The sequence below is a fragment of the Myxine glutinosa genome, chromosome 4 (genome assembly GCF_964187855.1).
Source record: "Myxine glutinosa chromosome 4, kmMyxGlut1.1, whole genome shotgun sequence".
Lineage (NCBI taxonomy): Eukaryota > Metazoa > Chordata > Myxini > Myxiniformes > Myxinidae > Myxine > Myxine glutinosa.
The window spans coordinates 133935645-134512360 of NC_136264.1; the positions used below are offsets into that span (position 1 = coordinate 133935645).

Sequence of the window (576716 nt, forward strand, 5' to 3'; positions counted from 1 at the left end):
CTGCCATGATCTTTCTTGGGAAAACCACATTTCCAAGCTGGCCTCCAAAGCCAGTCGCCGACTGGGCATCCTCCGTCGTGCGAAGTCCTTCCTTGGCACACCTGAGCTCCTCACCACATACAAGGCTTTCATCCGCAGCTCAATGGAATACTGTTCCCCCCTCTGGGCTGGTGCTCCTGCCTCACACCTTGCTCGGCTTCACGCTGTTGAGGCCAAAGCTTTCAGAATCATTGGAATCTCCTGCGATGTAGTCAATGCCGAGGGCCTTTCAATCACTCACCGCAGGCAGGTTGGTGGTCTTTCTGTCTTCTACCGACTCCTCTCCGGCCTTGCTCCCCCAGCTCTCTCTGTGCTCTGTCCCCCCAATATTCCTTCAGGTCGCACAAGATCTGCCTGCAACCCTCTTATGGTTAAACTGCCAAAGTCTAGGCTCTCTGCTCACCTTCACTCTTTCATTCCTCTTTTCTCCCGCCTCTGGAACAAACTCCCCCACTCCCTTCAATCCCACTCCTCCCTCCAGGTCTTTAAAACAGCTGTTCACCACCATCTCTTATCGTCCCCCATCGAAAACCTTGATCTTTTCTACCCCCGGTAATTCACCCCAGAGTCCTTGCAGTGTTCATATGTTTTAATCCTCTCCCACCTCCCCCCAAGTCCTCCCGATGTCACTGCTCTCAAATGTTGTGTTTGTGTCCTTCCCCCTCTTCCCCCTCTCTTTTGTGTCCTTCCCCCTCTCTCCCCATCTTGTCTGCCGCTCCCCTTGTTTTTTGTGTTTTGTGTGTCGGTTTGTCTTTTTGTGTGATTAATGTTAGCTCTTTCACGAGCCTCGATCTTGTATACAAAAAAAACAAAAACAAAAAAAAAACGTTACCTGTGGGGTAACGCAAGTTACTCAATGCACCCCAAATTTCCATGGGCCCTGTCCTGGTGATACAGGTGAGTGACATGGCTTTGTGGATTTCACCCACATTCATTCACACAGATTCTATAACCATTCACACACAGTTCAGAAAATCATCAAAGCACAAAATCATCATGGCACATATTTCACCCCCCTGCAAGATCATGGCAAAGATGTCATTACCATTGTGTGTGCGTTTCTACTAGGCAGCGGGGAGGTACCGTATAAGCAAGATGGTGGGGGCGCTTCAGGCTGTGGTGCCTGCAGTCCAAAAACAAGTCGCCCAATTTACGACTTCTTCTCCCCCGCCCCTTAACTCTTGGACCCCTGACAGCCAAACGGCTCCTTACGCTGTCGTTGGGGAGGTTGTCAGGGAGGTCTCCACACCAGGCTCCATCGCCTCAGGCTTCCGCACAGCCTCACGGGTCGCCGAGGGTCTCTCCATACCACAGGGCACTCAAACAGACCCCACCCCGGCGGGCTCCCAATTTCCAGACACCACTGGCTGCTAGGGGCAATTACCGCAGAGGGGGCCGCAGTCACCGCTCCTCCAGAGATTGATCCATACCTGCGGACACACACACCTTCCCCACCCACAAAATCCACAACAACATTTCTTCCCCTGCTGCCATTCAATTCTCAACCACATTTTCAATCAAAGATGTCACAAAAAGATGCTGCCATGGCCTGCTTACATGTGAAATCCCCATTCACATTTTAACCACATTACACAATAATCACCACTTCCATCACAACTCAATCACAACTCAATTTCCATTTTCATGACCACACACCACCCACAAGTAACTTTTGTGGCACATTCCAATCCTCTCACCGGCCATGCCATCACTCTCACCCGCCCCCTACTACAAATCACTCATGTCCCAATTTGTAATAGCAAGTCCTGAAGCCTGGGACAGTAAACATCAAGGCTTTACCTCTACCTTGATGTGCAGGTATTTGCAGGTTGGTCGGGTCCAAGAGTGCCATCCACCCTACTGAATCCCAAAATTTATCCCATTGGGCCTAACAAATTCCACCAAATTTCCTTCACTCCCACTGTACTGGCAAGTATATGGATCCGCCTCCTATTATGGTGACCTTTAATACACTACTAAATTTGGCTCCGACAGCTCCGCCCCTCTACCGTGCAAGAGCCATTGGGACAAGTTGAGCAGCCGAAACGCCAACATGGCCCATGAGTGTCCATAAGGGTGCGACCCACCATCCATCCTTCGGCCCCTCCTGTGAGAAACACAGCTGCTCTAGCCTCAGCTGGCCGATGTGCTGCCAACTCCAACATTTTCAAAACCTCGGACTTGGGGGGAACGGTTGCAGTATGTGGCATCCACATCACATCCCCCAGTCTACCCAACTGCAGCCCCCAGTGCCCACCCACACTTAACCACACCAAGTTCTAGCCGACAGCTATGCTCCACCAGGAGACTCATCCAGAAGACATGGTCCACACACCTCGGACACCCACAGCACCACGTTGACCTCCAGACTACCCAACTACAACTCCACAACCACGCGTCCCAAATATTTGCGGTGGCGCCCCTGCAGCCAGTTGAATGCTATGTCTTACTACCCTATCAATTTTATCCCAGCCTCCAACACTCTGGTCTAACACACTATTATTATTCTCAAAAGGTTTATTATTCACGAACAGTTATCCAAAGTTAAAAAGGCTAACTTTAAATGACACCGGAAACTGAACCGGAAGACGAGGGAGAGAAGAGGAAGAGGCGTGGCGAGCAAAGTCGGGGAAGACGCGTGACGTCGCGGCTCCGTGGCGAGCGTGGTCTACCGAAAGTCGCAAGGGAATTTTGAGTTCCTTGAAAGGACATCCGGCGATAGGAATTATCGCTGGAATTGGAAAATCGGCGTAGCCAGATTTGGGCGCTGAGATTTCAACGAATCCTCGCCTAGTCGCATCGACTCAAGTACGAGCCGTCGGCCATTTTGAGCCTCGCGCTTCGGACACCTACAAAGGTTTTGCTTCGCCAGCTTTACCCCAACATCCTACCGTCTGTCGGGGATGTGTGTGTGCGACCGCTTCGTCTCCAATTACGTTGCGGTTTGCTGAGTGAGCTGTGAACGTGCACGTCTGGAGGGGGCCTTTGGGACTTCCCATCCCGCTGCCAGTTTACCTTCGGTTTGGATCACGTGACTGTCTGCGCTTTGCCTACGCTTCAGTAATCGCCTCATCGTTTCATCACTACTCGCAGGAGGGGATCACCTGGGAGTTATAGAGACATTGAGGAGGGTTCTTCTTCCCTCACTGGGAACGCAGTGAGTTACCTTATGCCTGTTAGCTGATGGTACCATCATAAGATGTATGAAGTGTACTTTTGATTGCTATTGCATTGGTTGTACCGTTATTCTGGTGTGATATTCAATACAATATTTGTTTGTTTATAACCATGGGTGTGGTTGCACTATTGATTTCTAACCCAGAGTAACGTATTTTTCTGCCGTGGCTCCTCTCGGGGTTCGGAGGTATACCGAGACCAGGAGGTCGGGGAGGAACACGTAACAGAAATTGGGTGCTCGTCCGGGATTTAATTCCCTAAAAACATCCATTTGGGATTGACCCAGATTGAAATTGGGGGTTTGTACTGTGGAAAAATTGGGGACTCGGCTTTGCAGATTAAATTCCCTAAATCTCGGACGGTGGATTAAATTCCTTAAATTTCGTCCGGGAAAGAATTCCCTAGCATTCCCAAATTTTCCAATTTTGGAATATTTTTAAAACGTTCCCAATTTTTTCAAAAAACAAACAAAAAAAAGATATATATATTTTTTAAATTTCTTGTGGGAAGGTTAACAGGTGCTAACGGATAGTCACCATGGAGTTTGACGCAGAGAAGTTTGCAGCGACACCTAGTGAGGCACAGTTCCGAGCGTTACTAAAATCGGAACTCTTGATATTGGCCAAACATTTTAGCTTGGAGGTCCGAGCTAAAATGAAGAAAACAGAGATGCAGACAGTGGTGATAGAATCTATGGTGGAACTAGGAACATGGAAAGAGGGAGCCTTGGATTGGTTACCAGAAGAACAAGAAAATGTGGAGCTCCAAAAAATGGAGATGCAATTGCAGAGCCAGGAAAGGTTAAAAGCAAAGGAAAGAGAACTCGAGGGGAAAAGAGCAACACAGGAAAAAGAACTCCAGGAAAGGTTCGAAGAGAAAAAAAACAGAGGAAAGGAGAGCTGCAAGAGAACTCGAAGAAAGGTTAGAAGAGAAAAAAGCAGAGGAGAGAAAAGCCGAAAGGGAGTTAAGGGAACGGGACTCGGCGCTTCAGCAGGAAATTAAACTCAAGGAGCTGGACTTAATGAAAGAACGGGGAGAGGTACCATCCATGCTGACTGGTTCGACACCTTGTCAGAACACCTGGGATGCTGGCAGACATGTTAGGCTGGTTCCACTCTTCAATGAAAAGGAGGTAGCCAAGTTTTTTTTACACTTTGAGAAAGTGGCTTGAATGCTAAAATGGCCGGAGGAGTCCTGGACCATGTTAGTGCAAAGTGTTCTGGTGGGTAAAGCTCAAGATATTTATTCGGCTTTACCAATTGAGCAATGTGCAGATTATGAGATAGTGAAGAAAACCATTCTCAAAGCCTATGAATTGGTCCCTGAAGCTTACCGGCAAAAATTCCAGAACGCCAGGAAGAGGAAGAGTGAGACCCATGTGGAGTTTTCCAGAATGAAAGAACCCATGTTTGATCGGTGGTGTGATTCAAAAGAGGTCGGGAAAGACTTCGATCTATTGCGACAATTGATCCTGGTGGAGGAATTCCAACAGTGTGTCCATGAGGACATTAAAGTACATCTGGAGGAAAGGAAAGTACCAAAGTTGTATGAGGCAGCAACCATGGCAGATGACTATGCCTTAACACACAGGATGAGGTTCCATAAACCTCACTTCCCGCCTAGAGTTCGCACGGAGAGTTATGATACATCCGGTGCGGAGAACGAAGATTCAGGGGGGCGGTCTAGAGAGGACTATGAGGACAGATCGGATACCGCGACTCTGAGGGATCAGAGGTCTACAGTTCCAAGACGGACTTATCCTCCGGGGGGCTCGAGGCAGACCACGAGGTTCTCCTCCGGGCCTACTTGCACTTTTTGCCATAAACCTGGACACTTGATGTCCCACTGTTATGCTCTGGAAAAGGGAAATCAGGAGCGGAGTTCGACTAGTACAACTCCGAATGCAATGGCAAATGTGAGAAATCGCCCTCAAAAGGGTTACCAACCATTTATTTCAGAGGGGTTTGTTTCACTGAATGGAGACTCGACTAACCCGAGACCTGTTAGGGTATTGAGGGACACAGGAGCACATCAATCTTTAATGCTTGAAGGCATTTTGCCATTGTCAGAGGAGACGGCAACTGGTGATAGTGTTCGTTTACAGGGGATTGGTGGCTGTGTTATAGCTCCACTTCATGTCATCCATTTGGAGTCTGATTTGGTATCAGGACCGGTCACCGTAGGTTTACAAGCTACTCTTCCTGTAGAGGGAGTATCTTTTGTTATCGGGAATGATTTGGCCGGTGGTCAAGTTTCTGGTAACCCGATGTTTGTTGAAAAGCCTAGTAGGAAGCGCCCTGAAGAGAAGAGGAAGTACCCTGAAACTAAGTGTCAGCACACGCAAGTCAGGGATGGAGGCACTATTGGGAAGCTCTTTGTAGGGGGACTGAACTTCAAAACAAAGGAAGATGTTCTGGAGTCTGCCTTCAGCATATATGGACCGCTTTTGGAAGTGCTGCTGATAAAAGACAGGGAGACACAAAAGTCAAGAGGGTTTGGCTTTGTCACGTTTGAAAACTCAAAGGACGCCAGAGATGCAGAAAAGGATCTGAATAGCAAGGAGTTGGAGGGTCGGACCATAACAGTAGGGAAGGCATTTCATAGGTGCCGAGGGGGCTACAGAGGAGGACAACAGAGTCGTAGTTTTGGTGGTGGCCGCAATCGATATTATTATGGGGGCTCCCAGAGTTACGGCAGCTCCCGAAGGAAGGATTATCAGAGTAGTGGCCGAGAAGGAGACCGCTATTCATGTGACTACAGTGACAAGCGGTCCAACCGTGATTATTATGAAAGTTCGGAAGAGTTGAAGCACTGAATGCTGCGGAGCAGCCGAGCCAAGATTCCTACACGGATTAACCATGAACGCCACGTTCCTAAAGGCGTCCATGTAGTGAACTTTCCTACATGGATTAACCGTGAACTCCACGTTCCTAAAGGCGTTTCTAAAGGCCGTTCCTAAAGGCTCCACGTTCCTAAATTCACCATGTAATGAATACTTCCAGGCCTCCCCACCCAACCACCATGGAACCTGGCTCTCAGCTCGGCCTCCCGGAAAAAGTGCTGTAGATTTGCCTGACTTTGGGCTTTTGATCACCACCCCTTAACCTTCATTCAATAGAAACTAAAAAAAAAAAAAATCAGAGGGTGCTGAGATGGAGTTTGGCTTTGCAGGGGTTCAACGGGGAAATTGAACATGTAAAGGGCAGGGACAATGTCGTTGTTGACGCTTTGTCCAGAGTGAATTAACTTGGGAAAGCTCTGTGGGTTGTGTGAAAGTTTGTTGCTTTATTTTTGGGGAAATATTGATTTATTGTTGCTCATGGGAATTGAGGAGTTGGGTTGTGAGTTTACTTTTGTTTGTTTAAAGAGTTTATCTGCAAAGAAAGTTTTCGCTGTGTTCAAACTTTCTTTCTTGAAGGGGGGAAGTGTTATGGATTCGTAACTTCCGTTGTTGTGGTTTTCACCCACTTGACATATTTCTGATATTATGTACTATTGTTATTCTCAAAAGGTTTATTATTCATGAACAGTTATCCAAAGTTAAAAAGGCTAACTTTAAATGATACCGGAAACCGAACCGGAAGACCAGGGAGAGAAGAGGAAGAGGCGTGGCGAGCAAAGTCGGGGAAGACGCGTGACGTCGCGGCTCCGTAGCGAGCGTGGTCTACCGAAAGACACGAGGGAATTTTGAGTTCCTTGAAAGGACATCCGGTGATAGGAATTATCGCTGGAATTGGAAAATCGGCGTAGCCAGGTTTGGGCGCTGAGATTTCAACGAATCCTCGCCCAGTCGCATCGACTCAAGTACAAGCCGTCAGCCATTTTGAGCCTCGCGCTTCGGGCACCTACAAAGGTTTTGCTTCGCCAGCTTTACCCCAACATCCTACCGTCTGTCGGGGATGTGTGTGTGCGACCGCTTCGTCTCCAATTACGTTGCGGTTTGCTGAGTGAGCTGTGAACGTGCACGTCTGGAGGGGGCCTTTGGGACTTCCCATCCCGCTGCCAGTTTACCTTCAGTTTGGACCACGTGACTGTCTGCGCTTTGCCTACGCTTTAGTAATCGCCTCGTTGTCTCATCACTACTCGCAGGAGGGGATCACCTGGGAGTTATAGAGACATTGAGGATGGTTCTTTTTCACTCACTGGGAACGCAGTGAGTTACCTTATGCCTGTTAGCTGATGGTACCATCATAAGATGTATGAAGTGTACTTTTGATTGCTATTGCATTGGTTGTACCATTATTCTGGTGTGATATTCAATACAATATTTGTTTGTTTATAATCATGGGTGTGGTTGCACTAATGATTTCTAACCCAGAGTAACGTATTGTAACGGTTTTGAGAAGTGTAACGGTTTTTTTGAGAAGTGTAACGGTTTTTGAGGAAGTGTAACGAATGTGAAAACGTTACAATGTGAACGTTACAAAAGTATGGTAACACCCTGTTAATGTAAATAATGGTCGCAGCCGTCCTCCTAGTTAATTCCATGAAACTTACACGCAGGTCACGATATATCTTTTTAAATAGTGTATTTCCTTATTCTATGTAGGCTAAATATGTGTTTCCCACTAGATTGACTTTGCATTGTATCAAGCAAAATAAGCATAGGCCCTTGCAATTTCCCCAAACATCTCCACTCTCCAAAGTTCCTTTAAAAAGGGTGCGAGTTGTGTTCAATCCCGCAAGCCGCCATTGCCCATGTGCTAACCTCGGAGAAGAAAGGCGTGTCTCCACCTCGTCATAGAGGGGAGGAGTGAGCCAGCCCTAACAGCCAATCAGCACCGCGGTGAGCGACCCGGTAGGCGTGTCCTCGGAGCCGGCGGCTTGATTCCGCCCCGAGTGATAAAAGCGACTGAAAGGGACTGCTTTACCAGATGACTTGGGAGATGACCTGGGAGAGGAGCGAAGAGGCGGCACCAAGGGGAGCGGTGAGATGCGAAACGCTCCAAGCCAAAGAGGAGAGGTACTCGCAAAGGAAACCAGCTTTGGAGAGACGCGCTGAAAGGAGGGAGACGGCTCCACCAGGAGAGGAGCAGGTGTGTCGAGCCAGCGCGTGACGTCTACAGCAGCGGATACGCGACGGAGGGTTTTCCCGCCAAAACCGCGAGGAATTGAGAGCTGCTGCCTCCGACCTTGCCTCCCTCTCAAGCAATCCACCTCAAGCCCTACCTGCCTGCAATATCCCCTGTGTAAGTGTGAACGTCCTGTCCTACTCGTTGTCTTGGGATTAAGTAAATTGAATAGAATAAGTTAACGATTCGCTGTGTGACTGCTTTTTCCATCCATTGCTTGTAAATAATTTTGGTCGTTCTTTCTTTTTGCTTGTGTGTGTATAATAAATCTGTTCTTCCTCCGTACTCTGTCTTCTTCTCTTTTCATTCTCTTTCGGTCGCTTTAGAGGTTTCCCGATTGAATATCTGTGGGGCGATCTGGTCAACGTCGGGTGGAATCGGGTTCCAATCGGGGAGTAACTGTTCGGACGCGGTAATACCAAACCGCTCGGTAAAATAACATCCAAAACCGCGTCTGTAACAATTGGTTGTCAGGAGTTGGATTCGGACCTGGGACTAAATTTGTTAGGCCCAAATTTTGGAACACCAATTGTGTTAAGTAACAATTGGTGTCGGGGAGTGAGATTCGAGGCCCGAACCAAAATTTTAAAACGTGTAGAAAAAATTTTTTTGGTCAAGATTACGAGCTGACGAAATTTGTTTTGTTTTAAAGCAAAACCCGAATTTTGAGATCGCGCCATGGACAATCAAGGCGATCGGATGTCGGTGGGAGAGATAGACAGGGTGGAATCGACCCAGGACTTCGGGGAAATGTATGTGGAGGAAAGGGAGGAGGAGAAAAATAGCAATGTGGTTGCGGAGGTTTCAGACGCACAAAATGGCGCTCTCGCGCACGTGGTTGAGGGGGCCACGGTCGCGGAACCAATGAGCACGGCCCAAATACAAGCCTTCATGGCCCAATTCATGGTGGAAATGCAGAAAAAAAACGACAGTATGGAAAAAATGGAAAGCAGAATTATGGGGCAAATGGGGGTAATGAGGGACGAAGCGAGGGGTACCGGTGAGGAGTTAGACAAGAAATTTGGGAAGTTCGACAATAATTTTGAGGAGTTAGACAAGAAATTTGGGAAGTTCGACAATAATTTTGAGGGGTTAGACAACGGGATAAAAGAGGTAAAGAATGGGTTAACGGGGGTGGAAAACAGAATGGCTGCCCAGGAGAATCAGTTAGAGGGGGTGAAAAATGGGTTAATGGGGTTAGAAAATAGGATGGAGGACAAATTGCGGGAAATAGGGGAACAATCTGCCAGGGAAATCAAACAAATGGGAGAGCAGATAGAGGAGGTGAAAATCGGGGTAGAAACCAAACTGGATGCTCAGAGGGATGAATTGGGACAGATGAGGGTGGCATCTACAAAAGAGATGGAGGAGATACGACGAGGGGTAAGTGTGGAGGTTTCGGGGCTACGCGAGGAGTTAAGCGAGGTGAGAAGCGTATGGAGAAAGAGGTGAGAAATAATACGGCAAAGTTACAAGGGGGAATAGAAGATCTGACGGAGGAGGTGGAACAGCTGACGGAGGGACAAAAAGAACTAGTGGAGCAGGTTCAAAAGAACACTGCGGTACTAGGAGGGTGTCGCGGAAGTGGAGGGTGAGACTCAAGACGCCAATGGTCGGAAACAGGTTTTACAAAAGGTCACAACTTTATTAAACTGTATTCACTTCATCCAATTACCAAAATGATACCGCATAATATAATGGATCAGGTTAACTCTTTTCGCTGGTCCTTCTCTCCATCCGACACTCCCGTTCGGTCAGCGCTTCACGTAGCAAGTACTCGTTCATTCCATCGTTCCGTCGGGCAGGGCTTCTGAGGACAAGTGTACTTTACTCAACGTTTGCTCTCGTTATATCGCCAAACTGGACTTAATCTCCTCTCCGCTAATGTCCCGAGGTCATGCATCGCACCGAGTCCTGGCATCAGCTCGCTCCCCTCCTGCTGTGTAAATGGAAATCACAGCAGGGGGGGGTGCTCTAGCCTGGGGCCTTGACCAGGTGTTTCAAGAGATTACATTGTTCATACACATAAAATGTATCTGCTTTGTTACCAGGTTAATTAATAAGTTACCAGGGCCAATCAATATGTTACACTGAGTTACACTTCCACAATTCCCTCATCTTTTTGTTTTTGTTTATATTAACCATTAATCTAAACATCAATATAAGTAAACAATCAATCACTACTAGTAAACATCATTACAAGTATAAGTAAATAATCAATCACTTTGTAAACATCATTACAAGTATAAGTAAATAATCAATCACTTTGGTAATCAAATTCCCTTAGGCATACACCGTCATCCTGCAAGAATCACAAAACATTTCGTTGGTCATTGACTCCTTCCATATTGTTCAATCTATTGCATTTGCATCACAAATATATTTTCAAAACAACACTTCACCATCACCAAGATACAACAATTTCACTTCATTTTCAAGTTTTGTAAAGCATCTGCACCATCTGGCAAAAACGTTTGCCTCCACACAAATGTTAACTTTGTTTGAAAGGAAGGGCTGATCACTTGTGTTTGAATCCAGGTATGAAACATTTTCTCCTAATGTCTTCATAGCTCCTGCACTACTTCGTGTAGGATTTCGCTGTTGTGGTAACACTGCGGAGTCATAGACTGACCCTTCTCTCCATGTAGCATTCTTGCCACTTTTTTTGCTGTGAACCATAATGATTCCTTGAACAAGGCCTTCACCCAGTTGTAGTCGACTTGCCTCTTCCCTCATTGTGAGTGGGCAGCAAGTATTGGTGTGACGTTGATTGGCCAGCAAGATGTGGAACAGGGATGCCGGATGCATCCACACTGATGTTGGGACCATGGTGTTCAGGTCATTCATGGTCCTTACCAGGAGCAACCAGCAGAATCGTGCACAGCTGTTGTGACAAGGGCACAGCCGTTTTTTGCAGCTCCATGCTGGTTCCCCGGACGTTGGTGAAGTAATAACATATGTCCCCGCATTTCACAGAGGTTGCAGGTAAAATGTCGTTGTCCTGCAACTTCTGATGTGGTGAATGTTCGAAGTCTTCGAACAAGAGTAAGTGATCGCCTTTCTTTCATATGTTGCAGTGTGATCCAGGCAAATGGTCACATAAATTTCCTTGGTGAAGGTAAGCATTCATCTCCAAGTTACACGGGAGAATGTCTTCATCATTCTTTGAGAAAGAGGGTGTATGCCACGATTAACTTCATTTTTTAGCCACAAATTTTCTTTCTTTCTTCTTCCCAATTCCGTTAGCAATCCCTCCAAAATGTGATCTCGTCTTATCCTTATGCTCAGTCATATCTGAATCTGCTTTCCGCACACACTGAATCAGATAGGGTACATCTTACCATGAAATCAGCATAATCATGTATATCTTCCGACAGTTTCACATTCAACAATTTGTTGTTTTTCCTTAACACAAAAAGTTATATTCATTTATATGCGTCACACAAATAATATTCAATCAGGTATGTATTTTATTACTAAACTAAGAATAGCATTGTATATGATTACAATCACAAACGGGAATACCTAATTCCCAACAACAATTTTCCCAAACCAACAAATTAAGCATAATGTATTATTACCATAATTCCTCTCCACTTTTTCTTTTCCCTCTTTTTTTTTTTTTTTTTTTTTAACAGTGTGTCACTCGTGGTGATATGAGTTCATTGATATTGTAATTGACACAACTCATAACATTGTCGTTATGCCATTATCTTAATTCTACTGTTTATGTCGCCATAAAAGTCTTCCTTTTCTGGTTCCACATTTCTTTCCTCATTTGTCACTTCATGTGTTATCATCGTGTTGTTGGTTACCTTATTCAAACACACCGTCACTAAGGCTTTCAAGCAAGCCACCACTAAAACAATTGCCAATATAACTACTAAACCAACAAACAAGTCTGCTACTCCTTGTATATATTCATATCTATGACATAGTTATATGTCGATGACATTTAACATTATATACCAAACTAACAAGCTTCCTAAAAGGTAAATAAAGAAAATCCCTTAATATGTAACATAATCAGATTATTTGTCTTACCCTGATACCCCTATCTCCCGGGGTTGAACTCAATCGCCTGATCATGAGTGTAGTTGTGATACATTTTTTCACTCATGCTGTATTAATATCAGCAGGTAATTGTATGTCATGTAGGCAAATAAATGTCACTATTCCAAGTAGGAATATCACATGTTGAAAATGTAATGTTTATCAATGCAAGGGGTGTTAAAATGTAATTCAAATGACTGTAAATCATGACTATCATTTTTCTACCACTGAATGTTCTGCTGGGCTGCTAGGTGCAGCCTCATTTTCTGTGGGATCGTCCACCTTAGCCCCATGTGCTTGCTTGCAATGAGAGGCATGAATCCAACTTTCTATTTTGGGTCCATATTTGTTTCTATTCTTATCAATCTCCTATGGTTTATCAATTCGTTCCAAGATACCGCAACCAAAGGTTTTAACCAAAGCTCTACCAAACTATTTCCAATTTGAACAAAAATGCCAGTGAAACAATGATTCGAAGGATTAACTTCAAGGGGTCAATAACTTTATTCTATAGCCAGATCTAATTTTCCCATCCAATAGTTTGCCTTGCCACATGTCATATTATAACACCTTAATAAACCTTCGAAAAAATGTTTCCCATCTCAACAAATTTCCTTTTTTTACAAATAGCCATGTGTAACTTACGTATTTAACTACAATTTCCTCTCAATTTGTTTGGCCTAACTGGCCGCAAAAGTGGCTGCCAGCATGCAGTACCGTTTTTATCTACCAAGGAAGTGTTCCACACAAGACCTCTACCAAAATGTTGTTTGTAAAAACAAATCTGGGATTTCTGATTACATGGATGCACATTCTCAGGACATTTTCAGGCTGCTGTTAACAATCCACTACGATGACTTAATTCCTTTACCCACAATCAAATAATTAGTACAAATTGAGGATATTATCCCTATCACATTCTTTTATAGATTCATTATGTTGGATCTAATTTTTTCCAATAATTTTCCACTGCTGTAAGGCGGAACAATAGCTCTCATAAGTCTTAGTAATATCGTACTTAATTTGCCCAGCAGAGAATAATTTATTTACTATCCTTTCTCATCTGTTAACCAGTGACTTTGTTTAAACTCCAGAACTGAAAAACCCACAATAGTTCAAACCAGCAAAATTTTCTTTACTCTTTTCCCATATCATCTATGCCTAAAACACATCCATACATACAGCACAATTTATATGCTGATAAAATTCAAGTTTATATATATAAAATCCATGAGCAGAGTATTCTGGGAAGTCAGTGTAAGACCTCTCCCAAATTTGGATGATTTTGTACTTCCTCATTTCCTTTTATGAAGCTCATATCCATAAATAGATGTTATTCTCATATACATTCTATCAAAAATGGAATCCCAAAATTACTCACAATTTTACTATTAATTAATGGCTGCTCATAACCCAGCACATCAAATTTTTTATATTCCATTTCCCTTGACAAAAGAGATAATGTTCATAATCAAATTATATTTCTATTTTATTTTACGGATTCTCTGGATATTCAATCCCATCCACATATCCCAATCCCATCCACATATAACTATCCATTTCCAGACAGGCACACTGTCGGTGTCAACAATCTTGTAAGATTGATACACAAAAACACACACACACATGCATTATGCATATTTGTTTGCGTTGGAACCATTATTTACAGATCAGATGGGTGTCAATTTTATTTCAATTTCATAAAATTTGTCAATCAAATTCAAAATGCTTATAGACAAATAAACCAAAAGTCCATTCTTAGAAAACCCTTATGATGTCAAATTGAAATTACCCTTTCTGCCTTCACAATAATCTATCCAAATTTTGACTACACACCCATTTGCATGTCAGTCGACCATTGACCTATCAATCGTGCGGAACAATAGTCCGAAATTCCCACCTGATCATCATGTGACTCTTGTTACTTGGTTTGCCAACAATTGCAACGCAATTGTTCCAAACTTTGTAAATTTAAAATTGCTGTGCCCAAAATAGAAGATCCAATTTTGGCATTTGATCAATTAATTATTAATTTGTTAACAAGCAAAAAGAAAAATGAATCATTCTTGCTCTGAAAACTTTTCAGACACAAGAATCATTGACAGTTGTTCATGTTTGTCCAGTAATCGAATCTGTTGAGGCCAATCATCATTTGGGATTTGCAGCAATGAAGGCCTAATCATTGTCTGAGGTACCGGTAAGCACTGGTACCCTTGATCTTGGTTTGCCCCATGACCTTGTCTTCCTGTTGACATACGGACATCTTCTTCTCCAATGTCCCATCTTTCCACACTCGAAACACCGGTTTCTGTCGTTGTCTGATCTGTGCGCCTGTGCACTTGTATTGCTGGGCTGCATCTCTACATCCCTGAGTTGCCACTGCAATCTCTCGTTATCTCCTGAAACACGAAAAAATTCTCTGTACCGTCCTTTTTGGGGAGACAACTGGAAATCAGATGGGACAACTGTGACTTTCATTCCTAATTTCGAGGGCAGTTGTGCATTTGTCTCCTCCACTGTATCCTGTATCCTTTTTATTTTAAGTTCTAGTTCCGTTATCCGTTCTTGCTGTTCCCGTTGTCTGGATTCACCATCCCAAAGATGGAATGCAAGCCAGTCTACCGTTAGATTCTGTCTCTTCCTGGCTTTCAATCTTTGTTCCAATCTTTCCAATCGACTTCGCTCAAATGTACCATCTCTTGGAAACTCCTCATCATGTCCCTTTGTCCACAAATACCAATTCTCGACCTGCCTTATAGCTTCGGCACCATAACGGTCGTACATATGATGTGTACAAGTACCTTTTTGTGGAATCTCTGGTTGTCCTTGTGTGTTCTTGCAGGCTCCATTTCCCATTCTGCCTTTTATCAAAGTAGCGTTGGATGTGTTGTAGCTTGTTCCAGGTTCCTCTAAAGCTTCACTCGTACCTCCAGGAAGGATCTCTCCACCTGTTCGCACGGTGATTTCCAGAGAATCTCCCTCAGCTGTGGCTTTTGCACAATCCAATCTCACAGATCAGTATTTGCAGATGAGCCGGAGGGTCAGTATGAAGTGGGTGAATCCTCAGGTGTCCGCTCTGTTTGACGGGGAAATCACACAATGGTAACCGCACATATATATCTGTATATAAACTCACCACCTTGCTCAATTTTCCCAGGTTGTCTCCACATTGATAATATCTCGCAAAGATATCAAAGCTTCTTTCTTGAGACCGCATTTTCATCAATCAAACAATCAATATATTCAATTCAATTTATTCAGTTCAATTTATGCAATTAAATTCAATCAATTAGATTCAATCAATTAACAATTCAATCAATTATTCAATTTCAATTAATTCATCAATATTCATCAATAAATCAAATTAATCATTTTGAATGACTCCTTGCATAAGCCCTTTCCCCAATGATGTCAGGACAGGTCCATCCATTGACTGAGATCGAATTTCATCGGTCGTCACCTCGGATTCGTACCTCATGTCAATTGATGAATCGCCGTCCTGTCCTAGGGTCATATCTGACATATTTTCCCATTTTGCCTGGTCTCCACAAATTTTTCTTTGCAACCACTAAAGGCAACTCATCCTTCATTCGTGAGACAGCCAAAATGGATGCCAGATATTAAAGTTCTTTGGGAAAAATATCTCATCATTTTCCTTTTAATAGTACCCAAAATCTCTTGGCAATATAAATTTCGTAAAACTCCTGAAATGGGACTGTCAAATTCCTTCAATCATGCTAAATTTTGAAACTCCATTGCTTGTAACACCCAATTTATCCCATAGGGCTTGAAAGTTCTTTCCCAAGTTCATGCAATCATTCTGCATTTGAACCCTATGATATCATTCATAATAATCATCATGATTTTATAGTCATGGTCATATCATAATCATCTATTTAAAACGAACATTTCCTTTATCACCACAATTATGTGGTATAATCAACAATAGAATAAAACTGTACATAGCAACAGGCTACCTCATGGCCACTCAGTATACCTATTGACAATAAGTCATAACAATATCGAATAAGCATTGAACAATTCAAAAATCGCTTCCACTGCTCCAGCCGCAGCATTCGTCATTTTGTTTGCTCATCCGCATGACCAAAACGAAATAAAGGGAGCTCAACCATTACACAGCGCTTTTAATGGCGCATGCCATAGAAACTCAACGCAATTTCGACTCAGCCAGAAAACGAGCAAATTTTGCAGGATGTTAACTGGAATTAGTCGTGAAAATATATCCAAAATACACAAAAAATACACATCCACAAAATAAACAACAAACCCAAACAAACCCAAGGTCGACCCTCTTACACAGTAAATTACATCATTTCAGCATCGTATTGATTGCTGAAATATTCCAGGGTTTATACATACCTTAAAAGAGGTATGCGTGGTGTTGCCCCCTCCCACGTTTATTCCAGGGTTTATACACACCTTAAAAGAGGTATGCGTGGTGTTGCCCCCTCCCACTTTTAATTCCTCATTAAATTACTTATTAAATTACTTATTAAATTACTCATTAAATTACTCATTAAATTACTCATTAAATTATTCGTTAAATTACTCATTAAATTACTCATTAAATTACTCATTAAATTATTCGTTAAATTACTCATTAAATTACTCATTAAATTATTCGTTAAATTACTCATTAAATTACTCATTAAATTACTCATTAAATTATTCGTTAAATTACTCATTAAATTACTCATTAAATTACTCATTAAATTACTCAGTAAATTACTCATTAACTTAACTTACATAGTTTCAGCATTGTATTGATTGCTGAAATATTCCAGGGTTTATACACACCTTAAAAGAGGTATGCGTGGTGTTGCCCCCTCCCACTTTTAATTACTCATTACATCGTTTCCATTTAAAAAAACATCGCTTCTACTGCTCCAGCCGCAGCATTTGTCACTTTGTTTGCTCATCCGCATGACCAAACCGAAATAAAAGGAGCTCAACCATTACACAGCGCTTTTAATGGCGCATGCCATAGAAACTCAACGCAATTTCGACTCGGCCAGCAAACGAGCAAATTTTGCAGGATGTTAACTGGAATTAGTCGTGAAAATATATCCAAAATACACAAGAAATACACAAAACACACTCCCACACAAATAAACAACATTTATTCCGTTCAACAGAACAAACATTTCCTCTATCATGACACGCATGTCTTCAAAATTATATGACCAAGAGAAAAAGTAAAATTAATTAAAACTGCGGGCAGTGATGATCCGGGGACCATACCGCTCCATCCTGATTGGACGAGTGCGTGCTAGAGTCGTTAACAACGACAGTCCAGATCCGATTGTTCAAAATTTCAACTCAATCGATCGAAAAATGAACGCAGGGATGCATTTTAAAGGTGCAGTGGCACTAACTGAGTTGCCACGAATATGGCCACGAAATTGCCAATATGGCCATCACAAAATATTTTCCTTAATCAATTGGCTCATAGCATAACCAATCTGCAAGTATTTCATCCGAAGATGTATCTCTCAGGAATTTTAATTAAATAAGTCATTTATAAATCAACGAGTTAATTTATTAAATGATTAATCAATAAATCAATATTTTCCTTGACAGCCACATCACTTGGTCAGTGTCATGTCCAAATATCAGCTTCCTTACTCAAAAGGTGCCTGAGTTAATGTAATGTAATTACTGTAATAAGATTACTGCAATTACTGTAATGATTACTGTAATTACTGTAATTACCGGAACTGTAATTACTGTAATTACCTCAGGTAATTACTGTAATGTAATTACTGTAATGTAATAAGAAATGTAATTAATTAAATAAGTACTTCATTAATCGTTAATAATGAAATAATTCCTGAATTCTCATTCGATTCACTTGACATTCGAATGTCCCCAAAACGTTGGAGCAAAACGTTGCAACAACGAAAGTGAAACGTTGTAGCGACGTTGTGGAAATGTTAGCAAAACCCAACATTTGAATGTTCCCATTCATTCCAACAACAAGTTCCAACAACAAGTTCCAACAACAAGTTCCAACAACAAGTTCCAACAACAAGTTCCAACAGCAAGTTCCAACAACAAGTTCCAACAACAAGTTCCAACAACAAGTTCCAACAAGTTCCAACAGCAAGTTCCAACAGCAAGTTGCAACAACAAGTTCCAACAAGTTCCAACAACAAGTTCCAACAACAAGTTCCAACAACAAGTTCCAACAGCAAGTTCCAACAGCAAGTTCCAACAACAAGTTCCAACAGCAAGTTCCAACAACAAGTTCCAACAACAAGTTCCAACAACAAGTTCCAACAAGTTCCAACAGCAAGTTCCAACAGCAAGTTGCAACAACAAGTTCCAACAAGTTCCAACAACAAGTTCCAACAACAAGTTCCAACAAGTTCCAACAGGTTCCAACAGCAAGTTCCAACAACAAGTTCCAACAAGTTCCAACAGCAAGTTCCAACAGCAAGTTGCAACAACAAGTTCCAACAACAAGTTCCAACAACAAGTTGCAACAACAAGTTCCAACAACAAGTTCCAACAACAAGTTCCAACAAGTTCCAACAGCAAGTTCCAACAACAAGTTCCAACAGCAAGTTCCAACAACAAGTTCCAACAAGTTCCAACAGCAAGTTCCAACAGCAAGTTGCAACAACAAGTTCCAACAAGTTCCAACAACAAGTTCCAACAACAAGTTCCAACAAGCTCCAACAGCAAGTTCCAACAACAAGTTCCAACAGCAAGTTCCAACAACAAGTTCCAACAGCAAGTTCCAACAGCAAGTTCCAACAACAAGTTCCAACAGCAAGTTCCAACAGCAAGTTCCAACAACAAGTTCCAACAACAAGTTCCAACAACAAGTTCCAACAACAAGTTCCAACAGCAAGTTCCAACAGCAAGTTCCAACAACAAGTTCCAACAACAAGTTCCAACAACAAGTTCCAACAGCAAGTTCCAACAACAAGTTCCAACAAGTTCCAACAGCAAGTTCCAACAGCAAGTTGCAACAACAAGTTCCAACAAGTTCCAACAACAAGTTCCAACAACAAGTTCCAACAAGTTCCAACAGCAAGTTCCAACAACAAGTTCCAACAGCAAGTTCCAACAACAAGTTCCAACAGCAAGTTCCAACAGCAAGTTCCAACAACAAGTTCCAACAGCAAGTTCCAACAGCAAGTTCCAACAACAAGTTCCAACAACAAGTTCCAACAACAAGTTCCAACAACAAGTTCCAACAACAAGTTCCAACAACAAGTTCCAACAACAAGTTCCAACAGCAAGTTCCAACAGCAAGTTCCAACAACAAGTTCCAACAACAAGTTCCAACAACAAGTTCCAACAGCAAGTTCCAACAACAAGTTCCAACAACAAGTTCCAACAAGTTCCAACAGCAAGTTCCAACAGCAAGTTGCAACAACAAGTTCCAACAACAAGTTCCAACAACAAGTTCCAACAGCAAGTTCCAACAACAAGTTCCAACAGCAAGTTCCAACAAGTTCCAACAACAAGTTCCAACAACAAGTTCCAACAAGTTCCAACAGGTTCCAACAGCAAGTTCCAACAACAAGTTCCAACAAGTTCCAACAACAAGTTCCAACAACAAGTTCCAACAAGTTCCAACAACAAGTTCCAACAGCAAGTTCCAACAACAAGTTCCAACAACAAGTTCCAACAGCAAGTTCCAACAGCAAGTTCCAACAACAAGTTCCAACAACAAGTTCCAACAACAAGTTCCAACAACAAGTTCCAACAACAAGTTCCAACAACAAGTTCCAACAACAAGTTCCAACAACAAGTTCCAACAGCAAGTTCCAACAGCAAGTTCCAACAACAAGTTCCAACAACAAGTTCCAACAACAAGTTCCAACAGCAAGTTCCAACAACAAGTTCCAACAACAAGTTCCAACAAGTTCCAACAGCAAGTTCCAACAGCAAGTTGCAACAACAAGTTCCAACAACAAGTTCCAACAACAAGTTCCAACAACAAGTTCCAACAGCAAGTTCCAACAGCAAGTTCCAACAACAAGTTCCAACAACAAGTTCCAACAACAAGTTCCAACAACAAGTTCCAACAACAAGTTCCAACAACAAGTTCCAACAGCAAGTTCCAACAGCAAGTTCCAACAACAAGTTCCAACAACAAGTTCCAACAACAAGTTCCAACAGCAAGTTCCAACAACAAGTTCCAACAACAAGTTCCAACAAGTTCCAACAGCAAGTTCCAACAGCAAGTTGCAACAACAAGTTCCAACAACAAGTTCCAACAACAAGTTCCAACAAGTTCCAACAAGTGCCAACAACAAGTTCCAACAACAAGTTCCAACAACAAGTTCCAACAATTACTTTCATTTGCTATAGCAGCCCTTGTATGGGCTAAATGTAAAAAAGTATTAATCCCGTGTAATCCATCGGATTCTAAAGGTGTGTCTTTATCCTTCATCAAACTTCTCTTCTGCTTTTGTCGTTCCGCATGATCATATATCTGTGTATCATTTGCTGGTGTTGCGTTTTGTTCCCTCATTACCCCAAAATAATCCATACAACACAGAGTCCCCACTACCAGAGAACCCATTCCTAGGATAAATATCACCATTTTCAAGGAGTATCTGAAGTAGAAGTCTCTGGTTTCCCTTGATTGGTCGGCTTGTCTTGATACGGTGTTTCCCTTTGTCCCACCTGTATCCATCTGTAAAACATGTGTCTGACTATCATCTTTATCTCTGTTTGTCTCTATGTCTCTCTTTCTTTCTTTTTCTGTCTATCTCTCTCTGTCTGTCTCTCTTTCTCACTTTGTCTCACTCTGTCTATCTCTTTTTGTCTGTCTCTCTCTATGTGTCTGACTATCATTTTTATCTCTGTTTGTCTCTATGTCTCTCTTTCTTTCTTTTTCTGTCTATCTCTCTCTGTCTGTCTCTCTTTCTCACTTTGTCTCACTCTGTCTATCTCTTTTTGTCTGTCTCTCTCTATGTGTCTGACTATCATCTTTATCTCTGTTTGTCTCTATGTCTCTCTTTCTTTCTTTTTCTGTCTATCTCTCTCTGTCTGTCTCTCTTTCTCACTTTGTCTCACTCTGTCTATCTCTTTTTGTCTGTCTCTCTCTATGTGTCTGACTCTGACTATCATCTTTATCTCTGTTTGTCTCTATGTCTCTCTTTCTTTCTTTTTCTGTCTATCTCTCTCTGTCTGTCTCTCTTTCTCACTTTGTCTCACTCTGTCTATCTCTTTTTGTCTGTCTCTCTCTATGTGTCTGACTATCATCTTTATCTCTGTTTGTCTCTATGTCTCTCTTTCTTTCTTTTTCTGTCTATCTCTCTCTGTCTGTCTCTCTTTCTCACTTTGTCTCACTCTGTCTATCTCTTTTTGTCTGTCTCTCTCTATGTGTCTGACTATCATCTTTATCTCTGTTTGTCTCTATGTCTCTCTTTCTTTCTTTTTCTGTCTATCTCTCTCTGTCTGTCTCTCTTTCTCACTTTGTCTCACTCTGTCTATCTCTTTTTGTCTGTCTCTCTCTATGTGTCTGACTCTGACTATCATCTTTATCTCTGTTTGTCTCTATGTCTCTCTTTCTTTCTTTTTCTGTCTATCTCTCTCTGTCTGTCTCTCTTTCTCACTTTGTCTCACTCTGTCTATCTCTTTTTGTCTGTCTCTCTCTATGTGTCTGACTCTGAGTATCATCTTTATCTCTGTTTGTCTCTATGTCTCTCTTTCTTTCTTTTTCTGTCTATCTCTCTCTGTCTGTCTCTCTTTCTCACTTTGTCTCACTCTGTCTATCTCTTTTTGTCTGTCTCTCTCTATGTGTCTGACTCTGACTATCATCTTTATCTCTGTTTGTCTCTATGTCTCTCTTTCTTTCTTTTTCTGTCTATCTCTCTCTGTCTGTCTCTCTTTCTCACTTTGTCTCTTTGGTCCATTCGCAAAGCCAAAACGAACGACCTGCGAGTACGGTGACCATACCTTGGGACCCCCTTGTCCGATTAATTTCAAACCTTGACAAATTTTCCATTCCTTCCCTTCCTGATCTTTCGTGGCATCTCTGCCATTTAAAATCCCATATTTTGTGAGCGTGCCGAATCAGTAAGCATCACCCCTTCTATGAGCCTCGACCAGAGGGTGGTTGTTACTCACAAACACCATTTCCTGTAATTATCTCTCACTAGGGCATGCCCGTACTATATATATATCTAAAATTATATCCCCCGCCGAGCAAGTCGCTGGCTCCAAGTCGAGTGCTTTGAACAAAAAAAGTACTCTAAACGGTGGTTTTTTATTCAACCGTGAAGCATGTCTCAAAGGCTTCTTGATGGACCTGGACAAAATTTGATGCAATTTTTTTTCTCAATCGCCATCTTTCATCATAATTCTGGACCGGCATGAGGGGGGTTGTCTGTCATGAATTTATAGGCATGGCGGGAAAACTGAAAAAAATTATTTATTTAAAACGGGTGTACACGATTGTACACGTGTACGGACGGACCTTACCGAACCGGCAAACAAGTCGCTTCATGCACATCAGTGGTGCGTTTCTTCGTGGCGCGTGTCAGAATTACACAGCGCAGGAAAAATACGTATTTACAGAAATCGTTAAAAAAAAACTCGGATAATCGCTAAAATCGTTGTGGCCGGTGTACCATATTGGAAATATATATATATATAAATATCAAGTTCCATTTCCCGGTTCCCTGTCGCTCGCCAAGCGCCGATCAAGTCAAGTGCTTCGAACAAGTGCAAAAAAGTAGTACTTTATCCGTGTGCTGGTGGGTAAACGAGTGTACCGGCCTTACACGTCCTGGAAGCAGATCGTCCCATGGTGCACTCATGGCACGATCTTGCTCCTAGTTCATGGTAAGGCTTTTAATAACCAGCGTAAAAATACGTATTTACAGAAATCATTTAGAAAAAACGAATAAATTGCTACAGTCGTTTATCGAAATCCCATTCGTGATGGCTCACGCCACCTATATCGCGGCATCGGTGCGCTTCACGAGCCGACTTGCCCGCAGACCAGAGTAAGGCTCTTAACACCCAGCGTATACCGTACGTATATGCAAGCACACGAATAATAGAATCATTTAAACCGTTCCATCCGTGACTTTTTCCTTGGACGGTCGTGACAAAAATACTTTTACACTCCTTGGATTACCTACGGAATGCAAGTCCCACACACCAAATCCTCCATCTTCAGAATTCATATTTCATAATGGACAGATCCCCAAGACGTCATGCTTACATGCTCACCTTGGCGACGTCCACTCGAAATTTCAGCGGTGCCTCCATATTGTCGCGGAAGTGGAGGGTGAGACTCAAGACGCCAATGGTCGGAAACAGGTTTTACAAAAGGTCACAACTTTATTAAACTGTATTCACTTCATCCAATTACCAAAATGATACCGCATAATATAATGGATCAGGTTAACTCTTTTCGCTGGTCCTTCTCTCCATCCGACACTCCCGTTCGGTCAGCGCTTCACGTAGCAAGTACTCGTTCATTCCATCGTTCCGTCGGGCAGGGCTTCTGAGGACAAGTGTACTTTACTCAACGTTTGCTCTCGTTATATCGCCAAACTGGACTTAATCTCCTCTCCGCTAATGTCCCGAGGTCATGCATCGCACCGAGTCCTGGCATCAGCTCGCTCCCCTCCTGCTGTGTAAATGGAAATCACAGCAGGGGGGGGTGCTCTAGCCTGGGGCCTTGACCAGGTGTTTCAAGAGATTACATTGTTCATACACATAAAATGTATCTGCTTTGTTACCAGGTTAATTAATAAGTTACCAGGGCCAATCAATATGTTACACTGAGTTACACTTCCACAAGGGTTAAAGGCGACACAAAAATAAATTAAAAACGAATTAATAGCGACGCAGAGGCAATGTCAGATGGTACGGGAGGAACTGACAATGAGGGTGGACGAGGTGACAGAGATAATGGAGACAAAGGACCGGCAGGTGAGGATGCACATAGAGACGGTCACGGTAGCCTTAGAGGACGAACTTGAGGAGACGCACCGAGAAATAAAAGAGGTTAAACAAAAATTAGAGGAAGTGGAAGAAGAGGTGAGTGAAATTAAGAAGAGACAGAGGGAAACTAAGAGAGAAATCCAGGAGGAGGTAATGGAATTGGTACAAGGTTGGTGCTCAACTCATAATGTGATGCTCACTAACCAAATAAAGAGTTTGCAGGTGGCAAAGGAAGTGCGACGACGAGGTACGGAGGTGAGTGGCAATGTATATGATGTGAGGAAAGCTTCAGTCGGCTTGGAGATTGGTTTGGATCCGGGTGTTCGTGAAAGGCCGTTGGTGAAGTGTGCGACAGGTCTGGTGTGCGAAAAAAGAGGTGTGCGAGAATGTCCGACCATGGGGTGTGTGAGGAAAAAGTGCATGCCGAGGAGTGAGTGTGCCTTCAAGAGTGAGTTGGACGTAGCGCGTGTGCGAGGGAGCACATGGAAGCGCGGTGTGGTGAGTGTTACGGAGGAAGTAACGGAAAAGTGTGCGCAAGAGGATGCGCGAGAAAGGTGTGTAACGGACGGGTGCATGAGGAAAGAGTGTGCTGTCGAGAGTAAGGGTGAGTGCGCGACCGAGAGTGGAGGTGAGAGAAGTGAGAGTGAAACGGAGCGTGAGTTGGTTATGACAGGTGAGCGAGGATGTACACCTGGAATGGAAGGATGCACACCTGGAATGGTAGAGCGTGTGTGGGAATGCACACTTGAGTTGGTCGTGAAGCACGTGGTTGGGTGTGCGGGTGAGAGCACACCTGTGGTTGTCACAGAGGAGGTGACAGAGGAGGGGGCGCGAAGAGGTGTGTTGGTGAGGTGTGCGAGCGACGAATGTGTGCCAAGGTGTTCGGTGGTCAGGTGTGTGACCAAGTCGGTGAGCGGAATGAGGGTACCTGGGTGTGTAAGGAAAGGTATGAGCAAGCAAGGGGTAGCGTATGCATGTAAGCATCCAGGTGAAGCATCGACGGTAACCGGGTTAGAGGTTAGAATGACTTATAGCCGAATCGGGCCCTCGGTGCGCGTCGGGCAGCTTCGCGTGCCGCGAGAACCAGCGGGGATCCGAACCACGGCGGTTTCGAAAGAACCGCCGTACGCGATCCACGCTGTGCCTCGCTTGGAACGGCCGCGTCCGGGCTCCACTAGGCGAAGCGGGCAGCCCGATAGGAAGGGTCGTCATGGCGACCACTTTCTATTGAGACGTGCCGGCAGGTCGAGATCGGGACATTGGATGGCTCCACGCCGAGGTGGTGTGTGGGATCTCGGCCCGGGTAAGCCCCCGTCCCTGCCACGAAGGCGGGACGTATCCAGCCGCTGGCACCAAACGACCCGCGTTCATTGCTCGGCTGTACGAAGCCGGGCTGTAGATGTGAATTGGCGCACCGAGAGGACCTAATAAGTAGACGGGTGATAGTGATTTGATACGAAATTTAGAAAAGTGAGTAGAATTGGCAGTAAATGGAAAATTTTTGATTTGTTGGATTTGGACGAGCAAAATTTATAGTGAGAGACCCCCGATGTGGTGGGATGGCAAATCCACCATCCCTCACAGGTGGGGGCAAATGCGCAATAGTTTATGGGGTGGCTATGACAACCGAGCCAGGGAGGGCTTGGTTATATTGATAGGGATCTAGCGAAGATGACATTAGGTAACGTTAAGGTTTAGATAGTGACTGATACCTGTAGTGGGGACGCAGGTAGTTTAGTGTGGTTGATAATGACGTGGGAGCGCAATAGTTTAAAGGGACGACTGGGAAGCGCAAGTTTCAGAAGGGAGTAGTTAGCTGAGATGATGCCGTGTGTGTGAAGATTGAACAGGTGAGAATTGAACAGGTGTGATTGCACAGGTGTGCAACTGAACAGGTGAATGGAGCAGTGTATGAGGGAGTAGTGGTGATTGCGTGTTGTGCTGACCAAATGGTCCAGGAAGAAAGGAGGGTGCAGGTGGCACCAGGTGTGAGGGCACAGGTGTGCAACAACAGGTGTATGTGGCTGTGTGGAATAAATGGTAGTGTGGAATAAATGGAGTATTGGAATGGATGGTCGTGGAGTGAGTATGGTGGAAATTGTGGAGTGGAGTGGATGGTGCGAAGGTGTGAATGGGGGAAGAGTGGACCCCCATCACGGATACCCGGGGCGGGTAGTGTAAGTGTTAGGTAGAGGGTACAGGTAAATTGTGGTTGGATATTGGCATCTGTGGTGCGGGTGAAAGAATGGTCTTTGGATGGGTGCATTAGTGTTGTGGAAATGGCTGGGCGTGTAGCCTGTTAGTGTGTGTAGTTGGTTGGGCGCTCCACCACTGTGAGGATGTCGGCCAGGTGAGGCCGCAGGTGGGCTCTGGGAGCCGGTAGTAGTTGTTGTGGATGGGGCCCGAGGATCCGGAGGACGGACCCGGGTAGCCCAGTGCCAGAGGGCACCAAGGGGTGACAGAGCCAGGAGAGGGCCTTCCCCAGTTAGTTAGGTTAGGGTGAGGAGCTAGGTAAGCTCGGGTGGCAACTGCAGTGGTGGAGGTGTGCAGGTGGGTAGACCTGCTGGGAGAGCTACACGTCGCAGCCCAGAAATTGGGCGAAGGCACCGGGAGATGAATCGGGGGAGTGAGACCCCAAATTGAGAAGCACCACAGTTTGGTCAATGGGAATTGGTTTTTAGAACCCATAGTGTAAGTGGCCAATGGATTGGCAGGGAAAGACCCCGGGTAGTGTAAAGTGTGTTAAAATCATTTAGAGGATAGTTAGGATGAAGGATCTCCTCGCACCATCTGCATCCACTCACCTGAGGTGACAGGTACTCCGCACCATGCCATGTTTAATTATTTTTGATGCAAATGTTTTGGATTGTGAGACGCATCATGACGTGGGTGTGACATTGTGCATAATTCCATCTCTCCCTCCTTATGAGGATTGATGATGAATTGGTGATGGCAAATTTTGAAGTCGAGGGATTGTGGAGACGAATTTGGTATAGGGGAAATATGGGGAAGACGTGACAGTAGTGACGAATTGGAAATGGGTATATTTTGTAAATATGGGGTAAGGGCAAGGGTAGGGTAGGTGACAGGGGGGTGACGTACGGTAGGGACGAGCTTTCTCACTTCGCCCTCCGTACGCATTTCGCCTTGCATTGCCTTATTGACGTGTACCCTTGTGACCTTACCCCTCGCTCAATTGTCTTCCCCCCTTTTGTCTCCCACTTGAGGACCTGTGCGCCATTGGGTGCCGAGGGGAGCGTGCGTGAGGTGGCCATTGTGCGCCCGAGATTCCCAGAACCAGCATGCATTGCGTTGATGTACCACTTTATGGACCGCTGTTCTGCGGCCAAGTACCACTTGATGGACCCCAGGTTCTGGGGCAGGGCACCTCTGTTGGAGACCGGCCATAGTGGCCAGGGAATCTTGCTTGCGGACCTCGGTAAGGTGGCACCTATGCCAAACAGGTGGACCACCCTTAGTTGGCCCCTGAGGCCCTAAATAAAAACGAACACAAGTTGTGCTTTTTATTATGTCCAAATAGGCCGCATGAAGCCAGAAGACGTCGGGAAGAACATCGGCCCAGCAGAGAAAGTGAAGACCACCACCAGTTGTTGTGTTTATTAAGAACCATGGTGACTGCGCACCGAGTGGTGCTTTTGGTGCTTTGTGGTGCTTGTGGTGCTTTTGGTGCTTTTGGGTGCTTTGGTGGTATTGGTACTGGTGCATCGATGCAATGCGTGCTGTCTCCTCCCTCCCAACAGGAATTTCTTTTTCTTGTTCCCTAAGAAAGAAACAAAAAAAACACAGGTCCTGGGTTGCGTTGTAAATAAGAAATCACGTCATTGTAAATAATGCTCCCCACCGTAAATGTATAGTTTGAGAATAATTCCGTAATTCGGTTAGCTGTGGGCTTGAGTCTGTTAGACAGGGTGCAATGCAATAGGGGGACATACTTATTACCTTCGCAAAAGCGGAAGGTTATGTTTTGATCGCTGTGTATTTATTTGTATGTCTGTGTGTGTGTGTGTATGTTATTCGCATAACTCAAAAAGTATTCAACCGAATTGCATGAAATTTGGTGGGATGATTGGTTATTATACGGGACACATTTGATTAGATTTTGGGAGCAATCGGGTCAAAGGTCAAGGTCAAGGTCACGAAAAGGTCAAAATCGTATTTTTACCAAGTACAGAACAGTAGCTGCGGCGAAGGTATGCGCTCTACCGAGTGCCCGTTCTAGTTTGTGTTTTAAGATTGTCACACTCAGGGTCAGGTTAATTGTAGAGGGAATTACACCTACGTGTCACACTAAGTTAAAGTTTTGTAGGCCCGAGCACGGGCCTGAAGAAAGGAGGGTGCCGTGTAACGGTTTTGAGAAGTGTAACGGTTTTTTTGAGAAGTGTAACGGTTTTTGAGGAAGTGTAACGAATGTGAAAACGTTACAATGTGAACGTTACAAAAGTATGGTAACACCCTGTTAATGTAAATAATGGTCGCAGCCGTCCTCCTAGTTAATTCCATGAAACTTACACGCAGGTCACGATATATCTTTTTAAATAGTGTATTTCCTTATTCTATGTAGGCTAAATATGTGTTTCCCACTAGATTGACTTTGCATTGTATCAAGCAAAATAAGCATAGGCCCTTGCAATTTCCCCAAACATCTCCGCTCTCCAAAGTTCCTTTAAAAAGGGTGCGAGTTGTGTTCAATCCCGCAAGCCGCCATTGCCCATGTGCTAACCTCGGAGAAGAAAGGCGTGTCTCCACCTCGTCATAGAGGGGAGGAGTGAGCCAGCCCTAACAGCCAATCAGCACCGCGGTGAGCGACCCGGTAGGCGTGCCCTCGGAGCCGGCGGCTTGATTCCGCCCCGAGTGATAAAAGCGACTGAAAGGGACTGCTTTACCAGATGACTTGGGAGATGACCTGGGAGAGGAGCGAAGAGGCGGCACCAAGGGGAGCGGTGAGATGCGAAATGCTCCAAGCCAAAGAGGAGAGGTACTCGCAAAGGAAACCAGCTTTGGAGAGACGCGCTGAAAGGAGGGAGACGGCTCCACCAGGAGAGGAGCAGGTGTGCCGAGCCAGCGCGTGACGTCTACAGCAGCGGATACGCGACGGAGGGTTTTCCCGCCAAAACCGCGAGGAATTGAGAGCTGCTGCCTCCGACCTTGCCTCCCTCTCAAGCAATCCACCTCAAGCCCTACCTGCCTGCAATATCCCCTGTGTAAGTGTGAACGTCCTGTCCTACTCGTTGTCTTGGGATTAAGTAAATTGAATAGAATAAGTTAACGATTCGCTGTGTGACTGCTTTTTCCATCCATTGCTTGTAAATAATTTTGGTCGTTCTTTCTTTTTGCTTGTGTGTGTATAATAAATCTGTTCTTCCTCCGTACTCTGTCTTCTTCTCTTTTCATTCTCTTTCGGTCGCTTTAGAGGTTTCCCGATTGAATATCTGTGGGGCGATCTGGTCAACGTCGGGTGGAATCGGGTTCCAATCGGGGAGTAACTGTTCGGACGCGGTAATACCAAACCGCTCGGTAAAATAACATCCAAAACCGCGTCTGTAACAGTATTTTTCTGCCGTGGCTCCTCTCGGGGTATGGAGGTATACCGAGACCAGGAGGTCGGGGAGGAACACGTAACATTACCCATGCCAATTATTTTTCACAATTCACTAATCTCACCAAACAAGGGTGCTTCTCCATACCCCTGCCAGCCGAGCATGGCCTATATGCTCGGCTCGTTACAAATTCCCGATTCATCAATTCCATGGCTCTCTTCCCAAGCCGAGAGTCCACAAATCACAACAGAACATCTGTGGAAGATCATTCTCACAACATCATGTTCCACAGATGCCCCAATGGTTGTCCGGTGGGCTATACTCCATCCCTGTCCATGTGGTTTGACCTGTGTCCATAGACCAGCACAGCATGGCAGGTCATCACATGCTGGCTGTCCCAGAGTCTCAGGGAGAGGCTGCCAGGCCGCATGCTTGGGTGGTCACCACATCAGGCCCGTGCTGGCCGTCCGTGGTGCTGCCACCAAAGCGCGACCCACAACACCTCCCCCTAGTGGTCCTCATAATACACCATTCCCGGTACCTGTGAGAAACCACTTCGGACCCCCAGAGGTCTTAACCCCCACCAGGGTCTGGTGAGCCTACTGTCCCAAGTAGGTGGGAAGCAACTGCACGTTCGTTGACGGGAACCAGGCCTCGATGTGTGTCGTGCTCACTCCAGGCCTCGTCGCGCTGCAGCGAGCCAGCAGTGCTCGTCCACCCATCGCTCTTACTTGGAAAGCCGTGGCTCTTCCTCCTCACGACCACCAGCAAGATCTCCAAACACAGCCGTTCATGATCGCTCCCTTGAGCCCGAGAGAAAAATTCCACCATTCGTACGAGGTCCAGGCAAGAAAAAGCACAAGAGGGAATTCGGTCAGAGCGAGGAGGGAGCCAAGGAGAAGAGAGCAAAATGTCCGCTCGAGCGAAAAGCCAAGAAGAAGAGAGAAAAATGTCTGCTAGAGTGAAAAGCCAAAGAGAAGAGAGAAAAATGTCCGCTAGCGCACTCTTTTATCACCCAGGCTCTGACGTCATCTGGGGTACTTCGCCAATCAGTGAGTTGCTTCCTACCAGCCCTTCCCTGCTCCTATCAGCAAGTCCCAGCTCACCACGGCCTTGTGCCTGTCGTGAAATTGTGTCTAAGTCTGAACCCAGGTGTCATGCGACTTCTGTCCACTGCGCAGCAGTTATAAAGATCTCGCATATCCAGCGCAGCGATCATTCCTGTGACATTTATTGTATGTTACGTAGGTGCATAAATAGATGGTATGTACAACCACTTTGTTCAAGGCTTGCTTGTGCTCGATTGTAAACCCATTACTGATTCAGATGAATGCTGAGTGTTGATATGATATTTGTTGATTCTCTTTACAGGTATTGCTAGGGATTGATTCAGATTAAACTCATGATCTGAGACAATGTTGTATCTCTGATTTTTACAACAATTAATCTGAATCCATCGCTTGTCTTGATTGAGATCGTCATGACTCATAAGTTGATACACGTACCGATCTTCGGAGGAGACCCTCAGGCGCCGGACGCGTCTGCTCAGCTCAAACACTGGTTGCGTCTCCTGACAAGCTACCTGGGAGCCCAAGCGGATCTCACGGACGATATCAAGCTAGCTGTTCTTAATTCCCATGTCTCCCATTCCGTTTATGAGTACATTTCTCAGTGCGACACGTTCGGCACCGCCGAAGCGGAACTACGTCGAATCTATATTAAAACTCGGAGCGTGGTCTACACGCTATCAGCTCACTTCATGGCGACAGGACCCTTCAGAATCCATCGACCACTTCGTTCAGGAACTTCGTCGTTTAGCTAAAGACTGTACAGCTGAAGTTCGGATGCACGAACAGGTGTGTGATGATTTGATGCGTGATTCTTTTGTTTTGGGGATTTACTCACCGATAATACGTCAAAGATTGCTGGAGACGTCGGATCTAATGCTGAAAAGGGCTCATGAGTTGGCACTCGTTTTACACGAGGCGCAGACACAATCAGAAGCGTACGATCGCCCGTACGTCACTACGGGTTTAACCGGTGAGAAAGGACCGGATAGTGCTGCTATTGTGGAGCGAACGGATGCCGAACCTCCGCTGGAATCGGGGACAACGGATGCTTTCGAGGCTTCAGGCACGAGCGTGACAGCCGCTGCTGCGGCGGCCCCATCTGCCGGAAGTAACACTAAGTGTTTTTTCTGCGGAAACCGGAATCATTTGAGGTCAGTTTGCCTGGTGCGAGAAGCGACGTGTCACTCGTGCACATGGAGAGGCCATTTTGCAAAGATATGCCACTCGTCACGAGGCCGGCGAACTCGCTCGACACTGTCCGTGATTCTCTCACCGCCCGAGGCACAATCGGCACCCCGTGCGGCCTTGACTGGGATCCTTTCATCGCCCGGGGCTCGATCGGCTCCACGCTCGACGCTGGCCGGCATCAGGCCCATGCACGTGGCTCGATCGCCACCTCTGGATGTCTCGACAACTACCGGGCTGCCCGGACTGTCCAGCGCTGTTGTTCCAGTTATGATTGAGGGACAGATGATAAATGCCTTGATCGGCACGGGCTCAACTGATAGCTATGTTGACATGCGACTCGTCCAGAAGCATGGCTGGCCGATTCTCGGGACAATGCGCCATATTTTCGTGGCTTCCCAAGCCCTTTGGATGCGGACGAAAGGAGAATGTCGGCTGAAGCTAGTGATCAATGGTCAGATGTTTCCGGATGTTCATTTAAAGGTCTTACCGACATTATGTGCAGAAGTTTTGTGAGGTCATGATTTTCTCCGTCGTCATGGTTGGTTAGAAAATGGAATTTGGTGGTGACAATACTCTTCCTGTATGCGCTCTGGCCGGGATGGAAATAGAACCCCTGTCGCTGTTTCCCAATTTGACTCCTGACTGCACCCCGGTCGCCGTTAAATCACGACAATACACACAGGCTGACACGCAATTTATTGCTGAGGAGACCAGTCGACTTCTAAAGGAGGGCATAATCGAACCTAGTCGGTCGCCTTGGAGAGCTCAAGTTTTGGTAGTCCAGACCGAAAATCATCGCAAACACATGGTAATCGACTACTCGCAGACGATTAATCGGTTTACGGAATTGGACGCCTACCCACTCCCGGGATTGGATTCCCTGGTCCGACAGATGGCACAGTACTCGGAAAACAGCACTTTAGATCTCCGAAGCGCGTATCATCAGATTCCAATTGCGTAGGCCAATCGCATCTACTCTGGGTTTGAATCCAGACAGAGGTTGTACCAGTTCACTTGTTTGCCTTTTGGAGTAACCAATGGGGTCATGCTTCCAGAGGGCCATAGATGACATATTTGCTAAGGAACACTTAACAGATGTCTTTGTTTACCTGGACAACCTAACGGTTTGTGGGTACGATCAAGCTCATCATGATGCTAATCTGCAGCACTTCCTAAAGGTTGCGCGCAAGTACCGGCTGACTCTGAACGAGGCTAAATGTCGCTATTCAGCTCGAACGATAGACCGCCTGGGGTACACCGTGACCCAGGGCACTATCACCCCAGACAAAGAACGACTGTGACCCTTGCTCGACATGGCCCGCCACATGATCGTGCTTCTCTGAAGCGTGTCCTCGGGCTATTTGCACATTACTCAAAGTGGGTCCAAATTTTTTCTGAAAAGCTCCGTCCCCTTGTGGATTGCAAAGTGTTCCCCATGTGTCATGCCGCCAAGGTCGCTTTCCATGGGCTGAAGTCAGACATAGCTGGCACCACTGTGTCGTCTATAGATGAAAACAAGCCCTTTGTTTTGGAAAGCGATGTGTCAGACCATGCGATAGCTGCCAGGCTCTCTCAAGGGGGGAAACCTGTGGCCTTCTTTTCAAGGACTCTCTCATCTGCAGAGAAACGTCACTCCTCTGTCGAAAAAGAAGCGTATGCCATAGTTGAGCCCATTAGGCGTTTGAGGCCATATTTGCTTGGCAAACGTTTTGAGGTCATTACTGATCAGCAAAGTGTCGCTTTCATGTACGACACGCGCCACGCCCAGCGCATTAAGAATGAGAAAATCACTTGTATGGTGGAGAATAGAATTAGCAGATTATTGCTGCATCATCAAGTATCGCCTGGGGCGGGAAAATCTCGCAGCGGACGCATTATCATGACCAGCGGTGTGTGCGAGTCTCACCTCCTTTGAGGATCTGCATGTTCTTCATGAAACGTTGTGCCATCCCGGTGTGACTCGTTTAGCTCATTATGTGCATAGTCGCAATTTGCCCGACTCTGTTGAGGACATTCGTCAGCTATGTCGCAATTTTTCCATTTGTGCCGAACTCAAACCTCGTTTCTACAAACCACAGATGGGTACACTGATCCAGGCTACTCCGCCGTGGGAGAGATTGGCTATGGACTTCAAAAGGCCCCTACTGGCCTCATGTCTACCTGCTAGTCTTAGCCTACCGGCTTCGGGGAGCTCTCGCTACCTTCTCACGATAGTTGACAAGTTCTCCAGATTCCCTTTTGCTTTCCCTGTGCAGCGATATGTCCACTGGGACAGTTATCCGGTGTATGCAGATTTTGTTTTCCATGTTCGGGAATCCGGCCTATGTACACACAGATCAAGGTGCTGTATTTCTGTCCCAAGATGTGAGAACCTTTTTGCTCCAGCGCAATGTAGCTTCTAGCTATACTACTCCATACAGGCCACAGGCGAACGGTCAGATGGAAAGATTTAATGGCATTATATGGAAGGCCATTACTCTGGGCCTTAAGACCTGCAGACTAGGACTGGACCGATGGACCTGGATGGTACACGGGGTGTTAAACTCGATCAGGACTTTATTGTGCACCCGCTACTAATCAAACTCCTCACGATCGTCTGTTTCGTTCAGGCCATTCAGGTGGTGTCCGACCTTTGCCAGACTGGCTTGCTAAGCCCGGACCGGCTTTCCTCAAACGCGCGGTTCGCCCAAGTAAATACGACCCACTCGTCGACAAGATTCATATTCTCCAAGCCAATCCCGAGCACGCTCGAGTGCTGCTGCCAAATGGACGCGAGTCTACAGTTTTGGTGCGTCATCTTGCTCCGTGCGGGGATACCGTTCGGCCGGAGCTCAGCCCGGGGAATCCGTTGATGGGGAATTCGCCGTCAACCCCGTCCCCACACGCGCCTGATCCAGTCGGCATTGAGGTGCCGCCGCCGTCACCCGAACTAGGCGGTTATCCCGACGTGGGTGAATTCGGACTCGTGGTTGAAGCTCCTGACGCATATCGAACGCGCGCCGGAAGAGAAATTCGCCGTCCCAATCGCTACGGCTGGGATTAACATGAATCGCTGCTTTATGTAACCATCTGCTAACTGAAGTTTTCTATACTGCTACATAGCTTGCTAGCTTGGTTCTAACCACTAGGGGTAGTGTAGTTTTAACGCCGGTGAGAATGTCGTGAAATTGTGTCTAAGTCTGAACCCAGGTGTCATGCGACTTCTGTCCACTGCGCGGCAGTTATAAAGATCTCGGACATCCAGCGCAGCGATCATTCCTGTGACATTTATTGTATGTTACGTAGGTGCATAAATAGATGGTATGTACAACCACTTTGTTCAAGGCTTGCTTGTGCTCGATTGTAAACCCATTACTGATTCAGATGAATGCTGAGTATTGATATGATATTTGTTGATTCTCTTTACAGGTATTGCTAGGGATTGATTCAGATTAAACTCATGATCTGAGACAATGTTGTATCTCTGATTTTTACAACAGTGCCAATAAAAAACTCGACCAATCACCGCCCTTCTGTGCGTGGCCCTCGGCTCGCCCGTCCTTTGCGCTTCCAAAGTCAATGTCATCAGTGGCAGCGCTCAATGTCCTGACTTCCGATAGGTTTTTAATTTGAGTGTTTAAATGTGCGCGATTGGCTCGTGTCTATGGTGTGGTGCCAAAAGGGACAAAGGAAATAAATTACAGAGGTAACGACATACAAGGGATAAATTACCCATAATCCCTGAGCTAATTAACATTCCCCACTCCTCGTAATGGGGATGAAGATTCACCTTACACGACATCCGGGCTAATACAAATTCCCTACTTATTACATGGTGGGTCTTCTTCTTCATCAAGACATACGGAGCATGCTAATTTATGCACTCTACCTGGTCTATGGTATCCCTACCCCCCACAAACGTAACTATGCATATGCACATAATTTTGTTTCACTATGCAATCAAAGATGGCCGACTGGCGGCCATTTTAGTTATAAAAAACCCGATATTGAACACGTCCTCAACCATTTCTCACAAATGCATTTACTGATCTTGTTCAAACTTGGCACACAGATAAGGAATGATGGCTTTCATAAGCACTCGTTTTTTTTTATAGATAGGATCCAATATGGCCGACTGGTGCTCATTTTGTTACTTAAACGTGTCCCCAAACATTTATTGAGCATGCATGGTCTGATTTTGTTCAAACTTTGCACAAGCACAGAGCATGATGGCACATACAAGCACCTCACTTTATCTTGCTATCAGATCCAAGATGGCCGACTGGCAACCATTTTGTTACTTAAACGAGTCACCAACCATTTCTTGACCTGCATGGACCAATTTTGTTCAAACTTGGCAAAAGACATTATATAAGAGTATACAAATGCTGAAGATTTTGTTTTGTAATCCGACCAATTAGGGCCGACTGTCGGCTCTAACTCCTACAGTAACATTACTAAAACCACAGGGCTATGACAATTTACGTCATTTTCTTCTTGTTCTCTGAGGCGGTCATGCCTTATTTGAAAGAAGCAACTGTCAATGGTGAGTGTTACTTTGCAATGTTGTAGAATGTATTTTGGTCCCAAATTACGACGATTCAATGTTTCACATATCTACTTGTACCAGCAGGACTTGACTTTTTGCCACGATACTTCAACTGTGTGATGATTCTACAATGATGTCTTCCTTGACAAGTGGCTCGGTCTTTTTGGGTCTTTAATGGTATTTGGTGTATTTTGGGTCTTTAAGGGTCTTGGAGTCTTTTCAGTCTTTTGGGTATTCAGGGTTTTTATGGGTCTTTGGGGAATTTGGGGTCTTCAGTGTCTTATGGGTTTTTGTGGTCTTTTGGGTATTTAAGAGTCTTCGGGGTCTTTTGGGTCTCCGGGGTATTTTGGGTGTTTGGGGTCAATTGTGTTTTCAATAACTTTTCTGTCTTTTGGGCCTGTGAGGACTTCTGGGTCCTCATGGTCTTTTGTGTCTTTAACAGTCTACAGGGTATTTTGGGTCTTCGGGTATTTGGGGTTTTTAGGGTCTATTTGGTCTTCGGGGTCTTCTGGGTCCTTGAGGTATTAGGGTCTTTTGGTTCTTTGGGTCTTACCAAAATTTTGGGTATTTGGGGTCCATTGGGTCTTTAGGGTCTTTTCAGTCTTTTGGGTCTTTTCAGTCTTTTGGGTCTTTTCAGTCTTTTGGGTCTTCAGTGTATTTTGGGTCTTTGGGGTATTTCGGGTCTTTGGGGTATTTTGGATCTTCAGAGTACTTTGGGTTCTTCTGAGTCCTTGGGGTCTTTTGGATCCTCATGGTCTTTTGGGTCTTCAGGGCCTTTTGGGTCTTTGGGGTCCATTGGGTCTTCAGGGTCCTTTTAGTCGTTTGGGTCTTTGGGGTCCTTTGGGTCTTTGGGGTCCTTTGGGTCTTTGGGGTCCTTTGGGTCTTTTGGGTCTTTGGGGTATTTTGGGTCTTTGGCATATTTTGGGTCTTCAGAGTGCTTGGGGTCTTCTGGGTCCTTGGGGTCTTCTAGGTCTTCATTATCTTTTGTGTCTTTAACAGTGTACACTCTACAGGGTATTTTGGGTATTTTGAGTGTTTGGGGTCCATTGGGTCTTTGGGATCTTCTGGGTCCTTGGGGTCTTTTGGGTCCTCAGAGTTTTTTAGGTCTTTTAACCGGTGGACACACAGTCATGTTCAAAGATTGTCCCCTTAAACCACCCCACTGAAATCCCTCCTAAAGCACTATTCAAAGCCTTTAAAACCTAGCCATATGAAGGACACACACACACACACACACACACACACACACACACACACACACGCGCGCGCACACACACACACACACACACACACACACACACACACACACACACACACACACACACACACACACACTGTGTTTTATATGGGACTAGCAGAAGTACCCGGCGTTGCCGGGCGGGGGAGGAGTGGGGAGGGAGGAAGGGGTGGGGAGGGGGGAAGGGGGAGGGAGGGTAGGGGTGAGGCGAGGGGGGAGTGGGAGGGAAAAGGGGGGGAAGGGGAGGGGAAGGGCTATATATGCTGGTGGGTGAATGTGGCGTTCATCACGTTTCTGAGTTAAGTGTGTTGCCGATCAGGAAGAAGAAGAAGCCATACTACCAACATCGTACACTTCCGGAATTGTTTGATTTATTTGTATTCAAATGTCTGGTGATTGTTTTGTATTTATTTATGTGAATGTGTACTTCTATATAACTGTCATTAATTTAAAAAGGCTTCGGCACTATCGAGCGATTTATTTCATTTACTTTTTTAACTCCAAAAAAAAAAAACTTTTTTTTTCCAATTGTTGTTTGTTTGTTTTTGCCTAATAATTTGCCTAATTTTTGCCTGAGTTGATGGCTCAGGCACTCATTGATGGACCTCTGAAAGTTTGATGAAGACCCGTTCAGCCAACTCTGAATAAAACGCGGACACACAAAAACTGGACACACACACAAACAACTTGCGTTTACATATTGTTACGGACGCGGTTTAGATGTTACTTTGGGCCGAGCGGATGGTCCCCGCGACCGTTACAGGATCCCCGATTGGCCCGACTCCCCCAACATTGACCAGATCGCACCACAGATATTCAATTTGGAAACCTCTAAAGCGACCGAAAGAGAAGGAAGAGAGAAGAAGACAGAGTACGGAGGAATAACAGGATTTATTATACACACAAGCAAAAAGAAGGAGCGATCAAAATTATTTACAAGCAATGGATGGAAGAAGCAGTCACACAGTGAATCGTTAGCTTATACTAGTCAATTTACTTAACCCCAGGACAACGATTAGGACAGACGACGTTCACACTTACACGGGGGATATTGCAGGCAGGTATGGCTTGAGGATGGATGGTTGTTTTGGGAGGCAATGGAGGGTCCAGCGTGGATTGCTGCCTGGCGCGTCCTTTTCGTGGCCTGCGGCCCCTTAGCTGCCCCCTTAGCTGCAGCGCAGCTGGTCGCACGATGGCTCGCACACACCTGCTCGTTCAGGCGTCTTCCTCCTCCCCAGCAACAACGAGGGACAGCAAGCAAGAGGACGGGGTCAGAGCAAGAGGGTGGAGTGCGTCCCGTGGCGGCTTATATTGGTTTTCTCACCGAACCTTCGCGCACTTTCTCGGGGGTTCCCGCTCCGCCCTCCCTTAGCCAAAGCCCTTGTTCTGGGTTGGATGAGCGGGGCCGACTTACTCCTCCCCCCTATGACGAGGGGGGCGACCCGTCTTCTCTAGCCACTCCCCTTGTTCGTAATGGCCGCAAATGGCGAAAACCGGTCAGCAGCTGCAGGTAAGGCGCCGTCACGTTGCACAGCAGTTCAGTACTGCAATAAACGGTTGCTGTGAAAGCTCAAGTGGGGGAATCCCTGGCACTAGAGCTGCCATGGATCATCGGAGGGGCCTACGCTTTATTTCGTTTGATGCAATGCAGAGTCAATCTAGTGGGAAACACATATTTAGCCTACATAGAATAAGGAAATAAACTATTTAAAAAGATATATCGTGGCCTGTGTGTAAGTTTCATGGAATTAACTAGGAGGACGGCTGCGACCATTATTTACATTACGAGGGTGTTACACACAACAAAACCATACTTTTCACATTCGTTACACTTTCTCCAAAATTGTTACACTTCTCAAATTCGTTACAATATATATAGATGGAAGATGATATATCCAAAAGTTGTGGACAAAAATATGACAAAACTCGCTGGACGAGTTGGTTAAGTGACAAGAACAAGTCGATTAGATTTTGGTTTAGGTCTGAATCCAGATCCGGCCTATCAGTGGTATAAAATGTAAATTGTTCAGCCAGGTGGAGGTGTGCGCGATACCGAGTGCCGTTCTAGTCATTATTAGTATGACAGGAAACCCTTTTTTAGAAATGGTACTCATTAATTATTAATTAATTATTGATTAATCAGGATATTAATCCCATGAAGAGGATTTAATAATTGCTTCCATTTTGTAAATAACGTTCCTGTGTCAACTGGAAACCCTTCAGTGCTGATAGCAGCAGGTTGAGTCCAAGACAATTTGGGAGAGATATTGCCCACAGACAGCTTTGTGTTTGTTTATGAGTCGGTCTAAATATACATAGTCACCCAGCACCCGCCTTGTCTAAAATAGTCACCATGAGCCTTGCCAGTTGAGGGATCAGCCAGCGTTCGCACACCTTTCTCCCTGCCCGACGGTGTCTCCGCAACGGTTACCTTTGTACCAGTCTCCTGTCCGATCATCTGAGGTAGGCTGGTGGTTTGTGCAAAGTCTTTTTGTACACAGCTATCGTAAAAACATACTGCTGGGAGTGAACCGGGAAGGCCAACCGATCGAACGATGGCCGGCATTGAACACCGGGCAGGGATAGGGGGAGATCGAAGAGATCTTCGGGAGGAATTGACGGCCGTCTGTTCAAAACTGGAGTCTCGCTTGGATATGCTGGAGAGAAGGCTGGCGGTGTTGGAGGTAAGAGCCCGGAGAAAAGTCTGGAGATTAGTCTTCCTTTGTCTTCAGTTTATTTGAAGTAGATATGTAGTGCATGTTTGAACGTAGTGGGTAAAGATGCAGAGGCCTTTGTTTTTACATGTACGAAGCAAGTGTTAAGCTCTACCTTACATAAGGCATGGGGAAGCAGTGAAGGTGCAAAATGTGTTCAGGGTGCTGGCCTTTTCATGGCCCAGAATTTGTAATTTGTTCTGGGGGATTTGCTCTGGGGTCATCGCTGATCAAAAGATTCCAGTTTGGCTGAGAGTCAGGACTTACAAAACGGTACAAGACTACTTCTTCTGGATGGAGTGGACCCCTGGACTTTGAGAGTGAAAGAGGAGACATTGCTGTATACATTATGGAGATGGAGATGTTGAGAGGGCTGATGGCTATTTCTCTTCGGGAAAGAAAGAGGAATGAGGGCATCTGGAGGTGGCCATGCAGGCATGAGAGGCAAGAGAGGCACATCTGTGTTGATTGAGGCATGTGCTCATGAGGAGGAGGGAGATGTCATCAGACAGGACTTTCAAATGCATGTAGTTGGCTTGAGGAGAAGGTGTAGACCAACATTGAGGTGTAAGGAAATATTGAAGAGGAACATGAGAGTGCAAAGAGAGGATTTTTTTTTTTTTTTTTTTTGGGGGGGATACAAGATCGGGGCTCGTGAAAGAGCTAACATTAATCACATAAAAAGTCAAACCGACACATAAAACACAAAATAAGGGGAGCGGTAGACAAGATGGGGAGAGAGGAGGAAGGACACAAACACAACATTTGAGAGCAGGGATATCGAGAGAACTGTGGGAGGGAGGGCTTTGGGGGAGGTGGAAGAGGTATAAAACATATGGACACTGCAAGGACTTCCAGGAAAGAAGTTGGAATTTCAAGAAAGTGTATCTGGGGTGAATTAGCGGTGGTAGAAAAGATCAAGGTTTTGGATGGGGGAAGATAAGAGATGGTGGTGAACAGCTGTTTTAAAGACCTGGAGGTAGGAGTGGGATTGAAAGGAGTGAGGGAGTTTGTTCCAGAGGCGGGAGAAAAGAGGAATGAAGGAGTGAAGGTGAGCAGAGCGTCTTGATTTTGGCAGTTTAACCATAAGAGGGTTGCAGGCAGATCTTGTGCGACCTGTAGGAATATTTGGGGGACAGAGCACAGAGAGAGCTGGGGGAGCAAGGCCGGAAAGGAGTCGGTAGAAGACAGAAAGACCACCAACCTGCCTGCGGTGAGTGAGTGAAAGGCCCTCGGTGTTAGCTTCATCGCGGGAGATTCCAATGATTCTGAAAGCTTTGGTTTCAACAGCGTGAAGCCGAGCTAGGTGTGAGGCAGGAGCACCAGCCCATAGGGGAGAACAGTATTCCATTGAGCTGCGGATGAAAGCCTTGTATGTGGTGAGGAGCTCAGGTGTGCCAAGGAAGGACTTCGCACGACGGAGGATGCCCAGTCGGCGACTGGCTTTGGAGGCCAGCTTGGAAATGTGGTTTTAATATAGTCTTGGATGCTTCGGATAGAGGGGGTGGACAAGGAAAACTCGTGAGGCCAGCACCACAGCAGGTGGGAGTAAATCGGACCATGCAGGTAGTAATAATACAACAGAGAAACACCCACCTGAGGATAACCTGATATTGACTCTTGGTTCTTCCGAAGCAATCTCTTGGCGAAGGTTACAACCTGGAGGAGTTGGCACTCCGAAGCAGGATACTCGACTGAGGTGGAAGGAATTTGTCATTTGTTCAGGGTGCCGGCGATTACCATAGTCACCGTTTCATGAGAGACACTGTGGGATCTTTAATGTGCTGGCAGATGGTACACCTGGCTTAACATCCATCCAATGGAGAGCGTACACTTTGTTGCCTCGCCCTACGTGTAAAACACTCTGTTGACAGTTTATAGCTGGGTCGACATTTGAACCCAGGCTGGACAGCTCAAAATGGAGACCTCGAGGCTATCCTACCAGCCCGACATGAGAATGCACGGATATGACTAACAGAGAGTACGGCTACATGTATGATTCTGTCAGAAGCACAGGGAATGTCCAAAAGGCTGCTGTTACCTCCATGTTTTTTTTTTTTGTTTTTTGTTTTTTTTGTATACAACATCGACGCTCGTGAAAGAGCGAACATTAATCACACAAAAAGTCAAACCGACACATAAAACACAAAATAAGGGGTGCGGTAGACAAGATGGGGAGAGATGGGGAAGGACACAAACACAACATTTGAGAGCAAGGACATCGAGAGAAATGTGGGAGGGGGAGGGCTTTGGGGGAGGTGGGAGAGGTATAAAACATATCAACATTGCAAGGACTTCCAGGAAAGAAGTTGGAATTTCAAAAAAAGTGTATCTGGGTGAATTAGCGGGGGTAGAAAAGATCAAGGTTTTGGATGGGGGAAGATAAGAGATGGTGGTGAACAGCTGTTTTAAAGACCTGGAGGGAGGAGTGGGATTGAAGTGAGTGGGGAAGTTTGTTCCAGAGGCAGGAGAAAAGAGGAATGAAAGAGTGAAGGTGAGCAGAGAGTCTTGATTTTGGCAGTTTCACCATAAGAGGGTTGCTGGCAGATTTTGTACGACCTGTAGGAATATTAGGGGGACAAAGCACAGAGAGAGCTGAGGGAGCAAGGTCGGAGAGGAGTCGGTAAAAGACAGAAAGACCACCAACCTGGCTGTGGTGAGTGAGTGAAAGGCCCTCAGAGTTAGCTTCATCGCAGAAGATTCCAATGATTCTGAAAGCTTTGGTTTCAACAGCGTGAAGCCGAGCTAGGTGTAAGGCAGGAGCACCGGCCCAGAGGGGGGAACAGTATTCCATTGAGCTGCGGATGAAAGCCTTGTATGTGGTGAGCAGCTCAGGTGTGCCAAGGAAGGACTTCGCACGACGGAGGATGCCCAGTCGGTGACTGGCTTTGGAGGCCAGCTTGGAAATGTGGTTATCTCAAGAAAGATCATGGCAGATAGAAAGTGAGAGTGAGACCCAAAAGCTTGAGCGACAGAACTTCTTGGAGAGGATTGTTGAGAAAGTAGATGGGAGGGTTTTCCAGTCGGTCTTTTCGGAGAGACATAGTAAGAGTGTGAGATTTGTCAGGATTGAAAGACATGTTCCACTTGTTTGACAGGTCTGTGATTTTGTCCAGGTCTACAGAGAGTGAGGAGGCTGCACACTGCCGATCTGAGGGATGAGGAATGGAGCGGCAGATAGTGGAGTCATCAGCAAAGAGATAGAGAGGATTTTCCAGAGACGGAGAGATCATTGATGAAGACCAGAAATAGCACAGGGCCCAGAACACTACCTTGGGGAACTCCAGCCAGAACAGGCACGGGAGATGAGAGAAATCCATTCAGGGCCATACGTTGCCTACGACCAGAGAGGAAGTCTGCAAGCCATGAGTGGAGATTTCCATGGATACCATAGGAGGAGGGTTTGTTGAGCCTTGCTGGGTGCCAGACCGTATCGAAGGCACGTGATATGTCAAGGGAGACAGCTCTGATTTCCTGTATGGCATTGAGTACCTCCATCCATTGTTGAGACAGCAGAAGCGGCATGTCCAGAGTAGAATGGCCTGGTCTGAATCCAAATTGATAATCAGAGATCAAGCCATTGGAGAAGAGGAAGGATTTGAGATCCGAAGCAATGATGGATTCCATGACTTTGCTGATAATTGGGAGCAGGTTGATTGGTCTGTAGTTGCAAGAATCTGTTTTTGCACATTTTTTGTGTAAAGCGGTAATGTTGGCTGATTTTGAAGTTGATGGCAGATGACCTTGAACAAAAGAGAGGGTGAAAAGAACAGTGAGAGGGTGAGATAGAGTGGCAGAGCAGGATTTTAGGACTCGTGGGCTGATGCCATCTAGTCCAGTTGCAGAATCAGAGTCGAGGTTTGACAAAATCTTTTCCACCTTGTCAGGAGAGAAGGACACAGAGTCCAGGAGCAGTTGGGTTTGACTGGGAAAGGTGGGAACAGAGAGAGATGGGTTTGGGACACAAGATTTTGAGGCAAACTCAGAGTTGAGGCATTCGGCTTTGTCATGTGTGGTGTCAACTGTGTAGCCATTTGAGGTAAGGGAGGGTATGGAGGGGGAACAAATACCAGAAACAGATTTGACCAGACGCCACCAGGATTTGGAGGAAGGAGACAGGTTTGAGAGTTCAATCTTGAGTGTGGAGAGATAGTGCTTCCTGGCACTCCTGAGGGTAGACACAAACTTGTTCCGCGCTTGGTGGAAGGAACTGAGCTTGCCTTCAGTTGGATTTGCCTTCCAAGAGGCAAAGGCAAGTTGTTTCAGGGCAACTGCCTCACCACAAGATTCAGTGTACCATGGACAGGAGGAAGGATATGACAACTGAAGACGAGATGGGATAAATCTGTGCATGAGAGAGAGAAGTTTCCTTTGGAAGAATTCCCAGGAAGAATTGATGTCAGAGGCAGTAGAGATGGGAGACCAGTCCAGATGATTGATGGCTGCTTGCAGACCGTGCCAGTCAGCCTGAGTGAAATGCCAGACTCGTTGGCGCTGAGGAGGCTCTCTGAGAATGGCCAGAGAGATGTCCACTTTAACAAGCACATGATCAGAAGAACCGATTGGAGCAGAAGAAGAGCAGCAGACATTTGCAGGGAAGTTTGTCATGACCAAGTCTAGAATAGAAGATACTCCATTGACTGAAATCCAGGTCCGGAAATTGACAGATTGTGTCAGTCTCAATGAGTCGCAGAAGTCCTTTGCTGAGGTGCCATGGCTGGTGAGAGAGGAACCCACACCCAGCCAGCTGGCATGATAGTTGAAGTCGCCACATATGAGGAAGAGAGAGTTTGGATGAGTTGATGGAAGTTGGTCCATGTTGTCAGACAGCGAAATGTAAATGGAGTCATCACTGTTTGGAGGACGGTACAGAACACATATGAACAAAAGGTGGGAGCGGAGAGGAAGCCGTAGCCAGAGGTACTCCTGGGGGTGGGGTGGAGAGAGGCAGTGCATGGAGAGTGAGGAAGAGAGTTTTTGATAAAGATAGCCACCCCACCACCAGGACGAGGCTCAGGTCTATCATATCGGAGGAGGGAGTAACCAGGAAGAGATATTAAGGAATCAGAAACATCTTGAAGGAGGAAACTTTCTGTTAAGCAGATCAAGTCTGGATTGTCAGAAGCAACCTGAATGGAGAGATAAATCAGGTTTGAGCGAAGGCCCCGGATGTTTGAGGTCCATACCGTTAATGAGGAGAGAGGGGGAGCATCGGGTGTAGGACAGGGGAGGGGTGGGGTAGGGTCAGATGAAGGATGAGAGGGGGAGGTAGGGAGAGCAGTTGATAGTGTGTCAGAGATTCTAGGAGAGTTACAAGAGAGGGAAGGATGAGGAGGACGAAATGTTTGATGGTGATGGGATGAGGCACAGTGAGGGGTTGTTTGAGGGGGGGGGGGGGCAGAGGAAAGTAGAAGGTTGGGGGAGGTGGAGGTATGAGATAGAAGGGAGACATATTCATATTCATATTCATATTCATGTTCATATTCATATTCGGACAAGATCATGTGAAGAAGATCATAGTCGGAGTGGTGTGTTACCCAAATTAGCAGATCAAAAGAATGGTTTGAAATTTTTCAGTGCTTATGAATTCTTATCATAGCTTGGTGGAATACTTGTCGTCTACTTGCCAGCAATGTGAACCCGGAAATGTTGAGTACCCCAAAGTTTTAAGTTAGAAATGTACAGTATGGGTCCCCAGCACTTAGAAACTGCCGGATGCTAACTTGCATATGTTGGGCAATTAGCAAAATTAGCATTAATAGCATTAACCCTATCAAACATAGGCCTGGGACACTGAAATTTCTGTTTCGCTCTATTGCTCCACTTTTATTCACAGGTATTAGAGGTAACAAAGGCAAGTACCATACCAAACTAGAATAATATGACTATGGGTAAATAATATCCTTGAAGGAACTGCGCTCCAACGCGAGTCGAAAGAATTGACGCGACCAAAGACGGAATTCGTCCGAGTTGCTTTATTGAAACAAAACAGCTCAGGTATTCTGACAAGCCCGTTTTTCGGGCAACAATATATATACACATTTATGTCGGGAAGTTTGCCCGGCAAAAGCTATACCGGGCATGCCCGGGTATCAAGGGCGAGCCTTGGAAAGGCGAGTCTGGACCTGCCCGGGCGTGTTTGGCTGCGGCCTGGCAAGTCGAGGCTGGGCGTGCCCGGGCGCTCTGGGCGAGCACTGGAAAGACGATAGCGGGCATGCCCGGACGCTCTGGGCGAGCCCTGGAAAGGCGATAGCGGGCATGCCCGGACGATCTGGGCGTGCCCTGGAAAGGCGATAGCGGGCATGCCCGGACGCTCTGGGCGAGCCCTGGAAAGGCGATAGCGGGCATGCCCGGACGCTCTGGGCGAGCCCTGGAAAGGCGAGAGCGGGCATGCCCGGGAAAGACGAGACCGGGCGTGCCCGGGAGGTTCGGGCGTGCCCGGGAACAGTGAGTCCGGGCATGCCCGGGAGAGGCGCGTCTGGCCGTGTTCTGGCCGGTGCAAGGCGATTATGTACATCCAGCGGTAACCGCTACACACGCCCCTCCAGAATCGACCTGCACCGGCAGGGTCAATTTAAGGGGGGTCCGGATGACCCGGCCGAAGCGACCCCTGGAGGGTCGTGGGGAGGGGTCTGACGTGGTGGTGGGTGGTCGAGCGGGGGGAACTGTGGACGGGGGGCGGCCTCGCCGCGGAGGAAGGGCCAACCGTGGTGGTCGGTCGACGTCCATGTGCGCCGGTTTGAGGCGGTCCACAGAAATCCGGTCCGGCCGGCCGCCGAAGTCGACGATGAAAGACTTGTCGCCCCGTCGCAGGACCCGGAAGGGCCCGTCGTACGGCGGCCGGAGTGGCCCCCGGTGCGCGTCATGACGCACAAAGACGTACTCCGCTGTGCGAAGCGCCGGGGGGACGTAGGACTGGGGGCCACCGTGGCGGGACGTCGGCACGGGGGCAAATCGTCGGGCGGCCTCCTGGAGGTCCGAGCGCTGGCGAGCGGCGGACCAGGGACTGGTAGCGTCAGGCACGAATTCGCCCGGGACGCGGAGTGGCTGGCCGTAGACGAGCTCGGCGGCGGACGCCTGGAGGTCTTCCTTGGGGGCCGTGCGAAGGCCCAAAAGGACCCACGGCAGCCGGTCGGCCCAACCGTCGTCCTGAAGGCCGGCCATGAGTGCGGCCTTCATGGAGCGGTGAAACCGCTCGCACAACCCATTGGCTTGGGGGTGGTAGGCCGTGGTGCGGTGCAGCGTGACCCCCAACGAACGGGCGACCGCGCCCCAAAGCTCAGACGTGAACTGTGGGCCGCGGTCGGACGAGATTTCCGCTGGTGCGCCGAAGCGCGCGACCCAGGTGGCGATGAACGCCTGCGCCACGTCGGCGGTGGTGGTGGAGGTGAGGGGCACGGCCTCCGGCCACCTGGTGGTCCTGTCCACCATGGTGAGCAGGTGGGTGAACCCCCGCGAGGGGGGCAGGGGACCCACCAGGTCCACGTGGACGTGGTCGAAACGCCGTTCAGGCACGGCGAAAGGTGCCAGCGGGGCCTGGGTGTGGCGGTGGACCTTGGCTCGCTGGCAGGCCGTGCAGGCGTTGGCCCAGTCGCGGATGTTTTGTCGAAGGCCGTGCCAGACGAAACGCGCCGACACCAGCTTCTGAGAAGCTTTCCGGCCCGGGTGAGAAAGGCCGTGGATGGAGGCGAAGATGCGGCGCTGCCAGGAAATGGGCACGATGGGGCGAGGCTGGCCCTGGGAGACGTCGCAGAGCAGGACGGTGCCCGCGAAGGGGATGTCGGCCAGGCGGAGGCCCGTGTCCGCCACGCGGAGTGCCTGCACCGAGGCGTCGGTGGTCTGGTCGGCCGCCATGAGCGTGAAGTCCACGCCGAGGTGGACCGCGTTCGCGCTGGCCCGCGAAAGGCAGTCGGCCACGGCGTTGTCTTTGCCGGCGACGTGCTGGATGTCCGTGGTGAACTCCGACACGGCGGAGAGGTGGCGCTGCTGGCGGGCCGACCACGGCTCCGTGACCTTAGCCATTGCGTAGACCAACGGCTTGTGGTCGACGAAAGCCGTGAACGGGCGGCCCTCCAGGAGGTGTCGGAAATGGCGAACGGCCAGGAATAGCCCGAGCAGCTCGCGGTCGAACGTGCTGTAGTTTAACTCGTTCGGCCGGAGTTGCCGGCTGAAAAAAGCGAGTGGCTGCCAAACTCCGTCCACCCATTGCTCATGGACGGCGCCCACCGCGTAGTTGGAGGCGTCCGTAGTGAGGGCGATGGGCGCGTTGAGCACCGGGTGAGCCAGCAGCGTTGCGTCGGCGAGGGCCCGTTTGGCACTGGCGAAGGCCGCGTCCATGGCCGCAGACCAAACAATGTCATGCTTGGCCGGCTTGCCCGGAGGGCCTCGTAAAGGGGCCGCATGAGCTGAGTAGTGCGGGGCACGAATCGGTGATAAAAATTCACCATGCCGAGGAACTCTTGGAGGGCCTTGATGGAACGGGGACGCGGGAACGTGGTGATGGCCTCGACCTTGGTCGGCAGCGGCACGGCCCCGGTCTTGGTGATGCGGTGGCCCAAAAAGTCAACGGTCGTCGCGCCGAAGTGGCATTTGACCGGGTTGACAATTAAGCCGTGCTCGCTGAGGCGACCGAACAGTGTTCGGAGGTGGAGGAGGTGCTCGGCGCGGGACGTGCTGGCGACGAGGATGTCGTCCAGATAGACGAAAAGAAACGGCAGGTCGCGCAGCACGCCGTCCATCAAGCGCTGGAACGCCTGGGCCGCGTTCTTGAGGCCAAACGGCATCCGCAAAAATTCGAACAGGCCAAACGGCGTGATGACGGCCGTCTTCGGGACGTCGGCCGCCCGGACAGGTACCTGGTGGTAGCCCCGTATCAGGTCAATTTTCGAAAAGATGACCCGTCCCGCCAAACGGGCGGAAAAGTCCTGAATATGCGGGATCGGGTACCTGTCGGGGGTGGTAGCGTCATTGAGACGGCGGTAGTCGCCACACGGGCGCCATCCACCCCCCGGCTTTGGCACGATGTGCAGTGGCGAGGCCCACGCGCTATCGGAGCGCCGCACGATGCCGAGGTGCTCCAACGCGTCGAATTCGGCCTTTGCCACGGCGAGCTTGGCTGGGTCGAGGCGGCGGGCCCTGGCGTAGACCGGCGGGCCCGTAGTGGGTATGTGGTGCTCGATCCCGTGCCGCACCGCGACGGCCGAAAACGTCGGCCGCGTGAGGGCCGGGAATTCCACGAGCAGGCGAGCGAACTCGTTCGTTGCCGGGAGGGCGCACGCCAGTTCGGTCGGCGCGGAGCTGCTCATTGTGCACGCCAGGGAGCTGAAGGTCTCGGCGTGGACAAGGCGACGTCGTTTGACGTCGACCAGCAGCCCGTGCGCGCAGAGGAAGTCGGCGCCCAGCAAAGCCACGGGGACGCTGGCGGTAACAAAAGTCCATTGAAAGCGCTGGCTGCCGAAGCAGAGGGTGACGACGCGTGGGCCAAAAGTGCGTATGGCCGAGCCATTAGCAGCGACCAAAGAGGGGCCGCAAACTGCGTCCAGCCTGTCCTGCTCGGAGGCAGGTATGACGCTCAGTTGGGCGCCGGTGTCGCACAGGAAACGCCGTCCAGACGCTTTGTCCCGAATAAACAGCAAGTTGCCCGAGTGGCCGGCGCTCATGGCTGGGAATGAACGCCGGCCCGGCCGTTTCCCGACCTGCCGAAAGTGCACGGGGGCCGGCACGTCCGAGCCTTGTGTCCGAACCTGGCGTGGTAATAACACCACGCCCGGTCAGGTGGAGGCCCCGGCCGTCGTGTCGGAAGCGGGCGGTGCGGCGTGGCGGCCGCCAGTTGCACCGGCAGTTCGGCCTCCAACCGCGCAGGGCGCTCGGGCGTCGTGGGCGTCGCCTCGGACGGCGGCGGGCTCCAGGTAACCGCGCCGATGTGCTGGCCCGCCGAGGAGATCTTATCGGCTTCCCTGGCGAGGGCGCGGGAATCCGTGATCAACGTGCCAGCCAGGGCGAGGCGTACCGGGTTAGGCAGCTGACGGAGGAACAGCTCCCGGAACAGGAATGCCGGAGAGTGCTCGCCGAGCAACGAGAGCATATAGTCCATGCGCTCGGACGGGCGCGTGTCGCCGAGCTCGGGCAGGTCAAGCAGGCGCCGTGCGCGTGCTGCCGGTGAGAGGGCGAAAGCGCCGAAGAGGAGCGTCTTCAGCGCGTCGTATTTGTCAGCAGCCGGCGGGTGCTGGAGGAGGCTCAAGGCGCGGGCCGCGGTGGTGGAACCGAGCGCCGCCACAACATGGTGGAAGCGGGTGTCGTCCGCGGTGATGCCTCGCAGGGCGAACTGGGAGTCCGCCTGGGCGAACCAAACAGCCGCGTGAGTCTCCCAGAAGGTAGGCAGTTTAAGCGTCACTGCCGTATCCATGTCGGTAGGTCACCAATGAAGGAACTGCGCTCCAACGCGAGTCGAAAGAATTGACGCGACCAAAGACGGAATTCGTCCGAGTTGCTTTATTGAAACAAAACAGCTCAGGTATTCTGACAAGCCCGTTTTTCGGGCAACAATATATATACACATTTATGTCGGGAAGTTTGCCCGGCAAAAGCTATACCGGGCATGCCCGGGTATCAAGGGCGAGCCTTGGAAAGGCGAGTCTGGACCTGCCCGGGCGTGTTTGGCTGCGGCCTGGCAAGTCGAGGCTGGGCGTGCCCGGGCGCTCTGGGCGAGCACTGGAAAGACGATAGCGGGCATGCCCGGACGCTCTGGGCGAGCCCTGGAAAGGCGATAGCGGGCATGCCCGGACGCTCTGGGCGTGCCCTGGAAAGGCGATAGCGGGCATGCCCGGACGCTCTGGGCGAGCCCTGGAAAGGCGATAGCGGGCATGCCCGGACGCTCTGGGCGAGCCCTGGAAAGGCGAGAGCGGGCATGCCCGGGAAAGACGAGACCGGGCGTGCCCGGGAGGTTCGGGCGTGCCCGGGAACAGTGAGTCCGGGCATGCCCGGGAGAGGCGCGTCTGGCCGTGTTCTGGCCGGTGCAACGCGATTATGTACATCCAGCGGTAACCGCTACATCCTCAAAATTAAAACACAAGTATACCCAAAATTATCAGAGCTGAAAAAGATGTGCACTAGTTACACAACATAAAACTTCCATCAAGAAAGAGCGTCTTGCACTTCTACTACTCTGCACTGTTATAAAGCATATCCTCATCATAAAACTCATCCTCATCGTCTTCATCTTCTTCTCCTGACTCTACATTCTTGTCATATTGCTCTTCTTGCTGTGAGTGTGTGAGTGTGTTGCAACATGTACTATCAGAGCCTTTGCAGAAGCAGTAGCTGGTACAGGCCAGGCCTGCAGCTACGCAGCTGCACTTTGCTGTTAAACAGGGCTTTAACCCAGCTTTGCAGCTTCAGCTGATCATTTCCAACACGGCAGGAGGAGCAACGGGGCTTGCATCCAGGATGGGCATGATGACTTCCTCTCCCTTCTCGCCTTCCTTCTTATTCCATCCAAACTCTGTTATGTCCACAGCTGGTGGGTCAGGACAGTCTGCTGCTTTCCAAAGCAGCACCTGTAGATGAGCACGCCGTCCATGGAGGAGAGCGTTGCGCTCTGTAGGAGGCAGTGTCTTCAGTGCTGGGGGGGTTTTGCGCTTTCGGTAGATGTCATATCTGGCGACGTTCAGAGATGCCGACTCCCTCTCGTTGTACAGAGCCAGGAAGAAACCACTCACTGCCTCTGTAATCTGTAAATCAGTAGCTCCCTCCTTTCCGATGAAGTGAAGCAGGTCACCAGGTACTACTCTCGTGGCCTTGAGTGCGGACACCTTCCCTTTCCCCGCGGGATAGGAGGTGGTGTCACATCCGGAGAGAGCATGCATAGCCAGGATGGAGCGACACTGCTCACCGAGATTCTCTACTGTCGAATTGATGTTGAGAATAGTGCCATCCCATCTCTCCATCTGCAGGTTACATGTGATACCCACCTTCCAGCACCAATAGACCATGAGTACGAAAACATCAGTGTCGTCGCTGAGAATGCGGACAGTTTCAGCTCCGCGACTGGCTGCATCCAACATGTATGAGATGAGGGAGACGTCAGCCTCGTCATGAGTGACAATACTGTCTGCTTTGCTGACCATCTTGATGTGATCTCCTATGCTGTGTGTGCACAGGAGCTCACCCAGTCTCCGTTTGTTTGTCTTGTTCTTCATCACTTTGTCGCGGCTAGGTAGAGGGGTTGTCAGTGAGAGTCGGTACTCTGTTGAGCTCTCCCCAGCTCTTCTCTGCCTCTCGTGGTCTTTGGCAGAGACTTGCTCATACCGGTCAAAGATGACAAATGTTTCGGTGATGTAGCGATTAAGCCGGCGCCCCATGCTGGCTGCGAGGTCAGCCACAGTGCCTGACGATGGCCACACCACGTGGTAGATGAGCTGCGATGCATCAACGAGTACAACATGTGGTGGGTGGGGATTGGGGGCAAGGATTCCAAGACGCTGGACGATCACAGACTTGTTACCCTTCCTGAGGCATCCATACTCATCGATGATGGATGCAGGGACCGGGCCGAGCTCGTAGTCAAAGAGGGCAGAGAGCTGCATTCTTCTCTTGCTCCCCACCACCAGCAGCCGAGCATACAACGCCTCAAGGTCACATATGATCTTCGCATTGACCTTCACTCTTTTTTTGGTGAATGTCATTGTCACCACCTTATTTGAGATGGGCACATGAAATCTCTCAGGAAGTGATGAAGAGAACAGTGTGCTCATGTCCTGTCCGATCTTCAATGCATCTTACACATTCACCTTTTCATCTGCCACCTGGCCATTTATGATATGGTGGAGGGTCGTGGTCTCTATGGTGAGTGGATGGGAGTTTTCCTGTAGCACTCTCAGGATTTTAGCCCGGTCCTCCGTGTCCAATTCCCGCCGTCCTTTACCCTCTTCTTTGTGTCTGTTGGGCTTCATTGTCTTATCCGGTGCTTCAGCATCGTCGTAAATCTCATCCAATGACTTGGAGAGATAGGAGCAGATGCCGAAAGATTGGATCCACACGGCGACCTGCTCAGGGTTGGTGGAGATGCCCTTCATGCCTCCTACTCCCTTCCCTTGCTTGATGCATGTCTGCTCCCCAAACATGTCTCCACTCACTGCAGCTGCACCATCAGAGTGGCGGCACACATGGCTTCCAGCGTAAAGGTCATCCTTGGCAGTAGCAGGAAGGTACTGCATGTCGCGCAGATGCCATGTGATCCATCTTGCGTAGTGGTGATGACCGGCAGCAAAGAAATAGGGCAGCATCTCTTCAAGGCAGTGTTGTTGCAGCATCCAATCACCCTCTTTTTCTGCTCGCCAGAACCTGTGAGCTATTAGGGTAGGGGTGATGAAACAATCCACCCATAGCCGGCCTGTGGGGTGCTCTCTGGCTTTCTCCAGGAATGCCGTTATCTGCTCGTGAGTCTTCTCTCCCTCCTCTAAGAAGTCATGAAGACGAGCAGACACAACCATACGGAAGGCTCGCATAGCCTTGGGCCAGGCCTTCCCGTTGAAGATGGATTTCAGGCCTCCAAATGATGCACGGACTAGCTCCTCCACACCTGTTGAATTCATCAGTTGTCCGATTGAGCCGATGAATGACATGATAGTGTGCATCATCCCAGGTCTGAGAACCACTGATGACCATCGCTGCAGATCACTCCACTTGATCAGGCAAGCGATCACGTACAGCTGCATGTCAAACGTGATATGACTGTGGCTCATGCCAAGCTGCCTCAGTGATGTGTCGAAGTAGGCAATGGTACTGAGCACTGTATCAGGGTGGGCAGGGGGCGAGTCAAGCAGTGGTCCAAAGACACTTATCGTCTTCAGCTTTGGAGCACTGTCATCACCATTGCGATCTTGCACAACATTGTAGGCTGCCCAGTCCAGGGGAAGAGGGGAAGAGTGGAGCTGCGAGAGCCAAGCAGCATCCTTCTTCTGTGCTCTTGAAACACTCTGTTTGATGGCATCTTGGAAAGCATCAGTTCTTGGGACTTCTTTCAGAGCATTTCAGAACATTGAAACTGTAGCTCAACATGAGAGTAGGGGCACTAACCGCGCAAAAAAATGTTGGGTGAAAAAAAATCCACGGCTTTACATTCCTTTTTTCACATGAAATTTTGATCGCAGGAAATTTTTATAAGAACACTCACGGAAAGCATATTGTAGCGGTTACCGCTGGATGTACATAATCGCCTTGCACCGGCCAGAACACGGCCAGACGCGCCTCTCCCGGGCATGCCCGGACTCACTGTTCCCGGGCACGCCCAAACCTCCCGGGCACGCCCGGTCTCGTCTTTCCCGGGCATGCCCGCTCTCGCCTTTCCAGGGCTCGCCCAGAGTGTCCGGGCATGCCCGCTATCGCCTTTCCAGGGCTCGCCCAGAGCGTCCGGGCATGCCCGCTATCGCCTTTCCAGGGCTCGCCCAGAGCGTCCGGGCATGCCCGCTATCGCCTTTTCAGGGCTCGCCCAGAGCGCCCGGGCATGCCCAGCCTCGACTTGCCAGGCCGCAGCCAAACACGCCCGGGCAGGTCCAGACTCGCCTTTCCAAGGCTCGCCCTTGATACCGGGCATGCCCGGTATAGCTTTTGCCGGGCAAACTTCCCGACATAAATGTGTATATATATTGTTGCCCGATAAACGGGCTTGTTAGAATACCTGAGCTGTTTTGTTTCAATAAAGCAACTCGGACGAATTCCGTCTTTGGTCGCGTCAATTCTTTCAACTCGCGTTGGAGCGCAGTTCCTTCATTGGTGACCTACCGACATGGATACGGCAGTGACGCTTAAACTGCCTACCTTCTGGGAGGCTCACGCGGCTGTTTGGTTCGCCAGGCGGACTCCCAGTTCGCCCTGCGAGGCATCACCGCGGACGACACCCGCTTCCACCATGTTGTGGCGGCGCTTGGTTCCGCCACCGCGGCCCGCGCCTTGAGCCTCCTCCAGCACCCGCCGGCTGCTGACAAATACGACGCGCTGAAGACGCTCCTCCTCGGCGCTTTCGCCCTCTCACCGGCAGCACGCGCACAGCGCCTGCTTGACCTGCCCGAGCTCAGCGACACGCGCCCGTCCGAGCGCATGGACTATATGCTCTCGTTGCTCGGCGAGCACTCTCCGGCATTCCTGTTCCGGGAGCTGTTCCTCCGTCAGCTGCCTAACCCGGTACGCCTCGCCCTGGCTGGCACGTTGATCACGGATTCCCGCGCCCTCGCCAGGGAAGCCGATAAGATCTCCTCGGCGGGACAGCACATCGGCGCGGTTACCTGGAGCCCGCCGCCGTCCGAGGCGACGCCCACGACGCCCGAGCGCCCTGCGCGGTTGGAGGCCGAACTGCCGGTGCAACTGGCGGCCGCCACGCCACACCGCCCGCTTCCGACACGACGGCCGGGGCCTCCACCTGACCGGGCGTGGTGTTATTACCACGCCAGGTTCAGACACAAGGCTCGGACGTGCCGGCCCCCGTGCACTTTCGGCAGGTCGGGGAAACGGCCGGGCCGGCGTTCATTCCCAGCCATGAGCGCCGGCCACTCGGGCAACTTGCTGTTTATTCGGGACAAAGCGTCTGGATGGCGTTTCCTGTGCGACACCGGCGCCCAACTGAGCGTCATACCTGCCTCCGAGCAGGACAGGCGGGACGCCGTTTGCGGCCCCTCTTTGGTCGCTGCTAATGGCTCGGCCATACGCACTTTCGGCCCACGCGTCGTCACCCTCTGCTTCGGCAGCCAGCGCTTTCAATGGACTTTTGTTACCGCCAGCGTCCCCGTGGCTTTGCTGGGCGCCGACTTCCTCTGCGCGCACGGGCTGCTGGTCGACGTCAAACGACGTCGCCTTGTCCACGCCGAGACCTTCAGCTCCCTGGCGTGCACAATGAGCAGCTCCGCGCCGACCGAACTGGCGTGCGCCCTCCCGGCAACGAACGAGTTCGCTCGCCTGCTCATGGAATTCCCGGCCCTCACGCGGCCGACGTTTTCGGCCGTCGCGGTGCGGCATGGGATCGAGCACCACATACCCACTACGGGCCCGCCGGTCTACGCCAGGGCCCGCCGCCTCGACCCAGCCAAGCTCGCCGTGGCAAAGGCCGAATTCGACCCGTTGGAGCACCTCGGCATCGTGCGGCGCTCCGATAGCGCGTGGGCCTCGCCACTGCACATCGTGCCAAAGCCGGGGGGTGGATGGCGCCCGTGTGGCGACTACCGCCGTCTCAATGACGCTACCACCCCCGACAGGTACCCGATCCCGCATATTCAGGACTTTTCCGCCCGTTTGGCGGGACGGGTCATCTTTTCGAAAATTGACCTGATACGGGGCTACCACCAGGTACCTGTCCGGGCAGCCGACGTCCCGAAGACAGCCGTCATCACGCCGTTCGGCCTGTTCGAATTTTTGCGGATGCCGTTTGGCCTCAAGAACGCGGCCCAGGCGTTCCAGCGCTTGATGGACGGCGTGCTGCGCGACCTGCCGTTTCTTTTCGTCTATCTGGACGACATCCTCGTCGCCAGCACGTCCCGCGCCGAGCACCTCCTCCACCTCCGAACACTGTTCGGTCGCCTCAGCGAGCACGGCTTAATTGTCAACCCGGTCAAATGCCACTTCGGCGCGACGACCGTTGACTTTTTGGGCCACCGCATCACCAAGACCGGGGCCGTGCCGCTGCCGACCAAGGTCGAGGCCATCACCACGTTCCCGCGTCCCCGTTCCATCAAGGCCCTCCAAGAGTTCCTCGGCATGGTGAATTTTTATCACCGATTCGTGCCCCGCGCTGCTCAGCTCATGCGGCCCCTTTACGAGGCCCTCCGGGGCAAGCCGGCCAAGCATGACATTGTTTGGTCCGCGGCCATGGACGCGGCCTTCGCCAGTGCCAAACGGGCCCTCGCCGACGCAACGCTGCTGGCTCACCCGGTGCTCAACGCGCCCATCGCCCTCACTACGGACGCCTCCAACTACGCGGTGGGCGCCGTCCATGAGCAATGGGTGGACGGGGTTTGGCAGCCACTCGCTTTTTTCAGCCGGCAACTCCGGCCGAACGAGTTAAACTACAGCACGTTCGACCGCGAGCTGCTCGGGCTATTCCTGGCCGTTCGCCATTTCCGACACCTCCTGGAGGGCCGCCCGTTCACGGCTTTCGTCGACCACAAGCCGTTGGTCTACGCAATGGCTAAGGTCACGGAGCCGTGGTCGGCCCGCCAGCAGCGCCACCTCTCCGCCGTGTCGGAGTTCACCACGGACATCCAGCACGTCGCCGGCAAAGACAACGCCGTGGCCGACTGCCTTTCGCGGGCCAGCGCGAATGCGGTCCACCTCGGCGTGGACTTCACGCTCATGGCGGCCGACCAGACCACCGACGCCTCGGTGCAGGCACTCCGCGTGGCGGACACGGGCCTCCGCCTGGCCGACATCCCCTTCGCGGGCACCGTCCTGCTCTGCGACGTCTCCCAGGGCCAGCCTCGCCCCATCGTGCCCGTTTCCTGGCAGCGCCGCATCTTCGCCTCCATCCACGGCCTTTCTCACCCGGGCCGGAAAGCTTCTCAGAAGCTGGTGTCGGCGCGTTTTGTCTGGCACGGCCTTCGACGAAACATCCGCGACTGGGCCAACGCCTGCACGGCCTGCCAGCGAGCCAAGGTCCACCGCCACACCCAGGCCCCGCTGGCACCTTTCGCCGTGCCTGAACGGCGTTTCGACCATGTCCACGTGGACCTGGTGGGTCCCCTGCCCCCCTCGCGGGGGTTCACCCACCTGCTCACCATGGTGGACAGGACCACCAGGTGGCCGGAGGCCGTGCCCCTCACCTCCACCACCACCGCCGACGTGGCGCAGGCGTTCATCGCCACCTGGGTCGCGCGCTTCGGCGCACCAGCGGACATCTCGTCCGACCGCGGCCCACAGTTCACGTCTGAGCTTTGGGGCGCGGTCGCCCGTTCGTTGGGGGTCACGCTGCACCGCACCACGGCCTACCACCCCCAAGCCAATGGGTTGTGCGAGCGGTTTCACCGCTCCATGAAGGCCGCACTCATGGCCGGCCTTCAGGACGACGGTTGGGCCGACCGGCTGCCGTGGGTCCTTTTGGGCCTTCGCACGGCCCCCAAGGAAGACCTCCAGGCGTCCGCCGCCGAGCTCGTCTACGGCCAGCCACTCCGCGTCCCGGGCGAATTCGTGCCTGACGCTACCAGTCCGTGGTCCGCCGCTCGCCAGCGCTCGGACCTCCAGGAGGCCGCCCGACGATTTGCCCCCGTGCCGACGTCCCGCCATGGTGGCCCCCAGTCCTACGTCCCCCCGGCGCTTCGCACAGCGGAGTACGTCTTTGTGCGTCATGACGCGCACCGGGGGCCACTCCGGCCGCCGTACGACGGGCCCTTCCGGGTCCTGCGACGGGCCGACAAGTCTTTCATCGTCGACTTCGGCGGCCGGCCGGACCGGATTTCTGTGGACCGCCTCAAACCGGCGCACATGGACGTCGACCGACCACCACGGTTGGCCCTTCCTCCGCGGAGAGGCCGCCCCCCGTCCACAGTTCCCCCCGCTCGACCACCCACCACCACGTCAGACCCCTCCCCACGACCCTCCAGGGGTCGCTTCGGCCGGGTCATCCGGACCCCCCTTAAATTGACCCTGCCGGTGCAGGTCGATTCTGGAGGGGCGTGTGTAGCGGTTACCGCTGGATGTACATAATCGCCTTGCACCGGCCAGAACACGGCCAGACGCGCCTCTCCCGGGCATGCCCGGACTCACTGTTCCCGGGCACGCCCGAACCTCCCGGGCACGCCCGGTCTCGTCTTTCCCGGGCATGCCCGCTCTCGCCTTTCCAGGGCTCGCCCAGAGTGTCCGGGCATGCCCGCTATCGCCTTTCCAGGGCTCGCCCAGAGCGTCCGGGCATGCCCGCTATCGCCTTTCCAGGGCTCGCCCAGAGCGTCCGGGCATGCCCGCTATCGCCTTTCCAGGGCTCGCCCAGAGCGTCCGGGCATGCCCGCTATCGCCTTTTCAGGGCTCGCCCAGAGCGCCCGGGCATGCCCAGCCTCGACTTGCCAGGCCGCAGCCAAACACGCCCGGGCAGGTCCAGACTCGCCTTTCCAAGGCTCGGCCTTGATACCCGGGCATGCCCGGTATAGCTTTTGCCGGGCAACCTTCCCGACATAAATGTGTATATATATTGTTGCCCGATAAACGGGCTTGTTAGAATACCTGAGCTGTTTTGTTTCAATAAAGCAACTCGGACGAATTCCGTCTTTGGTCGCGTCAATTCTTTCAACTCGCGTTGGAGCGTAGTTCCTTCAATATCTGTCTAAGTGTATTATGTCCAAATTTCATACAGATCCTTCAATAGTTTGCTCACACGAAGCATTCAAACGGAGCAATAGAGCAAAACAGAAATTTCAGTGTCCCAGGCCTATGTTTGATAGGGTTAATGCTATTAATGCTAATTTTGCTAATTGCCCAACATATGCAAGTTAGCATCCGGCAGTTTCTAAGTGCTGGGGACCCATACTGTACATTTCTAACTTAAAACGTTGGGGTACTCAACATTTCCGTGTTCACAAGAGGGCTCTATAGGCTTGGCAAGTAGACTATTGGCTCATGCCGTCACCAAGCGATCACGTGATTCATTAACTTGGACATTCCTTGGTCTGTCTGTCTCCCCCTCTATCTCTCTCTCCCCCTCTATCTCTCTCTCCCCCTCGAACTCTCTCTCTTCCCCTCTAGCTCTCTCCCCCTCTATCTCTCTCTCCCCCTCTATCTCTCTCTCCCCCTCTATCTCTCTCTACCCTCTATCTTCTCTCCCCCTCTATCTCTCTCTCTTCCCCTCTATCTCTCTCTCCCCCTCTATCTCCCTCCCCGCCTCTATCTCTCTCCTCTATCTCTCTCCTCCACTCTCTCCCTCTCCCCCTCTATCTCCCTCTCCCCCTCTATCTCTCTCTCCCCTTCTCTCTCGCTATCTCCTCCTCTATCTCTCTCTACCCTCTATCTTCTCTCCCCCTCTATCTCTCTCTCTTCCCGTCTATCTCTCTCTTCCCCTCCATCTCCCTCTCCCCCTCTATCTCTCTCTCCCCCTCTATCTCTCTCCTCCACTATCTCCCTCTCCCCCTCTATCTCCCTCGCCTCCTCTATCTCTCTCTCCCCTTCTCTCTCTCGCTCTCTCCTCCTCTATCTCTCTCTCCCCCTCTATCTCTCTCTCCCCCTCTATCTCTCTCTCCCCCTCTATCTCTCTCCTCCACTATCTCCTTCTCCCCCTCTATCTCCCTCTCCCCCTCTATCTCCCTCCCCCCTTCTCTCTCGCTCTCTCCTCCTCTATCTCTCTCTCCCCCTCTATCTCTCTCCTTCTCTATCTCCCTCTCCCCCTCTATCTCTCTCCTTCTCTATCTCTCTCTCTTCCCTCTATCTCTCACTCCCCCTTTATCTCTCTCTCCCCCTCTATCTCCCTCCCCCCTCTATCTCCCTCTCCCCCTCTATCTCTCTCCTCCACTATCTCCCTCTCCCCCTCTATCTCCCTCGCCTCCTCTATCTCCCTCGCCTCCTCTATCTCTCTCTCCCCTTCTCTCTCTCTCGCTCTCTCCTCCTCTATCTCTCTCTCCCCCTCTATCTCTCTCCTCCACTATCTCCCTCTCCCCCTCTATCTCCATTGCCTCCTCTATCTCTCTCTCCCCTTCTCTCTCTCGCTCTCTCCTCCTCTATCTCTCTCTCCCCCTCTATCTCTCTCTCCCCCTCTATCTCTCTCTCCCCCTCTATCTCTCTCCTCCACTATCTCCTTCTCCCCCTCTATCTCCCTCTTCCCCTCTATCTCCCTCCCCCCCTCTATTTCTCTCTCCCCTTCTCTCTCGCTCTCTCCTCCTCTATCTCTCTCTCCACCTCTATCTCTCTCCTTCTCTATCTCCCTCTCCCCCTCGATCTCTCTCCTTCTCTATCTCTCTCTCTTCCCCTCTATCTCTCACTCCCCCTCTATCTCTCTCTCCCCCTCTATCTCCCTCTCCCCTCTATCTCCCTCTCCCCCTCTATCTCTCTCTCCCCTTCTCTCTCGCTCTCTCCTCCTCGATCTCTCTCCCCCCCTCCATCTCTCTCTCCCCCTCTATCTCTCTCTCTTCCCCTCTATCTCTCTCTCCCCCTCTATCTCCCCCTCCCCCTCAATCTCCATCTCCCCCTCTATCTCTCTCTCCCCCTCTATCTCTCTCCTCCACTATCTCCCTCTCCCCCACTATCTCCCTCTCCCCCTCTATCTCTCTCTCCCCTTCTCTCTCGCTCTCTCCTCCTCTATCTCTCTCTCCCCCTCTATCTCTCTCTCCCCCTCTATCTCTCTCTCCCTCTCTATCTCTCTCCTCCACTATCTCCCTCTCCCCCTCTATCTCCCTCTCCCCCTCTATCTCCCTCTCCCCCGCTATCTCTCTCTCTCCTTCTCTATCTCTCTCTCCCCCTCTATCTCTCTCCCCTTCTCTCTCTCTCCCCCTCTATCTTCCTCTCCTCCTCTATCTCTCTCTCCCCCTCTATCTCTCTCCTTCTCTATCTCTCTCTCTTCCCCTCTATCTCTCTCTCCCCCTCTATCTCCCTCTCCCCCTCTATCTCCCTCTCCCCATCTATCTCTCTCTCCCCCTCTATCTCTCTCTCCCCCTCTATCTCTCCTTCTCTATCTCCCTCTCCCCCTCTATCTCTCTCTCCCCTTCTCTCTCACTCTCTCCTCCTCTATCTCTCTCTCCCCCTCTATCTCTCTCTCCCCCTCTATCTCTCTCTCTCCCTCTCTATCTCTCTCCTCCACTATCTCCCTCTCCCCCTCTATCTCTCTCTCCCCCTCTATCTCCCTCTCCCCCTCTATCTCCCTCTCCCCATCTATCTCTCTCTCCCCCTCTATCTCTCTCTCCCCCTCTATCTCTCCTTCTCTATCTCCCTCTCCCCCTCTATCTCTCTCTCCCCTTCTCTCTCACTCTCTCCTCCTCTATCTCTCTCTCCCCCTCTATCTCTCTCTCCCCCTCTATCTCTCTCTCTCCCTCTCTATCTCTCTCCTCCACTATCTCCCTCTCCCCCTCTATCTCCCTCTCCCCCTCTATCTCCCTCTCCCCCTCTATCTCTCTCTCCCCTTCTCTCTCGCTCTCTCCTCCTCTATCTCTCTCTCCCCCTCTGTCTCTCCTTCTCTATCTCCCTCTCCCCCTCTATCTCTCTCCCCTTCTCTCTCTCTCTCTCCCTCTATCTCTCTCTCCCCCTCTATCTTCCTCTCCTCCTCTATCTCTCTCTCCCCCTCTATCTCTCTCCTCCACTATCTCCCTCTCCCCCTCTATCTCCCTCTCCCCCTCTATCTCTCTCTCCCCCTCTATCTCTCTCTCCCCCTCTATCTCTCTCGCCTCCTCTATCTCCCTCTCCCCCTCTATCTCTCTCCCCCTCTATCTCTCTCTCCCCCACTATCTCCCTCTCCCCATCTATCTCTCTACCTCTCTATCTCTCTCTCCCTCTCTATCTCTCTCCCCCTCTATATTTCTCTCCCCCTCTATCTCTCTCTCTCTCCTCCTCTATCTCTCTCTCCCCTTCTCTCTCTCTCCCCTCTATCTCTCTCCCCTTCTCTCTCTCCCTCTCTATCTCCTTCTCCCCCTCTATCTCTCTCTCCCCCTCTATCTCGCTCCCTCTCTATCTCTCTCCCTCTCTATCTCTCTCTCCCCCTCTATCTCTCTCTCCACCTCGATCTCTCTCTCCACCTCGATCTCTCTCTCCCCTTCTCTCTCTCTCCCCCTCTATCTCCCTCTCCACCTCTATCTCTCTCTCTCCCCCTCTCTCTCTCCCCCTCTGTCTCTCTCCCTCTCTATCTCTCTCCCCCTCTATCTCTCCCCCCCCTCTATCTCTCTCCCCCCCCCCTCTATCTCTCCCCCCCCCCTCTATCTCTCTCTCCCCCTCTATCTCTCTCTCCTCCTCTATCTCCCTCTCCCCCTCTATCTCTCTCTCCCCCGCTGTTGATACTTAAAAAGTGTGTGTGTGTGTGTGTGTGTGTGTGTGTGTGTGTGTGTGTGTGTGTGTGTGTGTGTGTGTGTGTGTGTGTGTGTGTGTGTGTGTGTGTATATGTGTGTGTCTGGGCCGTAACATTTTTACTATTTGAGCTGTTGTCATCAAAGTTTCACCAAAGCTTTATTAGAATAACTAGCGTGACTCAGTGCGCTCCGCGTGCCTCACCACACGTCGTTTCAGAGGGATAGGCATCTTTGACCATTTCGGTGTCATTGGGGTCTTCAGGGTCTTTGGGGTCTTCGGGGTATTTTGGGTCTTCGGTGTCTTCAGGGACTTTTGGGTCTTAAGGGTCTTTTGTTTCCTTTGAGTCTTTAAGAGACTTTGGGGTATTTTGGTTCTTCAGGGTATTTAAGGGTTTTTGGGGTATTTTGGGTCTTCTGGGTCTTTTGGGTCTTCGGGGTGTTTTGGGTCTTTGGGGTGTTTTGGGTCTTCGGGGTGTTTTTGGGTCTTCGGTGTCTTTTGGGTATTCGGGGTGTTTTGGGTCTTTGGGGTGGTTTGGGTCTTCGGGGGCTTTTATATCTTCAGGGTCTTTTGGGTCTTCGGTGTCTTTTGGGTCTTCATGGCCATTTGGGTCTTCAAGGAATTTTTGAGCCACAAGGCCTTCAATGGTATTTTGTGTTTTTGGTGTCTTTTGGGTCTTCAGGATCTTTGGGGTCTTTGGTGTCTTCAGAGGCTTTTGGGTCTTAAGGGTCTTTTGGTTCCTCTGGGTCTTTAAGGGTATTTTGGTATTTTTGGGTCTTCTGGGTGTTTTGGGTCTTCTGGGTCTTTTTGATCTCTTGGGTCTTTGGGGTATTTTGGGTCTTCAGGGTCTTTTGGATGTTTTTGGGTGTTTTGGGTCTTTGGGGTCTTTTGGATCTTCAGTGCCTTTTGGGTCTTCAGGGTCTTTTGGATCCTCTGGGCCTTTAAGGGTATTTTGGGTCTTTGGGGTGTTTTGGGTCATTGTTGTCTTTGGGGTCTTTGTTGTCTTTAGGGTGTTTCAGGTCTTCAGGGTGTTTTGGGTCTTCAGGGTGTTTTGGGTCTTCAGGGTGTTTTGGGTCTTAGGGGTATTTTGAGTCGTCAGGGTCTTTTGGGTCTTCGGGGTGTTTTGAGGTCTTCGGGTGTTTTGGATCTTTGATGTGTTTTGGGTCTTCGGGGTGTTTTGGGTCTTCGGAGTCTTTTGGGTATTTTGGGTCTTCGGGGTGTTTTGGGTCTTTGGGGTCTTAAGGGTCTTGTGGGAATTAAAGGGTCATCCAAGGTCTGAGGGGTCTCAGCAGTCTTAACGTAATTAAGAGGGTTAATTCAGAGGGGGTTAATTTTATTGAAGAAGAAGAAGACGTTTTCGTCGCATATAAACATAACGACATAACCATTTACGTTTGCTCTATTATAATAAGACTAGCGTGAATCGGGGCGCTCCATGCGCCTCACCGCATGTCGTTTCAGAGGGACAGGCATCTTTGACCATTTCAGTGTCTTTTGGGTATTTTGGGTCATCATGGTGTTTTGGGTCTTCAGGGTCTTTTGTCTTATCTTTTGGGTATTTTGAGTTTTTGGGTCTTCAGAGCCATTTGGGTCTTTGGGACCATTTGGGTCTTCAGGGCCATTTGGGTCTTCAGGGTCTTTTTGAGACTCTGGGCCTTCAGGGGTATTTTGGGTCTTCAGGATATTTGGGGTCTTCGGAATCTTTGGGATCTTCGGGATCTTTTGGGTCTTCATGGTCTTTGTGGTCTTCAGTGTCGTCAGGGTCTTTGTGGTCTTCAGGGTGTTTTGGGTCTTTGTGGTCTTTTGGGTCTTGAAGGGTATTTTGGGTCTTCAGGGGTTTTGGTGGTCTTAAGGGTCTTGGGGGAATTAAAGGGTCATCAAAGGTCTGAGGGGTCTCAGCAGTCTAAACGTAATTAAGAGGTTTAATTAAGAGGGTGTTCATTTTATTTGAAGAAGAAGAAGAAGACGTTATTGTCGCATATAAACATAACGACATACATAACGACATAACCATATACGTTTGCTGTATTATATTAAGACTAGCGTGACTCGGCACGCTCCGCGCACCTCACCACATGTCGTTTCAGAGGGGTAGGCATCTTTGACCATTTCGGTGTCTTTTGGGTTTCATGGTGTTTTGGGTCTTCAGGGCCATTTGGGTCTTCAGGGTCTTTTGGATCTTATGGGCCTTTAAGGGTATTTTGGGTCTTTGAGGTGTTTTGGGTCTTCAGGGTCTTTGGTGTCTTCAGAGGCTTTTGGGTCTTAAGGGTCTTTTGGTTCTTCTTGGTCTTTAGGTCTTTTTTGGTCTTCGGGGTCTTTTGGGTCTTCCAGGTATTTTTGGTTTTTGGGGTCTTTTGGGTATTCGGGGACTTTTTGGTCTTTGGGGTCTTTTGTGTCTCCGGGGTCTTTTTGGTCTTTGGGGTCTTTTTGGTCTTCGGGGTCTTTTTGCGTCTTCATGGTCGTTTTGGTCTTCGGGGTCTTTTGGGTCTTCGGGGTGTTTTGGGTCTTCGGGGTGTTTTGGGTTTTCGGGGTGTTTTGGGTCTTCGGGGTGATTTGGGTCTTCGGGGTGTTTTGGGTCTTCGGGGTGTTATGGGTCTTCGGTGTGTTTTGGGTCTCTGGGGTGCTTTGGGTCTTCGGGGTGTTTTGGGTCTTTGGGGTGTTTTGGATCTTCGGGGTGTTTTGGGTCTTCGGGGTGTTTTGGGTCTTCGGGGTGTTTTGGGTCTTCGGGGTGTTTTGGGTCTTCGGGGTGTTTTGGGTCTTCGGGGTGTTTTAGGTCTTTGGGGTGTTTTGGGTCTTCGGGGTGTTTTGGGTCTTTGGGTATTCAGGGTCTTTGGGTATTCAGGGTCTTTGGGTATTCAGGGTCTTTTTGAGCCTCAGGGCCTTGAAGGGTATTTTGGGTCTTTGGGGTCTTTGGGGGTCTTCAGGGGTTTTGGTGGTCTAAAGGGTCTTGGGGGAATTAAAGGGTCATCAAAGGTCTGAGGGGTCTCAGCAGTCTAAACGTAATTAAGAGGGTTAATTAAGAGGGTGTTCATTTTATTTGAAGAAGAAGAAGACGTTATTGTCGCATATAAACATAACGACATACATAACGACATAACCATATACGTTTGCTGTATTATAGTAAGCCTAGCGTGACTCGGCGCGCTCTGCGCGCCTCACCACACGTCGTTTCAGAGGGGTAGGCATCTTTGACCATTTTGGTGTCTTTGGGTTTCATGGTGTTTTGGGTCTTCAGGGTCTTTTGGATCTTATGGGCCTTTAAGGGTATTTTGAGTCTTTGAGGTGTTTTGGGTCTTCAGGGTCTTTTGGGTCTTTGGTGTCTTCAGAGGCTTTTGTGTCTTCTTGGTCTTTAAGGGTCTTTGGGTCTTTTTGGGTCTTCGGGGTCTTTTGGGTCTTCCAGGTATTTTTGGTCTTCGGGGTATTTTGGGTCTTCGGGGACTTTTTGGTCTTTGGGGTCTTTTTGGTCTTCGGGGTATTTTTGGTCTTCGGGGTATTTTGCGTCTTCAGGGTCTTTTTGGTCTTCAGGGTCTTTTGGGTCTTCGGAGTGTTTTGGGTCTTCGGGGTGTTTTGGGTCTTCGGGGTGTTTTGGGTCTTCGGGGTGTTTTGGGTTTTCGGGGTGTTTTGGGTCTTCGGGTGTTATGGGTCTTCGGTGTGCTTTGGGTCTTCGGTGTGTTTTGGGTCTTCTGGGTGTTTTGGGTCTTCGGGGTGTTTTGGGTCTTCGGGGTGTTTTGGGTCTTCGGGGTGTTTTAGGTCTTTGGGGTGTTTTGGGTCTTCGGGGTGTTTTGGGTCTTTGGGTATTCAGGGTCTTTGGGTATTCAGGGTCTTTGGGTATTCAGGGTCTTTGGGTATTCAGGGTCTTTTTGAGCCTCAGGGCCTTGAAGGGTATTTTGGGTCTTTGGGGTCTTTGGGGGTCTTCAGGGGTTTTGGTGGTCTAAAGGGTCTTGGGGAAATTAAAGGGTCATCAAAGGTCTGAGGGGTCTCAGCAGTCTAAACGTAATTAAGAGGGTTAATTAAGAGGGTGTTCATTTTATTTGAAGAAGAAGAAGACGTTATTGTCGCATATAAACATAACGACATACATAACGACATAACCATATACGTTTGCTGTATTATAGTAAGCCTAGCGTGACTCGGCGCGCTCCGCGTGCCTCACCACACGTCGTTTCAGAGGGGTAGGCATCTTTGACCATTTTGGTGTCTTTGGGTTTCATGGTGTTTTGGGTCTTCAGGGTCTTTTGGATCTTATGGGCCTTTAAGGGTATTTTGAGTCTTTGAGGTGTTTTGGGTCTTCAGGGTCTTTTGGGTCTTTGGTGTCTTCAGAGGCTTTTGTGTCTTCTTGGTCTTTAAGGGTCTTTGGGTCTTTTTGGGTCTTCGGGGTCTTTTGGGTCTTCCAGGTATTTTTGGTCTTCGGGGTATTTTGGGTCTTCGGGGACTTTTTGGTCTTTGGGGTCTTTTTGGTCTTCGGGGTATTTTTGGTCTTCGGGGTATTTTGCGTCTTCAGGGTCTTTTTGGTCTTCAGGGTCTTTTGGGTCTTCGGAGTGTTTTGGGTCTTCGGGGTGTTTTGGCTCTTCGGGGTGTTTTGGGTCTTCGGGGTGTTTTGGGTTTTCGGGGTGTTTTGGGTCTTCGGGTGTTATGGGTCTTCGGTGTGCTTTGGGTCTTCGGTGTGTTTTGGGTCTTCTGGGTGTTTCAGGTCTTCAGGGTGTTTTGGGTCTTCGGGGTGTTTTGGGTCTTCGGGGTATTTTGAGTCGTCAGGGTCTTTTGGGTCTTCGGGGTGTTTTGAGGTCTTCAGGGTATTTTGGGTCTTCGGGTGTTTTGGGTCTTTGATGTGTTTTGGGTCTTCGGGGTGTTTTGGGTCTTCGGAGTCTTTTGGGTATTTTGGGTCTTCGGGGTGTTTTGGGTCTTTGGGGTCTTAAGGGTCTTGTGGGAATTAAAGGGTCATCCAGGGTCTGAGGGGTCTCAGCAGTCTTAACGTAATTAAGAGGGTTAATTCAGAGGGGGTTAATTTTATTGAAGAAGAAGAAGACGTTTTCGTCGCATATAAACATAACGACATAACCATTTACGTTTGCTCTATTATAATAAGACTAGCGTGAATCGGGGCGCTCCATGCGCCTCACCGCATGTCGTTTCAGAGGGACAGGCATCTTTGACCATTTCAGTGTCTTTTGGGTATTTTGGGTCATCATGGTGTTTTGGGTCTTCAGGGTCTTTTGTCTTATCTTTTGGGTATTTTGAGTTTTTGGGTCTTCAGAACCATTTGGGTCTTTGGGACCATTTGTGTCTTCAGGGCCATTTGGGTCTTCAGGGTCTTTTTGAGACTCCGGGCCTTCAAGGGTATTTTGGGTCTTCAGGATATTTGGGGTCTTCGGGATCTTTGGGATCTTCGGGATCTTTTGGGTCTTCATGGTCTTTGTGGTCTTCAGTGTCGTCAGGGTCTTTGTGGTCTTCAGGGTGTTTTGGGTCTTTGTGGTCTTTTGGGTCTTGAAGGGTATTTTGGGTCTTCAGGGGTTTTGGTGGTCTTAAGGGTCTTGGGGGAATTAAAGGGTCATCAAAGGTCTGAGGGGTCTCAGCAGTCTAAACGTAATTAAGAGGTTTAATTAAGAGGGTGTTCATTTTATTTGAAGAAGAAGAAGAAGACGTTATTGTCGCATATAAACATAACGACATACATAACGACATAACCATATACGTTTGCTGTATTATATTAAGACTAGCGTGACTCGGCACGCTCCGCGCACCTCACCACATGTCGTTTCAGAGGGGTAGGCATCTTTGACCATTTCGGTGTCTTTTGGGTTTCATGGTGTTTTGGGTCTTCAGGGCCATTTGGGTCTTCAGGGTCTTTTGGATCTTATGGGCCTTCAAGGGTATTTTGGGTCTTTGAGGTGTTTTGGGTCTTCAGGGTCTTTTGGGTCTTTGGTGTCTTCAGAGGCTTTTGGGTCTTAAGGGTCTTTTGGTTCTTCTTGGTCTTTAAGGGTCTTTGGGTCTTTTTTGGTCTTCAGGGTCTTTTGGGTCTTCCAGGTATTTTTGGTTTTTGGGGTCTTTTGGGTATTCGGGGACTTTTTGGTCTTTGGGGTCTTTTGGGTCTCCGGGGTCTTTTTGGTCTTTGGGGTCTTTTTGGTCTTCGGGGTCTTTTTGCGTCTTCATGGTCGTTTTGGTCTTCGGGGTCTTTTGGGTCTTCGGGGTCTTTTGGGTCTTCGGGGTGTTTTGGGTCTTCGGGGTGTTTTGGGTCTTCGGGGTGATTTGGGTCTTCGGGGTGTTTTGGGTCTTTGGGGTGTTATGGGTCTTCGGTGTGTTTTGGGTCTTCGGTGTGTTTTGGGTCTCTGGGGTGCTTTGGGTCTTCGGGGTGTTTTGGGTCTTTGGGGTGTTTTGGATCTTCAGGGTGTTTTGGGTCTTCGGGGTGTTTTGGGTCTTCGGGGTGTTTTGGGTCTTCGGGGTGTTTTGGGTCTTCGGGGTGTTTTGGGTCTTCGGGGTGTTTTAGGTCTTTGGGGTGTTTTGGGTCTTCGGGGTGTTTTGGGTCTTTGGGTATTCAGGGTCTTTGGGTATTCAGGGTCTTTGGGTATTCAGGGTCTTTGGGTATTCAGGGTCTTTTTGAGCCTCAGGGCCTTGAAGGGTATTTTGGGTCTTTGGGGTCTTTGGGGGTCTTCAGGGTATTTTGGTTCTTCAGGGGTCTTGGTGGTCTGAAGGGTCTTGGGGGAATTAAAGGGTCATCAAAGGTCTGACGGGTCTCAGCAGTCTTAACGCAATTAAAAGGGTGGTAATTTTATTTGAAGCAGAAGAAGACGTTATTGTCGCATATAAACATACATTCATACATACATAGCGAACCATATACGTTTGCTCTATTATAATGAGATATGGAGAAGGCAAAGCAAATTAATAATTCGGTCAAAAGGTCAAAGGTCAAGGTTGCGTAAAATCACCAATTTTCATCTGATTGACCTGAAATTTAAAGAATTTGCATATTGGGTCACTGAATTTGTTCACCAATCAAAAGCTACACGCTTTTTTTTTTTTTAGATCAAAATGTCAAAGGTCAACGTTGCGTAAAATCACCAATTTTCACCCGATTGACCTGAAATTTAAAGAATGTGCATATTGGGTCACTGAGTTGGTTCACTAATCTCAGGGTAGGAGTTCACTGGTTTTTTTTTTTGATCAAAAGGTCAAAGGTCAAGATTGCATAAAATCGTCAATTTTCATCCAATTGACATGGAATTTAAAGAATTTGCATATTGGGTCGCAGAATTGTTTCACCAATGAAAAGCTAGAAGCTGATTATTTTTAGGTCTAAAGCTCAAAGGTCAAGGCTGATAATAATTGATAAATCATCAATTTTCATTTTGTTTTGTTTTTTTTAACTGTTTTTGAGCATACAGAAGAAGACGTCTGAATACAAAGGGACGCGGAGGGGCTTTGCATTTTCAGATGCTTTCCAGTTACTTTAGTTATTGGAATCGGCCTTGGAAAAATGCCACGATTAGCTATCTTAACATGGATATACACCTTAAGACGGATTTCGCGAAGTGGAAAATCCCCTCACAAAGGAGGGGGAGGAAGTCGCTACATCCTCCATCGTGCGACCCTTCGTCCTCTTGTCAAGTTTGGTTAAGATTGGATAAGTTAATGACAAAATGTATCTTGGTCAGACTGACAGAGAGACAGACAGCCAGAAACCAAATTTGCGTATTTTTGTACAGTTTATGATGATTGCTTTCTTGACTTTTTTCCCTCAACCACCATCCATCCTCCCACACCTCCCAGGACAGCAAAGAAGTGGGTGAGAAAGAGGTGTCGATCATCACAAAGGTGGGGTGCAACACATCATTGCAGGCAGCAAGCGCACCAGAACTTTAATTTCGATACTCCTTGGTTCGAGTATGAATGTTTAAAGATGGGTACTTTCATTCGATTTGAAAACCTGAATACGAAGCACGTGTTTTGTTTAATGTAAGACAAAGGTGGCCAGTGTATCACACCCCACAACATATCAGATACATTTTGGTGTGCAATGGAAAAATTGGACATGTTCTGTTTCATCACAAGATGTCTGTGCCTTTGGCCACTGTGTCAAGGTACACAGCTTGGCTGTGTTAGAAGTCAGGGAGTAGAGAAATGTTTGCAAAGTCTGTGGCTGTGTTGTACACAACCCAAAGAGACGTGCTCTGTGCATGTTGGTCAGTGTGTGTGACAAATACCAACCTTGTGATGATGGTATGATATCTTACAAATATGTATGGTATTACTTAGTGCATTCAGAAAGTATTCAGACCCCTTCACTTTTTTCACATTTTGTTATGTTGCAGCCTTATGCTGAAATCGTTTAAATTCATTTTTCCCTCATCAATCTACACTCAATACCCCATAATGACAAAGAGAAAACAGGATTTTAGAAAGTTTTGCAAATTTATTTAAAAAAAAAAACTGAAATATCACATTGACATAAGTATTCATACCCTTTGCTATGACACTTGAAATTTAGCTCAGGTGCCTCCCATTTCTCTTGATCATCTTTGAGATGTTTCTGCACCTTGATTGGAGTCCACCTGTGGTAAATTCAATTAATTGGTCATGATTTGGAAAGGCACACCCCTGTCTATATAAGGTCTCACAGCTGACAATGCAAATCAGAGCAAAAACCAAGCCATGAGGTCGAAGGAACTGCCAGCAGAGCTCAGAGACAGGATTGTGTCGAGGCACAGATCTGGGGAAGCCTACAAAAAAAATTCTGCTGCATTGAAGGTTCCCAAGAGCACAGTGGCCTCCATAATTCTTAAATGGAAGAAGTTTGGAACAACCAGGACTCTTCCTAGAGCTGGCCGCCCGGCAAAACTGAGCAATCTGGGGAGAAGGGCCTTGGTAAGAGAGGTGACCAAGAACCCGATGGTCACTCTGGCTGAGCTCCAGAGATCCTGTGTGGAGATGGGAGAAACTTCCAGAAGGACAACCATCACTGCAACACTCCACCGATCTGGGCTTTATGGCAGAGTGGCCAGACGGAAGCCTCTCCTCAGTGAAAGACACATGAAAGCCCACAGAATCTTGTTTCTCACAGTCTGAGAGTCCTTCAGGTGCTTTTTTTGCAAACTCCAAGCGGACTTTCATACGCGAAGCCAACGTTGGCAACTTTCATACGCCAACGATACGCGAAGCTGCCTGCCGTTCTTCGCCCGTGGACCCGGAGCCTGGACGGATCCCATCGCCTGGAACCATCTGCCTGGACCTTCCTCCCCTACCAGCTACCATTCCGTGTGAGTGTGTCTGTTTGTCCTGGGGTCGTGATAAGTTAAGACTGTTTAGATAAGCTTGCCCTATGTCCTTTTATTTCCTTCTTTTGTATATTCTTGCCTTTCGTTTCCTCTTTTCGTGTAGTTAATAAATCATATTTGTTCTTCCTTCACCCTTCTTATTCTTTGGTTCCTCTCATCCGATCGCTTGCGTCCTGTCCCCAATTGAATATCGGTGGCACGATATAGGAACCGCTCAGAATCGGGTTAGTCTTTCTGCTAACGGCTCGAGCTTTGGATTGCTAAACCGCTCGGCAACCTTCCATCTTGTCCGTGGCTCGGGCAGAAGTAGCGCCCTGCTTTGCGGCGAGGTTGGCGAAGGTATCTGGGACTCCATTGACCAGTCACCCTGGTCAATCTCAACCCCGCAAAGGAGCGCGGTATCTTCTAGGACTCGGACGGCCAGTGTAAAAGACGAGGGGTTTAAACCCCCCTCGGTAAGGGGAGCGCCGTAATCTGAGATCTGCAACAATACTTTCTGAATGCACTGTATCTTTCTGTGTTGTCATTGCTTTTTGCTTTTTTTTTTTTCATTACATTTTGCAATCATTTTTTCAATGATTTCATCATTGCTTATTTTTTAAAATATTTTTCTTTCCTTGATGTTATCTTACTATCTTTGACAGCTATCCTCTTCTAAACACCTCAAGTCTGGAGTGAATAATCCACCATATTTGCCAAAACAACAAGATCTACAAAACGAACCAAGTGGGTATGATTAAATAAAGCAAATTAAAGTTTGGGAAGGAGATTATCTTTTCCCACTTTGTTACATATAAATGCTGTACTATAGTGTCCATTCATATTTGCCCCGATGGGGGAGAGGATGGTGGTCCTCCTCTTTGAGGCAATGCAGTTCTTATGGCGACCTATTGTGGTGTTTTTGGACAGCGTTCTACATTTTATAGAGAGACGATGAAAACAGCGTGCGATGTTCAAGTCTGGGTTGCTGTGTAACTTGGTGGGGATTCCAGAATAGCTCTTTGCTCTTGTCCTTCTCAAGTGGTGGTTTGTTTAGAAAGACTGATAAGGTGCTGTTGGAGTAAGTTAGGTGAGCTGATGCAAAGGAAGAATGTCAATGAGATGGTGGTGGAGGAACAGGTGGGTGTGGGTGAGAGGTGGAGAAGGGGGAGGGAGTGTCCACTTCAAATGCTGGAAGAGAGTTCTGTACTAACAGAGACCATAATCTCATTCATTGTTTCAACTGCTATTAAACTATGTCCACATTGCCTGGCCCATTTACCTTACGGTCATTGTTGAGTGACCGGACCTTTTGTATTGGAGGAATACAGTTCACGGTAGAGCTGTTGAAGTCTCCGTCTGAGCATGTGTCTCATGATGTTGGGATCCCAGGTTAAAATGCCTTACACAATGTTGATTTGTCCATTGCGGACTAATGTCCTTTGTAATTTATGTAAAAGTGCTCTGATGTCTACCAGTGATCTTGTGTAAGCTCCTCCATGAGTCAAAGGTCACTGTCATTTAGCATATTAAAGTTTTCTTTGAGTTTGTACTTTGCTTGTGTGCTCTTTGTAATAGTGTGCTGGTAAGTTGTGACGCTAAGATAACCCGGCCTCTCAAAGACGAAAGAGACCACCACCAACATCCATCTCAACACGAGGTATTTACCACATCACGTCATACAAGGCACAGCAGAGACGTATTAGGGAGAGGGTTTAAAATAAGGCCATGTTTCGCCACCAACTACCATGGAGATCACAAGGATCTGGAGGCAGAAGCCACAGATTCTGAAGGAAATGTTTTGATATAAAATTGTTCGTGATCTCTCGGTTTAATGTTTTCTTTGAACTGAAAACCTGAATTGATTGTTTCCCTCTAACCTCTTCATTCCTAGATGTGAACTCGGCAACCACCCCGAGCAGCACACCATACAACGCTGTACGAAGCATTATTTGGTATGGCTTCTCTTGATTCCTGATACCTATAGAAAGAAACTGTGTTCCATCTATACGCCATTTTCTATTCTCTTGATATTGATGTAGACAGTGCTCCACCTCCATGCCAATTTCTGTGCTCCTCGGTTACCATAACCATTACTTGCAGATTCTACCATCATATCTCTTCCTTGCCTCCTGTCCCAGTTCTGACAAAGAGCAGGTGAGAGCCGCTGAAGAAAGAACCAGTGGTGGAGATCCTGATAAGAAAACGTTCCAAGCTCCCTGGCGTTCACACACCGTCTCCACTTTATCCCACCCTCAAACTATCAACCTCCCAAAGTCAAGGGGACAACAGTTTCGTCCCCCTCTCCTCCAGAAACTTGGACGTCAGAACACACTGTGAGCCTGTGCAACTGATCACTTGTCTTGTGTCTTGTGCAACATGAGCTGATGACATTGAATAACACCAGTATTGTTTTGCACATTGTTGCAGTGTAAAGATAGTATATTGTAGTTATAAAATTAATATATTCCACTATTCTTATGTGCTTCCTCGTCAACATCTCGGTTTGCAAAAAGGAGAGCCTTCCCAACGTATATCGTGCAAACAGTTGTCCCATGCAATATGTGCTGCCAATTGTTTAAGAAGGAAAAGTTTCTGCAGCTGAGATTGCACCACAAACCACAGCTGCTGCCACCATCCTATAAGCTGATGTGGTCTATGGTTATGCCATGTGGAGACCTCTCATCCATTAAGAAGTAGAAGAACAGGTACAGCTACATTGGATCACGTGACTTATCCGAGGTTGGTGGTTCTTCAAAATGTGTTCTCCCTGACTGTGAAGAATTTGAAGAAGCTCTCACTTTGCTTTGTTCTTTCATATTCCTAACATCAAAGTGCTCAAGGTATCTAAACCCACCACTAAAGACAGTTAAGCCGGGTTGAGGATTGTACATCATCCTTTTAGAAGTGCCTTGTTTACGTGTCAGGATTATGTAATAGGGTTTACACTCGTAGTCCAGCTTCTAGATCAAAACATGTTTGAAATGTGAATGCTTTATCCTTATATATGAAGAATGCATTTAAACTGCCCATCCCAGCACAGAGCACCCATCCTTCTATCCTCCAGAGAGCCACGGGGAGGGGGCCGGAGCATGGCCGTGCGAGCTCCGTTGCGTCGCTCAGCTTCTCTGGGAGGAGGCATTGGGGATATCAAGCAGATTCTCCTGGACTGGGTCAGAAAGCAAACAGAAGGCTATCCGGTGAGCACTACAATATAGTACTCTAATCCTGTGACTACTAGCATGCAACACCCACCCTGACATCCTGAGTGTTTACACAATAAGCTGGGGTTTTGCACACCCTCTTGATTGCCTTGAACTCAATCATGATAGCTCATGCATAACTTGTAATTTGTTGGGATTACTTCCAGCAGCTTGCACTGTATACAGCATCACTTGATTCAGGGATAGTGATAGGCACAGGTATTTTAGGAGGGTTCCTTGTATACCCATGCCATCACTGGAGACATCTCATAGCCTTTGCACCATGCGTGCTCCATCTACGTGGAATGTTAAGGTGGTCAACCTCTCATCCAGCCCAACTCATGGCCCTTTCACTGAATGTGGTTCCTGTGTGCAGGATGTTAAGGTCGTGAACTTTTCATCCAGCTGGGCGGATGGGTTAGCCTTCTGTGCTTTGATACACTCATCATTCCCATCTGCTTTCGACTTCAGCACTCTCAGCGCCTCCCAGCCTCAGAAGAATTTTAACTTGGCGTTCGACGCTGCAGAGTACGTTTGTCTGGATGGCTGTCTGACGCTCATCTGTGCATGCTTGGTCAACTGTATGTGACTGAATCTGTGTGTTTTGACTTTGATAATATTTTTCAGAAGAACATGTTAATATTGTCCCTGGAACCTGTGAGACCCCACCCATTGAGCATGTGTTGGCCTGTGGAAAGCACGATGAACTATGTACCATTAATAGCTCATAAGAAATTGTGTAAGTTTATTTAGCAGAGATCCATGTAAATAAGCCTCTAGGCCTCATGCCCAATGTTACCATTGGAGTTCGTCAAATTGGTATCGCTGCATCCCTCCATATTGTCACCGGCCTCTGGTTCAAAACAGTAATCAAATAATTGACCCAAATGAAACCCAGTGGAGTATCAGGAGAAACCCAAAAGATAAAGATGGAGTCATCAGGAGGAAGCTGGATAGGATTCAGGCTTTGACCGGTTCTCCTCTACCCTCAAATCCATCCAGGTGCTGTTGTTGCTCACCCACCTTCTACGTCTTTGTTCTCCACATGCATTGAGGAAATTATGCTGCAGTTATTGATATCACAATCTCTTAACTCACTCAGACAATTCCCTTTGGCCAGACTTGCCATGTTCCACTTGTGACATCACAACATGCTGGCCAAGAGATGCCAGATTTGAGGATATACCGATGGAAAGAAATTGTCATGTTGTGCTTTTCTTTTGGAAAATTTGTCATTTTATCAAAACCGGGCAGGAGACAAAACTCATTTTCAGAAATGTGTTTCTTAAAAGGTACACAATTTATGAATACAAAATTCTTCCGAGGCTACTTTTTTTTTCTTTTTTCTTTTTTTCTTTTTTGTATACATAATCGAGGCTCGTGAAAGAGCTAACATTTATCACACAAACAAATACAAATAAATCAAACAGACAAACAAACAAAGTGTATAAAAAGGGGAGTGGTAGACAATATGGGGAGAGAAGGGGAAGCACATAAACACAACATTTGTGAGGGACATCGGGAATGTGTGGGAGGGAGAGGGCTTGGAGGCGTGGGAAGGCGGGGGGGGGGGGGGGGGGGTGGGAGAAGTATAAACACAAGGACACCAAGGACTTCCAGGAAAGAAGTTGGTATTTCAAAAAAGAGGCTTTGGGGTGAAATTAGCGGAGGTAAAACAGATCAAGGTTTTGGATGGGGAAGATAAGAGATGGTGGTGAACAGCTGTTTTAAAGACCTGGAGGGAGGAGTGGGATTGAAGGGAGTGGGGGAGTTTGCTCCAGAGGCGGGAGAAAAGAGGAATGAAAGAGTGAAGGTGAGCAGAAAGTCTTGATTTTGGCAGTTTAACCATAAGAGGGTTGCAGGCAGATCTTGTGCGACCTTTAGGAATATTTGGGGGACAGAGCCCAGAGAGAGCTGGAGGAGCAAGGCCGGAGAGGAGTCGGTAGAAGACAGAAAGACCACCAACCTGCCTGCGGTGAGTAAGTGAAAGGCCCTCGGAGGTAGCTTCATCACGGGAGATTCCAATGATTCTGAACGCTTTGGTTTCAACAGCGTGAAGACGAGCTAGGTGTGAGGCAGGTGCACCAGCCCAGAGGGGAGAGCAGTATTCCATTGAGCTGCGGATGAAAGCCTTGTACGTGGTGAGGAGCTCAGGTGTGCCAAGGAAGGACTTCGCACGACGGAGGATGCCCAGTCGGCGACTGGCTTTGGAGGCCAGATTTGAAATGTGGTTTTCCCAGGAAAGATCATGGCAGATAGTGAGACCCAAAAGCTTGAGTGACAGAACTTCTTGGAGAGGATTATTCAGAAAGTGGATGGGAGGGTTGTCCAGTCGGTCTTTTCGGAGAGACATCGTAAGAGAGTGAGATTTGTCAGGATTGAAAGACATGTTCCACTTGTTTGCCCAGTCAGTGATTTTGTCCAGGTCTGTAGAGAGTGAGGAGGCTGCAGACTGCCGATCTGAGGGATGAGGAATGGAGCGGCAGAGAGTGGAGTCATCAGCAAAGAGATAGAGAGGGGATTTTCAAGAGAGTCGGAGAGATAACTGATGAAGACCAGAAAAAGCACAGGGCCCAGAACACTGCCTTGGGGAACTCCAGTCTGAACAGGAAGAGGAGATGAGAGAAACTCATTCAGGGCCACACGTTGACTACGACTAGAGAGGAAGTCCGCCAGCCATGCGTGGAGATTTCCATGGATACCAAAGGAGGAGAGTTGGGTGAGCAGAGTGGGGTGCCAGACCGTATCGAAGGCATGTGATATATCGAGGGAGACAGCTCTAATTTCCTGTGTGGCATTGAGGACCTCCATCCATTGTTGAGACAGCAGAAGCAGCATGTCCAGAGTAGAGTGACCTGGTCTGAAACCAAATTGATGATCAGAGATCAAGCCATTGGAGAAGAGGAAGGATTTGATATCCGAAGCAATGATGGATTCCATGACTTTGCTGATAATTGGGAGAAGGCTGATTGGTCTGTAGTTACTAGGATCTGTTTTTGCACCTTTTTTGTGTAAAGCGGTGATGTTGGCTGATTTCTAAGCAGATGGCAGTTGACCTTGAGCAAAAGAGAGGGTGAAGAGAACAGAGAGAGGGAGTGAAAGAGCAGAAGAACAGGATTTTAGGACCCGTGGGCTGATGCCGTCAGGTCCATTTGCAGAATCAGAGTCGAGAGTTGACAGAAACTTTTCCACCTTGTCAGGAGGAAAGGACACAGAGTCCAGGAGCAGCTGGGTATGACTGGGTACGGTGGGTACAGAGAGGGATGGGTTTGGGACACAAGATATAGAGGCAAACACAGAGTTGAGGCATTCAGCTTTTTCACGTGCGGAGTCAGCTGTGTAGCCGTTTGAGGTAAGGGAGGGGATGGAGGGGGAACAAACAACAGAAACAGATTTGACCAGACGCCACCAGGATTTGGAAGAGGGAGACAGATAAGAGAGTTCGGTCTTCAGAACGGAGAGATATTGTTTCCTGACTCTCCTGAGGGTGGACACACACTTGTTTCGGGCTTTGTGAAAGGAAATGAGATTTCTTTCCGTTGGATTTGCTTTCCAGGAGACAAAGGCAAGTTGTTTCTGGGCAACAGCCTCACCACAAGATTCCGTGTACCATGGACGGGAGGAGGGGTTTGACAACTGAAGACGAGATGGGATAAATCTGTGCATGAGAGAGAGCAATTTACTTTGGAAGAATTCCCAGGATGAGTTGATGTCAGAGGTGGTAGAGATGGGAGACCAGTCCAGATGATTGATGGCTGCTTGAAGACCGAGCCAGTTGGCCTGAGTGAAATGCCAGACTCGTCGACGCTGAGGAGGCTCCCTGAGAATGGTCAGAGAGATGTCCACTTTAACAAGCACATGATCAGATGAGCCGATTGGAGCAGAAGAAGAGCAGCAGACATTTTCAGGAAAGTTAGTCATAACCAAGTCCAGAAGAGAAGATGCTCCGTTGACTGAGATCCGGGTCGGGAAATTGACAGATTGTGTCAGTCCCAGTGAGTCGCAGAAGTCCTTTGCTGAGGAGCCATGGCTGGTGAGAGAGGTACCCACACCCAGCCAACTGGCATGGTGACAATTGAAATCACCACATATGAGGAAGAGAGAGTTGGGATGAGTAGATAGAAGTTGGTCCATATTATCAGACAGCGAGATGTAGATGGAGTCATCACTGTTTGGTGGACGGTAAAACACACATATGAACAAGAGGTGGGAGCGAAGGGGAAGCCGTAGCCAGAGGTATTCCTGGGGGTGAGGTGGAGAGAGGGCAGTGCAGGGCGAGTGAGAAAGAGTTTTTGATAAAGATAGCAACCCCACCTCCAGGACGAGGCTCAGGTCTATCATACCGGAGGAGAGAGTAACCCGGGAGAGATACTAAGGAATCAGAGCCATCATGAAGGAGGAAAGTTTCTGTTAAGCAGATCACGTCTGGTTTGTCAGAAGCAACCTGTATGGAGAGATCAGTTAAGTTTGAATGAAGGCCCCGGATGTTTGAGGTTCATACCGTTAATGAAGAGGAAAGGGGGAGGGGGGGAATCGGATAAGAACAGGGGGTGTGGGGTCGGGTAAGATGTGGAAGAGGAGGAAGAGGTAGGGAGAGCTGTTGGAGGTGTGTCAGAGATTTCAGAATAGCTCGGAGAAAGGGAAGGATGGGGTGGACAAAAGGTTTGATGGTGATTGGGTGAGGCACAGTGAGGTGTTATTTGAGGAGGGGGAAGAGCGAGGCAGAAGGTTGGGGGAGATGGAGGTGAGAGTTGGAAGGGGGAAGAAGTGGGGAGGACGCTTTGAGGAGGAGGGGTGAGGGGAGAAATGGAGAAGAAATGAGGGTGGGGAGATTTGAAGGGGAGGGGCGAGGGGGGAGTTTATGAGGGGAGGGGTTAGGGGGGAGTTTCGGAGGGAAGGGACAAGGGGAGGGATTTGAAAGGGATGGGAGATGGGGGAGATTTGGAGGGGAGGGGTGAGGGGGGAGTCTTTGAGGTGAGGGGCGAGGGGAGTCTTGGAGGGGAAGGGTGTGGGGGGAGTTTAGGAGGGAAGGGGCAATGGGGGAGATTTGAAAGGGATGGGTGATGGGGAGGATTTGGAGGGGAGGGGCAAGGGGGAAGATTTGAAAAGGATGAGTGATGGGGAAGATTTGGAGAGGAGGGGTGATGGGGAAGATTTGGAGGGGAGGGGTGATGGGGAGGATTTGGAGGGGAGGGGTGAGATTGGATTTTGGAAAGTGTACGATTAATGGGAAACAAACATTTCTTGCAAAATGAGTTTCTTGTGACCTTCGAGTCAAAAATACGTTTGAGGACGCTGGAGGGGGGGGGGGGGGGGGGTGGAGTGCAGGAGAGTTTCGGGAATGTATGAAAGAGGTACTGTAAGAGATGGAATTTTTTTTTGGAATGAATAGCTTTGGTGAGCAAGTCGAAAGCAACCTTTTATAGAAGAAGAAGAAAAAGGTGTTATAATACACGACAGAATACAGAACTTCAGGGGAAAGTTTAAACATTTTAAAGTTTAACAGTGAAAACTATCTGGGGAAATGTGGGTGAAACACGAAGAACGAAGAACGAACGAACGAATAAGAACAGAGAAGGAATTTTTTTTTTTTTTGAGTTGAGATTTTAAACAAGGATGTATGGGGTGAAAAGACTGGGAAAAAACAGATAACGAAAGTAAAGTAAATTAGCCCTTTAATGGATGAACCCCAAGTTGTTTATTTCCCATGGACTGATACCTTGATAGAAAAGAATGTGAGTGCACGAATTGTCAGTGAATTTGCTGTAATTCGAGAAGGAAACTCATTCATCTGTTTGTGGTTCTTCCTCCCACATTTCTCATAGGCGGCTGGCTCACTGTGACCGGCTCATAGAAGTGGATGACATGATGGAAATGAGGCACCATCCGGACCCTAAATGCATCTTCACCTATGTTCAGGCTCTCTACTCGTGCCTGCGGCAGCCACTGGCCCATTAAGAAGGCGACGGGGGTTGGCGAATGGAGAAGAATGATGTGTAATGATTGCATTTTGCTGTTACTTTGCTGTGCAGGTCAAATCAACGTTATAAACTCTGAATTTGACTAGATAGTTCATTTTGTAATTTGGTATCAAATTCCGTACAAACAATGAGGTTTATGAAAAAGCATTTTGATACACTAGAAACACCAGCTCCAACCTGGAGCAGCCTGGGGGTAAGGGATATTGGGATAGGTGTGGAAAATATAGTTTGTGCCATGGCTAGTGGCAGTTCTAGTTCCTACTGTTTTCAGCAGGGGTTAGTAAACCACTTGCACTGTGCCACGTGTACATGCGTGAGGTGGTTGTGCCTTTAACTTGACCCTGGGTACCCCCAGCATGTATGCAAAATTTGTCGGAGATTGGCCCAACAGTGTTTTTTTCGATGATTTTCAGACATACACACATACATATATATATATATATATATATATATATATATATATATATATACACACCCACAGAGAATTGCCTTATTTTATACAGTACGATTTACTGATGCTTGTGTTGGTATTTTTATTTTGAATATTATTTTTGTATGTTTGTTTTAAAGTCGTCACAGGAAAAATATCTAAATGATCTTGTATAAATACTATTAGTTTATATGAACTTTACTGGCACTTTTCATTGTACTTTGGAATGCAATGCCTTGCTTATGAATCTGGCCCCATTATGGTCATGCAGACTTTGAAAGCGCTTGGCAACCTGGACAGAACCAGTTTGAGAAACAAGGTGGTAAGCATCACCTCAATCTTTTTCCAACCGATGGGATTGCAGGAGAGGTGATTCAATCTTGGAACCAGGCTTGCCAGGGAATTTTCATGGGGATGATGGAACTACAATGGCTACCAGCAGATAGTCTAAGAAGAATTTATATAATTTTGTAGACTGTACAGTGGCCTAGTGGAGAGGGCCATGGCCGAGTGGTGAGGGAAATGGCCTGGCTTCCCAAAGGTTATGAGTCCAAATTATAAGCAACCTGACCTAGTTCCTGGAGAATTAGCATGTCAGTATCAGATTGTTCTTTAAAACCCAGCTGGAACACTAATGACCTTTCGAGAAGAGATAATTTGCCTGCACCAACAGTTATGGCCTACATGTGGCACACTTCATGATGGTGGTGGTGGAGACTTACATTTGTATCAAAGCGTCGGGCTGTTCACGAAAGCTGTTTCCATTGGTTGACGTCAAAGTTGACTCATGTCATGGGCACTAAAATGCGGCTGATGAAAATGGCAGTGCATTCCACATCCCTATAACTAGAAAAATAAAAGGGTCTATGATCGCACAATCGAGCTTCTGAGTGAGAGTTTCCAGTAACTTTCAAAATGGGTTATAGTAAGTAGAGTATAAGCAGTTGTGGAGTCCGTTAGTAAAAACAAAACAACCTTCTAAACATTGCATCGAGTGTGATATTTGAGTTTTGGTTTCACCTGTGTTTGGGTGCTGCTGTTGAAAGGATTTTTGTTCTTAAACTCACCCTTTATGAATCAAGACCTGTTCTCAGAGTGACTTTTCTGGAATGTTCAACAATACTAATTTAATATCATTTCAGGGACTTTATTTCGGCCAACTTTTTATTTTTATTACTTTTGTCACAATTAAAGCCTGGGTATGGGGGCTTTCCTGCATTTCCTTAAGGCCTGGTAGACCAGAGCTTGATGCAAGTACGTAGTCACAAGAACTTATTGAACAGTTACACCGCCTAAACCACATCAATCTCCAGAATAAGCCAGGCCTTTACAAGGGGGTTGAGAGCTATTGGGTACACTTATTCGTGGTGGTTGTACCCCCAATGCATGTCGGGAGCCAAATATTCCCCATTCTTCCCTGCTGCCCTGATTCGTCAGGGCAGTGTGGTCACTGTCAGAGAGCCGATCGGTCCCCATGGACCGGCCCTTTCCCTCTTGTCTCTTCTCTCTAACTCTGTCGTAGCCCTGACTTTGTGAAGGCGGGGGGACACCATCCTGGATGTGGGCGACCTCTGGGTCGCTCCTAGGAGATCGATCGGGTGTCTCTGTGCCACGGACTTGTTCGAGAGAACTGTCTGGGACTATACAATAACAACAACTATCGTTGAGGCTTGTACCAAACATCAAAATCCCGGGTTTAATGCTATGATAACTACAGAGTGCATGGAACACCTTACTTGGCCATAACTGTTGGTGCAGTCTTGAGAAAAGGGATATGGGAAGGGTCTTTTCAACTCTTGCTTTGCATTTCAGAGCATGATCAAAATATTAGTTTTGTTTGTGAACTTTGAATAACAGGTGCGGTGGCAACCATATGGAGCTGATCAAACGGAGCAGTCCGAAGCTGAACATTCTGCCAATTCTTTTTTTTTTTTTTTTTGTATACAGAATCGAGGCTCGTGAAAGAGCTAACATTTATCACACAAACAAATCAAACAGACAAACAAACAAAGTATATAAAAAGGGGAGTGGTAGACAAGATGGGGAGAGAAGGGGAAGCACATAAACACAACATTTGAGAGCAGGGACATCGGGAATGTGTGGGAGGGAGAGGGTTTCGGGGGAGGCGGTGTGGGAAAGGGGGAGGGGGGGGTGGGAGAAGTACAAACACAACGACACCAAGGACTTCCAGGAAAGAAGTTGGTATTTCAAAAAAGTGGATTTGGGGTGAAATTAGCGGGGGTAGAAAAGATCAAGGTTTTGGGTGGGGGAAGATAAGAGATGGTGGTGAACAGCTGTTTTAAAGACCTGGAGGGAGGAGTGGGATTGAAGAGAGTGAGGGAGTTTGTTCCAGAGGTGGGAGAAAAGAGGAATGAAGGAGTGAAGGTGAGCAGAGAGTCTTGATTTTGGCAGTTTAACCATAAGAGGGTTGCAGGCAGATCTTGTGCGACCTGTAGGAATATTTGGGGGACAGCGCCCAGAGAGAGCTGGAGCAGCAAGGCCGGAGAGGAGTCGGTAGAAGACAGAAAGACCACCAACCTGTCTGTGGTGAGTTAGTGAAAGGGCCTCGGAGGTAGCTTCATCATGGGAGAGTCCAATGATTCTGAACGCTTTGGTTTCAACAGCGTGAAGACGAGATAGGTGTGAGACAGGAGCACCAGACCAGAGGGGAGAGCAGTATTCCATTGAGCTGTGGATGAAAGCCTTGTACGTGGTGAGGAGCTCAGGTGTGCCAAGGAAGGACTTCGCACGACGGAGGATGCCCAGTCGGCGACTGGCTTTGGAGGCCAGATTTGAAATGTGGTTTTCCCAGGAAAGGTCATGGCAGATAGTGAGACCCAAAAGCTTGAGTGACAGAACTTCTTGGAGAGGATTATTCAGAAAGTGGATGGGAGGGTTGTCCAGTCGGTCATTTCGGAGAGACATCGTAAGAGTGTGAGATTTGCCAGGATTGAAAGACATGTTCCACTTGTTTGCCCAGTCAGTGATTTTGTCCAGGTCTGCAGAGAGTGAGGAGGCTGCAGACTGCCGATCTGAGGGATGAAGAATGGAGCGACAGAGAGTACAGTCATCAGCAAAGAGATAGAGAGGATTTTCAAGAGAGTCGGAGAGATCATTGATGAAGACCAGAAAAAGCACAGGGCCCAGAACACTGCCTTGGGGAACTCCAGCCTGAACAGGAAGTGGAGATGAGAGAAACCCATTCAGGGCCACACGTTGACTACGACCAGAGAGGAAGTCCGCAAGCCACGCGTGGAGATTTCCATGGATACCGAAGGAGGAGAGTTTGGTGAGCATAGCTGGGTGCCAGACCATATCAAAGGCACATGTTATGTCGAGGGAGACAGCTCTAATTTCCTGTTTGGCAATGAGGACCTCCATCCATTGTTGAGACAGCAGAAGCAGCATGTCCAGAGTAGAGTGACCTGGTCTGAAACCAAATTGATGATCAGAGATCAAGCCATTGGAGAAGAGGAAAGATTTCATATCCGAAGCAATGATGGATTCCATGACTTTGCTGATAATTGGGAGAAGGCTGATTGGTCTGTAGTTGCTAGGATCTGTTTTTGCACATTTTTTGTGTAAAGCGGTGACGTTGGCTGATTTCCAAGCAGACGGCAGATGACCTTGAGCAAAAGAGAGGGTGAAGAGAACAGAGAGAGGGAGTGAAAGAGTGGAAGAACAGGATTTTAGGACCCGTGGGCTGATGGGTCTGGTCCAGTTACAGAATCAGAGTCGAGGGTTGACAGAAACTTTTCCACCTTGTCAGGAGGAAAGGACACAGAGTCCAGGAGCAGCTGGGTACGACTGGGTACGGTGGGTACAGAGAGGGATGGGTTTGGGCCACAAGATTTAGAGGCAAACACAGAGTTGAGGCATTCAGCTTTTTCACGTGCGGAGTCAGCTGTGTAGCCGTTTGAGGTAATGGAGGGGATGGAGGGGGAACAACACCTGAGAAACACCTGAGCTCCTTGGCACACCTGAGCTCCTCACCACATACAAGGCTTTCATCCGCAGCTCAATGGAATACTGTTCCCCCCTCTGGGCTGGTGCTCCTGCCTCACACCTAGTTCGGCTTCACGCTGTTGAAACCAAAGCTTTCAGAATCATTGGAATCTCCTGCGATGAAGTTAACTCCGAGGGCCTTTCACTCACTCACTGCAGGCAGGTTGGTGGTCTTTCTGTCTTCTACCGACTCCTCTCCGGCCTTGCTCCCCCAGCTCTCTCTGTGCTCTGTCCCCCAAATATTCCTTCGGGTCGCACAAGATCTGCCTGGAACCCTCTTATGGTTAAACTGCCAAAATCTAGGCTCTCTGCTCACCTTCACTCTTTCATTCCCCTTTTCTCCCGCCTCTGGAACAAACTCCCCCACTCCCTTCAATCCCACTCCTCCCTCCAGGTCTTTAAAACAGCTGTTCACCACCATCTCTTATCTTCCCCCATCCAAAACCTTGATCTTTTCTACCCCTACTAATTCACCCCAGATCCTTTTATTTTTTTTTTTTTGGAAATTCCAACTTCTTTCCTGGAAGTCCTTGTAGTGTTCATATGTTTTATACCTCTCCCACATCCCCCAAAGCCCTCCTCCTCCCACATTTCTCCCATTGTCCCTGCTCTAAAATGTTGTGTTTGTGCCCTTCCCCCTCTCTCCCCATCTTGTCTACCGCTCCCCTTATTTTTTGTGTTTTGTGTGTCGGTTTGACTTTTTGTGTGATTAATGTTAGCTCTTTCACGAGCCTCGATCTTGCATACAAAAACAACAACAAAAAAACAACAAAAAAAACAAACAAACACCAGAAACATATTTGACCAGACGCCACCAGGATTTGGAAGAGAGAGACAGATAAGAGAGTTCAGTCTTGAGAGCGGAGAGATATTGTTTCCTGGCTCTCCTGAGGGTGGACACACACTTGTTTCGGGCTTTGTGAAAGGAAATGAGATTTCCTTCCGTTGGTTTTGCTTTCCAGGAGACGGAGGCAAGTTGTTTCTGGGCAACAGCCTCACCACAAGATTCCGTGTACCATGGATGGGAGGAAGGGTATGACAACTGAAGACGAGATGGGATAAACCTGTGCATGATAGAGAGCAATTTACTTTGGAAGAATTCCCAGGATGAGTTGATGTCAGAGGTGGTAGAGATGGGAGACCAGTCCAGATGATTGATGGCTACTTGAAGACCGTGCCAGTTGGCCTGAGTGAAATGCCAGACTCGTCGACGCTGAGCAGGCTCCCTGAGAATGGTCAGATAGATGTCCACTTTAACAAGCACATGATCAGATGAGCCGATTGGAGCAGAAGAAGAGCAGCAGACATTTTCAGGGAAGTTAGTCATAACCAAGTCCAGAAGAGAAGATGCTCCGTTGACTGAGATCGGGGTCGGGAAATTGACAGATTGTGTCAGTCCCAGTGAGTCGCAGAAGTCCTTTGCTGAAGAGCCATGGCTGGTGAGAGAGGTACCCACACCCAACCAACTGGCATGGTGACAATTGACATCACCACATATGAGGAAGAGAGAGTTGGGATGGGTAGATAGAAGTTGCTCCATATTTTCAGACAGCGAGATGTAGATGGAGTCATCACTGTTTGGTGGATGGCACAACACACATATGAACAAAAGTTGGGAGCGAAGGGGAAGCCGTAGCCAGAGGTATTCCTGGGGGTGAGGTGGAGAGAGGGCAGTGCAGGGCGAGTGAGAAAGAGTTTTTGATAAAGATAGCAACCCCACCTCCAGGACGAGGCTCAGGTCTATCATACTAGAGGAGGGAGTAACCCGGGAGAGATACTAAGGAATCAGAGACATCATGAAGGAGGAAAGTTTCTGTTAAGCAGATCACGTCTGGTTTGTCAGAAGCAACCTGTATGGAGAGATCAGTTAGGTTTGAACGAAGGCCCCGGATGTTTGAGGTACATACCGTTAATGAAGAGGAAGGGGGAGCATCGGATACAGAACAGGGGGGAGGAGGGGTAGGGTAAGATGTGGAAGAGGAGGAAGAGGTAGGGAGAGCTGTTGAAGGTGTGTCAGAGATTTTAGAATAGCTCGGAGAAAGGGAAGGATGGGGCGGACAAAAGGTTTGATGGTGATTGAGTGAGGCACAATGAGGTGTTATTTGAGGAGGGGGAAGAGCGAGGCAGAAGGTTGGGGGAGATGGAGGTGAGATTTGGAAGGGGGAAGAAGCGGGGAGGACGCTTTGAGGAGGAGGGGTGAGAGGGGGGAAATGGAGAAGAAATGAGGGTGGGGAGATTTGAAGGGGAGGGGTGAGGGGGGAGTTTATGAGGAGAGGGGTTAGGGGGGAGTTTAGGAGGGACGGGACAAGGGGAGGGATTTGAAAGGGATGGGAGATGGGGGAGATTTGGAGGGGAGGAGTGAGGGGGGAGTCTAGGAGGGGAGGGGCGAGGGGTAGTCTAGGAGGGGAGGGGTGATGGGGAAGATTTGGATGGGAGGGGTGAGATTGGATTTTTGAAAGTGTACGATTAATGGGAAATGAACATTTATTGCAAAATGAGTTTCTTGTGACCTTCGAGTTAAAAATACGTTTAAGGATGCTGGAGGGAGGGGGTGGGTGGAGTGCAGGTGAGTTTAGGGAATGTATGAAAGAGAGGCACTGTAAGAGATGGAATTTTTTTTTGGGATGAATAGATTTGGTGAGCAAGTCGAAAGCAACCTTTTAAAGAAGAAGAAAAAGGTGTTATAATATACGACAGAATACAGTACGTCAGGGGAAAGTTTAAACATTTTAAAGTTTAACAGTGAAAACTATCTGGGGAAATGGGGGAGAAACACGTGGTCGAAGAACGAACGAACGAACGAATAAGAACAACGAATAAACGAATAAGAACAACGAATAAGAACAGAGAAGGAAATGTTTTTTTTGTTTGTTTTGTTTTTTAGTTGAGATTTTAAACAAGGAAGTATGGGTTGAAAAGACTGAGAAAAACAGAGAACGAAAGTTATTGGAGCACAATCGACGGACCTCTGAGAAAAACAAAGCCTCAAGGTAGGACACGGTACAAGGCCTCAAAAGACACGACACGAATTAACATGATTTTCTATGCAGGTATGAAAGATTTACACCGAGAATTTTCCTCGGGACCCACTGTAGGTACACACACCATAAAATAAATACAATTTTGACGAGAATACAAATGGGAACAATTACTTAACTTCAATAGCATGGAGAGTGTGGACAGCTGCGAAAAAACGTAACCTCACTGGCAAGGACAAACAAACTTTCTTCTTGGAGAAACTGAAGATTTTTGAACAATCTTTGAAAAAAAGATGCACTAAAGAAAGAGATCTTTTGGATGAAGTTATCTCTGTCATTGCATCGCTACATGCCGCCATTTTGTCAGAGTTTCTCTGTCACTCTGCCCTCAGATTGCACGGGAAATTTGATTGGTCGAGACGGCGTACAATTTTGCCCAGGTATTGCAAAGCTGAAAGTTTTTGGACGAGCAATCTAGGAGATTTGTGTTCTAAAGTCTTCAAAATGTATAATTCAATTGAAATAAAATAAAAGTTTTAAAGTCTGTAGAAAAACCAACAACAATGTGTTGAATCGGTGGTTTACTGCTGCTGATGCACCGTCTTTTACACCACCTTATTTAACACTGTTAAAATAGTTATTTGTTCCTGTTGTTTATGTCCTTTATGACATCCCTAAAATCATATACAACTAATTGTTCCTTCCCTTTGGAAACTCGTTGCTCTTCAATAAGATGATATTAATAATGCTTAACTTTCCTCACGTGAGGAAGGGAAGGAATAATTAGTTGTATATGGAACACAAATCAATGTCAACCACAATCACGAGCTGAAGAAATACATGGGAAAACATGGAAATACCACACTGTACCAGGAGAAATACCTTGGCGATCACGTTGGGGATTCGGCACACGGATGTTGAAATCGGCTCGGAGGTAAAAACCAAAGCGAAACTCTGTTTATTCATTTAATTTGCCTTTCAACGTTCTATTATTTTATAATCGTTTCTATGTAAAATGTCTTTTTTAATACGCTACTTATTTAATTAATGATCGAATGTGACGAATGCCAAGAGTGGTCAGTGGTACTGTAAAGCGCGATCGATCGATGCCTGCGCCGTCTACTGATTCCTGCGCAAATGATGGATCTGAAGGAGCTGCGCTCCTGCTTGAGACGGACGAAGTGACGGACAAGACACAAACTCGTCCGAGAAGATGTTTAATGTATAATCAACTCGGGAACTCTGAAAGCCCGTTTATCGGGTTCGCATACATATAATCCAAGCCAAAAAGCATACGTCAGAACCAAAGCCACGCCTCTCAGGCGAGGCACGCTTTGGTGGTCATGTGACCGACAGGTGCAAGCAATTATAACCTCGGCGCCGCGGTTTGTCCGCCGGTTACGTCACCGGCTGGGGCAAGGAGATTATGTTGCTGGTCTCGAGCTTTGGTGGACCCATGGGTTGCTACACACGCCCCCCCATAATCGACTTGGTCCAGGAAGGTCAACCTGAGGGGGGTCTGGATGACCCGACCGAAATGACCCCTGGCTGGTCGCGGGGGGGGGGGGGGGGGGGGGTCCGGTGTGGTGTGCAGAGTGGCGGGTGCAGTGGACGGGGGGCGGCCGCGCCGCGGTGGGAGAGCCAGACGTGGCGGCTGGCCGACGTCTATGTGGGCCGGCTTGAGGCGGTCCACCGAAATCCGGTCCGCCCGGCCGCCGATGCTGACGACGAAGGACTTGTTGTCCCGTCGTAGGACCCGGAAGGGTCCGTGTCCGTCGTATGGTGGCCAGAGCGGCCCCCGGTGCGCGTCGTGGCACACAAAGACGTACTCTGCCGTGCGGAGTGCTGGGGGGGGACGTAGGATTGGGGGTCGCCGTGGCGGGACGTGGGCACCGGGGCGAAACGTTGGGCGGCCTCCTGGAAGTCCGTGAGCTGGCGCGTGGCGGACGAGGTGCTGGTGGCGTCGGGCACGAACTCGCCCGGGACGCGGACGGCCTGGCCGTACACCAGCTCGGCGGTGGACGCCTGGAGGTCCTCCTTTGGAGCCGTGCGGAGGCCCAAAAGGACCCACGGGAGCCGGTCGGCCCAGCCGTCGTCCTGGAGGCCGACCATGAGTGCGGCCTTCATGGAGCGGTGGAACCGCTCGCACAACCCGTTGGCCTGGGGGTGGTAGGCCGTGGTGCGGTGCAGGGTAACGCCCAACGTGCGGGCGACCGCGCCCCACAGTTCGGACGTGAACTGTGGGCCGCGGTCCGCCGAGATGTCCGCCGGTGCGCCGAAACGCGCGACCCAGGTGGCGATGAACGCCTGGGCCACGTCGGCTGTGGTGGTGGAGGCGAGGGGCATGGCCTCCGGCCACCTGGTGGTCCTGTCCACCATGGTAAGCAGGTGGGTGAACCCCTGCGATGGGGAAAGGGGACCCACCAGGTCCACGTGGACGTGGTCGAAACGTCGCTCGGGCACGGTGAAAGCAGCCAGCGGAGCCTGGGTGTGACGGTGGACCTTGGCCCGCTGGCAGGGTGTGCAGGCGTTGGCCCAGTCACGGACGTCCCGTCGCAACCCGTGCCAGACGAAACATGCCGACACCAGCCTCTGGGAAGCCTTCCGGCCCGGGTGAGAGAGGCCGTGGAGCGAAGCAAAAATGCGCCGCCGCCAGGTGACCGGCACAACAGGGCGAGGTCGGCCTTGGGAGACGTCACAAAGCAGGACCGTGTCCGCGAAGGGGACGTCAGCCAAACGGAGGCCTGTGTCCGCCACCCGGAGCGCCTGCACCGTGCCGTCGGTGGCCTGGTCCGTCGCCATCAGGGCGAAATCGACGCCGAGGTGGACGGCGTTGGCGCCGGCTCGAGAAGGGCAGTCGGCCACGGCGTTGTCCTTTCCGGCGACGTGCCGGATGTCCGTGGTGTATTCCGACACTGCGGAGAGGTGGCGCTGCTGGCGGGCCGACCACGGCTCCGTGACCTTGGTCATGGCGAAAATCAATGGCTTGTGGTCGACAAAGGCCGTGAATGGGCGGCCCTCCAGGAGGGGGCGAAAATGGCGGATGGCCAGGTACAGCCCGAGGAGCTCGCGGTCGAAAGTGCTGTACTTCAACTCGTTGGGCAGGAGTTGCCGGCTGAAGAACGCGAGCGGCTGCCAGGCCCCGTTTACCCATTGTTCATGAACCGCGCCCACGGCGTAGTCGGAGGCGTCCGTGGTGAGGGCGATGGGAGCATGGGGTACCGGGTGGGCCAGCAGCGTGGCGTTGGCGAGGGCCCGTTTCACGCCGGTGAAAGCAGCGTCCATGTCCGTGGACCAGACGACGTCGCGCTTCGCCGGCTGGCCGCGGAGGGCGGTGTACAAGGGCCGCATGAGTTGCGCAGCTCGGGGCACGAAGCGGTGATAAAAGTTCACCATCCCGAGGAACTCCTGCAGCGCCTTGACGGAGCGGGGGCGCGGGAAAGCGGCGATGGCCTCGACTTTGGCCGGTAGCGGCACGGCGCCGTTCCGGGTGATGCGGTGGCCCAGAAAGTCGATCGTCGCCGCACCAAAGTGACATTTGGCCGGGTTGATGATCAAGCAGTGCTCACTGAGGCGGCCGAACAGCGTCCGGAGGTGGAGGAGGTGCTCGGCTCTGGACGTGCTGGCGACGAGCATGTCGTCCAGGTAGGTAAAGAGGAACGGCAAGTCGCGCAGCATGCCGTCCATCAGGCGCTGGAACGCCTGTGCCGCGTTTTTGAGGCCGAAGGGCATCCGGAGGAATTCGAAGAGGCCGAAGGGTGTAATAACGGCCGTCTTCGGGATGCCGGCTGGGCGGACGGGCACCTGGTGGTACCCCCGAATCAGGTCCACTTTTGAAAAAATGGTCCGCCCCGCCAACCGGGCGGAAAAATCCTGGATGTGCGGGACGGGGTACCTGTCGGGGGTAGTGGCGTCGAGGCGGCGGTAGTCACCGCATGGCCTCCATCCGCCCCCCGCCTTCGGGACGATGTGCAGCGGCGAGGCCCAGGCGCTGTCGGAGCGCCGCACGATGCCGAGGCGCTCCAGCGCGGCGAACTCGGCCTTGGCGATGGCGAGTTTGGCTGGGTCGAGACGGTGAGCTCGGGCGTACACCGGCGGGCCCATAGTGGGAATATGATGCTCGATGCCGTGACGCACCGCGACGGCCGAAAACGTCGGTCGCGTGAGGGCCGGGAACTCCGCGAGGAGACGCGTGAAGTCATCTGCCAATGGGAGGACGCAGGAAAGCTCGGTGGGCGCGGAACTGCTCAAGGCGCACGCCAGCGAGCTGAAAGTTTCGGCGTTGATGAGATGCCGGCGTTTAACGTCGACCAGCAGCCCATGGGCGCAAAGGAAATCGGCACCGAGCAAAGCCATGGGGACGTCCGCCGTCATGAACTCCCAGCGAAAGAGCTGGCTGCCGAAGCGGAGGGCGACGGTGCGTGGGCCGAAGGTGCGGATGGCGGAGCCGTTGGCCGTGATTAAGGAGGGGCCGCAAATGGCGGCCCGCCTGTCCTCCGCCGAAGCGGGAATGACGCTCAGCTGAGTGCCGGTGTCGCAGAGAAAACGCCGCCCCGACACTTGGTCCGCGATGAATAGCAGGCTTCCGGAACGGCCGGCGCTCATGGCTGGTAGTCAGCGCCGGCCCGACCGTTTCCCGACTTGCCGAACGTGCACGGGGGTCGACATGATCGGGCCCGCCGCCCGAACCTGGCGTGGAAATAACACCAGGCCGGGTCTGGCGGGGGCTCTGGTCGACGCGTCGGGACCGGGCGACCCGGCGTCGACGCTGCCAGTCGTGCCGGCCCGGCGGCCTCCGGGAAGGAAGCTGCGTCGCGGGCGTCGGGCGGGTGGGCGGGAAACTGCACCGCGGGCCCCGACTGGGCGGCGGGCGGGCTCCCGGCAGCCACCCCGACGAGCTGGCTCGCCGCTCCGACGAGCTGGCTTGCCGAATAGATCTTGTCAGCCTCCCTGGCGAGGTCGCGGGGGTTCGCGATGGTCGTGCTTGCCAGGGCGACCCGTACCTGGGCCGGGAGCTGGCGGAGAAAAAGCTCTCGGAAAAAGAAATCCGAGGGGTGCTCGCCGAGCAACGCGAGCATGTAGTCCATACGTTCGGACGGGCGCGTATCGCCGAGCTCAGGAAGGTCGAGCAGGCGTCGTGCGCGTTCAGCCGGGGAGAGGGCGAAAGCGCCCAGAAGAAGTGCCTTGATGGCGTCGTACTTGCCGTCAGCGGGCGGGCTCTGGAGGAGGCTCAGGCAGCGGGCGGCGGTCACGGAGCCGAGCGCGGCAACCACGTAATGGTATTTAGTGGTGTCCTCCATAATGCCACGCAGGGCGAACTGGGAGTCCGCCTGAGTGAACCAGACGGCGGCATGTGCTTCCCAGAAAGTGGGCAATTTGAGGGACACTGCCATGTCCATCGCGTGTCGTAAACTCGGGGTCACCAGTGAAGGAGCTGCGCTCCTGCTTGAGACGGACGAAGTGACGGACAAGACACAAACTCGTCTGAGAAGATGTTTAATGTATAATCAACTCGGGAACTCTGAAAGCCCGTTTATCGGGTTCGCATACATATAATCCAAGCCAAAAAGCATACGTCAGAACCAAAGCCACGCCTCTCAGGCGAGGCACGCTTTGGTGGTCATGTGACCGACAGGTGCAAGCAATTATAACCTCGGCGCCGCGGTTTGTCCGCCGGTTACGTCACCGGCTGGGGCAAGGAGATTATGTTGCTGGTCTCGAGCTTTGGGGGACCCATGGGTCGCTACAGATCCATTGATAGCGCAGCGCGATCGGTCGATAGCGCAAATCCATCGATGGCGCATAACATCATGACATCTCCCATCCCTACCCATTATATTTTCTAGCCCCATTAGCCCTAGCTTACCCCCAACCCTCTTAGTCTTACATCTTATCGAGTTTCCTTCAATCCTCACTTCTTGCCCGTTCATTCTCATGCTGCGACATCCACCAATAGGAGATGCCATCTGTTTACGGAAGTGTCGTCACGTGTTACGCTACCGCATACGCTGGTAGGCAGGAAGCATGGCAGATGATAACAAAGAGAACCGCAGGGGCGGATCCAGGAATTTCAAGATGGGGGGTGCATGAAACTATAGCGCTGGGGGGGGGGGGGATAAAGGGGGTGTCTGGGCTTCTTCCCCCAGGAAATTTTTAAAAATTGATCGTCAGAAACGGCATTTCGTGCGTTCTTGGAAGTTTCTGCAGTTCCTTGTGTTCTTCCCTGGTCCAACAGTTCAGCAGTTTCGCACCGCCTGCACCCTCATCCTGGATCGAAGGGGGGAGTGCGCACCCCCTGCACCCCCCCCCCTGGATCCGCCCCTGAACCGATGTCGCGTCGAAGGCAAAGAATGGTCTGAATATGTGATGAAACTACTACTTGAGGCACGGGAACGGCATGTCACCAGGAGAGTTTACTTATGAGCCTGAGTGGCTGAAGGCTTATGAATACGTAAATAATGGACATGTTTATCCAATTCTTCTACACTTTCCCGATTGCGCAAAAGTACCTTCGATTCGGCCAATCAGGTTTAAAATTTATAAATAAACCGGGCAATCAATACAAAGTCCCCCGTACTTGTTTGCTTCAGCGAAGTGTTTTGGTGCGTGGCGTATATAGAACCTCGCTCTGAAAACGCCATTAAAACCGGAGGCAAAAGACGAAGAAGAAGATTATGATGATGAGGAGGAGGAGGAAGAAGAAGAAACGGCAGGCGGGAGTTTGAGTTGTGATGTTCCTGTTGTTTCATTTCACAGTTCACAGTTGTTTCTTTTCCAATGGCAAAACCACGACGTCGTAAAAGAACTTCAGCTTCACAGGATGATGGTAAGTAGTGGAATTATTTTCATCTGGCGACTTTCATTTAAAACCGGAGTCGGTGATGTCATGGTTTGAATACTATTACTATAAATAGAGTAGCCTCTCTGACACTGAGTTTGGGAAGTCGGCGGTTCAAGCACCGACTGTCAGAAATTCAAAATGGTGCGTGCTGCTCCCTTGATTGATGCTCAGCATTTAAAAAGGATAGAGCACGGACAAACAACCATAGGTTGGCAATCATAGCGCAGGCGTTTTGGGGCCTAATGGTCTCGTGCATTGCATTTGCAGCTCCTTGTAATTGTAAATGTAACTGTAAGGCAACCGATACAGTACTGTACGGCAACCGATACGGTACTGTACGGCAACCGATACGGTACTGTACAGTTCTTATCTTCCATGCATTTTACTGTACCACTCTCCTAATCTTCCATATACTGTACTGTATTGTACAGGGTGACCAGGTCCAAGGAAAAAAATATGGGACGCTCAGGCAATTACCCTTAGAACCCATTACAATTACCCTTTAGAACCCATTACAATGCTGCATGCTGCCTTTCGTTTTTCTTTTCAAATATTGTTTGGAGGACGAAAAATACGGGACAAATGGCGTCCAGGGAAGGTTTGAAACGGGACGCGGGACATTTGAGTAAAAAACAGGACAATCGCATAAAATACAGAACACCTGGTCAGCCTGGTACTGTACCACACGCCTTATCTTCCATACTCTGTACTGTACCACTCCCCTTATCTTCATGCACTGTACCACTCCCCTTACTTTCCACACACTACTCTACCACTTCCCTTATCTTCATTGTACTGTATGACTCCCCTAATCTTCCATGCTCTGTGCTGTACAACTTCCCTTGTCTTCCACACATTGTACCATACCACTCTTGTCTTCAATGCACTGTACTATACCACTCCCATTATCTTTCATACGCTGTACTGTACCACTCCCCTAATCTTCCATGTACGGTACTGTACCCCTCTCCTAATCTTCCATGTACTGTACTGTACCACTCCTAATCTTCCATGTATTGTACCACTCCCATAATCTTCCATGTACTGTACTGTACAACTTACCTTATTTTCCACACATTGTACCATACCACTCTTATCTTCAATGCACTGTACTGTACCACTCCCATTATTTTTCACACACTGTACTGTGCCACTTCCCTTGTCTTCCACACACTCTGCCTTACTGATGCCCTTGTCTTCCACACACTCTGCCTTACTGATGCCCTTGTCTTCCACACACTCTGCCTTACTGATGCCCTTGTCTTCCACACACTCTGCCTTACTGATGCCCTTGTCTTCCACACACTCTGCCTTACTGATGCCCTTGTCTTCCACACACTCTGCCTTACTGATGCCCTTGTCTTCCACACACTCTGCCTTACTGATGCCCTTGTCTTCCATACACTGTGCAATACAGAACTCGTTATCTTCATGCACTGAACCATACCAATTCCCTTGTCTTTCATGCACGATACTGTACCGATCCCCTCGTTTTCCACATGCATTACTGTGCCGATCCCCTTGAAGAAAGTCTATTAAATACAGGTGTGGTTCGTCACACCTGTGCGTTGCCCCAAACCTTTGCAGTGCCCTGGTTACCCTATTAACCTTTTGTCACCTGCAACGTTGGGCCTCTATGACTTTACCCTCTTTACATAAACCACACCATTTAGCTGATCCAATTCCATGTTTCAGCAGTTCAGCTGCTGAAATAGTGAAACAGCTGAAATATACCATCTTGGTATTTGTATGTAGTAGTTGGATTTGTAGTATTCATAACGAGGTCGATCTAACAGTACACATTATCTTACATGGCATACAGAATGAACATCGATGCTTGTGCATATTTTTACTTGCAAAATCGAAGATTTTTCAAGTGTATTAGTCAGTTGCGTTTGTTATTCTGTCTGTCTGATTGTCACTTGCAAAATCGAAGATTTTTCAAGTGTATTAGTCAGTTGCGTTTGTTATTCTGTCTGTCTGTCTGATTGTCACTTGCAAAATCGAAGATTTTTCAAGCATACAACCATGGCCAAAAATATTGCCACCCTTGCACTTTTTTCAAATAACTCACAATTTTCTCTAAAAATAAGCTCAAATTGTCAAAAGTATTTGGTCTCCACAAATTTTTAATTCACTGTTAATATCACAAAAAAAAAAAACCACCTTCAGAGGCCATTTTCCCCCGTAAAGCGGGGGTTGGCCTTTTTCGGGGACCGTGGTTGTTGTTGTTTTTTTTGGTCCCCTTTTTGAAGCAATGTTTTACGGCCGGATGCCCTTCCTGCCGCCAACCCTTTTTGTCGCCTTTTACGACAAGCAGGGAATTACCAGTGAACTGGTACTCAATTAGCCGACCTCGGAAGGATGACAGGCTGAGTCAACCCCCCTGGCGTTAATTCAGCGATCGACCGGGATTCGAACCCAGGATCCTAAGCAGGCACCCTAGCCGCTAGCCCAACACCAGGGTTTGTTAATATCACAGAACCTTTGTTTTTGATTCAGAACTTAATATATCCTTTTAAATCAGAAAATAAAAAGAAATGGCACTGACTAAATTCTTGACACCCAAGACTTAACATTTGGTAGCAGTCTTTGGACAAAATAACTGCAGTCAAAATAACTATAGCCATGAATGAGCTTCGTACACCTCTCTACTGGCAGCTTGGCCCACTTTTCTTGAGCAAACTGCTCCAGTTCTCCCAGATTTGAAGGGTGCCTTCTCCCAACTGCTGTTTTCAGATCTCCCCACAGGTGTTCAATGGGATATAGATCTGGAATCATTGCTGGTCACTTCAGAACAGTCCAGAGTTTTGTCTTGAACCATTCCTGGGTGCTTTTTGAAGTGTGTTTGGGGTCATTGTCCTGTTGCAAGACCCATGACCTTCGATGGAGACCCAGATTTCTGACACTGGGTTGAACATTGTGCTCCAAAATGCCTTGGTAATCTCCTGATTTAATGATGCCATGCACACATTCAAGGCACCCAGTGCCAGAAACAGCACAGCAACCCCACAACATCACTGAACCTCCTCCATGTTTGACTGTAGGGAAGGTGTTCTTTTCTTTGATGCTTCATTTTGTTTTCTGTAAACATGGAGATGATGTGCTTTATCAAAAAGCTCTAATTTGGTCTCATCTGTCCACAGGACATTCTCCCAGAAGGATTTTGGCTTGTTCAGATATGTTTTGGAAAAGTCCAGTCAGGCTTTTTTATGTCTCTCTCTCAGCAGTGGGGTCCTCCTGGGTCTCTTACCATGGAACCCCCCTTTCATTGAGTTGGCGATGGATGGTGCAAGTTGAAACTGTCGTACCTTGTGTCTGAAGGTCAGCTAAAATCTGTTTGGGAGTTGATCGAGGTGCTTTCTCCACCATTCAAACAATCCTTCGCTGCAATCTTCGATCAGGTTTTCTCTAGCGGCCATGTTCAGGGAGGCAACGTTGGGCCTCTATGAGGACATTGCCATGGGCCTTAAACTTCCTGATAACATTGCATACGTTGGACACAGGAACATCAAGGTCTCTGGAGATGGACTTGTTGCCTTGAGATTGTCCATGCTTGGCTACAATCTTGTCTGACCTCCTCAGACAATTATCTGGTTTTCTTTCTTTTCTCCATGCTCATTGCGGTACACACAGTGACACAAAACAGCAGAATGACTCCTTTTCTATATTTAAACTGATTGAATGAGGGATTTTTATATTGCAGGCACCTGCAACTCACCAGTCACCATAGGTGAGTTCATTTCCACTTTTTTCAAATTTCTAAAATCCTCAATTTTCATCTGATTGACTTGAAATTTTAAGAGGATTTGCATTCCAGGTCGCTGAATTCAACCACCGATTATTTTTGAGGTCATCATAGGCCAACAACCTATTTTAGGGATTTCGCAAGTATTGTGCTATGCAAGACGTGTTGCTTGTTTGTTTGTTTGTTTGTTTGTCACTCGCCTACAGGTCACAATTCTAAACCAGTCATGAAACTTCACCAAGTTGTACAGGTCGTCACATTTGAGAAGCCTATTGATTTTGAGGTCAAAGGTCATCTGGAGGTCGAATTTCTAAAATTGCCATTTTTCATCCGATTGACTTGAAAATTGAACAGCATTTGTATATTGAGTCAGTAAATTGGGAAACCAACTATTTTGAGGTCAAAAGGTTAAATATTTGAGGTTAAATATCCCATGTTGTTCTTCCTGAAGAGTGGGCGAGCTATCGCTGGCATCACGAGCAAATTCTAAATTTCTGCCTTAACTACTGCTGGGAGAGGGATGGCAAACCGCCCAGCATGATCCTCAGCCAATAACACTGGTCAACAAAAATTTGAAAATTTTATGGTTCTAGTATATTTTGCGGTGATTCTAACCAACATGAAGCTACAGATTTCGATTATGATATCCAATTTTCACTAGCACATCCAGTTTCTGAGAACCAGTATACCATAGGAATACCACTTGATTTGAAATTCACAAACCTCTTGTTGACCCTGAGAAGGTATTCTTACCACCACTTCAAATGAAACATGGTTTGATGAAGAACTTTGTGAAGGCCATGGATCAAGATGGTGCTGGCTTCCACTACTTACTAATGAAGTTCCAAGCCATTGTATCTGAGGCCAAAGTAAAGGTGGGTGTTTTCAATGGTCCTCAAATTCGTCTTGTACTCACTAATCAGGACTTTGTAACGAGACTATCTGAGCTGGAAAGCGTTGCTTGGGATAGCTTTGTGGCTCTTGCTAACAATTACCTTGGAAATTTTCGAGCACCAAATTATGAAGAGCTTGTGGACATGAAGTTGAAGAGTTACCAGGCGCTCGGTGCTCGAATGTCACTCAAGATACATTTCTTCCATTCTCATCTGGACTTCTTTCCACAAAATCTTGGCGATGTCAGTGATGAACATGGAGAAAGGTTTCACCAGGAAATTGCCATCATGGAGACTCGATATCAAGGCCGATTCAATCCAAACATGATGGGCGACTACTGTTGGACTTTACAGCGTGAAAATGATTGCTCCTACAAACGCAAAAGTAAAGTTCAGAAGCACTTTTAATGTGATGTAAATAAAAACTTAAAGTTCATATTATTTTTTGTGATATTTTATAAAGTTCATATTATTTTTGGAGATTTACATTTTTTTATGTGATATAAATATAAATTTTAAGTTCATATTAATTTTTGTGACAATAAATAGACTTATTGAGACTTAATCAAGAAATTCCCATGCTCAAGTTTTTTTTCCACACTTATGATGTACTACGTCAAGGTTACGTGATAGCGAAATTTTAAGGTCAGATTCGGATTCATGGGCACCAAATTAGAAACGGTTGAAAATAAGTCAGAACCAATTTGGCTGTTGACCAGTGTAAACTGCTTCAGCAGAACCAACGCCTCTGTAACAGAGTATGGTACATCAGTCAGTCATGGATCATGAGAATGGCTTTCTTCATCAGTGAGGGGTTACCAACACACCATTTGGTGCTGCAGTCGAACACAGGCACGTTTGAGGTGTGGATTTTGGCTTTCAATAGATAGTCATGATTTGTTCTCCCTTTTGGTGGTAATGTTTTGGGGATCTTGTGGTGCAATTTTGTGTGATTGCCACAACATATTCACCATTGGTGCACAGAAGATACCAAGAGAGGCTGTGGCTTGGGTGTATTTTAATATGACAAACGCATCATGAGGTGCGCATTTCTCTGTGTTCCATCGTCGTTATCGACCCAAAATGACAGGCTGAGGTCTTCAAAACTGGGAAGGAGTCTTCAATGTATGTTATTTGTCTGATGCGAGTTTATTCCAATGTTGCGTTCAAGTTGCAGGTTTATTTGTTTCATGTGTAAGCACTCTGTGTGCCCAGGAAAACTCTTGTCTTACTGACTGGTCCAACTGTCTGGTTTTCTGAAAGTTAGCTTGCATACCTGTAACAAAGTTTTGGTGTTACTATTTTTATTTCCAATGGAGGAGGATTTAATGGATCAAATGGAAGGGGATTTATGTTTATTTCAATACAGAGGCTGAGATTCCCAGAAGAAGTGGACGACGTAATGTGACAGCCCAGTCCACTGAAGAGGTGGTGAGGAGGAGCAGTCGGGCAAGGAACACACCGAGAAACCCTGAAGGTGTTCATAAAGGAGCACAAAGAGATAACATCTGAATGAGTAAAATGAATTATTACCTCCGCCACCAAAGGTGGATGGAAGTTATGTTTTCACCCCTGTCTGTTTGTCCATTTGTGAACAAAATATCTCAAAAGGTTGTGGACGGATTCGGACGAAAGTTGGCAGTGATGTAGCGTATGTGACAAGGACGAAATGATTAGATTTTGGTGAAGATCCGGATTCGGACCCAGCTACTAGAATTTAAAAAGTGATTCTTCACCATTGGGAGACAGGGCCAAAAACGATACATAGCAGGATATCTCCAAAAGTTGTGGACAGATTTGGACGAAACTTAGTGGACGGGGTTGGGTGTCTGACAAGGACGATTCACTTCGATTTTGGTGAAGATCTGAATATGGATTCGGATATGAGAATTATTTAATTTTAAAGTGATTCTTCACCATTGGGAATAGGGCCAAAAACGATACATAGCATGATATCTCAAAAAGTTATGGATTGATTTGGACGAAACTAGTTGGACAGGTGGTGTGTGTGACAAGGAAGAATCGATTCAATTTTGGTGAAGATCCGGATCCAGCTGGTATAATGTTTGAGCGATTCTTCACCAATGAGTGATATGGCCAACCAGGCGGAGGTATACTCTTCACTGAGTGCCGTTCTAGTTGATGGCTGTTTTAATCTTCGGTAAGAAATTTTTCTCTTGTATCCTTATTCATCCTTGCTTCTTTATCAATCTTGATTTCAGAACACGACCCTCTGCCAAATGGAGTCACGACACAAGGAGGGAGGAGGAAGACCGAGGTGAAGGGACGCCCTGGGAAGAAGCGAGCAGTATCTGTGGACAAGATGCCAGTAACTGAAAATAGACGCACTGTGGTCATTAAACCGCAGATCGTTGCTAAGTGGTTCCCTGTCGACACGAACATTCGTCGCTTGGTTTCACAGGCCACCAATGATGCCTTTTAGTGAGTTTTGTACCAACTTTGCCATTAACACTTCACATTAAGATGCTTTTTTAATTCCCTCCATTTCCTCCCTCTCTCTATTCCTCTCATTTTCTGGTGTTCACTGTACCAACTCATCAATTTTGGGCAGTTAACAATGCACACCAATGTTTTTAATCAAATGCACTTAACTGACATGCCATCGAGCTGTGTGAGGTGGCCTGGATGCACTGTTGCTGAACAGGCCCTGAAAATCCATTCGGTTGTTTTATTATTTGTGGGCTTAGCCTCGGATAAAACAATTTGCCCACCTCTTTTATTTTCTATCAGGGTTTAGAATCGTAGACAAGTTGTTACGCAAATGACGCAAAGGGATGCAGTCAGAGATTTGTGGCAACACCGAACTTGGCTTCAGGTAAACACAGCCGGTGACTTAGGGGGGGGGGGCTAAGGGGGAGGGCGAGGGGGAGGAGGAAGAGGAAGAGGAAGTGACACAATTTCCTGCTGCACTCTGCACTCTGGGTGTCAGCATAGCAATGCCATCTTGTGACGTACTTTTTATCTCCACCATAAATTGGGCAATTGAGGGGAAATCTTCCCTCGACCCCAATAAGATGCCAACCCTTGAGGTTTATTCGTGCTCTCTCTTTTAAATGCTGAGCATCTAGCGAGGAAGCAGCCCATACCATTTTCAAAGTCTTTGGTATGGCTCTGCCGTGCTCGGAGTCAAACCTCCGAACTGTCAGACTCGGTGTGGATGCTCTAACCACAATGTCATCGAGTCTGGTTACCTGTAATGAGAAAAACATGCATTTTAAGGCCATTTTCCCTGCGAGAGCGGGGGTTAACCTTGCGTTCCCCATGACAATCTTCTCCATTTTGCCCTATTTTCTGCATCTTTCCTTGTTAACCCCCTTGTAGACTGCCAGGTGTTCCAATTTTTCATTTCATTTCGTGACCTGAAAATCGGGTGGGCATCAAATTGGCATGATAATATAGAAAAAATTAAGAAATAATGTTCATGACTTTTCACAAGTCAGATTCTGGTACGTTAGTCTGTAATATAATGTTGAAATGTATAATTTTATTTCCAAAATCTCCGTTTAGCCTCGAACGCATTTCGATGTATTGACCAATGAGGATCGCGCTTATTCGCGCTACGAACGATGTCTGGGCTTCCGGCTGCGAGTAAACAAAATGGCGGCCTCCAGTAGCAGCGACGGTGATGAGGGTGGGAGCGAGAAACGCTGTTATATGTGCATTTCTCCGGCCAAAAGATCAAGTTTATTACCTTTTAGTGATATAACATGGCCGCGATATTTGCAATTTGTTCTTACGTGGCAGAATTTAGAAGGTGATCAAGCTGAAATTGCGAGAAATTTCGTGAAGAACCACGCTGACGAATTCGGCGAACGTGGCAACAGTATGGTAACAATACCTGCTATAGCTATACCGCATGATGCAGCGTTTCATCAAGTGTGTTATTCACGATTTACCGATAAACAACGAGTGAGCAGGGTGCAAAGCAGCATGAAAAAGAGAGAAGAAAATGCAGCCAATACTGGTAGGTTGAATAACTTCAATAATAAATCATGACAATGCTTCAAAACTTAGTTTGATTTTTTTTTTTGTGAGGTATATGTAAAATGATTTTGTGTGTAGTCGAACGATTTTGAATTGAAGGAACTGTCCAATATTTATGCAAGGAGGTAGGGCCGAGGTGAAACAAATACATTTTTAAAAGGAAGTCTGAGGAAGGGGGGGGGGGGGGGGAGGGAATCTAGTCGGGCTAACCATGACTTGAGGTCTAGACATTTTAAACTCACATAATTTTAATTGTTTTCTTTTATGTGTATTTATTGCAGCTTCAACATGCAATGACATCAACGTCAACATTGACAAGGTGCATAAAGGCCCACAACCAGTCAAGAAACGTGCTCTACGCTCCAGCTTAGGCAAGCCCAAATGTTCAGCCAGATCCCAATATGTGTTGCCTAATATATGCATCCTTTGTCAGAAAGAGAGAACAATCAATACAGGCAAAAGGGGCCGAAGAAAAGAGCCTCTAACAAGGTGCTCAACAATTGAGGCACCAAGACTGCAGCAAGCTGCTAAAGACAACAACAATACAAACCTGCTGCTTCAAATTCAAGACCGCGATTGTGTTGCGATAGAGGTAAAATACCATGGTCGCTGCTACAAGGAGTATACCCGGTATTTAGGCAAGCTAGCAACAACACCTAATGCAGAGCAACAAGGAGACTCCAACTACTCAGAAGCATACACATTATTTTGTGCAACAGTCAAGGATCTTATAATAGACAACAAGGAAATCTACAGACTGAAACGACTTAATGACATGTTCATGAAACAAATCAAAGCAACACACGGAATAGAATCAAACTACAAAAGTGGCTTTCTCAAGACAAGACTGATGAAAACATTTCCACAACTATGCTTTCTAACCCCGTATATGCGCTGCCAAGGACACCTTGTGTATGTTAATGACATCTCCACTGAAGTGCTGGTTGAAGAAAAGAAAGTGTTGCAAGAAACCATGCATGGTTCAGGTGATGACACAACAGAGACAGAACAAACATCCGACTCTGAACCAACCCCACCAAAGCAACCTGGGTATACTGAGAATAACCTTAGAGAACACTACTTCACTGCGCTACAATTGAGAAATGCAATAGATGAGATCAAGCCAAATATGCCATGGCCCCCAACCTCTGAGCACCTGACAACAAATGCCGCAGAAGCAATTGTACCTGCCTGTCTCTATAACTTTATTGCATGGATGGTGGGAGTGTCAGACGAACCTGATTCTGATGAGTTTGTAAAGATAGAATCTACAATACATAGAAGAATTCTCACAATTGCACAGGACATCATATACCTCCAATCAAAGGGAAGGAAACAGATGCCCAAACATTTGTCACTTGCAATGACAGTACGTCATCTCTCAGGTTCAGCCCAATTAATCAGCCTACTGAACGGGTTTGGTTACTGCGTCTCAAACTCTGTCTTAAATCATGACACTGCACTGGCTAACAAAGAACTACATCGTGGAGAGGATGCTCTTCCATCAATCATTCAGGCGGGCAAGCATGTCACACTCGTATGGGACAATAATGACTTCAGGGAGGAGACATTGTCTGGGCGTGGAACAACGCACAATACCAATGGGATTATAATACAGCGACCAAGTCAATCCCATGAAGTAGTACAACCAGCACCAGTCACTACAGTTAAGAGGACGCGGGAGAGATCGATGCAGCCACCTGCAGTGATTCAGTGAACCTTGCCACATATTATGGAGGGAAAAACGAAGGACCCGCTCCATTCGCAACCAGCGTTCCATTGGATCGAGCAACGTACTTCCCATTACTCCAGCACCCTAAGACGATAGACCTAGCATACCACATCACCAAGTACAACATTGACGGGACTCTGCCATCTTGGACAGGATTCAACCAGCTACTGTCTTGTGTTGAAGTTCCACCAAAGAGCGTGATAGGGTATCTCCCTGTCATTGATGCCACTCCGACTGAAATGAATACGGTACTAACAATACTGCAGAGAAGTGTTCAGATCGCCGACAAGTTACAGTTGGAAGCAGTCGTCATTGTCGTTGACCAAGCCATCTATTGCAAGGCACAGCTCATTAGATGGAAGAATGCACAGTTCATGAAGAGACTGGTAATTCGACTTGGGGCATTCCACACTGCAATGTCCTTTCTTGGCTGTATTGGAAAGAGATTTCGAGATGGTGGTCTCCAAGACATCCTGGTTGAGTCAGAGATTGTTGCAGTGGGGTCTGTGAATGGAGTGTTCAGCAGCAAGCATTACAACAGGGCAGTTCGAGCCCATAAGCTGATGTCAGACGCGATGCAGCAGATGCTCCTGGATGCATATTTTGAATCTATTCCAGAACATGAAGCGGGTAGAGTGAAGGAACTTTTGTCAAACTTAGCTGAAGCTTTCCCACATCCAAACTACCATGTCATTCTCAACAGTGACAAGTTCAAAGACTTCAAAACCTCCTTTGACAAATTCTTAGAAGCAAGTGACACCAAACCAACATTTCGCTTCTGGAGTTCATACATTGAGACGGTGGAGCTTCTCTAGCCCATCTCGAGTTTATCATGACGTCAATGCGCACTGGTTCACTTGTACGCCACGTAATTGTCTTTGATGGGTTAAAATATCACCCCTTACACACTTATTGGACCTATTAACAGTTTCAAAATAGCATTGGTAAACCACCATGGATCGTAGTAGCAACACCAATCACAAATATTGTACAAAAATTTAAAATTATGCAGGTTTTAAGGTCCAAAAACATGACTTTCTGATAAATGCATCAACAGCATGTTATTTTACCAAGTCGTTAAAACAACATTTTTACTACTTTTGGGGGTCTGAATTAATAAATATTGCTGCCAAGACCAATGTGAACATGACATCATATAGTTTGTGTTGTTTTTTTACTGTGTAAATGGGTATTTCAAATGTAACATACAATTGGTGTATACTGGTGTTTTGGGGCAGCGGTTCTCGGTAACGTACCACGATATCGCTTGTGAAAAAAAAACAAGATGTTTTGGAGGTCATAAGGCTTCATCCCACACCCTTCTTGCCAAATCCCTAGGTTCAGGTCATGAAATCAAAAAAAAAAAATAGATATCCACCCTATGGCCCTGTGTCTATTGCCCGCATTTCTTCTTCCACCATCTTTAGCCAAGTCTTTCTCGGTCTTCCCCGTCCTCTACTTCCTTCTACATTCATTTCCATCACGAGAACTGCAATAAAAATCATCAGCACTATAATATAACTTGCTATCCTTCAATACGGTGTGTACCCCGATTTAGAATAGGTACACCGTATCCCTGCGCATCGTAGGAGGCGACCAAGGGTTGGCGTCAGGAAGGGCATCCGGCCATAAAAACATTGCCTCAAACAGGGAACCATGATTGTCATGGGGCCCGCAAGGCTAACCCCCGATCCAGTGGGGAAAATGGCCTTAAAACGATCATTCATTCATTCATTCATCCTTGCAATACGTTTGTGGTATTAATGTTCATCACATCTGGAATACGATTCCACCATATAAAATAAGGCAATTCTCTGTATGTACAGTCGTGGCCAAAAATATTGGCACCCTTGCACTTTTAAAAAAATAACTCACAATTTTCTCCAAAAATAAGTTGAAATTGACAGAAGTATTTGGTCTCCACAATTCTTTTTTTCACTGTCGATATTACAGAACCGTTGTTTTTGATTCACAACTCGATATATCCTTTTAAATCGGACAATAAAAAGAAATGGCATTGACAACAAAATTATTGACACACCAGACTTAATATGTGGTAGCACAGGTTATGGACAAAATAACTGCAGCCAAGCACTTCCTATAGCCATGAATGAGCTTCCTTCACCTCTCTACTGGCAGCTTGGCCCACTCTTCTTGTGCAAACTGCTCCAGTTCTCCCAGATTTGAAGGGTGCCTTCTCCCAACTGCTGTTTTCAGATCTCCCCACAGGTGTTCAATGGGATTTAGATCTGGACTCATTGCTGGCCTTTCAGAACATTCCAGCGTTTTGTCTTGAACCATTCCTGGGTGCTTTTTGAAGTGTGTGTTGGGGTCATTATCCTGCTGCAAGACCCATGACCTTCGATGGAGACCCAGCTTTCTGACACTGGGTTGAACATTGCACTTCAAAATGCCTTGGTAATCTCCTGATTTCATGATGCCATGCACACATTCAAGGCACCCAGTGCCGGAGGCAGCACATCAACCCAAAACATCAATGAACCTCTTCCATGTTTGACTGTAGGGAAGGTGTTCTTTTCTTTGAAGTCTTCATTTTGTTTTCTATAAACATAGAGATTATGTGCTTTACCAAAAAGCTCTAATTTGGTCTCATCTGTCCACAGGACATTCTCCAAGCTTATTCAGGTGTGTTTTGGCAAACTCCAGTCAGGCTTTCTTTTGTCTCTCTCTCAGTACTGGGTCTCCTACGACAGAACCCCCTTTCATCAAGTTAGCAACGGATGGTGCGAACTGAAACTGTCGTACCTTGTGTCTGAAGGTCAGCTTGAATCTGATTGGCAGTTGATCAAGGTGCTTTCTCCATCATTCGAACAATCCTTCGCTGCAATCTTTGATCAAGTTTTTTTCTTGCAGCCACTTCCATTGAGGTTGGCAACAGTGCCTTGGGCCTTAAACTTCCTGATAACATTGTGTGCGGTGGACACAGGAACATAAAGGTCTCTGGAGATGGACTTGAAAGCCTTGAGATTGTCCATGCTTGGCTACAATCTTGTGTCTGACCTCCTCAGACAATTCTCTGGTTTTCTTTCTTTTCTCCATGCTCATTGCGGTACACACAGTGACACAAAACAGCAGAATGACTCCTTTTCTCTATTCAAACTGGTTGAATGAGTTATTTTTATATTGCAGGCACCTGCAACTCACTACAGGTGAGTTCACTTCCAAAGTAAAGGAGAATCACCTGCTTGAAATCTAATTGTTTCCAACAACTTCTAAAAGGTGCCAATAATATTGTCCGGGCCATTTTAGAATTTCTGTGTGGAATAAGCTAAGATTTAGTAATTTTTTTCAGCTTTTTTTTGTTTTGTTCCACTGCAAACAAAAGAAATACATATGTGGATATCAAAATATTGTTTAATTTCAACAATTTTCTGGAATAAATGGTGTATTATTTGAAAAAACTGCAAGGGTACCAATAGTTTTGGCCACGACTGTATGTACACTGCATGACCAAATGTATGTGGACACCCGAACATCACACATCTCATTCCAAAATCATTAGTATGGAGTTGGTCCCCCCTTTGCTGTTATATAACAGCCTCGACTCTTCTGAGAAGGCTTTCCACTAGATGTTGGAACATTGCTGCGGGGATTTGCTTCCATTCAGCCACAAGAGCATTAGTGAGGTCGGGCACTGATGTTGGGCGATTAGGTCTGACTCAGTCAGCGTTACAATTCATCGCAAAGGTGTTTTTTGGGAGTTTTTGTCAGGGCTCTGTGCAGGCCAGTCAAGTTCTTACACACCGATCTCGACAAACCATTTCTCTATGGACTTCGCTTTGTGCACGGGGGCATTGTCATGCTGAAACAGGAAAGGGCCTTCCCCAAACTGTTGCCACAAAGTTGGAGGCACACAATCGTCTAGAATGTCATTGTATGCTGCAGCGTTAAGATTTCCCTTCACTGGAACTAAGGGGCCTAGTCCAAACCATGAAAAATAGCCCCAGACCATTATTCCTTCTCCACCAAACTTTGCAGTTGTCACTTTGCATTTGGGTAGGTAGCGTTCTCCTGGCATCCGCCAAACCCAAGATTCCTCCGTCGGACTGCCAGATGGTGAAGCATGATTCATCACTCCAGAGAACGCGTTTGCACTGCTCCAGAGTCCAATGGCGGCGAGCTTTACACCACTCCAGCCGACGCTTGACATTGCGCATGATTTTAGGCCTGTGTGCGGCTGCTCGGCCATCGAAACCTGCTTTCATGAAGTTCCCGACAAACAGTTGTTTTGCTGACGCTGCTTCCAGAGGCAGTTTGGAACTCGGCAGTGAGTGTTGCAACCGAGGACAAACGATTTTTACGCACTACGTGCTTCAGCACTCGACGCTCCTTTTCTGTGAGCTAGTGTGGCCTACCACCTTGCGGCTGAGCTGTTGTTGCTCCTAGACATTTCCACTTCACAATAACAGCACTTACAGTTGACAGGGGCAGCTCCAGTAGAGCAGAAATTTGAAGAACTGACTTGTTGGAAAGGTGGCATCCTATGACGGTGCCACGTTGAAAGTCACTGAGTTCTTTCGTACGGCCCGTTCTACTGCCATTGTTTGGCTATGGAGATTGCATGGCTGTGTGCTTGATTATATATACCTGTCTGCAATGGGTGTGGCTGAAATAGCCGAATCCACTAATTAGAAGGGGTGTCCGCATGCTTTTGGTCATGTAGCGTATGTATGTACAGTACATTCAGAAAGTATTCAGTCCCCTTCACTTTCTTCACATTTTGTTATGTTGCAGCCTTATGCCGAAATCGTTTAAATTCATTTTTACCCTCATCAATCTACACTCAATACCCGATAATGTACAGTACATTGGTCCTGACGGCATCAGCCCACGGGTCCTAAAATCATGTTCTTCCGCTCTTTCACTCCCTCTTTCTGTTCTCTTCACCCTCTCTTTTGCTCAAGGTCTCCGCCATCTGCTTGGAAATCGGCCAACATCACCGCTTTGCACAAAAAGGTGCAAAAACAGATCCCAGCAACTACAGATCAATCAGCCTTCTCCCAATTATCAGCAAAGTCATGGAATCCATCATTGCTTCAGATATGAAATCTTTCCTCTTCTCCAATGGCTTGATCTCTGATCATCAATTTGGTTTCAGACCTGGTCACTCTACTCTGGACATGCTGCTTCTGCTTTCTCAACAATGGATGGAGGTCCTCAACGCCAAACAGGAAATTAGAGCCGTCTCCCTTGACATTTCACGTGCCTTCGATACGGTCTGGCACCCTGCTCTGCTCACCAAACTCTCCTCCTTTGGTATCCATGAAAATCCACGCATGGCTGGTGGACTTCCTCTCTGGTCGTAGTCAACGTGTGGCCCTGAATGGGTTTCTCTCATCTCCTCTTCCTGTTCAGGCTGGAGTTCCCCAAGGTAGTGTTCTGGGCCCTGTGCTTTTTCTGGTCTTCATCAATGATCTCTCTGACTCTCTTGAAAATCCTCTCTATCTCTTTGCTGACGACTCTACTCTCTGTCGCTCCATTCCTCATCCCTCAGATCGGCAGTCTGCAGCCTCCTCACTCTCTGCAGACCTGGACAAAATCACAGACGGCAAACAAATGGAACATGTCTTTCAATCCTGATAAATCTCACACTCTTACGATGTCTCTCCGAAAAGACAGACTGGAAAACCCTCCCATCCACTTTCTGCATAATCTTCTCCAAGAAGTTCTGTCACTCAAGCTTTTGGGTCTCACTATTTGCCATGATCTTTCCTGGGAAAACCACATTTCAAATCTGGCCTCCAAAGCCAGTCGCCGACTGGGCATCCTCTGTCGTGCGAAGTCCTTCCTTGGCACACCTGAGCTCCTCACCACATACAAGGCTTTCATCCGCAGCTCTATGGAATACTGCTCTCCCCTCTGGTCTGGTGCTCCTGCCTCACACCTAGCTCGTCTTCACGCTGTTGAAACCAAAGCGTTCAGAATCATTGGAATCTCCCGCGATGAAGCTAACTCCAAGGGCCTTTCACTCACTCACCGCAGGCAGGTTGGTGGTCTTTCCGTCTTCTACCGACTCCTCTTTGGCCTTGCCCCCCCAGCTCTCTCTGGGCTCTGTCCCCCAAATATTCCTACAGGTCGCACAAGATCTGCCTGCAACCCTCTTATGGTTAAACTGCCAAAATCAAGACTTTCTGCTCACCTTCACTCCTTCATTCCTCTTTTCTCCTGCCTCTGGAACAAACTCCCTCTCTCTCTTCAATCCCACTCCACCCTCCAGGTCTTTAAAACAGCTGTTCACCACCATCTCTTATCCTCCCCCATCCAAAACCTTGATCTTTTCTACCCCTGCTAATTTCGGTCCCCTTGTGTTTTATACCTCTTCCCCCCCCCCCCTCCCCTTCCCATGCCTCCTGCCCCCAAGCCCTCTCCCTCCCACACTTCTCCCTGCTCTCAAATGTTGTGGTTGTGTGCTTCCCCTTCTCTCCCCATCTTGTCTTCCGCTCCCTCTTTTTGTATATTTTGTTTGTCTGGTTGATTTGTTTGTGAAATAAATGTTAGCTCTTTCACGAGCCTCGATTCAGTATACAAAAAAAAAAAAAAAAAAAAAGACAAAAGGTTGAGCTCCAGGGATCCTGTGTGGAGATGGGAGAAACTTCCAGAAGGACAACCATCACTGCAACACTCTACCGATCTGGGCTTTATGGCAGAGTGGCCAGACGGAAGCCTCTCCTCAGTGAAAGACACATGAAAGCCCGCTTGGAGTTTGCAAAAAAGCACCTAAAGGACTCTCAGTCTGTGAGAAACAAGATTCTGTGTTGTGGGTTGTTGGTACCCAGGGTCAGTTCCCCGAGAGTGTGTGGTTCGCTCTTTAAGCCGGTCAGCGGGAGGGAGGGAGTATTTCTAACTGTACAGTATTACAACAAGGGAATTATCGGCATGTACGTATGTGTGTACGTTTGATCATTACACTGGACAACAAAGATTTTGCTGCTAGGGTAGAAACATATGTTCTCGACTAAATTGAGTATGCTGATTCTGAATCTGAAGTCAGAATTTTCTCAGCACGTCAGGACTTTAAGTTATACATATGGTCCAATTACAGTAGCTTGCCCTGGTGGGTGATTTTGAGTGATCATAAATTATTATTTTTTGTATTCTTTGTTTCAATTATAGCAATACAACTGTTATAGAATATTATTTCTGATAAAAAGAGCTTTAGAATGCACTTTAAATTATAAAAAATGCATGAAAACTGACCAAGCTACGAAATTTTAAGTAAAGATTTCCACGCAGCATTACAATTTTGCGTGCCGCTTCCGTGCTGAGAGGAGTTAATATCTTGATACGAAAATGTTTAAATGCAATGTATATGTTTTAAGAATGTATCGAGTTTGGAATTCATGTCATGCTAATAGTATCTATATATTTTCAGGTTATAACCTAATATATATTTCTGTATCTTTTCAGGTTAGGTATATGTTACTACAGGCATCATGAACAGGCGAGGCTGTGTGAATCACCCTGTTAACTTTTGTTATATCTGTGGGAAATACACTCCAGTAGCCAGTGCAAGAACCTTACCAAGAGGGTGAAAGCTGCTTACAAGTATTATTTTGAATGTAAAGTTGGGGACCAAGACGAGAGCTGGGCACCTCATGTGTGCTGCACCATGTGTAACTCGGGGCTTACCCAGTGGTTGAGTGGAAAAAGGAAGGGAATACCTTTTGCTGTGCCAATGATATGGCGTGAGCCAACGAATAATCACTCTGACTGCTGCTTTTGTATGACAAATATTGCTGGTTTCTCAACTAAAAACAAGTCAAAAACCGTATATCCATATTGTAAGTCTGCTCTGAAGCCGGCCCCCATATGACTGCAGCTGGAGTACACAAAATACATGTGCTTCTTGTGCCTATGGACGCAATCATTATGTTGACGGCAATCATTATGTTGTAAAAGACCGGCCTGGAAGGCATGAACACATAGTTGGCAGGTACAATGTGCATCATAAGCCATTGGTAGACCCACAAAAAGTCTTCCTTCCACCGCTTCACATCAAACTTGGCCTTCTGAAAAACGTTGTAAAGGCATTGGATCACGACGGTAATGGCTTCAATATCTCAAAGAGAAGTTTGGCGCAGAGAAAACTGATGCTAAACTTAAAGCAGGCATTTTCGTTGGACCCCAGATCCGAGAACTGATACGTGATGCCGAGTTCAAAAATAAACTGAACCCACTTGAGTTTGCAGCATGGGAAGCATTTGTGTTGGTTGTGAAGAACTTTCTTGGGAACCATAGAGCTGAACAGTATGCTGAATCGTGGACAACATGCTAAAGGCCTATAAGTGCACATCGGATTTTTATGTGAAAAAATAAAAAATATTTTTTCACATAAAACGGCTTTTTTGCGCGCAAAAAAATTATTTTGCTATTTTCGGAGAAAAAAAGAATTTCGCCCTTTTTCGGGAAAAATAAAATAAAATGCCCTTTTTGGTCGAAAATGTCTGGCAACGCTAAAAAAAATTAGGGAATTTTTCGAAATTTTAAACTGCGATCGAAATTTGTAACTGCGATCGAAATTTTTAACTGCGATCGATCTCAAAAACAAAACGTTGCGTCCACTTGCGTGCGTTGCGTCCCCAGCATGTACAGCAGTGAGGCGGTGTACTACAGTGAGAGAGTGTACACAAAGTGTGAACAAGTCTCCTATCAAGATGAGTGCTGCTCTTCGTGACAAGTGGCTGAAGGAATTCAACGCTGGCGGCGATGGGGCCACCTTCAAGTACGTGTCGAGTGACACGGCTTTCTGTCGAGCTTGTGAAAAGACTTTCCAGGCGAAGCAGAAGTCTGAGCTGGCCCAACATGTCCGAGGAGACCGCCACAAGAGCAACTTGGCCTTGAAGAAGAAGAGGACGGTCACGCAAGCCACCATGGAGGACTTTGGTGGCGGAAAGAGGCACAAGTGCGACGTCGTGGCTCAGGAGCTGTGCCAGGCCATGCTGGCCGCTGGCATCCCATGGTCGAAATTGGAAAACCCTGCCCTCCGGTCGTTCCTGGAGAAGCACATCACTCTCCAGATCCCCGATGAAAGCTGGATTCGAAAGCACTACCTCGACAAGTGCTACGACGAGGCCTTGGCGGGGATCCGTGCCGACCTCGGACAGCAGCCCATCTGGCTGTCCGTCGACGAGATGACCGATTCGGCAGGTCGATATGTGGCCAACATCATCGCGGGACGCTTGTCCAAGGAGGGGTACTTTCGTCCCCACCTCGTCCAGTGCATGTTTCTGGAGAAGACCAACTCCGGGGAGATCGTGCGTGCAGTCAATGACACGCTGCGCTATCTTTGGCCTGATTTCAAGCCGGAGTGCCTCAAGGTCCTCGTCAGCGACGCCGCGGCCTATATGATCAAGGCCGGCCATGCCCTGAAGGAACTCTTCCCGGACTTGCTGCATGTGACTTGCGTTGCCCACGCGCTCCACCGTGTCTGCGAGACAGTCCGAGAAATGTTCAAGGACGTCAACGACCTGATTGCCACGACGAAGAAGGTGTTCGTCAAAGCCCCGTCGCGTGTTGTCTTTTGGAAGGAGCAGCAGCCCAATCTTTCTCTCCCCCCGGAGCCCATTCTGACTCGGTGGGGGACGTGGATCGACGCCGCGGTGTTTTACGCCGAGCACTTCGAGGCCGTCAAGGACATTGTGGACCAGCTGAACGATGACGACGCGATGGCAATCCGGAGTGCCAAGGACCTGTTCGGAAAGGCGGACATCAAGCTCAGTTTGGTCTTCTTAAATGCCCACTTGTCGTTCATCCCGAAGATCCTTAAGCAGCTGGAGGAGGCCGGCATGGAGCTGGCCAAGGCCTTCCAGCTCCTTGATCAGGCCAAGGAGGAGCTCGAAAAATCCGAGGCTGCCGTAAGGAGATCCTGCTCACCAAGTTCAAGGCGGTGCTGCAGCGCAATCCCGACGTTGGTGTGCTGAGGACAGTGGCTTTGATCCTGGATGGAGATCAGCACGGATCTGAGGTTGGTGTGCCGGCTGGAGTCAAGCTTGCTGACATCCCCTTCTTGAGGTACTGCCCCATCGTCAGCGTCGACGTGGAAAGGTCCTTCTCCGTCTACAGAAACGTCCTCACCGACCGCCGACACCGCCTCACCAAGGAGAACATTACCAAGATAATGATTTCAAACACCTACTTTAACCGTTCCTAAAAGGGTCTTGTCAATTTCTTCTCGTCCTCTACTTATCAAACAATGCGGTTGCAATAAAGGTACCTGAACGTCATTTTTTACCTGTTTACTGGCCCAGAGTGCTTAATGTTGTGCAGGAAAAAGCTTACCATTTTTTTTTCTTTTTTTGACTGATTTCTGAAAAACTTGGTAATAATAAAAGATGAATAAAACGGGGGAAAAAAATATTTCGGGATTTTTTCACATTAAAAAAAAAAAAATCCGCTTTTCAAAACATAAAAGGCCTATTTTCTTAACATAAAAATCCGTAGTCTACGCTATAAGTGAATAGGCTGTAGGATGTTTCTTAAAATGCACTTCTTGCATTCTCATCTTGATTTCTTCCCACCTAATCTGGGTGAGGTAAGTGATGAGCATGGAGAAAGGTTCCACCAAGACATTTCGGTCATGGAAACTAGGTATCAAGGCTGGTTCAACCCAAAAATGATGGGTGATTACTGCTGGTTCCTACAACGGGAGACCAATTACACACACAAGCGCAAGAGAAAGTGTCTCACGCACATCTGAACACGTCTGACAGTGGGGCCTACGCTGACTATATTGCAAGAGTGTAAACTTGAAGTGTTGTTTCTGAATCACTCACAATGCGGTAGATTTCCCTATCAAGTTTACACCCTTCCTAAGATTACCATTTCTAATGTTTTATTAACTTCTTTTCTGCAACTTGTTTATGTTCTTGGTTTGTATACGACACATTATAGACGGAGATCAATCATTGTTATCTAAATATGACGTGATAGTCATTACTAAGCACTGATATTATATGTACAATGTGGCGATCTGCAATGATAAAGTATCTAATATAGCATGCCGGGTATCATTAATACATATACATATTTTGAAAACCTGACGTGCTGGCTAAATTTTGACTACAGATTTGAAATCAGCGGCTCAGATTTAGCCAACAACACCTGCATTTCCCTTAGTACCAGACGAAAAGTTATTTTGTTGTTGTTGCCCAGTGTTATAGAATCCAAAACGGCTGGGCCGATCTGGGAAACGACTTGCTATTTTCGCCTGAACATGTGGAATTGTGAACCAGCCTTTTCGCTCCTCCCTCTCCCCTCCTCCCCCTCCCCCGCCCGGCAACGCCGGGTACTTCTGCTAGTCTACTCTATAAGAGAGATGTCTGTCTGTCTGTCTGTGTGTTGCCATTTTTCTCAGAGATGGCCGAACGGATCTTCATCAAACTTTCAGAGGTTCATCAGTGAGTGCCTGAGAGTGTTTTAGGCAAAAAAAAGTTCGTTTTTTTGGATTTCGCTCGATATTGCTCGATAGTGCTGAAATCGCTCGATAGTGCCTAAGCCTTTTAAATTAATGAATTATATACAAGTATACATTCGCAAAAAAAATTCCCCCCCCCACGCCCCGCCCGGCAACGTCAGGTACGTCTGCTAGTTGCTTATAAGAACAACAATGCGCGTGCAATTTGTACAGAAATAACAATGTTGGGCTTTGTTTTTCTAGCTTAAAAGTGGGGAATGCACGGGAGAGGCCGATGATTCGTATCCATCAGGACAACTACAAACAACGGTAAGGAAAACGCTGTTTACATCTGTGCTTTTACCCTAAGGCCACGTTTCCTCCACCCCACCCCAATTCCCGAGCACTCCCTTTTTCCAGGCTATGGTGATTCCCCCCGCCCCCCTCTCACCTCTTTTTGTGTTCGTTGTCGGTTGGTTTCTTCCTCACCTTCCCCATTCCTCTTCTTGTTGTGTTTGATTCAGCTTGTGTGCAGCTTGTTCACTCCCAAGTACTTCTCTTGCTTGATCACAAGTACAAGGACCCTTGATCTCACTCTCACTTCTACTCTGCTATTCGTGTTTCCCCCTTTCCATTTTGCTCATTCTGCTCCAGCTCTTCCATGAACCTCGATCATGTGCACAACAAACCCACCTCCCAAACCACACACCTACGTTAGTAGCATGTTTTTTCTTTGTCTATCCATAGGTTATGTACAATAGCTTTCACGGTGTTGCTTGTTGGTTATGCAGGTGCACAGTAGGCATATGCATGAATAAGTTGGTTGGATCATCACTGAAAGTTCTGAGGAACACGCATCTCCGTGGGCTTTGTGTTGAGGGGTCTGTGGTCTAAGAACGCATTGTGCTGCCACTATGTTCATATTCGAGTTATGAAGAACATTGCTCATTCACCCATAACTCGTTCCAAGGGTCTGCACAACAATGCGACGAACTTCGAGCGCCATTTCTTTCACCATTGCTCCTGTTTCCTCTTTCTGAGCACTTGCAGAGCGTCCCTTTGTGGGTTATGAATGTTCAACCGCCACACTGAAATTTTATACACTAATGTTTTGCACCATCATTAAGTGGTGTTATCGTTATCACCAATATAACTGCACACCTTTTCATGGATGTGCTGTGGTTTCCCTGCAATGCCGGAACTTGATGACTGATCAATACTACAGCTTTTCCATCTTTAATATAACCCCCAATTTCACTGAATATGGATTCCTGCAACTCCTTGTAGATAATAAAATCGCAAAAGAGCAGAATTTCAACATAATATTTCACATCGTCACACAAGTTTCTCTTGTCACACATTTCTCTCACTTTGAACCCCCCCCCCCCCCCTCTTCTCCCCCACCCACTCAACACCTCCCCCACCATCCCCCTCCCCCTTTTTCTGGTAGGCTGATCCCATTAATGCAGATGCCTTTTCCGAAGAAGCTACTAAATGTGCAAGAGGAAAGGGGACAAACTGATGACCCGAAGAACCAACTAGAGTCAATTTTGGAGGCGCAGATGGAGGTCAAGGTGAGAGAGAGAGAGAGAGTAAGACCCAGATGTTTCAATAAAATCGTAGTCACTGCCTGTTGTTTTGACTTAGTGATTCGTTTATACTAACCGTGCCTAATTAAAAGACATGTACTTCACAAACGTATTGCATGTCTATCTTGATGAGTATGCAAAATTAAGTTGAACGTGTGAAAGAAGGATTGTTACCTTAGTCAGGTTCACTATGTTCAGATTGTTAAGTTCGTTGGTTTTCTTTGGAGATTTGCAAAACTATACATTTCTGGAAAGTTTATTGTATAACTAATCGGAAAAGTGATGTTTTCATTTGCACGGAAGGTTCCATGGCGGCCATCTTGGATTTTCAAAATGGCCGCGCTAAAAATTTGATATTTCTCAATAGCTCGGCTTCTAGAATACCTAGGGTCTTGATTTTAACAGCTAAACCTACATTTTCAGGGGCAAGGAATCCAATCGTACCAAGTAAAATGGCATATACCCATCCCTAGACCAGTTACGGTCAGTTATGCCTTTTGTCCTACTATTTTTTCCATAGTTTGATATACATGTATCGTGTTTCCACTGTCCATTAGACCATTACACTTGTTACATCACTATTATGATGCCTGGTCCTATTATAAACTCCACACTAATCATAAGATGTGCAGTAATGTGATTGCAGTGCCACCTAGTGAGTGTAGTGACAACTACCGTTGCAACTGGTCCAGCGAGGACCAGAGTACTGTATGTTTTGCCCATTGTCAATAATTGTGGCATTTTGGATTGTCGCAAGTTTAGCCACGTGGTCCTATGCCTGACATTGGTCTTTGGCGTAGGTTCATGCTCCCACACAGTAATGAATATATACATTTGTTGAGACCCATGTAATGGTACAGCTAGCAAATAAATCAATGAAACAAGTGGCAGAATATCTGGTACCAGGCCTAGAAGTTCGCGACACTGCGCGAGAATCCATTTAGATTCTCGTGGAAGAATTTTGCGACTCTTCTAATTTGCATATGACCCTTCTAGCTGTAGTTTTGATTTTGTGTATTTGCAGGTCCTAATCCATCATGAGTGAGGTACGTGAGCTTGGTCAACACGTGTGTGAGGAATCCATGAACTGGGAGCTATGCTTGCTGTGCCAGTCTGGTGATACTGGGAAAGGAGCCTTGGTGTTACACCCCAGAATAGACTCCTACAATCGTCTCTTGGGGGTGATAAGAGAGAGAGCCAGCTTGAAAGATGGCAACTTTGTTCAAGTGCAAATACGACTGAAAGACAGCACAAAAGAAACACTGTGCCAAGAGAAGGCTGTTTGGCACCGCACTTGCTACGCCAGTGCAACAAACACAGAACTGATACAACGTGCAAGGGACCGCAGAGATCATGAACTGTCTACTGGGTCATATATTCCAAAGAAACGTGGACAGAAGAGAGGAAGCACAGAGATGGATGAGTCAGGTCCACCAACTTCTGGTTCTTCATTATGTTCATTGCCGTTTACACGGTCCTGCACTGTGCCACTGGATAAGGACCAGTGCTTCTTCTGTCAGACGGATGATGACCAGCAGTTGTTCACAGTTCGGACTGAAAATGCTGGTAAACAACTGAGAAAAGCTGTGGAGATGTCTGACGATGCATCATTGAAAACAAGGCTGAACACATCTATCTCACCCACTGATGCACACGCAATAGACGTGAGGTACCACAAGCCATGTTGGACAAGACATGTGTTCCACGTTGTGCGAGATGAAACTACCAGAAGTACAGACAAAGAGCACTTGCTGCAAAGGGCAAGTCTGATTGAGCTGATCAACCTCATCGATTTTCAAACTCAAAACCAAGCTTACCTCTCAATGGACGATATTGATACCACCTATGTCAACATGCTTGGTGCAGAAGGCCTTGACCACCATTACCCTGCATTCACTAGACGCTGGCTGAAGGAAATGATCCTCACTGAGCTGCCCACCGTTAAGTCTGTTCTACAGAAGAATCGAAGGAAATCAGCTGTCCTCTACTCTCCAGACGCATGTGAGGAAGACATGGTCCATGCTGCTATCACAAGTGAAGAGGATGACGTGAAGAACATGAAGGCCATCTACAAATCAGCACAGGTGATACGCAAGAGCATTGCAGACTTCACAAAGAAGGACAAGCCAGAATGTGCCATACCAGTGTCTAGCAACATCGATGATGTTCCAGCTGAACTATACACCATGATCCGCTGGATCATGGTGGGGCCCGTGGATGAGCTGGAGACCGAAGCGAAGACCAGTGTTGTTGACAGAACGGCACTCACATTGAGCCAAAACATCATGTATGGATTCAAGTCCACCAGACAGGTGAAGTACAATCCAAGCAGTGATTCTGCAACATTCAGGCCACAACATGCAAGAGAAAACCCCCAAGTTCTGGGACTGGCACTGACTGTGCACCATGATACACGAAGCAAAATGCTGATGGGTCTTCTCAATGCACAGTGCACGAAGAAGCAGACACACTGATGATCCAACAGGCAGTGCTGGCATCACATCGGAACCCACGTGATGCAGAGTTGATGTTCTTCTCTCCAGACACAGACGTACTAGTGCTGGTCATAGCAAATTATGACCTCTTGCTGAGAAACACATCAATTTCGATGACATCTGGAGTTGTCCAAGTAGAGCCAATATGGACAGCTCTAGGTCCCGAAAGAGCGAAGGCTTTGCCCGCCTTCCATGCATTTACGGGGGCAGACAATACTGGGAGATTCTCTAGAATAGGCAAGGCAACATGCCTGCAAGTCTACATCAAATGTCATCAAGATGTCATCAAGGCTCTGCAGATGCTCGAAGATGCCACTGAGGTGACTGAAGATATGCTCTCTACATTATCTACATTTGTATGTGCTGCATACTCACCAAAGGGCATTCACATCGAGACGATCCCAGAGCTACGATGGCATCTCTTCTGTAAGCACATGGCAGAAAGTGACAAACTTCCTCCTACCCTTGGGGCTCTCAAGCAGCACATCCTCAGAGTCAACATCCAGGCCAGAGTATGGGGTCAGGCAAGTATCCCTGAGCAGGAGTTCCTGGATCCACTGAAAAGTGGCTTCTACAAGGACACAGATGGTCAGGTCAAGCCCACCACAACTGAGGTCCTCCCAGCCCCCAAGGCCATCATCAAGATGGTTAGATGTCAATGCAAGGCAGACTGTTCATCTTCCAGATGTTCTTGCAGATCAAAGAACTTAACATGCACAGACCTCTGTCAGTGCAGCACCCAGTGCCAGAACGATGAGGACTCTCACGATGTGATGTTGTCTGATGAGAGTGATGACGATGTGTAAACGTGTTTATTGTCAGAGACGCTGTAATCGATTAGTCCCTATATAAATACTTGATCTGATGTGTTCTCCTATGCCATGATATTCAAGCTGATTTTTAGCTGAAGTCCAGGTACATAGCATCCAAGAGGTTGCCCTAAAATTAATGCTTGAGGTTACCTATTCCTGAAATTCACAACTCTCCATGCAGGTTATCTTCTTTGTACTACAGAATAAAACATTCGTCAACATAATATTTGGCTCTATGATTATTTTAGCTTATTTTACTTGGTACGATTGGATTCCTTGCCCCAGAAAATGTAGGTTTAGTTGTTAAAATCAAGACCCTAGGGCCTAGGTCATCTAGAAGCCAAGATATTGAGAAATATCAATTTTTAGCGTGGCCATTTTGAAAATCCAAGATGGCCGCCATGGAACCTTCCATGCAAATGAAAACATCACTTTTCCGATTGGTTATACTATAAAGTTTCCAAAAAAGTATAGTTTTGCAAATCTCCAAGAAAAACCAACGAAAATACACAGTGAACCTGACTACCTCTGCCACAGAAGGTGGGCAGAGGTTTTGTATTCACTCCTGTCTGTCTTTCAGTGAGCAGGATGTCTCAAAAAGTTATGGACAGATTTGGACGAAACTTGGTGGGCATTTGGGTGTGTGACAATGAAGAATTGATTAGATTCTGGTGAACATCTGAATCCGAATCCAGATACGAGAATTTTTAAGTGATTTGTCGCCATTGAGAGATGGGGCCAAAACGATATATAGCATGATATTTCAAAATGCTATGGACGGATTATGACTAAACCTGGTGGATGAGTTGGGTAGGTGACAAGAACAAGCCGATTCGAGTTTGGTTCAGATCCGGATTCAGATCTGACCAATCAGTGCATACGGAACGTAAATTGTTCAGCCTGGCGGAGTGATGCGCTCTACCGAGTGCCGTTCTATTTTTATGCCTCCCTCCGGCGACTTTGTCGCTGATTCAACGATGTGGTGAGAGAGACCTGTGGGAAATTTTCACAACCGTCGCCGGAGGTATTATGTTTTCAGGTTGTCTGTCTGGCTGTCCGTCTGTCTGTCAGTGATAGCTTTTCGTTACCGCGATAACTTGGGAACGGCTGAAGGGATCTTAGTCAAACTTGGTGCAGGTATGTATAATGAGGTAAAGATGAACTGATTAGATTTTGGTGTCCCACAGGTCAAAGGCCAAAGGTCAGGGGTCATGTCAGGTAAAAATGTGATAACTTTGAAACAGCTGAATGGATTTAAATCAAACGTGGTACAAGTATTATAATGATGTAGTAATGTGGGTGGAGGCATACAAGTTAAGCTTGCAGCAGTCGACTTCGTGACGTCGAAGAGTGCCGTTCTAGTTTATTTTGTGCTCTGTCTGTGTGCGACTATATATTTTTATATTGGTTCAAGAGGTATTACTATATATAATTTTGCGTTTTCCTTCGGTGTCCGTCATACTTTATTCTAAAGGGTTCCTTCTGTTACAGAATAATAAAAATGGTGCTGTTGGAGCCGCTACGTTAGAACTCCAGGTCCTGTTTCGTCTTCCAAACCAGAAAAATGGGTTTTCAAAACAGGCATTTTATGAGTAATTGGACACAAATCTTTGTACCAAGTAAATCGATTAGCTTTATATCAAAGTAAATCGATTATTTTATGACAACATTCACTCATTAGAATAAAGAGTGAAAAACGGACAAACAGACGGATGCCACACCTTTTAGTAATAGATTTACAGGCATTTGTAATTCTATTTCTACAGGAAGCCCTCAAAAGCCTGAAGCATGAGATGTGTGTTACCAAGAAGAAGATCTCGCATGACAGTCAGCAATTGCAGCAGCCTGCCCCTTTTAACAAGATGACGCAGGTAGGTTTATGCTTTTGTCTAATGTTCCAAGGTGGCTCATCATTTTCAGGCAAGTCACCGTCGCAATGTAGCCACGGTCAAGAGAGATCTCCAACACTCCTGTCCAATGCCGTTCTTGGAATCTTGACCCATGTCAGACCCAGACGGTGCAATAGCGTTGAGGGTATCCTTCCACCTTGTGCGTGGGCGGCTTTGGGGTCGCTTCCATCCATCTGGAGGGTCAGCAAATAGATCGCTGGCTTTGATTTAAAAATATATATATTGTTTTGTCTGTTAATTCATATAATCTACAGTGGCCTGTAAAAGTATTCACCCTCTACCAATAATGCCTCATTTAGATGAATTACAAATTAAAGCAGAAACAATTTTTCCAAATGAACTTTTTTATTCATAACTGAAGACATCAAATTAATATATACACCACCGGTCAAAAGTTTTAGAACACCTCAATTTTTCCAGTTTTTATTGAAATTTATGCAGTTTAATGTCTCAATGTACTCTGAAATTAAGCATAGAACAAATAAACAATTGGAGATAAAAAAGAAATCATAGAATCATTTTGTTTAACAAAATTTAATTTTAATTTTTGACTCGGCAAAGTAGCCACCTTTTGCAGATATAACAGCCCAACACAATCGTGGCATTCTTTCTACAATGGAAATCAAATATTGTTCGAGAAGTTCTTCCCAACACTGTTGCAGAAGTTCCCACAAATGTGTTGCACTTGTAGGTTGCTTTGCTTTCACCCTTCTGTCCAGTTCTTCCCACACAAGCTCGATGGGGTTTAAGTCTGGAGACAGTTTCTTTTTTTTTTTTTTGTATACAAGATCGAGGCTCGTGAAAGAGCTAACATTAATCACACAAAAAGTCAAACCGACACACAAAACACAAAAAAATAAGGGGAGTGGCAGAAAAAATGGGGAGAGAGGGGGAAGGACACAAACACAACATTTGAGAGCAGGGACGACGGGAGAAATGTGGGAGGGAGATGGCTTTGGGGGAGGTGGGAGAAGTATAAAACATATGAACACTGCAAGGACTTCCAGGAAAGAAGTTGGAATTAAAAAAAAAAAAAAAAGTGTATCTGGGGTGAATTAGCGGGGGTAGAAAAGATCAAGGTTTTGGATGGGGGAAGATAAGAGATGGTGGTGAACACCTGTTTTAAAGACCTGGAGGGAGAAGTGGGATTGAAGGGAGTGGGGGAGTTTGTTCCAGAGGTGGGAGAAAAGGGGAATGAAAGAGTGAAGGTGAATAGAGAGCCTAGATTTCGGCAGTTTAACCATAAGAGGGTTGCAGGCAGATCTTGTGCGACCTGAAGGAATATTGGAGGGACAGAGCACAGAGAGAGCTGGGGGAGCAAGGCCAGAGAGGAGTCGGTAGAAGACAGAAAGACCACCAACCTGCCTGCGGTGAGTGAGTGAAAGGCCCTCGGAGTTAACTTCATCGCAGGAGATTCCAATGATTCTGAAAGTTTGGTTTCAACAGCGTGAAGCCGAGCTCGGTGTGAGGCAGGAGCACCAGCCCAGAGGCGGGAACAGTATTCCATTGAGCTGCGGATGAAAGCCTTATATGTGGTGAGGAGCTCAGGTGTGCCAAGGAAGGACTTCGCACGACGGAGGATGCCCAGTTGGCAACTGGCTTTGGAGGCCAGCTTGGAAATGTGGTTTTCCCAAGAAAGATCATGGCAGATAGTGAGACCCAAAAGCTTGAGCGAAAGAACTTCTTGGAGAGGATTGTTGAGAAAGTAGATGGGAGGGTTTTCCAGTCGGTCCTTTCGGAGAGACATTGTAAGAGTGTGAGATTTGTCAGGATTGAAAGACATGTTCCACTCGTTTGACCAGTCTGTGATTTTTTTTTTCCAGGTCTGCAGAGAGCGAGGAGGCTGCAGGCTGCCGATCTGAGGGATGAGGAATAGAGCGGCAGATAGTGGAGTCATCAGCAAAGAGATAGAGAGGATTTTCCAGAGAGTCGGAGAGATCATTGATGAAGACCCGAAATAGCACAGGGCCCAGAACACGACCTTGGGGAACTCCAGCCAGAACAGGAAGGGGAGATGAGAGAAATCCATTCAGGGCCACACGTTGCCTTCGACCAGAGAGGAAGTCCGCAAGCCATGAGTGGAGATTTCCATGGATACCATAGGAGGAGAGTTTGGTGAGCAGAGCTGGGTGCCAGACCGTATCGAAGGCACGTGATATGTCAAGTGAAACAGCTCTGATTTCCTGTTTGGCATTGAGGACCTCCATCCATTGTTGAGACAGCAGAAGCAACATGTCCAGAGTAGAATGACCTGGTCTGAATCCAAATTGATGATCAGAGATCAAGCCATTGGAGAAGAGGAAGGATTTGATATCCGAAGCAATGATGGATTCCATGACTTTGCTGATAATTGGAAGCAGGGTGATTGGTCTGTAGTTGCAAGGATCTGTTTTTGCACCTTTTTTGTGTAAAGCGGTAATGTTTGCTGATTTCCAAGATGCTGGCAGATGACCTTGAGCAAAAGAGAGGGTGAAAAGAACAGAGAGAGGGTGAGATAGAGCGGCAGAGCAGGATTTTAGGATCCGTGGGCTGATGCCGTCTGGTCCAGTTGCAGAATCAGAGTCGAGGTTTGACAGAAACTTCTCCACCTTGTCAGGAGAGAAGGACACAGAATCCAGGAGCAGTTGGGTTCGACTGGGAAAGGTGGGAACAGAGAGAGATGGGTTTGGGACACAAGATTTAGAGGAAAACACAGAGTTGAGGCATTCAGCTTTTTCACGTGCGGAGTCAGCCGTGTGGCCGTTTGAGGTGAGGGAGGGGATGGAGGGGGAACAAACACCAGAAATGGATTTGACCAGATGCCATCAGGATTTGGAGGAAGGAGACAGGTTTGAGAGTTCAATCTTGAGTGTGGAGAGATAGTGCTTCCTGGCACTCCTGAGGGTAGACACACACTTGTTCCGAGCTTGGTGGAAGGAACTGAGATTGCCTCCAGTGGGATTTGCCTTCCAAGAGGCAAAGGCAAATTGTTTCAGCGCAACTGCCTCACCACAAGATTCAGTGTACCATGGACGGGAGGAAGGGTAAGACAACTGAAGACGAGATGGGATAAATCTGTGCATGAGAGAGAGCAGTTTGCTTTGGAAGAATTCCCAGGAAGAATTTATGTCAGAGGCAGTAGAGATGGGAGACCAGTCCAGATGATTGATGGCTGCTTGCAGACTGTGCCAGTCAGCCTGAGTGAAATGCCAGACTCGTCGGCGCTGAGGAGGCTCTCTGAGAATGGCCAGAGAGATGTCCACTTTAACAAGCACATGATCAGAAGAACCGTTTGGAGCAGAAGAAGAGCAGCAGACATTTGCAGGGAAGTTAGTCATAACGAAGTCCAGAAGAGAAGATACTCCATTGACTGAGATCCGGTTCGGGAAATTGACAGATTGTGTCATATCAGTCCCAATGACACGCAGAAGTCCTTTGCTGAGGTGCCATGGCTGGTGAGAGATGAACCTACACCCAGCCAGCTGGCATGATGACAGTTGAAGTCACCACATATGAGGAAGAGAGAGTTTGGGTGAGTTGATAGAAGTTGGTCCATGTTGTCTGACAGCGAAATGTAAATGGAGTCATCACTGTTTGGAGGACGGTACAGAACACATATGAACAAAAGGTGGGAGCGGAGATGAAGCCGTAGCCAGAGGTATTCCTGGGGGTGGGGTGGAGAGAGGGCAGTGCAAGGAGAGTGAGGAAGAGAGTTTTTGATAAAGATAGCCACCCCACCACTAGGACGAGGCTCAGGTCTATCATACCGGAGGAGGGAGTAACCAGGAAGAGATATTAAGGAATCAGAGACATCTTGAAGGAGGAAAGTTTCTGTTAAGCAGATGAAGTCTGGATTGTCAGAAGCAACCTGAATGGAGAGATCAGTCAGGTTTGAGCGAAGGCCCCGGATGTTTGAGGTCCATACCGTTAATGAGGAGAGAGGGGGAGCATCGGGTGCAGGACAGGGGAGGGGAGGGGTCGGGGTCAGATGACGGATGAGAGGGGGAGGTAGGAAGAGCAGTTGATAGTGTGGCAGAGATTACAGAAGAGTTACAAGAAAGGGAAGGATGAGGAGGACGAAAGGTTTGATGGTGATGGGATGAGGCACAGTGAGGGGTTGTTTGAGGGGGGGGGCAGAGGAAGGTCGAAGGTTGGGGGAGGTGGAGGTATGAGATAGAAGGGAGACGAAGTGGGGAGGAGGCAGCTTTGAGAAGGTGGGAGGAGGGAGAATTTGGGAGGGATGGTTGGGGGGTAGATTTGAAGGGGAGGGGTTGGGGGGAGTTTTGAATGGGAGGGGCAAGGGGGGAGTTTAGGAGGGGAAGGGCAAGGGGGGAGATTTGGAAGGGAGGGGCAAGGGGGGAGTTCAGGAGAGGAGGGGCAAGGGGGAAAATTTGGAGGGGAGGGGCAAGGGGGGAGATTTGGAGGGGAGGGGCAAGGGGGACGTTTAGAAAGTGGATGATTAATGAAAGATGAACATTTATAACAAATTGGGTTTGTTGTGATTTTCAAGTTAGCGATCCGTTTAAGAACGATGGAGGAGGGGTGGAATGAATGAGAATTTAGAGCATGTAGTGAGAAAGAATTACAAGAGATTTAATATTTTTTTGAAATGGAACGAGTTGAAGAGGAAATTGAAAGGAGCCTTTTAAATATGAAGAAAAACAGCGTGTTGTAATAAACCACTGAATAAAACACTGAAGGGGAAAGTTTAAACATATTTAAACAGAACCGTGAAGAACAATCTTGTATTCACAAAAATACCAACGGGGAGAGGTAGCAGAGAGGGACACCACGAGTCACTTGAACAGGGCAAAAGGTGGAAGGCAAGGGGATAATGGGGGCGGGGCGGGACAGCGCACATGGACAGAGGCGCACGATGGAACAAAAGCACACGAGGAGAAAGGGAAATAAGTTGGTTTTTTTTGTTTTGGTTTTTTTGGGTGGGGGGGGGGGGGGGGGGGTTACAACGTTAGACGAAGAGCAGATATTTGGGGGAGAAGGGAAAATCAAAAAACCTAGCAAAACAGCGAAGGAAGGAACAACCTTCGACGGGGGAAGCCTGAGGCTGCAAGGCCTCGCTCGCGACGAGGCAAACAAACGATTAATTTATGAAAGATAAACGCCGAGAAACTTCCAAGGTGCACACTATAGGTTCACACACCAAAAGATAAATACAGTTTCGACAAAATACAATTGTGAACAGACTTAACTTTGAAAACGTGGAGACCGTGTGGAGCTTCGAAAGTGCTGGCCATTCCATGATTTGAAGCCTACCGTCTTGGTCTTTTCCTTGAAGGTAGTTTTGACATCGCCTGGAGGTGTGTTTAGGGTCATTATCTTGCTGTAGGATGAACCCCTGACCAACTCGGTGTATACCAGAGGGTATTGCATGGCGCTGCAAAATGCTGTGGTAGCCTTTTGGTTCAGGGTGCCAGTCACTCTGTGCAAGTCGCCAACTCTGGATCCAGCAAAAGAGCCCCAGACCATCACGCTTCCTCCTCCATGTTTGACAGTTGGTGTCACACACTGAGGAACCATCCTTTCGCCTACTCGACGGCGTACAAGAACCCTGCGTGATGAACCAAATATTTCAAATTTTGATTCATCGGTCCATAAGACCTTCTTCCAGTCTTCAGTAGTCCACTGGCCACTTCATGGCCCAGGCAAGCCTCTTTTTCTTATTTTGCCATCTTAGCAATGGCTTTCTTACTGCCACTTGACCTGTCAAACCTGCAGCTCAAAGTCTTCTCTTCACAGTTGAAACTGAGACTTGCTTATTTCGACCAGTGTTAAGCTGTGCTTGAAGCTGTTGTCCTGTGAGCCGCCTATCACGCAAGCTGTTGACTCTCAGAAACTTGTCTTCTGATTCTGTTGTGGCTTTGGGTCTGCCAGACCTCTTCCTGTCAGGGTTTCCTCCAGTTTCCAATATACTACTTCCTGCAGTGCAATATTGTCCAACAATGCTTCAGATGGTGCAAGAACAGTTTGTTCCACTCCTGCTTTTATACAGACAGGGGGTTTGTAATCACGTAATCATCAGAGGTTGGGACACCTGTAGGAATTGTTTGCATCAATTTTCAAGGCTTAATTTACTTACATTGCTGCAGAACAGCTGTAAGTTGTTAACCCATTACTTGTTTGTTGAAGAAGGCTTTTTTTTTTTTTTTTTTTTACAATATAACTGTGCCATTTACATTATTTTCCCGTTTTTGCTGACCTAAACTTTTTTTTGTTAACCTCAAGCAGTTTACTGCTTTAATACCTTTGTAACATTTCAGGTTATTCACTGGACATTAAACTGCGTAAATTTCAATAAAAACTGGAAAAATTGAGGTGTTCTTAAACTTTTGACCGGTAGTGTACACTTATAGTTGAAAGAGGATACATGTCAGGAATACCTGCGAAAAATATGTACAAATCAAAATTCACTGGTTCTAAAAGTATTCAGCCCCGCAAGGTCAATACTTGGTGGAAGCACATTTTGCAGCAATGACTGCTATGAGTCTTTTTGGGTCGGTCTCTACCAAATTTGCAGTAAGATGTTGAAACCTTTGCCCATTCTTCACATGAAAATTGCTCTAGTTCTGCCAAGTTTGCTGGGGATCATTGATGGACTGCAATCTTCCAAGTCTCACCATAAATGTTCAATTGTGTTCACGTCAGGGCTTTGACTGAGCCACCCAAGAACATTTATTTTCTCTTAATCAGCCATTACAGTGTGGCTTTAGCTTTGTGCTTCAGATCATTGTCCTGCTGAAATGTGAATCTCCTACCCAGTTTCAGATTCATGGCTGACTGAAGCAGGTTCTCATCAATGATTTTTTTTGTATACTTGGTCTGGGCTTGTATGAGAGCCAACACATAGAACATATAAGAAAGGGAGCAGGAGACAAGAGGGTCGAGAGAGGCCAAGCACAACAACAGCAGGGAACAAGGACATCAGGAGATCTGTGGAAGAGAGAGGGCTGAGGCGGGGTACACAGGATAAACAAGATGGACACTACAGGGGCTTTCAGGAAAGAAAACAGGGAATTTGAAGGATGTGGGGTTGGGCTGGAGTAATGGGGGTAGAAAATATTATTTTTAAAATGCGATTCTCCTGTACTTTGCATCGTCCATTGTGCCTTCTATCCCAACAAGCTTGCTCGTTCCTGCTGATGAAAAGCAGCCCTATACCATGATGGTGCCACCACCATGCTTGACAGTATGGATGGTGTTGACTGGGTGAAGGGCAGTGTTAATCTTGCAGCAGATGTAACTCTTTGAATTTACACCAAAAAGTTCAATTTTTGTCTCGTCTGACCACAAAACCTCTCTTCACATACGTGCAATATCATTAAGATGCTTTTTCGCAAAATCCATAGCGCTTATAAATGAGTGTTTTTCAGTAATGGCTTCTTTCTTGCCACCTGTCCATGTAAGTCAGCTTTGCGGAGGGATCGGGATATTGATTGATGAACACTGACCCCCATCTCAGACATAGAGCCTTGCAGATCTCTCAGTCATTGTTGGATTTAGAGTGACATCCCAAACCAGTTTCCTGCTTCCGCAGCTGCTGCGTTTGGATGGGTGACCTGATCTGGGTAGAGTCTGGGTGGTATGATATGTCTTCCACTTTTAAATGATGGATTTCACTGTACTCAAAGGGATAATGAGGGACTTCTTATAATCCTCTCCTGAACAGAGCTTCTCTGCCACTTTATGTCTGACTTATTTAATCTTCTTATAATCCTCTCCTGAACAGAGCTTCTCCGCCACTTTATGTCTGACTTCTTTAGAAAACTCCTTGGTCTTCATGTTTGCCTTGTTGGTTGACCAAATGAGGTGCATCTTACAACTTCTTAGATACGTGGGGGAGATTAATTTTTTAAGTTAGACCACTTCTTACATACAGGTGAAACCTATTTCTCTTGTTTTGTAACTTTTTAAACAAATAATTTGTTCCTGTAGTGATTTCGGGTTAATTAGGTAAAGTGATTGAATACTTATGCAACTGAGAATTTTTTTTTCTCTGTTTTTCTGATTTTTCTCTGTTCATTTAACTTATTCGCATTTTATCTGCAATTTTTTAGCTTTGTCATTTTGGAGTAGTTTGTGAAGACTCGCTATATTAAGTTTGATTTGTAAGCATCATGAAATAAGCTCAGATGGCATCAAAATGTGAAAACGTTGGTGGGGTCAATACTTTTGAAAGCCACTGTAGCTGACGGTTATGTAATGGATTGGTTTAAACCTAGCATTAATAATGTGAAATAAAATACGCTTTGATTTGGGAAGTTAAATTTGTAATGCAGTTTTAGCGTCTTTTAAAGTCAATTTAGAGGGACGGAAATGTCAATAAAACCTGTTCAATTCAATATTTTGTGCCTCATCACACAACTATGACTCGAGATTTAAAGGTAGGGATGGGGCTGGGTGAGGGGATTGGTGTCAGGGTCCCCACCCCATCAGGTTGTGAACCTTTCCATAGCTGAGAATGTAACCCAGGTAGGTCACTACGCAATTGCTAATTGCTGCTGGCGAACCCCTCATTCAGGTGAGAATTTGGAATTGTGGTATATACGGGCACATTGGCCTACTCTTGAAGAAAAATACCATGAGATCGTTAGTCAGTGGGACAGCCCGCTGTGCTTGGCATTCTTTCCAAAGGACTGAATAATTGTTGGTGCAATGCCCTGCCTGCACAGCACCAGAGTGACAGTTTATAGTCGTGTCGGCCACCCTGCCAGCCTGGACTTGTCATATAGTTTGGGGAAAATCCACAAAATAATTAACAGAAACAAAGATCGGTTGATTTTCAAATAACAATTCAAACAGAAATAATTCAAATTCCAACTGGAATAATAATTAATCCCATTTTGAATAATAATTATCCATTCTGAAGTTGGTCTTGACAGTCAAACAGTTAAACATTCATTTTGTTTGAGCACAACTCCAGTACCTTTGATGTAAATCATGTGAAGTCGATCATGACGTTTTATTCACTACTAGCAGAGAGATGACGGGATGGTGTGTGAGTTAATCAAACAACAATTTGCACAATAAATGTAATCCATGATGATGATGATGATGACAACAGCAACAACAGTCCCGTGACTGTGCCACCCACAAGGGTGCTGTGATGTCATCCGGCATGGAGAAAACTTTTCACAAGTCTGATTGTAATATCAGTTTTAAGTACTGTAAATGTAGAGGCCGTAAGCAGATTTGAAGGACATCGTTAATTATACCGACAAAGTTTTGTGACGATGTGTGAAGCGATGAGAGAAGAGAGAGGAGACATGACAGACAGACAGACACCATCCTTTTATAAATGTTTTAAAGCTTCAGCCTTTCAAAGTACATCACTCAAACGAACGTAAGCCGGGCGGGTAGTGTATTGTATACCGAGCACCAATGACATAATCAATTGTAACCATTTGTAATGCAACTGCTCTCAGACTTCCTGTAATGTAGGTTCTATTTTACAGGCTTTGGCTGAATTTTCAGCTTCCTCAAATTGAATGGTTGGATACGATGAGTATTTTATCATTTGAATAGCGGTAGCACAATGCACAGTCGTAAACTAAATATAAGGGATAATAAGAAATTGTAACAATACTAAGTAGATGATCCTATTTGCAGCTACTATGTTCGAGGGAGAATGATTTTCTCCAAATTCCTCCTCTGCCTCCGGCCAGCTTTTCTCCATCTTCTTCTTCAAATGTAAGTCTGTCTTTATTTCATGCGAGCATGTAAGTGGATGACCTGTGGTGGTTGTCTCTCACCTTGCCACCTAGACATTGTGAACTTCTATCTTATAAAGTTTAAAGGTTTATAACTGGCTTCCTTTACAACAATTGCGTTTTTGTCCCCCGTCGCACCGCGGAGCGAAAGGGGGACTATGGTTTTCCCCTCCGTCCGTGCGTGCGTGCGTGCGTGCGTGCATGCGTAAGCGAAGGACCGCATTCGAATTTGGTGTGTGGGTGCAACCCACGTCAAAATCCAAGATGGCCGCCGCCATGTATGTCTGATGACATGTATGTCTGAACCTTGTGAGCTGAATATCTTGAAAAATAAGCGAAGTACCAACTTCTAATCTGGTGTGTGGGTGTATCTAGGCACAAGGAAGAACGCTATTGAAAATTGGGTCGCCACGTCAAAATCCAAGATGGCCGCCGCCATGTATGTCTGAACCTTGTGAGATGAATATCTTGAAAAATAAGCGAAGTACCAACTTCTAATTTGGTGTGTGTGTGTGTGTATCTCGGCATAAGGAAGAACGCTATTGAAAATTGGGTCGCCATGTCAAAATTCAAGATGGCCGCCACCATATATATGTCTGAACCTTGTGAGCGAAATATCTTGAAAAATAAGCGAAGTACCAACTTCTAATCTGGTGTGTGGGTGTATCTCGGCATAAGGAAGAACGCTATTGAAAATTGGGTCGCCACGTCAAAATCCAAGATGGCCGCCACCATATATATGTCTGAACCTTGTGAGCGAAATATCTTCAAAAATAAGCGAAATACCAACTTCTAATCTGGTGTGTGGGTGTATCTAGGCATAAGGAAGAACGCTATTGAAAATTGGGTCGCCACGTCAAAATCCAAGATGGCCGCCATGCGTCTTCCACTTTGTCAACTCGCATCACTTCACCAACGGGGGACCTAGGCGTAACGCTTGTTCTCTTTGATTTTTGGTAGACGCTGGTCGACAGCAGTGACGCGTAGTGAAACGTACCATGGATGTTTGGTTTGATAATTAATAGGTGTAGGTTCATGGATTCTTTGAAAGCCTAAAAGGAAAAGAAGGATCGAGTGCAATTCTCGAAGTTGTTTGTTGTCCAAAATGTGAAACATAGGGGACGAGTAAAGGTAAAAGCCGGTGGAATGCAAGCGGGCTGCTGTCCGGCCTTGTGCTCTGGCCTTCAGACAAAACGTGCTGTTGAATCCAAGGACTTGGACTTCACTTAATAGATTGAGTGAAGCTCGGTAAGGAGGACCACACCACACCACTAACAGTGGAGAAGCACGTGCTCCATAATGTTGGGGATAACGTCCTATGTTGGAAGCAATTGGGCAATACCAAGGAAGTATTTGGCATAGCAAGGAATGCTCAGTATACACCTGGCCAGGACAAAACAGATCATAGCATGGGGTCATGTCAAGGTGCTTGGAAGAGAGTAAGGACTGCTCTCAGAATCGTACTCAGGTGTGACTGAAGAGATGTTAAGATGTGGGACTTGCTTGGGTTGGAGCTTGTGTGCCATATTTTAATTGGTGATATGTTAACTTTTCTCATGTTTCGTTTAATGGCGGCCCTCAACATTCTAATGCAAAAAAAAAAAAAATTTGTCTTTCAGGAGGAGGTGAATATGGAAGATCAAGATGATTCCCCTTTTCGATGAAGAAAAACACAATTTATTTTGAATGTAATTTTAATTTCAGTTTAACCCCTCCGCCCACCCCCTCCCCCCCAACCCTCTCCCGGACACAATGTATTCCTTTCCTCGTGTTTGTGCTGTCTCCTTTCACTGCTTCTTTAGTACGGATTCAATTGATTATTCCATTGAGATTAAAACTAATTGCACGTGGTAATCACAGATGGTGCGGAGCGTAGTAAGCACAATTCCGGGATGCCTTGGTGGGACCATTATCATAAGTTCTCAATTCCATATCTTCAGTTGAGTTAGTGTTTGTCATTGATTCCAACCATTCTTTGTCAGTGATTACAAAAGTGAGGTTTGTTGATCTTTACATTACAAGAGTGAAGAATAAAGGTGTTCTATTTTCCTATTTTGAACAATGCTGCAATACCATGCTGATGGAGCAGTTACATCTACCAAGAAGAAAACGGACCTCGCCTAACTCCTGTATTTGTTCGGAATTGTTTTTTGGATGACATGGAAAATCTGCCTTGGATAAACCACAGTCCTGAATAAGCCAGTCACCTGTGTGATCAGAGTACAATCCACCATTGAACTTAAACTTCTTGAACGAGCCCAATGTATCCCACCTTGTCAGTCGGTGGGAATAATTCTGGCACAAGTCTAAGGAATTGGCTGGGCAGGCCTAATGTTGGACTGGAGCAAGAATTTGCAATTGATTCAGGGTGGCATCAATAACGCACTAGAGGGGTCAATATATGGTTGAACCCAAAAAAAATTGATACAAAAGGTTTTTAAATGGATTCTGGTACCATTGGGCATGCTAAATAACATACTAAAAATCTAGTAACATCTGACTCCCAGAAAGGGGTCATTTTCAAGATGGCCGCGGGAGCTTACAATGGCCATATCTCAATTATTATTCAACCTAGAAAGGTGGTTTTGGTGTCCAACCCTGGGTTTTAGGGCCCAAGGAATCCAATTGAATCAATAAAATTACCATCAGTTAATTATTTATTGATAAGTCCAAGATGGCATCCCAAGGTGACATCCTGATCCACTAAAATGGCTCTGTCGAATAGTAGTCAACCTAGAGAGATATTTTCAGTGTGTATACCTAGGTTTAAGGCACCCAGGAAATCATCAAAATGGTAGATTTCACCTGGTAGACATCAAAACAGATTTCACCATCCAGCATTATGGTTCAGCAACGACCATTGTCTTTGATGGCTATGAGGAAGGGCCGTCCATTAAAGACAACACGCATCAGAGAAGAGGACACAATATTCATCCCATTGTCAGCTTCCCTGCTGAGACAAAGTTCTCAGGCAAGAAGGAGGAGGTCCTGTCAAGAGATATCAATAAACAGAGACTGATCGGGATGATAAGTGATGAACTGAGAGAAAGGTATTGCACTGTGGTCAATGCACCTGGAGATGCTGACGTAGATATAGTAAAGGCTGCAGTTGAGGCATCTCTTCTACACACCACTACACTGATTGGAGAAGATACTGATCTCCTTGTCTTATTCCTTTACTATGCGCAGGGAGACAGTAAGAGCCTTTATTTCAGATCAGACAAGTCCAAAGCTGATGGCAGTTTTAAAGTGTATGACATCAACCTCGGACATGACATATCGTATTACCTCGGAGAAAGTCAACCTCGGACTCGGACAAAAGAAATCCTCGACATGACATGTGTTCTCAGTTGATATTCATCCATGCCATGACTGGTTGTGACACGACTTCTCGGATTTTTGGTGTTGGCAAAAAGACTGCTTTCCAGAAGCTTGTAAAAGGAGACCCTGTCCTTCGGTCTTGTGCCAACACATTCACCATCCCAAACCAGACCACAGAGGTGATCTATGACCTTTGATGCCGAGTAATGGCTATCCTCTTTGGTGGCAAGTGCAAAGATTCCCTTGCAACAATGTGATATAACACCTTCAGCAAGAAGGTTGTCTCTGCTTCGTCTTTTGTAACACCCGAACGTCTGCCCCCAACTGAATCTGCTACCAAACTTCACTGTCGTAGAGCGTACTACCAGATCATGGTGTGGATGGGAAAAGAAGAGGGTATGGATGCCATGAAATGGGGGTGGAGCCTGCAGGATAATCAGTTTGTCCCACTTATGTCAAGAATGAACGCTGCTCCAGACAGTCTCTTGAAAGTCATTCATTGTAACTGCTCCACTGCCTGCAAGACACTCCACTGCTCTTGTAGACGATATGGACTACCATGGACTACCATGTACTACTGCCTGTGGATCGTGCCAACTTGAAGAATGTGACAATCCACATAACAAGTTTCTTCCAGAGGAGTCGGAGGATGACGATGAATAGCGACTAACTGTATAAGACAACAAATGCCTAATGGGCTGGTAAACCTGGCTTACTGGATTACCTGATTACTTTGTGCTTATTTAAGTAATTTTGATGATTTCCTGGGTGCCTTAAACCTAGGTATACACACTGAAAAAATCTCTCTAGGTTGACTACTATTCGACAGAGCCATTTTAGTGGATCAGGATGTCACCTTGGGATGCCATCTTGGACTTGTCAATAAATAATTAACTGATGGTAATTTTATTGATTCAATTGGATTCCTTGGGCCCTAAAACCTAGGGTTAGACACCAAAACCACCTTTCTAGGTTGAATAATAATTGAGATATGGCCATTTTAAGCTCCCGGTGGCCATCTTGGACGCCATCTTGAAAATGACCCCTTTCCGGAAGTCAGATGTTACTAGATTTTTAGTATGTTATTTACACTGATCTCTATAATAACTGGATGGGCGGAGACGCCTCATTGGATGATGCAAAACCGCCGCCATCTTGGAACCCCCAAAAAGAGCGATGCCTTGTACTAACTATACGATGACCGTCACCAAACACTGCACGCAAATGACAATAACTATTATTATAATAAACATAAAAGATATATAATATGATGTTTTATATAGCGCTTGAATCGTACTTGAATATCAAAACGCTTTGGAAGGATAAATTTTAGGCTTTTAGTGAGAACTGTCCAACTCACTTTGCGGATGTTCATTAGCAACGCATTCAAATACGTGTTTCATAACAGAACCAGTGCTATATTAAAACATAAATTGCACCTACTTCATATGGTGTATATAGTGTATAATAGTTATGGTTACTATAGGTTGTTTGTTCTTGCCAACTCCAGGTTATCCTCATTAATAATTGTCTAAGTTTCAGTTAAATGAGGAGGTGCATTTTGGTTTCTATTCAGCGTCAGATATCTGAAAATTTATCATAATGATGTATACATGGATTGAGAAGATGTTGTTATTCAGTGTATCCGAAGTGAATTACAAGGTTAAGTTCAGCTTAAAACGCCATTCAAACAAGCATTTTAACATACTTTTGAACAATCTTGGAAAATGCAGCAACAAAACTTAATTATTATTTATAACAAATTTATTGTATGATTTATTGTGCCAAAGAATTTGTCTTGTAGATATAGTACCAATACATCAAGAGCGAGATTCCAACAATTACAAAATTAAACAAAGTAATTACAAAACACATGTATAGGAATTATTAATAAATTTGGCAAGATGCAACTTTCACTGAAACAATAATAACAAACCCAAATATTTGTGCAAATAAAAATTACATGTGCAAAAATGATGTCACGATATTAACTAGGTAAGTAATAACAAACATATACAACATCCATGTCACATTTGACAGTATATAAACAGGACTTGTGGACATTAATGTTCCACAAAATACTGAAGTTCACAATGATGAACACTACATGGACGCAAACCACTGATCTCTATAGTTATTATAGAGATCAGTGCACAAAACACACAACTAGATTCAATTCACTGATGCTTGAACAGCACTAATCTTGACATTTGCTTTCGCACTTTATCACCAGTAATAATTTCTGTGTGTTCTTTTCCCATGTGGAAAAGCTTTATTTTGCTGTAGCAGGATGAAGCCATGGTCACCAGCTTGTGGATGTGGTTGTCTTCCACTGCTGTATCGAACTGGTGCGAATGGAGATCAGGAAAAAGATTCATTGCAGATGAGTTTTTTAGTACACTCCTTGCCACTGCGGAACAGATTCCTTGACCTTGTGGAAGTTTTCCATCCGATATTTTCATCATACGTTGAAAACATTTCTCAGTTTCCATGCATACGGAGACGATGCTTGAGGATGCCTTCTCCAGGCCTCCACGGTCCTTCATGGCCACAAACTGGTGGCTCTCTCCATTGATAGCACCCAATGCTTTCGTGCACTGCATGCAACTTGTTCTTTTCCGCATCATGCGCACCACAAAACCAGCAATGTAGTTGACAGCAGCTTCTTTGTACTCTGACACCTCCTCAAAATTCGGTGTATCTGCATAATCATGTTCATCTGCAGTGGGATCTCTGATGAGCAGGTCATATTTTCTTGCCACGTTAACTGTGGATTGCGATACGTTGTCAATGTGGAGAACATCAGTTCTGTCCAAGATTGCACAATTTCTTGTTCCGTTCTTGACTGCATGTCGGACCAGAAGGCGCTTATACGCCGCCTTGAACTGTCTCGCTGTGGGATTGTTGTTGAAGCCACCTCGTGTCCGTACAGCTGCAAAGAATAGTTCGATGTGATCCGGACTGAATTTGTATGTCAGGAGATATGTCAGAGGGGCATTTGGTGAATCTTGTCCCTCTTTGTGCCACTTTGTCTTTGAGCCACTTGTCCCTCTTTGTGTTCAACACCCACCTCCGTAGCCTTTCTGGATCACAGTGTGGGAACCTGCATGCCAAATACATTCTGTTAACGTCATCCTTGCATTGGTTGACAGATGTTGTCATGAAATATAACAATAGTCGGTCATGATAAAATGAAAATGGGAATTCCCACACAGGGAGAACAAAATTTACTATAAACAATACTTGTCGGTTGACATAAAAATAAAAGTAAAATTTGAAATTATAGTCTGTATTTTTGTTTGCTGCTAGGCCAAAATTATTTTGTTCTTTGCCTGATTATCAACAGCAGTTCTGCGAGTTGAAGATCTGTTATAACAAGTTAGAACAGACCAGTAGTCTAGTAGGAAGACTAGGTCCCCCTGCACCCCCCGGAGATATACTTCTAATCAGTGTTTCTAGATTGGAAAAAATGTGTAGAAAATGACTAGCTATGGCCCCAAGCTGAAATAATGTCCCACATACCATTTTTATGCAAATTACTGCTGCCATTATCAAAAAAAGACTAGGTCCCCCTGCACCCCCCGGAGATATACTGAAACTGGCAGTGACTGGTGATTGAAATGCGGTGCCTTTTTGTGTTTCAGGTCGAGGTACGTGAACTCCCCACGATCTACAGCAACCAGGAAGAGACTGATACCAGGGTGGTTCTGTACCTCCATCATGCTGCTACCATCGGATACAAGAACGCTGTAGTCAGAACACCGGACACAGACATCCTCCTGATCCTGCTCCACCATGCCCACAACATCAAGCTGACGGTGTACCTGGATACAGGGTCAGGGAAGCATCGCCAACTTGTCAACGTCTCTGAGCTGGCAGAATCCCTGGGAGAGGACTACTGTGCCACTCTCCTGGGGTACTATGTGTTCAGCGGAGAAGACTGCACCAGTGCCTTCAAAGGGAAGGGAAAAGTCGGGCCCTTGAAAAAGCTGGAGAAGAATCCCAGGTTTCACAGGGCATTCGGTGAATTTCACAGGGTATTTAGAAAAATAAAACTTTGTGTTAACGTCTGTGTAGACGGACCTTAATATGAGTCTATTATTTCGTAAAACTGTGATTATTTTGTAAATAAAGCACTAATTAGCATACTAGTATACCATAGACACATGTAATCATGTTATGAATAGTTCTATCATGATCTATGCCCTTCAAAACATGGGTCTAGACACCTTCATTTTTCAATTATCTGCAATATTGGCTGAGATATGTCAAAAATCGTTTTTTTGATAATGGCAGCAGTAATTTGCATAAAAATGGTATGTGGGACATTGTTTCAGCTTGGGGCCATAGCTAGTCATTTTCTACACATTTTTTCCAATCTAGAAACACTGGTTAGAAGTATATCTCCGGGGGGGTGCAGGGGGACCTAGTCTTTTTTTGATAATGGCAGCAGTAATTTGCATAAAAATGGTACGTGGGACATTTTTTCAGCTTGGGGCCATAGCTAGTCATTTTCTACACATTGTTTCCAATCTAGAAACACTGATTAGAAGTATATCTCCGGGGGGTGCAGGGGGACCTAGTCTTCCTACTAGACTACCAGGGATAAACCCATGCAATTAAATATTTCCTGCTCTAATATGTGCCTCTGTACGCTGATACATTGAGATCACTGTCAACGAGTCATTCCACAAATGAATAAACAGTCAACAATTACATTTTAGTGCATAAATTATACAATTGCTGGTCAACTTAGTCCTAGCGAACTAGCAGACCCGGGCAATGTCACTGTGCAGGTTAATATTTCATCAATGACAATTCACAATATGCGGTCCGCTAGGGCTACGTGAGCCTGACGACAAGGCCCGACAGACATTGAAAATCAAAGTCATGAAGAAAAATGTTAAAACTTACTGATGGAAAGTCACTCCTTTCCCTCTTTTGTTGCGCTCATCGCGGTTTGTACAACCAAATGAAACGCACGCAGGCATCCTGTCGCTTGTCACAATAAAATCCTTAAAAGAGTTGATTTGCAATCCAAAATTACTATAAATATCTAGCTTTTATGGCAGCATTCACCAGGTCCGCAAGCACGCAACAAGTCGAATGAACGATTGTTTTGGGGGTGTCAAGATGGCGCCAGGTCACTTCCTGTTGCCTCAACGAGAATAGGCCAATCACCATTAGTCCACCCATCCAGTTATTATAGAGATCAGTGGTTATTTAGCATGCCCAATGGTACCAAAATCCATTGAAAAACCTTTTGTATCAATTTTTTGGGGGTTAGGTGAGTTTTTTTTCGTATATTGACCCTACTACACCAACTCTTTGCAAATGACATCGTGGGACCTTTGAAGTCCACTAACTAATGCCAGCAGGTGGTTTATCGGCCATTTGATGCGCACAAGCACAGCAAGAGTATAGAATAGGGACATCTGGAGATCTGTGGAAGGGAGATTGCTCGGGAGGGGGAAGGGGTACACGGTATAAAACAAATGAACACTACGAGGACTTTCAGGAATGAAGTCGGAGATTGAAAGAGGTGGATTTGGGGTGTAATAACGGGGGTAGAAAAGATCAAGGTTTTGGATGGGGGAAGATAAGAGATGGTTTTAATGTCCTGGAGGGACAAATGGGATTTAAGAGAGTGTGGGAGTTACAGAGGCCGGGTAAAAAGAGGAATGAAGGTGAGCAGAGAGTCTTGATTTTGGCAGTTTCACCAGAAGAGGGTTGCTGGCAGATCTAGTGCGACCTGTAGGAATATTTGTGGGGACAGAGCACAGACAGAGCTAGGGGGGCTAGTCCAGAGAGGAGTCGGTAGACGACAGAAAGACCACCAACCTGCCTGCGGTGAGTGAGAGAAAGGCCCTCAGAATCAGCTTCATTGAGGAGATTCCAATGATTCTGAACGCTTTGGTTTCAACCGCGAGAAGCCGAGCTAGGTGTGAGGCAGGAGCACCAGCCCAGAGGGGAGAACAGTATTTCATCAAGCTGTGGATGAAAGCCTTGTATGTGGTGAGAACATTGGAGAAAAACAAGTTGTCATACATGGAAAGGTACTACTGGTATCAATGCAGCAAGTCTCCAGAGAGAGGATGACATTGTCGTTACTACTGGTACCAAAGTTCATTCAAAGTGTCGCAAAGGATACATTAATTTGTGCGCTATGCAAACATTTAACGAGGCAATGCAAACCAGACTCTTCCAAAGCAACCAAGAGGGCTGTTTGTTCTGTACTGGCGAAGTTTTGAAACCAGATTCAAAAGAACGACGCAATTCTTTAGATTTGAGTCGCGTGTTTTCAAGCGGCATAATTGAAAGTTGCAACACTCGAGCTGATGATTGGGTGGTGAAGGTGAAAGGTCGCATATAATACTATGGGGTGATTTACATGCCGCAGACTGCGTATATCATCATTCATGCTGTGTGAACTTTCAAACCGGACGAGGTATATTACCGAAACAATAAGTCTCACAACCACCAGAAAAATGGGAAAAGGTTGGTCGACCAAAAGTTGCTGATCAGGAACAAGCATTTCTGAAAACTTGTATATTTAGAGACCAATAACGAAGAACAGTTAACTGTCTCAGGCCTTCCGAACAAAATGGGGGAGTTCCTATTGGAGGAAGAAACCTCTCTTTGTGGCAATCATTATATGAAAGTCAGGTTACGTGGGCGTTATGACCTGAAGTCAGCACACTTGTACCTACAGAATATAAATCAACTTGGCGACAAACACCCATCAATTCTGGAGAAGTTCGAGCAAGGACACCACGTTGTTACCCTGCGCTCGCGAAGCGAAAAGCGGGGTTAAGCATTCAGGTGCGTACGTGTGTGCATTTTAAAAATTCATTTTCTCAGCAACCGTTGGTCCGATTGACATTAAATTTTCACCATCGGAGGGCCTCCTCCTGTAGAATATTTGAATGATTATTATGACGTCATAGTTCACGTGGTACAGGCGCCATCTTGGAAAAACTTCGCACCTCTAAAATCTCTGAAACCAGTCCATGGAAAAACATTGAGACCTGGCTCATTGTCAACGACTCCCCATGTGGAATAAGATATGTTAATGATGATGTCATCGGTCGGTGCCTTCGTTATGACGTCATAATTCGACAAATACAACACTTATCCATCCGATCATTTATTATTTTTTTCAGCAACTGTTGGTCTGATGGACACGAAATTTTCACCATAGGAGTGCCTCCTCCTTTACAATATTTTAATGATAATCATGATGTCATAGGTCATGTGGTACAGGAGCCATCTTGGAAAAACCGAAAAATGTTGCACCTCATATCTCCAAAACCGCTGCATGGAAAAAAATTGAAACATGGCTCATTGTAAAGAACTCCATATGGGGAATTGGTGTTGTTAACGATGACGTTATTGGTGCCATAATTATGACGTCATAATTCGACAGGGAAAACGCTTAGTCTGATCAGTTTGAAATGTATTGAGCGTGATCTATGCAACAATTATATTAGAGAATATAAATTTACGATGTCATCGCTCACGTGGTCTGGCAGCCATATTGGATCAAAGAAAAAAATGTAAAAAAACAGAAGAGTTGGCTCGCAACAAGTTGACTGCGCAGGGTAAGTATTCTTTGAATACCATCTAGTTAAATCGAAGCGATCAGTTTTGGGCTGGGCTTGGATAGGACTTGGTCATTGAACACACGCTCATAAGATCCCTCAAGAGTGTGGGAGGTCTCACATGGGCAATGGAATGACAGAGGAGCAAAGTGCCATTTGGAAAATGTCATCTCCAATATCCTCTGAGTTACAATGGTGTCATGCAAGGACTAACCAATCTCTCGTACACGACTAGTGAACAACATCAGGAGTCCACAGGGACTTGTCTGATCTTGAAAAGATAAATTAGAAGCTGGTGACATGCTCTCCATTCTCTCCAGATCCATCTCTAAGAAACATCGTCACTGGTGTTGTAAGTTGTGGCTAAGGATGATGTTAATTAATATACAGGAGTCACAAAATGTGGGGAATAATATCATTGAAAAAAATGGTAGGCCAGCCCATATTCTCGTACTCATATAAACAAAAGGACAAAGCAAACACTCTCGGGAATACATGGTTGTCAAAGTTGGGGGTGAGAGGACCATTGACCCCTCATTAGTTTCAACGATTTCTTGTTGTGTCACAAAATGGAGACTTTTCACTGAAAGATGTTCTCAGCTATGAACTAAGTACATTCCTACCTGCTCTGTTTGAAGCAAAACACGTCTTTCGCAAAGCAGACAAACCGCAGCTTGCTGATGCTACAGCTGGTGATGTGAATTCGTCTGATTCCATCAAGAACACAATTCCCATCACTGCTCAATGCGTCCTAGATGGAGGCTCTCTGATCCATCGTTTGCCTTGGAATAGCGGAGACACTTATGGGGCTGTTGGGCAATCATACAGGGATTGCACGGTTCGGCATTATGGGAAGGAGTGCCAACCATGAAGCCATAAAGGACAACACTCACCTAAGGAGAGGCGATAATGTGCACCCAGTCATCAAAGTCACATCCGATCCCGAATTAATGGGAAAGAAAGATGAGTTTCTTTGGGTGGTGGAGGTTTCCAGGGGTGAGAATAAACAACCATTGATAAACCTGATCAGTGAAAAGCTAGCAGCGAGTGGTTGTGGTCATAAATGCAACTGGTTGATGCTGATGTGGATATCGTAACGACAGCAACACATGCTGCCAAGTGCCAGTCCACAACCCTGATTGGGGAGGGCACAGACGACCTCCTTGACCTCTTACTACACCAGACATGCACCAGGATTGAGGAATTGGGCACTGGGGTTATGGTTACCTTTTTTGCTGGTAAACCATAAGATTCACTTGCATTATAAAGGAACTCTACACTTAGTGGAAAGGTAATATCTGTAAAGTCGTTTGTGACTCCAGAGCATCTTCATCCTACGGCTTCTGCCACAAAGTATCAGTGCTTCCGCTCGTATTAATCAGCCAATGGTCTGGTTGGGGGAGGATGCTGATATGGACACAACAAATTGGGGTTGGAATCTCGAGGACAATAACCTCCCACCTAGGCTCCTGCTCACCCTGTGCCACCTCTCACCTCCCCACCACCTACACCTTCCACCCAGGCTCCTGTGCACCCTATGCCTCCTCTCACCTCCCCACCACCTACACCTTCCACCCAGGCTCCTGTGCACCCTGTGCCACCTCTCACCTCCCCACCACCTACACCTTCCACCCAGGCTCCTGTTCACCATGTGCCTGCCTTTTCATCATGATGAAAAATAACTCTGCCCTGGAAACCCTGCTTAAGGTCATCCATTGCAATCGCATAATTGGCTGAAGCAACCAACGATGTAGCTGCAAGACATATGGACTTCCATGCACCCCTGCCTATGGACAATGCCGACAATTATTGTGACAATCCCCACAATACTGCAGTTGAGGAAGAAGATAGTTACAACTAGTGAGAACATTAGTAGATTTCATAATGGGTAATTGTGTATGAAACTGGACTGAATTCAGATGACTGTTACATTTCATGCTGCAGATTACAGGCCATGTATTTAATTATTACATACTAAATAGCAACAATGTTCTCAAATTGGTTTTACTGGGTTCCTTTACCCATAAGATCGAGGGATAGAAAGCAAAACCACCACTCTTGGGTAAAAGTAAATGCCATTGGTGTAGACGTGTAAGGAAGGATTTACCTTCCAAACCCAGAGCCCTTTATACACAGAGTTTGGCCAACTCGGTAATAGGTGCCATGTTGGAGCCCTACGTCAAGTGCATGCGCGTGTTCAAGCGTGCATGCATAGAGTTACATATTAAGTCTATGCGTGCATGCAACTTTCTGCTATTAGAGACGGGTTTATTTTTATGTTCCCGGGTTTCATTCATTGTTTAGTCACTTGCAAATCCTGTCCCTGTCACACAAATGTATGTACACAGTATTGATTGGATTTGTTGGAATTTCACTGAGCCATTATTTTTCATTTACAGTGGATTAAGCTTTTGTTTTTTTCACATTCAGTCAACCCAAACGAGGGCCGTTGAATTGCTGGACTTCACTTCTTTCGTTTGAAGAATAAAAATCTCCATGCTAGATCCATTATGTCGATATGGGATGGAATTTTTTTTTTTTTTTAATGTTAATTCATTTATATCCCTTTGTGTGTTTAACCCATCAATTGACACCGGACTCCGCATTATGTGGAGTTTTGACAAATCTTGTAATAACTCGTGATGTAGAATCATAAAAATCTTAGAAGATACAGTCACGTTGACTCAGCCTGTCATCCTTCCGAGGTCGGCTAATTGAGGACCAGTTCACTGGTAATTCCCTGTTTCTCGTTAAAGGCGGCTAAAAGGGTTGGCGTCAGGAAGGGCATCCGGCCGTAAAACATTGCTTCAAAAAGGGGACCGAAAAACAACAACAACCACGGTTCCCGAAAAAGGCCAACCCCCGCTTGCGGGGAAAAATGGCCTTTAAAGGTGTTTTTTTTTTTTTTTTTATACAGTCACGTGAAAAAGTAAGTACACCCCATGTAAAGTTTTGACTTTTTCAACATATTTCAACATACAGCTATTTGATCTTCATTTCAACAATATTGATAGATAAACGTGATATAATATAACAAATATCATGAAACATTTACATTTTGTAGTCCATTGTATAATTTAAATAAACATAAATGCAAATTTCACATGTGGAAAAAGTAAGTACACCCTTGGCTCTAATAGGTGGTATTGCCCCCTTTGGCAGAAACAACCTCAAGTTGGCATTTCTTATAACTGTCTACCAGTCTCTGACATCGACTGGGAGAAATTTTTGCCCACTCCTCCATGCAGAATTATTTCAGCTGTGCGATGTTTGAGGGGTTTCTTGCATGCACAGCTCGTTTCAAATCCCCCACAACATCTCGATGGGATTTAGATCTGGGCTTTGACTTGGCCATTCCAGAACCCTCCATTGCTTTCTTTCTTTTTAGCCATTCCTTGGTGGATTTACTGGTATGTTTAGGGTCATTGTCATGTTGCAAAGTCCACCTTCGGTTGAGCTTCAACTTTCTGACAGATGGCCTCACGTTATCCTCAAGCACCCTCTGGTACAATGAAGAATTCATAGTGGATTCTATGATGGTGAGCTGCCCAGGCCCTGATGCAGCAAAGCTGCCCCAAACCATAATATTTCCACCACCATGCTTTACAGTTGGTATCAGGTTCTTGTGGTCAAATGCTGTCTTTGGTTTTTGCCGAACGTGTCTTCTGGTACTGTGGCCAAATCGCTCTACCTTTGACTTATCTGTCCAGAGCACATTGTTCCAGAAGTGCTGGTCTTTGCCTCGGTGTTCATTGGCAAACTTTAGTCTTGTCCTGATGTTCTTTGTGGACAGCAAAGGTTTCCTCCTGGCACACCTCCCATGTAGATCAAATTTGTGCAGCCTCTTTCTAATGGTAGACTCATGCACTTTGACATCAACAGTGGCAAGAGCTACCTGTAGGTCCCGTGATGACATTTTGGGGTTCTTCGAGACTTCTTTCAGCATCTTGCGGTCTGCTCTCGGGCTGAACTTGCTGGGGCGGCCTGGCCTGAACGAGTTGGCAGTTGTTTGGAATCTTCTCCACTTGTCGATGATCTTCCGGACAGTCGAATGATTGATTTCAAATTGTTTGGAGATCTTTTTAAATCCCTTCCCAGACGCGTAGGCATCTATAACCTTCTTTCTGAAGGCCTCAGAGAGCTCTTTTGATCTAGGCATGGTGATGCCGCACACTTCAACAACAAAAAGCAAACCAAACTAAATGTCTGGGGTTTAAATAAGACAGGTTCCTCCAACATCCTCTCTAACGATGTTCTAATCATTTGCACCTGAGCTGGTGCACCTGATTCTAATTTTAGGTATTTGAAGTAGTGATAAATGTCGGGGTGTACTTACTTTTTCCACATACGAAATTTGCATTTATGTTTATTTAAATTATACAATGGACTACAAAATGTAAATGTTTCATGATATTTGTTATATTATATCACGTTTATCTATCAATATTGTTGAAATGAAGATCAAATAGCTGTATGTTGAAATATGTTGAAAAAGTCAAAACTTTACATGGAGTGTACTTACTTTTTCACGTGACTGTAGATCAACAGAAAGAGAAAAAAAATAATCTCCACAATTTGAGCCCACATTTTTCACAGATCAATTTAAAGTTTGCTCACAGGAACAGGGCCTATTTTGAATGCAAAATGATTGGTCAATCATTAAATTGGTAACAATTTCGATAATCGAAAATCACCATTTCTAATGGAAATTAGCAATGTTTGATCAAAAATTATATGAAAATGTTCATTTTTTCATTTGTAATGAAATACATCACTTTTTGAAGTATCAATATAAGTAAAGAAGAAAATATGTTGCCAATTTGAATGATGAAATAAGGAAATTTTTTTGCTCCAAAAAAAAACATTTGGTGGCTTTGGTGTCAACAGGTTCAATGACTATGTGTAGTGCTCACTCTGTACTTTCTGCTGGTATATCGGAAGTGACGAAGATTGGTTCAATTCACTAGTCAACTTATACATGATTAGGTCTCTACCTCATCTATGTACTTGCTCTCTTTGTACTCTTTTTTTTCCTTAAATGCATTCCCCTTTTCCTCTCATTTTTACTCCTCAAAATCTTTCTTTCTATTTCCTTACACTCTTCTGTCCTTAATACGCTTCTCTCTTCCCTATTTCGACACCTTTCCTCCTCCAGTGCCTCCTTTCCCCTCTCTCCCAATTTCATCTTCACTCTTTCTCACTCTCTTGCCTCTCCTCTTCCATCTTCGAAGTGATACTGATTATTGATTGTGTTACAAGGAAGCTTACAAATTTATGTTCAGGTTAACTTGACACTTTAATTGCACAATGTTGGGCAAATAATCTTTGGCAATTGAACATGCACTTCTCATTGCACATTATAAGATCTGGTCAGAAGTGTGGAAAATCGACAATGAATGGCTGAAGCTTTTCATTACCTTACAAATCAATTCAGATGTAGGTTATGATAAGCATGTTTTCCGACTGATAAGCAAAAATAAATAAATAAATAAATAATGGCTGTATCAATGACACACTTAAATAATGTTTCCAACTTACACAAGTAGTTAAAAATAATCCTGACATTAAACATCCCCCCCCCCCCCCCCCCACCCAAAAAAAAATTAAAGAGAAAGTTGAGTTGTGCTGAGACAGGAACAATTGGCACACAAAGACAATCAACCTATGGTCAGTACAAAGAAGCTTATTGCAACAGTTGCGTTGACCTGTTTATACTATTACTTTACTGTTCACATGGCCTGCTCATGTGTTCAATCTCTGTGACATATCACTTTAGCCTCTTCACCGCAGCTCTCCTGAGAGATCGCATTGATGGCAGGGGCTGATTCTGTGCCAGCAACAACTCGTACCCAGTAGCACCACAAGCAAAACGTAGCTGGAGTGCTTTTCTCACAGTTTCACTTGACCATTTTGAACCTTTTGTGTCAGTGCAGCCAGGTTTGTCCAATTGATCCTTATTAAACACTTTTGCTACATTAACTTCATGGTTCATTCTTTGTTGTTGAAGTTTTCGCTTTTCCTTTCGCTCCTTTGCTAATTTCCTCTGAAGCTCGCTGATCTTGTTTTTCATCGCTGTACATTTGCGGGTAGCACTCCCCACCACGCTTATTGAATCCTGTGAGACAGGGCCAGCTTGGAGTTGCTCAGATGGTCCAGTTTGCTGCTCCATGTCAAGCGGGGTTCTCATCTTTCACTGCATCACCTGAAAAACAGACAGGAGATATTAAAATTAAACAAAGTTTGTGTTTCAAACCTGTAAAGGATGACGTAAGAAAGCAGTGATATTCATCTGCAGCTTTCTCTAGTCAGCAAATCAAACTGTATACAACCTGCCACAGAAACTTTCATTTCCACTTGTCTAATGTACTTGATAAAGTACATCTGTAATAACCATTATTAAAAATATTATATCATAAGAGGGTATATTTTTGGATTATACCCTTCTTCAAATCAACAAAATTCTCACTCATGGAGCTGCCCTGTTAAATGTTATCATGAAAATAAAAATAAGGATGATTTCATTATAACATTCCCCCAGCAGCATCATCTCAACGATCATTGTGATCCTGTTAAGTGCTGTTTTAATATTGTAAATATTCACTTTTCACCTGAAATTCTCACGATTCCTTAACATGACAGTATTAGGAAACTGAGCATCCTAATGTGCCCTCATCATATCAAAAGAATGCTGCCAATTCCCTTGAAGTTTGGGGGAATTAGTGAACATGCAAGTGGAAGGAAAGTTTCGTAAACTACACTTAGGATGTACCTCATGAATGTACTTAGAATGGTTTTAAGGCTTTCATCCGCAGCTCAATGGAATACTGTTCCCCCCTCTGGGCCGGTGCTCCTGCCTCACACATAGCTTGGCTTCACGCTGTTGAAACCAAAGCTTTCAGAATCATTGGAATCTCCCACGATGACGCTACCTCCGAGGGCCTTTCACTTACTCACCGCAGGCAGGTTGGTGGTCTTTCTGTCTTCTACCGACTCCTCTCTGGCCTTGCTCCCCCAGCTCTCTCTGGGCTCTGTCCCCCAAATATTCCTATAGGTCGCACAAGATCTGCCTGCAACCCTCTTATGGTTAAACTGCCAAAATCAAGACTTTCTGCTCACCTTCACTCTTTCATTCCTCTTTTCTCCCACCCCTGGAACAAACTCCCCCACTCTCTTCAATCCCACTCCTCCCTCCAGGTCTTTAAAACATTTGTTCACCACCATCTCTTATCTTCCCCCATCCAAAACCTTGATCTTTTCTACCCCTGCTAATTTCACCCCAGATCCACTTTTTTGAAATACCAACTTTTTTTCCTGGAAGTCCTTGTAGTGTCCTTGTGTTTTATACTTCTCACACCCCCCCACCCCCCACACCCCCTTCCCACGCCTCCTCCCCCCAAGCCCTCTCCCTCCCACAGATCTCCCGATGTCCCTGCTCTCAAATGTTGTGTTTGTGTGCTTCCCCTTCTCTCCCCATCTTGTCTACCGCTCTCCTTTTTATATAGCTCCCCTTATTATACTTTGTGTCTGTTTAGATTTTTTGTGTGATAAATGTTAGCTCTTTCACGAGCCTCGATCCTGTATACAAAAAAAGAAATAAAAAAAACCTCTTCTGTGGAAAGGCTGAAATTGATGTAAAAAATATCAATGCTTTTACTGTGGGCCTAAACTTACCATCACTTTGAGGATCTGGAATGTCATCTGGTGGAAGGTGATCAGTGAGCATGCAGGAGGAATGGTCCAGCCGGATCTGTTTGCAAGGATTTGCAGAATCATGGTCGATGGCATCCCTGCCTCTCTTTAGGGGAAGTCGTCGAGGGGCAGAAGTCCTTACTGGAGTGAAGGCAAACTTTGTTGGTACAGCATTGGGGTTCAGCTTTCGCAGATTATCAGCACGGCCAAGCTCGTACTTCATCAAAATGGTCCTGATGGAGGAAGAAACAATTAAAACATTACAAACAAATTTACTGCAATACAGTATATATTGTTGCGGTTTTGGGAACCCACACTTGTAAATATGACATTAAAGGGTTAAAGGTTGCACCCCTAGTTAGGCCACAAGCAACACGTAGGCCACCATAGGACTTCAGTTATTTCATTAGTATGTGTATAGGTATGGCTGTGTTTCCAATAGTTGAATCTGTGTTGTGTCAATCAAATAAGGAGTAGGTCCCATTCCATTCATTTTTACAGCCTCCCTCTCCAAGCGACGCCATTATGCGCCCTCCAGTCTGCCCCATGGCCCTCCCAAATTGTTACGCGCCTCGGCCAGCAGCGGTAGCCTTAGCTGCCCGTGAATTTGCTCAACGCCGCCATAAGCCACGAGGTGAGGCCCGAGAAAGGGGGCGGAGCGCCAGGAAGAAGGTGTGGCCACGTCAACCCACCATCAGGGCTTGGCCGGTAAGCGATGCCCAGCCAACCAGGGCTGAGGTAGGATCGCCTGAGAGGCGTGGCTTTTGGGCTCGCGTAGTGATCGCTGCTGGACTTATAAAAGTGCGAACGCAAAGCCTTTTTACAGGACTGCGCGTAGAGGACTGTCGTGATTGCAAGAGGACTTATTGGGAGAGCACACATTTGAAGGAACCTTGTGCTAAAAGGACTTGTTGGAGGCGCGCTTGTTAATGAGGACTTACTGGGAAACACGCGTTGCAAAAGGACTTATGGGAGAGAGCACATTGAGAAGAACTTACCAGAGGACTCTTGTTGGAAGCGTGCTTGGTAAGAGAACTCGTGGTTATATGTGCTTTGCGAAAGGACTTGCTTGCTGGCGCTTATTTGAGAAGGCTTATTGGGAGAGCGCACATTTCACCGGACTGCAGGGAAGCGCGCTGATGAGAGAACTGTCCAGGACTACTGCACTGTGATTAAAGAGGGCTCGCTGGCATTGGGAGTTAAAGGCAGGACTTTGGAGAGGGGGCGTTTGGCACGGGTGTGCACGTATTACATACGCCGCTAGGACACCAGCCTTCCCCCCGTTATATAATTGTCCGTTCGCGTTCCACTATACGCGAAGCTGCCTGCCGGGTTTGGTCCGTTGGACCGGAGCCTGGATCGGAGCCTGGACCGGAGCCGGGCTGGAGCCTGGACGCGTTGGTGACCATCAACCATCGACAATCCCCGTGTGAGTGTCTGAGACGGGCCCGTTTGTCCTGGGGTATTAAGAATAAGACTGTTTAAGGCTGCCCTGTGTGCTTCTTCCTCTTCCTATCCTGTACATTTCTTTCGTTTCCTCTTCTTCTTTCTTTGTACATAATTAATAAACCAATCTGTTCTTCCTATTTTCTGGGTTTCCTCTTATTCGATCGCATCCGTCTTTTCTCTCATTGGGTAAACGTGGCACGATCGGAACCGCCATAATCGGGTTTAGTCCCTGTTAATGGCCCGAATCGCGGCTCGCTTCGCTCGGCGTGTCCACTAACGCCGTGGTTCGGGCGGGAGTTATTTCCTTGCTTCACGGTCGGTTAGTAATTAGGTATTAGGACTAAGTCGACCAATAACCCTACCTAATACCGACCGGAAGGAACGTATAACTTCCAGGACTCGGGTCGGCCAGATAAAAGGACAAGGGGAATAACCCCCCCTTGATAAGGGGAGAGCCGACGTCAGAGATCCGCAACAATATATTAGGAACATGCACATTACTACCGGTTGTCCGAAAGATCAGCAAATACAATGACTCGAGATTTTTACCTTGTCCCATACATAGACTACTTATGTGTGTAGGCTGAAGTCCAAATAAAAACTTTAACCACACCAAATGTGTTTCTAACCTTGAGTTTCTGATCGACTCATCGAGACTTCATTTTCAGAATATGAGGTTAGAGCCTTACTTTCCTTTTTTTTTTTTTTTTTAGATCTCGCGTTTAATATGCACTGTTTGGGGACGAATTTATTTCGACCCTCCATTAATTTAGATCGAGTAACTTATTACGGTACTTACGGCACACAGAAGTGAGGTATGTATCATTGGGGTTCCAATTTTTGCGACGAACTTTAATCTCCCAAATTCGTCTCCTTTCAGGATCTCGAGGGAAATAATGCATCTTTGCTCCCTTTTCCCTTCGATTGGAGCATCCCCATGCAGAACAGCACGGCATTTCCCTCAGTTTTAAGGTGAAAGTTGTACATTTACAAGCGATCGCGATAAATGTACGGCAGTAGTTTGTAGACCTGTTTAGTTAGATTTTGTAGCTCGCGCGTGGGGCTTTAACATGGCGCCCGTTGTCACGTGATCGCTAAAAACTGAAACCGAGTTGGCCAAACTCACGGAGGCCAAACTCTGTGTATAAAGGGCTCTGTCCAAACCGTGATGGTATATTCCATGGCCTAGTTACGTCACAACCACATTGTCCCTTAAGATTGTTATTAGACCTGGATTCATTCTTATATACTTTTTTTCATATACGGGATGAACCTTGCGCAATACCGAAGGGCACAAACGAATACGTTAAAGCTGCAAGGACATAAAGGTTTATGAAACTGACGCCAACTACACCGACAGGCCCGTTTATTCTGGACGAAATGTAGCTTAAGCGCATGCTTTGTTTCTTAATTTTACTCAGCAAGGCGCGCACATTTCGATCTGTACTAACATATTTTGAAAGGAATCTTTTTCTTTTTTTTTAGAAACGAAAACTTTACATTAACGAAAAGTTGCCCTGACCAACAATGAAAGTACAGGAAGTGATAATTTGCCGGCATTTACAGGAAGTGACGAAATCGTGCTGTCGTTTACAGGAAGTTCGTGGCCATCGGATTCGTGTTTGGAGAAGCGTAATGATGAAGTAAAACTTGTCATTCTGGCTGTGGATCCGGGCCTGCGGACGGCGGATATCGATCCGGGCCTCCTGACGGCGGATATCGATCCGGGCCTCCTGACGGCGGATATCGATCCGGGCCTCCTGACGGCGGATATCGATCCGGCGATGGCGACCTCGGCAAACGGCGAGTGGGAAGGTAACGGCGGGTGTCAAGGTCTCGGTATGACAGCATGAAGTCTGTGGGAAGTGGTCTCGCTCATCATGGACCCTGATTTTATGTATAACTAGAACGGCGCTCTAGAGTAGAGAGCAAACCTCCGTCAGGCTGAACAGTTTACGTTTTGTATCCTATTGACAGGTTTGCCTGAATGGTTAGGGTGGCGGGCTTGGGATCCTAAGGTCTTGAGCTCGAATCCCGTTGAATTTAATGCCAGGTGGGGTTGACTCAGCCTGTCATCCTTCCGAGGTCGGCAAAATACCTGGTTATAGAGAGGGGCACTGCATCGGCAGCAGACGCGTCCACATAAATGATGCAACCAGCATCTGGGTGGCTGCACACGAACCACCCACCCAACTCCTCTACCTAGTTTTGCCACAAGTCATCCACAACTTTTTGAAATGTCGTGCTATATATCGATTTTGGCCCTATCGGTATCACTCAATGGTGAAGAATCACTTATAAATTTAAAAAAAACTCTCGAATCCGGTTGCTTATTCGGATCGTCACCAAAATTGAATCAATTCTTCCTTGTCAAACACCGAACCTGTCCACAACGTTTCGTCCGAATTCGTCCACCACTTTTTTGAGATATCTTGTTCACAGACAGACATGGGTGAAAACATTAAACAAAGTGGGAGAAACAAAGTGGGAGAAACAAAGTGGGAGAAGTGGAACAATTGTCAGATTGGATATGTTTTTTTTTATTCTGACGTCATTGTTGGAGTTGATTGTTTTAATTATATATCTGTGCCATGGACGTGGTTGGGGTGGAAGCGAGCTGTTTTTCAATGTAAGGCAGTACCTCATTGATCTAAATACGGGCACGTCACCGGTCATGGCATGTCATGTCATGTCATGTCATGTCATGTCATGTCATGTCATGTCACATGTCACGTCTTCCCACCTTCCCTTCTGGGTTGGTTGGTTGTTTGCTTTTTGTGCCATTTTCGGAATCGCTGGCTCGTGAATGTCGGTTTCATTGTGCTCTGGATTTTGTGTCTTAAGTCTTTACGAATGACTTGGGTGATGTATTAAATTTTGTACATTGATGTAGCTCTTGTATGATTATGATGATAATAAAAATAGGACCACAGGACCTGGAGGTGATGCTTTTAAGGCCAGCATTAAGGCCTGCCTTTTTTATAATAAAAAAGGTAAAAAAAATCAAACATTTAAACAGCCTTGGACGTGCACCTTGACCCCATGGCCAAGCCACACCGTCTATCAAGGCTGTGCCATTAGCATACACATGCACCTCAACCCCAAGGCTGAAGCACATGGTCATTCAAAACACATGCATCCTGACCCTGAAGGGCCACAACGCATGGTCATACAATAGGACCCCTCCTCCATGGGAGTGAGTCCACCACTCCACCTGACCCAGGATCACAGTGTTTCTCCTGTCAGGAGTTGATCTGGGCCCTGGACTAGGTTGTAACCCAAATTTTGGTAGCATACTGATCGGTGGGTCTTGAGAAGAAGATGTTTGAAGGAATTTACTAAGTCCACCATTTTGACTTACTTTAAGTCACGTGACCGGAACGAGCTTTGCAATCACCGTTACCAGTCAGGAGCGGAACCTTAATGCCAAATTTCAGCCGGATCAGCCTCGCGGTTTCGACGGGGAAGTCGAAATAGGAGACATGTTTAATTGCTTCTCGGTGGGTTCGAAAGCTGCCATTTTGCATTTTAATGTAACCAAAAGCAAGATTCCAGGGAAAATTGCCAAACTCGCCGTAAATGTCCACAGACATTGATCTTGACTCCTGCTCACAGAAGGTCACATGACCAAAAGCGACGGCATGTCTCATGATCTTGCATGGTCACTCCCAAGAGAGCTGGTGTTTCTTAGTTTTATGGTGATATGATTAGAGAAGTGTCTGTGGGTTTTTGTCTTTTTCGAACCATGTACAATTAGAAGGTAGGAAGTCATAAACATTCATCGTTTACAAACTGTGTACTGTGTGTGGCAAGTGTGACAGTGCATATTTTAAGTATTGCATGTTTACATATGCAGTTTGACTTCTGTATCAGGCCCCCAGTTGTAAAAAAAAACGCCAAAACATTCAGAACAAATTTTAATCGAAGCATATTTTTCCTATATTTAAAATCTATATTTCTGGAAAAGCTGGATATAAATAGATTGCTGTGTCCCGGCAAACTGAACACAGACACATGGCCGTACATTTGAAAATCCTTGAATTACAGATGAGATTGCCAAAATCAATTATCAAAACGTCAAAAGAACCTTCTTGTTATTACCTCCGCCGCTGAAGGTGGATGAAGGTCATGTTTTCACCCCTGTCTGTCTGTCTGTGAACAGGATATGTCAAAAAGTTGTGGATGGATTTGGACGAAATTTGGCAGAGATGTAGTGCATGCGACGAGGACGAAATGATTAGATTTTGGTGAAGATCTGGATTCGGATCCGGCTAGTAGAGGTTTTTAAGTGATTCTTCACAATTGGGAGATTGGGCTAAAAACGATACATAGCAGGATATCCCAAAAATTGTGGACGGATTTGTACGAAACTTGGTGGAGAGGTTGGGTGTGTGACAAGGACAAATAGATTCGATTTTGGTGAAGATCTGATTATGGATTCAAATATGGATTATGGATTATGGATTCAGATATTCACATTTATTTACGACATTTATTTAAATTTTTAAGTGATGCTTCACCATTGAGAGATCAGTCGAAAAACGATATATAACCTGATATTAAAAACAGTTATGGACGAGTTATGACTAAACTTGCTGGACGCGTTTGTTAGGTGACAAGAACAAGCGATTACATTTTGGTTCACGTCCGAATCCAGATCCGGCCTATTAGTCAGGTTCACTATGTTTTTTTCGTTCAAAATCATGGTAGATTAGCAAACCTATACATTTTTGGAAACGTTATTACATGGAAAATCTGAAAATCAATGTTTACATTTGCCAATTCCGACCAATTCCATTCGACCAATTCGACCAATCGACCAATTCCATTCGACCAATTCGACCATTCGACCAATCGCTTCGATCGACCATTCGACCATTCGACCAATTCGATCGATTCGATTCGATTCGATTCATCGAATTCGATTCGATCGACCATTCGACCAATTCGATTTGCCAATCAATTTGACCGACCTTTGCTTGTGTGGAACGGACTGTGAAAACGATGCGGACTATATTGTCGGATACGACACACAGGACAGTGATGACGAACTCTAAATGGCATATTCTGTAATCGTGTATGTTTGATGCCATGACTGCCTGTGTATATTTTGTCATTGACTGCCTGTGTAGATGTGAAGTTATACTGACTGCATGTGTATATATGATTTTGCTGACTGCCTGTGTATGTTTGGTGATATGAATTATTGTGACACATTTTGATGTTATTAACTGCCTGTACAAAATGATAACATGTATTTGATTATGCAACTTATCGCGAATATAAAGACAGTATTTTGCAATTCAAAACCTTTGATTCGTGTCGTACCATTCCCCATAGCACTAATTTGATACTTTCATTGGATTCCTTGTCCCTGAAAATATAGGTTTAGTATATTTTAAAAAGTTTTTAGGGTAATTAGAGGCAGAAATTGAACAAAATATGTATCTTACAGTGGCCATTTTGAAAATCCAAAATGGCCGCCATACAGGTATCTCTCCAAATGTAAACATTGATTTTTAGTTTCCTTATGCTATAACCTTTCCAAAAATGTATAGGTTTGCTAATCTACCATGATTTTGAACGAAATATAATTTATTGACATAGTGAACCTGACTATATCGGTGGATACAAAACATAAACTGTTCAGCCTGGTGGAGGTATGCTCTCCACCGAGTGTCGTTCTAGTTATTCCCTGCGTTTTTGCGTCACTGATTGTGAAATACACTTCCTTGGGATGCCACAGATAAAAGGGGGTGGAGACGCTCAGCGGGGAAAACGAAGCTTTCTTGGACCCGCCCCCCTAGGAACAGTCAGGGGAAGAGGCTCGGAGACGGAACGAATTTTTTGGGAAATTTAACTTATTTAGCCTTTTTTGCTTGTTTGTTTTACCTCGCAAGGCACCACACACCGTCCATTAAAAGTGTGCAAAATGATTGTTATACTGGGTCAAAATGTCAAAGGGTAAAGTGTGCTGCGTTTATTGTCAACTTGGGAATTGAACCCAGATGAGACATAGAACCGCGATCTCTCTTGCAGCTTATTACCTAAATGGTTACTAATCTAAATTCAGTTAACCTATTGGAATAGAAGACACTAACTTAACATGCTGATAACTCAAATTGGCTCCATTGTTAACGATGTGCAATGTGGTAGAAGCTACAAGAATATGACGATTACCGTTTGTTTTCCACTTTGTTTTTTCAAGTTCTAGATCCACCACTTAACGTTTGTCTTCGACTGGGAATCATTACCTTTGCCTCTTAGTGTTGCCAAGCAACCAATTGGTTTGTTTGCCGCTCTATTTCCCACAAGGATGTTTAGCAGAAACATCCTCTGATCCCCTCTCACGTACAGCATATTTAAGGCTTCTTTCTTGCTGCCGGGTGATTCGATGGCTATCCTTCTTAAGTTTTGTTTCCAACCATTTAAGTATGCACGGTTTGGGGGCAGATGTGTTTAATAGCACTTGTTTCTATGGATTTCCTTACTGATGTGATTCTTGTCGTTGCTGTACAGAGTTGCGCCGTCAGGCCAGGCACCTTGAAAATGATCTCGAGATAAAGCTGGTGTCATTCAGCAAGCTTTGCGCCAACAACGCAGTCTCACGAACAAGGTTTACCCCAATTCGCACTGCCTCTCACCTCCCCACCACCTGCACCTTCCACCCAGGCTCCTGCTCACCCTGTGCCTGCCCCCTCTCACCTCCCCACCACCTGCACCTTCCCCCCAGGCTCCTGCTCACCCTGTGGCCCTCTCACCTCCCCACCGCCTACACCTTCCACCCAGGCTTCTGCTCACCCTGTGCTTTCTCCCTCCCCGTCTAGTTCTGTGAAACCCTCACCATTGCACATACTTGTTTTTCTCTCCACAGCATTGGAAACGGTAGCGCCCTCTCTGCCTCGTTTTCCGACTCCTTGGGACAAAACTTGGTAGCAGAGCTGCAGCAGCTAATCAACAAGGTCAGAATACTGTTATGTCGGTGGGTAGGGCATATATATAGATTTAGGTAGATCTGAATAGGTATCATGCTCTGGTTGTCATGGGTAGCTAGAACCATCTCGATGTTAATAAGTAGAGGACCTGTCTAGCCCGAATGTCGAATTAGGTGTGTCTTCGTCCCTATTACGAGGAATGGGACATGATATATAGTTCTAGGGAATAAGGATAAGACTCCATTGTATGTGAAACCTCTGTGGTCATACCTGTGTCCCATATGGCAACACACATCACACACATTAGATAGGCCCATCAGCACAACACGAATTAAATTCCTCCTCCGCCACAAGACGATAAAACTGACCAGAAGAACCAACAGGAAGCGGCCGCGTACAACGGTGCCATGGCAAGCAGACATCGGCCAGGCAGGCAATAGCCACACCCAGAAGGACTCTTGATTGACAGGGGGGAGGGGCGAGCAACAACCAGAGCACCGATTGGAGAGTAGGGAAGGACGTGTGATTTGTCAGGGGAGGGGCAGAAAGCTTCCCCGTGATTTGGGGTAAGAAAGGTGAAGGAGCGACACACTGATTGGCTACTGACCGATGACACCACGGCCATTCAGTGCGGAAGGTGTGAAACCACTACCAACAAGCTACGTACTGGTTGGAGGGAAAGCGAGCTGACGTCAGACGGCCGCCAGTAAAACCTCTCGCTCGCCGGCATTTTGAGCTCTTCCCTTCGCCCTCTTGCTCTGGACTGTCCGATTGAGTTGGCCCTTCTTGCTTTTGTTTCTTCCCTGCCCGGACCTCCCTTCTGCCTTTGCCTTTCATTCCCGGTTGGACCTTTCCTTTGCGAACCGCGAATTGCCTGCGTTGCGACGGACGCCGGGGGAACGTTGGAGCGCCGTCGATTCTCCTCCCTGGCGTTAACATGCGTGCGAGGCTTGCCGCTGGAGCGGGCGCGACCGGGGCGAGCGATTGGCTGGGTGGCCTAGCAGTGTGCGAAGGGCGCCTTATCGAGGCCGAGGCCTGCTTCGCACCAACATTGGAGCCGGACGGAGCCTGACCGACATCACACATCCAGACAGATAAGACGCATCCATAAACAACGTTTTATTTGATTCATTCTTCATGTGTTGTGTATTTGAAGTGAAGTGTGGGAGTGCTCCATGAGAGGGTTTAGGTTTTATCGTCGCGTTTCATTGTTCTCTGGTTCCGTAATAAATATTTCTTTTTTGTACATTTTACCTCCGTCTCGGGTTGAGTTAATTTCCACAGGGAGAAGACATCGTCGGGGCGTGAAGGTAAGCCGCGGCATCCTCCCCTGATCCCCCTTCTCGTGTATCGATCCGCCATTGAATTGGAAACGCCTCAAAGTAACCTCAATTCCATCCGTGGACGCTCTGTCTTAATAGAGTCGTCCACACGACCATACTTTATCTGCTTGGTCCCTCATTGGATAATGTCTCTTGGCTTCCACCAATTTCCATTTGGTTTTCTCCTGACTTTATACTTACCCTACCCCTATTCCCCTTCCTGTCAGTAAAATGATTTTCCTCCACTGCAGGTTTCTCAGGGAGTTTGTTATTTCATTTAATTAGGTTTACTCTCCATAAATGGAGACTAACCTATTATTACTGCGAGAGTTTTTCTTATTATTATTATTCTTCCGCCCTATTTTGCACCTCCGAAAACTTCATAATTAAGTTTCTCAGCAACCGCTGGTCGGATTGACAGGAAATTTTCATCAAATGATCGGCTAGGCTCGTAGAATTTTTTAATGCTAATTATGACGTCATAGGTCACGTGGTATGGGCGCCATCTTGTAAAACACCTTCAACTTTGCCCCTCTGTATCTCCGAAACGGCTCAATGGAAAAATTTGAGGAATGGCTCATTCTAAAGAACTCTGCAATGGGAACAAAAAACATGTTTATTGAGTATATCAAAAATGCTAACGTTAAGAGGTTAGAATTCGTCAAACACAATTTTTCTCCCCCGAAAATGGGATTTTTTTCCCAGATGCTTAGTTAAAAAAAACTCAGAATGCAAAAATTTTCGAAGTCATATGGTTCGGCCGCCATCTTGTTTTCCGTGAAAAAACACAAAACCCCTTTTTCTCCGCAACGGCTGAACGGATCGAGCCCAAACTTGGAATGCATATTCGCATACCCATGACGAACAAAAACGTCAGTGAGCACGACGTCATCCGACACGTGGTTTCAGAGTTATGACGTTTTAAAATTTCAAACTAGAAATGGAATCACCTCCATAATTTGTGGAGATATCGAGTGGAAACTTTACACAAATGTTCCTCATGGGGGGATGTTTCATCGTTACTTGAGACGTTTTGATAAGTCACATGGTTTGGCCGCAATAAATAATGGAAGTTTAAATTTTAAAAAGCTTGTAACTCCTGAACCACTGCATGGATCGACTTGAATTTTTAATGCAATGTGGCTCTCATCAAGCGAAACAAGTGTGCAAACTTTCAAGATGATTGGATGTACGGTCGCGAAGCTATAAGTCTTTATTGTTGAAAGAAGAAGAAACACACCATTTTGTCTTTCCAGAACGTGCTCATGATAACGCGATCTCCCGCGGTCATTTGAACTTCCAAAAAAATTATAATTGCAGATTTGTCAATAGATGAGGCATATTAACAAACGAATGAAACAGATTTGCTCAAATTCTGACTATTTTTAACTCGATCGTATTTCACTGAAAGTAAGCCCATCAAGGCGCATACGTAATACACGAAAATACAGTGGGCCATTTGCGCATGTGCAAACATCCATCCACATATTACGTAAGGTGCTGTGCGAGAAGGAAATGGCTGTCATGGTCGCAATTGGTCTTCAAATTTGCGCAAATAAATGCCCTACACGATGCCGTTTATTTCGTCAATATCCATCCAGCCGATCTGAAGTTATATGAAGAAATGCATTTACGTCGTGACGTCATCACGCGATTTTCGAATGCAGACGTCTTTTCGGAAATTAAATAAAGATAGAAATCGAAATGAATCATATCTGCGCATGCGCGGTTTTCTCAGTCGCTTTTCAGTGGCATCGCAGTGCAACCCATCTGCGCATGCGCCAGCTATTGAAAATTGGGTTGCCACGGCAAAATCCAAGATGGCCACCACCATGTATGTCTGAACCTTGCAACCTGCATATCTTGAAAAATAAGCAAAGTAGCAACTTCTAATTTGGTGTGTGGGTGTATCTAGACACAAGGAAGAACGCTATCGAAAATTGGGTCGCCACGTCAAAATCCAAGATGGCCGCCACCATATATATGTCTGACCTTGCAACCTGCATATCTTGAAAAATAAGCGTGTGTGTGTGTAGGGGGGATGTGTGTGTGTGTGTGTGTGTGTGTGTGTGTGTGTGTGTGTGTGTGTGTGTGTGTGTGTGTGTGTGTGTGTGTGTGTGTGTGTGTGTGTGTGTGTGTGTGTCGGTGGGGGGGGGGGGGGGTTGGTTGTGTGTGTGTGTGTGTGTGTAGGGGGGATGTGTGTGTGTGTGTGTGTGTGTGTGTGTGTGTGTGTGTGTGTGTTTGGAGGGGTGTGCGTGTGGGGGGAGGGGTGTGGGTGTGTGTGTGGGAGGGGGTAGGGGGGGTGTGTGTGTGTGTGTGTGTGTGTGTGTGTGTGTGTGTGTGTGTGTGTGTGTGTGTGTGTGTGTGTGTGTGTGTGTGTGTGTCGGGGTTGTATCCAAGGGGGTTGTGTCAAAGCATGTCCAATGAAAGTGGGGTTGTATCAAAAGTGGGGTTGTATCAACAGTGGGGTTGCATCAAAAGTGGGTGCGAGTAAACCGGTCATCACTGCCAGCAGTTTTAAAGTGGCAGTTCTAGTTATTTTTTATTACTGCAGCAAAACCATTGTAATTCACTCTGGCCTGATGTGCCATCTGCTGCCCAGGACTGGCCGCAAGTGGATTTGTACGATAGATTAACACATCTCTTATCTCTATGAATTGTGTTTGCCTGTTCATGTTCCCTTCAGAACACCTGGCTGATGGTATGGGGAACCCAGGTTGAAATCCCATTTACCGCATGTTTGTCTATTGAATTACAAGGACATTAGTGGACAAAGTGCAATCATGTGTTTTCATGTTTTTGTCCTGTATTTATTTGATGTACAAACTCCTCGGTGAGATCACTGTAATTTTTTTTTACATATTTGAACCCCCTCCCCCACCCTCACCCCAGACAAGTACGTTTTATTTTATTATTTCTATATACTGAATCGAGGCTTGTGGAAGAACAAGACATGAAACGATGTTTGTGACTATGCAGAGTTGGTAGGAATTTCAAAGTGATGAAACAGATAATGGTTTACACAGTGTAGAGGCAAAGATTGAGCAAACGCGTGGACACCGGATGAGAACTCCGGGAGATTTGAAGACTATCACAATGTAACATGACATGGTACATCCTTTTGTTTTTTAATAATTAAAATAAATGCCCATTACCCCACCCCTCCTCCCTTCCCCCAAATACTTAGTGTGCTTTTGTCTTTCTTCCCCTCTTAAAAATGATTTGCACATAACCTTTTCGCCCACAGTTGTCAGAGATAAACAACAAGATGGCTGATGCTGCTACTCATGTAGCTAACTCTTCCTCCCTTATACATTCCCTGCATCGACACAGAGACATCCTGCAGGTTTGCCATATGTCTTTCATTTGTGCTTATTCTCATTTCTTCTTTCCACATCTACATCCCCTTATTACCTTTGCCACCAAAGGTTTTCACCCCTCTCTGACTGTTTGGTTGACTGTGAGCAGGATATATTAAAAAGTTGTGGACAGTTTCGGATGAAATTTGGTGGGCAGGTTGTGAGTGACGAGGAAGAAATGATTTTATTTTGGTGAAGATTCAATTCTGGATACAAGAATTTTTTAAGTGATTGAGTGATAGGGGCAAAAACGATATGCAGCATGATATTTCAAAAAGTTGCAGAAGAGTTATGACAAAACTTGGTAGGTGATTTGGGTAGGTGACAAGAACAAGCTGATTAGATATTGGTTCAGGTCCGAATCCAGATCTGTCCTATCAGTGGATACAAAACATAAACTGTGCAGCCTGTGGAAGGTATGCGCTCCACCGGGTGCCTTTCTCGTTGTTTATTCTTCCATTGCTTTGTCTCTCCATGAGCTTTCAGTGTGTGTTACAAATTTACTTTCCCCTTTAACCCCTAATCGTTCTTTCTTTCTTTCCCCCTTCCCCACACTAGTTTCTTCTTTCCACTCTTCCTCCACTCCTTCCTTCTTTCTGCTCTTCTCCCACTCTTTCCATCCTCTCCCCTCTTCTCCCACTCAGCCCACCCTTTTCCCTCTTCCCCCACTCGATCCACGCTTTCCCCTCTTCACCCACTCGTTCCATCCTTTCCCCTCAGGCATCATATCCCCTCGGTCCACACTTTCCCTCATACCCCACTCGGTCCACCCTTTCCCTCATACCCCACTCGGTCCACCCTTTCCCTCATACCCCACGCGGTCCACCGTTTCCCTCTTCCCCCACTCGGTCCACCGTTTCCCTCTTTCCCCACTCGGTCCACCGTTTCCCTCTTTCCCCACTCGGTCCACCGTTTCCCTCTTTCCCCACTCGGTCCACCGTTTCCCTCTTTCCCCACTCGGTCCACCCTTTCCCTCATACCCCACTCGGTCCACCCTTTCCCTCATACCCCACGCGGTCCACCGTTTCCCTCTTCCCCCACTCGGTCCACCGTTTCCCTCTTTCCCCACTCGGTCCACCGTTTCCCTCTTTCCCCACTCGGTCCACCGTTTCCCTCTTTCCCCACTCGGTCCACCGTTTCCCTCTTTCCCCACTCGGTCCACCGTTTCCCTCTTTCCCCACTCGGTCCACCGTTTCCCTCTTTCCCCACTCGGTCCACCGTTTCCCTCTTTCCCCACTCGGTCCACCGTTTCCCTCTTTCCCCACTCGGTCCACCGTTTCCCTCTTTCCCCACTCGGTCCACCGTTTCCCTCTCTCCCCACTCGATCCACCGTTTCCCTCTTTCCCCACTCGGTCCACCGTTTCCCTCTTTCCCCACTCGGTCCACCGTTTCCCTCTTCCCCCACTCGGTCCACCCTTTCCCTCTTCCCCCACTCGGTCCACCCTTTCCCTCTTCCCCCACTCGGTCCACCCTTTCCCTCTTCCCCCACTCGGTCCACCCTTTCCCTCTTCCCCCACTCGGACCACCCTTTCCCTCTTCCCCCACTCGGTCCACCCTTTCCCTCTTCCCCCACTCGGTCCACCCTTTCCCTCTTCCCCCACTCGGTCCACCGTTTCCCTCTTCCCCCACTCGGTCCACCGTTTCCCTCTTCCCCCACTCGGTCCACCGTTTCCCTCTTCCCCCACTCGGTCCACCGTTTCCCTCTTCCCCCACTCGGTCCACCGTTTCCCGCTTCCCCCACTCGGTCCACCGTTTACCTCTTCCCCCACTCGGTCCACCGTTTCCTTCTTCCCCCACTCGGTCCACCGTTTCCCTCTTCCCCCACTCGGTCCACCGTTTCCCTCTTCCCCCACTCGGTCCACCGTTTCCCTCTTCCCCCACTCGGTCCACCGTTTCCCTCTTCCCCCACTTTGTCCATCCTAATTATCCCCTCCCCTCTGTCTATCCTTTCCCCTCGGTCCACCCTTTCCCCTCGGTCCACCCTTTCCCCTCGGTCCACCCTTTCCCCTCGGTCCACCCTTTCCCCTCGGCCCACCCTTTCCCCTCGGCCCACCCTTTCCCCTCGGCCCACCCTTTCCCCTCGGCCCACCCTTTCCCCTCGGCCCACCCTTTCCCCTCGGCCCACCCTTTCCCCTCGGCCCACCCTTTCCCTTTGGCCCACCCTTTCCCCTCGGCCCACCCTTTCACCTCGGCCCACCCTTTCCCCTTGGCCCACCCTTTCCCCTCGGCCCACCCTTTCCCCTCTTCCCCCACTTTGTCCATCCTAATTGTCCCCTCCCTTCTGTCTATCCTTCCCCCTCGGTCCACCCTTTCCCCTCGGTCCACCCTTTCCCCTCGGTCCACCGTTTCCCCTCGGTCCACCGTTTCCCCTCGGTCCACCGTTTCCCCTCGGTCCACCGTTTCCCCTCGGTCCACCGTTTCCCCTCGGTCCACCGTTTCCCCTCGGCCCAACCTTTCCCCGCGGCCCACCCTTTCCCCGCGGTCCACCCTTTCCCCGCGGTCCACCCTTTCCCCGCGGTCCACCCTTTCCCCGCGGTCCACCCTTTCCCCGCGGTCCACCCTTTCCCCGCGGTCCACCCTTTCCCCGCGGTCCACCCTTTCCCCGCGGTCCACCCTTTCCCCGCGGTCCACCCTTTCCCCGCGGTCCACCCTTTCCCCGCGGTCCACCCTTTCCCCGCGGTCCACCCTTTCCCCGCGGTCCACCCTTTCCCCGCGGTCCACCCTTTCCCCGCGGTCCACCCTTTCCCCGCGGTCCACCCTTTCCCCGCGGTCCACCCTTTCCCCGCGGTCCACCCTTTCCCCGCGGTCCACCCTTTCCCCGCGGCCCACCCTTTCCCCGAGGCCCACCCTTTCCCCGAGGCCCACCCTTTCCCCGAGGCCCACCCTTTCCCCGAGGCCCACCCTTTCCCCGCGGCCCACCCTTTCCCCGCGGCCCACCCTTTTCCCGCGGCCCACCCTTTCCCCGCGGCCCACCCTTTCCCCGCGGCCCACCCTTTCCCCGCGGCCCACCCTTTCCCCGCGGCCCACCCTTTCCCCGCGGCCCACCCTTTCCCCGCGGCCCACCCTTTCCCCGCGGCCCACCCTTTCCTCGCGGCCCACCCTTTCCCCTCGGTCCACCCTTTCCCCTCTTCCCCCACTTTGTCCATCCTAATTGTGCCCTCTCCTCGGTCCACCCTTTCCCCTCGGGCCACCCTTTCCCCTCGGCCCACCCTTTCCCCTCAGCCCACCCTTTCCCCTCGGCCCACCCTTTCCCCGCGGCCCACCCTTTCCCCTCGATCCACCCTTTCCCCTCTTTGTCCATCCTAATTGTCCCCTCCCCTCAGTCCACCCTTTCCCCTCGGTCCACCCTTTCCCCTCGGTCCACCCTTTCCCCTCGGTCCACCCTTTCCCCTCGGTCCACCCTTTCCCCTCGGTCCACCCTTTCCCCTCGGTCCACCCTTTCCCCTCGGCCCACCGTTTCCCCTCGGCCAACCCTTTCCCCTCGGCCCACCCTTTCCCCTCAGCCCACCCTTTCCCCTCAGCCCACCCTTTCCCCTCGGCCCACCCTTTCCCCTCGGCCCACCCTTTCCCCTCGGCCCACCCTTTCCCCTCGGCCCACCCTTTCCCCTCGGTCCACCCTTTCCCCTCTTCCCCCACTTTGTCCATCCTAATTGTCCACTCCCCTCGGTCCACCCTTTCCCCTCGGTCCACCCTTTCCCCTCGGCCCACCCTTTCCCCTCGGCCCACCCTTTCCCCTCGGCCCACCCTTTCCCTTCGGCCGACCCTTTCCCCTCGGCCGACCCTTTCCCCTCGGCCCACCCTTTCCCCTCGGCCCACCCTTTCCCCTCGGCCCACCCTTTCCCCTCGGCCCACCCTTTCCCCTCGGCCCACCCTTTCCCTTCGGCCCACCCTTTCCCCTCGGCTCACCCTTTCCCCTCGGCCCACCCTTTCCCCTCGGCCCACCCTTTCCCCTCGGCCCACCCTTTCCCCTCGGCCCACCCTTTCCCCTCGGCCCACCCTTTCCCCTCGGCCTACCCTTTCCCCTCTTCCCCCACTTGGTCCACCCTTTCCCCTCTTCCTCCACTCGTTCCCCCCTCTAGTCCCCATATATTTCCCCTCTAGTCCCAATATTTCCCCCCTCCAGGCCCCATATTCCCCCCCTCTCCTTCTCTTTCCCCCTCTCCCTCTCTTTCCCCCTTTCGTTTTCCTCCTTTCCCATTCTATCATGGTTTTTGTTCCCCTGTGATATGCAGGATTACACTCAGGAGTTTGAAAAACTTTCAGCCAATTTCAGAGCACAGCATGAAAGAGATCAGCTTCTCAGTTCTGCACATCGTGGTTCAGAGTAGGTCTGATCCCTTTTCTGATTATATTTGAATCGACAGCATTAAACACGGTCACATTCAGTGATTTACGTTATGTAGTCGAGGATATCTTCGAGAGCAATGTGCGGCTCTCGATATCCAAGGTCCTTGTTCCAGATAAGCAAACTGTAAATTATTTGCTTCTGCAGCTCGTACAAGACATCTGGTGTGAACAGAAGAGCAGATATTTATCTTAAAGAACACGAACATTTGCGCAGGTAAGCTGAATTAATGAAAATGTGTAGTTATTTATTTACTTACTTTTTCTGTTACTTTATTTTCTCATGTTGCTTTATTTCTCATAAAGTAACTTTCAATAAAAGAAAGTGACTTTCTCATGTTCTGTTACTTTCTTTTATTCATACTTTGCCTTCTTTTTTTTTTTTTCTTTTTTTTTTCTCTTTTTTTCCTATTACTTTTTCTGCCTGGAATCAAACTTTATTTTCTCATGAAAACCTGTTCTGAGTTAGCAATTCTCTAACTTAAAAGAGATAGTGTCAACCAATTTTCAAGCATTTGATCATATTGTTATAGTTGGCCGGTCGTACCAATTACCTGGTACGAGTATGGCGTTGAATATCAATTCGACCATAGCAGTTAATTGATTTGAAGTCCCCTCCTCCTCCCCCTACCTCGATCACGTGTCCACCAGTCATGATACCATACTGATCGGGGTCCGGAATCTGGCAGAGTGCTACGCTAATTCCGTACCACACACCTCGTCCTAATTGGGCCGAGTGATTCAGAGGAGTGTGGCACTATCTTTTTATTGTCCCCCGTCGCACCGTGGAGCGAAAGGGGGGCTATGGTTTTCCCCTCCATCCGTCCGTGCGGGCGTGCGTGCGTAAGCGAAGGACCGCATTTGAATTTGGTGTGTGGGTGCAACCCACGTCAAAATCCAAGATGGCCGCCGCCATGTATGTCTGATGCCATGTATGTCTGAACCTTGTGAGCGGAATATCTTGGAAAAATAAGCGAAGTACCAACTTCTAATCTGGTGTGTGGGTGTATCTACGCATAAGGAAGAACCGTATTGAAAATTGGGTCGCCACGTCAAAATCCAAGATGGCCGCCACCATATATATGTCTGAACCTTGTGAGCGAAATATCTTGAAAAATAAACGAACTACTAACTTCTAATCTGGTGTGTGGGTGTATCTACGCATAAGGAAGAACTCTATTGAAAATTGGGTCGCCACGTCAAAATCCAAGATGGCCGCCGCCATGTATGTCTGAACCTTGTGAGCGAAATATCATATCATAGCATGTTTTCTGCGTCTTCCACTTTGTCAACTCACATCACTTCCCCGACGGGGGACCTAGGCGTAACGTTTGTGTGGCTTTAAATGCCGCTGCCAAATAACCCTCAATTTTCTAATTACTACAGAGTGACCCCGGGGGGGGGGGGGAGCGGAATATCTTGAGGTAGAGGAGTAGCAGCCGAGTTCTAAAGGGGTTTGTTCGGTCTAAAGAGTATTGGGGTTCTAAAGGGGTCTGTATGTTCTTTTTTGTCTAACGGCGTCGAAAGGGTCTAAAATGTCTTCAGGATCTTAGTCTTCAAAGGTCTAAGGGGTGTCAGCAGTTGAAAGGGTCTAAAGGTTTAAAAGTACGTTCCAATGGTACGTAATTAATAGATGTAGTCATGGTGCAACTGACGTTCAAATAATTAGGAGATGTAGTCACGTGGGTTAATGGCTGGACATACACTTGCTCCATTATACATATACTGGTGTAAATCTCATCAAAATGATGGGCCCAAGAGCATCACGACCGTCACAGCACAGTTGTTAAACAATATAACTCACAAGCTTGTGGAATTACGTTTCATAAAGAAAATCAAATAACTGAACAATTACAGCACTGGAGTATCAGGAGGAACCCAAAAAGACAATGGATTAATCAGGAGGAACCGGATAGGATTAGGGTTTCGGCTGCTACTCCTCTACCTCAAACCTATACAGGCATGGCACAGCCAGGTGAACCTTACCAAAACTATTTGCAAGATTCACCCCTCCATAAAAAATTTTTTAAAACCACCTTTAGAGGCCATTTTTCCCCGCAAAGCGGGGGTTGGCCTTTTTCGGGAACCGTGGTTGTTGTTGTTTTTCGGTCCCCTTTTTTTGAAGCAATGTTTTACGGCCGGATGCCCTTCCTGACGCCAACCCTTTTTGCCACCTTTAACGACAAACAGGGAATTACCAGTGAACTGGTACTCAATTAGCCGACCTCGGAAGGATGACAGGCTGAGTCAACCCCCCTGGCGTTAATTCAGCGATCGACCGGGATTCGAACCCAGGATCCTTGGATCCTAAGCTGGCACCCTAGCCGCTAGCCCAACACCAGGGACCCCTCCATAGACAAATAAAAATAAGGAAAGAAAGAAGGAAAGATGCAAGACAAAAATAAACATGATGGCTGCGCACATAGCACTTGGGATCATGCGGATCATTTGGGATGTGGCCTGACCTTGCGGCTTGTTGGGTTTTGCCAATCCCATCATGCATAAAACGAAAACCCGAGATTTGGCGACTCCCTTTTTGCCAAGTCCAGCCTGCATGGGACCGATCTTCGTGGGATCCAGGACCGTGCCGAATACAACAACTTTGATGTCGGCGCTAAAACCGAGTCGGTGCAGTTTGGTTGGGGAGATGGGCGCCCGTTTGGGCGCTGATCGACATGCGTTTGGGACGCGGCCTGGCGACCTGGCCTTGCCTTGTGGCTTGCTGTGTTTTGCCAACTCTATCCCGTCAGGGAGGGATGACACCGAGAAGGAAGAGACCGAGACCGACCGTACCCAGGGGTACCCCGGAGGTCACTTGGGGACGGAGGGGGGAACTGAGCACGAATAAGGAGACTGCTTGGTTCATGAGTCGTGGTTCCTGGCTGAGGTGAAGATGGATGCTTTAGGACCAGGGAATGCTCTGTTTAGTCTTAAAGACTCGCGAATAGAGATGACGATCTGTGGCGGCGGCGTGTATACACGCACGCACACATACACATCCACAAACATGAATCGTGATTTACACATACACATGCACGTTTGTGATTTACACACAGTGTGTGTGTGTGTGTGTGTGTGTGTGTGTGTGTGTGTGTGTGTGTGTGTGTGTGTGTGTGTGTGTGTGTGTGTGTGTGTGTGTGTGTGTGTGTGTGTGTGTGTGTGTGTGTGTGTGTGTGTGTGTGTGTGTGTGTTCATGTGTTCATGTCACCTTTGTAGCTCTATTACAAGAAAAACAAACAAAAGAGGAAAACAAATGTGAATCAATCTCTCAACGAAACCCGATAAAGTCCAGCGCTTATCACACTCTCAGCTATGTCTGTACCTCTCACGTTTTAGCGAGGGAAGGGTATTCCAACATGGTGGCTGCTTGCCCCGCGAGTGCTTTCTGCTGGCGCGCTCCAGTTATATAGACAGCTCAGTTGTAACAACTAAATGCATCACTGACAGACAGACAGTTCCAAATTGTGTATGTTATTATGCTAACATAGATCCAGTGAACTGGTACTCAATTAGCCCCCTTCCAACTTTCACCTTCATCTCCCTCAACCTTCTGCCTCGCTCTTCCCCCTCGTCAAATAACACCTCACTGCACCTCTCCCAATCACCATCAAACCTTTTGTCTGCCCCATCCTTCCCTTTCTCCGAGCTATTCTGTAATCTCTGACACACCTTCAACAGCTCTCCCTACCTCTTCCTCCTCTTCCACATCTTACCCTACCGCTCCCCCCCCCCTGTTCTGTATCCGATGCTCCCCCTTCCTCTTCCTTAAGAGTATGGACCTCAAACATCCGGGGCCTTCGCTCAAACATGTCTGATCTCTCCATACAGGTTGCTTCTGACAAACCAGACGTGATCTGCTTAACAGAAACTTTCCTCCTTCACGATGTCTCTGATTCCTTGGTATCTCTCCCAGGTTACTCCCTACTCCGGTATGATAGACCTGAGCCTCGTCCTGGAGGTGGGGTTGCTATCTTTATAAAAAACTCTCTTCCTCACTCGCCCTGCACTGCCCTCTCTCCACCTCACCCCCAGGAATACCTTTGGCTACGGCTTCCCCTTCGCTCCCACCTTTTGTTCATATGTGTGTTGTACCGTCCACCAAACAGTGATGACTCCATCTACATCTCGCTGTCTGAGAATATGGACCAACTTCTATCTACCCATCCCAACTCTCTCTTCCTCATATGTGGTGATTTCAACTGTCACCATGCCAGTTGGCTGGGTGTGGGTACCTCTCTCACCAGCCATGGCTCTTCAGCAAAGGACTTCTGTGACTCACTGGGACTGACACAAACTGTCAATTTCCCGACCCGGATTTCAGTCAACGGAGCATCTTCTCTTCTGGACTTGGTTATGACTAACTTCCCTGAAAATGTCTGCTGCTCTTCTTCTGCTCCAATCGGCTCTTCTGATCATGTGCTTGTTAAAGTGGACATCTCTCTGACCATTCTCAGAGAGCCTCCTCAGCGTCGACGAGTCTGGCATTTCACTCAGGCCAACTGGCACGATCTTCAAGCAGCCATCAATCATCTGGACTGGTCTCCCATCTCTACTGCCTCTGACATAAATTCTTCCTGGGAATTCTTCCAAAGCAAACTGCTCTCTCTCATGCACAGATTTATCCCATCTCGTCTTCTGTTGTCATACCCTTCCTCCCGTCCATGGTACACGGAATCTTGTGGTGAGGCTATTGCCCAGAAACAACTTGCTTTCGTCTCCTGGAAAGCAAATCAAACAGAAGGAAATCTCATTTCCTTTCACAAAGCCCGAAACAAGTGTGTGTCCACGCTCAGGAGAGCCAGGAAACAATATCTCTCCGTTCTCAGGACCGAACTCTCTTATCTGTCTCCCTCTTCCAAATCCTGGTGGCGTCTGGTCAAATCTGTTTCTGGTGTTTGTTCCCCCTCCATCCCCTCCCTCACCTCCCTCACCTCAAATGGGCACACGGCTGACTCCGCACGCGAAAAAGCTGAATGCCTCAACTCTGTGTTTGCCTCTAAATCTTGTGTCCCAAACCCATCCCTCTCTGTACCCACCGTACCCAGTCGTACCCAGCTGCTCCTGGACTCTGTGTCCTTTCCTCCAGACAAGGTGGAAAAGTTTCTGTCAACCCTCGACTCGGATTCTGCAACTGGACCTGACGGCATCAGCCCACGGGTCCTAAAATCCTGTTCTTCCGCTCTTTCACTCCCTCTCTCTGTTCTCTTCACCCTCTCTTTTGCTCAAGGTCATCTTCCATCTGCTTGGAAATCTGCCAACATCACCGCTTTGCACAAAAAAGGTGCAAAAACAGATCCCAGCAACTACAGACCAATCAGCCTTCTCCCAATTATCAGCAAAGTCATGGAATCCATCATTGCTTCAGATATGAAATCTTTCCTCTTCTCCAATGGCTTGATCTCTGATCATCAATTTGGTTTCAGACCTGGACACTCTACTCTGGACATGCTGCTTCTGCTTTCTCAACAATGGATGGAGGTCCTCAATGCCAAACAGGAAATTAGAGCAGTCTCCCTTGACATATCACGTGCCTTCGATACGGTCTGGCACCCCGCTCTGCTCACCAAACTCTCCTCTTTTGGTATCCATGGAAATCTCCACGCATGGCTGGCGGACTTCCTCTCTAGTCGTAGTCAACGTGTGGCCCTGAATGGGTTTCTCTCATCTCCTCTTCCTGTTCAGGCTGGAGTTCCACAAGGCAGTGTTCTAGGCCCTGTCCTTTTTCTGGTCTTCATCAATGATCTCTCTGACTCTCTTGAAAATCCTCTGTATCTCTTTGCTGATGACTCTACTCTCTGTCGCTCCATTCTTCATCCCTCAGATCGGCAGTCTGCTGCCTCCTCACTCTCTGCAGACCTGGACAAAATCACAGACTGGGCAAACAAGTGGAACATGTCTTTCAATCCTGACAAATCTCACACTCTTACGATGTCTCTCCGAAAAGACCGACTGGACAACCCTCCCATCCACTTTCTGAATAATCCTCTCCAAGAAGTTCTGTCACTCAAGCTTTTGGGTCTCACTATCTGCCATGATCTTTCCTGGGAAAACCACATTTCAAATCTGGCCTCCAAAGCCAGTCGCCGACTGGGCATCCTCCGTCGTGCGAAGTCCTTCCTTGGCACACCTGAGCTCCTCACCACATACAAGGCTTTCATCCGCAGCTCAATGGAATACTGCTCTCCCCTCTGGGCTGGTGCTCCTGCCTCACACCTAGCTCGTCTTCACGCTGTTGAATCCAAAGCATTCAGAATCATTGGAATCTCCCGCGATGAAGCTAACTCCAAGGGCCTCTCACTCACTCACCGCAGGCAGGTTGGTGGTCTTTCCATCTTCTACCGACTCCTCTCTGGCCTTGCCCCCCCAGCTCTCTCTGGGCTCTGTCCCGCAAATATTCCTACAGGTCGCACAAGATCTGCCTGCAACCCTCTTATGGTCAAACTGCCAAAATCAAGACTCTCTGCTCACCTTCACTCCTTCATTCCTCTTTTCTCCCGCCTCTGGAACAAACTCCCTCACTCTCTTCAATCCCACTCCACCCTCCAGGTCTTTAAAACAGCTGTTCACCACCATCTCTTATCTTCCCCCATCCAAAACCTTGATCTTTTCTACCCCCGCTAATTTCACCCCAATTCCACTTTTTTGAAATACCAACTTCTGTCCTGGAAGTCATTGGTGCCCTTGTGTTTTATACTTCTCCCTCCACCCCCCCCCCCCTTCCCATGCCTCCTCCCCCCAAGCCCTCTCCCTTCCACACATCTCCCTGCTCTCAAATGTTGTGTTTGTGTGCTTCACCTTCTCTCCCCATCTTGTTTTCCACTCCCGCTTTTTATATATTTTGTTTGTCTGGTTGATTTGTTTGTGAAGTAAATGTTTGCTCTTTCACGAGCCTCGATTCAGTATACAAAAAAACAAACAAAAAAAAAACAAAAAAACAACGGTAACATGGGGTAATTTTTGGTGACCCACCCAGGGCCCTTGGTGGCAACCTGGTGTATAATATTTGCAGTAATTGTGAAATATATCTTGAAGAGCATGAGTTTTAACATGTAGACAGTTGGTGTGTCATATGTCAGAATAGCTGCTTGTTTGTTGTGTTTGCTGTATGGACAATTGTTTAAGTATTAGTGCTTGATGAAAATACTAATGCACAATTTACATGTGATGAGAATAACATAATGACACCTGTTGTGCCTCCAACCACCCTCTCCCTTCCCCAACCTATCAATCTGTGTACCTTCCACGCACCTTTCCTCAATCCTGCAGTTCTGACCGACTGTTGGACGATACCATAAGGTAAGCAATGTTGAATCCTCTTTATTACCTCCGCCACTGAAAGTGGATGGAGGTTATTTTTTTTCACCCCTGTCTGTCTGTCTGAACAAGATGTCTCAAAAAGTTCTGGGAGGATTCGGACGAACCTTGGTGGACAGGTTAGGTGTATGACGAGGAGTAATCGATTCGATTATGGTGAAGATCCGAATCCAGATCTGGATACGAGAATTTTTAAAGAGATTATTCACCATTGATAGGGCCTAAAACGATGTAGAGCATGATACCTCAAAAAGTCCTCGATGTATGATCCGTCCATTGGACGTTAAGCTGGACGTCTCGTCTGCCATTGGTGGTGATTGTTAAAGATGCCACAGAGTCCTTCACAAAATATAAGCGAGATATTGCCAGCACCCTGAACAAATTACATAGTCTGACCTGGACTGCGGTTAGCAAGTGGTTTGGTCTTTGAGGCTTCTCGACAGTGGGTTACACTACTTGCAATCTGAGAATATGGTTGCTCTTTGGGCAGCTCTTGCTTTCTGCTCTCTGCTCTGTGCTTGCCCTTTGTTATTGCCATCTGAGACTTGCTAACTGAAACATTGACACCGATAATTTTGTTTGCAGCATTGCCATGCACACCAGGGGGAACTTGTCGTCTCAGCGAGAGATTTTCAAATCCATTCGGACTAAAGTAAACACCATGGGAAGTATCCTTGTTTGGTTCCTCCGGCTTCTCGTAAACCTATCGCATCCAGGGATCCCAGGTAGGGGTGTTTGCGGGTGTGATGCTTTCATCTTCGGTTTGATCCCAGGCAGTTTTGTACCTGCCATTTTGCTGCGATTCCACCAATGGGGTATTGTGGATCACGCTTCCCTTCGTCGTCTGCTGTAATTCAGACGCGCATGTTTGTTTCATAATGGCAGCCCTTGGGCCGACATTTCGGCCAAGCTGATGAAATGGGAAAAGTACGTTTTGGTGTATGCAATGTGGATCCCTTAACCGAAGCTTCAGATCGCTTTCCGGTGATCAACTCGTTGATGCAGAGGATCGGAATTCGCAAACGCAGGGACGCGCTCATCCTGGGCTCTGTGATCGGCTTGTGTATCATCGTACTTCTCCTGTATGCCCTGCGCTAGGCTCTGTGCAGCCATTTTTAAAGAAGCTTCGGTTCTGCACTCGATGGTGTGCAGTTACATTGCTATGCCTACCCATCGATAAAGGGTTCGGACTAGCTAGGCAGGTTGAACTGCCTGTTGCTAATGGAGGCCGCCGTGTTAGCTTGGGAAGCATCGCTCCTCGGGTATCGAAACAACAAAGTATGAATGCCGCTCTGCACCTGGCTTATATGGAAGATCCATTGTACACTTTTATGGTAGTATCTGGAGGGGTAGAGGGTGTGGGGGCTGAGATAAAGAAGAAGACAAAGGAATATGAAAGTCACAACAAACCATGTCTACAATCTCACCTTTTGTGTTGTGAATGTGGTTTATTGGATTGTGCTTGCTAGTACTGGTAATAAATCAAGTACGTGTTGGTACGATCGTGGTATTTTTTTTTTTTTCCATGTACTCTTCCTCCCTTTAATTTGTTGGTATGGTCACATTCAGTCTTCAGATGGGGTAATGATGTGAACTAATGTTTTTATTTTGTATACAAAGTCGAGGCTCATGGAAGAGCTAGGACACAGAACGGACCAGAACATAACAGAATAACATAATGGAATGAGAGGAAACACTGATGTGGTGGTGTATGGTGACACAAGGCATGGGAGGGGGGGAAGAGAACACCTGGGGGGGTGAACAAGCTTGATAAACCAGAAAAGCTGCCACCAATGTATTGCGTTTACTTGTTTGCCCTATGGTCAGGTCGTTGATGCGGTGTGGTTGACGTTCCATTTGATATCTTAACCACAAGGAGGGGTTTAATTATTTTGTTACTTTATTGTCTTGTACTCATTTGTTGTGCTTTTAAGTACTTGCGAGTTATCGATGAGTGCGGTTGGTGGGGCACTGCTACAGTGTGGTGTAGCTGGAGTTGTATCGGATTTTTTTTTTTTTTCACAGCAACAACTGCTTTTCTGAAATAATTAAACTTGACACGCTCTTTTGAGCATCAATTGTTTTATAAATCAAATTAAACGTTGATTCTTCCCAAGATTTGCAATGTATAGTTGGAAAAATGCTGATCGTGCTGTCCGTTCTCGACTGTGTTGCCTGATGGGAGTGCGCACCGAGTGCGTTTTATAACGAGTGTGTTCCTGATGTATTTTCAGGCCTGCGATTCCTTTTTCATGAAAGTAATAAAGAAAGGTTTAACTATCGTCTGCAGATCGTGGTGGAGATATCTAAAGGGTTTTCTTGTTTTCCCTTTCTCGTCTTTGTTTGCCGACCATCGACTGCACATTTGGATTCGGTACAGGTTAGAGTTCCACCATTTTATTCCCAGAGAATCGTTTTTCCATCTCCTCTGAAATACTTTGCATGGAATATGTGAGAATGTGTAGTTTATACAATTTAGCGAGGAAGGGAAATAAAGGACCTGTTTAAGCGTCGCCACAGAATTATCCACCCTCGCATCCAAGGCTATTGTTATTATCATTATTATTATTATTATTGACATTGATTTAGGGCTAATAGTGGAGCTTAATGCATTAATCACATGGCAGACAAACCTTGGGAGATGCCAGTGTACTTTAATGTCAATTACAGGCGTTGACATGTGATAAGCAAATACTTGTAGCATATAGGATTTGAACCCGGGTTCTTTACATTATGAGCCATTAGTTCAGATGGTAATGCTAACGGTCCAAATTTAAAGCAAAATGAAAGAAAGGCGTTGCCTTGCACAGTGATGATTAGTCAGTTCTCATTGATTCAGAGGGACCATATAGTTGTTAATGCAAATATGGAGATTTTAACCCCTCACCCTCCCCCATATGTTCTCTGCCATGACCCTCACCCTCCCCTTCTGCCCAGCACCTGTCCCTACCTATCTCTCACTCTAACTTATCCTTTTCTTGCTTTTGTCAAGCACCCTCCCCTCCCGCACCTCCTTGTGTATGTAATATGTAGATGGTCCCATACATTCCTTTCTCACAGCTTCCCCTCAAAGAGTGACTTTAACAAAAAGAGTGTAACCCCCACCCTTCCTCCTATCTTCCCAAAAAGAGTTAAAAACCCCAGAATACATCGTGTGTGTGTGTGTGTGTGTGTGTGTGTGTGTGTGTGTGTGTGTGTGTGTGTGTGTGTGTGTGTGTGTGTGTGTGTGTGTGTGTGTGTGTGTGTGTGTGTGTGTGTGTGTGTGTGTGTGTGTGTGTGTGTGTGTGTGTGTGTGTGTGTGCATTTTAAAAGCCCTTGGTGCAGACATAAACACTATATGACACATTTTTTCCATAACATACATGGTTAATATGATTAATACAAGATATTCATTCTGAAACTGATATTCTGGGTAAAGTTGAGAAGTCTTACTCCAACCTGCAAGCATCTGTATTCAAACCACATATCCTTCCGTAGTTGGATATTAATTTGAAATTAACAGGTAATGTGAACAATGTGCCGGTGCTTTCCAAATGCAATCTCCAATTCCAGGGAATCCCTAGGTAGTCCAGTAATATCCGGGTCGTGGTTCTGGGCAATGCATTCCCTTTTGGGCAAGCATCTCGCGCTGCCTCAGGGGAAGCATGTCCACGATGCGAAGTATCATCCGTAGAGGTGCCGGGCGAGGGAGCCAAGCGACCGCTCTGCCATCCTTGGCTACGAGTGCGGCACCAAAGCAATGCTCGGGTAGGGCGAGGAATAGACGCAGTTGCTTGGTCAGGATGTGCCCAAGATGTTCGGTTTCCACAACACTTCCTGTCAGGAGTGTGCAGAGTATTATTTCATCACCATGTAAAATGTGTTCCATCAAATTGGACGAAGCAAGACATGAGTTTCTCTGCATTGAGCATAATGTATTCCCTTTTGGTACAATGATCAAGTATGCCACCCAGTTTGTGCATGCAATGAGAGAAAATGGAATGCATTTGTTTTGAATGCTATTGTTTGTTAATTTGTACTTTTTGCTAATGTATCCTTTGGTAAATACTTAAAATGATCAACCTCATTAAATTATTTGTGCTACTTGGTGTTTTTCTGCCTTATTTAATCCTTTTTTCTCCTCATTTTTGGCGATAGTGTCACATGTCCTGTGTGATACTAATGTGTTGCTTGTCAATAAAATGCACATAGGTACATCTGTTATTATGTCTCCTGGCAGAAAACCCCGTGACGAGCGGCCCTTCGTATTTTTACACTATTCAGCCTTGAAAACTTGCCTAAAACCCAAATTACGCAAAAAAACCTCAATTTATTACATAAATTGCTCATCCCTGCATTTGGGTGGTGTATAGGTCACGGACCGCTGCCACGATCACTTCCGAAAATAATAAAAAATAACCTGGGTTGCACACATTAAGCAAAACCATGCCTACTGCTTATGTGCATATAAAATATATCGTGGTTATATATACTATAAAAAATATATACTATACAGCTCAGATAATTCAAATTGCACTGGGCTATGGGCCCAGAGGCTATGCGCTGGCACTAAATGGTGGACTTCTGATTTATTTATTTATTTCAGGTTACAATTGTGGGTGTAGTCGGGCCAGCTGTCCAACCAATGGGGCGAAGGCAATCTGTCCATACATGCATGCATACATACTGCAAAAACGAACAGGCTTTTACACATCAGATTCTGTAATGTAAAGCAGAAATTTGGCCTAACAGCACAGCAGAGTCCCATTGATGGAAATGGTCGAAGACGACCAGGCTGTCCGACTACACCCACAATTGTAACCAATGGATGCTTGAAAGCGGTCATATCTTCTCAATTTCCAAAAGTTCTGGGACCGACGTATTTGTTGGAAACAGAATACGGAATGTTGTTCTCGGCCATTTGTTAAATGGATGTTGTGGTATATTGGAACATATTCCAAAAGCTGATTGTGGCATATGATAATGGAGCATCGAATTGTCACATATTGTCACTAAGAAATCTGAACACACTGTGACCCTGTATGGTGATGGTGGCCCTCTTAGACCACAGGGGCTAAAAGTGAGGTTGTATGAATGCGAGTCCCTTGAAGATGACTCAAGGTTAGGATGGCCAGCAGATGTGACCAATCTGCCCACTGTGGACAAGGTTGAGGCATTAATTGTGAAGGATTATCAGAATATTAATTTAAGTTGGAATTTCTCAAGGCAATGTTTTTACCATAAGTTTGATCTGTAAACACTTGGACATGCATGTCTTGGGTCTCAGCAAGACAAGTTCCTCACAATTGACGACAGTGGCCGACATCGTCTCTCCACTTGTCAAACGGTTTAACCTAGATCCATTGGCTTCATCAGTCCTCTGGTAGCTCGTGACTAAATGTGGCTTCACCACTTGAAACCTGAAACCAAATTGGAATCAGACAAGGAATCACTAATATGCAGGATATTTCACATCCTACCGTCAGCCGAAAAGATCATGGCTGCAATCTTCTGGGATTCCAAAGGAACTCTCCTGATTAGCTCTATGACTCCCAAAACTACATTCGTACGGGAATGTTCCCCCAGCCTTGTGCATCCATGGTGTTAGGCCATCGAGGACTAACCTGGGAGATGTCGACCAAATGTGTGGTGCTCATTCATGACCTGCCTGCGCGCAGGGCATTTGTTGCATATAATGCCATTTGTGAATGCAGCTCTGATCTGGAACACCACAGTACAACTGGGACCTGCTCCCATTGACTGTTAGGTTTCGATTTTGGAAGACCCACCTGTGTGGCCACCGATTCGACGATGACAAGCAACCTGAACAACAACGGGGCAACAACTTCTGTTGTTGCGTAAATTGAACTGGAGAGACTTTGAGAAATGAAACAAATTGGTTGTTCTTGAACTGTTGCATGCTCGTTAGTCTCTCGTAGCAAACTGCCTTTTTCCCGTTTATGGAGTGTTGTTTCCTTGTTCTTGTAACATCGGGGTTTCTCTGTTTTCAGTGCCACATGCCGAGGACCATGGTGTGTTTTGAGGTAACACAGGGGATTTCTGATGGGTTGCTTGGAGTTGTACTTTGGAATTCCATCTCCTAGTAGACATTTCGCAGTTTTCTTTTTCCTTCTATTTTCTTTCTTTTCGGGCCTCTGCCATGTTGCTCTAACCTGGCAGTACAAGCATGCCACAAGCTACAGTTGACAGGTGTGCCACCATATATTTTCTGTTGGATGTTAATGTAGTCTGGCCTTGTCGTTTTGCTTTTAAAGAATAAGTTTTTTCCCGGTCCATGGTGGTTCAGAACCGTTTGCTAGAACTTTATGACACTCCATGAATTTTGCAGCCTTTCTCATTTATACCTGAGTTTTCTATAAAGTATTTGGAATACCAAGCTACGTTTGGCCTGCTTTGTGTTGACAAAGGTTGTGGTGCCATTCTTTTTTTTCATTTTGCATGATGCAGGGCCTGTCGTAGAGTGGATGCACACGGTGCATGCTCAAACACTGCTCCAGGTGGGAAATCAAATGGTGTTCACTTTTTTTGAAAACTGTTTCTGGGGTAAAATTTTGACCTGAAAACTATGATGCCACACAATTTCTGAAAAAGCGTACCAAAAGTGCTCGTCCTTTAACTTTTAGATGCAAAATGGGCTATACACTATTTTCCCACCAATTTTGACGTGTGAAGTGATATATTTTCTTAATGGGTATGTCAAGATTTAAGATACCTGAGGTGCAAAGAAAAGGTTGAAATCAAAAATTTGGCCCATGTGCCCATTAAACAATGTGAAAGGGACCCAAATGGCCCTCTAATGGCCCAATGCCATGGTATAACTAGATGGTATTCATGGAATAATTACCGGCACAGTCAACTTGGTGCGAGCCAACTCTTCTGTTTTTGTTAAGGGCTTTTTCTTTGATCCAATATGAGATCATAAATTTCCATTCTCCAATATAATTGTTGCGTAGATCACACTCAATAAATTTCAAACTGATCGGACTAAGCGTTGTACTTGTCGAATTATGACGTCATGATTAAGGCACAATGACGTCATCGTTAGCAACATTTTTTTCCCCATGCAGAGTTCTTTACAATGAGCGCAGAGTAAAACGAGTGTTCATTTACATCGTAGGATGTCTAATAAATAAAGATATAAGCACACCTGACACTAGGCCGAGGCTTCAGACTTTGGCATGCTCACGAGGCTGCACCGTCGAATAAACTGTTCCAACCCGTTATTATTGACAGGCTTTTTACTAGTGCATAATATGCAATGAAGAAAAGTACCCAAAAGGAAGACGTATACCAATGCAAGCGATCTGTTTGACAGAAAACGCCAAATGTATACTGAGTACGCCTGACACAGCGGAAGATGTTTTGACAAAAAGACTGGTCTCGGCCCATCCGACAAAGAATTTATCATTGATGAACGATCCACATGTCTCGCAGTCTGTTTAATTTGCCCAAAAGAGTGTTCAAAGGAATGACTTTACATGCGTGACGATATGACACTAACACATTCCAAGACCCTTGTAATTTTGAGTGAAAGACTTTTCGAAAAGGTGGAAAACTTTCCAGAATACATTGCTGAAGGAATGTATCTCTATTACGTTGTAGCGAGAGGTAAAATGATATTTATCTCGTTCTTCAAATTGTCCTTCTCTCAGTTGAAAATCTGAGCCCAATTCGACCATTGTCATGTTTATTGTTTGACTACATTGTTTTAGCTCAGCATGCCAACAAACAGATGTATGGAAATTTTATTGAAAGGAAAATGATTATTTCCTGTAGTTATGCCTCCACCGACGAAGTCTCCGGAGGCATTATGTTTTCAGGTTGTCCTTCTGTCTGTGATAGGTTTTCCTTACCGGGATAACTTGAGAACGGCTGAAGGGATCTTAATCAAACTTGGCGGTAGGTATGTATAAAGAGGTAAAGATGAACATATTAGAGGTTTTTTTAGGGTTACGAGGTCAAAGGTCAAAGTCTGTAATAGGTCAATAACTTGAGAACGGCTGAAGTGATCTAATTCAACCTTGGTACAGATATGTATAATGTTGTAAAGATTAGCCGATTAGATTTTGGGGTCTCGAGGTCAGAGGTCGTATTTCAGTAAAAAAATTATGTTTCTGCGCCAACTCGTGAACCAGTGATGTGATTTTGAACAAGCTTGGTATGGGTATATATTATGCAAAGATTAACTGATTAGATTTTGGAGTCAATAGGTCAATGGTCAGAGGTCATGTATAGTAAAACTTGTTTCCATGCCAACTTGGGAACAAGTGATGGCATTTTGAACAAATTTGGTAGAAGTATATATTATGATGCAAAGATTAACTGATTATATTTTGGCATCAAAGGTGAGGATTGAAGTGATTTTGTGATTTTGGTGAGGTCAAAGGTCATGTCAGGTAAAAATGTGATACTTGACACCAGCTGAATCGATTTAAATCAAACTTGGTACAAATCTGTATAATTATGTAATAATGTGGGTGGAGGCATATCGGTCGACGTCATGACGTCGAAAGGTGTCGTTCTAGTTACCTCTGCCACCAAAGGTGAAAAGTGATATATAACATGATATTTAAAAAAGTTATGGACGATGTTTGTCTGTCCGTTTGTAAACAGGATATCTCAAAAAGTTGTGGACGGATTCGGCCGAAAATTGGCAAAGAGGTAGCATGTGTGACAAAAGCAAAATGATTAGATTTTGGTGAAGATCTGAATATGGATTCGGATATGAGAATTATTTGATTTTTAAGTGATTCTTCACCATTGGGAGATTGGGCTAAAACCCCAACATATAGCAGGATATCTCAAAAAGATATAGATGGATTTGGACGAAACTTGTTGGACATGTTGTGTGTGTGACAAGGAAGAATCGATTCAATTTTGGTGAAGATCCGGATCTGGATCCGGCTAGTATAAATTTTTAAGTGATTCTTCACCATTGAGTGATATGGCCAAAAATGATATATAGCAGGATATCTTAAAAAGTTGTGGACGGATTTGAACAAAACTTGGTGGAGAGGTTATGTATGTGAAAAGGACTAATCGTTTCGATTTTGGTGAAGATCTGAATATCGATTTCGGCTACAATAATTATTTAATTTTTAAGTGATTCGTCACCATTGAGAGATCGCGTGAAAAGCGATACATAACATATTTTAAAAAAGTTGTGGACGAGTTGTGAATAAACTTGGTGGACGAGTTGGTTTGGTGACGAGAACAAGCCGATTAGATTTTGGTTCAGGTCCGAATCCAGATCCGGCCTATCATTGGGATACAAAACAAACTGTTCACCAGGTGGAGGTATGCGCTCTACCGAGTGCCGTTCTAGTTTTGTTACGAGTTCATTTAGGCCAGTCTGCCATTCTGGTGCCCGTAAGGAGAATACTCATGATGATTCATAGTGTTGGATGTCTTTGATTTCCATCGTGATCCCAAAATGAACTCAAATTGCAGCACCCATCAATGTACATTTAAGAGCCATTTCCTCATTTGGGCTCATTTCATAGAATAAGAGGCACATGGGCCCCTATTTGGTGCTTCTTTATTTGAGCAGGTATCACGTTATATACACTAGATTGCATTTAAAACAAAATCTTGCCGAAATAAGCACAACATACATGCAGCATAATAATTGCTTGTATCAAGGCATTGTGCCATTAGGGTCCCTTTCTCATCGTCTCATGGGCACACATGCCATATTTTTAATGTCAACCTTTTCTTTGCACCTTTAAATATCTTAACATACCCATTTAGATTATAATATATCACTTACACGTCAACACTGGTGGGAAAGTTAGAGAAAGCCCACTGGGCACCTAAAAGTTAAAGTCCGAGCACTTTGGGAACCTTTTTTCAAAAATCGGGCGACACGTTACCCAAGAAACCATTTTTTTAAAAAAGGGAACACCATTTCTCACTTGGAGCAGGTTTTGACCCTAACTAACAGATGAACATATATATGTCACTGAGCTTGGGGAAGTGTCGTTACTTCCCGGGGTATATTGGTACCAGCGACGTCACAACAATGGCGCCGCTTTTGTCACCGCACTCAGCGGGGCATTTACTCCACCCCATGGATGCCAACCTATGTGGGTTGTCCGTGCTCTTGTCTATTGAAATGCTGAATGACAAGCAAGGAAGCAGCACGTACTATTTTATAAGTCTTTGGCTTGACTCGGCAGGGCTTTGAACCACCGACCTCCCAGACTCTGAGCAGAAGATCATGAAGTCAAACATCAGTAAAATTCTGAAGGTCGGTAGAATGAACGAATGGATGGAATCTGGTATTTGAGAGCTCACAGGGTAATCTGGAGTCAGCACACAATATTTTGAACTGTTTGTCTAGCCTTGGTTCGCTTCCCAACCGGAGTAGAAACTGTTGGTGGAGTGCCCGGACACTCAGTCATTTCAAATTTATGCACAACTTTCGTTTTCAGTACCAATTTGAAGGTAAGGGCCTAAAGAACAATTTTGGTTCGAGTGTCAAGCACTCAGGTAAAAAAAATTGGGGGGGGGATTTGGAGGATTTTCTTCGTCACGAATCTTCCCCATACCCACCTGCGTTGTCATCCGAAGGGTCCCTCAATTCTTGTACCAAGTCAGATTTGTTGGTATACATCGTGGAAGCCAGTACGAGTAGCGCCAGATGTTTACGACTTCATTGTTATTGACGGTGGAGTACTGATACACTTACTTCCTGGTGAAACTGTCCAAGGAAACACCTTTGATTCATATTTCGACAAGGTAGTCTGCCCAAGAGTTCGCCACGACTTGAAAAGATCGACAAGAGTAGACATTGTCTGGGACCAGTATCGTGCACTGACAATCAAAGGAGGCACAAGGGAAAGGAGGACCTTTGATCTTTGACCAAGGGAAAAACGAGGAACAGGCACCCGACAACACGTATCTGGTACTGCCAAAATCCCAGAAAATTGGCAGAAGTTTCTGAGGAACATTGATAACAAGAAGGAACTGTTCTCATTCCTGTCACAAAAGATAACAGAAGGACAGTTCCCAGATGACAAGGATGTCTACATCACTGCAGGTGATCAAGTCCACCATGTTGGAAACAGTCCACCAATGGATCAATGCAACCATGAGGAAGCTGACATTCGTGGCCGAGTACATCTCCTCCACGCCCTCCAAACATCGTCACTTGGGATGGTTCATACTGGAGACACAGATGTTGTCGTAATCCTTCTGAGTAATTTCCATCACATCAAGGCTCTGAATCCGGCCGCAGAAATCTGAATCTCCTTCAAAGCGGGAAAGACAACCAGAATGATCTACCTGAACACTATCGCCACAAACCTGGGCACAACAACGTGCAAAGCCATGGCCCTCTCCCACGCATTCACTGGATCAGACAGCACATCTTCCTTCAAGTTTAAGGGTAAGCGATACTGCTGCAGGTTGATGCACGAAGTGCCCTCCCTCATGGAGGAGTTTGCAACTATCGTCGACACTCCATTCCAAACATCGCCAAGGCTGAAAGAAGTGGCAACGAACTGTGTCTGTAGGCTGTACTCCAATGAGTCAAACGAGGACGATGACGTTGACCTCGTCCGAATGAGGGTGTTCTCACAGAAGACTCGGGACGTGCAGAGAATTCCCCCAACGAGTGATGCTTTGGATCAACATCTCAAAAGGAGCGTCTTCCAAGCGAGCATCTGGACAACAGCCCAAAGGTTCATGATGCCTGTCAACAACCCCACTAATCATGGGTGGAAGGAAGAGGACGGCAAGCTGCTTCCCATTTGGACCTGGCTGCCCCTCGCCAAGGATGTATTCCACCTGGATGTGAAGTGCACTTGCACAAGTACCTGCGCTCTGTGCAAGTGCAAATGCGAGAAGTAGCTGGACCAGAACAATTTCCAATACTGACATGTATATATGGTCGATATGTTAGCCACTTTCTTATTAAAATTATTGTTCAAGGAGTTATTCAAGCAATTATTGTCTAAGCAGTTACTCACCACCATATCGTAGCACAGTTAAAAGATAAATAAAAATGTCACGATATCATTGGGCCCGAGTATAATTGTCCAGTTTTTAATTTTTTTTAATTTTACATGTTTCAGCTTACCGGGTTTATGACCCTTGGTCTTTTTTGTGGATATGCGCCGATACCGGCAAAATTATTGCTTCTATGGGCAATATGCTTGAAATACAAGTTGCTACTCCTGATCCTGAATCCATGCATACCTCATATGTTCAGATCGGATCATCCAATCAAAAGTTATAACAGTTTCCATATTTCCCATAGGCCGGTGGGGGGTCAGGAACCCTCCACGTCCCCAGGAGCCCCATTTTTTATCTGAGTGCTTGACACTCGAACCAAAATTGTTCTGTAGGCCTTTACCTTCGAATTGGTACTGAAAACGAAACTATTGCATCAATTTGAAATGAAAAGAAAAAATTACCCATGCACGGCTCCCTTCCCCCACTATGTTGGATTGATGCTTTGTAGGCAGAGTGTGGCATCAAGTCCACTGTCGCTCGGATGGCCATTACGCTCGGTGTCGCCCTGCCGGTGAAACACCAGGGTGACGACAATTTATAATTGGATCAGGATTCGAAAACGAGCGAGACAGCTCACAGACTAGTGCACACACCTTTCGGGTGCCCTACCAGCCAGTCACAGGTACTGACACTGATAAATGCACAGAGACCGACTGAAGGTTGCAGCCATCTCGACTGTGTCTGCCTAGTTCCCTGGAGTCCTTTGTCTCTTCTCCGTCAAAGTACTATTTGGTCAAATTGCAAAATGATTTTGCTCTCGATAACAATACTATAAAACACCACAAGCTAATGGTCCTTGCGTAGTGTTTTGTGTTTTAGTCTGTGTAGTCCATTGGATGATATTGTGTTTATGGTACTTTACCGTTGAGGGCATGAAACTCCACAACTCCCTCAGCCTGTTTCTCCAGGCCCAGCAGTTTCAGTACAAGCATGTGCCGCAGTGCTGGGGGAATAATAATAATAATAATAATAATAATAATAATCATCATCATCATCATGTCAAACTGTCATGATCATCATCATCATCATGTCAAACTGTCATGATCATCATCATCATCATGTCAAACTGTCATCATCATCATGTCAAACTGTCATCATCATCATGTCAAACTGTCCATCATCATCATGTCAAACTGTCCATCATCATCATGTCAAACTGTCCATCATCATCATCATCATCATCATGTCAAACTGTCATCAATCATCATCATGTCAAACTGTCATCATCATCATCATCATGTCAAACTGTCATCATCATCATCATCATGTCAAACTGTCATCATCATCATCATCATCAGCGTGTCAAACTGTCATGATCATCATCATCATCATGTCAAACTGTCATCATCATCATGTCAAACTGTCATCATCATCATCATGTCAAACTGTCATCATCATCATGTCAAACTGTCCATCAGCATCATCATCATGTCAAACTGTCCATCATCATCATCATCATCATGTCAAACTGTCATCAATCATCATCATCATCATGTCAAACTGTCATCATCATCATCATGTCAAACTGTCATCATCATCATCATCATGTCAAACTGTCATCATCATCATCATCATCATCGTGTCAAACTGTCATCATCATCATCATCATCATGTCAAACTGTCATCAAAGTGATTTGCTTGTGTTTACAAGACTCTGAGATAATCGTGTTTGTGTGTGTTTGTACACAATGCCCTCCATAAGTATTGGAACAGTGAAGTCAAATTTGTTATTATTGCCCAATACTCGATAAATTTGGATTTGAGATCAAAATATGAATACGAGGCCAAATCACAGGTCAGATTTTATTTCTTGGTATTTCTATGTATATATATCTATCTATAATTCCAGTAATCTCTGTTTGTACGTTTGTACGTTTGTCTGTGACCGCTGTTTCTCGACAACCACGGGTCCGATATACTTTAAACTTGCCAGGTATATTGCTGGGGACCCGAGGATGTGCCTTTTCAAGGTTTCATATTAATCGGACAATTACTTACCGAGCTATGTCCAAAAAACGATTCAACCAATCAGAGAGCAGCGAGCTATCGCGTGTGCCGAACGTGGCGGACACACTCTGCCTCGGATGGCACATTTGAGAGCGTATTCATTTATTTCACGTTTGCAAACTATGTTGGCGCTATGTTGGCGTTAAACGATGTTTTAAAACTAATTAAAACCCCGGGGGGATTGTCACTGTACTCGCAAGCCGTTCGCCGTTCGCTTTGGCGTTGCGACTGGACCAAAACATTTCATGCACCAAACCATTTCATGTAAAGCGTTCGCCGTTCGCTTTGGCGTTGCGAATGGACCAAAACATTTCATGAACCAAACCATTTCATGTAAATAGAGGGGGGGATATAATTTTAGATATAGATATAGTACGGGCATGCCCTAGTCTATCTATAATTCCAGTAATCTCTGTTTGTACGTTTGTACGTTTGTCTGTGACCGCTGTTTCTCGACAACCACGGGTCCGATATACTTTTAACTTGCCAGGTATATTGCTGGGGACCCGAGGATGTGCCTTTTCAAGGTTTCATATTAATCGGACAATTACTTACCGAGCTATGTCCAAAAAACGATTCAACCAATCAGAGAGCAGCGAACTATCGCGTGTGCCGAACGTGGCGGACACACTCTGCCTCGGATGGCACATTTGAGAGCGTATTCATTTATTTCACGTTTGCAAACTATGTTGGCGTTAAACTATGTTTTAAAACTAATAAAAACGAATTTGCGATTCATTCGCTTTCCTGCGCGTTTGTGCACGCGATGGCGATTTCTTTACCAAACTCCGGAAGCCGTTCGCTTTGGACCAAACCATTTCATGTAAATAGAGGGGGGGGATATAATTTTAGATATAGATATAGTACGGGCAATGCCCTAGTATATATTAAATTGTAGAACAACAGAACTTTTATATGTTCAGTCTCCCCATTTTAGGTAAGTATAAGTATTGGAACAGATTAACTTGGTTTATAAGTAGTATAATAGTTAGTATTTGGTTGCATACAATAACTGCATCGAGCCTGTGAGCCATCGACATCACCAAACTCTTGGTATCTTCCTTTGAGATGCTTTTGAAGTCTTTACTGCAGCCATTTTCAGTTGTTGTTTGTTTTGGGGGGTTTTAAACTTTAGTTTCCTCTTCACAAGTGAAATGCATGCTCTATTGGATTTAAATCAGGAGATTGGCCTGGCCAGTCTAAAACCTTCCACTTTTCCCCCCTGATGAACTCCTTGGTTGTGTTGGCAGTGTGTTTTGGGTCTTTGCCTTGCTGCATGGTGAAGTGAGATTGGAGGCATTTTCTTGTACATAGGCAGACAAAATGTTTCAGTACACTTTCGAATTCATTCTGCGGCTGCCATAATTAGTTACATCATCAATAAAGATGAGTGCGTCAGTCAGTTCCAGAAGCGGCCATGCAAGCCTTTGGAGCATATGTAGTTCCTTCCTTTCTCCACGCTTTTGCCTTTGCATCGCTTTGGTAAAGGTTTATCTTGGTTTCATCTGTCCATAAAACAATTAGTTCCAGAACTCTACTGGCTCACCCTGTACATATGGGCAAATTCTAATCTGGCCTTTCTGTGTTTGGTGTTGATGAGAGGTTCGCATCTTTCAGTGTTGCCTTTGTAATTCTGTTGTCGAAATCTTCTGCGAATGGCAGATTGTGATACTTCCCCCCTGCGCTCTGGAGGTTGTTGATGATGTCACTAGCAGTTATTTTTGGGTTTTCGTCACAGCTATGATGATTTTTTCTGATGACTGCAGTTGTTTTCCTTGGCTGACCTGGTCGTTGTCTATTGCTAAGTTCACGAGTGGTTTTATTTCTTTTTCCAGATATTCCAAATTGTTGCATTTACCTTGCCCAGTTTTTGTGCCATGGTTGTAATTTAATTATTCTGTTATTTCAGCTTCCACATTGCTTGCTTTTCTCTCATAGACAGTTCTCAGGTCTTCATGTTGGTTTATACCGACTGACTCCAAAGTTTTCACTTAATCAATTACCCCAGGTGGCTAGGATTGTATATATATAAACTCCTCCCATGCTCTTCTCGCTGAAGAAAGCTGCATAAAGCAACCAAGCTACACAAGGTAAGCCCCATGATGTGTTGTGATAAATAAAATTTCTTTTAAAAATCACATTGCATTTCCAAGAATGTGCTGCAGAACAATGGCCACCCGGTGGTGGGTTGAGAAAGGTACTCGCGCCCGGAGGGAGGGTGTGGCTTTTAGTGATCATTATAATGTACCTTTTATTGGTGATGATTGGATCCCTGGTGTTGGGCTAGCGGCTAGGGTGCCGGCTTAGGATCCTAGGATCCTGGGTTCGAATCCCGGTCAATCGCTGAATTAACGCCAGGGGGGTTGACTCAGCCTGTCATCCTTCCGAGGTCGGCAAATTGAGTACCAGTTCACTGGTAATTCCCTGCTTGTCGTTAAAGGCGGCAAAAAGGGTTGGCGTCAGGAAGGGCATCCGGCCATAAAACATTGCTTCAAAAAGGGGACCGAAAAACAACAACAACCACGGTTCCCGAAAAAGGCCAACCCCCGCTTGCGGGGAAAAATGGCCTCTAAAGGTGGTTTTTATTTATTTATTATTTATTAGTGATGATACACTTCCTCTAGGAGGTATGTACCAGACGCGAATGCTGCTTCATCTGATTCTCGTGGCAAACTTTGATATTTCATTGCCACTCCAGATAACCTTCAATATTATCAACCACTGTGGTCGCTCAATCACGTTAACCCTCTCACATAGAAGCTTACCCATCAGTTATCTAGCGTTGAGCAAATCGTCATATGGCCATTTTGTCTTTGCCTCACACCAGGCCTTTCATCGCACCAGGCCTCGCACATAGGGATCAAAGCTATCTGAAGCAGACCTCATCTTGGTGTTGCAGATCTTGTACTCTCCATCTTGTTTTGCTCATACGTGGCTTATGGGCCCACTGTCAGTTCTTTGCCTTTATATACTCCGTCACCTTGACCTTCCATGAGCCTCAATCTTGGAAGAAAAAAAAAATGTTTGAGAACAGTTCCCGTTTGTAGAAAGCATGGCAGCCGTTTCCTTCACCATAGCTTGAGAACCGTAGTGGGTTTGATGCCCAGGTGAGTGACCATTACCTCTTGTGGTCATGGAGGGTGATATTGAGTTGATCACGTGCATGATCATTACCCAGATGAAAGCAAGAAGCATTGGATTCGATCTATTGAAGTACCTTTTCAGTTTTGTCAAAGCTTTTTCCATTTCGCTGGTTCATTGATTAATTAGTGTTGGGCTAGCGGGCCCTAGTGTTGGGCTAGCGGCTAGGGTGCCGGCTTAGGATCCAAGGATCCTGGGCTCGAATCCCGGTCGATCGCTGAATTAACGCCAGGGGGGTTGACTCAGCCTGTCATCCTTCCGAGGTCGGCTAATTGAGTACCAGTTCACTGGTAATTCCCTGTTTGTCGTTAAAGGCGGCAAAAAGGGTTCGCGTCATGAAGGGCATCCGGCCGTAAAACATTGCTTCAAAAAGGGGACCAAAAAAACAACAACAACCACGGTTCCCGAAAAAGGCCAACCCCCGCTTTGCGGGGAAAAATGGCCTCTAAAGGTGGTTATTTATATATATATTGATTAATTAGTGGCCACCGGAGTTTTCATCATCTCAAAAGTATCCCCCGAGTACTGTTGCACAACATCTTCTTTTTTCTTTTTCTTTTTTTTTTGATACAAGATCAAGATCGAGGCTCGTGTAAGAGCTAACATTAATCACAAAAAAAAACCGGACACAAAACACAATAAAGGGAGCGAGAGACAAGATGTGGAGAGAGGGAAGCACAAGTACAACAGCAGAGAACAGGGACATCGGGAGATCTGTGGGAGGGAGAGGGCTTGGGGGGAGCAAGCGTGGTGAGGTGTGAGGTAAAAAGAAAAAACACATGGACACTGCTAGGACTTCCAGGAAAGAAGTTGGTATTTCAGAAAAGTGGATCTGGGGTGAATTAATGGGGGTAGAAAAGATGAAGGTTTTGGATGGGGGAAGATAAGAGATGGTGGTGAACATTCATGTACAAAAGGGTTGGAAAGGATCAAGTTTTGTGGCAATGTTTTATTGTTTTACGTTTTTGTAAGCCTTTGTAACTTTTATCTTCTCTCGCATTGAAGACAAATGTTCTGTTGGACATTAATCAATGACGATTGATCATCTTTGTGGATGATGATGTTTGGAGGGAGTTCTCAGCGTCACTCCAGAATGCCTTTCAGTACTAACAGCCACTATATCCTACAGTTAGTGTCATCACAGACATGAACCTTTTCTGGGAAAAAAACCCATAAATACATCTTCCTGTTTGTCAATGGAATGGCAGTGTGTTCATCATGCACATGCAACAATTAGACAAGACATCTGTTTGGTAGCTTGATGGAAATATTCTACCACATTATTATATCATCACAGAATGTGTTCAGGCGATTAAAACATTTACCGAGACTGCAGGGAGAAGTGAGAGCACCAAGCTGGAGGATGAAGCTGTCGTCGTCACCAGAAGGAGCTGAAATAACCAGAAGCCGTCTATTCCAAAGGAACCTGGCGCACACAATCCGACCATTATACCATACACACCTCCCCAAGGGCTGAACACATCTTCAAGAGGAAGAGGTAGTCAAGTATGCTATGGAGACGGCTCCTCAGTTTCAGCTACAGATCACCAGGGAATACTCGGGGGGAGGGGGGGGGGGGGGGGGGGGACGACACTGGCAAGCAATGCTGTGCACCGCAATTGCAAGAAAAGAAAGTTGCAAATAGGCATTCACATGGGGATCAATAAAACATCAATGCCACGCTTGCTTGCTTCTTCAACAAATGGTCTGACCACTTCGTGAGAGCGGTGAGTTTTACAGGAATTCGATTAAGTATGCGTGGACTAACCATGTGCCTATTGCCCTGTCGATGGTTGAGGAATAACTATTCTTACACTACAGCTATTCCAGAAAAAATGTCAAGTCACGATTATAAAAAGCAACATTTGCAGCAGCTGATGTGGACATGATGTACGATGGGTATGATTATAATTGGTTCACGAGTTATCAGGTGACCACTATATTCGTCATGTCTGTCTGTGTGTCTGTCTGTCTGTCTGTCCGCAGCATAACTACCCGATGATATCATCCGTTCTTGATGAAACTTGTGTGGGAGGTTGATATCATGATCTAGTTGTGTCCTGCCTAGAGTGGGCGTATTGCGCCCATTGTGGGTGGAGCCACGCCCGAAAAAGATGTCTTTTTAGGGGGTAATCGAGTTCAAGCGACATCTTCTCCGAGGGGTTTGGTGCAATCTGACAGGGATTTCGGTATTTGGTTAGGCCAATGTCATGTGTCTAGCCCCACGGAGCTCGATTTTTCATTTTCGCCCCAAGGTCAAGGTCACGAGGTCACAAAATTTAGAAAAGTCGATTTTTGATGGTTTTATTACATTGTTCGCTTCCAGATAGGGTGAAATGTCGTACATGTTTTTATATTATCACATACATCATGAAATACAAGTTTTCCAACAAATTTCAGAATCCTCGACCTTTGACCTTTGAAGGTCACAAAGGTCAAAGTTTCAAAGTTGTCGGAATCGAACCGAATTTTCGGTATTGTGTAGCTAACTAACTAACAGAGGCCCAGTGATGTCAACAGCTCACCCATTTTATCACTTGCACTATATCCCTATTGTATGTGGTGACTATAAAGCTGCCATGAGAATGAAAAGTTATGACTCATGGACCTGAAGGTAAAAGTTTGGTTGTGGTAATAATTTGAAGGTAAGGCATGCCTGAGAACAAATATGCATGTTTTGAGTGTTGTAACATGAATTAAAGTTCCCACCTGTTGGAATTGCCCACCACATTTAGAACTATAAAAGCACTCGGTAGAGAGCATACCTCCACCTGGTGAACAGTTCACGTTTTGTATCCCACCGATAGGTCGGATCTGGATTCGGACCTGAACCAAAATCGAATCGGCTTGTTCTTGTCACCAAACCAACTCGTCCACCAAGTTTATTCGTAACTCGTCCATAACGTTTTTTAATATCATGTTATATATCGCTTTTCGCCCGATCTCTCAATTGTGAAGATTCACTTGAAAATTAAATAATTCTCATATCCGAATCTATATTCAGATCTTCACCAAAATCGAATTTATTTGGCCTTGTCTGACATCCATAACTTTTTGAGATATCCTGTTATAATATCCTTTTAGCTCTTACACGAGCCTTGATCTTGTATAAAAAAAAAAAAAAAAAATTAATGTTGGTTTTGGCCCTATCTCCCACTGGTGAAGAATCACTTTAAAATTAAATAACTCTCATATCCGAATCCATATTCAGATCTTCACCAAAATCTAATTTATTTGTCCTTGTCAGACACCCAACCTCTCCAACAAGTTTCGTCCAAATACGTCCACAACTTTTTGAGATATCCTGCTCTAATATCATTTTTGGCCATATTACTCAATAGTGAAGAATCACTTTAAAAATTATACTAGTTGGATCCGGATCTTCACCAAAATCGAATCGATTCTTCCTTGTCACACACACAACTTGTCCACCAAGTTTCGTCAAAATCCATCCACAACTTTTTGAGATATCCTGCTAAGTATCGTTTTTGTCCCTTTCTCCCAATGGTGAAGAATCACTTTTTAAAATTCTAGTAGCCGAATCCAAATCCGGATCTTCACCAAAGTCTAATCATTTCGTCCTTGTCACACATGCCTTGTCCATTTCGTCCTCTCTGTGCCAAAATTCGTCCGAATCAGCCCACATCTTTTTGAGGTATCTTGTTCACAAACAGACAGACAGGGTAGAAAACATAATCTCCATCCACCTTTGGTGGCGGAGGTAATAATGTATTTTTTGGTAGTGATTGCTTTCCCCTGTTATATTTCATTTGTACACCCAGCTACAAACTGTCATCCCAGTGTTTCACAGGTAGAGTGATTCATCAGTGTGTGTTCCTCTGATTGATGTTAAACCGGACGTCCCATCTGTCAGCATTAGTTGGTGGTCATTAAAGATCCCACGGAATCCCATGAACAAATTCCTGGCCGAACTACTGCTGGGAGAGGGATGGTAAACCATGCAGCATGACTCTTGGCTAAGAAATTGCTTTGGCAGAAGCAACACCCTGTAACAGAGTATGGTACATCGGATCAGATTTAATTTGTGTTGAAATGTCAGTGTGGACAGCTAGAGATGTTAGAACATGAATTGAAACAGAAGGGAGAGTCGAGTCTCGTGGAAGCAATTCTAGGCATTGTACATCTCAGCAGAGAGCGGAGGGAAGGGGTTGGTGATGGAAATTTGACTGGTTCCATTGGGTGGGACCTAATTTCATTAGACTGGTTGGAATTAAGAGAGGCCTTTTATAGCCTCTCTGTGTAATGGCATTTGATGTTCTAAACTACGTTGGAGAAACAAAAGGAGTCGTGCAGGAAATTGTGGTTAAAAAGAGAACACGTAGCCAGAGATACACCAGGTTATCAAAGCATGTGTAGTTGGGAGTACATTCATGGAGTCTGGGAAGAGGTGATGGAAGGATAGTCAGGTTTTTACCACCCCATGGGTGTGAAGGAAATTGACAAATGGAAAGAAGGATAATCGGGGAATGCTCGGAAATGGTGGAAACTTGTTATTCCCACATTTAGCAAACTAGGACAACTATTCCATATGGCAGTGGCAGGAAGGGTCATTCCTCTCTGGGGTATATAGATTACAGTAGATCTAGGATTGGGCCCAAGAACATCATGAATGTGTTTATTTACCAAGTTTCTTGTCGAGTGTTCGCCAAGTGGTTAAACATTCGAGCAAGCACTCCATTCAAAACCGTGGATAAGAAACGGGTGGCTTGGCAAGCGCTAGCTATCTGCTTGGTAGCTGAACACACTCCAAATTTCCTCCCTTTCAGTTTTGAGTTAAACAGCAGGAGTGATTGTTTAAAAAGGAAATCATACGTGTTTGCCGTTTATAATATTCTTACTTCTGGTGGAGGCCGTTGCTCCCACCAAAATGGCACGGAAAGCTTTTATACACGTCAACGCGGCATTTGTTCAAGGAGGAAAATCTCCTTGGGGAGACGGGTTATTATTAGTATTTTATACTGTTTTGTAATAACTAACATTAATATTATGCTATTATATTAAGTGGTGTTGTTACTTTTGATATTAGAAGTGGCCTTGGAAAAACGCCACGATAAAGCTATCTTAACATGGATACTAACTTAACATGGATATAGTTAAAGCTATCTTAACACCTCAACACGCAACCCCATTGGTGGAGAAAACCCCCTTGGTGGAGAGAACCCCCTTGGTGGAGAGAACCCCCTTGGTGGAGAGAACCCCCTTGGTGGAGAGAACCCCCTTGGTGGAGAGAACCCCCTTGGTGGAGAGAACCCCCTTGGTGGAGAGAATCCCCTTGGTGGAGAGAACCCCCTTGGTGGAGAGAACCCCCTTGGTGGAGAGAACCCCCTTGGTGGAGAGAACCCCCTTGGTGGAGAGAACCCCCTTGGTGGAGAGAATCCCCTTGGTGGAGAGAACCCCCTTGGTGGAGAGAACCCCCTTGGTGGAGAGAACCCCCTTGGTGGAGAGAACCCCCTTGGTGGAGAGAACCCCCTTGGTGGAGAAAACCCCCTAGGTGGAGAAAACCCCCTTGGTGGAGGGCAGCAAATGAATTCGCTACAACCTTCATTGTGTGACCCTTAGTTATCCTGTCAAGCTTGTTTGAGACTGGATCAGTAACGTTCGAATGCATCGCGGTCAAAAATCGTCAGACAGACAGACAGACGGACACCAAATTGCGTATTTTAGTTTGATGATAATGAAATACATTTTGCACATTCTATGTCTCATCAGCTTGAGCAAGGTTCAGTTTCTCTGGCTTTCCTAATATCAATGGAAATGAGGAAAGCCATTGTGACATTAAAAAAAAAGAAGTGAAAATGCGATCTGTAGGCCTGACCTGGCTAAGAAAGCATCCAACTCTCTGGGTTGTCCAGGTGGAAGGCAGAGTTCACCACCTTGCTTTTTCTCCTTCCCAACAATGGTCTTTTCCAGCTCCTGGACCAGCTTTATTGGCCCCAGAGGTTCAAGATACACTCCCTTAAAGAAGTGGGGTAGCGGGGGTAGGGGTAGGGAGTAAATTGTGAAATCGATGCCAAAATACAAGACGTTCAACACAAACTCCATGCTAAGACTATGATAGATGCCTAAAGTCTTCAAGGTTACAGTTTAACTCTTTGAGCTCTCACAGTAAGGGCTACGTCTACTGTGAGAGGCAAAGATTCCAAGAACTCAGCAATGCAAACATTCCAAGCCAAGCTGTGAGCTCTCAGTACCACATGCACGTGGTAATGGAAAAACAAGTCAAACCCAATGCATAGACAATACAAAAATCTTACATTCTGGAATCCAATTAACTTATGAGTTTTATTTTGAAGTTTTTGAACCTTCAAAAATCCAACCAATAATTTTGGCTTTTATACCGGCAATTGTTTTCTGCTACGAGCCGTTCGATGGTGATTAGGGGAATGCATCACCTTGTTCTGTGGGTAAAACAAAAATATCCGACTGCTTTGTTTGAGAGAGAGTGATGACTGTCATGGCAGAGGCAGAACTATATCCTAATGAATCCTCAGAACATGCTGAACCTTTCGTGCAACTAAGCCTTGAATGCTGCACATCTCCTATCAGATTAACTCTTGTCATTTCATATCTTATCCTGACAGGTGCCCCTTGTGATGGGAGAAATATCGAGAGCAAGGGGTATGCTGCAGCTCTTGGTCTAATTAACCGTCTTGGGATCTTCAATGGCCGCTCTCTGTGGATTTTGCTCCAGCGTCGCTCACGCTCACCCTCAAATCGGGCAGTTATAGTGAATCCCCTTGGCCTCTCTCTGTCCCAGAGCTCAGATTTTCTTGCCTTTTGTGCTGTTTCCTTCCTTCCCGGCCTTTCTTCCTCAGTGCCAGGGCACGACCGTTATGGACACTTTTTTTTTTTTTTTTGTATACAAGATCGAGGCTCGTGTAAGAGCTAACATTAATCACAAAAAGACAAACTGACACATAAAACATAAGATAAAGGGAGTGGGAGACAAGTTGGGAGAGAGAGGGAAGCACACAAGTACAACAGCAGAGAACAGGGACATCGGGAGATCTGTGGGAGGGAGAGGGCTTGGGGGGGGGGGGGGGGGGGAGGAGGCATGGGAAGGGGGGTGGGGTGGGAGAGGTAAAAAAACAAAAAAAAAACACATGGACACTGCTGGGACTTCCAGGACAGAAGTTGGAATTTCAAAAAAGTGTATCTGGGGTGAATTAGCAGGGGTAGAAAAGATCAAGGTTTTGGATGGGGGAAGATAAGAGATGGTGGCGAACATCTGTTTTAAAGACCTGGAGGGAGGAGTGGGATTGAAGAGAGTGAGCGAGTTTGTTCCAGAGGTGTAGTGAAGGTGAATAGAGAGTCTTGATTTTGGCAGTTTAAGCATAAGAGGGTTGCAGGCAGATCTTGTGCGACCTGTAGGAATATTTGGGGGACATAGCCCAGAGAGAGCTGGGGGGGCAAGGCCGGAGAGGAGTCGGTAGAACACAGAAAGACCACCAACCTGCCTACGGTGAGTGAGAGGCCCTTGGAGATAGCTTCATCGCGGGAGATTCCAATGATTCTGAACGCTTTGGTTTCAACAGCGTGAAGCCGAGCTAGGTGCGAAGCAGGAGCACCGGCCCAGAGGGGAGAGCAGTATTCCATTGAGCTGCGGATGAAAGCCTTGTATGTGGTGAGGAGCTCAGGTGTGCCTAGGAAGGACTTCGCACGGAGGATGCCCAGTCGGCGGCTGGCTTTGGAGGCCAGATTTGAAATGTGGTTTTCCCAGGAAAGATCATGGCAGATAGTGAGACCCAAAAGCTTGAGTGATAGAACATGTTCTTGGAGAGGATTGTTGAGAAAGTAGATGGGAGGGTTTTCCAGACAATCTTTTTGTAGAGACATAGGAAGAGTGTGAGATTCGGAGGTTTTTCGGAGGTTTTCCAGATCGTTTTCCAGACGATCTTTATGCCCTCAGGATGACTTTACTAATTCTGATCAGATTTTGCTGGTTTTTCACTATGGGCTCCCAGATGCGTGCCCTCCTTCGGATGAGGACCTGGTGTGTCACTGTTTCCACTACACTACAGGGACATCACAAAGTTCTCCCCAACACCTTCTTGACAACCTGTGCATGGATTGGCTTTTCATGGTTCTAATCACTTCGAGGAAGTTCAGTCAAGGCAGTAGCTCAACAGTTGGTTCTGAACATTAGCTAATTTCCGTCGATAATGTAACCAAGTCCTTCCGCTGTAGGTCATAGTTCTTCCACAGAGAACATGAGCACAACATGAGCTTAATGAATTCCTTCTCTTTCTGCTCTTGAATAATTAATGGGGCCTGCTTAGGCATTTGCAAATTCCTTCCCGCCCCGGAATCTCCGAGCCAATGCCGCACAAAGTCCTAAGTACATAAACAACTCTTATGGAACGGCTCTACATTTAAAATCAATGTTGCACATCACCATTTTGCCACCCCTTAGATCATGACAGCAATACAATGGGATACTCGTCTTCATGAAGGATATTGTTCTGACAAATGTCTAACGCTCAACGTCAGCCACACCTCGCATCCCACTGCGGTTAACTAATGTACTCTCACCAGCTTTCACTTGATAAAATCCAGTATTCATAACTAATAACCTTGCAAGATTATTTTGGTTTAAATCATGCATAGTGTAGTACATCTGTGTTGGTCTATTTGATGTTCTAGCCCGTCCCAATGCGTCCCATGCACAGCAGGAGACGAGGTTTTGCAATGTGTGTGTGTGTGTGTGTGTGTGTGTGTGTGTGTGTGTGTGTGTGTGTGTGTGTGTGTGTGTGTGTGTGTGTGTGTGTGTGTGTGTGTGTGTGTGTGTGTGTGTGTGTGTGTGTGTCCGTCCGGGCCATTATTGTTTTTGTTGGTTCACCCAAAGCAACAAGGCAACACTATGATCATTTGATGAGAAAATGTCAGGAACAAAAATTGTTTGTTTTCAGCACAAACTTTCTATGAAGTTCTTTTTCGGGACAAGTTCTTCGGAACCGACCCCCCCCCCCTCCGTCTTCGACCGACTCCTCTCCGGCCTTTCTCCCCCAGCTCTCTCTGGGCTCTGTCCCCCAAATACTCCTACAGGTCACACAAGATCTGCCAGCGACCCTCTTATGGTTAAGCTGCCAAAATCTCGGCTCTCTGCTCACCTTCACTCCTTCATTCCTCTTTTCTCGCGCCTTTGGAACAAACTCCCCCACTCCCTTCAATCCCACTCCTCCCTCCAGGTCTTTAAAACAGCTGTTCACCACAATCTCTTATCTTCCCCCATCCAAAACCTTGATCTTTTCTACCCCCATTCATTTCACCCCAGATCCACTTTTCTGAAATGCCAACTTCTTTCCTGGAAGTCCTTGCTGTGTCCATGTGTTTTTTTTACCTCTCTCACCCCACCCCCCTCCCACGCATCCTCCCCCCAAGCCCTCTCCCTCCCATAGATCTCCCGATGTCCCTGCTCTCAAATGTTGTGCCTGTGTGCTTCCCCCTCTTTCCCCATCTTGTCTCCCGCTCCCTTTATTTCGTCTTATGTGTCCGTTTTTTTTTTTTGTCTAATCTTAGCTCTTACACGAGCATCGATCTTGTATACAAAAAAAAACAAAACCTTTTTCTATGAAATTTCTCCCAAACGACACATTTTTGGAAATTTCTGAGTCATGACGAGGTTTCGACTCATGGCTCAATTTGTCACACTTTAATAAGCTCTTCAACAAGACATAGAAGATTTATTTGTGATTACGTTTCTGCTGGGTATTGTTACTAAGTGCCGTATTAAGGAAAGTCATTACGCATAAGAGGAGCTAAAGGTTCAAACTTTCAATTGATTCATTTTTTTCAAGTTGGCCTTGATTTATCCATTTCATAATCCCCGTATAATTTGTACACCTGTCTTGCATGTGATGTAGGCGTACATCGAACTCCTCGTGAGCCTTAGATCACTGTAGAAAACAATGGGGCGCATAGACAAGTCTCTTCCATTGCCTCTTATGAAAGCAAACCACATTTAGGTTAACTGACTTTACATGGTGATTTATGACATGGACACTGCAGTGCAATAAATATACATGAGGTTTCAAGTTGAGGTTTGTCAGTAACATGGAAAACCGAGGTGCAGTCAGACTGTAGTGTTTCATAATGGAGGCAGCAAGTATTGGGGAGATGAGAGTAGGCAGCCCAGTACAGCAAGAAACTCCATCTGTGCACTCGCACGCAACGGCACTTTTAATATCCCAACATGTCTCATTCCAGACTTGAACACCACATATCACAAGTAGTAAAAGGCTGGGAGGCCACATGTGCTATTGTGGAACTCCTGTGCTGGCACACGTGGGCCATGCTACACAATGCTATAACACACACATGTGAAATTCATTACACAGCTCTTACCATGATTCAATCATTTGCACTTAAAGCATTCCTGAACAGAAACGCACAACAAGATTCTACACTAATTGTTCTCTCCACTTGCTTTCCCTACGCAGGAGCGTATCCAAACCAACCTAATTTGCGATCAATGCGGTCGAGTGAGTAAAATATGAGCGTGCTGTGGAAAGAGTTCAATGAGGGGTTGGGGAGAAGAAGGAGGATGTAGAGGAGATTGGAAGGGTCAACACTGTGTAGGTGCTTGTGTAAGGAGCCACAGAAATAAAAACCTTCATTTGGGACAAGATGAAAGCGAGGTGGGAATAAATAGGAGATGGTGGAGAAGAAGAGGAAGTGTGCAAAATGAATTGGTGCCGTAAGACGCGATTGAGTAAGGAAGAAATGTGTACCGGCTGGGAGGTGCTGCAGTGTGATGTGTGATGGTGATGGAGTTCCGAGTAGAGTGAGCAGGCTGACCCTCCTCTTGCCCAGTGTGCACACCCGCTCAAGAACTGCGTCCTGCTGTGCCTGAAACCTTGGATCCGCAGGTGTGGGAGCAACTAAGATCTGCCACAGGAATTTGGATGGGGAGGGTGTGTGAGAGTGAGATTTAGCACACCAGGCTGACAATTATTATATCTCCATGATATCCATGTCTTGTGTTTATTTTTGTTTTTGATCCAGCGCTGTACATAGGCATTGGTCAAACTTGTCATTTGGAATTTGACATGAGAAAATTCCCTTGTGGACATTTTAGTTATTCCTCGCTCCCCTTTTACTGCAAGGGTCCTTTCGAGGGTGGAACTTGATGGCAGAGCCTCCATGTGTCCCATTGTTTTTTCATTTATGGTGTTGAGGTTCGTGGAGGAATTGGGACACAGAACGGATCAGAAAGTAACAAAATGAGAAGAACAGAACACTATAAGAGGGTCGGGAGGGACAACCAACAGCAGAATTGAGGGACAAAATGGAGGGAGGCTTAGAGAAATAAGGGATGTGTGTAAGAATGAGGACAAGGAAAGGCCACCAGGTGAACAAGATGGATGCAGCCGCAAACTCTTGATCACGAAAGTGGAAGGAGAAACTGGAACTCGGAAAGAAGTGGGCTCGGGAGGATTAATTGGGGTAGAGAAGATCATGGTTATGGAGTGTGGATGAGCTGAGATGGTGGTGGACATCTGTCTTGTAAACCTGGAGGGAAGAGTGAGATTGAGGAAGTTGGTTCTACATGTGGGGAAAAGAGGAACGGATGAGGTGAGCAGTGACTGGATTTTGGGACTTTCACCAGAAGGGTGTTATGGGCAGACCGTGTGCACCCTGCAGAAACATGAGAGGAAGGTCAAGGGTATAGAACACAGCAACGACACAGCGTGCAAGACCAGAAATGAGGCGGTAGAAGACAGAGAGACTACTGACCTGTCTGTGACGTGAAAGTGGTAGGTCTTCATCTTGGGAGATGCCAATGATTTTAAAGGCCTTGGCTTCTATGGTGTTAGGTTGAACAAGGTGTGAGACAGGGGTTCCATACCAGAGTAGGAGAGTACCCCCATCAAGCTGTGGATTAAGGCCTTGTAAGTGGATACAAGTTCAGGTGTGCCAAGGAAAGACTTTGCATGATGGATGATGCCCAGTCAGCAACTGGCTTTGGAGGCTAACTTAGATATGTGGTTTGCCCAAGAAAGATCATGGCGGATAGTGAGGCCCTAACGTTTGAGTGACTGCATTTTCCTCAAGAGGATTGTTAAAGTAAATGGGAGGGTTTGCCATATGGTCCTTTTGGAGAGACTGAGACTGAGAGTGTGAGATTTTTGGGGATTGAAAGACATATTCCAAGTGTTTGACCAGCGTGTGATTGTATGAAGATGTGAATAGAGGAAATAGGCTGCTGCATGCTTAACTGAAGGACGAGGGATGTTACAGCAGAAAATGGTGTAGTCAGCAAAGATATAAAGACTTTTCCAGATAATCACATAGATTGTTGACGAATATCAGGAATAGGACTGGGCACAAAACCCTGCCTTGGGCTCCAGCCTTGATAGGCGGAGGTGGTCAGAGGATCCGTTTGAGTGCCACATGTCTATGAGAGTAGAGGAAGTCAGAAAGCCATGTGTGGAGGTGGCCTTGGATGCCATAGGCTTAGAGAGCAAGAAAACATCACTGCATTATATAAACTCTCAATGTGATCCTCTAATCCCCTCCACTTACCAAGGATGGAGTGCCCCCACCAAGGGCCAGAGAATGAGACATAACTCCTTTGGAACTAAGGCTCTTCAGAGAATCCCTGGCTATTGCTGGTCGGACTTTTGTGTCCAACGAGCGGTTGCTGAGAGAGACTCAGATGAGATTTCTTTCCTGTATGGTCCGTGAGCGTCAGCTGTGGCTGTATGGACGCGTGGGTCGTTTTCTGGACGCTGATCCAGCTCACCAGATACTCTCAGCAAGGAAGCCTCGTGAGTGGAGGAGGCCAATGGGCCGATCGCGTTCCTCGTGGTTGCAGCAGGTTGATCGGCATCTCAAGGAGATAGGGATGGGCCAGGCATCAGGCTGGAGGATGGCCAGACGGAGGCTCCTGGAGTACCGTTGGAAAGTGGATGCGGCAACGCGCTGCTCCGGCGCAAGCTCCCCCTGACCTGGCCTGACCTGAAATACTTGAGATATGTCTATAGAGACGACCCTGATCTCATGTCTGACATTGAGGGTCTCCATCCATTGTTGGGAGAGTAGAAGCAGCATGTCCGAGGTAGAGTGAGTGAGTTTGAATCTGAACTGATGATCTGAGATTTGGCTTTTGGAGAAAAGGAAGGCTTTGTTGTCAACAGTGATGATGGATTCCATGATCTTCCTACTGATTGAAAGTAAGCTGATATGTCTGTAGTGAAGGGGATAGGTTTTTGCACCATGTTTATGTAATGCAGTGATGTTGGCTAACTTCCAAGCAGAAGAGGGTGACCTAAGGAAAATGATGGAGTGAACAGAAAGAGGATGTGTAAGAACAGCCGGGCAGGTTTTGGGGGACACACGTGCGCTGATTAATTCTGGGCCTGTCACGGAATCAGAGTCAAGGATTGCCAGAAACTCCTTCGTCTTTTTCAGGTGAAAAATAGAGCCCAGGAGCAGCTGTTTGACTGGGTTGGGTAGCTACAAAGATTGAGGGGTTTTCGACACCAATTTGTAAGCACGAGGGGTTTTCGACACACAATTTGGAAGGAAACAGAATTGAGGCATCTGTCCTTCTCAATAGCGGAGTCGGCTTGGGTGCCGTTTTAAGTGAGAGAAGGGATGGAAGGGGAGCATACTCCAGATACAGACTTAATAAGGAGCCATCAAATTTTAGAGGAGGGAGACAAGTTTGAAAGTTAATTCTTGAGGTTGGCCAGATGTTGTTTTATAGCTCTCCTAAGAGTGGACACGCACTTGTTGCATGCTTCGTGGAATGATGTGAGGTTGCCTTCGGTTGGATTTGCCTTCCAGGAAGAGAAGTCAAGTTGTTTGAAGGAAACTGCTTGGATTGGATTTAATGGCAAATAAGGCAACTGGATTCTGTGGAGCATGGGCGGGGGAAGGATATCTTAACTGAAGATGGGATAGGATGGATCTGTGCATAAAAGAGAGCAGGTTTCTGTGGAAGAATTCCCAGTCTGAGTTAATATCAGGGGCAGTAGATATGGGAGACCAGTCCTAAAGTGAGATAATAACGAATAATTTTGAAGGTGGTTCCCCTTTTTATGTTTTTTCTCAAGTTTCCCCCCAACCTTGCAATGTTAGCCAAACCTCTCTCGGTTCCCTTGTTTAACAACATTGCATTAAAGACCCACTGGGAGGTGCTCGTTAGTAATTCCTCCTTGTGTATCTCCATCCTCCCCTACCCTTTTCGTAATTTGTGAACCTGGAGACCCTTGTATTGAAAAAGTTTTATTTATTCTCCCTTTTTGTTTGTTATATGTGGATAGCAGACTTTGGATCAGTTACATTTGTAATTGAAATTCAGATCACAATTAACATGGAATTATTAGTATAGCTGCAATTAACGTCAGGCACACACAAGTCAACCATGAAATGTTAACTGGCAGTTTGTCGGCCAGCAGCATGTTGTTTTGAAACTTTTTCGGTTTCTGTTAAGCATTTTAGGTACTGCTCCTTTCAGTCAGATTTGAACAACAATCTTTCGGTGCCAGTCCAATCGTTTGGCCACTGTACCCATGAAATATGTTATGGTTTGAAACGCACACAAGTGGACCCACCAGCAACCTGCGGTTGTTGCGTATTTTCCTGAGGAATCTTTGGAGTGAGGTTCGAACACGTTTCCTGATTTCTCTCGTTCTACTTTTGCTGCTGTCGCTCATCACCACTCTCGTGTCCACTCTTTCTCCCATTTGATAATTCCGTGTGCCGTTGTGTCTCGCCGCTCCTCGCTTACTTGCTGTTATTGAGATGAGAAACTGAGATATCTGGTGTCTCCTGAACTTCTCATTGAGTTTCATCTGAGGTCCAAACAAACTTTGCTCCAGTTTCTCCAATAACTTTGTCCTGCTTTTGCCGGGTTGTGAGATTCGTCGATTGTGTTTATTCCATCCTGTTTTGCCTTTCCTCGGAGGTTTGCTGACCGCTCCTGTAGTCCAAAGTCCAAGGCATTGCTTGGCCGGATAGAACAGACCGCCATCCAGCAAGGCCAGGACCGGGCCGGGCCATGTCCTTGCAGGGAATGTGCGCAGCAGGTGCATTTTGCGGTCAAACACTGCAGATGAGTCTCCTATCTGCTTCAGAACGTGGGTGAGGTAGTTCGTGATGCGAGAATCAAGAGCAACCTGCAGGGTAGGAAGGATAACAACGACAAAAAAGAACAAGACCTTAGGTGGTGGGGGAATAAACTTTAAATGATGAAATAATTTGGTTGTTAAAAACTTTACAAGTAAAGTAAAATATTTTGGAAGTGTTTATTACCTCTGCCACCGAAGGTGGATGGAGGTTATGTTTTCACCCCTGTCTGTCTGTTTGTTTGTCTGTGAACAAGATATCTCAAAAAGTTGTGGACAGATTCGGATGAAACGTAGTGGAGAGGTAGTGTATGTCACAAGGACGAAATTATTAGATTTTGGTGAAGATTCGGATCCGGATCAGAGAATTTTTTCAAGTGAATCTTCACCATTGAGAAATAGGGCTGAAACCGATATATGGCAGGATATCTCAAAAAGTTGTGCACGAGTCATGACAAAACAAGGTGGATGAGTTGGTTAGGTGACAAGAACAAGCCGATTATATTTTGGTTCAGTTCCTAAGCAAGATCCGACCCATCAATGGATACAAAACATAAACTGTTCAGCATGGCAGAGGTATGCTCTCTACCGAGTGCCGTTCTTGTTCGCACCTGCATTATAATCTTAGCAATTTCTTAACAATATAAAATTTCTTAACAATTCCTGTGTTACAGAATGATTTTAAATCGCTGTAAGATATGATGATTTGCCAACCCCACCGTGAAATAGTGAACAGCGAGTGGTGTAACCTGGTCTCGAGGAATATCCGAGAAGATCGCATCACCTGTTCCCCACAATCCAGGCAGGAATTTGTTACTTGTTTGGAGTGTGGATGCTAACTCACCTGTTCTTCACGAAGTATATCATGAGGTCTGTAACCTCCACCAACTAATGCACGAGAGGGATTGTGGTTGGATGGCACACTTTGAGATGTAATGCCCTGTATACCACATAGCTGCAGGTAGCATCATTGGCGAGGGCGCCGCTGTGCCCCTACGACAATTTATTGTGTTGGTGGGAATCGAACCCCGGACTAAACAGCTCCATCCCATCCTGTCGGATTCTGTAAAATCTAGGTTGGCTGTTAATTGGAACATTGTGTATGGAATGCTGCACAAACCCTTAATTTAATCAATCTTGGTACACATCTTAAGTATTTGGCTGGTACGTGTTTACCTTTGGAGGTGAGTACCTTACAGTTATTAGGCCTTGTGCATAGGGTTTGTGAGGAGGGAGTTATGAATCGCCATTTTATTTATTTCATACATAAAGCAGTATGTCATATGTGGATATACCCGTATTTTGATAATCGTATATTTGGTTGCAACACAAAAATGTTTCATTGTTTTAAAACAACCGATGTATCACCAATATACCAAATCTGGCTGGGAATTAAAATAAGTAAATGTTATTGTAGAGTTGGTGCTGGATAAGTGGTGGAATACGGTGGTTGTACCCACTGTAAGTGCTGTCCCATCTGGTCTCCCACGTGTTGCTGTTGCATGTCCTTCCTGAATCACCACATGAACCACACCCCGTGCAGCCAGCTCACAGTGTGCGAGGGATGTCTCTGAAGTCGAGTTGCCTGCAGCACAAAGGTCAACATTGATCCTTTTATCGACTGGTGACTGGTCCATCCGTTTTTGACACATATGATGACGTGTTAAAGGGGAACCTAAACGCAATTCTTTTTCCAGAGTCGAGGCTCGTGTAGCAGCTAGCACATTACACACGAGAACAGGCACAGACCCAAAACACATACAATAAATAAAGGGAGTGGGGGACAAGAGGGGGAGAGAGAAGAAAACATAAAAGCACAACAACAGTAGAGAACAGGGACGTCGGTAGATCTGTGGAAGAGAGAGGGCCGATGAGGAATGCGGGAGGGGGGTGGGAGGGGAGGGAATGGGTACACGGTATAAAACAAATTGACACAACTAGGAATTTCAGGAAAGAAGTTGGAGATTGAACGAGGTGGATTTGGGGTGTTTTAATGGGGGTAGAAAAAGATCAAGGTTTTGGATGGGGGAAGATAAGAGATGGTGGTGAACAGCTGTTTTGAAGACCTGGAGGGAGGAGTGGGATTGAAGAGAGTGTGGAAGTTTGTTCCAGAGGCGGGAGAAAAGAGGAATGAAAGAGTGAAGGTGAGCAGAGAGTCTTGATTTTGGTAGTTTCACCAGAAGAGGGTTGCTGGCAGATCTTGTGCATCCTGCAGGAATATTTGGGGGACAGAGCACAGAGCAGGGGGAGCTAGGCCGGAGAGGAGTCGGTAGAAGACAGAAAGACCACCAACCTGCCTGCGGTGAGAGAGTGAATGGACCTTAGAATCGGCTTCATCATGGGAGATACCAATGAGTCTGAATGCTTTGGTTTCAACCGCATGAAGCCGAGCTAGGTGTGAGGCAGGAGCACCAGCCCAATGGGGAGAGCAGTATTCCATCGAGCTGCGGATGAAAGCTTTGTATGTGGTGAGGAGCTCAAAAGTGCCCACAAAAGACCGTACGATGGAGGATGCCCAGTCGGCGACTGGTTTTGGAGGCCAGCTTGAAAATGTGGTTTTCCCAGGACAGATCATGGCAGATAGTGAGACCCAAAAGCTTGAGTGACAGAACGTCTTTAAGAGGATTGTTCAGAAAGTAGATGGGAGGGTTGTCCAGATGGACCTTTATGGAGAGACAAAGTGGGAGTGTGAGATTGGCAGGATTGAAAGACAAGTTCCACTTGTTTGACCAGGCTGTGATTTTGTCCAGGTTTGCAGAGAGTGAAGAGGCTGCTGCCTGCCGATCTGAGGGTTGAGATATGGAGCGGCAGAGAGTGGGGTCATCAGCAAAGACATAGAGAGGATTTTCCAGAGAGTCGAGATCATTGATGAAGACCAGAAAAAGCACAGGGCCCAGAACACTGCCTTGGGGAACTCCAGCCTGAAAAGGAAGGGGAGATGAGAGAATTAAATTCAGGGCCACACGTTGAGTGCGACCAGATAGGAAGTCCGCAAGCCATGTGTGGAGGTTTCCATGGATACCATAGGAGGAGAGTTTGGTGAACAGGGCGGGGTTCCAGGCCGTATCGAAGGCACCAGATATGTCAATGGAGACGGCTCTGATTTCCCGTTTGGCATTGAGGGCCTCCATCCATTGTTGAGACAGCAGAAGCAGCATGTCCAGAGTACAGTGACCTGGTCTGAATCCAATTTGATGATCTGAGATGTAGCCATTGGAGAAGAGGAAGGATTTGATATCAGACACGATGATGGATTCCATGACCTTGCTAATGATTGGGAGCAGGCTGATTGGTTTGTAGTTGCAAGGATCTGTTTTTGCACATTTTTTGCGTAAAGCGGTAATGTTGGCTGATTTCCAAGCTGATGGCAGATGACCTTGAGCAAAAGAGAGGGTGAGGAGAACAGAGAGAGGGTGAGATAGAGCGGCAGAGCAGGATTTTAGGATCCATGGGCTGATGCCGTCTGGTCCAGTTGCAGAATCAGAGTCGAGGTTTGACAGAAACATCTCCACCTTGTCAGGAGAGAAGGACACAGAGTCCAGGAGCTGCTGGGTATGACTGGGTAATGTGGGAACAGAGAGAGATGGGTTTGGGACACAAGATTTTGAGGCAAACACAGAGTTGAGGCATTCGGCTTTTCCACGTGCAGTGTCATCTGTGTAGCCGTTTGAGGTAAGGGATGGGATGGAAGGGGAACAAACACCAGAAACAGTTTCACCAGACGCCACCAGGATTTGGAGGAGGGAGACAGGTTAAAGATGAAAGACTTGGAGGAGGGAGATGAAAACATCAGTCACATGTTTACTACAGGCTGGTAGGTTTTGTTTTGCCATTCAATTGACGGTTTATCAGGGATTTGTATCAATTGATAAATAGTTGTATTACTCCAGAAGAAATACGGCAATACACAGCACAGACACGGCAGGACACGGCACAGTACATACACGATACAAAGCACAGACACCACCAAGGCGCACTCATAAGCACTCAGCATGGACACCAAATGCTTTGTCCCACTGTCGCAGGCTGACCCGGCATCCTGTATGTTACAGGATCGTCCCGTTTCATACTTTCCTGAGACGCCATTTGTGTTTGGTCATGCTGTGTATTGTCTGCGCCATGACCCACCATTGGGTCCATGCTGTGTCCCACGTCATGTCTGTGCCATGTCCGTGCTCTGTCAATGTCCTGCCCCAGTGGAGGGGTGGAGGGTGGGTGATATCGGTCGCCAGCAGGCCAACACAGTGTTCGATTCACCGCTCAAATCACCAGTGCAAAATATGCTGGTAGCTGGGTAGAGATGGTGTTACAGTTTCCAGCGACGGCTGTTTGTTCAGTTTAATCGTAGGGTGTGACATCCTCTCTCAATCGTGGTGGATAACTACAAGATCTAGCTCTCTGTTGTTACATAATAGTGTTCTGTAAAATGTTCTGAGCACAAAAGTGAACATATTGTAGGCCCGATCCACACTCTGGTATTTCTGACAAACCTCATTCAATTTCTGGCAATCCTCGGATCTTTTGGCCATTGGTGTAGCATCAAACTATCTCGGTTTGTATTACTACAACCACAAGGACACATCAACCCGGCATATTTGTCGAAATTCGAAAATTATTCGCCGTTTGAGTTCAATCGTACCGTGTTGTAACCTGTAGACTATGAAAATGGCGGTCGACTTCACGGTGTGACGTCACAGCTAATCATGAAGAATAAGAAGATTTCACGTTGAAACCCACATATCACGTTGAAAGTCACTGAGCTCTTCAGTACGGCCCGTTCTACTGCCAATGTTTGTCTATGGAGATTGCATGGCTGTGTGGTTGATTATATATACCTGTCAGCAATGGGTGTGGCTGAAATAGCCGAATCCACTAATTAGATGGGGTGTCCGCATACTTTTGGGCATGTAGTGTATCTCCAAGAGCGATGAGTTAACTGCTGCCTTGCATACGACTCTTCTGGAGTTGTCTTTAGTATTTTAATGATTAGTCTCTGTTTTGTTGTAATCACATGACTCATCAGGCCTGTACAGTCCACCCAGCAAGGAGTGAATCTCCATCAGAAAATTTTACGAAGGGGCCAAGCTCTTTCAGCTCTTACACGAGCCTCAATCTTGTATACAAAATAAATAAATAAAGTAATCGTTCACGTTTCAGATGAGCTCTCCGAATGGGCTCTCCGAAAAGACCGTCTGGACAACCCTCCCACCTACTTTCCGAACAATCCTCTTGAAGAAGTTCTGTCACTTAAGCTTTTGGGTCTCACTATCTGCCATGATCTGTCCTGGGAAAACCACATTTTCAAGTTGGACTCCAAAACCAGTCGCCGTCTGGGCATCCTCCATCGTGTGAAGTCCTTTGTGGGCACTTTTGAGTTCCTCACCACATACAAAGCTTTCATCCACAGCTCAATGGAATACTGCTCTCCCCTTTGGGCTGGTGCTCCTGCCTCACACCTAGCTCGGCTTCATGCGGTTGAAATCAAAGCATTCAGAATCATTGGAATCTCCCGCAATGAAGCTGATTCTGAGGGCCTTTCTCTCTCTCTCACCGCAGGCAGGTAGGTGGTCTCTCTGTCTTCTGCCGACTCATCTCCGGCCTTGCTCCCCCTGCTTTGTCTGTGCTCTGTCCCCCAAATATTCCTGCAGGATGCACAAAATCTGTGAGCAACCCTCTTCTGGTGAAATTGCCAAAATCAAGACTCTTTGCTCACCTTCACTCCTTCATTCCTCTTTTCTCCCACCTCTGGAACAAACTCCCACACGCTCTTCAATGCCTCTCCTCCCTCCAGGTCTTTAAAACAGCTGTTCACCACCATCTTTTATCTTCCCCCATCCAAAACCTTGATCCTTTCTACCCCCGTCAAAACACCCCAAATCCACCTATTTCAATCACCAACTTCTTTCCTGAAATTCCTAGTAGTGTTAATTTGCTTTATACCATGTAACCCTCCCTCCTCCCCCAACCCTCCCCCTTCCACAGATCTACGTGCATCCCTGTTCTCTTCTGTTGTGATTGTGTGCTTCCCTTTCTCTCCCCCTCTTGTCTCCCGCTCCCTTCATTGCATGTTTTATGTGTCTGTGCATGTTTTCATGTTCAATGTGTTAGCTCTTAGAAGAGCCTAGATGCTGTATTTAAAAAAAAAAAGTATATAAAAAAAAGATGGTCAGCCTGCTACCTCATCATCCACAAAAAAACGTGTTTCTTGCCGATTGGCCGTCATCGGCACGAAGCAGATGTCCCATTCTGTGAAGAAAGTGCTCCCCACGGGTAAGCTGACCATAAGATCGATAATATAATGTTCTCATACTTATAACTGCACTAGGTCCAGACTTATCCTACAAGATGAGGCAAGACCTGCTTTGTCCACGTGAACATTGCTGGAAGGACAAGGTAATTGGTGTGTAATTGTTGCCTAGGTCGCAAGCTATGCATGTGTGGATCACAGACGTGTCCTGCTGGTGAGAATAAATACCCCAATAGCTGTTGTCGAACTTGATTCCCCATCCAGCAGCAGGAAAGGAGGGGGTCTCATAATAGAAACCTAAAATGGCCTTTGTGGTGGAACTTCCCATGCAAGCACCAAGAACAGTACATACAAAAATCTAAATTGATGACACCACCAGCATCTGATTTATCGTGTGGAGCGAATTGTGTCGGCCCGGATGGCGTCCTCTTTACCACCCTTTTTCTGCCCATGTATCCCGTCCCTTCCTTTTCTCAATTTCCCTTGCCTCTGTTTATCTTCTTCCCCCTTCGATTACCACAAAGACTGCACCAAGTGCTTAATCACTTCGGTGTTCGAAGACATTTTAACATTTTCTTCCTGTGTTTTAACAAGTTCTTGCTGTCCCAGGGTGTGTGGCTTCGTGGTTTCAGACACTATAAGTTATATTTACTATGGCATGCATCACTAGGGCTCCCGCTACCTCTCAAAATACCTGTTTTGTGTGTTCCCCTCCACTCTCCCTCTGCCGACAGCCACAGCCAGAACCACGGCCCAAGTTTTGGAGGCAGTAAAGATGACGGTGGTGAGGAGATGGTGAAGGTGTAATTCGGAAAAGCAAAGGCGAGGGTGAGAATCAGGATGAGTCTTAGCATGGTTGTGGGAGCAATACCCTGTATAGGATATCGGGCGGAGTGTAGAGCGGAGGAAAGAACAATACAAGGAAATATTAGATAAAAAGGTATTTGATCTATACTGCCTCTGGAATGTCAAAAGTATCACATTAATAAAATGTACAGCATTTACATTTTATCTCATGTTTACATCCATTTACTTAACTTGTGTTAAGCTACCATATTCCATTTGGCCTAGGAAACAGCTGTCTGGGCCCATAGCACTGGCCAAAATAGTCTACTCATTAATGTGGGATTGCCAAATTTATGTTCCCTCCAAAAGGATGTTGTTTTCATGACCCAAAACACAGTTTTGTTGAAGTATCCTGACTCCCATAATGAGCCTGAGCAGGGGAAGTGGAACCTTGATGGAAGAAATGGACAGTTGGAGGATCGAAATCGATTATTTAGACAAAGGCATCTATAAATCTGGGAACATCAAGACCCGATTGCTTTGGAAAGTCAAGCTTGTCAACTGAAACAAGATGGTGGATGCAGAGGACTTTGAGAGAGAAGGGGTAAGGGTGATCTACCCAGAAGTAAGTGAAAGTCGAGGAGTAGTGGTGTTATTGGATTAAAATGTCTCTCTCCCACCAGCGGCAAGTTGTTGGCCTCTCTATTATTTATTAGCCCCCAATGGATTTAGTCCAAATGGGGGCTTTTAGATTGGGTCTGGTCTGTCCGTCCCTCCGTCCATCCGCAACCATATCTTGGAGATGTATGGACCGATTTTGTTCATACTTGGCACAAAGACAACACATGATGGTATACATATGCCCATCATTTTGTTTTGTGATACGATCAAAGATGGCCAACTGGAGGCCATTTTAGTTGTAAAAAAAAAACCGATGTTGAACATGTCCTCAGCCATTTCTCGAAAATGCATTTAGCGATCTTGTTCAAACTTGACACAGAGATAATGAATGATGGCTTACATATGTACGTCATTTTCTTTCGAGATGAGATCCAAGATGGCCGACTGGCGGCCATTTTGTTATTTAATCGTGTCCCCAATCATTTCTTGAAAATGCATGGTCCGATTTTATTCAAACTTGGCAAAAGCACAGTAAATGATGGTATACACATGCACCTCAGTTTATTTTGCGATCTGATCAAGGATGACCGACTGATAGACTGGCAGCCATTTTAGTTGTAAAAAACCCAATATTTAATATGTCCTCAACCATTTCTCAGACACACATTTACCGATCATGTTCAAACTTGGCATACAGATAATGAATGATGGCTTACATATGCATGTCGTTCTTTGTTGAGATCAGATCCAAGATGGCCTAGTGGTGGCCATTTCGTTACTTAAACGTGTCCCCAACCATTTCTCGGACATGCATGGACCGATTTTGTTCAAACTTGGCACAAAGCCAATGCATGAGCTTACATAATCAGAAGATTTTGTTTTGTCATCTGACCAAAGATGGCCGACTGACAGCCTTTAACTCCGCACAGCAAAATTACTAAAACCACGGAGGCGATGACATTTTATGTCCTTTTCGTTTTTTTTTTTTTTTTTTTTTTGGATACTGAATCGAGGCTCGTGAAAGAGCTAACATTTACTTCACAAACAAATCAACCAGGCAAACAAAATATACAAAAAGAGGGAGCGGAAAACAAGATGGGGAGAGAAGGGGAAGCACGCAAACACAACATTTGAGAGCAGGGAGATGTGTGGAAGGGAGAGGGCTTGGGGGGAGGAGGCGTGGGAAGGGGGGGGGGGGCAGAAGTATAAAACACAAGGACACCAAGGACTTCCAGGACAGAAGTTGGTATTTCAAAAAAGTGGAATTGGGGTGAAATTAGCGGGGGTAGAAAAGATCAAGGTTTTGGATGGGGGAAGATAAGAGATTGTGGTGAACAGCTGTTTTAAAGACCTGGAGGGTGGAGTGGGATTGAAGAGAGTGAGGGAGTTTGTTCCAGAGGCGGGAGAAAAGAGGAATGAAGGAGTGAAGGTGAGCAGAGAGTCTTGATTTTAGCAGTTTGACTATAAGAGGGTTGCAGGCAGATCTTGTGCGACCTGTAGGAATATTTGCGGGACAGAGCCCAGAGAGAGCTGGGGGGAGCAAGGCCGGAGAGGAGTCGGTAGAAGACGGAAAGACCACCAACCTGCCTGCGGTGAGTGAGTGAGAGGCCCTTGGAGTTAGCTTCATCGCGGGAGATTCCAATGATTCTGAATGCTTTGGTTTCAACAGCGTGAAGACGAGCTAAGTGTGAGGCAGGAGCACCAGCCCAGAGGGGAGAGCAGTATTCCATTGAGCTGCGGATGAAAGCCTTGTATGTGGTGAGGAGCTCAGGTGTGCCAAGGAAGGACTTCGCACGACGGAGGATGCCCAGTCGGCGACTTTGTTTTATTTATAAATAAAAGCTTACAGCTTTGTAAAGCTTTTTGTTTATAAAAGCTTACATCTGGCCTTGCTCTTCATGTCCTCTCCTAACTCTGCCCTCCCTAAGAAACCCCAGGTTGCACACGTTCCTCGAGAAACCCTCATCTGCTCATCAAAATCCAGGCTGGTTGTCTACCTGCATTCACTTCTCCCCTTATTCTTCTTACTGTGGAATTGTTTCTCCATGTCCATTGTCTCGTCTTCTTCACATCAGTCTTTTCCAATGCCTGCTCATCACTACCTCCTGTGCCAACCATGCCCGTCCACCATCTCTTCTGCACTTGCTGATTCTTTCCCATTGCACCCACCCACACCCTTTGGTAGTTCGTCAATCTGCTGCCCTTTTCCGTTTAGCTTTTCCATGAGCCTAGACCCTTGTATAAAATAAGGTTAAATGTATATTTATCACCAACATCGTGAGACGTAGTGATTATCTGATGCTAGTAAAAAGTAAGGGCCGAAGCTGTTACAGGATGGGTACAAATTCCTTTTGCAGTGAAGTTACTGTGCATCTGTTTGTTGCCGTCCAACGTTTTGTTGTGATTCATGAGTGGGAAAACACCCCAAGAGTGCTTTGCAAATGTCGCACTAGATGCTGTTGGATCTATTTGTTGACTCTTTGTCGGAGTTTGCATTGTGTTTGCTTATCGACAGCGTGCCGGATGTGATACAACTCAAAGTTCTCTGAACCTTTATGTGTAGCCATGCACCATGTTGGTCTGTCTAGAGTTGCATCTTCCTATGTTTCCACGTTTATAGCACATTTCTTCAGATTGACCTTAGACAGTCCTTCAATCACTTATTTTGACATTCTGATGGGAGCTTCTTTGCTTCAGTACAAAGTAGAAATGCTTCTTAGGCCGCAAGCATTCTCATTAAGTCTCCAATCTAACGTAGCTGTGTTTTGATGATCATTTCCTCGATGCCTGGCATGCCGGCTCAACTTAGGACTTCTGTGTCTGGAACCTTATCCTGCCAGCGAATCCTTAAGATATTTTTTAAGACAAGCCAGATGGAAATGGTTGAGCTTCTGAATATGACTGCTTTCAGTGGTCCATGTCTGTGCTGCTGCATTCAATAACGATGTCAAAACTGCAGCTTTGTACACCTTTGGCCTGGTCATGACTTTGATACCTATTTTGCTCCATAAGCTGTCATTATTAGACGAAAAACATCACTGCTTTTGGCTAGTCTCAAAGCCACTCCATCATCAATGCGGGCATCCCTTGAAAGAGTACTGCCTAAGCAGGTGAATTTGTTCACTGCAGTCGGAGGATGAGCATCAATTGTGATAACAGGTGTTGTATACGACTTGCCAGGTGCTAGTTGGTACATCACTTTAGTCTTCTTTAAGCTGATGGTAAGGCCAAACTTCTTGCACGCACTGGAGAAGGGGTTGGTTATGTGCTGCATATCCTGATGTGTGTTGGCTACTAAGGCAAAGTCATCAGGAAAGAGACGCTAACAGATGAGATCTTCACACACCTTTGCCTTGGCATTTCATTGACGAAGGTTGAACAGCTTACCAATTGTTCTAAAGCATATATTAACAGCCTACCAACTCTGTTATCGCAGACTCTGAATGAATATGCTAACATTGCACAAAACAGAACACTGAAGAGGGAGAGTGTTAGGACAAAGCCGTGTTTCACCCCAATGGAGACTGGGAATGGGTCAGATTTATTCACCATTCTCCATCACTCTAATCATCATGCCATCATGAAACTGTCGAACTTGGATGTACTTGTTAGAACAGCCAACTGAGGCCAGAAGTTTCCAAAGTCCTGTCCGCCAAACAAACACATGCGCCAAACGAACACATGCGCCAAACTAACACATGCGCCAAACTAACACATCCGCCAAACAAACACGTGTGCCAAACTAACACATCCACCAAACAAACACGTGTGCCAAACTAACACATCCGCCAAACTAACACATCCGCCAAACTAACACATCCGCCAAACAAACACATCCGCCAAACTAACACATCCGCCAAACAAACACATCCGCCAAACTAACACATCCGCCAAACAAACACATCCGCCAAACAAACACATCCGCCAAACAAACACATCCGCCAAACTAACACATCCGCCAAACAAACACGTGTGCCAAACTAACACATCCACCAAACAAACACGTGTGCCAAACTAACACATCCGCCAAACAAACACATCCGCCAAACAAACACATCCGCCAAACAAACACATCCGCCAAACAAACACATCCGCCAAACAAACACATCCGCCAAACAAACACATCCGCCAAACAAACACATCCGCCAAACAAACACATCCGCCAAACAAACACATCCGCCAAACTAGAACGGGCACTCGGTAGAGCGCATACCTTCGCCGCAGCTACTGTTCTGTACTTGGTAAAAATACGATTTTGACCTTTTCGTGACCTTGACCTTGACCTTTGACCCGATTGCTCCCAAAATCTAATCAAATGTGTCCCGTATAATAACCAATCATCCCACCAAATTTCATGCAATTCGGTTGAATACTTTTTGAGTTATGCGAATAACATACACACACACACACAGACATACAAATAAATACACAGCGATCAAAACATAACCTTCCGCTTTTGCGAAGGTAACAAACACATCCGCCAAACTAACACATCCGCCAAACTAACACATCCGCCAAACAAACACATCCGCCAAACTAACAAGTCCGCCAAACTAACACGTCCGCCAAACTAACACTTCCGCCAAACAAACACGTGTGCCAAACTAACACGTCCGCCAAACAAACACATGCGCCAAACAAACACATGCGCCAAACTAACACATCCGCCAAACAAACACATGCGCCAAACTAACACATCCGCCAAACAAACACATCCGCCAAACAAACACATCCGCCAAACAAACACATCCGCCAAACTAACACATCCGCCAAACTAACACATCTGCCAAACTAACACATCCGCCAAACTAACACATCCGCCAAACAAACACATCCGCCAAACAAACACATCCGCCAAACTAACACATCCGCCAAACTAACACATCCGCCAAACTAACACATCCGCCAAACTAACACATCCGCCAAACAAACACGTGTGCCAAACTAACACATCCACCAAACTAACACATGCGCCAAACTAACACATCCGCCAAACAAACACGTCCGCCAAACAAACACGTCCGCCAAACTAACACATCCGCCAAACTAACACATCCGCCAAACAAACACGTGTGCCAAACAAACACGTGTGCCAAACCAACACATGCGCCAAACTAACACATGCGCCAAACTAACACATCCGCCAAATAAACACCTGCGCCAAACTAATACATCCGCCAAACAAACACGTGTGCCAAACTAACACATGCGCCAAACTAACACATCCGCCAAATAAACACATGCACCAAACTAACACATCCGCCAAACTAACACATCCGCCAAACAAACACATGGGCCAAACTAACACATCCGCCAAATAAACACATGCGCCAAACTAATACATCCGCCAAACAAACACGTGTGCCAAACTAACACATGCGCCAAACTAACACATCCGCCAAATAAACACATGCACCAAACTAATACATCCGCCAAACAAACACATCCGCCAAACAAACACATCGGCCAAACTAACACATGCGCCAAACAAACACATCCGCCAAACTAACACATGCGCCAAACAAACACATCCACCAAACAAACACATGCACCAAACTAACACATCCACCAAACAAACACATGCGCCAAACTAACACATCCACCAAACAAAAACATGCGCCAAACGAACACATCCACCAAACAAATACATGCGCCTGTAGCGGTTACCTTATTCACATGTCGCGGTTATCTTATCCGCATGTGACGGTTACCAATACGATATGTTTGGTCTAACCCACGCGCACGGGCGGTTGGTTGTGTGGTCGTGACGCACGCACGGCTGTTGGAGCCACGCCCTCCAAAGAGGGTTTTTGGTTTTATATAAGCCGTTACGACTTCCGTTCGCCAGCAGTTGCTTGAGATTTCTGTACAATAAACAAGCTTTGTACCCAACGAAATGGCCTCTTCTTGTCGTCTTCGGCAACTACTAAACTGGTGACCCCGTCACCCCCGAACATATTCGGGGGCTGCACATGAACACGGCAGTATTGTGACCGCAATTTCTTCCACAAGACCTAAACTCGAACTGCCGGAGTTTCAGCAACGACGAGCGGCCATGTGGTTGGCGCATTGCACTCGGTTCCTCCTCTACGACTAGAGGGGCAAGCCTGCTCCGGGACCCTCCGAAGGAACGCCGTTACGAGGCGTTGGCGGTACGGCTGCTCGTAACCTCCGCGCACACAGGCCGAGCACTGCTGCTCGTAACCTCCGCGCACACAGGCCGAGCACTGCTGCTCGTAACCTCCGCGCACACAGGCCGAGCACTGCTGCTCGTAACCTCCGCGCACACAGGCCGAGCACTGCTGCTCGTAACCTTCGTGCACACAGGCCGAGTACTGCTGCTCGTAACCTCCGCGCACATAGGCCGAGCACTGCTGCTCGTAACCTCCGCGCACACAGGCCGAGCACTGCTGCTCGTAACCTCCGCGCACACAGGCCGAGCACTGCTGCTCGTAACCTCCGCGCACACAGGCCGAGCACTGCTGCTCGTAACCTCCGCGCACTGGAGTCTCGTTACCTTCGCGTGCGCTGGAGTCTCGTTACCTTCGCGTGCGCTGGAGCCTCGTTACCTTCGCGCGCACTGCTGCTCACCACTCCCGCAACTCCTACTGCTGCAACTACAACTGCTACCGCTGCTCGCCGCTCCCGCAACTCCTACTGCTGCACCTACAACTGCTACCGCTGCTCGCCGCTCACGCAACTACGACTCCTACTCTACATCCTCGGGAGGCCCGCGAGGAACCTCGGCAGCCTCCCCCGAGGCCTTGACCAGCCCCTCGGTCGACTCAACCCCACGGCGGCGTTTTTTCGCGCGTACTGGGGCCGGGCCCGGCTCGAGCCTTCTCGGCACTGCCGAGCGCGCCTGCGAACTACGTACACGCCCGTGGCGTGCCTTCTGGGGGGGCGCATGTAGCGGTTACCTTATTCACATGTCGCGGTTATCTTATCCGCATGTGACGGTTACCAATACGATATGTTTGGTCTAACCCACGCGCACGGGCTGTTGGTTGTGTGGTCGTGACGCACGCGCGGCTGTTGGAGCCACGCCCTCCGAAGAGGGTTTTTGGTTTTATATAAGCCGTTACGACTTCCGTTCGCCAGCAGTTGCTGGAGATTTCTGTACAATAAACAAGCTTTGTACCCAACGAAATGGCCTCTTCTTGTCGTCTTCGGCAACTACTAAACGCCAAACAAACACATCCGCCAAACAAACACATGCGCCAAACTAACACATGCGCCAAACAAACACATGCGCCAAACAAACACATCTGCTAAACAAACACATGCGCCAAACAAACACATGCGCCAAACAAACACATGCGCCAAACAAACACATGCGCCATGAATTTGTTCACTGCAGTCGGAGGATGAGCATCAATTGTGATAACAGGTGTTGTATACGACTTGCCAGGTGCTAGTTGGTACATCACTTTAGTCTTCTTTAAGCTGATGGTAAGGCCAAACTTCTTGCACGCACTGGAGAAGGGGTTGGTTATGTGCTGCATATCCTGATGTGTGTTGGCTACTAAGGCAAAGTCATCAGGAAAGAGACGCTAACAGATGAGATCTTCACACACCTTTGCCTTGGCATTTCATTGACGAAGGTTGAACAGCTTACCAATTGTTCTAAAGCATATATTAACAGCCTACCAACTCTGTTATCGCAGACTCTGAATGAATATGCTAACATTGCACAAAACAGAACACTGAAGAGGGAGAGTGTTAGGACAAAGCCGTGTTTCACCCCAATGGAGACTGGGAATGGGTCAGATTTATTCACCATTCTCCATCACTCTAATCATCATGCCATCATGAAACTGTCGAACTTGGATGTACTTGTTAGAACAGCCAACTGAGGCCAGAAGTTTCCAAAGTCCTGTCCGCCAAACAAACACATGCGCCAAACTAACACATGCGCCAAACTAACACATGCGCCAAACTAACACATCCGCCAAACAAACACGTGTGCCAAACTAACACATCCACCAAACAAACACGTGTGCCAAACTAACACATCCGCCAAACTAACACATCCGCCAAACTAACACATCCGCCAAACAAACACATCCGCCAAACTAACACATCCGCCAAACAAACACATCCGCCAAACTAACACATCCGCCAAACAAACACATCCGCCAAACAAACACATCCGCCAAACAAACACATCCGCCAAACTAACACATCCGCCAAACAAACACGTGTGCCAAACTAACACATCCACCAAACAAACACGTGTGCCAAACTAACACATCCGCCAAACAAACACATCCGCCAAACAAACACATCCGCCAAACAAACACATCCGCCAAACTAACACATCCGCCAAACTAACACATCCGCCAAACAAACACATCCGCCAAACAAACACATCCGCCAAACAAACACATCCGCCAAACAAACACATCCGCCAAACTAGAACGGGCACTCGGTAGAGCGCATACCTTCGCCGCAGCTACTGTTCTGTACTTGGTAAAAATACGATTTTGACCTTTTCGTGACCTTGACCTTGACCTTTGACCCGATTGCTCCCAAAATCTAATCAAATGTGTCCCGTATAATAACCAATCATCCCACCAAATTTCATGCAATTCGGTTGAATACTTTTTGAGTTATGCGAATAACATACACACACACACACAGACATACAAATAAATACACAGCGATCAAAACATAACCTTCCGCTTTTGCGAAGGTAACAAACACATCCGCCAAACTAACACATCCGCCAAACTAACACATCCGCCAAACAAACACATCCGCCAAACTAACAAGTCCGCCAAACTAACACGTCCGCCAAACTAACACTTCCGCCAAACAAACACGTGTGCCAAACTAACACGTCCGCCAAACAAACACATGCGCCAAACAAACACATGCGCCAAACTAACACATCCGCCAAACAAACACATCCGCCAAACAAACACATCCGCCAAACAAACACATCCGCCAAACTAACACATCCGCCAAACTAACACATCCGCCAAACTAACACATCCGCCAAACTAACACATCCGCCAAACAAACACATCCGCCAAACAAACACATCCGCCAAACTAACACATCCGCCAAACTAACACATCCGCCAAACTAACACATCCGCCAAACTAACACATCCGCCAAACAAACACGTGTGCCAAACTAACACATCCACCAAACTAACACATGCGCCAAACTAACACATCCGCCAAACAAACACGTCCGCCAAACAAACACGTCCGCCAAACTAACACATCCGCCAAACTAACACATCCGCCAAACAAACACGTGTGCCAAACAAACACGTGTGCCAAACCAACACATGCGCCAAACTAACACATGCGCCAAACTAACACATCCGCCAAATAAACACCTGCGCCAAACTAATACATCCGCCAAACAAACACGTGTGCCAAACTAACACATGCGCCAAACTAACACATCCACCAAATAAACACATGCACCAAACTAACACATCCGCCAAACTAACACATCCGCCAAACAAACACATGGGCCAAACTAACACATCCGCCAAATAAACACATGCGCCAAACTAATACATCCGCCAAACAAACACGTGTGCCAAACTAACACATGCGCCAAACTAACACATCCGCCAAATAAACACATGCACCAAACTAATACATCCGCCAAACAAACACATCCGCCAAACAAACACATCGGCCAAACTAACACATGCGCCAAACAAACACATCCGCCAAACTAACACATGCGCCAAACAAACACATCCACCAAACAAACACATGCACCAAACTAACACATCCACCAAACAAACACATGCGCCAAACTAACACATCCACCAAACAAAAACATGCGCCAAACGAACACATCCACCAAACAAATACATGCGCCTGTAGCGGTTACCTTATTCACATGTCGCGGTTATCTTATCCGCATGTGACGGTTACCAATACGATATGTTTGGTCTAACCCACGCGCACGGGCGGTTGGTTGTGTGGTCGTGACGCACGCACGGCTGTTGGAGCCACGCCCTCCAAAGAGGGTTTTTGGTTTTATATAAGCCGTTACGACTTCCGTTCGCCAGCAGTTGCTTGAGATTTCTGTACAATAAACAAGCTTTGTACCCAACGAAATGGCCTCTTCTTGTCGTCTTCGGCAACTACTAAACTGGTGACCCCGTCACCCCCGAACATATTCGGGGGCTGCACATGAACACGGCAGTATTGTGACCGCAATTTCTTCCACAAGACCTAAACTCGAACTGCCGGAGTTTCAGCAACGACGAGCGGCCATGTGGTTGGCGCATTGCACTCGGTTCCTCCTCTACGACTAGAGGGGCAAGCCTGCTCCGGGACCCTCCGAAGGAACGCCGTTACGAGGCGTTGGCGGTACGGCTGCTCGTAACCTCCGCGCACACAGGCCGAGCACTGCTGCTCGTAACCTCCGCGCACACAGGCCGAGCACTGCTGCTCGTAACCTCCGCGCACACAGGCCGAGCACTGCTGCTCGTAACCTCCGCGCACACAGGCCGAGCACTGCTGCTCGTAACCTTCGTGCACACAGGCCGAGTACTGCTGCTCGTAACCTCCGCGCACATAGGCCGAGCACTGCTGCTCGTAACCTCCGCGCACACAGGCCGAGCACTGCTGCTCGTAACCTCCGCGCACACAGGCCGAGCACTGCTGCTCGTAACCTCCGCGCACACAGGCCGAGCACTGCTGCTCGTAACCTCCGCGCACTGGAGTCTCGTTACCTTCGCGTGCGCTGGAGTCTCGTTACCTTCGCGTGCGCTGGAGCCTCGTTACCTTCGCGCGCACTGCTGCTCACCACTCCCGCAACTCCTACTGCTGCAACTACAACTGCTACCGCTGCTCGCCGCTCCCGCAACTCCTACTGCTGCACCTACAACTGCTACCGCTGCTCGCCGCTCACGCAACTACGACTCCTACTCTACATCCTCGGGAGGCCCGCGAGGAACCTCGGCAGCCTCCCCCGAGGCCTTGACCAGCCCCTCGGTCGACTCAACCCCACGGCGGCGTTTTTTCGCGCGTACTGGGGCCAGGCCCGGCTCGAGCCTTCTCGGCACTGCCGAGCGCGCCTGCGAACTACGTACACGCCCGTGGCGTGCCTTCTGGGGGGGCGCATGTAGCGGTTACCTTATTCACATGTCGCGGTTATCTTATCCGCATGTGACGGTTACCAATACGATATGTTTGGTCTAACCCACGCGCACGGGCTGTTGGTTGTGTGGTCGTGACGCACGCGCGGCTGTTGGAGCCACGCCCTCCGAAGAGGGTTTTTGGTTTTATATAAGCCGTTACGACTTCCGTTCGCCAGCAGTTGCTGGAGATTTCTGTACAATAAACAAGCTTTGTACCCAACGAAATGGCCTCTTCTTGTCGTCTTCGGCAACTACTAAACGCCAAACAAACACATCCGCCAAACAAACACATGCGCCAAACTAACACATGCGCCAAACAAACACATCTGCTAAACAAACACATGCGCCAAACAAACACATGCGCCAAACAAACACATGCGCCAAACAAACACATGCGCCAAACTAACACATGCGCCAAACTAACACATGCGCCAAACTAACACATGCGCCAAACTAACACATGCGCCAAACTAACACATGCGCCAAACAAACACATGCGCCAAACAAACACATCTGCTAAACAAACACATGCGCCAAACAAACACATGCGCCAAACAAACACATGCGCCAAACAAACACATGCGCCAAACAAACACATGCGCCAAACTAACACATGCGCCAAACTAACACATGCGCCAAACTAACACATGCGCCAAACAAACACATCCGCTAAACAAACACATGCGCCAAACAAACACATCCACCAAACAAACACATGCGCCAAACTGTGTCGAATGGTTTTGTTAGGTCAACAAACTCTATGTAGAGATCCATGTTCTGTTCTTGGCTCTTTTCTTTTAACTGCCTGACACAGAATCTTCAATATATTGCGAATCCTGGTGTTTGGCCGTGTATTTGTCTGTCTGCCGTTTACCATTTGAAAAGCTGCTGGTTGGATATTGTGCATTTGAATTTCATTTTTCTTGATGCAATATAGCCAGTCATTTATTGTCTGTTCATCTCCAAACGACTCCCTCAGTTTGGGGTTATCCCCACCAAACTTTCTTTGGAACCTTTTGGGGTTTCAGCCAGTGTCCTAAGGTGGGTGGGAGGTTTCATAAATTTCCCCATATAATTAAGATTTTTTTTTTTTTTTTTTTTTTTTTTTTTGTATACTGAATCGAGGCTCGTGAAAGAGCTAACATTTACTTCACAAACAAATCGACCAGACAAACAAAATACACAAAAAGAGGGAGCGGAAGACAAGATGGGGAGAAAAGGGGAAGCACACAAACACAACATCTGAGAGCAGGGAGATGTGTGGAAGGGAGAGGGCCCGGAGGGAGGAGGCATGGGAAGGGGGGGGGGGGGGGGGGAGGGAGGGAGAAGTATAAAGCACAAGGACACCAAGGACTTCCAGGACAGAAGTTGGTATTTCAAAAAGTGGAATTGAGGTGAAATTAGCGGGGGTAGAAAAGATCAAGGTTTTGGATGGGGGATGTTACATATTTATGTGAATGTATGTGAATTACCATGCAGGTGTTTGCTTCCGTGTGTAGTATATTAAGTTGTTGTGTAGTTGTTGTGGTTGGAGGGTCAGGAGCCCTTCTGAAAGAGTGGCAGGAAACGGAAGTGGCCGGAAGCGGAAGTGACGGGAAACGGAGGAGAAAAGACACGAGGGAAAGGAAGGCTTCTTCTTCCTCGCCCCGCGACGACGAGAAGGTGGAATCGACCTTACGCTGCGCGGAAAACGCGCCGTTGCGAAACGTCTGGCGAGAGGAGTTACCTGGGCGGTAAATACCTTTGGACACGTCCAGTCACTGTGAGTTCGTGCACGAAACCAAGCGTCCGGGACAGTTTGCCCCGTCTACAAAGACGCGTACGGGTCCGCACGTTGGGCCTCGCTCGCGTCGGAAGCCGCGCTGGGTTTTTGCCCATCTACAAGGACGCGTAAGAGTCGCACTTGGGGCCTCGCGCACGTTGGACGCCGCGCTGGGTTTGCCCCGTGGCTTGGCAAGGAGGTGCGCTGCAGCCGCGGCCCCAGTCCGAGACGGCACGTTTAGAGCACGTCCGCCCGGGGCTCGTTCAACCGCCCGTGCGCGGAGAGGAGAGACATTGACCACGGAGGGAGTCAGGAGTGGGGCTCACGTGAGGAATGTATAAGATTAAGATGGCCATCTTAGAGTTTGTGTAGATGAGTTCACATGGTTGTAATATTGATTGTGCCTGGTTGTGTATTGTTGATTGCTCGGGGAAAATCTCCGTGGTTGTGTCTTTGAAAGTGTTTGGTATCATTACCAGTGGAAATATATACTTGCACATCAGTTGTCGCCTGGGTGAAATTCCTATGGATTGCGTGGCGAATGCGCCTATATAATACTATTTGCTGGCGAAGGTCCTCTCACGGTCCGGGGGTCACCGAGACCTGGTATGCACTGAGGGGACCACGTAACAGAATTGGGGGCTCGTCCAAATTACGATTTGCGGTTTCGCAATTGGGTCTACGTCCGGGATCTAAAAGTGTATAAAATAATAAAATAATAATATTTTTGGTAATTAAAATTTATTAATTAATTATTAATTGGTAATTTTTTTTTTTGAGAAATTGGGGAAAGTCTTGGGGTGAAGGTTAACAGGTGTTAACGATAGGCACCATGGCGTTTGTGGCACAGAACTTTGGGGTAACCCCGAGTGAGGCACAGTTCCGAGCGTTGCTAAAGTCGGATCTCTTGAAATTGGCCAAACATTTTAACTTGGAGGTCCGAACTAATTTGAGGAAGGCAGAGTTGCAGGCCACGGTGATACAATCTATGGTGGGATTAGGAACATGGGACGAGTTAGCCTGGGAGTGGCTACCCGAAGAACCAGAAGACGTGGAGCTCCGGAAACTGGAGTTGCAATTACGGAGCCAGGAACGGATCAAAGAAGAAGAAAGGAAAGCAGAAGAGAGAAGAGAAGAGAAGCAAGCAGAGGAAAGGAGAGTGGAACGAGAACTCCAGGAAAGGTTAAAAGAAGAAGAAAGGAAAGCAGAAGAGAGGAGAGAAGAGAAACAAGCAGAGGAAAGGAGAGTGGAACGAGAACTCCAGGAAAGGTTAGCAGAAGAAGAAAGGAAAGCAGAGGAGAGGAGAGAAGAGAAACAAGCAGAGGAAAGGAGAGTGGAAAGAGAACTCCAGGAAAGAAGAGAAAAGGAACAAGCAGAGGAAAGGAGAGCTGCAAGGGACCTCGAAGCAGAGGAGAGAAAAGCGGAAAGGGAATTAAAGGAACGTGACATGGAGCTTCAGCAAGAAATCAAAGTCAAGGAGCTGGAGTTAATGAGAGAACGGGGAGAGGCACCACCCTTGCTGACGGGGTCGACACCTCACCAGAAAACCTGGGATGTGGGCAGACATGTGAGGCTGGTTCCACCGTTCAGTGAAAAGGAAGTCGCGAAATTCTTCCCACACTTTGAGAAAGTGGCTCGACAATTAAACTGGCCGGAGGAGGCCTGGACCATACTCGTACAAAGTGTGCTGGTGGGGAAAGCTCAGGAAATTTATTCGGCGCTACCAATGGACCAATGTGCAGATTATGAGGTACTGAAGAAGCACATCCTCAAGGCCTATGAGTTGGTTCCGGAAGCTTACAGGCAAAAATTCAGGAATGCCAGGAAGAGGGAGAGTGAGACCCATGTGGAGTTTGCCAGAGTGAAAGAAAACATGTTTGATCGGTGGTGTGAGTCAAAAGGAGTCGGGAAAGACTTCGAGACATTGCGGGACTTGATCCTGGTGGAGGAATTCCAGCAGTGTGTCCACGAGGACATCAAAGTGTACCTGCAGGAAAAGAAGGTACCAAAGTTGTGGGACGCAGCCACCATGGCAGATGATTATGCCTTAACCCACCGAATAGGGGTCCACGAACCTAACTCCTCGCCTAGATCTCCGCAGGGGAGGTGGGGAACAGCAGGTGCGGAGAACGACCATACATGGCGGCGGCCTCGAGATGATTATGGGGACAACTATGATACCCCACCGGTTCGAAATCAGAGGGATGCGGGCCCAAGACAAACTTATAGTTCGGGGGGCCCGAGGCAGACCCCGAGTTTTTCCTCCGGGCCTACTTGCGCGTTTTGCAAAAAACCTGGACACTTGATGTCCAGTTGTTACCTCATGAAAAGGGACAACCCAGAGCGGAGTCCGACTATTACAACTCCGAATGCGATGGCTAGCGTAAGAAATCGCCATCAAGAGGGTTACCAACCATTTGTTTCCGAGGGGTTTGTGTCACTGGATGGAGCCTCGACTAACCGGAGACCGGTTAGGATATTGAGAGACACAGGGGCCCATCAATCTTTAATGCTTGAAGGCATTTTGCCATGGTCCGAGGAGACGGCAACGGGGGATAGTGTTCGTTTACAGGGGATCGGGGGCGGTGTTAGTGCTCCCCTTCAGGTCATCCAGTTGGAGTCCGATTTGGTGTCAGGACCGGTCACCGTCGGTTTACAAGCCACGTTTCCTGTAGAGGGTGTATCTGTGGTTCTCGGGAATGATTTGGCCGGGGGTCAAGTTTATGGTAACCTGAGGGTTGAGAAAGAGCCCAGCAGGGAAAATAACACCACACCAGCTCGGGATGGTGACAAAAGTGCCAAGTTATTTGTAGGGGGACTGAACTTCAAAACAGAGGAAGAAGTTCTGACCTCTGTCTTCAACAGATATGGGCCGCTGGTGGAAGTGCGGTTGGTAAGAGACTGGGAAACGCAACAGTCAAGAGGGTTCGGCTTTGTCACGTTTGCCAGCACAAAAGACGCCAGAGAGGCAGAGAAGAATTGGAATGGCAAGGATTTGGAGGGTCGGACCATAACAGTAGGGAAGGCATTTCGTAGGCGTCGAGAGGTCTACAGGAGAGGACAACTGGGCGGTAGTTTTGGTGGTGGCCGCAGTCAATATTATTATGGAGGCTCCCTGAGTTACGGCCGCTCCCGAAGGAAGAATTGGCAAAGTAGTGGCCGAGAAGAAGACCGGTATTCAGGGGACTACAGGGACCAGTGGTCCCACCCTAATTATTAGGGACGTTCCGAGAAGTTGAAGCACTGAAGGCGGCGGAGCCGCCGAGCCAAGATTCCTACACGAATTAACCGTGAACGCCGTTCCTAAAGGCGCCCATGTAGAGAACTTTCCTGCACGGACTAACCGTGAACTCCACGTTCCTCAAGGCGCCCATGTAGAGAACTTTCCTGCACGGACTAACCGTGAACTCCGCGTTCCTAAAGGCATCCATGTAGTGAATACTCGGCTTGGCCTCCCGGAAAAGTGCTATCGAGTGGCTTAACTGGCTTTATTTTTAAGTGATAACTGTGCCCGGGGGGAATTGATAATGTGGGGGGGTTGAGTTATCTGGTTTATTTCTCCAAATTGGCCGGCAAAGAAAGTTTTCGCTGGGTTCAAACTTTCTTTCTTGAAGGGGGGGAGTGTTACATATTTATGTGAATGTATGTGAATTACCATGCAGGTGTTTGCTTCCGTGTGTAGTATATTAAGTTGTTGTGTAGTTGTTGTGGTTGGAGGGTCAGGAGCCCTTCTGAAAGAGTGGCAGGAAACGGAAGTGGCCGGAAGCGGAAGTGACGGGAAACGGAGGAGAAAAGACACGAGGGAAAGGAAGGCTTCTTCTTCCTCGCCCCGCGACGACGAGAAGGTGGAATCGACCTTACGCTGCGCGGAAAACGCGCCGTTGCGAAACGTCTGGCGAGAGGAGTTACCTGGGCGGTAAATACCTTTGGACACGTCCAGTCACTGTGAGTTCGTGCACGAAACCAAGCGTCCGGGACAGTTTGCCCCGTCTACAAAGACGCGTACGGGTCCGCACGTTGGGCCTCGCTCGCGTCGGAAGCCGCGCTGGGTTTTTGCCCATCTACAAGGACGCGTAAGAGTCGCACTTGGGGCCTCGCGCACGTTGGACGCCGCGCTGGGTTTGCCCCGTGGCTTGGCAAGGAGGTGCGCTGCAGCCGCGGCCCCAGTCCGAGACGGCACGTTTAGAGCACGTCCGCCCGGGGCTCGTTCAACCGCCCGTGCGCGGAGAGGAGAGACATTGACCACGGAGGGAGTCAGGAGTGGGGCTCACGTGAGGAATGTATAAGATTAAGATGGCCATCTTAGAGTTTGTGTAGATGAGTTCACATGGTTGTAATATTGATTGTGCCTGGTTGTGTATTGTTGATTGCTCGGGGAAAATCTCCGTGGTTGTGTCTTTGAAAGTGTTTGGTATCATTACCAGTGGAAATATATACTTGCACATCAGTTGTCGCCTGGGTGAAATTCCTATGGATTGCGTGGCGAATGCGCCTATATAATACTATTTGCTGGCGAAGGTCCTCTCACGGTCCGGGGGTCACCGAGACCTGGTATGCACTGAGGGGACCACGTAACAGGGAAGATAAGAGATGGTGGTGAACAGCTGTTTTAAAGACTTGGAGGGTGGAGTGGGATTGAAGAGAGTGAGGGAGTTTGTTCCAGAGGCGGGAGAAAAGAGGAATGAAGGAGTGAAGGTGAGCAGAGAGTCTTGATTTTGGCAGTTTAACCAAAAGAGGGTTGCAGGCAGATCTTGTGCGATCTGTAGGAATATTTGCGGGACAGAGCCCAGAGAGAGCTGGGGGGGCAAGGCCAGAGAGGAGTCGGTAGAAGACGGAAAGACCACCAACCTGCCTGCAGTGAGTGAGTGAGAGGCCCTTGGAGTTAGCTTCATCGCGGGAGATTCCAATGATTCTGAATGCTTTGGTTTCAACAGCGCGAAGGCGAGCTAGGTGTGAGGCAGGAGCACCAGCCCAGAGGGGAGAGCAGTATTCCATTGAGCTGCGGATGAAAGCCTTGTATGTGGTGAGGAGCTCAGGTGTGCCAAGGAAGGACTTCGCACGACAGAGGATGCCCAGTCGGCGACTGGCTTTGGAGGCCAGATTTGAAATATGGTTTTTCCAGGAAAGATCATGGCAGATAGTGAGACCCAAAAGCTTGAGTGACAGAACTTCTTGGAGAGGATTATTCAGAAAGTGGATGGGAGGGTTGTCCAGTCGGTCTTTTCGGAGAGACATCGTAAGAGTGTGAGATTTGTCAGGATTGAAAGACATGTTCCACTTGTTTGCCCAGTCTGTGATTTTGTCAAGGTCTGCAGAGAGTGAGGAGGCTGCAGACTGCCGATCTAAGGGATGAAGAATGGAGCGACAGAGAGTAGAGTCGTCAGCAAAGAGATAGAGAGGATTTTCAAGAGAGTCAGAGAGATCATTGATGAAGACCAGAAAAAGCACAGGGCCCAGAACACTGCCTTGGGGAACTCCAGCCTGAACAGGAAGAGGAGATGAGAGAAACCCATTCAGGGCCACACGTTGACTACGACTAGAGAGGAAGTCCGCCAGCCATGCGTGGAGATTTCCATGGATACCAAAAGAGGAGAGTTTGGTGAGCAGAGCGGGGTGCCAGACTGTATCGAAGGCACGTGATATGTCAAGGGAGACTGCTCTAATTTCCTGTTTGGCATTGAGGACCTCCATCCATTGTTGAGAAAGCAGAAGCAGCATGTCCAGAGTGGAGTGTCCAGGTCTGAAACCAAATTGATGATCAGAGATCAAGCCATTGGAGAAGAGGAAAGATTTCATATCTGAAGCAATGATGGATTCCATGACTTTGCTGATAATTGGGAGAAGGCTGATTGGTCTGTAGTTGCTGGGATCTGTTTTTGCACCTTTTTTGTGCAAAGCGGTGATGTTGGCAGATTTCCAAGCAGATGGAAGATGACCTTGAGCAAAAGAGAGGGTGAAGAGAACAGAGAGAGGGAGTGAAAGAGCGGAAGAACATGATTTTAGGACCCGTGGGCTGATGCCATCAGGTCCAGTTGCAGAATCAGAGTCGAGGGTTGACAGAAACTTTTCCACCTTGTCAGGAGGAAAGGACACAGAGTCCAGGAGCAGCTGGATACGACTGGGTACAGTGGGTACAGTGAGGGATGGGTTTGGGACACAAGATTTAGAGGCAAACACAGAGTTGAGGCATTCGGCTTTTTCACGTGCGGAGTCAGCCGTGTGGCCATTTAAGGTGAGGGAGGGGATGGAGGGGGAACAAACACCAGAAACAGATTTTACCAGACGCCACCAGGATTTGGAAGAGGGAGACAGATAAGAGAGTTCGGTCCTGAGGACGGAGAGATATTGTTTCCTGGCTCTCCTGAGGGTGGACACACACTTGTTTCGGGCTTTGTGAAAGGAAATGAGATTTCCTTCCGTTGGATTTGCTTTCCAGGAGACGAAAGCAAGTTGTTTCTGGGCAATAGCCTCACCACAAGATTCCGTGTACCATGGACGGGAGGAAGGGTATGACAACTGAAGACGAGAAGGGATAAATCTGTGCATGAGAGAGAGCAATTTACTTTGGAAGAATTCCCAGGATGAGTTGATGTCAGAGGCAGTGGAGATGGGAGACCAGTCCAGATGATTGATGGCTGCTTGAAGACCGTGCCAGTTGGCCTGAGTGAAATGCCAGACTCGTCGACGCTGAGGAGGCTCTCTGAAAATGGTCAGAGAGATGTCCACTTTAAAAGTTTCCACCCATACTAAACTATCTCTCAGCATGAAAACACAATTACGGGTTTGGCATTCACAGTTTCGCTATTTGCTTCCACCACCGAAGGTGGAGTATTTATCATGTATTTCTTGATATTTATTTTTATATATTTCTTTTTTGCAATTGCTGGGGCTGTATTTGTTGCTGTTTCATTTTCCTGTGCGGCATCTTCTATTCGCACCTGTTTTTGGAAATTATTTGCATGGTGATTTAGGGATACTTTTTCAGGCTTATTGTGTTCATGTTTGTTTACAAATTGCATCTGATAGTCTGTTTGAGCATTTCACATACTCAGCTAGTCCTACACTTGTCGCTCTGTGCACCCAGTTGAGTTATATCAGGCCGCTCCCTCCCTCTTGTCTCGGCAGGTCTCGGGATGCACTCGTTTTTGTAAAACATTTTGTGGATGGTAAGGAGTTTTCTTGTTTTGATGTCGAACTTGTTGATTTCTGATTGGGGCCAGTTTATTATTCTGCAGCTATATTGGAACACTGGTACTGCAAGCTGGTTTATGGCTTTGATTTTGTTTCTTGGGGAGGTGTGTGTGTGTGTGTGTGTGTGTGTGTGTGTGTGTGTGTGTGTGTGTGTGTGTGTGTGTGTGTGTGTGTGTGTGTGTGTGTGTTTGGGGGGAGGGGCATGTTTTTTTTTTGTCGAGTTCTACTGGAGCTTTCTGATGTGGAATGTCATACACCAAAATGATCCTTATGATCCACTCGTTGAGGAGGCTAATTAACTACAAATAATCCAGAACAATTCCCCTGTTTTAAACGCACACCATGTTAAGGTGTATAGAGTTGCTTAATAGGTCCTAGTTCCACGCACGACATTCTAATTACAACAGAAATGACAAAAAGAATGATAACATTGCAGCAAAACATATATTAATTAATACTAATAATATTAACAACAATAATATTAGCATCATTTGGCAATAATAATAACTAATGTATAACCCCTCCTCCCCCTTCTTCCCCCCTCATCCCTCGGCCTGGCCAAAGCACCTCTGGGCTATTGGTGAAAGACAAGCTAATGCTTAACCAGTACAGCAAGTGTTATGAGACAAGGCTGTGAAGACCAATGAAAAGTTGGTCCAATGACGGGCCCACTGGTCTACTATAAATGGCCAGGTTGTGTGCGTGCGTGCGTGCTTGCTTGCATGCGTGTGTGTGGCATGTTTTTTGTAGAGTTATACTGGAGCTTTCTGATGAAGAACGTGATACACCAAAATGGTCGTCATGATCTCCTGAGTTGAGTAGGCTAATTAATTACAAAGAATCCGGAAGAATCCCCATGTTTTAAATGCATGCCATGTAAAGGTGTATACAGCAGCTTAATAGGTCCTTCCATGGCATGACATTCCAACTACAAAATAAATAAAAACAATTCTAACATTGTAACAAAGCATATATCAACTAATACTAATAATATTAACAACAATATTAATAGGAGTATCATTTGGCAATAATAATAACGAACATACAACTTCCAACCCCCTCCCCCTGCCCCCCATTCCCCTACCCAGCTCTGGCCCAGCACACCTGGACATCTGGGCTTGGCAAAAGGCAAGCTAATGGTCAAGCAGTACAGCAAGCAGGTATGCTACAAGGCCATGAAGACCAATGACCACCAGTCTATAAAATCAACATGAACACCTGGATTAAAGTGTATTTAATACAGATCTTCATGGAGGAACACACTATTTAAAGATTTATATTTTGTCCTCATTTTAGAAAAATTCAATCTCCGCTACCCGATATTGCACCAGCATTTCACGGTGGACGGTATAAGTATCACAGAGCTTTGGCTCTGAGTGAAACTGAGACTGCAACACAACCTTTTTAAAGTCCATGAAGTCATACTAAAATACGCAATTTGCTGTCTGTCTGCCTGACGATTTTTGACCACGATACATTCGGTCGTTACTTATCCAATGTCAACCAAACTTGTCAGGAGGATTAAGGGTCACGTAATAAAGGTTGTAGCAAAATTTGCTGTAGCAAAAAAAATTTGTACCAAAATTTGTAGCAAAAAAAAAAAAAGCATTCATTTGCCCGCATCCCCAAGGGGGTTTTTCACTGCCAATGGGGATGTGTGTTTTGATAAGTGTATATCCGTGGGGATGGGGATGTGTGTATATCCGTGTTAAGATAGCTTTATCGTGATGTTTTTCCAAGGCCGCTTCTAATAACAATGATAATGATAATAGCATAATATTAACTAGTGAGATACCCGTGCTACGCATTGGTGGGAGGCCAGAAGCAAACAGGCAATGCAGATACGGCGAATGCTAAAGCATGAAACCAATAAATTCCACATTCCTGTAGCACCTTCAATCGCACGTCAGACATGGATAGCAAGTTCGTGAAGGACTTCCATGAAAAACGTACCCGTTCGCAAACAAACGGGTACGTTCACGTATGGAAACATCGATCGTGGGTCTGTGGCGAATCTGCATATGGCGATCCGTGAAGTTCACGTTCAGAAAGTAGAAACCATCACGGCATGTCGTCATTCACTTGAACTCGATATCTCTTTTTTCATTCCAAACAAAATAACTCCAATCACAAATTAATCACAAAATAAACTTTTAACAACATTGTTAATGTTTCCTTCATTGTAAAAACTACGATGTCAACAGTTAAAAGGATTTTGAGCCGATAGGTGTTGCGGCCTCGGAAAGATCGATGGAGACAGCCATCTGTTGGCTTATACACCACCCAAATAGCTATGTGGAATTCTCTCATGTAGAGATTAAACCCACGTCGTTTGAACTTTGGCCGAGGTCATTATTTACTTTTAATGATGTTTATATACGAATCAAAAAGAAGATAATTAGTGTTGGGTCGTCCTTTCCGCATATCTTGTGGGATTGTGAGTTGGAGAGACGACCGTGATGGTGGGGAGGGGGTTGGCATTCTCTCAAGCAGGGATTCAACCCATGTCCTTATAAAAGGTCTTTCTCCGAGGTCACCGAGTCCGATCGGTGCAGCCGATCAGTGCAGCCATGCAGCGATCAGTGCAGCCATGCAGCGATCGGTGCAGCCGTGCAGCGATCGGTGCAGCTGTGCAGCGATCGGTGCAGCCGTGCACCGATCGGTGCAGCCGTGCACCGATCGGTGCAGCCATTTGTACGGCACCCGGGAAAATAACGTTATGCGGGAGTCCAAACCTGAAAATGCTGGAGGCCAAAGCTGAAATTGGAAAAACAATATAGCCTATTTTACTCCAGGAGATCTCAGGATTACCCACCCAAAATATCGTTGCGATCGGTTCAGCCGTTTTTGCGGTATCTTTGAATGGACGGACAGACGGACGGACAGACAGACGGACGGACATTTGGTGAATTATAGTAAGATGGTATTACAAAACAATATTAATGCTAATAATATCCCATCTCGCCAAACGTGGCGTTCTTCCAAGGCATTTTTCGTGGCGTTTTTCCAAAGCCGCTTCTCATTTAAAAGTAATAACAACACTTGTGATACAGCATAATATTAATGACATTATGAAACAATATCCCCACTCCCCAAGGGGTTTTGTGACAAGCGATATTGCCCCCTTCCCCTGCCCAACACCCTCACAGAATTAAATTTTATTAGGAATTTGGAATGGTGAGGCACGTCTGATCGTTTCAATGACCTGATATAACATAAGTAATAGTAATAATAATTAGCAATAATAATAATGTTAATAACATGATCCTCGACCGCTCCCGTAGCGAGCGGTTGTACTAGTAATTTAAATTGATAAATTAACTCAGACTCAGACAGACCAAGCTCTCAGACTCAGACACAATAAACTCTCCTCAGACTCAGACACACCAAGCTCTCAGACTCAGACACAACAAACTCTCAGCCTCTAACCATTATGCCATTGAGTTTTGGAATCAGTAAATATCAGATATATTAATCAGTAAATATAAGATATGATATATAAATCAGTAAATATAAGATATATAAATCAGTAAATATAAGATATATAAATCAATAAATATAAGATATATAAATCAGTAAATGTAAACACATACATCCACACACATACACACCACACACACATACATGCATGCACACATACACGCACACATGAACACACACACACACACACACACACACACACACAAACAACACACAACACACAACACACAACACACACACATGCACACACGCACATATATCCACACACACACACATACACCCCACCCACCCCCTTCCCCCGCCCCACCCTCCCCCCCCCCCGCTCCCCACACACACACACACACATACATGCACACACACGCCACACACACACACACACACACACATACACACACCACACACACACACATACATGAACACACAACACACACCACACACACATCACACACCACACACACACACACACACGCCACACACACACACACACACACACACACACACACACACACACACACACACACACACACACACACACACATACATACATACATACATACATACATGCACACACACACACACACACACACCACACACACACACACACACATATACACACACATATACACACACACACACATCACACATACATGCACATACACACACAGACAGACACACACAGAGCATTTCCCCATTACAAGTCCTCAACAGTGAAATTGATGACATGACCCGTTTCACTTTAGTTTAAATGTGAGTTGTTTTATACTATAAAAACGTCCTGTTTTCTCCCTGAGTATGTTATACATTGAACCCACAAATGTTACCGTGAGTACCCAGGTAAATAAAACCCGGTAAAATCTATTGCAATCTTAGCTTCAGCACCTTTTCAGTTGCTGTTTCGAAGTCTCGTGCAATCCTGATCGATGAGACAGCTTGAAGGTGAAGATGGTTCCAGTGTGGTAGGAAAGCGCATTGAAGGAGAAGGAGGGCGGTTAAGGAGTCTGTGGGGTTTGACTGTGCAGTTGGGAGGAGGGGTGGAGGAGGAGGAGGAGGAGGAGGAGGAGGAGAGGTGATGTGATGTCGAGGGGGTTCGGAAGAGGGAGGGATTGAGGAGGAGGAGGAGAGGTGATGTGGAGGGGGTTCGGAAGAGGGAGGAATTGAGGACCAGGTGATGCTGCCAACGGGGGTTAGTAGACTAGAATTGAGGAGGTGATGCCGAGGAGGGTTCGGAGGAGGAGTTTATGCCAATGAGATGGTGTGGAATTTGTCATCGCCAAGCTCTGTGCGAGTTTGCTTGCTCTGTTTTACCATGGTAGTGTCATGCCAGATCAAATGTTTTTGATTGGTTCGGCCGATTAAAGGTGAGTTTGTGCCAAATACCTTTTATACTATTATATCGTCCCAAAGGGGATGCAAGACTATTACATGCCCCTGTCGGTCTCTGTCTGTCTATGTCTGTGTTTGTGCCTGTGTCTGCCTGTCTGTCTCGCTGTGTCTGTCTGTCTGTGCCTCGCTGTGTCTGTCTGTGTCTGCCTGTCTGTGTCTCGCTGTGTCTGCCTGTCTGTGCCTCGCTGTGTCTTTCTGTGTCTGCCTGTCTATGTCTCGCTGTGTCTGTCTGTCTGTGCCTCGCTGTGTCTGTCTGTGTCTGCCTGTCTGTGTCTCGCTGTGTCTGCCTGTCTGTGTCTCTCTGTGACTGCCTGTCTGTCGTGTGTGTGCGCATCTTTATATTTTTGCTTTAAAAATGGTTTTCTCTACAACCACTTGTCCGATCAATGCAAAACTTTACACATAGGAGTGACTCCCCATGGAGAATATTTAATTGTTAATTCTGATGTCACATGTCACATGGTATACGATAGCCATATTGGATTAAAGGGAAAGAATTTGGCATTTCATCTGAAAAACGCTCAACAAAAAAGTTTGAAACTTGGCACATGTCACCAACTGCCCACGGGGTATACAGGGTGATAACGATGACACCCCCCCCCCCCCAACCTAACATTCCCACCTCAGTCTGAATTTTTTTTTTTTGAATGATTATGATTGCTATCTAAAGTTTCTAGTACGGCCTGCAAGAACAGCTAGGTTTAGCGGCTTTTCTGAATGCGACCATTTTGACGTTTTCCGGTTTACTTTTTGTGAACTTTATTTTAAGCGGTTTCCTTATGTGGGGGTCAAATTGACAATGTTCGATTTTGTTAAAAACCACCCCTGTGAGTCTATCTGTATGTCTCGACAATATGTCAATAGCCAATTCAACCGAGCAGTACACACAGACACAGCACATGCAGTGCACACTCATTACACACCCATTACAGATCCATCGCACATCACACCCCCATCAGTCGACCTATGACACCCATCATACATCACATCCCCATCAGTCGACCTATGACACCCATCGCACATCACACCCCCATCAGTCGACCTATGACACCATCACACACTCATTACACACCCATCACACACTCATTACACACCCATCGCACTGTCGCACATCACACCCCCATCAGTGGACCTATGACACCCATCACACACTCATTACACACCCATCGCACATCACACTAATCGACCTATGACAACAATCGCACACTCATTACACACCCATCGCACACTCATTACACACCCATTGCACATCACACTAGTTGACCTATGACACCCATTGCACACTCATTACACACCCATCGCACATCACACACCAATCAAATCTATGTTGACCTATGACACCCATCGCACACTCATTACACACCCATCGCACATCACACACCCATTAATCGACGTTGACCTACAGTCGTGCCAAAAATATTGGCACCCTTGCACTTTTTTCAAATAACTCACAATTTTCTCGAAAAATACGTTGAAATTGACAAAAGTATTTGGTCTCCACAATTATTTATTTCACTGTTAATATTACAGGATCTTTGTTTTTGATTCAGAACTTAATATATCCTTTCAAATCAGAAAATAAAAAGAAATGGCATTGACAAAATTATTGACACCCCAGACTTAATATTTGGTAGCACAGCTTTTGGATAAAATAACTATGGTCAAGAGCTTCCTGTAGCCATGAATGAGCTTCCTACACCTCTGTACTGGCAGTTTGGCCCACTCTTCTTGTGCAAACTGCTCCAGTTCTCCCAGATTTGAAGGGTGCCTTCTTCCAACTGCTGTTTTTAGATCTCCCCACAGGTGTTCAATGGGATTTAGATCTGGAATCATTGCTGGCCAATTCAGAACAGTCCAGCTTTTTGTCTTGAACCATTCCTGGGTGCTTTTTGTAGTGCGTTTTGGGTCATTGTCTTGCTGAAAGACACATGACCTTTGAGGGAGACCCAGCTTTCTGACACTGGGTTGAACATTTCACTCCAAAATGCTTTGGTAATCTCCTGATTTCATGATGCCATGCACACATTCAAGGCGCCCAGTGCCAGAGGCAGCACAGTAACCCCAAAACATCACTGAACCTCCTCCATGTTTGACTGTAGGGAAGGGGTTATTTTCTTTGAAGGCTTTATTTTGTTTTCTGTAAACATAGAGATGATGTGCTTTACCAAAAAGTTCTAATTTGGTCTCATCTGTCTACATGACATTCTCCCAGAAGGGGTTTGGCTTGTTCAGGTGTGTTTTGGGTCTCTCTCTCTCTCAGCAGTGGGGTCCTCCTGGGTCTCCTACCGTCGAACCCCTTTTCATTGAGTTGGCGACGGATGGTGCGAGTTGAAACTGTCGTACCTTGTGTCTGAAGGTGAGCTTGAATCTGTTTGGCAGTTGATTGAGGTGCTTTCTCCACCATTCGAACAATCCTTTGCTGCAATCTTCGATCAAGTTTTCTCTGGCGGCCACGTCCAGGGAGGTTGGCTACAGTGCCATGGGCCTTAAACTTCCTGATAACATTGTGTATGGTGGACAAAGGAACATCAAGGTCTCTGGAGATGGACTTGTTGCCTTGAGATTGTCCATGCTTGGGTACAATCTTGTGTCTGACCTCTTCAGACAATTCTCTGTTTTTCTTTATTTTCTCCATGCTCATTGCTGTCATTGCTGTCACACAGTGACACAAAACAGCAGAATGACTCCTTTTGACTGTTCAAACTGGTTGAATGAGTGAGCAGGCACCTGTAACTCACCACAGGTGAGTTCAATTCCAAAGTAAAGGAGAATCACCTGCTTGAAATCTATTTATTTCTAACAACTTTTAAAAGGTGCCAATAACATTGTCCGTGCCATTTTAGGATCTCTGTGTGGAATAAGCTAAGATTTAGTAATTTTTTCACCTTTTTTGTTTCGTTCCACTGCAAACCAAAAAAATACATATGTGGATACCAAAATATTTTTTTATTTCAACAATTTTCTGGAAGAAATGGTGCATTATTTGAAAAAAGTGCAAGGGTGCCAATATTTTTGGCCACGACTATGACACCCATCACACACTCATTACACACCCATCGCACATCACACTAGTCGACCTATGACACCCATCACACACTCATTACACACCCATCGCATATCACACTAGTCGACCTATGACACCCATCGCACACTCATTACACACCCATCGCACATCACACTCCATCAGTCGACATCCGACACCCATCGCACACTCATTACACACCCATCGCACATCACACTCCATCAGTGTCGACATACGACACCCATCGCACTTCACACACCCATCAAATTCAAATCGACGTTGATCTCTGCCACCCATCGCACACTCATTGCACATCCATCGCCCATCACACACCCATCAATCCACGTTGACCTATGACACCCAGCTCACATCAGAATGGATTTGAAGGAAGTGTCCAAAGTCGGTGTGATTGGAGAGAACTGGAGGAGTAATAGGCGACGATTCCAGCGGCGGCACTTGGGACATTGCGAGGGATTGTATTTGCTGTTTGGTATCCGATCACGTGGTGCTGAAAATAATCCGCGCAGGAAATACTTTTAATGCATCTGATGAAGATGAAATAAACAATGATAACAACAATTGTGCGAATTAACTTCCCGTCCGAAGGACACCACGAATGCCTACCCTTTCCTTCCCTCCTCCCTCCTTTTCCCCTGCTCCCCCCCTTCTTCCCCTGCCCTCCACCTTCTCCCCTGTCCCTCCTTCTTCTCCCTTGTCCCTCCTTCCCCACTTCCGTCCTCCTTCCCCCAACATGGTGGTGGGAGAATGCCTGGGCACAGGTGCAAGCAGAGGGTAAACAGCTCATTGATCTTCCCATAAACAGGTCTTTGTTGGTTGTGGTGAAGCGCTGACGGGTCCGGCTCGTCGTCGCTCAGAGCACAGCACCTGCACTGTTTGGTCTCTGCTTCGTGTCGGTGACTGGTGAACTGTGTGCAGGTAAACGAGGTGAACTTTACTTACGATGTGTGCAAAGCACACTCCGCCCATCTATGCACGTAAAGAGGCGAAATGTACTAACGACGTGTTAGGTGTGCATAGTTGCCAGCATTGAGAGAAGTAAAAGAGGTAAGATGGAAAGTATCCGTTGTGCGGAAGAGGGATGAGACCGAGGGGTGAAGGTGGGTTAAGAGGGGTGTCCCTCCTCCCACGTTAGGGAAATTTTGTGATTTTAACCTTAAATTTGTACATTCTAAAACACTATTTTATGCAAAATTAAAGCAGAATAATCATGTTTAAGTTTTTTTTTTTTTTTTTTTACATGCCTTGAATATGTTTTGGACTTTACATTGTATAACATGCATGTTGTAAAGAGTAAAAAAAAAACCTCAAATTTAAATATAAACTTGGACTTTACATTGTATTACATGCATGTTGTAATTAATAAAATATAAACTCAAATTTAAAGATAAACTTAGACTTTACATTGTATTACATGTATGTTGTAATGAGTAAAATATAAACTCAAATATAAATATAAACTTGGACTTTACATTGTATTACATGTATGTTGCAATGAGTAAAATATAAACTCAAATATAAATATAAACTTGGACTTTACTTTGTAACACATGTATGTCGTAATGAATAAAATATAAACTCAAATTTAAATATAAACTTGGACTTTACATTGTACAACATGTATGTTGTAATAAGTAAAATATAAACTCAAATATAAATATAAACTTGGACTTTACATTGTATCACATGTATGTTGTAATGAATAAAATATAAACTCAAATTTAAATATAAACTTGGACTTTACATTGTACAACATGTATGCTGTAATGAATAAAATATAAACTCAAATTTAAATATAAACTTGGACTTTACATTGTATCACATGTATGTTGTAATGAATAAAATATAAACTCAAATTTAAATATAAACTTGGACTTTACATTGTACAACATGTATGCTGTAATGAATAAAATATAAACTCAAATTTAAATATAAACTTGGACTTTACATTGTATCACATGTATGTTGTAATGAATAAAATATAAACTCAAATTTAAATATAAACTTGGACTTTACATTGTATCACATGTATGTTGTAATAAGTAAAATATCAACTTGGACTTGGCCATGCCCTACTCTTCAATACAGACTTTTGTTAGATCTACTGCAATGACCTCATCACTGGGAGGCTGGGTTTCATCATGAACTTTCCTCTCCTGTCAGCCATGATAATGACTTTGATGAAGAAATCTCAATTGAGTTTGTGGACTTGAGCATTGTGTTCATGCATACGTGTTAGACGAGCTATCACATACAAGTGTAAGGAAAAAATATTTTGTAAAAAATTCTAAAACAAAATTACACTTTGACATTAATGGGGTATTATGTGTAAATCAGTGACAAAAAATCTCAATTCAATCCATTTTAAATTTAGGCACAAAAATGGGCACACACCAAAATGTGAAAAACGTCAAGGGGTGTCAGTACTTTCTGAAGAAAGTATACCTATTTGTAAAATGTAAAAATTCCAGAGGTAGATGATGTGATTGTGTGTGCGTACAGGTTGCTGTTGTTGATTGCTATCTCCACATGTCAGTGGGTTTCAGGTGATGGAACGGAGACCTACCCGGTCTCAAAGTATCCATATCCGTATCTCCGTGTCTGTACTCAACACCTCAGTTTAATTCCACGGATATTTCTCGTATTTCCTAGATTTTCATGCATTTGATTTGCATCCAGGAACACAACAATTCCAGTTAACTATCTTGAAATTGCCATTTTTGCATTTAAATGCTGAAAATAATGTTTAAAAGACTATATGACACATATTTTGCACCAGCAACGGTAGGTTAAAAGTACCCCAGTTAATAAAAGGGAGTTACTGAACATGTACACACAGTACATGCGCGAAAGGCCTCATCAGCAGTCATATGTCATTTTGAAAGTCTCGTATTACATCTGCGTATATAGCGCAGGCATGATGGAGGTTTTAAACTCCTTTAAAGTACAGGTGTGACGATTTCTAATACTCCAAATAGACCATAACAGTGTAAATATACGTAGCTATCAAAGTAAAGTATAATAGTGTAAACATAGCTATCAAAGTAAACTGTAATAGTATAAGCATAGCTATCAAAGTACACTGTAATAGTGCAAACATAACTATCAAAGTAAGTTATAATATTACAAACATAACTGTCAAGGTAAACTAAAATATAAGAGTGCAAACATAACTATCAAACTAAGTTATAATATTATAAACATAGCTATAAAAGTAAACTACAGTATAAGAGTGCAAACATAACTATCAAACTAAGTTATAATATTACAAACATAACTATAAAAGTAAACTACAGTATAAGAGTGCAAACATAACTATCAAACTAAGTTATAATATTACAAACATAACCATCAAAGTAAACTACAGTATAAGAGTGCAAACATAACTATCAAACTAAGTTATAATATTACAAACATAACTATCAAAGTAAACTACAGTATAAGAGTGCAAACATAACTATCAAACTAAGTTATAATATTACAAACATAACTATCAAAGTAAACTACAGTATAAGAGTGCAAACATAACTATCAAGCTAAGTTTTATATTACAAACATAATGATGAAAGTAAACTACAGTATAAGAGTGCAAACATAACTATCAAACTAAGTTATAATATTACAAACATAATGATGAAAGTAAACTACAGTATAAGAGTGCAAACATAACTATCAAACTAAGTTTTATGTTACAAACATAATGATGAAAGTAAACTACAGTATAAGAGTGCAAACAAAACTATCAAACTAAGTTATAATATTATAAACATAGCTATAAAAGTAAACTACAGTATAAGAGTGCAAACATAACGATCAAACTAAGTTATAATATTATAAACATAACTCTAAAAGTAAACTACAGTATAAGAGTGCAAACATAACTTTCAAACTAAGTTATAATATTACAAACATAACTATCAAAGTAAACTACAGTATAAGAGTGCAAACATAACTATCAAACTTAGTTATAATATTACAAACATAACTATCAAAGTAAACTACAGTATAAGAGTGCAAACATAACTTTCAAACTAAGTTATAATATTACAAACATAATGATGAAAGTAAACTACAATAAAAAGAAACGAATTTGCTAAAATGGATGTGTCAATGTTAATAAATTTTCAAAGAAACCGACATACAAGAATCGATATGGTTATGCATGTCATTGCTCAGTGGTTCATAATTTGAGCAATTATTATAATATAATTGTAAAATAAATATCCCTATGATTCTGAACTTTTAAAACACCTTGCAAAAAATAAACACAACTATCAAAGTAAAAGATAATATTACATACATAACTGTTGTAGGCGATGTTGGGGGACACCCGGCAGCGCTGTCACGTACAAAGAGCGATTGTCCATCTTGTTTGGAATATGGCCGTCGAGGCGAGCTGTTTGAGGTGTAACTCAAGATGGAGAGAGGCCACCAGGTTGACCCCAGGACAGACATGCTGCTGTGTTGTACACACCTAGAGCCAACGCGTTAACTTAGAGAAAATGTTAAAAGACTCTCTTTTATGAAATTTCCAGGAATTGAACCAATGAACAGAACTTGACTGAACAGAGAATTGAACCAATGAACAGAGAATAGTTGACTCGGTATATATTTCAAAAACAAAACTTAGAAAAGCACATCGAAGATAGTTTGTTTGGGTGCATGCCCGAGCGGGACGATTGAAACAAATTTCTGAGAAAAATTTATTTATTTTTGTAAAAAATGTATTACCATATTTTCAACCTATAAGTCGATGTGTACAAGTCCAATTGGCTAGTAATAATAGCAACAATATTATAAATAATAAAAAATAATATTATAAATAATATATTTATATACAATAAATAGCAACAAATCGTAATAATAGCAATAATACCAACCATAGGGTGTTGTGCATGGATATCATTGTAGTTCTTTCCTTCATACTGTTTCCTGAAGTTGTAATTTACATTGATCAAAACAGTAGCCAATTGGACTTCAAATCATTGTTGATTATTGACTTCAAATCATTGACTTCAAATTATTCAAATCATTGTCTTTGCTAGTTTCCCCATTTTTCTTTCGATTTTTAGAGACATTAATTGATTTGGAGTACAACTGTACAAGCAGTGGCGTGTAGTGATGGTTTCTGGTGCTCAGGGCGAAGGTCAAAAATATCGCCCCCTGCCGGCACTGGCATAGTCAGAAATTCCTATTGAGGGGGCCATATGAAAGAGCTTAAGCTTCCCCAGCGGGGTCAGCAGCAGAGCTCTGGAAGCTGGTCCAAATGAGAATAGATTTAGTTATAATCTCCTGAGATGATCAGGCTTATTAACTACGAGCAAAGGTACCCGGCGTTGCCCGGGTTCCAAGTATGTAGAAAGTAAATGACTTGACTTATAGCAAGTTGTTATGTAGTTCATGTTGCATGTAATTATATGTACATAACATAAGAACTTGCTATAAGTTAAGTCATTTAAGTTAAAAAGAGTGAGTGAGTTGGTGATTTAGGTCCAAGTTCAATCCATTTAGGGACTATATCTCAGAACGGGCCACATTTGGTGGCTTCACAAATTTTTGCCGCTGCTGGGATTGGAACGCGGATCGTCTGCGTGGCAAGCAAGCACATGATCCACTGGGCCACCAGCGCTGCCTAGGTAGAATATTAACAGACGTGTTTTAGTCAGCAAGAGCTCTGGGGTGGACAACATTTCTTGTTCTGCCGTTTGGTGCTCTGATGAAAAGATGTGTGCTTGCCCCAACACGTGAGCATGCAATGTAGAGTTGACCATGAGAGAAACATGGACTTGCAAGTTCAACTCCAGCAACCTTGAGAGACTGTCCCTGAGACTTGTTGATGGTCATAGCAAATGATAGTCTCACTGGAAACTGAAGGCGCTTGAACTGAAATGGCATATCTGTTGGGATGATGGGAATCCGTGGAATAAAAACATCCTCTCCCTTGGCACAACCAGTCATAATGGTGGCTTCGATCACATGGGGCATAAGAGTTTTGACAGCGGGTCTTGTACCGTTACAGAGTTTTGGTGCATCCAAATTTCGTAGCAACATAATGGGGGCTCCCACTTTCAGTTGCAGATTGTGAGGTGGAACGCCAGTGAGCTGAGGAGAGTTTAGAAACTTTGTTGGATAGTTGACAGCATCGTCAAGATCAACTACAGTGTCAACTGACTTGTACCATGTGGATTGGTCTGGTAGCTGTTGAATGATGGTGGCATTAATATCCTGCACAATGTAATTTTTGGGAGCAAGGATGGCACGTTCACAAAGCCACTCATGGTTTTTATAATTCTTTGAGAGGCTAGGATAAACCTTTAATAGCATTTCTTCAGATGTGTTGATGATTGTTCCACAATTTGGGGGTATTGTGACATCTCCAGTCTCAGTGTCTACTGGTAGCTGACCATTGCCCAGTTGAAGCAAAACCTTTGGAAACTGGCCTGCTGAGACATCTCTATTAAGTGCAACTCTCATGTTGGTAGAAAGATGGAGTTTTTCCACTCCTCTCCAAATATAGGATTCTTTGAGGCATGCTCTCAACTCATCAGCAGGTGTACCCTTTGGAATGACTGGTGACTTGTGTTTGAGCAGGAGTTTGAGCTGATCTCATTTGTGCCTGTCTGGCTCGCTGGGCTGCAAGTCGAGCTTCTCTCTCTGTTGAGGACTCTCTTTGTCACTTTTGTTGTACCTGTATTGCATGTGCATCTGCATTTGCAGAACGTTGCCTCTTAGGTCCCATTTAAGAAGTTACTGAGAAGTGATTGTCTGTAAGAAAGGAGAAAAACACAAATGTATTGAAACGTTAGTGTTGAGTAGTATATGACACCACTGAGTGAAGAACAATATCCGTATGGACTGAAAAACATACGTTAGTGTTGAGTAGTATATGACACCACTGAGTGAAAAATAATATGCGTATTGACTAAAAAGCATACACCAAAATCAATATAACTATATCTTACCTTTTGTACTGAAAATACCAGTATTTGTAAACATTATTGCAAATGGCTGTGAACAATCGCCTACTGAAACATCCCATGAGAGTATCCTAGGATGAAATAGCTTTGATTTGGAGGCAGTGCAGAAATGTCAAATTTGGTCCCCGGGGGGTGTGGGTGGGGGTGGGGTGGTCGGGTTTTTTTTGTTCATCAGTGATTCTGTGGTGCATGGGGACCCTCGTGCCACATGTGGTGAAGATCCGTTGAGAAATGTCAAATTTGGTCCCCGGGGGAGGCGGGGGGGGGGGGGGTGGGGGACTGTGGAATTTTTTGGTTCATCAGTGATTCTGTGGTACATAGGGTCCCCCGTGCCAAATTTGGTGAAGATCCGTTGAGAAATGGCAAATTTCGTCCCTAGGGGGGTGGGGGACGGTGGAATGTTTTGGTTCATCAGTGATTCCGTGGTGCATGGGGACCCTCGTGCCACATGCGGTGAAGATCCGTTGAGAAATGTCAAATTTGGTCGCGGGGGGGGGGGGGGGGGGGGGGGACTGTGGAATTTTTTGGTTCATCAGTGATTCTGTGGTACATAGGGTCCCCCGTGCCAAATTTGGTGAAGATCCGTTGAGAAATGGCAAATTTCGTCCCTAGGGGGGTGGGGGACGGTGGAATGTTTTGGTTCATCAGTGATTCCGTGGTGCATAGGGACCCCCGTGCCAAATTTGGTGAAGATCCGTTGAGAAATGGCAAATTTGGTCTCCTGGGGGGTGGGGGTTGGGGGCGGGGGTGGGGTGGGGGGCGGGAGTGGGGGGCGGTGGAAATTTTTGGTTCATCAGTGATTCTGTGGGGCATAGGGACCCCCGTGCCAAATTTGGTGAAGATCCGTTGAGAAATGGCAAATTTGGTCCCTGGGGGGGGTGGGGGCGGTGGAATTTTTTGGTTCATCAGTGATTCTGTGGTGCATAGGGACCCCCGTGCCAAATTTGGTGAAGATCCGTTGAGAAATGGCGACACCGTTTCAAAACAAACAAACAAACAAACAGACAACCTTTCATGCTTATAATATAAAGAATCCAGAAGAATTCCTATGTTTTTAAACCCGCGCCGCCATGTTAAGGTCCATAGAGCAGTTTAATAGGTCCTTCCATGACATGGTATTCCTATTACAAAATAAACTACAAAGAGCAATCAGAGATTGCTGACTCTCGCCAGGATGTTTTCAGTGGTTTTCAAGGCTTTTGTGTTAAAACAAATATGGCGGCCGAACCACGTGACCGATGACGTCATCTTTTTTTTCCTCCACCAATTTATCGCTAGATGACGCTCATCAAATTTCATCTTGATCGGATGAAGTTTTGTACTTGTCGATTTATGATGTCATAATGGAGGAACAATGTATCCCCACTGATTCGTGGGGGATACGCCAATAGTGGGCGGGAGGAGAGCGACTTGGAGGTCATGTGGTACGGGCACTATCTTGGAAACCTTAAAAACTTTGGACCTCTCATCTCCGAAACTGCTCCATGATTTTTTTTTTGAGATATGGCTCATTTTAACGATCTCCACATGAAGAATAAGTGTTGTTAACGATGACATCATTGGTGCCTTCATTATGACGTCATAGTTTGGAGCAGGTCGGTCTTTTGGGACTGACCCCTGGTAACATGTAACCCAGTGCTATCTGCCGCATGGTTGGGTTGTCAGCGACTAAACTGACACCACTCACTGGCTTTGCTAGTGGGGAGGGTGACTGTGACTCCCTGCTAGGACCAAAAACAACACCTGGCAAGGGGCGGATGAGCTCCCGTAGGGAGCCAACAGCCATTCAGGAAGGAGATGGTGTGTCCTAAAAAAACACCCATCCGGTTTGGACCGGTTCAAGTCATACCAAAAACTTTAAAAATCGTATGTGCTGCTTCCTTGCTTGACAAAGATAGAGCACGGACAATCCCCATCGTTTGGCATCCATGGGGAGGAGGAAATTCCTCTTGAGGAAATGCCCCGCTGAGTATGGTGAGAAAAGCGGCGCCATTGTTATTGGACGTCGCTGGCACCCAGAGTATCCCAGGAAGCGACGGTCGTGATGGCACTGTCCCCAAGCTCAGTGGCTGTGTTAAGTGTTTGTCTCGTTAGTATGTCCGTGTGTGTGTGTGTGTGTGTGTGTGTGTGTGTGTGTGTGTGTGTGTGTGTGTGTGTGTGTGTGTGTGTGTGTGTGTGTGTGGGTGTGTGTGTATGTGTGTGTGTGTTGGTGTGTGTGTGCGTACGCATCCTTATACCTTAAATATCAGAACAATTGGTTCCATTAAAAAAACAAAAAACCTCTATGGTGGCCATCTTGAATTTCAACATTTTTAACGGTGTACTTGTGCCCCCAGGACTATTGAAGAACGTTTCAATTTGGTGTTCAACTGATAACGTTGATGCCATGGTCCACACAGCTGATGGACACAACACGTTCCATGGGACTGCCGTTGCAATTTACCAATGATTCCCTCCAAATACATCAGACTGTGGCTGAGCCATTGAAACTGGATGACAAAGCATCAGCAACCCTGCAAAATGTCACTGAAAAGTAATCATGTATTCATACTAGAAACCCCAAACCTAGTAAAACTCCACAATATGAAAACTTCGAACTCGGTCAGTATCAAGAAAAAGTTGTTCATGCAACACAGCATGACCTTGCATGGCTACTTGCACGATATTATCGGTGGCTCAGTTCAGTGGAAACAGCAAAGGAATACCCATCTGGTCGGTATACAAATCTCTTTTGTACACTCCAGAAGTGGATGCCAAATATCATCTTGATCAAGTTCATATACACTGCCGATTGATCATATCAATGCACTAGCTCATGAGTGGAGGACACTGCCATAAGGGTTATTTAAAAAATGGAACCAACCCCAGTTTTGTATTTTTGGGTGTAATGTTGTTAAAAAAAACCATCAGTTCCAAGAATGTAGGAAAAGTAAATGGAACATTACATAATAACCTTTACTAAATGCTGTGAGAGAGGATGACCATATTAAAGCCAATTCCGACCTGCACATTCATGAGGAGCTGCATAACCTCCCAAACATACGCCTTTGATCATGTATCCATTTTGGAGTTTCACCAAGACATTGAGCAATGCAGGTTTCAACATCAAGTAACAGTGTTGTTGTCTGTGGGCAGACACCAATATACCAACAAAGAACTAGTCAGCAATCCCACAGAGGAGCCCCCAGGTTTTACCTCCCCCAAAAACAGTGGACCACACTAAACCGGGCTCGCTCTCTCTATGCCAGGACATCACACCAACTCTATAAATGGTAATTAAAGGACAGCCCAGCATGCAATTGCGGATACCCAGACCAAACTATCCATTGCATTGTGAACAACTGAGAACTAAGGAAATTCGACGAAGCATTCAAGGCAATCTACCTGACTACAGAGCATTGTCACTTGGCTGTCTAACGTGGACTTGGATCTGTGAGCTGCAACTTGCCATACTCAAGAAGAAGAATAGAAGAATAAGAACAAGAAGACGTCATGCGTAGCACGATACTTGCAAAATCCGCCCCCCCTCCCCAAAAAATGTTTTCCAATGATACAGCAAATTGTCCATTTCATGAATATTAAAATTTACAATCTTGATCAAAGCTCGGGTCAACAGGATGAAAAGTGACGATTTTTCAGATGAAAAATGATGATTTTGGAAGGTTGACCTTGAGTTGACCTTTGACCTTTTGACCTCAAAAATAGTTAGTTTCCCTATTTAGTGACTCAATGTGCAAATGCTGTTCAATTTTCAAGTCAATCGGATGAAAATTGAGGATATTAAAAATTTGGCCTATGTTGACCTTTTGGCCTATGTTGACCTCAAAATAGATGGTGGTTGAATTCAGTGACCATATATATAAATCCTCTTAGAAGTTCAAGTCAATCAAATGAAAATTGGTGATTTTAGAAATTTAGCCTATGTTGACCTTTTGGCCTGTGTTTACCTAAAATATAATACGTGGTTGAATTCAGTGACCAGATATGCAAGTCCTCTTCAAATTTCAAGTCAATTGGATGAAAATTGAGGATTTTAAAAATTTGGCCTATGTTGACCTTTTGGCCTATGTTGACCTCAAGAATACTTGGTGGTTGAATTCAGTGACCAGATATGCAAATCCTCTTCAAATTTCAAGTCAATCAGATGAAAATTGAGGATTTTAGAAATTTGGCCTATGTTGAACTTTTGGCCTATGTTGACCTTTTGGCCTATGTTCACCTAAAATATAATTTGTGGTTGAATTCAGTGACCAGATATGCAAGTCCTCTTCAAATTTCAAGTCAATTGGATGAAAATTGAGGATTTTAGAAATTTGGCCTATATTGACCTTTTGGCCTATGTTGACCTCAAGAATACTTGATGGTTGAATTCAGTGACCAGATATGCAAGTCCTCTTCAAATTTCAAGTCAATCGGATGAAAATTGAGGATTTTAGAAATTTAGCAAAGTTGGTGACCATTGGCCTATGTTGACCTTTTGACCTATTGACCCCCAAAACAATAGGCTTCTTGCTTTTGACCAACTCTACCATTTGGTGAAGTTTCGTGAATATCTGTTGAAAATTGTGACCTGTAGGCCGGTGACAAACAGACAAACAAACCGACAGACAGAACCACAAATACAACCACAAATCTTCGATTTTGCAAGTAATAAGAGGAAGAAGAAGTGTTATAATTTATACATGAGGTGAAATGAATCTCCCCTCTCCCTACCCACCAAGCACATCATGTCCATAGTCCAGACAAATGTCAGTGAAGGAGGAAGTTATAATAATAAAAGTGGGTTATGTTTAATATCAACAAACACGATACAAACTCATGCCCTGGAATAAAAAACACACCTGTGTATCGCTTTTGGCACGAGTCACGTTCCAGTTAGGTTTGCTTTGTTTACTCGTACTTTAACAGCTGCTGTTGGTATTGTTTCGTTGGGAACTTCAGTGGTGTGTCTTTCTGTCTACGCTGTTCATACGACTCACCAATAAGTGATGAAACTGATCCGGTCAGCCAATGGGGGGCATGTATCATTGGATTGTCATAGTCACGTGAAAAAGTAAGTACACGCCATGTAAAGTTTTGACTTTTTCAACATATTTCAACATACAGCTATTTGATCTTCATTTCAACAAAATTGACAGATAAAGGTGATATAATATAACAAATATCATGAAACATTTACATTTTGTAGTCCATTGTATAATTTAAATAAACATAAATGCAAATTTCGCATGTGGAAAAAGTAAGTACACCCCTACATTTATCACTACTTCAAATACCTAAAATTAGAATCAGGTGCACCAGCTCAGGTGCAAATGATTAGAACATCGTTAAAGAGGATCTTGGAGGAACCTGTCTTATTTAAACCTCAGACAATTCGTTTGGTTTCCTCTGTTGTTGAAGTGTGCGGTGTCACCATGCCTCGATCAAAAGAGCTCTCTGAGGCCTTCAGAAAGAAGGTTATAGATGCCTACGAGTCTGGGAAGGGATTTTAAAAGATCTCCAAACAATTTGAAATCAATCATTCGACTGTCCGGAAGATCATCTACAAGTGGAGAAGATCCCAAACAACTGCCAACTTGTTCAGGCCAGGCCGCCCCAGCAAGTTCAGCCCGAGAGCAGACCGCAAGATGCTGAAAGAAGTCTCTAAGAACCCCAGAATGTCATCACGGGACCTACAGGTAGCTCTTGCCACTGTTGATGTCAAAGTGCACGAGTCTACCATTAGAAAGAGGCCGCACAAATTTGATCTACATGGGAGGTGTGCCAGGAGGAAACCTTTGCTGTCCAGAAAGAACATCAGGGCAAGACTAAAGTTTGCCAATTAACACAGAGGCAAAGACCAGCACTTCTGGAACAATGTGCTCTGGACAGATGAGTCAAAGGTAGAGCTATTTGGCCACAGTACCAGAAGACATGTTTGGCGGAAATCAAAGACAGCATTTGACCACAAGAACCTGATAGCAACTGTAAAGCATGGTGGTGGAAATATTATGGTTTGGGGCAGCTTTGCTGCATCAGGGCCTGGGCAGCTCACCATCATAGAATCCACTATGAATTCTTCATTGTACCAGAAGGTGCTTGAGGATAATGTGAGGCCATCTGTCGGAGAGTTGAAGCTCAACCGAAGGTGGACCTTGCAACATGGCAATGACCCTAAACATACCAGTAAATCCACCAAGGAATGGCTGAAAAGAAAGAAATGGAAGGTTCTGGAATGGCCAAGTCAAAGCCCGGATCTAAATCCCATCGAGATGTTGTGGGGGGATTTGAAACGAGCTGTGCATGCAAGAAACCCCTCAAACATCGCACAGCTGAAATAATTCTGCATGGAGGAGTGGGCAAAAATTTCTCCCAGTCGATGTCAGAGACTGGTAGACAGTTATAAGAAATGCCTACTTGAGGTTGTTTCTGCCAAAGGGGGCAATACCACCTATTAGAGCCAAGGGTGTACTTACTTTTTCCACATGCGAAATTTGCATTTATGTTTATTTAAATTATACAATGGACTACAAAATGTAAATGTTTCATGATATTTGTTGTATTATATCACCTTTATCTATCAATATTGTTGAAATGAAGATCAAATAGCTGTATGTTGAAATATGTTGAAAAAGTCAAAACTTTACATGGGGTGTACTTACTTTTTCACGTGACTGTATATGTGCTACTTGTTAATGTCTGCAGGTGTAGAAGGACACATGTCAGGTGTGAAACAGCAAAGGGCCTTCTTTGTGTAGCTTTATGCAGCTTTCTTTGGCTGGATGGGCAGGGGGTTAAATAAATAAATATTGTTGTGGAAATGGCTTCTTGGGGTTAAGAATGTTTACCTTATAATAGTTATTACCTTCGTGCATTAATTAACATAAGAGTGAGGTAATTTAATTACGATAAAGGGTTATGCGTTGATAGTTGTATAGAAAGATGTTGTCTTCCCTCCTTAATGTTTGTGCCTAAAACCACTTCTCCCTTCAAAGCCTTTTTTATATTCTTTCCTTTTTAATCTGTCTTGTGTCCTTTTGGGTAATAGAGGCCCGACACATTGGAGCCAAGCTGTCTTCCCTCAAGTAAAAGCTGGACAACATGGGAGCCAAGCTGAAGCCTGACCAGGCTAAGCAGGACAACATGGGGGTGGACTTAGCCAACATGGAGGCCACCCAAGACAAAGTGGTGGTGTGTTTGGCCGATGTACTGGACATGCAGTGGGCAATGGTGGCTGGCCAGGCCAGAAAAGGAGAAGGGATTAGGATCAACAGTAAGAGCTGCCAGGGTAGTGACGGGAGAGGAAACTTTTATTTTATTTAGTATACATAGTCTAGGCTCATATGAGAACTAACACATAGAACATGTAATAAAGGCAGCGGGAGAAAAGAGGGGGAGAGAGAAGGAAGTACAACAACAGTAGGGAAAAGGGCCATCTGTGGAAGAGTGAGGGGTGGGGTGGGGTTCACGGGATAAACAAGATGGACACTACAAGGACTTTCAGCAAAGAAAACAGGGAATCTGAAGGAGGTGGATTTAGGGTGGATTAACGGGAGTAGAAAAGATCAACGTTTTGGATAGAGAAATATAAGAGATGGTGGTGAACAGCTGTTTTGAAGACCTGGAGGGAGGGGTGGGATTGAGGACATTGTGGGAGTTTGTTCCAGAGGCGGGAAAAAAGAGGAATGAAAGAGTGAAGGTGAGCAGATAGTCTTGATTTTGGCAGTTTCACCAGAAGAGGGTTGCTGACAGATCTTGTTTCACCAGTTTCACCAGAAGAGGGTTGCTGACAGATCTTGTGCATCCTGCAGGAATATTTGGGAGACAGAGCACAGACAGAGCAGGATGTGCAAGGCCAGAGAGGAGTCAGTAGAAGACAGGAAGACCACCAACCTGCCTGCGGTGAGAGAGTGAAAGGCCCTGAGAATCAGCTTCATGGCATGAGATACCAATGATTCTAAAAGCCTTGGTTTCTACAGCGAGAAGCTGAGCTAGGTGTGAGGCAGGAGCACCAGCCCAGAGGGATGTGGTGATGAAAGCTTTGCATGTGATGAGGAGTTCAGTAGTGGCAAGAAAGGACTTCGCTCGATGGAGGATGCCCAGACGTCGACTGGTTTTGGAGGCCAGCTTGGAAATGTGGTTTTCCCAGGAACGATCGTGGCAGATAGTGAGACCCAAAAGCTTGAGTGACAGAACTTCTTTGAGAGGATTGTTGAGAAAGTAGATGGGAGGGTTTTCCAGACGGTCTTTTCAGAGAGATATAGTGAGAGTGTGAGATTTGTCAGGATTGAAAGACATGTTCCACTTGTTTGACCAGTTTGTGATTTCATCCAGGTCTGCAGAGAGTGAAGAGGCTGCTGCCTGCCGATCTGAGGGTGGAGGTGTGGAGTCGTCAACAGAAAGACAGAGAGGCTTTTCCAGAGAGTCAGAGATATTATTAATAAAGACCAGAAAAATCACAGGCCCCCGAACACTGCTTTGAGGAACTCGAGCCTGTACAGGAAGAGGAGAGGAGAGAATTCCATTTAGAACCACACGTTGACTACAACAGGAGAGGAAGTCCACCAGCTATGCATGGAGATTTCTACGGATTCTATAAGAGGAGAGTTTGGAGAGCAAAGAATGTCAGACCATATCGAACGCACAAGATATGTCAAGGGAGACAGCACTGATTTCCTGTTTGTGGACTTCCATCCATTGTTGAGACAGAAGAAGCAGCATGGCCAGAGTAGAGTGACTTGGTCTGATTCAAATTGATCAGAGATCAAGCCATTGGAGAATAGGAAGGATTTGATATCAGAAGTGATGATGGATTCCATGATCTTGCTGATGATTGGGAGCAGGCTGATTGGTTTGTAGTTGCAAGGATCTCTTTTTATGTAAAGTGGGTATGTTGGCTGATTGCCAAGCAGATAGCAGATGACCTTGAGCAAAAGAGAGGGTGAATAGAACAGAAAGACAGTGAGATAGAGCGGAAGAGCAGGATTTTAGGACCCGTGGGCTGATGCCGTCTGGTCCAATTGCAGAATCAGTGTCGAGGTTTGACAGAAACTTCTCCACCTTGTCAGGAGAGAAGGACACAGAGTCCAGGGGCATCTGGGTATGACTGGGTAAGGTGGATACAGAGAGCGATGGGTTTGGGACAAAAGATTTTGAGGCAAACACAGAGTTGATGCATTCAGCTTTTTTATGGGCAGTGTCAGCTGTGGAGCCGTTTGAGGTAAGGGAGGGGATGGAAGGGGAATATACACCAGAAACGGATTTGACCAGACACTTCCAGGATTTGGAGGACGGAGACAGGTTTGAGAGTTCAGTCTTGAGAGTGGAGAGATACTGTTTCCTGGCTCTCCTGAGGGTAGACACACACTTGCTCCGAGTTTTGTGGAAGGAACTGAGAGTGTCTTCAGTTGGATTTGCCTTCCAGGAGACGAAGCCAAGTTGTTTCAGGGCAAATGCCTCACCACAAGATTCAGTGTTCAAGATTGAAGATTCACCACAAGTCAGTTTTCAGAAATTACTGTATGATTTCCCGTCCATAACGCTCCCATCGGCGACACGCCAACCCATCAAACACCAGATCACATATGACATCGAGACCACGGGACACCCCATTTTTGTGTGTGCTTGCCGACTTGCACCCGAGAAATGATGTATCACTCACCAGGAGTTTGACTACATGTTGCAACAGGGAATCATTAGAGCATCGTCCAGCAGTTGGTCTTCACCCATACACATGGTACCCAAAAAGACATCTGGAGATTGATTGGATTCCTTGTGTGGATCACCGGTCCTTAAACAATGTGACTGTTCAAGATTGTTACCCTATTCCACACATTCAGGATTTTACTGCGACACTCCATGAGGCGACAATATTATCTGAGGTCGACCTCATTTGTGCGTACCATCAGATTCCCATGGATCCAGAGGACATCCTAAAGACAGCAGTCACCACGTCTTTCGGCCTGTTTAAGTTCCTTCGGATGCTTTTCTGCCTACGCAATGTGGCACAAACATTTCAACGTTTTATTGATCAGGTGCTCTGGAGATTACACTTTTGCTACGTGTATATATGATGTTGGAACCCATCTGTGGATCGGTCCCATCGGCCGATGGGTCTGCGCCATCTGCGGATGTGTTGTTCACCTTGAAGGAATGTGTTGACAGAATGGTGCTCTTCAATCAGGTACACAGTCATTGGAATTACATGTGGTAGGAATTTAACAGAGATGATTTTTTAATGTTTTATTATCTATTTCTACCCAACTATTTATACATTTTGTCAATACATTTTGTAATTAACAGATACATGGCAGTTTTAGTAAAGCTTTACATAACATACTCAACATTCATACAAAACATTAGGTGTTCTTCTGATAATGGCGGAGGGGAATGTTAAATTCCTTTATATTAAATTAAATAAAATAAAATTTAAATTAAATAAAATAATAAAATTTAAATTTTAAAAATAAAAGTTAAATAAAACATTTTAAAATCATCTCTGTTAAATTCCTACCACATGTAATTCCAATGACTGTGTACCTGATTGAAGAGCACCATTCTGTCAACACATTCCTTCAAGGTGAACAACACATCCGCAGATGGCGCAGACCCATCGGCCGATGGGTCTGCATTGTCATTTCTCGTGCATCCACAGATGGGTCAGACCCATCGGCCGATGGGACCGATCCACAGATGGGTTCCAACATATGATACTCTAATCTCCAGCGCAACCGAGAAGAACATCAGGAACACCTACCTCTCCTTTTCACCTGTTTGCAGGATTTCGGCATCATCATCAATCCCACAAAATGCATATTCGGTGTCCCAGAGTTGAATTTCCTCGGCCATTGTGTTAACAACTTAGGCATCCGTCCGCTCAAGGAGAAGGTGCAGATTATTGCGGATTTCCCGCTGTCTTCATCTCAACGCAAACTGTGAGAGTTTTTGAGCCTCATCAACTTTCACCACCAATTTATTCCAAATGCAGCCCACATAATCTTGTTTCCCACAGTCTGAGAATCCTTTAGGTGCTTTTTTGCAAACTCCAAGCGGGCTTTCATGTGTCTTTCACTGAGGAGAGGCTTCCGTCTGGCCACTCTGCCATAAAGCCAAGATCGGTGGAGTGTTGCAGTGATGGTTGTCCTTCTGGAAGTTTCTCCCATCTGCACACAGGATCTCTGGAGCTCAGCCAGAGTGACCATCGGGTTCTTGGTCACCTCTTTTACCAAGGCCCATCTCCCCAGATTGCTCAGTTTGGCCGGGCGGCCAGCTCTAGGAAGAGTCCTGGTTGTTCCAAACTTCTTCCATTCAAGAATTATGGAGGCCACTGTGCTCTTGGGAACCTTCAATGCAGCAGAGATTTTTTTGTAGGCTTCTCCAGATCTGTGCCTCGACACAATCCTGTCTCTGAGCTCTGCAGGAAGTTCCTTCGACCTCATGGCTTGGTTTTTGCTCTGATATGCATCGTCAGTTGTGAGACCTTATTTAGACAGGTGTGTGTCTTTCCAAATCATGTCCAATCAATTGAATTTACCACAGGTGGACTTCAATCAAGGTGTAGAAACATCTCAAAGATCAAGAGAAATGGGAGGCACCTGAGCTAAATTTAAAGTGTCATAGCAAAGGGTCTGAATACTTATGTAAATGTGATATTTCAGTTTTTTATTTTTAATAAATTTGCAAAACTGTCTAAAATTCTGTTTTCTCTTTGTCATTATGGGGTATTGAGTGTAGATTGATGAGGGAAAAAATGAATTTAAACGATTTCAGCATAAGGCTGCAACATAACAAAATGTGAAAAAAGTGAAGGGGTCTGAATACTTTCTGAATGCACTGTAAATCTTCGCCGCAGTCTAAGGTCTTTTTTGGGGGGGATACAACATCGAGGCTCGTGTAAGAGCTAACATCAATCACAAAAACAACAACAACGAACGGACACACAAAACATACAAAAAAGGGAGCGGGCGACAAGATGGGGAGACAGAGGGAAGCACACAAGTACAACAGCAGAGAACAGGGACAATGGAAGATCCGTGGGCGGGAGAGGGCTTGGGGGGAGGAGGCATGGGAAGGCGGGGGGTTAAGTATAAAACACATGGACACTGCTGGAACTTCCAGGAAAGAAAAAAGTCGGTATTTCCAAAAAAAAAAAGTGGATTTGGGGAGAATTAACGGGGGTCGAAGAGATCAAGGTTTTGGATGGGGGAAGATAAGTGATGGTGGTGAACAGCTGTTTAAAAGACCTGGAGGGAGGAGTGGGATTGAAGAGAGTAAGGGAGTTTGTTCCAGAGGCGGGAGAAAAGAGGAATGAAGGAGTGAAGGTGAGCAGAGAGTCTTGATTTTGGCAATTTCACCAGAAGAGGGTTACTGGCAGATCTTGTGCGACCTGAAGGAATATTTGGGGCACAGAGCACAGATAGACCTGGGGGAGCTAGGCCGGATAGGAGTCGGTAGAAGACAGAAAGACCACCTACCTGCCTGCGGTGAGTGAGTGAAAGGCCCTCGGAGTTAGCTTCATCACCGGAGATTCCAAAGATTCTGAAAGCTTTGGTTTCAACAGCGTGAAGACGAGCTAGGTGTGAGGCAGGAGCACCAGCCCAGAGGGGAAAACAGTATTCCATTGAGCTGCGGATGAAAGCCTTGTATGTGGTGAGGAGCTCAGGTGTTCCAAGGAAGGACCTCGCACGACGGAGGATGCCCAGTCGGAGAATGGCTTTGGAGGCCAGCTTGGAAATGTGGTTTTCCCAGGAAAGATCATGGCAGATATTGATACCCAAAAGCTTGAGTGACAGAACTTCTTGGAGAGGATTATTCAGAAAGTGGATGGGAGGGTTGTCCAGTCGGTCTTTTTGGAGAGACATCGTAAGAGTGTGAGATTTGTCAGGATTGAAAGACATGTTCCACTTGTTTGCCCAGTCTGTGATTTTGTCCAGGTCTGCAGAGAGTGAGGAGGCTGCAGACTGCCGATCTGAGGGATGAAGAATGGAGCGACAGAGAGTAGAGTCATCAGCAAAGAGATAGAGAGGATTTTCAAGAGAGTCAGAGAGATCATTGATCAAGACCAGAAAAAGCACAGGGCCCAGAACACTGCCTTGGGGAACTCCAGCCTGAACAGGAAGAGGAGATGAGAGAAACCCATTCAGGGCCACACGTTGACTACGACTCGAGAGGAAGTCCGCCAGCCATGCGTGGAGATTTCCATTGATCCCATAGGAGGAGAGTTTGGTGAGCAGAGAGGGGTGCCAGACCGTATCGAAGGCACATGATATGTCAAGGGAGACAGCTCTAATTTCCTGTTTGGCAATGAGGACCTCCATCCATTGTTGAGAAAGCAGAAGCAGCATGTCCAGAGTAGAGTGACCTGGTCTGAAACCAAATTGATGATCAGAGATCAAGCCATTGGAGAAGAGGAAAGATTTCATATCTGAAGCAATGATGGATTCCATGACTTTGCTGATAATTGGGAGAAGGCTGATTGGTCTGTAGTTGCTGGGATCTGTTTTTGCACCTTTTTTGTGCAAAGCGGTGATGTTGGCAGATTTCCAAGCAGATGGCAGATGACCTTGAGCAAAAGAGAGGGTGAAGAGAACAGAGAGAGGGAGTGAAAGAGCCGAAGAACAGGATTTTAGGACCTGTGGGCTGATGCCGTCAGGTCCAGTTGCAGAATCAGAGTCGAGGGTTGACAAACTTTTCCACCTTGTCAGGAGGAAAGGACACAGAGTCCAGGAGCAGCTGGGTACGACTGGGTACAGAGAGGGATGGGTTTGGGACACAAGATTTAGAGGCAAACACAGAGTTGAGGCATTCAGCTTTTTCACGTGCGGAGTCAGCCGTGTGGCCGTTTGAGGTGAGGGAGGGGATGGAGGGGGAACAAACACCAGAAACAGATTTGACCAGATTCCACCAGGATTTGGAAGAGGGAGACAGATAAGAGAGTTCGGTCCTGAGAACGGAGAGATATTGTTTCATGGCTCTCCTGAGGGTGGACACACACTTGTTTCGGGCTTTGTGAAAGGAAATGAGATTTCCTTCCGTTGAATTTGCTTTCCAGGAGACGAAAGCAAGTTGTTTCTGTGCAATAGCCTCACCACAAGATTCCGTGTACCATGGACGGGAGGAAGGGTATGACAACTGAAGACGAGATGGGATAAATCTGTGCATGGGAGAGAGCAATTTACTTTGGAAGAATTCCCAGGATGAGTTGATGTCAGAGGCGGTGGAGATGGGAGACCAGTCCAGATGATTGATGGCTGCTTGAAGACCATGCCAGTTGGCCTGAGTGAAATGCCAGACTCGTCGACGCTGAGGAGGCTCTCTGAGAATGGTCAGAGAGATGTCCACTTTAACAAGCACATGATCAGATGAGCCGATTGGAGCAGAAGAAGAGTAGCAGACATTTTCAGGGAAGTTAGTCATAACCAAGTCCAGAAGAGAAGATGCTCCGGTGACTGAGATCCGGGTCGGGAAATTGACAGATTGTGTCAGTCCCAGTGAGTCGCAGAAGTCCTTTGCTGAAGAGCCATGGCTGGTGAGAGAGATACCCACACCCAGCCAACTGGCATGGTGACAATTGAAATCACCACATATGAGGAAGAGAGAGTTGGGATTGGTAGATAGAAGTTGGTCCATATTATCAGACAGCGAGATGTAGATGGAGTCATCACTGTTTGGTGGACGGTACAACACACATATGAACAAAAGGTGGGAGCGAAGGGGAAGCCGTAGCCAAAGGTATTCCTGGGGGTGAGGTGGAGAGAGGGCAGTGCAGGGCGAGTGCGGAAGAGAGTTTTTTTATAAAGATAGCAACCCCACCTCCAGGACGAGGCTCAGGTCTATCATACCGGAGGAGGGAGTAACCTGGGAGAGATACCAAGGAATCAGAGACATCATGAAGGAGGAAAGTTTCTGTCAAGCAGATCACGTCTGGTTTGTCAGAAGCAACCTGTATGGAGAGATCAGTCAAGTTTGAGCGAAGGCCCCGGATGTTTGAGGTCCATACTGTTAAAGAAGAGGAAGGGGGAGCATCGGATACAGAACAAGGGGGGGGGGGGGGAGCGATAGGGTAAGATGTGGAAGAGGAGGAAAGAGGTAGGGAGAGCTGTTGAAGGTGTGTCAGAGATTTCAGAATAGCTTGGAGAAAGGGAAGAATGGGGCGGACAAAAGGTTTGATGGTGATTGGGTGAGGCGCAGTGAGGTGTTATTTGAGGAGGGGGAAGAGTGAGGCAGAAGTTTGGGGGAGATGAAGGTGAAAGTTGGAAGGGGGAAGAAGCGGGGAGGACGCTTTGAGGAGGAGGGGTGAGAGGGGAGTCTAGGAGGGGAGGAGCGAGGGAGAGTCTCGGAGGGGAGGGATGTAGGGGGAGTTTAGGAGGGAAGGGGCAAGGGGGGAGATTTAGAGGGGAGGGGTGATGGGGAAGTTTTGGAGGGGAAGGGTGATGGGGAAGTTTTGGAGGGAAGGGGTGATGGGGAAAATTTGGAGGGGAGGGGCAAGGGGGAAGATTTGAAAGGGATGGGTGATGGGGAAGATTTGGAGGGGAGGGGCAAGGGGGAATATTTGAAAGAGATGTGTGATGGGGAACATTTGGAGGGATGGGGCAAGGGGGTAGATTTGGAGGGGAGGGGTGATGGGGAAGTTTTGAAGGGGAGGGGTGATGGGGAAGTTTTGGAGGGGAGGGGCAAGGGGGTAGATTTAGAGGGGAGGGGTGATGGGGAAGTTTTGGAGGGGAAGGGTGATGGGGAAGTTTTGGAGGGAAGGGGTGATGGGGAAGATTTGGAGGGGAGGGGCAACGGGGAAGATTTGAAAGGGATGGGTGATGGGGAAGATTTGGAGGGGAGGGGCAAGGGGGAATATTTGAAAGAGATGTGTGATGGGGAACATTTGGAGGGATGGGGCAAGGGGGTAGATTTGGAGGGGAGGGGTGATGGGGAAGTTTTGAAGGGGAGGGGTGATGGGGAAGTTTTGGAGGGAAGGGGTGATGGGGAAGATTTGGAGGGGAGGGGTGAGATTGGATTTTGAAAAGTGTACGATTAATGGGAAACGAACATTTGTTGCAAAATGAGTTTCTTGAGACCTTCGAGTCAAAAATACATTTGAGGACGCTGAAGGATGGGTGGAGTGCTCGAGAGTTTAGGGAATGTATGAAAGAGGCACTGTAGTCTGTAAGAGATGGAATTTTTTTTTGGAATGAATAGATTTGGTGAGCAAGTCGAAAGCATCCTTTTATAGAAGAAGAAGAAAAATGTGTTATAGTATACAACAGAATACAGTTCTTCAGGGGACAGTTTAAACATTTTTAACAACGTGATCACGTGAACACGAACAACGTGGTCGAAGAACGAACGAACAAATAAGAACGAACAAACGGATAAGAACAGAGAAGGAAATATTTTTTTTTTTTTTTTTTTTTTGAGTTGAGATTTTAAACAAGGAAGTATGAGTTGAAAAGACCGGGAAAAACAGAGACCGAAAGTAATTGCAGTACAATCGAAGAACCGCTGAGACAAAAACAAAGCCTCAAGCCAAGGTCGGACACGGTAGCCTACTACACTAGGCCTCAGAATACGCGACACGAACTAACTGACGATTCTGTACACAGGTATGAAAAACCAACACCGAGAATCCTATTAAAGACACACTAATAGGTACACACACCGAAAGAAAGATACAGTTTCGACAAAAACACAATTGTGAAAAATTACTTAACTTCGAAAGCGTGAGCGCATGGACAGCTTTGAAGAGACGTGACCTCCAATCTTGCACATGCGCAGTGTGTTACAAGCCACTCTTCCTGTAGAGGGAATCTTTCATTTTCGGGAATGATTTGGCCGGTGGTCGAGTTTCTAGTAATCCGATGTTGATTGAAAAGCCCAGTATGGAAAATAACACAGCACAGTTAGAGCAGGAGATTCCGGGTATCTTTCCATCCTGTGCAGTGACTCGTGCTATGGGTAGGAAGTGCTTGGAAGAGAAGGAGAAGGAGGTGATGTGGATTTGGGTTCCATAGAGAGATTGGAGGAAAAGTCTGGAAGAGGTAATAGGAAAGGGAGTGACATCAAGGAACCTAAGGAAAAGGTGGCATCTGGGCTAAAAGAGGAAATGGAGTGTCCGTCGAAGACATCTGGGAACGAGGCTGAACAAACGGTGCTGGTCCGAAAGAGACTTGTTGAAGAACAACACAGAGATTCGGAGCTCCGGAGTTTGATAGGTAAAGCCGTTAAAGAGGAAGAGGCTATGCAGACACCTGTTGGTTACTTCATGAAAGGGGAAATACTCATGAGAAAATGGAGACCACCGGAGGTGCCAGCAAATGATGAGTGGAAAGTTCATTACCAAATTGTGGTGCCACCGCCATACCGGAAGGAGATATTGAGTTTGGCACATGAGACGCCTTTGGCCGGGCACCTTGGAGTGAACAACACATGTGACAGAATTTTGGTACATTTTTTCTGGCCAGGATTGCGACGTGATGTGGCGGAGTTCTGTAAATCTTGCCATTCTTGCCAGCTGGTGGGAAAACCTAATCAGAAAGTCCCATCCGCACCTTTAAAACCAATTCCAGCTTTTGAAGAGCCATTCAGCCGAGTCATTATTGACTGTGTAGGCCCTTTACCTAAAACTAAGGCTGGACATCAGTATTTGCTGACCATCATGTGCGCTTCCACGAGGTTTCCAGAAGCAGTGCCTCTTAGAAAAATTACTGCAGCAGTTATTGCGAAGGCCTTGATTAAGTTTTTCACTTTGGTTGGCCTACCTAAGGTCATCCAGTCTGATCAGGGTTCCAATTTCATGTCAACGCTTTTTCAGCAAGTGGTATACCTGTTGGGAGTGGAGCAAGTAAGATCAAGTACTTACCATCCCGAGAGCCAAGGGGCCTTGGAAGGGTTTCGTCAGACATTGAAGAATATGATCAGAACGTACTATTTTGAATGTGACAAGGATTGGGATGAGGGAATATCCTTATTGTTGTTTGCTACGAGGGAATCTGTTCAGGAGTCATTGGGATTCAGTCCTTTTGAACTTGTGTTTGGACACGCAGTTCGAGGACCATTGAAATTGGTGAAAGAACAGTGGCTACAGGAGGAGTCACAGTCAACAGTGGTAGAGTATGTGTCAACGGTTAGGCACAGATTGGCAAAGGCTTGTGAAGTTGCGAGAGGAAACTTGAAAGTGACACAGGATAAAATGAAAGTGAGACATGACAAGAAATCTCAGATAAGAAATTTCAGTCCTGAGGACCGAGTGTTAGTGTTGCTTCCTGTTACAGGTCAGCCACTACAGGCTAGGTATTTTGGTCCCTATGCAATCGAAAGGAGGGTTAATGAAACAGATTACGTGGTGACAACTCCCGACCGACAGCTGTGTCATGTGCAGGTACCGACAGAAGAAATATAATGAGGGAGCCTGTGGAAAAAATGGTTCCCGTCTCACCTGTCGTGCCTGCAGTCGGGGTGCAAGAGAATCCAGAGTTAAAACTCTTCACTGATCACAACCCCTTAAACTTCATTCAAAAAATGAAAAATAAAAATCAGAGGTTGATGAGATGGAGTTTGTCTTTGCAGGAGTTCAACTTGGAAATTGAGCATCTAAAGGGCAGGGACAATGTCGGTGCTGATGCTTTATCCAGAGTGAACTAACTGTGAAAATTCCTGTAGGTTGTTTGGAAGTTTTGTTGCTTTCTTTTTTCTTTTTTTTCTTTTTTCTTTTTGTATACTGAATCGAGGCTCGTGAAAGAGCTGACATTTACTTCACAAACAAATCAACCAGACAAACAAATTATATAAAAAGAGGGAGCGGAAGACAAGAGAAGGGGAAGCACACAAACACTTGAGAGCACACAACATTTAAGAGCAGGGAGATGTGTGGGAGGAAGAGGGCTTGGGGGGAGGAGGCGTGGGAACGGGGGGTGGGAGAAGTATAAAACACAAGGACACCAAGGACTTCCAGGACAGAAGTTGGTATTTCAAAAAAGTGGAATTGGGGTGAAATTAGCGGGGATAGAAAAGATTAAGGTTTTCGATGGGGGAAGATAAGAGATGGTGGTGAACAGCTGTTTTACTGGAGGGTGGAGTGGGATTGAAGAAAGTGAGGGAGTTTGTTCCAGAGGTGGGAGAAAAGAGGAATGAAGGAGTGAAGGTGAGCAGAGAGTCTTGATTTTGGCAGTTTAACCATAAGAGGGTTGCAGGCAGATCTTGTGCGACCTGTAGGAATATTTGGGTGACAGAGCCCAGAGAGAGCTGGGGGGGGCAAGGCCGGAGAGGAGTCGGTGGAAGACGGAAAGACCACCAACCTGCCTGCGGTGAGTGAGTGAAAGGCCCTTGGAGTTAGCTTCATCGCGGGAGATTCCAATGATTCTGAACGCTTTGGTTTCAACAGCGTGAAGACGAGCTAGGTGTGAGGCAGGAGCACCAGCCCAGGGGGGAGAGCAGTATTCCATTGAGCTGCAGATGAAAGCCTTGTATGTGGTTAGGAGCTCACGTGTGCCAAGGAAGGACTTCGCACGACGGAGGATGCCCAGTCGGCGACTGGCTTTGGAGGCCAGATTTGAAATGTGGTTTTCCCAGGAAAGATCATGGCAGATAGTGAGACACAAAAGCTTGAGTGACAGAACTTCTTGGAGAGGATTATTCAGAAAGTGGATGGGAGGGTTGTCCAGTCGATCTTTTCGGAGAGACATCGTAAGAGTGTGAGATTTGTCAGGATTGAAAGACATGTTCCACTTGTTTGCCCAGTCTGTGATTTTGTCCAGGTCTGCAGAGAGTGAGGAGGCTGCAGACTGCCGATCTGAGGGATGAAGAATGGAGCGACAGAGAGTAGAGTCATCAGCAAAGAGATAGAGAGGATTTTCAAGAGAGTCAGAGAGATCATTGATGAAGACCAGAAAAAGCACAGGGCCCAGAACACTGCCTTGGGGAACTCCAGCCTGAACAGGAAGAGGAGATGAGAGAAACCCATTCAGGGCCACACGTTGACTACGACTAGAGAGGAAGTCCGCCAGCCATGTGTGGAGATTTCCATGGATACCAAAAGAGGAGAGTTTGGTGAGCAGAGCGGGGTGCCAGACCGTATCGAAGGTACGTGATATGTCAAGGGAGACGGCTCTAATTTCCTGTTTGGCATTGAGGACCTCCATCCATTGTTGAGAAAGCAGAAGCAGCATGTCCAGAGTAGAGTGCCCAGGTCTGAAACCAAATTGATGATCAGAGATCAAGCCATTGGAGAAGAGGAAAGATTTAATATCTGAAGCAATGATGGATTCCATGACTTTGCTGATAATTGGGAGAAGGCTGATTGGTCTGTAGTTGCTGGGATCTGTTTTTGCACCTTTTTTGTGCAAAGCGGTGATGTTGGCTGATTTCCAAGCAGATGGCAGATGACCTTGAGCAAAAGAGAGGGTGAAGAGAACAGAAAGAGGGAGTGAACGAGCAGAAGAACATGATTTTAGGACCGGTGGGCTGATGCCGTCAGGACCAGTTGCAGAATCAGAGTCGAGGGTTGACAGAAACTTTTCCACCTTGTCAGGAGGAAAGGACACAGAGTCCAGGAGCAGCTGGGTACGACTGGGTACGGTGGGTACAGAGAGGGATGGGTTTGGGACACAAGATTTAGAGGCAAACACAGAGTTGAGGCATTCAGCTTTTTCACGTGCGGAGTCAGCCGTGTGGCCGTTTGAGGTGAGGGAGGGGATGGAGGGGGAACAAACACCAGAAACAGTTTTGACCAGACGCCACCAGGATTTGGAAGAGGGAGACAGATAAGAGAGTTCGGTCCTGAGAACGGAGAGATATTGTTTCCTGGCTCTCCTGAGGGTGGACACACACTTGTTTCGGGCTTTGTGAAAGGAAATGAGATTTCCTTCCGTTAGATTTGCTTTCCAGGAGACGAAAGCAAGTTGTTTCTGGGCAATAGCCTTCTGGGGAATATTAATTATTGTTGCTCACGCGAGTTGATCATTTGGGTGTGAGTTTTACTTTTGTTTGTTAAAGAGGGGTTTTTGCATGAAAATAAAGTTTTCACTATGTTCAAACTTTCTTTCTTGTGGGTGGGGAGTGTTATGGATTCGTCACTTCCGTCGTTGTGGTTTTCATCCACTGTAAGCATTTTTAGTTCCATGTACTATTCTTGGTATAGTTTGAGTGAAATGGAAATAACTGTCTGCAAAAGGAAAAATTAGTGTTTTAAAAGAAAAACGAAATGGATCAGGAGAAACCGGAAGAAGAAGAAGAGGAAGGGAAAGCGGAGCAAGTGAGGTCGGGAGAGAATGGCCGATCGGCTTTGAGGTCTCGAGCAGACGCTGGCGAACGTGGGTCACGAGCGAACATTGGTTTCCCCGGGGAAGGGATTCCTGTGACAGAGTGGATATCGCTGTGGCAGATAAACCTGCGTGACGGGTTTTGCGGTTGATTCCGAAGAGAATCGTTGTTGGAGAGCAGGTACGCCTCCATTACGGGCCCGTCTGCCATTTTGCCTCGCTCCAGCCTTTTCACCTCGACCCAGCCATTTCACCACGCCCAGCCATTAGTCTGGTTCGCGTGTGTAACATGGATTTCAATTGGGAATTTGCGGTTTCTCCGTTTGGGAGCCACTGAACGTTCATACCAGCGTCATTGTCTGGTGAACCGAAGGTGTGAATTCCCAGTCGCCTTTTGGGTGCACCTTTGCCTGACCGACGTCAGCCCGATTTCAACCCAGCGGCTCTTCGGCAGCGTTGACTGTCAGCCGACCTGGGTTCTGGTCGATACGACCTTTTTCTTGTGACCACTGGAGCATGGATCGACTTTGGCCTGGTGCCGGGACAGTGACTTTGGGAATGTTACATTTCGCTCACGTGGAGCACCGTGAGTTATCGAGTAAGAAACTGATGGTACCATCATAGGAATTATATGGTATTTTGGTTGTGCAATTGAAAGTACTAGGGCATTGCCCGTACGTGGGTGCCCGTTCCTTGCCAAAAAAAAAAAAAAACGCTACCCGTACGCTCTACCCCGCCCGTACGCCCGTAAACAAAAAATAACAACGCTCTTCGCTTCCGCCCTTCGCTCTGACTGAATTGGGAGAAATAATGCGCATAAGAAATCGAATTACGTACCGTAATGGCGGTCAGCTCGTAACGCGCACACTGTCCGGAAGTTCGCATATCGCATATCTATCTATCTATCTATTAATGCCCATTTATTCAATTATCGCCAACATATTTTGGCTTTTTGCAATTTAATCGCAAGGAAAAGTAGAAAGAGAAGAGGGAAAAAAAGAAAAGCCTTGCCTTGCTGCAAACAGCTGCTGCAAACAACAACAACATGGAAGGCTGCACTGTCCGGAAGTTGGCATATCGCAGTTACGATTATTTTAGTGTTAATGGCCAATTATTCAATTAGCGCCAACGTATTTTGGCTGTTTGCAATTTAATCGCAAGGAAAAGTAGAAAGAGAAGAGGGAAAAAAAGAAAAGCCTTGCATTAACGCATTAACGCTTGCATTGCATTAACGGTTCGGCACACGTGATAGCTCGCTGCTCTCTGATTGGTTGAAGCGTTTTTTGGACATAGCTCGGTAGGTACTTGTCCGATTAATTACAAACCTTGAAAAGGCACATCCTCGGGTCCCCAGCAATATACCTGGCAAGTTTCAAGTATATCGGACCCGTGGTTGTCGAGAAACAGCGGTCACAGACAAACACACAGACACACAGACACACAGACACACAGACAGACACACAGAGATTGCTGGAATTATAGATAGATATTGTACTTGTGCTGTTATTCTTGTGTGACATTAATACAATACTTGGTTTTGGTATTGGTTGGTTGGTGTGGTTTCACCATTGGTCATTGACACATAATAACACATATTTCTGCCGTGACTCCTTTCGGGGCTCGGAGGTACACCGTGACCGGGGTTTGGGGAGGAGCATGTAACAGTACCTGCCTTCTGGAACAAACTACCTATAACTATTCGGACCTCACACAACATAAAAACTTTCAAATCAAAACTCAAAACACATTTATTTCCAAAGTAACTTAATTGTATTTTTTGAAAAGTAGCTTTAAGTCGTATTCTTCTAAGATTGTGTAATGTAAGTTGTAGTCTTCAAGATGTGTTGTGAAGCGCTTTGTTCATTTCATGCTAAAGTGCTATATAAATAGTTATTATTGTTATTATTATTATGTACATGTATGTAATTTGGAATAGTTTAGATGTACACCATACAACTAATTGTACATTGCTATGAAAAACGGGTATGTTTTACATGCATACTCTTCCATTGCAAGTATGGATTACAATTTCTGGGCCTTTTATATAATTACAATTTAATTGTGCATATGTATTTCTCCCGGTGCACCTACATGAAAAGTTAAATTACTTTTTAATTTTCATATTTAAAATCAACATTTCTGTCATTTGTCAAGATGGTTTTAAGGCAATCTTGTTTTAATAATAGGAATTTATATAGCGTAAATTGCAGGAGCCTCTAAGCGCTTAGAAAAGAGAATAAAGCCAACGAGATGAATATACAAATACAAATTATTCAAGAAGAAAACCTAAGATATAATCAGATGTAGGCATTTTCAAATAAACGAGTCTTTAACAGAGATTTGAAAATGTTCACATTGTCGGCTTTGTGTGCATACATGCTAGTCAAGAAAGTAAGACGCAAGAGAGCAAGGTAGTCCAGAAAATGATAGGCACTTCCTGTCCCCTCTTTCCCTTTTATTCCTTTTCCCCCTCTCCTCCCTCTCCTCCCCACATAAAACTACATTTCTGAACAAAGATTATTGCCATAAACAAAATCCGATTCTATATCTTGGACTAAGAGAAAATCATATCAAAAGCGAGGGGCACGGTGCAAATCACAAATTACACAATGTCCTCACTCAAATTTTGTACGAGGTTACACACATTGTATACACACTAGCGGGCAGTGCACTAGTGCGTGGCGCAAACAATGGAAACAAAATGGCTTCTAATTCCGGGTTGTCGTAACTCTCTCTATACAGGGACTCTAGTAATACGTATATACGTTGCCATGTTGGATCTCGGATTTCCGGTACCGGTGGCAACCGGAAGTGACGAGTGTGAGACGGGAGGTTCACGGTGTGGTGAATAAAGGATAGACAGATTCCGAAGGCCTCGGACGTCTTTTCCTTTTATGCCGGAGATGTACAGCACCACAAGGTTTTGAGTGGACAAGACTAGATCTTGCAGAAGGGTGACACAAACTTTCCCGCCATTCTGCGTTTGCAACGCTGTTGAACCAATAGGAATGATGGGCGGTTCTTAGATTACCCAATGGGAAGCTGGGTCTCTTGGTGGGATTTTCCAGACTTATTCACCAAGCTTCACCAATGTGTTTGACTCGCAGATTCTGCCAGAAGTGGATGGAGGCGGCTGCAGAAACCGTGTTCAGCCGCCTCTTTTGTAAAGAATGTTATGATAATGATCAATGCTTTTTTTTTTTTTTTTGCATACGAGGTCGTATATGAATACCATCCTCCCTCCCGCCAAACCCAACTTTCCAGGCTGATCTTAATTGTCCGACGAGCCTTTTGACGTGAATACGTAAGCTACTGTAAGCATAAAATAAACGCGTTATTTATAATTGGACCAAGCAGAAGCGGTGCGGATCGCGTTTCACTGCGACGTGACGCTTCAGGCGTTCCGAGCAATCTGAGCTTCCCGCGCTCTCACGTCAAGCTGTTCGACGCTTGAATGATTAAATCATCAGATAGGCCTGTATTAAAACACATCGGAGCACTACATTAATTGAAAACACACCTATATTGGGTGAACTCGGGTAATACGACTCCTGGAAATAAACAGTTGTCACAAAATTACCTCATTAATACCCAGACGAATCATGCAGCATAATGCATCTCGTAAAGCGCGGCGTGTGGAGATGAAGTATGTGTACGACGTCATCCTCCCGAGGGACCGAACGACTCAATGAGCTGACGAACGAACGAACGAACGAACGAAAGAAAGAAAGAGGCGCTCGAGACAACACCCGCCCTGGCAGGCTCTTCGCGCGCACGCGCTCCTGCGCCTCACGTTCGATCTCCCTCACGAACGGCTGGGGAGCGCGGCCCGAGATCGCCATCGATTTGTTTCTCTCGCAATTTAATATATTCCGTCTGATTCATCCTCGAATATTGCCGCTGCTTAGTTTTCATTCGCTTTATTTCGTTCTCCTGTTGCTTAATTCGGGATTTCGACATCGCCTACGTTTGGCGGTCGCTCCCGTGCGGAATTCCCGAAAAATTGTGCGTGCATCGACAACATTTCACTGGAAGTGGAAGAATGAGCGGACGTAATAATAAGAGTCGATAATATAAACAACGACTCAGAAATACGAGGACGAAATCGACGTGAAGAAGAGTTCCACCCTGAGCGCCTCGAGGCGTCTGTTTCCCGCCCAACTGAGCCCTCGCGGCTCGCGCTCGCAGATCGTCTGAGGAGAGTTCGCGCGTTTATCATTATTTTGTGGCAGAAATTAGCGCAGACATTCTCGCAAATCGACAGTACCTCGTTGTTCACAAGAAAATCGCTTCTTTCAGACGGTTAATATAGCGTTTTACTCGTAAGAAAATTAAAGTACTTCACCACGAGGTCTCACGATCTGCCACCTCACCTGTAGCTGTAGGCATCTCGCCGGATGTCCGTGGAAATATTCTGAGGTCTGCTCTGGATTTCCAGGAACCTTTACCCTCTCGCACCCGAGTTATCGACGAGGCAGTGAAGCGAGAGGGCACAGCGTGGCGAATACCTCCGAACATCTCGCCATGGACGCCTTGCCGTGCTCAGAGACCCGGACTCCACCTGGCTCTCCGCCTCACCTTCAGTCCGCGCTGCCTGCGAAGGTGCCCGAAGCGAACGGTGAACGAACGACGTCCGAAGCCACGCCGTTGGCGCCCGACGGAGACGCCAAGGTGGTGGTGGCGGGAGCGGGTGAAGACGGTGAGGCCGAAGCGCGACCCAAAGACTACTTGCTGCTCACCATCTTCTCCTGTATGTGCCCCATCTGGCCCATCAACATCATCGGCTTCGTTTTCTCCATCATGGTCAGATTGTGGAATTTTCTGAAGTGTGTGTGTGTGTGTGTGTGTGTGTGTGTGTGTGTGTGTGTGTGTGTGTGTGTGTGTGTGTGTGTGTGTGTGTGTGTGTGTGTGTGTGTGTGTGTGTGTGTGTTTACAAACGTATGTTTGAGGTTTACAATTTAAATAAAGTTGAATATGGGATGTTGTGAAATTAACATCATTTAGAGAAATCCTTTAAATTATTTATATTTAAGTTTAGGAACAACCAATACTGTGCAATTAATTAAATGCATTTTTAAATAAGAATTGAAAAATAGAAATGAGAATTGAAAATCATAAGAGATAAAATTGTGAGAAACAAAAATAAAAAACAAGGTGTGTGTGTGTGTGTGTGTGTGTGTGTGTGTGTGTGTGTGTGTGTGTGTGTGTGTGTGTGTGTGTGTGTGTGTGTGTGTGTGTGTGTGTGTGTGTGTGTGTGTGTGTGTGTGTGTGTGTGTGTGTGTGTGTGTGTGTATGAATATGAGAGACACAGAATTGTGAGGAACATAAATGAAAAAACGAGGTGTGTGTGTGTGTGTGTGTGTGTGTGTGTGTGTGTGTGTGTGTGTGTGTGTGTGTGTGTGTGTGTGTCAGTCAGTCAGTCATAATAAATATGAAATATCGTTAATTAAATGCACTACATTGTTCTAAGACTAATGAGTTGTATATAAACCACAGTCTCACAGGGTGGGACAAACGCACTTCCCTTTGAGCTGTTTAGTCTGGGTTTCGATTCCCAACTCCACTATAAACTGTCAGTTTGATGATTCACAGGCAGAGCGGGTGGTGAATGTCAAAGTGCGCCCTCCCACGGACGGAAACAAGCCGGTTGTCTTGTCTACTAGCACATTATCATTGGTTGTCGGAGGTTAAAGACCCCACCATATATTTCGTGAAGAGCAGGTGAGTTAACATCCACACTCCAAACAACCTACAAATTCCTGCCTGGATTGTGGGGAACACATGATGCGATCTTCGCGGATAGTCCTTGAGACCAGGTTACACCACTCGCAATTTAATACCTCAAGATGGATTTGCCATGCATGTTACACCAAAGGTTACAAAGAAATTGGTGTTCAACAGACAAACAATTATCGATCTGTATATATATATATATATACAGTGCATTCAGAAAGTATTCAGACCCCTTCACTTTTTCACATTTTGTTATGTTGCAGCCTTATGCTGAAATCGTTTAAATTCATTTTTTCCCTCATCAATCTACACTCAATACCCCATAATGACAAAGAGAAAACAGGATTTTAGAAATTTTTGCAGATTTATTAAAAAGAAAAAACTGAAATATCACATTGACATAAGTATTCATACCCTTTGCTACGACAATTGAAATTTAGCCCAGGTGCCTCCCATTTCGCTTGATCATCTTTGAGATGTTTCTACACCTTGATTGGAGTCCACCTGTGGTAAATTCAATTGATTGGACATGATTTGTAAAGGCACACACCTGTCTATATAAGGTCTCACAGCTGACAATGCATATCAGAGCAAAAACCAAGCCATGAGGTCGAAGGAACTGCCTGCAGAGCTCAGAGACAGGATTGTGTCGATGCACAGATCTGGGGAAGCCTACAAAAAAATTTCTGCTGCATTGAAGGTTCCCAAGAGCACAGTGGCCTCCATAATTCTTAAATGGAAGAAGTTTGGAACAACCAGGACTCTTCCTAGAGCTGGCCGCCCGGCCAAATTGAGCAATCGGGGGAGAAGGGCCTTGGTAATAGAGGAGACCAAGAACCCGATGGTCACTGGCTGAGCTCCAGAGATCCTGTGTGCAGATGGGAGAAACTTCCAGAAGGACAACCATCACTGCAACATTCCACCGATCTGGGCTTTATGGCAGAGTGGCCAAACGGAAGCCTCTCCCCAGTGAAAGACACATGAAAGCCCGCTTGGAGTTTGCAAAAAAGCACCTAAAGGACTCTCAGACTGTGAGAAACAAGATTCTGTGGTCTGATGAAACCAAGATTGAACTGTTTGGCTTCCGTCTGTCCACTCTGCCATATAGCCCAGATCGGTGGGAGCACAGCTTTTGCACAGCCCAGTATGTACTGTATATATACAGTCGTGGCCAAAAATATTGGCACCCTTCCACTTTTTTCAAATCATGCACCATTTCTTTCAGAAAATTGTTGAAATTAAGAAAAATATTTTGGTATCCACATTTGTATTTTTTTGGTTTGCAGTGGAACAAAACAAAAAAAGCTTAAAAATTACTAAATCTTAGCTTATTCCACACAGAAATCCTAAAACGGCTCGGACAATATTATTGGCACCTTTTAGAAGTTGTTAGAAATAATTATATTTCAAGCAGGTGAATCTCCTTTACTTTAGAATTGAACTCACCGATGGTGAGTCGCAGGTGCCTGCAATATAAAAATCACTCATTCAACCAGTTTGAATAGAGAAAAGGAGTCATTCTGCTGTTTTGTGTTAGTGTATACCGCGATGAGCATGGAGAAAAGAAAGAAAACCAGAGAATTATCTGAGGAGGTCGGACACAAGATGTAGCCAAGCATGGACAATCTCAAGGCTACAAGTCCATCTCCAGAGACCTTGATGTTCCTTTGTCCACCGTACGCAATGTTACCAGGAGGTTTATGGCCCATGGCACTGCAACCAACCTCCCCGAACGTGCCGCAAGAGAAAACGTTATCGTAGATTGCAGCGAAGGATTGTCAGAATGGTGGAGAAAGCACCTCAATCAACTGCCAAACAGATTCAAGCTAACCTTCAGACACAAGGTACCACAGTTTCAACTCGCACCATCCGTCGCCAACTCAATGAAAGGGGGTTCTATGGTAGGAGACCCAGGAGGACCCCACTGCTGAGAAAGCCCGACTGGAGTTTGCCAAAGCACACCTGAACAAACCAAAATCCTTCTGGGAGAATGTCCTGTGGACAGATGAGACCAAATTAGAGCGTTTTGGTAAAGCACATCATCTCTGTGTTTCCAGTAAACAAAATAAAGCCTTCAAAGAAAAGAACACCGTCCCTACAGTCAAACGTAGAGGAGGTTCAGTGATGTTTTGGGGTTGCTGTGCTGCCTCTGGCACTGGGTGCCTTGAATGTGTGCATGGCATCATGAAATCAGGAGATTACCAAGGCATTTGTGTATATGTGCGTCATATGTGTCATACAAACCTCGTCATATGTGTATCTAATTTTGTCATATGTTGCAGATATGAGGACTGTATTTTTTTGATTGTGCTTTATTATGAATATTGGTTATTCTGCGCCTCCTGCCTCCGGAGCTGTGTAAAGGTCAAAGGGCGTCCCATAATTAGTCCATAGAGCACCCACACTACAGCCAATCATAGAATACCCCTGTTCAACAGTTATATCTTATTATGTGTTTTAGGGTAAGGCTGTGTCTCCCATTAATTGAAATACTCCATTGCACCAGTGAAAGAGATAGATTCCCTTCATTCCCATTCCCAAAACCTCCATTCCCCCTTTTCGTCAATTGCCATTCGCATTGCCAACTGCATTTTGGGCGGTTTTCTCTTCATCCGCCATTGACCACGAGGCAGGGTTGGGGAAGAAAGGCGGGTCCCCACCTCGTCATAGAGGGGAGGAGTGAGTCAGCCCCACTCAACCAACCACGAACAAGGGGTTGGACTTGGAGAGGGTGTGGAAAGAAAGATCGAGGAGGTTCGCGAAGGTTGAGGGGTGGGGCCTATATAACCCGCAGGCAGGGCGTTTCCCAAGCAGCAGAAGAGAGATGAGCCTTTACCGAGAGACGAGAGATGAGCCTTTACCGAGAGACGAGAGGGAGTCCAAGGAGTTGAGTCCAACCAAGAAGTCCAGAGTTGAACTGCAGCTCGAGCCACCGCAACTGCATTTGCTGCAGCTGGAGCCACCGAAACTGCAGCCACAGCAGCGTGAGGCCTGGATGGCAGTTTGGAGCAGGGCCGCGGAGGAGCGGCGGCTGCCCAACGAGTCAATCGTGCTGAAGGACCAGTGGACCTCCCTATCCCGCCAGCCATCCATCTCCCGCCAGTCCTATCATCATTCCCCGAGTGAGTCTGTCCTTGTTTGTTCTGTCCCTGGGTTAATTAAGACTGTAGGTAAGCTAGCGTTGCACTGTGTATCTAATCCCGTCTGTAAATAAACGTGACTGCTTTCTTCCTACTTGTATGTGTAAATAATAAATCCAATTCATCTTCTGTACGTCTTCTTCCTCTTTGTATTCGGTCACTTTAGAGGTTTCCATATTGAGCAGCCGCGGAGCGATACGGCCAACGTTTGGGTGGAATCGGGTTCTAGTCGGGGAATAACTGTTCGGTCGCGGTAATACCACCGCTCGGTCAAAATAACATCTTTAACCGCGTCCGTAACAATTGGTGTCAGGGAGTGAGATACGAGGCCCGAAGTGCGCTTAACGCGCTCAAAATTACAAGCAGCTGGAAATTGTTTTTTTTTTTTTAAAGGAAAACCCGAATTTTGAAATCGCGCCATGGCTGGTCAAGGCGACGAGATGCCGGTGGGAGAGATAGAGATAGACGGGGTGGAATCGACCCAGGACCTCGGGGAAATGTATATGGAGGAGGTGGTTGAAGGGGTTCCAGGCACGCAAAATGGCGCTCTCACGCACGAGGTTACAGGCACACAAAATGGCGGCCTCCCGTACGTGACGGCGATAGCCGGACCCGCAGTGCCAATGGACTGGGGCGTTTTGATGATGCATTTCAGTGCCGCTCTGAGAGGTGACAGTAAGGGATTTGATGCAATGATGGCTACTCAGGGGCTAGACGCGAAAAAAGCAAGGTACAACCCGGTTGGATTTCGGGAGCAAATGAACGCCACGGTAAAAAGAATACAGGAAGACATTGACCGCAGGTTGGGCGAGCAGGTCCCACGGGTGCACGAGGAGGTAACGCGGGTCGAAAAGCGCTGGTTGAGCGAAGCGGAGGAAAGCACGGATACAATGACGGGGGTAGAAATCGCGACACGGGGTTTGGAAAAGCCGGCGACCGATGAGGTAGAGGGAATTTTATTAAAGCCAACGGTCGTCGAGGGGAACAAAGACAAAGCAGTGCTGGGAATTAAAATTGAAGAGACTAGGGCATGCCCGTACTATATATATATCTAAAATTATATCCCCCCCCCCCTCTATTTACATGAAATGGTTTGGTCCAAAGCGAACGGCTTGCGAGTACGGTGACAATCCCCCCCCTCTATTTACATGAAATGGTTTGGTCCAAAGCGAACGGCTTGCGAGTACGGTGACAATCCCCCCCCTCTATTTACATGAAATGGTTTGGTCCAAAGCGAACGGCTTGCGGAGTTTGGTAAAGAAATCGCCATAGCGTGCACAAACGCGCAGGAAAGCGAAAGAATCGCAAATTAGTTTTAATTAGTTTTAAAACATAGTTTAACGCCAACATAGCGGCAACATAGTTTGCCAACGTGAAATAAATGAATACGCTCTCAAATGTGCCGTCCGAGGCAGAGTCTGTTCGCCACGTTCGGCACACGTGATAGCTCGCTGCTCTCTGATTGGTTGAATTAAAGTATATCGGACCCGTGGTTGTCGAGAAACAGTGGTCACAGACATACACACACACATACACACACACATACACACACACACAGAGATTACTGGAATTATAGATAGATGACGGAGGTAGCCCGGGAATTGCAGGGAGAAATGGAAAATGTGCAAAGTCCCTGCTCACATCACGATGCTGTGCTTAACCCGAATGGAAGTTTGCAGGTTTTGGTGCAGGGAGGAAGAAGAACCCCGAAGGTGAGACGTGCTGTGTATTGTGCGGGGAGATTTTGTAAAAGGATGGTTAGCGACAAAAGAATTGTCGCGCGATTGGGATCGATATGGCACCCGGGCGTTGGTGAAGGGTCCCGTGTGAGTGGAAATGGCACGCGTGTGAAAAAAAAGTGTGCGTCGGCGAGTGGGTGTGTTATAAAGTGTGGGAGTGAAACCGAGTGCGAGCGAGAATGCACGTCGGGGTGTACGGAGTGTACGTGCGAGGGTGAGAGTGACCCGGAGAGTGAGTTGGGGGTGGAGCGGGTGCGAGAATGCACGCTTGGAATGGTTGAGGGTGTGCGAGGAAGCACACCTGAGTTGGTCATGGCGCGAGTGTGGGAGAGCCCATCTGAGCGCGTTAGTGGGTGGATGCCAGAGTGCACGCCCATGGTGAGTGTTACGGAGGACGTAACGGAGGAGAGGTGTGGACCGAGGTGTGCGCAAGAGTGTGCGCGAGAGGTGTGGTGTGTAACAGGGAGAGCGTTGGTAGAATGTACGGACGGCGTTGGAACGCCGGGTTTTGTGAGGGTGAAAGGGGTAGCGTATGCGTGTGAGCATGCCGGTGAAGCATGGACGGTAACCGGGTTAGCGGTTAGGGCGACGGATAGCCGATCCGAGCACTCGGTGCGAGGAGCCCTTTGTTGGATGCGAGGCCCGGCGCGGATCGAAGCTGCGTCGTTTCTCTTCGAAGCGTCGTTGCCGATTCGGGCTTGGCCCCGCCCCGCACGGTCGAGTCCGGGCCTTGGCGGGCGAGGCGACCGGTCCGGTTCAAGGGCGAGTGGGAGGAAGCGGAACGGTGCCCCCTCGCGGGGACGGGGTTCCGACCGAGGGAGATTGAGCCATTGGGCCCGGGACCGCAAGGTGCCGCGCCGAGATGGTGCGTGGAACCTTGGCCCAACCAAACCACCTCCCTTGAACCGAAAGCCGGACGGATTCAACCTGCAGGCGACCAAACCACCCGAATTCATTGCTCGGCTTTACGAAGCCGAGTTTAATGATGTCATGACGCACCGAGGCTAGGATATAGCGGACTGTGATGATGGTGATGATACTGATAGTGTTTTGATCTGAAATTTAGAAAAGTGAATAGAATTGGCAGTAAATAGAAAATTTTTGATTGGTTGGAATTTGGACGAGCAAAATTGATAGTGGGACCTCCCCAATGTGGTGGGATGGCAACCTTGCCATCTCTCACAATCAGAGGGGGGGGGGGGGGGCAAAGGAGCACTAGCTTATGGGGTTGATGGCAGTGAAAACTAGCCCGGGTGGGTTAGGATATAATGTGTAGGGACCTAGAAGATGACATTAGGTAACGTTAAGGTTTAGTTAGTGACTGATACCTGTAGGGGGGACGCAGGTAGATTAGTGTGGATTATAATGACGTGGGAGCGCAATAGTTTAAAGGGGCGACTGGGAAGCGCAAGTTTCAGAGGGGAGTAGTTAGTTCAGATGATGCCGTGTGTGTTGAGGATTGAACAGGTGTGATTGCACAGGTGTGCAACTGGACAGGTGTGTGGAGCAGTGTATGAGTGAGTGAAGGTGATTGTGTATTGTGCTGACCAAATGGTCCAGGAAGAGGAGGGTGCAGGCGGCACCAGGTGTGAGTGCACAGGTGTGCACCAACAGGTGTATGGAATAAATGGTAGTGTGGAGTAAATGGAGTATTGGAACGGATGGTTGTGGAGTGAGTATGGTGGAAGTTGTGGAGTGGAGTGGATGGTGCGAAGGTGTGAATGGGGGAAGAGTGGACCCCCATCACGAATACCCGTGGCGGGTAGTGTAAGTGTTAGGTAGAGGGTATAGGTAAATTGTGGTTGGATATTGGCATCTGTGGTGCGGGTGAGAGAATGGTATTTGGATGGGTACATTAATGTTGTGGAAATGGCTGGGCGTGTAGCCTGTTAGTGTGTGTAGTTGGTTTGGGCACTCCACCACTGTGAGGATGTCGGCCAGGTGAGGCCGCAGGTGGGCTCTGGGAGCCGGTAGTTGTGGATGGGGCCCGAGGATCCGGAGGACGGACCCGGGTAGCCCAGTGCCAGAGGGCACCAAGGGGTGACAGAGCCAGGAGGGGCCTTCCCCAGTTAGATAGGTTAGGGTGAGGAGCTAGGTAAGCTCGGGTGGCAACTGCAGTGGTGGAGGTGTGCAGGTGGGTAGACCTGCTGGGAGAGCTACACGTCACAGCCCAGAAATTGTGCAAGGGCACCGGGAGATGAATCGGGGGAGTGAGACCCCGAATTGAGAAGCACCACAGTTTGGTCAATGGGAATTGGTTATTAGAACCCACAGTGTAAGTGGCCAATGGATTGGCAGGGCAAGACCCCGGGTAGTGTAAAGTGTGTTAATGTCATTTAGAGGATAGTTAGGATTGGAGTCTCCTCGCACCATCTGCATCCACTCACCTGAGGTGACAGGTACTCCACACCATGCCATGTTTTTATTATTTTTATGATGCAAATGTTTTGGATTGTGAGACGCATCATGACGTGGGTGTGACATTGTGCTTTGTGTTCCATCTCTTCCTCCTTATGAGGATTGATGATGAATTGATGATGGCAAATTTTGGATAGTGGGGGAGTGAAGACGAATTTGGTATAAGGGGAAGACGTGACGGTAGCGACGATTGGTAATGTGTAGATTTTTGTAAGTATGGGGTAAGGGCAAGGGTAGTGTAGGTGACAGGGGGGTGACGTACGGTAGGGACGAGCTTTCTCACTTCGCCCTCCGTACGCATTTCGCCTTGCATTGCCTTATTGATGTGTACCCTTGTGACCTTACCCCTCGCTCATTTGTCTCTTTTGTCTCCCACATGACCTGTGCGCCATTGGGCGCCGAGGGGAGTGTGCGTGAGTCCTCCATTGTGCGCCCGGAATTCCCAGAACCAGCTGTCTGCATCGATGCACCACATTATGGACCACATGTCGGTGGCCGAGCACCACTGATGGACCCCATGGGTTGGGGCATGGCCCCTCTGCTGGAACCGGCCATGAGGGCCCGAAATCTTGCTGGCGGACCTTGGCCACAGGGCACCGATGCCCCACAGGTGAACCACACGTAGTCGGCCCTGTGGGCCATAAATAAAATAAAATAAAAACGGACACGTTGGGCACACTTTATTGCAAATAGGCCGCCAGTAAGGAAATGAGAGAGAAGACAACATCTGGAAGAACAAATAATAATAGCCAGCAGAGGGAGCCGAAGAGCAAGAGATCACCTGCAGGGTTAGGGGTTGTTGATTTATTTTTATTATTGAACATGCATTGAACACTGATGAACTGTGGTGACTGCACCGATTGGTGCTTGAGGGTGTGTTGGTACGTTATAGGTGCTTTCATGGTGCATTGATGCAGAGCAGACTGTCTCCCCCCCAGAAAGAACAATTACAGGTCCTGGGTTAGTTTTGTAAATAAAAATAGCGTCATTGTAAATAATGCTCCCCACCGTCGGTGTATAGTTTGAAGACCATTCCGCAATTCGGTTAACTGTGGGCGTAAGTCTGTTAGGCAGGGTGCAATGGAGCAGCGGGACACATTTATTTATGTTTTAAAAACTGTTGCACTCAGGGTCAGGTTAAAAGTAGAGGGAACTACACCTACGTGTCACACTAAATAAAAGTTGTAGGCCCGGGACGTGCCTAAGAGGAGGAGGGTGCAGTGTTGCAGATATGAGGACTGTATTTTTTTGATTGTGCTTTATTATGAATATTGGTTATTCTGCGCCTCCTGCCTCCGGAGCTGTGTAAAGGTCAAAGGGCGTCCCATAATTAGTCCATAGAGCACCCACACTACAGCCAATCATAGAATACCCCTGTTCAACAGTTATATCTTATTATGTGTTTTAGGGTAAGGCTGTGTCTCCCATTAATTGAAATACTCCATTGCACCAGTGAAAGAGATAGATTCCCTTCATTCCCATTCCCAAAACCTCCATTCCCCCTTTTTGTCAATTGCCATTCGCATTGCCAACTGCATTTTGGGCGGTTTTCTCTTCATCCGCCATTGACCACGAGGCAGGGTTGGGGAAGAAAGGCGGGTCCCCACCTCGTCATAGAGGGGAGGAGTGAGTCAGCCCCACTCAACCAACCACGAACAAGGGGTTGGACTTGGAGAGGGTGTGGAAAGAAAGATCGAGGAGGTTCGCGAAGGTTGAGGGGTGGGGCCTATATAACCTGCAGGCAGGGCGTTTCCCAAGCAGCAGAAGAGAGATGAGCCTTTACCGAGAGACGAGAGATGAGCCTTTACCGAGAGACGAGAGGGAGTCCAAGGAGTTGAGTCCAACCAAGAAGTCCAGAGTTGAACTGCAGCTCGAGCCACCGCAACTGCATTTGCTGCAGCTGGAGCCACCGAAACTGCAGCCACAGCAGCGTGAGGCCTGGACGGCAGTTTGGAGCAGGGCCACGGAGGAGCTGCGGCTGCCCAACGAGTCAATCGTGCTGAAGGACCAGTGGACCTCCCTATCCCGCCAGCCATCCATCTCCCGCCAGTCCTATCATCATTCCCCGAGTGAGTCTGTCCTTGTTTGTTCTGTCCCTGGGTTAATTAAGACTGTAGGTAAGCTAGCGTTGCACTGTGTATCTAATCTCGTCTGTAAATAAACGTGACTGCTTTCTTCCTACTTATATGTGTAAATAATAAATCCAATTCCTCTCTGTACGTCTTCTTCCTCTTTGTATTCGGTCGCTTTAGAGTTTTCCCGATTGAATAGCGGTGGCGCGATCCGGCCAAAGTTTGGGGCAAATCGGGTATTAGTCGGGGAATAACTGTTCGGTCGCGGTTACACCACCGCTCGGTCAAAATAACATCTTTAACCGCGTCCGTAACAATATTATTGGCACCTTTTAGAAGTTGTTAGAAATAATTATATTTCAAGCAGGTGAATCTCCTTTACTTTAGAATTGAACTCACCGATGGTGAGTCGCAGGTGCCTGCAATATAAAAATCACTCATTCAACCAGTTTGAATAGAGAAAAGGAGTCATTCTGCTGTTTTGTGTTAGTGTATACCGCGATGAGCATGGAGAAAAGAAAGAAAACCAGAGAATTATCTGAGGAGGTCGGACACAAGATCGGACACACAAGACACACAAGACACAAGATCTGGCCCAAGGCGCCAGATCTGTCCAAGCATGGACAATCTCAAGGCTACAAGTCCATCTCCAGAGACCTTGATGTTCCTTTGTCCACCGTATGCAATGTTACCAGGAAGTTTATGGCCCATGGCACTGCAACCAACCTCCCCGAACGTGGCCGCAAGAGAAAACGTTAGCGTAGATTGCAGCGAAGGATTGTCAGAATGGTGGAGAAAGCACCTCAATCAACTGCCAAACAGATTCAAGCTAACCTTCAGACACAAGGTACGACAGTTTCAACTCGCACCATCCGTCGCCAACTCAATGAAAGGGGGTTCTATGGTAGGAGACCCAGGAGGACCCCACTGCTGAGAAAGCCCGACTGGAGTTTGCCAAAGCACACCTGAACAAACCAAAATCCTTCTGGGAGAATGTCCTGTGGACAGATGAGACCAAATTAGAGCGTTTTGGTAAAGCACATCATCTCTGTGTTTCCAGTAAACAAAATAAAGCCTTCAAAGAAAAGAACACCGTCCCTACAGTCAAACGTAGAGGAGGTTCAGTGATGTTTTGGGGTTGCTGTGCTGCCTCTGGCACTGGGTGCCTTGAATGTGTGCATGGCATCATGAAATCAGGAGATTACCAAGGCATTTTGGAGCGCAATGTTCAACCCAGTGTCAGAAAGCTGGGTCTCCATCGAAGGTCATGGGTCTTGCAGCAGGACAATGACCTCAAACACACTTTAAAAACACCCAGGAATGGTTCAAGACAAAACGCCGGAATGTTCTGAAAGGCCAGCAATGAGTCCAGATCTAAATCCCATTGAACACCTGTGGGGAGATCTGAAAACGGCAGTTGGGAGAAGGCACCCTTCAAATCTGGGAGAACTGGAGCGGTTTGCACAAGAAGAGTGGGTCAAACTGCCAGTAGAGAGGTGGAGGAAGCTCATTCATGGCTACAGGAAGCTCTTGACCCTAGTTATTTTGTCCAAAAGCTGTGCTTCCAAATATTAAGTCTGGGGTGTCAATAATTTTGTCAATGTTATTTCTTTTTATTTTCTGATTTAAAAGGATATATTAAATTGTGAATCAAAAACAAAGGTTCTGCAATATTAACAGTGAAATAAAGAATTGTGGAGACCAAATACTTTTGTCAATTTGAGCTTATTTTTAGAGAATATTGTGAGTTATTTGAAAAAAGTGCAAGGATGCCAATATTTTTGACTATGACTGTATATATTGTTACGTGGTCCTCCCGGTGACTACCTGGTCTCGGTGACCCCCGGACCGTGAGAGGAACTCCGCCAGAAAGATCTATTATTTATGCGCTTTCGTAACGCAATCAATATGAATTCCAATCAATAAGAAACCCCACACCAAGGATCCAGAATAATCAATGATATTTCCCCGAGCAATCAACAACCATCAACAACCAGCAATCAATATTACAAAGATGTAAACTCATCTACAATAACTCTAAGATGGCCATCTTATACATTCCTCACGTGAGCCCCACTCCCGACTCCCTCCATGGTCAATGTCTCTCACAATGTCTCCGTACTCCTGTAGTTCGATCTCCGCACGTGGACGGTTGAACGGACCCTTCCTGACGTGCTTCCACCGGGCACGTCCCGTACCGGGAACAGCTGCTGCCGCGGACACCTCCTCGGCAGCCCACTGAGGTCGGTGCTCGTGATTGCGGCTTCGGGGCTCGCAAAGCGTGCGAGGCCCAAGGCGCCTGCCGTGCGCGTCCTTGTAGACGGTGAGGCGAACGGTGCTGGACGCTTGGTTTACCAATTCGTGCACGTTCGTGCACGAACCCACGGCGACTTGACGTGTAAAAGGGTAGTTACACGTCCCGGTAACTCCTCTCGCCAGACGGGCTTTTAAACGCAGCTTTTTCCACGCTGCTCTATATCGATCCCAACTCGCGTCGGAGCTGGGCGAGGAAGAGGAAGATCGCCGCTTCTCCCGGACCTCGTGTCTTTTCTTCTTCCGTTTCCGGTCTCCTTTTTCCCAGAAGGGCTCCTGACCCTTTAAGCACAACAACCTTTAATCGACTACACATTGATAAGCAAAGACCTGAATAGTAATTCACATAAATCCACATAAATCCGTAACAATATACATACTGTATATGTCTTGAAATCATAAGCAATCGATTCAGTTGAGAATGCTAAACAGACTAACCCACATGGTTTACATTTTGTAATCGATGCCATATTGGGTACGTCGCTTATCAAGTGATGTTCACATTGCGAGTGCCTGTTCAGCCTTTCTACTTTCATCAATCATTATCCTTATGCCTCTGACTCGTCGGTGAGATTTACAGGCAATATATGTCATTGGTATGAAGGCTATATCTCTTACATGGTGAACAGTTGCAATTGTAAAGGCAGCTCTGCTTCACCTTCACCCCCAATCGATGCAAACCTTCCAGTTAGCTGACATGCCAAGAAGTTTCATCCACAGCATTCACAGGAAAGGAATAACCACAGAAAGGTGGTGAATATCCATAGGCTGATACAATATTATAGTTGTACTTCAAGCACTTATTCGAAAGAAAAAAAACAAGTTTCACTCTGATTTGCCATAAAGAGAAATGACCATCAGCACCGCCTTTTCAGGATACTCACGATATTTCAATGGTACTAGCAGAGTACCCACCCTCTGGGTATGGACAGATTTTGCGCACTACTTGTTGAAAAAACTATAGTCTGTATATTGCAACAAGATTTTTGATATTTGTGTGGTGTGTGTTTAAAAGGGTCTAACGGATCTAAACGTCTGCAGGTCTAAAGGTCTAAAGGGTCAGTGGTCAAAAGGGTCCAAAAGGTCTATAACGGTTTAAAGGGTATGTTCCAATAGTAGTTGGGGTCTAAAGGGTCAAGTGGGTTTGAAGGGTCTATAAGGTCTCAAGGGGTTTGAAGATCTAGAGGAGTCAAATGGGTTTAAATGATGTAAATTTTTAAAGGCGTCTATAGGGTCTAAAATGTCTGAAGGGTATAAAGGTTTAAAAGGTACATTCCAATAGTATGTAATTAATAGATGTAGTCACAGTGCAACTGACATTCAAACAGCACGCAATTAAGAGACATAAGTATGTAGCGTGACTTTTTCCACACACACACACACACACACACACACACACACACACACACACACACACACACGAATGGCCTTTGATAGTATGGGCAAGCACTTGCTTTTCTTTTTCTAAATGCATATTGGACTGGAATTCCAAAACAAGTGCGGCTCTTTGGTTACATCATCACTTCCATGTGGCTGTGCCACTGTCACATTGGCTCTTTAGGGCAAAAATTTGGAATTTGGCTATCGTGTAATTTGACCAGCATGCTTCCGTCCTGTGATGTTTTTAATTGAGAAAGGTTGTAGTTTGCAAGCAGACAGTTCATCGAAGCGACAGCCACCATTTTGATGCAACATCTTACCTGTGAGGGACCAATTCGACAGTTTATAATGGGACCAGGAACTGAATCCAGACTAGACAGCTCAATGTGTGTGCTGTATCTCTGCACCAATCTGCACCTTCCTGACGGATCACTGAACACCAGTTATACTACTGCTGTACACAAAGTCACTGTTGGTGTTTTGTATGTAACTTGTGGCTGCTGGTTGCATCATTTTCTTGGAGCACGGCTGTGCCGCTGATGCAGTGCCCCTGTTACCAGTAAGCTGGCACCCATTTTTCCAACCTCAGAAGGATGACAGGCTGAGTCAACCCACCTAACCTGGTGTTATTTCAATGGCATGGCAGGAGCTCAAACTCAAGACTCTTAAGATATTTAGCCACCCACCTTCGCCATAATCCAATACCAGGCTACAAAGTCACTAACTTGCTTACATTTAATAGTCACCACTGACATGAAAAACATTTGCAGTGGAGAGACTAAGAGAGAGGACCAACACCTCACACCCCTCTCTGCAAATGTAACAAGTATGTATGGCTCAAATGAAGCAAGTTTAGATGCTTGGTCTGCAAAATATTTTTGACTTGCTGTGCATGACATGATAACCATGACATGTTTTGATCCTGAATATTCTGTTCAGTATTTTATGTGGCTATTATCACTTCACTCAAAAACAACTTACGAATAGTAACAACATGTATTCGCCCCCCAACATGGGCACTCATCAAAAGGAAGCAATATCCGAAGTCACATACGGTAAGTTACTTTAAAATTAATGTTATTACATACTATGACTGTACTATTAAAACTACAAGCCACCCATTCCCTATGGGAGCATCCAGGGGGTTATTGTATTATCCTTATCCAAATGTGTAATTCAAAATACCTCACTGCACTGAAAAACGTGGGGACATGAATACTGTACTGTAAAGTGTATAGGGTGGGGATTTGTAATACTCTCTCCCACCTGGAGTAGTGCTACACGATGCACATTTACATAGCGAATTTGGTCCGCCCCTCACCCTCAACAGCACCGGCAAAGATAAAATTAAAAAAACTATAGCAATGCGACTGTGTCGCCAATATGCCTCCCCATAGTCCCACAATGGGTAGATGCCCTCGTTCACTGTCCTAAAAATAAACAAGTTTGATTTAAATCCTTTCAGCTGTTTTCAAGTATCACATTTTCACCAGCCATGACAGGTTTCACATCGATCGGTGACGCAGTTTCAGAGAAGGGATTTTTAAAAATATTGGCTTTCAAGCTAATATGGCTGCCACACCACGTGACATATGACCTTAAAAATGTACACTCTGCATATGTATGTGTCGGTGATCACATTTGTGAAGTCTCGTGTTGATCGGATAAGGTTCGTTTTTCTATTCAAGATGGTTGCCAAACTACATGACCTACGACATAATCATTTTCAAACGATATGCAACAATGGTGTTAGATGATATTTGTAAAATTTAGCATCGATAGGGTAAGCGGTTTAAGAGATATAATTATTTAATATTTTCCTTCAATCCAATATGGCTGCCACACCACGTGACCAATGATGTTTTCGTTATCATCTTTTAATTTCCATACCTCGTCAATGACACACGTAAAGTTTCGAGTCAATCGATTTTGTGGTTTGGAAGAAGATGTTTTTTTAAAGGTTTTAGGTTAAATCCAATATGGCTGCCAAACCATGTGACCTGTGATGTCATAAATTTAATATTTCAATACAAATCGGTCATAGATCATATGCATTCAATTTCAGGTCTTTAGGATAAGGAATTCGATGAATTCATTTTTGGCTGGTATACCACTTCACCTATGATGTCATCATTATCATGCTTTTGTTCCCCTTTGGCAGTACTTGACAATGTGCCAAGTATCAAATTTTTCCATTCAACAGTTTCCGAGAAATATATATTTTAATTATTTGCCTTTAATCCAAGATGGCTGCCATACCACGTGACCTATGATGTCACAATTATCATTAAAACATTCTGCATGGGTGTCACTCCTACCCTGAAAGTTTCGTCTCAATCAGCTATTCAGTTGCTGAGAAAAACGAGGTTTAGCCCGTACAGACGGAAGGACAGACGGACAACCCGAAAACATAATTCCTCCGGCAACCTTCGGGGGCGGAGGAATAAAATACCTCCCCATTTGCACTAATTGGGGTCATGCTGATGCTATGTAGCAAGTCTGGATGTAATAGGGCCAGAACTGTAGGAGGAGTAGCCCGCCAAACACACACACACACACACACACACACACACACACACACACACACACACACACACACACACACACACACACACACACACACACACACACACACACACACACACCTGTCTTGGAATTCTAGTAAGGATGTATACACAAAGAATTAAGTTAAGCACCCCCCCCCGTTTTTTTACAACCTCGCACATTACAAGTTTGTTGTCGTCAAAACAGTGTAATATACCCATGATATTGCTATATTTTCTGGAGAAGTGATATTATGGTCACATAAAAACATAACAATCATGCCGTTTTCAATATTTTATTCTGAATAATTTAAGGTGAAATTTTTTGGGAATTTTAGGCATATTTTCACCTCAATTTAAGTATGGAGCTATAGGTCCATCACGGACAGTGTGGATGACGTTTATGTTTTCTAACGTACAGTCATTGTTCTGAGAAGACCTCTAGCGATCTTTGCGTCAATAACGTGTGTAGGACCCACGTGATCGGATCACTGACTCAACCAATCACTTTTTTTCACTTTGATCACTCAATTTCATCAATGGATAATTGCTAATGTCATACCAATCATTATTTGATCTCACATACCTTAGAATATATGCCAATGTATACATATACACAAAGAATATATATTAGGGGGTGCTTACCTTAATTCGTTGTGTAGGGGTGCTTAACTTAATTCTTTGTGTATATATGAATACCTATGTTACATTTATTTAGTTAGTAGCAAGAATGAGGATGTTTAGTGACAATAAAATATTTTTCCAATGTGCAGTAACAACAGTCAAAATGATTAGTTACATTAATTATTTGGATATGTGCTGTTTAAATTACAAACACGTCATTGGGTCTGTACCAGACCTACACCAAGTTTAACAATAGCTGTTATGGGCTCTCCGTCGACTTGGAAATGTTCTCCCCACCTGCTCTAAACACCTAAACTCTTTTTTTGCATGCAGAGTCAAGGTTCGTGGAAGAACTAGAACACTGAGCAGATCAGGATGAATATAAATAATCCTACTTTTATATTACTATTCTTACCATCTCTAATCACTATTATTCACACTTTTACATTATTTCCTCCTTAATGCCACCCATTTCTCTTGATACAATACTGTGTTTTACTCAGATTGCTACACCTCCTCCTATTTTATCTTTCCTATCACACCTTTACATTTTGTAGCTTTCTCGTAGTGTATGTCATTAGCACAGCAGAGGCCTGACCTGGAACACTTTATTATGTAGAAGAATCCGCAGTCATAAGCATGTCACGTGATAGAATGACAGTCACAACTCATAACATCTTTCTTCTCAATGTTGAAAAGCTATCACTTGTGACTAAAAGCTAATACTAGTACTAGTGAAGCTAATACTAATATCCTAATAATATTGTCCTGTGGATGGCTCTATTAAGACAGAGCATCCATGGATGGCTAATCGAGCTTTAATGAGGCGTTCACTTCAATCGATGGTGGATGATACACGAGGGGTGGGGGTTTGGGGAGAATGCCGACTTACCTGGGTGGCCTCGACGATGTCTTCGCCCTTTGAAAAGAAACTCACAGAAACCGAATTAAGGTAGAAAAATAAACACGGCTTTATTGCCGGACCCCGAGAACAAAGAACACGACGGTAAAAACTAAACCCCTCTAATGAGCGCTCCTACACAGACTTCAACTACAGGACAAATGGAAGGATAGATAAAACAAACGTTGTGTTCTGTGTGGTGCGTGTTATCTGTCTGGATGTGATGTCGGGGATCATCAGGTCCGAGCACGTCGTCCGACCACAGCGCCGGTTGGCGCAAACCGCTCGTTCGTTGGCGCGAACACCGGCCTCGCTGCATGGTCCGCCCCACGCCACAGCACTCGTACGCAGGCACCAGGAGCAAGAACAATAGGGGAGGATGATCGTCGGCACCCCACCGTCTCTCCACTGTTCGTCATCGCCCAACAAGCAAAGGTCCAAACGGGAAGAGGTCCAAACGGGAGAGAAAGGAAGAGAGGTCCGGGCAGGAAGGAATCCAAAACGAGGAGAGGAAATGTCGGCCAGCGAGTCGTTTTACTGGCCGTCTTGTGACGTCAGCTCTCTTCCCCTCCAACCAGTGCGTTGCTTCTTACTCGCCTTTCGCGCCCTCCTCTGATTGGCTGAGCGCTTTGCGCCTTTGGCTTTACGTCATCGGTCGATGGCCAATCAGTGTGGCACGTCCTTCACCTTCTTTACTCTGCCAATCGGCGACTTGGTTGTTACTCACCCCTCCCCCGGCCAATCACAAGTCCTCTTGGGCTTGGCTCTCGGCCTGCCTGTGCAATGTCTCTCTCCCTGCCGGTGGTGTCAGCCCAAGTGCGTGGTCGCTTCCTGTGTGTTCTTCCATAAGTTATGGTGGCGGAGGGGGAATTTAATTTGTGTGGTGCTAATGGGCCTAACTACTGTCTATTAGTGCATTGCCATCCGGGACACTGGTATGATCACAGAGGGAACGACATACAGTGGAATTTTATCCTTATGCCTTAATCTAGTTAACAAGCCCCACCCCCTCGTGATGAGGATGAAGACACAAGCTTAATCCGACATTCGGGCTATACAGGTCCCTGACTTACTGTACAGCGAAATGGTTCTTCTTCTTCACATCGGAGCACCTACTTATGCAGATCTACCTGGATCTATATATGTCCCTACCCAAAATTCATAACAATATACTAATACTAGTGCCGCAAACACCAATTGTTGAAACAACTGAACAACACGCAAAAACACAAATTGACGACCTGAATTCTTCACTCAACTGAATTGTTGGACTGACTGCTTGCATTGACCTGATTCAATTTAGTAACAACAACGTGGATATTTGCTCAGGCAACATTGGTGTTTAGAAGAGGGATTTTGGTGTTCAGGAGCGAGATGCGTACATGAGGTGACAATACTGTTAAGTAATCGCCCTTGGAAACGTAAAGAAAAAAAACGTTTGTTTTTTGTGCTATGATTTTGAATTTTTTTGGCGGAACACTTTCAACATTTTATTGACGGGAATGTTTTAAAACGCAATGGAGAATGAATTGCATGAAGAGGAGGGGCAGCAAATTATTGATGATGTGGAAAGCACCACAGAGCTCTTCTCCCCGTCCAGTCACTCTTCCCCAGGAAGCTGAAGAAACATGTCCCCAACACCTCGTTACTATCTTTTCCCCCAGATCAGAGACGGAAGGGTTTATGGCCATGATGGCTTAAATGGAAGAGGCTGATGGGCCAAACAGCTGAATTTAATGTCGATCTAGCCATGCAGGAAAGTTTGATGGCCTAAATTATAGCCAGGCAGGAAAGATCAACGGCCACATTAAAAGCCGGGATCGAGGCTATCCGGGCCAAGACAATGGCCTCACAGGCTGAATTAAAAACCTTGCAGGCCGAATTAAAAGCAAGTGGAGAAAATGACAGCTGGCCAAGTCAGAGTAAAAAAGGGAATTAGGGCCATGATAAAGGATGTAAGGACTGCCTGGGGAGTAGCAAAGAGGGACATAGTGCAATGTAATGGGAACACAGAAACAGTGGCCTGCAAAAGTATTCACCCCCTCCAAAGTTTTCACATTTTGATGCCACCTGAACTTATTTCATGATGCTTTGAAATAAAACTTAATATATAGAGTTTTAGCGTGTAAGGAAAAGACGTCCGAGGCGTTCGGAATCCAAATCAATCCTCTATTCCAACCGTGACCAACCAAACTCGCTCGTCTCCCTTCCAGTTGCATCCGGTACTGGAAAACCCTTGATCAACCCGAGCTCAAGAATACTTACATATTGTTACGGACCCGAGCTTTGGGATTTACCACAAGGGGACTTCTCAGACTCCTCCTGAACTCCCGGTTTTGTGGCCACCGGTTGTGGATAACTCCGTGGTCTGGCGGGATGATAATCAACCATGAACACTAATCATACGACCAAATCTCTCAGGGTGCTCCGTCTGACATCATTTACCTGGGGGTGACATGGCCAACCTAATTGGTGGTAGTGCCCTCGGTTTGTACTCGCCTTATTTTATCTAATCGGGCAGCCGAGTGAACTGCCAAAGTGCGGACTGGCTAATCTTGTGGAGCCAATTGGTTGGGGGAGAACATCTCGGAACTATGGTACCATAGCCGAGAAAATGGAAAAGAGACAAAACAGTCAGGTTGAGCACAAACTGGTTACCAAAAGAATTGCTGCATGCAAATATTTACAAAGAGCAACACATTTACAACTAGAATGGCACTCGGTCGAGAGCCTGGCTGAACAGTTTACGTTTTGCATCCCACTGATAGGTCAGATCTGGATCCGGACCTGAACCAAAATCTAATCGGCTTGTTCTTGTCGCCGAACCAATTGATCCACCCAGTTTAGTCATTATCGATCCACAACTTTTTGAAATATCATGATATATATATATATAGTTTTTTGCCCTATCACTCAGTGGTGAAGAATTACTTGAAAATTGAAAAATTCTCGGATCCGGATGCAGATTCGGATCTTCACCAAAATTGAATAGGTTATTCCTTGTCACATACCCAACCTGTCCACCAAGTTTCGTCCGAATCTGTCACAACTCTTTGAGATATCCTGTTCACAAACAAACAGACAGACAGGAGTGAAAACATTACCTCCATCCACCTTCGGTGGCAGAGGTAATGATCAAAGGAAACATTTAATAAACACAATCACCCCAAGAAGCTTAATCCCCCTTAACGCTTAAATCCCACTTTATGCACCGTCGACGGATGGCTGCCGATCCTGATACGTTTGGGTAAAGGGAAAGGGGAGAGAAGGTAAGTGTGGTATCGTGGTGTGGTATAGTGAAACCTTGTCCTCCACCAGTGATCTCGGATTCTCCTCAGCACAATGCGGGTTTCACCTCAGCGCATGGGTCTCTCCCTCAGTGTAGGGCTCCCCTACCCCTCAGCACATTGATCTCTCCTTCGGAGTAACGGGCCCCTATCCCTAGTGCAACATGGGTTTCTCCTCAGCGCACGGATCTCTCCCTCGGCGCAACTGGCCCCTCCCTCAGTGCAGCGCGGGTTTCTCCTCAGCGCAGGCAAGTGCTTCTTCCTCTTCAGCAGCAGATCTCTAGCTCGGTTCCAAGGCAGTGAAACCCTTTGCGTTCCGCCTTTATACTTGCTTAATTAAGCATCATCAAATCTACAACAAACATTTATTATGAGGATATACAGAACACAAATGAATAAAATGTACGATTTTTAAAAAACTGCCATTTTCGTCAAGTTTAGTTTGAGTACAAAGCAGGCTTTGCAAAGACTTTGCATTTTTTAATGCTTTATAGTTTTCATTTTTGTGATTCTATTCCCCATCAAACATTTGTGGGAAGTTAGAAGCATGCAATATAGGCAGATAATAATTCAAATTTCTCTTAGTCAATTTGATATCACAGTTACCTTTAAGTATCTCTACTTTGATGGACATTAAATATCCCCACAGTGTCCTTCACGAAGAGTGGGTGAGCTATCGGCAGCATCCTGGCCAAATTACAAATTCCTGCCTGAACTACTGCTGGATAGGCAGTGACAAACTACCCATTATAACCATTGTTCAGGAAGCTATTTGGTGGCACAGATGTTCAGCAACGAATATGTTACATTAAACATCATAGAAACGTAACAACTGAATACCGAAAGCGAAAAAAAAACTGAAAAGAAAATTAAAGCCATTTAAAAAGGAAAGACACGGGCATATATAGAGGGGAGGGAGAGTGGGGAAGAGAGAGTGTGGGAGGGAGAATGGAGTGGGGGAGGGAGGTGAGTCGGGGAGAGGTGAATGGGGGAGGGAGGGAAGTGGAGTGGGGGAGAGACAGAGGAGGAGGGGAGAGAGATAGTGGGGGAGGGAGGGGAGAATAGGAGTAGGAAGGGGAGAGAGGGGAGGACGGGGAAAGGAGAGAGAGGGTGGTGATCGGGAGGATTTTGGGGGAGGTGGAAGAAGTTTCTTTCTGCATCCATCATATCCACCCCATGCCTCCCGACCCCATTGTTTGTCCAATTCTCCCTGTATTATGTCTACAACTCCACTGTTGGTGTCCCCACCCTCTCACTACTGTTTATTTTGTCCTTTTGCATCCTGGTCCATTTTGTGTTTTAGCTCTTCTACGAGCCTTGATTTTGCATACAAAATACTCAGCCTGGCAACCATTGTACAGGCTTGATGGGCCGAATGGTCTCTTTCTGTGTTGAAGTTCCTTGGAGGGAAGTCATCTATTATATATTGTGAATCATGGTGTCTACCGATATGTTCGTCTGTCTGCCATTTATGGGGACCGCTTCCCGTGCTGCTTTTGAAACTCTCAACATTCACTTTTGAAATGACGGGAGAACAGGCATAAGTAATCCTCACCTAACCCTAACAAATTCGGTTTCCTGACCCGGATCTCAGTCAATGGCACATCATCTCTTCTGGATTTGGTTATGACTAACTTCCCTGCAAATGTCTGCTGTTCTTCGTCTGCTCCAATCGGTTCATCTGATCATATGCTTGTCGTGGACATCTCTGGACATTCTCAGCGAGCCACCGCAGTGCCAGCGAGTCTCGCATTTCACTCAGGCCGAATGGCAGGGTCTTCAAGCAGCCATCAAGCTTCAAGACTGGTCAGTCTCCCATTTCTACTGTCTCTAACATAATCTCATCCTGGGAATTCTTCCAAAGAAAATTGCTCTCTCATGCGTAGATTTATCCCATCTCATCTTCAATTGTCATACCCTTCCTCCCACCCATGGTACACTTAATCTTGTGGTGAGGCAGTTGCCCTGAAACAACTTGCCTTCACCTCAGGGGAGGCAAATCCAACTGAAGGCAATCTCTGTTCCTTCCACAAAGCTCGGAACAAGTATTTCTCTCCTCAGGAGAGCCAAGAAACAATGTCTCTCTACTCTCAGGACTGAACTGCCAAACCTGTCATCCTCCTCCAAATCCTGTTGGCATCTGGTCAAATCTGTTTCTGGTGTTTGTTCTCCCTCTATCCCCTCTCTTACCTCAAACAGCTACACTGCTAACATTGCTTGTGAAAAGGCTGAATGCCTAAACTCTGTGTTTGCATCAAAATCTTGTGTCCCAATCCCATCGCTCTCTGTACCACCTTACCCAGTCATACCCAGCTGCTCCTGAACTGTGTCTCCTTCTCTCCCGACAAGGTGGAGAAGGGCTGTCAAACCTTGACTCCGATTCTGCAACTGGACCAGTGCCCACCAGTCCGAAAATCCTGCTCTGCCACTCTATCACACCCTCTCTCTCTGTTCTATTCACCCTCTCTTTTGGTCAAGTTCATCCACCATCTGCTTGGAAATCAGCCAACATTACCACTTTACACAAAAAAGGTGCAAAAACAGATCCTTGCAACTACAGACCAATCAGCCTGCTCCCAATCATCAGCAAGGTCATGGAATCCATAATCGCTTCTGACATGAAATCCTTCCTCTTCTCCAATGGCTTAATCTCAAATAATCAGTTTGATACACACCAGGTCACTCTACTCTGGACATGCTGCTTTTACTGTCTCAACAATGGATGGAGGTCCTCAATGCCAGACAGGAAATCAGAGCCGTCTCCCTTGACATATCTTGTGGGTTTGATACGGTCTGGCATTCTGCTCTGCTCATCAAACTCTGCTCTTTATGGTATCCATTGAAATCTCCACGCATGGTTCGCAGACTTACTCTCCTGTCGTAGTCGACATGTGGCTCAAAATGGAATTCTGTCATCTCCTCTTCCTGTCCAGGCTGGAGTTCCTCAAGGCAGTATTCTGAGCCCTGTGCATTTTCTAATCTTCATCAATGATCTCTCCGACTCTGGAAATCCTCTTTATCTTTTTGCTGGTGACTCCACTCTCTGCCGCTCCATCTTTCCTCCCTCAGATCGGCAGGCAGCAGCCTCTTCGCTGTCTGCAAACCTGTATAAAACCACAAGCTGGTCAAACAAGTGGAACATGTATTTCAATCCTGACAAATCTCACACTCTCACTTTGTCTCTCTGGAAAGACCATCTGGAAAACCCTCCCATCTACTTTCTCAACAATCCTCTCAAAGAAGTTTTGTCACACAAGTTATGTGTTTTGGGTCTCACTATCTGCCATTATCTTTCCAGGTAAAGCCAAATTTCCAAGCTGGCCTCCAAAGCCAATTGCCACCTGGGCATCCTCTGCCCTCAGCAAGCCTCTGCCCTTCTGAGCTCCTCACCACATCCAAAGCGTTGTTCCACAGCTCAATGGAATACTGCTCTCCCCTCTGGGCTGGTGCTCCTGTCTCACACCTAGCTCAGCTTCACGCGATAGAAACCAAGGCTTTTAGGATCATTGGTATCTCCTGTGATAAAGCTGATTCTGAGGGCCTTTCACTCTCTCACCGCTGGCAGGTTGGCGGTCTTTCTATCTTCTACCGACTCCTGTCTGACCTTGTACCTACTGCTATTTCTGTGCTCTGTCCCCCAAATATTCCTTCAGGACGCACAAGGTCTGCCAGCAACTTTCTTCTGGTAAAACTGTCAAAATCAAGACTCTTTGCTCACCTTCACTCTTTCATTCCTATTTTTCCCACCTTTGGAACAAAGTCCCACAATCTCTTCAATCCCAGTCATCTCTCCAGTTCTTGAAAACAGCTGTTCACCACCATCTCTTATCTTCCCCCATCCAAAACCTTGATATTTTCTACCCCCGTTGATACACCCTAAATCCACCTCCTTCAAATTCCGTTTTCCTTTCTGAAAATCCCTGTCGTGTCCATCTTGTTTATCACGTGTAACCTGTCCCACCCTCTCTCTTCCACAGATCTTCCGATGTCCCTGTTCCCTACTGTTGTTGTGCTTCCCTCTCTCTGCCCCTTTTGTCTCCCACTCCCTTTATTATGTGTTCTATGTGCTAGTTCTTATATGAGCCTCGACGAAGTATACAAAAATAAAAATAACTTTAAAATATTTTTAACTTTAGGCAGTACTGTTTATTCTGTGGAGAGGAATGCATTATTGACTTGGATCCCCAAAATCCGAGTCGTTAGCGAAGGGTGATGCTCTGCAAAACTGCAGAGCGTATAAGGAACCAGAATACATTCAAACAGGCAATGTTGGACATCTGTGATTCTAGACTGAATGAATTAGGGCATCAAGTGAAGATACGTTTCCTTGTAGCTGTAGAGTAATCCACATGCAGCTGATGCCAGATACCATTGTCGCCAAGTTGTCAAGATTATTTTGGCTCAGATATTCTTGTGTTAGTGGTGTCGATATTCCCAGTACTCTTTTGTTTCAGAGCAAGCCATCATGCCTGTTGCAAACAGCTTCAACTGATGAGGATGATGATGTTCCAATCATTGTAGAGAAAATGGCTAACCACATTGCCTGTAAATCAAAGCAATTGGGCTCCGAAAAATACTGCTATTAGACAGGCATTGATATCGACATTGCACTTGATTTGGTGAGCTCAACTTTGCTGCCATTGCTATCAAAACTGTCTATAAAGTTTAATCGTACCATGCCAGCTGCTGTCATTGGAAATATAACAAATGTGATAACGAATTGACCCACTACCCTTCAAGTGGCGCTGGGGTAGTCCTGAGCAAGAACTGAAGACTCTTCCACCAACTACTGAGGCAATTGAAGAAAATGCTTGACCGGCCCACATCCAAACAGCCATCTGGAAGTCAGCCCTTGATTCCTCACCTCCATCTCTGAATGCCATGAAGTTTGGATGGATACGTGATGAAGCAACCAAATTATTAATGCCAGTCACATTGCCATCTAATGTCACTCTCGCCCCGGTCGGCACCTGATATTCTTGAATTTTAATTAACTAGTGGGGTCACCCACCCGTGGGAATCCCACGGGCATGGAGGAGTATCATTGCGATTGGTGCAGCCGTTTTTGCGGTACCCGGGACAATAACGTTAGGCGGGAGTCCAAACCTGAAAATGCTGGAGACCAAAGCTGAAATAGGAAAAACAATATAGCCTATTTTACTCCAGGGGTTCCCAGGATTACCCACCCAAAATTTCGTTGCGATCGGTTCAGCCGTTTTTGCGGTACCTGGGAACGGACGGACGGACATTTGGTGAATTATACAGACTTGGCATTTAATATGGAATTTTTTTTTTTCTTGACTTGGGTTTACTTTCTTAACTCAGTATATCAATCTAGTGAGTTTCTTTTACACTTTGGTGATTTATTTGTTAAAAGAACCATGTCACTGATTGTCTGTCGCAGCAAGAAGTCAACAACAGGATTATATCACAGGTGGCGTGGCAAAATGTACGGACAGGTGCATTTGATGATTGGCTTCACAGTCGGGCATACAAGGGTTGTTGCGTTCTGTATTAGTGGAAAACAACTGCTGCACATCTACAAAAGTTTTTGTCGCTTCCTCTGGAGATGGTCCGTCAACTCGACAATGCTGTTTGTCATGGAGTGGTGGCTTTACGAAATTACGGCATGAAACAGCATGCTATTGCTCGGCAGTATGGCATCACTCAAGGTCAGGTATCAAAGATCCTGAAAAGAAATGCTCAGAGGGGTGTCCCGACTCCAATACCGAGGCAAGGACGTCCCCGCAGAACCACAAGGAGGGATGATCGCCAGATGCACCGGTTAGTCCGCAATGGCCATACCAAGTCAGCTAATCGGCTTAGGGCTGAGTGGCAGCAACTGACAAATGTGCCCGTATCCAGAAGGCTAGTCAACCAACGACTGGTTCAAGCAGGCTATCGTGCCAGGCGTCCCCTGAGAAAGCCACGCCTGACCAGACAACACAGCCAGCGCCTATTGTAGTGGGCCAGAGAGCACCGTCAATGGCAGCCAGGACACTGGAATCACGTGACCTTCAGTGACGAGTCTAGATTTCTGGTCTGTTGTCAAGATGGCCGCGTCCGAGTGCGCAGACAAGTGCATGAAGCCCACAACGAAGATTGTATAGTGCCAAGAGTCCAAGCTGGAGGTGGTGGGGTGACCGTTTGGGCTGCTTTTCATGCAGGGGGCAAAACTGACCTGGTTGTTCTGAATGGAAACCTGAACCAGTTCAAGTACAGGGTCATTCTGGAAGAAACATTGCTTCCATTTGCTCGTGCAGCCTTTCGAGGAAACTTTGTCTTCCAAGATGACAATGCACGGCCTCATCGTGCTCGCATGAGCCAACACTTTCTTGCTGACCGTGGTGTAGAGCATATGGAGTGGCCTGGCATGTCCCCGGATATGAATCCGATAGAGAACTTGTGGGCAGAATTAACGCGTCAAATCGAACACTTGGACCAGCAGCCGAACTCTGTGCGTGAATTGCAGCAGGCTATTGTCACTGCATGGCAAGCGATTCCTGTCCAAACCTTGGCAAATCTCGTGAACAGCATGCCTCAACGTGTACGTGCTCTCCTGAATGCTCGTGGGGGTTACACGAAGTACTTAACTGTAATTTTACTGTCCGTAATCCCAGTCGTAATTTAACTTTTGTTTTTGTTAAAAATATATTTGGCTCATGTGCAAAATAAAGAGATACTTCTGGAAAACGTACAGAAGTTTAACACAGTACTGTCCATGAATTGAGTTCGATATCAGTTTACATCACTTTCAAGGATCAATTTATTTGTTTCGAAATGTCAAATGTGGTTTTTGTTTCTTTTAAAGGTCACATTAACAAAATCTAGAATAATTTCAACATAATTCCAATGAACTTTTGGTTCTAAGACATCTTGAAAAGTAAGTTCACCCCCACAAAAAAATATTCCATATTAAATGCCAAGTCTGTAGTAAGATGTGCATGTTCATCACACAGGCCATGTCATTCTGCACAGTGTTGCTGTTGTGCAGCTCGTTTATCACGCACCTTGCTTTTTTCCTGTCGAGAAGAGGCTGATTGTCAAAATGGGAATACAAGAGTTGCTGTTGCCAGTGTAGAGTCGACATCAAAGAGAACGAGACACGAGTTCTTCTTCTTTTTTTTCTTTTTTTGTATACAAGATCGAGGCTCGTGAAAGAGCTAACATTAATCACACAAAAAGTCAATCCGACACAAACTGACACATAAAACACAAAATAAGGGGAGCGGTAGACAAGATGGGGAGAGAGTGGGAAAGACACAAACACAACATTTGAGAGCACGGACATCGAGAGAACTGTGGGAGGGAGAGGGCTTGGGGGGAGGTGGGAGAGGTATAAAATATGGACACTGCAAGGACTTCCAGCAAAGAAGTTGGAATTTCAAAAATGTGTATCTGGGGTGAATTAGCGGGGGTAGAAAAGATCAAGATTTTGGATGGGGGAAGATGAGAGATGGTGGTGAACAGCTGTTTTAAAGACCTGGAGGGAGGAGTGGGATTGAAGGGAGTCGGGGAGTTTGTTCCGGAGGCGGGAGAAAAGGGGAATGAAAGAGTGAAGGTGAGCAGAGAGCCTAGATTTCGGCAGTTTAACCATCAGAGGGTTGCTGGCAGATCTTGTGTGACCTGTAGGAATATTTGGGGGACAGAGCACAGAGAGAGCTGGGGGAGCAAGGCCGGAGAGGAGTCGGTAGAAGACAGAAAGACCACCAACCTGCCTGCGGTGAGTGAGTGAAAATGCAGCTATACCTAGATGCCGCCAGTGTAGACATCCAGCAGTAAACTACATTGTGTATATATCGGGTCAAGCTTCTAACAGTTATGCCAGGATGCCTCTAGTTTTAACATGTTGCAATAAAGTACACTGTGTAGGTACATATAGGGTCAAGCTTTAAAAGGGATAATCACAATTGATTACCCAAAAGAACATAGGTATGGATATCTCATTTGAGATGCGTTAATGTATATTTTTTATAGTTTTTCAAAAGAAACATCGATTTTTCAATATTTTTATCAGAGAGGCAATAGGGGTTGTTTATCAGAGAGGGTGCTTGCACTCTCTATGTGGGGATGGTGCAGAAAAAAATGTCAGCCCCACTCAACATGCATTTTAAGGCCATTTTCCCTGCTAGAGTGGTGGTTAGCCTTGCGGTCCCCATGACAATCTTCTCCATTTTGCCCTATTTTCTGCATCTTCCCTTGTTAACCCCCTTGCCCGCATTTCTTCTTTCACCATCTTTAGCCAAGTCTTTCTCGGTCTTCCCCGTCCTCTACTTCCTTCTACATTCATTTCCATCACTCTTCTCAACCAGTCACTTTCATCCTTCCTCAACACATGACCAAGCCATCTCAACCTGTTCCTCTTCACAGCATCCATCACAGGCTCTATTCCCATCATCTTTCGCAATTCATCATTTGTCTTCCTCTCTCTCAACGATACTCCGCACATCCGTCGAACCATTCGCATTTCCACCCTTTCCAGGGTACACACTCGCTATATACAAAACTAAAGCTGGAGTATCTTCTCAAAAAGGTTGCTTAGGTTGTTACGTATGAGAGCCTACCTGGTCTGTTCAGTTGATTGTCTATGCAGGGATCACTTTTCAGTTATTTAGACCATGGCAAAAACAATAAAAGCCAAAAACCGGGATCAATCAAAACCGGAAAATCTTCTTCTAATGCATCATCATAATAATCATCTTCAGACTTCCGAGCTGCCTCTCTCAATGGCAATGACTCTGGTACCATCTGACAGAGTTTTACTTGGTGCAGCATCCTTTGCTATCTTAATTTCAATAGCTCAAAAGGATTGCCCAAAAAGTATACAAAACTGCATTCATTTGCAAAGGATCAGGAATATGAAGGGATCAGATGGGTGGGCGGGATTACGACTGTCAATCAGCCTGATGGGGGCGGGGCCGCTAGGCACATTTCCCCTAGGGGCAATCAGACCTATATGGGTGTGATTAATGGTGGAATATTATCAGGAAGTCAGTGACAGCACCAACCCACACATATTACTATAAAGTATACATACTAATTAGAATGTTAGATCATATATAAAGTATGTAAAGTACTATTACAATGTGAGCACATCTATAAAGTTTGTACTACTTCTTCCCCTCTCCTTCAATTTATAAGGGGTGAGGTTAAATGGTACCAAGCATCTTTCCTGCCTTGACCACAATATTCCTCCACACCCCTCTGTCCTCGGCCAACTCTCCCCACTCTAACCACCCCCACCTTATTGATATCCCTCTTCACACAATCCTCCTATCTCAACCGTGGGCTACCTCTTTTCTCCCCACCTTGTTCCCTCAATCTATCTGCTCTCTTTGCCATTCTCTCTTCCCCCATCTGCACCAATTGTCCAGCCCATCTCAGTCGGCATTTCACCAATCTCCCCGTCATGCTCATCTGCACACCAATCTCCTCCCTCAGTTCATCCATTCTCCTTCTATCCACCCTCTTCACTCCTGCAATTTTCCAGACCCTGTTACTCTTGCAAACCTGTAGCTTCTGTTGTTGTCTCTCTGTCAGTGCCACCATTTCCAGACCGTAAAGGTAGACCAACGTTATGCAAGACATCAGAACCTTTCCTTTCAATCTCCTTGAAATCTTTCTGTCTGCCATTACTCCCTCCACCCTCCTCCACGCATTCACACCCGCCTGAATCCTCCTCCGCACCTCTGCCTTTGACACCATCCCCAGTCATTGTCCCCCCCAGAGATACTCAAACCTATTTCCCTGTCTGATCTCCTTCCCCTCTAACCTGATATTCCATTGTTTTCTCTGTTGCTCGACCTACATCACCTCCATCTTCTCCAAACTCATCTTCACCCTATGTTTCTCAAATGCCTTCTTCCAGTACTTCCTGCATCTCGCGCCCACTTTCCACCACAACAGCCAGATCGTCCACAAACAATATCCTTCACAGAATATCTTTCATGTTTACCTTCCTGCTTAACAGCTCCATCACCATGATAAATAGGAGTGGACTGGGAGCGCTTCCCTTTCTCAAACCTTTCATGTTTACCTTCCTGCTTAACAGCTCCATCACCATGATAAATAGGAGTGGACTGGGAGCGCTTCCCTATCTCAAACCTTTCATGTTTACCTTCATGCTTAACAGCTCCATCACCATGATAAATAGGAGTGGACTGGGAGCGCTTCCCTATCTCAAACCTTTCATGTTTACCTTCATGCTTAACAGCTCCATCACCATGATAAACAGGAGTGGATTGGGAGCGCTTCCTTGCCTCAAACCGATTTTCATATTGAACTCCTCAGACATCTTAGGAACAACCAAAACTCTTCCCTTCATTCCTTTGATCATCCCTTTCACCTGCCTACCTTCTGCTTTCGGCACTCCCTTCCATCTCAGTGTTGCCATCATCATCGCTTTTGTGGCAGTGTTGTAGGCTTTCTCAAGGTCCACAAATCCCAATGCCATTTCACCTTGCACCTCCAACATTTTCTCCACAAGCTGTCTCAGCACAAACATCCCATCCGTCATTCCCCTACCCTTTCTAAACCCCTGCTGCTCTCCTCCGATCTCCCTCTCCATACTCTTCCTCAATCTCTCGTCCAGAACCCTCTCCAGCACCTTCATGACATTACTAAGGAGTATAAGGCACCTGTACTTCCCTAGATTTTGAACATCCCCCTTTACTTGTCCATATCAGCACAATTAACGCTGTCCTCCAATCCTCTGGAATCGAACCTTCTCTCAAACATGCATTCAACAGATTTTTCGTCCAACTGACTCCTACTTCTCCCACTGCAAGTATCCTCATTAATACCTGGCGCTCTCCCCTTCTTCATCCTCTCCAATGCCGTCCGCACTTCCTCTTCCTTGACCTCCACTTTCTCTTCTACATAACTCAATAGCTCCAGCTTGCTGTTGCCTCATTCCCTGTTCAACAGTTCTTTAAAATATCCTTTCCACACCTTAAAATCTTCAATACTGCACCTCTGTGTGTGTTCGATATAACATTATCTTCTTTTCTAGTGACTACCATATTCCAGGAAATATGGAGGAATGGTTTTACATTATCATTTCTGATGACCGTCCCTACCTTATTTACATACTTTTAGGAGTAACATCCCTACATCCTTTTGCATTTAAACAAATGTTTTATGGGCAGGCAGGACTACTATGTGAATGTCTTCATCAATATTGTATAACCTCAAAACATATGTATAGACACCTCGTTAGTGTTGCTATTAATTATACTGACTGAGATATGGAAAAAATTCAATATTTTGTTAATGGCAGCACCTGATTTGCAGATTTGGCAGTAGTGAAATGTATGATAATTTCGGAAAGATGCTGAGCAGTACTGCAGACCCTCAAAACATGGGTGTAGACGCCTCATACTTATTGAAATATTGACGAAAATAGAATTTTTGTTCATGGTGACTAATTTGCATATTTTGAAAAATTCTAAAGGGTGCTAGAGTGGCATCACTCGGATTCCCCATAAGTACAGCTCAAATATATAGAAACTGCAAAAAAAAACTTTGGGTGGACCCTATTGCACACTTTTCTGGCCTACAGCCAGACTTAGAGGGGGAGAAAGAAGAGGAGGGCAGAGGATGTCATATGCAGTGTAGGGAGAGGTGCAGGTGAATGCCTGTAGTGCTTTAGAGGAAAGCAAGAGATGTGAATTAGAAGTAGAAAAAGAAATAAGAACCACCTTTAGAGACCATTTTTCCCCACAGAGCAGGGGTTGACCTTTTCTGGGCACCGTGGTCCCCTTTTTGAAGCAATGTTTTATGGCCAGATGCCCTTCCTGCCACCAACCCTGTTATTCACCTCTTGCGACACACAGGGAATTACCAGCGAGCTGGTACTCAATTTGCCGACCTCGGAAGGATGATAGGCTGAGTCAACCTCCCTGGTGTTAATTCAGTGATCGACCGGGATTCAAACCCAGGATCCTAGGATCCCAAGCTGGCACCCTAACCACTAAGCCAACACCAGTATGTAAAGGAAAGATGGAAGAATGGTTTTACATGATCATTTCTGGTGACCATCCCTACCTTATTTACATACTTTTATGCAAGACATCGCAAGACAGGCTTTGAATTTCGTGACAGGCTTTGAATTAGAAGTAGAGAAAGCAAGAATAGATAGTGAAATCAGTGTGTTGTGGGCAGCGCATCCAGGGAAACTCTGTTGTTTGGTCTGTTTGTCAGCTATCTGCTGTACGGCCTTCACTTCGTCATCGCAGGTTCAGTCTCCGCTCATGAATTCCCTGGATGCGCAAACTCTTAGCCCTTGAATCGCCTGGTCTATATGGCCCCTGGGAGGAGGGGGGTGGGGGGGGGCATTGTTTAGGGAGCGAGCGGCACTTAGCTGTACTCTTGACCACAGCTTTAGCTTCTTGGATGGTTGTCTCCTCATTGGTCTGTCTTGTATCTAGACCTTTGCAATGCTGATTGGGTGAGCCCAGCTCCTGCCCTGCCACCGACAACCAAGGCAGGGAATTAGTAGTCGATGTCGTCGCTGGAGGGCCACCCATCTGCTGGCGCGCGGGTCTATATGTTGCTTTATGATGTTGTTGGTGAATTTGATTTGTAATGGTGGTTGTGTAGTGTTGGTTGGAATGTTGACTGTAATGTTGAGTGTTTGTAAAGCGTGTATGGATGTTCTGCAGTGGTGTGAAGAGAGAGAAAGAAAGATTGAGAGAGAGGTAGGGAGAGAGGTAGAGAGAAGAGAAGAGAAGAGAAGAGAAGCGAAGAGAAAAGAAGAGAAAAAGAAAGAGAAAGAGAAAAACACTGAGAATTTAGATGGAGAAGAATCACAAAGTGGTTCAACTCTTCCACACAAACGCAATGCATTTCAATTTCTACTGATATGAAAGGAGAGGTAATTTAGCGAGACAAACTACTACAGATATAACTACACTAGTGCTCCATTAAACATAATGGTATGAGTCTCCCCAGGGTCTCCAAAAACCGTACCAATGCCATCAATTTTCAACAATTTTCCAACTTGAGGATATGCATCCCAAAACTTGAAATGAACCTCCTCCATGCTTAATTGTTGGCTTCAACCAAGGCCCTTTATAAATTTGTTTTTTTGTCATCTCACATACTCTCTTCAATTAGATCCAAATAACTGAAACCATGACTTGTCTTACCAAAGCACAATTTACCGTTGTTTCATAATCCAATCTCTGTGTTCTGTGTTCATATTTTAGCCTTTTGGTCTTGTTTCCCTTTCTTAACAGAGGTTTTCTTACTGCATCACAACATTTAAGCCTTTATTTAATAAGTGATATTTTACTGTTGATATGTATGGACAACATCACCTGATCCTTTTGCCACTTCTGTTGTCATTTCAACAGTTATCTTCTTTCTATCCCTTCGGGATATCACCTTCAAGTATTGCTCATTCAGCTTTGTTCAACAGCTTTATGGGTCTTCCTGTCCTGGGTTTGTCAATTATAGGTGATGTTTCTCTATACTTGTTGATTGTGCATCGGATACCACACCTTGAAATTCAAGTAATGCGAGCTATTTCCATCATTGTTTTTCCTTTATGCAAAAACATAATTCGATGGCATCCTTCTAATGAAATTTTATCCGTTTTGTTTTGAGCTAACAGTTAATTCTGAGATATCTGTATGTAGAGATCTGTATGTAGCTTTATGGATGTGTGTAGAGAGGAACACCTGAAAATGATACATCAATTAGATTTAATTGCTAAATGTGTTGTATTAGCTACTACAACACGGTATTAGTTGCTCATGTAGAGTTTATGTTTTTTTGTTTGTTTGTTTTTTTTGTATACAAGATCGAGGCTCGTGTAAGAGCTAACATTAATCACAAAAAAACATAAACGGACACATAAAACATACAATAAAGGGAGCGGGAGACGAGATGGGGAGAGAGTGGGAAGCACACAAGTACAACAGAGGAGAACGGGGACATCGGGAGATCTGTGGGAGGAAGAGGGCTTGGGGGGAGGGGGCAGAGAAAGGGAGGGAGGTGGGAGAGGTATAAAACAAATGGACACTGCTAGGACTTCAAGGAAAGAAGTCGGTATTTCAAAAAAGTGGATCTGGGGTGAATTAACGGGGGTAGAAAAGATCAAGGTTTTGGATGGGGGAAGAAAAGAGATGGTGGTGAACATCTGTTTTAAAGACCTGGAGGGTGGAATGGGATTGAAGAAAGTGAGGGTTTTTCCAGAGGCGGGAGAAAAGAGGAATGAAGGAGTGAAGGTGAGCAGAGAGTCTTTATTTTGGCAGTTTAACCATAAGAGGGTCGCTGGCAGATCTTGTGTGACCTGAAGGAATATTTGGGGGCAGATCACAGACAGAGCTGGGGGAGCTAGGCTGGAGAGGAGTCGGTAGAAGACAGGAAGACCACCAACCTGCCTGCGGTGAGTGAGTGAAAGGCCCTCAGAGTCAGCTTCATCGCGGGAGATTCCAATGATTCTGAAATCTTTGGTTTCAACAGCGTGAAGCCGAGATAGGTGTGAGGCAGAAGCACCAGCCCGGAGGGGAGAACAGTATTCCATCGACCTGCGGATGAAAGCCTTGAATGTGCAGAGGAGCTCAGGTGTGCCAAGGAAGGACTTCGCATGACAGAGGATGCCCAGTCGGCGGCTGGCTTTGGAGGCCAGCTTGGAAATGTGGTTTTCACAGGAAAGATCATGGCAGATAGTGAGACCCAAAAGCTTGAGTGACATAACTTATTGGAGAGGATTGTTGAGAAAGTAGATGGGAGGGTTATCCAGACAGTCTTTTCGGAGAGACATAGTGAGATTTTTTTTTTTTTTTTTTTTTTAAAATAATATACTGAATCGAGGCTCGTGAAAGAGCTGACAACCGCGAGGGAAAGACAGCACAGGGGGACCGCGAGGGAAAGACAGCACAGGGGGACCGCGAGGGAAAGACAGCACAGGGGGACCGCGAGGGAAAGACAGCACAGGGGGACCACGAGGGAAAGACAGCACAGGGGGACCGTGAGGGAAAGACAGCACAGGGGGACCACGAGGGGAAAGACAGCACAGGGGGACCGTGAGGGAAAGACAGCACAGGGGGACCGCGTGGGAAAGACAGCACAGGGGGACCGTGAGGGAAAGACAGCACAGGGGGACCACGAGGGAAAGACAGCACAGGGGGACCGTGAGGGAAAGACAGCACAGGGGGACCACGAGGGAAAGACAGCACAGGGGGACCGCGTGGGAAAGACAGCACAGGGGGACCGTGAGGGAAAGACAGCACAGGGGGACCGCGTGGGAAAGACAGCACAGGGGGACCGTGAGGGAAAGACAGCACAGGGGGACCACGAGGGAAAGACAGCACAGGGGGACCATGAGGGAAAGACAGCACAGGGGGACCACGAGGGAAAGACAGCACAGGGGGACCACGAGGGAAAGACAGCACAGGGGGACCGCGAGGGAAAGACAGCACAGGGGGACCGCGAGGGAAAGACAGCACAGGGGGACCGTGAGGGAAAGACAGCACAGGGGGACCGTGAGGGAAAGACAGCACAGGGGGACCGTGAGGGAAAGACAGCACAGGGGGACCGTGAGGGAAAGACAGCACAGGGGGCACATTTGTCAGGATTGAAAGACATGTTCCACTTGTTTGACCAGTCTGTGATTTTGTCCAGGTCTGCAGAGAGTGAGGAGGCTGTGGACTGCCAATCTGAGGGATGATGTCTGGAGCGGCAGAGAGTGAAGTCATCAGCAAACAGATAGAGAAGATTTTCCAGAGTCGGAGAGATCATTGATGAAGACCAGAAAAAGCACAGGGTGCAGAACACTGCCTTGGGGAACTCCAGCCTGAACAGGAAGGGGAGATGAGAGAAATCCATTTAGGGCCATATGTTAACTACGACGAGAGAGGAAGTCCGCAAACCATGTGTGGAGATTTCCATGGATACCATAGGAGGAGAATTTGGTGAGCAGAACTGGGTGCCAGGCCGTATCGAAGGCACGAGATATGTCAAGGGAGACAGCTCTGATTTCCTGTTTGGCATTGAGGAGCTCCTCAATGGATGGACCTGTTTGAGGACCTGTTTTGCCTCACTGGATATTGAGTTGTTGTGATCACATGTTTTTGAAGGTTCTGATCAATGTGAATGAAAGATTGATAAATTGCAAGCTTGGTTTCCTCTCACCCAAACAAATCTGTATTAATTTTCACAATTGAGCACCAACAGTCAATGTTGTTATAATAGTAGAAAACACTAGTGGAGTCTTTGAGTAAATTATTGATGCTCATGATGTCCACATATTGTAACTTCTGAATGTGTCTTCAGACTTTTACACAGGTGTGTGTGTGTTTGTGTGTGTGTGTGTGTAGTGTGTGTAGTGTGTGTAGTGTGTGTAGTGTGTGTAGTGTGTTCATTATGTTCTCCTAGATTTGATCGTCAACCCAATGGTGGATATAAAACATTTCACACCACTGTGCCCGAAACATATGTTGAATTTGAAAAACCAACATGAATCAAAGCAAATGGCTGTACAGTCATTTTGAGATGGTGCTGCTTTTATCCCCTGGGTTTAAATAAAACCAATTTGTTTATGACCACTGCTTTTTGACTACAGTAGGAATTGTTGAAATGCAACAAGTCTTGTTATTGTTTGATATTGCTGAATTATCTCACCCAGCTGCATGGCTGAGCACACAGGCTCAGATGTCAGCAAATAGGCATGGGATAATGGCACACACGTGCTGAAGCCTGACACTGCACATACCATGCATTTGAAAGGGAATACAACATTAGTCTAATATCCAGAAAGCATATTGAGTCTGGTTAAAAAATTGCCATATAACAGGGAAGGGTAATTTGCCATTGTATTTCGAGTTTTATCACTGCCATGCTTTTCATTTATTATTTACGTAGCTTTCTTCTGGCTCCCTTCAACCATCTCCTTCCACCTCATCACAAAACACTGTCTCGGCTTAGTACTTGAGCACCTGCTTTTGTATATCCATTTACTCTCCTTTGTCTCGCAAATCCTTGCTTTTGGCGATTTCCACAAACCTATAGAAAATGACAGGTTGGTGATATGTTGACAAAGAAAATTTGAAATGATATGGAGATACAGTTCATATAATCCATTGACCAGTGGCCTTTGTTTCCGTGAATGCAGTCTCGTAACAGCTTTGCGGGAGGCGACGTGGATGGTGCTCGGAGGCTAGGCCGTGTTGCAAAACTGATCAGCTTTGGGTCCATTATGGGAGGCATCTTGGTAATCGCCCTCTCTGTTTACTTCTCCTATGTCAAAAAGTGAACCAGAAACTCACCTTCCAGCAATGTGAGTTCTACACTTTTCTCAAAATAATTCTTTGTTTTGCCTCACTGGATCCTATTTGTTTGAAAAAAAAAAAAAAACCTTCGCATATTCCTCCATTTTCCAACATGCTTCACATTTTTTTCAATATATAAATACCATGTAGCATAAAATAAATATGTGCTTCACCAACTTGCTTTATTCACTTTATCTTCATGTGTTTATGAGCTTTATTGTACACCGCTCCTTTCCTATGCCATCTCCAGGCATTGCAAATCGTCATTGCCGGGCACCGAAGGGGGCTCGGCAGTGACGCACGCTGAAAGAGAGTACTCAGTTTTCACTCTGGTTGTTTGTTTTCTTGCTTTCTTGTTTGTTTGTTTGTCCGGGCGATATCTCAGCCATCCTTTGAGATAGGAAGCTGAAATTTCGGGACAACAGTGAGCAAGTCCTTTGTCAAAAACGGTATTTTTTGTTTTTTGATTAATCAATTAATTGAGGAGTTATTTAATTATTAGCGATTAATTAAGTACTTATTTAATTTATCAAATTTCCTTTCTCTTCTGACCATTAACTCAGGCACCTTTTGAGTTAGGAAGCTGATATTTGGACATGCCAATGACCAGGTGATTTGGCTGCAAAGGCTATTTTTGATTTATTAATTAATCAATTAATCGATTAATTATTTAATTATTCGATTAATGACAAAAAATTTTTTTTTTTTAAAGTTACAGATTCTGATGAAATAGTGGTAGTTTATGTGTTCTCTGACCAAATTGATTAATAATTTAATTTTTTAATGATTATTATTTATTTATTTTCATTATTAATCATTTATTTATTTTCTTTCTCATTTGGCCAATATCTCAGGCACCTTTTGAGCTGGGAAGCTAATATTTGGACATGACAGTGACCAAGTGATGTGGCTATCAAGGATATTTTTGATTTATTGATAAATCATTTAATCGATTAATTATGTATTGATTAATCGATTAATTATTTATTGATTAATCAATTAATTATTTCATTTTTTATTAATGAGTTATTTAATTAAATTTCTAAAAGATACATCTTCGGATGAAGCACTAGTGGTTTAGTTATGCTATTAGCCAATTGATTAAGAAAATATTTTGTGATAATCTTTTATGGATTTTAATTATACAATAAATCAATCAATTAGTGTACACCTCTCCCTCCCAATGCAGCCTCAATGAGCTGCACTGCGGTATTGCCGGGCGCCGGAGGCGTCCCGGCAATGCCGCGCTGTAGGATATTTAATTATTTGGCATGGGGGCGGTGTACTTTGAATGTATGTGTACTTGTCTTATTTTTTTCTTGTTTCACATGATATTCATACTGCTTTGTGTTTACTTCCTCAGTGGTTGTGAAAATAACCCAGCCTCTCGCCTCCCCTCCCCTACTCCACCCCCGTAGACTTGCTAAGTCACACCTGTATTTGTAAAATGTGTCACTGATGTGAAATACAAGTCAGCACATTGGGTGAGAAGCAAAAGCAGATTTGTATGAAAAAAGAAGTTCAGCTCACTTGCGAGATATCTAGTCTGGGTTCAATCCAAAAATAAAGCTGGGCAGTGTTAGCATGGGATGCTGCATTTCAAACGAGTGCATGCTGATACTCTGATTAGTTGCTAATGCCCCTGCCTATAGATTAAATAGAATGTGTACCATTAAATATAAACGGTTGTGAATGTTATTTTGAATTAAGTAAATGTTGAGAATTTGGTTAGTACTGCACTTAGAAGATAGATAAAGTAGGGTGTGGATAAACCACAGGTGCGATGTGCCGAATGGCCTTCTGTTCTAAGTTTCCTTGAAACCAGCAGAGATGGAACCCTTAGTATATACAGTCGGAGGTTAAGAGGTTACTACTTTCCTGAATTCCCCAAAGTGCAGCTTTAGTCAGAGTCAGAGCTTTCAACTTCAATTAGGAGGAAATAGCAGCCAGTAATGGAGAACTAATTGGTAGGACCCAGCATAGCTTGTCTCTGTATGCTTGTCTCTGTAGTGTTACTGACAGTTGTGTTTGGACTATTATATACAGTTCTCTAATATCACATGTGATGGTTACAGCTAATGATTTGTCTTTCTTTCTCTTCTTCATATTATTTTGGTGAGGCATCCCGGTTTTTAACTATATTTCTGTGTGAATTGTGGAAAATCCACCACACTTAATCCTTAAAATTCCCATTTTATCCCGTTTGCAAAGTAGCAATGTTTTGTGTGAATTTGTTTTGTACAGTATTTCAAGAAACTCATCGTACAGTATATCTCATAAAAGAGAAGTAGGTGAAAGAATGTAAAACCCATTCATGGTGCAATTTTTGATTCATGACCCAGAGTTTGGCCACTTTTTATTTTAGCCAAAGATGTACTTAATTTTAAAAAACACAATAATTTTAACCATTTTACCCAGTGTCCTGGCAGAGTTGATGGGCAGGGATGGTGAGCCAAGATCCCCACCACCCACAGTGTAACCCACCCTGGGTCCTGGTTATTAGTCCCCTACCGGTGGACACCGGAGGGGACTATAGGTTTGCACGCCGTCCCGTCAGTCCGTCACGCAAAGAACAGTTATCCGGACTTTTTTTCTAAACGCTTAATGCTAATGATTTCAAACTTGGCACATGGGTTCCTCATGATAAGTTACAGGTCAAGTTCGAACTTCACGACGTTTCGATCATTTTTGACAAAGTTATGGCACTTTGAACTTTGGTAATTCTGATAATTCTGATGATCCTTAACTCAGTGCCATTTTAAGTTTTAATTTCCTTTAAAAAAGATTTTCTCTGCAATAATTGGACCGATTGAGATCAAATTTTCACCATATGAGGGACTCGGTCTGTAGAATATTTTAATGGTAATTATGACGTCACAGGTCACGTGGTTCGGCCGCCATATTGTTTTTCGTGAAAACACGAAAACCCCTTTTTCTGCAACGGCTGAACGGCTGAACAGATCGAGGTCAAACTTTGCAGGCAGAATCGCATACCCACGACGAACAAAAAAAGTCAGCGAGCATGACGTCATGCATCACATGGTTTCAGAGTTATGACGTTTTTAAGCATGAACCTTTAAAACCAAACTCCGAGCTCATTTTTGATCCAATCGAGGGGAAACTTCACAGATATGTTCAGCATGTCAGTCTACTAAAATGTCCTTTTGGAATTTGCGATAGGCCACGTGGTTTGGCAGATATCGTTAATTAAACGAAAATATTTTAAAAATGGATATCTCTTGTTTATTCTAGAGTTATCCTCAAGCCGCACCGCGCACCCTCAGCCTCGTCTCGCGAACGTCAAAAGCGCGACACAGCGCGCGCTTTTGGGAGGGGCGGAGCCAAGCCGAGCAACATATATATACACATCGATCATTGATCGTGAACCGGAAAATATAATAAATTACTGATATTTAGCAACTCGAAAGGTTCTTTATCAACAACTTATTTTCTCGTGCTTCTGCTGACCTGTCGGCAAGGTGTATAAATCGAAGTCCCGAGTGCGAATCACAGGTGAGCCCATCCTGAGGTAATTAGCGATTGGGAACGATTCAGAACCTGTGGGTGAATAACCCTTGGTAATTTCCCCAACAGTTTTCCAGACGACAGACTCCCGGTAGGGGACATGTATTGCAGCGCAATACTCAGAATGCTTGTTCATCATATTTTACAACTTTAAACGTTTATTTAAAAAGAAACAGAAACCTCAGGAACATTAACCAAACTTTTCTTGAAATCTTATGACATGGTATTTTCTATCCCTGATTGCTATTGCAGTAAGTCACTGCTAGAGTTAGTGAGAGCCCAAGGTCTGAAATTGGCATTTACGCAAAGTCCTTGTAATTGGCGTTCTCGATGTGTGCCCCTCCGCGATTCAGACAGGCATTGATCCTGACTCCAAAGTTCTGTCCAACTTTCCTGTAGGTATCATGTGGCACTGCCTGGAGGTAGTCTGACACCTCCTTTTTTTTGTATACTGAATCGAGGCTCGTGAAAGAGCTAACATTTACTTCACAAACAATGCTTCAGATCATCCAGTGTGGCAGGGCGGTTGACATAGACAGAGCCCTTGGCAGCCCCCCAGACCCAGTACTCCAGAGGGTTCAAGTCTGGGCTATGGGGTGTCCAGTCATGAGCGGTATCCAGGGCAACGAGGCGGTTTCTGAAAAGCTGCTGCAGGAAAGTGATGGTATCACCAGCTATATGTGGGGGTGCACCATCCTGCATTAACCAGGTCATGCTGAGCTAGTTAGGGGTGACCTTTTGGGCTAGATCATTATGGAACTCCTTGAGCACGGCCCTGTAGCGCTCACTGTTGATCATCACTGTCCTGCTGTTGTCATTCTCAAACCAGTAAGGCCCAAGCATTCCCCATCTGGCATTGAAGGCGCAGAAGCATGTGACCTTAGGCCCTTTCAGGTAACTCTCGGTGATCGCCTCAGGTGGAACCTCCAGCGGGTGTCTACATATGATTTAGTCTCATACCACAGAGCCATCACTTTTGTCTATTGCTCTACTGTCAATGGCATAGTTGAGCTATGGAGCTAGAAATCCCAGGGAACAAATACCACGATAACACCATCAAAAGGAAAAAGATATAGATGTCAAAAAACAAAAAAATGGTAGGAAGTCAAAGTTGCATCAATCTTTTTGAAACACCCTGCACATATATATATATATATATATATATATATATATATATATATATATATATATATATATATATATATATATATATATAAAACACAGTTTGTGTGTGTGTGTGTAATGTTACCGATAGACTCCTAAACGGAGAGGCTCACGTGCTTGATATTTGGCATAGACATGGCCATTGAGCCTGGGAAGAACATTGCCGACCTAAAAAAAAATATTTCATAATATTTTTTTACCATATTTTTACCTCAGCGCATTTCAGCGAGGAATATGCACGGAATCTGAGGCGGTGGCAGATCAGCGCGCTGATTCGCTCACAGCGATCACGTGATGTTCCTTGCCGCCATAAACTCAGTTACGCGTTCGCACGTATTTCAGAGCGAAAAGCGATTGCGTTTTTTCACATTTCAGCGAGGAACATTGCCATTCACACCACATAGGTTTTTTTTTCTTTCATCTTTACGAGATCCATATTTTTTATTCATATTTACCTCAGCGCATTTCAGCGAGGAATATTATACACGGAATCTGAGCAGGTGGCAGAGCAGCGCGCTGATTCGCTCAGAGCGATCACGTGATGTTCCTTGCCGCCATAAACTCACAGTTACGCGTTCGCACGTAATTCACACGTTCAAAACAAACGAGATCTGCGAAGCGAGTTGGTCGAGTCGTGCTAACCAAGATGGCGGCTTCACTTTTCACGGAGTATGAGCGTTCTATATATTTTCAATTCAGTGCGCCCGACTCGCTCACGTACTTGATTTGTGGCATATTTGTGGATTTGTGGCCATTGGGCCTTCACGGTGTAATTTGTGCGAGGCTTTTGTCCGAGTGAGCTTGAGGGCGAATGTACGGGTTGGGAATGTACGGGTCTCCCTTCCCCAGCCTGGCAACGCCGGTACTGGAGGGCGTCACAGGATCGGTGAGTCTCCAAAATCCGCTTCGTGCTGTTGCGAAGATGCAGGACGATGTCGCGATTGTTGTGCTGCTCTCCGACCATGAGAACTGCAACGTCATTGTTGACTGGCCCTCCCCTTCCCTCCCCCTTCCCCCTCCCCCCTCCGTCCTCCCCTCCCCCTCCACCCTACCCCCTCCCCTTCTCCCCTCCCCCTCCCTTTTCCCCCTCCCCCTCCCTTTTCCCCCTCCCCCTCCCTTTTCCCCCTCCCCCTCCCTTTTCCCCCTCCCCCTCCCTTTTTCCCCTCCCCTCCTCCTCCCCTTTTCCCCTCCCCTCCCCCTCCCCTTTTCCCCTCCCCTCCCCCCTCCCCTCCCCCTCCCCTCCCCCTCCCCCTCCCCCTCCCCTCCCCCTCCCCCTCCCCCTCCCCTCCCCCTTCCCCCCCCCTCCCCCTCCCCCTTCCCTCTCCCCTCCCCCTCCACCCTTCCCCCTCCCCCTCCCCCTCCCCCTTCCCCCTCCCCCCTCCCCCTCCCCCTCCCGCGAAGCGAGTTGATCGAGTTGGTCGAGACACAAACACAGAGAACCGTGTATACCACCCCTGCCTGGTCATTCCTGGGAAGCTTGTCCTTGACCTGCATAAGTGCCTGTCTCATGGTGAACATAGGTTTGTAACTTACCCTCACACCTGCCAATTTTAAAACCCTGCCAATCCTTTGGGACACACCCGGCACAAAAGGCAAAACACAATAACCTTTTGGTTGTTGCTGTGGGACAGTCCTGTTGCGAGGCTTCGCCAAGATCGCATCCCTTTTTGGTAGTAATCTGTCAGGGTAGCCATTGGCCTTCAGAACACCTTGTATATGTTTTACCTCTCTCCTTTTATCTTTGATTGTCGATGGTAAATCATGTGCTCTTTTAAGGAGGGTGTGCACATCAGCTCGTTTGTGGTCCATGGGATGGCAAGAGTCGAAAATCCAAGTACCAGTCAGTGTGAGTGAGTTTCCTGTAAACAGTGATGTTCAAATTTCCTCTAGGACCCCTTGTCATCATGGTGTCCAGAAAGGCGATCGATCCATTCCGTTCCTTTTCAAGGGTGAAACTGTTGGAAGGAAAAGTTCTCATGCTCCTCATTGGTTCACGAGTTATCAAGTGACCACTGTATTCGTCATGTGTGTGTGCGTCTGTCTGTGTCTGTGTCTCTGTGTGTGTCTGTCTGTCCACAGCATAACTACCTGATGATATCATCCGATCTTGATGAAACTTGTGTGGGAGGTTGATATCATGATCTAGTTGTGTCCTGCCTAGAGTGGGCGTATTGCGCCCATTGTGGGCGGAGCCACTCCCGAAAAAGATGTCTTTTTAGGGGGTAATCGAGTTCAAGCTACATCTTCTCCGAGGGGTTTGGTGGAATCTCACAGGGGTTTCGATATTTGGTTAGGCCAATGTCATGTGTCTAGCCCCACGGAGCTCGATTTTTTTTTTTCATTTCATTTTTGCACCGAATTTTCGGTATTGTGTAGCTAACTAACCTCATGACTGATTAGTGATTATACGTTATTTTCTATCTCATTTCAAGGTCAGTAACCTTTGTTTTGACATTTCCGGGCCTGGCCTGTCCGGGCCTGTTTCGGTTATAGTCCATCCTTTGTCATTGAATACCGCTAGCTCGTGAACCATCGTCGTCTCCTGACTTGTGCACTTCTACAATCACCTCATGCACTTCTACAATAGCATGAGGCTATTGGGACGTCATATGTCACGTGGTTCGGCCGTCATCTTGGAAAAACCGAAAACCTTTGCACCTTTATATCTCCGAAAGCGCTGAATAGAAAAAATTGAGACATGGCTCATTGTAAAGAACTCTCCATGGGGAATAAAATATGTTATTAATGATGTCATAGCATCATTAATGTTTCATTAATCATCAGTAATGATTAATGATGTCTCCATTATGACGTCATAATTCGACAAGTACAAAACTTCATCTGATCAAGATGAAATTTTTTCAGTGTCATGTAGGTATGTATATATACCTACATATGTATGTATATATATACCTCCATATGTATGTACAGGCAGGGTGCTGTCACTCTGGTAGATGTTAAACGGGCTTTCTGAACAGGCTGCACGCAAACTTTATAGATGAATGTATGGGGTTGTATCGTGGAAGGGTTGTATCGCGCCACCTGGTGGGAGCCGGTATGACAAGTCATAATGAAATATGCCATACACATCATAGAAGCCGTGAAATTAAATCGTCCATCAGGTCTGGTACTTTGCTAGTGTGGTTTAACACTGTAAATACACCCAGCCAAAAGCCTTGCTTTGCTTTTACAAGATTTACATTTAAAATGTGGGCTTGCACAGTTCCTTGTGGTAATTGTCTTTGCTTTGTCTAGTTGTTGGATTGTGTATGTGAGGCATCCTTGCTTTCCTTTGCTTTGTTTCAGGTTAGCCCTTGTATTAGGTGTCATTAGACACTGTACATTAGACCTTGTAAGCTTCGCATTTTTAACTGATCAATGTCTTGTTTAAGACACTTGAAGGCAGATACATGTCCATGAATGATGCTTAAATTTCTGAGCATGCACACCTCTTAGGTGTTTTTATTTTTTGTTTTTTTGCATAAAATATCTAGGTTAATGTAAGAATGGAGTGACAGAGTTTATATGGCAGAACACTGACACTGGGAAAGTGAGACACATCAGTATATCTATTAAGCAAGGGGATACAGGAACTGAAGGAGGAGAGGAAAGGAAACAGCATCTTGCAAGTAGAAAGTAGTGTTAGGTGAGAGTTTGAGCGTACAAATGATCATGGGGTAGGGATGGTCCATGACCACAGGTGTTAATGGACTATCAACATGAAGGCGTGAAGGGACATGGGGGGGGGGGGGGGGTTAAACAGACTGCACGTGAGGAAGGCAGCTCCGCAAGTGGGAGAAAAGAGTAACAAAGGAGTGGTGGTTAGCAGTAAGCCAGGATTGGGAGTTTCACAAGGAGGGGGTTACTGGAAGAATGGGTGCAACTTGGAGAGACTTGTGAGTTGGTGTTGTCGCCTCGTTGTCACATGGTTGCAAAGCTGACAGATCTAAGTTATGCAGCAACGTCAACCAGTCGCTCACAGAGATCTTTTGTGGGAGTTAAAAGATTGTCTGTGTTGAGTGAATGCAGGGCAAGAGGACGAGAGGAGAGTAGGTGGGCTGTGGTGTGTGGAACAGTGTTTCATTGTGGGCATAGTTCGTTTTCTGTGGAATCAATCCTGTGTAAATTGTGTTGGAAGGAGGTGTGGCACAATATTATGTTGAGGTGCACTCTCATTTCTATAGTGGGAGTTGATTCTGTATTGTATATTCTTTAGGTGGGGCATTTAGAATGTTGTTTGAGGTGGTGTTGGAGGTGGGAGAGGGGATAGTGATAGAGTAAGGAGATGGTTACGTGATTTGTTGATGTTTTTAAGGGAGCTATTTGGGGGAGGAGGAATGATTTTGAATATCTATGTGAGAGTAGCGGTGAACTTTGGAATCTTTTTTAATCTCTGCGTTGGGGGTTGTTTAACTTAAAGTTACAGGGATTTAAAGGATCGTGTGCTACCAAGCAAAACTGTGTACCTCAAATGTCTAAGTGATCTTGGAATGTGAGTATTTTGATTCAACGTGGAGGTGGCGGACTTTCGTAGATGTTGTACATTCTCTTATGATCTTGAGGGTCTTCTTTTGGATTTTTTTTTGTAATTTCAGGATTATTGGTGTCAGATGTTGCTGGTGTCATACTTGGGCTTGTCGTTTATGCTTGTGTGGATGAATAAGTATATTTTAGTGAGTGGCTCTTTTTGTTGTCTAAAAAAGGTGTGGGTGAGTGCCTTAAGTGTGTTGATTTTGTGTTTACCTTGGGCATTCATGTTATTGACGTGTTGAGTAAATGACACGTGTGCAAGTGAGACTCGTGTCTATCTTGGTTGAGGAGAGTTATTGGAGATTATGAGGGTGTACCAGTGTGAGTACCAGTTCACTGGTAATTCCCTGTTTGTCGTTGAAGGCGGCAAAAAGGGTTGGCGTCAGGAAGGGCATCCGGCCGTAAAACATTGCTTCAAAAAGGGGACCAAAAAACAACAACTACCACGGTCCCCGAAAAGGCCAACCCCCGCTTTGCGGGGAAAAATGGCCTCTAAACGGTGGTTTTATGAGGGTGATGCTGTCATGTGGTTTTGGGTGAGGCAATGTCCCAGCAAATGGATATATTGCTGGAGTGATTTGTCGATATTGTGGCTTTATGAAATTTTGTAGTTGTGTGACCTCATTTTGAATGCCATATTTATGTTTAATTGTAGGATTCTGATATGGTGTTTACTGTGGTTAGGGTAAAAGTAAGTGTTTGTGGTTTGTGTGAAGGTTTTTGGTAGAAAGGGGGATAGGGAGAAGGTTACTGAGTTTATAACTGCATGTCCATTGTGAATTGTAAAGTCGGTGGGAGGTGAGTGTGTTGCATTTTGTATAGCCAGTTCTGGCGACTGTAGCCAGACTTATGAGTGATAGTGGATGAAAGAGCAGAGTGTGTATGTGTGTGTGTGTGTGTGTGTGTGTGTGTGTGTGTGTGTGTGTGTGTGTGTGTGTGTGTTTCTGCTCTTTCTTTGGCATCTCTGTCCCTCTTTCAGTGATAGAGTGGAGGTTTTATTTGTAATAATGTTTGTCTCAGTGTGTTTTGTGTTGCATGAGTCTATCAAAAATTGAAGGAATTCTGAACATTTCTGTCTGTTTATAACCAGACACACATAGAGAAAGGGAAATACATAGTTTATAATAGTTTCATCATACATAGAAAATAATAGTTTCATCAATAATGCACTGGCTGCTAATGACTGGCCTGGCCCTGTAGACAACCAACTGGCAATTTGTTGATGTGCTTTTCTCATTGCAAGCTACATATACCTGGCAAGATGCCTTTTATATCGGTCTTTATTTTTCCTTAATATGAGTTTTTTTGTTGATTTTTTTATTTTATTTTTGGTCTCATCCTTTCTCTCTTTAATATGTTTATTTCTGATATGGAACAATGCTGTCCTGTTCGACACAATACTATACATTGCATGAAATATGCAATCTCTCTATTTTTCCAGAATGAACATAGGGCTGGGGAATTGTCAGCAGGAAAGGAGTATTCACTGTACACATACAAGTAATAAATTGGCACACACACACAGACATACTGACACACACCAAGTTTCTTTAATGTCTATTCCTCACAAATACACACTGACACACCTCGCTTTTTCATTCTGGTCCTCACAATACACACTGACACACACCTCGTTTTTTCATGTCTGTTCCTCACAATTCGACCTATTTATTGTATGGTAACGGTTATTCCTAAACCATCTATAATCATATGTGCAGTGCATTCAGAAAGTATTCAGACCCCTTCACTTTTTTCACATTTTGTTATGTTGCAGCCTTATGCTGAAATCGTTTAAATTCATATTTTCCCTCATCAATCTACACTCAATACCCCAAAATGACAAAGAGAAAACAGGATTTTAGAAAGTTTTGCAAATTTTTTAAAAAGAAAAAACTGAAATATCACATTGACATAAGTATTCATACCCTTTGCTCTGACACTTGAAATTTAGCTCAGGTACCTCCCATTTCTCTTGATCATCTTTGAGATGTTTCTGCACCTTGATTGGACTCCACCTGTCGTAAATTCAATTGATTGGACATGATTTGGAAAGGCACACACCTGTCTATATAAGGTCTCACAGCTGACAATGCATATCAGAGCAAAAACCAAGCCATGAGGTCGAAGGAACTCCCTGCAGAGCTCAGAGACATAGGCCGTGGGCAGTCCCTATGAAAAGGCCCTAAAAACACTTTTCGGTCCAAGGAAGGGGTGCGAGGTGAACTTTGGGCTGCTGGTAGACACGTATATGCTGGACATGAGGACAAAAGTTCTCCACGAGATCTTGGCCCAATTAGGCACAGTGAGCTGTCGAAGTTGGTCACCAGGGTGCGAAAAGTGGCATTTTCGCATTTTTCCCATTTTGGTAGTCGTATATCTCCGCGAATATACATCTCCCAAGCCTCAACTCTACGGGGCCGTCAGATACTAGAACATATATCACGAATCAGAATTATCGACCATGTAAACATTTTATTGTCAAGATAATGAAAACTGCAACAAGGTGCATCATTCAGAAAAATAGCGATTTTTAAGGATTTCCTTCATTTTTACGAGTCTGTATCTACCTCCAATAGCGACCGAGATGTCTGAAATGACTGAAGACAACAGGACGTAGTACTATCTTCCACTTTTGGAAACATCGTGGTCCTGGGGTGGCCAATGTGGAAATTATAAAGGATGCAAATCAGTACTTTAGCCCGAGCGCGATCAAATCTTTTTGATTAGCACCAATTATCTCGACATTCACAAGGCTTCATCTTCCACATCGAGTGACCTAGACATTTGAAACCTAGAAATGCGGACAATATCAGCATCAATCTCCCGACCTGATAGGGCACTGCATTGCTCTGACGGGTTGGTCGGCTGGATGAAGGACCTGCACCAGTGCCAATGTCACAGTCACTCACTTCAGCAGCACTTGTCTCAGACTCACTACTGTCAGATGATGCTGATGCACACTGACTGGCCACTGTTGTTGCTGTAAACGTGTCTGTAAACACCAGCAGTGACGTATTCCGGCGTGGTGGTTGATGAAAAGTCAGTTGTGGAAACGTCTGCATCAGTAGAGATTTCATGCGATAATTCCTGGAAAAGATAAAATATGTTGGGCATTTCCACATCATTACACAACTTTATAATTTGCAGTAAAGTGGCAGCATGAGCAAGCATACACACTCAAACTACACTCACCTCATATTTGAAAATATGACACCATGATGTTTTTTCACCATTTTTGTGAATGTATCCACAAGTTTTGTTAGCCTGAATACTTCTCCATTGTTGATGAATCTTGTCTGGATCACATCTTGGCACAACATTCTATAAACTTCTTCATACAAGATGCTGTGAGAAAAGAAAAAATAAATAAGGTCCCACATGAAGAAATGATAAGGAATTATTTCACACAAGTTATGTGATATGTAGTGATACCTTTCATTTTGAGGTGTACTGACTGCTGGCCCTCTGTCCTTGCAGAGAAATCTTGTGTATTGCACAAAACATAATTTATGGTAACTGACTTCTGCAGCGACACAATCAGATCTCCTAGTGTGGACCAATATACTTTCATCTTTTTTCAGCTTGGCAGCTTCAATCAGACGTCCTGAAATATAATTTGAGGACTTAAGATGTGGGAGGAAAATTCATTGTTCTTAAACAAGCCAGAATGGCAAATAAAAATGATCAAATCTGATTTAGCTCAATACAAATGGCTTAGTAGGCTATGAGCCGAGGGGTCGACCATGCTCAATCAGAGGGAGGATGGCTAACAGTTATTTTTGGCAAGGCCAAGGTCCCTAGTGCTGAAAAAAATGTGATAGCAGTGTGAAACTCTTAGCCGTATCTGTGTTATCATCACATTTGTCAGATCACCCATTTATCGCTTTTCGGGTCATTTTTCCCGCTTAAGATTTAGGGGGTGGGGTTAGTTTTTTGGCTCTCAAATAATATCACGTGTATATATCAGCTAGTGTGGTATATCAGGTAAAAGGTTATTGAATTACCTTTCAAATGATGTATAGAAAGTGCCTGTGTGATCTATAGTAACCTCTTTATAATGATTATTAAAACATAATTATTTCCACCAACTCTCAAAACTTCATCACAAAATCCCCAATTTTAGGAACAAAAATAGGCAAAAATCAAAAGGTATGTAAAAGGTATGTTTCGATTTGAGACACACATACAGTATAATTAGAGTCAATATCCTCACACATATGATCATGATGTGCTATGAAATTCAATGCAATATGTGTAGACATGCTAATACGAATGTTGTCATCAATGTCAATATTTTCATTATATTTTAGGTGATTTGCAACCATGACAGCGGTGCACGACATCTAATGTATTTCTCTTTGTAGATTTGTTGGTGCAGAATACATTTTTAAGCAACTATAGCAACTGATGCTAATTTGTAGTAGTGGTGGTGGTGGTGGTCTCATTCGATATTATGTGTCTTTCCAGGTGAGACGGTGGTGGTGATATTGGTGGTGGTGAAACAGAGTGCACCGCAGATAGACAATTGAACAAATACTTGCAATGGAGATTGCGATCACTCAGAAAGTTCCCAAAGACGTTTGTATCATTCATAAGCTATCGTTAGATGTCAAACCAGAAGATCCGCTCATAAGCCCTCAAACATTCGATTCGTGGACTACATTGCTAGATGCGGCCAAAATACGGAACCATGCACCCATTCTCGACCTTGCTCAGTCGCTGCCAGAGAAGGAGATTCCCCGAGTATTCTACCACAGGCAGTGCAGGAGCGTATTCACCATGAAGCGAGATTTGGAAGCACTGAAACGAAAAGCTGAATCCAATTTAACCGACGATGCTGCTGCAACATGTTCAGCGAGCAAGAGACAAGCCAGAAGGGCATCTTCGGAATCACGCATCTATGAACCGGATTGTATATTCTGTGGAAAGACCAAGTGGTGCAAGGGAACGTCATCCCGTGAAAAGTTGAGCAAGGCTGTTGATCTGAGAGCAGATGAAACACTGCGAAACAGCGCCGTGCGTAAATGTGACACGAAAATCATGGCTGCCACAAGTAGAGACATTGTGGCAGCTGAAGCACGATACCATTTCTCTTGCTACAGAAGTTACACGAGACCAAGCACTAAAGATGCACATGACAGAAACACGGCCGCCACAAACGAATCTGACTACACTGAAGAAGAAGCATACAATGAGTTGCTAGTATACATCCGGAACCATATAATCCCAAATAAGGAAATTGTTAGGATGACAACGCTGGTAGAGCACCTACAATCGATAATGACATCAAGAGGGTTGCATGGGATAAGAACTGCTACAAGAAAAAACCTCGCATGGAAACTGGAAACTGATCTTGGAAATAGCGTTCACATCTTTCAAGACAACAGTGGAAAACTGATTGTCGTACCTGATAATGTAACACAACAAGATGCTGTCAAAGAAATACAAACACTTAAACAACAACTGAGCATTTGGAAAGGGAAATCATCAAACATGTCCAAAGTCATTGATCAGACATCGACACACATCAGATCGATGATAAGGAAGGATAACAAACCAACTCCATGGCCCTATCATCCAGCCGACGTCGACAATGACTCTTTCGTCGTTCCCGTCTATCTCCAGCGCTTTATGCTTGGCCTCTTGACTGGAGATCCGGAAAACGAGCTTCCATCAAACAGGGTCATCATGCTGATGCAATCTTTCAGCCAGGACATTATCTATGCAGTGAGCTGTGGACAACAAAAGCCTCCGAAACACATGTTGCTCCCATATGCAGTTAAGACTCTCACAGGGAACGTAGAACTAATTCGCACATTGAACCATCTTGGACATGCAATATCCTACACTCAACTGGAGGAAAATGACACTGCACTATGTCTTCAAAAACTTGCAGCAAACTTAAATGAGCAAACAGTCCTACCAAGCAGCATCCAGCCGTATGTATTCACAAACTTGGCATGGGATAACATTGATAGACTGGAAGAGACGCTGACCGGGAAAGGAACAACACATCGAGTCAATGGCATTGCAGTGCAGGCCAAAATGTATGGACCACACCTTCCAAAGGAGCCACTTCCGAAGATCGAGAAGCTCAAGCAAAGAACAGTCTGCATAACAGAAGAAACACTGCCTGTCTACATTGCAGGTGAACGTGTTGGGCCTCATCCACTACAAACATTATCAACAGCTGCAGCGGAAAACAAGATGGCTATGGAAGTTGCTCAAATCAAGAATCTTCTTTGGGTCATTGCCCGTCAGGTGGACCCAGTAACACAAAAAAACACCAAGTTGGACAGGATTCAACATCACCGTCAGGGCATCTATCAGCGTCTCTCAGGATATTGTTAGATATATGCCTACAATAAATGCACCAGCTACAGAGATGTCCACAGTCGCAGAAATCTTGAAGCAGTCTGAAAGCGTCCGACAGATCCTACACTTGCAGGACATCGTCGTCGTCATGGATCAGGCCCTGTATGCTAAGGCTGCCGAGATCGTCTGGAAACACACAGACACATATGCTAACATCGTACTTCGCCTCGGCACGTTCCACACAATCTGCAATGTGATGTCGATTCTTGGTGCTCGTTTCCAAGATGCTGGTCTTAGAGACTTTTGCATCGAAACAGGAATCGTCGCAGAAGGCTCACTCAATCGGGTTATGGAGGGGAAGATGTACAACCGAGCAGTCCGTGTACATAAGAGCATCTACGAAGCATTCATGAGGCTTGCGTGGATTGAATTTCTCCCTTGGTTGGAAAAGATGCGACCAGAGGCAACACAGACGGTCACTACGTTGTTAGCAGAAGTTGCTGAATTGGGACAAGATGAGAGCCAGTGGAACAACCTGTTGGAAGATCAATCGTGTGAAGAAGTTCAGGCTGTTTGGAAGCAATGCCTGCATCACCTTCGTCATGATAATGGTGAATTGTCGTCATTCTGGATGTCGTACGTGGATATCGTTGAAACGGTCTTGCTTGCTCTACTGCGCGCTTCCCGAGAAGGTAATTGGCCATTACATCTATCTGCTATCCAAGCCATGATTCCTTGGTGCTTCACATACGACAAAATCAACTATGCACTGTATTTATCAGCATACTACGCACAAATGACAAACCTTCCAACGCAGCACCCTGGCATCTTCCAAGCGTTCTCGGATGGGTACTTCTCAGTTCAAATGTCAAAAAGCAATCCGTTTGGACGCATTCCAGTTGACCAAACTACTGAGGTCACTGTCAACAAAGACACACAGACACCAGGTGGCACTACCAGGTTCAACTTGAAATCTGGAGCAGTGAAGCGCTACTATGTCACATCCGAACACAGGAGTGCGTTTCTCCGCCAGATGAGGGAAATGGTGAATGTGAGCAACACACACGTACAACACGCGGATCTGCAGCAAACACGGATCAAGAAAGATGAGGACGCTGTATCATCACTGATAACTCTGATCCAGAGTTGGGTGAACCCATTCACTATGGCCAGCTCTCTCATCAGTATTTCCACCGCACGCGCAGCCCCTCCAAATATTGCCAAGGATCTGGAGAAAGCATGGGAAGTCGGACACAAGTGCTACACAAACTTCAAGATTGAGCGACTTGAGAGCAACCCACCAATCAAGAAATTCCACGACCCTTTGCAACTGAACAAGCTGAAGACTTTCAGCAACCTCACTAAGAAGAAGGAATGCAGAAGCAATGGCAGGGCAGTAATTCTTCAAGCAGACAGAGCTCTATTTGGTAGAATTATCGTGATGGCACAGGGCCGAGATCTTCACATGGCAGAGGTGCTATCTCATCCTCTAGGTCCCTTGCCATGGGCCCTGGCGACACCCGAAGGCCTTCTACGGAAAACCAACAAAGCTGCCCTAGCCACGGCCTTGCAAAGGACTGTGACCCCGGCTGAAAGGATACCCGACAATTCGGCAACAATTATTGACGGGATGCTCCTTATACAGAAGGTGGCAGGTGATCAAACTACATTTGCCGAAGTGGCCATGATTGTCCTATCCATGGCCCTGAAGGATGGATGCAGTAGCCAGAGGATCGATGTCGTCTTTGACACCTACAAGGAGACTTCCATCAAAAACAGCGAACGGTTAACCAGGGGGGAAGAACTTGGACTTGAGCTGAAAAACATCATGGCATCTCAAATTGTAAGGCAATGGCGCAAGTTTCTCAGCTATGTTGGGAACAAGTCAAGTCTTATCATGTTCCTGGTCGAAGAGTGGAAGAAACCAGAGTACATCAGACGCCTACAGGGAAAGGTTCTCTTTGTAACATGCGATGACAAGTGTTATCAGATCACATCTGATGCTAGCCAAGAAGTAGTGGCCCTGGAAAGCACACACGAGGAAGCAGATGGTCGTCTGTTCTTGCATGCTGCCCATGCTGCCGCACATGGATACCAGTCTGTGCTTATTAGCTCAGATGACACCGACGTACTTGTCATTGGCTTGGCATTTCATACCAAGATTCATGCCAAGTTGTTTCAGAAATGTGGCACCAAAGCAAGGGCTAAAATCCTAGACATAGGGAAAATAGGAAAGTCAGTCGGCACAAATGTATGTCAGGCCCTAATTGGAATGCATGCCTATACCGGATGCGACACAGTCAGCACGTTCGCTGGACGAGGAAACTGACTGCACTAAAACTCATCAGAACCAACAAAGATGTGCAGGATGCATGTACACAGCTGGGAGAGGACTGGGACGTCAGTGAGGAACTGATGGATAAATTGGAGAACTTCACTTGTCTCATGTACGCACCGAAGTCGGGGACAGTGAAGGTGAATGACTTGAGATATCACCTGTTCTGTGCCAAGAGGGGAGAGATCGACAGTCACCAGCTACCTCCGTGCAAAGACTGCTTAACCAAACATGCACAGCGAGCCAACTATCAAGCCGCTATTTGGAAGAGGAGTCTCAAGATGGATCCAGCAGTACCGAGTCCAATCGGGAAAGGATGGCACTGGGATACCCAGGATGGTCGCGTGCAGCTGGCAGTCGACTGGATGCAAGGACAGCCCGCACCACAGGCGGTTCTGGATTTACTGGCATGCACCTGTTCGAAAAGATGCACACTACCCATGTGTGTCTGCATGGCCAGTGGTTTGAAGTGCACAGACATGTGCAAACTCACCACATGTGACTACCAGAGAGTGTATGGTGAGAGTGATGACAGTTCGGCAGAAGACGATGAAGAAGACGACGACGATGACGAGGATAACTTCTGAATTGTAGAACTGTATGGAGAAAGATCATGTACATATGTGTAACAAATATGGTGTACGCTGAATTGATAACTCGTGTACTTTATGGTATGATGTCTATAAATATATGTTGCTTAAATAGAAAGTACATTGTTTTCCTTTGGTTTACTTTATGTATAGCTGGTAATATAAGAGAACCATACAACACTACAAGACTAAAAACGTTTGCATGAATATGATGTAAATTATCTCGCCAAGTTAGGGTACATCAGGATACATACATATACATGGAGTAGGTTAATCATCACATGCATCATACGTCTGTGGTATATTCAAGAACACCACATACAGTTTGGTCATAATGCCTTCATATTTTTAGAATTGGACATTTCTGACACCAATTTCAGTACTTTTTGGCCTATATATGGCTGACATCCCAATATTATATATACTATTTTTAGACCAATAATGGTATACAAACTATATACATGCTGTCGGTCAAAAATCGTAAAATGTAAATCAATATATCATAAGAGCGGAAAGATATACATTTATGGATTTTAGGTCATGGTTACAGCAACTACTGTATATTGGATTTTCTCATCTTTATCAAGGTGTATGAGATTTAAGGCCCAAATTTGACTTTAATCATACTGTGTGTTTCTCAAATTCAAAAATTCATTTAATATCCGCCAAACTGAATTTTTGCCTAATTTTGTTTTCATTGGGGATTTTGTGATAAATTTTTGAGGGTTGGCGGAAATAATTATGTTTTAATGATCATAAAGAGGTTACTATATATCACACAGGCACTTTCTATACATCATGTGAAAGATAATTCAATTACCTTTCACCTGGTATACAACACTAACTGATACATATAGGAGATATTATTTGAAAGCCCCAAAACGAACCCTACCCCCTAAATCTTAGGCGGAAAAATTACCGAAAGCGTTATTGGGGTGGTCTGACAAATGTGATGATAACACAGATACGGCTAAGAGTTTCACACTGCTATCACATTTTTTTCAGCACTAGGGTCCCTGGCCTTGCCAAAAATAACTGTTAGCCATCCTCCCTCTGATTGAGCATAATGTCGAAAATTTGAGGGTCTGGCTCATAGCCTATAGGTACCTACCTGCTATGAGTGTTTCGGCTTGAACGAGTTTATCCCGCTTCGGCCCATGGACTCGGTTAAGGTAACGCGACTCTTTCTTGCAAATGATGCAAATACGTGGGAGGATATGGCCTTGGGAGGAGATTGGCAATGCCGATCTTGATCGCAGACTCTTGTTTGGTGACGACGGCACACCAGGCTTTTGAACAGAAGCATCTACTGCAGGTACTTCAGTAGCTCCCTCAAAAGCGTGCAAGCATCGTTTCTTACTCGCAAGCTGTCTCCTTTTATCAGTGAACCGTCTGCAGCACGTTGGATGGTAACCAGCACTCGGTGGAATATCGTAGAAGTCAATGCCAGCATGACTGTGATAACGCGACCGGGCGATGTCACCACTTTCCCCGTCTAAATCGAACCATTTTCCAAAGCACTCGCAATATTTACCCCATCTAACCTCAGTAAATGGACACACGTTCTGTTCTTGTACCGATGACAGATGCAAAACACACCATAAAGGCGACTTTTCCGTCGATTTTGCTCGGGACATGACCAAGTTCAGGCCGACGTGGAAGCTGCCATGACAGTACAAGTAGTGCCCGTGTTTACAAAACTACGGCTCCTGATTGGTTGCGGCTGATACTGCTGCGCCGGCTGGCCGACTTACCGGCCAAAGTACGCAGTTAATCGCCGATTACACTTTGATAAATAGTGCGTGTAACTCCTAATTAATGCTCAGACTTGGGCGTTGATCACGCGGAGAACTTTTTACACAATACAGCAAATATCATTTAGACCATATTGTGAATGAAAATAAGTCGCACCCTTGTCACGGAACGATAGCGGCGGACAGCCCAGGGCCCAACAGGATTGTGACGAGGCACAGATCTGGGGAAGCCTACAAAAAAAATTCTGCTGCATTGAAGGTTCCCAAGAGCACAGTGGGCTCCATAATTCTTAAATCGAAGAAGTTTGGAACAACCAGGACTCTTCCTAGAGCTGGCCGCCTGGCCAAACCGAGCAATCGGGGGAGAAGGGCCTCTGTAAGAGAGGAGACCAAGAGCCCGATGGTCACTCTGGCTGAGCTGCACAGATCCTGTGTGGAGATGGGAGAAACTTCCAGAAGGACAACCATCACTGCAACACCCCACCGATCTGGGCTGTATGGCAGAGTGGCCAGACGGACACCAAACAGTTCAATCTTGGTTTCATCAGACCACAGAATCTTGTTTCTCACAGTCTGAGAGTCCTTTAGGTGCTTTTTTGCAAACTCCAAGCGGGCTTTCATGTGTCCTTCACTGAGGAGAGGCTTCCATCTGGTATAATACAGTAGTATAATACTTTAATCCCAATGTCGTGAATTGAAGGTTTATGGATTGAAACGGTGTATGGTTCATGATCAGTGATGAGCGTTGTTCGGCACTAATATTAATAACCGAGGAAGTAGGGAATTAGCCTCGGTTTTTTTAATGGTAATATCATTTTTGAAATAATGATAACGTAACATTAATATTATAGTAATGAAGGAGCTGTGCTCCAACTCGAATCGAAAGAATGGACGCGAGAAAAAGCTGGAATTCGTCCGAGTTTCATTATTGCATCAAATCAACTCGGGTAAACTGAAAAGCCCGTTTATCGGGCAGCATTATATACAAGCACTCGAATATCTCATGCCGGAGCGTTTGCCCTTAAAAGGCGCGACTGGGCGTGTCCGGGAGACCTGGGCGAGTCTGGACATGCCCGGGAACGGCGAGACTGGGTGTCGCCGGACGGGCCGGGCGTGCCTGGACATGCCCGGGAACGGCGAGACTGGGTGTCGCCGGACGGGCCGGGCGAGCCCGGGAAAGGCGAGTCCGGGCATGCCCGGGAAAGGCGAGACTGAGCGTCTCCGGGCGGTCTGGGCGAGCCCGGCACAGCGATCGCTCCGTGGTTGCGTCCTCGGCAGGTGTAAGGCGATTGTGTATGTTCAGCGGCAACCGCTACACACGCCCCCCCAGAATCGACTTGCATCGGCAGGGTCAATTTAAGGGGGGTCCTGATGACCCGGCCGAAGCGACCCCTGGAGGGTCGTGGGGGGTGGGGGGGGTCCGGTGTGGGGGTGGGTGGTCGAGCGGGAGGCACCGTGGACGGGGGGCGGCCTCGCTGCGGAGGAAGGGTCAACCGAGGTGGTTGGTCGATGTCCACGTGCGCCGGCTTGAGGCGGTCCACCAAAATCCGGTCCGACCTGCCGCCGACGTCGATGACGAAGGACTTATCGTCCCGTCGCAGGACCCGGAAGGGTCCGTCGTACGGCGGTCTGAGTGGCCCCCGGTGTGCGTCATGACGCACAAAAACGTACTCCGCTGTGCGAAGCGCTGGGGGGACGTAGGACTGGGGGTCACCGTGGTGGGACGTTGGCATGGGGGCAAACCGTCGGGCGGTCTCCTGGAGGTCCGAGCACTGGTGAGCCGCGGACCAGGGACTGGTAGCGTCGGGCACGAATTCGCCCGGGACGCGTAGCGGCTGGCCGTAGACCAGCTCGGCGGTGGACGCCCGGAGGTCCTCCTTGGGGGCCGTGCGGATGCCCAAAAGGACCCACGGTAGCCGGTCGGTCCAGCCGCCATCCTGAAGGCCGGCCATGAGCGCGGCCTTCATGGAACGGTGGAACTGCTCGCACAACCCGTTGGCTTCGGGGTGGTAGGCCGTGGTACGGTGGAGCCTGACCCCCAGGTTGCGGGCGACCGCACCCCAAAGCTCGGACGTGAACTGCGGCCCGCGGTCTGGGCTCCGGGCCAGGTATGGTCCATCTGCACCCCCCCCACAACTCTCCGACCCTGGGTTTTTCTGAACCATTGGGGTGTCCTGGGGTGGAAATCAACTGGTAACAGTAAATAAACTTGGACTCACTACCCATTTGGTACCTATATTGGATGGTACCCTCAAAACAGCATATTTTTAAATCCGCGTTGCGCCATATTCGACACACGTGTTCTTTTGGTATTTGTGCCTGCTAATATTAACTCAGAATAAAAAGTTATATACCAAAAGAAAGCTGTTCATCTACTGATCATCATAGAATATTGACACATTACTTATAATGGTACCTTAATGGTCATAACTAGTGCTGAATAGCAGTACCCCACTTTAACGTAACATAATTCGGTATCGACCGTACTATTTCATCTTACACACATAATATGAACACATTACACCTGATATGCTTACATATATATTTTATTGGCTTTCTCCTGTATATCAGCTTTAATTTGATACCAGATACATCCCCATAGCTTCAATTCTCTTTTTTATACAGCGTGTCAAAGATACTACCTGTTTCGCGGGAACCATGAATCATATAATCTCGGTAACAGTCTTTGTCTATATTCAAAAGAACTGCCTATTACACTTATAAATGTCATTCATAATCGAATATCATAATCATACTGCCATCTTATTAACATATTAAACAAGAAAAACTTGTTTATTAATCACAGTAGTTTTTAATATCATCATATTAATATTCATACACTGGGTCAAACACCTTCCACAGAACAGTAACAATGTAATGCTCGAATATTTACTGTAAAAGTAAAAATATTTCTTATTTGAAACTAAATTTTAACATCCCATTGAAAAAATTTTTAGTATCGAATATTTTGATGATAAACCAAACATTATTGCTCAACAACAGATATCATAATAATATTAACAGTCAGTTTTATCCCTACAATTACATATGTATGTCGTACACTCAGTTAACTTTGCATGACTCATGAAGGTTTCCTCCATTGTCTTGTCAACAGCACAGCGATTCCCAGGGATAAAGGAGCGAGCAACACTGATTGCTCCTCGTCGAATGAGGGTCAAAGCTCCCGGGTGCGAGCTATCTACGTTGGCTAAGAAGATGGAGAAATACGACAAATACCTGGCGTAGTTTTGGCCACCGAAGCTGAAGAAGAGGGGAGTCATACCGTTGATGGACGCAACATACAAGACAAAGTTGTTAGTCTTTACAGCTTCAAGGAGTGAGAGGACTAGACGTACATGGTCCATGTACGACACCCAGAGCTCAGCAGTTTTCCCCAATCGTCCCTTTGCTACACTGTCGAAATGTATCATAGTTATCTATGACCTTCATGATGAGTTCATCCGTCGAGACAGCTTCTAAGGTCATTTGACTGGGGGATTCAACAAGATCTTGCAGTCTTCTAGTTGAGTCGTCAGGGAGGGACGCGAACAGGTCATCAGCATTAGTTTCGTTGAGGTATTCCGCCAAGAGAAGCCTCTCCAAGCATTCCAGCATAAGTTTATGACAGTGTAACGCTCTGTCATAATTCTTTCCCGACATCACACCTGTGATAGATCCACTACCGATCAATCCTGCTTCCAGGAGGATATCTGACAGACCAGACCCAGCCATCTTCTTACCCATCATTTTCATGTAAGCACAAACAAGGTGGAAGGTGCCTATTAGAATGATGTGACTTTCGTACTTGTCGGGGGAGTTCCATACTAGGGGGAATGCCTTCATGCATACCCCCAAATCGAATGTGGTAATGACATAAGGCTGGCCAACTTCTCTGGTGGCCTCTTCAGCAGCACGCAAGCATTCCTGGACAGTTTTGTACTCGGTAATTGGTTGATTGATGACGGGATAGTAGTCTATCGTTGTGAGCTTCTTTGGTATTTCACCTGTCTCTGAGATGAAACCGGTCCAACCAGGAACTTGTTGTTGTGTTTCTGCCTTGAGACGGATCATGATCCATAGAGTCTGGAGTTTGGTCGATGTTCCTCTTTCTCCTACAGATCCTGGATATTGAAGCTGTTTTACTTGAAGTTTCGGGCTTTGTCTTTTGGTCACATAGCAGTCAGGTAATATGGTTGCTTCCGTCAACTGCAGAGAACGCCGTTTGGTCCTAACTTGAGTTGGCCTTGCTGGACCAGATGCGGCATGATCATCACTGACTTCTTGCATCATGATCCCGTGTGCTGTATGAACAGAACCTTTTCCTGTCAGATCATTCACCAATGAGTCGAAATTGTCAAACTCCGAGTGGAAGACAGACGGCTCTCGTGGTGACCTGATGATTTGGTTGGAGAGTTGTGTCGATGACTTCATCACTGATTCGGCCAGTGCAGTCTCCAATTCAAGTGAAAATGAATAACTCTCACAGTGTCCCATTCTATTAAGAAGGGTTATGAGCTTTTCACTTCTGTATAGATGTCTCAGGGACGTGCACATGATGATGTGTTTTGGAAGCTTCCAAGAGCCTTTGGTGGCAGCGCGACAGATATCTTGGCCGATTGATTGAACTAATCGCTGGCTTCGTTGTGACCTTGCTGATGTTGTTCCAGTTATGATGTAGCATAGCAGCTTCTTGAGTGAATCTGGTATAACATCGTCCATTTGTTGGAGATCAGAAGGACTTGGTGGCCATTTCAGTTCTGGGGCATTCGAGAAATCATCCAGAATTGACAGTCGTAAATGGCTACCTGCACTCTCAATCATATCTCTTGATCCCAATTTGAAGGCTTGTTTCACTGCTGTCTGGACGTCAATTGCAGTGCTGAATATTATGTAGGACTTTCCCAGATCACAGAATGATAGTCTCTCCCTGAAAGGCTCGTGGTTTTCAAGCTTCAGTTTTAGTTTGCTGGCTCGGTAGTCAGGATTCGCATATTTGCTGGTTTGCAGGTTAATGACATACATTTGCCTCAGGTCGGATAGTTTCATTATCTTCTTGGCCATTAACACATCCCTTTCAATGGCATCACATACCACATCGAATGCCTGTCTGTGGGCTTCTTCTAATTCTCCTTGATGGTGCTGTGCCTCTTCGTCAGTACTGCGCCATTTCTCTGGCTTTTGCATATATTTCATACGGCAAGTTTTGTGGAACTTTGCCTCAGAGGCAAAAAGATCATGGCCTCGGATCCTCATTAAGAGCGTTTCATCTTGCTTCATTTCAGCCATCTCCAGTACCGGCTTCCAGCCTTCATACTCGAACTGGCTCATCCCCTGGGTAGTCCAACTGCCATGCACTTTCACTTTTTTACGACTTTCCGAAGAACAGAAGATACAGTCTGGCTTAAATATGATCTTGTCACCAGAACTAGTACGGGCCATCCGCTGAGTTGTGGCACCAGTTGTTTCAGATGTACCTGCAGTAGGAGGGTTCAGTCTGTCTAAGTTCATCGTGAAACGCTTGTAACACTCCCAGTGGAAACCATGGTGTTCGGCCAGAGATTCAGGGACCAAATCACATGTGTCCTTCATCATATGCGGAGACTGTGGGGGTTGTGCAAGGCGTCTTTCTTTGACCTCCTGCAGCTTGGCCAATTTCTTCTCAGAATTTTTGAGTCCAGATAACAAGTGCAACTCTCCATAGCTCAGTCCCTTTACATGAGTTATGCACACAATGGGTGGTTGTTCACTCTCACGTGTACGTTTCGCTCGCGCCGGATGTTCCATATTAGCGTTGTTACTTCACCTGCAAAACACATCAAAATATTGGTAAGTACCAAGCTGAATAATTATTATAAATTGCATCTTAATTATAAAAAATATCTTATATTGCATACTTAACTATGTAAAAAAAGGTGTTTAACTTAACTAATTGACTCGTTCTGTCGCTGTAAGAGACACTTAAATAACATAATTGTACAATCTGATGATCTCAATTTACGCAGGATACAAACATGGAAGGATCTGCATGCCATTTTCGTCAAAATTCCTGCAATAAACTACAGTGATACATCAATACAACAATATATTAAGTAACACATATTAACAATACATAGATTTTGTCATGTGTCCAACATATATGTACATGATATACGTGGCAGCATTTGTAAATTGACAAATGCAGCATCGCCTACAATATCACCCCATACCGGTAGTATCTTTGACACGCTGTATAAAAAAGAGAATTGAAGCTATGGGGATGTATCTGGTATCAAATTAAAGCTGATATACAGGAGAAAGCCAATAAAATATATATGTAAGCATATCAGGTGTAATGTGTTCATATTATGTGTGTAAGATGAAATAGTACGGTCGATACCGAATTATGTTACGTTAAAGTGGGGTACTGCTATTCAGCACTAGTTATGACCATTAAGGTACCATTATAAGTAATGTGTCAATATTCTATGATGATCAGTAGATGAACAGCTTTCTTTTGGTATATAACTTTTTATTCTGAGTTAATATTAGCAGGCACAAATACCAAAAGAACACGTGTGTCGAATATGGCGCAACGCGGATTTAAAAATATGCTGTTTTGAGGGTACCATCCAATATAGGTACCAAATGGGTAGTGAGTCCAAGTTTATTTACTGTTACCAGTTGATTTCCACCCCAGGACACCCCAATGGTTCAGAAAAACCCAGGGTCGGAGAGTTGTGGGGGGGGGGGGGGGGGGGTGCAGATGGACCATACCTGGCCCGGAGCCTACTTCTTTAATACTCCGGGATACATATTGCTTGGCCCTGGATTTTTATTTTCTATTAGATTTACTATCTGTTTCTATACCTCCCCAAGCCCTTTGTCATCTATCTATAATTCCAGCAATCTCTGTGTGTGTGTCTGTGTGTCTGTGTGTCTGTGTGTTTGTCTGTGACCGCTGTTTCTCGACAACCACGGGTCCGATATACTTGAAACTTGCCAGGTATATTGCTGGGGACCCGAGGATGTGCCTTTTCAAGGTTTGTAATTAATCGGACAAGTACTTACCGAGCTATGTCCAAAAAACGATTCAACCAATCAGAGAGCAGCGAGCTATCACGTGTGCCGAACGTGGCGATCAGACTCTGCCTCGGACGGCACATTTGACAGCGTATTCATTTATTTCACGTTGGAAAACTATGTTGCCGTTAAACTATGTTTTAAAACGAATTCAAACTGCGATTAAATTAAAACGATTCATCCTAACTGCGATTTGCGAACTTCCGGACAGTGAAGACTGTCCGGCAGCACGCTTTCCGGCAGCCAATCACAGAACGCTTTGTTGCGTAGGCGTGGCCGATGTGAGACGAGCGGAGCTGAGCGCGTTACGAGCTGACCGCCATTACGGTACGTAATTCGATTTCTTATGCGCATTATTTCTCCCAATTCAGTCAGAGCGAAGGGCGGAAGCGAAGAGCGTTGTATTTTTTGTTTACGGGCGTACGGGCGGGGTAGAGCGTACGGGTAGCGTTTTTTTCTTTTTTTTGGCAAGGAACGGGCAACCACGCGTTTGTGCACGCGATGGCGATTGCTTTACCAAACTCCGGAAGCCGTTCGCCTTGGACCAAACCATTGCATGTAAATAGAGGGGGGGGTTCTGTGGTCGTTGCGAATGGACCAAACCATTCATGTAAATAGAGGGGGGGGGTTGTCACTGTACTCGCAAGCCGTTCGCCGTTCGCTTTGGCGTTGCGAATGAACCAAACCATTTCATGTAAATAGAGGGGGGGGATATAATTTTAGATAGATATATAGTACGGGCATATATATAGTACGGGCATGCCCTAGTGTTATTAATTTGTCTTTTGTGTATTAATGTCTTGTTATGGCACCCAAATATGCGAGCAGTTGCATATTTGATTATTGTTGCCCATATAGTCAGGTTCACTATGTTAACAAATATAATTTCGTTCAAAATTTTGGGAGATTAGCAAACCTATACATTTTTGGAATCGTCAGAGCATAGAGAATTCGAAAATCAATGTTGGCATTTGCACAGACACAGATTTTGGATTTTCAAAATGGCCGCCATAAAATACATATTTTGCGCTATCTCGGCTTCTAGTCAACCTAGAAACTTAATTAAATATGCTAATCCTATGTTTTCTGGGCCAAGGAATCCAATAAAGGCCTCAAAATAGTGCTCCGGATTATAGAAAAGCAACAAACAAAGGTAATTGAAAACCATCGTCTTTATATTTGTGATATAACTGTATTACATCATACATGATATTGCAAGTCCTTTGAAGTTATAGGTATGGGTTTATAAAGCAAGAAAGCAGCCCTGTTAGTATCAGATTGAACTATAAGTCCTATACACAGGATCTACTAGGTCTATACCGTTCAGGAATATGCTTTTACAGATCTTCATCATTGTCCTGAGTGTCATTTTCGCAAAGGTGTCTACGCAAATGCCAACATTAATTTTTGGATTCCTCATGCTCTGAATATTCCAAAAATGTATAGTTTTGCTAATCTCCAAAAATTTAGAACGAAAAAACATAGTGAACCTGACTAATACCTCCTCAGTCGATGCTCATGTGGCCTTTAATTAAGTTCCATTGTTATATCTGGAATACTGTTGTTCCATTCTCATATGACCACCCATCCAAAAACATGATCTTTTATAACACCCCACATCCTTTTTCCAAATATGCAGTTTTTTCCTTCCTGAGAGTTTGCTTCTGGATCCATCTTGTCCACCCTGTGCATCTTTCTCGATACCTCTCATTGCGCTCCACATCCCTTATTTGTCCAAGAAAAAAAAGCATTTGTTATCGTAATAACGTGTGAACCAATGAAGGGATTTAAACCAAACTTGACTCAAGTCTGGACTCTCATTAGAAAGATAAATAGATTATATATTGGGTTCAAAAGGTCAAATTGGGTTAAATATTTATTTATATTCATCAGTTTACATTGTACAGTGCAGTATTATTAGTACTAGCAACGGTACCCGCCCTATGGACGGGCCTTCAATTGGGAAGCCCAAATGAAAAGGCAAAATATCAGAAATTGAAGGTTTTATTTTATTTTAAACGATTCATATAAACATCCGTTGAATCATATCACACGCAAATCATCAAAATCTAAACAGTACATGGCGCCCATTTTGAAAAAAGATTGAATTCTGCAAAACGGAAGCAGCCGCGACATGTCTTTCTCAGTCGCACGTTTATGTGTGAAGAGTGCGCGCCGAATCTGTAACACGGAAGCGGCCGCCACACCTGTTTCTCAGTCGCTTTGCCACGCTGCCATGTTACTTCGGAGCCGCACGTTTATATAGGAAGAGTTCGTCAGGAGTCGATCTACTCTCTCCTGGTACGTAGAATAAACAGTATTTGTAGAATTTCAACAAAAGCCACATCACTGTTCATATCGGTAAATATTATTCCATCGTGTTTGGAAAAACTGGAAAACTTGAAAAAATAGGAAAAACAATATAGCCTATTTTACTCCCAGGGGTCCCAGGAATACCCACCCAAAATATCGTTACGATCGGTTGGGCCGTTTTTGCGGTACCTTCGAACGGACGGACGGACATTTGGTGAATTATAGTAAGATGCTGAACTAATTGCTAAATAGCAAGTACAAAGAAAGCTTCCTGATTTTTCCATGCGACCGACCTTCCTTTAATTGACGTAACAGTGGGTTCACTTGGAACGGGGGTCGATGCATACACAACACAACAACATGCATTTTATGGCCATTTTCCCTGCTAAAGCGGGGGTTAGGTCGATGCATGTTCGCGTCAAATTCTATTTTATTTTAAGACTGTATGATCATTTAAAAAAGAGAAGATTTAATGAAATCGTTTTGTTCCAGATTATGCAACATTTGAGTTTTTTGGTGCTCAGTGGTTTATCTTTTTTTTCTTTACAGAAAAACAAAAAGAAAAAAGGTTTGTCCTTTTTTTGCATATTCAGGCCATCACACAATCAACCGAGACTCATTATGGTTTGGTTTCATACAAATCATTAATTTATGAAACATTTTAAACCTCTTGGTTTGGTCATTAAAAAAAAAAAATTGTCCATGTCGAAATGTTTGTTTCCCACGTTTTTATTTCAGGCACCACGAGCACGTCTGCATTGTTTATTAGACAACACTCGGTTAGACTAATACTTTTAAGGCCCCAATTAATCCCACCGTGTGTCTGCCAAGATGCATGTTTACCTCCACCACTAAAGGTGGATGGAGGTTATGTTTTCACCCGTCTGTTTGTTATGACCAAAATTGAAAATTTTCGTCATATGTCAGTCAGTCTCGTTTGTTACTTGCAAAATCGAAGATTTTTCAAGTATATTGGTCGGTTCCATTTGTGGTTCTGTCTGTTTGTCTGTTTGTCACCGGCCTACAGGTCACAATTCCAAACCGATCGTCACGAAACTTCACCAAGCTGTATAAGTCGTCCCAATTGAGAAGCCTATTGATTTTGAGGTCAAAGGTCATCTGGAGGTCTAATTTCTGAAATCGCCATTTTTAATCCGATTGACTTGAAAATTGAATAGCATTTGTATATCAAGTCACTAAATTGGGAAATGAACTATTTTTAAGGTCAAAAGGTCAAAGGTCAACTTAAGGTCAAATTTTTAAAATCATCAATTTTCATCTAAAAAGCCATCAATTCTCAACCGATTGACTTGAAAATTGAACAGCATTTGCATATTGAGTCAATAAATTGGGAAACATACTATTTTGAGGTCAAAGGTCAACTCAAGGTCAAATTTTAAAAATCATCAATTTTCATCTAAAAAGCCGTCAATTCTCAACTGATTGACTTGAAAATTGAACAGCATTTGCATATCGAGTCACTGAATTGGGAAACATACTATTTTTAGGTCAAAAGGTCAACTCAAGGTCAAACTTCCAAAATCATCACTTTTTATCTGAAAAAAACATCAATTTTCATCTGATTGACTTGACAATTGAACAGCATTTGCACATTGAGTCACTAAATAGGGAAACCAACTATTTTTGAGGTCAAAAGGTCAAAGGTAAACTCAAGGTCAACCTTCCAAAATCATCATTTTTCATCTGAAAAATCATCACTTTTCTTCCTATTGACCCGAGCTTTGATAAAGATTGTCAATTTTAATCTTGATGAAATGGACAATTTGCTGTATCAATGGAATTTTTTTCCTTGGGGAGGGGGGGCGTATTTTGCAAGTATCGTGCTCTGCATGACGTCTTCTTGTTTGTCTGTTTGTTTGTTTGTCAGCAGCCTACAGGTCACAATTCTAAACTGATCGTCACGAAACTTCACCAAATTGTATAGGTCGTCCCAATTGAGAAGCCTATTGTTTTTGGGGTCAAGGGTCATCTGGAGGTCAAATTTCTAAAATCGCCATTTTAAATCCGATTGACTTGAAAATTGAATAGCATTTGTATATTGTCACTAAATTGGGAAATGAACTATTTTTGAGGTCAAAGGTCAACTCGAGGTCAAATTTTAAAAATCATCAATTTTCATATAAAAAGCCATCAATTCTCAACGGATTGACTTGAAAATTGAACAGCCTTTGCATATAGTCAATACATTGGGGAACATACTATTTTTTGAGGTCAAAGGTCAACTCGAGGTAAAACTTCCAAAACCATCAATTTTCATCTGAACACCCATCAATTTGCATCCGATTGATTTGAAATTAGAACAGCATTTGCGTATTGCCTCACTGAATTGGGAAACCAACTATTTTTGAGGTCAAAACGTCAACGGTCAACTGAATGTCAAGCTTCCAAAATCATCAATTTTCATCTGAAAAAACCATCAATTTTCATCCGATTGACTTGAAAATTGAACGGCATTTGCACATTGTGTCACTAAATAGGAAAACCAAATATTTTTGAGGTCGAAAGGGCAAAGGTCAAACTTCTATAATCATCATTTTTCATCTGAGAAAACGTCACTTTTCATCCTGTTGATCCGAGCTTTGATCAAGATCGTAAATTTTAATCTTGATGAAATGGACAATTTGCTGTGTGAATGGAATTGTTTTCTTGGAGGGGGTGGGGGGTAGGATTTTGCAAGTATCATGCTCCGCATGACGTCTTCTTGTTATTCTATCTGTCTGTTTGTCTGTTTTTGTTTGTTTGTTTGTCACAGGCCTACAGGTCACAATTCTAAACCGATCGTCACAAAACTTCACCAAGTTGTCGAGGTCGTCCCAATTGAGAAGCCTATTGATTTTGAGGTCAAAGGTCATCTGGAGGTCAAATTTCTAAAATCGCCATTTTTAATCTGATTGACTTGAAAATAGAACAGCATTTGCATATCGAGTCACTCTAATAGGGAAATCAACTATTTTTGAGGTCAAAGGTCAACCTATGGTCAAACTTCCAAAATCATCAATTTTCATTTTAAAAACCATAAATTTTCATCTGATTGAATTGAAAATTGAACAGCATTTGCACATTGAGTCACTAAATAAGGAAGCCAACTATGTTTGAGGTCAAAAGGTCAAAGGTCAACTCAAGGTGAAACTTCTAAAATCATCAATTTTCATCTGATCGACTTGAAAGTAGAACAGCATTTGCATATTGCCTCACTGAATAGGGAAACCAACTATTTTTAGGTCAAAGGTCAACTTAAGGTCAAACTCCCAAAATCATCAATTTGCATCTGAAAAACCATCAATTTTAATCTGATTGACTTGACAAATAGAACTGCATTTGCATATTGAGTCACTCTAATAGGGAAGCCAACTATTTTAAGGTCAAATGTCAACTCAAGTTCAAACGTCTAAAATCATTTTTCATCTGAAAAATCATCTACTTTTTATCCTATTGACCCGAGCTTTGATCAAGATCGTCAATTTTAATCTTGATGAAATGGACAATTCGCTGTATTAATGGAAACCTTTGGTTGGGGGGGGGGGGGGGGGGGGATTTTGCAACTATCGTGCTCTGCATGTCGTCTTCTTGTTTGTTTGTTTGTCTGTGAGTGCGATAACTCGCGAACGCTTTCAGCTTTAACTTTACCAGATGATTCCAGATGACAAAAGTGAGGCTGTCAATGTTTTTTGGACTATATAGGTCAAGGTCAAAGGTCAAGTTTCTCTCGTTTGTCTGGGGCGTTGTCAGCTGTCCTTTGAGCTAGGAAATTGAAATACCTAGGAATAATAATAATAATATACTATATAATAATAGGAAGCTAGGAAGCTGAATGAAATCATGAGCACAAAAGTGAACAAGTGCTTTCACAAAAACGGTATTTTGTATTTTTTGATTAATCAATCAATTGATTAATTACTTAATTATTATCGATTTATTAAGTACTTATTTATTTTCTTTCTCATCTGGGCAATATCTCAGGCACCTTTTGAGCTAGGAAGCTGATATTGGGACATAACAGTGACCAAATTATTTGGCTGTAAAGGGTATTTTTGATTTATTGATTGATTGATTAATCGATTATTCATGTAATTTTTCCATTAATTACTTAATTGGTTCACGAGTTATCAAGTGACCACTATATTCGGCATGTGTGTGCGAGCGTACTGCGTATGTCTGTGTGTGTGTGTCAGTCTGTCCGCAGCATAACTACCCGATGATATCATCCGATCTTGATGAAACTTGGGTGGGAGGTTTATATCATGATCTAGTTGTGTCCTGCCTAGAGTGGGCGTATTGCGCCCATTGTGGGCGGAGCCACGCCCGAAAAAAGATCTTTTTAGGGGGTAATGAAGTTCAAGCTACATCTTCTCCGAGGGGTTTGGTGGAATCTGACAGGGGTTTCGATATTTGGTTAGGCCAATGTCATGTGTCTAGCCCCACGGAGCTCGATTTTTCATTTTTCTTTTTCTTTTCATTTCATTTTTCACGGAATTTTCGGTATTGTGTAGCTAACTAACCTCGTAACTGATTATACATTATTTTCTATCTCATTTCAAGGTCAGTAACCTTCGTTTTGACATTTCCTGGCCTGGCTTGTCCTGGTGTCCTGGCCTGTTTCGGTTACAGTCCGTCCTTTGTCATTGAATGCCACTCGCTCGTGAACCATCGTCGTCTCCCGACTTGTTCTTTTTCAAAAAGTTACAGATTCGGATGAAGCAATGGTGGTTTAGGTATACTATTAGCCAATTGATTAAGAAATTAATTTTTTTACGATTTTTATTTATTTATTTTAATTACACAATTAATCAATCAATTATTGATTCTTTCAATTTTTGTCATACCTGTCAGGCCTGATGCCTTCTTGTTTGTTTGTCTGTGGGTGCGATAACTCGCGAATGCTTTCAGCTATATTCGTCAAACTTTACCAGAGGATTCCGAAGGACAAAAGTGAGGCTGTCAATGTTTTTTTGACGATATAGGTTAAAGGTCAAGATAAAAGTTCAAGGTTCTCTCGTTTGTCCAGGCGATATCTCAGCCATCCTTTGAGCTCGGAAGCTGAAATTACTTAATTATTTCCTTTCTCATCTGGGCAATATCTCTTACAATAAGCTATTAAATAGGTGTGGCCATGCAGGGGTGAGGGGCCTGGGGGTGTTGAGGTGAGGATTATATGCCTGTGTCATGATATGACGCATTATGCCATGCAGTATTGCAATATATGCCTTGAATATCAAATCAGATATCCATCATTGTGGTGTCTTGTCAATTTATCATAAGTTTCTAGTAAAATATAGTGTGTGCATTTTTAATAATATTCTACACATATGCTCAAATATCAAAGAAAACAAAATATTTATTTATGATTATATTTCACACAGGGGACTTGTATATTGTAAGTGGTGCCTCCAACTTGGGAATTCCCATATACAGGTTGAATGTCGAGTTGTTTGCAAACTAGTAACATGCATGTAAAGTTTTTAAATCGGTGATTTTAACCTGCGTATGTGCACATTATCTGACTGCAAATAGTACTATACGATGTGGCGGACACGAAAGCTCACTGGCGTGAGGGCATCATTCCGCGCACCAAGTGGGCGGCGGCCACGCCCGAGGGGTAGGCGTGGCCGCGGGATATACACCGGGCGCGCAGCCCAGAGCGCTCCAGTGCTACAGTTGAGCTCTTATAATAAAGACTCTTGAACTTACCGCGTTGTCCGCTTCCTCCTTGTTATACAAGTAAGCGTGCGTAGCACCGCGCTTCAACGACACGGTTACTGATTAATATATTACTAGAAACACCTGCTCCCAAAAGAAGGGGTGTTTTCTTATTATCCCTATTCAAACGTGTAATTCAAAGTATCTCTCAAAAATATCTCTTGCTGCGTAATTCAAAATACCTCACTGCACTGTAAAGTGTGGGGACTTGTAATACCCTCTCCCACCTGGAGGTAGCGTTACCCAATACACATTTACATATAGAATTTGCATTTGCATTTACATAGAAACACCCCCTTACATTAATTGGGGTAATGCTGATCCTATGTAGCAAGTCTGGATGTAATTGGCCCAGAACTGTAGGAGGCGTAGAACGACAAACAAACAATGAAACGCTCACCGGTCTGTGAATTATAGTCAGGATGACATCTAGGTCCCACTCGGATTTTTTATTATTCGTCCAAAAAAACGATAACGCACAAAACTATTCGTCCCTATGTACTAACTTAACAGTAATTAACACACATTATTGTTGAGAGACAACGCTTATTACAGCTATTGTGCAAGATAACCCAGATAAGCGTGCTACCGCCAATGCCGTGAGGCTGCTGTAAAATACTACACTTTCTTTTTTAGAAGACAACAATACACTATTAAAGTATTATCTGCTGAAGCGATAAAAGATAAAAGAAACACAAATGGGGGAGGGGAGAGGTTTAAGAGGTAACATAACTCATAGTTCTGGGTGTTCAGAGTATGGGGGGACCCCAATTCTCTCTAAGTCGATGTGTATCCTATATCGCCACCTGTTGGAAATCTGTTATACAAGTCATCGATACCAATTACCATAAAATGTGTGTGTGTGTGTGTGTGTGTGTGTGTGTGTGTGTGTGTGTGTGTGTGTGTGTGTGTGTGTGTGTGTGTGTGTGTGTGTGTGTGTGTGTGTGTGTGTGTGTGTGTGTGTATCTGTGCAGTGTCTGTCCTGTCCAGTGTTGTGTTGTCATGTCATGTCTTGTCTTGTGTTGTCATGTCTTGTGTTGTCACTGAACTACTTTCTCAAACTTTTGTGTAATCGTCCCAAACTTCTAGTCTGCACCTACCCCTCCCCTATGTATGTGCTGAGGGGTTCTTTCTTGAAACAAAAACATTCAACCTAAATCTTCAACCTAAATTGCCTATAAAAATGTAATATCACAAACACAACAAATACATTTGTGCAAAATAATTGTTTGTATTATGATTGGTGAAAATCATGACAACACAGCAACTCAGGTACAGTCATTAGCCTCAGCTAAAATAAGCCCGTTTATCAGTAACGACGCGCGAGCCGAGCCAAGCTAGTATATATATATATATATATATATGTATATATATATATATATATATATATATATATTTACCTCCACCAAAGATGATTTACAAAGGTGGTACTGCCCACACCACCAAAAGTGGGACAGAGGTTTTGCTTTCACCCCTGTCTGTCTGTCTGTCTGTAAGCAGGATATCTTAAAAAGTTATGGACGGATTCGGACGACATTTGGTGCAGAGGTTGTGTGTGTGTGACACGGACGAATTGATTCAATTTTGGTGAAGATCCGCATCTGGTATATATTTCTACCCTTCTATTTTATTTATACTGTATATTTTCGTTTCTTGTCCAAGAAATGTCTTTTCCCCTTATATGACTTACATTCCACCTTGAATTGTTTATTTATTTATTTTATATACACTTTACCATCTCCATTACAAACACAAGTCTTTGTATTATTTATTTATGTATTTACACTTAACCATCTCTACTACCTGTTTGTTTGTGTCCTATTTTTTCATTCTGTGTCCCATTTTATTTGTCTAAAATCCACATGTCTCATTTTTTAAATGCTGTATCCTCTGAGGACTTGCATCCTTGTTTTAAAATAAAGCTTCCACTAAAGTTATCTTCAAAACCACTTGCAACGCATGAATTATTGCTGTTCCGGACCTAGGTAGACTCGGCTATGAGGAGCGGCTGAAAGAGACAGGGCCTTTATACATTAGAAAGGAGGTGGTTACAAGGGGACATGGCAGATGCTTAAGATCATGAAAGATATGGAAACAATAAGTGCAGAAGAATTATTCAACACAATAGACACTAAGAGTAAAGAAGTGGAGAGTTAAGATGGTAGTACGGAAGGGGTCTTTCACTCAGAGAGTAGTTAATGAATTGAAGTGTCTCCCTTGAAAGGTAGTCGCAACAGACACAGTGGATAAGTTTAAATTGGAATTCGATAGGTACCTAAAAATATTGGAGATATCGGCAGGACCTTTAGGCAGCTTGAGTATGGATGGGTGATTGTGTGTATCTGTGCAGAGTGTTGTCTGTGGGGGTCTCATCAAGGGGTAGTGTGTGCTTGATGTTGTGCGTTTCTCACCCAAGAACAGCCTTTGCCCCCATTCCCGGGAAAAAAATAACACATGAAACAACAAATAAACACAAAAAAACATTTTGCATTTTTCTTTTTTTAATATAAATTGGTCTGGTGTTTATGTGGTGCAGGCATGATGAGCCGAGTGGCCTCCCACTGCATCTAATTTCCTTATGTGATGTTGTTACCCTGCATACTTATGGGGTTGGGGGTTGGAGTGAAGGGGGACGGGAGTCAAAGTGCTCATGACAGGTTGTGGATTTTCCATATCTGAAAATTAACCCTGTACAAGTTGTTACTCTCCTGTAAGAATTGGGGGATTAGCTGTGCGGAAAGCACTGTTACAATGCATCATTATTCTGAACATTTTTCAAATTGGAACCTGAGTGGCACTTTTCGAGAAGTTTACTGCCCACACCAAGTTGCTCTGATGGCATTAAAGCATAGCTGTGAGCAGCCTGGGCATTGTTCTTTCAGCCATAGCAAATAGTTACAGTGACGTAAGATATTTTTGAACGAAAGGAAAACCTAACAACATATGAATTACCAGAAATCTTCATATCAGTGATATAGGACTTAGTGTGGGACTCACAGAAGATGACTTGACTTCAAATAAATCAGTAAAGTCCAATACATTATAATAGTTTTAAAAGTAATGTTCATCTTCAAGTTGTGTCTAATAAAGGTTCCCTGGGCTTTCTGTATCATACCCTTTCTCCTCTCTTTAACATTTCAAACTGTAGAGTATAAGTACATTTACCAACATAACATTTTGTTCAGACAAGGCAGATGTAAATGGTTCGAGACCATACAACAGGTGTCTGTTCTCAAGCAAGTTTTATTTTATCCCTGATATGGGACCAGGAACTTATACTTGTAATACATGACCTGAGGTTTGAACTCACAACTGCTCAAAAAGATTTAATCATTCTAGACGAGGTATCCATCTGTCCATACATATTGGTGATGCTTTATATGAGCTAAATGCCGTTTTTCCTGTCTCATAGTCTCCTTATACAAGTTTGATGATTGATTATTATTGTTAAAAATTCAAATTGAAAACACTACTTCAGGTAAACTTTAAACTACCATGGGATGCATATATCTGTTGGGATGCAAAACCTAAAGCCATGGGATGCAATGATAATGAGTTTTAACGAATATACCTGCAGAGTTTGTATACAATACACCAAAATATACACTTATTTTTGTCGAACAAATTGTACCTATGTATTATGACGTGCATTGGGAAACAAGGGGTGAGTTGGGTTTACCAGGTTGTTTTTAGAGTAAAGAGAAACTGTGGATATTTTGAATTAATTTATCATATTTTTGGATGGGGAAGTTTTGTAACAACACATTGGGTCAGCATCTGTTAGGCTGCCGCAGCTTGGTCCCATAAATTCATGTTTTCCCATTTTCCCCTCCCTTTTCTGATTATATATCCCCCTTTGTTCAGCTACCCCCAACCCCCACACCTTTATCCACCGTGGTACATGCCCCCCCCCCCATTCATTATACCTGGACTCAAGGGACGAGTTATTTAACGCGAATGATCACCTTGCTCGAAGGAATACGGACTCCTGGCTCTTCACACAGGCCGGTCGTGTTGAGCAACTTTTGATAGCGGATGCTAGTTTGATTGGGCCAAGAGTGACAGTTTAAGTCTGAGTGCCAGTCACCTTGGAGTTGCAGCTGGCAGTGCTGGTTGGAGTTGGAAATCGTATCCGTGAGAGTCAGAGGAGTGTGCAGACACTTGAGAGAACCAGGAAGTTTGTGTGCTGTTCTTCTCCACCATCAGCTTTCTTATCCATTACCACCTGTCTGTTCACACTTAACAATCTGTCTGCAGGTGTGCCTTTGTGCTCGACTGGGCTTGCTGGTGAGCTGCATGCACCATGTGACTTACTAAATGAACAGGCCGGACCTTGCCATTTAACGACCACAGATTCATCTTTTATCATTTATTTTATTAACACCTCCCCTATGACTCTCCCTCTCCCTCTCCTCCTTCCCCTGCTCCCCTCCCCCTGCCTCTTCTCCACCCTCTCCCCTCCTCGTCTCTCCTCTCAACACAACCCCCCACCCACAGATGCTCTTCCCTTCTTAATTTACTCCCGCATACCTGTACCTCACCGTCTGTTTGTAACTAAGGCTTACAGCAGTAGAGAATAAGGTTAAGGTGTTATGTTCTCATTATAAGGTCTCATTATAGTATCTCATGATAGGGTCTGTTGGGAATTGTGCCGTCAGGGAGAGGGAATGGGAGTGGAAGGTTGTTGTTGTGTTGTTTTATTACCCCACGCTTAAAGAGCAAAACAGGGTTAAGCAATTGGTTCACTCTGTCTACAAACAAAAATGTCTGTCTGTCCCAGTCAAGAAAAAACTAACATTTTTGTTTGCCAAGGTTTTATCAGTGGTTCCATCACCCTTAGCCTATTCCCTTTCAATTTAGCTGAGGGGCCACCCTGGATTTGGCCTCAAATACCCATTGAATCACACATTTTAATGCTCGGAAATCAATTTTATAACCACAAAATACGACTTTTTCTGCTTGCAAATTAGGGATATGCATCATTACCCTGCGAAAAGCAGGGTTAAGCATTCAGTTACGTACGTACGTGTGTGTGTGCCGTGTTTGCATTTTTAAAATTCACTAGCGGTAACCCGTAAAAATCACGGGCATCTATATCATTAAAACGCTTATTTCTGAAGTTTGTAATCGGAACTTCTCTCCAGCTATTGCTCCTGTCGCCCTAAGATATGTGTGATACTGTGGCGGACACGATGGCTCGCTGGCGCGGTGACATCATTCCGCGCACCAAGAGGTGTCGGCCACGCCCGAGGGGTAGGCGTGGCCTCGGGATATACACGGGGCGCGCAGCCCCGAGCACCTCAGTGCTATAGTTGAGCTTTGTAATAAAGACTCTTTTTGGTTACCCGCGTTGTTGCTTATCTTCTTGGCAAACAAGTCGTGCGCATAGCACCGCACTTCACTGGTGACCTCGAAGCTGGTTCAGCCGCCGCTGACCAACAGAACGCGCCAATGTCAAACAACGCGGTCGCGGTGAAGCTCCCTGAGTTTTGGGAAGCTCAGGCCGAGGTATGGTTCGTGCAGGCCGAGGCACAGTTCCAACTTCGAGGCGTAACGGCGGATGAGACGCGTTATTACCACGTCATCGCCGCCCTCGGGCCCGGCACAGCCGCCCGAGTCGTGTCCGTCCTGCGGAACCCACCGGCCGACCACAGGTATGAGGCGCTCAAGCGTCTCCTCATCGCCACGTTCGGCCTCACGGAGTGCGAACGGGCCGACCGCCTCCTGGACCTTCCCGAACTCGGCGACACACGACCATCGGTGCGGATGGATTACATGCTGTCATTGCTGGGTGACAAAGCCCCGGATTTTTTATTCCGGGCGCTCTTTCTACGCCAGCTGCCGGCACAGGTACGCCTCGCGTTGGCCGGTTCCAAAATAAAGGAACCCCGCGCTCTGGCCGTCGAGGCCGACAAGTTTTTCGCGGCTTGTGACACGCGGGCGAGCTTCGGTGCGGCCGTCGCGGATCCCGAGGCTGATGCGCATGCACACCTCGTGGATCCCGAGGCTGATGCCGATGCACACCGCGTGGCCGCCGCCACGCCCCGCCCACCACCACTGCGAAAACCGCGGCCTCCGCCGCAAACCTGGTGCCGTTTCCACGCCAGGTTTGGCCACAAGGCTAGGAATTGTTGCCCGCCGTGCTCGTTTGGCAAGTCGGGAAACTACCAAGCCGGCGCTCGGTAGCGGCCCTGAGCGTCGGCCATTCTGGCAGCCTCCTTTTTGTCACGGACACCTTGTCCGCACGTCGCTTCCTCTGCGACACAGGCGCACAGGTGAGCGTTATCCCCGCCTCCACGTCCGACAAGCGAACCGCGGGCCGGGCCCCCGCGTTGCTTGCAGCCAACGGTACACCCATACGCACATTCGGGAAGCGCTGCCTCTCCCTGCGGTTCGGAGGGCAGCGCTTTCAATGGACGTTCGTAACCGCCAGCGTGCCCATGGCATTACTCGGTGCGGACTTCCTATGTGCAAATGGGTTGTTGGTGGACGTGAAGAACAGACGCCTCGTCCAGGCCGAAACGTTCAGCTCGCTTGCTTGTACGCTGAGCAGTTCGTTGGGCAGCTCCCTGAGCGGCTCGCCAAGCGGCTTGCTGAGCGGTTCGGTCCCGACGAGGTTGGTCTGTACGCTTCCGGCAGCGGACGAGTTCACCCGCCTCCTCGCCAGCTTCCTGGCCCTCACGCGGCCCACCTTCTCGGCGGTGGCCGTCAAGCACGGGGTGGAACATCGCATCCCCACCGTCTGGCCACCGGTCTACGCCCGGGCACGCCGCCTCGAGCCGACGAAGCTCGCGGTGGCAAAGGCGGAGTTTGCTACGCTGGAGCGGCTCGGCATCGTACGGCGCTCCAAGAGCGCTTGGGCGTCGCCACTGCACATCATGCCGAAGCCCGGCGGGGGATGGCGGCCGTGCGGAGACTACCGCCGCCTCAACGATGCCACCACCCCCGACCGCTACCCGGTCCCTCACATTCAGGACTTTTCCACCCGGTTGGCGAAAATGTCCTTCTTTTCTAAGGCGGACCTCATCCGCGGATACCACCAGGTCCCCGTCAGGCCGGAGGACATACCGAAGACGGCCGTCATTACACCATTCGGCCTCTTCGAGTTTCTTCGGATGCCCTTTGGTTTGAAGAATGCGGCTCAGGCGTTCCAACGGTTGATGGACAGCGTCTTGCGCGACTTGGATTGCGTTTACGTCTACCTGGACGACATCCTCGTCGCAAGGGCGTCCCGCGAAGAGCACCTCCGCCACCTCCGCACGCTCTTCGAACGCCTAGGCCAGCATGGCCTGATCTTAAACCCCGCCAAGTGCCGGTTCGGCATCGCCGAAATCGACTTTTTGGGGCACCGCGTCACCAGGCACGGGGCCACCCCCTTGCCGGCAAAGGTGGAGGCGGTCAAGGGGTTTCCGCGCCCCCGCACGATCAGGGGGCTCCAGGAGTTCCTGGGCATGGTAAACCTTTACCACCGTTTCCTGCCCCGCGTCGCCCAGCTCTTGCGCCCCCTGCACGAGGCCCTGCGGGGGAAGCCGGGCAAAGGTGACGTTGTTTGGACCGAGCAGATGGACGCGGCGTTCGCGGGTGCGAAGCTCGCCTTGGCTAACGCCACCATGCTCGCGCACCCGGCGCTCGATGCACCGATCGCCCTCACCACCGACGCGTCGGACTACGCGGTGGGCGCGGTGCACGAGCAATGGGTGCGTGGTGCTTGGCAACCGCTGGCGTTTTTCAGCCGGCAGCTTCGCCCGCACGAACGCCGGTACAGCACCTTCGACCGCGAGTTGCTCGGGCTCCACCTGGCGGTCCGGCACTTCCGCCATCTGCTCGAGGGCCGTTCGTTCACGGCCTTCGTCGACCACAAGCCCCTGGTCTTCGCGATGGGCAAGGTCGCCGAGCCGTGCTCGGCCTGGCAGCAGCGTCACCTCTTGGCCGTGTCCGAGTACACGACGGACATCCGGCACGTCGCGGGAAAGGACAACCCGGTGGCGGATTGCCTTTCCCGGTCCGTCACCCACGTGTTCCACCTCGGGATCGACTCTGCCCGGATGGCGGCGGACCAGACCGCCGACCCCGACGTCCAGGCCTTGCGGACCGCCGTCACGGGCCTCCGCGTCACCGAGGTGCCGATCGACGGCGCGGGCATGGCCCTCTTGTGCGACGTCTCCCTCGGGCGGCCTCGCCCCATCGTGCCCGCGGGCTGGCAGCGCCGGGTTTTTGACGCCATCCATGGCCTGTCCCACCCAGGCACGAAGGCCTCCCAGAGGTTGGTCGCCGACAAGTTTGTCTGGCATGGCCTCTGGAAGGCTGTCCGCGATTGGACCAGGACGTGCCTCGCGTGCCAGCGCGCGAAGGTGCACCGCCACACCCAGGCCCCATTGGCCCCTTTCACGGTGCCCGAACGTCGGTTCGACCACATTCACGTGGACTTGGTGGGACCTCTGCCCCCCTCGCGGGGTTTCACCCACATCCTCACCATGGTGGACCGCACCACCCGGTGGCCGGAGGTCGTGCCCTTGGCGGCGGCGACGGCGGCGGACATTGCGCAGGCGTTCATCGCCACCTGGGTTGCCCGGTTCGGCGCCCCCTCGGACATCTCGTCCGACCGCGGCCCCCAGTTCACCTCGGACCTCTGGGGGGCGGTCGCGCGGGGGCTCGGCATCCAGCTGCACCGCACCACGGCCTACCACCCCCAGGCCAACGGCCTGTGCGAGCGCTTCCACCGCTCCTTGAAGGCCACGCTCCGGGCCACCCTCCGCGACAGCGGCTGGGTCGACAGGCTCCCCTGGGTCCTGCTGGGCCTCCGGACGGCGCCCAAGGACGACCTGCGCGCATCCACAGCGGAGTTGGTCTTCGGACAACCGCTGCGGGTGCCGGGCGAGTTCCTCCCCGACTCCACGGCACCTTGGTCCGCGGCGCAGCAGCGCTCCGCACTGCAGGAGACCGCCCGGAGGTTCGCCCCGGTGCCGACGGCGCACCACGGGTGCCCGCCAATGCACGTCGCCCCGGAGCTTCGCACGGCGGAGTACGTGTTCGTCCGCCACAACGCCCACCGGACACCGCTGCGGCCCCCGTACGACGGGCCCTGCCGCGTGCTGGAGACCGGGGCGAAACACTTCACCCTCGACATCGGCGGTACTCCTGACCACGTTTCCGTGGACCGCCTCAAGCCGGCCCACCTCGACGTGGACCACCCCCCGCCAGTGGCTCGGCCCCCACGGCGGGGCCGCCCCCCGGTCCTGCATCCATCCCAGGTGCCGCCGGAGGCATCCCAGATGACATCCCGGTATCCCAGATGCCGCCAGCCGCCAGAGGGCACTTCGGCCGGGTCATCCATTTGCCCCGCAAACTGACCCTTCAGGTGCGCGGGAATTCTGGGGGGGGCGCGTGTGGCGGACACGATGGCTCGCTGGCGCGGTGACATCATTCCGCGCACCAAGAGGGTGTCGGCCACGCCCGAGGGGTAGGCGTGGCCTCGGGATATACACGGGGCGCGCAGCCCCAAGCACCTCAGTGCTATAGTTGAGCTTTGTAATAAAGACTCTTTTTGGTTACCCGCGTTGTTGCTTATCTTCTTGGCAAACAAGTCGTGCGCATAGCACCGCACTTCAATACAATGTAGTTAAGACTAACCCTTCCACATAAGCATACCTATGTCTCCAAATGTCTATAAGTGTGGAATAAAAGCTGAAAATCGGTGAAAAGTTTAGAATAACTCGCGCCATTTTGTTTTACGCACAGTGAGATGCTGCACTTGATACCGAGGAGAAGAAGAAGACTTCCCGATGTGTGCCGGACGCGCATCGACTCAAGAGACATGCTACGCCTTTTAATACAAATATAAATGCGATCAGAAATGTAAAGGGGATACTTAAAAGGCGTAGCATGCCTCTTGAGTCACTGCGCGTCCGGCACACATCGGGAAGTCTTCTTATTCTCCTCGGTATCAAGTGCAGCATCTCACTGTGCGTAAAACAAAATGGCGCGAGTTATTCAAAACTTTTCACTGATTTTCAGCTTTTATTCCACACTTATAGACATTTGGAGACATAGGTATGCTTATATGGAAGGGTTAGTCATAACTACATAGTATCACACATATCTTAGGGCGACAGGAGCAATAGCTGGAGAGAAGTTCCGATTACAAACTTCAGAAATAAGCGTTTTAATGATATAGATTTTCTCGGCAACCGTTGGTCCGATTGACATGAAATTTTCACCATAGGAGGGCCTCCTCCTGTAGAATATTTTAATGGTTATTATGACGTCACAGGTCACGTTGTACAGGCGCCATCGTGGAAAAACTTCACACCTCTATATCTCTGAAACCACTCCATGGAAAAAATTGAGACCTGGCTTATTGTCACCGACTCCCCATGGGGAATAAGATATGTTAATGATGATGTCATCGGTGCCTTCATTATGACATCATAATTCGACAAATACAACACTTATCCATCCGATCATTATTTTAAAAAATTCACCAATTGTTGGTCTGTTGGACACTAAATTTTCACCATATGAGCGCCTCCTCCTTTAGAATATTTTAATGATAATCATGACGTCATAGGTCATTTATTACAGGCGCCATCTTGGAAAAACGTTGCACCTCTATATCTCCAAAACCGCTGTATGGAAAAAATTGAAACGTGGCTCATTGTAAATAACTCCATTGGGGAATAGGTGTTGTTAACGATGACGTCATTGGTGCCATAATTATGACGTTATAATTCGACAGGGACAACACTTAGTCTGATCAGTGTGAAATTTATTGAGCATGATCTCTGCAACAATTATATTAGAGAATATAAATTTATGATGTCATCGCTCATGTGATCTGGCAGCCATATTGGATCAAAAAAAAAAAGAAACGTTCAAAAACAGAAGAGTTGGCTCACACCAAGTTGACTGTGCAGGGTAAGTATTCTATGAATACCATCTAGTTAGTTGATTTTGGAATGACTTGCATTTGATCTCCAAATCCATTATGGTGGCTAAAATCCAAAATGGCCACCAAACTGTATTGAATTTCACTTTCATACATTTTTTGGCTGGAAAATCTATTTTTGCCGATGAAATTTGACTTTTTTCTGGTTGCATGGTAGAACTTATCAAATTACTTTATTTTAGATTAATGTGTAATTGACAAGAATGCAATATGGCCACCAAAAAACAAAATGGCCACCAATACCCATTGAATATCACATTTTTCTGCTCCAAAATCATTTTTCATCTGACTTGGAACCCTGTCGCTTTGGAATTATATTTGATGCTTACGGTACCTCTACAATGAGAGAGCTCACCCAGCTCCGCTGCGGTAAGCCTGGAAGAAGAATTCACATCACACGTTATTGGCATAGTATGTCAAAGAGAAAGGACTGATAATCCTTCCTGAGAAATGTAGACAACAAGATGAAGCTGATCAGATTCTTTGTCGGTTACTACAAAGACGACACCTTGAGATCCAAAGTGCCAGTTCCACTGACTGTGACAGAGGAAGAGGAAACCTGGTTGATAACACCTCTCAAGATAGAGAAACCTGCTTCCTGTAATTATCATGAAGCCGGCACAAGGCTAATTCTTCACGCTTCAACGTCAGAAGATCCATTGGTCGTAAGGGCAACTGACACAGTTGTCTTGGCTCTCCTGACATATGCTTACTCTGCTATTAACCCACCAGAAGATTGGATAATGAAGATTGACCACGAAGAGTATGTTTGCATGAAAGCTATACTGGACAGGTTTGGTCAGGAAGTTTGTAACATTCTTCCAGCCTTTCACAGTATCACAGGATGCGATAAAACTTAATTTCCACTTGGTGTCAGTAAAGTTAAGCCAAAGAAGAAGATGTAGAAACTTGGGAAGTGTGATCTCATTTTCAATCTTGGAACACCCCTACTTCAGTCCAGAATATCGCCAAGGCTGAGCAGTATGTATGCTGGGGCTGAAAATGAAGAATTTGTCAGAACGAGGATCAGGATTTACGACGAGCAGAAAGTCAAATCCAGTTCCAATATTTTGCCAGATGTGAGTAGCTGAGGAACACCTCAAAATAATTGACCTTCAAGCCTGGATCTGGGACTAGTGTTTGAGATAAGACGTAGCATATCGTTCCATTGAAGGCAGAGGATGAGGCAGAGGAAACTGAATTGAGGCTAAATTGAAAGGGCATAGGCTAAGGATGACGGACTTGGCAGGAAAAATTGTTAGACAGGTGCCAGGCAAGAAAAAAAAACTATCAGTCAATGACAGAGGAAAGACTTAATTTCAACTGAATTTTATATTTTGAACACTGTAGAGCATGCATCGGAACACGAACCTGCAGTTTAGCAGTACTTTTGCTCTGAATTTGGCAAATTGTACAGAATCTTGTCCCGAGCGTGCATGCGCACAGAGGAGTAATGTGTTTATTTTAGTCTGCATGCCTGTCAGACAATGAAACAACATTGAAAATCATTACAAACAGGAAACATCCTGTTTTTAGGGACGTCACAAAGGACATAAACAGGCATGAGGAACTAATTTAACATGTTAAATAAGGTGATGTAAAAGAGCGTGCCTCAACGGCGGCAAACTTCCGAAAAAAAAACTTCTTTTTCCCCTACAGCCTATAAAACGTTTATTTTATTTCAATTGAATTATCCACTTGAACACTGGAGAACACAAATCGCCTTCTTGGCACCTGGGCAAGAAAAGAAAAGAAATTGAAGAACCCGGGTGGTGTATAGGCAATAAGCTCCCATTTCTGAGCTCTTTCAACCAGCCGAAGAAAAAAGGCTTCGTTTTTTTTCTTTTTTTATATTGTGGTATTTTTACCATGGGCTTCTGCTAGTTTATTCTTGTTCTTCTTTTTAAAAATGTGTACAAATTAGCATGTGTAGATGTTGTCTTTCCTCATTGTCGGGATAATGACAACAAGGGAGTCTAAAACACAGGAAAACTTCGTGCAGTAATATTGTGACCCCAAGTAGTCTAGACCTAACAAACACTCATTAGACTTTGTTGTGTTTTGCTGTTCTGAATACAAAATGATGTAAATAAATGAAGATAAATAAGTTAGACATTCCAGCACAATGTTGGGCTGAATATACAATCGCTTATGTGCATGATAAATCGTTAATTTATTCTCCCCACTTCTCCTTCCCTTTCCAACCATTCACGAAACAAGTTCACGTTAAAGGTTTTATTATCCGCATTAAGTGCTGTCATCTCCTGCTTTCTTTTTTCCTACAGAGACAACGTTCAGAAAAATTTGGATGCTTCAGAGTTGTTGCATTCAGCCAATAGATGGATGGACCTGGTTCGAACCAGACCTGCTTTCTATGTCACGCTTCTATTGCCTTGAAAACACAGCTCACTTTCTGGTAAACTCCATATGACTATGTACTGTGCTGATGACCGTCTGTGTGGCCGGCCGACGCTGTTACGTGGTGAAGTTGATTGGCTGGAATATTGCTCCGGTGGTGATGTTATGGTTTATAGGATTAAATATAAAATAATATTAAAAAAGAATGTATATGGTGAAGCTCCATGGGGCGTGCATAACCACATCTACAATTTCCAGCCGCACGGCGCACACTTGTGGTGTAAAACGAATGAAACTTTTACTCTGTAAACATTGGATTTCACTACTAACTATCTTGTCATGTGCAATAATCAATGCATGGATCGCTTTTTTATCAAAATCACTCGATTCTAACCACAAATCTTTTAACTCGCTTTTTCTTACCAAACCTTATGCTTGCTCAATTTTACAAATTTCTCTCATTCGAAATGTGTTTTTTTCTTTTTCTCTTGCTTTGAAAACTTGACACCTTTTGGGAGATGCCTGTATTTAACCTTCTTTTTTGTACATCCTCTTATCTTCATTGTGAGCTCAAACAACTATGGGCAGTTGTACTTGGCTTTAGTGAATTATGTGATCGTTTGGCATGTTTCTTAATGACTGTGGTTAGTTTACTGGTCATGAAAAATACCTTTTTTTAATTATAAAATTTAATTTAATATAATTTTTCGTAAAAATACCTTAATAAATGCACCGCTTTGCCGGTGAGGCATCCTTTGGGATAACAGGGCAATGCAATTCATATTATCCTGTGGATCAATGCATTGTCCCTTCCTTTGTGTGGTAAAACTGGAAAATTAAGCTTTGCTAAAGTGGATCATAAAAGCATATAATTTAATGCAGTAAGATGTAAAAATGACACCCAGCAAGGGGAATGGTGTGTAGCAAACTGTAAAGTGCATTAGCAAGCGGTTATGAATATAGCTTATTCACAATTTGTCTTGTCTTTAGCACTCGGTGCACTCTGCGTACATCGGCAATGGATTCGGTGAACTGATGATTGCTCGTTTTATTTCATGAATTATTTTTATACGTTTTTCAAGAAATGCATTTGATTTAAAAGAAGAACTCTTCACAGCAGTTGGGGAATAATAAACATCGATATTCCAGCTTGGGCGAGATGCAACTTGTGTTGAGATAACATAATTTCGATTTTCCAGTAAATTAAATTCCAAGGTGACTTTGTAATGTGTGATATGATGAACACGTGCTGCTGTTATCTTTAAATGTTGTGATAAAATAGGCAAAGTGCTTTTTGGTGTTGTGCTTAATAACAAAACAATTTAAAATATAATCTATCAACTGCCGGTAATTGGCATGTCACTCCACCTGTTGAGCTGCACCAGCAGTCTCACCTGAAATTTTTAAAGGTAAACGACAATGCCAACTCCTTCCGAAAGCAAATTCCCAAGTCAATCTACATGATTATTTGTTTGATTAAATACATTCAGCTTCATCTAATCGCTTATTTTTAACTTCTAAACCACCTTGGTTTGTAGATACTTTATCCTCAGCTAACAGACGTTAATTGGAATTTTCATCTCAACTGGAATTTCTCCATCTCAACTGGCTTCCGTGCACATTAATTGTCCAACACACGTATGTAAAATCTCGATAGAGATCCTTTCCCGGAGCACAATGCCGCCGTTGCACTTCGCTTGCCTTTTCTTCGTGATGGCACACTAAATGCTGAATCTGATGAGCGTGCACACCAAAACGTTTCCTATCTGGCTGGCTACAGTGTGCAGGCTAACTCATTTGGAATTTCACCGTTATTAATCTATACTTTATGCTCTTTAAACAGTCACTGAACATGGGATGCTTAAGGGTCATTGCATTGAAATATTAACACAAGTGTGATTGGGCATTTATGTTGCAGTTTCTCCTTTTGATTTGTTAAGCCTAAACCCCCTCTGCTGTGTTGAGCTAATATTTCTAATCGCTATGCTGAGCTAATGATAATGGCCTACTGGTTGCACATCTCCAAGCAATTACAGTATATTGTTAGGGTGAATGTGCATTCCTTTGAGGTCGTCTGCACTTCTTAATTATCAGCACCCTGTAGTTACATGTTGTGTGTTGAGCAGCTTATAGCTAATGTACAGTACCACTATATTCATCATGAAAATGTCATTTTTATAATGTCATAATATAAATCTATTTGTTTCAGTCCTGGCATTATCGTTATCAATCAATGACACAATCTAGTTCTATTATATCCATTACGTGATGAAATTGCAATTTGTATCTTGTGTACCAGTAATGTTTTGCATCATGATGTGTGACCTAGAACTTGTTTTGCATTAAAATGAACCCAAAATTGGTGGGGAGATTGAGATCGACATTTAAATGTAAAAATCGTACCGTACTTGTTTCTTGTCATAGTTGGAATATTAAAATTCCCTTCCATTATTTTGACCAGTGTATAATGACCAAGCCATCTTGTGGAACTTTTGCTACATAGGTTGGGGTCACCTGTCAATGGTTTCCAGGATACGATCGCATTATCTTCGAGTACAGGACAACATTTCCCACTTGTTTGTGTGATAATCCTAATTTTACGAAAATGCGAGAGCAGCATTTCCACCTGAGCTGGACTGTTTTCTCACTCAAACACGTTTTCAAATAATGTTTGTAAATGCAATTTCTCGTACTTTGTTCCAACTCAAACTTGCCAACTCAGCTGGACACTTATATACCTCGAATGGGATGTAAGAATTTTTGTGAATGTATGCATGAACCCTTTTGCAACATGCATGTTTATACTGTAATGACAATGACAATTAATTCTGATCGTATATTATTGATCATGGTGATTATAATAAAACCCACATTTGTACAATATTCTTTGTCTGACATGTCTGCCTTCAAAGACAACATTATTTGGGTATAATATACAATACTCTCATTGCTGTATAATATATGAGCTGGATTCTTGCTTGATGTATGTTGTTTTCTCAACAGCCGATAATGACTTACTCGCACTTTTAATAGGTTTGTAAAAATGGCATTATTGGTTTGAAATGTATTCATTGAGAGTGATAAAAGTTGTGATAAAAGTTGAAAAACATTAACCTCTTATGCAAATAGTCCAGTGTTGTAGCCTCTGAACAAACTAGAGAGTCCATGGAATACTTTACCCCATGCAGTCTTGAGAAACAAGGACATGGTTTGCGAACATGGCATGAAAAAGGACATGAAACCAGGTTTACGGGCGACAAATTTGATTGGTCATGGTGGCATAAAATGCCTAATATGTTGGTCCAAGTATTGCTAACCAGAAGGGTTTTCAAAGTGCTAAAAAGGCAATTTGTGTACTACAGTGTTCAAGTATATAATTCAATTGAAATAAGATAAAGATTTTAATGGTTGTAGAAAAAAATTCAGAGGTTTACCGCCGTTACTGTTGCGCCTTTTACACCATCTTATCTGTGTTATCTGCTACCCAACCTGCCCCGCTCTGACTCCTGGGTCGGTTCATGCTTCTTCTCGTTGTGGTTCCTGCCTGCTGTATACATGGTTTTTTGGGGTTTGTGGTGGTTCACAGTTTGGCTCGTGGCATAAGTGCTGGTGCACTGCTGAGGAGGTACGAGGACAGGCCCGAACCAAAGTTCACACTGTGCGCGAGCTTTGTGTGCATAGCAAGTTTATCTCTCTCAAAAGCAAAATCTAATTGGCTTATTCATTTTTTGTCACAAATCGTCCACAACGTTTTGAGATATTGTGTTATATATTGTTTTTAGCCCTATCACTCAATGGTGAAGAATCATACTAAAATACGCCATTTGTGTCCGTCTGTCTGATGAATTTTTGACGCCAATACATTCTGTCGTTACTTATCCAATCTCATCCAAACTTGACAGGATGACGAAGGGTTACACCATGAAGGTTGCACATTCATTTCCCCCCCTCCCCAAGGGGGTTTTCTCCACCCAAGCGAGTTTGCACACCATTGCCATCAATGGGGTTGCACGTTGAGGTGTATATAAATGTTAAATTAGCTTTATCATGGCGTATTTCCAAACAAGATTTATCGTGGCGTTTTTCCAAAGACGCTTTTAAAAACAAAATTAATGATAAAATCGCATATTGTTAATGTTATTACAAAACAATATTAATACTAATAATGTCCCACTTCCCAAAGGGGTTTTTCCTGCAGTGATAACGTGTATAAATAGCTTATACAGGGTCCGTCTGGGAGGTGTGACGATTTTCAGAAAACTCGTACACAGTTATTTTTAGTCGAATTTCAATATTTTTTTATTTTAAAGACTACATATATAATGCCATGTAATACACTGTAACAAAGACATTTTAAAAATGTAATTCATGTTTGAAAAATGACATCATCTAAATGGCGGCCGTTCTTGTCCAAGCATTCTTGCAGATGCGCGGAAAAGTTCCAGCATTTCTCAGCACAGCAGCATCCCTCAGCAGTTCCAGCATTCTTTCTGCGAACGTAAACCGCCGTACGAAATCATTCTGCTGCAGTTCTTGAACCACCATTTTTTTTTTTTTTTTTTTTTTTTTTTTTTTTTTTTTTTTTTTTTTTGTATACAATATCGAGGCTCGTGAAAGAGCGAACATTAATCACACAGAAAGACAAACCGACACATAAAACATATAACATAGGGAGCGGTAGACAAGATGGGGAGAGAGGGGGAAGGACACAAACACAACATTTGAGAGCAGGGACCGAGAGACATGGAGACATCGAGAGATCTGAGAGAGGGCGAGGGCTTTGGGGGGGGGGGGGGGGGCGTGGGAAGGGGGCAGTGGGAGAGGTATAAAACATATGGACACTGCCAGGACTTCCAGGAAAGAAGTTGGAATTTCAAACAAGGTGGATCTGGGGTGAATTAGCGGGGGTAGAAAAGATCAAGGTTTTGTTTATCTCTGATTTTTATCTATGATTTTCTACGCGTGATAATGAAGGTCCAAGTGCAAAATTCGACGAACTGATCTGTCTGACATCCGTAGAGTGCGAGCGTGCCGTACCGCTGACCGACGAGGGCTGGCCTCCACAGCTTGTCGAACCCTTTCGATGTTTTCTGGGGTCCTAACGGTTCGATCACCTCCCCGAGCTGCTCCCGGCCTCACAGATCCAGTTGTCCTGAAGTTTTTTACCCACTTCAATATTGTGTTTCGAGACGGAACGGCGCCACATCGACCAACATTGAAGTGAGTACGAAATCTGCGCTGTGTAAGCACCACCGAACTACCCGTTTGAATAAACGTCTCAACAACAAAGACGCGATGTTCAATCGTCCACAGCTCCATGGCTACTGAAATGGCGCCTAACAACGAGTAACCAACAGCCATCACATCACGCATGCGCTAGACCCCCCACTTGCATTGTTATACCCAATTCAAACATGAATTACATTTTAAAAATGTCTTTGTTACAGTGTATTAAATGGCATTATATATGTAGTCTTTAAAAAAAAAAAATATTGAAATTCGACTAAAAATAACTGTACGAGTTTTCTGAAAATCGTCACACCTCCCAGCCGGACCCTGTAGTTATAATGGCGTTTCTGTGGGAGCAACGGCTTCTACAGGAAGTGAAAATATTATAGACCACAAACACTTATGCTTAGCTTTTTCAACAGTCGCTAATGCTATTTATAACACTAAATGAAGAAATTTGGAGGAATCCCGACACCCGTGAAGTAAGGTTTACTTACAGAACTGAGCGAAGATCTACTGTACTCTATATAACCCACAAGTGTTGGGTTATTAACATGGCCCTTTCTGCCACTACCGTGGCATTTTTCGTAGCGAACTTTTGAAACTCACTTCTGCTGTTTCATACGAAACTGAAAGGGAGAAGCTCGAGATGTGCCCCTTTACCAAGCAGCTAGCTAGCCGCTTGCCAAGCCAGCCGTTCCTTAACGGTTTTGAATGGAGTGCTTGCTCAAATGCTTAAATCACATGGCAATCTCCCCACAAGAAACTTGCTAAATGAACACACCCAATGTTCTTCAGATCCGTCCATAGATCGACTCTAATCTATATACCCCAAAGAGGAATTACCTTCCTGCCCCTCCCGGCGTCTGCGGGTGTACTCGTCATTTAAAATTCGCGGATTTGGATCCGTATGTTCACCAACTTCAAATCAATTCATCCTTGTCACACACCCAACTGTCCACCAAATTAAGTCCGAATCTGTCCACAACTTTTTGAGATATCCTGCTCACAGACAAACAGTCAGACAAACAGTCAGACAAACAAACAGACAAATGGTCCGGGCGATATCTCAGCCATCCTTTGAGCTAGGAAGCTGAAATTTCGGCACAATAGTGAGCATGTCCTTTATCAAAAACGGTATTTTTTGTTTTTTGATTAATCAATTAATTGAGGAGTTATTTAATTATTAGCGATTAATTAAGTACTTATTTAATTAATCGAATTTCATTCTCTTCTGACCATTAACTCAGACACCTTTTGAGTTAGGAAGCTGATATTTGGACATGCCAATGACCAGGTGATTTGGCTGCAAAGGCTATTTTTGATTTATTAATTAATCAATTAATCGATTAATTATTTAATTATTCGATTAATGACTAAACAATTTTTTTTTAAAGTTACAGATTCTGATGAAATGGTGGTGGTTTATGTGTTATTTGACCGAATTGATTAATAATTTAATTTTTTAATGATTATTATTTATTTATTTTCATTATTAATCATTTATTTATTTTCTTTCTCATTTGGCCAATATCTCAGGCACCTTTTGAGCTCGGAAGCTAATATTTGGACATGAGTGACCAAGTGATGTGGCTATCAAGGATGTTTTTGATTTATTGATTAATCAATTAATCTATTAATTATTTAATTCGATTAATTACTAAAAAAAAATATATATATATTCAGTTACAGATTCTGATGAAATGGTGGTGGTTTATGTGTTCTGTGACCGAATTGATTAATAATTTAATTTTTTGATGATTATTATTTATTTATTTTCATTATCAATCATTTATTTATTTTCTTTCTCATTTGGCCAATATCTCAGGCACCTTTTGAGCTGGGAAGCTAATATTTGGACATGACAGTGACCAAGTGATGTGGCTATCAAGGATATTTTTGATTTATTGATTAATCATTTAATCGATTAATTATTTATTGATTAATTGATTAATTATTTATTGATTAATCAATTAATTATTTGATTTTTTGGTAATGACTTATTTAATTAAATTTCTAAAAGATACATCTTCGGATGAAGCACGAGTGGTTTAGTTCTGCTATTAGCCAATTGATTAAGAAAATATTTTGTGATAGTCTTTTATTGATTTTAATTCTACAATTAATCAATCAATTAGTGTACACCTCTCCCTCCCAATGCATCCCAATGTAGGATATTTAATTATTTGGCATGGGGGGCGGTGTACTTTGAATGTATCTGTACTTGTAAAATAATGTTTTAATGTTTTGCAACTATAACCATGCCTGAATATAAATCTACAATATAAGAAAGCTGTTTGTGTGTGTGTGTCGCCATTTTTCTCAGAGATGGCTGAACGGATCTTCGTCAAACTTTCAGAGGTTCATCAGTAAGTGCCTGGGAGTGTTTCAGGCAAAATAATTTAAAAAATTTAGTTTTTTGGGGATTTTTAAAAGATCGCACTATATAGTGCCTAAGCCTTTTTGATTAATGACAGTTATATACAAGTACACATTCACATAAATAAATACAAAACAATCGCTAGACATTTGAACACAAATAATAAAACAATTCAGGAGGTGGTCGAAGTTGGTGGGAGGCTTCTTCTTCTTCCTGAACGTCATCATACTTAACTCAGAAACGTGATGAACTGCACATTTACCAGCATATATTCAACGAAAAGGTAAAATGATGATTTGACATTTGTGATGGATTCTGATTTGGATGTAATTGCTTTTCCATTATATGAGTATTTGCCCTCATTTCAAAATATGTTAATGTTTCTTTTTCGCTTGAGCAATGCTGGGTACACCAGCTATAAACACTTTTATACTTTACTCGGGGTACAAATACAACTTTGTCTGGGGGGTAACCTACGCTATGGGGCTGTGGCCTCATTCGGGAGTGTGGGGGACCGGGAGAGGGGCGCCAATTCTCTATGTAAATGTGTACCGTGTAGCGCCACCTGGTGATGGTGGCAGAGGGTATTACAATTTCCTTTTTTACCAGTGAAACACAACTCTTTGCATGGGAAAAAATTTTCTCCCTCCCCCAAAACGGAGGGGGCATGTCAAAGTCACGTCCTCCCCCCCCCCCCCCCAAAGGATATATATGTAGTATATCTTTCCCCTCCCACTTCCCCTCCCTCTCCTGCTTCCTCCTCCTCCCCCAAACCTCCTCCCACCGCCCCTCACAACGCCGGGTACTCATGCTAGTATAAAATGCAAGTGAAGAAATATATTACTTGGATGAAGATCTGGAATGGGCAGTTGGAAGAAACGTATAGCTGGCCTATCAGCAGTTGTTTGCAATATATTTTATACAAACACCAGTCTGATAAGCTAGCTATCCATCACCAGGTGGTGAACAAAGATAGCTAAAATATACAGGGATAAACGAGTACAAAGCAAGCAGTAGTATTGACATGGAGTAAGTGGTGGCAAGTGTAAAGGTCTGAATTTATGTGCAAAGGTGGTTTGGGGGGGGGGGGGGGGGGGGGAGGGAGGAGGGGAGATTTTTATAATAGTGAAAAAGAGAGCAGAGAGTTAAACATTGGATGTTCAATTTAAAACCATCAGTGTGATATAGCAACTGTTGAGTGTTGCACATAAGCTATGCCCGTCTCGATTTATAAACTTCACTAGATACTTCATTCATATTTATCACCATCCCAGAATAAGCTTTTGCGTGGCCTGTGGTTGAGTAGCGTGGTCTTCATGCATGTGTAGCACGGAGCAGCAACACGTAGCAGCATCTGATCAATTCCTGGGTCCACTTTAGAGAGGACTGCAGTTCCATTGCCCGAGTAAAGACCCAACCACACCCATTTCTGCTCGGAAGGAAGAACTTACAAGACAACAAACCTACCACTTAACATAGAAGCAGGACGTTACTCTGAACTCTTGATAGTGATTCGTTTTTTTCCCCCACTTCTCCATAGCTTGTGGTGTATCACATATTGAGGATTAATTAATTATTTATCGTGTTATAATCCTTTAGCTTTGAAGACTGCACATAAATGATTTTGAAGTAGGGAACCAGAAAGTTATTGGAGCATGGAATGGAGGTATTGGAAAGGGTGTTGGAGAGGAGGATAAGGAAGAAGGTGAAGATCGACGAAATGCAGTTTGGATTTATGCCAGGAAGAGGAATGACAGACGCGCTCTTTATTGTGAGGCAGTTGTAGGAGAAGTACATGGAGAAGAGGAAGAAGTGTTTCTTGGGTTTGTTGATCTGGAGAAAGCATTCGATAGGGTTCCACGCGAAGTATTGACATGGACATTGAGGAAGTTAGAAGTGGAGGAATGGTTGATTAGAGTTGTGATGGCAATGTACAAAAGAGCACGCACAGCTGTAAGGACGAAGGACGGGAACAGTGGTGAGTTTGAGGTGAAGGTGGGAGTGCATCAGGGGTCAGTACTAAGTCCACTACTATTTGTAGCTGTGATGGACGTGCTGGCTCAGAGCGTAAAGGAGGGTTTACCGTGGGAGTTGTTGTATGCAGATTATCTGGTGTTGATTGCGGAAAGTATGGATGGACTGAAGGAAAAGATGAACAAGTGGAAGGAATGTATGGAGACAAAAGGTCTGAAGGTGAATATAGGAAAGACGAAGGTGATGGCAAGTGGTAAAGCATGTGGTGAGATGGAAAGAACTGGGAAGTGGCCGTGTGCTGTGTGCAGGAAGGGTGTCAGAGTGAACTCCATTCAATGTACAATGTACGCTGAGTGGGTTCATCAAAAATGTAGTGGTCTGAGAGGGTCATTAACCAGTGTGGCAGCTACATTCAAATGTAAGGTGTGCACAGAGGGAGCTGCAGATGGAGGAAATGTGGAGTTGGATCTTGGAGACGGCGTGAAGCTGGAAGCTGTGAAAACATTTTGCTACCTCGGAGACATGCTGAATGGAGAAGGTGGATCAGACTCGCCAACGGTTGCTCGAGTGAGATGTGCATGGAAGAAGTTTCGGGAACTGAGTGGCGTGCTGATGAGGAGGGGAGTGTCGTTGAAGCTGAAGGGAAAGGTGTATGCTGCATGTGTGAGAAGTGTTATGATTTATGGGAGCGAGACATGGGTCATGAATGTAGAGCAGCAACGAAGGCTGGAAAGGGTGGAAATGCGAATGGTTTGGTGGATGTGCGGAGTATCGTTGAGAGAGAGGAAGACAAATGATGAATTGCGAAAGATGATGGGAATAGAGCCTGTGATTGATGCTGTGAAGAGGAACAGGTTGAGATGGTTTGGTCATGTGTTGAGGAAGGATGAAAGTGACTGGTTGAGAAGAGTGATGGAAATGAATGTAGAAGGAAGTAGAGGACGGGGAAGACCGAGAAAGACTTGGCTAAAGATGGTGGAAGAAGAAATGCAGGTAAGGGGGTTAACAAGGAGAGATGCAGAAAATAGGGCAAAATGGAGAAGATTGTCATGGGGACCGCAAGGCTAACCCCCGCTCTAGCAGGGAAAATGGCCTTAAAATGCACGTTGTCGTTGTGTTGTTGTGAACCAGGACCTTTTAGTTTTCGACCATTTCCTTTCCAATTGATATAATGCTCAAGAATACATCTTTACGCTGGCTTCAAAGCAATTTGTCAAATAAATAATAATTTCCCCTCGAGACACGAGCGACTCATAGCTCCTTGTGGCATTCGTCCATACTATCATAGGTAATGCCTCAACAGGAGGCCAGGATTCCTGTAACTCAGCGAAGCACTACTAGAGAGTACCACCTTCGGCTTTACAGGCATTGTGATCAATGCCTGTAAAGCCGAAGGTGGTACTCTCTAGTGAGGTGCATGAGGGTGCAAAATCTGATTCACCCATGAGGGTGCAAAATCTGATTCACGTCAAGAAGGTCAATAAAGGCCAATACTGTAGTGTATGTATTTGACTGGCTCATTTATATATTCATTGCACAATAAAATATCTGTATCCATCTTGCCCACCTCATGTGTTCTTCCCTACCCCTCATTCCTCCCCACATCCCTTTATTGTCCAAGTCTTACTCTATTTGTCCTTAAAACCTGTTGTTGATGCTTTCTCTTTCTCTTTCTCTTTCTCTTTCTCTCTCTTTGTTCTATTTGTTCTCTATTCTCTATTACTCTATTTGTCCTTATAACCTGTTGTTGATGCTTTCTCTTTCTCTTTCTCTCTCTTTGTTCTATTTGTTCTCTATTCTCTATTTGTCCTTATAACCTGTTGTTGATGCTTTCTCTTTCTCTTTCTCTCTCTTTGTTCTCTATTACTCTATTTGTCCTTATAACCTGTTGTTGATGCTTTCTCTTTCTCTTTCTTTGTTCTATTTGTTCTCTATTCTCTATTAGTCCTTATAACCTGTTGTTGATGCTTTCTCTTTCTCTTTCTCTCTCTCTTTATTCTATTTGTTCTCTATTCTCTATTTGTCCTAATAACCTATTGTTGATGCTTTCTCTTTCTTTTTCTCTTTCCCTCTTTCCCTCCCTCTTTCTCTCTCCCTCTTTCTCTCTCTCTCTCTCTCTCTCTCTCTCTCTCTCTCTCTCTCTCTCTCTCTCTCTCTCTCTCTCTCTCTCTCTCTCTCTCTCTCTCTCTCTCTCCCCCCCCCCCCCTGTTGTTTTCTGTTCTGTTGCGTTCTGATCCTGATATACTAGCTCTTCCATGGGCCTTAACCTTGTATACAAAAGAAAAATGAAAATGCTCTGAAACATCTCACGCGTGTGAAAAACACTTCCTTTTTAGTCTTTCACACAGGCTGGTGTTAAGTCCCAAATGAGCGTTTTGTGATTTTCCAATGGTCTTTGTAATGAGGTATTTATTTGAGCTTGCCAGACTAATTGCATTCATAACGACTTACAATTTACAATTGAAATCAATCCTTGCTTTTAAATATGGAAATCATCATGGGTGTCTTTTCTACAGTTTGCTCACTGTTAAAAGATACACACCTTTTCAGTGGGATGTACTGTACGGCCTTATAAAAGATACTGCAATAAATATTGGATTGCCAAAGCGTATGCCGAATCGACTCAAGAGGAGTACTTTAAAGAACAGAAATAACCTGGTTGGTTGGGTATGCTTCAGTGTTATCGGGTTAGGTGGGTCAGTGCTTGATATATACGTGGGGGGCGTGGCACAAATAGTGAGGGTTTGTTTGTGTTGTAATCTCCGAAGTGCCACTTGATGGCTTTTTCTCGAGTTTTAGATAGAACACAAAAATATTCCTAATGTACCTTTTTGTAAAACATCTTGCTCAAAAGTCTAAACCTACTATCAGTTTGAACATACCATCTGATGATTTTTGAAAGGAATTGATCAGTTGGCTGTGAAAATGGGAACATAACGTAGGTTTTAATTAACACTGACAGCATATATTAAGAACTTCAAGTGTAAGAGAAATTGACAAGGGAACCTGTCTCTTTAATAAATTATGTTTTTACAAGGCCTGCTTTGTGGGAAAGTGTTGGTCAACTTCCTGTAATATGTCTTTCAACGCAGGATAATGCCATGCCTTCACCCTGGTCTTCCACAAGTATCGGCTTAAAAACTCGCAGTTTACTTCTCTGAATGACTTCTAAACGAGGTGCAGGCCCTGGAGCCTTCAAAATCTGTCACGACCAGTCTTGGGCATCTCTAAACTGGCCTATAATGCTAGCCGATGCCTAAGTATTCTTCACAGAGCTAAATCCATTCTGAGCAGCTCTGAGACCTTACTGTGTATAAGGCCTATGTCTGAAGTACGGGTCCCCACTGTGGCTCTCAGCAAGGTCGGATTCTCACCTATTGCAGGCAGGTTGATGCACTGTTTCTGGCTTCGGTCCTCTTGCTATCTCATCCCTCCATTCTTTCCAGCTCACCCATGTCACATATGTTCATGGAGAATACCACACTTGGTTACCCTCCTCAATTCTGAGATGAACATGCACCTCCATTCCTTCATCACTCTATTCTCCATGTCTGTGGAACCAATATCTGTTATCTCACGGCCCTCCCTCCAGTCTTTTAATATTGCTGCTCGTCACTCTGTACTTTCTTCCATGCCCACCACTGCTCTGTACTGCTCTCTTTCTGCCACGCATTCACTCACTTGCAATGTCTGTCACCCTTTGATCCTCTGTCAATTTGAAAACGTATTGTTCTCCATCATTTATCTCCTCCATGAGCCTATATTTTATATACAGAAAAAGTCTTGATGGTGGAGATATAATGGAGTTACTGAAATATATTAATCATCTTGTCTCAAGTTTTCACAACATGATTAACATCACATTAAGAATCCTTGGATATCTGTCAATAAAAAAATTCTGCTATAGCACAAGATACATTTGTTTGATGTCAGATTTGCCTGTTTTGTGTTCCCACCAGAGCAAATAGCTCAGGATCATGCAAGAAACCCAGGTTACATTTAATTTCCTGAATTGACCTGTCCATTGTCTCCAATTGTCCTTTCCCTATATGACACACAAGCACATCTCTTTGCATTGAATGACTAAAAATTGGCCGAGCAACTGAAATGAGTGAAAAAGTACTATGACGACATCCAAATGTAATTTGGCCAAGATAAGTGTGCCAAAACAAAACAGAAAAATCGACCTCGATACAATGATACAGCAGATAAAAAACGAAGCATCATACAGATCCAGAAAACATACCTTTCCCAAAGAAACAAAATCAAAGCCACTAACCAATTAGCAATATCACTGTTCCAATACAACTGCAAAATAGTAAACTGGCTACAATCGGAAAAAAACTACATATCAAAACAAGGAAATTTTTCACTACCCATTAAATATTCTATAACAATCAGTGCATCCTGAGAATGTACCTGCCGAGGGAAGAAGGAGGTAGCGGCCTGATGGAACTGGATCAAGTGCACATAGTGACGACTGTAGGATTATCAGAGTTCATGAAAAGTTGAACAGATTACTGAATACTATTTGTATACAGTACAAGCATGAACACAACAAACCAGAAAATATATCTCACTCACCTCCAAAAAATAGGTACAAATAAAAGATGTCACGCACCAACCCGAAACGGCAACAAATACAGCCCCAACAATTGCAAAAAAGACTAAAGAGAAATATCAACAGATATATAATGACAACTGCTGACCCCCGCTCGAGCGGGGAAAATGGCCTTAAAACGATCATTCATTCATTCATTATTTTCATTCATATAATGACAACCGCACGGAAGAAAGACAATAGAGCAGGAAAAAAAAGAGTTGGACATATTGGGGACGGACAAAGAAAGCTAAGAAGAGGTCAACTCATTTGGGATGGAGAACAGATCATAATAAATGCCCAAGACCAAGGACACTACACCATTTACTTTAAAAAGATGACGGCACTGAGTCAGTCGGACAGGTGTAGGTTCGGCAAAAAGGTGTAGGTTCTGCAAAGTAGAAACAGGAAGCACGAGTCACCTATCAGGATGTAAAAAACTCATGTCAGAATAGCTGTATGCATGAAGGCACAACAAAGTATGTAGAAGTAATCTACTGTCACATCTGCAAAAACTTCAATATCCCAATTTCAGAAAACCCATGGAAACACAAACCAAAAGCGATCATTCAATAAAAATAAAAAAAAATAAAAAAAAATTTCAATACGGTCAATATGAGAACATAATGCTCATGTACAAACTGATGATCCCATCCAGTGTGAACATAGAAAAAAAAACACTACTACTGGACAGAGTACCCAGTGAATTTGGTCTAAATAACGTGGAAATCAAGAAAATGACCAAATATCATGATCTCAAAAATGAAGTCAGAAGATCTTGGGAAAACAAAGAGTACCAAAATTGTACCAGTGATAATTAGAGCAATGGGAATGATAAAGAAGAACATTACAAAGATACTACAAACCATCCCTGGGAATATTACAACAAACTAACTACAGTTGGATGTTGTCTGGGGCTTGGAGACAATCCTGAAAAAGAGTCATCGGAACAAACTCCGAGAACAACAAAACTTCACAATTTAGTCCATGAATTGAGATCTGTCGCCGAAATGCAGTGGATACTTGGGAGGACTCAATTCCACCTTCTGTTATGAAACCCGAATATGGAGATGACTAATCACTCACAAACACACACACTGATGTGTTTTGGACAATGTAAAAAAAAAATTTTTTTTAAACCATGCACGTACTCAGCGCGTGAGACTCGTTGCACAACACTCGACTGGCCTTTATCAGTTCAGCTGGCCTCCAAAACCAGCCATCAACTGGGCATCCTCCATCGGTCCAAGTCTTTCCTTCAAAAGTCTGAATTGCTCACACTCTTTAAGCGCGTTGTCCTTAGCCCAGTGGAGTATTGCTCTCCCTTATGGGATGATGCCCCAGCCCCAAATCTCCATCTCTCCCCCCTCTCTCAAATATTCTGTGGAATCTAAGGCTCTCAACACTCTAGCAATCTCCAACAAAAAGGCCAAATCACAAGGCCTGTTGTCACATTGTAGGTAGGTTGGTGACCTTTCTCATTTTTACCGTCTCACCTCCAGTATAGCACCCTTTGTTCTCTCAGCCCTCTAATCCTCCCTATGAACTCCAGGATGTACCCGTTCCTCACTTTCCACAATCCAGGCTGACTGCATACCTCCCTTATTTTGTTCCTCACTTCTCCTATATGTGGACCTGCCTTCCAGAGGTTGTGCTATCCCACTCTCCCCTCCAGGGTACACTAAAATCTCATGTCATCCACCATCCATACCCGCAATCTGTTATCCCCATTAACCCTTGGTAATCGACCCCTCTTACTTGCAAATTGAAGTATTCTCTCTCTCTTATCCTGTTGCTTCATTTTCTTGCATATTGTTTCCAATAATTGCCCAACTATATCATTTCATACTCTTCCTAACCTTGCTCTTCCATGAGCATTGATCTTGTAGAATGTAGAAAAAAAAAAAAAAAACTTTCTCGAATATGTCAATACCGTACTTGTACAATGTTCCAATACTCTGATTAGATCCTTCTGTTGAGGCATTCTTTGTCTTTTGAAATAAAATTGTTCCCCCATTAGCTTCGACTTTTTATTTCCTTAATGGTTCTGCCACTACGGTTATATACCAGGAACCAAAAAGGGTATTTTCCCCGTCGTTGATGAACATCTGAAAATACATCATTCGTCCGAGATCATTATGAGATTATACAAAATGTATTTATTTTGCCATCGAATGGTGCTCAATGAGCAACCCACTTGTTCATTCTCTTTCATTCTAAGAACCCAATTGCGGTCGATGTTGTTACCCACTCTTACCTTCACCGTGATTCTCCGATCAATGAGAGAAACCTGTGGCAACTAGCATGGAAAATGTTGGTATGGAAGCTGAGGTTCGGTTTTTCTGGTTTTTGCTGGAAACTTTTGTGGCAAGAATAACGAGAATAGAAAACACCAAAAACTGAACCTCACGAACAGCAAGGGATAACTGGTGGAAATGACGCAAAACAAATGTTACTGTTTTAATTTTGCTCAAATTAAATTGAATTATTTGTTAACTACATGTGGTAAGGTGAGTCAATATAAAACTGGTGGGGAAGATGAGCAAGACTCCACATTCTCCCTCACATCCTCTATACAGTATATACATCATCTTTTGTGTAATATACTGAACATTTCCCTTTTTAAATAACTTGCCATACCGTCATCCAGAGAGCCTGCTGGTGAGGACGTTCCGGACACTGAACATGTAATCCGAACCGAGGAGGATACATGAGGGAGAAGAAGGGTGGAATCTTGTCTCACCTCACTGCACATTTCCTACGTTTCGTCTCAAAACATCGATAGTTCTCTTGAGTTATGACAAACTTTATGAGAAAAACGTGTGTTTATGAAAAGTCCTCCACAAGCTGAGATTCCTGTATAAAAATAAGGATCAAAAGAGGAATAAACTTAGTTGTGTGTAAAAGGAGTTAGTAGAGTAGATTGTAGGGTGTTTTGTTAGTTTGGTAAACAGTGAAAACCAGACTGCACAGTTTTGAAAATGAAAGAGAGCGGAGAAAGAACAGAAAGGAGGAAGTTAAACAGACATATACTTTAATTAAACGGAGTAGAAGAAGCTTTCTATGGCCTATCAGAATGGACAAGTTGGTGTCTCCAGTTGAATTTTCGTTTCCTTTGCTGATGTAGTTCTTGTGTTTTTCATAACCTTTATCAGCGAGCTTATCTAGCACAAGCAAAAAACCTACATTTACTGTAGCGTGTCCTCTCATACTATTCCCCGTTGGCTATCCTTTCAGTTAAACATCGACCTGTTTCTCTTTGTACTTTGATGATTTCAATTTCTATCAAGAAACATGATGGCTGGAGGAGTGGATGCTATCCTTGTCTATTTTCCTGCATATTAAGGCAGCAGTAAAGGATCTGGATTTGGAACTTAACCAAAATCGAATCGGCTTGTTCTTGTCACTTACCCAACTTATCCACAAAGTTTGTCATAATCCGTCCACAACTTTTTGAAATATCCTGCTATATATCATTTTGCGCCCCATCTTTCAACAGTGAAGAATTACTTTTAAAATTCTCAGATCCGGATGCAGATCTTCATCAAAATCTAATCGATTCGTCCTCGTCACACACCCAACCTGCCCACCAAAGTTCGTCCGAACCCGTCCGTAACTTTTTGAGATATCCTCCTCACAGACGAGCAGTCCGGTGAAAACATAACCTTCATCCACTTTCGGTGGCAGAGGTAAAAAGGCAACAAACTGAGTCAGGTAGTTTAAAACCGAGTCAGGTACATGTCATACTCAAGTAGTTTAAAGACAAAGCCACGTGACGATGAGTTGAACTATAAATGACTCGTCTTGCAGAAGTTTAAAGCATATTTACCTCCGCCACCGAGGGTGGATCGAGGTTATGTTTTCACCCCTGTCTGTTTGTGAACAGAATATCTCAAAATGTTGTGGACCAAATCGGACAAAACTTGGTGGACACGTTTGCTGTTTGACAAGGACGAATTGATTCGATTATGGTGAAGATTCCGATACGAGGATTTTTAATTCTGTAAGTGATTTTTTAACCATTGAGTGATAAGGCCAAAAGCTATAAATATAGCATGATATTTCAAAAAGTTGTGGAAGAGTTATGACAAAACTTGGTGGATGAGTTGGGTAAGTGACAAGAACAAGCCAATTCGATTTTGTTTGAGGTCCGATTCCAGATCCGGACTATCAGTGGCCTGGCGTAGGTATGCTCTCTACCGAGTACCTTAACTCTAGTTGCCTTAACTAGTTTCTAAATTCAAAGGTAAATGCAGGAGACAAAGAAGTGTACAGCAATTGGTATGTATAACTATTTTATTGAAATTAAAAATTGACATGAACTGGGTGGACAGAATTCCATGTTAACCACAGGAATTGCAGAGCCTCGCGTTCATCCATCCAACTATGATGCCATATTCACAATGATTTCCCTGCGTCCACTTTTTGTACATTGCTAATATTATTTAGTTATTCTGTAGTTAGTTGCAGCAGTCTGGTTAAGTCGGTTATTAATTTATTCAGTTCATTATTTTCCTCTCTATATAATTCTACAAGAGTAAAGGAGACACAAAAAACTTACTGAAAAATAAGGATCCTTTGGCTTCCAGGTTTGCAGGAAACGTTCTTCCAGCCTGTGTTGCGTCGCCTTTTATACTCATCAAGTCCAACGTAGTTCTCTCTGGTTTCCTTTCTCCACCCTCTAACCTCTCGCCCTTCTCTCCACCACCACCTCCCCATTCCTCTTCCTCCTACAGTAACCCTCTTCAGCCTTTCCATTCTCTCCACTTCCCTTTTACACTCACTTCTCCTTATTTTTTTTACCTCTTTCCTTATTCTATGTCATTTTCTTTTAACTTGTTCAAGATAAAAATTGCGAAAGCTAACTCGTGCCGAAGAAAAAAGGGTTTACAATAGACAAAATAGTGAAAAGTTTGGTTTAAGACGGTCTCAGATGACCGCTTTGCCCTTAAGAATTCAAAATTAAGACAACATGGTTTGCGGAGAGGATTATGGATTGCACTTATCCATGACACATTTTTGAAGGCCTCATGGAAGGCCTAGTATAGCTTATGATTGATCTCGGATCTGGGGGTCTTACAACCGATTGTGACAAAATACAACTATACAGCCTTGTCAGAAGTTAGGATTCAGTCACCTATTCCTTGGTATCTTCTTTTGGGCACCTCCTTTGAGCCTGAGCCGTATAGATCACATTTAATTTCTCTTAACAAATATAAATGATCCACCTTGTGGAAACAATCCACACTCCCATGCAGATTAAGTGTTTGCATTGTGAATTATTGTTTGCCAATCCTCACTAAGTGATCCACAGGTCTGATCCAATTAGACTGAGGTATAATAATTACCTCCGCCACCAAAGGTGGATGGAGGTTATGTTTTCACCCCTGTCTGTTTGTGTGTGTGTTTGTTACTTGTGAAAATCAAAGATTTTTCAAGCACATTGCTTGGTTTTGTGCGTTATTGTCTGTCTGCCTGTCTGTCTGTGAGTCAGTGGCCTAAAGGTCACAATTTTCAACCGATCTTCACAAAACCTAACCAAATGGTGGATTTGGTCATAAGAAAAAAGCCTATTCTTTATGGTATCAAAAGGTCAATAGGTCAACATAGGCCAAAGGTCACCAACTTTGTCATATTCCTAAAATCCTCAATTTTCATCCGAATGACTTGAAATTTGAAGAGGATTTGCATAACTGGTCACTGAATTCAACCACCAACTATTTTGAGGTCAACAGAGGCCAAAAGCTCAACATAGGCCAAATTTCTAAAATCCTCCATTTTCCTCACATTGACTTGAAATTTGAAGAGGATTTGCATATCTGGACACTCAATTCACTCCAAGTATTTTTGAGGTCAACCTCAGCCAAAAGGTCAACATAGGCCAAATTTCTAAAATCCTCAATTTTCATCCGATTGACTTGAAATTTTAAGAGGATTTGCATATATGGTCACTGAATTCAACCACCAACTATTTTTGAGGTCAACGTAGGCCAAAGGGTCAACATAGGCCAAAAGGTCAACATATGCCAAATTTCTAAAATTTTCAATTTTCATCCAATTAACTTGAAATGTTAAGAGGATTTGCATATCTAGTCAATGAATTCAACCCCCAACTATTTTTGAGGTCAACATAGGCCAAAAGGTCAACATAGGCCAAATTTTAAAATCCTCAATTTTCGTCTGACTTGAAATTTTAAGAGGATTTGCATATCTGGCCACTGAATTCAACGACCAAGTATTTTTTGAGGTCAACGTCGACCAAAAGGTCAAGATAGGCCGAATTTCTAAAATCCTCAATTTTCATCCGATTGACTTGAAATGTTAAGAGGATTTGCATATCTGTACACTGAATTAAACCACCAATTATTTTGAGGTCATCATAGGCCAACAACTTATTTTAGGGATTTCGCAAGTATTGTGCTATGCACGACATATTTCTTTGTTTGTTTGTCTGTCTGAACAAGATATCTCAAAAAGTTGTGGACGGATTCCGACGAAATTTGGCAGGCAGTGCCAAATCCTCAATTTTCGTCTGACTTGAAATTTTAAGAGGATTTGCATATCTGGCCACTGAATTCAACGAGGATGAAATGATTAAATCTTGGTGAACATCCGAATTCGGATCGGCTAGTAGAATTTTCTAAGTGATTCTTCACCATTGGGAGATTGGGCCAAAATCACCATATAGCACGATATCTCAAACAGTTGTGGACGGATTCAGTCGAAACTTGGTTGAAAACTTGAAAAAACTTGAAACACGATATTTTAAAAAGTTATGCACGAGTTATGACTAAACTTTGTGGATGAGTTGGTTCGGTGACAAGAACAAGCCGATTAGATTTTGGTTCAGGTCTGAATCCAGATCCGGCCTATCAGTGGGATACAAAACATAAACTGTTCAACCTGGGGGAGGTATGCTCTCTGCCGAATACCGTTCTAGTTAATTGTGAAAACGAGGTCAACAGGATGCCAATTTCCTTTGAACCAGTTACCAAACAACCACCAAACTCACCCTGACAACTTGACTAAGAGCGAGAAATGAACTTCCATAGAGTTGCACCAGGAATTAGTCAGATGTGGATATAACAGTTTCGCTGTTTTCCATCGCACAATAAGATTTTTCTAGTCGATCGACTGTCTAGCCATTCCTTTTCAGGTCTGGTAGCCATTTATCACTTTATTGGCTTCATTGTTTTGAGAGTTATCCCGGTGTGTACCCAGATTTAGAATAGGTACACCGTATCCCTGCGCATCGTAAGAGGCGACTAAGGGTTGGCATCAGGAAGGGCATCCGGCCATAAAAACATTGCTTCAAACAGGGAACCATGATTGTCATGGGGCCCGCAAGGCTAACCCCCTCTCTAGCGGGGGAAAATGGCCTTAAAACGATCATTCATTCATATTTATTGTTTTGAGAGTTGGTTTGTCACGCTAAGTCAGGCCCAGCCACACTTTTTGGCCCCATTTCTCTCTGACCGTCCTTCATAGCACCCACATCCTTGTCACCCTCATCCCACCTGTCATTGACACCTGAACCTTTTCTGCTGTGAATGCATGCCCAAAACGAATGGATGTTCCATTCAAATGATTCAACCTTATATATTCAACGCCATTGTATTATCAGGACTTATCATGCCTCGTGCGTTATCTCCTTTCACCTTTTTCCTTTCCCTTTGACTGTCTTCCTCTTTGTTGACATGCAAACCTCCCACAGACTGTCCCTCTTCCTCTTTTGCTTCCTGAGCCAACCTGCCATCTGAGGTTTTCAGGAGGAAGTTCTGCTTACCAGGTGAAAATACTTGTATCACCTGTCTCGATTCAACCAGAAGTCAAATTACTTACTTGTTTGGAAAAGTCAGTGAAAATTATAACAAGCAGTGACTGCTTGGTCTTCTTGCCAGGGCTATACCAAACAGGCCCATTTGTTTGGATCAGCCACCAACATACCTTTTATGATCTACCATGGATATAAAGATTGGCATCTTGCCACATATCTTACATAAAGCAATACTAGCCTAACAGTTTACATATTTTACTCATCAACTAGGCCACAGCTCACATTTTACGTTCACGGCACAGTAAACATAAAGTAGAGAATTACGAGTACAATTCAACATGAAAAGTGAACAAACACCATAAAAACCGGTTTGCCATAGGTTTGCGGTACTTGAGTCAGATTTGAGGTGCATTAATTTTTTTAGACTCTAGTCTCTATGGGTTTTTTTTTTAAATATAAAGAGGTATTTTAATAACAGTCATTTAATTCTTTCCCCCAAATACATGTCTTTGTTGATCGAATTCACCTGAATGCCACTGCAGCTCCAGATAAAACAAGCATTCTGAGTATTGCGCTGCAATACGTAGTCTGTCGTCCGGAAAACTGTTGGGGAAATTACCAAGGGTTATTCACCCACAGGTTCTGAATCGTTCCCCATCGCTAATTACCTCAGGACGGGCTCACCTGTGATTCGCACTCGGGACTTCGATTTATACACCTTGCAGACAGGTCAGCAGAAGCACGAGAAAATCCGTTGTTGATGAAGAACCTTTCGAGTCGCTAAATATCAGTAATTCATTATATTTTCCGGTTCACGATCAATGATCGATGTGTATATATATGTTGCTCGGCTTGGCTCCGCCCCTCCCGAAAGCACGCGCTGTGTCGCGCTGTTGACGTTCACAGACGAGGCTGAGGGTGCGCATTGCGGCTTGAGGAGAATTCTCGAATAAACAAGAGATATCCATTTTTTTAAATATTTTCGTTTAATTAACGGTATCTGCCAAACCACGTGACCTATCGCAAATTCCAAAAGGACATTTTAGTAGATTGACATGCTGAACAGATCTGTGAAGTTTCCCCTCGATTGGATCAAAAATGAGGGAGCGGCTCAGTTTTAAAGGTTCATGCTTAAAAACGTCATAACTCTGAAACCATGTGACGCATGACGTCAGGCTCGTTGACCTTTTTGTTCGTCATGGGTATGCGAATCTGCCTGCAAAATTTGGCCTCGATCTGTTCAGCCGTTGCAGAGAAAAAGGGGTTTTCGTGTTTTCACGAAAAACAATATGGCGGCCGAACCACGTGACCTGTGACATCATATTTACCATTAAAATATTCTACAGACCGAGTCCCCCCCCTACGGTGAAAATTTGATCTCAATCGGTCCAATTATTGCAGAGAAAATGGTTTTAAAGGAAATTAAAACTTAAAATGGCACTGAGTTAAGGATCATCAGAATTATCAGAATTCCCAAAGTTCAAAGTGCCATAACTTTGTCAAAAATGATCAAAACGTCGTGAAGTTCGAACTTGATCTGTAACTTATCATGAGGAAACCATGTACCAAGTTTGAAATCATTAGCATTAAGAGTTTAGAAAAAACGTCCGGAAAACTGTTCTTTGCGTGATGGACTGACGGACTGACGGACGGACTGACAGACTGACAGACTGACGGACTGACGGACTGACAGACTGACGGACTGACGGACTGACGGACTGACGGACTGACGGACTGACGGACTGACAGACTGATGGACTGACAGACTGACAGACTGACGGACGGAGGGACGGACTGCAACCCTATAGTCCCCTCCGGTGTACACCGGTAGGGGACTAACAAGCATTCTGAGTATTGCGCTGCAATACATGTCCCCTACCGGCAGTCTGTCATCCGGAAAACTGTTGGGAAAATTCCCAAAGTTCAAAGTGCCATAATGTCAAAAATGATCGAAACGTCGTGAAGTTCGAACTTGATCTGTAACTTATAATGAGGAAACCAAGTACCAAGTTAGAAATCATTAGCATTAAGAGTTTAGAAAAAAAGTCCGGAAAACTGTTCTTTGCGTGACGGACTGACGGACTGACAGACTGAGGGACGGAGTGCAAACCTATAGTCCCCTCCGGTTTGCACCGGTAGGGTACTAATCAGCTTGATGGAACAATTTCTTTCCCAACATATCTCTGACCACCTTCTATTCCTTTGAGATTATCCCTGCATACTTTTGACAGGTGTGGTTATCATGTCCAGAAGATGATGGCCACTGCTTATGTACATAATATTGCTTCCCCCTTTTAGTCCCATACTCGACCCCCAAGCCAAGACCTGCATCAGTAACCTTTAGCCTCGTGATTCGTTCTGCAAACGGTTGCTGTTTCCTTTTGTACTTCATTGTTACTCCAACAAATAAAACTATGACATATCAACTCCTTCACCTCTGATGTACATCCCTGATATTATCAATCTACTTTCCCTTTTCCTATTGTGCTTTGATTATTTCCACCACCGTAGGTGGACGGATGGATGTTGTGTTTTCACACCTGTTTGTGTGTTTGTTTGTCTGTGAGCAGGATATCTCAAAAAGTAAAGAACAGACTTGGATGAAATCTGGTGGACAGTTTGGGTGTGTGACAAGGATAAATTGGTTAGATTTAGACACGTGATATGTCCGCTACCAAGCAAGTGCTGTTGTAGTTTCAAGTGTTATTACTCCATCTGGTTGGAAGATAGATTACTGACCTCTAATCAATAAATTTCTGCAAAGGAAGAGTGATGTGACAGAGGGTAAAAAGGCAGTGTCGTGAAAGTGGGGCAGTGTGGCTGCAGTTGGATACAATAAGCAAGGGGGAGAGAGAGAGAGAGAGGAGGGAAGAAAATGCAGTAACCTTCAGTTAAGAAGGTTGGGTTAATGGGGATATAAAACATCATGGGTAAGAATGGGGGGATGACAAATTATTGGGGTTCACCACCTAGTTGAAGCCCTGGTGGGAAGAGTGTGGTTGAAACATCTCCAGAAGACAGTTTTGCCAGACAGGAGAAACTAAAACAATGCGACTGTGTCGCCAATATGCCTCTGCATAGTCCCACAATGGGTCGATGCCATCGTTCGCTGTCCTAAAAATGAACAAGTTTGATTTAAATCCCTTCAGCTGTTCTCAAGTATCACATTTTTACCAGCCACGACAGGTTTCACATCGATCGGTGAAGCAGTTTCAGAGAAGGGATTTTTTAAAATATCGGCTTTCAAGCTAATATGACTGCCATACCCCCCCCCCCCCCCCCCATGACATATGACCTTAAAAATATACACTCTGCATATGTATGGGTAGGGGATCACGTTTGTGAAGTTTTGTGTTAATCGGATAAGGTTCGTTTTCTATCCAAAATGGCTGTCAAACCACGTGACCTACGACATCATCATTTTCAAACTACATGCAACAATGCTGTTAGATGATATTTGTAAAATTTCGCATCGATTGGGTGAGCGGTTTTAGAGATATAATTATTTAATATTTTCCTTCAATCCAATAGGGTTGCCAAACCATGTGACCTATGATGTCATAAATTTTCTATTTTAATAGAAATGGGTCAAAGATCATGTGCATGCAATTTCAGATTTTTAGGATAAGAATTCGATTGAAACATTTTTGGCTGGTATACCACTTCACCTATGGACGTCATCATTATCATGCTTTTGTTCCCCATTGGGAGTACTTGACAACGTGCCAAGTTTCAAACTTTTCCATCGAGCGGTTTCCAAGAAATCATTTTTTAATTACTTGTTTTTAATCCAAGATGGCTGCCATTCCACGTGACCTATGACGTCACAATTATCATAAAAACATTCTGCATGGGTGTCACTCCTACCCTGAAAGTTTCGTCTCAATCGGACATATGGTTGCTGAGAAAAACGAGTTTAGCCCGGACCAACTACCCGAAAACAGAATGACTTCGTCGGTGGAGGGATAAAAAAGGACAAACCATGTGTTCCTATCTAAAACCGATGGCTCATGCATGATGCAAGGAAACCAGGTTCAAATCCCATATACAGTACTGTTAATTGTCCATTGTCTACTAATGTCCTTGTACTCATTTCAACCGTAACCCACTTCCTGCTAATTGTACTGATGTCTGACATCCTCTTCAAACTCCCCCATGAGCCTTAGCTCAGACAGGAAGATACTATCTTGTCAAAATTGTTCATTGCAGACCTAGAAGGAGTATTGAACAGCTAAATTAGATAAGTATAGAACAAGAAATGTGAACGGGGAAAGACTAGTAAACCACCTGCGATTCGTGGATGACTTTTCATATCAAAAATGCTTAATAATTGGAAATCGTGATGGTAAAGCTCAGTTTGGAAAGTCATAAGATTTAAAATTATTATGACAAAGATATTGAGATGGACGTCGGCTCGGATAACTTGGAAAGGCGCAACGGATGCTAATTGGCCGAGCGAACCAACTTTACTGCTGCACCCTATTGTCTATCAGAAACCAATGAACCGTTTTGGCCAATTACCCCCAAAACCGAAAGGGATAAGTCAAGACAACGCCAAATCTTTCATAAGTTTATTACAAGCAGGGCAGAAATTGTCGGGAGAAATGGCGGTTTGGATTCAAACAAGGAATTGGTGGGAAAACACAGGAATAGGCGATGCAGGTGATATACACAATTTGCAGGCAGGTATACATTTCTCCTTGTTCTCGAAGTGACAAATCGGATTCCTTAAAGCAATCACTTAGCACTTTAAAACAAAGGTGCCAGACGCCCAAAGAAATGAGGGGGCGAGATGAAGTGGTAGCGATGGTCTACATGCCCCGACACCTTCCACAACCAGGCTGGACTGTGGCCGCCCAATTGTTCGGTGGTTCTGGCTCGTCTACCGCACTCTCTCTCCCAAGTTTGTCCCTCTGCTCCCTCCTGATGATCTTTGACTGAACGCGATGGACTGCGCAGCTCGAGCGTGGATAGCGGCCGGTGATGCGAAGTGAGGCGGGCAGCTCTGCTGTGACCGGGTGAAGGTGTGCCAGGCTTGGGGTGGGTGTCTGTGTGTGAGGTGAAATGGAATGGCTGATCACAAGTGAAGAAGAAGCGTCAAGCCCGGGAAGAAATTGAGAAAGTTTTGTCAGAATGTGGGTTGGAAACAAACGTCTGAAGCGAGGTCAGAACGAGTGAGTGAAGGAGTGCATATAATCTCTCTAATCTCTTAAAATCTGTGCTTTCCCTCCCCATTTATCTTGCTGTACCCCCCGCCCCCCCCCCTTTATCTTGCTGTCCCAGGCTTCGAGACCCCCATTGTCGCAGGACTCACAAGGGCGGTTGGAGCATCCCTGTTGGCGATTGGCCGAGTCTCGTCCCTCTGCCTAGTAATGGAGTCCGCAATTGGTGAAGCAGAGCCTTGGGGGGGGGGGGGGGAGGTTGGGGGTTTTCCAGGTGGGGGGGAGCGTGTGTGTGCGTGTGTCCGAGTCCTGAATGTAGAAAGGAAAGTAACATGGACATAAGCTAACTCACATACGCACGCATATCTAGCCGCGTGAATACGATACATAATTGCTGAACATAATTCTAAGGCATAACTAGCTTTGATCTGTAGACTATGTGAATGTGCTCTGTCCCTTATGACGGCTCACAACTATCACAATATAATAATTTTAAAATAACAAATGCACGAAAGGAGGAGATTTAAATTAAACATGATAATTGAAAAAAGGAGCAATTACATAATTACAAATCAAGAATTCATACAACACCTTACCCACACAGTCTTGAGATAAATATAATAATAATAACAATAATAATAATAATAAACAATAGGGTCCCAGTCTGGAAGGCTTGGTACTATAATAATGAGGAAAAATTCAATATAAGAAGACCATGGGCAGAGTCTATGGCAAATTTGATTGGTCGTGATGACGTAAAATGCTGTAATATTTTGTCCAAGTGGTGCTAAACAGAAGCGTTTTGAAAGTGTCAAAAAGGCGATTTGTGTTCTACAGTGTTAAGGTATATAATTTAATTTAAATAAAATAAAAATTTTAAAGGTTGTAGAAAAAAAAGATTTGGGAAGTTTACCGCCGTTGATGCACCGTCTTTTACACCACCTTATTTAACACGTTGCATTAGTTATTCGTGCCCGTTGTTTGTGTCCTTTATAACATCCTTAAAGATGGTAAGTTTCCTGTTTGGAATTATTTTCAATTTTGTTTGATCACGCAGGCAGAGTAAAAAAAAATTAGCTCACTCCTGTCATCTGCGCATGTACAATCGGGACGAATTCTGAACTAAAGTAGTGCTAAAACTGCACATTTGTTTTCTGATTTGTGTTCAAAATAAAACATTCAATTGAAATAAGTTGTTCCTCCATCATAAACTGAGGTTTGTAGACAAAAACAACACACAAATGGATTAGACAAAAGACTGAATTGCTTGACATTCCGGTCGCAATAAATAAATAAATGGAACTGAGCTGGACATGGATCAAGATGAACGGACAACCAGTGGACAACAAGAATTACAAACCGGCTAACCTAGAGAAGGCCCAAGAAGAAGTCGAGATAGACCCAAGATCAGGTGGAGAGATGAAATTGAAATGTTTACTAGGGTACAATGCCTAAGAGGTGTGAACATTCCACACTCATCTCTAAGCTGTCCAGTCTGGGTTTTGAATCCCGTCCCAGCTATAAATTGTCATTCCCGTGTTTTACAGGCAGGGTGAGGCATCAATGTGTACCGTTCCTCGGACGGACGTTAAATGGGAATCCCATCTGCCGCCATTAGTTGGTGGACGTTAAAGACCCCACGGTGTCCTGAAGAGTTGGCGAGCCTTCGCCGGCACCATGGTGAAGACCGACGCTCTTTTGTTCCATGAATGAAGCAGTTCTACCGTTTTACCGGGTTGACGTCTGGTTCTGAAGAATGACCTCCTTAAAGAGCAATGTCGAAGGATGACGTCACCTGTGACCATAACCGACAGCGACGAGTGAGTTGGGTCCCTCGGGGTGCTCAGGTACGAGTCTCTACTTGTGTATATTTGTGACATTATGTATACTAGTGAGGTACCCATGCTACGCACGGGTGGGAGGCCAGAAGCAAACAGACAATGCAGAAACGGCGAATGCTAAAGCATGAAACCAGTAAATTCCACATTCCTGTAGCATCTTCAGTCACACGTCAGACATGGACAGCAAGTTCGTGAAGGACTTCCACGAAAAACGTACACGTTCACAAACAAATGGGTACGTTTGTTCCATTCCCAGTCAATGGCGAATCTGCATATGGCGATCCGCGAATTTCACGTTTAGAAAGTAGAAACCGTCACGGTATTTCGTCATTCACTTGAACTCGATATCTTTTTTCATTCCAAACAGCATAACTCCAATCACAAATTAAATAACATTAATATATAAAATAAACTTTTAACAACATTCGTGACATAAACAAATATTTAAATCCTGATGTGAAGTTCCGTACGGTTGGGTGAACACAATTACGAATTCAAAATCTTAATTGTATTCACTCAATTCCAATCATCAATTGATACTTTAACAAAACGATTAACACGATTAACGTTTAACGATTAAACATTACGATTGAATGACGGTTGTATTGGGATATTATCAAACCTGCGCATTGCCGTCATCAGTCCACTTCTGCTTTCGCGGCAGGTTCATAATTGTCATCAAAATCTAAACAGTATTTATAGAATTTCAATAAAAGCCACATCACTGTTCATATCGGTAAATATTATTCCATCGTGTTTGGAAAAATTGGAAAAACAATATAGCCTATTTTACTCCAGCGGGTCCCAGGATTACCCACCCAAAATATAGTTGCGATCGGTTCAGCCGTTTTTGCGGTACCTGCGAACGGACGGACGGACGGACATTTAGTGAATTATAGTAAGACTATCCGAAACCCGTGGAACATCCACGGAAGGGAGGATGTGGTGTATGGATAGAGTGTACCATTATGGATGGCATAGGGGAGCGCTCATGGGATCTTCTTCTTCCGTTAAGCTCCAATTTTTTCTCTTTAAGTTAAGTCCAATCAGTCCTTTCTGCTCGAAGTGCTCAGGCCATGCCTTCCCGCTCTCATACTTTTATTTCCGTTTGGTGTAGAAAGAGATTGACATATCGTTCGTCTGTTTTCAGCTCGTTATCTTTAAGCTTCCTTACGTCTCGCCAACTGCTACACCTCTCTGAGTTACGAGGATTTATGCAACGCACCCCGAGTATCGCAACGTCACTCCATTTAACTTTATTAAAATGACGATAAAGACGTTTCCTTATATATCCTAATTTAAAATGTTCAAGGGAATAAAAAGACCATTTGGTTCACACCACCCATGTTCACGCCACTCGACTGTCCAATCAGCAGACGGCTCGCTTCGCCTTCGCCCAGCAGACGCCAATACGATGGCGTCGTAAGATGGCGTCGTATCGGCAGTTAATCGGATGCTTTTGGGCCCCAACGTCGGCTAATTCAGATTTTTCGAGTATGGCTGTACGTGATAAACAAAGAGCGCGGTTCGTAGATAGTAAATCCATTAGTGCCGTGGGCATCGGGTCACTGGGTGCGGCGTAAAAGGGATAACAAAGTCGAGTCCTTACAGTATTATTATATAGACTAGTGGGGTCACCCGTGGGAATCCCACGGGCATGGACGTGTGTGACATTTCGACATATTGAGTTAGATGCTGCACCTGCACATTCAGTTTCACAAAATGGTTACTGGCAATTTATCAGATGCACAAATGATGTAATCTACACAATGTATTTACTTCTGATAACATGTGAATGCATGTGCGTGCACACCCACACACACATAGTGGGGTCACCTAGTGGGGTGAGCCACTAGTGACCTAGTGGGGTCACCCGTGGGAATCCCACGGGTATGGACGTGTGTGACATTTGGACATCGTGATTTACATGCTGCACATTAAATTTTACAAAATGGTTAAAATGGTGTAATGAACACAATTTTTTTATTTCACATAATATGTGACCCCTCACTCCTCTCCATCCTCACGCCTCTCCAATGCCACTCCTCACACCCCTCTCCAATACCTCCTCACACTCCTCTCCAATACCTCCTCACACTCCTCTCCAATACCTCCTCACGCCTCTCCAACACCTCCTCACACGCCTCTCCAACACCTCCTCACACGCCTCTCCAACACCTCCTCACACGCCTCTCCAACACCTCCTCACACGCCTCTCCAACACCTCCTCACACGCCTCTCCAACACTCCTCTCCAACACCTCCTCACACTCCTCTCCAACACCTCCTCGCACTCCTCTCCAACACCTCCTCGCACTCCTCTCCAACACCTCCTCGCACTCCTCTCCAACACCTCCTCGCACTCCTCTCCAACACCTCCTCGCACTCCTCTCCAACACCTCCTCGCACTCCTCTCCAACACCTCCTCGCACTCCTCTCCAATACCTCCTCGCACTCCTCTCCAATACCTCCTCGCACTCCTCTCCAATACCTCCTCGCACTCCTCTCCAATACCTCCTCGCACTCCTCTCCAATACCTCCTCGCACTCCTCTCCAATACCTCCTCGCACTCCTCTCCAATACCTCCTCGCACTCCTCTCCAATACCTCCTCGCACTCCTCTCCAATACCTCCTCGCACTCCTCTCCAATACCTCCTCGCACTCCTCTCCAATACCTCCTCGCACTCCTCTCCAATACCTCCTCGCACTCCTCTCCAATCCCTCCTCGCACTCCTCTCCAATACCTCCTCGCACTCCTCTCCAACCCCTCCTCGCACTCCTCTCCAACACCTCCTCGCACTCCTCTCCAACACCTCCTCGCACTCCTCTCCAACACCTCCTCGCACTCCTCTCCAACACCTCCTCGCACTCCTCTCCAACACCTCCTCGCACTCCTCTCCAACACCTCCTCGCACTCCTCTCCAACACCTCCTCGCACTCCTCTCGAACACCTCCTCGCACTCCTCTCGAACACCTCCTCGCACTCCTCCAACACCTCCTCGCACTCCTCTCGAATACCTCCTCGCACTCCTCTCCAATACCTCCTCGCACTCCTCTCCAATACCTCCTCGCACTCCTCTCCAATACCTCCTCGCACTCCTCTCCAATACCTCCTCGCACTCCTCTCCAATACCTCCTCGCACTCCTCTCCAATACCTCCTCGCACTCCTCTCCAATACCTCCTCACACTCCTCGCCAACCCCTCACACACCTCACCTACCCCTCACACTCCTCTCCAAACCCTCACACTCCTCTCCAACCCCTCACACTCCTCTCCAACCCCTCACACTCCTCTCCAACCCCTCACACTCCTCTCCAACCCCTCACACTCCTCTCCAATACCTCCTCACACGCCTCTCCAATATCTCCTCACACTCCTCTCCAATACCTCCTCACACTCCTCTCCAATACCTCCTCACACTCCTCTCCGCTCCAATCGGCCCTCACTCTCCGCTCCAATCGCTCCTCACTCTCCGCTCCAATCGGCCCTCACTCTCCGCTCCAATCGGCCCTCACTCTCCAACCCCTAGCTCCTCGCTCTCCAACCCCTCGCTCCTCAACCCCTCGCTCTCCAACCCCTCGCTCCCCAACCCCTCGCTCCCCAACTCCTCGCTCCCCAACCCCTCGCTCCCCAACCCCTCGCTCTCCAACACCTCGCTCCTCGCTCTCCAACCCCTCGCTCCTCGCTCTCCAACCCCTCGCTCCTCGCTCTCCAACCCCTCGCTCCTCACTCTCCAACCCCTCGCTCCTCTCCAACCCACCTCATCGTTGTTGCAGCAGCATCCTGTGCGGTTCTTGCTACATCCTGTTAAAGTCTGCATTGACGTTCGTCGACGGACTCGTTCGACATCCTGTTCAAGTCTGCGTTCTTCATCGACCGTCGCATTCATTTTGGAAATGGAAGTTTCCACGCAACGCATGAATTGTCACGATCCTCAAGAGGAAGTGTCTCGTAATTATCAAATGACAAATGGCAAGTAAATTACATTGTGAAAATTAAAGATTTCAAATAAACCTATTTAAAGTGTATGCGCACATAACTAATAAATAAAGAAACGAAGAAATATCTCTCGGTAATTTCCTGAAACATATTTTACTTCCGGATAATAATGTTGAATGAAATAAGAAAGAACGAAGATATATGTCGTTTTTGTGCCGACTCTCATAAAAGGTAAAAGTAATATATCTTAACGGAAAAGAAAAAGCGAATTTTTAATACATGTCGACATTTTCCCCGACTGTTATTTTAGGCGGTGTATTTTCGTGTATCATCGTGCCCGTGGTGCGATTTTTATAAATATATCTCGGCAATTTCCCGTGTGTGCGTGAATGTTCTCAATTATTTCTGACACCGAGTCTAAAACCATCGATAAAAATTAAATCAGATGGTGAATTCGAGATAAAATCGTGAGGGTGACTCAATGAATGGGCTTTAGTTTACAGGCCTTTGAGAAATCATTTCGTTCTGTTAACGGAAACTTTCTTGGGATTCTCTTCCGGTTTTTTTCAACCGAGTCTAACACTATGTTAGCGACTGTTAAAAATGAAATGATATATTGTAGGAGCTGTGCTCCAACGTAAATCGGAAGAATGGACGCGACAAAAAGCTGGAATTCGTCCGAGTTTCTTTATTGTGTCAACTCAACTCGGGTACTCTGAAAAGCCCGTTTATCGGGCAGCAATATATATACACATTATCCCGGAGCGTTTGCCCGGGAAAGGCGAGACCGGGCGTGCCCGGGCGTCCTGGGCGAACCCTGGAAAGGCGAGTCTGGACATGCCCGGGCGTCCTGGATGAGGCCTGGCAAGTCGAGAGCGGGCATGCCTGGGCGTCCTGGACGAGCCCTGGAAAGGCGAGGCTGGGCGTGCCCGGGCGTTCTGGGCGAACCCTAGAAAGGCGAGTCTGGACATGCCCGGGCGTCCTGGACGAGGCCTGGCAAGTCGAGAGCGGGCATGCCCGGGCGTCCTGGACGAGCCCTGGAAAGGCGAGGCTGGGCGTGCCCGGGCGTCCTGGGCGAGCCCGGCATGGTGATCGCTCCGCGTCCTCGGTAGGTGCAAGGCGATTGTGTATACCCAGCGGTAGCCGCTACACACGTCCCCCCAGAATCGACTTGCACCGGCAGGGTCAATTTAAGGGGGGTCCTGATGACCCGGCCGAAGCGACCCCTGGCGGATCGTGGGGGGGGGGGGGGGGTCCGGTGTGGTGGTGGGCGGTCGAGTGGGGGGCACCGTGGATGGGGGGCGGCCTCGCCGCGGCAGAAGGGCCAACTGTGGCGGTTGGTCGATGTCCACGTGCGCCGGCTTGAGGCGGTCCACCGCAATCCGGTCCGACCTGCCGCCGATGTCGATGACGAACGACTTGTCGTCCCGTCGCAGGACCCGGAAGGGCCCGTCGTACGGCGGCCGGAGTGGCCCCCGATGTGCGTTATGACGCACAAAAACGTACTCCGCTGTGCAAAGCGCTGGGGGGACGTAGGACTGGGGGTCACCGTGGTGGGACGTTGGCACGGGGGCAAACCGTCGGGCGGTCTCCTGGAGGTCCGAGCGCTGGTGAGCTGCGGACCAGGGACTGGTAGCGTCGGGCACGAATTCGCCCGGGACGCGTAGCGCCTGGCCGTAGACAAGCTCGGCGGTGGACGCCCGGAGGTCCTCCTTGGGGGCCGTGCGGAGGCCCAAAAGGACCCACAGCAGCCGGTCGGCCCAACCGCCGTCCTGAAGGCCGGCCATGAGCGCGGCCTTCATGGAGCGGTGGAACCGCACGCACAACCCGTTGGCTTGGGGGTGGTAGGCCGTAGTACGGTGGAGCTTGACCCCCAGGTTGCGGGCGACCGCGCCCCACAGCTCGGAGGTGAACTGCGGTCCGCGGTCCGATGAGATGTCCGCCGGTGCGCCGAAGCGGGCGACCCAGGTGGCGATGAAAGCCTGCGCCACGTCGGCGGTGGTGGTGGAGACGAGGGGAACGGCCTCCGGCCACCTGGTGGTCCTGTCCACCATGGTGAGCAGGTGTGTGAAACCCCGTGATGGGGGGAGGGGGCCCACCAGGTCCACGTTGACGTGGTCGAAACGTCGTTCGGGCACGGTGAAAGGTGCCAGCGGGGCCTGGGTGTGTCGGTGGACCTTGGCCTGTTGGCAGGCTGTGCAGGTGCTGGTCCAATCGCGGACGTCCCGTCGAAGGCCGTGCCAGACGAATCGCGCCGACACCAGCTTCTGGGAAGCTTTCCGGCCCGGGTGGGTAAGGCCGTGGAGGAAGGCGAAGATGCGGCGTTGCCAGGTAACGGGCACGATGGGGCGAGGCTGGCCTTGGGAGACGTCGCAGAGCAGGACAGTGTCCGCGAAGGGGATGTCGGCCAGGCGGAGGCCCGTGTCCGCCGCCCGGAGGGCTTGCACCGTGGTGTCGCTGGTTTGGTCAGCCGCCATAAGCGCGAAGTCCACGCCGAGGTGGACCACGTTCGCGCTGGCCCGAGAAAGACAGTCGGCCACGGCGTTGTCTTTGCCGGCGACGTGCCAGATGTCCGTGGTAAACTCTGACACGGCGGAGAGGTGGCGCTGTTGGCGGGCCGACCACGGCTCCATGACCTTGGCCATTGCGTAAACCAACGGCTTGTGGTCGACGAATGCCGTGAAGGGTCGGCCCTCCAGGAAGTGGCGGAAATGGCGAACGGCCAGGTGTAGACCGAGGAGCTCACGGTCAAACGTGCTATATTTGAGCTCGTTCGGCCGGAGTTGCCGGCTGAAAAAAGCGAGTGGCTGCCAAACCCCGTTCACCCATTGCTCATGTACGGCGCCCACCGCGTAGTTGGAGGCATCCGTGGTGAGGGCGATGGGAGCGTTGAGCACCGGGTGAGCGAGCAGTGTTGCGTCGGCGAGGGCCCGCTTTGACGTTTTTAAAGGCCGCGTCCATGGCTGCGGACCAGACGACGTCGTGCTTGGCCGGCTTGCCCCGGAGGGCTTCGTAGAGAGGCCGCATGAGTTGAGCAGCGCGGGGCACGAAGCGGTGATAGAAATTCACCATTCCAAGGAATTCCTGCAGGGCCTTTATGGAGCGGGGATGCGGAAACATGGTGATGGCCTCGACCTTGGTTGGCAGCGGCACGGCCCCGTTCTTGGTGATGTGGTGGCCCAAAAAATCAACGGCCGTCATGCCGAAGTGGCATTTGGCTGGGTTGACGATGAGGCCGTGCTCGCTGAGGCGCCCGAACAGTGTTCGGAGGTGGAGGAGGTGCTCGGCCCGGGACGTGCTGGCGACGGGGATGTCGTCCAGGTAAACGAAGAGGAACGGCAGGTTGCGCAGCACGCCGTCCATCAAGCGCTGGAACGCCTGAGCCGCGTTCTTGAGGCCAAACGGCATTCGCAGGAATTCGAATAAGCCGAACGGCGTGATGACGGCCATTTTTGGGACGTCGGCCGCCCTGACAGGTACCTGGTGGTATCCCCGTATTAAATCGATCTTCGAAAAAATGACCCGTCCTGCCAAACGGGCGGAGAAGTCTTGGATGTGCGGGATCGGATACCTGTCGGGGGTGGTAGCGTCGTTAAGGCGGCGGTAGTCGCCACATGGGCGCCAGCCGCCCCCTGGTTTTGGGACGATGTGTAGTGGCGAAGCCCACGTGCTATCGGAGCGCCGCACGATGCCGAGGTGTTCCAAAGCGTCGAACTCTGCTTTGGCCACGGCGAGCTTGGCTGGGTCGAGGCGGCGGGCTCTGGTGTAGACCGGCGGGCCCGTGGTTGGTATGTGGTGCTCGATCCCATGTCGTACCGCGACGGCCAAAAACGTCGGCCGCGTGAGGGCCGGGAACTCCGTGAGCAGGCGAGCAAACTCGTTCGCTGCCGGGAGGGCGCATGCCAGCTCGGTCGGAGCGGAGCTGCTCAATGTGCATGCCAGGGAGCTGAAGGTCTCAGCATTGACGAGGCGACGCCGTTTGACATCAACCAGCAGTCCGTGTGCGCAGAGGAAGTCGGCGCCTAGCAGAGCCATGGGCACGCTTGCGGTTACAAAAGTCCAATTAAAGCGTTGGTCGCCGAAGCAGAGTGTGACGTTGCACGGGCCGAAGGTGCGGATGGCCGATCCGTTGGCTGCAACCAAGGAGGGGCCGCAAACCGCGGACTGCCTGTCCTGATCGGAGGCGGGTATGACGCTCAGTTGGGCGCCGGTGTCACACAGGAAGCGCCGTCCAGACGCTTTGTCCCTGATGAAAAGTAAGTTGCCCGTGTGGCCGGCGCTCATGGCTGGTAATGAACGCCGGCCCGGCCGTTTCCCGGCTTGCCGAAGGTGCACGGGGGTCGGCATGTCCGGGCCTTCTGTCCGAACCTGGCATGATAATAACACCACGCCTGGTCAGGTGGAGGCTGGAGGTGGTCGGCGCGGCGTAGCGGCCGCCAATTGCGTCGGCAGTTCGGTCGTCGACCGTGCCGGGTGCTCGGGCGCCATGGGCGTTGCTTCGGACGGCGGTGGTGTCCAGGTCGCTGCTCCAATGCGTTGGCCTGCCGCGGATATCTTGTCGGCTTCCCTGGCGAGGGCGTGGGGATCCGTGATCGTCGTGCTTGCCAGGGCGAGGCGTACCTGGCTAGGCAGCTGACGGAGGAACAGCTCCCGGAACAGGAATGCCGGCGATTGCTCGCCGAGCAGCGAAAGCATGTAGTCCATTCGCTCGGACGGGCGCGTGTCGCCGAGCTCGGGCAGGTCGAGCAGGCGCCGTGCGCGTTCCGCTGATGAGAGGGCGAAAGCGTCGAGGAGGAGCTTTTTAATCGCGTCGTATTTGTCAGCGGCTGGCGGGCTCTCGAGGAGGCTCAGGGCGCAGGCCGCGGTGGCGGAACCGAGTGCTGCTACCACATGGTGGAAGCGGGTGTCGTCGGCCGTGATGCCTCGCAGGGCGAACAGGGAGTCTGCCTGGGCGAACCAAACCGCCGCGTGAGCCTCCCAGAAGGTAAGCAGTTTGAGGGCAACTGCCGTGTCCATGTCGGGTCACCAATGTAGGAGCTGTGCTCCAACGTAAATCGCAAGAATGGATGCGACAAAAATCTGGAATTCGTCCGAGTTTCTTTATTGTGTCAACTCAACTCGGGTACTCTGAAAAGCCCGTTTATCGGGCAGCAATATATTGTAACGGATTTGAGAAGTGTAACGGATTTGAGAAGTGTAACAATTTTGAGAAAGTGTAACGAATGTGAAAAGTATGGTTTTGTTGTGTGTAACACCCTCGTAATGTAAAGAATGGTCGCAGCTCGTCCTCTTAGTTAATTCCATAAACCTACACACAGGACCCGATATATCCTTTTAAATAGTTAGTCCCTTATTCTATGTGTAGGCTAAGGATGTGTTTCCCACTAGTTTGACTCTTCATTGCACTGAATTAAATAAGAGTAGGCCCTCCGACGCCCCATGGCAGCTTCCAAGTGCCAGGTTTGCACTTTGCTGCATTTTCATCTGCCGTCCACTTTGCAGCAGTTGACTCCATTACGCACGAGGTAACGCCGAAGAAGAAAGGCGTGTCTCCACCTCGTCATAGAGGGGAGGAGTAAGTTGGCCCCGCTCATCCAACCCAGAACGAGGGGTTTGGCTTGAGAGGGCGGAGAGAGAACGTTTGGGGAAGGTTCGAAAAGGGTGAAGGGCGGGGCCTATATAACCCGCTGCGGGATGCTCCCAAAAGGAGATGAGCAGAGAGGAGGGATGAGTTCTGGGTCCAGGAGATGCGCTGGAGACGAGCAGGTGTGACCGAGCCGCCGTGAGACGTGCCGCGCTGCAGGAGAAACGGACCGGGGCAATGCAAGGAGCGCACGAGGCAGTACGGAGAAAGGAACTTCGCCCGCGCAGTTTGGGACCAAAGCTCGGCTTCTTGACGGCGGTGCCTTCTGGCCCGACCGTGCCCAGTACCCGCTGAACCTTCCTTGCCTCTAAAAGCCACCCATCTCCAAGCCATTCCTTCCTGCCTGCATTTCCCCGTGTAAGTGTGATCGTCCGTCTGTCTTTAATGTTGTCCTGGGGTTTATTAATTAAGCTTGAATAGGTAAGCTAATGATTTCACTGTGTGTCTGCTCCTTCCATTTTCTGTATATAACCGACTGCTCTCGTTGCTTTGGCTTGTGAAAATACTTAATAAATCCTGTTATTCCTCCGTACTTCTTCTTCTTCTTCATTCTCGTTCGGTCGCTTTAGAGGTTTCCATATTGAGTAGCTGCGGCGCGATACGGCCAAAGTTTGGGGTGAATCGGGTTTTAGTCAGGGAAGCACTGTTCGGTCGCGGAGCCTCCGCTCGGCAAACATACCATCTTTAACCGCGTACCGTAACAATTGGTAGTCAGGAGTTGGGATTCGAACCTGGGACTAAATTTATTTTGCCGCGCGCTTAACGCGCTCAAAATTACAAGCAGCTGGAAATTGTTTTGTTTTTAAAGGAAAACCCGAATTTTGAAATCGCGCCATGGCTGGTCAAGGCGACGGGATGCCGGTGGGAGAGATAAAGATAGACGGGGTGGAATCGACCCCGGACCTCGGGGAAATGTATATGGAGGATGTGGTTGAGGGGGTATCAGACGCGCAAAATGGCGCTCTCGCGCACGAGGTTCCAGGCGCGCAAAATGGCGCCTTTGCGCAAGCGGTTACAGCGGCACCAAATCTAGCCGCGCCCGTGACCGTAGCAGCGCCGCTGGGGGATTCGGACCTTTTTATGTTACAAATGGGGGCCCTTATGGACAGGCTAGAAGCCAAAATGGGAGACCAAATTGGAGGTTTGAAACACAGTATGGGGGCAATGAGGGACGAATTGGGGGGCAAAATGGGCGAAATGGGGGGCAAAATGGGAGAAATGGGGGAACGGCTAGAAGCTAAATTTGAGGGGTTAGACAATAATCTCAAGGGATTAGACAAGAAATTTGAGGGGTTAGGCAATGGGATAGAAGGGGTGAAACATGGGTTAACGGGGGTGGAAAATAGAATGGCTGCCCAGGAGAATCAGTTAGAGGGGGTGAAAAATGGGTTAATGGGGTTAGAAAATAGGATGGAAGACAAATTGCGGGAAATAGGGGAGCAATCCGCCCGGGAAATCGAACAGATGGGGAACCAGATAGAGGAGGTGAGAATCGGGGTAGAAACCAAACTGGATGCTCAGAGGGATGAATTGGGACAGATGAGGGTGGAATCTACAAAAGAGAGGGAGGAGATGAAAGAGGAGATACGACGAGGTGTAAGTGAGGAGGTCTCGGGGGTACGCGAGGAGGTAAAGCGAGGTGAAAAGCGTATAGAGAAAGAGGTGAGAAATGGAACGGCTAGGTTACAAGGGGGCATAGAGGACCTGACGGAGGAGGTGGAACAGCTGACGGAGGGACAAAAAGAACTAACGGAGCAGGTACAAAAGAACACTGCGGTACTAGGAGGGTTAAAAGCAACACAAAGAGACATCAAGGACGACTTAATAGCGACACAGAGGCAATGTCAGATGGTACGTGAGGGACTGACAATGAGGTTGGATGAGGTGACAGAGGTAATGGAAACGAACGACCGGCAGGTAAGGACGCACATAGAGACGGTCACGGTAGCCTTAGAGGACGAACTTGAGGAGACGCACCAGGAAATAAAAGAGGTGAAGCAAAAATTAGAGGAAGTGGAAGAAGAGGTGAGTGAAATTAAGAAGGGACGGACAGAAACTAAGAGGGACATAAAGGAGGAGGTGATGGAATATGTACAAGGTCGGTGCTCAACTCATAATGGTGTTCTCACTAACCAAATAAAGAGTTTGCATGTGGCAAAGGAGGTGCGGAGACGAGGTGCCAAGGTGAGTGGCGATATACGTGGAAATGTACATGATGTGAGGGGAGCTTCAGTCGGCTTGGGGGTTGATGTGGACCCGGGTGTTCGTGAGAGGCCGTTGGTGAAGTGTGCGATGGGTCTGGTGTGCGAAAAACGAGGTGTGCGAGAATGTCCGACCATGGGGTGTGTGAGGAAAAAGTGCGCGCCGAGGAGTGAGGGTGCTGTCGAGAGTGAGTCGGTCGTTGCGCGTGTGCGAGGGGGCACATGGAAGCGCGGAGTGGGGAGTGTTATGGAGGAAGTAACGAGAGAGTGTGCGCAAGAGGATGCGCGAGAAAGGTGTGTAACGGACGGGTGCATGGGGAAAGAGTGCGCTGTCAAGAGTGAGGGAGAATGCATGCCTGTGGTGGGTGTTACAGAGGGTGTAATGGGAGAGTGTGCACAAGAGTGTGCGCAAGAAAGGTGTGCAACGGACAGGTGCATGGGGAAAGAGTGCGCTGTCAAGAGTAAGGGTGAGTGCGCTGTCAAGAGTGGTGGTGAAAGTAGTGAGAGTGACACGGAGCGTGAGTTGGTTGTGACAGGTGAGAGAGGATGTACACCTGGAATGGAAGGAAGCACACCTGGAATGGTAGAGCGTGTATGGGAATGCACGCTGGAATTAGTAGTGAGGCACGTGGTTGGGTGTGCGGGTGAGAGCACACCTGTGATTGTCACAGAGGAGGTGACCAAGGAGGGGGCGCGAAGAGGTGTGTTGGTGAGGTGTGCGAGCGACGAGTGTGTGCAAAGGTGTTCGGTGGTCAGGTGTGTGACCAAGTCGGTGAGCGGAATGAGTGTACCTGAGTGTGTAAGAGAAGGTGCAATGACGAGGAGCATGGGAACAGCTGGATGTATGAGCAAGGAAGGGGTAGCGTATGCGTGTAAGCATGCAGGTGAGGCATCGCCGGTAACCGGGTTAGCGGTTAGAACGACATTTAGCCGAATCGGGCCCTCGGTGCGCGTCGGGCAGCTTCGCGTGCCGCGAGGACCAGCGGGGATCCGAACCACGGCGGGTTCGAAAGGACCGCCGTATGTGATCCACGCTGGGCCGCGCTGGGAACGGCCGCGTCCGTGCTCCGCTAGGCGGAACGGGCAGTCCGATAGGAAGGGTCGTCATGGCGACCACTTTTTGTTCAGACGTTCCGGCAGGTCGAGATCGGGCAATTGGATGGCTCCGCGCCGAGGTGGTGCGTGGGATCTCGGCCCGGGTAAACCTCCTTCCCTGCACCGAATGTCGGACGCATCCAGCCGCCGGCACCAAACAACCCGCATTCATTGCTCGGCTTTACGAAGCCGGGCTGTAGACGTGAATTGGCGCACCGAGAGGATCTAATAAGTAGACGGGTGTTGAGGTTAGTGTTTTGGACCCAAAATTAGAAAAAGGCAAAATTTGATGATTGGAATAGAATTGGCAGTAAATAGAAAATTTTTAATTGGCTGAAATTTGGTGAGCAAAATTGATAGATAGTGGGACCTCCCCGATGTGGTGGGATGGCAACTCTGTCATCCCTCACAGCGGGGGGGGGGGGGGGGGGGCAAAGGAGCACTAGTTTTATGGGGTTGATGGCAGTGAAAACTAGCCCGGGTGGGTTAGGATATATCGTGTGTAGGGATCTAGCGAAGATGACATTAGGTAACGTTAAGATTAGTTAGTGACAAGGATACCTGTAGTGGGGACACAGGTAGATTAGTGTGGATGATAATGACGTGGTATGTGCTTAGTTTAAAGGGAAGACGGGGAGCACTAAGTTAGAGGGGAGTAGTTAGTTCAGATGATGCCGTGTGAGTGTTGAAGGTGTATAGAAGTGTATTGAGCAGTGTGTAAGGAACAGGTGTGATTGAACAGGTGTGATTGCACAGGTGTGCAACTGGACAGGTGGATGGAGCGGTGTATGAGGGAGTGATGGTGATGTGTGTTGTTTTGACCAAATGGTCCAGGAAGGAAGGAGGGTGCAGGTGGCACCAGGTGTGAGTGCACAGGTGTGCACCAACAGGTGTATGGAATACATGGAGTGTGGAATATATGGAGTATTGGAATGGATGGTCGTGGAGTGAGTATGGTGGAAACTATGGAGTGGAGTGGATGGTGCGAAGGTGTGAGTGGGGGAAGGATGGACCCCCATCACGAATACCCGGGGAGGGTAGTGTAAGTGTTAGGTAGAGGGTATAGGTAAATTGTGGTTGGATATTGGCATCTGTGGTGCGTGGTGGAAGAATGGTATTTGGATGGGTGCATTAGTGTTGTGGAAATGGCTGGGCGTGTAGCCTGTTAGTGTGTGTAGTTGGTTTGGGCACTCCACCACTGTGAGGATGTCGGCCAGGTGAGGCCGCAGGTGGGCTCTGGGAGCCGGGAGTAGTTGTGGATGGGGCCCGAGGATCCGGAGGACGGACCCGGGTAGCCCAGTGCCAGAGGGCACCGAGTGGGGTGACAGAGCCAGGAGGGGCCTTCCCCAGTTAGTTAGGTTAGGGTGAGGAGCTAGGTAAGCTCGGGTGGCAACTGCAGTGGTGGAGGTGTGCAGGTGGGTAGACCTGCTGGGAGAGCTACACGTCACAGCCCAGAAATTGTGCAAGGGCACCGGGAGATGAATCGGGGGAGTGAGACCCCAAATTGAGAAGCACCACAGTTTGGTCAATGGGAATTTGGTTTTTAGAACCCATAGTGTAAGTTGGCCAATGGATTGGCAGGGAAAGACCCCGGGTAGTGTAAAGTGTGTTAATGTCATTTAGAGGACTAGGGCATGCCCGTACTATATATATATCTAAAATTATATCCCCCCCCTCTATTTACATGAAATGGTTTGGTCCATTCGCAAAGCCAAAGCGAACGGCTTGCGAGTACGGTGACAATCCCCCCCCTCTATTTACATGAAATGGTTTGGTCCATTCGCAAAGCCAAAGCGAACGGCTTGCGAGTACGGTGACAATCCGCCCCCTCTATTTACATGAAATGGTTTGGTCCATTCGCAAAGCCAAAGCGAACGGCTTGCGAGTACGGTGACAATCCCCCCCCTCTATTTACATGAAATGGTTTGGTCCAAAGCGAACGGCTTGCGGAGTTTGGTAAAGAAATCGCCATAGCTCGGTAACTACTTGTCCGATTAATATGAAACCTTGAAAAGGCACATCCTCGGGTCCCCAGCAATATACCTGGCAAGTTTAAAGTATATCGGACCCGTGGTTGTCGAGAAACAGCGGTCACAGACACACAGACAAACACACAGACAAACACACACACACACAGAGATTACTGGAATTATAGATAGATAGTTAGGATGAAGAAGTCTCCTCGCACCATCTACATCCACTCACCTGAGGTGACAGGTACTCCGCACCATGCCATGTTTCATTATTTTTTATGTACAAATGTTATGGATTGTGAGACGCATCATGACGTGGGTGTGACATTGTGCTTTGTGTTCCATCTCTCCCTCCTTATGAGGATTGATGATGAATTGGGTGATGGCAAATTTTGGATAGAGGGATTGTGGTGACGAATTTGGTGCAGGGGAAATATGGGGAAGACGAGACAGTAGCGACGAATTTGTAAAGGTGTAGATTTTGTACATATGGGGTAAGGGCAAGGGTAGTGTAGGTGACAGGGGGGTGACGTACGGTAGGGACGAGCTTTCTCACTTCGCCCTCCGTATGCATTTCGCCTTGCATTGCCTTATTGATGTGTACCCTTGTGACCTTACCCCTCGCTCATTTGTCTTCCCCCTTTTGTCTCCCACCTGAGGACTGTGCGCCACTGGGTGTTGAGGGGAGCGTGCGGAGGTCGTCTTGTGTGCCAGGACCCTCTCAACCAGCATGCATTGCATTGATGTACCACTTTATGGACCGCTGTTCTGCGGCCGAGTACCACTTGATGGACCCCAGGTTCTGGGGCAGGGCACCTCTTTTGGAGACCGGCAATAGTGGCCAGGGAATCTTGCTTGCGGACCTCGGTAAGGTGGCACCTATGCCAAACAGGTGGACCACCCTTAGTTGGCCCCTGTGGCCCTAAATAAAAATGGACACGGTTTGTGCTTTCTATATTTCCAAGTAGGCCGCATGAAACAAGAAGACATCGGGAAGAACATCGGCCCAGCAGAGAAGAAGAAGACCACCACCAGTTGTTTTTTTTGTGTGTTTATTACAAACAGTAATGACTGTGCACTGGTTGGTGCTCTTGGGTGCTTTTGGGTGCTTTGGTGTTATTGGTACTGGTGCATCGATGCAATGCGTGCTGTCTCCTCCCTCCCAACAGGAATTTCCTTCTTTTTGTTTCCCTAAAAAGAAAAAAAAAAAAACACAGGTCCTGGGTGCGTTGTAAATAAGAAAGAACATCACTGTAAATAATGCTCCCCACCATAAATGTATAGCTTGAAAACAATTCCGTAATTCGGTTATCCTGTGGGTGCAAATCTGTTAGACAGGGTGCAATGCAGCAGGGGGACATATTTATTTGTGTTTTAAGATTGTCACACTCAGGGTCAGGTTAATTGTAGAGGGAATTACACCTACGTGTCACACTAAGTTAAAGTTTTGCCGGCCCGAGCACGGGCCTGAAGAAAGGAGGGTGCAGTGTAACGGATTTGAGAAGTGTAACGGATTTGAGAAGTGTAACAATTTTGAGAAAGTGTAACGAATGTGAAAAGTATGGTTTTGTTGTGTGTAACACCCTCGTAATGTAAAGAATGGTCGCAGCTCGTCCTCTTAGTTAATTCCATAAACCTACACACAGGACACGATATATCCTTTTAAATAGTTAGTCCCTTATTCTCTGTGTAGGCTAAGGATGTGTTTCCCACTAGTTTGACTCTTCATTGCACCGAATTAAATAAGAGTAGGCCCTCCGACGCCCCATGGCAGCTTCCAAGTGCCAGGTTTGCACTTTGCTGCATTTTCATCTGCCGTCCACTTTGCAGCAGTTGACTCCATTACGCACGAGGTAACGCCGAAGAAGAAAGGCGGGTCTCCACCTCGTCATAGAGGGGAGGAGTAAGTCGGCCCCGCTCATCCAACCCAGAACGAGGGGTTTGGCTTGAGAGGGCGGAGAGAGAACGTTTGGGGAAGGTTCGAAAAGGGTGAAGGGCGGGGCCTATATAACCCGCTGCGGGATGCTCCCAAAAGGAGATGAGCAGAGAGGAGGGATGAGTTCTGGGTCCAGGAGATGCGCTGGAGATGAGCAGGTGTGACCGAGCCGCCGTGAGACGTGCCGCGCTGCAGGAGAAACGGACCGGGGCAACGCAAGGAGCACACGAGGCAGTACGGAGAAAGGAACTTCGCCCGCGCAGTTTGGGACCAAAGCTCGGCTTCTTGACGGCGGTGCCTTCTGGCCCGACCGTGCCCAGTACCCGCTGAACCTTCCTTGCCTCTAAAAGCCACCCATCTCCAAGCCATTCTTTCCTGCCTGCATTTCCCCGTGTAAGTGTGATCGTCCGTCTGTCTTTAATGTTGTCCTGGGGTTTATTAATTAAGCTTGAATAGGTAAGCTAATGATTTCACTGTGTGTCTGCTCCTTCCATTTTCTGTATATAACGGACTGCTCTCGTTGCTTTGGCTTGTGAAAATACTTAATAAATCCTGTTATTCCTCCGTACTTCTTCTTCTTCTTCATTCTCGTTCGGTCGCTTTCGAGGTTTCCATATTGAGTAGCTGCGGCGTGATACGGCCAAAGTTTGGGGTGAATCGGGTTTTAGTCAGGGAAGCACTGTTCGGTCGCGGAGCCTCCGCTCGGCAAACATACCATCTTTAACCGCGTACCGTAACAATATACTGTATACACATTATCCTGGAGCGTTTGCCCGGGAAATGCGAGACCGGGCGTCCTGGGCGAACCCTGGAAAGGCGAGTCTGGACATGCCCGGGCGTCCTGGACGAGGCCTGGCAAGTCGAGAGCGGGCATGCCCGGGCGTCCTGGACGAGCCCTGGAAAGGCGAGGCTGGGCGTGCCCGGGCGTCCTGGGCGATCCCGGCATGGTGATTGCTCCGCGTCCTCGGTAGGTGCAAGGCGATTGTGTATACCCAGCGGTAGCCGCTACAATATCGAATTAGAATTGAAATAAACCTGTGTGAGAGAGAAAGACAGCATGGGCCTAACTAAACAGGCCTCAAAGCCATTCGAGGTTATAAAATGGTGGATATTTGTTTACATGAAGCCTCTCCAAGAATGGGTGGAGCTATGGGTGGAGCTTCTCTGCAAACGGACTAAGCCACACCCCCGGACAGACGGACAGAATCACCTTCGCCTATTATAATATAGATACTGTCACTTTAATATTAATTTGCTTATGTACGGTTCACTTACCTGCTTCAATTACCAAGCTCCTTGATGTCGTAATCAATGAGAGAACTTATATCCACATCAAGCACATCTTGTGTAAACTGTAAGGTGCATTGGCTGTGTTCCCCATAGTGTAATAATCTCATTGTAACTAACATACCTATAACAACACCACTGTAAGCAGCCAGGGTGGGCCGTTTGCACGAGGTGATGTAAAATTGAGCCCGGTTGGTGAACGCGAGCTAACAAATGCGCATGGTGAGGTGAGACATTTGGACACCATGTTTTGGAAACTTTGAAACGAGGGAACTTTCATGTCTTCAAATAGAGCTGACTTGATTGAACGTGTCTGGAATCACCATCTTCGTTCTAACAGAGTAGTAAAACTTCAAACACAGGACGACATCTTGGATTTTAATGGTGAATGTGAAGCCAATTGCTCGCTTTCGTCTCACTTCTCCTTCCTGTTTGTGTCCAGTTTTTACTCATTTCAATCGTAACCCGCTTCATCTGTTCCATATTGCAAGGCAGGAATGGCCACTCTGTGCACACACTAGTGTCATGTCTAGTCATCTTAATGTTTATCTTTACATTAATCTCAGGCTTGTAGTGGAGCTTGCACAGAAACCTCATGGAGGACACAGACCATAAGTCATAAGCCATCAGTGTACTTTTACATGAATTACCAGGACATGATTAGATGATAGACAAAAGCATATATGGTACATGGAATTTGAACATGGGTTCCCAGTCATGAACTCATGAACCAGGGCTTCAGAAGGAACGATAAACAGGCACATTCCTCTTCCTTTTGCGCCATTTGTAAGATCTACGATGATCTATGAGATGCTCACAACTTCATTCGTTTCCGACTTTAATTCTTACCTGCGAGGTGTCGCAGGTCTACAAGAGCTCCGCATGGTTGTTGTTGTGATTTTTGTTGGGGGTTGTTTTTTCCATGTGCACCCATTGGTCGAACAGCTGCCAGACCCCACCCACATATGTTGCTCGACTCCAACCGCTATGGCACCCAAGCGAAATAATATGGCCACCATATTGGTTTTCTGGTGGGCCTACTACGTCAGGCCTGTAAGCATCTGCTGATTATACACTGCCCGGGTTTTTTGCGTCAGATTTCAATTGGATTTGTTTTGGTCATGTGTTACTCACGATGAAGGAACCCCCAAAAATCGAATCAATGTCGATTAAGAAAAAAAAATTGTATATAAGATCGAGGCTCGTGTAAGAGCTAAGATTAATCCCCCTCCCCCCCCCCCCCCCCAAATTAATCGACATTGATTAGATTTTATTGGGTTCCTTCATCGTGAGTAACACTCGACCAAAACAATCAAACTTGAGCAAAAGAAAAAAATTAATCAAACCCGTCAGCAAGCACGGTACACGGCTCCCTAAAAAATGTCATTGTGTAATTTTGAACTGCCCTTTATTGGGGTTGAACAATCTGTGACCATTTGACGAATCGGCTCGTTCTGATATAACCGTGGGGAGGCTGACATGGATGAGAGGTGTTGAACGAAGTTCAGGGGAAGACTTATGAAGAAGTTTATGAAGCAAGAGCTTATGCCATGGTGCGTTGTCCGTCCGTCAGTCTGTAAACACTTGCAACTTCTTCTCCAAAACCGCTGAAGGGATTGTGACCAAACTTGGCACAAATTATATTTGTTGTGTTGTGACTAAAGTTTGTTCATGGCATTCAAAAAAATCGGGGTCAAAGTGGATCCAGGTTTTACCCCCCAAAATAGGAATTTGCTTTTTTCACAGAAACTACACACACGACTTCGATGAAACTTGACCACAACCTTCATCACCCGTGATGTACCAAAGTTTGTTGACAGCATTGAAAAAAATCTGCCCCTTTGGTGGTCTACGGGGGGGTTGCCCCCCCAAAATAGGTATTTTCTTCTTTGTTTGTTTAAAGTCTTATGATTATGTTTGTATGATTCCACATGCTGCGCTGTCTTCTAGCAACCATTGAAATTGGTTTAAAATACCTTTAGTCAGTGTAGTATACTGTTTATTCTACCAGGTGAGCGCCAGGGGTATTGCCCCTATGTTTTAATAGCCCATTAAATGTGTTTCCCCCAATCGCTCTGTTCATCTTTTAAATGCGCGTTTCCCAATCGGCCCGTTACCGGATTCCGGATTTTGTCCGGAAAGTTGTTACCACAGTGCCATCATTCTTCTTCATCAATGCAAACCTCCATTAGGCCATGAAAAGAGTGACATGATAAATCGCTCATGCTTCGCAGGACAACACACCAAACCCACATCCCTGGTAGCCGTGCAGGCGCACGTACAGTATACCTCAAGTGTGCTCACCATGCACAATATATTTCAAGTAACAAAGAGACGAAAACTGCCAAATAATTAGAATCAGACATCCAGACAGGATGGTGGGGGTTTCAGTGGCAGCCATCTGTTAAGTGTTTCCTTATTTGTTATTTGTATAAAATGTAATTCTGAATGTCTCAGATCCACCATAATCTCCACGTAATACTCCAATCTATATATATGCCACTCTCACATTATTTATTTAACAGTTCGACAATTCTTTTTATCTTTACCTGTCCACAATATACGTTCGGTGACATTTTCTTTTTGCTAGATGGACAGCCTGAAGACCCTCCTACTCTTATTATATCATACTACAATCTCCATTATATACAGTCCACACAACTTGGAGGCGACTACACCAAATTGGCTACAACTGCTCCCCATGATGACTTGTTTTCATAAGGTGATCTACTTCGACTACTATTTTAACGCCCCCATTATTCCCACAATGTTGGGTTGGCCGATAACTTTTTACTTGCCTGCCAGGCCTGATTTTCGCTGAAGGTGATTTGCACAGCAATTTGTAATTTATCCAGGGGATGTGGGGGTGGGGGGGGGGGGGGTGAGGCGGAGAAGGAAGCAGGAGAGGGAGGAGTGAGGAAGGGAGTGGAAGGGGGAGGGGAGGCGAAAGATATATTACATATACTGTACATCTTTTAGGGGGGGGGGGGGTGGCTTTGATAGGCCCCTCCATTTTGGGGGAGGGGGAAGGAAAGGAGAAAAAAAAATCCCATGCAAAGAGTGCTTCATAACCTCAGTGTTTCACTGGTAAAAAAAGGAAATTGTAATACCCTCTGCCACCATCACCAGGTGGCGCTACACAGTACACATTTACATAGATAATTTACGCCCCTCTCCCCGTCCCCCACACCCCTGAATGAGGCTGCGGCCACATAGCGTATGTTACCCTCCAGACAAAGTTGAATTTGTACCCCAAGTAAAGTATAAAAGTGTTTATAGGTGGAGTACCTAGCGTTGCTCAAGCGAAAAAGAAATATTAACATATTTGAAATTAGGGCAAATACTCATATAATGGAAAAGCAATTACATCCAAATCAGAATCCATCACAAATGTCAAATCATCATTTTACCTTTTCGTTGAATATATGCTGGTAAATGTGCAGTTCATCACGTTTCTGAGTTAAGTAAGATGCCGTTCAGGAAGAAGAAGAAGCCTTACCACCAACTTCGACCATTTCCTGAATTGTTTTATTATTTGTGTTCAAATGTCTGGTGATTGTTTTGTATTTATTTATGTGAATGTGTACTTGTATATAACTGTCATTAATCAGAAGGGCTTAGGCACTATAGAGCGATTTTTTTTAAATAAAAAATAAAAAACGAACTTAAAAATAAATAAATAAAAAATCTTCTTTTTTTGCCTAAAACACTCCCAGGCACTCACTGATGAACCTCTGAAAGTTTGACTAAGATCTGTTCAGCCATCTCTGAGAAAAATGGCGACACACACAGACAGACCAATAGCTCACGTATATAGTAGATGCTGGAGATAATTCGCCTACTCTTTGGATCTTTAACTTTCACGAACTTTTATTATTATTATTATTATTATCATTATTATTTCGTATGCAGCCTGTGGATACTAGTCACCTCATTTCTGGGAGCGCAGCTGTGCCGCTGATGCAGTGCCCCCTGCTTCCAGTGAGCTGATACTCATTTTGCCGACCTCAAAATGGTAGACGTCCAGTTCAATGTCCCTCCGAAGGACAGAGCACATTATGGTGCAATGCCCTGTCTGCGAAGCACCAATTTGACAGTTTATAGTTGGGTCAGGAATCAAACTCGGACTAGACAAGTCAAGGGTAAATATGGTCCTTGTGCACCATCCAGTCATGACGACAGTCGGTCGACACAGCGTTTTATAATTTTTCACCATTTAAGCCATACTGAACCTCAGCAATAATTTTTATTTGTTTTGTATGCAAAGTATGCATAGTAAAGTAAACAAAGACATTTTTGTACACAAAGTAAAATAAAGTTGTTGGGTTGCTGTGTATTTTCTGATACCAAGCAACCCGTGGTTAACAGTACTGTCATACTGTACTCTGCCAAAAAAGGGATGTTATGTTCACACTCAGTTTGAGACTGGTTTGGGAACCGTTCTCAAATGAAATGGAAAAACAACATTTATAGTAATCGTACTAAAATACGCAATTTGGTGTCTGTCTGTCTGTCTGACGATTTTTGACCGCGGTACATTCGGTCGTTACTTATCTAATTTCAACCAAACCTGACAGGAGGACTAAGGGTCACACGATGAAGGTTGTAGCGAATTCATTTGCCCCCCTTCCCAAGAGTATTTTCTCCCTCAACAGGATTTTCCCCGCCAATAGGTTTGAGTGTTGAGGTGTATATCCGTGTTAAGATATTTTTATCGTTGCGTTTTGCCAAGGACGTTTATGTTTTCATCACTGTCTGTCTGTCTGTCTGTCTGTCTGTCTGTCTGTCTGTGAACAGGATATCTCAAAAAGTTGGGGACGGATTCAGACGAAACTTGGTGGACACGTTGGGTACATGACAAGGACGAATCGATTAGATTTTGGTGAAAATCTGGATCTGGATCTGGATACGAGAATTTTTAATTTTGACTTAATTTACTATTAAGACTATTATTTAAATTATTATTTAGTTAATATTACTATTTTTATTTTTATTTAATTATTATTATTATTATTTATTATTATTATTTAGATTATTCTTATTTATTATTAGAATTAATATTATTAATATATTATTATTATTAATTATTAGATTATTATTAGAATTAATATATTATTATCTAATATTAGATTATTATTAGAATTAGAGATTATTATTTAGATTATTATTTGGATTATTTTGACTTGGTTGAGATTTTTAATTTTTGGATTTGAGAATTTTAAAGTGATTCTTCACCATTGAGAGACAGGGCTAAAACGATATATCGCATGAAATTTCAAAAAGTTGTGGACAGATTATGACAAAACTAGGTGGATGAGTTTGGTAGGTGGCAGGAACAAGCGATTAGATTTTTTTCAGGTCCGAATCCAGATATGGCCTATCAGTGGGATACAAAACGAAAACTGTTCAGTCTGGCGGAGGTATGCACACTACCAAGAGCCTTTCTTGTTATTCCTTGCAATTCCTTATATCCATCTGTTCACAGATGTTGTGATGGTGCAAAGATGAGTTTCAGGACGATGGTGTTTTTCTGCTAAATGTTGGTGGTTCATCATCGGCCCCAGCCAACAAAAGAAAATTCCTCAACTCAGAGACAAGAAATCCCTATCGAGGAAGAATGTGTTTGTGGAACAAGGCAGTATACCTGCTTCCCTAAAGTACCAACACGCAGCACTTCCTGAGTGCAGGTTTTAGGACATGCTAATTGGAGTACAAGAGTGCTTGAAATTTGACCTGAACATTTGTTTATAAAAGTCTGAGCAATGTTTATCAATTTCAAATATTTGAGAGAGTTTCTTTTTACCTCCACCACCAAAGGTGGATGGAGGTTATGTTTTCACCCGTCTGTCCGTTTGTGAACAAAATATCTCAAAAAGTTGTGGACGGATTCGGAGAAAATTTGGTAGAGATGTAGTGTATGTGACAAGGACAAAATGGTTAGATTTTGGTGAAGATCCGGATCCGGCTAGTAGAATTTTTTAAGTGATTCTTCACCATTGGGAGAAAGGGCCAAAAACTATACATAGCAGGATATCTCAAAAAGTTGTGGACGGATTTGGACGAAACCTGGTGAACCGGTTGGGTGTCTGACAAGGACGATTCGATTCGATTTTGGTGAAGATCTGATTATGGATTCGGATATGAGAATTATTTAATTTTAAGTGATTCTTCACTATTGGGAGATAGGGCCAAAAACGATATGTAGCAGGATATCTCAAAAAGTTGTGGACAGCTTCGGGCGAAACTTGGTGGAGAGGTTGTGTGTGTGGCAAGGAGGAATTGTTCGATTTTGGTAAAGATCCGGATCCGTATCTGGCCTATTAGTGGGATACAAAACGTAAACTGTTCAATTTGGCGGAGGTATACTCTCTACCAGATGTCGTTCTAGTTTCTGACTGTCACGCAAGAGATGATTCAAAGATCCTGTGAGATCCACTTGGAATTCCCAGTCCAACAACAGATTCTGTAAGTAAAGCAGATGTCTTTTCGTAGTTGTAATGAGAACTCACAGAGTCGCAGTTTACCCATCATTTAGGTAGATTTTGTACGAGATGTATTTGCTGAATAAAGTACATGTGCTGTATTGCAATAAAACCTGATGGATGTACCTGATGTGTTCCTGTGCCTGTAAGGTACTCATGTGAAACGCTTGCTCCCTGCGGAAGAGTAAAATAGGGTTCCATGGTAATTAATGAAGGATTCAGTGAGTCCAGCCTGTCCCTTCATGCCTCCTATTGGTTACTCACGAGCACCGGCGGAGTTTGAGGAGGGCAGCAGGGGGGTGGGGGGGGGGGGAGGGCAATGCCCCCACATTTTTTTTCAGTAGTTTACAATTAAGATAAAAACATCCCGTATTTAAACGTGAGTAACAATAATGAACGTAAACTGTATTTGTGATTTCACGAACACTGTAATTACACTAACAAACGGTAATTCTGGAAGTCAAACCCAGCTACCCATCATTAATATTGTTGCGGTTTTGAGAACCCTCATTTTGTAAATAATTCTTGTAAATATTCCATCATTTAAAAGGTTAAAGGTTGGACCCTTAGTTAGTCCATATGCAACACGTAGGCCACCATAGGAACTTTAGTTATTTCCTTATTATGTGTCAGATAAGGCCGTGTTCCCAATAGTTGAATCTACGTTGCATCAATTAAATAAGAATAGGCCCTTCCGTTCATTTTGCAGCCGCTCTCTCCAAGCTACGCCATAATGCGCCCCTACAGTCGGGGCTTGTCTCTCCCCAAATTGTCACGTGGTTTGGTTAGCAGCGTTCGCTGCATTGAGCCTTCGTCGACGCCTTAGCGCTCGCTCCAAACGCCATTGAACATGCGGTCTCAGGCCGAGGAAAAAGGGGGCGGGACACAAGAACGAGGTGTGGCCACGTCAACTCACCATCAAGGGCGGAGCCGGTGAGCCCTCGCCAACCAGGGCTGAGGTGAGCTCACTGGCGGACGTGGTTTGATGAAGCGCGCATTGATCTGTGAGCGCATAATATAAGCGCACGCGCCAAGCCCTTTGAAGGACTGCGCCACGGACTGCTTATTGTGTAGGACTGCGCAGAGAGAGCTCGATTACCACGGACTTGGGGACTTGAGGAACTGTGTGAGGGAGCTCGTTTGATACGAACTGCCTTTGATACGAACTGCCCTTTGATACGAACTGCCTTTGATAAGAACATTGATCGGGAGAGAGAGAGCGTTGGCACGAAATACGTATTACGTACGCCGCATCCCAGTTCCCCCGATATCTGTAAGGTCCGCTCGCGGTCAACGACAACGACGCGCTGCCGGCCCACTTCCCTCACCACCACCGCACAAGTCGGGACCGGATGAGGAGCCTGGACATCTGCTTGGACCTTCCTCCCCTACCAGCTACCATCCCGTGTGAGTGTGTCTGTTTGTCCTGGGGTCGTTAAGTTAAGACTGTATAGGTAAGCCTGCCCTGTGTCCTGCTTCTTCTTCTTCCTCCTGTATATTCCTTTCGTTTCCTCTTCTTTTGCTTGTAAATAATTAATAAACCCACTCTTTGTTCTTCCCTTACTCTGGTTTCCTCTTATCCGATCGTTTTAGTCTTTTCTCGATTGAGTACATGTGGCACGATTTGGAAACCGCTCACAATCGGGTTTAGTGTCTTTGTTAATGGCTCGGATCGCGGATTGCTAACCGCTCAGCAATATTCCATCAATATCCGTGGTTCGAGCGGGAGTTATTTCCCTGCTCGCGGTCGGTGTTGGTAATTAGGTATTTGGGACCCAAATTGACCAATCACCCTACCCAAGACTGACCGGGAGGAGCGTTGTAGCTTCCAGGACTCGGGACGGCCAGCTTAAAAGGACAAGGGGATTAACCCCCCCCCCTTGATAAGGGGAGAGCGGACCCCCGAATCCGCAACAATTGGTGTCAGGAGTGGGATTTGAAGCCCGAATCAAATTTTTATATTATCTGAAAAATTTGGTCAAAATTTCGAGCGGCCAAAATTTAGTATTAAAAACCAAATTAAAATCGAGCCATGGATAGTCAAGGCGATCGGATGCCGGTGGGGGTAGAAGAGGAGATAGAGGCAACCCAGGACCCCAGGGAAGAAGTGGGAGAGATGGAGGAGGAAGATAATTAAGGTGCGGTAGAGGGGGTTGCAGGCGCCTCGCACATGGCGGCGAGGGCCGCGCCCGCTGCACAAATCGGGGGGATGAAGGTGCATGACCTCATGGCGCAGATTCATGCAGCCATACAAATGGGGAATGCGGGATTGAGAAATGAATTGAGAAATGATATGGGAAATCAAATTGGGGGATTAGAAAGCAAATTTGGCGCGAGAGAGATTAGAAATATTCTGGCCTAAATATTCTAATCCAGAAATATTCTGGATTAGAAATGTGCGCGAGAGAGATTGGAAAGCAAATTTAGGGGATTAGAGAACCAAATTGGGGGGGTTGAAAACGAGATGGGAAGTCAAATTGGGGGGTTAGAAAGTAAGTTGGGGGGATTAGAGCACAAATTAGGGGCCCAATTGGAGGACGTGAGTGGCGAAATGAACGAGGGGTTAACGACGGCGAAAAGCAAGATGGACACCCGGGAGAATCAAATGAAAAGAATGAAGGACGGGTTAACGGGGTTTGAAAACAGAATGGGTGGCCACATAGAAAAATATGGGAGAGACATTGACCGCAGATCGGGCGGAAAGGTTGCAGGGGTACGCGACGAGGTAGCGCGGTTTGAGAAGCGCGGGGAAAGCGAGGCTGAGCAAAGCGCAGGTAACTGGACGGGTATAGAAATCGCGACCCGGGGTATGGGGAAGCCGGCGACCGCCGAAGTAGAGAATTTTATTTTATTAGCGCCAGCGGTCGTCGAGGAAAAATAATATAAAATCAAACAAATAGTGGAAATTGGGATTCAAGAGACGGCAGAGATAGAAATTAAATCGAGGGAAGAAATGGAATGCACTCAAAGTCTGGATTCGCATCGTGATGCCGTGCTTAATAACCAGAATGAAAGTTTGCAGGTGGTGGAGCGAAGAGGAGGAAGCACCAAGGTGAGAAGGGTGATATATGGCGCGAACAGATTTGGCGCAAAAGTATTTGCCGCGAGAGGGTTTTTCGCGCGCTTGGGATCCAGGCGTAACCCGGGCGCTCGTAGGAGGTCCGTGGTGCGCTGTGTGAGTGGAAATGGCGCGCGTGTGAGGAAAAAAGTGTGCGATGACGGAGTGTATGTGTGAAACAGAGTGTGACAGTGAGAGTGAGATGAGGATGAGGATGAGGATGAGTGATATGGATGAGGAGCGTGTGCAAGGATGCACACCTGAGTTGGTTGTGGCGAGTGTGCGGGAGAGCACACCAGAGTGCGTGATTGGGTGTGCGATAGGGGATTGCACACCCGTGGGTAGGTGTGCACTGAGTGGGTATGTGCAAGGGTGCACACTCACGAGTGTTACGGAGTACATAACGGGGGAGAGTGCGCCAGGGTGTGCGCGAGAAAGGTTGTGGAACAGAGGAGTGTGTGATAACAGAGTGTGCGAGGAGAATGGATGTGCGAGAATGTGCGCGAGAGGAGTGCATGGAGACGCCTGGATGTGCGAGTAAGAAACGGAACGAGTGGTGTAAGAATGCGAGTGGAGCATCGACGTTGACCGGGACAGCGTTCAGGCCGACTTATAGCCGACGCGAGCTCTCGGGGCGCAGTGTTCTTTGTGTGCTGCGGGGCCGGCCGGTATCGGAGCCGCGTCGCTCCTGCACGGAGCGCCGTGCACGATTCGGGCCGGGCTCCGCCCTGTATGGTCGGTGCCGCGCCATAGCGGCGAGCGGCGCGATTCCGGGGGAGAAAGGCCAGGTCGGACCTACGCCCCTGGCGGGCGTGGTGTTCCGACCGGGCGAGGTTGGGTCATCGGGCCGGAGACCGAAAGGCTCCGCGCCAGGATGGACCGTGGAATCTCAGCCCGACAAAACCTCCTCCCCAGAATCGAATGCCGGACGGACCCAACCAACAGTAGACCAACCATCCGCACGGATAGCCGGCTTTTCGAAGCCGAACTGTAAAAAATGTAATTCCCCGAGAGGCTCATAGTACAGTGGACTGGATTAGCGGTAGTGATGGCGATGGTGATGTGGAGGGATGGTAGCTCTACCATCCCTCGCATCCATTTGGGCAAAGGAGCAGTAGTTTTATGCGGTTTGGTGGCGAGAGCTAGCCAGGGGGGGCTAAGTTATTGATAGAAACTAGAGATGACTATAGGTGACCAAGATTTAGTGACTTTTGTACAGGTAGTGGGGACGTAGAATAGGGTAGTTGGATGATAATGACGTGGGATGTGCATAGTTTAATGGGATGACAGGGAAGCACTAATCCTAGAAGGGCAATAGATAGTTAAATGATGCTGTGTGTATGAGCTTTAAGTTTTGGATGAAATGAGGTATTGAGAGGAATTGCTCGTGAATGATGTGTGTGTGTGTGTGTGTGTGTGTGTGTGTGTGTGTGTGTGTGTGTGTGTGTGTGTGTGTGTGTGTGTGTGTAGAAAGGGTATGAGCAGAGTGTTGTGGATATGTGTCATTGCATATTGAGTGAATGGCTTGCATGGTGGCAAGTGAGCTTGGTGGTATGGAATAGATGGTCTGGAGTAAATGGAGTATGGAATGAGTGGAGTGGGGAGTGTGGAATATGTCGAGTGTAGTGTATGGTGCGAAGGAGTGGACGGGGGAAGGATGGACCCCTTCACGATTACCCGGGCAGGGTAGTTTAAAAGTAGGTAGAGGGAGTAGGTAAATTGTGGTAGGATATTGACATCTGTGGTGCGAAAGTAGCAGAGTACTGCTTGGATGGGTGCATGAGTAGAGTGAAATGGCTGGGCGTGTGGCCTGTTAGTAAGAATGGTTGAATGGGCACTCCGCCACTGGTAGTCTGTCGGCCAGGTGAGGCCGCAGGTAGGCTCTGGGAGCCAGTTAGAGTTCAATGGGGCCCGAGGATCCTATGGAGAGGACCCGGGTAGACCGATACCAGAGGGGGCATTAGTGGGGTAAGGGAGCCAGAGGGCCTTCCCCAGGTTAGGGTGAGGAGCAGATAAGCTCGGGTGGCAACTGCAGTGGTGGAGGTGTGCAGGTGAGCGGACCTGCTGGTGAGCCACACGACCCAGCCCTGAAATTGTGCAAGGGTACAGGTAGAAAACTCGGGGGAGTGAGACCCCAAATTGGTGAGCGCCACAGTATGTTCAATGGGAATTGGTTTTTAGAACCGCATCGTGTAATGATGGCCAATGGTTTTGCAGGGCACGACCCCGGGTAGAGTAAAGAGTGTTAATGTCAATTAGAAGGATAGATAGGATGAAAGTCTCTTCGCACCATCCGCATCCATTCACCGAGGTGATGAAACTCCACACCACATTTTTTTTGCAGACATTTGGAATGTAAGACGCATCTCAACGTGGGAGGACATTGTTTGATATTCCATCTCTTCCTCCTTTGGAGGGATTGATGATGAATTTGGTTTAGAGGGGATGGGAAAGACAAGACGTTAGCGACGAATTGATAAATGTGTAAATTGTGTAAATACGGGTAGGGGCAAGGGTAGAGCAGGTGACATGGGGGGTGACGAACGGTTAGGGACGAGCTTTCTCGGCTCGCTCTCCCGCGCCCTTCATGTCTGCATTATCTTGTTTTGATGTGTACCCTCGTGCCCCTGCCCGCTGATCTGCTTTGTCCTTCCTTCCCCACTCACGGACCATTGCTCTTTTGTGCCCGAGGGAAAGTGTGCAGGTGCTGCAGTTGTGCGCCCACACCCTTGCTGCCTGCCTGCCTGCACTGGTACAACACTTATGGACCACACGTTCTGTGGCCTGGCATTTGACTGGAGCGGACCATTGCTGCCAGCAGCATCTTGTTTGCGGAACCACGGTTTTAAGTGGCACCTATGCCTAGCGGTGGACCACCTGCGTTGGCCCTGCTGGCCATAAATAAAAGACGGACACGGTTGGTGCAATCCTTTTTATTAAATAGACAGCAAGCAAGAAGACAGCCAGAAGCATCGGCCCAGCAGACAAGCAAGGACAAGGCATCATTTATTATTTTTTGAAATGTGTTTTGTGCATTTTCATTCTTTGGTGCATTTTCATGCTTGGTGCTTTTCCCGCATTTTTTGTATTTTGGTGCTTGGATGGTGCTTTTCGTGTCTTTTGTTTATTGGTGCATGTGGGTATGGTGTATCGGTGCAGTGCAGTGCAGTGATTTTCCTCTTTTCAAAAGTTCTGCTTGTTCCCGCAAAAGACAGGTCCTGGGTTGCAGTGTAATTAATTAGTAGTGTTTTTTGTAAATAATGCTCCCCACTGGCTTAAATGTGTAGTTTCAAAATAATTCCGCAATTCGGTTAGTCTGTGGGCATGAGTCAGTTAGATAGGATGCAACGCAACAGGCGGGACATATTTAGTGTTAAAACTGTCGCACTCAAGGTGAGGTTAAAAGTAGAGGGTAACCACACCTAAGTGTCACACTAAGTTAAAGTTGTTTCGGCCCGGGACGGACATGGAGGAAAGGAGGGTGCAGTGTTGCGGTTTTGAGAACCCTCACTTTGTAAATAATTCTTGTAAATATTCCATCATTTAAAAGGTTAAAGGTTGCACCCTTAGTTAGTCCATATGCAACACGTAGGCCACCATAGGAACTTTAGTTATTTCCTTATTATGTGTCAGATAAGGCCGTGTTCCCAATAGTTGAATCTACGTTGCATCAATTAAATAAGAATAGGCCCTTCCGTTCATTTTGCAGCCACTCTCTCCAAGCTACGCCATAATGCGCCCCTGCAGTCGGGGCTTGTCTCTCCCCAAATTGTCACATGGTTTGGTTAGCAGCGTTCGCTGCATTGAGCCTTCGTCGACGCCTTAGCGCTCGCGCCAAACGCCATTGAACATGCGGTCTCAGGCCGAGGAAAAAGGGGGCGGGACACAAGAACGAGGTGTGGCCACATCAACTCAAGGGACTCAACTCAACTCAACTCACCATCAAGGGCGGAGCCGGTGAGCCCTCGCCAACCAACCAGGGCTGAGGTGAGCTCACTGGCGGGTGTGGTTTGATAAAGCGCGCATTGATCTGTGAGCGCATAATATAAGCGCACACGCCAAGCCCTTTGAAGGACTGCGCCACGGACTGCTTATTGTGTAGGCCTGCGCAGAGAGAGCTCGATTACCACGGACTTGGGGACTTGAGGAACTGCGTGAGGGAGCTCGTTTGATACGAACTGCCTTTGATACGAACTGCCCTTTGATACGAACTGCCTTTGAAAAGAACATTGATCGGGAGAGAGAGAGCGTTGGCACGAAATACGTATTACGTACGCCGCATCCCAGTTCCCCCGATATCTGTAAGGTCCGCTCGTGGTCAACGACAAAGACGCGCTGCCGGCCCGCTTCCCTCACCACCACGGCACGAGTCGGGACGGGACGAGGAGCCTGGACATCTGCTTGGACCTTCCTCTCCTACCAGCTACCATCCAGTGTGAGTGTGTCTGTTTGTCCTGGGGTCGTTATGTTAAGACTGTATAGGTAAGCCTGCCCTGTGTCCTGCTTCTTCTTCTTCCTCCTGTATATTCCTTTCGTTTCCTCTTCTTTTGCTTGTAAATAATTAATAAACCCACTCTTTGTTCTTCCCTTGCTCTAGTTTCCTCTTATCCGATCGTTTTAGTCTTTTCTCGATTGAGTACCTGTGGCACGACTTGGAAACCGCTCACAATCGGGTTTAGTGTCTTTGTTAATGGCCCGGATCGCGGATTGCTAACTGCTCAGCAATATTCCATCAATATCCGTGGTTCGAGCGGGAGTTATTTCCCTGCTCGCGGTCGGTGTTGGTAATTAGGTATTTGTGACCCAAATTGACCAATCACCCTACCCAAGACCGACCGGGAGGAGAGTTGTAGCTTCCAGGACTCTGGACGGCCAGCTTAAAAGGACAAGGGGATTAACCCCCCCCCACCCCCCTTGATAAGGGGAGAGCCGACCCCCGAATCCGCAACAATATTAAGCCCCCCAGCTTCCCAGGCACATCAGCTTCCCAGGCCATCGGTTGGCACATCAGCTTCCCAGGCCATCGGTTGGCACATCAGCTTCCCAGGCCATCGGTTGGCACATCAGCTTCCCAGGCCATCGGTTGGCACATCAGCTTCCCAGGCCATCGGTTGGGACACCAGCTTCCCAGGCCATCGGTTGGGACACCAGCTTCCCAGGCCATCGGTTGGCACATCAGCTTCCCAGGCCATGAGTTGGGACACCAGCTTCCCAGGCCATCGGTTGGGACACCAGCTTCCCAGGCCATCGGTTGGCACATCAGCTTCCCAGGCCATGAGTTGGGACACCAGCTTCCCAGGCCATCCCATTGGTTGGGACAGCAGCTTCCCAGGCCATCGCTTGGGACACCAGCTGTCAGGGCCAACGGTGGCACACCAGCTTCCCAGGCCATCGGTTGGCACATCAGATTCCCAGGCCATTGGTTGGGACATCAGCTTCCCAGGCCATCGGTTGGGACACGAGCTTCCCAGGCCATCGGTTGGCACATCAGCTTCCCAGGCCATTGGTTGGGACATCAGCTTCCCAGGCCATCGGTTGGCACACCAGCTTCGCAGGCCATCGGTTGGGACATGAGCTTCCCAGGCCATCGGTTGGCACATCAGCTTCCCAGGCCATCGGTTGGGACACCAGCTTCCCAGGCCATCGGTTGGCACATCAGATTCCCAGGCCATCGGTTGGGACACCAGCTTCCAAGGCCATCAGTTGGGACACCAGCTTCCCAGGCCATCGCTTGGGACACCAGCTTCCCAGGCCATCGGTTGGGACATCAGCTTCCCAAACCATGAGTTGGGACACCAGCTTCCCAGGCCATCGGTTGGCACACCAGGTTCCCAGGCCATCAGTTGGGACTCCAGCTTCCAAGGCCATCTGTTGGGACACCAGCTTCCAAGGCCATCGGTTGGCACATAAGCTTCCAAGGCCATCAGTTGGCACATCATTTCCCATGCCATTGGTTGGCACATCAGCTTCCAAGGCCATCGGTTGGCACATCAGCTTCCAAAGCCAACGATGGCACACCAGCTTCGCAGGCCATTGGTTGGGACATCAGCTTCCCAGGCCATCAGTTGGGACACCAGCTGTTAAGGCCAATGGTGGCACACCAGCTTCCCAGGCCATCTGTTCGGACACGAGCTTCCCAGGCCATTGGTTGGCACATCAGCTTCCCAGGCCATTGGTTGGGACATCAGCTTCCCAGGCTATCGCTTGGGACTCCAGCTTCCCAGGCCATCGGTTGGGACATCAGCTTCCCAGGCCATCGGTTGGGACATCAGCTTCCCAAACCATGAGTTGGGACACCAGCGTCCCAGGCCATCGGTTGGCACACCAGCCTCCCAGGCTGTCGTTTGGGACACCAGCTTCCCAGGCCATCGGTTGGGACATCAGCTTCCCAGGCCATCGGTTGGGACTTCAGCCTCCCAAACCATGAGTTGGGACACCAGCATCCCAGGCCATCGGTTGGCACACCACCCTCCCAGGCCATCAGTTGGGACTCCAGCTTCCAAGGCCATTGGTTGGCACATCAGCTTCCAAGGCCATCGATTGGGACACCAGCTTCCAAGGCCATCATTTGGCACACCATTTTCCCCAGGCCATTGGTTGGCACATCAGTTTCCAAGGCCATCAGTTGGCACACCATTTTCCCAGGCCATTGGTTGGCACAAAAGCTTCCAAGGCCATCGGTTGGCACACCAGTTTCCCAGGCCATTGGTGCCACACCAGTTTCCCAGGCCATTGGTTGGCACATCAGCTTCCCAGGCCATCAATTGTGTATTCAAGAGATTCCATAATTGTTCTGATTCGTTCATTCGTTGTTTATTCAACACGATTTGATGTCCAAATCTGTTGTCCTCCACACATGACTTCCTTACACATGAACGCCCGCAATGTCACCGCGCCCCCTGCTGGGCAGAAAGGGGACAACCACCAACGTTTATGTTTAAACGCCCGAGGAAGAACATACACGGCAGGTGCAGGGCAACATTTATTTAGAGAAATTGAAGTTTTCTTTATTTACACGGAAATTTGATACCGGAGAATATTCGGGCCATTGAATGCCTGCGCTACATCAACAATAGCCTAAATAAATCCGTCAAGCTGATTGCGGGGTGAGGGGTGAGTCTCCAGTGGGAATGAGAAAAGTGTGGCAGGCTCAGGGACATCACCAGAGGGGTGTGTGCAGTTTCTAACTTTTTTGTAGTGTTCGCCAAGTGGCTGAAGCACTCAAGCAAGCCCTCCATTCCAAACCGTTGATAAGGAACGGCTGGCTTGCCAAGCGCTAGCTGCTTGGTAACTGAACGCATTCCTGAATTTAAAAGTAAAAATGGTGAAATTAGTTTCTTTCTTTTATTATTACCTCCACCACCAAAGGTGGATGGAGGTTGTGTTTTCACCCCTGTTTGTTTGTTTGTTTGTTTGTAAACAAAATATCTCGAAATGTGGACGGATTGGGAAGAAATTTGGTCGAGGGGTAGTGTATGTCACAAGGACGAAATGATTCGATTTTGGTGAAGATCCGGTTTCGGATCCGACTACTAGAAATTTTTAAGTGATTCTTCACCATTGGGAGAAAGGGCTAAAACCAACATATAGCAGGATATCTCAAAAAGTTATGGACGGATTTGGACGAAACTTGGACCGGTTGGGTGTCTGACAAGGGAGATTCGATTCGATTTTAGTGAAGATCTGAATATGGATTCGGATATGAGGATTATTTAATTTTTTTTATTTCTTCACCATTGGGAGATTGGTATTTACTACCGTCTTAACTCCCTTCTTCTTCACTCTCAGCCGAAACTCACTCTTCACAAACCCAAACAGGTCGACCCCGGTAATTTGATGCAAATTGGTATTACCTGCTGGATCGTTGTTTCCGCCTTTACCTGATTGGTCAAAATTATGCAACGTGGCAATAACATTGCGATTATTATCCAACGTCGCGTAAAGACTTAACCCTATTGGTTGCGAACGAACACGTGACTAATATATACATTTCAAATAATTGTTTGATGGGTGTAGTTTGAAACGATCAAACGCGATGTAAATAAACGGAAATACAAATAATATTACACAAACGAGGAACTCAGGAACTGTACAGTGTACAGTAATTGTCGACAACGTGGGTATCCGCCATCCGGTCACGTGCTTTAAATGCAGCCAATAAAAACGCACATAGCGAGCGAGGGACACGTGTCATCCGGGTTGGATACAATATTATTATTATTATAATTATAAAATTAATATAGCGGCCTTTGTGAGAGATATGTAAATAATAGACAGGTTGTGCGGGAATCTTGATGAACAAAATGAAGTAAATCAGAAAAGCAAGGAGCACGTGACCCCGTGAGCGCGAGTGGGCGGGCCTGAGCCCTGAAGTCTCTGGGGCCTTTTCGAGTCGTGACGTTTTGTGTTAAACCGCGTTTCATCGGTTAAAACGGTTTTATATTCGAGTCTTCATTCGTGTTTACCTCGTCGGTTGTGTGTATGTACAGATAGATATCTTATTTAACGGCCGCATTTACCACAACCTGTGCGCGTCTGTAGCGGATTATTCGTATTTATTTGTTTTTCTGTCTACATCTTGCTTGTTGTCTGGTGTCGTCCGATCGACGCATCCGTCGCTCGTTTTGTCCGAATGTCGCCCCGCCCAGCCGGCCTCGTCATGTCTCCCCTGCTGCTGCTGCTCGCCCTGGCCGCCCCGGCCCGCTCGTACTTCGTGAGTGTGGACGCGCACGCCTCCGAGTGCTTCTACGAGCGAGTGGCGCCCGGAACCAAGCTGGGCTTCATGTTCGAGGTGGCTGAAGGAGGGTTCCTGGACATCGACGTGGAGGTGCTTCTTGCGTGTGTATATATATATCTTAATGCTATTGCTAATGAGGGAAGGAAGACACGTCGGAGGTTAAAGTATTTCCGGTTGTCTCCCTCAGTAAATGTTAACATTACAACATACGTGATACGGTACACGTTGTGTTAGACAACGTGGCAACTACGACGACTTGAGTGGACCAAATTATTCCCACGTTTCTTGTGGGGTCAACTGGCGAAGGATTTCCTCTTCCAAGTCTTTCACGAACCGACTGCCCATACCTGATGTTCCACTGAAGTGAAGCACCAGGGTGACAGTTTATAGTCAGATCTGCAATGGAACCGACGGTAGACATACAGTGAATGCTGTATCTCTGCACCAGCCTGGCAGACCTCAATGAGGACATGTACTTTGTGTACAGGGAAGGTCCAATCCAATAAACAGTATTCCTTACATACCATTTTCCATAAACGGTGTGTATCTGTAAATCGGGGTACACACCGGCCAATAAATGATCCCGGTGTGTACTGTGTACCCCGATTTAGAATAGGTGCAGCGTGTCCCTGCGCATCGTAAGAGGCGACTACGGGTTGGTGTCAGGAAGGGCATCTGGCCATAAAAACATTGCCTCAAACAGGGAACCATGATTGTCATGGGGCCCGCAAGGCTAACCCCTGCTCTAGCGGGGAAAAATGGCCTTAAAACGATCATTCATTCATTCATTCACCCTTTTCCATACACCGGTCATGTTTCTGTTCAGCAGTTAGAGCATGCAGTATTTGAGCCTCAAACCGGAGACGTGTAGATTCGGTGACCTGGTTGTGGCATCAGCTAGCTATAAGCTGCATCAGCCAATTTTATCAGAAATGTGAAAATCTTTATGGCTCTTGTGCTCATGACTAGACCTAGGGTCTTTTTTTATACAAGGGTCTAAGGTCGAGGAGCTAAGTACAGGTGGGTCTACAATGAGAATTTGAAGTGGAGTACAATCTTTACTGAAACTAAATGCCACCCTTAGAGGCCATTTTTCCCCGCAGAGCGGGGTTGGCCTTTTTCGGGGCCATGGTCACTTTTTTAAAGCAATGTTTTATGGCCGGATGCCCTTCCTGCCGCCAACCCTGTTAGTCGCCTCTTGCGACACACAGGGAATTGCCAGTGAACTGGTACTCAATTTGCCGACCTCGGAAGGTTGACAGGCTGAGTCAACCTCCCTGGCGTTAATTCAGCGATCGACCAGGATTCGAACCCAGTATCCTAGGATCCCAAGCCGGCACCCTAACCGCTGAGCCAACACCAGGCTCTTTTACTGAAACTAAATAACTGACTAAATTGATACAGCTGTAAATTTGGGGTCTAAAGTGGGTCAATACAAGAGCACATTCACAGAAACAACTAGAATGGCACTCGGTAGAGAACAAACCTCTGGCAGGCTTAACAGTTCGCTTTTGTATCCCACTGATAGGTCGCATATGCATCTGGACCCTAACCACCATCTCTGGACATGCTGACGAAACAAGCACTTAACACATCCACTGAGCTTAGGGGGGAAGTGATATCACTTCCCGGAGCACTCTGGGTACCAGCAACGTCACAATAATGGCGGCGCCTTTCTCATTGCACTCAGTGGGGTGTTTAACAAAACTCCACAACTTCTCCAGGGAAGTTGTTGCCCTCATGTTACATGTACCCAATCCCCACGTTGCCGTTGTTCTGCCTTTTCTCTAGGATCATCCAGTAATTCATCCATGGATTCTAGAAATTCCATGGAATCATTGACATCATCTTTGGGTTATTCTTTGATTGAAACCTGCTTTAATTGGAGGGAAACGGATGTATCAGTAACAATCGGGTAATGTGTATGCCTTGGCATGACGAAGGGAATTTCGTGAGTGTTTTTAACTGGTACGATGCTCCAATGAGCCTGCAACATTTCCCGTTTCTCTTATACAGTCACGTGAAAAAGTAAGTACACCCCATGGAAAGTTTTGACTTTTTCAACATAATTCAACATACAGCTATTTGATCTTCATTTCAACGATATTGAGAGATAAATGTGATATAATATAACAAATATCATGAAACATTTACATTTTGTAGTCCATTGTATAATTTAAATAAACATAAATGCAAATTTCGCATGTGGAAAAAGTAAGTACACCCTTGGCTCTAATAGGTGGTATTGCCCCCTTTGGCAGAAACAACCTCAAGTAGGCGTTTCTTATAATAACTGTCTAGCAGTCTCTGACATCGACTGGGAGAAATTTTTGCCCACTTCTCCGTGCAGAATTCTTTTAGCTGTGCGATGTTTGAGGGGTTTCTTGCATGCACAGCTCGTTTCAAATCCCCCCACAACATCTCGATGGGATTTAGATCCGGGCTTTGAACCCTCCATTTATTTCTTTTCAGCCATTCCTTGGTGGATTTACTGGTATGTTTAGGGTCATTGTCATGTTGCAAGGTCTACCTTCGGTTGAGCTTCAACTTTCCGACAGATGGCCTCACATTATCCTCAAGCACCCTCTGGTACAATGAATAATTCATAGTGGATTCTATGATGGTGAGCTGCCCAGGCCCTGATGCAGCAAAGCTGCCCCAAACCATAATATTTCCACCACCATGCTTTACAGTTGGTATCAGGTTCTTGTGGTCAAATGCTGTCTTTGGTTTTTGCCAAACATGTCTTCTGGTACTGTGACCAAATAGCTCTAACCTTTGACACATCTGTCCAGAGCACATTGTTCCTGAAGTGCTGGTCTTTGCCTAGGTGTTCATTGGCAAACTTTAGTCTTGCCCTGATGTTCTTTCTGGACAGCAAAGGTTTCCTCCTGGTACACCTCCCATGCAGATCAAATTTGTGCAGCCTCTTTCTAATGGTGGACTCGTGCACTTTGACATCAACAGTGGCAAGAGCTACCTGTAGGTCCCGTGATGACATTCTGGGGTTCTTAGAGACTTCTTTCAGCATCCTGCGGTCTGCTCTCGGGCTGAACTTGCTGGGGCGGCCTGGCCTGAACAAGTTGGCAGTTGTTTGGAATCTTCTCCACTTGTAGATGATCTTCCGGACAGTCGAATGATTGATTTCAAATTGTTTGGAGATCTTTTTAAATCCCTTCCCAGACTCGTAGGCATCTATAACCTTCTTTCTGAAGGGCTCAGAGAGCTCTTTTGATCTAGGCATGGTGACGCCGCACACTTCAACAACAAAGCGCAAACCAAACTAAATGTCTGAGGTTTAAATAAGACAGGTTCCTCTGAGTTCCTCTCTAATGATGTTCTAATCATTTGCACCTGAGCTGGTGCACCTGATTCTAATTTTAGGTATTTGAAGTAGTGATAAACGTAGGGGTGTACTTACTTTTTCCACATGCGAAATTTGCATTTGTTTATTTAAATTATACAATGGACTACAAAATGTAAATGTTTCATTATATTTGTTCTATTATATCACCTTTATCTATCAATATTGTTGAAATGAAGATCAAATAGCTGTATGTTGAAATATGTTGAAAAAGTCAAAACTTTCCATGGGGTGTACTTACTTTTTCACGTGACTGTATGATGTTCTTGGAAATTGATTGTATGTGAATGCTTGGGTTTAGTGTAACTACTGTTTCAAAGAAGTCCGGAGATTGTTGTTGCAGCATATCTGATCCCACTGCAGATGTATCGCCCGACAGAGTATGTCACACTACCATACTTTCAGCATGATGTCAAAGTCCTGCTCCCATACAGCAAGGTTTGAGAAGAGGAAGTGTTGCTTGAATTGTGAGCTGGCTCAATCGGAGAAGGCCATTTCTTTTTATGGAGGGATACTTCTACTTGATGCAAGAGATTGTGTGCGATGCACTCAACTTGCTTTGTTGATCCTCATCCAAAATGACCGTGCTTTATGTGCTTGACTTTGCTTCAATCAAAGCATGGACTGCGAATAGCGTTGCTTGGCCTCAGTTCCAGTGGACTGGTTTGGATTTCGTTCTGGTTGTACATACCAGCATTCTCAGAGAAGTCCACATGTAAGACAACCGGTTCCCAGTCTACTGCATCATTCAAACGATCCATGTGTGCAGCTTGCTTTCTCTTGACATGCGCATCACTCAAGAATTGCTTCAATCGGTGTTGCATCTCTGAAAAAGCCTTTTTTTTGGCATTTGCTGTGTTTTCAACTTTATGTATTCCTTCGCTGGTCTGCTACTGGTGGTATGTAATTGACAAGTCCTGTTGAGCAGCTGTATCGAATTGTTCAGTTTTGTCCTTGTTTGCAGAACCCCAGAGTCGTGCATTCTTTCAAATTGGTATCACAGAGAATTGTATCTGTGAAAGCAGATATGTTGATTGTGCAGGATTTTTTTAAGGAGAGGGGAGGGAGCGTGCGATGAGCCTGATGTTTTCATGGTAGGTATAAACGGACATATTGGGCAGGTTTTACGAAAGCTGTTTAAGAGGTAGACTGTGTAGAATTGATAATCATGTGATCACCCATTAATCACCCGTTCAAAGCCGGATCCGGATCCAGATCTTCACGAAAATTGAATCGATTCGTCCTTGTCACACACAAAACCTGTCCACCAAGTTTCGTCCAAATCCATCCATAATTTTTTGAGATATTCTGCTATGTGCCGTTTTTGGCCCTATCTCCCAATGGTGAAGAATCACTTTAAAAATTCAATAATTCTCATATCCGATTCGCAAGCATTCTGTCTCTCCATATTCTGTTCTTTCTGTCTGTCATCCAAGTTTAATTTCATTAAGATGTGCTCACTATACAGATTGAACTAGAACGGCACTCAGTAGAGAGCATACCTCCGCCAGGTGAACAGTTTACGTTTTGTATCCCAAGGTAGACCAGAAAATCACAATACAAAATAACATTTTAATCAAAATCATCCGTCCACAAATTTTTGAGATATCCTGCTGTGTATAGTTTTTGGCCCTTTCTCCCAATGGTGAAGAATCACTTAAAAAATTCTACTAGCCAGATCCGGATCCAGATCTTCACCAAAATCTAATCATTTCGTCCTTGTCACATACGTTACATCTCTGCCAAATTTCGTCCGAATCTGTCCACAACTTTTTGAGATATTTTGTTCACAAATGGACAGACACAAATGGACAGACAGGTAAACGGACCTGTCTGTCTGTTTGAAACAGACAGGCAAACGGACAAACAGGCAAACGGACAGACAGGCAAACGGACAGACAGGCAAACGGACAGACAGGCAAACGGACAGACAGGCAAACGGACAGACAGGCAGACAGGCGTGAAAACATAGCCTCCATCCACCTTTGGTGGTGGAGGTAACAACAGAGAAACTTTTACATGGGTGAGGGCACGTTTAAGAGTGCGTTTCAGGCCTTGAAGCAAACATTAGGCAACAAGTACAAAAAGTTTTAATTAAAACAAAAGCCGCGTCGATGTTACACAATGCCTAGATGCAGCTGTGCCTATAACGTCGATGTTATAGGCACAGGACATTCCTATTGATTTGATTACTTGATGTTATTTTTGTGCAAAGTGAAAATATATCTCGGCAATTTCCCGTGTGTGGCGACGAATTTTTAATATATCTCGGCATTTTCCCGTCTGTTATTTCAGGCGGTGTATGACTGACCATGCCGCGATTTAAAAAAATATATATCTCGGCAATTTCCCGTGTGTGGCGACACGTGAACGAAGCTATGCTCCTCTCTCCACATTATTGTGACGACGTATAAATTAAATATTTCATCGTGACGATTGTCATCAAATGGACGAATTTTTAATATATACACAAAGAATTAAGTTAAGCACCCCCCCCCGTTTTTTTACAACCTCGCACATTACAAGTTTGTTGTCGTCAAAACAGTGTAATATACCCATGATATTGCTATATTTTCTGGAGAAGTGATATTATGGTCACATAAAAACATAACAATCATGCCGTTTTCAATATTTTATTCTGAATAATTTAAGGTGAAAATTTTTGGGAATTTTAGGCATATTTTCACCTCAATTTAAGTATGGAGCTATAGGTCCATCACGGACAGTGTGGATGACGTTTATGTTTTCTAACGTACAGTCATTGTTCTGAGAAGACCTCTAGCGATCTTTGCGTCAATAACGTGTGTAGGACCCACGTGATCGGATCACTGACTCAACCAATCACTTTTTTTCACTTTGATCACTCAATTTCATCAATGGATAATTGCTAATGTCATACCAATCATTATTTGATCTCACATACCTTAGAATATATGCCAATGTATACATATACACAAAGAATATATATTAGGGGGTGCTTACCTTAATTCGTTGTGTAGGGGTGCTTAACTTAATTCTTTGTGTATATCTCGGCATTTTCCCGTCTGTTATTTCAGGCGGTGTATGACTGACCATGCGGCGATTTAAACAAAATATATATATCTCGGCATTTTCCCGTCTGTTATTTCGGGCGGTGTATGACTGACCATGCCGCGATTTAAAAAATATATATCTCAATGGACTTGAAGTTACAGGCCTTTGAGAATTCATTTCGTTCTATAAAGGGCAACTTTCATCGGATTTTCTTCCCGTTTTTTTTCAACCGAGTCTAAAACTATGTTAGCGACTGTGAAAAATGAAATGATATATCGAATTTGATTTGAAAGAAAACTGTGTGAGAGAGCAAGACACCATGGGCCTACAAAACAGGCCTCAAAGCTATGCGAGTTAATAAAACTAGGGCATGCCCGTACTATATATAAGCTAGGACGTGCCCGTACGTGGGTGCCCGTTCCTTGCAAAAAAAAAAAAACTGCAAAAAAAAAAAAAAACTGCAAAAAAAAAACAATGGTTTGGTCCATTCGCAACGACCACAGAACCCCCCCCCCCCCCCCCCCCCTCTATTTACATGAATGGTTTGGTCCATTCGCAAAGCCAAAGCGAACGACCACAGAACCCCCCCCCCCTCTATTTACATGAATGGTTTGGTCCATTCGCAAAGCCAAAGCGAACGACCACAGAACCCCCCCCCCCCCCCTCTATTTACATGAATGGTTTGGTCCATTCGCAACGGCAAAGCGAACGGCGAACGGCTAAATCGCCATAGCTCGGTAAGTACTTGTCCGATTAATTTCAAACCTTGAAAAGGCACATCCTCGGGTCCCCAGCAATATACCTGGCAAGTTTCAAGTATATCGGACCGGTAGTTGTCGAGAAACAGCGGTCACAGACAAACGTACAGACGTACAAACGTACAGAGATTACTGGAATTATAGATAGATGGTGGATATTTGTTTATATGAAGCCTCTCCCACAATGGGTGGAGCTATGGTTCCCAGAATGGATGGAGCTTTGAGGTTTTGTCTTCTCTGCAAGAACAACAAGAAGAAGAAGAAGAAGAAGAACAAGAACAACAGCAGAGGGCACTCTATGAGCAGCGTCTGCGACGCGGCTAAAAATGGTGTAGTTAGAACTGCAGTCTCCCTTCGTAAATTGCTGTTTAGATGTGCAATTTTCTGTACACGGACAACGACGTTTTTGTCAGTATTTAAGGGTGAGGCATGTGTTAGCAAGACGCTCACTAAACGCCTTCCATAAATTTTGCCCCAAGTGTGGGATCTTGTCAAGCAACTTCACATGCTTAGGCCGTGACTCGCAAAACTGTTTCACTGTCCTTGCAGAACAGTTTGTGTGATTCTAAAAGAACGCAAGTGTTATGGAGACTTGCATGATCCAATTGAACGCTAGATTTTTGCCTTTTAGTGCAATACTCAGTAAGTGGTGATGTTTGGCATCATCAAAAATAAAATGACCAAATTATATAACAACTTCGATTTCTAATCAAATACACCGCAGCCTTATTGAAAAATGTATTTCAACATGAATACATCCTGTATTACACATTTCTTACAATAGTTAACTTTAGGTCTATAACTGTTTAAAGTTGTGATGAAATTGCAATGAAACCCAGTGCTTTGAAGAAAGTCCATGAGTAGAAAATACCTCTTCTCTAATTTTCCTTGAAACTTTGCTTTTAATATTTTACGTATTTTAAGAAGTATTGAGTGATAAAGATTGTGAGTCCATGTATAGTGTTCGCCACCATTGGGCTATCGCGTGAGCGAGATTTTGTGAGAATATGAAGTCACAGTGCTGGCACTGAAAGCAAAATGTCTGAGTGTGAGGTATACAGTTGTGTCAATGAGAGAGGAAAGTGCAGTAAAAGCTTTATCCAGATCCCAAATGTGGATAAATATCCAGAGGAGAGAGTTGGCAATGAAGTGGGTTCACAATATATGAACTGGTCATACCATTAACAAATTTTATTTCAGAAGGAATAATCGTTTGCGAAGTCCACTTTGAGCCTTGGTGTTTTCAAACGGAGCAACAAAGACAGGCTGATCGATGAGGATACGACGTGAAACAGAAACCAATGGTATAAGATGTGTAGTGTATCAAACCATTGTTCAACTTAAAGCTGCAAAAACAAGTGGAAAACCTGTTCTCCAAAGTATCAGACACCAACTCGTCCGACCTGTTCTCCATCAATAAGTTCATGAAAAGAGCAACTAACACTTCTGGGTTCACTATATTATGGACTACCGAATTAAAGTTACACAAGAACAGTCCTTTTTGTTCAATGGATCCTATGGTAAATCACAGTCCTTGACTCCTGGCAACACGCACTTTCCTGTGCTGTAGGTATTTCTTCACAATGTCCACGTCTGCACCTGTCTAAGCCTTCCATGCCCACAATGTCCTCCACACAGTCACTGTCACTTTGTTATTCTGAGGTCGATGCTGTTTGAACATTATTTCGCTCTACTTCACTGTATTCCGGTTCTGTGGTGAGGCGTGTTCCAATGTGGCGGCTCATTGACAATCTGCTGGCGTTGTGACATCACGTTGCATTGCGCAGTATGTATCTCTCCAGAAATGGAGCCTTTTGTCGAGACTTCTATTCTACTCTGTGCATTGTCGAAGATGTTTTGTACTCGTTTGGATAAAATATATTTAAATATGCGATTGTCAGTATTTGGTACATAAAACGTTTACGTCTGACCCCAAGATTTCTTATGAACTAAAGGTGATGAAGGAAATTCAGGTTCACATGTGTATAGTTAGAGGGTTTTTAATGTACTTTGCGTCCTGGTTTTGGCATTTGGTATTTTTATACAAGTCGGGAAAATGTCATTTTTCATGTCTGACGTACATTGGCAGTGTTTTTTTCATTAAATTAATAATATTGTGGGGAAATAAAATGTAACAATTATTATACTGACAGAAGTTGCACACTACGTCAAGAAAAATCCTATCATCACCAAATTATTGCAATCAGTTGGATTTATTGTTTAATGCTCTGCAAAATGTAAACATCAACCCAATATCTGGAAACTACACAAAATTCCCTTTATGATACCCTACTACCAGTGACCCGTGGAAATTCCATGCAATGGAAAATGTGACTTCAAGCCCTCAACTCCTCCCACCCACTCAAACCCCCAAATCCTTAACCTCCACCTCCCAAAACCAAGTCCTCACATTCCCCCTCTCAACCCTAAGGTGTCAATCCTCCCCCCACTCCGTCTTCAAACCCCTTCTCCACATGTCACAGTCACTTGTCCAACTCGCAATCCCGCGAGATATGTGGAAAATATGTGACGATAAATAACCCGAAACCAATTATCTTCCTGATGCATGTATACATTGTTAAAAGGAACCTCAGACAAAGGCCTTTTATAAGGACATGGGTTTAAGCCCTGCCTGAGAGAATGCCAATCCTTTCCCCACTTCAAACCTTCAAACTCCCTCCCCACCCATCACGGTCACCTTTCCAACTCACAATCCCACGAGATATGTGGAAAATATATTTGGCAATAAATGGCATGAAACCAAATGTCATATTCCTGATTCATATACAGTGCATTCAGAAAGTATTCAGACCCATTCACTTTTTTCACATTTTGTTATGTTGCAGCCTTATGCTGAAATCGTTTAAATTCATTTTTTCCCTCATCAATCTACACTCAATACCCCATAATGACAAAGAGAAAACAGGATTTTAGAAAGTTTTGCAAATTTATTAAAAAGAAAAAAACTGAAATATCACATTTGTAATAAACCACAGAATCTTGTTTCTCACAGTCTGAGAGTCCTTTAGGTGCTTTTTTGCAAACTCCAAGCGAGATTTCATGTGTCTTTCACTGAGGAGAGGCTTCCGTCTGGCCACTCTTCCATAAAGCCCAGATCGGTGGAGTGTTGCAGTGATGGTTGACCTTCTGGAAGTTTCTCCCATCTCCACACAGGATCTCTGGAGCTCAGCCCGTGACCATTGGGTTCTTGGTCACCTCTCTTACCAAGGCCCTTCTCCCCCGATTGCTCAGTTTGGCCGGCGGCCAGCTCTAGGAAGAGTCCTGGTTGTTCCAAGCTTCTTCCATTTAAGAATTATGGAGGCCACTGGGCTCTTGGGAACCTTCAATGCAGCAGAATTTTTTTTGTAGGCTTCCCCAAATCTGTGCCTTGACACAATCCTGGTTCTGAGCTCTGCAGGCAGTTCCTTCGACCTCATGGTTTGGTTTTTGCTGATATGCATTGTCAGTTGTGAGACTTTATATAGACAGGTGTGTGCCTTTCCAAATCATGTCCAATCAATTAAATTTACCACAGGTGGACTCCAATCAAGGTGTAGAAACATCTCAAAGATGATCAAGAGAAATGGGAGGCACCTGAGCTAAATTTCCAGTGTCATAGCAAAGGGTCTGAATACTTATGCAAATGTGATATTTCAGTTTTTTTCTTTTTAATAAATTTGCAAAACTTTCTAAAATCCTGTTTTCTCTTTGTCATTATGGGGTATTGAGTGTAGATTTATGAGGGAAAAAATGAATTTAAACGCTTTCAGCACATGGCTGCAACATAACAAAACGTGACAAAAGTGAAGGGGTCTGAATGCACTGTATACACACCTTGTTAAAACTGAACAATGGCCTCGGACAAATTTCTAATGACATGGGTTTAATCTCTGCTTGAGAGAATGCCACATAGCTATTTGAGTGCATAAGTTAACAGACCATTGTCTCGATCGCTGAGGCCAACCTTCACAAGGCCGTAACACCTATCGGCTCAAAATCCTTTGAACTGTCACTTTGGTAGTTTTACAATGAAGAGAATACATATAGGGATTGTGAACATGAAAGCTCTGAGGCGTATTTGCCTTCGCATCGCAGTGAGCACCAACATGGTGGCCGAAACATTGAAATCTGTCTTCAAGGCCCCTCACCACCCAAAGTCCTCAACCAGACATAGACATAACACCCTCCTCCCCCTTTATTCCCGTTCTTCAAAGCAAAGGAGTGAATTGGTATAATGCCATTACATATTTATTCATTACCTCATGCCATTACCTCTCCATGGAAACTTCAATCAAAATAGGAAGTGGATGTCCGGCAGGTCATGGTTTATTACGGTCGGTCGTTTGTCTATCCGTGTAATTTTTATTTAATGTGATTAAGTAGCTTAATTGTGTTAATAAATTCACGTAAATTAATTTTATTCTTTGTGAAGCATCTTGAATATCAATCAAAGTTACAATTGTGGGTGGAGTCAGGGCAGCTTTCCAACCAATCGGTGGGAAGGCTTGTTGCAGACAGACATATACGCACAAACACACACGAACAAGCGTATTATTAGATAAGACTTGTAACATTTTGAAAATTTAACCCTTTGATTTGCATGGTTGTGGAATGTGTAACTTTGAACATTGGTGCCCAATCAGTTCACTTGTTATGTGTTTTTATCTATCTTTATCTGTAATGAAACAGGTGCATGTGTGCGTGTGTTCCGGAAATAGCACTACCTTTGGTGATATCTGGTATTGCAAGTCATCTTCCTTTTTTGAAGTATGATTTGTTGTGATTAATAACATTTCTTTCAAAAATGACAAATTATAAAGTACATTTCCAAGACTGTACCGCAGTACATTGCCCACCAAAGGTGGGCTGAGAAGGATCCTCCTAACCCAACCAGAGGGTGGTAGTGTGTGCTCGTGTAGATAATACCCATCTGTGATGTTTTCTCTCTCTCTCTCTCTCATGCCATCACACCTCGTCAGCATAATTAACGATGTCTTTCAATTCTTCCTACACTATCTACATTTACTTGCAACTTTTATTCTGCCGGGGCTAGTAGAAAGTAGACTTCTGTCAGTGTTTGCTATGCCAAATGAGTCGCTGCATTCCGGTGGGTGGCGCTTTAAGCCCGACTGGCACGGGATTGTTGTATCTGTTTATTCAGTTCAGGGGATTGTTGTTTTTGCCGTCTCGTCCTTTATAGACATATCCGCTAGATTTACACAATTATATTGGTTGTGTTGTGCAGATAACGGGCCCAGATGGTCGAGAGATCTACAAAGGTGACCGTGAGTCAAACGGGAAGTACACATTTTCAGCGCATGCAGATGGTGCGTACCGCTTCTGCTTTGGAAACAAGATGTCCACCATGACTCCCAAAATCGTTATGTTTTCTATTGATGTGGGTGAAGCGCCACGTGAAGAGGGTGACACAGATACTGAAGGTACGCTCGGTTGGAACTTTAGCTTGGCTTATTAGGATCTACATCAATTATTGCCCATGAGACGGTTTTGACTAATTTGGGATGGAGTCTGTAAAGTGTAAAGCAGTGGTAATGTTGGGTGTATGTAGAGGAGGTGTGAGAAGATTAAGGTCTTGGTAAGAAGAGTGACGAGTTTTAATTTGTTGTATTTTCTCTCCCAGCTCACCAGAATAAGCTGGAAGAGATGATCAATGAACTTGCGGTGGCCATGACTGCAGTGAAGCACGAACAGGAGTACATGGCTGTACGGGATAGAATTCACCGTGCTAGTACGTTTTAAAAGTTCTCAATGGTTCTGTGTTTCATATGTGGAAAGGGGTTAATTAAATATATATATATATACCTGTATGGATAAATTACTTCTAGTTATCTTCGGTAATTTGTCTTGTCTTGTACACCATGCTCAATACACCGCCTCGGTTCTGCTGAAGCAATTTATTGGCTAAGGTTACAATCCCAGATGGATCGCCACTTGCACCCAGGATACTCTACTGAGTAGGCAGAATTTAGAATTTGGCCAACATGCCAGGGATAGCTCGCCGACACTTCACAAAAGACACTGGGATGTTTAACGTCCACAAACGAATACTTGCTTACAGGATGCCCAGCTTAACATCAATCTAATGGACGGCTCATGCATTGCAGCCTCCCCCTGCATGCGCAACATCAGGATGACAGTTTATAGTTTGGTTGTGATTAAAACCCAGGATAACGGCTCACATGTAAGTGTACAGTATACCTTTTAGAATGTCCTACCAGCCGAGGTAAATCTGGCCCATTGTAAATGAAAGATGCTTTTTTGCACTCGTAGACACTGAATAGTTTGTGGGTCCACGGTGATGTTGCTCCTGTTGTGAAAGAGACTTGCTTTTTTGTTGTTTTTTTTAAATGGGATTTTGCCCGCCACAAAGCCTACAAGGCCACTTGAGGTGGGGGCTACACAAAAGGCAAAAGCAGAACAACTTGCCCTTGCACTGAAACAAGACAAATGTAGAAAGATGTCTCTTCACAGAACAATCCTCTCCATCTCATTTGGGATCAGAGTTGTCCTTCTCCTAGGCAGATTGCCAATCAAGGCTAACAAGTACCACCCACCAAGGTTTGGGATCAGAGTTGTCCTTCTCCTAGGCAGACTGCCGATCAAGGCTAATGAGTACCACCCATTCGGGTTTGAGATCAGAGTTGTCCTTCTCCTAGGCAGACTGCCGATCAAGGCTAACGAGTATCACCCACCCAGGTTTGGGATCAGAGTTGTCCTAGGCAGACTGCCGGCCAAGGCTAACGATTTCTGCCTACCCAGAGAAAGCCTGGTTTTAAGGCGCCAGACACCCGCCTTTCTCACCTCCACATTTAGTTGAAAACGGGTCAGCACGAGAACCCATGCAGTAGGAGTTTGATTAGGAGAGGCTATCTGAGGCGCAGACCGTATGGGATATTTTAAGGATGAGTTGCTCAGTTCTCCACTACCATCCCGGTCATTCCTAACCCATTTGACCCCCAAATTTATGAATAATCTCATAAATTTGCTGTGTGTATGCCTTCTCTTTTTGATAATGGAGGTATGGCTGACATGACTTGAGCACATATTTGGTGCAAAGGTTATTTATGAGATCATTTTCTTTCTTGAGAATCCTTAGTTGAAAGAAGGTGAGTTTGGTACGCACTTGCATCCTACACTTAAACAGGACTAATTATATTTTGGACACTAAAAATGTCACAATAATTTGTTGGGACATCAGACATGTGGGGTCACAACACCTTTTGATTATTCATGCAAATGTTTTAATTGGGTTACAATGTGCAAATGTCACATTGTGATGGTCAAAGCAGATGTCACAAAAGCAGAGTGTATCTCCACAACAGTTTATGTAGTTCATGCATCGTTACGGAAACATTAAATGGAGATGTCGTCACAAATTTATTGAATGATTTAATACAGGATACTCTAATGGGGAACAAGATGGACAGATCCATGATTACATCGGCCAATATCAGGGTGGGTGGTAGAGAGGAATTCCTAAATTAATTTCCCTCGGCTTACATCTACAACATGAATATCACGTCGATGTTCTGTCCCATCCCTGTGTGAATTGTGTTGACACTGAGCTCGCACGTAATTATCTCCCCATAAACCAGTTGAAAATTGAATGATTCAAATTTGAAACGCCACTCGTCACGTACTACACTCCATAGTGACTTTTCCCTTCGTGACGGGAGTCTTTATCAAGCAAAAATCTTTTTGTGTGAAGTAAAAGGAGTGAGAGCAGAATTTTTCTTACTGTACTTCTCTGCCTGTTGTGTGCGCGTGTGCAGTCAACGATAATACGAACAGCCGCGTGGTCATGTGGGCCTTCTTCGAGGCCCTCGTTCTTATCGCCATGACTCTTGGACAGATATACTACCTCAAACGTTTCTTTGAGGTGCGCAGAGTGGTTTAATCCTCCGTCCTCTTTTATTCTGGGGGTTTTTTCTCAACTCGAATTACCGTCCTCCTTCTGTCCTGCTCACCACCTCCCAGCCTCGTATTTGCTGACTGCACTGCTTGTACCCACTTCGCTTTTCCTGATTCAGCTCGTGTCATCCAATCATTTTGTCCGTATTTAAAACCGAGAACTCTGATTTTGATCAAAGGTTGGTAAGTAACCTTTTGTGAACAATCCATGCATCCAACAATCCAAAAACAGTTTGCAATGTATGGTTTGTTGTTGAGGCAACCTCCGAGTGTTCATGCTTTTGATCATTGCCGATTGGTCCTCTCCAACCTAACTTCTCTAACTCTCCACAATCATTGTACCTTTGCGTCACTCATGTGAGCAAATGCTCATCATTGGATGTTCCACTCCCTGGCTTGCGATGTAGTTGGTTGGCTCAAACAATAATTTTCAATCACTAGTCGCAGAATATTTCTACAATGGGTCTAAAGTTAAGTTTGAGGTTTGTTTGTGGAACATGAGCCACCAGTTAGTTGGGAGGTTTGTTTCTCGCTTGTCTTTATTTCTGTAAAAATGAATTGCCTTTATTTGTTTTTTGCTGATTTTCTTGTTTTCACTTTTACTTTTCTCCCTCTTGTTCAGAAACAATGAAATTCCATTATGTCAAAATGCTTTGTTATTGAGTTGCCATTTTCAATTCATCCTGTTCCTGCTCAACTGGAGCTTGTGCTGGTTAATGGAGGTTTGAGTTTGAGCACAGTTTGGGATTTACTGAAATGTTTAAGATTCAGATTTTTCTGTCTGATGTTTATTTCTGCTTGTTTTTTTTTGTTTTTTTGATTGGATGAAATGAAATAAATTTTTTCTATTTAAAGTATTTGTCTCTGGTCTGATCCTTTTATTTTTGTAAATAGAGCACATCTCTCTGGCTTTCAGATTGATGGATTCCTTTTTTTTTCTCTAGCTCTGCCACCAAAAGTTGTGGATGGATTCGGATGAAACATGTTTGATAGGTTGGTGTATGACGAGGACGAATCGATTAGATTTTGGTGAAGACCTGGATCCGGATACTAGAATTTTAAGTGATTCTTCACCATTGTGAGAGAGCCAAAAACGATGTATAGCATGAAATTTACCCTGCACTCATGAAGCGAAAAACAGGGTTAGGCATTCAGTTGCATACGTGGGGCGTACGACGTACGTACGTGTGATGTGCGTGTCTATTGAAAAAAAAATCACTTTCTCGGCCACCGTTGGTCCAATTAACATGAAATTTTGCTATAGGAGTGCCTCCTCCTGTATAATTTTTTGTTCATAATTATGACCGTAGGTCACGTGGTATAGACGCCATCTTGGAAAAACGTTACACCTCTATATCTCCAAAACCACTCAATGGAAAAATTGAAACGAGGCTCATTTTCAAGTACTTCCCATGGGGAATAAGATATGTTAATGATGTCATAATTTGACACGTACAACGTACGCTCTCCTTTCACAAAGCCCGAAACAAGTGTGTGTCCACCCTCAGGAGAGCCAGGAAACAATATCTCTCCGTTCTCAAGACCGAACTCTCTTATCTGTCTCCCTCTTCCAAATCCTGGTGGCGTCTGGTCAAATCCGTTTCTGGTGTTTGTTCCCCCTCCATCCCCTCCCTTACCTCAAACGGCTACACAGCTGACTCCGCACGTGAAAAAGCTGAATGCCTCAACTCTGTGTTTGCCTCTAAATCTTGTGTCCCAAACCCATCCCTCTCTGTACCCACCATACCCAGTCGTACCCTGCTGCTCCTGGACTCCGTGTCCTTTCCTCCTGACAAGGTGGAAAAGTTTCTGTCAACCCTCGACTCTGATTCTGCAACTGGACCCGACGGCATCAGCCCACGGGTCCTAAAATCCTGCTCTGCTGCTCTATCTCACCCTCTCTCTGTTCTCTTCACCCTCTCTTTTGCTCAAGGTCAACTGCCATCTGCTTGGAAATCAGCCAACATCACCGCTTTGCACAAAAAAGGTGCAAAAACAGATCCTAGCAACTACAGACCAATCAGCCTTCTCCCAATTATCAGCAAAGTCATGGAATCCATCATTGCTTCTGATATGAAATCTTTCCTCTTCTCCAATGGCTTGATCTCTGATCATCAATTTGGTTTCAGACCAGGTCACTACTCTGGACATGCTGCTTCTGCTGTCTCAACAATGGATGGAGGTCCTCAATGCCAAACAGGAAATTAGAGCTGTCTCCCTCGACATATCACGTGCCTTCGACACGGTCTGGCACCCCGCTCTGCTCACCAAACTCTCCTCCTTTGGTATCCATGGAAATCTCCATGCATGGCTGGCGGACTTCCTCTCTAGTCGTCGTCAACGTGTGGCCCTGAATGGGTTTCTCTCATCTCCTCTTCCTGTTCAGGCTGGAGTTCCCCAAGGCAGTGTTCTGGGCCCCGTGCTTTTTCTGGTCTTCATCAATGATCTCTCTGACTCTCTCGAAAATCCTCTCTATCTCTTTGCTGATGACTCCACTCTCTGCCGCTCCATTCCTCTTCCCTCAGATCGGCAGTCTGCTGCCTCCTCACTCTCTGAAGACCTGGACAAAATCACAGACTGGTCAAACAAGTGGAACATGTCTTTCAATCCTGACAAATCTCACACTCTTACTATGTCTCTCCGAAAAGATCGACTGGACAACCCTCCCATCTACTTTCTCAACAATCCTCTCCAAGAAGTTCTGTCGCTCAAGATTTTGGGTCTCACTATCTGCCATGATCTTTCTTGGGAAAACCACATTTCCAAGCTGGCCTCCAAAGCCAGTCGCCGACTGGGCATCCTCCGTCGTGCGAAGTCCTTCCTCGGCACACCTGAGCTCCTCACCACATACAAGGCTTTCATCCGCAGCTCAATGGAATACTGTTCTCCCCTATGGGCCGGTGCTCCTGCCTCACACCTAGCTCGGCTTCACGCTGTTGAAACCAAAGCTTTCAGAATTATTGGAATCTCCCGCGATGAAGCTATCTCTGAGGGCCTTTCACTCACTCACCGCAGGCAGGTAGGTGGTCTTTCTGTCTTCTACCGACTCCTCTCCGGCCTTGCACCCCCAGCTCTCTCTGTGCTCTGTCCCCCAAATATTCCTACAGGTCGCACAAGATCTGCCAGCAACCCTCTGATGGTTAAACTGCCGAAATCTCGGCTCTCCGCTCACCTTCACTCTTTCATTCCTCTTTTCTCCCGCCTCTGGAACAAACTCCCTCACTCCCTTCAATCCCACTCCTCCCTCCAGGTCTTTAAAACAGCTGTTCACCACCATCTCTTATCTTCCCCCATCCAAAACCTTGATCTTTTCTACCCCCGCTAATTCACCCCAGATCCACCTTGTTTGAAATTCCAACTTCTTTCCTGGAAGCCCTGGCAGTGTCCATATGTTTTATACCTCTCCCACTGCCCCCTTCCCACGCCCCCCCCCCCCAAAGCCCTCGCCCTCAGATCTCTCGATGTCTCCATGTCTCTCGGTCCCTGCTCTCAAATGTTGTGTTTGTGTCCTTCCCCCTCTCTCCCCATCTTGTCTACCGCTCCCTATGTTATATGTTTTATGTGTCGGTTTGTCTTTCTGTGTGATTAATGTTCGCTCTTTCACGAGCCTCGATCTTGTATACAAAAAAAAAAAAAAAAAAAAAAATAGGTCACGTGGTACAGGCACCATCTTGGAAAAATCGAAAAAAGTTGCACCTCCATATCTCCGAAACAACTCCATAGAAAAAATTGAAACATGGTGCGTTGACAAGTACTCCCCATTGGGAATAAGATATGTTATTGATGTCATTCTTACCTTAATTATGACGTTATAATTCAACAAGTACAACGCTTGATCCAGTCCATTTAAAAAATTTTCTCTGCAATTGTTGGTCCGAATAACACTAAATTTTCACCATAGGAGCGCTTCCACCTGTAGAATGTGATAATTATGACGTCATATCCCACATGGTACGGGCGCCATCTTGGAAAAACTTCACCTCTATCTCTGAAACCGCCCCATGAAAAAAATTGAAACATGGCTCATTGTCAAGTACGCACCATGAGGAATAAGATATGTTAATGACGACGTCATCGTTATGATGTCATAATTTCAACAAGTATAATGCTTCATCCAATCAGTATGAATTTATTTTTTCTCTGCAACTGTTCGTCTGATGGGCACGACATTTTCTCCATAGGAGCGCCTCCTCCTGTGGCATATTTTCATGATAATTATGACATTATAGGTCACGTGGTACAGGCGCCATCTTGGAATGAGGTTGCAACTCCATATCTCTGAAACTGCTCAGTGTAACAAAATTGAAAGGTGGCTCATTGCCACGTTTCAATTTTTGGCATTGAGTTTGTTTGGCATCCCTGAGTGGCATTTCACTCAGACCAACTGGCACGGTCTTCAAGCAGCCATCAATCATCTGGACTGGTCTCCCATCTCTACTGCCTCTGACATCAACTCATCCTGGGAATTCTTCCAAAGTAAATTGCTCTCTCTCATGCACAGATTTATCCCATCTCGTCATCAGTTGTCATACCCTTCCTGCCGCCCATGGCACATGGAATCTTGTGGGGAGTGAGTTGCCCTGAAACAACTTCCCTTCGCCTCCTGGAAGGCAAATCCAACGGAAGGAAATCTCATTTCCTTTCACAAAGCCCGGAACAAGTGTGTCCACCTTCAGGAGAGCCAGGAAACAATATCTCTACTCTCAAGACTGAACTCTCAAACCTGTCTCCCTCTTCCAAATCCTGGTGGTGTCTGGTCAAATCTGTTTCGGGTGTTTGTTCCCCTTCCATCCCCTCCCTTACTTCAAACGGCGACACAGCTGACTCTGCACGTGAAAAAGCTGAATGGCTCAACTCTGTGTGCCTCGAAATCTTGTGTCCCAAACCCGTCCCTCTCTGTACCCGTCGTACCCAGCTGCTCCTGGACTCTGTGTCTTTCTCTCCTGACAAGGTGGAGAAGTTTCTGTCAATCCTCGACTCTGATTCTGCAACTGGACCAGACGACATCAGCCCACGGGTCCTAAAATCCTGCTATGCTGCTCTTTCACACCCTCTCACTGTTCTCTTCACCCTCTCTTTTGCTCAAGGTCATCTGCCATCAGCTTGGAAATCAGCCAACATTACCGATTCACATAAAAAATGTGCAAAAACAGATCCTTGCAACTACAGACCAATCAACCTGCTCCCAATTATCAGCAAAATCATTGAATCCATCATTGCTTCAGATGTCAAAGCCTTCTTCATCATTGCTTCTCCTCTTCCTCTTCTCCAATGGCTTGATCTCTGATCATCAATTTGGTTTCAGACCAGGTCACTCTATTCTGGACATGCTGCTTCTGCTGTCTCAACAATGGATGGAGGTCCTCAATGTCAAACAGGAAATTAGAGCTGTCTCCTTTGACATATCATGTGCCTTCGATATGGTCTGGCACCCCGCTCTGCTCAACAAACTCTCCTCCTATGGTATCCATGGAAATCTCCACGCGTGGCTTGCGGACTTCCTCTCTGGTCGTAGTCAATGTGTGGCCCTGAATGGGTTTCTCTCATCTCACCTTCCTGTTCAGGCTGGGGTTCCCCAAGGCAGTGTTCTGGGCCCTGTGCTTTTTCTGGTCTTCGTCAATGATCTCTCCGACTCTCTGGAAAATCCCCTCTATCTTTTTGCTGATGACTCCACTCTCTGCTGCTCCATTCCTCATCCCTCAGATCGGCAGTCTGCAGCCTCCTCACTCTCTGCAGACCTGGTCAAAATCAGACTGGTCAAACAAGTGGAACATGTCTTTCAATCCTGACAAATCTCACACTCTTACGATGTCTCTCCAAAAAGACCGACTGGACAACCCTCCCATCGACTTTCTGAATAATCCTCTCCAAGAAGTTCTGTCACTCAATCTTTTGGGTCTCACTATCTGCCATGATCTTTCCTGGGAAAACCACATTTCCAAGCTGGCCTCCAAAGCCAGTCGCTGACTGGGCATCCTCCGTCATGCGAAGTCCTTCCTTGGCACACCTGAGCTCCTCACCACATACAAGGCTTTAATCCGCAGCTCAATGGAATACTGCTCTCCCCTCTGGGCTGGTGCTCCTGCCTCACACCTAGCTCGTCTTCACGCTGTTGAAACCAAAGCTTTCAGAATCATTGGAATCTCCCGCGATGAAACTAACTCCGAGGGCCTTTAACTCACTCACTGCAGGCAGGTAGGTGGTCTTTCCGTCTTCTTCCGACTCCTATCCGGCCTTGTTCCCCCAGCTCTATCTGTGCTCTGTCCCCCAAATATTCCTGCAGGATGCACAAAATCTGCCTGCAACCCTCTTCTGGTGAAATTGCCAAAATCAAGACTCTGCTCACCTTCACTCCTCTTTACTCCCGCCTCTGGAACAAACTCCCTCACTCTCTGCAATCCCACTCCTCCCTCCAGGTCTTTAAAACAGCTGTTCACCACCATCTCTTATCCTCCCCCATCCAAAACCTTGATCTCTTTACCCCTGTTAATTCAAATCCTGGAAGTTCTAGCAGTGTCCATGTGTTTTATACCTCTTCTACCCTCCACCTTCCCTTGCCTCCCCCCCCCCCCCCCCCCCCAAGCCCTCTCCCTCCAACAGATCTTCCGATGTCCCTGTTCTCTGCTGTTGTACTTGTGTGCTTCCCTCTCTCCCCCCATCTTGTCTCCCGCTCCCTTTGTTGTATGTTTTGTGTGTCCATTTGTTTTTTTTTTGTGATTGATGTTAACTCTTACACGAGCCTCGATCTTGTATACAAAAAAAAGAAGAAAAAAAAATTGTAAAGAATTCTGCATGGGGAATAGGTGTTAACGATGATGTCATTGGTGCCTTAACTATGACATCAGAATTCGACAGGGTCAATGCTTCGTCTGATCAGTTTGAAATTTATTGAGCATGATCTACACAACGGTCACGTGGTCTGGCGGCCATATTGGATCAAAGAAAATAAAAACCATCAAAAACAGAAGAGTTGGCTCGCACCAAGTTGACTGTGCAAAGTAATATTCTATGAATACCATCTAGTTCAGAAAGTTGTGGATAGATTCAGACACCTTGGTGGGTGAGATGAGTAGGTGACGCGAACCGGCCGATTTGATTTTGGTTTTGGTCCGGGTCCAGAACCGGCCTATCAGTGGTATACAAAACGTAAGCTATTTAGCTTGGTGGAGGTATGCTCTCTATCAAGTGCACTTCTAGTCTCCTCTGGATTGAAACCAATATAATTGAGATTAGAGAATAAGGGGGTGGTTGACCTTGTGCACATAAACTTCATTTTGTTGTTTTCCGAGTATTGCTCAATATATCAACATGTTGCGGAGTTAAGCAGGGTGTGCTAATCTCCAAAATCGGAATCGGATGGAGGTATCGGACTGCAGGGTGTTGGTCAAAGGGTGAGAAAGCAGGTTTTGAACGGTGGAAAACTGGTTTGGAGGCTAGCCCTGTGCATGAAAGTTTAACAAGTTTGTTTCAGAGTTTGAGTTATAAACGGAACCTATGGGTGTTGATTTAAGCTTTTGTGATTAATTTGAGCATTTTGTCGTTTTGTATGAGGCAGTGCTTTGTTTTAGCTCTTCCATGAGCCTCGATTTTGTATAAGAAAATAGTTTTGGTGTCGTACTGTTTTCCTAATTCCTCTCCCTCTACCAACCCCTCCCAGGGTGGGGCCAGGAATGCTGTCATGATATATGTCTGCAAGGCTTGGAGTTGTGGAATTTCAACATTTTTATCATTAACACAGTGAATCCAAGTTTTAACTGTGGATAAAGCACCCTATCCGAATCCCATTCATCTGACAGGTCTGTTTGCTGCAACTTCATACCCATTGACTAATTCTGTGCGAGTCATGGCTATGGTGTCAAAGTTCAGGATTACCAAGCGATTTGTGATCTGTGTAAAGCACATTTTAAGTTCCCGAGCGATTTGTGTCTCAGGTATTAATTTGCCTTTAGATGTATATGGTGTTTCAAAAGTCCCCCTGCATTGGCCCACGTAGTCCAGATCGAAGGCCTCTTGACCTTTTTCTTTTGGTTCACCTGAAGTCAGTGGTTTATACCATGAGACTTCGTTTGATTGAAGATATAAAGAATGAAATCAGAACCTAATGTGCTAAGATCGATTTGTCAATGTTTAAAAACGTTTAAACAAACCGACATACAATAATCGACATGGCTATGCACGGCAGTGGCTCACAATTGGAGCAATTGTTGTAAATTTGCAAAATAATTATCCCTATGGTTCCGGACTTTGAAACACCCTGTCGCTTCCATCGGATACGAGCAGGAACGAAACACGTAAATCTTTATACCCTGACCACAAAGGACAAGGGTAAATAAAAACTTCAGAATAAGCACAAAGAAGGAAATTAAACGTAGACTCGTGTTCGTCGTTATTTAACAAAAACTGATTGTTGGATGAATGGGGGCGGAAGGAGAGAAGGGCAGGGTGTGGCCCCTGTGCCAAGTTAAAACCCTGCGCTGTGTAGGGTGTGGCTCTTGGTCTTGTCTTGGACAAAGCTACGAACAGTCTACATCCAGGTAAACAATTCTCGGTTTATAGTGTCTCATTTGACTTTGTGTGTGTGTATATATATATATATATATATATATGGAAAAGTTCAAGTTAATTTATCAATTTAAATTATTTCATGGACTTCAAAAAGGTTAATTGTGTTACAATCTTGTTAACACTCAGAGTCAGAGGTCTGAGATACATTTACCCCCCACCGTGAAATAGAGGTGCAACATCGGGTGGCGGAGGTTGGATTTCTCTAAAAAGAGGTTAAAACATAGGTATTTTAAATAGTGTTACTCCATGAAGATCCGTATTAAATGTATTTTAATACAGCTGTTCATGTTGATTTTAATCATTACTGAAAAGGATGATAAAGTGACTGACTGCGGTGGCAGGGTGGCCCACAGGTATGCACACAGACCTCTAAGTTGTCTTGCCTCGGTTTGAATTCTGACACAGCTATAAACTTGTCATCGTATTTCACAGGTAGGGTGATTCATCAATGTGTATCGTGCCTTGGAGAGACGTTAAATGGGAATCCTGTCTGCTAGCATTCGTTGGTGGACGTCTAAGATCCCATGATGTCCTTCACAAAGAGTAAGGAAACTATCACCGGCACCATGGCCAAATACCAAACTAATTGAATGGCAGGCCTGGTCAGCTGGCTTGTGAAAACTTTTCCTGGCCGACCCCACAAGAAAAGGTGGGTTAATAATGGCCATTAAAAAAGAAGACAATTATCTGAATGACCATTGCATGAAGAAAGGTGAAATCGTCTTCGTCTGTATGCAGCACAACGCTGCGAGGGAGGTCATTGGCTGAGGGTGTGGCTGTGCCACTGATGCGGTACCCTCTGCTGGTTAGGGCAGGAATTTTAATTTGTTTATGGTGCCAGCAATAGCTTGTCTTCTCTTCATGTAGAACACTATGGGATTGTTAATGTCCACCAATGAATGCTGGCACATGAGACGTCCGTTTAACGTCCCTCTGAGGGATGGCACATACATTAATGAAAAAAAGTGAAATAAAAAAATGCAAAATAACCAATAGCAGCTTTTCAAACGCAGCGTGGGAGGTGTCTGCTGTGAACGGGAGACTGGCAAGTGCACGGACAGACACCGTGGTTCGCAATACAATACTGTATATATTGTTACGGATCTCGGGGGTCGGCGCTCCCATTATCAAGGGGGGGTTAATCCCCTTGTCTTTTACTGACCAACCCGAGTCCTTAGAAGTTATAACGCTCCTTCCAGTCGGTATTAGGTAGGGTGATTGGTCAATTTAGTCCCAAATACCTAATTACTAACCCGGCCGTAAAGCAGGGAAATAACTCCCGCCCGAACCACGGCTATTGGTGGAAACGCCGAGCGGATAACGAGCCGCGATCCGGGCCGTTAACAGGGACTAAACCCGATTCTAGCGGTTTCAATCGTGCCACGTTTACCCAATGATAGAAAGGACGGATGCGATCGGACAAGAGGAAACCAAGAAAGTAGGAAGAACAAAGATGGGTTTATTACAATTTACAAGAAGAAGAGGAAACGAAAGGGATGTACAAGATAGGAAGAGGAAGAAGCAGAACACAGGGCAGTCTAATGGCAGTCTTATTCTTATTACCCAGGACAAACAAACACACTCACACGGGGATTGTAGCTGGATTGTAGATGGAACAGGTAGAGGGTCCGGCGATGGGGTCCAGGCTCCGGTCCAGCGGCGAAACCCGGCAGGCAGTTCCGCGTATAGTTGAACGCGACCGGACCTTATATAACGGGGGGAAGCTGGTGTCCTAGGTCCTTAGAATATATTCGTACATAATAGACGAATCTAGAATAGATTCGTACAATTCGTACATAATAGACGCACACTTGTGCCCAACGCCCTCTCTCCAATGTTCTCTTAATCAAGCGCGCCCTTCTTCTCAGTCCTGTTCAATGCGCATTTCCCAGAGTCTTCTTACAACGCACGTGCGCCTCCAACAAGTCTCGTACAACAAGCGCTCTCCCCTCAAAGAGTTTACAATGCGCGCGCCTCCAACCAGTTCCGTACAACCAGCGCTCTCCCATCCAAGTCCGAGTTCCTAAAAGGGCTTTGCGCTCGCTTTTTTATATCTCTGCGCGATCAGTCCACGGGCCCCAAAGCCACGCCTGTCGGTGATGTTACCTCAGCCCTGGTTGGCTGGTGAGGGCTTACCGGCCACGCCTTTGATGACTGGATGACGTGGCCACACCTTCTTCTTGCCGTTCCGCCCCCTTTCTCGGGCCTCACCGTGTGTCTTATGGCGGCGTTTGAGCGAGCTTCAGCTCAAGGCAGCGAACGCTGCTAACAAAGGCGCGTAACAAATTGAGAGAGACATAGGCACCGACTGTAGGGCCGCATAATGGCGTCGCTTGGAGAGGGGGGTTGTAAAATGAATGAAAGGGCCTACTTCTTATTTGATTGACGCAACGCAGGTTCAACTATTGGAAACACGGCCTTATCTAAAACACATACTCATGAGATAACTGAAGTCCTATGATGGCCTACGTGTTGCTTGTGGCCTAACTAGGGGTGCTACCTTTAACCTTTTAATGATGTTGAATTTACAAGAATTTATATACAAGTGTGGGTTCTAAAACCGCAACAATATCATTGTATTAGTTATAGTCATTCAAGTTTATGTAACTTTGGCAAGGTGTCTCATGGTGACCGCAAAGAGTCATGACCGCAAGTCAAAACATTTTCCAAGGTTTACTGTTATGTTAGAACTGTTGTCTAACAGGAAAAAAATTTAATGCTGGTTGGCTCTTGTGATTTTTGTTTAATCCTAAGTTATTCGAATTAATTCTTCAGATCCATTAATTGCAATTATACCTGGTGTTGGCCTAATGGTTAGGGTGGGGGGCTTGGGATTCCTAAGGTCCTGAGTTTGAATCCCGTTCAGCTGCTGAATTAATACCAGGTGGGGTTGACTCAGCCTGTAATCCTTCTGAGGTCGGTGAAATGAGTATCAGGAATCTTGTTTCTCACAGTCTGAGAGTCCTTTAGGTGCTTTTTTTGCAAACTCCAAGCGGGCTTTCATGTGTCTTTCACTGAGGAGAGGCTTCCGTTTGGCCACTCTGCCATAAAGCCCAGATCGGTGGAGTGTTGCAGTGATGGTTGTCCTTCTGGAAGTTTCTCCCATCTCCACACAGGATCTCTGGAGCTCAGCCAGAGTGACCATCGGGTTCTTGGTCACCTCTCTTACCAATGCCCTTCTACCCCGATTGCTCAGTTTGGCCGGGCGGCCAGCTCTAGGAAGAGTCCTGGTTGTTCCAAACTTCTTCCATTTAAGAATTATGGAGGCCACTGTGCTCTTGGGAACCTTCAATGCTGCAGAGATTTTTTTGTAGGCTTCCCCAGATCTGTGCCTCGACACAATCCCGTCTCTGAGCTCTGCTGGCAGTTCCTTCGACCTCATGGCTTGGTTTTTGCTCTGATATGCATTGTCAGCTGTGAGACCTTATATAGACAGGTGTGTGCCTTTCCAAATCATGTCCAATCAATTGAATTTACCACAGGTGGACTCCAATCAAGGTGTAGAAACATCTCAAAGATGATCAAGAGAAATGGGAGGCACCTGAGTTAGATTTCAAGTGTCATAGCAAAGGGTATGAATACTTATGTAAATGTGATATTTCAGTTTTTCTTTTTAATAAATTTGCAAAACTTTCTAAAATCCTGTTTTCTCTTTGTCATTATGGGGTATTGAGTGTAGATTGATGAGGGAAAAAATGAATTTAAACGATTTCAGCATAAGGCTGCAACATAACAAAATGTGAAAAAAGTGAAGGGGTCTGAATACTTTCTGAATGCAGTGTAGCTTTGAGAAGGAATCCTATCTGGAACATGCGAACCTGATGCTGCGTTCACCTGCAAATCCTGCTGGAACCACGGCAGTGTATTTCTCTTCCTTTGTCCAGGTCATTTGTGCAATGCTGTGCAATATGTCCTCGCATGGTTGTCCTGAAGCTCTGAGTTGCAAGGGTTTCAGGATGCCTCTTGGCTGTGGGATTAATACCGGTACTTCTGAATTGTGGGACTGTTTGTAAGTGGAGACATGATACCAATCAGTGAGCTTTCAGTGGGCTGAGCACATGGAAACGCCAAATGAATATGTGTTTGAAAGCCTTTACATGAATGCTGCAAAACACCAGATCGTCACTAACCCCGGCAGTGTTGTTTCGCAGGATGTTTACCAAAAAGGCAATGATGAACATGGAGCTGGAGGATGGAACGGAAGACCTCACGGTGAGATATTAACTTGAGTTTGTGCAAAATGTCATCACAGCCTCACAATTGTATATTTCGTACGAGCCTGAGGCTCTAAAAGGTGCACCCCATCAAAGGCTAAAGGCGTAGGCCTATGAGATTAAGTTGATGTTGCCAAAGGCACATTCCTGTCTGAACGATCCGACGCGACCAATCCCTGCGAGTGCAGACATGACAACCTGATACTGCCATGCATCATGAGGTTAAGGCCCGCCCAATCAGGGTGGGTAAAAATGACTAAATGTATTACTTTAGGGTTGCACACAGGATGTACAACTCTTCCTCAATTGAACTTATTGTTGCAGTCACATCATTAATGCAAAAAAGGAGTCTCATGTTCAAAACCTTGAATATGCTGTAGTTTAAAATTATAAAACCATTCCTTATAAAGGCTCTGCTCTTATTTATATATTCTCCTTTTTATTGCTATTTTATTTTTTGGTTTGTTTATTCTCAACTTTTAATTGTAATAGTTTGGTTGCACCCTTTTCTCCATCCAAGCAGAACATATCAGTCTCCCTCCGCCTCCTCCTTTTCTTCCCTCAAACATGCCCAGCATGGTTGATTTCTACAGATTTTCGCTTTTTGTGTCCAAAGTATGACGGTTTCTGTTTTAGCATCAGCGCTTCTAATGTCCATGGTGGTCTAATTTCTTCCAGCACTGATTTGTTTGTTCTTCTTACAGTCCATGGAATTTTTTTTATGCCTCCGCCGACAAAGTTTCAGGAGGCATTATGTTTTTGGGTTGTCCATCTGTCCGTCCGGGCTAAACTCGTTTTTCTCAGCAACAATATGTCCGATTGAGACGAAACTTTCAGGGTAGGAGTGACGCCCATGCAGAATGTTTTTAAGATAATTGTGACGTCATAGGTCACGTGGTATGGCAGCCATCTTGGATTAAAAGCAAATAATGAAAAAATTATTTCTCGGAAACCGCTGAATGGAAAAATTTGAAACTTGGCACATTGTCAGTACTCCCAATGGGGAACAAAAGCATGATAATGACGACATCATAGGTGAAGTGGTATACCAGCCAAAAATGTTTTAATCGAATTCCTTATCCTAAAAATCTGAAATTGCATGCACATGATCTACGACCCATTTGTATTGAAATATTAAATTTATGACATGATAGGTCACATGGTTTGGCCGCCATTTTGGATTGAAAGAAAATATGAAATAATTATATCTCTGAAACCGCTCACCCTATTGATGCGAAATTTTACAAATATAATCTAAATACCATACATGAAAGATGATGGGGGCGCTTCAGGCTGGGTGCCCGCAATCCCAAAAACAAGTCACCCGACTTATGACTCCTTCACCCCCCCTGACCCCCCACCCCCCTTTACCTCTTGGCCCCGTGACAGCCAAACAGCTCCTTACGCTGTTGCCCCGACGGGGGGGGGGGGGGGGGCGATGGGGGGTCTCCACACACACCAGGCTCCGTCACCTCAGGCTTCCATTCAGCCTCACAGGTCGCCGGGGTCTCATACCCCAGGACCCAAACAGACCCCCACCACTGGCAGGCTCCCAATTTCCAGACACCACTGGCTGCCAGGGGTGATTACCGCAGAGGGGGCTGCAGTCACCGCTCCTCCAGTGCTTGATCCATACCTGCGGACACACACACCTTCCCCACCCACAAAATCCACAAAAACATTTCCTCCCCCGCTGCGATTCAATTCTCAACCACATTTCCAATCAAAAGATGTCACAAAAAGGTACTGCCATGGCCTGCTTTCATGTGAAATTCCCATTCACAATGCACAAACATTTCAATAATTACCATACCAATCATAACTCAATTTCCATCCTCTCGACCACACAGAAACACAAAACCTCCACATTAAAACTAACACCACCCACAAGACACTTTTGTGGCACACATTCCAATCCCCTCACCGGCCATGCCATCACTTTCGCCCGTCCCCTATTCCAAATTATCATGTCGCAATTTCCATAAGCAAGTCCTGAAGCCTGGGACAGTACACATCAAGTCCTTACCTCAAGTGCCGGCAGTTGCAGGTTGGTCGGGTCCAAGAGTGCCATCCACCCTACCGAATCCCAAAATTTATCCCATAGGGCCAATCCAATTTTCCAAATTGTTCTTTTATCCCCACTGTACTGACAGTATGTGGATCTGCTTCCCCCGGTGACCTGACGATACTACTACATTTGGCTATGACAGCTCCGCCCCTCTACCGTGCAAGGGCCATCGGGACATGCCAACATGCCGAAATGCCAACCGAAATGCCAAAGCCGAGCAGCCGAAATGCCAACATGATCCACGAGTGTCCATAAGGGTGCGACCCACTATCCATCCTTCAGCCCCCTGTGAGGAAAACGGCGCGACTAGCCCCAACTGGCCAATGTGGTGAGCACCTGCTGCCAACTCTACCATTCCTAAATACCTCAGACCTGGGGGGAACGGTCGCAGTGCATGGCATCCTCATCACGTCCTCTGAACCACCCACATCCCCCAGTCCACACAACTGCAGCCCCCAGTGCCCACCTACACTTGACCATGCCCTAGGTCTAGTCGGCAGCCATGCTCCTCCAGGAGACTCATCCCCGAAGACATGGTCCACACACCTCGGACACCCACAGCACCACGTTGACCTCCAGACTACCCAACTACATCCCCACAACCCGCGGCCCAAATATCGTTGCCGTCGCCCCAGCAGCCAGTTGAAGGCTGTGTCCTGCTACCCTATCGATTTTTATCCCAGCCCCTAACACTTTGGTCTTACACACATGGATCAATAATGGTGCCACTGTGCAGTGTCCACCATGGCCTCACAAAATGCACCCTTAAATTTGCATCTAAACCTCAGATTACCCATGCCAAGTATTCATAATTTACTAATTTCACCAAAGAAGGATGCTTTTCCATACACATGCCAGCCAAGCATGGCCCATATGCTCGGCTCGTTACAAATTCCCATTCAACAATCCCATGGCTCTCTTCCCAAGCCGAGAGTCCACAAATCACAACAGGACATCTGTGGTAAATCACTCTCACAACATCATGTTCCACCGATGCCCCAGTGGTTGTCCGGTGGGCTATAATCCATTCCCGTCCATGCGGTTCGACCCACGTCCATCGACCAGCACAGCATGGCAGGTCAACACAAGCTGGCTGTCTCAGAGTCTCAGGGAGAAGCAGTCAGGCCGCATGCACAGGCGATCACCACATCAGGCCCGTGTTGGCCGTCCACGGTGCCGCCACCAAAGCGCGGCCTACAACACCTCCCCCTAGTGGTCCTCATTATACACCATACCAGGTACCTGTGAGAAGGCACCTCGGATCACCTGGAGGTCTTAAACCCCACCAGGGTCCGGCGACCCTGCCGGCCTCTGAGACGCGCTTGGGCAGCGCCCCGATGGACAAGGGACGCCACACTCCACCAGACCCCCCGGGGGGCCCAGATCGTACCATGACACCCATGGTCGGACCCCACATCCACATCTCGCCAGCCCAGCCCCCCAGCTGGCTGGCATACCCAAATTTCGAAAGGGGCAATTTCCCCCCCGAGGCCTTCCCCAATGACCTCTCCTGGTCCGAATTTCGCAGCCCGGGGACCAACTCCCTCCAAAGCTGCTCCAAATTGATCTCCCCTTTAAATTTCCTTTTTACAATTTTGGCCTCACATGTCCAATAACCACAGCTGCAGGTAACAATCCCTTCCTCTGATTGTTCTGCCCCCTCGTGCAGCTGTTCCACATTCCCTACGGGGACCAGTTTCTCCGAGGCTCTATCTCCCGACTCTTCCATGTCCAAATCCAGCTCAGAGCCAAAACACCCCCCCAACTAGGTATTCTATTTTAGAGCCTCTTGTACCCAATTGTGATTCGTGTTGAGGGTCCCCTCGGTCACCTGCATCTCATCAATGGACCGACTCACCTCATCTCCCAGACCCTGTTGGACCTGAGCAACCTCCTCCTCGATGGTACTGTCACAGGTGTCCAGCCGCTCCTGTCCAAATTCATTCACATTCCCATCCCCAATTAATTCTGGCCCCAACAGGCCTTCATCCATACACACCCGCTCCAGTTCTGTAACATGGGCCTCCAATATTTACCCACTGTTGCTCCGCACCACTGCCCTGGTGCTGCAAATATCCAAATTCCTCCTGTTGATGTATTCCGGCATCCACACCAGCCCGATAACCTTCCAGGTCTTTTCCAGCCAAACATTCCCCATTTAAATTTGAGTTTCCCCCATTTACCTCTAGACACTCCCCATTTGCTTCCAAGCATTCCCCATTTAAGTTTGATCTCTCCTGTGCCCCAAGCGTATCGGCTTGGGCTGCACCCTCTTCCATTCCCACTGTTAATTCCCCCCGTTTTGATTCAATTTTTGCCACCCCTGCCTTCTCCTGTGCCCCATCTGGATCATTCTTTTGTTCTTTCTTTATTTCATTCGTTTGTTCACATTGGGTTTTTATTTCTCTAGTCATTCCTTTTTCCAGTTTACTACAGACATCCAATTGGGCCCCCAATTGTTCACCCATTACCTTCATTTCTCCCCTGGTTCGTTCACCCTGGGCATCCATTTTGTTATTCTGGGCATCCATTTTGTCATTCATTTCTCCTCTTAATTCCCATATTTCGTCACTCATTCCCTTAATAAAATGTACTATGGCCTGGAAAGCGTTCGGGTCCGTTCCCATTGTTCCCGGCTCCCTGTTAGGGGAGGGGGATGGGCTGATACACGGGACGGGGGAGGTTTCACTCCTAACCTCTAATTCCCCTATATCCGGCTCACTTCCAGAGCTTTCAGGCTCCCCAACCCGTTCTTCCATATCACTCACCCCCTCCATCCGCTGTGAGGAAGTAGTTCTCCCGCCCGCGTATTTTTACCTCAGACCAAAAAAAATTCAATTTAGCGACGCGCTGTTTGCGCTCTTCTTGACATCAATCAAATACAAAATTTGGACCTCGTACTATGAAAATTTTTGCTTCAAATCCTACACTCTTGACACCAATTTGTACTCAGAGGGTTCAAATCCCACTCCTCGACAACATTTGTCGTGTTCCTGGCGATACGGATAGCCAATAGCAAGCTTTTAACTCCGAGGCGACTGATCAAATGCGGACTTTTATATATATGCCGGGAAGGAAGAAAGAGAAAAGGGAAAACACTGAAGAGCCTTACATGTCGATCCCGCCGGCAGCCCCAAAGCCTGCAAATAATAACTCAAACAAACACGGATTTAGAAATGCACAAAAATAACAAAAGGGTTTATTAAAAGAAATGCCGATAACAAGAAAATGTGACGGTAAAACTAAATTCCTAAACGGGATCCTCCACACCAGACTTAAACACAAAGGGATAAAAGAACGTTGGAAAGGAATAGTGTGATTATTTATTGCACTTATCTGTGAGTGGCTTGAGCCTCGTCAGGAATCGTCAAGGCCCCGTGTGCGCAGTCCGGACCTGGCGGCGTTCTTGGCAGGAAGAAGGCCGCAGTCCGCTCGTTCGCGCTCTGCTAGGCCTCACCGGGCGTCTGGCTCAACCCGGCCTCGTCACGCTGCAGCAGCAAGCCGCGCCCGTCCACGCGTCGTCCACACGGAGAACCGCAGTTCCCGGGCCGCGGCTCTTCCTGTTGCCTATGCATGTCTTCCGGTGGGGTCTTCAACACGGTCGGTCCAAGCACAATCGTTCACGAGGTCCAGAATGAGAAAGCCAAAAGGGAGAAGAGAGACAGGAGGGCAAGAGCGACAATGGAGCCAGAGGGAAAATGGAGCAAGAGGGAAAATGCCGGTCAGACCTGGTTTTTACGTCCTCCTTCTCAGGTCATTGGCGCTTCTTTTCGAATCAGCATGTCCCTTCTAACCCCGGCCTTCCTGTTGGTCAACTCCCGCCCAATCACTGTCTTTCTGGGCATGTCTTCGGCCAGCTCGGCCATCGTGGTGATGTAGATGGTGTTGTCCCATCGGCAATGCTCAGAACTGGCTTCCGGTAGGTTTTATTATTATTATTTAATGCAGTTAATGAGCTCTTCCTGCGCTAGTGTCGATGGTGCGGTGTCAAAAGGGATAAAAGAAAATCACATAGGGAAGGACGAACAGGCAATTACTTAACCTAATACCTGAGCTAAATAACATGCCCCGCCTCCTCGTGACAGGGACAAAAATACAACTTCATCCGACATTCGGGCTAAACAGGTCCTCTACTTATTACACGGTGGTGGTTCTTCTTCTTCATGACAGTCGGAGAATGCTACCTACACAAATCTACCTGGTCTAAAGTACTTTGTCAAAAACGGTATTTTTTGTTTTTTGATTAATCAATTAATTGATGAGTTACTTAATTATTATCGATTAATTAAGTACTTATTTATTTCCTTTCTCTTCTGGGCATTATCTCAGGCACCTTTTGAGTTAGGAAGCTGATATTTGGACATCCCAATGACCAAGTGATTTGGCTGTAAAGGCTATTTTTGATTTATTGATTAATCAATTAATAGATTAATTATTTAATGATTCGATTAATGACTTGATTAATTAATTTTTTTAAAGTTACAGATTCGGATGAAATGGTTGTGATTTATGTATTATATTAGCCAATTGATTTTTTTTTTTTAATGATTATTATTTCTTTATTTTCATTATTAGTCATTTATTTATTTATTTTTCATCTGGGCAATATCTCAGGCATCATTTGAGCTAGGAAGCTGATATTTGGCCACAACAGTGACCAAGTGATGTGGCTATAAAGAATATTTTTGATTTATTGATTAATCAAATAATCAATTAATTATTTATTGATTAATCAATACATTATTTTATTTTTTGGATTAATGACTTATTTAATTAATTTTCAAAAAGTTACAGCTTCGGATGAAGCACTAGTGGTTTAGGTATGCTATTAGCCAATTGATTAAAAAAATATTTTATGAATATCATTTATTGATTTTAATTATGCAATTTACCAATCAATTATTGTACACCTCTCTCTCACCCAATACAGTCTCTATGAGCGCGAAGGTGCCCGGCAATGCCGCGCTGGAGGATATTTAATTATTTGGCAAGGGGCGGTGTACTTTGAATGTATCTGCACTAGTTTCTTTATTTGTTTGCTCATATATGCTTCAAAAACTAAAAAACATATACTGAACCAAATCCAACCAAATTTTTTGCACGTTGCCAAAGGGTACTCCAAGTATGGTTTATGTCTGGGGGAAGGAGCTCTAGGTGGGGAGAAGACCCCAATTCTCTCTAAGTAAATGAATCAGAAAAAGTTGGATTTTAAGTGGCTGGAGAAGACCTGGCTTTATACATTAGAAAGGAGGCGGTTACAAAAGGATATGATAAAGATGTTTAAGATAATAAAGGGGATACACAAAATAAGTGCAGAATAATTATTCTGCACAGTAGACAGTGATAGGGCCAGGGGCCATACCAGCAGGGGTCAGTAGACAGCAGGGGTCTTTCACTCAGAGAGTAGTTAATGCGTGGAATTGTCTACCTGGATAGGAAGTGGCAGCAGAAACAGCAGACATGTTTCAATTAGAATTGATATGTACCTAGACATATTGGAGGTAGAGGGATACAGCGATATTGGCAGGATTTCTAGGAAGCTTGAGTATGGATGGGTGATGGTATGCATCTGTGTGGAGTGGAGTGTCTGTGGGGGGTCTTGTCAATAGGTGGTGTGTGGTTGGTTTTGTGTGTTTCTCACCCAATAGCCTTTGCCCCCCTGTGAACAGGATATATGAAAACGTTGTGGACAGATTTAGACTAAATTTGGTCGACAGGTTGGGTGCGTGACGAGGATGTTGTGTTGAGTAGGGTATATAGTTACATAGGTTAACATGAGCAGCTCTGTGAGATCTCTCGATTTCCGGCGTTTTTCCCCTCAACCGAGAAAAAAATTAACCGATTTGAAGGGTTAAAAATCCAGTGATCAAAACTTTGAGCTCCACATATAGGCAGGTGGGGTGAGTTTGACAAAAGCCCTCGTAATGGCCGCGAGAGATACATCTACATCCTTCGAATCTCAGGTTTTTTTTAAGGGAAATATTAAAATGACAGTGAGAGGGGGAGGAGGGCAAAGATTTATGTCTTTGAAGTTTGAACTCAAGTATTTTTTTCCATGAATCAAACTTTGGGTGGATAATCGGATGGAAATTAGTGGGGGATGAGAGTTGCACCATTGGAAAGAGCATGAAAAACTGAGTCGATTAAGCCTAATTTCGTTTTTTTCCTCTGCCACCGAAAGTGGATGGAGGTTATGTTTTCACCCCTGTCTGTCTGTTTGTTTTTGCCTTTGAACAAGATATCTCAAAAAGTTGTGGACGGATTCGGACAAAATTTCGTAGAGATGTAGTGTATGTCACAAGGAGGAAATAATTCGATTTTGGTGAAGATCTGAATATGGATTCGGATATGAGAATTATTTAATTTTTAAAAGTGATTCTTCACCATTGGGAGATGCGGCCAAAAACGATAAATAGCAGGATATCTCAAAAAGTTATTGACGGATTTGGACGAAACTTGGTGGAGAGTTTGTGTGCATGACAAGGAAGAATCTATTCAATTTTGGTGAAGATCTGAATATGGATTCGGATATGAGAATTATTTAATTTTCTTAAGTGATTCTTCGCCATTGGGAGATGCGGCCAAAAACGATAAATAGCAGGATATCTCAAAAAGTTATTGACGGATTTGGACGAAACCTGGTGGAGAGTTTGTGTGTATGACAAGGAAGAATCGATTCCATTTTGGTGAAGATCTGAATATGGATTCGGATATGAGAATTATTTAATTTTTTTAAGTGATTCTTCACCATTGGGAGATAGGGCCAAAAACGATAAATAGCAGGATATCTCAAAAAGTTATTGACGGATTTGGACGAAACTTGGTGGAGAGTTTGTGTGTATGACAAGGAAGAATCTATTCAATTTTGGTGAAGATCTGAATATGGATTCGGATATGAGAATTATTTAATTTTTTAAAGTGATTCTTCGCCATTGGGAGATGCGGCCAAAAACGATAAATAGCAGGATATCTCAAAACGTTATTGACGGATTTGGACGAAACTTGGTGGAGAGTTTGTGTGTATGACAAGGAAGAATCTATTCAATTTTGGTGAAGATATGAATATGGATTCGGATACGAGAATTATTTAATTTTTCAAGTGATTTTTCACCATTGAGAGATCGTGCGAACAGCAAAATATAACATGATATTTAAAAAGTTATGGACGAGTTATGACTAAACTTGGTGGATGAGTTGGTTATTTCCTTTATTTTTCAAATTTCTATTTTGAAGAGCTCAATTTAACTTGTTAATGGATTGTTTGTGCCAACAAAAATGTCTCCTCAGTTAGGACACAACGATGTATGAGGAAGCAAATAACCGGTGACAGCAATCTCTGGATTGTGGGTGTGAGATCTAGTCTCAGTGTAGACATTCCAACAGGCCTCACCTCGACTCTCACCACCAACCACCAAGATAAGATGGCAGGTCACAGGTAGACCTAGTGGCAGAAACCATGGCTGTGTTTATGAGAGATGCGTGAAGACCTGTGCTGGTGTTGAACCTAGATCATGTTATGATACGAGTTTAGTAGTACCAAGTGCTCCCTTCCCTTTGTTTCCCATTTAGCTTCCTGTAGGCATTTGTCAAGGAGTTGTGTTTCCAGATGCTGGATTCAAACCAGAAACTGATGCTGCAGAGCTTCACGCTGCTCTGCTCGTGAAAGGTAACCATGTCGTTCTGTTTTTCCTTCCCCTTCCTCCCCTCCAACCTTTCTCCCTCTTCCCTCACCCCCCTCCCAACCCTAACTCCCCCCTCCCCCATAAAGGTTTCACTAGGTGGTTTGCCATTGCCTTCGCAGCAGTACTTTGGGCAGGAATGTATACTTTGGCCATGGTGGTGCCGATAGCTCACCCACTCTTTGGGAAAGACACTGTGGGATCTTGACCGTCCACCTACAAATGTCGGTACACGGGATGCCCAGTTTAATGGCCATTGGAGGAAGGACACACACATTAATGATTCACCCAGTCTGAAACACTGGGATGACAGTGATGGTACAGCGCATAACAACAACAATTGTGCATTTTATGAGAAAAGCATGAGATTTCTAACATAGTTAGTGCATACCATAAGGTTTATTTTCAGATGTGGAGGGAAGTCAGATTTGACCTCTGAGGACCGTGAGAGGTCAAATCCAAAATGGCCGCCAGTCCACCAGGTCTAATGTTCAAACGCGCTTAATTTTGGAACCAAATAGTGCAGAAAAACATTGGAAACTTGGAAGTCTTTCCCAAAGGTGCATGATGCTTTCAATGAACTCCTAGGCATGCCAAGTGAGGTCAGTGAAGGCTCAATGTTACTGCTGGAGCGATTTGTGGTGCTGATGTACGACCGAACCAGTGAGAGAACGGAAGTGAATGATGCCAGGAAACATCTCTTCACACAGAAGTGTAGAACTCTAGAGAACATTCCTCCAACCCAGGCAGCACTCAAGCAGCACATCAAGCACACTTGCTACCAGGCTAACTGTTGTAACCAGGCATTGGTCATGGATCCAGAGATGCCAGACCCACCTGACTGGGGCTGGACAAAGGAGACAACTGGGTGGCAGCCGCGTTGGACCACTCTTCCTGAAGCATCAAAATCGTGCCATGAATTGATCGACTGTGGCTGCAAGAAAGGGTGCACTGGACGCTGCAAGTGTGCCAAAGCTGCATTCAAGTGCACTGCACTGTGCTTCTGTTCTGGAGACTTAGATTTTGATCATTACCAATTTTCATCATTGCACTTGATTTAATGCAAGCTTTTGTGGACATACTTGGTTAACTACAGTTATTTTTTCAGAGGTTATTGCATCACTCCTTGCAGTGTAAACACTTTTTTTTCATCATTTCTGGTCTTTGGGTGTTCTGTACCTATCCCTGTACCTGAAAAAAATAAAGTTTTAAAAGTTCAAATGAACTTTTTCCAATAGCAGTTCCAACTACAGTATCATAAAAATAGATATTTAACGTAATTTGACTTTGTCCTTGGGTTCTGGCGATCTCAAAAGTATCACCAATGAATGGGCATCCCCAATTTAGTTGGAAATGACACCTATAATGTTTTTCTACACTGTTTGGTTCCAAAATTAAGCGCGTTTGAACATTGGACCCGACTGGCGGCCATTTTGGATTTGACCTCTCACGGTCCTCAGAGGTCAAATCTGACTTCCCTCCACATCTGAAAATAAACCTTATGGTATGCACTAACTATGTTAGAAATCTCATGCTTTTCTCATAAAATGCACAATTGTTATAATATGAGAGCTTATCCGCCGTACTATTAAAAGGTCGTAGTTCTAGTTTTTATACGTTCAAAATGCATCTCCTTTGGTATGATGCATTCTTTTCTGGAGACAGCCGAACGCACGCACGGACACCACATTTCACATCATATAATATTAACAGGAGATTACATCCCATTGCCCTTTTGCTTTGTTTCTTCCAGATTATAACCTTGTATTTATTAATCTTAATGCCTTAATTTGTTAAACCTTGCATTATTAATCTTAATTAATACAGACCTCTTACCTGAACCTCTTGGTGCTTTTATCTACTGGCAGGGGTACATTGCTCAGGGGGAGGATGGGAAGGGTGGGGGGGGGGAGGTTGAGAAGGGAAGTGCAGGAGGGTTGGTGGGGGTGGGCCGAGGTGGGGGTAGAAGAGTTGCAGGGCTGGGGGGGGGGGGGGCGGGGGAATTGCAAATTCGGGACAGGGGAACACAAAATGGTGGAACAATTAAAGGGATGAACAAAACATGAGCAAAACAAACTGCCATGAACTCTGACATGAACAAAACAAAGCAAGCAAAAATCTCGAAAAAATAACACAATTCTCACAGCCCCCAACTCGGGAGGGAAATGTGAGGGAGAAAGAAGTAAAACCTGGCACCGGGAGGGGGCGGAAACAGGTGACGTCGAGGCCACGCCCACAAACGTACGGCACAATTTAATTTAGAATTAAATTTAACGATATGATCATTACCCTGCACTCGCGTGGTGAAAAGCAGGGTAAAGCCGGAGTTATGCTTCTGCAAAGATGCACGTAAACGTCTCTGCGTAGCTATGCAGAGAAGGGGTTTATGGGTAACCGTAGCCCGCAGAGAAGGGGTTTATGGGTAACCATAGCCCGCAGAGAAGGGGTTTATGGGTAACCATAGCCCGCAGAGAAGGGGTTTATGGGTAACCGTAGCCCGCAGAGAAGGGGTTTATGGGTAACCGTAGCCCGCAGAGAAGGGGTTTATGGGTAAACGTAGCCCGCAGAGAAGGGGTTTATGGGTAACCGTAACCCGCAGAGAAGGGGTTTATGGGTAACCGTAGCCCGCAGAGAAGGGGTTTATGGGTAACCATAGCCCGCAGAGAAGGGGTTTATGGGTAACCATAGCCCGCAGAGAAGGGGTTTATGGGTAACCATAGCCCGCAGAGAAGGGGTTTATGGGTAACCGTAGCCCGCAGAGAAGGGGTTTATGGGTAACCGTAGCCCGCAGAGAAGGGGTTTATGGGTAACCGTAGCCCGCAGAGAAGGGGTTTATGGGTAACCGTAGCCCGCAGAGAAGGGGTTTATGGGTAACCGTAGCCCGCAGAGAAGGGGTTTATGGGTAACCGTAGCCCGCAGAGATTGGGTTTAAGGGTAACCGTAGCCCACAGAGGATTGCAGAGGGGTCGATGCGCACACCTCCAAAATCTCAACAACACGTAGCTTGTAGCTGTGGTCATGTGCGTCAAACAAACGCTGAATGGTTGAGCAGGGCAGTATATCCGGTAGCATTGGGGGTTGAGCCCAGACTCAAAACGGAACTAAAACAAAGAACCAACACATTCAAACGGAATGTTTACACTTTTACCGGAGGTGGAAACGGTTTTTCCGTTTCTGGGTTCTTCTTCGTTTTCTGTACATTCTTTCGTTTTAGTAAATGCGACACTGCCCCGTAGTAAACGCGTTAACGTAACGTGCAAGTATGTTGGCAAACACCCATGTGGACGTCTGTGGGCGACACCCGTGCATGTTCGCAGACACGCAGACGCAGAAGCATAAATCAGCCTTTAGGCGATTGGTTGCGTACATGTGGCGTACATGCGGTGTACATGCATCTGCATTTTAAAAAATCATTTTCTCGTCAAACGTTGGTCCGATTGACACGAAATTTTACCATAGGAGCGTCTCTGCCTGTATAACTTTTTTTATTCAAAATTATGACGTCATAGGTCTCGTGGTACGGACGCCATCTTGGAAAAATGCCACACATATATCTCCGAAACCGCTCAATGGAAAAAATTGAAACATGGCTCATTGTCAAGTACTCCCCATGGGTAATAAGATATGTTAATGATGATGTAATCGGTACCTTAATTATGACATCATAATTCGACAAGTACAATGCTTGATCTGAACTGTATGAATTTTTTTTTATCTGCAACTGTAATAGTCCGATGGACACGACATTTTGAGCACGGAAGCGCCTCCTCTTGTATAATTTTTTATGATAATTATGAGATCATAGGTCACGTGGTACAGGTGCCATCTTGGAAAAATCGAAAAACGTTACACCTCTATATCTACGAAACCGCTCCATGGAAAAATTTTAAACGTGGCTCATTGTCAAGTACTCCCCATGGGTAATAAGTGTAGTTAACGGTGACGTCATTGGTTCCTTAATTATGACGTCATAATTCGACAGGGACAACGCTTAGTCTGATGAGTTTGAAATTTCTTGAGCGTGAGCTACAAAAAATTATAGTGGAGAATATAAGCTTATGATGTCATCGCTCATGTGGTCTGGCAGCCATATTGGATCAAAGAAAAAACACCCTTCAAAAACAGAAGAGTTGGCTCGTACCAAGTTGACTGTGCAGGGTAAGTATTCTATGAATACCATCTAGTTAGACATGGTCATAAAAAAAACCCAAGTAGCCTATGTTAAACAGGAGGTCCAATTTCATCTTTGTCAAGTTTGGTGGCAATTAGCCGAGTAGTTTGGGCGTGATTGGTGTTACACACACACACACACACACACACACACACACACACACACACACACACACACACACACACACACACGGAAAATGGCAAATTTAAGCGATTCTTCCTGATCTTGGTTCGTGGTGGTTAAAGAGGTGTTTTTGTTCGTGTGTACTGAATGCAGGTTGTGATGAGTCTAAAATCATCAGCATTTTGACTAAAAGAAGTAACAGCCAGAGACGACAGGTGGCTGAAGCTTACCAAAAGGCTTTCAGTAAAGTAAGTGGAACTTGTGCTTGGATCCAGGTAGAGCAGGTGCATTAGCCTTGGAATGGAAATGCTATTCATAGTCACACTGAAGTTGTCCCAAGGGTAGAATGTACTGATATTAAAGGTTATTTGTGACGAACTTGTGTGATTACCGCCAATATGTTTATTATTTTGAAAGAATCAGATTTAAGTTCATGTTCATATAAAAACTTGCACCGGATTTCCAACAGTGCGACAGGTTCCCAATGAGGTTCTCATTGAATGTCGTTGTGTAAAAGGTGTAGCTCGAATAAATGGTCGATGATCTGAAAGATCAAGACAGTGAGCTATGAACATTCAGTGAAGATCATGTACTCAGTGATTTTATCAACTTGTATAGATATTTTATCATCACAACTGTAATAATGGAGTATCTGAATACCAAAAACATGTGAATGTCCAATACTACTTTCCCACTCCCACTCCTACTACCAGTTGTAGTTGTCCAGGTTCCTACTGATGATTCCATCTTTGCTCTTTGCTTATTTGGGAATAATTCCTTCTGATGACCCCAATCAATGCAGTATTAGGTCTTCCATTTGATTGCACAAGATGGCCTGAAAGTCCCTTTTGTGAAGGGGTAAAGCGACTTTCAGGCCAGCCTGTACTAATACTTATATGCACCTATTACTACCTACTACTCCGACTACTGATTGCACCTACCCATATGTATTATTAGGATCTGAATGTGGATCTAAAGAAGCACCTGAAGGGGGGTTTGGAGGATGTCGTCCTGTGTTTGCTCAAACACCCATCACAGTTTGATGCGGACGAACTGTATAGAAGCATGAAGGTAAGCACCTGCCATGACGTCACCTGTGGGTGTATTTCCTTCTCTTAACTGTTTTTTGTTTGAAACAGAGTTCTGTCTCGTACTCGGCCTTGAACTCCTGTTAAACCGTCAAAGTTAAGATTGTTAATTTACAACTATTTTCATACCGTACTGCTCTTGCCATTGCGTGACGGTTATACAAATGGGATTTCATTCAGGTAATGTCCTTATTATGATTTTATGGTAATTATAGCCGGCGAAGCCGGTGTTGTGAATGAACGCGTACGTATTATGTTGAAAAGCCAGATTTTGCTGGATCCTTTGAGAATTTCGAAGCTTTGACGCGCCAAATCGCTCCGTGGAGGCCGCCATCTTGCGGATGCGGAAGTACGCATAAAAAATTGCGAAAAAGTTCAATTGGAGTTTGTTTCACCCGTCTTTGTTTGATTCACAATCTTATGCACCTCTAATTTGTAATTAAAATACTTTAAGACCAACCTCGTTTCCCGGGCCCTGGTTATCTTCAACGAAAATCTTCACCAAACATCGGAACCAATGAGATTCGAACATTTGAAAAAATATTTCAAAAAAGCTTATTACCGCGTTTCGGAGGCTGAAAACGGCGTCAAATATTCTAAAATTGACGAAGAATTCTTTTTTAGAAATCTCGCGGCGAAGTTGAGACGGAATTCACCGAATTAACAATAGTACTTGTGAAAAGCCCGTCAAAAATGGCGGGTTGAAACAGAACAGTTTATTTGACGGTGAAGTCTCGTGAGCGTGCCAAAGTCTGAAGCCTCGGCCTGGTGTCAGGTTGTGGCGGACACGATGGCTCGCTGGCGCGGTGACATCATTCTGCGCACCAAGAGGGTGTCGGCCACGCCCGAGGGGTAGGCGTGGCCTCGGGATATACACGGGGCGCGCAGCCCCGAGCACTTCAGTGCTATAGTTGAGCTTTGTAATAAAGACTCTTTTTGGTTACCCGTGTTGTTGCTTATCTTCTTGGCAAACAATTCGTGCGCATAGCACCGCATTTCACTGGTGACCTCGACGCTGGTTCAGCCGCCGCTGACCAACAGAACGCGCCAATGTCAAACAACGCGGTCGCGGTGAAGCTCCCTGAGTTTTGGGAAGCTCAGGCCGAGGTATGGTTCATGCAGGCCGAGGCACAGTTCCAACTTCGAGGCGTAACGGCGGATGAGACGCGTTATTACCACGTCATCGCCGCCCTCGGGCCCGGCACAGCCGCCCGAGTCGTGTCCGTCCTGCGGAACCCACCGGCCGACCACAGGTGCGAGGTGCTCAAGCGTCTCCTCATCGCCACGTTCGGCCTCACGGAGTGCGAACGGGCCGACCGCCTCCTGGACCTTCCCGAACTCGGCGACACACGACCATCGGTGCGGATGGATCACATGCTGTCGTAGCTGGGTAACAAAGCCCCGAATTTTTTTTATTCCAGGCGCTCTTCCTACGCCAGCTGCCGGCACAGGTACGCCTCGCGTTGGCCGGTTCCAAAATAAAGGAACCCCGCACTCTGGCCGTCGAGGCCGACAAGTTTTTCACGGCTTGTGACACGCGGGCGAGAGTCGGTGCGGCCGTCGCGGATCCCGAGGCTGATGCTGATGCACACCTCGTGGTTCCCGAGGCTGATGCCGATGCACACCGCATGGCCGCCGCAACGCCCCGCCCACCACCACCGCGAAAACCGCGGCCTCCGCCTCCGCCGCAAACCTGGTGCCGTTTCCACGCCAGGTTTGGCCACAAGGCTAGGAATTGTTGCCCGCCGTGCTCGTTTGGCAAGTCGGGAAACTACCAAGCCGGCGCTCGGTAGCGGCCCTGAGCGTCGGCCATTCCGGCAGCCTCCTTTTTGTCACGGACACCTTGTCCGGGCGTCGCTTCCTCTGCGACATGGGCGCACAGGTGAGCGTGATCCCCGCCTCCACGTCCGACAAGCGAACCGCGGGCCGGGGCCCCGCGTTGCTTGCAGCCAACGGTACACCCATACGCACATTCGGGAAGCGCTGCCTCTCCCTGCGGTTCGGAGGGCAACGCTTTCAATGGACGTTCGTAACCGCCAGCGTGCCCATGGCATTGCTCGGTGCGGACTTCCTATGTGCAAATGGGTTGTTGGTGGACGTGAAGAACAGACGCCTCGTCCAGGCCAAAACGTTCAGCTCGCTGGCTTGCACGCTGAGCAGTTCGTTGGGCAGCTCCCTGAGCGGCTCACCGAGCGGCTCGCCAAGCGTCTTGCTGAGCGGTTCGGTCCCGGCGAGGTTGGCCTGTACGCTTCCGGCAGCGGACGAGTTCACCCGCCTCCTCGCCAGCTTCCCGGCCCTCACGAAGCCCACCTTCTCGGCGGTGGCCGTCAAGCACGGGGTGGAGCATCACATCCCCACCGTCAGGCCACCGGTCTACGCCCGGGCACGCCGCCTCGAGCTGACGAAGCTCGCGGTGGCGAAGGCGGAGTTCGCTACGCTAGCGCGGCTGGGCATCGTACGGTGCTCCAAGAGCGCTTGGGCGTCGCCACTGCACATCGTGCCGAAGCCCGGCGGGGGATGGCGGCCGTGCGGAGACTACCGCCGCCTCAACGATGCCACCACCCCCGACCGCTACCCGGTCCCTCACATTCAGGACTTTTCCGCCCGGTTGGCGAAAATGTCCTTATTTTCTAAGGTGGACCTCATCCGCGGATACCACCAGGACCCCGTCAGGCCAGAGGACATACCAAAGACGGCCGTCATTACACCATTCGGCCTCTTCGAGTTTCTTCGGATGCCCTTCGGGTTGAAGAATGCGGCTCAGGCTTTCCAACGGTTGATGGACAGCGTCTTGCGTGACTTGGATTGCGTTTATGTCTACCTGGACGACATCCTTGTCGCAAGCGCGTCCCGCGAAGAGCACCTCCGCCACCTCCGCACGCTCTTCGAACGCCTGGGCCAGCATGGCCTGATCGTAAACCCCGCCAAGTGCCGATTCGGCGTCGCCGAAATCGACTTTTTGGGGCACCGCGTCACCAGGCACGGGGCCACCCCCTTACCGGCAAAGGTGGAGGCAGTCAAGGGGTTTCCGCGCCCCCGCACGATCATGGGGCCCCAGGAGTTCCTGGGCATGGTGAACTTGTACCACCGTTTCCTGCCCCGCGTCGCCCAGCTCCTGCGCCCCCTGCACGAGGCCCTCCGGAGGAAGCCGGGCAAAGGTGACGTTGTTTGGACCGAGCAGATGGACGCGGCGTTCGCGGGCGCGAAGCTCGCCTTGGCTAATGCCACCATGCTCGCGTACCCGGCGCTCGATGCACCGATCGCCCTCACCACCGACGCGTCAGACTACGCGGTGGGCGCGGTGCACGAGCAATGGGTGCATGGCGCTTGGCAACCGCTGGCGTTTTTCAGCCGGCAGCTTCGCCCGCACGAACGCCGGTACAGCACCTTCAACCGCGAGTTGCTCGGGCTCCACCTGGCGGTCCGGCACTTCCACCATCTGCTCGAGGGCCGTTCGTTCACGGCCTTCGTCGACCACAAGCCCCTGGTCTTCGCGATGGCCACGGTCGCCGAGCCATGGTCGGCCCGGCAGCAGCGTCACCTCTCGGCCATGTCCGAGTACACGACGGACATACATCCGGCACGTCGCGGGAAAGGACAACCCGGTGGCGGATTGCCTTTCCCGGTCCGTCGCCCACGCGGTCCAGCTCGGGATCGACTATGCCCGGATGGCGGCGGACCAGACCGCCAACCCCGACGTCCAGGCCTTGCGGACCGCCGTCACGGGCCTCCGCGTCATCGAGGTGCCGTTCGACGGCGCGGGCATGGCCCTCTTGTGCGACGTCTCCCTCGGGCGGCCTCGCCCCATCGTGCCCGCTGGCTGGCAGCGCCGGGTTTTTGACGCCATCCACGGCCTGTCCCACCCGGGCACGAAGGCCTCCCAGAGTCTGGTCACCGACAAGTTCGTCTGGCATGGCCTCTGGAAGGCCGTCCGCGATTGGACCAGGACATGCCTCGCGTGCCAGCGCGCGAAGGTGCACCGCCACACCCAGGCCCCGTTGGCCCCGTTCACGGTGCCTGAACGTCGGTTCGACCACGTTCCCGTGGACTTGGTGGGACCTCTGCCCCCCTCGCGGGGTTTCACCCACGTCCTCACCATGGTGGACCGCACCACCCGGTGGCCGGAGGTCATGCCTTTGGCGGCGACGACGGCGGGGGACGTCGCGCAGGCGTTCATCGCCACCTGGGTTGCCCGGTTCGGCGCCCTCTCGGACATCTCGTCCGACCGCGGCCCCCAGTTCACCTCGGAGCTCTGGGGGGCGGTCGCGCGGGGGCTCGGCGTCCAGCTGCACCGCACCATGGCCTACCACCCCCAGGCCAACGGCCTGTGTGAGCGCTTCCACCGCTCCTTGAAGGCCATGCTCCGGGCCACCCTCCGCGACGGCGGCTGGGTCGACAGGCTCCCCTGGGTCCTGCTGGGCCTCCGGACGGCGCCCAAGGACGACCTGCGTGCATCCGTGGCGGAGTTGGTCTTCGGACAACCGCTGCGGGTGCCGGGCGAGTTCCTCCCCGACTCGACGGCACCATGGTCCGCGGCGCAGCAGCGCTCCGCACTGCAGGAGACCGCCCGGAGGTTCGCCCCGGTGCCGACGGCGCACCACGGGTGCCCGCCAATGCACGTCGCCCCGGAGCTTCGCACGGCGGAGTACGTGTTCGTCCGCCACGACGCCCACCGGACACCGCTGCGGCCCCCGTACGACGGGCCCTTCCGCGTGCTGGAGACCGGGGCGAAACACTTCACCGTCGACATCGGCGGTACTCCTGACCGCGTTTCCGTGGACCACTTCAAGCCGGCCCACCTCGACGTGGACCACCCCCCGCCAGTGGCTCGGCCCCCGCATCGGGGCCGCCCCCCGGCGTGCGGACCTCCGGCACCGCCCAGCCCCGCCGGCACGCCCCCCCCCCTGGTCCTGCACCCATCCCAGGTGCTGCCGGGGGCATCCCAGATGACATCCCGGCATCCCAGACGCCGCCAGCCGCCAGAGGGTGCTTCGGCCGGGTCATCCGTTTGCCCCGCAAACTGACCCTTCAGGTGCGCAGGAATTCTGGGGGGGCACGTGTGGCGGAGACGATGGCTCGCTGGCGCGGTGACATCATTCCGCGCACCAAGAGGGTGTCGGCCACGCCTGAGGGGTAGGCGTGGCCTCGGGATATACACGGGGCGCGCAGCCCCGAGCACTTCAGTGCTATAGTTGAGCTTTGTAATAAAGACTCTTTTTGGTTGCCCGCGTTGTTGCTTATCTTCTTGGCAAACAGGTCGTGCGCATAGCACCGCACTTCAAGGTGTTCTTATATCTTCTTTATTTATTAGACATCATACAGATGTAAGTGAACACTCATTTTACTTTGCATGCATTGCACATCATGTGCAACTAATTTCACCTCCCTACACCTTGTATTGAAAAAAAAAAAAAAAAAACGCTTCTGTACACCGCCCTTGAGGCTCGGTTTGCAAGCCACCGTCTACAATTCCAATAGAAGAGACATAATTACTCTTTTATGGGGAAAAAAGGTTTTAGTTTGTTTTATCCTCAAAAATAGACCGCAGTGAACACACATTGGTGTTAAAAAATTGACCTTTAAAACCTACCCTTATGGAGAGGGACAGACATCTGTACAAACACACAAACTGACATTGTGTTTTATATGGTAGATGATTCATGTTTTGGATGCCCATTGTTTGTGCAGGGCCTGGGCACAGATGAAGACAGTCTCATCGAAATCCTCGTGTCTCGCACCAACCAGCAAATCCGTCATGCAGCCAAGATCTACGAACTCAGTGGGTCTTGCATTACTACTTCCTTTTTAAGTAGAACCTTTGTCTCAGTTTAGACAAATGTTCTACAACTTTATTTATGATCTCTCCAAGACAAATCACAATTTGTTTATTTCCCCCCACATCTCTCCCACTAAATGGAGCAGGATATGTTACTTGATTGCATTATTCCATCCCCCCAAAAAGTGCTTGCGGCAACATTAATACAACTTCAATGAGAGATAACTTCATAAAGGTTACCGGAGGTAAAACTCCTTGATAACATTGCTTTCCAAGTAATGTAAATCCAAGCTTCTTCGTCTTCTTTATCACCATCACCAGTGTACCATGCTCTTACCATTTCCGTCCAACTATTCAGCCCGGACAGGAATTTGTTCAGGGTACCCCTGGCGACACAAGGAACTTGGACAGAGGGATGGGGGCATCAAGCTTGCCCTGCACGACATCGACACATATATCACTTTAATGGAACAATTTATCAAGGAAAACTCACAGGAGGAGGGGGGGGGGGGAGAGCAGTGAGGGGAAGCACAGACATCACCAGGGTGTTCCGTACACATAATATGACAAAAATGTACGATTCTTATTCAAAATTATATTTAAAATGTTTTTTTAAACTTTGATTTCTTCTGCTTCTTTTTCTTTTTGTTCTTTTGGGGGGGGGGGGGGGCGGGGCGGCAGGGGGAAGAATTCTGCTATAGGATACGTAATGAACAACCCCTCCCTCCCCCCCAAACCCCACCGGAAAAGGGAATTTACCCCCGCATTCATTACACACCTCACTAATGCTTGCACTTCCTGTAGCCCACAAATAACCGCATTCACTGCACACCTAACCAATGCTTGCACTTCCTGTAGCCCCACAAATAACCGCATTCACTACACGCCTAACCAATGCTTGCACTTCCTGTAGCCCCACAAATAACCGCATTCACTGCACACCTAACCAATGCTTGCACTTCCTGTAGCCCCACAAATGACCGCATTCAATACACGCCTAACCAATGCTTGCACTTCCTGTAGCCCCACAAATAACCGCATTCACTACACACCTAACCAATGCTTGCACTTCCTGTAGCCCCACAAATAACCGCATTCACTGCACACCTAACCAATGCTTGCACTTCCTGTAGCCCCACAAATGATCGCATTCACTGCACACCTAACCAATGCTTGCACTTCCTGTAGCCCCACAAATAACCGCATTCACGACACGCCTAACCAATGCTTGCACTTCCTGTAGCCCCACAAATGATCGCATTCACTGCACACCTAACCAATGCTTGCACTTCCTGTAGCCCCACAAATAACCGCATTCACTGCACACCTAACCAATGCTTGCACTTCCTGTAGCCCCACAAATAACCGCATTCACTGCACACCTAACCAATGCTTGCACTTCCTGTAGCCCACAAATAACCGCATTCAATACACGCCTAACCAATGCTCGCACTTCCTGTAGCCTCACAAATAACCGCATTCACTACACACCTCACCAATACTTCCTGTAGCCCCACAAATAACCGCATTCACTACACACCTATCCAATGCTTGCACTTCCTGTAGCCCCACAAATGATCGCATTCACTACACAGTACACGCCTCACCAATGCTTGCACTTCCTGTAGCCCCACAAATAACCGCATTCACTACACGCCTCACCAATGCTTGCACTTCCTGTAGCCCCACAAATAACCGCATTCACTACACACCTAACCAATGCTTGCACTTCCTGTAGCCCCACAAATGATCACATTCACTACACACCTAACCAATGCTTGCACTTCCTGTAGCCCCACAAATGATCACATTCACTACACACCTAACCAATGCTTGCACTTCCTGTAGCCCCACAAATGACCGCATTGACAACACACCTAACCAATGCTTGCATTTCCTGGAGCCCCACAAATGATCGCATTCACTACACACCTAACCAATGCTTGCACTTCCTGTAGCCCCACAAATGATCACATTCACTACACACCTAACCAATGCTTGCACTTCCTGTAGCCCCACAAATGATCACATTCACTACACACCTAACCAATGCTTGCACTTCCTGTAGCCCCACAAATGACCGCATTGACAACACACCTAACCAATGCTTGCATTTCCTGGAGCCCCACAAATGATCGCATTCACTACACACCTAACCAATGCTTGCACTTCCTGTAGCCCCACAAATGATCACATTCACTACACACCTAACCAATGCTTGCACTTCCTGTAGCCCCACAAATGATCACATTCACTACACACCTAACCAATGCTTGCACTTCCTGTAGCCCCACAAATGACCGCATTGACAACACACCTAACCAATGCTTGCATTTCCTGGAGCCCCACAAATGATCGCATTCACTACACACCTAACCAATGCTTGCACTTCCTGTAGCCCCACAAATGACCGCATTGACAACACACCTAACCAATGCTTGCATTTCCTGGAGCCCCACAAATGATCGCATTCACTACACGCCTAACCAATGCTTGCACTTCGTGTAGCCCCACAAATAACCGCATTCACTACACACCTAACCAATGCTTGCATTTCCTGTAGCCCCACAAATAACCGCATTCACTACACCCCTAACCAATGCTTGCACTTCCTGTAGCCCCACAAATAACCGCATTCACTACACGCCTAACCAATGCTTGCACTTCCTGTAGCCCCACAAATGACCGCATTGACGACACACCTAACCAATGCCTGCACTTCCTGTAGCCCCACAAATAACCGCATTCACTACACCCCTAACCAATGCTTGCACTTCCTGTAGCCCCACAAATGATCACATTCACTACACGCCTAACCAATGCTCGCACTTCCTGTAGCCCCACAAATGACCGCATTGACTACACACCTAACCAATGCCTGCACTTCCTGTAGCCCCACAAATAACCGCATTCACTACACACCTAACCAATGCTTGCACTTCCTGTAGCCCCACAAATAACCGCATTCACTACACACCTAACCAATGCTTGCACTTCCTGTAGTCCCACAAATAACCGCATTGACTACACACCTAACCAATGCTTGCACTTCCTGTAGCCCCACAAATAACCGCATTCACTACACACCTAACCAATGCTTGCACTTCCTGTAGCCCCACAAATAACCGCATTCACTACACGCCTAACCAATGCTCGCACTTCCTGTAGGCCCACAAATAACCGCATTCACTACACACCAAACCAATGCTTGCACTTCCTGTAGCCCCACAAATAACCGCATTCACTACACACCTCACCAATACTTCCTGTAGCCCCACAAATGACCGAATTGACTACACACCTAACCAATGCCTGCACTTCCTGTAGCCCCACAAATAACCGCATTCACTACACACCTAACCAATGCTTGCACTTCCTGTAGCCCCACAAATAATCACATTCACGACACGCCTAACCAATGCTTGCACTTCCTGTAGGCCCACAAATGACCGCATTCACTACACGCCTAACCAATGCTTGCACTTCCTGTAGTCCCACAAATAACCGCATTCACTACACACCTCACCAATACTTCCTGTAGCCCCACAAATAACCGCATTCACTACACGCCTAACCAATGCTTGCACTTCCTGTAGGCCCACAAATGACCGCATTCACTACACGCCTAACCAATGCTTGCATTTCCTGGAGCCCCACAAATGATCACATTCACTACACGCCTAACCAATGCTTGCACTTCCTGTAGGCCCACAAATGACCGCATTCACTACACGCCTAACCAATGCTTGCATTTCCTGGAGCCCCACAAATGATCACATTCACTACACCCCTAACCAATGCTTGCACTTCCTGTAGCCCCACAAATAACCGCATTCACTACACGCCTAACCAATGCTTGCACTTCCTGTAGTCCCACAAATAACCGCATTGACTACACACCGAACCAATGCTTGCACTTCCTGTAGCCCCACAAATGACCGAATTGACTAAACACCTAACCAATGCCTGCACTTCCTGTAGCCCCACAAATAACCGCATTCACTACACACCTAACCAATGCTCGCACTTCCTGTTGCCCCACAAATAACCGCATTCACTACACACCAAACCAATGCTTGCACTTCCTGTAGCCCCACAAATAACCGCATTCACTACACACCTCACCAATACTTCCTGTAGCCCCACAAATAACCGCATTCACTACACACCTCACCAATACTTCCTGTAGCCCCACAAATGACCGAATTGACTACACACCTAACCAATGCCTACACTTCCTGTAGCCCCACAAATAACCGCATTCACTACACACCTAACCAATGCTCGCACTTCCTGTTGCCCCACAAATAACCGCATTCACTACACACCAAACCAATGCTTGCACTTCCTGTAGCCCCACAAATAACCGCATTCACTACACACCTCACCAATACTTCCTGTAGCCCCACAAATAACCGCATTCACTACACACCTAACCAATGCTTGCATTTCCTGTAGCCCCACAAATAACCGCATTCACTACACACCTCACCAATACTTCCTGTAGCCCCACAAATAACCGCATTCACGACACGCCTAACCAATGCTTGCACTTCCTGTCGCCCCACAAATAACCGCATTCACGACACGCCTAACCAATGCTTGCACTTCCTGTAGCCCCACAAATAACCGCATTCACTACACTCCTAACCAATACTTCCTGTAGCCCCACAAATGATCACATTCACGACACGCCTAACCAATGCTTGCACTTCCTGTAGCCCCACAAATAACCGCATTCACTACACACCTCACCAATACTTCCTGTAGCCCCACAAATAACCGCATTCACGACACGCCTAACCAATGCTTGCACTTCCTGTAGCCCCACAAATAACCGCATTCACTACACTCCTAACCAATGCTTGCACTTCCTGTAGCCCCACAAATGATCGCATTCACTACACACCTAACCAATGCTTGCATTTCCTGGAGCCCCACAAATGATCACATTCACTACACGCCTAACCAATGCTTGCACTTCCTGTAGCCCCACAAATAACCGCATTCACTACACACCTCACCAATACTTCCTGTAGCCCCACAAATAACCGCATTCACGACACGCCTAACCAATGCTTGCACTTCCTGTAGCCCCACAAATAACCGCATTCACTACACTCCTAACCAATGCTTGCACTTCCTGTAGCCCCACAAATGATCGCATTCACTACACACCTAACCAATGCTTGCATTTCCTGGAGCCCCACAAATGATCACATTCACTACACGCCTAACCAATGCTTGCACTTCCTGTAGCCCCACAAATAACCGCATTCACTACACACCTCACCAATACTTCCTGTAGCCCCACAAATAACCGCATTCACGACACGCCTAACCAATGCTTGCACTTCCTGTAGCCCCACAAATAACCGCATTCACTACACTCCTAACCAATGCTTGCACTTCCTGTAGCCCCACAAATGATCGCATTCACTACACACCTAACCAATGCTTGCACTTCCTGTAGCCCCACAAATAACCGCATTCACGACACGCCTAACCAATGCTTGCACTTCCTGTAGCCCCACAAATAACCGCATTCACTACACTCCTAACCAATGCTTGCACTTCCTGTAGCCCCACAAATAACCGCATTCACTACACGCCTAACCAATGCTTGCACTTCCTGTAGCCCCACAAATAACCGCATTCACTACACACCTAACCAATGCTTGCATTTCCTGGAGCCCCACAAATGATCACATTCACTACACGCCTAACCAATGCTTGCACTTCCTGTAGCCCCACAAATAACCGCATTCACTACACTCCTAACCAATGCTTGCACTTCCTGTAGCCCCACAAATGATCGCATTCACTACACACCTAACCAATGCTTGCATTTCCTGGAGCCCCACAAATGATCGCATTCACTACACACCTAACCAATGCTTGCACTTCGTGTAGCCCCACAAATAACCGCATTGACTACACACCTAACCAATGCTTGCACTTCCTGTAGCCCCACAAATGATCGCATTCACTACACACCTAACCAATGCTTGCACTTCCTGTAGCCCCACAAATAACCGCATTCACTACACACCTAACCAATGCTTGCACTTCCTGTAGCCCCACAAATGACCGCATTCACTACACACCTAACCAAAGCTTGCACTTCCTGTAGCCCCACAAATGATCACATTCACTACACGCCTAACCAATGCTTGCACTTCCTGTAGCCCCACAAATAACCGCATTCACTCCACGCCAAACCAATGCTTGCACTTCCTGGAGCCCCACAAATGATCGCATTCACTACACGCCTAACCAATGCTTGCACTTCCTGTAGCCCCACAAATAACCGCATTCACTCCACGCCAAACCAATGCTTGCACTTCCTGTAGCCCCACAAATGATCGCATTCACTACACGCCTAACCAATGCTTGCACTTCCTGTAGCCCCACAAATAACCGCATTCACTACACGCCTAACCAATGCTTGCACTTCCTGTAGCCCCACAAATAACCGCATTCACTACACGCCTAACCAATGCTTGCACTTCCTGTAGCCCCACAAATAACCGCATTCACTACACACCTAACCAATGCTTGCACTTCCTGTAGTCCCACAAATAACCGCATTCACTACACACCTCACCAATACTTCCTGTAGCCCCACAAATAACCGCATTCACTACACACCAAACCAATGCTTGCACTTCCTGTAGTCCCACAAATGATCACATTCACTACACGCCTAACCAATGCTTGCACTTCCTGTAGCCCCACAAATAACCGCATTCACTACACACCTCACCAATACTTCCTGTAGCCCCACAAATAACCGCATTCACGACACGCCTAACCAATGCTTGCACTTCCTGTAGCCCCACAAATAACCGCATTCACTACACTCCTAACCAATGCTTGCATTTCCTGGAGCCCCACAAATGATCACATTCACTACACGCCTAACCAATGCTTGCACTTCCTGTAGCCCCACAAATAACCGCATTCACTACACACCTCACCAATGCTTGCACTTCCTGTAGCCCCACAAATAACCGCATTCACTACACTCCTAACCAATGCTTGCACTTCCTGTAGCCCCACAAATGATCGCATTCACTACACACCTAACCAATGCTTGCACTTCCTGTAGCCCCACAAATAACCGCATTCACGACACGCCTAACCAATGCTTGCATTTCCTGGAGCCCCACAAATGATCGCATTCACTACACACCTAACCAATGCTTGCACTTCCTGTAGCCCCACAAATAACCGCATTCACGACACGCCTAACCAATGCTTGCATTTCCTGTAGCCCCACAAATAACCGCATTCACGACACGCCTAACCAATGCTTGCACTTCCTGTAGCCCCACAAATGATCGCATTCACTACACACCTAACCAATGCTTGCACTTCCTGTAGCCCCACAAATAACCGCATTCACGACACGCCTAACCAATGCTTGCACTTCCTGTAGCCCCACAAATAACCGCATTCACGACACGCCTAACCAATGCTTGCACTTCCTGTAGCCCCACAAATAACCGCATTCACTACACACCTCACCAATGCTTGCACTTCCTGTAGCCCCACAAATAACCGCATTCACTACACTCCTAACCAATGCTTGCACTTCCTGTAGCCCCACAAATGATCGCATTCACTACACACCTAACCAATGCTTGCACTTCCTGTAGCCCCACAAATAACCGCATTCACGACACGCCTAACCAATGCTTGCACTTCCTGTAGCCCCACAAATAACCGCATTCACTACACTCCTAACCAATGCTTGCACTTCCTGTAGCCCCACAAATGATCGCATTCACTACACACCTAACCAATGCTTGCACTTCCTGTAGCCCCACAAAGAACCGCATTCACGACACGCCTAACCAATGCTTGCACTTCCTGTAGCCCCACAAATAACCGCATTCACTACACTCCTAACCAATGCTTGCACTTCCTGTAGCCCCACAAATGATCACATTCACTACACGCCTAACCAATGCTTGCACTTCCTGTAGCCCCACAAATAACCGCATTCACTACACACCTCACCAATACTTCCTGTAGCCCCACAAATAACCGCATTCACGACACGCCTAACCAATGCTTGCACTTCCTGTAGCCCCACAAATGATCGCATTCACTACACACCTAACCAATGCTTGCATTTCCTGGAGCCCCACAAATAACCGCATTCACTACACTCCTAACCAATGCTTGCACTTCCTGTAGCCCCACAAATAACCGCATTCACTACACTCCTAACCAATGCTTGCACTTCCTGTAGCCCCACAAATGATCGCATTCACTACACACCTAACCAATGCTTGCATTTCCTGGAGCCCCACAAATAACCGCATTCACTACACACCTAACCAATGCTTGCACTTCCTGTAGCCCCACAAATGACCACCTTCACTACACACCTAACCAATGCTTGCACTTCCTGTAGCCCCACAAATAACCGCATTCACTACACACCTAACCAATGCTTGCACTTCCTGTAGCCCCACAAATGACCACCTTCACTACACACCTAACCAATGCTTGCACTTCCTGTAGCCCCACAAATATGCGCATTCACTACACACCTAACCAATGCTTGCACTTCCTGTAGCCCCACAAATGACCGCATTCACTACACACCTAACCAAAGCTTGCACTTCCTGTAGCCCCACAAATGATCACATTCACTACACACCTAACCAAAGCTTGCATTTCCTGTAGCCCCACAAATGATCGCATTCACTACACGCCTAACCAATGCTTGCACTTCCTGTAGCCCCACAAATAACCGCATTCACTCCACGCCAAACCAATGCTTGCACTTCCTGTAGCCCCACAAATGATCGCATTCACTACACGCCTAACCAATGCTTGCACTTCCTGTAGCCCCACAAATAACCGCATTCACTCCACGCCAAACCAATGCTTGCACTTCCTGTAGCCCCACAAATGATCGCATTCACTACACGCCTAACCAATGCTTGCACTTCCTGTAGCCCCACAAATGATCGCATTCACTCCACGCCAAACCAATGCTTGCACTTCCTGTAGCCCCACAAATAACCGCATTCACTACACACCTCACCAATGCTTGCACTTCCTGTAGCCCCACAAATAACCGCATTCACTACACGCCTAACCAATGCTTGCACTTCCTGTAGCCCCACAAATAACCGCATTCACTACACACCTAACCAATGCTTGCACTTCCTGTAGCCCCACAAATAACCGCATTCACTACACACCAAACCAATGCTTGCACTTCCTGTAGTCCCACAAATAACCGCATTCACTACACACCTCACCAATACTTCCTGTAGCCCCACAAATAACCGCATTCACTACACACCTAACCAATGCTTGCACTTCCTGTAACCCCACAAATAACCGCATTCACTACACACCTAACCAATGCTTGCACTTCCTGTAGCCCCACAAATAACCGCATTCACTACACACCAAACCAATGCTTGCACTTCCTGTAGTCCCACAAATAACCGCATTCACTACACACCTAACCAATGCTTGCACTTCCTGTAGCCCCACAAATAACCGCATTCACTACACGCCTAACCAATGCTTGCACTTCCTGTAGCCCCACAAATGACCGCATTGACTACACACCTAACCAATGCCTGCACTTCCTGTAGCCCCACAAATAACCGCATTCACTACACACCTAACCAATGCTTGCACTTCCTGTAGTCCCACAAATAACCGCATTCACTACACACCTAACCAATGCTTGCACTTCCTGTAGCCCCACAAATGACCGAATTCACTACACACCTAACCAATGCTTGCACTTCCTGTAGCCCCACAAATAACCGCATTCACGACACACCTAACCAATGCTTGCACTTCCTGTAGCCCCACAAATAACCGCATTCACTACACACCTCACCAATGCTTGCACTTCCTGTAGCCCCACAAATGACCGAATTGACTACACACCTAACCAATGCCTGCACTTCCTGTAGCCCCACAAATAACCGCATTCACTACACACCTAACCAATGCTTGCACTTCCTGTAGCCCCACAAATAACCGCATTCACTACACACCAAACCAAGGCTTGCACTTCCTGTAGCCCCACAAATAACCGCATTCACTACACACCTCACCAATACTTCCTGTAGCCCCACAAATAACCGCATTCACGACACACCTAACCAATGCTTGCACTTCCTGTAGCCCCACAAATGATCGCATTCACTACACACCTAACCAATGCTTGCACTTCCTGTAGCCCCACAAATAACCGCTTTCACTACACTCCTAACCAATGCTTGCACTTCCTGTAGCCCCACAAATGACCGCATTGACTACACACCTAACCAATGCTTGCATTTCCTGGAGCCCCACAAATAACCGCATTCACGACACACCTAACCAATGCTTGCACTTCCTGTAGCCCCACAAATGATCGCATTCACTACACACCTAACCAATGCTTGCACTTCGTGTAGCCCCACAAATGACCGCATTGACTACACACCTAACCAATGCTTGCACTTCCTGGAGCCCCACAAATGATCGCATTCACTACACACCTAACCAATGCTTGCACTTCCTGTAGCCCCACAAATAACCGCATTCACTACACGCCTAACCAATGCTTGCACTTCCTGTAGCCCCACAAATGATCGCATTCACTCCACGCCAAACCAATGCTTGTGTGAAGAAGCAGCTCTTCGTTTGGAAAAGAAGTTCCACCAATAGCCTGAAATGACGCAGCTTTATTAAAAACCAACTTATACAGATCCGGAAGAAGCCAGACATCTACAGCAAGAACCAGCTTCATGCCACGTCCAGCCTTCCTGAAGCACATTGATTCGCAGTCCGTATAAATACTTGACAAGTTTATCAGAAAATCTCCGAGAGAACAAAGCGACTGGCGAGAGTCCCTCGCCGTCATCCTAGCCCCCACCGTCATCCGCTCTGTCATTCGGGGGAGTCAGCCCTTCCTTATCATTCGGACCAGATATAGTTTCAAAAGCTCCGAGGTGACGAAAAATGTAACTCACAGAGAGAAGAGTGCATGCTTGGCCAGATAAGACCATGCTTGGCCAGCCAGATAAGACCATCTAGGTAAAAAGGGCACACGTATACGAAAAACCATTTGCCCAACACGACCGAAGCGAGCCTTTCCTCATTTTAAACACAAACTGAAGCATGTTTATTGTAATTCAGGCGCCGCTATGATTATATGGAATATAATTAATGTTTTTTAAGTTTATATCTGCAATTCGAGCATTCTACTTGAAACTACACATTCCACGCGCGTATAAACGTCCGCCAGCCCGCGGCTCGAGGCGCCATCTGCGGACCGAATCAGAGAATCTATGACCGGGCTTTATCTTGCATCGAGAGGGCACATGGAGGACGAGCCATCCGTTCAGCACGAAATGCATCGAGTACTTTCCCATTTATCCCCAGCAAAGCGAAAACCCCTTTATTTACTTATGTAAAACATTAAGCAACATTTTAGATCAAAACATATTATTCGACCGACGTTTAAAACAGAATTCTAAGCAATAAAGAATCTACGACTTGACATTCCTTCCTCTTGTCTCGTCGAGACAAAGTATCTTAAGAGACAACGTGCCACATCGGGCTTTATTGAAAAATAATTGTGTAATGCGGGTATTGAAAAAATAATTGTGTAATGCGGGTATCTCCCAAGGGCATATCGTGCGCCCAAAGCGCCTCGCCCGTGCATTTGGCGAGCGTGTCGTGTGGTGCGTGCTTTGAACCTGAGGGCTCAGAACATGAAAGTCCATTAACGTTTCGGATCCACAACGAAGGTGTCTGGTCCAGATGAGGTTCTGCTCCGCCAGAGGGCCCATCACCTCCCCTGCGGAACTTGCTCCCCCCACCCTTTGCAGACTCAGTCCTTGCAGATCTTCGAAGTTAATCAACGATCATGCCCATGAGGTCCCTCACGTGCTGCTGTTCTGGGGAATACATAATATTGTCAGTATCTTGTGTCTCAATTTCCTGGTCAGGGTACAGAGCGTAAAAATCCGATTCACTTGAAGCATTTGAACTTAATACATATGGAGCAAAGAGAGGAACTTCCTTTATGTCAAAGTCTCCCTTGGGCGCCTGGTCGGCTTGCGGGTCTAGGATATCCACGTCGGGTCCCTCGATCGCCAGACCCAGCGTCGCAATCAGATCCATAGTTGGGTCGGAAGGGGGCGTGCAGCTGTCAGCTTGTAATACATAAGCAGCGTTAGCCAGTACACGCAAGGGGTTTATAGCACAAGTATCACAGTCATCACAGACACCGTTACAGGCAGCAGCCAGTTCCCACATGGGATCCGCACAAGTATCACAGTCGTCACAAAATTCAATACAATTTTCTGGAGCGCTGGTCGCAACTGCCTTGTTGAAGGACCCGTTCAGGTCGACGGCCTCTGTGGTCAGAGCCATAGTCGTTGTCGGCGGCTTCTTCACTTTCCATCCTGTAAAATACTTTCTCATACAGAGGAGGACTAGAGATTTCATTAGTGCCCCCCAAATTACTACCCCGATTATCACAGCCAGTGCGGTCAATAACCACTTCACTATGGTGCCCGTCCATCCCTGGAACCAGTCAGTGAGCCAGCTAAATTTATAAGAGTTCTCGCGCGCGATCCGATCGATTGTCAGGGCGTGGCTAGTTTCCCTTAGTCTCACTATTGCGGCTGACACTCCTTCAGATGGATCGGGTATGTAAGTGCAACATTTTCCCTCTATAATTCCGCATACCCCCCCTTTCTCTGCCAAGAGCATGTCCAAAGCCACCCGATTCTGCATCACCATTGTACGCATGTGAATCACCGTATCCAATAGTATGTCATGAGCCGTAGCGGTGTCGTTTGCCACCTTTTCTAGGGCCAAAGCCAATTTATCTATCCGGAAACTATCCATGACTGTGCCCGCTCCTGGGAAGAAGAAACCGAACACCTTTTCCCATAGGCTCCCGTGTAGTTTAGTGGTTCCATCTTCGTTCATGACTGACCTCTTATAACGCCTGTCCAAGGACTTTGGGTCTAGCTCATCCAGTATCTCAACGTCAGGAAGGACTGAACCCAGATAACATGTGCCCCCCCAATTATTTGGTAAATAGGGGTAAGCCTTGTCGCCGCATATAAACATTGTCCCATGGGGTGGGACCAGGTGGGTGGATAAGCACTGGAGTCCCTTTACCACCCCATTAATCCTACTAACCCCCCTAGAGAATGTTATAGCCGTTATGTTGTGGTTGTGTTTATCTTGCAGTACTATTCGTAATGTAATCCCCGAGCTCCCTTGTCCCAGCTTCCCGGGGAGAGTGTAGGCGCATTCTGATTCTCCCATACGCAAGTGGCCGGAACCCTGGAGGCAGACCGTCCCTTTCTGTGGTTTGACCCAGACGGGGGCAGGCCTCTCGGCCACATGGGCAATCATTGACGGGCGATAATTAAATTGTCGATTGCAACTCTTGCCGTTGTCAACCCCTTCTCTTTCCAGCGTGGTGACTAAACATGGGGAATCGATAGGTTGTGAGCAGAGGTCATTGAGGGACAGAGGTAGCACTATCATGTGTATTCCTGTGGTGCCTGCTTGGGGAAAGCGCATGCACGACCAGCAGTGTGTCCTATTTTGAATTGTTGCCACTTCCCTGGCCACTTTCCAATATGTGTTTTCACCCTTCTTTGGGGCCTTATCCTGGGGTTGTGGCGTGAGTATGTATTCGATGCATGGTGTGTGTTTAGTTTCGCCACTGGCCGCTCCTGGGGTCCAGACGCTGCACTGGACCTGCATAGTCATGCCTTTCTCTAGGCGCGTGCGTGTTTGTAGCTTAAAATCAGGGGTTCCCCATTGGTATCCTGGTTGGGCCAAGGTCTTAATGCTAGCTTGCCCGTCTTCCCGGAACTCTCGTTGCTTTTGTAGTACCATGCCAACGCGTCCAGGCCCTGCCGACAGTGCTAGCCAATTTATGTTCACCCAATTTGTGTGCAGGGCTTTCTGTTCGAAACATGGTAGTGATACTCTTTGTCCCCATGTTACGGTGAGGTGTCGGGTTTCGTTTTCGCATCTATTGGAATCGGAGTTTCCCCTAGCTGCTGTCGCTATCAATAGTATTGTACCTATGATTAGGCCCATCCTTACTGTGGTTGCTGTGGTGTAGTGTCTGGTGCTTGTATGGCCAACTTACAGTGCGTGGCGTGGATCCACGAGGTCTTGCCCTCGCAAAAGACTGCCGTTGGTGTAGTCAGCAACACCTGGACTGGTCCCTTCCACCTTGGTTCCAAGGCGTTCTTGCAGGTGAAGTGCTCCACGAACACCTGGTCTTTTTCCTCTGGTGGGACACCTGGTCCACAAGTCTCCTGGGAACGCCTGGTCTACAGGTCTCCAATTCATAGATTTAATTCATTCAATTCATAGTTTCATAGAACACCTTTTCTCCAATTTCCTAATCCACTTTTTTCAAGTGGATCCAATTTTATCCAATATTCAATTTTTAAATTCAATCCCATTTAATCCAGTCCGATTCAAATTAAATTCAATCCTTCTCTCAGCTAGAGTTTCAACTAGAATTAACACAAACAAACCACCATTAACCTCCATTAACACAAACAAACCACCATTAACCTCCATTAACACAAACAAACCACCATTAACCTCCCCCTATTATTTATTTATTTTCACGAATAAACAAATAATAGAAATAACCTGGTCTACTTCCGATTTCAATTCTGGTCAGTTCTGGTGTCTGGTCACACACAATGTTTTCCTCACCCACTGTGATTCGCTCAAAATAGATTCTCACTGTTATGTCTGAAATTCGTCTCATGAAAACCCATTCAAGAGTCCGGTGTAACAGACAGCCAAACACATAGACACGCCGAAGACCCCAGGGTACCCATCAAACTAGCTTGTCCCCAGATCCACAACACAGCGAAACATGTAACTTTACTAAAACTAGAACGGGCACTCGGTAGAGCGCATACCTTCGCCGCAGCTACTTTTGTTGCCAAAATAAAAGACTACAAGATCTGTGTAGCAAAGCCACACCTACGTTGTCATGCGGGAAGATTTGTTTCAAATTAAACCATTCTATCCCGCCAAAAGTTTGATATTGTAATCACATCCATGACCTTTTCATGACCTTGACCTTTGACCCGATCGATTCCAAAATCTAATCAAATGGTTCCCGGATAATAACCTATCATCCCACCAAATTTCATGCGAATCGGTTGTATACCTTTTGAGTTATGCGAATAACATACACACACACACACACAGACATACAAATAAATACACAGCGATCAAAACATAACCTTCCGCTTTTGCGAAGGTAATAATCACTTACTCATAACTAATACTCATAATAACTCATAATTACTTATGTAATTACTCATGCCAATACTTACTCAAAATAATGTAATATCCCAATCTTCACCCCCTATGCAAATCGAAGCACCCCGGACAATCCACAACCAATATCAACCACTGTAGCCGCCTTCCCGACTCCAGGCAGCCACACACAGCCACATACATCTCCATCCACGTCACACAAGACAACAGCCAACGAGTGTGTCCACCACACAGAAACCTTTGGCAATGCAACAACCGAACTCCCAGACAACCAACAACAAAACCCAATCCATCTCCATGGCTCATCAAGCAGTTCCAACTTAATCCAGCTTCACATACCGATTTCCCCAAAAACTCGTGAAACTTCACCCCCATTCTGGAAAAACCCTGGACTAAACCCTGACACCCTAAATAACTTCAGACCCATCTCCAACCTACCCTTTCTGTCAAAAGTTTTGGAACGTGCTGTGGCCACTCAACTCAAACATCACCACTCTGCCAATAACCTGTATGAAACATCCCAATCCGGATTCTGCTCCAGCCACAGTACTGAAACTGCTCTCCTCAAAATCACCAGCGACCTTCTCTCTCCTCTGACGCCGGCAACCTCAACATTTTCATCCTCCTCACCTCAACGCCTCCTTTGACATCATCAATCACACCATCCTCCTCACCCTGTTTAGACCAGCTTGTGCCTATTAAACCCAAATCAGTTCACTCCCAAGCCTACAAGGACCACCTACAGCACTGCAAAGATGTCCTCTACTCCACCTACTACTCTCAAATTATCCACTCTGGCTCCGGAATCCCAAAAGCACTCTTCTCTACAATAAACAAACTAAATAAACAAATAAATAAACAAACTTTACAACGTGAACAAACTCCTCAGCGCCCTGGATACCACCACCTGTCATTCAGAGTAGACAACAGCATCTCCTTTCTGGCTTTCAGCATCTCCTTTCTCCTTTCTGGCATCCAAATAAAATTCTGGCTTCAAATCAACTTCCTCGAACTTAACTATGATAAATCTAAATTAATCTTCGTTTGCCCAAAACCACTCACCAAATCCACCCATAACTTTGCCCCCAACATCGATGGTTTCCCAGTATCCACCTTTTATGAATTTTATGAATCTTCTCATTATTCGAAAGTTTACAAAATGTCCCAAATCTGTATATTTATTTTCTACTGTGGTTATATTAAACCATTATTTTACAAAATCCAACTTTCAATAAACTGAAAAATGCTTCGCCATGGAATAGTCCACCACTCATATAAATAATCATAAGAGTTCTGCGAAACATCTCCATCTTTAAAACTTAGCCAACCATTTTTAAACCACATGTTTTCCCCCCAAAAAAACAAGTCACATTCTTTGTATATTGCCAACATTGTTCATCGTTTAAGTATCATCCAGAACTAACCTTTTTTATAAACCATCAACTTGTAGATGCATTTATTTATATCCCATTAACCCAAGAACTCTCAATTGCTTGGTTATATTTTAGTAATGTCATATATCCATATTTCTTTTCCAAAATGTTCCTGATATACACATTAATCCCATCTGTCTTTGTTTCCAGATCAACTCAAATCAAGAAATCGACACAAATCCTTATTACCTCCAATCAACTCAAAATTAAATCAAACAATTCAAAACCAGATCGGATCAGCGATCAGAAATCACTTTTCCAATCAACACATTCCAAGCAACAATTCATTCAAAGACCAAGCTTAAAAACACAACTCTCATCTTACTGTGACAAATAAGCAACCAACCTACTTCACACTAAAACAAATAACTTTTCATCACCCCTTTCTTCTCCACCGCCTCTTACACTTAAACAGATCACAATTACTCACTCATACACTGTTGCCCATCATGAAATCCCAGTAGGTTGTTCTTCAATCCCAACCATCATGTGATCCCAACCACCACTTCTGACACCATTGTCGACGTCTCCATTTATTTCGTTCCTCATGGGGTTGGTGTTTTATGGCCTTTACCTCTTACCCAATCACACTGCACATCATTCCCCGTCCTTGATGGATAATTTTACATCCAAATGGGCACAGCATCCCATTTTTGGCGACCCAGCCCTGAAACAAGCCCCTGGACTCCTTGCAGGCTGGACCAAAACCCCTGGACGAGGTTGCATCCCAGTACTGACTCTGCTGCCTTCTTGCAAACCACTTCAACTCCATGAATTTTACATGTTTCGTGAACAGAACAAAGCACTCTGTAATCGTCAGATTGAAACTGCCCCAAACCCGTCCATATAAACTCCATTGTTGTCCTGTCCATCTCTCTGTGTTACATTTACATTTTGTGACTCACAGTACCTGCCTCCATGGAACAATGACGCCTGAGCACTCAATTAGCCCTCCCAGTACCAAAGACTTACAATCAGACCGACAGACAGACAAATAACAGAGGCATGTCGCCAGCCCCAGCACAGGACATCACCTTTCCAGGCAGGCACAATATAATCCACAGTATCGAAATGCCAATTTCTATCCGGAGCCTCGCAAAGCCAAAATCGGGCATGTTCACTGCATTTCACTGACCATGACTATCCCCATTGCTCGATCACGCACGTCACTGTGCTCGGCCCGGTTAAATTAAATTCCAAGCGTACTGTACCTGACGCTTCCACAACAACAAAAAACTCGATATTCTCTGTTCGCTAATTACGTACATGATTTCAGTTTTATCCAACAATATATGTCCCGATATTCTCTCCAGATTTAAGTTCTATATCCTGTCGTTAAAGCAACACCCTGTAGACTGACTCCGCCTGTCGTTCTTCCAAGGTTAGTGAATTGCCTCTGACCTCTTACCCTTACATATCTCGAACAAAGGTCAAATAAACTTCGAAGGGTCAAACTTCAAATTGGGGTAACCAGCGCTTTATTATCCCACAAGTAATGCAAGTCCGGCGACAATGGACAAATGACCATTAATGTGGCTCTACATAGCATAATGCTAACTTCTACGAATCCAACAACCGTCACAATCCGCCCAGGAACGTCCGTACGAGGCGTGCTTTACAATGCAGCACCCTTGCTACCTGGTGCACCTTTCGCACATCCCTCCTCGTTCGCACAACGCTTCATCAACAAACCTCCTCGCGCCCACACCTTGGCATGAAGCCACACCACATACCGACAGTTGAAACCTCGACCGTCCTCCTTCCTCGGATAAGCGTTCTGTTGAAAACGTGACATTTGACCCACAATGCATTTGGGCACACATCCTCCGAGCAACCTCATACAGCACACCCGTGACTCGCGGCTCGCTCGGCTCCTGCCCGAACGCACAATAACTCTACCCAAACTTCCACGGAGCCGCACGGCGGAAACACAGGTTTGTACCACACTTTAATTAAACGAACATCGCCAGGATTCTCGGATAGACGTTAATTTCACAACACACACGACAAAAATCCGATTTAAATTCAGAGATCGCCGATCGACCTGGCACAACCATCTCAACGCGACGACGCCACGCCGCCCTCCGTCCTGGCGCGCACCCTCGTGCCTCCACACGAATCCCAACACTCCCAAACAGATGAAAATCCGGACTCAGTTCAGGACCTCACCTGTTCCCTCGGATAGTCGCTAGGGAATGTCAAGTAGACCACTTACAAAGCTTCACACCGAAACCCTCTGCTTTGCATATGTCATACAGACAAATACATTGGCCAGATACACACGTCAATTAACATCCCAATATACATTCATTCCTCATTCATATACGAGTGAGTCTCCCAGACTTCGCGCGAAACTCAGATCGACTCAAATCATGCCTTTCTCCAGCCACTCCCATGTACAATCTTTCCTCATTCATGTTACGTCTCTCATTCAAGGAAAAGGATTTTTGGGACGGGTTGGACGGGGTGGGTTGAGGTGAAAAAGGGAAGGCAGGGCGGGGTGTTGGGGTGTTGCCTAGAGCCCCGGGACTGAGCTCAGGTCTTGGGGGGGGGTGGGGGGTCTTGGTCTGGCATCTGGTCCAGCGGCATCAATCGCTGATTTACTTGCTTAACTGCTTACTTACTTGTCAAGCGCAAACGACCCCTCCTCTGGCCAGGGATTATTTAAATCTTTAGTTAACACAGCCCAGTCCTTTAATGGTCTTACCGCGGCAAAATGATGCCTCTTAAACATGAAAGATGCCGGGGTTCCCTTAAGGGGTTCCCCTTCTTTCATTAGCTTGCTTCCCATCTTATTGCTCTGGGCTGATCCTTCCTGGAAAGTTCTCGGCCTGGCTCAACCTTTACGGCTGTCCGACCTCACTTTTCCCCTTTCCCTTGTTAACTTATAATGTCACCCTTATCGAACGTTATCTTTACCGATATCCTGCGCAAATCCTTTTACTGGCCATGTTCTTATGGCCCTCTTAAGTTAGCCACAGCCCTTCGTTCCCTGGCATGCAATGGCATACCCCATCTTGTCTCTGGGCTGTTCCTTCCTGGAAAAATCTTGGCCACCTGGCTTCAACCTATATGGCTGTCCGACCTCATTTTCCCCTCCTGGTGCTAACTGTAACTTTAAGCTTACTGTTAAGTCCTTACTGGTATCCTTAATTGTTTATCCTGGCTTTAACAAAGCCACGTCATTCTGAGGCCTAAAATGAGCCTTTACTTACAATTTCTGTTCGAGTGCAGGCAGCGCGGATGACAGGGAAGCGGACTGAATCCGTTCGAGGAAGCAAGGTACAAATTTGGAAAGATAGCCCTCTGGTATAAAACAATTGCTCACCTTAATCAAATTAGAGTGCCAGCGTCCCGGCCTCGGGCAGCCTTCCTCCTGTCGCCCGGGTTCCGCTTCCCGTCCTCCGCGTCTGTTGCGACCCCACTCCTGGTACCATCTGTGAAGAAGCAGCTCTTCGTTTGGAAAAGAAGTTCCACCAATAGCCTGAAATGACGCAGCTTTATTAAAAACCAACTTATACAGATCCGGAAGAAGCCAGACATCTACAGCAAGAACCAGCTTCATGCCACGTCTAGCCTTCCTGAAGCACATTGATTCGCAGTCCGTATAAATACTTGACAAGTTTATCAGAAAATCTCCGAGAGAACAAAGCGACTGGCGAGAGTCCCTCGCCGTCATCCTAGCCCCCACCGTCATCCGCTCTGTCATTCGGGGGAGTCAGCCCTTCCTTATCATTCGGACCAGATATAGTTTCAAAAGCTCCGAGGTGACGAAAAATGTAACTCACAGAGAGAAGGGTGCATGCTTGGCCAGATAAGACCATGCTTGGCCAGCCAGATAAGACCATCTAGGTAAAAAGGGCACACGTATACGAAAAACCATTTGCCCAACACGACCGAAGCGAGCCTTTCCTCATTTTAAACACAAACTGAAGCATGTTTATTGTAATTCAGGCGCCGCTATGATTATATGGAATATAATTAATGTTTTTTAAGTTTATATCTGCAATTCGAGCATTCTACTTGAAACTACACATTCCACGCGCGTATAAACGTCCGCCAGCCCGCGGCTCGAGGCGCCATCTGCGGACCGAATCAGAGAATCTATGACCGGGCTTTATCTTGCATCGAGAGGGCACATGGAGGACGAGCCATCCGTTCAGCACGAAATGCATCGAGTACTTTCCCATTTATCCCCAGCAAAGCGAAAACCCCTTTATTTACTTATGTAAAACATTAAGCAACATTTTAGATCAAAACATATTATTCGACCGACGTTTAAAACAGAATTCTAAGCAATAAAGAATCTACGACTTGACACTTGCACTTCCGGTAGCCCCACAAATGATCGCATTCACTCCACGCCAAACCAATGCTTGCACTTCCTGTAGCCCCACAAATGATCGCATTCACTACACGCCTAACCAATGCTTGCACTTCCTGTAGCCCCACAAATGATCGCATTCACTACACGCCTAACCAATGCTTGCACTTCCTGTAGCCCCACAAATGATCGCATTCACTACACGCCTAACCAATGCTTGCACTTCCTGTAGCCCCACAAATAACCGCATTCACTGCACGCCTAACCAATGCTTGCACTTCCTGTAGCCCCACAAATGATCGCATTCACTACACGCCTAACCAATGCTTGCACTTCCTGTAGCCCCACAAATGACCGCATCCACGACACACCTAACCAATGCTTGCACTTCCTGTAGTCCCACAAATGACCGCATTCACTACACACCTAACCAATGCTTGCACTTCCTGTAGCCCCACAAATGATCGCATTCACTGCACGCCTAACCAATGCTTGCACTTCCTGTAGTCCCACAAATGACCGCATTCACTACACACCTAACCAATGCTTGCACTTCCTGTAGCCCCACAAATGATCGCATTCACTGCACGCCTAACCAATGCTTGCACTTCCTGTAGTCCCACAAATGACCGCATTCACTACACACCTAACCAATGCTTGCACTTCCTGTAGTCCCACAAATGACCGCATTCACTACACACCTAACCAATGCTTGCACTTCCTGTAGCCCCACAAATGACCGCATTCACTACACACCTAACCAATGCTTGCACTTCCTGTAGCCCCACAAATGACCGCATTCACTACACACCTAACCAATGCTTGCACTTCCTGTAGCCCCACAATTGATCGCATTCACTACACGCCTAACCAATGCTTGCACTTCCTGTAGCCCCACAAATGACCGCATTGACTACACTCCTAACCAATGCCTGCACTTCCTGTAGCCCCACAAATAACCGCATTCACTACACACCTAACCAATGCTTGCACTTCCTGTAGCCCCACAAATGACCGCATTGACTACACACCTAACCAATGCTTGCACTTCCTGTAGCCCCACAAATAACCGAATTCACTACACACCTAACCAATGCTTGCACTTCCTGTAGCCCCACAAATAACCGCATTCACGACACACCTAACCAATGCTTGCACTTCCTGTAGCCCCACAAATAACCGCATTCACTACACACCTAACCAATGCTTGCACTTCCTGTAGCCCCACAAATGACCGAATTGACTACACACCTAACCAATGCCTGCACTTCCTGTAGCCCCACAAATAACCGCATTCACTACACACCTAACCAATGCTTGCACTTCCTGTAGCCCCACAAATAACCGCATTCACTACACACCAAACCAAGGCTTGCACTTCCTGTAGCCCCACAAATAACCGCATTCACGACACACCTAACCAATGCTTGCACTTCCTGTAGCCCCACAAATGATCGCATTCACTACACACCTAACCAATGCTTGCACTTCCTGTAGCCCCACAAATGACCGCATTGACTACACTCCTAACCAATGCTTGCACTTCCTGTAGCCCCACAAATGACCGCATTGACTACACACCTAACCAATGCTTGCACTTCCTGGAGCCCCACAAATGATCGCATTCACTACACACCTAACCAATGCTTGCACTTCCTGTAGCCCCACAAATAACCGCATTCACTACACGCCTAACCAATGCTTGCACTTCCTGTAGCCCCACAAATGATCGCATTCACTCCACGCCAAACCAATGCTTGCACTTCCTGTAGCCCCACAAATGATCGCATTCACTACACGCCTAACCAATGCTTGCACTTCCTGTAGCCCCACAAATGATCGCATTCACTACACTCCTAACCAATGCTTGCACTTCCTGTAGCCCCACAAATAACCGCATTCACTGCACGCCTAACCAATGCTTGCACTTCCTGTAGCCCCACAAATAACCGCATTCACTACACGCCTAACCAATGCTTGCACTTCCTGTAGTCCCACAAATAACCGCATTCACTACACGCCTAACCAATGCCTGCACTTCCTGTAGCCCCACAAATAACCGCATTCACTACACACCTCACCAATGCTTGCACTTCCTGTAGTCCCACAAATAACCGCATTCACTACACGCCTAACCAATGCTTGCACTTCCTGTAGCCCCACAAATGACTGCACTCACTACACACCTAACCAATGCTTGCACTTCCTGTAGCCCCACAAATAACCGCATTCACTACACGCCTAACCAATGCTTGCACTTCCTGTAGCCCCACAAATGATCGCATTCACTACACGCCTAACCAATGCTTGCACTTCCTGTAGCCCCACAAATGACCGCATTGACTACACTCCTAACCAATGCCTGCACTTCCTGTAGCCCCACAAATAACCGCATTCACTACACACCTAACCAATGCTTGCACTTCCTGTAGCCCCACAAATGACCGCATTGACTACACACCTAACCAATGCTTGCACTTCCTGTAGCCCCACAAATGACCGCATTCACTACACACCTAACCAATGCTTGCACTTCCTGTAGCCCCACAAATGACCGCATTCACTACACACCTAACCAATGCTTGCACTTCCTGTAGCCCCACAAATGACCGCATCCACGACACACCTAACCAATGCTTGCACTTCCTGTAGCCCCACAAATGATCGCATTCACTGCACGCCTAACCAATGCTTGCACTTCCTGTAGCCCCACAAATGATCGCATTCACTACACGCCTAACCAATGCTTGCACTTCCTGTAGTCCCACAAATGACCGCATTCACTACACACCTAACCAATGCTTGCACTTCCTGTAGCCCCACAAATGACCGCATTCACTACACACCTAACCAATGCTTGCACTTCCTGTAGCCCCACAAATGATCGCATTCACTACACGCCTAACCAATGCTTGCACTTCCTGTAGCCCCACAAATGACCGCATTGACTACACTCCTAACCAATGCCTGCACTTCCTGTAGCCCCACAAATAACCGCATTCACTACACACCTAACCAATGCTTGCACTTCCTGTAGCCCCACAAATGACCGCATTGACTACACACCTAACCAATGCTTGCACTTCCTGTAGCCCCACAAATGACCGCATTCACTACACACCTAACCAATGCTTGCACTTCCTGTAGCCCCACAAATGACCGCATTCACTACACACCTAACCAATGCTTGCACTTCCTGTAGCCCCACAAATGACTGCACTCACTACACACCTCCCACCTAACCAATGCTTGCACTTCCTGTAGCCCCACAAATTCTACAAATTTCAGCAAATTAATTAAAAATACAAAACTAGAATATCTTGGTTGGATAAGTGTCCACACATCCCCTCCCCCCTCCCAATCCTCCCCTGAGTTAATACTTGGTGGAAGCACCTTTGACAGCAATTACAGCTGTGAGTTTGTTGGGATAGGTCTCTACCGATTTACACACCTTGATTGGGCAATATTTGCCCATTCTTCTGGACAAAACTGTTCAGGCTCAGTCAAGTTGTGTGGGGAGCGTTGATGGACAGCAATCTTCAAGTCATGCCACAGATTTTCCATTGGATTTAGGTCGGGCTCTGACTGAGCCACTCGAGGACATTTATATTTTTGTTCCTTAGCCACTCCAATGTTTCTTTGGCTGTGTGCTTCAGGTCGTTGTGATGCTGAAAGGTGAACTTCCATCCCAATTTCAGCTTTCTTGCAGAGGGCAGCAGGTTATCCTCTAGGAATTTTCTGTATTTTGCACCATCCACTTTCCCTTCCATCCTGACAAGTGCCCTAGTCCCTGCTGATAAGAAACATCCCCATAACGTGATGCTGTCACCACGATGGTTCACAGTAGGGATGGTGTTCTTTGGTGAGTTTGTGCCAAATGTAACGTCAAAAAGTTCCATCTTGGTTTCGTCAGACAACAAAACTTTTTGCCACATGGCTTCAGAATCTCTGGAGTCATTTTTGCATACCTCAAACGGGACTCAAGGTGGGATTTTTTTTTTGAGTAAAGGCTTCCTTCTTGCCACCCTACCGTACAGGCCAGACTTGTAGAGTGTTTGGGATATTGTTGTCACATGCACACAGTGACCAGTCTTTGCCATAAAGGCCTGTAGCTCTTTCAAAGTTGACATTGGCCTCTTGGTGGCCTCTCTGATCAGTCTCCTCCTTGTTTGGCCATCCAGTTTGGAGGGACGGCCCGGATCTAGGCACGGTCTTGGTGGTGCCATACACCTTCTACTTTTTAACGATTGTCTTGACTGTGCTCCAAGAGATATTCAAGGCCTTTGAAATGTTTTTATACGCATCCCCTGATTTGTGCCTTTCCACAACTTTATCCCGGAGATCTCTTGAAAGCTCCTTGGTGCTCACGGTTGTCTTTCCTGTGAAATGCAATACCCAGCAGAGGAAACCTACAGGAACAGCTGATTTCATTCTGAAATAATCAGAATCACTACAATTTAACACAGGTGGAGGTCAATTAATTTGTGTGATTTTGAAGGTGATTGGTTATACCTGAGCTAATTTACAATTATTGCTATTATAAGGGTGGTGGACACTTGTCCAACCAAGATATTCTAGTTTTGTATTTTCAATTAATTTTCTGAAATTTGTAGAATTTGTTTTTCACTTGGAAGTTGTCGGTTACGATGTGTAAATAAAGGTGGGAAAAGTCTGATTTAATGCATTTTAATTCCAGGCTATAAGGCAACAAAAAGTTAAAATTTTGAAAGGGGGTGTAGACTTTCTATAGGCGCTGTATTTAATTTACACTGCATGATTGTGTTTTCAAAAGACATGGATTTTGTCATATCTGGTGAACTCCTAGTGCACTTTAAACGAACAAACCATTATTCTGTGTGGTTTGTGACAATAATGTGGTTCAAAATGTCGAGTCATGGAAAGTTTTGATATACATCAGAAGTGAAAAGTTGTGATTTTCCTAATGGAGTAAAAGCCAAAATTTAACTCACATTTCTTCATTTGTTGCTGATTATTATGAAAGCGCAAATTGATTCTCTTGCAGCCTACAAACACGATCTGGTGAAAACGATTCGGAGTGAGACATCAGGAGACTTTAGAAAACTCATAGTATCTCTTGCTGAGGTAGGTAATGGACATTGCTCCTCGTCTCAATCCTGTTTTTTCTAACCTCTGCGTCATGTGTCGAGCTGTCGCTCGTATTTATTGTTGCTGACACTCGGTCACTCGGTGTCCTCCGAGCAAGGTGTCCTGCCATGCACATCTCATGCCCGAGTCCCTCTTCAATCAGAGCTAATTGTAGTTGGAGATGCGATTTGAAAATGATCGATGCTCTCCTGTTTTCAATTGCAGTTGTACATTCCCAGCAGGAGTAGAGCAGCGGTAAAAATGGAAGCAATAGTTAGACTGTAGACTCCGACTAGCCATCTCAAACTGTGCTGTGGCCGGCTAGGCGCCCGAGTCAAACCAGTAAGGTCTCCCTCACAAACCAAATCATTTATGCAACAGTAACGGTCAATCCTAAAGCGTTATATTTACTTCTTTTCTTTTTTTTTGTATACAAGATCGAGGCTCGTGTAAGAGCTAACATTAATCACAAAAAGACAAACGGACACACAAAACATACGATAAAGGGAGCGGGAGACGAGATGGGGAGAGAAAGGGAAGCAGACAAGTACAACAGCAGAGAACAGGGACATCGGGAGATCTGTGGGAGGGAGAGGGCTTGGGGGGAGGAGGCACGGGAAGGGGAGTGGGGGGTGGGAGAGGTATAAAACACATGGACATCGCTAGGACTTCCAGGAAAGAAGTCGGGATTTCAAAAAAGTGGATCTGGGATTTAAAGGATGTTCTCAATTATATTAATTGTACAACACCCTATACTTAACTTTATCGTAATAGCAAACGTCGAAATAGTTGTTTACCTAATGTAAGAACCTTATATTAACCTGTAAGCAATTGATAGATTTTTCGAACTGCCCGGATCATCATCTGGGCTCCGTTGTTCATTGAAGTTTAGACTCTCTCATCCCAGAACCTTTCCAAACTGTGGGTCCACAACCTCGGCCGTGTCCAGGTAGTCAGTCAGTCGGTCATCCCAAAAATGCAACACACACTCACACTCCACAGTAGCATCTCCCTTTCGTACGAGGCCAATAGTAGCGCAGTATAAGCTCCTTACTGATTGATGTAAGCTATGAAAACTCCTTTTTGGGGTCTTTTTTCCTGCTTGTTTTCCCTGCTCCGTTTCTAGGCGGAACGGTGCGAGATGGAACCTCTGAGTCTCGAACAAGCAGAAATGGACGCGAGGGTACGTACGATGGACACTTCATCATACCCTCTTGTTTCAATGTGAATTGGTTGGAGAGAAGAGGAACCTCATAGTCAGGGGGCCAGGAGCTGAACCTCATAGTCAGGGGGCCAGGAGCTGAACCTCATAGTCAGGGGGCCAGGAGCTGAACCTCATAGTCAGGGGGCCAGGAGCTGAACCTCATAGTCAGGGGGCCAGGAGCTGAACCTCATAGTCAGGGGGCCAGGAGCTGAACCTCATAGTCAGGGGGCCAGGAGCTGAACCTCATAGTCAGGGGGCCAGGAGCTGAACCTCATAGTCAGGGGGCCAGGAGCTGAACCTGGAAAGTGGTTGTAAAGTTTTTTTCTCGGTGTATTCATGTTATGTGGGTATTGTAGTGTATGAAACTGCCTGATGGCATTCTCCCATCATTGAGCATTTTCATATAACAGGTTTTATAAAATCACGGCTATGAGGACGCAAAACGCTGCTTTTAGCAGGGTTGGGGAAAATAGAAATACCTTTATACTTTCGTAAATATTCAAGCTAGGGTCTTGCATATTTGCATATGGGTGTATCCTGACCGTACCTATTTGTGGGTCAAAGGTCAAAGTCATAGTTCAAGGTCAAAGGTCAAATATCTGGGTCAAACTTGTACAATCCAGCATTGTATTACAATGTGATATATTTCTCATTATAATGAACCTGTATCCATTGTTATAATGTCTGATGTGTTGTTAGCTCAATATGTCTTCTGAGCTCAATATTGAATAAAGAAATGCTGGAATACATAATATTTATTGAGTTCTTTATGATTTCTTGTTCAAAAATCACATCGAATCAGGCCACATGAATGATTTTTACATGGTATACATATTCATAGGTTACGAAACTTGTACATATTATGTATTTGGTTTTTTAATCTTTCTTAGATCATATAAACATCATCAATTTATCAGAGTTATTGTAATCATCATCTTCTTCTTCACCACTTGTTTCATCATCACTCTCATGTGATATAGTATTCACCCTGTTGTGACATACTGATACTGCATCCTGTTGCTGACAGGCACAGAAGACTGAGCAAGTCATTCCTGCTTTGTTGCATCCACATCGAATACTTTCACATGGTGTGTCACTGGAGCAGCCACAACCGATGATCTTTTGGATGTACTCGGGGACCAGTTGACTTCCTGCAGGAACTGTGGTTGGGCACAGCATATCCCCATCTTTGTTCCATCCATACTCTAACGGGTCTAACTTCTGAGGCTCAAGCCTCAAAGCATTCTTCCACAAAAAAGTTTGTCGGTGTGCTCTTTTCAGATTTTCCTGGAAAGCAGCATCAGTTGGGGGCAGTGAACAGAGTTTTGGCATTGTGCTGCTCCCCTTGCCTATTCTGGTCTTCCACACCTTTGCTCTAGCCTCACAGAGAGTATGGCAGCTATTCTGACCATAAGTAGCAACAGCGAATTGAGTTGCCTGCTTCACTACTTCAGGCCAGGATGCATCAATTTCTCCAAGAAGACTCAGTGAGTGTTGTTTTATAGTGTTCAACATCCTCTTCTTCCCGATGCCAAAGCATCCTGCTACAGTATCACATCCAGATAAGGAGTGTCCTGCAAGCAGGTTTGGAATGAGGTCTGCATATTGGGCAGCGGTTGCGTCCATGACACTTCTTCCATGTATAGGAGATTGCATTATAATTGGGATGTCAAGATTCTGCTCCAGATAGTGGTGCAACAGAAGGGCCCACACATCTGTATCATCAGCCACCACAGCTACACCGGATGCCCCCTCTGAAGCTGCCATGAATGCCTGCTGCGCTATTATATTGTCAGCTTCCTCATGACTGCTATACAGATCTCGTCTTTCTATGACAATGCCCTCGCTAATCTCGATAGTTTCCTCCTGTCCTGTTATCAAAAGTGTGTGCTCCTGTGTATGGTTGTGAACAAAGTCTTCATCTCTTTGCAAGTCCTCGCATATCAGTTTGATGAGCTGCTTCTTATTGCTTGTAACAGTCAATACTGCTTTCTGTGCGGGGATTGGTGTTGAGGGTGTCAACTGATACACCCTGCCAGTACCCCTGGCTAATCGTGTTGAATCTTTGGTGCTGAATTCATTGTATCTATCAAAGACTAGATAGACATCACATTTGGAGAGCTTCTCTGCTATTTTGTGCTTGAAGGCATCAATGTAAGTCTGCACATTTCCAACAGTAGGCCAACCAGGTATCCAGAGAAGGGCACACCCATCAATGACAGTGACTTCTATTTCTTCATGGGCTACTCTTGATGACACCTCAATTTTCATATCTCTTTTCAAGATGGATTTAGATGTGGATATCCGCATGTCACCAGAGTGTACAAAAAGAGCCGTTGGCAGTGGAGCCAATTCATGGGACATCAGATGGTCAATGTCTATATCCCTATTACTGGCCTGCAGACATATGACACGACTGTAGATTAGGTTTGTATCAAAAACCTTCTGTGTGCCGATATTTACAGACTTCTTCGTGTCTGCCATTGAAGTTATCCTTCTTTCAATCTTGTGATGAAAGCCTCGAGCTAAAGCCTCTGTAAATTCCCCGGATTGTTTGCTCCCGAATTCAATTGATTTGTGAACATTAACTGTTGAAGATGATTGTACCCTTCCAGTAACTATGTTCACAATTTATCCCTCTGGGTGCTGCTAGTGGTCAAGTGGTGGTATGCACTGGGCCATCTTCACTCTTATGTCCTGTCGATCCTTTGCATCAGATTTTATCCTAGATTTGCTTTCTTCTTTGTGCACGCTTGCCTGCCTGGTTACACTCTCATCACCTCGCATTTCAGCTGCATCGGTAGCTATCTGACCGCAGACATGTAGGCTCAATGCCCAAGATTTCAAAGCTTTGGGGTTAAGTGTGATGCCTATTATGCCGTGCTTGCCTTTGCCATATCTCATGAACGTGGTCTCGATGAGCATATCAGACCAGATTCCATTCCATATGCCATCAATGTGCCCCACAACGTGGTCCCCTTTGGTGAAATGCTGTAGAACATGTTGTGGGAGAGTTGTGGGAGTTGTGTTACACCATATACAGATCGTTTACGCAACCAGATTTGATGTAATCTTTGAACATAAAATCATAAAGAACTCAATAAATATTATGTAGTCTAGCATTTCTTCATTCAGTATTGAGCTCATGAGACCTTATAACAAGACATTAGACGTTATAACAATGGATACAGGTTCAGTATAATGAGAAATATATCACAGTGTATACACAATGCTGAGTTGTACAAGTTTGACCCAGATATTTGACCTTTGACCATGACCTATGACTTTGACCTTTGATCCACGAATAGGTATGGTCAAGATACACCCATGTGCAAAAAATCAAGACCCTACCTTGAATGCTTGCAAAGATATAAGGGTATTTCTATTTTCCCCACCCCTCTAAAGCCAGTGTTTTGCGTCCCGATAACCGCAATTGTATAAAGCCTGTTATATGAAAATGCTCAATGATGGGAGAATGCCATCATGCAGTTTCATAGAGTACAATACCTATATAACATGAAAACACTGAGAAAAAAACTTTAGAACCACTTTCCAGGTCAGGCCAAAATATGCATTTGAGCCCCTGACTACCAAATGTGTGGGGTAGGCAGATTGCAATGAAGAGATTAAGGGAAGGAGATGTGTGGTGCAACTGGACATTGGATGTTAAAAATGGAATCGAATGGAATCATAATACAAGTCGCCAGGGACGTGTTTTGATTCCGTGAACGCATTGGTAAGTCCAATGGTCCAATGATTATTTCTGCTCTTTTTGGTCGATCAGTCTCACTTTGCTGTAGTTCTATAGAAACAGGCAAATCCATTTTCCCTCCAGACTCTCTACCAAGACACAGTACAAAAAAAGGGAACCAACTTGGAAACCTTCAATCAAATCTTCGCCCTGCGCAGCATTCCAAATCTCAAGAAAGGTTGGTATAATCTCACTTCCATCCTTTCACTTTTGCCAACTTTTAACGGTATTCCTTATGGTGATGAATGTTGACGTAGTTTAACTGATGTGGATCATTTCCTTTATCCGTGTGCGCTTCCCATCCTACCGACCGACTCACCTCCAGTGATGCAATGCTACGACGGGCTGAGCAACAACCCCTTGGATGTCGACATCGCCAAGGAGGTGAAGAATACAGATGTAAAGAAAACCCTCATTGGCTTGGGTAAGATGCCGATAACCAGTTGTGATTTTCTTTCTTCTTTTCATTCGAATTTCACTTTTCCTTCTGGATTATTTTGCTGCCTCCTTTAAGTTTAATGTCAACTCTGATTTATAACTTGCCTTCTTCAAACCTTTCTCCTTTGCAGCCAATTTTTCCAAAAGCCCCTCTGGATATTTTGCTGACAAGTTATTTGAAAACATCAAGGTGGGTGTTCATATACACATGACATGATAACATATGTATGATATTTAAATACAACTTCCACTTTGATCATCGTGAGTGAAGACACAGAGCTGCCAGACTGCTCCTCAGATGACACCGTTGGGTAATGGGGAGTCCTGTGTTTTTAACCCTTGTGATGAAGCCAGAGGCTGCATTTTAATAATATCTTCTTTCCCAGCTACATTTCAGAAACCTTGTTAACTGTGTACAGCATACCTAAACAGGGATCAGTGGCAGGGATTCATCAGGACACTTGCTGTTTTGGTACATGGGTTCATAGCCTCATAACAGTTGTGTGTGTGTGTGTGTGTGTGTGTGTGTGTGTGTGTGTGTGTGTGTGTGTGTGTGTGTGTGTGTGTGTGTGTGTGTGTGTGTGTGTATGTATATATATATATATATATATATATATATATATATATATTGTTACTGATCGCGGTTTAGATGTTATGATGGGCCGAGCGGATGGTCCAACCGCGACCGTTACAGGATCCCCGACTCACCCGATTCACCCAGAACTTTGGCCGTATCGCACCGCAGCTGCCCAATCTGGGAAAAGACTAAAACGACGAAATGCAAAGAGGAAAAGGAATAAAACGAGAAGACAGACAGAAGAGTAATTGGATTTATTGTACACACACAAGCAAAAAGGAGCAATCAAGTTTATTTACAACACATAAGACGCAGGTGACACAGTGCAAATACTAGCTTATACAGACTTAATTAACCCAGGGACAGAACAAACAAAACAAACTCACGTACACAAGAAGGGTGGAAAGGCAGGAGGTGGATGGCTGGAGGGAGAGGAAGGTCCAAGGGGGTCCTGCAGCACGCTCGGCGCGTTTAGCAGCCGCCGTTCCTTTGCGGCCCTGCTCAAAACCGCCGTTCAGGCCCCAAGCTGCTGTTGTGGCTGCTGTGGACGTCGCGTGCTTTCCCAGGACTTGTCCGACTCGTCTGGTCCAAACCCTCAACTCTTTCTTGGTCCACTCACTCTTTACCACCGACTCCTCACCGCAACCAACGCAACCAACTGACCACCACCACCGACTCCTCACCGCAACCAACGCAACCAACTGACCACCGACTCCACTGACTGACTCCGACTGACTCTGACTCTCCGACTCCCCCAACGCTTCTTGCGCGCGCGCCTTTATAGCGCCTCCAGCGATCAAGCCGCCGGCCTTCAGGACACGCCCATCGGTGTGCTCACCTCGGCCCTGATTGGTCGGCACGGCCCTCTAGCTCCGCCCTTGATGACGATGGGCGGGCACGCCTTTCTTCCCCGACCCGAGCCTCGTGGCCAATGGTGGTTGAAAAAAACCGCCCAAAATGCAGTTGGCCATTGAAATGAAATGAAAGGGGATCTATTCTCTTTCACTGGTGCAATGGAGTACTTCAATTAATGGGAGACACAGCCTTACCCTAAAACACAGAATAAGAGATAACTATCAAACAGGGGTATTCTATTATTGGCTGACGTGTATGCTTGTGGACTAATTATGGGATGCCCTTTCACCTTTATACAGCTCCGGAGGCAGGGGGCGCAGAATAAACAATAATAATAATTTACACAATCAAAAAAATATACAGTCCTCATATCCGCAAGACTGCACCCTCCTCCTCTTAGGCACGTCCCGGGCCTACAACTTTTATTTAGTGTGACACGTAGGTGTAGTTCCCTCTACTTTTAACCTGACCCTGAGTGCGACAGTTTTAAAACATAAATAAATGTGTCCCGCTGCTCCATTGCACCCTGCCTAACAGACTTACGCCCACAGTTAACCGAATTGCGGAATGGTCTTCAAACTACACACTGACGGTGGGAAGCATTATTTACAATGACGCTATTTTTATTTACAAACTAACCCAGGACCTGTGATTGTTCTTTCTGGGGGGAAGACAGTCTGCTCTGCATCAATGCACCATTAAAGCACCTAAAAACTCACCAATACACACCCAAGCACCAATCGGTGCAGTCACCATAGTTCATCAGTGTTCAATGCATGTTCAATAAAAATAAAATCAACAACCCCTAACCCTGCAGGTGATCTCTTGCTCTTCGGCTCCCTCTGCTGGTTATTATTATTTGGTCTTCCAGATGTTGTCATTCTTTCATTTTCTTACTGGCGGCCTATTTGCAATAAAGTGTGCCCAATGTGTCCTTTTTTATTTATTTTATTTATGGCCCACAGGGCCGACTACGTGTGGTTCACCTGGGGGGCATCGGTGCCCTGTGGCCAAGGTCCGCCAGCAAGATGTCGGGCCCTCATGGCCGGTTCCAGCAGAGGGGCCATGCCCCAACCCATGGGGTCCATAAGTGGTGCTTGGCCGCAGAACAGCGGTCCATAAAGTGGTACATCAATGCAGTGCATGCTGGTTGAGAGGGTCCTGGCACACAAGACGACCTCCGCACGCTCCCCTCAACACCCAGTGTCGCACAGTCCTCAGGTGGGAGACAAAAGGGGGAAGACAAATGAGCGAGGGGTAAGGTCACAAGGGTACACATCAATAAGGCAACGCAAGGCGAAATGCGTACGGAGGGCGAAGTGAGAAAGCTCGTCCCTACCGTACGTCACCCCCCTGTCACCTACACTACCCTTGCCCTTACCCCATATGTACAAAATCTACACATTTACAAATTCGTCGCTAATGTCTCGTCTCCCCATATTTCTCCAATACCAAATTCGTCACCACAATCCCTCTATCCAAAATTTGCCATCACCCAATTCGTCATCAATCCTCATAAGGAGGAAGAGATGGAACATCAAGCACAATGTCACACCCACGTCATGATGCGTCTCACAATCCAAACATTTGCATCATAAAAAATCATCAAAACCTGGCATGGTGTGGAGTACCTGTCACCTCAGGTGAGTGGATGCAGATGGTGCGAGGAGACTTCATCCTAACTACTTTCTAAATGACATTAACACACTTTACACTACCCGGGGTCTCTCCCTGCCAATCCATTGGCCAACTTACACTATGGGTTCTAAAAACCAATTCCCATTGACCAAACTGTGGTGCTTCTCAATTTGGGGTCTCACTCCCCCGATTCATCTCCCGGTGCCCTCGCACAATTTCTGGGCTGCGACGTGTAGCTCTCCCAGCAGGTCTACCCACCTGCACACTTCCACCACTGCAGTTGCCACCCGAGCTTACCTAGCTCCTCACCCTAACCTAACTAACTGGGGAAAGCCCCTCCTGGCTCTGTCACCCCACTCGGTGCCCTCTGGCACTGGGCTACCCGGGTCCGTCCTCCGGATCCTCGGGCCCCATCCACAACAACTACTACCGGCTCCCAGAGCCCACCTGCGGCCTCACCTGGCCGACATCCTCACAGTGGTGGAGTGCCCAAACCAACTACACACACTAACAGGCTACACGCCCAGCCATTTCCACAACACTAATGCACCCATCCAAAGACCATTCTTTCACCCGCACCACAGATGCCAATATCCAACCACAATTTACCTATACCCTCTACCTAACACTTACACTACCCGCCCCGGGTATCCGTGATGGGGGTCCATCCTTCCCCCATTCACACCTTCGCACCATCCACTCCACTCCACAATTTCCACCATACTCACTCCACGACCATCTATTCCAATACTCCATACCATTTATTCCATACACCTGTCCTCCATTCACCTGTCGTTGCACACCTGTGCAATCCTACCTGGTGCCACCTGCACCCTCCTCCTCTTCCTAGACCATTTGGTCAGCACAATACACAATCACCTTCCCTCACTCATACACTGCTCCACACACCTGTTCAGTTGCACACCTGTGCAATCACACCTGTTCAATCACACCTGTTCAATCCTCACACACACGGCATCATCTCAGCTAACTACTCCCCTCTGAAACTTGCGCTTCCCAGTCGTCCCTTTAAACTATTGCGCTCCCACGTCATTATCATCCACGCTAATCTACCTGCGTCCCCACTACAGGTATCCTTGTCACTAACTAACCTTAACGTCACCTAATGTCATCTTCGCTAGATCCCTACACACGATATCCTAACCCACCCGAGCTAGTTTTCACTGCCATACACCCCATAAACTACAGCGCATTTGCCCCACCTGTGAGGGATGACAGAGTTGCCATCCCACCACATGGGGGGCGGTCCTACTATCAATTTCGCTCGTCCAAATCCAACAAATCAAAAATTTGTCATTTACCGCTAATCACCGTACCAATCATCAAATTTTGCTTTTTTTCTAATTTCGGGGCCAAAACACTATCCTCATCACCCGTCTACTTATTAGGTCCTCTCGGTGCGCCAATTCCCTTCTAAAGCTCGGCTTCGTACAGCCGAGCAATGAACGCGGGTTCTTTGGTGCCGGCGGCTGGATGCGTCCGGCACTCGGTGCAGGGACGGGGGCTTACCCGTGCCGAGATCCCACGCACCACCTCGGCGTGGAGCCATCCAATTGCCCGATCTCGACCTGCCGGCAAGTCTCAACAAAAAGTGGTCGCCATGACGACCCTTCCTATCGGGCTGCCCGCTCCGCCTAGTGGAGCCCGGACGCGGCCGTTCCAAGCGAGGCACAGCGTGGATCGCGTACGGCGGTCCTTTCGAACCCGCCGTGGCTCGGATCCCCGCTGGTTCTCGCGGCACGCGAAGCCTGGCACGCACCGAGGGCCCGATTCGGCTATAAGTCGCTCTAACCGCTAACCCGGTTACCGTCGACGCCCCACCTGGATGCTTACACGCATACGCTACCCCTTTCTTGCTCACACCCCCAGCCGTTCCCATGCTCCTCGTACCTTTCCTTACACACCTCGGTACACTCATTCCGCTCACCGACTTGGTCACACACCTGACCACCGAACACCTTGGCACACATTCGTCGCTCGCACACCTCACCAACACACCTCTTCGCGCCCCTTCCTCGGTCACCTCCTCTGTGACCATCACAGGTGTGCTTTCACTCGCACACCCACCCACGTGTCTCACGACCAACTCAAGTGTGCATTCCCACACACGCTCTACCATTCCAGGTGTGCATCCTTCCATTCCAGGTGTACATCCTCGCTCACCTGTCACAACCAACTCACGCTCCGTGTCACTCTCACTACTCTCACCTCCATTCTTGACAGCGCACTCACCCTTACTCTCGACAGCGCACTCTTTCCTCATGCACCCGTCCGTTACACACCTTTCTTGCGCACACTCTTGCGCACACTCTTTCGTTACTTCCTCCGTAACACTTACCACACCGCGCTTCCATGTACCCCCTCGCACACGCGCTACTACCGACTCACTCTCGACAGCACACGCACTAGTCGGCGCGCACTTTTTCCTCACACACCCCATGGTCAGACATTCTCGCACACCTCTTTTTTCGCACACCAGACCTGTCGCACACTTCTCCAACGGCCTTTCACGAACACCCGGATCCAAACCAATCCCCAAGCCGACTGAAGCTTTCCTCACATCATGTACATTTCCGATTATATCGCCACTCACCTTGGCACCTCGTCTCCGCACCTCCTTTGCCACCTGCAAACTCTTTATTTGGTTAGTGAGCAGCACATCACGATTCGAGCACAGACCTTGTACCAATTCCATTACTTCCTCCTTTATCTCCCTCTTTGTTTCCCTCCGTCTCTTCTTAATTTCACTCACCCCTTCTTCCACTTCCTCCAATTTTTGCTTCACCTCTTTTATTTCCCGGTGCGTCTCCTCAAGTTCGTCTTCTAAGGCTACCGTGACCGTCTCTATGTGCATCCTCACCTGCCGGTCCTTTGTCTCCATTATCTCTGTCACCTCGTCCACCCTCATTGTCAGTTCCTCACGTACCATCTGACATTGCTTCTGTGTCGCTATTAAGTCATTTTTAATTTCTTTTTGTGTCGCCTTTAACCCTCCGAGTACTGCAGTGTTCCTTTGAACCTGCTCCACTAACTCCGTTTGTCCCTCTGTCAGCTGTTCCACCTCCTCCGTCAGGTCCTCTATGCCCCCTTGTAACCTCGCCGTATTATTTCTCACCTCTTTCTCCATACGCTTCTCACCTCGCTTTACCTCCTCGCGTAGCCCCGAGACCTCCTCACTCACACCTCGTCGTATCTCCTCTTTCATCTCCTCCATCTCCTTTGTAGATGCCACCCTCATCTGTCCCAATTCATCCCTCTGAGCATCCAATTTGGTTTCTACCCCGATTTTTACCTCCTCTATCTGCTCTCCCATTTGTTTAATTTCTCGGGCGGATTGCTCCCCTATCTCCCGCAATTTGCCTTCCATCCTGTTTTCTAACCCCATTAACCCATTTTTCATCCCCTCTATCTGATTCTCCTGGGCAGCCATTCTATTTTCCACCCCCGTTAACCCATGTTTCATCCCTTCAAATTTCTTGTCTAATCCCTCACCGGTACCCCTCGCTTCGTCCCTCATTACTCCCAATTGCTCACTCTGAGCATCCATCCGGTTCCCCATTTGTCCCATTCGCTCACCCTGAGCATCCATTTTTGCTTCTAGCCTGTCCATAAGGGCCCCCATTTGTAACATAAAAAGGTCCGAATTCCCCAGCGGCGCTGCTACGGTCACGGGCGCGGCTAGATTTGGTGCCGCTGTAACCGCGTGCGCAAAGGCGCCATTTTGCGCGCCTGATACTCCCTCAACCGCCTCCTCATTGCTCCCCTCCATTTGATCCTGGGTTACTCCTAACCCCTCCTCTAGCTCACCCACCGGCATTCGATCGCCTTGACCAGCCATGGCGCGATTTCAAAATTCGGGTTTTATTTCTTTAAAACACAATTTCGGCAGCTTGTAATTTTGAGCGCGTTAAGCGCGCTTCGGGTCCGATCTCACTCCTCGACACCAATTGTTACTGCCAATAGTACAATTGGTGTCCAATATTTGGGCTAAATAAATTTAGTCCCAGGTTCGAATCCCAACTCCTGACTACCAATTGTTACTGATCGCGGTTTAGATGTTATGATGGGCCGAGCGGATGGTCCAACCGCGACCGTTACAGGATCCCCGACTCACCCGATTCACCCAGAACTTTGGCCATATCGCACCGCAGCTGCCCAATCTGGGAAAAGACTAAAACGATGAAATGCAAAGAGGAAAAGGAATAAAACGAGAAGACGGACAGAAGAGTAATTGGATTTATTGTACACACACAAGCAAAAAGGAGCAATCAAGTTTATTTACAACACATAAGACGCAGGTGACACAGTGCAAATACTAGCTTATACAGACTTAATTAACCCAGGGACAGAACAAACAAAACAAACTCACGTACACAAGAAGGGTGGAAAGGCAGGAGGTGGATGGCTGGAGGGAGAGGAAGGTCCAAGGGGGTCCTGCAGCACGCTCGGCGCGTTTAGCAGCCGCCGTTCCTTTGCGGCCCTGCTCAAAACCGCCGTTCAGGCCCCAAGCTGCTGTTGTGGCTGCTGTGGACGTCGCGTGCTTTCCCAGGACTTGTCCGACTCGTCTGGTCCAAACCCTCAACTCTTTCTTGGTCCACTCACTCTTTACCACCGACTCCTCACCGCAACCAACGCAACCAACTGACCACCACCACCGACTCCTCACCACAACCAACGCAACCAACTGACCACCGACTCCCCTGACTGACTCCGACTGACTCTGACTCTCCGACTCCCCCAACGCTTCTTGCGCGCGCGCCTTTATAGCGCCTCCAGCGATCAAGCCGCCGGCCTTCAGGACACGCCCATCGGTGTGCTCACCTCGGCCCTGATTGGTCGGCACGGCCCTCTAGCTCCGCCCTTGATGACGATGGGCGGGCACGCCTTTCTTCCCCGACCCGAGCCTCGTGGCCAATGGTGGTTGAAGAAAACCACCCAAAATGCAGTTGGCCATTGAAATGAAATGAAAGGGGATCTATTCTCTTTCACTGGTGCAATGGAGTACTTCAATTAATGGGAGACACAGTCTTACCCTAAAACACAGAATAAGAGATAACTATCAAACAGGGGTATTCTATTATTGGCTGACGTGTATGCTTGTGGACTAATTATGGGATGCCCTTTCACCTTTATACAGCTCTGGAGGCAGGGGGCGCAGAATAAACAATAATAAGAATTTACACAATCAAAAAAATATACAGTCCTCATATCCGCAACAATATACAATATATATATATATATATATATATATATATATATATATACACACTACCAGTCTAAAGTTTTAGAACACCTCAATTTTTCCAGTTTTTATTGAAATTTAAGCAATTCAAGTCCAGTGAATAACCTGAAATGGTACAAAGGTATTAAAGCAGTAAACTGCTCGAGGTTAAAAAAAAAGTTTAGGTAAGCAAAAACAGGAAAATAATGTAAATGGCACAGTTATATTGTAAAAAAAAATAAAAAAAGGCCTTCTTCAGGGAACAAGTAATGGGTTAACAACTTACACCTGTTCTGCAGCAATGTACGTAAATTAAACCTTGAAAGTTGATGCAAATAATTCCTACAGGTGTCCCAACCTCTATTGATTACTTGATTACAAACCCCCTGTCTGTATAAAAGCAGTATTGGAACAGACTGTTATTACACCCTCTGAAGCATTATTTGGACAATATTGCACTGCAGGAAGTAGTATTTTGGAAACTGGAGGAAACTCTGACAGGAAGAGGTCTGGCAGACCCAAAGCCACAACAGAATCAGAAGACAAGTTTCTGAGAATCAACAGCTTGCGTGATAGGCGGCTCACAGGACAACAGCTTCAAGCACAGCTTAACACTGGTCGAAGTAAGCAAGTCTCAGTTTCAACTGTGAAGAGAAGACTTCGAGCTGCAGGTTTCACAGGTCGAGTGGCAGTAAGAAAGCCATTGCTAAGATGGCAAAATAAGAAAAACAGGCTTGCCTGGGCCATGAAGCACTACTGACTACTGAAGCCAGTGGACTACTGAAGACTGGGAGAAGGTCTTATGGACCGATGAATCAAAATTTGAAATATTTGGTTCATCACGCAGGGTTTTTGTACGCCGTCGAGTAGGCGAAAGGATGGTTCCTCAGTGTGTGACACCAACTGTCAAACATGGAGGAGGAAGCGTGATGGTCTGGGGCTCTTTTTCTGGATCCAGAGTTGGCGACTTGCACAGAGTGACTGACACCCTGAACCAAAAGGGCTACCACAGCATTTTGCAGCGCCATGCAATACCCTCTGGTATACGCCTAGTTGGTCAGGGGTTCATCCTACAGGAAGATAATGACCCTAAACACACCTCCAGGCTATGTCAAAACTACCTTCGAGGAAAAGAACAAGACGGTAGGCTTCAAATCATGGAATGGCCAGCACAGTCTCCAGACTTAAACCCCATCGAGCTGGTTTGGGATGAACTGGACAGAAGGGTTAAAGCAAAGCAACCTACAAGTGCAACACATTTGTGGGAATTTTTGCAACAGTGTTGGGAAGAACTTCCCAAACAATATTTGATTTCCATTGTAGAAAGAATGCCACGATTGTGTTCGGCGTTATATCTGCAAAAGGTGGCTACTTTGCCGAGTCAAAAATTAAAATTAAATTTCGTTAAACAAAATGATTCTATGATTTCTTTTTTTCAATCTCCAATTGTTTATTTGTTCTGTATGTATTATGGTGTGAATACTTTCTGAAGACACTGTATGTATTATGTGATGTGGAAATAAATTTAACCCAATCACCCCAGCAGGGCGGGAAGAGTCACGTGTTGAACCGTATCATGGTGTCTCGCTGTGAGGTCGATATGTTGAACATCAGGAAAGAATTCAAAATCCGACATGGACAGTCATTGAAAGAGGCACTGACTGTAAGTAGTAACGTTATGATGTGTTTCAACAACAGGTAATCCAAGAATCACAGATCGTTTTATGTTTGTGAATTCTGTGAAAATAACAGAGCACAAAGCATTCTGGGTATTTATACCAGACGCCATTTTGAGTGCAGCAAAGGGTTTCATGATGGATGTGAATCAGTGCAAGTGAACCTCAAATGAGAAACTTCAGCTTAACCTCAATGGAGCACTAGAAATGTCACACACTAGTGGAAATAGTTATTGCCCCACTCATTGACATGTGCAGATTGATTTTAATTTCACATTGTCAGTTGTATCAAAAGAAAGTCTGGTGTTGGCTTAGCGGTTCGGGTGCCGGCTTGGGATCCTGGGTTTGAATCCCGGTCGATCGCTGAATTAACACCAGGGGGGTTGACTCGGCCTGTCATCCTTCCGAGGTCGGCAAATTGAGTACCAGCTCACTGGTAATTCCCTGCGTGTCGCAAGAGGCGACTAACAGGGTTGGCGGCAGGAAGGGCATCCGGCCGTAGAACATTGCTTCAAAAAGGGGACCACGGTGCCCAGAAAAGGTCAACCCCTGCTCTGCGGGGGGAAATGGCCTCTAAAGGTGGTTCAGTTGTATCAAAAGAGATTGATTGCAAAACCATTCTCAAAATGTTGGCTGATGCAATCCCGACAAAGTATTGCATCATCTTTCCAACTAAAAAAGACAGCAAGGTGTGTTTCTTCTGAAGTTAGTTATGTTTCGTCTGTCCAAAATCACCTTGCGGATGTGTTCCTCCATGACTGAGTCCGTGTATCGTGGACGAAGCGCCACTCCTTCCTGTTTATTGCAAGATTGGAAGGATTGTACCTGATGCAATTTCTCAGTTGGCTTTGCTTTATTTTGGGGTCTTTGAAGTGTTAGATCTCGAGTTAAGGTCACATTAGAGATAAATAGAAGAGAGGAAGATGCTTCTAACTCAAGTTATGGTCTATAATAATTTAAGGGTATGTGACCTTTGACCCGTTGAACCCAAAACTGAATCAGTTCAGTCCATAGTTGTGCTAGGTTTGGATGAAATACCTGCAGTGGTTCTACCTTCGGTGGCGGAGGTATAAAAAAGTTTCGCTGTGTACTATTTGATGAGGTTTGCAGAACCATTTGAACTCATTGTGATGCAAATAACGTATGTCACGGATTCTTTGCAGAAATGCAGCAAAGGTGATCACCAGGCCATCCTGTTGGCGTTGTGCGGAGGAGACGACTGAAATCCAAACCATAAATGGCTGCTTTCTTTCGAAACATACCGTTGCTTTGTTACTTTGCTACTTTGCTTGTCCCCCTGGGTACCCTGTTATCAGAATTGACTGTTTCAAGAAGCATGTTTGGTGAATTCAAACAATAAAATTTTTAGCAAGTCAGGTTGGTGTTGTGCATTGCAAAAATACCAACTTGTGCATCATTGGACAGAACCCGGTTGTCTTACATTCACCATGTCCTTGTTTCATCATATTATATCTTATTAGTCCTCTACCGGTGTACACCGGAGCGGACTATAGGTTTGCACTCCGTCCCTCTGTCTGTCCGTCTGTCAGTCCGTCACGCAAAAAACAGTTTTCCGGACTTTTTTTTCTAAACTCTTAACGCTAATGATTTCAATCTTGGTACATGGTTTTCTCATGATAGGTTACAGATCAAGTTCGAACTTCACGACGTTTCGATCATTTTTGACAAAGTTATGGCACTTTGAACTTTGGTAATTTCCCCAACAGTTTTCCGGACTATAATTTGGAGTGCGGTAAGTCAACGCTGTTAATACTCCTTGTTTTAACTCCAATTTACATTCTGTTTCCACTTTTAGTGAGAAGTAGGGGTCTGTGGAAAGGAATTCATAACCTTTATTTGGTGCAAATTGGATAATTTTTAGCCGAGTTACCTCAGACCGTGAGTTGGTAATTATATAATTCACACATAGTGCAATACGTGCAGGCTGCTCCACGGAGCGACCTTGCGGCTTATTTTAACTCCGATTTACATTCGTTTTCCCTTTTTAGTGAGAAGTAGGAGTCTGTGCAACCATTCATGAACTTTATTTGGTGCAAATGGGATAATTTTTAGCCGAGTTACCTCAGACCGTGAGTTGGTAATTATATAATTCACACAGTGCCATACATGCAGGCTGCTCCACGGAGCGACGTTGCCGTTTTCTGGACGACAGACTGCCGGTAGGGGACATGTATTGCAGCGCAATACTCAGAATGCTTGTTTATCATTGATCTACCATGCAGGTCTAGAATTAGATATGGTGGCTGTTCACCTCAGCTTCATTCAATTTGTATGGGCTGAGGTGAGATCATTTTGCCCATTATTATCAGGATCAATTCAGATTTAAACATAGAAAAGTCCAATAAGCTTAAGTTTGACCTTTCAACCCTGTAGAATTCTGAAAACTACTCCAATATGAAATGTTTATAGAAATCCGTATCTGGATGGTGTGAAGGCATCTTCATCCCAATTCTCTTATAAACTCAAATACGAAGGAATAGCATAATGTGATTGTTGTTGTTTAACCTTTAACCCCCTTAACATAGCAATTGGGACATGTCAGCTTGGTGTATTGGAACAAGGTACCTCAATGCCAAGTTTTAAGAGGTTCGGCTCATAAATGAAGGAATGGTGTAAGATTGTAGTTTTTGGGAAGGAGGCACAGAATACAATAATAACAAGAAAGAGCAATCAGAGATTGCAGACCCTCGCCAGGATGTGTTTTTAGTGGTTGTTAAGGCTTTTGTGTTAAAACAAATATGCGGCCGAACCAGGTGACCGGTGACGTCATCATAAAAAAAATTCTCCACCAATTTATCCCAAAATGATGCTCAAGAAATATCATCTTGATCGGATGAAGTTTTGTACTTGTCGAATTATGACGTCATAATGGAGGCACCTATGACATCATTAACATATTTTATTCCCCATGGAGAGTTCTTTACAACGAGCCATGTCTCAATTTTTTCTATTCAGCGTTTTCGGAGATATAGAGGTGCAAAGTTTTCCAAAATGGTGGCCGAACCACGTGACCGATATTATTTTTCTCTCCACCAATTTATGCCTATATGATGCATAATAAATTTTTCCAAGATGGTGCCTGTACCACGTGATCTATGACATCATAATTATCATTAAACAGTTCCACAGGAGGAGACACTGGTCAAAATTTCATATATCCATCAGACTAACAGTTGGAGAATTTTTTCTTTTTTTCCCATACCACGTGACGTATGACGTCATAGTTATAATTTTAAAAGAATAAAGGAGGAGGTGCACCTATGGTGAAAATTTCCTGTCAATCAGACCAACGGTGGCAGAGAAAAATCATATTTATTATTTGCAGACAGACAGACAAACAAACGGACTCAAATGCAACATGCTCTCCTCAGGCGAGGATAACTTGGAAAGTATATGCAAACATCAGGAACTTGCGGGTGCCATCAAATGCTACTTGCAGCTCATGTACAATATAAATATGTATTTGATTTGGATGGCACAATATATATACATCCATCTCCGGTGACACCTGTGCTGTGAGCATCACCAATATGTCTGTGTCTGCAGCCACCAGAACAACAGGCCTTCCCTCTGTACCTGCAAGATCCAGTACAGATGACATTATCCAATCGTCAGCGTCTGCCTCATCTCGCTTGACGTCTTCTTGCTTTCTTATTGACCACAACAAATCTTTCCGTGTTGTCGTCGTTCCGAAGATCGTTTTCAAAAATGATATCAGGAGATCTGATGACTGGAAGTTTTTTTTTTTTTTTTTTTTGTATACAAGATCGAGGCTCGTGAAAGAGCAAACATTAATCACACAAAAAGACAAACCGACACACAAAACACAAAAAACAAGGGGAGCGGCAGACAAGATGGGGAGAGAGGGGGGAGGACACAAAAGAGAGGGGGAAGAAGGGGAAGGACACAAACAACATTTGAGAGCAGGGACATCGGGAGGACTTGGGGGGAGGTGGGAGAGGATTAAAACATATGAACACTGCAAGGACTCTGGGGTGAATTACCGGGGGTAGAAAAGATCAAGGTTTTCGATGGGGGAAGATAAGAGATGGTGGTGAACAGCTGTTTTAAAGACCTGGAGGAAGGAGTGGGATTGAAGGGAGTGGGGGAGTTTGTTCCAGAGGCGGGAGAAAAGGGGAATGAAAGAGTGAAGGTGAGCAGAGAGCCTAGACTTAGGCAGTTTAACCATAAGAGGGTTGCAGGCAGATCTTGTGCGACCTGAAGGAATATTGGGGGGACAGCACAGAGAGCTGGGGGAGCAAGGCCGGAGAGGAGTCGGTAGAAGACAGAAAGACCACCAACCTGCCTGCGGTGAGTGAGTGAAAGGCCCTCGGCGTTGACTACATCGCAGGAGATTCCAATGATTCTGAAAGCTTTGGCCTCAACAGCGTGAAGCCGAGCAAGGTGTGAGGCAGGAGCACCAGCCCAGAGGGGGGAACAGTATTCCATTGAGCTGTGGATGAAAGCCTTGTATGTGGTGAGGAGCTCAGGTGTGCCAAGGAAGGACTTCGCACGACGGAGGATGCCCAGTCGGCGACTGGCTTTGGAGGCCAGCTTGGAAATGTGGTTTTCCCAAGAAAGATCATGGCAGATAGTGAGACCCAAAAGCTTGAGCGACAGAACTTCTTGGAGAGGATTGTTGAGAAAGTAGATGGGAGGGTTGTCCAGTCGGTCCTTTCGGAGAGACATTGTAAGAGTGTGAGATTTGTCAGGATTGAAAGACATGTTCCACTTGTTTGACCAGTCTGTGATTTTGTCCAGGTCTGCAGAGAGTGAGGAGGCTGCAGACTGCCGATCTGAGGGATGAGGAATGGAGCGACAGAGAGTAGAGTCGTCAGCAAAGAGATAGAGAGGATTTTCAAGAGAGTCAGAGAGATCATTGATGAAGACCAGAAAAAGCACAGGGCCCAGAACAGTACCTTGGGGGACTCCAGCCTGAACAGGAAGAGGAGATGAGAGAAACCCATTCAGGGCCACACGTTGACTACGACCAGAGAGGAAGTCCGCCAGCCATGCGTGGAGATTTCCATGGATACCAAAGGAGGAGAGTTTGGAGAGCAGAGCAGGGTGCCAGACCGTATCGAAGGCACGTGAAATGTCAAGGGAGACAGCTCTAATTTCTTGTTTGGCGTTGAGGACCTCCATCCATTGTTGAGAAAGCAGAAGCAGCATGTCCAGAGTAGAGTGACCAGGTCTGAAACCAAATTGATGATCAGAGATCAAGCCATTGGAGAAGAGGAAAGATTTAATATCTGAAGCAATGATGGATTCCATGACTTTGCTGATAATTGGGAGAAGGCTGATTGGTCTGTAGTTGCTGGGATCTGTTTTTGCACCTTTTTTGTGCAAAGCGGTGATGTTGGCTGATTTCCAAGCAGATGGCAGATGACCTTGAGCAAAAGAGAGGGTGAAGAGAACAGAAAGAGGGAGTGAAAGAGCAGAAGAACATGATTTTAGGACCCGTGGGCTGATGCCGTCAGGACCAGTTGCAGAATCAGAGTCGAGGGTTGACAGAAACTTTTCCACCTTGTCAGGAGGAAAGGACACAGAGTCCAGGAGCAGCTGGGTACGACTGGGTACGGTGGGTACAGAGAGGGATGGGTTTGGGACACAAGATTTAGAGGCAAACACAGAGTTGAGGCATTCAGCTTTTTCACGTGCGGAGTCAGCCGTTAAGCCGTTTGAGGTGAGGGAGGGGATGGAGGGGGAACAAACACCAGAAACAGATTTGACCAGACGCCACCAGGATTTGGAAGAGGGAGACAGATAAGAGAGTTCGGTCTTGAGAATGGTGAGATATTGTTTCCTGGCTCTCCTGAGGGTGGACACACACTTGTTTCGGGCTTTGTGAAAGGAAATGAGATTTCCTTCCGTTGGATTTGCTTTCCAGGAGACGAAAGCAAGTTGTTTCAGGGCAACAGCCTCACCACAAGATTCCGTGTACCATGGACGGGAGGAAGGGTATGACAACTGAAGACGAGATGGTATAAATCTGTGCATGAGAGAGAGCAATTTACTTTGAAAGAATTCCCAGGATGAGTTGATGTCAGAGGCGGTAGAGATGGGAGACCAGTCCAGATGATTGATGGCTGCTTGAAGACCGTGCCAGTTGGCCTGAGTGAAATGCCAGACTCGTCGACGCTGAGGAGGCTCTCTGAGAATGGTCAGAGAGATGTCCACTTTGACAAGCACATGATCAGATGAGCCGATTGGAGCAGAAGAAGAGCAGCAGACATTTTCAGGGAAGTTTGTCATAACCAAATCCAGAAGAGAAGATGCTCCGTTGACTGAGATCCGGGTCGGGAAATTGACAGATTGTGTCAGTCCCAGTGAGTCGCAGAAGTCCTTTGCTGAAGAGCCATGGCTGGTGAGAGAGGTACCCACACCCAGCCAACTGGCATGGTGACAATTGAAATCACCACATATGAGGAAGAGAGAGTTGGGATGGGTAGATAGAAGTTGGTCCATATTATCAGACAGTGAGATGTAGATGGAGTCATCGCTGATTGGTGGACGGTACAACACACATATGAACAAAAGGTGGGAGCGAAGGGGAAGCCGTAGCCAAAGGTATTCCTGGGGGTGAGGTGGAGAGAGGGCAGTGGAGGGCGAGTGAGGAAGAGAGTTTTTTATAAAGATAGCAACCCCACCTCCAGGACGAGGCTCAGGTCTATCATACCGGAGGAGGGAGTAACCTGGGAGAGATACCAAGGCATCAGAGATATCATGAAGGAGGAAAGTTTCTGTTAAGCAGATCACATCTGGTTTGTCAGAAGCAACCTGTATGGAGAGGTCAGTCAAGTTTGAGCGAAGGCCCCGGATGTTTGAGGTCCATACCGTTAATGAAGAGGAAGGGGGAGCATCGGGTCCAGAACAGGGGGGGGAGGGGTAGGGTAAGATGTGGAAGAGGAGGAAGAGGTAGGGAGAGCTGTTGAAGGTGTGTCAGAGATTTCAGAATAGCTTGGAGAAAGGGAAGAATGGGGCAGACAAAAGGTTTGATGGAGATTGGGTGAGGCACAGTGAGGTGTTATTTGAGGAGGGGGAAGAGCAAGGCAGGAGGTTTGGGGAGATGAAGGTGAAAGTTGGAAGGAGGAAGAAGCAGGGAGGATGCTTTGAGGAGGAGGGGTGAGAGGGGAGTCTAGGAGGGGAGGAGCGAGGGAGAGTCTCGGAGGGGAGGGGTGTGGGGGGAGTTTAGGAGGGAGGGGAGGGAAGGGGCAAGGGGGGAGATTTGAAAGGGATGGGTGATGGGGAGGATTTGGAGGGGAGGGGTGAGATTGGATTTTGAAAAGTGTACGATTCATGGGAAACGAACATTTTTTGCAAAATGAGTTTGAGACCTTCGAGTCAAAAATACGTTTGAGGACACTGGAGGAGGGGTGGAGTTCTGGATAGTTTAGGGAATGTAGAAAGGAGGAACTGTAAGAGATGGTATTATATATATATTTTGGAATGAATAGATTTGGTGAGCAAGACGAAAGCATCCTTTTGTAGGAAAAGAAGAAAAGGGTGTTATAATATATGAGAGAAAATAGTTGTTCAGGGGAGAGATTATACATTTCTAACCGCGTGATCGCGAACGAAGAACGAACGAACAAAAAGAACAACAAATAAACGAATAAGACCTGGGAAGGAAATATTTTTTTGGGTTTATTTTTTTTTTTTTTTTTTTTGTGAGTACAGATATTAAACAAGGAGGTACGGGGTGAACGACTGGTACGAAACAGAGAACGAAAATAATTTCAGTGCATTCGACGAATCGCTGAGAGAAAAACAAACCACAAGGTCTGAGACGGTACGGTAGTCTAAGTTGGTCTAGTTGACCTCAGATAGTTCATCCACAACTTCTCTGGCCTACTTTTGGAAGAAGCCTCATTTGTCAAATAATGGAGTATTTTTATCAACTGCTTTATGCTTCCCTCATTTTCTATACTTGCTTCGTGAGTGTTTCGTGAAGATGGCGAAGCCTGTCGAGATCGATATTGTTGCGGTTATGGAAACAGGACCCCGGGGTGTCACACTCAACACATAAGGAACCCTAAGTTCGATATTTCATCAGTGAATGTGTTAGTCGGGTTTCCTCCCTTTTTGTAACAGGGACACAGGGAAAATGCGTTGTGTGTTTAGCAGGCTTTATCCCCTTTGTAATCCCTCCATTCATCCCAATCCCTCACCCTTCCTGGAACTCTCAAACATGGTAAACCCCTTTTTTTCATTGAATCCATTCTGATTCCTCCTGTCCTCAATCCCTCCAAATCCTTTTTCCCATCTTGTCCGCACCTGCACCTTCCCCCAGCACCGACCACACCACATCCCAGCATACAATCCAAGTGGATCTGGGATGGAAAACCATTATTCAAATAAATACGTCGGGATAGTTTGACATGATCTATTGTGACCATCCCAATCTGGTTTACATTATTTTTGGCAAATCATCCCTACATCGCTTTAGATTTTGAAAGAAATGTTTTTTTTATGACTTGTACCATATGGTTGGATTTCAGGTATTAGTCAGGTTCACTATGTTTTTTCGTTCAAAATCATGGTAGATGAGCAAACCTATACATTTTTGGAAACATTACATGGGAAATCTGAAAATCAATGTTTACATTTGCCAATTCCGACCAATTCGATTCGACCAATTCGACCAATTCGACCATTCGACCAATCGCTTCAATCGACCATTCGACCAATTCGATTCGATTCATCGAATTCGATTCGATCGACCATTCGACCAATTCGACCAATCGACCAATCGCTTCGATCGACCATTCGACCAATTCGACCAATTCGATCGATTCGATTCGATTCGATTCATCGAATTCGATTCGATCGACCATTCGACCAATTCGATTTGCCAATCAATTTGACCGACCTTTGCTTGTGTGGAACGGACTGTGAAAACGATGCGGACTATATTGTCGGATACGACACACAGGACAGTGATGACGAACTCTAAATGGCATATTCTGTAATCGTGTATGTTTGATGCCATTGACTGCCTGTGTATATTTTGTCATTGACTGCCTGTGTAGATGTGAAGTTATACTGACTGCATGTGTATATATGATTTTGCTGACTGCCTGTGTATGTTTGGTGATATGAATTATTGTGACACATTTTGATGTTATTAACTGCCTGTACAAAATGATAACATGTATTTGATTATGCAACTTATCGCGAATATAAAGACAGTATTTTGCAATTCAAAACCTTTGATTCGTGTCTTACCATTCCCCATAGCACTAATTTGATACTTTCATTGGATTCCTTGTCCCTGAAAATATAGGTTTAGTATATTTTAAAAAGTTTTTAGGGTAATTAGAGGCAGAAATAGAACAAAATATGTATTTTACAGTGGCCATTTTGAAAATCCAAAATGGCCGCCATACAGGTATCTCTCCAAATGTAAACATTGATTTTTAGTTTCCTTATGCTATAACCTTTCCAAAAATGTATGTTTGCTAATCTACCATGATTTTGAACGAAATATAATTTATTGACATAGTGAACCTGACTATATAATGAGGGTGTCCTGTTGGAAATTATTGTCCAAATAATAATGCAAGATTTTTTTTTTTTAAATCATTTTCAAATAGTAATGCAAAGTCGCCAGAGGCGTTATGTTTCGGGTTGTCCGTCCGTCCGCCTGTCCGGGCTAAACCGCGTTTTTCTCAGCAACCACATGTCTGATTGAGACGAAACTTTCAGGGTAGGAGTGACACCCATGCACAATGTTTTTTATGACAATTTTGACGTCATAGGTCACGTGGTATGGCTGCCATCTTGGATTCAACGCATATAATTAAAAATATATATTTATCAGAAACCGCTGAATGGGTTTTTTTTGAAACTTGGCACATTGTCACTCCCAATGGGGAACAAAAGCATGATGATGGCGTCATCGGTGAAGTGGTATTCCAGCTTTTAATGCTTTAAATGTTTTTATCGAAAGCCTTAAAATCTGAAATTGTATGCACATGATTGATGACCTATTCGTATTGAAATATTAAATGTATGACCTCATTGGCCACATGGTTTGGCAGCCATATTAGATTTAACCGATAAACCTTGGGGGGGGGGGGGGGGGGGGAGGGGGGAGGGGGAAAAAAAACATCTCCCGAACCACCGAATCAATAGACTTGAAACTTTGTGTGCCATCGACTAGGCATGGCAATTAAAATTTGATCATGAAAATATCATTGGTGACATGGTATGGCAGCCATATTGGATTGAAGGAAAATATTAAATAATTATATCTCAAAAACAGCTTACACTATCGATGCGAAATTTTACAAATAGCATCTAACACCATTGTTGCATATACTTTGAAAATGATGTCGTAGGTCATGTAGTTTGGCAGCCATCTTGGATAGAAAAACAAACCTTATCCGATCAACATGAAACTTCACAAACGTGATCCCCTACCCATATATATGCAGAGTGTACATTTTAAAGGTCATATGTCACGTGGTGTGGCAGCCATATTAGCTTGAAAGCCGATATTTTAAAAAAAAATCCCTTCTCCGAAACCGCTTCACCGATCGATGTGAAACCTGTCATGGCTGGTAAAACTCTGATACTTGAAAACAGCTGAAGGGATTTAAATCAAACTTGTTTATTTTTAGGACAGTGAACGAGGGCATCTACCCATTGTCACAGGCAGGGACTACGTGGCGGCATATTGGCGACATAATCGCATTGCTCTTGTTTTCAATGTAATCCCAGTCCTTAAATAACAATCATTCTGTTCAGTACAGGGTCCTTGGCAGGATGGATGGATGCAGGATATAATTTCCATTTAAGGCAGGTTAAAGGGAAACCGATATATTTTACCCGAAACACATATCGAGTCACAATCGAGGAACCGAAGGAAGGGAATATGCATAACAAAAACACCATTTGAGAGAATAAATTACAACAAAGGAGAACAATGACTATTTTATAATCACACTTTCACAGAAGATATTCATGTGGAGTTTACCACGTGCAGCACATGTTAAAAGGCTGCAGCTAAAACCGTCCTTTTACACAAGGCCCAAGGAAAGGCACATTCTCAAACCTCAACTTCAAACAAAGGTGGATAAACTTTCACTAACATTCAGAACCAATCAAGTTTCAAATCAAGCTGTCAAGGCTACCTGAAGTGAACACAGCAGACGTCTCATAATGAAACCAAGGTTTTAAAAAGGGGTGAGAATATCAAAACGTAAAGAACAGATTTGGTTCTGAACACATTAAGAATATTACTTTAAGCCCAGATAAGTATGGAACAAGGAAACAAAAGGTAACTAGTTATTCTTATAAAACCAGATTGGATTGGTTTAACTTTCAAGAACTCCCTGCCTCATCCGGAGGGGATTGCGGGGCCAGGGTTGGAAAAGCAACGTATCGTGCCTTGGGACTATAAGATGTCAAGTGATCTTTATCCCCAGCGTGGCTGTGCCGGATGCCATATCCAAAATAAATGATAACGCCTGGAGAGAGAGAGGGAGAGAACGAACAAAGCAACGCAATGCTTTATAATTATCATTCCATTCCAAAAAAAAAAAAAAAAAAAAGGACAATGGCAGCAATATGTCCAACAACAAACACAACAACAATATCAACAACAAACAACAACGATCCCATTGGTAATATTACGCCGAGGCGCATAGTCACAACAAAATGGAATATCAAAGAATGGCGCATCTTACCCACAAGCACCCACACACCAAGGCGGACCCAGGTATGCATCCCAAGCTTGAGCATGAGAGCAACATTGCACAAGATGCTGAGAGCAGGGAGGAATGGAACCAGAGGAACCTTGAAAGGAGAAACAGATAATAAAGGACATGAAAAAAATGGAGATAAAAATATCAATGTTTGTGAGTACAATATGGTTTTGTTAAAGTTGTTTTTAATGTCCATCTTTATGACATTTTGTACTTTTTCCCTCATTTACACCATAAACCATTCCATTTAAGTTTTTTTTTTAATGTCCATCTTTATGACATTTTGTACTTTTTCCCTCATTTACACCATAAACCATTCCATTTCCATTTAAGTTGTTTTTAATATCTATCTTTATGACATTTTGTACTTTTCCCCTCATTTACACCATAAACCATTCCATTTAAGTTTTTTTTTAATGTCCATCTTTATGACATTTTGTACTTTTTCCCTCATTTACACCATAAACCATTCCATTTCCATTTAAGTTGTTTTTAATATCTATCTTTATGACATTTTGTACTTTTTCCCTCATTTACACCATAAACCATTCCATTTAAGTTTTTTTTTTAATGTCCATCTTTATGACATTTTGTACTTTTTCCCTCATTTACACCATAAACCATTCCATTTCCATTTAAGTTGTTTTTAATGTCCATCTTTATGACATTTTGTACTTTTTCCCTCATTTACACCATAAACCATTCCATTTCCAGAGACTAATTGGGCTGGAAAAAAGATGCGGGACATTTAATGGCAGTGCATCCCCAGCTTGAAGTCCTGGAGGGAAGATTGCAAATCAAGTGTCTGGATGGGAATTCCGCAAGTGAGAGAAAAGAGGAATAAAGGGGAGGTGTGCAGTAGGCCTGGATTTTGTGATTTTAACACAGGTTTACTGGAAAAATGTGTACATCCTTTTAATGGACACCGACCTGTCAGCGATGTAACATTTTTGGCATTACTCCACTTTCATTTTTACGCTCCTTCATTGGTGTCCACAAATTTGAACTTTTGCTTCACCCCGACATCGCTTCCCCAACACAATGTCCGCCCCCTGATGAACAGCCTCATTGAAATGCAACTGAACACCTTTCATGAATTCCATGAAAATCGTCACCCACGTCTAAAAAATTAAATCCATTAATTTATACTCCTTGTGCTGATTTTATTGTGCCATATATCTCGTAGGTTTTGGTTATAAACCAAAAGAAACGCTAACTTTTAATTTCGTTTTGTATCAAGGATATTTGGCTTGACTAACCCCCGCTTTTGGATATTTGGCTATTCAATTTGGCTAATCCCCGCTCTAGTAGGGAAAATGGCCTTTAAAATGCATGTTGTGTGTTGTTGTGTATCAAGGAGATAACTAGGCCTAGCGGTCAGAGTAGCTTAATAATAACCGTTACATGTTCAATGATGAAATTAAAATAAATTTGTTAACTTGTTTAATTGCTTATTATTTGTTCCTCCATCTGAGTTCTGTATATCCACAACTTTCTCTAAGATTTCCGATCCTATTTTGGATACTTTGTCATTTCAGCTGTGTTAACATGTCACAAGCGCACTTGTGATTCCGTCACATTACGTGTGATTCCGTCACATTACGTGTGATTCCGTCGCATTACCTGGCCTGCCACCTATAGTTTGCAGTTTCTGCATTGCATTACCAATAAGACTGCGATAGGAAAACAGTACTATTGTTGACGTCCGATTTTTTTTTTTTCCTAGACCTTGTGTTCACTAACAGAGCAGACTTTTTATATCAAATCTCATTAGTCTGTTTACCATGTCCACATAGTGTGATTCCGTCACAAGACTATTCTGGGTAACAAATTTTGTTAACCTTCTAAAGCCTCACTGAGAGTAGTACTCATCTGTAGCCATGTCACAGTTCTGGTTCAATACATATAAATGAATTCTCTCTGCTCTTCTTAGCATTCAAGATACTTACCTTATATGTTCAAAATTAGAGTGCACATGGTGATTCCGTCACGATAGAATTCATGCTTTGCATTCTTTGAACGTCATGCTAAACCAGTAGATGTGCTCTCTTCTGCCTAAAATGACAGTAAATCTTAAATGTTCCAGAACAGGAACAGCTCACAATAGGAATGAGGCAATTTGTTTGGCAGGTTTCCATTAGAATCGAGCTAGAACCATTACTCGTTCCCTGACATTTACATATCCATTTTTTTTATTCCCTCATCTTCTCACTCTAGTCCTCTATATATATATATATATATATAACCTTTTGGTTTTTTTTTTTAATCTCCGCTTTAATAAACTCCCTTCTCCCAATATTTTAAATCTTTTATCTAATTTACCTCATTAATCTCACCTGAAAGCTGTCCACACCAGGTTGCATTTCATGTGCCCAGATCAAGCCAAGGCAGGCAATGAACCCCAGGCCAACCAACACAGTACATGGAGCGAGTATCTCAGGCCTTTGCCAGGAGAGAAGCAGACATAATGCGGCCAAAAGAGTGCTCATAGCAACCAAGCCTGCCACGGCTGCATTCACCAACCTAGGGCCTGCGTACCGCACTAGCCAAGAGGGGGCGATCGCAGCAATGCAGGGCCGGAGGTTTCCAGGAATTTTTTCAAGTGCTATTAACTCATGGGTATCGGCATAAGAAACTGGCTCCTCGATCGATGCGATCTCGCCAGCCCGTAGCTCCAGACAGTGAACTGTGGAGGTAGGATTACGGGTCCCATGTCTGTCGGAGTCTCGAGCACTGGAGCTCTTTTGGAGTGGTTGGTAGCTGAATTTTTGTGACCATAAAGGATAAAAGGGAAAGGAGGTAGGACGAAGAGAAAAAGAAAAGGAAGATCATTGTATCGACACATCAGAGCGATAAATGCACACGGAAAGGGAAAATGGTTTCTCACATCTTACAATAAAGTCTCACAAGAGAATGTAATATAAATGGAGATATTATTTTAACCAGAAATACTTTTATGCCAAACTTACCAAACAGCATTTCAATGAATAATAAATTTTACTTTTACACAATGTCTAAAACTCATGGAGGAACAAGCTCATTTATGCAACAATGAACAAACAACAGTATATGAGGTTTGTCCTGACAATACAGCCAAGTTAATAAAATGTATCAGAAAACAAATATCAACTTGAAATAAATAAACGAGAAAAATATAATTTGACGAGAATGTGCTGATGTACAGTGCATTCAGAAAGTATTCAGACCCCTTCACTTTTTTCACATTTTGTTATGTTGCAGCCTTATGCTGAAATCGTTTAAATTCATTTTTTCCCTCATCAATCTACACTCAATACCCCATAATGACAAAGAGAAAACAGGATTTTAGAAAGTTTTGCAAATTTATTAAAAAGAAAAAACTGAAATATCACATTGACATAAGTATTCATACCCTTTGCTCTGACTCTTGAAATTTAGCTCAGGTGCCTCCCATTTCTCTTGATCATCTTTGAGATGTTTCTACACCTTGATTGGAGTCCACCTGTGGTAAATTCAATTAATTGGTCATGATTTGGAAAGGCACACACCTGTCTATATAAGGTCTCACAGCTGACAACGCATATCAGAGCAAAAACCAAGCCATGAGGTCGAAGGAACTGCCTGCAGAGCTCAAAGACAGGATTGTGTCGAGGCACAGATCTGGGGAAGCCTACAAAAAAAATCTCTGCAGCATTGAATGTTCCCAAGTTCCCAAGTTTGAGTACCAGTTCACTGGTAATTCCCTGTTTGTCATTAAAGGCGGCAAAAAGGGTTGGCGTCAGGAAGGGCATCCGGCCGTAAAACATTGCTTCAAATAGGGGACCGAAAAACAACAACAACCACGGTTCCCAAAAAAGGCCAACCCCCGCTTTGCGGGGAAAAATGGCCTCTAAAGGTGGTTTTTTTTTTTTTTTTAATTGAATGTTCCCAAGAGCACAGTGGCCTCCATAATTCTTAAATGGAAGAAGTTTGGAACAACCAGGACTCTTCCTAGAGCTGGCCGCCTGGCCAAGCTGAGCAATCGGGGAAGAAGGGCCTTGATAAGATAGGTGACCAAGAACGCGATGGTTGCTCTGGCTGAGCTCCAGAGATCCTGTGTGGAAATGGGAGAAACTTCCAGAAGGACAACCATCACTGCAACACTCCACCGATCTGGGCTTTATGGCAGAGTGGCCAGACGGAAGCCTCTCCTCAGTGAAAGACACATGAAAGCCCGCTTGGCGTTTGCAAAAATGCACCTCAAGGACTCTCAGACTGTGAGAAACAAGATTCTGTGGTCTGATGGAACCAAGATTGAACTGTTTGGTCTAAATTCTAAGTGTCATGTCTGGAGGAAACCAGGCACCGCTCATCACCTGCCAAATACCATCCCAATGGTGAATCATGGTGGTGGCAGCATCATGCTGTGAGGGTGTTTTTCAGCAGCAGTGACTGAGGGACTGGTCAGGGTTGAGGGAATAATGAACGCAGCAAAGTACAAAGACATCGTTAATGAAAACCTGAAACAGAGCGCTCAGGACCTCAGACTGGGCCGAAGGTTCACCTTCCAACAGGACAATGACCCAAAGCACACAGCCAAGACAACGCAGGAGTGGCTTAGGGACAACTCTGTGAAGGTCCTTGAGTGGCCCAGCCAGAGCCCTGATTTGAATCCAATCGAACATCTCTGGAGAGACCTGAAAATGGCTGTCGACCAACGGTCCCCATCCAACCTGACAGAGCTTGAGAGGATCTGCAGAGAAGAATGGCAGAAAATCCCCAAATCCAGGTGTGCAAAGGTTGTCGCGTCATACCCAAGAAGACTCGAGGCTGTAATCTCTGCCAAAGGTGCTTCAACTAAGTACTCAGTTAAGGGTCTGAATACTTATGTCAATGTGATATTTCAGTTTTTTCTTTTTAATAAATTTGCAAAACGTTCTAAAATCCTGTTTTCTCGTTGTCATTATGGGGCATAGAGTGAAGATTGATGAGGGAAAAAAATGAATTTAAACGATTTCAGCATAAGGCTGCAACATAACAAAATGTGAAAAAAGTGAAGGGGTCTGAATACTTTCTGAATGCAGTGTACACGCCTCTGTCCATGTCAGATGCCAAACCTCTGGTATGTATGGTCTCAATTAAAGGTCGTATGAGATGAGAGGGAAAGAAGAGAAACTATAACATGCTTCTAACTCGGGTTCATGGTCTGTAAAATAATCTTCAAACTGCACATGACCAATACACAAAAATGGAATCACCTGAGCTTTGTGTTACAATCCATACTTGTACCAAGTTAGGTTGGTACCCCCCCCACCCCCCACCCCCCAACTCCCCCTCTGCCCGTTCCTCACCTTCCCATCAGCAAAACGACGGGTTGTGTTTTCTTGCAATTTTGCATGATACACAATACAGCCCTGGGATGAACCTCACCCCATTTCATGTTACATTTAAAACGTATGGCAAGTTACAAGTTCATATTCAACAAGAAGCAATTAAGATTACCTTGCCCCCTTGAAGCATTGAATAAATAAGGAAATGTGAAAGTACTAGCACAAGCATATATTATATTCCTCCCTACTTTGCAAAACCCTTTTGTATTCACAAGCTCAGAACAATCTCTATAACAGTGAAAAATCTCGTGAAAAGCAATAATTTATTTTTGCTTTCTCAACACATCATGGAGGAGGAGGCAAAGGAGGACAAGGAGGACAAGGAGGATTAGGATGCGGACAAGGAGGCCGAGCTGCAGAAAGAAGTGGAAGGAAGTTCTTCGGATGGACATTAAAGTGGGCATTACGTCTGCTAGCACTCGTTGATGGACATGGACGTACAGGATCTCATGGTGTCCTTCACTTAGAATAGAGGAGTAATTGCTGGCAACCTGAACAAATTAAAATTGTCTGCCATTCAGTCAAAGGTCAGGCTTGACTAGCCAGTTCGTGAACGAGTTGAGCAGAGGGACTTCCTCATGAGTCTGCAAAAATATGGGAATATTCAGGGCCATAGTAGTAGTCGTAGTAGTAGCAGAAGCAGCAGCAGCAGCAGCAGCATGACTCTGTTCATGGGTAAACAATATAGTGCTACCAAAGAGAGAACGATTGATACTTGTGTCACAACAGAGCATCTCTGGTGGCGGTTCGTATGCAGCCTGTGGCAACATGGCTGCATCATTTTCTGGGGCCCCTGATGCAATGATTCTGGGGCCTGACCTGTGCCACTGATGCAATGGCCCCCATTACCAGCAAGTCGGTGCTCATTTTGCCGACCTCAGGAGGAGGACAAGCTGAGTCAACCCACCTGGTATTAAATTAACGAATTGGCAGGGGCTCAAACTCAGGACCCTAATATCTCAAGCTAGCCACCTTAAAAATTAAGCCAACACCAGGCTTAGAGCGTCTCTGAAAAATAGCGTTTAAATATATATACACGCGTTTAAACATATAAAGAGCTTAAAGTTTAAACGTTAAACGTTGATGTTTAAACCTGTTGGGCGTTAAAGTTTAAAAAGAGCGTTTAAATATATATATATATACACTTTGACACATACAAGGATAGCACCGATAATATGTCAGCTTACCGTAACATGAGCACACTTGCAGCAACAAAGGTGTAGGCCAGCAGCGTGCCAATAGACATGAACTGTACCAGGGCCTCCAGAGAGAGGCAGAATGCAAGCATGGCCGTAAGGAGGCCGGAAACTAATGCGGCAATCGCAGGCACACCAGTCCTCTCGCTGACGTACCCAAGAAACGGGAAAATCAGGCCATCTTCGGCCATAGCAAGCAGCACACGAGGCAAGGCAAAGACTCCACTCAACTCGGCTGTGCTCATGGCTATGGAGGAAAACACAAACAATCAAGCAGTCTAAACTGGAGGAAAGGTGAAAGGATGAAAGCCAATGGCTACAATTTTTACTGAAGGCTGCAATTACAAGGGCTGGCACGTTATGTGTAGGCCTTGTGGCTCAAGGGACATCATACATTATAGGTTTTCCCGGCCATTTTCACTGATGAGCATTCAAATTCACGCATTTTCACACCTGTTGGACGAATTAACCTTTCAATTTCGAATTTGAAGCATTCAATTTCATTTATGGCCAGGAGTGAATTTTGTTTTGCCAGTAAAAATCACGTTTCTTATTCAATTTGAAATTTTAAAGAATAATTCCAAGTCTCACCATTTGATTTCAAACCAAATGCTATAAAGTGACATCAGATGCTACTTGGCATTTTATTTTATGAGCAATCTATTTTATGTTTGGTGAATTCAAAATCAAAACAGTCACAGTATTTATTTTACTTCGTGTTATGTTTGTTTTATGCCTTTTCTTGTTATTGATGCATTTTATCCTAAAATGTAACCACTGGATATATACATATATACAGTGTATACCTATGATGAGGGGTGAATCATAGAGGGTCTTTCCACAGTTTATATTTTACATATATATGTATATGTATACTAGCCGAAAGCACCCGGGTTCTTTTTGAATGAATTTACTGCTATAATTCAGCTTTTACTCGCGGCCGTAGACGATTGACTACTATAATTCAGCTCAGCTTTTAATTGCGAAATGGGCCCAGCCCGGCCGAGGCGGCCTCGACCGGCCTCGCCACCTAGCCTATAACCTTCCGGGGGGCCCGTCCCGACATTTTTTTGTTTTAGACGTTTCCTCCTATCTTTCACCGTTCAGGAGATTAGCGCGTGCAGGCAAACAAACAAAACTATATATATATATATATAAAATTTGCATTACACTCAAATGTATGTTTGTTATAGAAACGGGCAGTGAACAAGAGGCCTGTTTGGCGTTCCCATCCGAGCACCAATCACAAGATGGAATGGTCACTATCCACATATCCTGTGTTAGGATTTTAAATACTTCATATTAACAGTTATATCAAAGTACATTGGTGTCATTATAATACATGAAAAAGTACACGCTCATAAAAAAAATTAAACTTTTGACTATTTACTCGTATGCAATACATATCACATGTAACATATATATAAAGAAATAAAACCCTCGACTTTGCCATAAATTGTCATTACAATCACAATCCCCACGACGGTGAAACGGCAATTTTTAGAAACTTTAATTTCTCATCAGAAAAACAATCTCCATCAGAGGATTCCCTCAAGGCAGAAATATGGAATTACATGTACACCAGTGGCTTCCATATTGTTAACCAAAACACCTCGATGGAATTATCCACACAATAGCTAAAAGTGTGTGTGTGTGTGTGTGTGTGTGTGTGTGTGTGTGTGTGTGTGTGTGTGTGTGTGTGTGTGTGTGTGTGTGTGTGTGTGTGTGTCCTCCTCTTGAATGTACGCCCCTAATGGGTATACCACGGCATTGTCTTCATAGCTGTGAGGGTGTGTTTTCTTGGCAATATGGTCGAGGATCGCTTGGGCTGGGGTCACTGATCTTTACGTTTCAAGCTGACGAGCCCAGAAGAGCCTTCCATAAGATGGGCAGGGGAAATTGAGAGGTGATTAAAATAGTCATGTTTATATATTTAACATAAACATTGCCCCTTATTGCATATATAAAAGGCAGTGTGGCAAGCAGGGATAACCAAAGGTAAAGAGAGAAAAGAATGCAATGACACGGAATGATGTGATGCAGTGGAAAACTAACCACACAATGAGCCCACAGAGACGATGATGGAAGCCCAGTGATATCCACGCTTCCCAAAAGCATCTGCGAGTGCGGCGGATGGCTCCAGGTCACTCCAAGGCACAACGAGCGTAAGAGCAGCAGAAACTAGAATATATATGGAACCCACGATGCATAGGGATAAACCGGTTGCTATGGGGACACTTCGGCGAGGATCGTTTGCCTCCCAGCTTGATGTGGCGATTATATCGAAGCCTGTGGAAGAGAATGGCATTCAGGGCATCAAGCAATTGTCAAGACTCGATACAATGATGAGGCTTAGGTAAGAGCCTGAAGGTAAAAGTTTGACTTTAAAGCCAGTGGGAAAAATGTTCCAAAATGATCTAACACAGTGGAACAAAACAAAGAAATAAATGTGCCTGTGGGAATTCAAAACTGAAAAGCAACTCTGCTTGGCCTGTTCGGCGTACTGTTTGCATGTGAACACACCAGGACACTTGGCTTACGATGTTGGGATAACGGTTATCTTTCGATTTTATACTAATGTCCTAATAACCATTTTAAAGTACAGTACACAGTCTCTGATTTCCCTGGTCCTGCCTGCAATCGATGTACAACCATGAACCTTAGATCAATGTTTAAAAAATCCTCGGGGCCTACACATCGACACAATAGCTTTTCAGTAACATGTTGCAGCAATGAGATGCGTAATGACCATCTTACCCACCCACGTAAGCGTAGAAGCAGGTCGCCGTACCAGATAGTACACCAGACACTCCAAAAGGTGCAAACCCTCCGTAGCTCTGTCCATAGTATTCCGGTTTGGCCAGAATGAAGCCAAAAATGACCACAAAGCCAGCCGTTGCGAGAGAGACAGCCGCCAGCAAGTGATTGATCGTGGCTGAGACACGCGCTCCACAGGCCACAAACAAGGTACAAGCTACGACAAAACCGGCAGCCAAGAAGTCTGGAAAATCTCCAAAATATGGCACATTCCAACGACCCAGAGTGCTGATGGTGCCATTCCGTATATGGAATCCCGTAAGTGCATCTAGGTATCCACTCCAAGCTCGAGCTACAGAAGCCCCACCGACAACATATTCGAGTACAATGTTCCAGCCAATGAGGAAGGCCCAAAACTCACCGGCAGACACATACGTATACACGTAAGCTGAGCCCGTATGGGGAAATCGTGCACCAAACTCAGCAAAACAAAGGGCCGCCATGAATGCCACGGCACCAGCAGCAGCAAAACTGACACTCACTGCTGGACCAGTTGTGTATTTGGCTACGGTGCCCGTGAGAACATACAAGCCTGCACCCATCATGGCACCCAGGCTGAGAAGAGTAAGGTCGACGGTGGAGAGGCATCTTCGAAGGTTCAAAGTTGCAGGGCCAGAGTTCATGGATTTCTGGCGATGTATATTCCGCCAAAGGCGTGATAAATGGTGCCATGGTGGCATTGCTTAACAAATTGTGTGCGGGTGAATAAAGGAGTCAGTGAGTGAGTGTTAAACTGCAGGTGTGCTAGCAACAACCACCAGGTACGATGAGCAATGGAATGCAATTATACTATAAATAAAACACGGATAAACAAAACAGTGCCGAATTATATGTCCAAAAATAAAGGCGTGCACCTATATGGTCCAAAAACAAGGTGCATCATCAAGAGGTAAAGTATTTGTGAGGTGCACACACAAGGCACACTGTGTGTATGGTCATTTGATGTGCGAGTGAGGTTAAAGCAAAGCAGGGTCCTGAACAAGATGCAGAGACATGGAGCAGATGAAGTACGATGGCCGATGACACGTCAATCACAGAAGATCTGATGCGACACGAAAGGGTGATGAGCCATCGGCTTCCATCTTGATCATCCCTGTTTTCCATGGACAAAATCAGTTCAAAGAACAAGATTACACATGGATTCGGCAACATGTCCATCAACGTCAATCTGCAACATCAATTTCAGATTTAAGTTCTCGTCGGATTTGAAGCTCAAACAAAGGAGCCCTTTTGTGGTGGTCTTAAAGTAGGCGTGACATCATGAGTGTATGCAGCGGTGCAGCCCTTAAAAAATATGGTGAACGGTATTCTATGGCAATTAATGGTAAATATATGATGATCAATGGTATATATGGTAATCAATGGTATCTATGGCAGATCATATGGAAATTGAAGACAGTTGTATACTCTATTGCAAGGAAAAAAGAGGAAGGGTATTACAAAGGTGTTGAGTGGTTTACCATGGTAACCATTGATGGTACAATGGTAAATTTTTAAGAAATGTGAATGGTACTTTTAATAAAGGAGGGAATTGATATATATATATATACAGGGTGAGTCAAAAGTAGCCCCCGATTTCTGTTTTTTCGGCTGTCAGATTCTTTCTGGGATGTCATGTTGTTAATAATTGTCTTGCAGAATATTAATTTTCATTTTTTTTTTTTTTTTTTGGCAGGTTATTGCTGAGAGTTTGGAAAGTTACTGAAGTTGCACCAAATTGAACCATGAATTACCAAATTACCAAATGAAAAAAAACCAAATTGAACCAATTTCAATGAATCAACGCAATGCGGCCGTGAAACGTTACTACAAATGTAATGAACAACCAACGATGGCGGCACGCCGTTTGGCACAGGAATTCGATATTAACCCACCCCAGGGAAGAAACATACGATTTATTGTCGAGAAATTTGAAGCAACAGGGTCGTTAGCCACTGCAAAGAAGTCCGGTCATCCGAAAACGGCAACGAATGTAGCTGAGGGTTTCCCCCGTAATAATTTTCCGTAATAATTCCCCCCCGAATAAATGGTTAGATAAACATGTCATTCATTTATTTCTACCTTCTTGTACACTGTAATACAAATGGCAAACAAACAATCAACTGACAGAAATATATATATATATATATAAACAGAAATCGGGCACTACTTTTGACACTTTGATATGTGGGTAAATTACACGTCCAGACCAGGAAGCGAACCCAGGTCCTCTGGAAAACTGTACTAACACTCTGCCATTTGAGCTACACTACATGACCAAAAGTATGTGGACACCAAACATCATAAATCTCATTCCAAAATCATGGGCATAAATATAGAGTTGGTCCCCCCCCCCCCCCCCCCACTTTGCTGCTATTACAGTCTCCACTCTTCCGGGAAGGTTTTCCACTAGAGTTGGATTTGCTTCCATTCAGCCACAAGAGCATTAGTGAAGTCAGGCATTGATGTTGGGCGATTAGGTCTGGCTCACAGTCGACGTTGCAATTCATCACAAAGGTGTTCGATGGGGTTGAGGTCAGGGCTCTGTGCAGGCCAGTCAAGTTCTTCCACACCGATCTCGACAAACCATTTCTGTATGGACCTCGCTTTGTTTGTGCACGGAGGCATTGGCATGCTGAAACAGGAAAGGGCCCCTTCCCCAAACTGTTGCCACAAAGTTGGAAGCACACAATCATCTAGAATGTCATTGTATGCTGCAGCGTTAAGATTTCCCTTCACTGGAACTAAGGGGCCCAGCCCGAACCATGAAAAACAGCCCCAGACCATTATTCCTCCTCCACCAAACTTTACAGTTGGCACTATGCATTCAGGCACTTGCGTTCTCCTAGCATCCGCCAAACCCAGATTTGTCCATCGGACTGCCAGATGGGGAAGCGCGATTCATCACTCCAGAGAACGAGTTTCCACTGCTCTAGAGTCCAATGGTGGTGAGCTTTACACCACTCCAGCCGACGCCTGGCATTGCGCATTGTGATCTTAGGCTTGTTTGCGGCTGCTCGGCTATGGAAACCAATTTCATGAAGCTCCCGACGAACAGTTGTTGTGCTGACGTTCCTTCCAGAGGCAGTTTGGAATTCGGTAGTGAGTTGCAACCGTGGACAGACGATTTTTACATGCTACGCGCTTCAGCACTCGACAGTCCCGTTTTGTGAGCTTGTGTGGCCTACCACCTCACGGCTGAGCTGTTGTTGCTCCTAGACGTTTCCACTTCACAATAACAGCACTTACAGTTGACCGGGGCAGCTCTAGCAGGGCAGAAATTTGACGAACTGACTTGTTGGAAAGGTGCCATCCTGTGATGGTGCCAAGTTGAAAGTCACTGAGCTCTTCAGTACGGCCCGTTCTACTGCCAATGTTTGTCTATGGAGATTGCATGGCTGTGCTTAATTATATATACCTGTCAGCAATGGGTGTGGCTGAAATAGCCGAATCCACTAATTAGAAGGGGTGTCCACATACTTTTGGTCATGTAGTGTACCTGGGCGACCCTGACCGAGCATGCAATTTCCCCACACATATGATTGCCACTCTCTTTTCTCAGAGGAAGACCCTCTGGTGTTCAGGCCGTTGGTGCTCCTATGGTTGGCAGTGTGTGCCCCAGAAGCATTGACGGAAAGAGAGTGGCAATCATATGTGGGAAAATTGCATGCTCACTGCTCAGTCAGGGTCACCCAGATAGCTCAGATGGCAGAGCACTGGTACGGTTCACCAGAGGACCTTGTTTAGATTCCTGGACTGGGTTTGTAATTTTCCCACATCTATAAATTTAATTATTTAATCCTGTTCATTAATCTAATTGCTTCACTACACCCCCAGTGGTGTTTATAATAGACGACATGGATTTGTCCACCCATTGGAGGAAGACCCTCTTGTGTTCAGGTCGTTGGTGCTCCTATGGTTGGCAGCGAGTGCCCCGGAAGCATTAACGGAAAGAGAGGGGCAATCATATGTGTGGGAAAATTGCATGCTCAGTCAGGGGTCGCCCAGATAGCTCAGATGGCAGAGCACTGTGCGGTTTTCCAGTGGAGCTGGGTTTGATTCTGGTCTGGGCATGTAATTTTTCCACATATGTAAAGTTAATTATTTAAACCTGTTCATTAATGTGAAGGAGGGAATATAAATCTAACCAGGGTACCGGCCCGAAGTCTTAACATTTTCAAAAGGTATTGTGGGATATTTAATGTCAACAAGCAAATGCTGGCAAATAGGACAGCCTGCTTCACATGTCCTCTGATAGATGGTATACCATCCAATGAAGAGCCCCCTGTTCGTACTAACATCAGGTGGAGGTTTTGGTGAGAATATAAGTCACCATTAATCAAACCCCAGAGTTAGACAGCTCAGTGGGCAGATGACCAACTGAGTGAACGTGCTTCCTCAGAAATGCGTCCAAATTAATTATACGCCTGGAGGTTTTCATTGTCTTTTTGTCATTCTCTGAGACTTGGACAAAACAACCAAACAGGTCAGACAACATGCTCTCAAAACCTCAAATGAAAATAAAGTACAGTAGTTGTTGTTCCAAAATGTTGATCGAATTACATGGTAATTTCTTTCCTACAAGCAGAGGAAGAGATAAAATAAAAAGTGACCTTTTCAAATTGAACAACTAGATACATGATTATTGAATTACTGCTGGAGTAAAATTCACCGTAAATGGTTCAAGTCCCAAATAAAGAGTCTGTCGGATCTTATCTTTGGCGGTGCTGCACAGGGACATTGGGATAAGAATCAATTTCACCAACCAGAACACCAAAGGGACGGAACAGAGAACGCACCACAAGCGTTCCTTGTTGCAGTGATGAACACAAGCTCCAATTCAATGGACGAGCCCTCAGCGAGTCGCAAATAGAGCTCCAAAATGAAGTAAATCGAACCGAGACCTCACGATGCTGTCCGATTGTTGGAAAGCGTCAATGGACAGTGTGATGTGACCAGCCCTTATGGACATGATATAATGGACGGTAACGGTGACCGTCAGTGACACTGAGTAACAGTGACAGTAACATGACATAATGGACCATAATGGACAGTGACTAGCCCTGAGGAAGTCCGACAGTGGAACTCCAAAATGTAATCGAACCAATCAAAACCAGACGATGCTCTCTGCTTCGTGGAAAGAATCGATGGATCATGACTGAAAATCCCTTAACGAGTCCCAAAATAGGGTTCCAACATTCAATGAATTGAACAAAGATAGATGAGCATTGTGCCTGGTCTGTGGAAAATATCAAGGGGCTGTGACTGACGAGCTCTTAGCGAGTCACAAAATGGATCTGAAGATCTGACGTTGCTCTGTGTTCGGTGGGAAGCATATTTGAAAGCGCTGCAGGTCATTATTCTGCATTATGTATACGATACCCCGGATTGAATAACCAAGCAGTAGATGTTGCTTAACCCAGATAGAGTGCAATGAGTAAGCTCGAGTTTATTTGCATTCATTAAAAGATTTGTTTTGATTTTGATGCATCATCACCTTTACAGAATGTCAATACTGCTGAAGCATTTTCTTCACAAGGATTATGTTGGGTGGTATTGCCCTCCAGGCGTTGTTTGTGCTTTCTTTGAAAATGCTGAACGTCAAGCAGGGAAGCAACACGTATGGTACGACTCGCCAGGGTTTGAACCACTGACATCCCAGAATCGGTGCAGACGCTTCAACTTAACTCAATTAAAAGGTTTTTTTTTTTTTTTTTTTTTTTTTTTGTATACAAGATCGGGGCTCGTGTAAGAGCGAAATTGAATTAATGGAAATTGAAAAATGTCTGGAAAAAAATTTTGGGGGAAATTTTTGGAATTTGTTGAAAAAAAAATTGGAAAAAATAAATAATTTTTTTGGGGGGAAAAAAACAAAAAAATTTGGGGGAATTTTTTTTGGGGGGGGGGCGGGAAAGTTAAATGGAAAATGTTTGTACCTCGTCCTAAAAGGTTCTGTAATGGTGGGATTGAGGAAACCCATATTACATGACGATCTAGAACGGCACTTGGTAGAGAGCATACCTCCGCCAGGCCACTGATACGCCGGATCAGGATTCGGACCTGCACCAAAATCTAATTGGCTCATCACCAAACCAACGCATCCACCAAGTTTATATCGTGTTATACTGTATATTGTTTTTAGACTCAGCACTCAATGGTGAAGAATCACTGAAAATATTCTCGGACCCAGATTCGGATCGGTATTTTCACCAAAATGTAAGAATTTTTCCTCGTCACACTCCCAACCTTCTACCATGTATCGCCAGAATCCATCCACAACTTTTTGAGATATCATGCTCACAGACACACAAATACAGGTGAAAAGATAACCTCAGTCAATCTTCGGTGGCGGATGCAATTATAAGAGGAATGGTCGTGTTCACTACTGTCGAACTGTTGAAAAACAACAACCTCAACTTTGATGTGCAGCATTTATAGTTTAACAAGCACATGGCCAATGATGTGTCATCGACACAAAATGACTTCAAAAAATGCAATTAAAAGTCTAAAAAGGACATAACTCTGAAAAATTGGTGAAATGTCCCAAAACTCGAACTTGTTCTGTTACTTATCATAATAAAGCCAAGTACCAAGTTTCAGTTGAACATGTTAAAGGGTAAGAGGGAAAAAGTCTGGAAAACAACATGTGGGACGGACTGGAAAACCACAAGTGGGACAAACGGACTGACAGACAGACAGAGAGCAAATCAAAAGTGCCCTCTGGTTAAACCAGTAGGGAACCAATACAACAACAGGCATTTTAAAGGCCATTTTCCCTGCAAGAGCGGGGGTTAGCCCTGCGGTCCCCATGACAATCTTCTCCATTTTGCCCTATTTTCTGCATCTCCCCTTGTTAACCCCCTTGCCCGCATTTCTTCTTCGACCATCTTTAGCCAAGTCTTTCTCGGTCTTCCCCGTCCTCTACTTCCTTCCACATTCATTTCCATCACTCTTCTCAACCAGTCACTTTCATCCTTCCTCAACACATGACCAAACCATCTCAAACTGTTTCTCTTCACAGCATCCATCACAGGCTCTATTCCCATCATCTTTTGCAATTCATCATTTGTCTTCCTCTCTCTCTCAACGATACTCCACACATCCACCGAACCATTCGCATTTTCTACCATCCACCGAATCGCTCGATTCCACCCTTTCCAGCCTTCGTTGCTGCTCTACGTTCATTACCCATGTCTCGCTCCCATAAATCATAACACTTCTCACACATGCAGCATACACCTTTCCCTTCAGCTTCAACGACACTCGCCTCCTCGTCAGCACGCCACTCAGTTCCCGAAACTTCTTCCATGCACATCTCACTCGAGGAGCAACCGTTGCCGAGTCTGATCCACCTTCTCCATTCAGCATGTCTCCTAGGTAACAAAACGTTTTCACACCTTCCAGCTTCATGCCGTCTCCAAGATCCAACTCAACATTTCCTCCATCTGCAGCTCCCTCTGTGCACACCTTACACTTGAATGTAGCTGCCACACTGGTTAATGACCCTCTCAAGCCACTACATTTTTGATGAACCCACTCAGCGCACATTGTACATTGAATTGAGTTCACTCCGACACCGTTCCTGCACAAGGCACATGGCCACTTCCCAGTTCTTTCCACCTCACCACATGCTTTACCACTTGCCATCACCTTTGTTTTTCCAATATTCACCTTCAGACCTTTCGTCTCCATACATTCCTTCCACTTGTTCATCTTCTCCTTCAGTCCATCCATACTTTCTGCAATCAACACCAGATCATCTGCATACAACAACTCCCACGGTAAACCCTCCTTTACGTTCCGAGCCAGCACCTCCATCACAGCTACAAATAGTAGTGGACTTAGTACCGACCCCCGATGCACTCCCACCTTCACCTCAAACTCACCACTGTTCCCGTCCTTTGTCCTTACAGCTGTGCGTGCTCTTTTGTACATTGCCATCACTACTCTGATCAACCATTCCTCCACTCCTAACTTCCTCAATGCCCATGTCACTACTTCACGTGGAACCCTATCGAATGCTTTCTCCAGATCAACAAACCCAAGAAACAACTTCTTCCTCTTCTCCATGTACTTCTCCTGCAACTGCCTCACAATAAAAAGCGCATCTGTCGTTCCTCTTCCTGGCATAAATCCAAACTGCATTTCGTCAATCTTCACTTTCTTCCTTATCCTCCTCTCCAACACCCTTTCCAATACCTTCATTCCATGCTCCAATAACTTTATCGCTCGATACGAGCCACACTCCAGAGGGTCACCTTTCCCCTTGTATAGAGGGACGAGGGTACTCGGTTCCTAATCCACTGGAATGCGGCCTTCTTTCACCACCAGATTGCAGATCTCTGTCATTCTCTTCACACACCAATTTCCCGCTGCCTTCAACATATCTCCCACAACACCCGTCGGCCCTCCCGCTTTTCTACTCTTCATTGCTTTAATCGCTTCCTCAACTTCCTTCTCGGTTATCTTCTCTGCCGGTCCTAAAATTGGGTTACTCTCTATGTTGCCATCCCATTCATTCTCTGTATTCAACAGCATTTCCATATATCTCTTCCATCTTCATTTAATTCCATCTGGGTCCACAACGATTTGTCCCACTTCATCCTTCAAGCAACTCACCCCCATCACATCACACCTCTCTTTCGCTATCTGCTTTGCCAGCCTGAATACCGCTCTCTGACCCTCTTCCAAATCCAAGCATTCTCTGAACATTTTCCTACGTGCCTCCTGCGCCTTTGCTACCTCTTTCTTTGCAGCCTTCTTGGCTGCCTTATAACTTTCATGCTCTTCCTTTTCTGCCCCCGTACCCTTCACCTTCTGCCACTCCTTGAACTTCTTCCTCTTCTCGTCAATCTTCTTTCCAACTTCATCATCCCACCACCATGTTTCCGAGTGCCTCGGTGGTCCTTTTGTCCATCCACATATCTCACCAACGGCTCCCAACAGACTATCTTTCATTGACATCCAACCACTTTCAAGCTCAACCACATCATCCTCTACCATACTCAGCCTCTCCTTTAATGCCTCCCTCACTGTCACCTCTTTCAACCTCCACACCTTCATTCTCGGTTGGTACTTCACCTGCCGAGCTCTCTTTGCACCTTTCAACCTTATGTCGCAGACAACCAAGTGGTGCTGTGAAACAGCCTCCTCCCCCGGGATCACCTTTGTGTCCCGGAGGTGCCCCCTATCTCGCCTACGCACCATCAGGTAGTCAACGGTTGATGTCGACCCACCTGACGTGTATGTAACAAGCTTATTATCCTCTTTCTGGAACTGAGTATTACAAATCAACAAATCAGCTCCATCAGCAAACTCCAAAATCCTTTCACCTTCTCCATTTCTCACACCATATCCATAACCCCCATGAACTCCATCAAAACCGTCCATACTCCTTCCCACATGTCCATTTAGGTCTCCTCCTACCACAACAACTTCCTTATCTTTCACGCTTTCCATCAGCTTCTCTATTGCACACCAGAACTTGTCCTTGTCTTCATCGCTCCGACCAACCTGCGGAGCATATCCCAAGATGACATTCACCAAGAGCTTTCCAATAATCATTTTCACCATCATCAACCTATCACTCACTCTCGTCACACTCACCACACTGTCGACAAACTCCTCAGAAAACAGGACACCAACACCATTCACGCCTTCTGGGCACCCTTGCCACACAAACTTGTATTTCTGTCCCTGCCTACCCTTCACCATTCTCACACCACTTCCCTTCCATCTTGTCTCCTGCACACAACATATGTCCACTCTTCTTCTGACCAATACTTCCACCACTTCTCCTGATCTCCCTGACATTGTCCCTACATTCCATGTCCCAAACCTCAGAAACCGATCTCCACGTCGGGCATCAGACTTTTCGTCGTCATAAATCGAGTGATTTCCACCCTTGCTTCGATCAGGTTCCCCACGTTGAGTTTTGATGAGATAGTGTAGGCTGGTATGTCATTTCGTGTTTTTTTTTTTGTTAAAAGCAAAATTCCACTTGATTCCTTGTCTTTGGGGTGTCACCTGTTCGAAAAAATAGGTTGTTAATTTTTTAAAACAGATTAAGGGTGTCAAATCCAAGATGGCCACCAAAATATATAAATTCCATTAAAACTGGTATTCTGAACACAGCATGAGGTCCAAATTAATGATAATACCCATAATTTCAATACCAAGGAGTTCAAAATCAAAATCAAAATCCAAGATGGCCGCCACTTCTTAAATAACCACAGTACAAAAACTTAATGTTCTTGATAACACAAATTGTGAATGATGAAATAGGTCAATTTTGGTGGTAATGCCCACATAAGTAATGCTAGGCCGTTGGGGAAGCATGTTACTGATTCGTTGAAATCGGTGGATGCCAGCCATAGTGAGAAATAGTGAGAAAATCCAATATGGCTACCACTGTTTTACACAAAGGTCCACACTGCTATAACAATGATAGCGTAATGTAATTTCCTGTTTGACCATATTTAAATATTCCTGTCTCACAATCATCCGTTTTACCTTACAGGTCCTCGTGTTCATCTCCCACAATGTTCTGAGCTGATTGTTCATTGTTGCTACAGCCGTAGTTCAAACAGCTACAGACCTCTGTGCATGGGAGTTTATTGCTGCGGCAACTACAGGAGTTTCCTTTGCATCCTGATTTGCAGCCACATTTTACCAGCTTAGTCACGGCCTCTGGTGCTGGAGGGTTCAAACACATCACCGGAAGAAATCTATTTTCCTCTGACTTCCATCCGTAGTCAGTGGGAGAAGGAAGGGACGGTTGACTTTCGCATGCCTGCATCCATATCATTGCAATATAATGTGCTCGCAGAATGTGTGGTGTCAATGATCCAGAGGTTGGAGGCAGACTCTCTCCCTCGGCCTGTCGATTTGAGTACAAGAACCATCGTAGTGCATTTACTTTGGTGTGTGTTTTGGATCTGTACAACAAGCAAACGAACCTTTCCAGTTGGTCAATTGCGTTTGGAGAGGGTGTAGCAGCAGATTTGCCAAGTGAAGCAAGTGAATCCAGTATCATATCATCGCAGGACATGAACACCTTCATACACCAGTCCTTTGTCCTGCCGGCGAACCTGCCACACATATCTGATCCTGTGAAAGAATGAAACCCGAGAATAGCTGAGGCGCGGTTAACTCCTAACTTTTCAAAGATAGGTTTGACTGCAATTTTCCTATTCAGTTTTCCTTTTCCGGTAAGGAAATATGTCTCAGCAGGTAGCTGTGGATACATGTGGATCATCAGCAAGAAGACATCGGTATCTGGAGAGTCTATTACAAGTTCTACATCGCCGTTAACTGTTAGGGCATGGAGCAAGAGTAACGTATCCGCTTCTTCATGACCGTGTTTTACCAATTCATCAGGCACACTTACATTGCCTTTTGTCTCAGTGCCGAAGGTTACCATGAACTTCTTCAATTTGTTGGCAGAGCTGTTGCTGTGATCCAGAGTCTTTGCAGCTAAATACTCTACAAGTTCTGCCTTGGTTTTGACACTTGAAAGGAAGTCCTTCAAGGAAATATTCTGGATCAGTGTACGATCTTGGATGTGATAGTAGGTCGAGTTTCCCTTTGTTCTCTTTTTTCTCATTTGCTCTTTCAGAGAACTTTCGACGTATCTGTCAAATACCAGTCTTACTTCGTCGTAGTTAGCTGCAATCCTGATAAGCTTTTCAAGAAATGACATGGCAAAATCACTGCATGTTTTCATTTTGTCTGTCTTGGAGATGGAGTTAACGAGGGCCATGCCATCTATGACTACAACTTAAAATTTCTCAGACATGTCGGACATGTCAGTTGAAGCTTCTTGCTCAGGCTGCGCTTCTTGTACTTCAGGCGCCTCGGCTTGGGGTGGTACTTCAGTTTGGGAGTTTTCACTCAATACTTGGTCGCCAGAAACACTCGGTATGGCATTAGCTGGATCGCTTGTGGTTTCTGTTGGGCTAGGTTGCTCCTTGGTAACTAGCACTTCAAGATGATGAAGGACCTTAGCCTTGTCATATGCTAGGAGAAGTGACCCATCCGAAGCGAAAAGGGCACGTGGAACAATTCCAAATTCATACTTCCCAATACAGTCCTTTAGATCAAGGTCTGGACGGCTTCTTGATGCTACTATAAACCTCTGTAGGAGTCCTCGTTCTTCTTTGACTTTAATGAGTTTGTCACCTGCTTTCACTTTCTTCACTGTGTTGGCACTTTTGAAAGTGCCTATGTTCTTTCTCTTCATTGGATCCCACACTGAAAGTTTTCCTTCTGTAAGGCGTTCTTTGACAAATGTCTGGAACAACTGTTGTCCGATGGCATCGCGGTCTACTATGTCCTTTGTTACCTCTTCATCAATTACTTTCTTGGTAAGAAGGTTACACAGGTCACTCTCATCGGTTACGAATGGGTCTCCATGAACAACAAATACCTCTGTCAATCTAGCGGAATTTCTCATTACTCGGGTGGACTTTCCCCCTGTGATCTCGTGGTGTTGGTCTCTGGTATCAGCACCTTCCATGCCATATTCTCTTTGAAACTCCTCTACTAGATTAGACAAGTCAGGTGCAATCAGGAAGAAACGGTCTAGAGCTCTCTCAATTTGGGTTATTCCAGTAATGCCTCCAATGACCTTGAGTTTGCGGTTCTCCTGCTCAATTCCGTGATCTGGACCTATTGAAGTGAATGCAGCAATCCCCTTCGTCACACAGAAATTTCCTTTCAGGAGTTCTGCCCAAACATCTGGAAAAACTTGTTCTGTTTGCTGCATTGTTGACAGGTACAAAGGGAGCAAACGTGCGTAGTTCAGGTGGTCGTGAGCAAAGAAGTACTTGATAAGAGCTTCAGTGCTTTCCATATGCAGCAGCAGGTCCCGTTGTCTGGTAGCTCTAATATACTGAAGGATAGTTTCAAACTGCCTCAAGTAGTTACGGATGTAGTGTTGAATTGGTGCTGGATTGCTTTCAAACTGTCCCAACTTTGTGAGGATATCTCTAGATTCGAACATGGTCATGGTTTCTCTGACGGCATCTCTGAGGTTTTGACGGTTGCCTGTGTTCATGCTGATATCTTTCTGATATGCTTTTTCCAAATCAATGGACGCTTCACTAAGGAACACTTTCTCTTCTGGTGCTTTTGTTAGGAACCTGTCAAAGTAGAGATGGTATAGAGCAAGCAATGTTACAGTATGTGCTTCTAGGGACCTGTAGAGATGTTTTCCATTTAGGATTTGCGTTACGGTTGTTGGAGAATATAGTCCAGCTTCGACCCAAGCCTGGTCAATGCCGCTTCCTTCTGCCATATTGAAATTGAATTTGAATTTGACTGCCATATTGAAATTAATTGTTTTTGAACTCCTTGGTATTGAAATTATGGGTATTATCATTAATTTGGACCTCATACTGTGTTCAGAATACCAGTTTTAATGGAATTTATATATTTTGGCGGCCATCTTGGATTTGACACCCTTAATCCGTTTTAAAAAATTAACCTATTTTTTCGAACATGTGACACCCCAAAGACAAGGAATCAAGTGGAATTTTGCGTTCTTTGACAAAAAAAAAACACGACAGCCATTTTTAAGACATAGCAGCCTACACTAAGAGGGAGTGGGGTCCCCCACGGGGTACTTCGGGCTGTACCCTGCCCATATCTAGTTGTAATTGTCATGGTTCTCTTTTTTGAGGCAATGTTTTTTATGGCCGGATGCCCTTCCTGACGCCAACCCTTTTAGTCGCCTCTTACGACACGCAGGGATACGGTGTACCTATTCTAAACCGGGGTACACACCGGGGTGGGAACCAATAAAGGGAACCAATAAGAACAATAAAAATGGAATCACTCCATAGTGGAGAGAATGTCAAACATTTTATGAAAATCCCCCCCCCCCACGCAATGTATCCATCATGCTCTGAATGCTTATAGTCCATTTGATGAGAAATTAAACACATGTGTGTCTGTGTGTGTGAGGGCATGCGTGTATGTGTGTGAGTGCGTGTGTGTGTCAGTGTGTGTGTGTGTGTGTGTCTGGGTCTGTGTGTGTGTGTGTCTGTGTGTGTGTGTGTGAGGGCATGCGTGTATGTGTGTGAGTGCATGTGTGTCTGTGTCGGTGTGTGTGTGTGTCTGTGTGTGTGTTTGTCTGCATGTGTGTGTTTGGGTGTGTGTGTGTGTGTGTGTGTGTGTGTGTGTGTGTGTCTGGGTCTGTGTGTGTGTGTGTGTGTGTGTGTGTGTGTCTGGGTCTGTGTGTGTGTGTGTGTGTGTCTGGGTCTGTGTGTGTGTGTGTGTGTGTGTGTGTGTGTGTGTGTGTGTCTGGTTCTGTGTGTGTGTCTGGTTCTGTGTGTGTGTCGGTCTGTGTGTGTGTGTGTTTAGGTCTGTGTGTGTGTGTGTTTAGGTCTGTGTGTGTGTGTGTGTGTGTGTGTGTGTGTGTCGGTCTGGTTCTGTGTGTGTCGGTCTGGTTCTGTGTGTGTGTCTGGTTCTGTGTGTGTGTGTCGGTCTGGTTCTGTGTGTGTGTGTGTCTGGTTCTGTGTGTGTGTGTGTCTGGGTATGTGTGTGTGTCTGGGTCTGTGTGTGTGTCTGGTTCTGTGTGTGTGTGTGTCTGGTTCTGTGTGTGTGTGTGTCTGGTTCTGTGTGTGTGTGTGTCTGGGTCTGTGTGTGTGTCTGGGTCTGTGTGTGTGTCTGGGTCTGTGTGTGTGTCTGGGTCTGTGTGTGTGTCTGGGTCTGTGTGTGTGTCTGGGTCTGTGTGTGTGTCTGGGTCTGTGTGTGTGTCTGGGTCTGTGTGTGTGTCTGGGTCTGTGTGTGTGTCTGGGTCTGTGTGTGTGTCTGGGTCTGTGTGTGTGTCTGGGTCTGTGTGTGTGTCTGGGTCTGTGTGTGTGTCTGGGTCTGTGTGTGTGTCTGGGTCTGTGTGTGTGTCTGGGTCTGTGTGTGTGTCTGGGTCTGTGTGTGTGTCTGGGTCTGTGTGTGTGTCTGGGTCTGTGTGTGTGTCTGGGTCTGTGTGTGTGTCTGGGTCTGTGTGTGTGTCTGGGTCTGTGTGTGTGTCTGGGTCTGTGTGTGTGTCTGGGTCTGTGTGTGTGTCTGGGTCTGTGTGTGTGTCTGGGTCTGTGTGTGTGTCTGGGTCTGTGTGTGTGTCTGGGTCTGTGTGTGTGTCTGGGTCTGTGTGTGTGTCTGGGTCTGTGTGTGTGTCTGGGTCTGTGTGTGTGTCTGGGTCTGTGTGTGTGTCTGGGTCTGTGTGTGTGTCTGGGTCTGTGTGTGTGTCTGGGTCTGTGTGTGTGTCTGGGTCTGTGTGTGTGTCTGGGTCTGTGTGTGTGTCTGGGTCTGTGTGTGTGTCTGGGTCTGTGTGTGTGTCTGGGTCTGTGTGTGTGTCTGGGTCTGTGTGTGTGTGTGGGTCTGTGTGTGTGTGTCTGGGTCTGTGTGTGTGTGTCTGGGTCTGTGTGTGTGTCTGGGTCTGTGTGTGTGTCTGGGTCTGTGTGTGTGTCTGGGTCTGTGTGTGTGTCTGGGTCTGTGTGTGTGTCTGGGTCTGTGTGTGTGTCTGGGTCTGTGTGTGTGTCTGGGTCTGTGTGTGTGTCTGGGTCTGTGTGTGTGTCTGGGTCTGTGTGTGTGTCTGGGTCTGTGTGTGTGTCTGGGTCTGTGTGTGTGTCTGGGTCTGTGTGTGTGTCTGGGTCTGTGTGTGTGTCTGGGTCTGTGTGTGTGTCTGGGTCTGTGTGTGTGTCTGGGTCTGTGTGTGTGTCTGGGTCTGTGTGTGTGTCTGGGTCTGTGTGTGTGTCTGGGTCTGTGTGTGTGTCTGGGTCTGTGTGTGTGTCTGGGTCTGTGTGTGTGTCTGGGTCTGTGTGTGTGTCTGGGTCTGTGTGTGTGTCTGGGTCTGTGTGTGTGTCTGGGTCTGTGTGTGTGTCTGGGTCTGTGTGTGTGTCTGGGTCTGTGTGTGTGTCTGGGTCTGTGTGTGTGTCTGGGTCTGTGTGTGTGTCTGGGTCTGTGTGTGTGTCTGGGTCTGTGTGTGTGTCTGGGTCTGTGTGTGTGTCTGGGTCTGTGTGTGTGTCTGGGTCTGTGTGTGTGTCTGGGTCTGTGTGTGTGTCTGGGTCTGTGTGTGTGTCTGGGTCTGTGTGTGTGTCTGGGTCTGTGTGTGTGTCTGGGTCTGTGTGTGTGTCTGGGTCTGTGTGTGTGTCTGGGTCTGTGTGTGTGTCTGGGTCTGTGTGTGTGTCTGGGTCTGTGTGTGTGTCTGGGTCTGTGTGTGTGTCTGGGTCTGTGTGTGTGTCTGGGTCTGTGTGTGTGTCTGGGTCTGTGTGTGTGTCTGGGTCTGTGTGTGTGTCTGGGTCTGTGTGTGTGTCTGGGTCTGTGTGTGTGTCTGGGTCTGTGTGTGTGTCTGGGTCTGTGTGTGTGTCTGGGTCTGTGTGTGTGTCTGGGTCTGTGTGTGTGTCTGGGTCTGTGTGTGTGTCTGGGTCTGTGTGTGTGTCTGGGTCTGTGTGTGTGTCTGGGTCTGTGTGTGTGTCTGGGTCTGTGTGTGTGTCTGGGTCTGTGTGTGTGTCTGGGTCTGTGTGTGTGTCTGGGTCTGTGTGTGTGTCTGGGTCTGTGTGTGTGTCTGGGTCTGTGTGTGTGTCTGGGTCTGTGTGTGTGTCTGGGTCTGTGTGTGTGTCTGGGTCTGTGTGTGTGTCTGGGTCTGTGTGTGTGTCTGGGTCTGTGTGTGTGTCTGGGTCTGTGTGTGTGTCTGGGTCTGTGTGTGTGTCTGGGTCTGTGTGTGTGTCTGGGTCTGTGTGTGTGTCTGGGTCTGTGTGTGTGTCTGGGTCTGTGTGTGTGTCTGGGTCTGTGTGTGTGTCTGGGTCTGTGTGTGTGTCTGGGTCTGTGTGTGTGTCTGGGTCTGTGTGTGTGTCTGGGTCTGTGTGTGTGTCTGGGTCTGTGTGTGTGTCTGGGTCTGTGTGTGTGTCTGGGTCTGTGTGTGTGTCTGGGTCTGTGTGTGTGTCTGGGTCTGTGTGTGTGTCTGGGTCTGTGTGTGTGTCTGGGTCTGTGTGTGTGTCTGGGTCTGTGTGTGTGTCTGGGTCTGTGTGTGTGTCTGGGTCTGTGTGTGTGTCTGGGTCTGTGTGTGTGTCTGGGTCTGTGTGTGTGTCTGGGTCTGTGTGTGTGTCTGGGTCTGTGTGTGTGTCTGGGTCTGTGTGTGTGTCGGTCTGTGTGTGTGTCGGTCTGTGTGTGTGTCGGTCTGTGTGTGTGTGTGTGTCGGTCTGTGTGTGTGTGTGTGTCGGTCTGTGTGTGTGTGTGTGTGTCGGTCTGTGTGTGTGTGTGTCGGTCTGTGTGTGTGTGTGTCGGTCTGTGTGTGTGTGTGTCGGTCTGTGTGTGTGTGTGTCTGTGGGTCTGTGTGTGTGTGTGTCTGTGGGTCTGTGTGTGTGTGTGTCTGTGGGTCTGTGTGTGTGTGTGTCTGTGTGTGTGTGTGTGTCGGTCTGTCTGTGTGTGTCGGTCTGTCTGTGTGTGTCGGTCTGTGTGTGTGTGTCGGTCTGTGTGTGTGTGTCGGTCTGTGTGTGTGTGTCGGTCTGTGTGTGTGTGTCGGTCTGTGTGTGTGTGTCGGTCTGTGTGTGTGTGTCGGTCTGTGTGTGTGTGTCGGTCTGTGTGTGTGTGTCGGTCTGTGTGTGTGTGTGTCGGTCTGTGTGTGTGTGTCGGTCTGTGTGTGTGTGTCGGTCTGTGTGTGTGTGTCGGTCTGTGTGTGTGTGTCGGTCTGTGTGTGTGTGTCGGTCTGTGTGTGTGTGTCGGTCTGTGTGTGTGTGTCGGTCTGTGTGTGTGTGTCGGTCTGTGTGTGTGTGTCGGTCTGTGTGTGTGTGTCGGTCTGTGTGTGTGTGTCGGTCTGTGTGTGTGTGTGTCGGTCTGTGTGTGTGTGTCGGTCTGTGTGTGTGTGTCGGTCTGTGTGTGTGTGTCGGTCTGTGTGTGTGTGTCGGTCTGTGTGTGTGTGTCGGTCTGTGTGTGTGTGTCGGTCTGTGTGTGTGTCGGTCTGTGTGTGTGTCGGTCTGTGTGTGTGTCGGTCTGTGTGTGTGTCGGTCTGTGTGTGTGTCGGTCTGTGTGTGTGTCGGTCTGTGTGTGTGTCGGTCTGTGTGTGTGTCGGTCTGTGTGTGTGTCTGGGTCTGTGTGTGTGTCTGGGTCTGTGTGTGTGTCGGTCTGTGTGTGTGTGTCGGTCTGTGTGTGTGTGTCGGTCTGTGTGTGTGTGTCGGTCTGTGTGTGTGTCGGTCTGTGTGTGTGTCGGTCTGTGTGTGTGTCGGTCTGTGTGTGTGTCGGTCTGTGTGTGTGTCTGTCTGTGTGTGTGTCGGTCTGTGTGTGTGTCGGTCTGTGTGTGTGTCGGTCTGTGTGTGTGTCGGTCTGTGTGTGTGTCTGGGTCTGTGTGTGTGTCTGGGTCTGTGTGTGTGTCGGTCTGTGTGTGTGTCGGTCTGTGTGTGTGTCGGTCTGTGTGTGTGTCGGTCTGTGTGTGTGTCGGTCTGTGTGTGTGTCGGTCTGTGTGTGTGTCGGTCTGTGTGTGTGTCGGTCTGTGTGTGTGTCGGTCTGTGTGTGTGTCTGGGTCTGTGTGTGTGTGTCTGGGTCTGTGTGTGTGTGTCTGGGTCTGTGTGTGTGTGTGTCTGGGTCTGTGTGTGTGTGTCTGGGTCTGTGTGTGTGTGTCTGGGTCTGTGTGTGTGTCTGGTTCTGTGTGTGTCTGGTTCTGTGTGTGTCTGGTTCTGTGTGTGTCTGGTTCTGTGTGTGTCTGGTTCTGTGTGTGTCTGGTTCTGTGTGTGTCTGGTTCTGTGTGTGTCTGGTTCTGTGTGTGTCTGGTTCTGTGTGTGTCTGGTTCTGTGTGTGTCTGGTTCTGTGTGTGTCTGGTTCTGTGTGTGTCTGGTTCTGTGTGTGTCTGGTTCTGTGTGTGTCTGGTTCTGTGTGTGTCTGGTTCTGTGTGTGTCTGGTTCTCTGTGTGTGTCTGGTTCTCTGTGTGTGTCGGTCTGTGTGTGTGTTAAAGTTGACCGAGGTTGATTGACTCAGTTGACATCTCGTTGTTGATGACTCAGTTGATGTTGACTGTTGACTTGAAAAACTTGTTGAAAAACTTGAACTTGTTGAAACGAGATGTTGACTCAGTTGACTGACTGCCTGGACGCAACTGAGGTTGTGGATCTACTGATTGACCATCTATTGATGTGGATCCATGATCGAGGTTGTGGATCCGGCGTTTGGAGATAGTACATGGTGTTATGTAGAATTATTATATGTAAGTGCAAAATTTGCTACACTAGTGGAACCAATGTTTTTTTGCATCTACATACCCTTGGCAACAAGACCTGAGTTGGTTCCATTTTTTTCAATAGAGTCTTCGGCGGCCATTTTGAATATCAAAATGGCCGCCGTTTTTTGCAATTTTGTATGTATTCTAATTTCTACAGTCAAACTACACATAGATAACTATAATTACAATAATGAAAGAAATATGAACATTTGCTTTATTCTTTTTTATCTTACAGGTATTCATAGACGAGTTGGATTTCAGCTTCACCGCCGCATAATGTCATCGTTTGAAGAGCCGCCTTCTAAGAAGCAATGCGCAAGTTACGAACGTTGTGTATTCTGCCAAGAGAGAACTCCTGAACCTTTGGTTGACGTTGCTCATGCCAATTTCAAATGTGCTTCATATGAAACATTTCTTAGCAGCTTACACAAAAGAGTGCAACTTGGCAACTTAAGCTTTGCGTCAGCTAGTAAGAGACTATGTGATGTTTCTTCAGTCGTACTTAAAGAAAAAAAGGCTGCATGGCACAAGCAATGTTACAAGGCAGTGACAAATCGTGCTCATATCAAACGTGATGAAGTGAACTTTAGTAAATCTTGTGAATCAAAGAATATTTCAAATCTGACGAACGGCAAGAGGGGACGACCGTCGAATCCTCAAAACCGAGCAGCACCGTCAACTTCAGCAACAACTGTGTCAACAGTTACAAGATCTCAAAGCAAAAGTGACTCATTCTTCAGAGATAAATGTTTCTTTTGCCAGAAAGATACTAATGAGGTTCTCCATCCTTGTACTAGTTATAGTAGAGGCTCGCATTTCACAGATATTGTCAATAAGAGTGGAAACAAGACTTGGCAGGTAAACCTAGGTGATGTGATAACTTCTGGTGATTTACTTGCTAGAGATATTGTGTACCATCACCTTTGTTACACTCGTAACTGGGAAAAATATGTTCAACGTCCACATCGTAAGGGTGGTGAGTTGTCCTTTGAAGCCAAACAGGAAGAGAACCTGAAATCCATAGCAGCTGAAGTCGAGTTTACAAGCATCATACAGCAAAGGATTGATGAAGGAGAGTTCATCCCCATGCCTGATGTGCACCTTCTGTATAAAGATATCTTCCAGAACCACAACGTTCCTGGTTTTGATCCCAACAAGAGGCTATCCTTAAACCAGAAACTGAAGAACAACCTGGATAATGTCGAAATCACAGGCATATCTGGAAAACGATCAACAGTTCATTCCAGTGATGCTGGTGCTGCAGCTATTCGGGCAGCTTCTGCTGAACAAAAGGATATGCAAGCAAAGTTCAAAATTCTCTTTCAAAGTGGAAAGATTATAAGAAATGCAATAACACAGGCGAGGCAAAATCCTTGGAAATTTGAGGGGTCGCTAAAGGACAGTATTGAAGTTGGAATACCGGAACAACTGTTCTGTATGATAAGATGGATCATCCAGGGAGCAGCCACCACCAAAACACAATCACGCAATGAAAAGATAAATGGAACATGTGCACTTATTGGACAGCACATCATCCAGGAGTTCAAATCTGATCGGCAGGTGCAATATCAGCCAAAGTCCTCAACTTCAACCTTCAGGTTCACAACTGAAACGCCATTAGGGGTTGGACTTTCACTCCATAGCCATCATGCACACCGCAGTCGCAGAGACACAGACATGTTGTACCAGAGTGGCGTTGGTGTTTCACATCAACGTGTAAAGGAGATCACTTCAAAGATTGCCACCACAGTCCAAGAGAATATGAATGAATTCAATGGCGTTTACGTGCCTCCAGGACTGTTGAAAAATCTGCCAATCAGATGCTCAGCTGATAACATAGATGCCAAGGTAGACACAGCTGATGGACGGAACACATTCCATGGGACTGCTCTTGCTGTCTATCAACGAGTTCCCCCAGATGTATCAGAATACGAGACTGTAGCTGAACCACTGAAGCTGCATGACAACACCTCAACAAAACTTGAGAACATCCTGCCAACTGTGACTGAAATGTCTGACTGTACAATTACTGGTAACCCCAAGCCAAGTAGAAGTCCACGCTATGAAAACTTTAAACTTGGTCAGTATCAAGATAAAGTTGTTAATGCAACACAGCAAGACTTTGCATGGCTACTTTCACGGTATTCACAGAGGCACCATGAAGAGACATCAGACGGTATACCAGTTTGTTGGTATATTTCTCAAAAAACGTCTGTTAACTGGATATGTGTTCTGGTGGATTTTCTGTACAAGGAATGACAAAAATGCCAGAAAAAATGGTTAATCAAAGTGTTTTATGTGAAAAGATACATACAAAATTGCAAAAAATGGCGGCCATTTTGAAAGTTTGAAAGACGCCATTGAAAAAAATTGAACCAATTGTTGGATTTCTAATTTTGCTTAGGGTATAAGGATTCCAAAAAACATTGGTTCCACTAGTGTAGCAAATTTTGCACTACAATGACACAACACCAAGTACTAAGAGGTCCTGGGCTGAAAGGATCGAAACCTCGAGTAAGAACGGTGCCCAGCTGATGATCCGTGCAGTCGGGAAACGAGTCAATTGCTTACGGGTTAAGGTTCTTGCTTTAGGTGGAGAAACTATGTTTGAGGTTTACAATTTAAATAAAGTTGAATATGGGATGTTGTGAAATTAACATCATTTACAACAATCCTTTAAATTATTTAAGTTTAGGAACAACCGATGCTGTACAATTAATTGTGTGTGTGTGTGTGTGTGTGTGTGTGTGTGTGTGTGTGTGTGTGTGTGTGTGTGTGTGTGTGTGTGTGTGTGTGTGGCACCAAAATAAATTTGTTCCCATCCACATTTATTCACCTGATCGAGAGGGTGTGCGAGTTCAACTGTTGTATGCCCGTAGACAATGACTGGATGATGCAAAACAATCCATACTATGAGTAGTGTGTCTGTGTGTTTGTGTGTCGCCATGGCCGAACACGTCTAAGTCCAACTTTCAGAGGATCATTAGTGAGTAGGCTACAGAAGTGTTTTAGCACACAATTTTTTTTTTTTTTAGAAAAAAAGTTTTTTTGTTTAAAAATAATCGCTCTGTCTAGAGCGATTATTATTTTTAAACAAAATTTTTTTCCCCTACAACATTTTTTAAACATCAATTTTTACATGTCTACAAAGGTTCCGATACTCTAGTATAGAGTCTATAGCCTTTGTGGACATGTAAAAATTGATATTGAATTATCCCCGATTAATGTGTGTATGTAATATAATATTAAATACAAATTTTCCTTCGTGAGTGTAGTCTGTAGGGAAGAGGTTTTGAACCCACAAAAATATAGAAAAAAACCCAAATTGATTTCTTCAAAATGCCAACAGAATTAGAACATCCCCGAGCAACGCCAGGTGCTCCTGCTAGTTCTTTATAAAAGCACAAGACCGGCCACGTCGCCGCGACTCAGTAATGAAAGCAGTCAAGACAGACGGCTTAACAATTTACCATGTGATGCAGTTTGATGATGGGGGATCCTCAGGCCGGCGCTTCGAATCCGATCGACATCCACGTGGATTCGCTCGCCAGCCGTTCCACGGACATTTGTACACGACGGGCAAAACACTCAGCGTCGCACACCTGCGCCATCCGTGGGTCACACCCCATACAGGGGCGTGGCAACAGAAGCCGCCGCCCACCCAAAGGAGGAACAACGAGGGCTGCTTGTGGTACACCAGGTGGGATTTCCAGTCAGTAACCGCGATATACCCCGAACGTTACAAGCAGAGAGTGTACATCGGCAGCATGTGTGTGTTCAGCCACAAGTCTGGATCTGTGTTCAGCAATTCCTAATTGCTGTAACTTAAAATATGTTATTTATTATTATAAGGTATGCTGGTACTGATAGTCATAGTGATATATAAACCCGTAACCGACGTTGATAACGATGATAATTTTACATGTTAATATTAAACATTAAAATGCAAAATTGAAATAAACATTAAGATGCAAAACAGCAAGCGAAGAAACGCATTTGTTTCCACAGGATTCAACTTTTAAAGGTGGAAATTACCACAGAAAACGCCTCACTCTCCAAACGTCACGTCACGCAAGCTCAATCGCACACCTTACGCTCGTTTGCGTGATGACGTACATAACATTCGTGGTGTCCAAGGGGTCAAACAATTTGCACGTAGGTACGAAACGACAGCACGTAAATCTGTGACGTCATCGCGTCCGTAACGTTCGTTAATTTTTTGTTTCTTGTTTCGTTGTCTGAATCCAGTTCGTTCTGATATAACATGAAACTGTGTGAATTATAATTTTTTATGAAAGTCCTTCCTAACCCTATATTCCTAATGGATTTTTTTCTTTTTCTGTTTTTACACAGGAAAGTAATATTTATATCACGGACACCTGCAAAAAAAACATGAAAATCATTCTTAAACGAAAAAAAATCATTCTTAAACGAAAAAATAATGAGTCACTTATTTTGCCCTGATCTATCTATAATTCCAGTAATCTCTGTGTGTATGTATGTATGTATGTATGTATGTATGTATGTATGTCTGTGACCGCTGTTTCTCGACAACCACGGGTCCGATATACTTTAAACTTGCCAGGTATATTGCTGGGGACCCGAGGATGTGCCTTTTCAAGGTTTCATATTAATCGGACAAGTAGTTACCGAGCTATGTCCAAAAAACGATTCAACCAATCAGAGAGCAGCGAGCTATCACGTGTGCCGAACGTGGCGAACAGACTCTGCCTCGGACGGCACATTTGAGAGCGTATTCATTTATTTCACGTTGGAAAACTATGTTGCCGTTAAACTATGTTTTAAAACTAAATAAAACTAATTTGCAATTCATCGTAACTGCGATTTGCGACCTTCCGGACAGTGAACTAGTGAAGACTTCACTTCCGGCAGCCAATCACAGAACGCGTTGTTGCGAGCCGAGCCGAGCGCGTGCGCCATTACGGTTCGTAATTCGATTTCTTCCGGAGAAAATAATAATTTCTCGATTTCTTATGCGCATTATTTCTCCCAGAGCGAAGGGCGGAAGCGAAGAGCGTTGTTTTTTTTGTTTACGGGCGTACGGGCGTACGGGCGGGGTAGAGCGTACGGGTAGCGTTTTTTTTTTTTTTTGGCAAGGAACGGGCACCCACGTACGGGCATGCCCTAGTATATATAAACACGACTGGGTTGTGTGCATTATAGTATCCAAATCCCATCACAGAAACCTTGGAAACTCACTGTTTACAGAAGTGCATAATTCCATACATTTCCAGAATTCCTTGTCTAGTTCCGTCAAGTCATGTCCGAATTCTGGTGACATTCCAATCATCAGTTTTCTCCAAACATCCCTATCCTGCACTGTTTCCTGAAGCTTTGGCAGAGCTTGTTTGCCGCCTTTATAGTCCAGGCTCTTTCACCTCTATATGGTGAAAACCAGGAAATAATTAGCATAAAACTTGGATTTTCAGGATAGCTTCAGGTTTTAATTGTTTAAACGTCACGTATCAAAAGTCCCCAAATGTCACGTGTGCGCTTCATGGTTAAATAAAGCATCTCGTTACCCAATAACCTTTTCCGGGACCCAGCAATGTCTTTTTGAAGGCCTGAATGAATTTTGAGGCTACATTAAAACTTCATTTCATCACTAACTAGCTGATACACCCGGCGTTGTCCGGGGGGGGGGGGGGGGGGGGAGAGGGGAGGTTGAAGGGAAGAGGGGAAGTGTAGGGGAGGGGGCAGGGAGGAGGATAGCTGGTAAAAGGATGTGACGTGGAAAATGGGTGCAGGGGGAGCGAAGGGAGGATGAGAGGGGGAGGGGAGGAGGACAAATTTCCCCATGGGACGAGGGCTTTAACCTCAGTGTTGCCCAGTTAAAAAAGGAAATTGTAATACCTTCAGCATGCTGGACACCAGTGAGTACACGATAGAAAAGAGACTGATTACTTGTGTTTGGTTCACGACCGCGCGCGAGGAGCAAGTTTTGAAGACAAAAGGACAAGATTTTCGCAGAGGTTCGATAAGCCAGCTCCTATGCGCGACATGATGCGGACATGGGAGAAGAAGGCTTTTTCAATAGGGAGTGTCCTTGATTTGACTTTAATTGGAGCTAGGCTCTTCTGCAGCAATTTCCCACCATTAAATCAAGACTAGGGCATGCCCGTACTATATCTATATCTAAAATTATATCCCCCCCCTCTATTTACATGAAATGGTTTGGTCCATGAAATGTTTTGGTCCATTCGCAACGCCAAAGCGAACGCTTTACATGAAATGGTTTCGTCCATGAAATGTTTTGGTCCATTCGCAACGCCAAAGCGAACGGCGAACGGCTTGCGAGTACAGTGACAATCCCCCCGGGGTTTTAATTAGTTTTAAAACGGAGCTTGGCAACCGCTGGCGTTCTTTAGCCGGCAGCTTCGCCCGCCCGAACGCCGTTACAGTACCTTCGACTGCGAGTTGCTCGGACTTCACTTGGCGGTCAGGCACTTCCGCCATCTGCTCGTGCGAGTACAGTGACAATCCCTCCCCCCTCTATTTACATGAAATGGTTTTTATTAGTTTTAAAACATAGTTTAACGCCAACATAGCGCCAACATAGTTTGCAAACGTGAAATAAATGAATACGCTCTCAAATGTGCCATCCGAGGCAGAGTGTGTCCGCCACGTTCGGCACACGCGATAGTTCGCTGCTCTCTGATTGGTTGAATCGTTTTTTGGACATAGCTCGGTAAGTAATTGTCCGATTAATATGAAACCTTGAAAAGGCACATCCTCGGGTCCCCAGCAATATACCTGGCAAGTTAAAAGTATATCGGACCCGTGGTTGTCGAGAAACAGCGGTCACAGACAAACGTACAAACGTACAAACAGAGATTACTGGAATTATAGATAGACTAGGGCATTGCCCGTACGTGGGTGCCCGTTCCTTGCCAAAAAAAAAAAAAAACGCTACCCGTACGCTCTACCCCGCCCGTACGCCCGTAAACAAAAAAAACAACGCTCTTCGCTTCCGCCCTTCGCTCTGACTGAATTGGGAGAAATAATGCGCATAAGAAATCGAATTACGTACCGTAATGGCGGTCAGCTCGTAACGCGCTCAGCTCCGCTCGTCTCACATCGGCCACGCCTACGCAACAAAGCGTTCTGTGATTGGCTGCCGGAAGTGAAGTCTTCACTGTCCGGAAGTTCGCAAATCGCAGTTACGATGAATCGTTTTAATTTAATCGCAGTTTGAATTCGTTTTAAAACATAGTTTAACGGCAACATAGTTTTCCAACGTGAAATAAATGAATACGCTGTCAAATGTGCCGTCCGAGGCAGAGTCTGATCGCCACGTTCGGCACACGTGATAGCTCGCTGCTCTCTGATTGGTTGAAGCGTTTTTTGGACATAGCTCGGTAAGTACTTGTCCGATTAATATGAAACCTTGAAAAGGCACATCCTCGGGTCCCCAGCAATATACCTGGCAAGTTTAAAGTATATCGGACCCGTGGTTGTCGAGAAACAGCGGTCACAGACAAACACACAGACACACAGACACACAGACACACAGAGATTACTGGAATTATAGATAGATGAAGCATTTTTTTTAGATGAGTGTGCTATTTGCCTCAGCAGTCGATCTAGGAATGTTTATTTTTGGTACAAAGAAAATCTTCACTTTTATGAGGAAATTGAACAGCATCCTCCACATCATCCACATTATGATGTGGGCAGCAATTTCAGAAGATCACTTGATAGGGCCATATTTTTTCGATACAAGTGTCAATCACACTGCTTATTTGAACATGCTTCAGATGTGGTTTGTTCCACAACTGTGTGAGAGAGGTCTCGAGGCAATAGCTATCCAGCAACAAGATGGTGCACCAGCACATTATGCTCTCGCAGTTAGAGAATATCTCGATGACAAATTCAGTGGATGATGGATTGGATGTGGATCTGAGATAGTGTGGCCTCCTCGAAGTCCCGACTTAACAGCATGCGACACTCGCTTTGTGGCATTGTGAAAGAGGAAATTTCTCATCTCTGTCTAACAACAGTTGAAGACCTCAAAACAGCTGCTTTTATGACCTCCAACCTTCAACATGGAAGAAGATGTCCAGAAGAACAAGGAGGAAAATTCTAATTTGTGCGGAGAATGGAGGGGAGCATACAGATCAATTCTAACTAAATTCTAACTGCGTGCATAGGGACTTTGTGTCCACTCTGTAGTATAAGCATATTTGTATTATCAGAGAGAAGATATATTGTTAGGTTTATGGGGAGGGGAAGGGGGGGGGGGGGGGAGGTTAGAGATTACCTCAGAAGAGATAGAAGTGTAGAATAGTATGGGAAGAGTGCGAGTAAGAAGCAAATCTCGATGTAATGTAGGGACCTGTCCGAACGATGTAGGGACCTGTTAGCTTAAGGATTGTGTTTGAATGTGCACAATACGAGGGTCGTGCTTGTGATAAGATAGAGAGGGATTCAAGTTAAGGAATTGTGTGTTAAACCTCATGTAAACTTACACTGGGCATGCCGGGTGACATCTCTAGAACAGAGTTCACACCAACCCAGAAAAATCGAGGCAGGAACCCGTGGCATTCTGCCAGGTAAAAAGAGAGGGGGCAGAGCTATTATCATCCCTTGGACAGGGGTGGAGCCCAACGCATGAAGGAGGGGTGGAGAATTGTCAAGGGAGACGAGGGAGGAGCAAGTGGTGGTCGGTTCTGTGAGGAGAATTGAGCAGGAGAAATGTGGCTGTCAGTTCTGTGAGGAGAGAGGAGTGGGAACAGTGTGCTGTGGAGCTTGCGGTGTCTGTGGAGATTCTGAGGAAAATTGGAAGGAGGAAAGCTTAGAGGAGGTCATCTTTCCCGTCTGCCTTGGTCCTGATGCTGTTTTCATTCTCCCCGATTGCCTGTTGATCGTCCCGTTTGTCTCCTCTTCACCTCTTCGTCATCCTGCTGTCCCATCATCTCCTCAACACCAGCTACCCATCTCAACACCAGCTCCGTGCTCCTGCTCCTCCGCTGCCAGAGCAGAGATAAGTCGCCCGGTTTTGTCCTTCCTCCCCGTCTGTGATTGTGACTGGAGAAGCACCTTCGAAGTTATAAGATTGATTTGACCTAATTGTTACCACATTTTACATGGTGGTTATTGATTTCATCTTCCCTGCTTGTTATTTGTTTGGGAATAAACCCGTTAGTTTATTAAAAGCTTTAAGGTTTTCGTGATCGTCCTCAGCCGCGCGCGCGAGCTCATATCGCCATAATTTGGAACACCTCGGAGATAAAGCCTGTTTCGGCCCATCTGTTCACGGGATGATGTTAACCAGCTGCGAACACGACAATATATTACTTACTATATATATTGACACGTAGCATCTCTCTGCCTAGCAACCAGAATCTGTAGTTTGTGTATAAATGCATACAAATATCAAAATAAAAGCCTATAAATCTATTGAAATGTATTATGCGGATCTAAGGAGGTATTGTAATTGATAAATCATTGACGTATTGCTCGAAATAAGACATTTTTTAGATTAATTAAGTTTCTTCTTGTCTTTTCTTTTGTAATGCTCATGTAATGATATTTGAGTGAGAGAAGTTCTCATTACGTCATCACCCTGCTGAAGTTCACACTGCTCCACCACCTCGCTCCCCTCTCAACATTATTACTAAAGTGCTGGCATACCAATATTTGTGTGCGTCATATATCACTGGAGATATACTCAAGAGGCACTGTGTCACATATCCCCAGTATAATCAAGAATCTCAACAACCCCTGTCTGAGTCATCATCCTCAGTGGCAAGATCCTCATCCTGTGGCTGCACATTGCAGAGCATGACAACCCTGCTCATCTGCACCCACACACTCATACACCCGACTTTGCATTTACAGCTTGAGTTTCATAAGTTTTTCAGGTGCCTTGTTGAGCAGTTGCCATCCCCACTCTCTTGGAGGAAGATCATTACCCAGCCATTGTTGCACCTGCAAATATGTTTAGAATGAATGTTGCCGAGCAGCTGCACTTGTGGGTGGAAGACTAGCAAGGTGAAATGTAGCATTCAATGACTTACACTGGCTATAGTGATTTTGTACGCGTAGTATGTACCGAACTTTGGTCCCTCAAACAACGCTAGGAGGAAGTTTTCTCCTGCATGGGACACATCAGCAACAGTTGTCTTTGTTGAGTATTGTTGGAAAACTCTTGGGATGCGCTGTCTTGAACAGGCTACAAAAACTTGCCGACAGGGTGTACCCAGAGTCAGTGTGGCTTTAGAGTCGAAAGGTCCACAATCGACACATTATCAATGAGGCAGCTGCAAGAGAAATGCAGAGAACTGAAGAAGCCTGCACTCTACAGAGTGAGTCACAAGTCCCAGGATACGGTTATAACTATTTATACACGTTTTGTTTATACCATGTATTTATACTGTTATCTTTCTTTTTCAGATAATACAAAGAATACATTAAACCAAGATGGCAGACACCATTCCATTTACAGTGGAGTGAGGCAGGTATCAGTGGTGTGGTGCAATGAGAGGACAAACACAAACAAGATGATGAAATAGGTGCAAGAAGACTTTGAGGAGCGTTTTGGAAAACCAGCACCGTAAAGATCAAATCTTCATCTTTTGGTAAAAAGGTATTTCAGAATGGAGGTGTACTCGATATCAAGCGCAGCGGTCGACCAAAAAAAAATCGTGATTTGGAAATTCAAAACATTAAAACATCCATTCTGAGATCTCCAAAAAAAATCATTCCAGAAACGTTCTACAGAGTTGGGTGTTTCATATTCATTGTTACGTTGCACAATGAATGAAGAGCTTCACATGAAACTATATAACCAACTGTCATTTGTGAATTGTCAGATGCAGATCATGAAAACAGGTTGACAGCTTGTGACGGACTGCTGCAGCACTTCGATACAATTCCCAAAATATCAAAGGTGGTGGTTGTTGTTGGTAGTGTTGTTGTATAGCCCCGGACAGTTCTCTTGGAGAAGCCCACAGCACGGAGACAGCCGCTCGATCTCACAAGAACAACCCAGAGATCTCACATATCCAGGATGGTGTACCCACACCTTCACAAAGTCAGGGCCAAGACAGAGTTAGAGAGAGAGGGAGAGAGAGGGATAAAGAGGGATGAAGAGGGATGAAGAGGGAGGAAGAGGGAGGAAGAGGGAGGAAGAGGGAGGAAGAGGGAGGAAGAGGGAGGAAGAGGGAGGAAGAGGGAGAAGGAAGGAGAAGGAAGGAGAGAGAAGGAGGGAGAAAGAGGGAGGAGACAAGAGGGAATAGGCCAGTCTATGGGGATCTAATCGGTACTCTGACTGTGACTGCACTGCCCTGACAAATTCAGGCAGCAGGGAAGAATGTTGAAGATTTGGCCCCTATTTTATTTGTGTGGTATGGGAGTGGGGGGTACAACCATCGCGAAGAGGGGTCCCCGATAGTTGTAGCTCAAAGGTTATGTTTAGTGATGAGTGTGCTGTTTACCTCAGTTCATCTCCATGCCATGTTTACTTTTGGAGTGATGCCAATCCGTATGTTGAAGTGCAAGACCACCCACATGTTGTCTGTCCACCACCTAAGTGGTCCTTACTTTTTTGATGCGTCGGTCAATCAGCAGTCGTATCTGCATATGTTGGAGAATTACCTCACACCTGAACTTGAATGACCTGATTAGCTCATGAGATTTATTTCCAGCAGGATGGGGCACCTGCACATCATGCATGTGTGGTAGGAAATTACCTCAATCAATTTTTTCCCAACCGTTGGATTGGCAGGTCTTCACCAAAACTTCTGTGGCTACTGCACAGTCCTGGCCTGACCAATTGTGACAACGCTCCGTGGGGAACATCAAAGCTGAGGTTGCAGAACATCGCATGGTATCTGTTGATGAACTGAAAGAACGCATTCAGGAAGAATTTTGAACCATAACACATGGTATTTTGGCACCATGGCACATGGTATTTTGGCACCATAACACATGGTATTTTGGCACCATAACACATGGTATTTTGGCACCATGGCACATGGTATTTTGTCACCATGGCACATGGTATTTTGCATTTGTTTTCACACCGAATCTGACAATGGTGGACGTCATACGGATGTAGTCGATGTCTAAGGAGGTATTGTAATTGTTGTATTACTGCAATATGTTATTACTCCTGGGGCTTATGGCTCACCCTGGTAGATGGTATAAACAAATCTTGTATAAGCAGCTAAAACCGTGTCCTGGGACTTATGACTCACCCTGTGCATTGCCTTTATTGACCTCACCAAGGCATTTGACTTTGTGAGCAGAGATGGCCTGTTCAAGATCTTGGCTAAGATTGACTGCCCACTCAAACTTCTCAACTTGGTGCAGTCATTCCATGAAAGGTAAGGCTTTGGGTGGGGATGAGGGGGGAAGTTTGAGTGTGTGAGGTGTGGTGGAAGGTTTGAGAAGGCGGGTTGAGGGAGAAGCATTGAGAGGGAGGGGCGAGATGGAAATTCTGTAGTGCTTCAATTTGATAAAGTGATGAAGACAATTTAGTCCTCTGTGGAAAAAATTACAATATTGAAAACAAAGATGGAAAAGCTACGATCGGTGGTTTGCTGATCAACAGCTGCTGGTTGCGTCTCAACTAGAAGTGAATTTGAGGTTCAATGACGGTCCAAGGTTCAATCTGTCGTTTGAGCTGGCCAAGCATCCTCTTCCTCCTTCTTCTTACTCCTCATAGCAATGTAGAGGGCATGCACCGCCTATGGTTACCAAAACCACCTTTAGATCGGGCCTATCAAATGAAGCAACGCTTCCATCCATTCAGACTTGCACGGTATTTCAAAACACCATGCCACAAACTGGTCTCACCAATCTCTGCTGGCAATTGATAAACGTGCAGCCACCGATTACAATGCCGACCATACATCACTTGGTAAATATGCCTGGATATTGGAATGTATAACTTAAGTATTTTGACATGAGTTCAATTTCATTTTCAAGGTCTTTATTTCCTTCATTAATATAAATTGGTAAAGATTAAAATGACTAGTCCCAAGTGAGACAGATGCTGTTAGTCAGGGGGTGGGGAGCCAATCCCTCCTTTAACAACCCAATCCCTCCTCCCGATGGAGGGCTGTCGTAGTCCAGCTGCATTAGGTTATATTAAGGTTATATTAAGAGAGGGTTTTAAACCACAAATTTTGCATTTGACCCATGGCATTTGGGCTGCCTCAAGAGTAACTAGTATGGACAAGCATTTCACAGTAACAAACTTAGGGCCAAGGTACTTTATCCGTGATAACATTGTGAAAAATCAAACAAAGTTATCAAGCATTTCCTTTGGACACCTAGCTCTGGAGGCCCGATTGCTTCCGCTCCAGCAGTGAATACTCGTAAATCCTGAAAAAAAGATACATACGCATACATGAAGGCCATCATTTGGGTTAACATGCGACATATTTCAGACGAGTTCAGTTACAGTATCATTTAACAGGAACTTAAGCCTTGTGATTGAGCCTGCGCACATGTTGAATCGGACACGGACATTGGCACACTAGCAACAAATCGATGCCTTCCCGTTTGTAAACAAGTGATATATGCACAAGCTCCTCCATGAGCCTTAGCTGGAGGGAAAAAAATCCCAAATGTGATTGATACTCACTTGTCATACACAAGACCATGCACCCCCTCCCTCTCCAGAATTCTTTGATTCTCCAGGTTATTTGTGTCCTTTCCCCAGCAGAAGATGAGAAATCCCAAAGTTCTGGCTTTCTTTATGTATCCAGGGTTCCTTAAAAGGTCTTCGGCGTGAACATTAATACCCTGAACACACCACGCAATGAAAGAAAGGTTAAGAATACCGTTACTTCAGTTCCTCTTAATATCTAGAAACACATTGTTTTACAAGAGATACGCCAAAAGAATCAGGAATATCAACGCTCCATCTGAAAGTCCATGTTTGTGGTGGGTTCTTCCAACGCAGTTCAACGAGTAGCACAATTAGCATTTCTTGGTTAGAGGCCGAGTCGGTGTCAGCTTGCAACCAACACAGGTAGATCAGTGGACTCCATTTTCTATAAACTCATTCCACCCACCTCGTCCTCTCCCTCCCCATCCAACAATCCATTTCCTGCTCCAACAATGCTTCGCCACCTTGAGATTACATGCGCTCTTACAAGAACTCTCATCTGGTTACCCTCTGCAAGGCTAAACTGAATTGTTCAATTTTACTTTCCATCCTTGATCCCACTTTTCTATAGTCTGTGCAACTGTCTGAGACTGAGGACTCGTGCTCTTCCCTTCAACTTTTCCCAAGACTGATGCTCATTCCCACCTCATGGCTTCTCCTACACTCTTGATCTCTCGTACTGCTGCTACCACCCCCACTCCACATGCTTTTCCCCCCTCACTGGACTCCCCTTCTCATACTGCAATGCATGTATGCGTTTTCCATTGGTGTCTACATACTCTGCTCTGTCTGGCTGTTAGTCCGATTCAGCAAAGTAATTTTTATTTATTTATCATCGTTGGAGCTCGTGAAATGAAAAGAAAAATTAAACAATGTGAGATAGGTAGAGTGGATTACCAGGAGGTTGTTTGATTGGGCAAAGTGCATGGCGATATCGGTGCTGCGGTTACGGATGTCCATCAACTCATCATACACATTGGTGGTACCCTGAGTCAAAAACAACACCGGGAATCTGTTCTGTTTGCGTCGTATACTGGAAGACAGCGAGACGAAAATCAAAGCAGGTACAACAGAGAAGGTTGCACAAGAGGGGAGTACACATTTAATTTTGAGCTCAAATATATCAAAGCATCCCCTCTAAACATCTGGACAAGCATTTATG

At 45.9% G+C, this 576716-nt stretch overlaps 10 protein-coding genes and 3 long non-coding RNA genes across 31 annotated transcripts in view; 7 read left to right on the forward strand and 6 right to left on the reverse strand.

Annotated features, from left to right (window-relative positions):
- The first annotated feature begins 40205 nt into the window (after nt 1-40205).
- On the forward strand, nt 40206-83273 carry LOC137426253 (smoothelin-like protein 2). The gene is made up of 8 exons (XM_068114925.2): nt 40206-40552; nt 71294-71338; nt 73443-73524; nt 74672-74732; nt 74919-75113; nt 75845-75977; nt 76357-76508; nt 81806-83273. Exons 1-8 carry the CDS (start codon nt 40424-40426, stop codon nt 81936-81938), a joined length of 930 nt encoding a protein of 309 aa, XP_067971026.1. The 5' UTR covers nt 40206-40423; the 3' UTR covers nt 81939-83273.
- A 12684-nt stretch (nt 83274-95957) lies between these two features.
- LOC137425259 (uncharacterized) lies at nt 95958-142864 on the forward strand. Of its 4 annotated transcripts, none has more exons than XM_078776466.1 (9): nt 95958-96200; nt 102226-102333; nt 103079-103298; nt 118271-118336; nt 119457-119580; nt 124669-124773; nt 134416-134496; nt 136136-136204; nt 141482-142864. In XM_078776466.1, exons 1-8 carry the CDS (start codon nt 96152-96154, stop codon nt 136178-136180), a joined length of 798 nt encoding a protein of 265 aa, XP_078632592.1. In that variant the 5' UTR covers nt 95958-96151; the 3' UTR covers nt 136181-136204; nt 141482-142864. The 4 variants fall into 4 exon arrangements, with proteins under 4 accessions (XP_078632592.1, XP_078632593.1, XP_067969600.2 ...); XM_078776467.1 differs by lacking the exon at nt 141482-142864 and adding an exon at nt 140108-141122; XM_068113499.2 differs by lacking the exons at nt 124669-124773; nt 141482-142864 and having other exon boundaries at nt 136136-136568.
- Nucleotides 142865-150717: 7853 nt separating this feature from the next.
- LOC144891814 (uncharacterized) lies at nt 150718-155783 on the reverse strand. 3 transcript variants are annotated; one of them, XR_013623196.1, is made up of 3 exons: nt 155376-155763; nt 153110-153360; nt 150718-151640 (listed from the first exon to the last, which is right to left on the reverse strand). XR_013623196.1 is itself a non-coding variant. In XM_078776453.1 (3 exons), the coding sequence occupies exons 1-3, from the start codon at nt 155756-155758 to the stop codon at nt 151609-151611; spliced, it is 339 nt and encodes a 112-aa protein (XP_078632579.1). In that variant the 5' UTR covers nt 155759-155783; the 3' UTR covers nt 150718-151608. The 3 variants fall into 3 exon arrangements, 1 of the variants encoding a protein (XP_078632579.1); XR_013623197.1 differs by having other exon boundaries at nt 155606-155696; XM_078776453.1 differs by having other exon boundaries at nt 155703-155783.
- Nucleotides 155784-156126: 343 nt separating this feature from the next.
- GOSR1 (golgi SNAP receptor complex member 1) lies at nt 156127-181933 on the forward strand. 2 transcript variants are annotated; one of them, XM_068113541.2, is made up of 9 exons: nt 156127-156391; nt 161096-161192; nt 161451-161538; nt 166081-166179; nt 170425-170516; nt 170685-170753; nt 177803-177832; nt 178436-178518; nt 178824-181933. In XM_068113541.2, the coding sequence occupies exons 1-9, from the start codon at nt 156361-156363 to the stop codon at nt 178946-178948; spliced, it is 714 nt and encodes a 237-aa protein (XP_067969642.1). In that variant the 5' UTR covers nt 156127-156360; the 3' UTR covers nt 178949-181933. The 2 variants fall into 2 exon arrangements, with proteins under 2 accessions (XP_067969642.1, XP_067969643.1); XM_068113542.2 differs by having other exon boundaries at nt 156141-156379.
- LOC137425269 (coiled-coil domain-containing protein 80) lies at nt 181410-277613 on the reverse strand. Of its 3 annotated transcripts, none has more exons than XM_068113529.2 (11): nt 277525-277613; nt 250044-250217; nt 217053-217230; nt 211572-211696; nt 209599-210162; nt 205768-205924; nt 205060-205190; nt 200853-200992; nt 196342-196442; nt 190731-190811; nt 181410-181666 (listed from the first exon to the last, which is right to left on the reverse strand). In XM_068113529.2, exons 3-11 carry the CDS (start codon nt 217210-217212, stop codon nt 181410-181412), a joined length of 1716 nt encoding a protein of 571 aa, XP_067969630.2. In that variant the 5' UTR covers nt 217213-217230; nt 250044-250217; nt 277525-277613. The 3 variants fall into 3 exon arrangements, with proteins under 3 accessions (XP_067969630.2, XP_067969627.2, XP_067969628.2); XM_068113526.2 differs by lacking the exons at nt 250044-250217; nt 277525-277613 and adding exons at nt 242200-242331; nt 246095-246190; XM_068113527.2 differs by lacking the exons at nt 250044-250217; nt 277525-277613 and adding an exon at nt 246095-246190.
- LOC137425276 (uncharacterized) lies at nt 246529-257570 on the forward strand. The gene is made up of 2 exons (XR_010984088.2): nt 246529-246661; nt 255057-257570. It is a non-coding gene; the product is annotated as an uncharacterized LOC137425276 (long non-coding RNA).
- A 99-nt stretch (nt 277614-277712) lies between the features above and the next one.
- TMEM233 (transmembrane protein 233) lies at nt 277713-368859 on the forward strand. The gene is made up of 3 exons (XM_068113543.2): nt 277713-278747; nt 317214-317378; nt 365904-368859. Exons 1-2 carry the CDS (start codon nt 278469-278471, stop codon nt 317352-317354), a joined length of 420 nt encoding a protein of 139 aa, XP_067969644.1. The 5' UTR covers nt 277713-278468; the 3' UTR covers nt 317355-317378; nt 365904-368859.
- Nucleotides 329045-330159, reverse strand: LOC137425278 (uncharacterized). Its single transcript, XR_010984090.2, has 3 exons — nt 330022-330159; nt 329782-329934; nt 329045-329676 (listed from the first exon to the last, which is right to left on the reverse strand). It is a non-coding gene; the product is annotated as an uncharacterized LOC137425278 (long non-coding RNA).
- Nucleotides 368860-376983: 8124 nt separating the features above from the next.
- LOC137425277 (uncharacterized) lies at nt 376984-384810 on the reverse strand. The gene is made up of 4 exons (XR_010984089.2): nt 384721-384810; nt 382800-383015; nt 377515-380550; nt 376984-377300 (listed from the first exon to the last, which is right to left on the reverse strand). It is a non-coding gene; the product is annotated as an uncharacterized LOC137425277 (long non-coding RNA).
- A 46059-nt stretch (nt 384811-430869) lies between these two features.
- Nucleotides 430870-447235, forward strand: TMED2 (transmembrane p24 trafficking protein 2). 2 transcript variants are annotated; one of them, XM_068113501.2, is made up of 5 exons: nt 430870-431033; nt 431203-431381; nt 443692-443887; nt 444088-444195; nt 446240-447235. In XM_068113501.2, exons 2-5 carry the CDS (start codon nt 431214-431216, stop codon nt 446362-446364), a joined length of 597 nt encoding a protein of 198 aa, XP_067969602.1. In that variant the 5' UTR covers nt 430870-431033; nt 431203-431213; the 3' UTR covers nt 446365-447235. The 2 variants fall into 2 exon arrangements, with proteins under 2 accessions (XP_067969602.1, XP_067969601.1); XM_068113500.2 differs by having other exon boundaries at nt 430870-431381.
- A 7374-nt stretch (nt 447236-454609) lies between these two features.
- Nucleotides 454610-523009, forward strand: LOC137425272 (annexin A2). 2 transcript variants are annotated; one of them, XM_068113536.2, is made up of 13 exons: nt 454610-454912; nt 459095-459155; nt 468795-468891; nt 473352-473446; nt 474156-474269; nt 479975-480065; nt 506170-506249; nt 507379-507435; nt 511292-511385; nt 511533-511631; nt 511777-511835; nt 521504-521620; nt 522797-523009. In XM_068113536.2, the coding sequence occupies exons 1-13, from the start codon at nt 454794-454796 to the stop codon at nt 522854-522856; spliced, it is 1143 nt and encodes a 380-aa protein (XP_067969637.2). In that variant the 5' UTR covers nt 454610-454793; the 3' UTR covers nt 522857-523009. The 2 variants fall into 2 exon arrangements, with proteins under 2 accessions (XP_067969637.2, XP_067969636.2); XM_068113535.2 differs by having other exon boundaries at nt 454647-454912; nt 521501-521620.
- Nucleotides 523010-532253: 9244 nt separating this feature from the next.
- On the reverse strand, nt 532254-565543 carry SLC7A4 (solute carrier family 7 member 4). Of its 2 annotated transcripts, XM_068113530.2 has the most exons (7): nt 565383-565543; nt 542671-543819; nt 541965-542198; nt 539901-540156; nt 535702-536125; nt 533348-533456; nt 532254-533128 (listed from the first exon to the last, which is right to left on the reverse strand). In XM_068113530.2, the coding sequence occupies exons 2-7, from the start codon at nt 543404-543406 to the stop codon at nt 532983-532985; spliced, it is 1905 nt and encodes a 634-aa protein (XP_067969631.2). In that variant the 5' UTR covers nt 543407-543819; nt 565383-565543; the 3' UTR covers nt 532254-532982. The 2 variants fall into 2 exon arrangements, with proteins under 2 accessions (XP_067969631.2, XP_067969632.2); XM_068113531.2 differs by lacking the exon at nt 565383-565543 and having other exon boundaries at nt 532576-533128; nt 535688-536125; nt 542671-543551.
- A 9310-nt stretch (nt 565544-574853) lies between these two features.
- Nucleotides 574854-576716, reverse strand: part of GPCPD1 (glycerophosphocholine phosphodiesterase 1) — a 97287-nt gene continuing 95424 nt past the window's right edge. For all 8 annotated transcript variants that reach the window (XM_078776455.1, XM_068113504.2, XM_068113506.2 and 5 more), the window contains exons 18-20: nt 576452-576587; nt 575528-575688; nt 574854-575265 (exon numbers count right to left, since the gene is read on the reverse strand). In XM_078776455.1, the coding sequence (XP_078632581.1) occupies nt 575214-575265; nt 575528-575688; nt 576452-576587 (349 nt within the window). In that variant the 3' untranslated portion in view covers nt 574854-575213. The remainder of the gene's footprint in view (nt 575266-575527; nt 575689-576451; nt 576588-576716) is intronic.

What these genes read in the sequence shown, in the direction of transcription:
- TMEM233 (XM_068113543.2), top strand. Translation starts at nt 278,469, where the DNA reads ATGGACGCCTTGCCGTGCTCAGAGACCCGGACTCCACCTGGCTCTCCG. An exon ending in GCTTCGTTTTCTCCATCATG is followed by an intron (nt 278,748 to 317,213) that starts GTCAGATTGTGG and finishes CCGTGAATGCAG; the next exon opens with TCTCGTAACAGCTTTGCGGG.
- TMED2 (XM_068113500.2), top strand. Translation starts at nt 431,187, where the DNA reads ATGTCGCCCCGCCCAGCCGGCCTCGTCATGTCTCCCCTGCTGCTGCTG. An exon ending in TCCTGGACATCGACGTGGAG is followed by an intron (nt 431,382 to 443,691) that starts GTGCTTCTTGCG and finishes TGTGTTGTGCAG; the next exon opens with ATAACGGGCCCAGATGGTCG. An exon ending in GGGTGACACAGATACTGAAG is followed by an intron (nt 443,888 to 444,087) that starts GTACGCTCGGTT and finishes TTTCTCTCCCAG; the next exon opens with CTCACCAGAATAAGCTGGAA.
- LOC144891814 (XM_078776453.1), bottom strand. Translation starts at nt 155,758, where the DNA reads ATGGAATATACCATCACGGTTTGGACAGAGCCCTTTATACACAGAGTT. An exon ending in ATACACAGAGTTTGGCCTCC is followed by an intron (nt 153,361 to 155,702) that starts GTGAGTTTGGCC and finishes TTCCTCCATCAG; the next exon opens with GACCATTTTGATGAAGTACG. An exon ending in TCCAGATCCTCAAAGTGATG is followed by an intron (nt 151,641 to 153,109) that starts GTAAGTTTAGGC and finishes TCTGTTTTTCAG; the next exon opens with GTGATGCAGTGAAAGATGAG.
- LOC137426253 (XM_068114925.2), top strand. Translation starts at nt 40,424, where the DNA reads ATGGCCGGCATTGAACACCGGGCAGGGATAGGGGGAGATCGAAGAGAT. An exon ending in AGATCTACAAAACGAACCAA is followed by an intron (nt 73,525 to 74,671) that starts GTGGGTATGATT and finishes CTTCATTCCTAG; the next exon opens with ATGTGAACTCGGCAACCACC. An exon ending in AGCAAACAGAAGGCTATCCG is followed by an intron (nt 75,978 to 76,356) that starts GTGAGCACTACA and finishes TCCTGTGTGCAG; the next exon opens with GATGTTAAGGTCGTGAACTT.
- GOSR1 (XM_068113541.2), top strand. Translation starts at nt 156,361, where the DNA reads ATGGCGACCTCGGCAAACGGCGAGTGGGAAG. An exon ending in AACGCAGTCTCACGAACAAG is followed by an intron (nt 161,193 to 161,450) that starts GTTTACCCCAAT and finishes TTCTCTCCACAG; the next exon opens with CATTGGAAACGGTAGCGCCC. An exon ending in GACACAGAGACATCCTGCAG is followed by an intron (nt 166,180 to 170,424) that starts GTTTGCCATATG and finishes TGTGATATGCAG; the next exon opens with GATTACACTCAGGAGTTTGA.
- SLC7A4 (XM_068113530.2), bottom strand. Translation starts at nt 543,406, where the DNA reads ATGCCACCATGGCACCATTTATCACGCCTTTGGCGGAATATACATCGC. An exon ending in CTCTGTGGGCTCATTGTGTG is followed by an intron (nt 540,157 to 541,964) that starts GTTAGTTTTCCA and finishes TTTCCTCCATAG; the next exon opens with CCATGAGCACAGCCGAGTTG. An exon ending in TGGTGTGTGGGTGCTTGTGG is followed by an intron (nt 533,129 to 533,347) that starts GTAAGATGCGCC and finishes CTCTCTCTCCAG; the next exon opens with GCGTTATCATTTATTTTGGA.
- LOC137425269 (XM_068113526.2), bottom strand. Translation starts at nt 246,190, where the DNA reads ATGTCCCAAGTGCCGCCGCTGGAATCGTCGCCTATTACTCCTCCAGTT. An exon ending in ACCTCAACTTGAAACCTCAT is followed by an intron (nt 200,993 to 205,059) that starts GTATATTTATTG and finishes CACTTCTTTAAG; the next exon opens with GGAGTGTATCTTGAACCTCT. An exon ending in TTGGATGCTTTCTTAGCCAG is followed by an intron (nt 196,443 to 200,852) that starts GTCAGGCCTACA and finishes TGTGTGCGCCAG; the next exon opens with GTTCCTTTGGAATAGACGGC.
- LOC137425272 (XM_068113535.2), top strand. Translation starts at nt 454,794, where the DNA reads ATGGGGGCGGAAGGAGAGAAGGGCAGGGTGTGGCCCCTGTGCCAAGTT. An exon ending in CGCTGCTCTGCTCGTGAAAG is followed by an intron (nt 468,892 to 473,351) that starts GTAACCATGTCG and finishes TACTGAATGCAG; the next exon opens with GTTGTGATGAGTCTAAAATC. An exon ending in TCATAGTATCTCTTGCTGAG is followed by an intron (nt 506,250 to 507,378) that starts GTAGGTAATGGA and finishes CTCCGTTTCTAG; the next exon opens with GCGGAACGGTGCGAGATGGA.